Here is a 534,026-nt window from a genome sequence, read left to right as displayed (position 1 = left end):
CCAAGCTCCAGGTCGCGTGATCAAATATCGGCCGCGACGTCCGCATTTAGATGGAGGCGAAATGCAAAAACTCCCGTGTCCCGTACGTCGGGGTCATGTCAAAGATCCCCCAGTGATCAAAATTATTACGGAGTCCCCCATCACGGTCTGCCTCGCAATAAAACAGCGGTTTCGGCGGGCGAAACCCCAGAATACAGTCCATCATGCCTCTGACATGTTGTGTACCAGTTTCAAAGGTATTACCTAATTTTCTTTAGGTCCATTTGAACGGGTTCTGAACCATTCTTCTTGAAGCGTACAAGTGCATTTGACGTTAAAATACACTATTTCAGAAATACTTTGTGGCAAAACACTAAATTATTGGCTTTTACGCGCCAAAAACACGATCTGAGGTGCTATAACGTAAAACTATTCGAAAGTCTTTTATTCCAATTCTGCTATCAGCCCACCGCGTTTGGTCAAAAACTTTTTTACACCACCCCCGCTTCACCTGTCTGTCACGCGACGTCACGAAAACCGCGATACCTCTCCATCTGATATGACGTGTACACACTGATTATGCATGATTTGACCGAACGAAACAAAAATAGTTATTTCAGATTCGACGCTTTGTTGCCATTAATCCTCGGCTATTGGTCAAATGTTTTCGCGCTGCACTCACTTCACGTGCCTCTCACACGACGTCACAAATCCGCAAAATCTTACCGCGTCAAAGTGACGCATACGTGTTAAAGATACATTATTATGCCGAATAAAACTGATTTTTCTTTTGAATAGCCACAGGCTGCCCCGTTCCGAAAGGAATAAAAGATGGCTGCCGTCGATCGCTCCGGCACTGGCTACTCGCCCCTGCCGGAGAGCATCCGTTTATTTGAGCGTAATAAAGCTTTTTGCGTGGCCGTGTAACGTTTTCGAGAACTTTCGGCACGTTTACGACCTCGTTCTGCCAACACTTCTTTGCTGAGGATCAGTTTTGGCGTCATTCTTAAGCTTCCGTCGCATGCCGCCGCGATTGTCGACGAGTCACCGCAAGCTAAGTAAGAGAAAGCGCACCAATCGCAGACGCCGGCACCACCCTATTCGTCCTGTTATCGATATTCAGTGCAGTGGCTCGGCCCCATCGAATCCCTCGCCCCTTGAGCATGCTCGTCGCCTCTTGTGAGCCAATTAGATAAGACAAGCCGCTCAGTGCAGGCAATGTTATTCGTTTCTAAAGCAAACAAAAGTGACCTCCTATGAACGAGGGGGGGCGTTTGATTGGTCTTTTCATACAACCCTGCGGGTTACCGCCCGATGCTTGCGTGGGCGGTTACGCAAATTTGACGTCAGCAGATTGGAATAAAACATATTGGAATAGTTTTACGTTATACGCGGTAGAAGGAGGGCAAGGGCGGCCAACCTCCTTAAGCAAATATACAGTGATCAGCGACAGGTCAGCTTTGTGGATGCCGCTTCTTGTAAGGAACGTCGGGCGTTCACCATCGTCGCTGTTGATGGTCGGCAAGGAATCACCAATGCTGCGTCAGTTCGGACGAAGGACTCCGAAATAGCTGAACAAATGGCTATTGCACTAGCCCTGCTGGATAGCTCACGGGATGTCATCTATAGTGATTCAAGATCTGCAGTCAGAGCATTTGAAAAAGGCACCATTTCCAAACAGGCCCTCAGACTTATTGGGGGCAAGGCAATCACGCACCACTTCATTTATTGGTTTCCCGCACACCAGGGTCAGATAAAGGGTGCTCCTCCCAACCTCAACGAGTCGGCTCACGGGGCTGCGCGTGAACTTGCCCACCGCGCTACCCTCGACCCATCGGAAGCCGACTTCCCAGAGAACAGGGACACGCCCTCCTCCTACAACGAAATTACTAAACACTACTATCTCAGCCGTAGAACCTACTTCGTTCCTCATCCGCGCCTCAATAGAGCTCAAGCATTAACGCTCCGTCTACTACAAACGAATACCTATCCCAATCCGTCGCTTTTACATAAAATCTATCCGGATATTTACACCAATGCTACCTGCCACGATTGTGGAGAAATAGCCACGTTAGACCACATGCTCTGGCGGTGTGCCCGGTCACACTCTATCATCGCTAACAGCTCTGCCAGATGGGAGGCGGTTCTCCGCAGCCCTCTTCTGGCTGACCAACTCTGGGCTGTCCAGCAGGCCCACGATGCGGCCGAGAGGCTCGGCCTTCCGCTTCCCACGTGGGAGCGGCCCGCTTCGTGAAGACTCACGACCTGCAGGACTTGATTAAAGTTTTACCATACCATACCATACCATACGGCCCCTGGTTACGAGGTACGCCGTAGTCGGGAACTCCGGAAATTTGGACCACGTGGAGTTCTTTACCGTGCACCTAAATCTAAGTATACAGGCATTTTCGCATTTCACCCCCATCGAAATGCGACCGCCGTGGCCGGGATTCAATGCCGCGAACGACAAAAAGGTACTTCAATGCGTTCGGCTAAAGCGGAGTTATTGGTAATCTCTCCGGAGAGCTCCTGCTGCTTTTTGAGTGCCTTGTACTGCGAATGCCACGACGGAGCGGGGAAGTGTCCGCAGCGCTACGCGCCAAGCGCAGAGGCTATTCCTGAGCTTATGGTTGAGTTCACCGCGTCTCATTGCTTTGCTGCGCTACAGTTTCATGGATAACTACAAGCGGTTATTCTAGTACCGAATGACGTGAATTGCACATTTTCTTTCGGTCGCATCTCTGCGAGCATCACACAATATCCGAGAGTTGAAGAAACTCGTGAGTTCACTCGTGCGAGTACGTCGGTAGCACCCGCATCGGCTACGGCTCACCAGACTCGTGTGGAAAAGATTCCTAATGTAACGAGCTTACACCATGATGGCGACACACCTCGAGGTTGTGCAACTCGGAAAGCAGACGTCCTGTTTGTCAGATAGTAGAGCTCGGGGTTTGAGTCACGTCACCCAGTGATACCATTCAGAGCACGCGCTTGTCCTCAGCGAGCCGCTACGAGCTACGCGAGCGGGCTCGTTGCGGCACGCTGCGGCGGTGGCCGTATCTACGCTACGCTGCATACGCGGCTATGTGCAACTGTAGTGGTCTACGCTGCCCGGTCGGCTCATGATGGTGCCCAGATTACACCCATACCGCTGTCAAGAACAGATGCAGCCACAAGTCTTCGCTCCCTCGCCCGCGAGCTTACACAGAATCTGTGGAACACCAGTGCATTCACGAATGCACGTCTCCACAAATTGGATCCACGTCTGCAACTCCGCCTACCACCAGGGTTGCCACGAGCGGAAGCAACACTTCTGTGCCGCCTGTGGCTCGGCGTGGCATTCACAAACTCCTATTCATTCCGCATTGGAATGGCCGACAGCCCTACTTGTGACACCTGCGGCTGCGAGGAGACGATTGAACACCTCCTTTGTGACTGTCCCCGTTACGCAGTGCGAAGAAAAGTGCTCGTGACCGCTCTCGCAAAACTGGACAATCGCCCCTTTACAGAGGAAAAAGCTCTAGGACACTGGTCCAGACGGGCTTCGGCACTCAAGGCCTTAAGGGCTTTGTTGAAGTTTTTAAGGACATGCCAATTGTGTGACCGCCTCTGAACGTTGTAGCGCGTAGTTTCGCGTTACTGTGTCAATTTTCTTTTTTTTTTTCCCATTTTTTTTTCCTCTTCTTCTTCTTTCTCCTTTTATTCCCTTTACCCCTTTCCCCAGCACAGGGTAGCCAGCCGGGACTTACACTGGCTAACCTCCCTGTCTTTCCTCTCCTTTGTCTCTCTCTCTCTGTAGTGGTTAACCATGGCTGGAGTGCGCGCTCGCGCTCATGTGCTCCAGTCTAGCCGTGCTGCATGGTGCGGAACCGCTTTGCCTGCAGCTCCTTAACCGACCGATAGCAGCCACATAAAACTTGCGCATTTTGCACAATGACTCAATACTAAGCGATAGTCTGCTATTACGTCTAGCCACGAGCAGCCCGGAGTGAGCGCGCGCTGGCAAGCATACGTGCGGTCTGACTCCCAGTTTTGCCTGATTTGAAGCAAGTTGAGTGTTCAAATGTAATTAAAATTAACGAGACGCGACGGTTACGACACTGATAGGCCATGTGGCGAAAGTGTCGTTCCTATGGTGGGCGAATGCGGCCGAGCGTTAGCAGATTACAGCCGGCAATAGTACGACAGTCGTACTTATGGAACGACGTAACTTGTACCTAAAATCGAAACGCAGATTTTCGCTTACGTCAAGTCCAGTAAGATGCGTCACTAAATATACACAGTAACAGTAGAAAGAATTTGTTCACTGATCCGAACACCCTTTTTGATTGATGTCAGCTATTCGCCAATGGCAGGCGCATAAGGGAACCTGCTGTGTCAAGAAATATGGAAGTCTGGAAAAAGTGACGAAAGAGGTTCAGTTGAAAAGGAGTGTTCAAGAAAAAGGTGACTGCAGGCTCCGCAAACGAGTTCCACGCGTGGCGCACGACTGAAAATTTCGGCTGAAATATTTACAGCGGTGATGCTATCGGGGGATTGCGCTTTTTTCACCGAGCCAGAGCGGTGGTTCATCGTCACCACCATCATCCTATTTTTATTTCAAGGGCAGCACGAAGGCCTCTTTCTGCCGTCTCCAATTGCCCCTATCTAAATTGGGTGGTCGTTAAACAACTCCTGTTTAAAGGGTTATTCAGTTCCCATTAGAGCACCTGTTGTTCTCCAACTACCCCGGTGCTACCCCGGGTAGCACCGGGGTAGTTGGAGAAGAATGGGAGAGGCCTTTGCCCTGCAGTGGGCATAACCAGGCTGATGATGGTGATGATGACATTCTTTTCACGCAAACTATAGTACAAATGAACCATGAGTACTGAATGCTTTCGCTACACCGTCTACAATGTGAACCTATGGATTTGGCAATTATCACATGTACGAAACTAAATTTTCTGAGCGCCACAGTAAGGAACCAGCCACACATCACAGACCCCATGAATGCCCTTCGATACTAATTCGCTGAATTGAACGCATATATTTTCAAACATGAAATTGCTACCAAAAAGTCTGCGGCGGCAGCTCTACATTGTAGTCAATCAGCGACAATGGCGGGAGCACTGCACTGTCGTTCTGACTTCGTTACATTCGTAGCACGGTCAATGAATTCAATAAATGAGAAGGCACGTTTAAAATGTATAATCTTTGTTACTATCGCATGAATCGATGTTACTTTGCCGCTTTGCCGCAATATTCTGTTGAATGCTAAGTTGGGGCTTATTCGAGAGCCCCAGTTTAACATGGAACAGTACGAAATAAAGAGGAACATATTTAAAAAGATGAATGTAAGAGAATGAGCGCACAATGCTTGTTAAGGAAGCGGGAACTGAGAGAGCACTTCCAAGGGTATTGCGCTATAGAGAGAAATGTCCCAAAGGCCGGAACCTAAAGAGTCCGTGTTTCAGTGAAATGTTAACGAAGCAACAAGAGCCACATTGTTAATGAGTTGGCCGTGCTATGTCAAGGCCATGACAGTGTCCTATCGAAATGTTCCGGTTGAAGTTAGCGTAAAGTCATTCGGAAGGAAACGGAGGGAGGTGTGGTCAACCATAATGGACCTAGGCAAGCTATTCAATGTCACGCCAAAACCGATTTTGTTCGGAATTTATGCTAAGCCGCCCATAGATGAAAGCCATTCCTCAGAATGCGCAACCTACAGCGCGGCGTGAAATTTTCTGCTACACTAATGCAGAGTGCTTCAGTACTCTGTCTTCGCCTAAATTTTAGAACTGCGACTGACGCTAAAGATGTCGTGTCGCGCTTCCGCCGCGGATTCCGCGCATGACGGCCAAGCGAACATATTGAATTAGGGAACCGAGCGAAAGACGAGGATGCATAAGATGCGCATAACGACCACACGTAGCCCCAATTCAAGACGTTCAACCAACTAGCCGATACGCTCACCTGATTAGAGTGAATATGTAACAGTACGTGTCTTAATACACATCTTGCGGCTTCGATCCCGCCCAGCACCGGCGAACATTTAAGGGACTTTTTGGTCATTGTAGAGTGGCATACAGCCAATTACCCAAGTTGATGAGAACCAAGGACGAAGTGAAGCCGCTGACGGCCATATTGTCAGAGGCGAAAGAGCGCGACTCCAGCGTAGATGGCGCTGGTTGCGCGCACGCGCTCACTGCGTTTACGGTTCCGCAATGAAAAAGAAAAAAAAGGAAATCCCATTTAGAAAATACATCACGCCTCACTTGCGTCTCGCTTTTGTTGAAAAAAAAGATATCGCTACGTCGATTTATTGCTGCAGGCTCCGAGGGAAGTTATCGGGCGAGATGCTTCGCCGACCGCAGTTCCTCGCTTGGTTAAATTATGAATGGTCTCTTCATACAATCTAAGCTGGTGTGATGTGAGGGCCTAATGAACATTCATCATTGTTTATCCATTAATTGAGGATAGGCGCTGCTGTGCGGCACCTCAAGTGAGTGGTCTTCGAAGTCCCGCGGTACATCATAGCGCAATGCGCGTAATGCTTTGCCGCGTTCATTTGTGTCGCGGACATTTCTGAAATGATGTTTGTCGAATAACATTAATCGGTGGACGTTTCGGACGACGACGCCGTCCGCACCGTCAGGGTAAATACGCCAGCGCTTTCCCTTTGTCTATTTTTATACAGCAGTTCGAAATAAAGATGAATAAAGCCTTGCGGCCATCCGGTTCATTGCAGTGTTCCTATTTTTACAGTAATACAATTTCTATTGCTTTAGCGATTTCCGTAGTAAGCATTTTTTTTTAGAGACCGGAAGTCCCCTTCGTAGTGTAACCGTGGTCGCATAATTTACTCGCGAATGCTCTCTATTTTAGTACACGACATACCAAGCTGGTTCACACAAGGCCCCGCAAGCTATGTGTTTATCATCCTGAACAACTTGAATGTGGTAAGCTGAAGCCAGAGCTTGGGTTATGAAATTCACTGTGGACGTTCTGTTATATGTCATATGTGCTCTGACGAACTGATGTCACTCATCCATACCGTCTAGAATTTCTTATTGTAACACACACGTCAGCTGAAATATGAGTCAGAAATGCAACACAGACGTAGGAACAGGAGAAAAACTTTACAATTGAAACCTAAAGTTTTACAAGGCATAATGGATCACTGCACAAGCTCAGTTTCAAACTCAGCTTCTGCGTTCATTGATTTTTAAATATTACAATCTCGAAAGCAGTGTTCACGCTTTTTCGTGGCAATTTCCTCGTTTAGTATTCTCAGCGACGTGGTGTACCCGGAACCTCATCGAGCTCTCTGCAATCTTCGTGTAAAGGCCTCATGCTCCTGTGTCCAAGCTCAGCTTTTACAAGAGAATTTCGTGCTGGGCGAGTTGACGCAAATTATTGAACAAGAAACCTATGAAACATAGAGACGCGTACGCAAGAGAAGTAGTCATAACGAGCACTGAACTAAGAACTCCTGTCTTGTAAGTCCAGCGCTCGTAATGTCCACGTGTTCCCCTGTACACACGTTTGTCTCGCTGATTTCCCTGATTAAAACACAGTCGATGTACGGAACGTACACACTTATTACACCAACAAACAAATTACGCAAACTGAGTATGAGGCACGCCGTATAGGGGCGACAGAGGATTAAATTTGAACACCAGGGGATCCTTAAGGTGCCCCCAACGCATGAGACATGGACGTTCTTGCATTTAACGCTGGCAAAGAATTGTTAAAGCATGATTACCTTGGGCGATTATGAAGTTTGGACAACGCCACACTTTCTACGCAGCGTAAACTGCTACGAGAAAAGTGCCGAGGAAAGTGGACCGGTCCCGGAGGCAGCGGAGTGTAACACTGCGTCTCAAAGTACGAGCCGCCACAACGAAAGAAGACGAGGAAGTGCCAAGTGGCGCATGCGCAGAGCGCTTTTCAAAAAGCCCTTTGAACGAGGGAAGTACGCGCGCAGAAGAAAAATAGCACATCACTATAGCGCCGGACGCTTGCCGATTTTCTGCTTGATGGGGCATACAATTTTTTCACATTAAAAATCATGGTCGAGCTAATAGAAAAGCCGGCTGTTGGGCTCCACTACAGGTCTTCGAATCGTCATTGGTGAAACATTCCTTCTTTATTTTTACTATAGCAAGGGAAGACATGAACCGACCTACCTACTAACTAACCTGCCTGCCCTAAGATGCCAAGCATTAGACAAAGAATATAGGCAGAATACAGAAAGAATATACGAATAATATAGAAAGAATACAGGCACGACATGTGTCGAGTGAGCTCCTCAAAAACACTTTGCAATCAACATTCACCCGGTATAAATCGTCGATCCGGGACCTCAAAAACGTGCGACGTAGAGCTAACACATTTTTTTTTACATTGAACGCTAAATCGCCACTGAAATTATTTGTCATTGGAAAGTCGCGCATGCGCTGTACCATATACCCAGTGACTAAGTTGGCGTCAAATGTTGGTAAAACAGTTGGTTGCTAACGCTGTTTCCTTAGCACAATAGCCCGATGATGTCCCCTTTAGATCATAAACGCATACCACATTTCGACAAGACCCAGTGACCCAAGCTGGTGGGTGGGAGAACAGTTGGAGAACTCGTCAGACAGATAGGCAGAAAGAAAGTTCCTTAAATATGCGTGAAATTCCCAAATAACGCTGGTCGCATTAACAGACCGTTTAGTTTAGTGTTTGCAACCAAACGTAGACGCAATACGTACGTAAAGAAATAGCGTTGCCACCACTGCACATGCTCTGAACGTTATTTGGTTTCTGCGGTTTACATGCGCTAAGATAACGTACGTTGTTTGGCGAGTTTAACGTTGGAATGCTTGCGTACGCTAAGAAATAGCCTTGTCGAACATCGCTGCACCCATGGCTCCCGCTTCATCGTGAATTCTCGTGATGGCTGCGATCTGACTCGCATTTATCGCCAGTAACTATTGTAATCAGCTTTCGCTTTCTCTAAACTCCCCTGAAACGTTAGTTATGAGCGCATAGCGCGTCGAATTTCTGAGATCGTTCGGCGATTCCGGCATCTGTAGGCCTAACGAGACGCGAACGCGTAGCAACAACAGGATGGTGGCTAATGAACTGTCTTGCCTTGAATACATTTGGCACGAGGCTGCAGACGGCGCTGTGTTCTGTAGCATATTCCTTACGTTTGCGTTCCCGCGCGGTAAACTAAAACTCTTCAAAGGACGCGCGCCGTAACGTCCCGCAAACGTGATTACGTTTAACGTACGTAAGGCGCCAAACGGTATTTTAAAGCTGTCTAATATTATGTATAGCTTCCAGCATGTCTCAGAAATGGTTGTGAAGTGGGGTGCAACTTGGACTACATGTTTCCGTGCCGTCGGCGCCATTCAGTTGTCGCCATGCCATCATCGTTATTGGGACGTCGCTAATCCAGTGTCATCCCACTCTCGTCATGCTGCCGTCTTCAGGCCGCTGCCACTTTCAGTCATCGTCATGGCATCGCGATTATGTGTTTTCGCCTGAGTCATCATCCACGTAATTTTAGCCTGTATATTGTCGTTATTACGGTGCCGCCACCAAGTTGCTGTCACGCTGTCATCGTCTTGCGATCGTCGTCATCCCGTCGTCGTGGTAACATTGTCATTTAGTCGTTGTTGTCCCATCGTTCTCACTCTAGTGTCGTCATTCGTTCGTAGTCATGCGTGGGATTAGCATGTTCGATTGCCTGGAGTAGCGTTTCCCAATAAAAATGTGTCCTAATTGGTAGGTTGGTCTATACAGGTAAGCGGTCGCTAAACAAGAGCAGTATTCTTCGCAAACACTAATGAAAGCTTATAGGTAAACCAATCTGCACAGCGCATTGGATTTGGATATTTTTTTTTCGTTAGGAACTTCCTCCGCACGGAGAACTTCTGCAGAACATGTCTGCTTCAAAGAAATTTACCTTCATTTTTTTTGTTTTCTTGTTAAATATGAATAGCGGAACCAGTTTTTACGAAGTAAGAACTACTGCGGTAGCTTCATGAAATAAATAATTGTCATGACATAAGTGTCCCTGGAATCACACATTTATTTGTATAATGGAAAAAATGCTGCTTGTTCAAAGCAGAACATAAGCTCCTTCTTAGTGCGCAGAAAGTTGATCGCGCCTACTAAGTGTACGCGCAAATCATTAGGAGCTAACCACAAAGTTATCGCGTGTGAAAAGCCATTAGCAGCGCTTGACGTATCAAGAGCAAAAACGGAAGTGTGACGGAAAATTAGGAAGTTTCTGCAAATGAATATTCTGCGTATTGCCTAATATAGCCATATCTTTTCCTGCCGTTCCCGGTAGCAGCCACAATAACAACAACGAAAAAAGCAACAGGAAACAAAACAGCCAGCACTATGTGTATTCAAAAGAGTGGCCCTAAATCTGCTTCAAGAAAAAAAAAAAGAACCAATGTGTGTCACTATTTCTTTATACTCTCAATGAACGAAGCGCAATAAACATTCTGACGCTTGGCTATGCACAGAAACTTTTTAGTGTCACTTATTCTTTGCATGAACACCACCTGAGAGATTCTAGCCTTGGAATCATCCAAGGCGTCAGTTTCATAGCGCCTGACCATAAATCAGCCTTAAAAATCAGCAAAAGGCACTAATGTACTTAACAAAGTCGCTGATACTCCACTTCAGCGCTGCAGGCGGGCTTCTTGTCTTATCTTTTATTTTATTTTTGTACTTTCTTTTCTACTGGGGTTTCAAAGTATCGGGTGTTCTGCACTAGTGCCTTAATGGCTGGGTTCGGCTTTTGTGCATGCTCTCATTTCGGGCATCAACGTACCCCGATAATATTCTATCTCAGCAGCGACTATCCACTTTAGCAATCTGCACCATAGGGCCTAATATGCTCTTTCGCAAGCGCCAAGCATGGAAAACACTATCGAACAGAGGGCTTGCATACGTGATTCAAGTTTTGAATAAGTGAACAGGCTTCAGTGTCCTGTGGTGTAAGTAAGATTACTTTTGCAATGGTTAGGAATCTTGCAAATTCAGAACGTTTTGGAAAACATCAAGTACTCTATTAACAAAGACCTTGCTATAACGTCGTCAAGAATGCCTCCCGAGGCACATGGAAAGCACACAATTTCTCTCGCTGCTGTTGCACTGGCACGTGGGATACAAATAATTATGGTGGAAAACAACTGATCACAGCTTTTTATTTGGTTGCCAAGGACCTATGCAATTAACAGATATAGCGATACTTTTTACTTGCACCTAGGGCAATCCCCGATTTAATGTGTAGTATTTCAAAGCAGTCATACCACTTTCTGTAATAAAAAGGAGCTTGAAGTAAGATAAAGATAGATGTGCCTGCAGGTGCCCTTACATTGAGGCCCATTCGTCATATGTGCAATGTCTGCAGCGGTGAAGACGCTGCCATTTTCTTCTCCTGTTGTAGCCATCTACCCTTGCCCTACCGCAGCTGCCGCATAGGGAGTGTTCAGCGGTAGAAGAGCAGGGTTTAAAAGAGCGGAAATTTGGGCTAGTCGGTGCTGATTCATGGTAAGGGGTAGCGGGAACAGATGAGGACTGCAAACAGAAAACAGGAGAAAGAAGGCTGTCAATTTCCCCGCGCGCTCCACTACCACGTCGAAGCATTCCGCCCACACAGAGGTCCCAAGGCTCACGAGCGATATCAAGTGCGGCACGAGGAATAAAATGATGTGAACGTTAAAATGTTTTCTTAAGGCCTCCTTGATTGGCGTACGGTGATGAATGCGCTTGGCAACTCAGTTGCGCGAGCACACGCATCCTTTGCATTGGTGCCTTTGTATCGAAAGCCCGACCACCGCCTGCCAGCCACAAAACTGGCGATGATGATGTGTAGTGTTTTGTGGCGCAAGGGCCAGGTTTGGCCAAAGAGCGCCATGACAAGTGGTAAAGTTGACGATGTATTATGAAAGATGTGATTTAGCTGTAAAGTGGCCTAAAAATAGTCGCTGTAAGGTGCGTAAAATCTACTTGCTATAAAATGAAAATGACTAATGACGTATACTATGAACAATAAAATCCATCGTAAAAGAATGACACAGAATAGAAAATATATGAGATAATAAAAAATACCTGGAGCACTGTTGCCTTACCGGAGCCCTTGAAACACAAGGGCCTAGAGGCACGTGCTATACAAAAGAACTATCACAGCGCCATCCTCCGAAGAGAGGAGACGCTACGAACATGTGGGGCTAACAACATGCAACACAACATCTTTCAGAAAACTTAGGACTGCATTGGAGTCAAATAGCGGGTCTGGGCCGAGTAACATTGCAGGATGAAGGCGGATCTGCTGCCGGTACGCTAGTGGAAAATGTTTCTTTCTCTCAGCCCACGTGCCATATCTGCAAGACACAGCCAGCCACACTTCCACACATGCTTTGGAACTGTACACACCAATACCCCGACACTAACCCCACGACCCTCTCGTCGAGATGGCACGCTGCCCTGCGTAGCCCCAAACTTGACGACCAACTCTGGGCGACCCAGCAGGCCTGCGAGGCGGCGAAGAGGCAACACCTCGACGTCCCCACGTGGGAGGCCTAGGCCCATCCACCATCTCTTGCTGGTTTCAATAAAGTTTATTCAGTCAGTCAGTCAGATTCGGCTGCCCGACACTCCAGGAGGACGTGGAGGACGGTCAGCCTCTCCCCGCATCTACCGCAGGTTGGAGGATCATTTTCAGTGAGTAAAAAGTTATGTGTGCCGAATGTGTGTCCTATTCTGAGGCGGCAGAATAGGACATCTGTTCGCCGTGATTTTGTTACGGAGGGCCAAGACCCTAATTGTGGCTTTATCACGTGCAGTTTGTTATTTACTTCTGCGTCCCACTTACGTTGCCAGTGATTTCGCAGTTTCCTTCTTAAAAAAGGCTTCAGGTCTGTGACAGGGACCGAAGCAGCAGGATTAACTGTATGCAATGAAATTGATGTGGCCATCTGGTCTGCTAGAACGTTACCCTCGATGCCCCTATGTCCAGGCACCCAGCATATAATGACGTGCTGGTTAGACATATACGCTCTACAGAGAATAGAATAGAGCTCAGTAATTACGGGGTTTCTGTGTTTACAGTGTGACTTCAAGGCTTTCACGACGCTTAGGGAGTCTGTAAATAAAATTGTTTTTTGAATATTTGATTTTCTGATATGTTTCACAGCCGATAATAGTGCATGGGCCTCGGCCGTAAATATACTTGTTTCAGGGTGCAGTACACCGGATTCCGAGAAGGATGGACCAATGGCTGCGTAGGAGACCCCGGCATGCGACTTAGAAGCGTCTGTGTAAAAATCTGTGCACGAGTACTTGTACTGGAGCTCCAAGAAATGCATTTGGATATGTGTCTCTGGGGCATGTTTAGCGACCTCTACAAAGGATGTGTCACACTCTATCAGCTGCCACTCCCAGGGCGGTACTAGCTTTGCTGGAGGCATTAGGCATTGTTCCAGAACTGGGACATCCATTTCCGTGCTAAGTTGTCTTGCACGCAGTGAGAATGGAAGTCTCATAGAGGGTCTGTTATGAAAAAGTGTTTCACACGTCAAGTCGTTAGCGGTTGTGAAACACGGATGTTCCTTATTAGAGCGAACCTTGAGAAAATATGTTAAGCTGATGTTTGTTCTCTGAAGATGGAGTGGCCACTCATCTGACTCTACATATAGGCTTTCAACAGGGCTTGTCCTAAATGCACCAGTGGCCAGACGGATACCCAGATGGTGAACGGGGTCTAACATCTTAAGCGCACTCGGTGCGGCAGAGTGATATACTACGGCACCATAATCTAACCGTGATCCAACTAGGCTCTTGTAAAGATTCAACAGGCACCTCCTGTCGCTACCCCATGTAGTGTGGGATAGAACTTTAAGTAAGTTCATGGTTTTTAGACATTTTTCTTTAAGATGTTTTATGTGAGGAATGAAAGTGAGCCTGGAGTCAAGAATAACACTAAGGAATTTGTGTTCTTTGTTGACAGGAATTTGTTGTCCGCCCAGTTCTACAAAAGGATCTGGGACCAGGCCTCTCTTTCTTGTATAGAGAACACAAGAACTTTTGTGGGGGTTGACCTTAAATCCGTTTTGGTCTGCCCATTTGGACACTTTGTTTAAGCCCTGCTGTACCTGTCTTTCGCATACTGTGAGGTTGCAGGATTTGAAGCCTATTTGTATATCGTCTACGTATACGGAGTAGAAAATGGCAGGTAGTAGCGAAGCACGTAGTGTGTTCATCTTAACGATAAAGAGAGTGCAGCTGAGCACGCCTCCCTGGGGTACACCAGTTTCCTGGGTGCATTGCCGACTTTTACACGGAAGGTACGATTGGACAAATAGCTTTCAATTATTTTCAACATATTTCCACAGATGCCCATTCCCGACAAATCTCGCAAGATCCCGTAGCGCCATGTTGTATCATATGCCTTCTCCATATCGAGGAATATGGAGAGGAAATACTGTTTGTGTACAAAGGCATGGCGAATATATCCTTCAATGCGCACAAGATGATCTGTTGTTGACCGCCCTTGTCTGAAGCCGCACTGATAGGGATCGAGTATATTGTTGAATTCAAGGGAATGTATGAGTCTGTGATTAATCATTTTTTCAAAGAGCTTACACAGACAATTCGTAAGAGCTATCGGACGATAACTTGCTGCCAAGGAGGGATCTTTTCCCTGCTTCAGGACAGGAACCACAATCGCCTCTTTCCATGCAGATGGGAGGTATCCCGCAGCCCACAGAGTGTTGAAAAGTGTAACTAGTGTAACTTGCGTGTCAGTATGTAAGTTTCTGATCATGTCATACATGACTCTGTCAGGTCCCGGTGCAGTGCTTTTGCATGTGTTCAAGGCAGCTCTCAACTCGGCAATACTGAAAGGCTGGTCATGCGGTTCATTTTGCCTGGATATTTGTAAGATTGGCTTACGTTCTTCTATTTCTGTAAGTTTTAAAAAGGATTGGGAATAGTTGATTGAGCTCGACACGCGCTCAAAGTGCTCCCCAAGTGAGTTCGCCTGATCTTGTAGGGTATCGCCTTGTGTGTTTACCAAGGGGAGTGAATATGCTTGTCGCCCTCTTATCCTATTGACCCTGTTCCAGGCTTTGGCCTCATCAGTAAACGATTGATGCGGGATAGAACCTTCTGCCAACTTTCTCGTCTGGCCTGTCGGCGGGTACGCCTACCTTCGGATTTCACTTTTTTAAAGTTGGCTAGATTCTCTGCAGTGGGAGAAGCGCGTAGCAACCCCCACGCCCTGTTCTGTTTTTTACGAGCCATCCTACAATCGTCGTTCCACCATGGGACACGCCGTTTGCAGGCCAAGCCTTTTACTTCTGATATGCATTTAGATGCGACATCTATTATGAATGCTGTAAAAAACTCGACTGCAGCGTCAATTCCTAACGAAGACAGGTCAGCCCATGAGATACTAGTTAGAGATCGAAATTTCTCCCAATCAGCTGTCTCAATCTTCCACCTAGGAGCGTGTGGTGGATATTCGTTTTCTTTATGTGATCTTAGCAGTATAGGGAAGTGGTCGCTACCGTAAGGGTTGTCGGTAACTTCCCATTCAAGTTCAGGCAGTACAGACGGGGAGACTATGCTAAGATCTATGGAAGAATAGGTTCTGTTTGCAAGAGAGTAATATGTGTGTTCCTTCTTATTCAACAGACACGCACCAGAAGAAAAGAGGAACTGTTCGACAAGACGTCCTCGCGCATCTATACGAGGGTCGCCCCACAGGTAGTTATGTGCATTGAAATCGCCAAGAACAACATTGGGTTCTGGCAATTCATCTATAAAGGACTGAAATTCATGTTTCCTTAGTTTATAATGTGGGGGTATATAGAGTGAGCAAACAGTGATAAGTTTGTTTAGCAGAATAACTCGAACCGCCACTGCTTCAAGAGGCGTTTGTAGCTGTAAATGTTGACACGCAATGCTTTTATGGATAACAATGGCAACACCGCCCGATGATGCGACACCATCATCGCGATCTTTACGAAAGGTTATATACTGTCGGAGAAAGTTGGTGTGTTTTGATTTTAGGTGTGTTTCCTGTAAACACAGCACTTTTGGATTGTGTTGGTGGATGAGTTCTTGTATATCATCAAGGTTTCTCAGAAGACCTCTGACATTGCATTGTATGATTTGTGTATCCATATTTAATGTAAATTAGTGCTGTGTCTACGGAAACGGAAGTGATGCCTTAGATTACAGAGCCCTTTCGAGGCCCTGTAATAGGGGTTTTGTTTTTTCTGAAGCGTTCGAGCGAGTGTCGACGCTCCTTAGGCGTTTGGTGCGCCTTGGGGACAGGTGTAGTGTCCATTGCCTCGTGTGAGACGCCGGACAAGCGGTCTTGCGAGCGAGAAGTTTTTAGAGGGAGTCCCGCCTTGGAGGGCAAGACCCCGGCGCCCACCAGCCCGGAGGTCGATGGGGCTCCCAGAGGGATTTGGCTGCGCTGGCCGTTGCCAGCGCTGGAAGGGGCCTCGGAGGCTGGGGCAGCCTCGGCTGCGCCCACCTTCGGGGTCGATGATCCCTCATTCTGGGTTGACGGAGCAGCACTAGCTGCATCCGCCGGGGGGTCGGATGGCGTCACTGCCGGCTCACTGGGTGTGGGTCGGACAGCCGCCGGAGACCGTTGTGGCGCTGCCCCCTGACGCGCCACTTCGGCAAAGGTGTTCTTTGGCAGGAAAGATACCCGCCTGCGTGCTTCTTTGAAACTTATGTTTTCTTTTACTTTAATCGTAACTATTTCCTTCTCTTTCTTCCAAGATGGGCACGACCGCGAGTATGCAGCGTGCTCGCCTTCACAGTTTACGCAGCGGAGAGAGTTTTCACAAGATTTCACTGCATTTAGCGCAGGTTTGGCGGCCTCGGCAGCTCTGTGAGCTGTGACCGAAACGCTGACATTTGAAGCAACGCAGGGGATTAGGGATATATGGCCGTACACGGAGCTTGATATACCCGGCCTCGATGGACTCGGGCAGGACACTTGTGCCAAAAGTATCAAATGTTTGGTCTGTATTTCCTTGTTGTCACGCCTCATCTTAATTCGCTTAACGTTGATGACGTTCTGCTCACTGAAGCCCTCCAAGAGCTCAGCCTCAGTCAGCTCCAAGAGATCATCATCGGAGACTACGCCACGGGTGGTATTCATAGTACGATGCGGGGTTACTGTCACTTTGGCGTCGCCAAATGATACTAGGTTGGGTAGGTTTTCATATTGTTTCAGGTTGCGGAGCTCCAAGAGGAGATCACCGCTTGCCATTCTGGATACTTTGTAACCTGTACCAAGAACTTGGGTCAGGGACTTGGACACGAGAAATGGTGAGATTGTTCGTACGGGTTTGTTTGGTGTTTCGGAGTGAACTACGTGGAAGCGAGGAAAAGTTTCATTTTGACGGGAGAAAAATTCTAAAACATCATCGGTGCGCCCCCTCTTCAGGGAGCGATCAGGTAGTGGAGGGAAGGAGCTAGCCATAAAGATATTGAGATTTCGGCAGTAACGCCAGCCACCCACCATGGAGTCCTACAAGGGGACGCTGCAGGACCTGTGAAACACGGCCTACAAACGCCAGCTGTACATTACCACTATAACCAAATATGAGATAACCTAGGTTGGCTATTCACACATGGTTAACCCTTGCTGCCTGGAAAATTGGAAGTAAGCGGAAGCTAGGAGAAGACAGGAAAGATGAAAAGTAAGAGAAAGACGAAGATTGGAGAGAGAGAGACAGGAAAAGGCAACTACCGATTTCCCCCGGGTGGGTCAGTCCGGGGGTGCCGTCTATGTGAAGCAGAGGCCAAAGGGGTGTGTTGCCTCCGCCGGGGGGCCTTAAAGGTCCAAACACCCAGCATCAGCTCTACCCCCAGGATCCCCCTTTCCCCAGACACGGCTAAGCCGCGCACGGCTACACGCGGGAGGGTCCAACCCTCGTGTGCTCGGGTCCGTGGTGTCGCAACACACCAAACGCCTGCTGACGCAGATGCCCCTGCGGGGAAAACTGGCGATAGAGGCAAAGGAAACTATTAACTTTAATATATCGTCGAGGGTCGTACGCGGCTGTTTCATTGCCAAATTCTCTCATGTTTGCGTCCTTCTCTTTCCTCACACTGCTGACCGATTTTCGGGTGTCAGCCGCGCGCTAGACAATTAGGGTGAGGTTAAGCAGGCTTTCTTCTTCCCTGTCACTCAATTTCTCTTTCTGCTTTCCACTCATTTTCCTATTTTGTTGTTTTGTTCGTGTTTGTTATTCTATGAGTTATTCATTGTGACACGGTCGAATGCCAGTGGCTTTTATTTAACACATTCACGATCATCCCCAACGAGACAAACTGTTACATACCACAAAGCCCTCGGCCATGTTAGTTCTTTCATTACCACTAGAAATGTGTTCATGTTCGTTTTTTAATGTTTTATTGTTTTATATCGAGACCTAGTTGTCACGATGTACACCGCGATGCATCAAATTGTGGCCTTATCACTGGGGCTTTGGATGGATGTAAAGCAGTAATAATTGCTCAGTCCCTTTTTATCAATTCTGTGAAACTAGAAAGAAGCACTTCAATGAACACGAATGAAAGTAATATTTTTTCTTATTTTTAGTATAAACACTTAGAATAAAAGAAAATCTGAAATGTGCAAACTATGTTAGTCGGTCTAGTTCCCAACTTTCACCAGTCATATCGCGTAAAAATATTATTATGAAGATTTTCTGGCCTCAATACTAGCGACAGTGTTGGCCATTCTATGCGGGAAAGAAGCACCTTCGCAAATGTTAAAACGGGCAAGTTTCTATCGTACAGGGAGGATTTGTTTTTACTCATTATAGAACACACCTGGTTCGTTTTTTCACTGCGTCATTTAGCCTCCCGAAGGAACGGTTGTCAGGCCAGCTTGCATGCAGCAACCTACTCGTACTTGTTTATTGCGTTCGATTATCGTTTCTGAGCAGGGAAGGTGGTCTAGTGTGCGTCGAACTGGCACTGGAAGCACGACATGCTTTGTCTGGTTTCTGTAGAGTGCGGTAGAGCAGTGTGCAGTGTCGTACACTATTGTTGAGCAATGAATACGGGCACTTGTACAGGGAGTGATTAAAATACAAGGGATTAGACTGGCAGTGAATCTTCGGTCGTATGCCGGCCTGTAATCTACAGTGGGCTCCTGTGTGAGTGAAAACCCTGTATGACGGGATGGATCCCTCGATGTAATTTGCGCAGAGGCTCTTGAAGCGCAGATGAATAAAAGCAACCCATGGGAAGGAAAGTAAAGCTGTACTTGAGATTAGTCGATCGTAGCAATCAAAATGATGTGCCCTCAGAAGCGTCTGCCGTTGTTTGAGACATTGTTAAAATAGCCTAGATATCGGATCAGAGGATTACGCAGCCCGACAGAAGCTGCTGTGTGTTCTGTGCTGCCGCCATTCAAAAATTGTCTTTCCGAGTTGACCAAAGAGCTAATTTTGCGTAGCACTATTGAAGGCTTGATACAAACACTAGAAGCTATAGTTTCGTCAATACTTCCAGTCGAAGTTTTATGTTTGCAGATTTCTCAGTCTGCGAAAGCTGCAGTCAAATTCGAAAACTAATTAAAATTCGGTCGTGCTTTCAGACGGTGCGATGGCTTTGTAGGTAGATCAATTCCAGTGGAAATGTTTATTAACTCGTGAAAAAACTGTCCATCAAGTTATTGATTTCTATAGGGGCGGTAACGAACGACTTAAAACAAGGCACCTGATGCTCTCTATGTATAGAAAATTATTGAAATCATCTTTTTATCTCCGAATTCAGTTTTTGGCTGTCTGGAGCATCGTATTAAGGGGGGGGGGGACTACTGCGAAGTTGTTTGACGTTCGCAGATACATCATTACAGCGTGAGACGAAATAAATGCGATCATTTCACTGGAAATAAAACTCAAGCGAAAGAAAGGGAAGCCTGGTTAGCGTTTATGTTCACAAAGTGAACTTGAAACCCTTGCACTAGAAGGATGACCAAACGCTAAGGGTTCGATTTCTTCGGGGCTCAAAAAGACAACAGTGACCCCCACAAGACCTGGACTGAATCGACTACGGGAATTTTATTTTCTACTTTTATATAGAAGGACATCCACTGCAAGTAGATTTCAGCGGCTAGTCATGGTTTTTTGCTATCCGGAGGAAACGTCGGCACGAATTCTTGTAACCAGGCAAATGGTGGGGAGCGCCATAAAATCCCTTCCACCTTCACACCGTTTTTGCCTTTCCATTAGCTAAACACTGAGCGTTGGAGAGAAGGAAGAAATTAGACACAGAAAGAAACGCGAAAGAAACTTTACTGTAATAGGTAAATGAATAAATGTTGATCCACTTAACGTATTTATTGGGTTATGCTTTTAATAGTCATCCAACACTTTATTTAGAAGAACACCGCGTATTTGGGTCGTGTGTGGTTCGTAATTAGCAGCGGCGCCGAACACGGGAACTGCAACTCTTTAAGGATACTCATGTTCTAGTTTCACCGCACTCCTGAGAATAGCTTTGTAGACAATCTGAAGCACATTACGTGAAGGAAGGGTTATACGAAGGGTTTATTATGCGCACAACGATATCACTAGACAATACACTTTTGTCCCACTTTTTAACTTTAAACATGTATGACACTGGGCGAGCCATCTTTGACGTATCGGTCAATTTCAACACTCCTCTCACCCTTTCCGGCTCATTTGATTCAAGTTCGCGAAGGACAACCATACAACTCGCACATTGTCGTTCACACGAGATCAAAGGGAAAGCCTTCAAAGCAATTGAAAAGACAAAATATCGTGCCTTACCTTCTACCTTCTGTTTTGAGTCTTGCTACACGACGGTTCGCGAAAAAGCCCCCGGTCACCTGCGATGAAAGCGCAGCTTCCGCTTGAGTAGTGCTGAAAAGTTGCACGGTCCACTTTGCGCTTTATTAAAGGTTGCTTTCACCTTACTTCCCATCACATTATAGGTTCTGGCTTCTGGGCAACAAAGTAATGGGCCTGGCGAAGCCATCAGGCTCCACTGCGTCTCTTGCATACATTGTGAACGAAAACGAAAAAAATTAATAAAGTACGAAGCTCATGATAGGGTTCACGTGAATTTCGCCACTTCGGTTGGAAGCACTTGCCTGCAGCTTTCAAGAAGGGCCCCGCTACTTTCATATCGTCGGAAGCATCTAGGAGCTAATGCAAGCGAAATAAAATTGCCTTTGACAGCTTTCCGCTAGGAACAAAATCACTGCTCCGTGTGTGAAGGTGTTTTGGTTGTATATTTCCCCATGCGTTGGCACGTGTAAGTGTCATTTTGATGTTCTTAAGATGAAGGTTTCACTCGAGGCCCACTCTAATGTCCCCACTCATATACATGTAAAACACAAAAATACTTTCATCTGACAACCACACAGCCTGTTGAAATAAAATAAGTTCTGTTTGAGAGAGAATGTTAATGTTTACCTAGTGCAAAAAGCACAATCTTCATTTCCTACATCATAATTAACAATATTGTAAGGAAGAAGAACGACACTAGATTTTTCGATCACCATCGCGTGTCTCCGAGCCACAAGAAGATCAAGATCGGCGGGCTAGAAAGCGCCATCGCCATTGCCTGCAGCGCGGTCAGTTCGGCTGTCCAGCTGAGCTATCGTTGCTGCCGCTATGTTTCTGGCTATCGCTCGACGTCTCCAATAAACCTTGTCACAATGTTACCAAAAATTGATGTGGTTCTGAAAGTTGAACCACGACATTTACAAATCCGCAACTTTGCGCTCAGAAAGAAAGATATTGCAGTTTTATAAGCTGCATCATTTGAGCGTCTGAAGTGGATAAATTTGACACATGAGTTCGCGACTTACGTGAAGTTGCGCCAGTGTTTATTGAAGTCTCGCAAAAGTCCTACTCGCAATTTAGTTATATATTTGAGAGCGACATATTTCCGGGTTATATGTATTTCAGAGCAGTTTTACACGTACTTATTTTGCTTTAGGCGCTTCAATAGGCACAAATTACGGAATCGCGGTATCGCTTTCTATTGCTGAGTCTGCAGTTGTAAATTTCGCAATTAAATATTTCTTTTCAATGTGGCACTTTTAAACTATTACTCTTAAAAACACTCCCGGCCTGAATAAACATGTTCTTCCAACAGTTGGTCAATATTATTGTTTGTTTTTTGATCCAACGAACCTCAATTACATTGGTGCAGTGAGGGCTGGGCGAAACAATTCCTTCAATCTCATGCAGTTAGAAGCGCCCAAGGTTGAGTTTTATCCGAAGACTCGGCCCATAGCGCTGCCGAAGGGAATGTCTTGTCCAGAACGGTACTTTGAACGTTGAAGGAGTGCCATCGAAATGAACAGTTTCCGCAAGGGTCTTTGACTCCGCAGCTCTCCGTGCCGTTTTAAGCTATATTTCAGCCCTTTTGCATAAAAAATATAGCTCCTTAAAGAGATGAGGGGTTCCGTATCGTGTGCGCTCAGCATATTTAATTCTCTAGTTTCTATTCCAACATTTCTGTAACATTTTGCTAGTATGGATGCATCATTCCGTTGCTGAGAAATACATAGTCAGGAGATAATGGGGAAATAGTTAATTAGGAGTATTTACAGTATTATACGCATATTTCTTAGTACTGATGTACATAGACCTTCTTCGTTATATTACCAACAAGATGAATCTCATCTTTAAATGAGATAGAGCGTGTGGTTGATCAAATTATATATACAATAAGGCTAAAATAAAATCTTGAAAATTTATGCTCAGAAACAAAAAGTAAGACGTATGCCCCACTGTAATTTTGGACAATTTTTAGAAAGACACTCACATGTGGGCTCGGTGCCTCTGGAAACTTCGCCTTGCTTTCCTACAAAAACAATAGAACGAACCTGAATCCAGTACTACAATACAAGGGGCTGCTCCATTATTAGTCACAAGTTTCAATCAATAATTGTGCCTCTGATTTTCAGGATTTTTACACATCACTCTCACGCATTTCATCAATCTTTCATCTTTATTTAAGCCATGTTTCATGCCGTTTTTTAATTTTGGGGGGTAAAGGGCACATCCAACATGACATCTACCCGCAGTTTTGTACCTCAGTGATGCAGGCCACTTTGTTATGCAGGTGTCCAAATTTCTAATCCTGACGGTGGTACAACAATGAATGCATCACGTCTTTATGGCGACGATGGCATGACGACTGTATGACAACCATGGCATGACGAAGACGACGTGCACTCGATGGCATGACAATAATTGGATGATAGTTGGATTGACGACGAGGCAACAACCCGATGGCATCACGATCGCGAGCACGCACTTCGTGGCCCAAACTATTAGACAACTTCGGCCACTGTGTCGGCATAGAAAGCGCGACGAAGAAGCCATGATCAGAGTCTTATCACGAAGCTGTAATAACGAGGATGGAACAGCCACGGCGGCACCACGAACATGAGCATAATCCTGGGGGCCTGATCCAATAGGCCGTTTGGGTCACTGTGCCGGCGTAAGATAGCGAATGAACGAACGGACGGACGGATGGACGAACTGACGGACGGGCGGACAGAGGGAGGGACGGACGGAGGGAAGGATACAGTGATGGATGGAGTGACAAATGGAGTGACGGATGGACGGACGGACGCAGGGACGGGTGGAGGGTCGGACGGAGGGAAGGTTGGATGGACGGAGGCAGGGACGGATGGAGTGACAGATGGAGTGACGGACGAACGGAGGAACGGACGGAGTGACGGATGGAGTGAAGGACGGAGTGCCGGACGGAGGGACGGACGGAGGGACGGACGCAGGGACGGACGCAGGGACGGACGCAGGGACGGACGGAGGGACGGACGGAGGGACGGACGGAGGGACGGACGAAGAGACGGACGGAGGGACGGACGAAGAGACGGACGAAGAGACGGACGAAGAGACGGACGAAGAGACGGACGAAGAGACCGACGAAGAGACGGATGGAGGGACGGATGGAGGGACGGATGGAGGGACGGATGGAGGGACGGATGGAGGGATGGATGGAGGGACGGATGGAGGGACGGACGGAGAGACGGATGGAGGGACAGACGGAGAGACGGATGGAGGGACGGACGTTGGGATGGACGGAGGGACGGATCTTGGCATAGCGCAACACTTCACCTTTGCATTTACACAATCTTTCTTGAAAGAGAGACCCTGCAATTTTAAATGGGCTTTGATATGTTCACGGCTACAATGATGCCAATGTGTACTATCGCTCATTAAAATAGTTTCAATATATGCAATTGAAGCCATTGGATAGATGTACCGTGACTGTTTGGTTTCGTTGCAGCAGTTCTGTGCTGTTTTTCTTTCTTGTTAGTTTGTCGTTGAGATGTTCAGTTGACCAACACATAGCAATGTGTATGTTAGTTAATTCAGGTTTAGTTGCGCAAAAGCGACTAAGGCCATGCTGCGTCAGCCACAAGATATTAAGAAATCAAATTTTAAAGCAGGGAAACCTGCGTTACCATACCGTATCTAAAAAAAACGGTTTCTTCTGAAAAGCTCAACAAATCAGTGAATGGCACTAGCGGTTCATCTCCGAGTATTGAGGCGGGGTGTAAAGATATGTGTAAGTTATAGAGATTCTGTAAAAGCTTCCGTCTCTGTGTTTCATTATGTGGACATGTCATAATGATGTGCATTACTGCAAGTGGTTCATGGCACTTCTCGCAAGTTGGCGTGTTTTCGTTTTGAAGTAGAAAATTGTGTGTAGGGTGTGTATGCCTAATTCGGAGTCTACATAGGGTCACCTCATGGAAGCGTTGCTGGTGACTGCACCACTTCTACTCCCTAAGCAGGAATTTTATTTTGTGTAACTTGTTATTTATGCAAGAGTCCCATTCTAGTTGCCACTTTGATGCCAGGACCTTATGAATCCCTCGGATACTGTCTCTGTATGGAAGTGTTTGCGTTATACCTTCGTGCGCTGCCAGGAACGCGCATCGATCTGCTGCTTCTTAGCCGGGTATCCTAACATGACTTGGTACCCAGCAGGATGGTATGGTTCTTATGTATTTATTAGAAGCCACCATGTTTAGGATATTGCCAAGCAGGGGTTCAGACGCGAATTTAAGGTTTATAGCTCTGAGTGCGCTCAACGAATTGGTATATATGATATCATTCAACTCCTTGTCGGTGGTAATATTTTTTTTACAGCCGTCCATATCGCATAAAGTTCGGCGGTAAAGACTGAAGAAAAATTATTTATCCGTATGCTATATTCCCAATTTTTCGTTATGATCCCGACATGCACGTGTTCATGTGTTTTAGAGCCATCAGTGCAAAATTCCGTGAAGTTTTTATATATTTCTTGAATAGCTCGGTATTCTTGTATTATGTGTTCTTGTGGAATGTCTTTTTTCTTTAGATGTGTTAGTGTCCAGTCATATAGCTGCTAAAAGTTGTACCATGAGGGAAACCTTGGTGGCCTTTCAGCAACCTGCAGGGCCTCATGAGGAACATCATAAGCCTGACAGTATTCTTCATGTCGTAAGTGGCCGAATCATGTTCCGTTTGTTTGCGTAGTGTACCCGTGATTTGCACTGTGGTACGATGCTGTAGCATATATGTTGTGGTGATTACCGAATTCTCAGTACATAGAAAAGTGTAAGTAGTGACCTGCGGTGCAGTAAGGAAGGCTCATTGCAGTGAACATATAAACTTTGGACAGGCGATCATCTGTAGGCACCGCTCGCCAGTCATAGGCCGCGATTATGAACTAGATCAAGTCGCTTCATATATGACTGCCTAGCTGCAGCATAAAGTACACTACCATAGTCGAGGATGCTGCGTACAAGGGACCGGTATATACGTAGTGGACAAGTTCGGTCAGATCCCCAGTGCTTGTGCGATAACACTTTGAGGATATTTAATGCTTTATTTGCTTTAATTTTAGTTGTGTTAATGTGGGCCAGGAAGTTCAGCTTTGTGTCATTAGTTACGCCTATCAATTTGTGGTCGTCTTTGACTGGCAACGTTGTAGCATCCAATGTGAGAACTGAATTGCAGTGTAACCCTCGTTTCTGCGAGAAGAAAACTGTAAAAGTTTTGTCTGTTGAAAAACGAAATCCATTTTTGTCAGCCCTTGTGCGAGATTATTTATCGTTATTTGTAGTTGTCTTTCACAAGTGAGTAGATTTGAGGAGCGGCAAGCCGCTTGTAAATCGTCGACATATATTGAGTGCATAACAGAGGATGGGATGATCTTATTAACAGAGTTCATTTTGACTATGAAGAGTGTCGTGCTCAGAATGTAACCCTGTGGAACGGCATTCTTCCTTTGTATATGTGCGTGAAAGTATTGTGCCGAGACGCACCTGAAGTGTTCTATTTGCCATAAAATCACATAGACAGTTTACCATTCTACCACGCACTCCCAAGTCAGGTCTCTTAAAATTCTATACCGCCATGTGGTGTCATACGCTTTTTCTAAATCGAAGAAAACTGTGAGAGAGTGTTTGTGTAGAAACACGTTACATATTTCATGTTCTTGTCATACGAGGTGGTCAGTTGTGGAGCAGCGCTTTCTGTATCCGCACTGGCATATGTCTATTAGGCTCATTGATTCAAGGATGAATGTGAGCGTTATGTTTATGATACTCTCGTAGGATTCGGCTAGACAACATGTTAATGCAATGGGTCTGTAGATGCTTGGGGATGTTGCGGGTTTACCTGATCCCAAAAAATGCACTACTACTGCATTTTTTTCAGCCTGTAGGCATTACTTCAGATTCCCATATGTTTTTGAAAAATTTAAGGAGTGTTTTTAATGATGCATAATGAGCATTGTGTAGTGGACGCGGTCAAGATCTTTTGCCGTTTTTTTACCAGCAGAGAGAACTCTATTCACTTCTTCGAGTGTGAGGACGTTGTTATAAGGTTCATTTGAAGCCCCAGTAGCAGGCAGTCTCTGTTTCTCCGCCGACTCTTTATATTTTAAGAATGCATTTGAGTAGTTTGCTGAGCTGGAGACCTCGTAAAAGTGTTCGCCTAATTAGTTGGTCTGGTCCTGTAGTGTTGTTTGTGTGCCTAGACTTGTGAGTAGCGGTACTGCGTGTGATCTGTACTCTCCTTTAAATTTCCTCACCTCCTCCCACATTTGTTTTGACATTACCGTATTATTAATTGAAAATATGCATTTGTGCCATGACGATTTCTCTGCCTGTCTTCGAATAAATCGTGCTTTGACTTCGGCCTCCTTGAAATTTAAAAGATTGCTATAAGTGGGGTACCTCCGTAGGATCCCCCAGGCCTCATTTTGTTCTTTTTTGGCTTCGGTACACTCGTTCGTCCACCAAGGATTTAGCCTTTTTCGCACAATACCGTATGACTGGGGTATTGCCTTTTCTGCTGCCGAGATTATGACCTCAGTGTTTTTTTTTGTTAAGTTCGTCAATGCTTAGCTCTTGTGAAAAGACAACTTCCAGTTTCGCGTTTTCCATAAAAACCGGCTTGTCAGCGAGCTGTAATTTCCACTGGCGTCGCTTAGTGACTAAGATTGGTGGTGATGATAACAGTTTGATGATGGCGGCCAAGTAATGACTACCATATGACGTGTCGAGGGCTTCCCATTAAGATTATTAAAAAGAGATGGTGAGCAAAAGCTAAATCTAAACAAATTAAAGTGCAGGAAGTCGGTGAAAAGTAGGTCAATGCACCTCAATTTAAAAGGCAGATATCATTTCACAGAATAAAATTTTTAACCAGTTGCCCTCTTTGGTCAGTTTTGATACTGCCCCAAAGAGTTCAGTGAGTATTAAAATCCTCTACTAAAATAAATGGCTACGGTAATTTACCTGGTATGTTTTCTAAGTGTTTCGTAGAAAAATGGGTGTGGGGTGGGATATACAGTGAGCTAATGGTGATGGCTTTGTGAGCTATAACGATGACAGCAACGACTTCTATGTGACTGTTAATGGGAATTTCTCTAGCTGCAATACCGCCCTACACAACAATGGCTACACGATCTGAAGGCCAGTTAATCTAAGTACGGTCGCGCCGTGCAACAGTGAAACCTTTTAAAATATTTTTGTGTTTTTCGCCTAAGTTTGTTTCCTGTAAGCATAAGGCCACAGGAGAAAAGTTAAATAACAGATCTTTGATGTCACCTAAGTTATGTAAGAGACTTCTACAATTCCAATGGATAATAAAAAAATATGGGGTTTTACATGCCAACACCACTTTCTGATTATGAGGCACGCCGTAGTAGAGGACTACGGAAATTTCGACTACCTGGGGTTCTTTACTGCGCACCTAAATCTAAGTACCACGGCTGCTTCCGAATTTCGCCCCCATCGAAATGCGGCCGCCTTGGCCGGGATTCGATTCCGCGACCTCGTGCTCAACAGCCTAACACCATAGCCACTCAGCAACCACGGCGGGTGCCAATGGATAATAAAAGCCATTATGAAATTGAAAGGTAAAAATAACATTACGAGTGAATAGGAGATACGAAAGATATTAGCTGACATACATATAAAGGAGGCTGATACAAGGGAGCAATAAGCTTTAGGTCATCGCTTTCTTATTTAGAGTGGTTATTGGGATTTTGTCCCTCTTTCCACGCTCGAGAGAGAGCTTGTCCTGTGGCGTCGATGACACCGCGGTTCTTGGGTCGACCTCCATCGCTCTCTCTGAAGCGCTGGAGGCCCGAGAGTTGGGCGCCGAAACACGTGTATCGGGCCTTCCGGTTGGTTTGATTTCAGCGCCCTGTGGAACTAGTGTCTGCAGGCCCTTCGAAGAAAATAGAGCAGCTCTGGCTGCTTCCACCACGGGGGCGGGAGGCGTCACTACGGGGCCACTGTGAGTGGGCTCGCAGGACTCCTGAGGCCTCTGTGACGGTGCCCCCCCCCCACTTCGTCACATCGGCACAACTACATCGCGAAAGGTATGATAGTCGCTTTCTGGCTTCAAAGAACGAGATTTTTCTTTTCACGGTTAGTGCAATTACTTCTTTTTCCTTTTTCCAGCAAGGACAAGACCGCGAGTAACCTGGATGGTCTCCTTTGCTGTTAATGAAATGTGCGCAAGAAGTGCAGTTGTCGGATTGGTGATCATTAGAGCTGCATTTTGCACAGTTTGTTTGGCCTCCGCATGCATGTTAAGCATGTCCGAACCTTTGGCACTTGAAACATCGTCTGGGGTTTAGGATATATAGTCTGATATTGACTTTAACATAACCTGCATCGAGCGAGGTAGGTATTACGCTTGTTCCAAAGGTGAATATAAGATGTCATGTCGGGATTTCTTGCTCGTTTCTGCGGATGACAATTCTCTGTATTTTGTTGAGATTTTGTTCCTGGAAACCTTCCAGCAGTTCCTCGTCGCTCAAGCCAAGAAAGTCTTCTTCAGCTATTAGTCCCCAGCTTGTATTAAGGGTTCTGTGGACAGAAACTGTCACTGTCGCGTTGCCGATACTGGACATTTCCGAGAGCTTCTCTGCTTGATCTTTATCACTTAATTCTAGGAGGAGGTCCCCGTTAGACATTTTTGAGGCTTTGTATGCAGGCCCGATTTGTCTTTTTGGCACTTCGCCACTGGGGATGGGGAGAGCTTTCTTACTGGTATGTTGTTTTCACAGTGCAGCACATAGTACTTCGGAAATGATGGAGCCTAGCTCCGAAAAGAGAACTGGAACGATGCTTCGCTGCGGCATCTTATCAGACGCCGATCATAGACAACAGAGGTTTGTGGTGCCATGAGAAAAATGTATTTGTTCGGCAACAGCGCCGACCGCCTACCACGGAGACCAACAAAGGGGACGCGGCAGAGCTTGTGTACAGGCCTGCACGACGCCAGTCGTGCGCCATCACTATAACCACATGCGGCGTACCGAAGGTAGGATAGCCACACCAGGTTAACCCATGCTGCCAAGGAGAAAGGAAGTAAATGGAAGAAAGAAGACAAGACAGGCCAAAAAATGAGGGAGAAAGAAGATTTGAGAAGAGAGAGACAGGAAAAGGCGACTGCAGGTTTCCTCCAGGTGGGTCAGTCTGCAGGTGCCGTCTACGTGAAGTAGAGACCAAAGGGGTGTGTGGCCTCCGCCGGGGGGCTTTAAAGGTCCAAACACCCAGCATCGGTTCAACCCCCAGGTTCTCCCTTTCCACAGACACGGCTAAGCCCCGCGCGGCTACACACGGGAGGGTCCAACCCTTGTGTGCTCGGGTACGTGGTGTCGCCACACACCACACGCCTGCTGACGTAGACGCCGCTGCGAGGATAGCAATGTGTATGCGCCAGTTATTCAAGCGGCAGCAAGCCAGCCAAACAAACTATTATTCCTGCATGCTTCATATATGACACGCGAAGGCATACAAGTCAACGATGTAAAGCCCCAATGTTCCTTCTTTTCATAAGCGTGTCGTGCACACTGACTTATACTTATCTGAATATAAGTACTAAGCATACTGCAATAGATACACGCTTGAGAAAAGTACAGTCTAGCCCGGTTATAACGAAGCCACTTATAGCGAAATAGCGGTTATAACGAAGGGATTTCAATTTCCCATTCCCATCTTTGCATTTTCAACACATTTTGGGTCCGGTTTTCACGAAGTAAAAAAGAGCGCGTCAGCGGATATAACGAAGAGATTTAACACGAACCGAACAATAATCTGCGAATCAACACATTTTGCGTCGTTCAGGTGATTTTTTCCGCGAAAATAAGAGCAAAATTCGGCTGACGGCGTCCTTTCATGGCGTCGTCTGCTCTCCCGCGGAGCGAGAGGTTGCTTCACTGCATCGCATGGCAGCATCAATGCAGCATGCAGCTTTGGAATTCCGCTAGCGACTTCAACCTTGTGCCTGCGGGTCTAAGCCACATGAACTTCGTTTTCGCCGACGAAGATCTTGTTGCCACCGAGGACTTCACGACTGAAGAAGTTGTCGGGAGTGTCATGGAAGAGAGCTTGGCCTACAGCGCCTCCGACAGCGAATGCGACGATGCTAGTTGTGCCCCTACGCCGGTCACCTCCGCAGCCGCCATCGCAGCTGTTGACACGCTACGGATGTACCTCGGGAGTCCGTAGTTCGACCAGATCTTTGGTTCGAAGTTGGATGGTATGGAAGCCGCAATCCTGAAGTCCGCACTCGCGAAACGTGTTCAGGGGACGCTGGACAACTTCTTTCAGCGGCAATAAATCGGTATGCCCATGTTAGCATTTTTTTTCATAGTCCACATATAACGAAATAGCGGATATAGCGAAGTGATTTCCGATTCCCGCCGACTTCGTTATAATCGGGATAGACTGTATTTAGCAGCATTATATATGCGTGCAGTCGGCATGACTTCAACAAGCTCGAAAGTGTCGATCTTGTGAACAGTGTAGAACAGCGGCCACCAATCAGATGCAAAATAGCTTGCTGCGCCATGACTACAGTCTAAACCTTATTCATTATTCAATGTGGCTAAATTGCTAGACTGGATAACTGACTACTTAAAATTGACATCTCAGTTCGTCACTTTTATTTGCGCACGGTATATATAAGTGACAGTCCCATAAGGAATACTCAAAGTTCGGTGCTTGGACCTCTGCTATCGTAATTCGCATTAATTAAGAATATTATCAGAAACACCGCCATCAAGCTGGGTCTATGCGCTGATGACTGCGTCCTCTACGGCACTGTTAGAAGCGCTAAAGAACAAGAGGAATTAAGCAATGCTTTTTCCCTGTTGTCCGAATGAAGTAACACGTGGCAAGTGAAAATTCGTTTACTAAAACATTCGCAATGAGCTTTGGTAACAGAAAGAAGCCGCTACATTTCTCTTACAATGCTAATTTTGGTTAATTCTCCCACGCTAAGTACTACAAATATCTGGGTGCTATTTTTTCACATAACTTAAAATGACACGCTCAAGAATTCACATCTCTGGAAAACTACTCAGGAAATTTCGTTACGTTAAACGAACGTTAAACATGCAACAATGAAATGTAAACTAACTACTTACAAATCACTAGTTCGACCGATACTGCAATATGCGTCAGCTTTTTGGTCTCCTCACTGCGCATGTGACATTGACCTTTTGGAATCGGTTAAGAAAAAAACAGACTCATCGACGGTCTCTATGATCACAGCTTTTCATCTTCATCACATTCCCACATCTTATCATTGCAGATTTTGAAACATAGGCGCACACTGGAACGAATCACCATGCTTAACAAGCTTACTGACATGTCATCCGGCATTCAGGCACCTTTCTCTTTTATATCTCCTACCACATGTGCAACCCGACAAAACATGCATTAAACATCGTTTCTGTGAGGACACATATAGACTGCTTAAAATTTTCTTTTTTTTCCACTCACAGTTGCAATTTGGAACAGCTAGGAGGATTCGCTGTGGGCACTGTTTTTTAAAGTGTTCATTGAGCAAATAACTAAAAATATCACCTGTTAACCTGTCTGTGTATTGTTAGTGCTTGTTCTGTTGTTTGTGCTAATATATGTACCCACTCCTGCTTTGTCTCGCTCGAAGTAGAGACAGCAGTATTTGTAAATAAAGAAATACCTGGCCTAGACCCAGGCCGTATTGCGACTTCCATAAGACTTACTGATCTAGGCTTCTCAGTGGCGTGTCTGTAATAATGAGAGAACAGCGACCTACGTCTGCTACCCGTCATTCATCGGCCGATGGAGGGCTGATACCCTGCGTCGCTTGGAATGAATATCCGTTACTTAGTCAGTCCGATCCCGTAGTGACTACATGAGTGCCATGCCGGAATTGGTGCGAGAGTGAAATGAATGTCCACTTTTCTAGAGAACTTCAGGGCAGGTGTCAGGATATCCATTTGTGTAGTTTTGTTAGACGAGCTCGATGAGAGTTCTTAGTCGTTTATTGGACACTCCGCTAACGAGCGTTCGGGAAGCGGGAAAACAGCGCGAACTCCTTCAGCCTTCCTTATTAATCTGTGTGATTAGAGATCATAGCAAACAAATTTTCATGAAACCATTTTCGCTGTACTTACATATAACTGCGTGAAAGGAACATTTCTCCAATGAACTTGAAGCGGAGATATGAATTCAGTAGGGACTCGCGAGAAGAAAAGCGTTTCAGAAAATTACGGTTATAGCAGATGGATATTTAACAATAAGAATTTGTAATTTGATTTCATAAGAAAAGTAATAATGTTAATCTGCAAGATCACTTCAATGTGTTGCAAAGTTTATTCAAGAAAAGCATCGAGCCGAAAGCAAACAATTTAAGGACCAGTAAGAGTATGCACATGCAATTCAAGATTCCTTGCAAATTCGATAACTCTGTAGGCTTCGGGATTTTCACATTAAGAAATTGTTTTGAAGGCCCCACTTGCATACGAACTGTTTGCTTTACCTAGCAACAACGATTCGCACAAGTAACGGTAACTTCGGCGTGTTACAAGCCCGTGTGACACTGTCTAGTCCTAAACATATAAAAAGCAGACTCCAAAAGCGTGATATCTCCTCTGCGTGATAGTTACATCTGCTTACGTATTCAGAATCATGTTTCGGTGAGCCTTTGAGCACTTTTCATTTTTTTACCCTATAGGTGTTTTGCATACGTGAGAGGTGATTCGAATCTCATCGCATCCTCACTCTCCATTGTCACTTTGAATTCTGCATGCGATCGCACGCATCCTTACGCTTGAATCAAAGCACGAGCTTTCTTTTTGCATTTTCGAGGAACAAAACAAGCTTCACACTTATGCGTGTAGCAGGGATATTCTTTTCCTATTGTCGATTTATACGGACTCGGTATTTGGATGAGCGAGAACATGAGAGCCTTGTAAAAGAACCAAACGGTAAAATTGTAACCATCGGGTTTCACTTCGATGGTCCTGTAATAATAGGCTGAGATGAAGAAAGGAAGCAAGAAAAAATAAACTCGGCATTTTCGGGTGTGCACTCAGAGAAAGCCGTCTTGCCTCGAACGAAAGCTTTCACTGGCAAGCGCTCTTTTTATATTCAGGTATGCCTTTAGGGGATTGAAATAACTCGTGCACAAATATGACAGTCTGTATATGCATGTGGGCTCGATTCAACGTTCGCACGTTTTTTTTTTTTGCTTTAGGAATCGCGGAGAATCGTGCCCCGTTCGAATTTGCTCACATTCTCGTTTGCCGCCTGCGTTCTGGCGTGTCTCATTGTGTGGAACGTTGATACCTTTTTTTAGAGAGTAGCACTTGACTTTGCTTGCTTGTGTTGACTGGGATGCGTTTTTATGTTTACCAATTCAACCGTATTCCACATACTTATATAAAACTCATGAATTTGTCACTATAACGAAGCCAAACTCTCTTAAAGATAAAACAGCATAAACACGAACACTTGTGAAGCTAAGGGCTCCTAAGACGATAGTCAGACCATTCATTACAGTGCCAATTTAATTTAATAAAACACTGAATTATTTAAAAAGTGCATGCAAACATTTTCCGCGAGATTCACATACTGACGGTCTTCAAGCTAGTTTAGGGTATAAAATCTTATAACGAAAGCAAACCTGCTTTTGTTGTGGAAACTTGCTCACAGAAAAAAAGACAATCATTTCCACGTACTGCTGTTTTTAGAGCGCAGCGCTTAGGCGCCCGTTACTGCATTGAGCGTTGGCGTGCCTCGGTGTCGCTCGTAACAAAACGAACGAGCGCAGCAAAGGATGAAAGAGTGGACGCGAAGCGGGGTGCATGATGAAAGACGCCGATAATGAAGAGAGGGCGAGGAGGAAAGCGGAGGAGGAGGGTGCAGCGGATCCGTGAGGGGCAAAGCGGAGAAGGTGGGTATGGCGAAAGCGTGAGAAGAAAAACGTACTGCCGTGAAAGAGGGACACTGCGGGGACGATGGTTACGAGATGGCGCGAGTAGCGCGCGACAGACATATGGAGGCAAAGCGCTGCATGAGCGGTGGTCTGTCTGTGGCGGCTGCTGTGAATTGATCCCACGCGTAAACCACGCGCTGCCTCTCGTGATCCGCGAATTAGTCAGGTAGTCACGTCTCACGCCACACCGCGTCAGCCAAATTTCAGATTAGGGAATATTGTAATCATGGGTGAATATTTAAATGCGAAGCATTTGTTTGCCACATAGACCATATCTTTACGTTTCTATCTAGCCGCCTACGTCTTGGTGCTGTCATGGTAGTTTCGTCAACTTGGTATGTACTAAATTTGGCATAATACGCGAAGAGTGTATGGCGGACACAAATGATAGGTCATGACATTAATATCTTGACATGTGTGTCATGTAGGTCATGATACGACCTCTTTTGTCTTGGTGCTATCATGGTCGTTTCCTCGTCTTGGTAGATATCAAAATTGGCATAATATTGTTACGTGTAGCTGACGTACGAGTCTATTTACAATATATTTACACGTAGACAAACGGTGGCAATGATGGTGACGTTATATCAAGCGGTGGCCACGTCGTCTACCTTCTCCTCAGTGCAGCCACACTGTGGCGGCTGTTCCGTAGCATCACCCCCGGCAGTAGAAGCGCCGTCCCGGTGCTTAATCTACACATCCGCGGCGAAAGGTGTGTGATATGGTTATTCTCGCCACGTGAACGATGTCACTTGCAGCCGACGATGACGCTGAGAGGCTGGCGGGGATGACTTCATACGTGACATCGGTCACTTGTCGCACCACAATATGACAAGAGTGTATGACGAACATAAATGATAGGTCATGACATGAATGTCATGACATGCCTGTCATGTAGGTCATGAAACAGCCGTCAACGTTTGGTATGTACCAAAATTGGCATTGTATGACAAGAGTGTATTAAGAACATGGATGATAGGTCATGAGATGAATGTCATAAGATACGTGGCATTTGGGCCATAAAACAGCCGCCTACGTCTCTACTGAGTGCTTGCTCTCATGGTCATTTGGCTAACTTGGTGGTCTCCCCGCAAACTGCTACGTATAACATCGATTCCGACAAGGTGTGGTATTTGTCAGCTATTATTTTTATCCTAGCCACTGTTTTATTCTCGGCATGACCCCTTCATGCACTCATTTAGAACAAATGACAGTAGAGAAAGCCTTCAAGTGGTGTTAAAGGAAGCGATTTTCAAGCATTGATCTTTTCATTGCCCAATGAAAAGCCTACCATATGAAGTATCTTGTGCCTGCAGCACTTTATTGAGAAAACATGTTTAAATGCTTAAAATACATATGTTTGTTCATCTGCAACGTTTATTCTACTTATTGTGCTGGGACGCTGCCAACAGTAATAACTGATATCGATGATTACATCACGTGACAGGAACTGAGCAACACGACACACGTGCAAATGAAGCAACATATTACTTGTTTGTATATATAACACTGGCACTATACGGGCATAGAAACCGCAAGAACTTCTTATTAATGTAGAGATCCCATGGACAGTTAGTTCTCTGCTTTGCAAAACGACGCCCCACAGACAATTGCCTCTCCGTCATAAGCCGGCAAAATGAACGGCTCAATCACAAAATGTATTGTTTGCTTAGGGCCTTCTCTCGTACTCAAACTCGCCACAGTTCTCCTCAGCCAGGCTCACTCGAACTCGGCAGAACCGGACTGAGGCAGACCCACGGTCTGGCACCCGCTAGCTCAGGATTTCTCATGAATTCAACAAATAAAATGATAAGAGACCTTTATACGGGTCTAAATTTCGCACATTCAGAGGGATTACAAATGTGAAAATATTTATGAAAACCTACGCACAAGAGTCTTAAACGCACAAGAAAGATACTTATTTCCTGCAGAGCAAAATACATCGCAAGAAATAAATAAATATGACGCGCGATGTAGGCAGCTTCGGTAGTATTTCGCTTAAGGTTAAAATGAATGAGATGGATGTTTTAACTATCTGAATTCCTATTTGTCCGTTGGTGCAAAAGTGTATGTGAAACGTGCACGTGCTTTTGATACTTCATGATAGAACTCGCTCCTTTCTTTCTCGCAATGTGCGGTATGAAAGCCTCCCTCATAAACAAAAGCGGACGCTGCGAGAATTGTGCACAAAGAAACCTTCGCCTTACGTATTGCCACTTACAAATTACTGTTAAAGACATCAACGCTGATTGTCTGGCTCACTGTTTTGGTTTTTGAGTTGTGAAGCATCGCGTTAGGCGTTGAAAATTTTCTCTCGTTGGTCCGCAGAATCAACAGTAGTTTCGTATATGGCATGACGGGCCATAAGTGCATATGCACAGTTCCAACAGTCACACTGCTGACATCAATGTTTGCTTTTAGTCTCAGGGGACGCGAGTACCAAACGTGGGAGCAAGGAAAATGACAAGGAGGGGAGAATTACGTCACCATCCGAAGCCCATTGATAAATTTATAAAGGATAAGGCTTACGGGAAATAGGGCTCCACCAAGTGACGCGCAAGAGGTAGTTTAAAGCCACTGAGCATGCGGATTGTGCGCGAGAGAACACACCGGAGAGCACGTGGGGAGTATCGAGTGTGACGAGGGCGCCTACTAACAGTTACCGCGACTCAAACAGTGTCTTGAAAACGGCAGGCAACCAAGGAACACCTGCAGGTCCTACTACCAAACTTTCATCGCCCAGATAGGCTCCAAATAGAAGCTAAGAGAAGGCTGGCCTGCCGAGTCTAACTGCCTGGTATCATGATAACTCCTAGTTTTTATAGAAAAAGCAATTATATGGACACTCCAGGGGCATTTCTGCCGTCACCGTCGGCGTCGTCATGAGGTTCCGTATGATGTCTAAGGGCGATAAAATCATCGCCTCTTGCCATATGCTGTATGTGCGAGTGAAAGCATGCGAGGGTGAGCCAGCGATCGCAGCTGAATCACGGGCACGCAGGAGAGGAAACCGGGGAGGCAGCGCGCCGTCTTCCGTCGCGCGCAAGGCTTCAGGAGGAGGGGTAGGAAGGTGGGGCGTGTTCTACTCCCGGCGGCCCGGGCGGGCGCCGGGAGTAGTTCGTGTTCCCGCGAAACGCAGCACGAATGTGAGGAACGCGGTGCGCTCGGCGTGGAGGTCGAAGGAATGCTACGTCGGCTCCATCGGAAATCGTTAAGTGCCACGGAAATTCATCTGACATCCACGCGAAACTTGTCTGAGCGTCTTCGTGAAGTCGTCACTTTGGATACGCTATTTGCCAAGGTGGGCCTTTTTTTCGGCACGTTACGATTGATTGAACTCACGCGATGCCCGAGCCCAACTAAGCCCAGCGCTGGCGACGCGCTGGCTAGCAAAACGCCGCGGCTCCCCAGCCATGGCGGTGGCCGCGAAGGCAGGCTACGACCCCAGCACAATGCAGTGGATTGAACTTCAGGCCACGGAAGCACGGCAGGACCCTATACCCGGATCAGATCATGGTTCGCCAAATGCAAGAGAAGCTCGCTAGGACGAAGCCACCAGGCTCGGCGGCCGCGTCCCAGCAACAAACTCGCAAACCAGGATTGGCTCCCGCAGCTGGTGCCGCCTCTGACTCCCCGAGGCAAGGAGGGCAGCTGGTGCCGTGGAAGCCGACACAAACACCTCGGGTCCGGCCCGACGAGTTGTTGATTGTGCTCCAGCCAAGAATTACAATGGATTCCGCGCTGCGTTCGGCCCAGGCGGGATCGGTACCGCAGTGCAAGGCCTCACGGGCAATACCGTAAGCGCCGGTGTCTCCGTGTGGCCGGTATGGGATAAGAATATCGTTGTCGTGGGTGTGAAGACAGGAACCTTGGACTCGAAGCTCATCGGGGACGTCACGCTTGCGACTGGGGACCGGCAAACACTGTTTCACGGACATTCAAAACCTGCTGGAGAAACCTGCAAAGGCGTACCCAACATTGTAGCCGATAAAACTTCGGAATCCCTTCTGCACAAGGTCGAATGGATTGACGGCGAAATCATGTACGTGCGGAAATTAGGAAATTCTAACGCCGCCGTGGTGACTTTCAAGGCACGTCGCGTTCCAAGATTCATTCGCTACTTTTCAGAAAACGTGCCAGTGCGTTACCATAAGAAGGCGGTTCCGGCATGGTACCAGCGTGGTACGCTGGGCCACGGACCAGATGCATGCCCCAACCCGGACAATCAGAGGTGCATTCACTGGAGTGCAACGGTGGATTTCACCCCGGGTGGGGTGACCCATCCCAAATGCCTCATTTGCGGTGAAAACCACTTGACCGGCTCTGCGGAATGTGCGGGAAAATTCAGAAAGGCGTGGATACCCGCTCCAACCCAGCTGAAGCACGGACAACCGGGACATCGCAAGCAAGGAGGACCCTTAATACCTCCCAAGACTGGTGCAAAGAAATTAAAGGGTCCCAAGCAAAGCAAAACTGGAGAGCCTAAACCGAGCAATGTACAGGCCTGGCCGATGTCGAAGACGTCTGCCTTCGAGGCCGGGGATTTCCCCTCACTGGTAAGGCTGCAGCAAAATGTGAGCAGTTGGTCAGGAATTGCCTCTCTGTCTCCCTTCACCACCTCCCCCTCGCCTTCCAAAATCAAAATTAGTAAAGAGGTAGAAATCTTGCAAGACCAGGCGCTGAAAAAGACGCAGGCTCCACCACGAACGGAGCCGGAGCCTATGCAGGCCTCGACTATCTCGGAAAAGGAGCAGGAGTCTGAATCTCACCTATCAGGTTATACTAGCGTCTAGGAAACTGTAGTGGCCACCTCGAAGGAGACAGAGGCACGTCTTAGCAGGCTGGAAACAAAATTTGAGGAACAGAACGGAACGATATTGGAATAAAGAAAACTCATGGTGGAACACATTATTCCACAACAGGTGAACCTTGCAGTTCAGGCGGCGATACAAGACCTGAAGCAGAGTCTCGTGCCGATTTTCACGGCCAGCGTACTTCAGACCGTCCAAAATTGGCTTGCTCCCCAATTGGAGGAAATCAAAGCTAGCATTAAGATGTCAGAGCAACGCTGACGCAAAATTGTTCATCGTAACCCGGAAAGCTCCGAATCCGAGTGTGCTATGGCCCAAGCCATTGCATGTCAAATCGAAGCTTCTGTGCCTACTCAGGCCCCCACGCCGGCCCCAGTAGTGATGATGCCACCCTCTCAACAATAAATTCATGATGGCAGGCATTTCTAAAGAGAGTCATAATAAGTCCAAGCAAGAGAAATGAGAGATTATACAATGGAATTGCAGAGGCTTTAGAGATGGGAAAAAGAGAGCCACTCTCCACTTCTACCTTCAGGCCCTAAATTCAACGCCGGCGTTCATAACGTTACAGGAAACCGGACTGCAGGCGAAACTGCCTGAATACAATTCATTTCAGGGGGGTACGTCCACCTGTATTCTCGTACATAAAGAGTGTACGGCTCGTCAGATAGACCTCGATCTCTCGGAAGGGCATAAATACACGGTGGTCAACATCCTACCTTATAGAAGACGAGACCCTAGCTTATACATTCTTAGTGTTTACAGTTCCCCCAAATCCAAGCGAAGAGTCTTCAGCGAAGTCTTTTACAAAGCAATTAAGGAAGCGGATAAGCACCCACTATTGATCGTCGGTGATTTTAACGCCCCCAGCTACCACTGGGGTTACGTCCGCGAAATCTCCAAAAGTCGCAAATTGGCAGAACTCATCTTCACTCTCCATCTATCACTCCTTACAGGCCCGATGCAACCTACTGGAATCGGTAATTCAGTAAGCCGAGATACATGCCCGGATCTATCATTGGTTAAAAATATATCTCATGCAACGTGGGAAAACTTAGATAAGACACTCGGTAGCGATCACTGTCTCCTCAATATCATCATTTCCGCTAAAGCATCCCGCAGAACTTGGAGTCAAGCCAAGCTCACAAATTGGACAGTTTTTCCCTCTGAGACAATCCCCTCTGTTTTGGAAGCGGGAGGATACACAGCATTGGCGAAACAGCTTAGTGTAACCAACTGAAGGTGTATCAGAATACTACAGACCACGGAAGACACGGAAGACATTTCTGCAGTAGACAACCACCTGCTGCACCTTTGGGAGGCCCGCAGGATTTTAACCAAACGCTGGCGGCAAAACAAACTCAACCGCAGGCTCGAAGTTCGAATAGCTAAGCTGAGGATGGAAACAGCGGAATACGCGGCGCAACTCAACGACTCAAACTGGGCGGAACGATACAATGCGGTAGCTAGGCAGATGAGCTAGAACGCAGCATGGCGCCTCTTTCGGAGTCTCATCGACCCCGCGCAAACCAGAGGTGAAACACAAGAACAGCTCCGCCGGGCCTTGCATGGCTTTCATGTAACCACCTCCCAGCTAGCTGATGGTCTTTGTGATAAATAGCTATGTCACACGCTCGGCCCTGACAGAACTGCATACGAATACGCGGGCACGGAAAACGATCAACTCGATGCTGCATTTGCCATGCATAATCTGATAGCGGCGCTAGCCAAAATGCACAGGGGCACCCCGCCGGGCCTGGATCACATCACGGTAACACTTCTATTAAAACTGTAGCATGATACCTATCGGCATCTATTGGAATACGTTAACGCGATCTGGGACGGCCAACCTATCCCAATCGATTGGAAGACAGCATCAGTCACCTTCATTCCCAAACGCGGCAAGCAAATTAGCATGGACAACCTCAGACCCATATCACTCACTTCGTGTGTAAGCAAACTCATGGAAACCACGGTTCGAGACCGCCTCTCTCCGTACCTCGTAATTAAGGGATACTTCGCGGATACCATGTTCGGTTTTAGGTCGCACATGTCTGCACAAGTCATCCTCCTTCAACTAAATCGAGACATCATCCAACCCATCTATTCGACGCACATGACAGGGCAATTCTTGCTATCGACCTTAAAGGTGCGTTCGATAATGATAAACATGACATCATTCTGACCAACTTAAGCGACACTCATTGCGGTACGAAAACCTTTGCATGCATCAGAGACTTGCTCTCAGATAGGCTGGCGATCCTCCGCATAGATGATGAGTAACACGGTCCATTTAAAATGGTTACGCGGGGGACCCCGCAAGGCGTGGTACTCTCCCCGCTACTGTATAACATAGCCATGATGAAGCTCCCACGGGCCTTGGTACAGGTGCAGGGGGTACATCATGCATTATACGCCAATTACATCACAATTTGGGTAAATTAGGGCAGTATATGCAAATGGAAGCCCGTCTCCAGCAGGCCGCCTCCATTGTGGACGACTATGCAACTGAATGCGGATTGCAGTGCGCTCCAGCTAAACCCGAACTCCCACACATCCGGGCAAACTTAAAAGACAGGAAAACCCTGGACTTGACTCTTTCAGGGGGCTCCATCCGGGTGGTCTCTGAGACAGGAATCTAGGGCCTTCTCATACATAACAGAACCAAAAACGGAACTGCGTTGTACAAGTTACGAAAAGTTGGGGAACAGGTAGGACGTATGATCCGCCGAGCCTTAAACAAACGCGAGGGCTTACGTGGTAGGGACGCGCTTCGGCTCGCCCACGCCTTTGTAACCAGCAGGATTCTTTACTCAATTCCATATTTAAGAATGACTAAACACGAAGAAAAGAGGGCTGATGCAATTCTCAGGAAAGTAACCAAACGTGCCTTAGACCTGCCCATCAGCACTTCCAATCAGAAACTATCTGTCTGGGGGGTCCTTAACTTTATTCAGGAGCTCAGGGAGGCCCACCTTACAAACCAATACACACGGTTTATGCAGACTGCCCCGTGGCGTTGCCTGCTGGACCGCCTGTGCATTCAACACGATTGTGAACCTGAATGCACATCGGCGCTTTGGCGCAGCAAACTCCGGGTGCTACCCCTCCCTCGTAATATGACGAAATACAAGGAAGAAGGGACGCGCGCCAAAGCGCAAGAAACACGACTTGGCTCCCGTTCTGGGGTTCTGGGCCGGCGGTTGTACATAGGGGAACTCAGGTGGATGGACTCTCATTTAGGGCCGCGAATCCAAACCAAGCAGAGGAGGTAGCTATCACTTTGCGGCTGCAGACCCGAAATCTGAATGTATACTTACAGACTCTCGAAGGGCCTGTGAAAGCTACTTGGCAGAGGAAATCACTCCCCTAGCCAACAAAAGTCTAAAACTCTGCATCAGGGACCGAAAACCCGCTTTAAAACGAGCAATTTGGACTCCAGGCCATCAGAGCCTCCGACGTAATGAAGCCAACTCACCCAACAAGTCGCCCAACAACAAGTTCTTCTAAACTACAGAGGTAATGAAGTTGCACATGCAGCGGCCCGTGCACTCATTCCCCGGGAACCTCCTTGTTGCCCTGAACAGCCTGAATGTCCTACCCCTATACTATGGTTCAGTGCAATCCGAGATTACTTCTGCGAGCAGCGCCGGGTGTATCCCCTCCGGCGATAGGCCTATCCAAAACAGACAAACGTGTCCTACGGTGCTTCCAAACTAATATGTTGCTCTGCCCAGCTATAGTAGAACATTTCCATCCTAATATCAGTGGGCAATGCCAGCACTGGAGTGATTTGGCAGACATATATCACATGGTCTAGGCCTGCCAACAGAATCCCAAGCTATCTCCTATTTCCCACCCAACTCGAGAGGACTGGGAGGCGTCCCTGCTCACTAGCTCCGGACTAGTAGAACAACGAGCTCTCGTCTAACTGGCTCGAGCGGCGGCTTCGACCAGTGAGGTCCCGGACTAAGGACGACACCTAGTTTAGCGGAGCCTACGAGCTTCACACTCTCTGCTGAATAAAAGTTTTCACCACCACCACCACCAGCACGAATGTCAATTCGCTCGCTGGTGCTGCCGCGTATCCTCACTCTAACGTTTAGACCGCGAGTTTCCGCGGTCACCGAGTGAGATGTGGTGATAGTTTGCGCACGTGTGACATCACGCTTGCTAATTTAGTTACTATGCCTATGTTTATAAGTTTACACGGCCGATAAAACTACTATCCTTAGTTTGCATAGCCGTGCACTAATTTGCTATTGCAATCCATGCTTTGCCTGTCGGACGAAATTGCGACTTCTTTTTGTCCTTTTGCCCTTGCAAGTAAGCGTCCTCGTGTAAGCTACATCACTGACGTTCAGTCCAACTGCGATTCACGAAAGCACTTCCGAAAGTGCAGGTCACCTCGTTGTTCTCTAAGGTTGCACTGTACACTGTATTTTAAAACTCCGGTCACTCTGCAGAAACAACCGGAGTACCACTCATAATAGAAATTTCCACAAGCGTAGATTCGCAGCACCAGCCAATCACCAGAGACATTACGGAAGTCGCCAGTCGCGCTTAACGTCAGCCAACACAGCTTCCGCAAGAAAGCAAGATAGGCAACGCTCAGTCCACACAAAACGGGGGATGTCATGCAAGCGCGTAGCGGGAGCGAAAACTGAGCCGACCAAATATGCCAAACTCGATAAACTCGGCCGGCTGTGATGGGCCACTCGCTTCAGTGCCGCGGCGTCTAGCTTTATGCGCCATTGGCGACAAGGGTGAAAGGGCAAAACTTACACAGGATACACTATGGCGATATGCCCGGATGTTGCGAGTTTCGCAGTGAGCCTTTCCTCACTTCCCTTCCAATCCTGTCTCCAGCGTCGAATAGTGAGATAGAGAGAAGCTGAATAAATATTAGGTGGAAACGAGGATGGGAGGGTTGAAATGTGGTGACAGTCCCCTTTCTAGATTATCGGAACTGGCGTTGCCGGTGTTCCGATAAGGCAGCACGTAAAACTTGCGGGCGTGCGTTCCGCGAAGGGATAGGTAGGCGCGGGGAGAGACAATTTGGCAGCACGGAGTCGGAGGACAAAACGGCAAAAACGCCTGTGTACCGTGCACTAGGTGCACGTTAAAGAACCACCGATGGTCAAAATTAATTCAGAATCCCGCACTATACTGCGTGCCTCACAATGAAATCGTGGCTTTGGTACGTAAAACTCCAGAATTTAATTTTTATTATCAGAAGACTATGCTTTTGCGGGCTGAGTGCACCGGAAGTAGTTGCTGAGCCGGAAGCATGCCATGGCCACCACGTTTCATAACGCATCAACGGGTCCGCTCAAAGCAACGATAGACGAACGTGAAACTCTGTGAAGCCAGCGCAGAGGCGCGACCAGCTCATCGAACTCGGGGCAGGGTCATGCCCAATCGCCACCGGCGACGGGACAAACGTGAGATATAACTTGTTTTTCCCAACATTTAATTGAAGATGAAATAAACGGAGGTGTAAACTGGATCCTTCTTGATGAACGACGTTCACTAATCTCTTTTAGCACAAACACGAGCTGCCGAGACAAGTATTGCTGGGAACATGCGTAAGGTCGCAGCGGGGCTCTGCATACAAGATGACTCACCGCTTATAACGCCACACCATTGCGGTACAGTTGGTACAGTGGCTAGCGTTGTAGTGAATTGCTTCACTTCCTAGCGTGCAGGCAGTGCCACTTTTCAATTTGCGGACTACAATAACACGATAAAACAGGCAAATTTGCAGTTCTAGTAAAGAAACATTTGTGAATTTATAGCCATAGCGCCGGCAGACCTCCCCGAAGAGGCCGGCAGACCTCCCCGAGGCATCCCTCCCCGAGGCACATATGGCGGAGGTTGCAACATGCCGCCAGTTTCTGCGCATATGAGTTTCCAAGAAGGCACTGCTACAGGTCTACATATACATTGCGGGTTCTCAGTTAATACAGTCGCAGTTCTACACGTCCGAATTGTAGAGGGAGCGATGCTGAGAAAAAACTACGCTTAGCATGCTTTGGTAAGTACTTTTGCGTAATGTGGCTGCCATTGTTTTCTAGGCAATATGTGCACCCACTCACGTCCTTTCTTTCATTTTTATTAGCATGATGTCGTTTCTTTCATGCCTTTCCCTGAAATATAATAAATGTTTTCTCATGTGTTCGGGCTCCACGCCTATTATTCCCATAGTGTATGGCATTAATTTATCAAAGTGCACAGCGAACATTAAAGAATTGCGATAAATGCAGTGACCACAGGTGAAGGCTAATACAGGTCAGGTAATTACCCCTTACCATGCTCAGAACAAACAGGCTTTGATTTCGAGGATCCCCTACAGTAAATAAATGCAAGGTTGTCCGGGCACAGCAATAAAGTGTGGTCGGGCGAATAAGCTTAATTTGTCCCCTAGTGGCCACTAATTCTCTGAAAGATCAAAAGATGAGCGGTGCATAGCCACCATCTCGGCCCACACTGACCCTTATAGATTAAAATTCGCAGGCGGTGCAAACAGCGGCGCGCAATATCACCTCTTGCTGGCATATTGTAGATTAATCTCTTTGTGCAGGGATTTCCCCAGCGCGGCATCACCAATATTATACTTCCGCAAGCAGCTTTTTTACGTCTATTTGCCTTTTATCCAATATATCTAATTACACTGGAAGGGTCTCTAATCCCATTTGAACAGAAAAATGGCAGAAAATGAGTTTCCAGCTATCCACTGGCTGAAATGAATATTCCCGCACATCTTGTATAATGAAGTCCAGCAGTGCTTGGCGCGTACTCTACAGCGAAGTGAGAGCCTGTTTTGTTCCGACTTGGAATTGGCAAAGTTTATAAATAAAGCATGCGTCATGTAATGACTTTGTTCAGCTTAACATTTATTTTCGTACAGATATGCAGTGCACGTAATGCTCCTTACAGCAGTATAATGCCCACTTCTTTTAAAGCTAACACCGAAACTGATGCTATCTTGGGTCTAAAATTAACCCATTGAATAGTACTTAACCGCTTGTACGTGCTAGTGTTTCGCTCCGAAATCAAATTGTACACTTGTACATTATTAAAGAACATTGTGAATCTTGTGGTAATGTGCAAAATATTATCTGAGTAACTGCAATTAGGTACAGTTGGCTGGCTTTATTATAACACATTCCAACATGTACACTTTGTGAGTGAAATTTTAAGTACCTGCATTTCCGCGTTAAAAACGTAGTTGAAAAGCCATCTTTTTTCGTCGTCGGTAGAGATACAACGCTCTCGCGCAGAAATATGTTAATTTTCCTAACGCTACGGGTCATAATGATGATATAGAACCACTTATAGTGCCGTACGCGTCTGGCTTTTAAGCTGTCGTCTGGTGGCGACAGTCACACTGTGGACTTTGAACGCACCGAATTCACGGGAAAATTCTGTAATGAGTGTTTTTTGCAGGCTGTACCAAGACGTAAGTAATAAACAGGGTTTTCGGTTTTTGTGTTTAAGGTAGGCAGAATGCAAAATTCACTAATACGATCACTGTAGAAGAAATCAAAACTTCTGTAATTTCCAAACAATGAATGCCATTAAGCTTCAACTTGCATATGTGTTTTTTATAATGCATCCCTATTCACTTCCCGATAGTAGGATTGAAAGAACATAATCTCTCTGATGTGCGTGTCTTGTGGAGTCATCGACGATAGCCTGTCTGGAATAATAGACGGTCATGGGATCCACTGAAAGAATATTGCATGTCGCGCTTGGTTTCCCTTCGTGAGATTTTTGATAGTGTCGTAAGCCATAATATTATTCATTGTTTCTATACTGGTGCGGTTAAACTATGCGAGTGCCACCTGGGAATCACTAAAAGTTATCCTGTTTTGGCGCCTCTCGTAAAGAAGTAATAAATTCAATCGTGCACATGATATGGAAAGTGTTTCGGGCTGGTTGACAACATTTGTTTAGATAACTCAAATGCTTCTTCTTTATTGAACTGAAGTATAACAAATCCTTTAGTAGACGAATTAGTGTACTAGAGCCAGCCGCACAGGTATGTTTCGTGGATACCGGGTGTATAATGAAGATAGCTGTTGATGCTGAGCTACTTTCATAAACAGGTCTGGTTTTCTAATTAGACATTTTACTGACAGCTTTAATCATATGAGGGACGAGAGTACCCATGAAGTGTATTAGGCGCCGGTTCTCACAACTCATGAGCTTGCAGAAAGCCGAGGTGTTCCTGACTTTATTTAGCAAAGCGGTCCTGCTGTCTCGCACTAGAACCTTAATGATGCGCGATCTTTTATTCAGTCTCAAGACGCAAGTATCTAGGTCAGAATTTGGATAGGCTGACGACTGAGTCATCATTTGTTCATAAATTAGCTGAAATCGATGGATCCAAAGCTAGCATTTCTCATTCGTACGTTCGCAAGCAAAGTCAGAGTATTATCCGTGAATGGCCCTGCATGAACGTATGCGGCACCCTGAGAGGTTCACCTGTGACACCGTTTTCATCTGCTACAGCGCTTTCCCTGTCAAACAGAAAAGCACTCACAAGTGTGCTAGCAAAAGCCGTGAAGTTAAACCTCAGCAGGCCGAAAAGCAACTCAACAGTAGAAGATCATCCAGAAAGAAGCCAGACGCCTTTTGGTGCATATGATTGTGCGCGTTTGTGTACGCTTTATGGTACAGCGAAAGTGCCAACTCACCGCCTCGCTTTAAGCTGCGTTCCTGAATACCCAGCTTGTTCCCGTTGAACCATGTGTCCGTCTGCGCAGAGGCAAACACCAGTGAAGCTGCGTTCCTGGCCGGTGACCACGTCAATCCTGGATTGAATAATAAGATAAGTACTCCTGCAAGCACGTGGATATATATTTTACTCGTTAGCACATTTATATCTGTTGTTGTACTTGCTCACACATTTACGAGTTCAAGAGGCACATCGGCGTAGATCACTTGCGTAGTTTTCCTTCCATCAAAGATACGTTGACCTCGCATTGGTACAGATGACTTGTGCCTTATGAAGCTGAACTTTATTACACGCATGTTAACTGCAGTATCACAGCGTCAGACAGACTTCGCAGTAAGTGTGCTAACATCGCGAGAGGACCACAACAGAGAGTTTGTTTAGCAGTGGACTGTGATGCACACTATCTGCCAGGTATATGCGGCAATCTTTGCCACAATGAGCCACATGAATTCAGCTGCTGCAGCAGATGCTACTAAATGAACTGCAGCTGTTGTTTATGTTCTTCGCAAAGGCATTTAACATTATGTTATTTTCACCGACTCGCAAGCGTCTCTGCAGTCGCTGAAGTCACAGTGCACCTATGAGCAGACCGTCAATGGCATATAAGACAACTGCGCATTAAAGCTTACGAATTGAATCACAGCGTGATTCTCTCGTAATGATTCCCCCACATTTTGGCAACAAAGAAATATTCTTTCTCATAGCGTTGCCCGGAACTGCACACAGCAGTTCGACGGATTCAACACGATTTTCGAGGAAAAGCGAAGTCATTTTATCTGCTCTCGTATGGGGTTCGCAATAACCTGACCGGTGTGATTAAAACCATCGGTATGCCGGCTTACATAAAACTGACGCATCTTGCGACTTCCAAAAAACACGGGTCCCCAACAGACGAGGTCAAGCATGCTTCGACAGCATCATGCCCAACGTGGCTTACACAAGCTATATGAAAAGTGAACTTACGCTGACGGACTCAATTAATTTGTTTCTAATTTGCTTGTGCCCAATGTTTCAGATGGCATGCAGTTTGTTTTATGTGATTGCAATTCGTACTCTTTAGAAAAATTTCTGTCGTTGCGCGCAGTGAAAGCGCTTTTACTATTCTTGAGAATCACAATTTTTTTTAGAGGTTATGGCGATATTTTTAGTTCTTGTGGGGCGTCCTTTCGTGTGCATGCGGTCTTTGCAATTGTGTTGTATTATTAAATACATCATAGATCTTACCAAACAGCTTGAGCGGTACTCTGGGCAATCGAGCGAAAAAATAGTTTTTCTATTAATTCAGCATGTCGATCTATTGGCTGTCGATATACGTCGTACCTACATTCATTGACCTAAGATTTACCTGTTGACGCTTCAACTTTCCAAACTTACGAACACTCCGCGCTTCGAGTGAATGTCGAGTGAATAATCAAACTGCTGACCCAAAGGTTATCTGAAGATTTTGTTTTTGTCCGAAAGAACCTGTTCATTGTAAATAAAATTATTTCTGCTAGGTGTAGGTGATACTTTGAGTCCTTTTCTCTCTGTGTTTCCCTTTTATGCGAATACCCTTTCCTCCCATGCTGGATAGTCAACCAGCACAACACCTTGTTAACCTCCCTGCATTTCTTTACATCATTTCCTTCTGCACTTGATTTTTAAATCGTAAACGGAGCCGACAGTCCGAGTGCCTTGACCCCGAGCGCCAGGTCCAGGCCAAGGACAAGAGAGAAGGACAAGTGCCGGTGATGCCCCCTACATCAAAATCTACGTTTAGAATTGACTTTGACACCTTTGAAAAGTATTATCCATACGTCACGAAAGCGACTTGGCGGCACAAAAAGTACGTGTTGTGTACTGTTGTCGACACCATCAATTATATGATTAGCAGCTCGGTCACACGTTCGAAACGCGACGTCCCACAATCAAGGCGAAGCGGCCACTCTTGCATTGCTTTATTGCCCGTTTGAAGTCGGTGGTGCACGACAAATGTGGTTCAGTATATCTGGGAGAAATACTTTCCCTCCTGAAAATTGCCCATATGCCGATGACCACCATCGCAATGAAAGGAACTTCCTTTTTCTTATGTCTGCCAAAAAAACCTAACGCCAAAGAACCTTTCTGACTCAAAACTATCGAATAGAACTGTTAGGCGAACAACACTGCATGCCACACATTTGCTTGCGCCATAGTAGCACTATTAACTAGTGCCACTCAACTGGGTAATCCACTAAGCAGGGGCTTTGCAAAGCCCTGGTACACTTCAACGACACCAAGGAATATAAAACGTAAACAAGACACTCGGTATCTCCTTGCGCAAAAGGATGAGTACCCTCTCAACTGTGCTGTGCGGCGCCACTCGTTCGAACATTGCAAGCCTTGTGCAGGATAGGGACAGTATAAGTTGCGGCTGAAGCTACATCCAAAAGCTGTTACTGCGTATGCCAACCAGAGCCATTTACTAGGAAAAGAGTGGCGCATTAAGCCGTTCAATGTTCTAGGCGATTTCGAAGAAAAATAACAGAGCTATCATCATTTCATATGAAGAGCTTATTTTATAATGAGGCAGACACGTTTGTTGGAAAATGTTTTTGCTTCTTAAGGAGAAAAAGAAAATTTCTTGGCATAACGGGAGCAGAATGATGAGGAAGCAAATAAGCCCTGAACAGAGAAATTGCCGTAAAATATATTGCCATGTTTAGTAACATGCTAATTACAATATTCTATGCACTACTGTACGTATTTGGGGGTACTTCCTACCTTCAAAGTGACCACTATTGAGCTTCACCTCAGTAGTTTTTGCCACAAATGAATTCGCCCCAACTGCAGTATTCGCATCCAAAGTGAATGTTTAGAAATCATAATTAAATCTCACTAATTGCCCTCGCTAACCTCATAATTCGTGCTGTTTAAACATGTGTGCCACAAATTACTGGTTTATACCAGATACGCACATTTGTAATTGGTGCTATTCCAATTAAATAAACAAGAAAACTCATTAGTGTGGTGTTAAACTAACGTGTTTCTGAGAGAGCTTCGCATCAGAGATGATGCCGCCTACTCTCTCTCGCTTAGCTCAACAAGACACATCAATGATCAAAATGCCACATACATTGGTCAACACAATAAAACGGGGAAATAAAAAAAATGGTGAAGAAGGAATCATATCTATGGAATAACGCAAGAACGAAATGAAGTTTATGTAGCGGTGGTGGAGGTCGCAACGGGCCACTCACACCTGTCGATATGCAGCTGACATCGCTGAGCACTTCGATTTACCCTGCTCACAAAAACAGCAATAAGAAGCCTACAGCTCACGTGAGCTGAATAGCACAGCCACAATTCTCAGTGCGCAAGCCTTCGAATTCAACCTCGGTCGTCCCCAATTTCAACACCCAGTCACGTTTCGGCAAACTTGGAAATGGTTGATGTGAATTCACAGCCAAGGGATGCTATATAGTTCAAGTGAACACGGTGTGCCTCGCTTCGCCATAAACGAGCCTCCGCAGTCATGTGCGCTAGAGGAACTTCGGGATGCAGGGCGAATACTGAGGGAAGAATCTAGCGGCAGCAAACATTCCTGTAGTGACCCCAAACTCAAAGGAATCTTGAGTAAATTTTTTTTCACGCGCGTCATGTTATCTTCCAAGTGACTATGTCCTCGTCGAAAAATCAGTGTGCATGTCAGTGTCTTCTTCTTTCACCGATGGTTGCGTAGAAAACGGAAGTTTTTGGAGTGTTACAATAAGTTACTAATCCCTACGCTGGGTTGTATGACTGGGTCAGATTGGGTTATATTGTAATTACTCAAGAGCACATATTTGAAGGCATAGAAAAACCGATCAGGGAGCTGATACGAAATGAACACGACCCCACGAAGAATTAGGATACTTTATAGGACAATGGGACATATGGGTAGCACTTGACCATGTTCGCGAAAATGCCTCTCAGCAGCAAAGGGGCGCATTTATATTATTTGTTTGGTCCTTCCTTTTAAGTGAAGGTTTGAACACTTCATTTAAGAATAGTTTCGGGAATGAATACCAGGTAGTTACCAGCGTGCAAAATCGACTAAGAAATTCTTCCTTGTCGGAACGCTTCCTGATTTTGTCTCGCATTTGCTTTACATTAGCAAGTTCCAAAGACGCCCCATAAGTTATTCCTGTTCCCTGTATATTGATTCGCACCTGTAGCTCACAATAAGCACCCGTTTTTGTATCTTGAGATAATAGCTAGTCAGTAAAACTAAGCCTTGTTAATGCACGTGCAAAAGCATCCACGTGCAAAAAGGCACCAAGGAAGTTGGTATTGGATGCGCTGGCCAAAAAGGCACACAAAAATTTGGTTAAGGTCTTTGCTGTGCCACTTCGTCCTGCTAGGTTCGTTCAAAGAGAGAAGTGGTTACACATTATTGGTTATTGAGACCCTTGAACATTAATCAGAGGAATGAGTGCCACTTTTGGAGAAATATCGTGTACTGTCAGTAGGACAAATACGCCCCCCCCCCCCCAATAAATAAAATTCAGCGACTTGTTGCATAGAATTGATTAGGAAACCAAGTACTAATAAAAAGAGAAAGACATTTGAAACAGACGAGGACAACGTGTCTGTGTAATTATTCGCGTTTGGTTTTCCAGCAGCACACGTCAGACCAGACAGACCAACGCTTAGGCCTTCTGTTGTACAGAAACGTAATTAGTTGCAAACTACTTCTTAGCACCTTCATCTACTAATGCCACAAGAAATGGAATATTTGTTCATGAAGACAGTGGTCAGACATAATTTTCTATTAAGAGCACATACGGTCGATATTTCATCTGCGTTACACTCTTTGAATGAACATTTAGTGGCAGTGCTTCAAATACGTCTCATTTTTTTATAAACAAACGGCGTGGTGTAGAGAAATAAAATTTACTATAAGCTATTCGGAGCCCCCACGCGATGTGTATGGTTTATTGGAGCAAGAGAATTTAGGAACCTATTTTTTTCATAGAACACTAAAAAATTCAGGGGCATTGTAAAATATACATGCCGTCCTACAAAGGGTTACTTCACCCGTTTCGACTCAGCAGCGACAGAATACCTGGGCATTTAACAGGACTTCGATTTCATTGTTAGGCGCCGACAAGTAAGTTCGTGTATCTGACACTTGTTCTGTATAGCTTTTTTGTATTGTTGATAACTGCGTTTTGTTTTCCGTTTGCAGGAGAATTACATTGAAAAATGGCCTTGTGTAACTTGCTGTGGGGTAGCCGACGTTCTTTTTTATTATCAGTTGTTAAACAGCAAATAAATGTAACTTAGAAAGAAGGTAAGGCGTGCAGAAACGTATAATAGAAAAGAGAACGAGACACTACAAACGCCGGTTCTCTTCTCTGGTTCTGTTGTCTTGTGTCCATGTCTGCTGCACGCTTTACCGTCTTTTACGATGACTTCCTGTCAACTAGCTCAACTTTGTCTGGTTCTACAAATGTAATATAGAATCCAGCCTTAGCAACGGAAGAAAGAAAAAACGAAAGGAGGCGGAAGTGAGAAAATATCTTTCCAAATTGTCATTTTTTTTTCACTTGCTGATGGCGAATGGACATGAGTTGCTGTGCTGGAAAAGGCACATATGACAGAAAGATAAGGCAGAAGGAGCGTGCGCCTGCCCTCTACCTCGTCTTTCGGTTTCGCCTGTTTTCTTTCGCACTACGACGTGTGTGAGGAAGGTGTCATATCTTTGCTGATGTTAGACCTGCTACCCGATAATTTGTTTTTATATTTTATGCATCAATTGTGAATAGTAGAAGTAAAAAAAGTAACGCATAATCATGGAGCTGCTAGTTTGTAAAAAAAATTTTAACTATATCTACAAGAAATGCAATGGTAGTGAAAGTCGCATCAGATTTTCGAGCAGTATGGTGCTATGTCTCAACAACACAAAGGCATTCATAGGACGTATGCCTAAGGCCCGCCCATCCATCAGCGCCTATGCAGACGTCAAGGCAGCGTGGACACCGACTCGTGACGGGTCCGAAGAAAGGCCACCACACCATCATTACCTGGTAGTATGAGCTGAGGATGAAAGCGGGACCCCTATCTAACGCTGCCAAACAACAAGAGCGACCTGGGATTCACAGTTAATTAGACTTTGCCACGAGGCAAGCCTACACCCCTCCATCATTCCCTAGTCAGAAGTCAATGCAGCGTGGCCACCGACTCATAACGGGTCCACAACAGGCCACCAACCCCACCAATACCTGACCACCTGAACTAAGGATGAAGGAGGGGGGGGGTGGTGCTAGGCTTCCAATGGTACGAAACAATGACGGCGACTTTGGATTCGCCGGTTGCAATCCTGCCGCACATTCCAAACCATCGGGCTTCGGAGACAGGGTCACTGCGGAGTATTGGGAGCATGGGCGTGGTATCGCAACGAATCCGACGATTGTGATTGGCTGCTGAAGTCTTCAGATTCCCTAGTCGACTCGCTTAGGGAAGACGACGGTGTTAAAAGCAGATGCTTCTAGAGTAGGGTGGGGGGGGGGGGGCAGAGGGCCCTTATGTGAACTGCGATGTTCAACTTGCTCCTGCATGGAGTGGACTTCCGTAATTGGACCCGTGTAACTAAGCTAATAAACCCTTTTTCCTTCATTCCTACAACCTGACGTAGCCGTCTATGGACTTGGTGGATCCCTTGCCCTAACACTACCATAAGCCACAACAATGGACACGATTGCGCCTACGCCGCTACTTTCCGGAGATGGTTAGCAAAGCTTATCAAGCTGGAAGCTTCTTCAATATGATCGTATGTGATGGGTGGCGAATAAATGTAGCACGCTAACAAAAAACGTTAGGACGAAGTGAATACACAGAGGAAGTCAGTTACTATGCATGTGTGTTTGTGAGTATGTGTGTGGGCGGGGGAGGTGCATCTGCGTCTTCTCTCTCAGCATCAACCATAAACAAGCAGTATTTCGCTTTCGCTTTTTCTCCATAACCTTGTGTGTATATCCAGTTTATTTCTTTTGAGAAAGCGTTTTTTCTGCGTGATAAATAGTTATAGATCAATAGTTAGTCCGCCTTGCGATTGTGGCGGTCTCCTTGCTTGTTCCTTATGTTCTCTGGCGCCTTATATGACAATACCTGACCAAGAAGCCCAAAGAGCAAGTTTCCACTAATTGCTACATGAAGTCCCTAAAGCAATATTTTTTGCAGTGACACCTCTATGCTTAACCAAAGCGAACATTTACGAACTGAAATGAATGTTTAATGCCGTTCATGGTTTTATTTGACTGTCAGCTTCTGTTTTATTCAGCTTAGATAAACTATCATTTTAAAACTTCAGAAATGTCAGTGTCGAATACGTTGTCTTCCTTGTCACTTGCATATGCTAACTAAAAAAATTAGACGACGTTTAATATTCGCCTTTAAGAGTGGAAAGCGACTGCATTCAAAGATCCCTGACTGCTTCTCACACTTCCCGGTAACTGCAGCTTCATCATCAGCCTATTTTATATCCACTGCAGGACGAAGTCTTCTCCATGCGATCTCCGATTACCCCTGTCCTGTGCCAACCGATTCCAGCTAGCGCCTGAGAATTTCTTAATTTGATCACCCCATCTAGTCTTCTGCCGCCCTCCACTTCGCTTCCCTTTTCTTGGAACCCATTATGTAAGCCTAATGGTCCACCGGTTATCCTACGGCTTACATGACCTGCCCTGCTCCATTTCTTTCTCTCAATGCCAATAAGAATACCGGCTATCACTATTTGCTCTCTGATGGGAACCGCTCTCTTCCTGTCTCTTAACGTTACGCCTAACATTCTTCGTTGCATTGATCTTTGCGCTGTCCTTAACTATAGTTTTCGAGCTTCTTTGTGAGTCTCCAAGTTTCTGCCCCGTATGTAAGCACGGATAGAATAGATTGATTTTACACCTTTCTTTTTACAGATAATAGTAGGCTTCCAGTCAGGATCTGACAATGTCTGCCGAATGCGTTCCAACCCATTTTTATTCTTCTGTAAATTTTCTTCTCATGAGCAGGGTTCCCTGTGAGTAATTGACCTAGGTAAATGTACTCCTTCACAGACTCTAGAGGCTCCCTGGCCTTCCTGAACTGTTGTTCCCTTGCCCGGCTATTGATCTTTGTCTGTCTTATGCATATTAATCTTCAACCCCACTCTTATACTCTCTCTGTTAAGGTCCTCAATCATTTGTCGTAACTCGTCCCTATTGTTGCCGAACAGGACAAAGTCATCTGAAAATCGGAAATTGCTGAGATATTCACCGTTGATTCATAGTTATAAGCCTTCCCAATTTAATAGATTCAATAGTTCTTCCAAGCACGCAGTGAATAGTATTATAGAGATTGTGCCCCCTTGTCTGACCCAGCTCTTTATAGGTATCTTCCTACTTTTCTTGTGGAGAATTAAGCAAGCTGTGGAATCTTTGTAGATACTTTCCAACATATTTATGTAAGCTTCCTGTAGTTCTTGATTATGCAATGCCTCTATGACTGCTGTTATCTCTACTGAATCGAAAACCCTTTCGTAATCTATGAAAGCTATAAAGAGACACTGATTCCGCTCGGCGTATTTCTCGATTACTTGATTGATGACATAGATGCGATCCATGGTAGAGTATCCCTTCCTGAAACCTGCCTGTTCCCTTGTTTCACTGAAGTCCACTGTTTCCCTTATTCTATTGGAGAATATCTTGGAGAATATTACTTTTACTAATGTAAGTAAGCTAAGGAGCCTATGATTTTTCCATTCTTTAATGTCTACCTTTTTGTGGATTAGTATAATATTGGCATTCTTCCAGTTCACTGGGACTCTTGAAGTCGATACACAGTTTGTATAAAGCGTCTCTAGTTTTTCAAGCTTTATCTCTCCTCCATGTTTCATTAAATCGACTGGTAGTCGATTTCCTCCTGCCGCGTTTCTTTGTTTCATGTCTTGCACGGCCTTCTGACTTCATCGCTATGTATAGAAGGAGCCTCTGTAACCTCTCCATTACTATCTTGAATGGAGGTATCATTGCTGCTTTTCGTAAAGTACATGTCATTATAGAATGCTTCCGCTGCTTTTACTATATTTTGGAAAGTGCTGATGATGTTACGCTGCTTCTCATTCACTACATACATCTTGGTTTCTCTGATGTCACGTTACTTTCTCACTGATTTCAGTCTCGATCGATTATTTATGGCATCCTCAGTCTTTGTCACGTTATAATTTCCAATATCCCTTATTTTCTCCTTGTTGATTAGTTCTGACAGTTCCGCGGATTCTATCTGATCTCTTCAGTTGGACATTTCCATTCTTTGTCGCTACTTTATTACGTCCTTTGTTAACTGGGAGAGCTTACCTACTGGTTGCCTTGGTAGCCTACCTCCCACTCAATGGCTGCTTCAGAAGCCAGCCTAGTTACGGTTTCATTCATTGCCTCTATGGCATCTTCATCTTTCTGTTCTAAGGCTGCATATTTGTTTGCAAGTGCCAACCAGAATTGGTCTGCTTTTACCCTTACTACGTCTAGGTTGGCCTGTTTCTTCTTGATCAATTTTACTTTTGACCTTACTAATGTATGATGTGAGGTCATGTAGGCCGCACTGACCTGGAGAAGCAAAGTAGAAGGGTGTGTCTAAAAACTAATGTGCAGAAAACTAAAGTAATGATTACCAGTCTCGGAAGAGAACAGCAGTTCACGATAGGTAGTGAGGCACTGGAAGTGGTAAGGGAATACATCTACTTAGGACAGGTAGTGACCGCGGATTCGGATCATGAGACTGAAATAATGAGAAGAATAAGAATGGGCTTGGGTGCGTTTGACAGCCAGTCTCAGATCATGAACAGCAGGTTGCCAATATCCCTGAAAAGAAAAGTGTACAACAGCTTTGTCTTACCAGTACTCACCTACGGGGCAGAAACCTGGATGCTTACGAAAAGGGCTCTATTTAAATTCAGGACGACGCAACAAGCTATAGAAAAAGGTATAATGTGTGTAATGTTAAGGGATAAGAAAATAGCAGATTGGGTGAGGGAACAAACGCGAGTTAATGGCATCTTTCTTTAAATCAAGAAAACGGAATGGGCATGGGTCGGACATGTATGAGTAGGAAAGGTAACCGATGGTCATTCAGGGTTACGGACTGGATTCCAAGAAAAAGGAAGCGTAGCAGGGGGCGGTAGAAAATTAGGTGGGTGGATCAGATTAGGAAGTTTGCAGGGACAGCCTGGCCACAATTAGCACATGACCGGGGTAGTTGGAGCAGTATGGGAGAGGCCTTTGCCCTGCAGTGGGCGTAGCCATGCTGCTGAAGATGATGAATGTATGGTCACTGCATTTTACCCTACCTAATACTTCTACATCCTACACTATCCTGGGATCGGCAAAAAGTGAAAAGTCTATTTCATTTCTTGTTTCACCATTAAGGGCTTTTCGGGTCCACTTCCTGTTGCTATTTCCACTTTCTGCGGTTCCTGAACAAGTATTCATTATTCGTAGGTAATTTCTTTCCGCGAATTCTACCAGCACCTCTCCTGGACTGTTCCTAGAACGCACGCCGTAGTTGTCAATTGCTTGTTCACCAGCCTGCTTTCCCCCCACTTTTTCATTGAAGTCGCCCATGACTACAGCATACAGAGTTTGCACTTTACGCATCGCTAATTCAACATCTTCATAAAGCTGTTCTTTTTCTTCATCATCGTGACTGGAGGTTGGCGTGTAAATTTGTACTACCTTTATTCTACACCTTCTATTCAGTTTTATTAGGGCTACTCTACCCTCTCATTCTAGCTGTAGATTTTTTCAATGTTGCCCGCTATGTACTTATGGATTAGGAATCCTACTCCGAACTGCTCCTTATCTGGTAGTCCTCTACATCAGAGGAAGTGGCCATTTGTCAGCACTGTGTAAGCCTCACCATTTCTTCTAACCTCACTCAGGCCAATGGAATCCCAAACTATGACTGATAGTTCCTCAAAGTTCCTATGCTAGCGTCACTCGTGAGGGTTAGGGTGTTAAGCATTGCAAAGGTGAGTTTCCATTGGCGGCCTGCCCGGGTCCAGAGATTCTTAGCACCCTCTGCGGCGTTACAGGTCTGACCGCCACCTTGGTCAGGTGCTCCGCTGGTGCTGGGGACTTAGGGCCATTGGTTAATCGAATGAGTCATTTGGGAGGTAGTGATCGAATACTGCACCAGGGAGGCCGATTCCTGTCCAGATGAGGGAGTGTCTTGTTGAAGCTTGGTGGGTCTTCCTAATTTGGTTGTACCTGGATTAGAATAGCCGCACTGGCTCTCGGGGTTTTTGCCGGTATCAGGCGGCAATCCAAGATTGACACTGGCTACGTATTCGGAGGGTACGCATGCTCCTGGGTACGTATTAACGAAGTTTTACTGTTTCATATTATTGCCCACAAACCTTTAAGTGAAATACACAATGAACAACTCACAATAACCAGTACAACAAATTGATTACACTTAAGATTTTGATTGCTGGGCTAGTTCTAGAGCCAATTGCCGCTCCGACCTTTCTGAGGAAGTCTTTGCCAGAGACCTGCTCATGGCACTGTCCATTGTGAGGCTGAGCACACCTCGCCACTAGGAACTACTAGTTGTGTGCCTTTTTAACCCTGCTAAACTCTTTTACACTTTGCATTGCTATGTCGGAGTGTAAATAAAGACACCCAACATAACTTTCGAAAACTTGGCTTACTTATAACTACCATCTACAGGTCGTGCACCAGCTCCCGAGAAATTACTTCATCGAGTAGACGTTCCAACACAAGACAGCTGAACTCTGCTTGAATGTCATCCACAGTATAATCCATATTTTGCCCATCTTCAAGTGGCAGTGCTGCTGCAATTGATCACGATCATGCCACTGACCAAATAATCGTTGGCTTTGAATACAACACAATACATTTAGTGTTGCCAAAAGGGCACCGCGAATAGGCGAGGTGCAGCTGTTATAGCTACTCCATAAAACAACAGTCATTGCGCTCGTGGGTTTTGACCACAGAACATGAAAAATCGTGAAAACATACGGTGTCAATCCGGAACTTGATCGTAAATACATCGAAACCCGCGATAACGGAATCCCACGACAACACAATATTTTCGTATGCCCTGGGAACGCCCATACAACTCATTGCTTTTCATACCTCCCAATAAAAAAAATGGCGCTGTGCTACAGTCGCACGTCTACGTAATTTGCCGGAACGTAACCCCACAAGGCGAGCAGACTCCAAAATGTGCTCAAATGCGATTTAATTGCACTACAATTGTGTACAACACCACCACGTTACACTTTCGCCGGCGCCGCCATTTTTCTTTACTAAAACAACCAAGCACCGGAAGCGATCGCGCCAGAAACACGTCATGGCCGCCATATTGTTTGCTGATCGCCCGTTTGGAGCAGCAGCATGTTGCTACCGGCATGCGACGACGGTTTTTGCACACCTAGTGCAGTGCGCAATGTGCGTCTTGGTGAGAAAAATGGAGCAAGAGCAAGGAAATCCACGTGCCACCAACGCCGAATTCTTTATGGCGCTTGAGATGGCGGTCGCAGCATGGAGTGCCGCACAGTGGGCTGCGATTTAGCGATCGTCCGGGAATACGCATTCCTTGCTTCAAGAACGCTAGTTTTGGTGCTGTATCCGACCGGCATCGCAGGCGGATTCTGCGCCGAACATATATTTGCGCGAAGGCTGTAATCTCGATCGATAGCCTTCGGGTACACGAGATGAAATCGCTTTTGCGCTCGGCACCGATCGGGTTGGCACTTATGGGCAACTGCGTGCGCTGGAGAAATGCTGATGCATGTGCGCGGCACTGTTTCTCTGCGTCCGATGCTGACTTACGCAGAATCTCGCTAGAGTGATCTCATCTCCGAAATCAATTGACCGAGAATGCTACTGCGTGGCAGTGCTGCCCCTGCTGATTGAGGCATGCAGTACACGTTGTACTGCCGGCAATGTGTTTCTATGTCCTCGCAAGCTTGCCAAAGTAGGCTAACGAAATGTTGAGAGTAAACTTGCGTTCTGCGACGCATTCCCTATCTGTCCTGTCTCATTTCGCAACAACGAAATTCTCGCGTAAGTGATTTTTTTCGCATTCCCCCCCGATTTCGTTATTACGACTTTCAACTGTATCTGCGGAAAATCGGGCAGTCTATGACCAAATTCTGATACTTTGTAGGGGTGCCCAAAGAAAGTCTATGTAACCGCAATGTTTAACGGGAAACGCTGGCGGTGAACGCTATGCACGAAGGTGAGGTTTCTGGCAGAAACGCGGCGTCTTGCGTTGGCCGTGGACGTGCGGGGCCGAGCGCCATCTGGATGGTGTTGCAAGGAGCCGGAGGCGCCGCTTCATGGTTGGTAGAAACGCTGGAAAAGGGGTTTGTGTTTAACTTGCTGCGTAACAGGATTATATATTCTCCTATATTCAAATTACTATCAGTCGATATATCATGTCAGTAGGTTGTGCGCAAGTCGTACTCGGCGATTTTTCTGACGTATTCTGCTTTGAGAAATTTCATTAGTTCAGTAACGTATCTGCGCTATACTGAGGGCTTGCGTTGTTGGCCATGCACCGTCGGAATGGTTTTAAGCGCACAGGGCAGTCGACATTGGACGTTGGACGCCGATGCCAGATTTTCTGCCACGCGGCGCCCTTAACATTGTCGTGTTAAAATGGTAGCGGAAGCAATTCATTTCAGAGCGCATTTTGAGTCCGTAATCGCGGAATGTGGTACTAAATGCAGCATTTCAATAAGCAGGTTAGGTTATTGCACCGACTGATTTATTTCTTTACATGTTCGTAAAGTCGTTACTGTCAATAAGTAAAATTTTGAATAAGGTATTGGAAGCATATTTAATTCTATGCCACTGCCATAAAGTATGTCCAGCAAAACATCTTACCCCATGTTTTCAGTAATATTAAATAGACATCGCAAGAGCAAGCGGCGCCTGTCAATGTGTTTTACGCCACCGTTTTGTGCAAGTTACTAAACTCGAAGCATTTGCCATGAATAGAACGGAAAGGAACGTGAACGTAAAAATAATACATTCTTTGCTTAATTTGTACCAGCATTCCCTCTGTGAAGCTTCGACACCCTTCCATCATGTCTAATCAATTGGTCCACCAGTATGTCTTAAGCATAATCTGCAGAAACTATCTAATTCATTGCACCACAATTTCAATACAAAAAAAAATGTTTCCCTATATGCTATGTACACTTTCATTCAAGCGCACCTATTTTATTGTGGCAAACAATGAATATTTTTGTTGTATTCTTGAATGCAACAGCCACAAGTGTTTATATTCCGTTTGGTGGCAGCACATTTCCATTTCTTGCTTCAATTGCTTTACATGCATCTGCTGGTGGGCACCTTCCTCTTAGACATGAGCATCAGTGAAAACGTTCGCATTGTGTTGCATGCAACTAAAATGGCCAAGTAACCACGACGCATGTGCGATCGACTGCTTGTATGCGAAAAAGGCGCACCAAAAGCTTGCGAAAGTACCAAAACCATAACAGCTTCAAGTTTGTCAGTGTGCACAAATGTGGAATCTGTTCCCGCGACAGCACGATGCGAGCTTTACTGCAATCAGCAAGATTGCTGGCGTGGAGAGCCAGAAGACAGGCAAAGGTTTAGTTGGGTTGAGCTGACCCATTTGTTCTTATCAGCATCAAGCCTTGTATTTCTTGTTACGCCGGCCTGTCCATACACACACACACACACAAAAAAAAAAAAAAGAACAGTCATACCAGCAGCGCTATAAGTACACGTGCTGGGTCGACGGCATCGCAGCAAAAGCAGGAACGCCCGGCTACGCTTGCTGCAGTGTTCCAAGTGCTCTCTGTGGCACGTTGATACCGCCAGGCGCAAGGCAATGAATCGGAAAGAACAACAAAGCCTGATTGGCCTGCTTTCGTGCTCGCACCGTCGATCTCCTCTTTCATTTCTGCTTCTCGCGTTTTTTTTTCCTGTATGAGCCTCTTGCAACCCGCAGCTGCTATAGTGCCGCGGCGGAGTACCGTTCTTTTTTACCTCACCACCTCTGTTAACAGAGTGGTCAGAGCCGCATTCGATAAATACACAAACGTTGCATCGATCAGCGTTCCCTTAGTGTTTCCTGACACATGAACTCAGTGCCCAAAGGAGGCGAAGGCCCAGAGCGGGAGCAACGTGGAGATAAGCTGGTAGATTGATGTTTCCGCTTGCGTAAACCTTTCTTGCGACGACTCTTCCGTCAAGCAAGACACATTAGTCTTCATTTAGGCTGTCGCCTAGGGGACATTGGGAAGCCTTGTGTACTTGCACAACCTCACGAAATCATTTCGCTCAATAAAAAGAAACTGAGATGTCTGTTAACCAAAGGTACGAAGGAAACACTTAGGCAATTCCCTTAGCCAAGAGTGCAAGAGCCCACATTTTGTAGAGCATCCATAAATGTCCGTGAACTGGAACACCTTCAAAGTTGTATGGTGGATTTTGTGAGCAATTGGTACGTTGATAATGGAAACCTCCCCAGTACCTGCCATAACATAAGGTAAACACAAAAGTATAATCTGGAAAAATAGCTTTGTCACATCGCCTGATTGATAAAATTCGTCGAACATGTACAGAAACGTGCAGCGGCTACGCGTTTTCTGGGGCTATTCTACTTCTCATGCAAACTAGTTCAGTGCTGAAGCTCTGGACGATGAGATATGCTGGAACTGTGAATATAGTCTCGTACAGAATAGGAGGACTCATCCGAAAGTGATTGTCAAAGCCAAGCGGCGACTTCCCGTTAGATCAGAGGAAATATGCCGCAGGCGCACATATTGGTCGTATCTAGGGACAGGAGCTTCCGGTTTCTACCGATAAATACCGAGGACTGCGTCCCGATAGCAATTCTGAGAATTCGGTTTAACTAAGAAGTGCAGAATTTCGGAATTCATCATGGCTCATTACACAGGGTCCGCACAAAGTGACCTGACCCTCCAAAGTGCAATAGGCACTTCACTGCTGTCGAAGCACTAAGTTATATTAGTTTCGATGCAATCATAACGACGATCAATAGTAATGAGCCATCAAAACAGGTTCACCCTGACATGAACATGCAGATTCCGAGGCTTTAAATAATCTTGAGCGTTTGATTGCACAAAAAGAATTTTCTTTTGGTTGATGAACTTTTGGAAACGTTGACCAGACTAAAAATATGTGGCCGGCATCTTCACAGCTTTAAGATATGCGAATGCAAAATAACGATAGCTAAAGTTTCTTTACAGTCATTCAAAAGTTGGCTAGAATGCATGGCGCAGTAAGTCGCAGTAAATGTTGACTGAAAAAATAAAAAAAACAAATGAAATATGGCGTTGCCATCCAGCCAGAGATAGAGAGTGAAGAGAACATTCTTTCAGCGTTGACATACACTTTCACCAAGTGTTAGCGTGCCTATTGCCACTTTAACAAAATACATTAAGGAGAAATAGACTGGTTTTGCATGACTTGACTGTGACATACACAATACATGAGACGCCATAAAACAGACAAGTATACAAGTACGAAAGAAAAAATACATAATTTTTTTTTGCGAAACCTTCATCACCGAGTTGGTATTGTGCCAACCAGCCCTAGGGACACCAATTTTACCGTTATGACTGGGCCCGAGCTTTGGCGCGAGCCCAAGGTGAAAAGTTTCCCCGAAGGGTTCCTTTTATTGAGACTAGCTATAGCGGACCTACGTAGCCTCCGGGCCGGGAAAGTTTACCGGCGGAACGTCCTCCACCACTAGTCTCTTATCGGAATTCAATAACTTTTCGTTCCAAGAGTAACGAAACCGCAGTCGTAAAATGTTACCCGAAAAGCTCAGGGCGTTGTTTCTGACCAAGCTCTCATGAGGTCAATGGCTTTCGCTAGCATCGAAACCAGAAATCAGGCGGTTTTACTTTGAACAGTGTGTCTTAAACGAATGTAAGAAATAATGAACGCTGCTCCTAGCCAACACCTTCACTTTTGTGCAAAGTATTGTCGAGGGGACAAGAGAGGCTGTAATATATTAACAGGTATTTACAACGCATTCACTGACAGACGAGATGTAGCACAGTCCGCGAGAAATCAGCGAACGTCGTTGTCGTCTTGTGTACTGTCCTCAGCTTGTCTCTGGCTGCGCTTGGTAACATGACCCCAAGCGGCTCAGGCGCCGTCCGGGTGCTCGCTAGATCGTCCGAGTGGTATCACTTGAGGCGGGTGACGTGGACGACGTCGGTGGAAGGCCGAGACATGTTGGAATAGAGAGGTGTGATTTCGTATGTGACCTCGATCACTTGGCGCAAGACATGGTATGGGCAGAGTAAGATGAAATATACTTTTCCTAAAGGTCCACTTGCCGTGGCGGTGGGGCGATGCCGCCAGGGTTGAAGTTGGCATCGTGGTGACGGGCACTATAGCAGCATCGACGCTTTTCGTGCGAAGCGGTAAGGCGCAGGTGGGTAATCTGGCGTGCCTCTACAGCTCTGAAGACGGCGTCACGGGCGTATTCTCACGACATGTCAAGAACGGCGGGAAGGAGCGTGTCAAACGGCAACGTGGGGTTTCTTCCGTACAAAAGATAACACGGAGAAAAACCTGCACAGTCATGTCGGCAAGAATTATAAGCAAATGTTACGAAGGGAAGAGCGACTTACCAGCCACAATGGTGGGCAGAAACAAAGATAGCAAGCATGTCTTTCATAGTTCTATTAAGACGCTCTGTGAGGCCATTGGATTGAGGGTGGAACGCCGTTGTCAACTTGTACTTTGTAGCGGTGGACTGAAAGAAGTCGTGGACAACGTTTTATATGAAATAGCGGCCCCGGTCTGTGAGGAGATGTAGAGGAGCACTGTGGGGAAGTACAACGTCTTCGAGGAGAAAGTCGGGGGTGCTGATTGCACAGATGGGTGGGAGAGCCCCAGCGATCGCGTACAGGGTCTTGCAGTCGGTAGCAACTGATATCCATTTATTTCCGCAGGCAGCTAACGGGAAAAGGCCAATAAGACTAAGACCAACCCTAAAGACTGACACCAATAGCACGTCAAGGGGTTGAAGGCAGCCAGCTGGCAGTACTGCTGGTTTCAATTGCTTGTTGGGTGCCTTGAGAAGCGTCTAAATGAGATGTGGAATTGCCTATCAGAGTGAAGAGCGATACAAATGACCCTTAGTTATCTATGTTCATTTCGAAGATTATTGCGCTTGTTTTACACCACGAGCGTTGCATATAAATCCCAGTATGAATTGAAAGCGTAAGGAGCTATATTTTACGGCGCTTTCAAACGTTTAGTTTTCAGCCGAAATCTAGTTTTATGCGTGCAATTTTAAGCAATTCGTAGATAGCGGTTCCGAATGAAGCACTGCAAGCAAACAAAAAAAAATGTGTCCAACCATATCACATAAAGATAGATTGCTTCCTGTGAACACTCCCATGGCAGCTATTTATAACCGCGTATTCATGGAAAGAATAAACAGTGGACTTGACGCAGTTGAGGCAGTCGGTGTAGCTAGCGCTGACGCAGAAACAGGCGTTATTTTTATTAGTGTTGAATCTCTGGTAACAACCTGAGAGCGTATTATGAAGGGACTATCGTGAAGGTCTCTAGATTGATTTGACAACCTGAAGTTCCCAAGTGTGCAGTCAAATTATTTTCCCTTTAGTTGTTGTACATCAATCGTGGGTATACCAAGAGGGAACTGGCGTATTAGGTGGAGATATCGATGTTTGCCCGATGCGACACAGATAGGGTTTAAAAATTTGTTAATGACAATAAATATTTCCATTAAAATAAATATTAGGAACTCAAAGATCTGAAAATGTAATAAAGGCATACTTGAGGATGTGACTTTAAAGTTAGGATTAGGTAAAAACGAAATTATTGCCATGAGGACGCGAATTTACAAAGAGGATTAGGTAAAAAGGAAATCATTAGTCCAAATCATGCACACTGTTAGTACTTTGAAAGTACATAAGGAGAACATTCCACAGAGCATCCTATGCCAGTGTACAAAACGTCGGCGCCCGAGGATATTTCAAGAAGAAAACATGCGATTCAACATCACTCTAAACTTGACAACCATTTCTTGCCTAAGAGGGGCTTAAAGCGGACAAGTGAATAGTCCGCGAGATGTTCTCATAATTTAAGGTTCACCACAATGATATGCAGACGACTGAGGGCTCCCAATTCCATGTAGGAAATGGATGGTGAAGGAAACACCTATCAGGTAGTCATTTGAAGAAAGTTACCATGTTTCTCCTAATACATAAAAGCGTGAATTTTAACTCAGGCTCAACGTTATTGAGAATTGATCGCTCCAATGCATGACTGAGCCATGATTTCACGGAAACATTTTTCAGGCTATGCTTTGTGCCTGTGCTGAGCAGAAGATTGATGAACATGTGGTGGTGTTTCTAGACAGGTTCTGTTATTTTCTGCGCCTGTTTCCCTCACATTCACGGCTTTGCAAATGGAAACGAACGCGCGCAGGTGCTGGTGCCTTCCTTAAGAAGTCAATTATCGACAAAAGATGCAACCATTGAAGCAGAGCCACTAAATGACGAACGTGGTGCCCGCAGAAGGTGTGGAAGATGGTGCCACAAGGTGTGGTAAAACGACGGCAATGACAGATCCTTCTTTGTCAATGTTCCCGCCCGGCCCGTGAGCCCCAACCTCTATCTCTTGATAGCTTTGGAAGGCGACAGACAGAGTTTATATGCTTTTTCTGATCACTTCTGACAAGTTTGCCTGTTACCTAATTGCAACGGAGGCTCGAATCATGCTCCCATTGCTGTCACATTTTGTCAGGTAGTGCTCACAATTATGAAATGTTAATCTAGCTTCGAACGCCACTTTCGAAGACACGACCATACCTTCAAATTTATTTGCTGCAACAAATTTAAATCACGCACAATAAGCCTGATACAGGTACATAAAGAACATATACAAGCGCCAACCGGTGTTACCTTACAGTTATAGCGCTACTATTACGAATTGAACACGTGCCTCGTTTTCTTCGTTGCTGAACTTGAATTTGTTTTCCAGAAAAGAGAGATGACTCTAGAATATCCAACAGTGCTTCCTTTCATGCAGAGTCTTAGAATGATGACGTCTCAGTTGAAAACATCAATAATGGTCATGAAAGACGCATAAAGAAAGGATTTCTTGTTCCCCAGTTCTAATTTGGAGTCGAACATTTTTCATCCCTTTTTATGGTAAACCGTAGCCATTCAAATAGGGAACATATGCGATGACTGCTCCCTGAACTACCACAATGTAGAACTAGCGGCTGGCGAGCATAAACCATATCTTCTTTATTTGTCCGATATCCGTTCTTCCGTAAGACATTATGTTTCTTCGTAGAGCTTCGTACACTAGGGATCCTGTTGCCTTGAGTTAGGATAGGCCGACGCTAAAAAAATTCGCAGGACAGTGTGGCACACGCAACACAGTCAGCGTCAGCTGGAGGAACGGCTCCATCAGAGCTCCATTTTCAGCAGCACGCACTAGAGGGTCTTTGCGGCGAAGTCTCTTCTCGTCGTTTTCACGAAAACAATCTGAACGGTCCCTCCGGCTTCGACGGAGTGTTTCAGCTTGTTCTGCGGCTTGTGCTAGCCTCTGCACAGCGGTTTGCTGAGCCCGTCGTTGCCTGGTTGGAGCCACGTGCGTTGCTCAACGATTCGCATCTTCAGAGGTGGTTCGTACCTTGAGAGGAGGCGCCATAACGTGTACCATCGAGTAAACACAGGTATCCAGGCTACGTGGCGCACAAGTCACTCCCCTTGACACGTGGAACGATACGATGCTGTTGAGTGGGTGATGATAGTGGTTTATTGCCATCCCTTTTGAAACGGGGTGGCGAGAAATAGTAACCTAGCCTACTTCAGCTAAACTGGTCCATCTACATGCAGCATGGAACTGCTACATGCGATCGCTACATTTCGGGATGCCTTGTGTACTACAACGCAACTGCATTGCAAAGTTCGCATGTGTCGACGCTACGTGGCACCATTCTCACATGTCGTGACTCCTCGCGCGCTAGGACGCATGCATAGGGCATGTTTCCACAGCAGCTAGGAAGCGCTGATCGCCTCCGCGTAGCCGCGAAAACGAGTGGTGGCCTACGGGCGCTCAGGAGGCCAGGATAAGTAGTAATGAAGAAGACCCCCTAGGGGAACCAGAAAGTAGTGTCACAGTCAATAATAGAAAAAAAAACAAGGAGAAGAAGAAAGAAGAGAGCTTGCCGCAGAATAGGCCACACAAGGACGCAGGGGTGCGGAAGATAGTAAAAGTGGTTAGAGAATGAGGAGCAGGTAAATAGAGAACGAATATGTGTATATGCGGCTACAAAAACGCTCCTTGGAGATTTAGAAGTGACTGAGAAACATACTTGGGAACGGTGCAAGAGAAATAAATCGGAAAGAAAGGTATGAGGAGTCGCAATGCTCATGCATCAGGGAGCAAATGGGAAAGAGAAAATTCAGAGTGTCAGGAGAACTTTTTTTATCAGGCACAGTGAGCGGAAAGAAAACTTGGCTGGGCGTAACTTATTGCAAATCGCAAGAGAAAAATCAAGAATTAATGGAATGCCTGAGTGGTGATATGAAGAATTCCTGGGATGATGCCGAAATCATCCTCTTAGTTGACATGAATGGCCGCATACAGCATCTAGACGGTTATACCGATAACAACGGGAAGTTAATGTTAGATCCCTGTGAGCAGCGTAACCTCGGCCAACAACAATCGACCATTGATTACATCCTGATGAAAGAAGGAACTTATGATAAATTGAGAGAAGTGTTCATTGATGAGGAAAGGTATTGCAACATTGGGAGTAACCATAAATGCATCACCTCGAAAATGTGGTATGTATTTGGGAAAGAGAGCAATGAGCGAAGAACGGCCAGTCTAAATTTGAACGCTGAAGAAATAAGAAATGAAGTTATAAGAGTCGAGAAAGAACTTGGCAAATGGCCAGGCAATGAGTGGGTATACAGTGAGTGTAATAGTGACAGAAAGACGGAAAGAGAAGCAACATGCCCGTTGTAAAGGAAAAAAGAAACCGAAAAGCTGGCGGAACAACGAGATACGAGAACCGATGGATGAAGAACAGAAAAACAGAACGCACCACGAGAGGATAGGCAAGCAAGAAAAACGCAGTTGCCGCATTATCAAGCAGAGAGAAAACTGGAGGTATACTGGGAGAAAAATACTATGATTCAAACGCTTGTTCAAGCAAAGATTAAAGGTGAATGTGAACGTTGGTTGTTAGAAATACGTGAGAAGAAAAGGGCGCGTCTAGAATATTTTGATACAACATTAACTAACTCGGCAGGAAGTCGGGAACAATACAACATATTCTAGGCGAAGATGGAAAGAAACTGTAAGGGGCTGCGGCATTAAATTACATTTCAAGGCAGTAGCGAGGTGTTTTTCTAAGTAAAAAATAGAGCATGAATGAGAACCAGGTAGAAAAGGAGCTGGTGCTGAGAAATTTCAACTCGAAGAAAGATGAAGAGAAAGCTCCAAAACCCACTGCCACAGGGTTCTTACTCTTTGTCTGCCACAGTGTTAGACGAGGTTCCCGTTAGGCAGAATAATGAACTAGGAGCAAGAAGTTTGAAAACTCTGCTGAAAGCAGTAGAAAAAGGCTTACAAGATAGGCGAATACCAGGCAGTTGGCAACAAAGTAGAATTAATTATACTTATAATGTTCAGGGGGGGGGGGGGGGGAGATTTGACTCGTATAGACCGTTGGCCATTACATCGGTAGCATAAAAGTTGGCAATGCAGACAAATAAATTAAGACTACAAGCATGGGCAGAAAATAATGGACTATTGGGAGACATTCAGAATAGCTTAAGATTCGGCAGACGTCTTGATGATAAGCTGTTTGTTCTCACTCAGTGTATTCAAATACCTAGAGCCGAAAGGACACCGTTACATCCGGCTTTTTAGGCATTATCGGAGCGTATGACAACGTACACCGTAACTTTTTGTGAGATATTCCGGAAAGGGAAGTCTTAGGCGACGACTGTATACAGCTTTTGAGGGAGATTTTACCTAAAGAATACCGCTTGCGTTCAATGGAACGAGATGAGTATTGAGGAGAAAGTTGATATGACTACGGGACTGAGACTGGGGTGTCGTTTAACCCTGCTGCTGTGTATGATGTAGATGGTAAGGGTGGAAAGGGTGCTAGAAGGAATCACTATTACATTTAGTCTCTCATTCAAACAGACGGGTACAGTAGTAGACTGGCAGCTTCCAGATTAATTTTATGCGGACTACATTGTGCTGCTTGGTAACAAGCAAAGTGACATGCAACGTCTGGCTAATATCGTAGAAAGGCATGTGAAAATTTATGGTGAAAATTTAGCGTTAAAAAATAAGGTTATATGGTATTCAGTGAAAACTGTGAATAGACTGCCACTACAGGGTCAGGAAATACCTCGGGTAAAAGAATACAAATGCCTTGATGTATGAATAAACAAAGGCGGTGGATATGCGGAAACGTAAGTAAAAACAATAATAGCAAAGGGGAAGAGAAATGCGACCATAATGAAACACAGAGCGCTATAGGGATATAATAAATACGAAGTGCTCCGGGGTATGTGGAGAGGTTTAATGGTTCAAGGACTTACATTCAGAAATCCGGTTGTTGGTTCGAAGTCGGGAGTGCAATCAGGATTCGATAGCAGCCAAAGCACAGTGGGACGCCTCGCATCGGGCGCTCACGGGAAGACTACATGTGTAGCTGGGCAGGGTGATAAGGGCTGGACAAATTTGAAGTCAGAGATATTCAGAGAAAAACTGATTTTGATGAACGACTAAGGAATATGAAAGAAAGTGAACGGGTTGCGAGAGTGTTCAGTTATTTGTACAAGAATAAACATTGACTCACAATGGAGAAAAAGAACTGGGAAGCTTGCTAGCAAGTATCTGACCGGTATGGTAAGCAACGTGCCGACAAAGAACATGAAAGGCAAATTGAGAGAGGCTGAGAGAATTTCATGGGTGGCAGCAATAGAAAAGAAACTCGCTCTGAGTAACTTCTTAAGAGGGAAAAACGAAATCAGGAAAGAAACAACTTATGATAACTCAGAGGAAAACTCCTTACTTTTTAGGCGAGATCAGGATGTCGTAAAGCATGTAGCTATATTTTGGAAAGATTGGATGCGCTTTTTATACGATCACAAGGAAGAAGACAGGACAGGCGCAAACTAACAGTTAGTTTGCGCCTGTCCTGTCTTCGTCCTTGTGATCGTCTACAAAGTGCATCCAATCTTTCCAAATACAATGAACCAATTTGCCCAAAAACGCATTCTGCTAAACTACATGTAGTTATAAGGCGATGCACACCAAGGAAGAAGAAGCGTTAGAACGCGTAGGTATAAAGCCAGGTACACCAAGGAAGAAGAAGCATGTGCTTGCTGCAGTAAAGCTAGGGAAACGTTAGAACATGTTTTATTAGAATTTGAAGACAGCTTCCAAAGATAGCTTCCAAAAGACAGAAGACAGCTTCCAAAAGATAAGTAGGTCACTAGACAACATAAAAACAAGAGCTAGGTGGCGCAACTCAACACCCCGTTTCAAAGGGCACACTCGTAGCATCTATCCGTCCAGCCATAGCTCCATTCATGAGTGGCGGCGCTGGGCCGTGCAAGAAAGAAGTAAAGAACCAGAAAGGTAGCGTCCACGCATAGCGTTCGTCGCAAGTTTTCCGGGGTAAAGATTACGGTTGCAAAAGCTGCAGTTACCGGGAAGCGGCTCAGGCTAGGCAGTACCCAGTTCAAGCCTACGCCACATTGATCTATCGGATCAAATGAAATGATCGGAGTGCATTGGAGCCTTTACAGTGAAGCTGCTCTTGCACGGCGTAAAATGGACCGCGTATCACAAAACTCCACCGACGTTCACCGATGGAGGAGCCACTGCGCGCTGCTGGTTTCGCCACCGCGCCGAGATCTGCGCATGCGCCGTGATAAAAGTTAGGAATGCACTTACGCTTGACCTTGAAAAGGATATGAAAGCGCGTGCTCGGCGCCACTTGGTCAGTTAACGCCATGGGGCGGCCTAGAAAAGTTCGTCCTGCTGAAGAAGAGGCTGCGCATCGCGAAGCTAGACTTGTCGCAAAGCGGGAGAAACAACGACAACGACGGGCCGATCCGACCTGCTTGGCCAGAGAGGCCGAAGCCAAGAGGTGGCGACTACGTGAAGACCTAGAATACGCCAGTGGAGAGAGAGAGCCAGGATCGCTGCGAAGCATCGACGATTACGCCGGGACCCTGCAGTGCGGGAGGCCGAGTACGCAGAGCTCGCGCTTCAACCAGGGGTGCCAGCGCCCGGTTTTAACGTGAGTTCCTCTCGTTAGAGTTCGGACATTCCTACCGAGTGTGCGATCGACTGTGATTTGACTCGAACCTATGGACGGTCAACACGGTTCGGTCTGTCGAGAAACGCGCACAAGGAATGTGTGTGCTGCGAGACTTCCTCCCGGAGGCCAGCGACCACGACAAGATGCGGCTGTGTAGGACCTGTAGACAAACGGTCTTACGCGGGAAGGTGCCGCAGTTTAGCGTGACAAACAGCTTCAAGTATCCACCCAAGCCTGCCGGACTACCGCGTTTGAACAAGGTGGCCCAAATCGATCAGCTTCGCTGTTTCAAACTTCGCGCGACCGATTGCGAGCTTGCCCGTTCTTTTCTCTCTTTTTTTCTTTCGTTTAAGTTAGCACAGCGCGGAAATTCCTGCTATTAGCGAGCCTCGACTAAAAGTGCATGACCGTTTCTTACAGCAGCAAGCAACTTGCCAAAGACAAATTATCCAAAATCGCAGTGCATTCTGGTATGAGCATAAACGATCGACATGACCATAAATAAAGCAGGCACCTTGTAGGTAGGTGAGATGTCACCTTTATGACCGAATCAGTTCACTAAGCAAGCGGAAATCGTTGACTGCGTATTCTGAGAGCACTAGTATTGAGGCACAAAAGCAGGCGGCCATGTCGATGATTTTTACTTTTCTGTGGGTTCGTTTGCTCGCGGAAAAACAGAACCACACAAACAGTTCAAATTAATGTTTTACGGTGGCGCTGTTAGAAGCTGACTGGGTTTCTCATTGCGTCCACAGCTTCACTGAGCTGGGGGAAGCTGAGCGAGAGTGACAGCAGAGTATAAAGATAGCATCGCGGAGCATAGCGAGGCGTCGATGGTGCGGCGTGCACGCGAGCGAGGAACGCGTCCCGGATGTGTGAGAGAGAGAGAGAGATAGAAAAACATTTATTGAATCATAAAATGGAATTCTCGCGGATCGAGGTCTTCTCTTCTTCACGCTGTCTTCTTGTCGAAGGGAAGCCTCTTCAGCACGGGTGGTCCCTATGTCCAGGGCTCCACTGAGTTTGGCCGCGTCCCTAGCGTGCTCCTCAGCACGGGTGGTCCCTATGTCCAGGGCCCCACTGAGTTTGGCCGCGTCCCTAGCGTGCTCCACCATCCTTCTTTGGACGGCGAGCTCGCAGCTGACGAGCCGGCTCTCCCAATGCTCCGCACTCGGCGGTTTGGGTGTAGCCCCGCACCAGGGGCAGGTGTCCCTATACCGCGTTGGGAACATCTTGTTGAATATGAAAAGGTTGGGAAAGGTGTTTGTCTGGAGCCTACGCCAGCCCGTTGCTTCCTCCTTCGTCAGCGCTTTATGGGGCGGTGGGTACTTGAATCTAGTCCCCCTGTAGTGTTGCAGTAATTCCGAATAACTGTCACTGAGGATCCCGGCGTAACTGTGCGTCCTCTACTGTGGCGCGCGAGGCAGGCCGGTCATTCGAGGGAGGAGGGGAGCTCTTCTCCGGCGGCTGCTAGGGTGCCTCGATGTCCTCCTCGCCAGCCACTCCGTACAGAGTGGAGACAACCACGGCGTCTACTACGGCGTTGGCCACACGAATAGCTGACGCCGTAGTAGACGCCTTTGGCGGACTCCGTAGGGGAGTGTTGCCGGTCCTCATGGGTCTTGTGTGCTGATTGGCACTACTTTACTGGCGCTTTTCCCTACCTCCACTGGTCTCTGATGCTTGCAACAGCAGAGCCACGCATAACTTTTTTGTATGTGTTTTCAAACTTGGTGTTGGCATATCTGCAATGAATATAGCAAAAAGTTGATAATTAAAAACAAGTTATTTATGAACACAAAAATACTACCGACTCCTTCAGGCTGCTAAATACGTACAGTTGATTTATTCCGCAAATAAGGTTTCGTTTTCTTTCTTTCTTATCTTGGATAATGATAGCTGGACACCCTGTATGTATCACCATTGCCGACATTAGGTTTGTGGTGATCAGAAGTGGCCCCTTATGATGAACAGGGGATTAGAATTGCTTGCAATGTCATCTACATAATACATGCACCATATTTCATTTCATTTCATGTATTGTACCTTCGAGGTCCGAAGGCGTTATAGAAGGGAGTGGAACTAAATACAGAGCATGTGCAGATAACAGAGTATAATAATAACAAGAAAAAAATTAGAAAGTGCGGATTAACAAAAGCATTCTTCAATAGTAGTTCTAAAAGCAGATGTATCGGTTATGTTAACAATTGAGGCTGGCAGATGATTCCATTCATTGGTAGTTTTAGGAATAAATGAATTAAAAGATAGGTTCGTGCGATAGTGTGGAACGCTCAATTTATGCCGATGGTCAGTACGAGATGATATATATGCAGGTTCGGACAAAAGTTCACTTTTTAATTCCGGATTGCAATAATAAATTTTGTGCAGCAGTGATAAGCGTGCTAGCTTCCTACGGGATGAGAGGAGAGGGAGGTTTAAAGTAGCCTTCATAGATGTTACGCTTGATGTCCGAGAACAGTTAGTAAGAATGAAACGCGCGCTACGCTTTTGTATAGATTCTATTGCATTTGTTAAGTAATCCAAGCCAGGGTCCCATACAGAAGAGGCATATCTAAGAGGCATTCGTCTAACTACAGTTCAACACTTAAAACGTGCAACACGCAATGGTCGTTTTGGTAACCAGCACATTCGCCAAACTGTGACCATCTCGCATAGAGTGAAAGCTAACTTTTTAACAGGGTATATCGTTTATTTTAACAAATAACATACAGAGGACTTCAGGATGAATGATATACATGGGCCTTCCTGCCTTAGAGACTCCTAAGGTAATCGAAGGCGTTGGACATTTGAGCTCTTCCTTATTACCGATGAAATATAGATAATTTCAATGCAGCGGCATCAAAGTTGGACATTGCTGTTGATGGAACACATGACAACACAACCGCAGCTCACAAGAACAGGGTCTAGGTTTGTCGTCTCCTTGTGCACACAGCCATCGGTACTATTTTTGGGTATCCTAAGCCTCTATAATTATATAGCGACAAGAGAAGGAAGAAAAAAAAAGAGTCGTTTGCGTGTGCCTTGAACTTTCTATTGTTTAGCCTGGTCTCGTCTTTCAATGTTCGTCGACAGTTCTCTCAAAAGGTGGCCTCACAAACCTAGACTGACTAAAATACACACAATAGCATGTACTAAAGGCAGGCGAAAAGAAAGGCAGCAAAGCCTTTACCTTCATCTGATTCTTCGGGGCACGGCTAGTCGTTCCTCATGGAGCTTCAAGTCACTAATTGGGAGCTCCGAGAGTCAAGAAACGTAGGACGCAGTAAACCTGTGCATCTGTCTGTGCGAGTTTAGTGCGCGCATGCACAGCGTTCGTTTGCGTGTGCGTGAAGAGACGAAGTAGGTGAGTGATCGACGTAAAGAAAGAACAGAAAGCGCCGCTTGGCGCTCAGGGCGAGGAGAGTAACATTCCCAGCAGAACGGAGCCAATTAGGGAATGATCTTGGAGAGCGTGATTTCAGATTCTTCTCTAGCCACTCCTCTTTACGACTAGCCTTATTATTATTAGAGAAAAGCCAGAGGCATTACGTTGCTCGCTGTGCTTCCCGTAGCCTTCTCCGATGGTTTCCTTCGCTTCGCTGTCTGTTCGCACCGTGCGGTCGTGACCAAGAAATAAAAAATAAAATCAAGCCCTTCTTTTCCTTCATCGCATAGCGAGTGTCACCCCTATCGCTGCCTTGATGGCCTCGGGCCGTATATAAGCATTTACGGGCCATTTTGCCTGCTCATCGGTTCTCGTATACAGTACGTGGCCCCTGCGATTAAAAAAAATTTTGCATCCGCCGCCACGGCTACGAGTAACGCTGGCTCCCAGATTCAGATATTGTAGTCATACGAAATATCAAAGAAAAGGGACGAGAAAACCGTCGTCACCCTAGCTCAATTGGTAGTGGATCATGCGAGTAATGCCGTAGATCTGAGTTGGGCTCTCACTCGCGACAAATTGTGTTCGTCCAGCTTTATTTCTCATCAAACTATTACTTCTACACCCATTTATTTAAACCAAGACTATAGCTTCCGCTATGCCTTCCTTGATTGGGCTGGCTGTTGCTTAGGTGCAACAAAAACTCAAACCTCTTGATACCCCCTTTTCTGGGTCATCGTTGTTTTGCTGAACTTGTTAGGCTTCGTTCGCTTGCTTGAATGATTTCGTATGTTTTGCCCGTGCACCCTGTTGCTGGCTACCTGGCTTAATTAGAGCCGTGCATCGCTGTTTCTTTTTTATTCTTTTCCTGGCGCCACGGATCCAATTCGATCATCCCAAGGTTCGTATTTAACCTCGTTAACCAGTGCGGTGACGCGGGCTAGTTTGTTATTGGAGGTCGAATTCATGTTGGCAGCGCGCACCTAATAAACACCCACACAAAAAGAAACAAGTAGACTGGACGACTACTGGTACAGTACTCGCTTAGCCTACTTGTCTTCACTGCGCCTACGCGACGAATCCACGAGAGACATTGCTGTCCTTTCAGTGTGAGTTGTTCAGGTAATTCCTGGAAAAGGAAGTGTGGTTAAGGCTGACAGATGGTGGATCATTCTGCGCCATGGCTGGATATTAGGTAAATAAAAGCTATCAACTTGTAGTGCTGGAATTTCAGTGTTCCTAACTTGGAATAAGCAGAACTCGTCTAAAGGGACATGTCACATACAAGTAATATGGGTGACAATTTTGGTTGGCCACCCTTAGGCGTAGTGTTAATAAACTTCGTGGAAACTCACAGCATCTTTTTGTGAACTCTGATTATATGAAAAACAAATGAAGCTGCTAACTACCTTCGAGTGCGTTACGCCACATGTGGAACACGAAAATTTAAACGCGCATGTTAAATCGGGATGTGTAGTAGTTAAATAAACCCAGTCCACCACGCAGTTATGGGGATGTTCACGTCAGTTATGGTGCCGAAGTTGAAGCGATGATTACACGATGGAGGATCCACCATGCAAGAAGTGGTACCAGAGGAGGGAGAAAAAGCTATACGTTGAGGTTGCCGCTACAGCTCGTTCAGATCGTAGAAAAGTGCTACTTTAGATGACATCCTTTTTACCTTATTTGACGAGGCCGTTGGATTATTAGCGCTATAGTCAACGGGGGAATAATTCTAGCGACTACGATATAATAAATATTGCTGATACCGAGCGCGTTACTATTTCGGATCCAACAGTAAAAGATGCAAGTTCTGTCTGTAGGGCTCTTCAAACGCTAGAGCGGCGCGGAATACTTGAAATATATTTCTTTTTCACATGAAGACGCAACTTGTAAACAGCGCAAAAGAAGTTCCTCTTTCGAACCAGAACCTAGTACTGGCTTTTTGTTCCGCCACATGTAAAAGTAGAACTCCCCAAATTTGTTTTGTTTGCCTATAGGCAAACAAACGAAACAAACGAAGCTCTGGAGAAAGTGAACACTTTTTCTGCCCCTTTGCGTTCCCTTCAAGCAAAGTCCTCTGAAGTATAGCGGCCGAAGTGTGCTTACTCTGCCGGTGTCGCTCTACTGTTAACAATGTGAAGCACAAAAATACACCAAGCACCCTGTATTAGCATGCGATGCTTGAGCGTAGAAACGAGAAAAAGTACGAATAGAAGATTTGATTGATTGATTGATTGAGATTGATTGATTGATTGATTGATTGATTGATTGATTGATTGATTGATTGATTGATTGATTGATTGATTGATTGATTGATTGATTGATTGATTGATTGATTGATTGATTGATTGATTGATTGGAATGTCTAAAGTTAACAAAGCTAGAGGCTGTGGGGGAAGCCGTAACGTATGTCACCAGATCAATATTGAAACAAATATTTTTATTCTGGGGCTGGTGCTCTCAAGAGGACTTTTCTTTCTCCCGCTCCAAGCAGAGTACAGTGGCTGAAAAATCGAAGCCGCGCCTGGGTACTCAGCTCATGAACTCCATAGCACTGCGCAGTCATGGTAGTTGGTTTGGACAGCAAAGAAAACAAAGAGGATTTGTAATCTTTTGCATATGTAGCTATCTGTCAAGGTGTTACAATGCCTACTACTGGCTTTAGTTTGCATATTAACCCACCTGTGCAGTCTATTCCACTTTTATTTGTGCTATTTAAATTATTTTCATTTGAAACACGCTCGGAATATAAAATAAATTTACACAGCTTGAAAACTTTTAAATTGAGGGGTGTATAAAAAGAGGTTAAGTGGCTAAAATACGGATGTTCATTCATATCACACGGGTAACAAATTTGTCCTGCTAGCTACGCCTTCAGCTCAGTATATGTAGTATCCGTGCTCTTCGCTAACCAATTACCCAACGTGTTCTCGACCAAGCGGGTCACATTCTATGAAAGAGATAAAGAAAGGAAATGTAGAAATGACTATGGTATTAACCAGGGCAAAGCACGGTTGGCTACTCTGCGAGCGTGGAAGAAAATGGAAAGAAAGTAATGTGTTTATGTGCACGGATATTGCTGATCAAATTACTTGCAAGACCTTTCCTTTAAGGTGCAGAAGCTTCTGTGGCCAATAGATCCACCCCCCGAACATAGATGTGCCATCGGACATAGACTTCTTGAACATGGATTGTTCTTCTGAATGAAGATGTAGGAGATGTAGAAAGCATCAGTGCATATTGCAGTTCAGTTACGGTCAGGTGTGCTGGTGATAGTCAATTCAGAACTGTGAACCAATATTGGCATGCTATCACCATCACACTAGCTCAATGAACTAACGCTTGGTATGTTTTTTTGTGCTCAAGCTACTGTACCTAGTCACTGGTAATGGCGCACAAGCAATATACCAAAATGAACTATGGTATAATTTCTTGGGCATAAAGACAATGGTCCAGGTTCTCATTCGACAAAACTATGCTGTCGCCGTAATGAATATACAGCTGATTTCATGTCTCACAATTAATACAATAAATTAGACAAAATGAAATCATCACTTAAGAGGAAGGTATAGATCGTGCCTAACTCCGACGCGGCTTGTTCAAGTTCACGTAAAACGCATAAATACTTTTCTGATACAACCCCCTGACCGTTTTTGATCAAATTTCTTTCATTTGAGAAATAAAGTTAAGTTCTAGTGAGTGTCGGAAGCGGAATTTCCATTTACAGGCCGAATTATTTTAAACGAATATAAAAATATAAAAGTTCGAATAACATAGCAGCACGAAGTTTACAAATTAATACATCGGCATCAAAAACATATATCGCGGTTCTCTAAACTGCGCTCATTAGATCATTCAAAGCGGACAAATTTTGTATGTCAATTTATGTCTTAGGTCAATTCATTACGTTGTGCACAAGGGTTCTGCAAAAGCTGTATTTCTATATTACTAAATTTTCTGACATTCTTTTCTAACATACGAATTTTGTCCGCTTTAGATGTACTATTAGGCGCACTTAACAGAATTGTGATATCATTTTTCATTGCTGAGGTACACCCCCCCCCCCCCCCCCCCCCCCAAGAGTTGTAAACTTGATAGTTTCATTTTCTAAATATTTGCAATTTCTGGCAATTTTTAACCAATTTTTTTATGCACTATATATGTATTCCTTAATCTGCGCTGTAATGTGAATGCAGAAACAAAAATTGAAGCATAAATGTCTTTTTCACATAGTCATTGCATAATGTACACATTATCTTGTTTATTTGTAATTTTGACATCGTACTTGCTTGTTTCTTGTTATATTTGCTTTTTTCGTACATTGGATCATCATGTAAGCCGAAGGCGCTTAGGAGCAAGAGCCCCTTGTCAGGCTAAATGGCCTTTAGCTCTTGTTTCCTCTTTCTGTAACGAAGAAAGAAAACAAACTTCAAACTTCAAACAACCTAAGTCAAGAATTATAAACAAGCAGTCACTAGATTTCAGGTTTTTCTTTTTACTACAACAAAGCTTATCTATTTTTGTGCCAGGGCTGCTGAGAAAAACGAATTCTCGTACTATATGCATTTAGATAGGAGCACCCGAGCTAAAGATTACTCCTAAGTCACGAGTATGCTTGGGATGCAGATAAACAGACGCTAGAGTTACCGCCTATCAAGAACCCACCACGTTTCTTTAGGTGTAGAAAACTTCAGGCAGTGAAGCTGTGAAAAGCCTGGTAGTTGTTGCGAAAACAGAGCAAACAGAACGACACACATTACTGACACAAATGAAGGTTAGAAGTAACACTCCGGAAATGTATTAGAAAATGCAAATGCATGCTAGGTAGAAACAACAGTTAACAGAAGAAAAAAACAACCGATCCGCCGTGTCAGTTTGGCAACTTCAGCAATTCAGAAAGCATTAGCTCGTAGACATTCTTTATCTTTTTAAAAGCCATCCAGTAACGAACAGTGAGTTTATTGAAACACCTTGATAGTGTTTAAGTTAACGCCAATAGTATGCACAAGTGCTGATTTGAATTGCAGCGTCCGAGTAGTGTTATACAGCAGGCACGTACGCAGGATATTTTTTAGGGGGGGGGGGGGGGGCAACCCAAGGTAACATTTTTATGCAAATGAGGGGGAGGGTACTTTTACTAATACAAATGTCAATAATACCCACCATTCGCCATACAGACGCGTAAACCCGCAAAAGAGAATTGAAATAACGTGTATCTCACAGGTACACCTGTGGGAAACACCTCTTCTTTACTTCGCAAACAGAGAACCACATAAAATGGACTCCGCGCATGAAAGATGCCAGGAAGAACCTTGCCAAGAACAAGTTCACAAGCGAAAGTGCCAACTAATGATTTCTAGTGGCGTTTTTTGAATTAGCTCTGGAAGAATTATAGAGAAATGTATATTTGCGGAACAATCACGGTTCTTTTTCATCCCTCGTTTATTGCTCTACCAACTGCCAAAACCAAAACCAAAACCGTAACGATTCGTGGTCCCCAGTCCCGTACAACCGCGTAGAGCGCAGGACGCGGTTCTATGGGGTTCTAGACGTACTGAGGCCACCGTGGAAGATTAGAAAAATCCCCATTAGCACAGCAGGGAAGTGGATTCGTCAAGCGGCTCGATTCATAACTGCAGAAGTGTAATTGATCTGCCATACGCGGTTTGGACCACGACTATGGCATCTGATATACCAGAGATGTGCACACGGAATTATTCTCAACTTCCGGTGGCGTTTTCTCTACTTCCTGTTTAAATAAAAAGATATTGATCTATAAATATTTTCACGAACAATTTTTGCTTTTCCTCCTTGTTTGGCTGCTGCCGTGGCTTTCTCCCTAAGTAGATCGCTTAATTTCTCATCTGCTTGCGACTCTTGTTTCCATTTGCCAATTTTGTACGAAAAGTGCTGTACAAGTAGGGAAACACCAGACGAGGTAACGGGTCACAGTCACATTGCTTATGAGTTTAACGGTTATTGCAGGGTCTGATGATGGACGCTGTTTCGCAATATCTAATTTTGCACCTTATCTAAACCATATCGCGGATATATGGTTCTGAAGATCTGCCAGCGTCGCGGCGAGCCGTCACTAGAGCAAATAATGAAGCAAAAGGAAAAGTTAAACGCAACTGACAGTTTCTCCGGCAACAACTCGTTCCACGAGCATACAGACCAGCTGACTATGAACCGATTCCATTTCCTAGCCCGTGGATCAGTCTAAATAAGGAAGGTTGAACTAACGAAGCAACAGCGATGCGCGTGATCATTGAATAGATGGTCAGATAAAAATTTTGTTGGGCATTATAAATAAAATATTGTAATTAAAACAGTAAACTACGCCCTGCCTGCTACAACAGATGGTGACAACTGAATTCACCTTGAGTCAGTTGCGCGGGCCGATGAGAAAACTGGTCTCCACACTCCAGGAGATGCTGATAACTACCGCCATCCGAAAGGAGTGCAAAAATTGACAACCATTTCACTCTGTGAAGATGGCATGGCTGCGAAAGTTGACGACAGTTAAAGCTCTCAAACGAGAAGCAAAGTGTTTCACCTCCGCTGCGCGTCGGCCTGAAGATAATGCAATATTGTGCCGACCCGCGGCGGAAGTGAAGCGGACGTTAAGCACCCCGCATACGTGGACCGATCCCGAAGATAGTGCAACACCGGGCCGACCCCGGCGGAGGTGAAGCATACACTAAAAACTCCCCGTACGTAGGTCATTCCAAAGATATTACAATACTAGGCCCACCCGCGGCGGAGGCGAAGCAGGTGTTAAGAGCTCCCCATACGTGGGCCCGTCCCGAAGACTCCGAAGGGCGCGTTGTAAGTTCCTGAGTCCGAAGGGGTATGTGCCATTGATCTTCGACCCTTTCTTCCCTATCACTGTCCACATGATGGTTTTTTCTGTTAACGAACGCCCCAAAAAACTACAGAAGTTATTCATACATTGCTGTTGACCGCCAAGTAGATTGATTTGTTGGCGCTTTAGGAATGTGTATGAGGAGTGGTGGCGTGGGTAGATAGGGGGGGGGGGGGCTTAATTTCGGGGGGGGGCGGCCCCCACAGCCCCCCCCCCCCCCTTGGGTACGTGCCTGTTATACAGCAATATAGATGGAGCATCATATGTGAAGTACGCTGAGAAATAACTAGCACCCTAACAACCGTGCAGTGTCCAGCACTTTACCTGGCGATTAACCGACATACATAATTATTGGCATGATTACTTAACAGTAGATAGCAGGAACTACATTTCAAAAATTGACTTCGTGTTTTTTAGCTATCCCAGTACAATAATCGAGCAGCGTTTCACGAGCCAATCGTACAACGATGAGTTATTGTTTCCCTATGATTAGAATTTTCCCCAATATGCGATAAATTTGGCTGTTCTGTGCGCGTTTTCCTTATTTTCCGGAGGTCCTTTATCTCTTACACGGTGTGAGGATGAAAGCATTGTAATATAAGTTTCTGTTTCTGGAGACCTATTTCTTCAGTGCTTTAGTCCTTTTTAATTTGACCTAGCGTTCTCACTTGCAAGTTACGGGCAAACTCTAGCTTACAGCAGAGCCAGGCTTACAAACCTCCATTATTATTCGTTCACAATCGCACGTGCACAGACGAATACAGCCTGGTGAAAGCACCAATATGAAAGCTTCGGTTTTGGTCCTAATATGAAAATATAAACATGCGCGCAAAATTTAAAAGAAGAAACTGCTTCGGTGCAGAAATTTGTTTTATAAGGTCGGCGGCGGTTAAATGAGATGGCATCGCACAGACGTATATGAGCACTTCCAAATAAAAAAATCAACGTGTCGGACGAAGTGACAATATTGAACTTGCTTTTCCGCTTCCGTAAACGCTATTTGAAAATGTACAATGCTGTCGGACCACATGGCTTCATGATTGAAATAAACCATCTGCATTTTATACATCCCTTTGGGCGCATTCGTCAATAACTTTTTCACCGCTGCTTTTTGGTTCTATTGCAAAACACCAATGGTATAAAAATTGCATCGACATCAAAGGAGACGTTTCGACTACATTAGGCAACAGCAAGCATAAGTCGACGACAGGAATAAACATTCTTGTTCTTAAAGCCCAGGAAGCAAGCATCCAAATCGAGAGGTTGTCCTTGGAGATACCAGGTTAAAAAAAGCAGATCTATGACAAAAGGAGCAGAAAGCAACGTAGAGAAATAAAGTCATGCGAGAAAAAAAAACGAAATTCATGTACTCTACAATAAAGGTGAAATGAACGTATGGCGCTGTACGTGTGCAATTGATATAAGAAGGGAACGGAGTCTGTTCAAGATTGTGCTTGGCGCCTAGAAAGCGATCATCAAAAAAGAAAGAAAAAAACCCTGGAGGATCAGCACCAGAAACTGCAAGTGAAAAACTTATCTCCGTCTGCAGGGGCGCGTTTATCGGAGAAATACTTCGAGCGAAAGAAATGGAGAACATTTAACAAGCATAGCAACATATGGGGGAAGGTGAAGACAGGAAGGATCCCTAGCTGGATGGCAAAATAAACAAATCAGGATGCGACCAGCGCCGTGCAGGACATCTACTTCATATCGATTTTGAAAGTCATAACATCCCGGTTTACTCCGGCCAGACCCTCAGGCCAAGTAAACTGGCTGCGAGAGAGTCTGGAAACTTCGATTGAAAAAGTTTTAATCCTCGGGATCGTAAAGCTGTCCCGAACTTTCCCCCGGAAACGTTGGTCTCTTTATTTTTCCACCGCATTGAATGACGGAACCCGGAAGGATCGTTTCGAATGAAGGCTGCTAAAATGGGTGTGCAGCCTTTCGTTACTGCGAAAACATTTTGGTGGATCGTTGTGATAACAAACGTGGCGGTATTTACTGAGAGGCAGCTCTATAGATAGGTTAAAGTTTCTTTCGCTTAGAATAACATAGTTCCGTCAACAACTCCGCGACTAGGCTATAAAATTTTCTTGCAGTAATGGAGGAGTAAACATTCGAAAAACCCAATTTTCAGGCTTCGTGTCCCAAAGCTGCTCGAGGGTTGTGAAAAAAGTACACCGTGGTTGGGGGCTTCGTATAAATTTCGAGCACCTCAGGTTTTCTAGTCTACACGATCGGAACACGTGACCTCCTCGTACTAAGCGGGAGAACGCTAGAGCCACAGATCCTTTGCAGTGGGTAGCACACTTTAAATATTTCGCGACATTTCTGCATATATTGCAGTACTTCTGTTATAATGTGGAATGAGGAATATTATTACAGCGCCTGCGCATCGTATCCTTCATTAGTAGTTTTGCCTGATGTTTCAGAGTGTATAAAAGCGAGCATAAAGACAAAATGTAACCAGATGCTTTAAGCGCTCAATCAGACAACTGCACAGGTGTTTCGCGAGGATGACAATGAAATCCCACAGGCGATGCCTGTTTAATTGTTAATGCCTGTCGCTTCGACACTCATTTGGCCTTCTTTGTTTGTTTTTTTTGAGAGTTGTTCTGAACATTATGTTTTCGCCTGTTTTGTGCCAATCACAGAGTGAGAGAGCGAGAGTGAAGGGAGGATGAAACGCAGGGATGTCAACAAGATTAGTCCAGTTTGCTACCCTACACGTGGGGAAGGGAAGGGGGGCGAAAGAAAGAGAGAGAGGGGGACATAAGCACTATACCAGCAAGGATGGTGAGCGCAACAATAAAAACGAAGGTACGACATTTTAAGGCGAAGACATTATATGCCCCATCAAGCGGAAAATCCGACGAGCATCCGGCGTTGACATCGAACGGCTAGAAAAGCCACGTGATCAAGTGATGACCTCACGTTCCCGGCGTTAGACCTGCTGCGGCTCACGCAGCAAAATCTCACGGTGAAGAGCCATGGCGTTGGAGAGACTCCATGACCCCCACTCAAAATTGTATTAGGATGGAATAAAGTGGATTAGGGTGGAATAAAATGAAATATAAGGTTTGCACAAATTACAGCAAGGCGGATTAAGGTGGACTAAGTTGTAGCTTTAATTTAAGGTGATAACTTAGACAAATTCTAATGCTATAATTGAGGCCATATCGCTTGATTCACAGGGAAAAGAAACCCGACGGGACGTGTGCACGTCCTGTCGTCTTTTTTGCCCGTGGGGTTCCGGTGCTATGACCTCAATTATTGCAGCGAACCAACTAAACCAAAAACCTGGACCCCTAAATCCTAATGCATTCGCACTGAAATCACGCAAGGATACATAAGTAACTAAATTTTTGTTTGCAGAATCACAATTTCTTAACTTCATGTATTGTTAGCCTAGATGGCGTGCAGAATCAGTCGCCATTCACTGCTCATGCAGCTGCGTAGCATTCAAGAAGCCTACAGTCGCTTATCCCTAATTTTGTTGCTTGATGTCACGAATTACCCGTATTCATGCATTTGTAATGTCTTGTCAGATTTCATTTGACGATATGTCGTGTTCCTTCCGTTTCGATTTTTTATCTAAGGGTGAAATGGACCAACACACCTAGATAGCACAAGGCGTGTTCGCTCCTATCCATGACGTCACGCTACTGGTCCGAAATTTCCATTGCCAAAGCTGGCGGTGACGTCAAAATCACAGCGGCTTACTCGGGAGCATACCCGTTAGATTCTATGGCAGTCGGGCCAGTAGCATGACATCATGGATCGGAGTGAACAGGCCTTGTGCTATCTAAAAGGTGCTGAATGGACCACCTCTCTCATATTTTCGGTGGTATACCTGCAACAAGCTTGGCACATAGCATCACGTGCGTTGGCGTGATCGTATCCGCACTGCGTCACTGCAGCGAGTATGATACCTGAAGCACCATATTTAATTGGAAACAAGGTCGGCACAACGCGCTGCAACTGTAACGCGCATTATTCATTGCGCATTCCATGACCCCAGCATTCCGCTAAATATTCTGTGTGCTAAAGGGCACCGAAAAATGCGCCACCACCTCCATTGTAAAGCATTCGCTATGAATGGTTATACCCGGCAATTTACACACTTAGGGCGGTTGTATTTACGTTTTATTTTCAGTTCCTGCACTACCGAAAATCGTGAGCCACAATACTGTACTTATGAGGGCTCACTGCGACATAGTAAAGCGAATGTCTGGTGCTGAGATTTTGGTATCGAATTGTCGTTGAAAGGTCAAACACAAATACAACGCTTTGCTGGGCTAGTGCGTTCATGTTTGCAGGTTTAACGGTAGCCCACTTTATACCGAAGAAAATATTGCCTGTATTGATTTTCTTTTCTTCCATCTACGATGCATGCTTACTTAACCTACCTGAACATAAAGCGGTATGCTCAATTTTTAAATTCTTCGTGACAACCGTACTCACGCTGACGCCTTCACATGAGAATAAGTAAGTGTAACACCTATCATCTATAACAAGCGATATAGCACTGCCCGCTTAAAGATCGCTGTTTTCCCTCTGAGCTTTTTGGAGTTTATATTCGTGTGAACCACTTTTCTTTAGTAAGTCACTTCCTTCCACTTTATACTATTGTGCCACTGTCACCGCCAATACGCATTTATCATAAGCGTTTTCCAACATCCATATAATATTTTCTGCGTAGCGAAAAAATATGGGAAAAAATTTGCTGAAGTTTAACTCTTCTAAACCTAGTTATCACGAGCGAAAAGCCTTTTTGACTTGGTTTTGTAGAGACTATGCACGCAGTGTGAACACTATGCACGCAGTGTTTGTATAAAGTTAGGACGCAGTCATTCTCTTACGTTACACACACTGCCGAGCGAATGGTCCTTGAAGTCTCAGTGAAACCTGGTCGTAGCAGTCGAGCTTGCCGCCAGCCGCCAGCCGCGGTTCGTCCAACGCTCGTTGTGGGTGCCGTTGATCGTATCCACGGCTTCGTCTACTTCTCCTTCTTGTTGTTCGTGTTGCTGAACGACGGTGGCGCTTGCAGTAGCTTCGATCTTGGCAAACTTCTGCACTCGGTAAGCTTCTCCATAACGGGCAAATCTGGCCTCCCTTTGCTCCGGTGTTTCCGCAGGCAACTTTACCTTTGCTGGAGATTTCGCAACCTGCCGACTAGCTATTCTACTGGATGATTGGATTGAGCGTGAAGTTTGCTCGTGAAGCGGACGCACGGACGGCCCAGCCGGCGTGCCATCGATGGCGAGATTTTAGCGACCAAGCGCCGGCAAAGCTGCCGTTAGAGGCGCGTTTAAAGTACGACGTTGTCGACGCGCGGGCGAGCGTCGCTAGACGACGGGCGCGTCGGAGCGCATTGGCCGCGTCCAGTTACGTTGGCTGCGCCAGTGCGTCGAAGCATCGATCGAACCATAGACGCTGTTGTTCTCGCTAACTTGACGTAACGTGTGCGGGCGCTCACGTAACGTGTGCCAGGATCGGAGCCAGCGCAGCAGCGACGCCTCTCCGCAGCGGATCACGTGGCGTGACGTCACACCTGCCACACTTGCGCTCCGGTGGCTCAAGCTCATTGCTACGCGATAAATGACCTTGAGAGACATGATGTAGTAGAGCTTTCGCTCTAATCATTATTGCTTTGGGTGAAGCAAATTTGGCAAATATAGTAAATACTGCAAAATATGGGCTGTGCAGAACAACCTGATACTATAGACGGAATTTATAACTATTATTCTCAATAGGTATATACTTCCTTGCTTCTTTACAATAACATTTTGAGTCAATTCACAGGGGCTTCACAGTTTCAGCAATTCACAGGGGTGAGGGCCATCATTGGGAGAACAGAAAAATTGGGGGAGAGCCCATAGCAAGGTGTTTATCGACGGCAATGCGTTTAGCATTGAATCCATATAGCGACACAACGTATTGTCACCAGTGATATGAATTACGTATGGCGCGTGTGTTGCAGCAGGATTCCTTCTTGCGCATCCCTAAGAACACTCAGCGCCATTAAGCGCCACTATCTCATAGCCTGCGCGTGACGTCCGAAAGGCGCGGTGCGTCTGCGCGTGCGAACGCCGAGGAACGCGACATGCGGCGACCTGGCTCCGATCTCGTGCATCTTTCTTTATCTTTGTGGACGAGAGAGAGAGAGCGAGAAACAACTTTATTTGCCACTGCAGGGTTGGAAGTTAGGGCAGGTATGCCTAGTGTGGCTCCCATGTGGACGCGCTGCGCCATTCAGCGGCACTGCCGAGTAGTCCAGGTGAGGTCTCCTAGACAAAAAGCTTGGCGCGCCAGTAGTTGCTAACGCTGAGAATTGTTCCCTCGCTTTGCCTCACCCTCCGTGGCCCATACGCAGTGACCCAAGTTGGCGAGAGGCTCGTTGAAGAGCGGCACACACCCAGTGCATTTCTGGCGCGGCCTATTAGTGCTTCGGGCTGCCTTATTGGAAGAACCTTGTGACGTGGGTTTGACCCAGCTCAACATGGGATAAATTTAAGTATCTTTTTCCTCACTGTCCCCAGTGACACATGCCTAGTTACCCAAGTTCATGTCAAAGATGTTCACGGAAGAGCGGCATACACCTACTAGCACATACCCAGTGGCACAAGTATAGACAAAAGAAGTCCAGTGATGGCCAGCACAGACCGAGCGACATATACTCAGTTCTCCAAATCATTGTCAGAAAGTTTCTTTGAACAGCCCTATCTACCCAATCCCACATCTACAGTGACCCGTGTCGGCATGAAAGGGGTTCGCTGACTCATGCATTGCCTCAATATGTACTCAGTGACACAAACTGGCCCGATGGTTGGCGTTGAACCCTGTTCCCTCAGCACTGCGAACAGATGTGTTAGCCATTTGACCCCAGACTACCAGTAACACAGGTTGGCAGGAAAACGGTTAGATACATAGTTAGTTAGTTAGTTAGTTAGTTAGTTAGTTAGTTAGTTAGTTAGTTAGTTAGTTAGTTAGTTAGTTAGTTAGTTAGTTAGTTAGTTAGTTAGTTAGTTAGTTAGTTAGTTAGTTAGTTAGTTAGTTAGTTAGTTAGTTAGTTAGTTAGTTAGTTAGTTAGTTAGTTAGTTAGTTAGTTAGTTAGTGAGACAGACAGACAGACACAGACAGACAGATAGCCTCAGAATTCCAATGCAATAAAACAGCAAGAAACATGCCACAATTGTGTATAGTCTTGTCGGCGAGCCTTATAGTCAACAATTCACTTCTGTGAACTCGCAGAAGACCTACATAGACCACAGCAGATGCGGGTGATGCAAGAGCAGCTCCGCCAACAAAATCCCTAATTCAATGCTTCTCTATGTCCCACACAGCGTTCAGAGAAGTCCTCAGTGGCTGTTCTTAGTCTCAGCTTTTAAAGAACGGTGTTGAGGTAAGGACATGTCTGGCAAATTAAGCATGGGCACCGTTGAAGCAAGAGCAGGCGTGGGCCACAGTGCTGAAAAGTGCAGTGCCGAAGGGACAGGTTTAACATCAGCGAGACGTCCGGCTAGTAGCAACGAACGTCACAAGTATCACAGTGAGCAAATATTTTCATATATTACACTTCGACCATGAACTCCAGGAAGATAGTTTTGGTTGGCGGGCAGCTACATCAAGGAACCAAGAAATATACTTGGTTAAGTGAACTGATACAGTAGCCACTCATAATAAAGCTCCGCCGCAATACTTACTTTCGAACTGCACGCTAACCTGCCACATTAAACTGCGCTCCACCACCGGCTGCATATGAAACGTGTCGCTCCCTTCCGCAACATTCCTAAACTCAATATCCCCGCCCGTTACGGTTTAGGTATGCAATTTCATAACTTGCAGCCCGACCACCTTCTTCCTTTTCCTTCATTTTTTTCTTCTCGCTCGTTGGCATTTCGGGGGCCTCGGCGATAAGCTGATCCGCATTATCCAAGATTACAACATGAACATAAGAAAAAAACACAACGATGGAAGTAGCAGCGAGAACGACTGCAGCAATCATTGCACTCACCTGTCGCACAACTGCTACCAAACATGAGCCCGATCTGCCAGCGTTTCCTCGACGCATTCTTCTTTTTTTTTTTTTCTTTCATGGAGACTACATCCATAGTCAGTCTTTTCTAGCCCCAAACTCAGAGTTTAATATCGAGGGCGCCTTCTTTCTACGGCACTATAGTTGCAGAAGTCGATGCAATTTTTCTCCGGGAACAAGTGAGAGAGCGTTTTTAAAATGTCGCTTGATCGCCTGAGTTTGCAAAGGCTATGGAGAAACTGCACGAGCAATTTTGTATGGGCGCCGTTTGCAACCCACGGCCATAGGACCCGAGCTATATGAAACTCTCGAAGAAGTAGGGTTCACTCCGGAATAGGGACTCCAGGGACAAAAAAGAAAAAAAAAGAAGACAGGAAGTGCACTGGCGAGCTGTTCGTTCCACTTTGTGCCAGTCCAGAAAAGCAATCATCGTATATGTTCGCTTTTCTGAGTGTCTATAGGTTTTCATAAGCGGAGATGAGAAATGTCTTGCCGAATACTGGGCTCCATTTAGCAGAAAAGAATACAGATTTCAGACACGCCACTGCACGAAAGGAAATCAGCGCAGGTTTACGTATTTCTTTTAAGACAAGGAATTCACTTTCAGTAACACTCGAACTGAAACGCGAGCTGGAATCATACTGTTCGCGCTCTACCAAGCAAGACAACGTGAATCCGTGCCTTTATGCTCTTTTGGGCGTTGTGTAGCGCTGACACTATTTCATTCAACACTGTTGCACCGCATCCCTAGAAGAATAGACCATAAAAGTAAATCCAATGAATTCGTATTGCTATATCAGAGCACATACGAAACGTATATGTTATCATGTAGGCATACCAGAGTAATAATTATGTGGCATATATGTCACATGAGATGCTTTGAATAGAATACGTATAAGATGGTAATCGCTGAACACGACGGTGTTCCAGGAAGCAATAATGTTTCAGGATAGCGAGAGCTACCTCAGGAACAATTGTCACGTCAGTGATATATTAACCTTTTTCACAATTTCCATATGCACACATCTTCTCTTCTAATTTGCACATGTGTGAGATATGATTGGGAAAGCAAATGAAGTACATCTGCCATGTTACAATGGCATCGACCAACAGCGTGGTGGGATAAGGATGCTGGAGAAAACATCAACAGAACAGACTTTGTTATTAACATTTCCTCATCACGCTTTGTAGCACCGTCTTCCAAACCGTCCGCAGGCTCCCCGCTCACCATTGAAAGGTGGCTCTGTTGCAATGACTCCCTCCTTTGTCAATTATTAACTGTTGTTAGCATACACTGTTGTCAGTGTATGCTAACTGCACAGGCCCTTGCCTATGCAGTTAGCAGTAGTTATTCGTCTCTTTTTCTTCTTGAAAAGAAAACGAGTCTGATGGAACTAGGTACACGAAATGACAAAACCGACCAATAAGCACAACCCCATATGTATGAATCTTCTGTTGAAGGAAAGGCATGAAGAATTTCCTGGAAGAACGTTTCCTCCATATCACCTCTATGACAACATGGTCTGACGAAGAGCCGAAAATATCGGTTCACAAGCGAGTGTACACGGAACGAAAATTCAAGCTATTGCGCATTAACTGACATGTAGGACCTTTATTTCAGCGAGCTTTTTCTTACGTAAGATCGAGCGCGCTCAATCGGCCTATTCTAAGAAAGAATCAGCCGAGAGGGGAAGGGAAAGAGTTATCATCTTTGCCTATGCCTCCGCACTGTTGTCAGACTAAACGCCACGTGCAACATCAGGGAGGAGCTTTGCGCCAATCCTCACTCTCATTCATCTGTAATCACGCGAACGAGAAATAAAGTTTTTTAAATTTTTTTTGATTATGGGGTTTTACGTGCCAAAACCACTTTCTGATTATGAGGCACGCCGTAGTGGAGGACTCCGGAAATTTCGACCACCTGGGGTTCTTTAACGTGACCTAAATCTAAGTACACGGGTGTTTTCGCATTTCGCCCCCAACGAAATGCGGCCGCTGTGGCCGGGATTCGATCCCGCGACCTCGTACAAATAAAGTTTGGAGTGGGGTACATCGGAGCACAGACACGCTAGTAGAGTTATTGGAACTGATACTGTATAAAAACACGACTGCCTCTTACTTTGCAATACAAGCATACCCCTTTACTGCAATCAACAAAAGGTTAATTATTCAATTGTAGTTAACTGGGCTGCTGACAGCGACAATTATCATCTCACTTTGTGTCCCCCTGGCCACATAACTTATTTGCACAGGTGGCCTTTGCGTGCCTCCCAATTATTTATTTTAACAAAGCCATAAACTTAATATTGAACAACTGGTGTATGTAGTGAATTATGCCTTCATGTTCGAAGCCTCGCATCTTATTATAATACACTAAGGCCAGACTGGCAGTTTTTACAAGCGCGGCAGGATGCTCAAAAGCGCAGGCAGGCTTCAAGCAGCGGAATCACGTTATGAAGACGAACTTATCTAAAGTCTCATAATGTTGTAATCATGCATTTCTTATCGCCCTGGAAACAGTGCCCCTATTAAACTGAATACTCGGCAGCATGAGCGTGAAACCACGCATGAGGACCGAAGACGGCGCCTAATGCACGAGCCACTTTCCAGTGTATGTAGCGAAAACTTATAAAAGGGTGCATATTCACTGTCGTACGAATTCAAGTGCCGATAGCTACTCGTAGTGCCACTTGGGAAGGCCTTTATTATCACACATCTGCAGTACTGGAGAAGGCTGTGTGTATTTGCTAAATAAAAGTCTCCCCGGAAACGGGGCAACATAGTCTACATATACAACGAAGCTGTCAGTGAGGCTGGAAACATTGAAAACAAGAACTTTAAATATATGAGAGTTTACACGTTTTCCTCAAACAAAAAAAAAACTTTATCAGTGAGGAAGCTTATATTCCGAATAATCGTTAGCAATGTTACCATCAATACACAGGCAAATTCTTAAGCGCGTGGACCAATAAAGGGCCGAGTGAATTTTGATAAACCATCCCTTCCGGCTAGTTTTATTGCGTTACTTAATATGCTTACAAATTTTACTCGCTGGAGCGAAATGAAGAAAAGAAACAGCCATTTCACATGTATATACAGATAGAGGCCTTGATGTGAATGTTCTGTACCGAAAGTTTCAACTGCGTAGGTATATTATATGCTTAGCAAAAAAAAAAAAAATGTTGCTGAATACTCAGTTACTCGCAATGTTGCTGTGTCATGAAGGCGCGTAGTTGGTTTTCCCGGACTCCTTGGTGAACTATGGGAGGCACGCTGTTTCTATTTTCAGATTATTTTAATATACTGTAGAAGATTTGACCTACTTACTGAAGCATCCCTGAGTGTCCCATACTGAAGCTATGCGCAACGTATTCCCGATTTACGAAAGAACCAATCATGAAAGCGACTTCAGATTCAGCGGAAGTTGAAGGTGCTCTACGTTTTACATGTAGCAACTCGTTAATACTTATGGAATAATGAAGAACGTCGCAAATATTTGCCGTACCCTCGTTTGCTTATCTTATTATCGTGCATTTTACGATGTTTGTATTACATTTTCCCAGTGTTTTCAATCAGCTAAACGATGTACCTTGCTTACATGTGGTGTGCGTGAGGGGAACGCTGTGGGTAGTGCGTAAGCAAAATGATAGTCTCGCTTCTGACACTGGATGAGTGGCACATTGCGGGCGTTGTATTATGCTTTAGGTTATGCGGTCACGGCAGTCACCGCTGCGGTAGCTTTTCGCTGCTTGTTCCCGAACGCTCTGGAGGTTCTTGGCTGAACCTTCGGAAGCGTTGCAGCGGATTCTCTCCGGTAACCGTGTCATATTTCTGAACGCACTCAGCATTCGCTGCTGGCGAAGATGAGAACGAGCTCTTTTACGACACTTGATCGCACCGCGATGTTCACACCTGATTGGCGTAATACTAACGGAATAGATACGTACTCAATAATAGGTTAAACGCGGTATTTTACGTAATCGTGCTTTTTGTCACTATTTCCTCTTCAATAATGTTTTGTTTACAGGTGCAATTTCGGCATAGGGGGCACCTCCGTAGCCATTTTGTTACAGCTAATAAACCGGAAGGACAAGAAGATACTCCAATTTACTCGTACTCTCGTTTGAGAGAGTGATATGCAGATGAGTTTTTTAAACGAAGGAACTTCGTTGCGCGCGACAACAGCTGTCCCACCGGTTAACTGCAATTGTACGCGCATTACGTTCTTGCATTTCGAGGAGGAGCGTACTGATTGTGGAAGCGACAGCGCGAACGCACTGACTGTTACGACGTTCAAGTCGTGTGAAATTTGTATCGCATGGAAGTTGACGGCACAGTAATTTTTTGAACAACATAAAAAAATGCGCTGTTGCTAATGGCGTATTGGAACACGAACCTGATACATTCAAGCTGTACTAGCAGTTTTCTTTTCACTCCTTATATCCCTCTTCATCTCCTCTTCCCCTTTCCGTGGTGCTCAGCAGCAGGCTATAACCATGCCAAAGGCGGTAGGCAGCTGAAACGTTAGACCGAACTTCGGGATTAACTGAAGAAGCGACGCCATGGGAAAGCCGTGTTGTTGCATTGAGTTCTTGAGAAGCCTCGGAGCAAGACTAAACGGTAAGAAATTATACACAAGAAGCAAACTAGAGAATGTAAACCGTGCGACAAGGTACTCATCAGCTTGTTCTGCCGTACCCGCAAATAAATACATCTCTTTGTTTAATTATGGGGTTTTACGTGCCAAAACAACTTTCTGATTATGAGGCACGCCGTAGTGGAGGACTCCGGAAATTTTGACCACCTGGGGTTCTTTAACGTGCACCTAAATCTAAGTACATGGGTGTTTTCGCGTTTCGCCCCCATCGAAATGCGGCCGCCGTGGCGGGAATTCGATCCCGCGACCTCGTGCTCAGCAGCCCAACACCATAGCCACTGAGCAACCACGGCGGGTTAAATACATCTTTGAAGAGAGTAAGGTATGAAGGATGTAATCGGAAATCGTGGTCTAAATGTATGCTAATGTTCAATTAGGTCTTGGAGACTGGCACAGCTGGGAAAAAACTTCAGACCAGAAAACCAAGCCAGGCTCCAGACAAAATTAATGTAAATGCTTGCCTACTAAAGAAGAAGGCCACTGCGGTGTATTCCTATGCTTTTTCTTGTTTTTTTTTTTCTACTTAAGTATGTACTTGATGGTCCTCTCCTATCTTTTTCCCGTTGCGTTTTATGTACATGCGTACACCAGAACCTGCCACAATTCGGACACGGAGCCTCATTAAGGAGAGCAAGGAACCTGGAGAAAATAAAGCCTCGACGGACTATTTGACACCCGCGTTAGACATGACGCTCGGCTTCATCTAAGCCTTCGCAAATGCCCGCACATTTGAGCAACGGCTGCCTTTGAGGCACTCGTATATCTCTGTATATTTGCGTATGTACAAGAAAAGAGCAGAGCTCGCTTCCTGTGGTTGGCCGCAGGGCTGCAAGAGATGACGGTCCGCATTAGCGACCGGGTAAAAAGGGGCTACACTATTTGCTCCTGTGCACACAAAGGGGAGCTAATATTTTGCTCCCTATTCCCTCTCCTTCCAGTTTTTTGTATGTGTCATTCCATTTTACGCTTGCTCCTGACATGTTCGTAGCCCGAAGCACCGCAGAAAAACATAGCACTAATTAAAGTAATGAAATCTAGGCGTAATGAACCAACACTGTCTCTTGTGTTCTTTTTTTCTTTCTTCGCACTTTGCTCCCGCGGAGACGGCGAGTTGTACTAAAGAACGTCGTCCGCGAAAGTACGCCGCGTAATTAACGTTCCGTCGCCGCTTCACTTTGTCGTTGCAGTGTCTGCCCCATTGTGCTACACTATTATGAACGCATGTTTTATTTATTATTCTGCCTTTATTTCTATGTCTGCTCTTAGGTAGGAAGAAGAAGGCGTTTTTCTGCCTTCATTCAACGCCTGCATTGAAACAACGTCAACACTTTATCTGATTAAATACTGTGCATAAGAATGATCTGCAATAGAGAATAAAAGAAATGCAAGGCGGGAAAGTTACCCTGCATACACCTGCAAAAAGAAAGGGGGGTGGGTGGATAAAATGTGATGTACAGAAAAGCTGTTGACCCATGAGTGCAGGCGCGTCTAATGCAGTATTTAGTAGTGTTCTCGCTTAGCTTTACTTAAATGTTGTGGAACAAGTATTCTGCATCTTTCGATATTGCCTTCCGCATAAGATGTCTTATTGTACATTTATTGGGAAGCTTTTTCTTTAATAATTGCGCGCTCTTGCTCTAGTGTTTGAGCGAGTTTTTCGGGTAACTTTCTATCCCATTTCTTGATGTCGAAAGCGCTCTAGCGACGACGTCTCTGCGACAGTTCCCAATTTATGAGTGACGTGAAATCAATAAGGTTTCAAATTGACCATATGCCATACCATCGTGCGAATTCCCGTTTGAGCCTTGCCCAATAATAAGGCCCTGCCATATTATAACTCTGGTGTCTTGTTACGCTCAAGCCATTGACGCGATAAGACTTTCCCACTTATCCTCTCAAAAAGAAGAGATAGGTTGGTTGCCATAACACCTTCGTCATTATTCCAGATAGGTAGCAGCAGGTGCTATCAAATGTTACCGAGGAGCTACCACATGTTGCTACGGTTAATATTTAACACCGATATCATGGCCGCCGAAATGATATCAACAACCTAATGGTCTTCACGCGTTGGCTGTTTAGTGTCGTTATGACACGCCAGATACACGAATCAAGCAAAAATAATTTCGTAGTTACATTCGTAATGCATTTAGCGAGAAGACGTGGGTTGCAGAAGCCGGAAAAGGAGAGGGAGAGATAACATGAAGGCAGGATTGTCAACCAGGCTAGCTTCTTCAGTCCCAAGAATGCGCAAATTAAATTTTTTTATTAAATTCGCTTGATTGGCTTCTTGCCTATAGAAACGAACTCATAATTACAAATGTGAAAAATTAAACGATTGTATCGAAATTTGATGGTACCCAATTGGGTACCCTGGGTCTCAACGCGTGTGAAACGCGAGGAAGCAGTTCCGGTTCTGGAAACGTAGAAAAACATCACACTTCAGGCATTTGAATCTTTATTTACCACCACATTCTGTATAGTCGCACTTCCTTTGAGATGGAAGTTTTTCATGGTGAGGGAAGTTCCCAACCTGGTCGTACCGCAGCTCATCAGGCAGAAGTGGGATAACCTTGCTACGCTTCGCTGCACTCTATGATGGCTGCTTCTCAATATCTGTACTGTGGCTTGATGCTTAGCTGTCTACCAGTGTCAGCTTTGAGCAGTATGTTGGCTATGTTAACTGTGAAAGCTAGAAGATCAAGTCTGTCTTTCTTTGGAATCAGCGTCCTTTCGCAGTATCTCTGATATTCGATCCAACTGTTGCAGCCTGCGAGATCCAAAAAATGTGCGAAAACTCGCACTGTCCACTTGTGCGTTCGGAGAAAAATTCGATAATATGAGATGTAGCGATCGATTAGGTCGACTCCACGCATGTTCGCGTTGTATTTGCTGACCACGTCTGGCTGTGTGACGTCCACTTCCTTCTTTTCATTTGTTGCCCATCTCTTGCATTTGCCTTCAGGCTAAGTCACCAATGCAGTAGAAAGGAGAAGGACCGACTTGCTGCCTTTCCACTTTACGACGCACATGTTTTCATTACTCCGGACTTTACAGTGCGATTGTCCTCCTTGCATCAACTTGTCTTGAGACATTGTTGCTGCTACACCGCCTGTTCTGTTTGCCATCACAGTACCTGTGAGGTATAGCTTCTTCTTAAGGAGGTAGTCAGCGAGCTGGAAGCCAGTGAATTATCTTTCTGTGAAAACAAACGTTGGGTCACACCTTTTGACTGTTTGTAGAAGCTTTTTCACAACACTGGCTCCAAGGCCCAGCTGCTTCATATCATCCTCTCTGGCAGTTCCTTTCCCACCGTAAATGTGAAAGTCAAGTACAAGGCCATCAGGTGATGCCATAACAACTTTTTTAGGCCAAGAGGGTTCGGCTTACTTGGAACGTACTGTCGAAAGGGACACCTTCCCGAAAAAGGTATGATCTGTGCATCAACACAAACAATTTTGTGAGCGCGGCAACTACAAGCAAGCTTCCCTGAAAGAATTAACAAATGGTTTCACTAGAAGCAGCCTGTATTTTCGCTTTTTCTCTTCAGTGAAGACACTTTTGTCTGGAAAGTGTAGGTTGTTCCGCAACTTAAAAAGATCTGTTACGTGGCATCGCCTTTGCAATAACATCCACGCTAACCGTGCGTGACCAATAAATCCGTACGTGAGGTAGCTTTAGAACTCTACTTAGGATGTGCATGCCAGCAAACACTTTCATTTCTTGAGCATCAGTTTTCACAGACCGGCCAGACCTTTCTTGTATAGAGTGTAAATTTGTTGCGTATGAGCATTCTTTACAAAATTCATCTCCATAGTACTGTGAAAAGTACTGGTACGGAGTCTTCGGTTCGTTGAGAACTGCAGTGTCCTCGTCATCTTCAACTTCAAGACCGACAAATCTGTTCCCACAGAAAGTGAAAACAAGAAAAATATCTTAGTGTAGCGCTGGCACCTTGCGTCCTTTTCACACGTCGTTTTTCAAAACATAAAAGAGGGAATTACAGCAAAAGAGGAAGTACAGTTTTGTCTTCCAAGGTACCTTTTTTTGTACACGTAGTTCCTCATCAGCGACAATGTCGTCGTCACTTTTGCCGCCTGGCGTCTGTATTACTTCGTCGTCTAGATCATCTTCGCTGACGCGATCTGTGTCTTCACTGACGGGATCTGAGTCTGATAACTCCGCATCGCTTTGCTCCAAAAGTGCTTCAATTTCATCGTCAGTTAGGTACCGAACTGAAAAACATTACCAACACAATTAAGACCCACCGTACCCAATTGGGTATCCAAAGTTTTCGAAGCTGGTACCGGTGCATGCAACAAATTATAACATTGAAATGAATAATAGTATTTTCTTTCGGGTCTCTCTAATTAAAAGAATAGACAATGGATGGAGTCAGTCATGCTACAACTCAGAAAACAAATTTTGCTTACCACGAGGACGCAGCCGAGCGCTAATTCCGCTAATGCCATTTTTGTTTTCTTGTTTTTCAAAGATGGCTCGACACATGGCGCCATCTGTTGTCTTTTAGTGAAAGCAAGGTATGTCCATTGTGGTTAGATGGCTTTCAACGCGCGAATTTTGATTCCTGGTGAGCTGCAGTCTTTGCAACTTTCGTACCCAATTGGGTACCCGGGGACCGAGGAGGCTAGAGTACGGTTGGCCACCCCATGCTGGCGGAAGGGTGAAGGGTAAAAGAAAGAAGTGAGAGAGAAGGGTAGGGGGCAGAGAGACGTGCACAAAGAGCACTGCAGTCAAAGGCGCTCGCACAAGACAGACAAATTCAGAAACCACAGAACTGCTTTCAGAAGTGCCTTCGTTGCCTTCTGAACCGATTGTCAGTGGAGACGGCGTCATAGTATTGTCTGTTCACTCAGAATACATCATCTAGTGTCCTGGGGAGAGGGGGGTTATTCTACAAGTGTCCACCTCGTAAACATGTCTATTTCGTCTGCTGCTAGAGTTCTGATTGGATCAGCAGGGCTCCGCGGTAGGAGACAGGCGCCCCAAGCCAATCAGCAGTTGAGCGGCAAATGAAATGGACGTGTCCACCAGTTGGACACTTACAGAATACCTCCCCTGAATTCGTTGGACATAGATTGTCGTTATGCTTTAAATTGAGGACCGTGGTATAATAGGTGGTTATTGTTCTCCCCTCAGACGCAGACGTCACATAGAGAGCTCTCAGCCTGCTGGATTACCTTTCGTGAAGGCAGCTTCCAACCACAACCGACACAGCAGAGAAACTTCGGGTTGGTGCAGTCCAGCCAGAGCTCCGAGTTTCATTGAGGCGTTTAGTTTGTGTAGTTTGGTGCCCATTGTACGTGTAGTATTCCACTCAGGTAACGAGAATGTGCGTGCTAGAATGCGAAGCTACGTCGCAGCCTCTGTCCTTGAGAGTGGAATGATGACGCAGAGGTTTGCTTGGTTTGACGCCCGAGTTGCCTTATCTGCGCCATTTTCAATGATACAGCAATAGCTCGGTATCTATTCAAAAGAGATATGACCTTTTCCTCTCAAGTGATGGGTACGTTTCGCGATTTCGCAGGCCTTCAATCGCAAAGCACTGCTTATTGTCCAGGTCTCTCTGTAATAATCACATGAAGCGAACCGTGGTGAGTCACAGACTCCGCAACTGTAGACGCAGTGCAATGGGAAGTCTTGAACCGTTGAGTCATTCCGCTTGTTGGTAGAACTACAGTGCCACAGGAAATGAAAAATGGTTGACGTGGTGGATCCATCAGCATTGACGTATGTGCAGTCGCTGTGTTTCTCGTGGAAGAGGAGTACACTAGTGTCGCATTGCAATTTGGCTGCCTAACAATAATAAAGATATTAAGAGGCGTTGTAAAATATATAACAAAAATAGCACTATTAGGTCTAGTATACTAGTGTAGTCCATGCACAGCCACTATAAGCGACAATCTGAAAGTAAAATGACTTAAACTATTCTCAAATATACAGCAAAGCCCCTTATGTTCTGTTCATCACAATCTTCACAAATCAACTATAGAAAATCAAAATATAGTTAGTATGCAGCACAATCGTCAATGCAAATTTCAAAGTATCTCGCAGAAGAATAAAATTTGTAAGGATGGAAGGATACGGAAGAACTGGTAGCAGACTTTGTGTCAAGAAACTTGGTATACGAGTCCGGGAAACTGAATGCGCTTACAGATAGGGCAGTGAACAAGGGATCACGCGTGCCTAATCATTGTGAAACTTCTGAATTTCAAGGATAAGAATACATATTAAAGAATGCATTCAAACCTAAAGAAGTACAATCGTTTCGTGCTTGGAAAGATTTCTCGCAACGTGTACAGTTGATAAGGAAAAAGCTCATAGACTTTGCTCGAACAGGGAAGGAACCTCAAGAAAAGTTCAAGCTGGTATTTGATAAACTAATACTTAACGATAAGGTCTTCACATTTGATTCGTCGACAAACTAAATTACAGCACTTCCCAAAGCTGAGAAGCCTGAGAAGGTACAGTGTCATAAAAAAGCATGCTCTGATACTGCCTTATCTATTATTACCTCAAACTTTCGGAGCCTGCCTAACAAGCAAGACGAACTTTGTGGTTTTATTTCATTGTGTTCCACTTACATAATACTCGGCAGAGAAACTTGGTTATCTCCGGATATTGATAATCACGAGCGAGCTATATAGCAAACAACTATGCTGTATTCAGAAAAGGTATGATTGTCTGTCGAGGTGGAGGCGTCTTAATCGCTGTCAAGAAGCATCTGCAAGCAGACATTATTGAAACTGAGTCATGCCTCCAGATTTTATGGGTGTCAGTGAAATTGTCGCCGTCTGCGGTTTGCGCCCGCCGACTTCATCAAGCGAATTAACAGAGAACCTAAACAGCTCGTTGGACTTTCTGAAACACTGAATCCCGACCGCATCAATAATCTTTGCGGGAGACTTCAATTACCCCGACATTGATTGGCAGTTGTGCGGACACAAAAATCGAGCAAGAAAGCAGCAATGCCAAAATTTTCTTGATGTGCTTGCCTTGTTTAATTTAAAAGTTGTTACTGTGTCCGCACGTGGCCTGGAAATCCTGGACCTCGTACTAACCACACACACGAAACATATGATGATGATGATTTGGGATTTTTATGGCGCAGCAGCCGTGCAGACTATAATGCGCCAAGAACATGTTTTTCGTATTAGCTTATTTGTTTAAATGCTGTAAAATGGTATAAATGGCCAAGTAAAAATATAAAACATGAAATGTGCTACAGTTCTTGTAGGATGCTTGTGGCTTTTAAAAAGTTAAAGGTATCTTCATATGGGACCAGTGGTTCATCGCTCAATAAGAACATAGGATGGATAGGGATTCTTTTTTCGTAAAAAATCTTAAAATATCTTTCCCTCCATTTTTCTAAGCCAGGACATGTTATTAAAATATGTAGCACGGTTAAAATTTCACCGCAGTGTTCGCATGTTGGTTGTGGTTTGTTATTAATTAAGTAACTATGTGTCAGCCTTGTGTGACCAATTCTTAAGCGACATAAAATAACCTCGTAAAATCTTTGTCTGTGGCGAAACTCTGCCATTCTCGTAGAATAGGTTTTATGCAATGAAGCTTGTTAAGTTTTTCTTGATCCCACACTTTCTGCCAGTGTTTCTTAACGGCTATATTTAAAGTGGCTTTATAATCTTGCCAAGGTAGGCCAACATCATGTAGCTCCAAATCTTTGGTACGGACTGCCATAAAATCTCCTCTTTCATTACCGGGAATTCCTACATGACTAGGAATCCAGCAGAAAGTGACATTTAACGCTCTCTTGTGACATGTTGTGTATTGTTTTTTTATTTTCTTCAGTAGATTATTTCTAGATGGTAACCTAGATGCGAGAGCTTGAAGAGAGCTCAAGGAGTCGCTAAATATAACAGATTGGTTATTTCCTCTTTTCAGGATGTCTTCAAGAGCTAATGAAATGGCATGAAGTTCTCCAGTAAAGACAGTAGCCTGACTTGGAAGTCTCATTTGTTTTTCAAATTGATTTGATGTCACTGCAGCGCCTACATTGCCATTGCTTTTTGATCCATCTGTAAAGTATTTCACGCAAAAATTATATTCTGATTCTATTTCTAAATATTCGCGTAGTAACGCCTCTCTTTGTGAAAACTGTTTTCTGTTTTTTGTTAGCCTAAAGTCGCATTGCGCTTGTTTCATCTCCCAAGGAGCAAAAGAAGGTTCATCATGCAAGAATTTATTTCTTGCGTCGAAACATAGCTCCGCATTCAGCTTTTGGTACCTGATGAAAAAGGAAGGAATGATAACCGGCTTGTTGCTAAAATGTATTTCAAAGCGCGGCCTTGTAAATAGTAGTCTACAAGGATGCGTTGAACAGGACAGCACTCTCATTATGTACGTGTTTCCAAGAAATAGTCTTCTGTGTTCCAAAGACAGCTGGTTGGTTTCTACATACAAGCTTTGTACGGGAGACGTACGAAACGCGCCGGAACACAGACGTAGTCCGAGGTGATGCACCGGATCAAGAACCTCTAATGCTGACTTTCGAGCTGAGTCGTACACAAAACATCTGTAGTCTAATTGTGACCGGACAACTGCATTGTATATGCGAAGCAGACATATTCTATCTGAACCCCATGATCGGTGGGATAGGAGCTTTATTAAATTTGTGGATTTCAGAGACTTCTGTTTTGCATAAGCGATGTGCGCTTTGAAGTTGAGTTTCTTGTCAAAGATCATACCAAGAAATTTGTGTTCGTTCTTTACTGTGATTTGCTGTCCTTTACTATGTAATGTTGGATCCGGTGTGAGCCTTTGGTATTGACTGAAAGGTACGCATATTGTTTTTTCTGCGGCAATATTTAAAACCATTTTCGTTTGCCCATCGCACTATAGAGTTTACACCCAACTGGAGTTGGCGTTCGCAAGTAGCCATATTACAAGAGGAGAAACAAAGTTGAATGTCATCGACATATATAGAATACATTAAGTATGAAGGAATAACGATAGTTATCGAATTGAGCTTCACTAAACATAGTGTAACGCTCAATACTCCACCTTGCGGCACTCCATTCTTCTGTATAAAACAGTTGGAGAAAGTTGGTCCAAACATCACCTGAAAAGTTCGGTCCTCCAGATAGCTTTTGATTATACGAAGCATGTGCCCTTTTATTCCATATCTGTGCAAGTCCATTAAAATGCCATGTCTCCACGTCGTATCATACGCTTTTGATAAGTCAAAGAAAACGGAGACGCAATGCTGCCTTTGGACGAAAGATTCAAGGATTTTTGTTTCTAACCGGACTAATTGGTCGATTGTGCTGCGATTGGCTCTAAAGCCACACTGGTACTGATCAAGTAACCCGTTACTTTCCAACAGGTGTACACGCCGTTTGTTAACCATTCTTTCGAATGTTTTTCCTAAACAACTGGTTAAGGCAATGGGGCGATAACCGTTAGGATCAGAGCATGCCTTTCCAGGTTTTAGAAGTGGTAGAACTATCGCCTTCTTCCATGCTTTTGGAAAATCGCCTTCTTCCATGCTTTTGGAAAATAGCCTTCCGCGCACAACCTGTTGAAGAGGTGAAGGATTGTGTCGTACGTGTTCATGTGTAGGTGTCGCAGCATTTCGTAGTGTATGTTGTCCGGGCCTGCTGAATGGCTCTTCCCTGAATATATCGCATCGAAGAGTTCAGTTTTTGTAAAAGGACAGTTATATGGCTCAGTACTATTCAGTGATATCCGAAGATCTTTCTTTTCTGCCGTGGTCTTTATACTAAGAAACTCGGGAGTGTAATGAGCGTTACGCGAAATTCCAGCAAAATGCTCGCCAAGTATATTTGCTTGCCCTTTAAGATCCGTTTCCTCGTCAAATATAGGGAGTGTGTATTCTGTATGAACACCATCTATTTTTCTCACTTTCTCCCAGACTAATTTACTTGTTGTTTGACTGTTTATCGAGCTCACATGATTCACCCATGATGTTCTTTTTGCTATCCGTCTTTCTCTTCTAGCCTCACTGCGCTTTTGTTCAAAAAACAATTAATTTTCGAAAGTTGGGTACCTGTTTAGTCGAGACCATGCACAGTTTTGTTTCCTACGAGCTTTATCACATGCATCCTTCCACCACGGTTTTGGTCTACGTGGAATTTTCCCTTGTGAAAGTGGTATGGAGTTTTCAGCTGCATCTAAAATTTTTTTCGTTATCGCATCACATAAGTCGTCAATATTGAGTGCGATGACATCATCAATCCTTATTTCGGAGCTTTCCAAAAAAACTGACCTGTCTGCTTTACCCAGCTTCCATCTCTGTCTTCGTGCTGACATTGTTGGAGGCGCGTCGATCGGCTTGAGTATTATAGGGTAGTGGTCGCTGCACGTGGGTTTTCCCTCACGTCCCAAGTAAAAGACCCAGCAAGTGACGGCGTGCCACAGGAGAGGTCAATGCTTGAAGTAGATTGTGATTTAGCAATGAAATATGTTGGCTTTCCATCATTAAAAAGGTACAGATTGCAGTTGTCTACAAATTCTTCTACCATTTTCCCCCTTGCGTCAGTGTGGTTACTGCCTCAGATGTTATTATGAGCACTAAAATCACCCAATTAAAGGAAAGGTTCTGGAAGTTCTTTCACGAGATTTTCTAATTCTTTTATTGTGATATTCTTACCTGGTGGTAAGTACAGGGAGCATACTGTTATTGTTTTCCCTATCTGAACCTTTGGTGCAACAGCTTCTAAGTTGGTGTTAAGCTTCACTTCGCGTACTGGGACGCCTTGAGCGACCACTATAGCGACTCCTCCAGATGCGACTGACGCCTGTTCCCTATCTTTGCGAAAGATGCTATATCGACGCAGAGGTTGTTTATGGCAACCTTTCAAATGAGTTTCTTGCAAACACATAACAGAAGCCTCAATATCCTCGAAAAGATCGTAAATGTCATCAATATTGGTTCTTAAACCACGGCAGTTCCACTGCACAATAGTAGCCATATTTGATGATGGGGATTATCAAGTACTTCACGAAGAGATTCTATGTAAGAGGTCAAAAAGATGACATATGTGAATGAGTAAGAAACTTGCTAAAATGCTTTGTAGGTCACTTCTCCTTGGCAGGGGGAATGACCGGAAGTCTACCCCCTTTGTGTTTTCCAGGGGGAATACCCGACTTTTTGGTTTGCCTACCAGATATAGGCTCTTTTGTTTGATTCGTGTCCGGCCGACACACTTCCATCATATCATCGCCATTTGGGCGTTCATCGTTGATGGTGCTTGGTGAAGGTGCCGTCTTGGAAAGAAAGCGGTCCTTCAGCACCGGCGTTGAGACCTTCGTGGCCTCTACCGCGTGCTGACTGCCGTCAGCCTCAGCAGAAGCCTCTGGGCCTCTTGGGAGAGGGTTGCGACGAGCGTCTGTTTATTTCACTTGGTGAGGAGGGCCGGAGAGCTGAAACCTTGTCCAGCAGCTCCACCTGGGTTCCAATTGACACCATCGGCGACGCACGCCCTCTGTGCACAGCCTGTGCGTAAGTACCTCTATCGGCAAACGTGACTCCCTTTTTGGCTTCAATGTATGATATGTTCTCCCGTACCTTCAATGCAATCACTTCTTTTTTTTTTTCACTGAGGACAAGATCTGAAAAATGCCGCGTGCTCACCCGCGCAATTTGCGCAGCACAGCTCGTTTGTGCACGTTTCATCACCATGGTCTGGTTGACCGCATTTAGCACAGGTTGCTCTTCCGCGACATGACTGGGATCCGTGCCCATATTTCTGACACCGAAAGCACCGGCGGGGATTGGGCAAATATGGTCTTACTCTAAGGTACAGGTAAGCGGCCTTAACGGCACTTGGAAGCGTTAAGGAGTTGAAGGTCAGCACAATGTGTCTGGTCGGAGTTTCAATGTTATTTTTTCTAAATTTAATTCGTCTTGCACATAGAACACCCTGATCTCCCAAGGCTTCTTCGATTTCCTCGTCTGTGCACTTAAGGAGTTCTGTATCTGAAATCACACCCTTCGCGTAGTTCAGTGTCCGATGTGGTGAGACAGAGACACTGTTCTCACCGATCTTCTCAAGTTTCTTAATCTGCCTGCTATGCTCAGCCGTCATAACTTCGAGCAAGAGGTCTCCAGAATTCATTTTGTTGGCTTTGTAGGTCTCACCAATACACTCGTTAAGTGCTTTGGTGATGAGAAGGGGGACATGTCTTGAATTTTTCGTTCAGTTTCAGACGTGATGACAAAAATTTTGTGAAGCTACCACTAGGTTTATTGAAGTTCATTACCTCGGTCCGGCGCCTTTTCGGCTTCCGATCAGGTTTTGTTGAAGACGGGGTTCTGTCCATGAAATTACATACAAGTTCGGCAGCTAAGCTGGCCACCCACCATGGAGCCCAATACGGGAGTGTTTTAAAAACCACTAGCCATACATAACTGCTATAACCATATAACCATGACCAAGGAAGGCCACACCCACATGGTTAGCCCTAGCCGCCTGGAAACTTGGAAATGAAATGAAGTAAATAGGAGACAGGAAAGGTCAAAAGTGAGAGAGAAAGACGAAGATTTGAGGAGAGAGAGATAGGAAAGGACGACTGCCGATTTCCCCCGGGTGGGTCAGTCCGGGGGTGCCGTCTACGTGAAGCAAAGGCCAAAGAGGTGTGTTGCCTCCGCCAGGGGGCCTTAAAGGTCCGAACACCCGGCATCGGCTCAACCCCCAGGATCCCCTATTCCCCGGACACGGCTAAGCCACACACGGCTACACGCGGGAAGGTCCAACCCTCGTGTGCTCGGGTACGTGGTGTCGCAACACACCAAACGCCCGCTGACGCAGACGCCCCTGCAGGAAAACACGAAACGTATGAAAACTTATGCGCTTGAAGGTATAGGTGGCCCTAAAGTCCGGCATTGTGAATTTTATGCAACAAATCTAGCTCCCGAAGCAAGAAAAGAAAATTATATATGATAATTCGCGCCCTAACTTTGAAATGATAAACAACGAAATGTCATCCTTTGTGGCAAACTTATGTTCAATCCATCTGAGTGGAATAGATGAAAACTGGAGAACCATTCTAGACAAACTTACCTCATTAATACACTCCGAAGGTTGCAAATATATCATCTACACATAACACGTGGTTTACCACGAACGTCAAATTCTGCCTAAACAAAAACAAGCCTTTATACTCAAAAGCGAAACTCACGGGATCTGATCAACCTATAAGATCTACAATCAGGGGGGGGGGGGGACCTTTCCACTCTTCTCCGAAGCAACCCAAAAAGTTTTGGAAATTGATTAACCTCCACTACTCTTCACAGACTCCTATATCAACTTATAAGGACGGACAGTTTCTTCCTCCGGCAAAGACAGCTGATTAGTTTATTACTTTTTTCAGCTCCGTACTTACCCACGAACTACCTCTTCCTTCTGACCTGCACTTTACATGTTCAAGTGCTAACATGATTGACGTAACCATCCCCCCTCAGGGGATATCAGCAGCCATAAATCGATTTACCATTATCTCTTTACCAGGTTCCGATGGTATACGCCCATAACTTCTAAAACTAACTCAGCTTTCCATATGCCAAATTTTAGCCGCCTCTTTCCAGCAGTCTATCGGCTCCAGGCAGGAGCCAGATGACTGTAAAAGCACTCGTGTTATCCTCGTACTAAAATCCCGTGACCTTTCAATAGCTTCGAATACAGACCTATTTCGCTAACACCGCTTGCAAATTTCTAGAGCACATCATATGATCACCAGTTATGAAACACCTAACGAAACAAGATTTTTTCTTCCATAATGAGCATGGCTTTCTAAAAGTACGTTCCTGCTAAACGCAGTTGTTCAAGTTAATTACTGATCTTCATAACGCCATGCATTCTTTTTCGGAAGTACATGCCGTGTTTATTGATTTAATGAAAGCTTTTGATAAGGTTCCACATATACGCTTATTAAGGAAACTTTCAGCCCTAAACATAAACACGAAAATTTTCAAGTGGATAGAAAGCTTTTAATTGGGCCGCTCACAGACAGCTTCGGTAAATCAGCACCTGTTTCAGTTAGCACAAGTCAAATCTGGGGTGCCCCAGGGAACCGTACTTGGACAGATTTTATTTCTAATATACGTGAACAACCTAAACGCTAACATATGATCAACAGTACGAATGCTTGAAGACGACTGCGCAATATACAGACCGGTGACTAATACCTCGGATGTTGACATGTTCCAAGATGATCTAAACAAAATTAATCAATGGTGCTAAATGTGGCAGATGGAAATAAATGTTTTAAAAACAAAAACCATTGTATTTACTACATCAAACAACGCACTCGAATGCCATTGCATATTAATTAACATGCTTATGGAAACGGTGCCTAATGTCAAATATTTAGGAATTAATTTGTCATCGGATATTTTGTGGTATCGCCATATTGATGGGATGGTTAGCAAAGGATCTCGCGCACTTGGGTTCATCAGGCGCAACCTACACTCTGATAAAACCGATACAAAACTACTAGCTTACACTACACTAGTACGCTCGAAAATAAAATATACATCTGTAGTAGGGAACTCCCGTCGATTATGCTTAATAAACAAACTAGAGTCGCTTTAGGACAAAGCCATTCGTTTCATCGCAAGGAAGTACTCTGGAACATTTAGCGTATCGGGAATACAAACATCGCTCAAATTACCTTCACTTGCAGATCGCAGGCGTCAGGCACTGCTGTCTTTTTTCCTAAAAACATCACGCCGGCTTCTCGCATTTTTCCTCCACTAGACCATTCCTTTAAAGTGCAGGCTATTAATGCGCGAACTAACCACTTTTTTTACTCGCCACTTTTTGTCGCTATCAGACACTGCGACGAGCTCTCGTAAGATGTTGCAAGTCTTAACAATTACGAGGCATTCGTTAGCCCCGTAAAGAGCACATTCTTATGAAACTTATTGATTTTGTTTGCTACTTCTACCACTTTCAGATTAAGTTCACTTGTGTCCTGTTACTGTTTAATTTTCTTTCCTATAGTTTTGTATCGCAGATCCCTTCTTCGGTTCAGTGTACTAAGTGCCGAGTACCCGGAAACTGCAGGCCCTCCTATAGGTTATTTGGTCATTGTAACTCTCGCTCCGTTGTTTTACATTCACTAATGTGTATAGGAATCTATATTGCGATGTTTGCACCATCGTGTATTTACTAATAATAAGTAATAATACTATTTACTTGTTTCGCGTTTTCTGTTCCTCTCCTTTTCCTTCTCTTTCTTATTGTTTGTTCTTGCCGTCACGTAATTATTTTCAATGAGTTACCATATATCTTCGTTTTGTCATCATTTCGCTCCTATGTAATGCCTCCGCCGGGCATTTAGGGTAACTGAAAAAAAAATAATGTTAGCCATAGCTCTTCCTTCTGCAAAGGAATATTCCATGGCATAAACACAAAGCTCTAAGGGAGCATTTCCTGATGTGAATATTTCAAGGATATTTAGATGGAAAAGAAACATTAGTGTAAACGAAGTAGAAGATGGACAGATTGACGTTGTAATTTTCGAGTGACCAGCTTTGAGCATTTGTAGCAAAGAACGAAATACCCGATGCGGGGGAGCCGCGCCCTCTCACACCGCATAAGAGTGACCTATTTGTCAATCAATAGCTATCTTAAATTTGTCATTGCCTTAGCGAGTTTGGCAGTTAGTACGCTGTTTCATGTTTCATGTTTTATGCTTTTAGAAAAACTAGTCTGACTGGGTTTTTTTGTGAACATCAAAAGAAAGAAAAATGGAACGGGGGTTCACACGGGCAACAAATTTTCCGTCAGACTGACTACTTTCTTGCATTTTGCTGCATTGGTGTTAGTTATAATGCTTCTATGCTACGACGCATAGCTTACGTGGGGGCAACGGCTATCTGCTTGAAAGGCAAAGAGGCATAGAAAGCATAATAAGCCTAAGACAGCGCTTAAAATTGAAGAATAAGGACCTGCTGACATCGCATTCATCTCGTCACCGCTGCCTCTGTTGTTCTTCACAAGACTTAAATAAAGGACGTTTATTTATGAAACAAACGTATCAACGAACCAGTGAGATTGGGAAAAACTTTCATATTGAAAGTCGCCCGAAACCATGCATAACGCAGTCATCTACCTACCTTAAAGGTACGTTCACCTCACCAGATTTCTTGTAGCTAAACTTGCCCGTACGGACTTGAGCATTTTTCAGGTTCATCATCAATTGGCTATGATTTGAGGCTAGCATGTCTGGCCTTCTTGCACTTGTATTTACTGCGAAAGCGAATCCAGCCAAGACCTTCTGGGTGCGAGACGAGCACGCTGCACCGACGACACGGTGGCTCCACGGTTCTGGTTGGCTAAAGGTGCGCCTATCGCGTGCGTCGTTGGACACGTGATCGCGCAGCCAATGGGGAGGAGGTGATGTCATCCACGTCTTGCATGACCATACAGCAGATAGTAAATGGTATAACAGTGAATAGTTGTAATTATGGATGTTTAACGTGAATTGAACTGAATTGGGTGAATTGCACTGAAGTAAAGTGAACTAAAGTTAAAACAAGTTAGGCTAAGGGTAATTAAGATGGAGTGAAGTGAATTAAGGTGAAGTAAATTGAATGAAGGTAGATTAAAGCGCAAAAATGTAGATTAAAGTTGCTACAAGTTAGAGTAAAGTGGATTGATGTGGAGTATAGTGACTGTCAATTATTTTTCATTACTGTCTTTATATGATTATAACAAAGGTGAAAGTAAACAACATGATGGGTCATTGACGCTCTGATTTTTCTTGTACGGGTCTCTTTTGTACCTTAACAACGTGAGCCTATATTCTAAATGACCCCTTAATCGATTCAAAGCTTATTCAATTTCTCAAACGGAGCGCAGCCACACTGAAGCAACAATTACTGCGGGGGTTTTTCATGATGCGTAACAAAGAAATGCTTAATGACATTCCAATTCTTTCATTGCTGCGTTAAATCTGTTGCTTAATCTACCTCTTATTTGCCTTACGCTACACTTTTATTTCTTTTTCTGCATTGCGAAAACGCATACACCATACGCTATGATATTGTAACGAATGCAGCGCGAAGTTGGGAAACTTTTACCGAACTAACCGACTCAGGCACGTTTACTTATCTGCGCTTTCATAACGGTCAATGAGCTGCTCCTGTTCGCCGAAGTGCGCTGCTTAATTAACGACTGTTTCTGTTTTCATTATCCTGCCGTAAGACAGCCTGGCAATGTGTTTTTTTTTTATTTGCGCTGAGAAGCTTTGTCTGCTCATTTAAGAGTTGCTGTCGCAACGCTGAACATGTGCGAGCATTGGTTGCGTTGCATATAAAGGAATACTGTTGACTTCGAGCTGCACAGCTGGATTTCTTTTATGCGCGTAGCACTTATTTTCAATCAAATAAAACTCAGTTTGAAGAGTGTAAAGAATCGCGCATGATTTACCTTGGCGTTTATAAAGAAGTTCTGTCGACAGATATTTAGCAAGCTCTCTGTTACCTTGAACTTCGCTTAAGCTCCTGACATAAACACGCACTTGTACTAGGAACGTGATTTAGCTAGGCTGTATTCTCGCATGTGTTAACCCTCATTTGCTGACACACTGGGCTTCTGCCGTTGAAGGGAGAAGCCGTAATGATTGGTAGAATTCAGGCTGAACGACCATGATTTGACTGCGAACGCTTTTATGGCTACACAGAAAACTGCTGCCTTAATTGTTCAGTCCATGGTTCTTCGCAGAAATTGCCACTTAAGCACAGCCTCTACGAATTATTTCTCACATAGTATAGATATGCAAGACAAAGGCAATTATTGTCCCGGGAAGAATGAACGCATTAGCTGTCCGCTTTATTGCCTGCGCAGAATGAACACCGTTCAGGAGAAAAAACACGTATTCACTGTAATGATTCATGAAGATGTTCCCTCGTTATACTTTACTGGCTTTGTTCTGCGCCATCGCTGCGATTGCGAGCGCTATTCTGACTGCCCAGACACCATTATAAACCTATTGAACTACCAGTTTGCCAATATGGGACTTTTTGGTTGGATTGCAAAACATTCCTCCCCGAGATCCTTCCTTTCCGTGTTGTTCAAATTGTATTTCGGTTCCCAAAACAGAGAGAGCGAGAGCACTCTCAAATAACGCATACCTTGCATTCTTCTCATGAAACGGCCTGTAATCTGTATCTTGCGGTAAAGATGGCCCAGTAAATTGGCAGGGAAGACACAGAAAGTAAACCATGTATTTCGTGTGCTCAAGTTTCATATACGCGGCGGTCAATTTCTCATCTACTCATACGAAGACGTACCGGCATTCAAAGAACGAAACGTGAGCGATGATTGCATTGCTGAAATGGCACAAAGTAAAACACGATTGCCCAGCGAGTACACAGCAGCTATTTCTTCTTTGTGAGGGAGCCGCAATTGATAAGCGTGCCATACATCCGGAGCTTCATGTAGCTTGGGCACTAAGGCATTCGGTTACAAATGGCGTGCGTACAATATTACGTATGCAGTTTCTGCACAGCTGCCTAAAACTGAGCTAATCGAGCTACCCTTTAGAAGCCCTATTTCAATTGCTCTAGAAACAGAAACAAGGAACTCTACCGACTCTTATTACTGTACTGCTATGAAGCAGACGCTCCCGATATTAAACTTTGATCTTCGAGGCTTCGAGACCACAAGTCTAATCAAAGAACCGGTCAGGCGAATGCCTCGCAATATGGCTCCTACATTCTTTTTTTAATATTTGGTTGCGACACATCTGAACAAAGATTAATAATAATGTCAGCCCTCTCGCTGTTATTACTGTCGCTGTCTGTGTAATATTTTATACAAGAATGATGTAAGATCTGGATACCAGAGATCAACTGATCGCTAAGTGCCTCAATATGCCAGAAGCTGACAAAATTATTATCAGAAAAGAAAACCCATCAAATTAACTAGGTCAGTCGCACCACTGGATATTAAACTGCATGTAGGCAACCACGCAGAAACCGACCCGGGCTGGGTTAGGAACTGAGGGATGTTACGCAAGAGAGCCACGTGTTTATATGCAGTCGATAGCAGAGCGCAGAGGAGTTGACACTTAAGGATTGCTGCAGTTCAATAATATGAACACTTGCTTCATAAGCTCACAGAATAACGTGTATTTCTTGATTTCCATGTTAAGGGACACACCCGCCAAAAGGGTCGTTCCCTAAAGTAACGCCGAACTGCCAGTTCTGTGACGCCCTGCTCACCGAGCTACTCTCGCCGCTGTGGCTCCTACAGCCACTTGTCCTGCTGACGTTAACATTGCTCCTCCGCCGACACACAGCAGAAAACATTCAAGCATACTGCTGATAATGCTTTAACATTGCAGATGCCTATTTTCCTGCCATGCCTTTGCCCCAACGCCCTTATTTGTAAGCTCAACTTCAGAGGTGATACATTCGCTGGCTTCTCTAGACACTGTCTGGGACATGCAGATGTTCTACACCGTGTTTCTTTTTCTTCGCGGAGCTGATCTCACGCGAACGGCTTCTTTTGAAGCATGTCTTTCAGGCATGAAATTGCTGGTGCTCTGCGAATAAAAAAAAATAAAAAATGGATTGCAAGGAATGCCTGCTGGCAAGAATACATGCTACAGTGCAGCGACTTCTTGTTCCCAAAGAAATCACATTTACCACGTTGCATGGGGAGACTGGATATTTTTGCAAACAAATAAGCAGCTAAGAAAATCACCTTCACACATTTACTACACAGCCGTCTCGTCGTGCTTGAAGCCATCGCCAAATATCCTCAAACATGCAAGTAAGTAAAAAATTCTGAGGACACCAAAGCACTTCTTATCAGTTCTGAATGCGAAAGTAATAATGTACAACTTAACGCCGCTGAGCGCTCTTTCGAGTTTTGCGCGGTGAATAATGTACCATAGCGGTACGTTCTTTCCGAGCCACCAATCAGCAGCAGCCTGTGGTGCCAATGCCGCATGCCACCGATGCCCTGCGCGACAAGAGACCGAGGAAGAACTAACATCCCCCAAGGCCGGCAGGCGCGCGCAGCACCTAAGCCCACTGGTGGCGAGAGAGAGAGAGAGACAGAGAGAGAGAGAGAGATACGGACTGCGCGCCGGCTTTCGAGAGCGAGACGGCGGCACCGTCATGTGCTCGTCACGCGACTGCCACACCTACGACAACAGCTCCGCGTGGCCCTATCTGCTCCGCCGAGGCGCACTCGTCACGTGGCATCGCGGCCAATGGGAATTCAGGTGCCGCGTCGCTGTTACAGACGTCGGAATTTTCGATCAATGGGCCATTTGATGCTTTCGCATCAATATATGATTTTGCCTTCAATCTATGTAGGTCACCACGCCACTGCGCTTGGTGACGAGGGTGGGAAACCCGTTATCGGACTAGCAATTTGCGTCTTCTACTGAGGGACAAGTATACTGCGATTTTCTGGTGCGCGTTTACGTGCTGCTTCTGCATACATGACCAGCGACGCTGTTGAGACGCCAGCTCCAAGCGCTCTCTTCATACTATGGATAATTGTAATGCTTACGCTGTAACAACCCAGCACACGACCTCCACATCCCAGCGGCTACATTTTTTTCACGTAGGAAAAAGCAAGCACAGCACGAGCCATACGCACAAATTACGCATCCCGGGATGCGTACGCCCGGGATTGATGGAAGGACACATCTGATGAGCGTCCCCTTTAGAACGGGGCAGTGGGTTGCGCCAACTATATCTTGCTATTATACTGCTTAATGTCCTACCTAGGTTAAACAACAAAAGAGAAAAAAAAAACATAATATGAACACCCACAACCAAATTTCCTGATCCCCTATTGCGAACTGTGCTTCTGTACGTCTCCGTTTTTTGTGGTTTCCCTACTTTTCTTCCGCCAATGATTCAACCGCCTCTTACTAATCCCTATTGCGGACATGTATACTTTTCCACTGCTCTCGCTCAACCCAAGGGCTTCAAGGAGGCCAGAGGTGCCTAAATCGACCGTTGGGCAGGCGTCTTCACATTCTAATAAAACATGCCCCATAGTTTCCCTAGCTTTACCGAAGCCAAGCACATGCTTCTTCTTCCTTCTTATATCTCGCTTTATAGATGCGTGTTCAAGGCATCCCGATCTCACTTCGAGAAGTAATGAGCTTCCCTTTGAGTTATCGTAAATTGTTTCTCTCCTGATTTCGTCCTGAGACGAGGGTAGGAAACCCGTTATCGGACTAGCAATTAGCTTCTTCTACTGAGTTACAACTGTTCCGGGGTGCGCGGAGGCGAGCGCCATCTGGTAGTCTCGTTAGAAACACAGCGGGACGCGCGGCAAGGCCATCACAGCACCCGGAAAGCCGGTGGAAGAGGAAGAGAAATCTTCGCTTTAAAATTGCAAGGCACTTTATTGTGGGAGCGTGACCCTCACAATCAATTGAACTATTTATACAGCCGATTCTCAACACCAACTCACTCAGAGAGGCTTTCTTTTGTTGACGTGAAGTAGAGGTTGACGCTCCTTCCAAGTTTTTCATTGACGTTTGCTTTTCTGTTTTTTTTTTCTCTTGGATTGCCACAAGGAATAACGGCAGCAGGAAACTAAACTAAATATGAGCATACAGGTCCGTTTCATGGAGGTACTGCAATAGTCTCTTATAAAATGTATTTTCCATAATGCAGTTTCACGCGTTTAAGTACAATTGTATTTGTCCCCGGACACGTCCTTATGTTTGCCCTTATGCGTGTTGCTAGGTGCATTTGCCCTGATTATAGAGTGTAGATCCCTGAGGTCTGTTTCCAGAAGACAATTACACCCTAACACTGAAAAGCAATGGCCACGTTACACAGTAGCCAAGTTGAGAGCGTTTAGAAACCACTACTTTTCTTTCAATTCCCCCCTTTTCAAACCATCGTGTGCTTATAAGCAAGTATCCGACGCAAGTTGCTTAAGGTACCCAAAAATAGTTATAGCGGCCCGGGGCACGAAGAGAACAGGAACAATGCTCCGCTTCTGCGTTTCTGTGTATAGGCTATGTCGTCTGCCGGATCGACAGCACTGGCGCAGTATGAGGCGGCTGTTCTTGAAATTTTCTTGTACATTCCATCCTTGTGACGAAAGGACGCGGATGCCCACTGAGGCGTAAACCTTGCCAACCTCTAAGGCATAACGGCCTAACAGCTTTGACGTTCTTCTTTCGTCGTTTAATTTTTGTTTAAATAAAGCAAACAGACATTTTTCAGTAACCAGTGACGTTAACCTTGCTTTCCAACATATCAGAGTGCCCAAAATTTGCTGGCAAAGGTGATCACCCAAACAACCTCTACATATTAAGCACGGTCCGCTTAACACCTGCCATTTGGTTTTGGTGCCCTCCTTGAATAAAATTTTACGAAGAAAGTCGAACAGGCAGCAACTGTATCCGCCAGTTACACGTTAAGTAGGAGGCCACGTTAAGAGCACGAAACAACGCGAAGAAGCTTGCATACCGTTAATCAACAGGGGTTGTACATCATCAGGTTAGTACTACTAAGTGTGCGAAGATCCAGACACATATGTTGTATGACGTCTGCTTCTGAAAGTGTGTACCAAACTCCACTCGCTACCAGCTCTTCCTTCTCTGGACGCTTAAGCTCAGTTGACTCAACGTGGGAAATAAGGCAAAGCGTATGGGTCCGCTCATAAGGGCGCTATTTACTCGATTTCTATGGCGCGCTTTTTTCCCCAAAAACATTTACTAAAATATTCCATGTACATTGGAACAGCGTGAGAAAGCTATTCGGCAATGGGTGGTGCTCAACCCCAACAGCCCATCCTTCATCATACCTTCCTTGGAGGCCTCGATAACCACGGCGAAAGACTGTCGGTACACTGCGGCTTGGATTCAGTATATCTTAAGCTACAACAAATCGCTGTTTCTCATTGTAACTATGAATGTCTGTTCTGGTTTCCATTTTTGAATATTAAGGTCAGCATGCGCGTTAATATAGAGAGCTGGTTTGAATGGAGTATATACGGTATGCGTTGCTATTTCAGAAGCCGAGAGCAGAGTTGCCGGTGTGAGACATGCCGTTATAGCTGCCAACGTTAGTGCATATTCATTACACAGGTGGTGCTTTGTTCTATACCATCATAGCGTGCAAAATATTCCCTCTTTTCGCAATGCGCTTATTTTCTTTTTAATTGCTGCTGTTGTATTGTTTTTGATTCCTTCTTTGAACAAGGGAAGAAAGTGTCTTGAACTGGGGTCTAGTGCACCAAAGCACAGCAAAACTACTTCGCAGTTTTGAAACAAACGAATCATTTGCCTCTGTGCTTTGCTCGGGCCAAGTATGGCAGTGATGCTGAAAAGCTCAACAGAGCGCGGTGCTTAATTAATGACCCGTTCTCGTTTTCCTTTGTATTATGATTTGCGATAGAACGTAGCAGAGCTTCTTTCTTTCTGCTTAAATGTTTTTCTTCTGTTATTGCTCCTCCTCAAAACGTTGCTTTGATATAAACGTGGACAGCCGTGGAGGGCATTGCATTTATACCTTTAATATTTGACACGCTCTCGCACGCCGTGCACATGCTCTACCTGTTACTTATTATGGGGTGGAATAATCTCTCCAGATACCCCCGTCCTATTTTCCTTCGTCGCTTTATTTATCATGAAAAAAAAAGAGAATGGCTTCTGAAACTACCGGAAGGCTTCATTCTTATTTCTCCTAGTTACACTAGAATGGAAGCACAGTACAAATAAAATGCCCACGAATAAGGACTCACTCAGTTTATAAAATTTTATTTTTATTATGACTATTTTTATGACACCCGCTGTGGCTATGGTGTTGGGCTATTAAGCACGAGGTCACGGGATAGAATGTCGGCTGCAGCGGCCACATTTTGATGGGGGCGAAACGCGAAAACACCCGTGTACTTATATTTTGGTGCAGGTTGAAGAAGCCCAGGTGGTCCAAATTTCCGGAGTCACCCACTACGAAAAGCCTCGTAATCAGATCGTGGTTCTGGCACATAAAACCTCATAATTTAGATATATTTTGTAATTTTTATTATGACATCACCTTATACAGGGTGTCCCAGCTTACAGTAGTCATGCTCCCAATAAAATATGGAATACACGAGGGTGATCCAATGGAACCAATGGTATTGTACCAACCAACGTACGGCACCAGGATAACTTTATTCATAATTCAAATATTCGTAATCAGATCATATTAGTTATCAAACTTTTTAAATACTGAATTGATGATGCCATCCAAGAAAATTAATATTTGTGTTATAAACACCTGATTTAATTGTTTCGAGTGTGTCATTCCTCGCGTAATTATTTTATCTGCGTTAAAAAAAAGAAAGCACGAAATATGACAATAACAGCATGATTACGGGCCTGCGCGCCGCCAAACCAGCGTTCCCAGGCGTTACTCGTAAGAATTAACTCTGCTCAATGCCTGGCTCAGCGGCCACGTCAAGGTAGCGACACATGGGTATTGGCGTTGGTCACCGCCAACAGCGGTGACTTTATCGCGTGAAGCGTGAGGTCAGTCCAGTGCGCAGCAACATGGAGAATAGTTAATTCTTTCGAGTGACGCCTAGGACCACATGGGCCGGGGTGCGCGGACGCGTAATGATGGCGCTATGTTCATTTGGCACGGTATGTTTACAACGCGGAAAAAACAATTATGCAAGACATAGGACACTCAAAACAATTCAGTAGGGCGTTTTAAAACGCAATTACATATTTTCTAGAAACATTCGCACTTTCAATTCAGTAATTAAGAAGTTCCTTAATTAATCTTACCATATTATCGATAGGTAATTTATGAAAAAACAAAATCTGCCACCACTCCACCCTGCAAAAGTGGATGTACAGCATAACTGGTACAGATTTTAGACAAGTACTCCCCTCCCCCTTTCCCTAAATGAGGTTGGACGATGTTACGCAGGCACCACCACCACAAGCGACGTACGTCGACCACACACGCATGTGTGCGGGAGTGTAGCAAACATTGTCATTCTTCTAGGTCATCCGCCAAACGCAAGTGCGTTATTGAACTAATGTTTAAAAGTAAATTGCGTCCGAAAATGTGTGAAGTACCATTATACTCAAGCTGCAGACATGATAGCCTCGCATTGTTGTTTGAATATGCGAGAAAGCAAATGTGTTACTCTGAAACTGATTTTTAAAACAAAAAAAAGTGGTTTTGGAAGAATGCATTCGGATTGTTAACTGGTTTCAATAAGACGCACGGCCATGACAGGTTTTCGGAACGGCTTAAATATGACAAAGTATTCTTCCAGAAAGCACTTTTTTTTTTGGACAAGTGAAAATAGAGTTGGTGAATGCAAAATGAAGAAATGAAGACCGGTGTTACTTTTCTGGATTTCTTTCTCTCTTTTTTTTGTCGATACATCAGGGCTCCAAGTATTGTAATGTGACGAATTTCAATTATTTTTGTTGCATTTGGCCGTTTCGGCAAAACCTCCATAAGAGATGTAGAATAAAGGTGGTACAAGCCTTCGCTCCATAGTCCAGTCATGATGAAGAAGAAATAGGGCAGTTTTATGAAGATGTTGAATTAGCGAGGAGAAAAGTGCAAACTCAGCATACTGCAGTCATGGGCGACTTCAACGCAAAAGTGGGGGAAAAGCTTGCGGGTTAACAAGCAATTGGTAACTACGGCATCGATTCTAGGAACACTAGAGGAGAGATGTTAGTAGAATTCGCTGAAATGAATAAACTCCGAATAATGAATACCTTCTATATAGGAAGCATAGCAACCGGAAATGGACCTGGAAAATCCCTAATGCAGAAACAAGAAATTAAATAGATTTCATACCCTCCCCCGATTGAAGCATAGCGCAGAATGTAGAAGTGTTAGTTAGGGCAAAGTGCAGTGATCATAGGCTAATGAGGTCTAGGATTTCCCTCACTATGAAGGGAGAAATAAAATTAGCCAAAAAGAAACAGGCCGGCCTAGACGCAGTAAGGGTGAGAGCAGACCGATTAAGGCTGGTGCTTGCAAACAAATACGCAGCTTTAGAATAGAGATATGAAATTCACATACATGTAATGAAAGAGAGCCTAAATATAGGCTGATTTCAGGAGCAGCAAATGAAGTGGGAGTTAAGGCACCAAGTCAACCAGTAGGTAAGCTCTCCCAAGTAACAAAGGCCCTAATAAAGAAACGATAAAGCTGGAAGGGAGACTCAAGAAATCAGATAGAATTCGCAGAACTGTCACAGCTTATCGACAAGGATAAATTAAGGGATATTCGAAATTATACCGTGAGAAAGACTGAGGAACAAAAAGAATGGACGCAGCATGAAATCAGTGAGAAGAAAGCCTGGCATAGGACGAGCCACGTCGTATGCACTGAAAGATATCCAGGGTAATATTAGCAATTTCGAAAATACAGTAAAGACAGCGGAATAATTCTATACTGACCTATACAGTACCCAGAGCAGCCACGCTACCTGCATGCATTCGAAGTATTAATGAAAAGGATACAGATGGTCCTTCGATAACTAGTGATAAAGCTAGAAGGGCCTTGCAAGACATCACCCGGGGAAAAGTGCCAGGAGAAGATAAAATAAAAGTTGATATGTTCAAACATAGAGGATATATCATGCTTGAAACGTTTGCGGTTGTTTACAGGCAATGCCTCACGACTTCAAGAAAACTGGAAGAATGCCAACATTACGCTTATACGTAAGGAACGAGACGTTAAATAATTGACATATTAAAGGGCCTATATTTTCTTTGAGTATATTCTATAAAATATTCAGCAAAAAAATTTTCAATACAAAAAATGACAGCACTTGACTTCAGTCAACCAGGAGAACAGGTTTGCTTCAGGAAGGGATATTACACTATGGATCACCTCCATGTCATCAATTAGGTAATTGAGAAATCTGCAAAGTACACTCAACGTCTCTATGCGGCTTTCATAGATTATGAAAAGCCTTTTCAATCAGTGGAGATAACAGCAATCATAGAGGCATTACCTAATCAAGGAGCACGGGAAGCATACGCGCATATCTTGGAAAATATCTACAAAGATTCCATAGCAACCTTGATTCTCCACAAGAAAAGAAGAAAGTTACCCAGAAAGGGGTCAGGCAAAGAGACACGATATCTCGAATGCTATTCACTGCGTGCTAAAAGAATTACACGAAACCAGGAAAGGCTTAGGAGTGACGATCAACGGCAAATATCTCAGCAACCTTCTGGTTTTAGATGAGATTGTCCTGTCCAGCAACACTGCGGACGAATCGCAACATATGATTGAGGGCTTTAAGAGGGAAAATGTAAGAGTTGGGTTGAAGATTACCATGCAGAAGACAAAGATAAATTTCTATAGCCTGGCAAAGGAACAAGAATTCAGGATCGCCAGTGAGCCTCTAGAGTATATAAATTAGTACGTTTATCTAGGTCAATTACTCGCAGGAGACCCTGATCATTAAAAGGGAACTGAAAATGAAAATAATGAAAATGGTTTGGAGTGCATACGGCAGGCATCACCAAACAGTAACTGGAAGATTACCACTATCATCAAAAATAAATGTGTACAATCCATGCATTCTGCCGGTGCCACCATATAGGGCGGGAACTTGGAGCTTGACAAAGAATCTGAAGAACAAGTTAAGGACCGAGCAAAGAGCGATGGTAGGTAAAATTTTAGGCGTAACGTTAAAAGACAGGAAGATAGCGGTATGGATGAGACAGGAAACGGGGATGACCGATATCCTAATTGATATTAGAAGAAAGAAATGAAGCTGTGCAGGCCATATAAGGCGTAGGATGGATAACCGGTGGGCACTCAGAGTTACAGAATTGGTGCCAAGAGGAGGGAAGACGATGAGCAGAATGAGAACAAGGTGAAAATGGTAGCCAAGGTTTTGACAAGTTGACCTGTCTTTTTCAAGGCGACATGGGCTTTCCTGGGCACAGCATATATAGGTAGGGTTCTTGTAAAGGGGAGACGGAGTAAGGCAGGTGGGCGAGTCAACAACCGAAGGCGTGTGAACGGCCAGGGTGTATAATTGAAGAGAATGGTGTGCTATTCCCGCGGCCCTGTGTCAGCCTGCCATAGGCTTTTTTTTTATGGAAGGGTCCGGGACGACGTGGGGCGTGGGGAATTATCTGCCGCGCTTTAGGTCACTGAGCTACCGTATCTCTGAAAGAGAGAGGAAAAGATCCGGCAGAAGATGGTTCTCGTAGAAAAGGGAAAGGAAATGATAAAAGCGAAGGGCAGTGCAGTCGAGGATGGAAGAAAACTAGGTCGGGTGATGAAATTAGGAAATTTACAGGCGCGAGCTGAAATCAGTTGGCGCCATACAGGGATAATTGGAGATCGCAGGGAGAGGCCATCGTCCTGCAGTGGAAGTAAATATGAACTGATGATGAATGAGAATAATAATAATAATAATATTAATAATAATAATAATAATAATAATAATAATAATAATGCTGATGATGGGGATGCTGATGATGAACTTGCTTCAAGGTGGTCTAGTAGAATATACTTACAGCTGCTCCTGTTACAGCGTTCCGAACTGCTAAAGGCACCCACACCCTTGACTTCGAATTTCTGCCATGACCAAACCGCAACATATAAGTGAGCACGTGACCTTCGCAGTCACGAAAACTAAATTTACGGACTTGCGCAGAAGGTAGACAAGCCTTTGGTTTCTGACTGAGTAAAGAATCCGTAGCTTTCAAGGTCAGTAGACGAGAACTCCGAAAGCTATCAGGCAGGAATGTCTGAACGAATCAAAAAGTGGTCATTTGTTATTGAATTTCACTATATTCCCACAACATTTAAACACTAGCGTTTGCTTACAGCCCTGGTTTACTGTTATCTTAACCTCTGTATGCTAACAAATACGAGAAAACATTTTGTATTTCTGCATCTTTCAGGAAAAGAAACTTGTTTTTGTAGTGTTATTTGCTACGCGTTTAGAATTTCCGTAAATTTTGGAACTAAAGGCGTAGGGAGCATTCGGCTTACAAAGAATAATGGAAACGAAAGATCACTGCGTTAGTTACTCGACCAGTCGATATGCATAAGCCGACGATATAAATAATGATGAGCGGCGTATTTCCTGTATTTTCTTTCGCTGTACTGCGACTAGCTCTAGCTTGACAACATGAAAGATTCCTTCGTTAAATGGTATTAGATGTGGAATTGTCTCTGAACCTGGACGTAATTTAAAACATCCACCTAGAGGTACCATGGCGCAGTATTTTGGAGCACTGCATGGTAAATCGCACGCGTCCCACATCAAGCCGGCAAAATTTGACCGCTTGCAGTGTGGTAGAGAATTTGTATTTGCATATTTTATATAACATTTGAACCCTAACAGGGCGTCGCAACTATAACTGGTGACGCAGTCAATCGCAGCCCCAACTACCGCTCCGGAACAGAAGCCGGTCGCGAAGGCCATGCCTTTGTGTCCTGCAAGCACAACAAGTGATGTTGGGAACCAGAAACACATCAAGGTCACTGTGCGTTTATTTGTTTTTGGAGATGCGTCTCGGCGCGCAGTCCGAAATCAATTCTGCAGGCGTTGAATGGTATGTGCTACTTTCATCGTACTAGTAAAAAAAAGAGACGGCAGAATTTCACCGTGACGTTTTTGCTTCGTCCCTCACTGCGAGATCATGTGGATCAAAGACGTCCAATCGGACTATTTCGAAGCAGTAGAGGAAGCGGTGAAGCCACACCATTTCACACACAGTTCTTCCAAAAAATGCGGTCGCTGCAACTGGGTGGGGCTTAGAGCCAACCATTTTCAATTGAAATTTCGAGTTAGTATAAGCGCTGAGAGCTCAGTCTTATGAGCGTATAACTACGTTGGCTTCCTTGCTCTCAGATGAATGACAAACGGAGAAAAGTTAGATAACCATGTCATGGTCCCTACAGTTCCTCTTGCCATAGAGAAGAGAAGCTGCGACACATTATCTATAATACTTTACACGCACATTCGGCTTCCTGCCAAGTATTATTATAGGATTATGACACTATATCTTAGAGCTGCATTGCAGAGCTGTATATCACGTGACCACTTTATATTTCAGTATTGTTAATTTTCGCAAGATTTTTTTCTGAATGAGCACGGCGGGCATGATTAACGGTAACAGTAACAACGTACTTTTATAGAAATAATATTTCAAGCATTACTTGAGAAACATCGTGTGTTACTACAACTGCCGTGCTGACTACATGCTTCTTAAACAATTTCCTGTCGTATGCCAAAAATTATAAGACCAACGGAAATGGAAAAATAAAAACGCTCGTACTCGCAATCAAGAGGCCTGGAGCTTGAGCAGTGACAATGGACGCGCACCACACGACGAACGTCATCTATGGTGAAAGCATGAAGTACGACACGTGTATGGCTAACACCGTGCGTAAGCGCAGAGTTTTTTTTTTTTTTTTTCATCATTGACTTCGTCGCGACAATGCTTCCTGGTACTGTCAGCAGGCCCATGTACAACCTTAACACACAGGAACGCTCTAGTGCAAGAACTCCAGGTAATGACCAAGGCCGTAACAGCTGAAGACGTATGTTTCTAGGTGCCGGTCAATACTCCCAGGAATGCAAAAAAAAAAAAGTTATTTGATCGGAACTTTTGTTTGCCTCTTTAGGCGCAGTACAGCAGCCAATACGCTCGCACAAATTTCAGGTAGTTTTACTGCCTGTACCGCCTGTTTTCTTCCACCACATCGCTGCTCCCCAGTCACCTCGTTATCTGGAGCGAGTAACGAGAACGGCCGCACTTAGTGCCGCCGTGAATCTTTTGTCGAGGCTTCAACACGACAGTCCCAGTGCCCCTTTCCTAACAAGCGCCCACAAAGACAATGCGGAGCTTAGCTTGATCGTTAAACTGAAAGTGCTTGCTTCGCTTTGCTCACTGCGCGCCACTATACTCGTATGTTCCGGACTGGCTTTGGTTAACACACATGAATCTATTGTTCTTTTTCCTACGTGTGCATGGGGGTGAACCGCTTTTATTGCATTGTGAGGAAAACAGCGCGGCAGACGAAATAAAAGGCGCAGAAAGAGGGAGATAGGTACAAGAAGGAAGGAAAGGACAGAGGGACAGATAGAGACCAGTGAAAAAAAGAAATGCCGTGAGGATAAAAAGACTGAACCTATTTTGTTCCCCAACAAAGGGGGTAAAGGAAAAACGGAGCAACAAGAAGACGTGGAGGAGAATAAAAAGAACTCATAGCAAGCAGGCTTATAAACGATAAAAAATTCTTCGGTATACGCGCAAAGCGGAGAACTGCACAGACCATGATCTCGTGACTTAGATAATATTTCGCACAAGGCATACACAGCCACAAGAAAAGAGAAGAAAAACGAGAACACACAAGAAGCTTTACCTCGTGAACACGGATAAAGCGGCCCTCATTCCACGAAGTGAACCTTTATTTTGTGTTAGTGCACTTTACCTTATTTCTGCTCTCACTGTTGATCTAAGTATTCTGTAATCGTTTATCTAATTGTTCGTGCAATTATTTTTATGTTTTAGCTCACTTCAAGACAGCATAATTACGTAAATATAACTGATTACGTGCCTCTCCGAGGACTGAGTTACGTCGGGGGCTGAAGCCATCCGCTCCGCGCAGCTCTCCCTGTGCGCGCTGGCAGCGCGCCAGCTGTGCCGACGGCGTCATCCGCAGCGCCGCTCGTCCTATTCTTATCTTGGTCATCCATCATCCGCCATCACAGCTGCGCTGCTCAGCTCATTCTTGGCGCTGTGCCAACATTTATCGCCGGGCTTCATACACCTGGACGGTGAATCTTCAATGTGGGGGCATATAGGCTCACGCGTAAAAGAAATAGAGACAATTATAGCTCGGCGACATCGTCTATTAGAATTAATGGTTTATAAAGCCTCCTAAGCAGACAGCGCGATGCAGGGCTGGCTAACGGAAATGTCCCTACAGTGCGCAATAGACAGTGCTGTCACATATTTTGTCTGTTCATTGTGGCTTTTGCGCAAACAACACTTTGGGTATTGTTTTTTGAAACATTGCTGTGCTCTCAGAGCCGTGATTCTGTACAGGTGACTGCGAATTACGAAGATTGGTAACAATAATGTAGCCCTCGGTAATCTCACGTCAGCGGTAATCTCACGTTTCGCTACGTCCACTTATAGCGTTTCGTATTTTGTGCCGCTGCCTTCAGGATGCAAGATAACCGATCCGTATAATTGTCTAACCAACCACGCTTATGTTGCCTGAGCTGATATGAACGTTCATATAGTAGCACATACGCTAATGGCTACCGCTTTTTTGCCCACCTATAGAATGTTTACAGGCTTCTATATATCTTTCTATAGGGATATTTTTCTTTTTGAGACAACGCAGCATTTTTTAAATTACTTGTGGAACACAGCATAATCGTAATTCTCAAGTTCGACTGCTCGGAACAGCAGACATTACTTGCCCGAGATAGTGAAATGCAGTCGGATAAAAAACAAAAGAAAACGAATTCACCTATCAATCAATACGAATTGCAGCTGGCGAGTTTGCGAGGCATATCTCCTTGTAACAAATTCTAGGTGTCACACAGGTTTCGAGAGAGCTGCCATGACACTTGCGGTAGACATTGTTCCACTCATTAACGAGCAAGTCGACGATATGCTGCACCTCTGACCTATGCCGAAGTCGCCGCGCGACCTGCGCCGACACAGTCCTTGGGCGTCTCCTGTAGTACTAGTACGCAAGAAGGACGGGTCAATATGCTTCTGTGTGGATTACCGTCGACTCAGTAAGATCACTCGTAAAGATGTCTATCCGCTACCTCGGAATGATGACGCCCTCGACTCTTTACAAGGTGCGGAGTACTTCTCGTCTTTGGATCTTCTCTCCGGCTATTGGCAAGAACCGATGGCAGAAGACTGTGAGAAGACAGCTTCCGTCACGCCCGATGGCTTGTACGAATTTACCGTAATTCCATTCGGGCTCTGCAACGCGCCCGCTACTTTCGAGCGTATGGTGGACACCATCCTTCGTAACTACAAGGGGAAAACATGTCTGTGTTACTTTGATGATATCGTGGTGTTTTCGCCAGATTTCCCGACGCACCTCGTTCGCTTGCGTGAGATACTGACCTGCCTCACCTCTGCTGGCCTTCAACTCAACACCAAAAAAGTGCCGTTTGGCTGCCCGCAAGTTAACAATAGTGGGACACGTTGTATCGAAGGACGGTGCGCCTCCTGACCGGCCAAGCTTCGAGCGGTCGCAGAGTTTCCGATGTCCACTACTCTTAAGGCGCTCCGCAGCTTTATAAGGCTCCGCTCTTACTTTCGGCGTATTGTGCGCAATTTCGCAACTATCATTGTACCACTGACCAATTTAATTACCGCTACCAACGGCATCTCCACGTGGTCAACTTCCTGTGACGAAGCCTTCCAGCAACTACGTGGCCTACTTACTTCGCCACCGATTCTTCAACACTACGATCCCACAGCGTCTACAGAGGTACACACGGACGCCAGCCGCATCGGACTTGGTGCAGTCCTCGCACAACGGAAAGACGGCTATGACGAGTACGTCGTCGCGTTTGCGAGCCGCACTTTAAAGAAGGCAGAAGCCACTACTCTGTAATAGAAAAGCAGTGCTGGGCCATTATTTGGACCCTCGTCAAATCTCCCCCATACCTATATGGTCGCCCTTTAGACATTGTCACCGACCACCATTCCCTTTGCTGGCTGTCCTCGTGGAAGCTTTCGTCATGTCGCCTAGGCCGATGAGCACTTCGATTACAAGAACATCACATCCACTTTGTGTACCGATCGGGCACAAAATACTCTGACGCCGATGCGCTTTCCCGATCACCGCTACCTTCTGACGTGGCTTCAGTGTCTCCGCTCTTCGCATCAATGTCAGCCTTCAACGTCGCTGATACGCCGGACGAGCAGCGTAAGGATCCCCTGCTTTCAACTATGCTGGATTTCCTCCATTACCCATTCGTCACACCATCTTCTCGAACACTTCGTCGCCAAGCCGCTCACTTTGCTGTACGCGACAACGTCCTTTACCGCAGAAATTATTTGCCTGATGGTCCCAAATGGCTCCTTTTGATACCACGGCACATGCGTTCTGATATATGCGCTCATTTTCATGCTGCTCCTCATAATGGTCACTCCGGCGTTCTGAAAACGTATACTCGGCTAAGGCAGAGTCTAGTTGCACCGGCAGTACACGAACGCTGATCACGCGCACAGGCGACACAAGAGTGTTTTCTTCGTCCTCCTTCACTACACACTCAATTTAACAAACTGCCGTTGGTTGCACTGTAGCACTAGACTAATGGACCACCCTGTATTTCGCCACTCAATATGAGTATGAATGCCGTGAAACGGGCGCCATCCTGGAAATTAGATCCAGGTGGGTACGTCTCGTGAACTTACCGGCTGCAATTCGTAAATTACAATATGTTTCCCTAAAGCATACTTGCCAACGTGCGAGCATTAGGATTCGTAAAATCCTACAGACACATGACTAAACAGAAAGTGGGGCAAGGGGGCTAACAAGTATGCCTTGAGCACACTCCTCATATGGGATACGCACGGAAGTTATTAATAGCGCTTCAACAATCACACAGCGCCCACAGGCAGCAGCGAAGTTGGAACAGGCGAGACTGACAAACGACGCATGATTTTTTTACAGCAGTCCTTCCGCGTCTTTAAAATGAAATAAATAAATTGAGAGGTTATACTTGCCAAAGCCACGATATGACTGTGTGGCACGCTGTGTCGTGAGCGGCTCCGAACTAATTTTGACCACCTGGCTTTCATTAACCTGTACCCAATGCACGGTAAACGAACGTTTCTGCATTCCGCCACCTTTGGAATGTAGCCGCCGTGGCCCGGATGAAACCCATGGCGCCGAGCTCAGCAGTGCCACCAACGTTGTCATAACTTTTTAAAGCGTGCCACTAAAGTGAGACCAAATATTAGCTGAAATTCCGCTTAATATTGCTTCGAATTCTCTAACATTGTCGCCAATGCTTTCGGGTAAATCTTAGTTAAGCTACGCGTATTTCCAACTCCCTAAATTACGCAAGCATGACGTAACTCATTTGTCGAAACGCCTCACCTTTGTCTAAGGTCCACGCGAGTGAGAAATAAAAAAGTGAATTGGCTAGTATATAACGTAGTGGTCCGTTAGGTTACTAACTTATTTCGAGATAAAACGATAATGACAGCTGAAATTTGCCTTCTTATTGTGAAGTTCGAAATGTAGCAAGATTCAAAATAAGACAAGCAGTCTGATTTTCCTAGAACGCGAAGCCACTTGGTCTACATTATTTCTAAAAATTTTCTAGTTCACAGCGCGGCTCAAGGTATACCATAATTCTGCAAGACGCAGCAGAAGGTGACAACAATTATGTCTAAATTACGACATGACACTACCGCTACCTTTATGCAGTTCTAATACTACGCTTCCGCCCTTGGTCTACTTGAAGGCTCTTCGCAGTACTGATTTGCCCAAAACAAATGCGATAAGATGATGATGTGATCATATATAGATCTGATTGGCGCAAGGGCCAGGAATGGCCTAAGAGCGCAAAGAAAAATGGTATGACACAGTATATAAAGTGGTAAATGGCAGATGGCAACTGTTCTACTCCTGTACAGAGGCCTAAACATTCGCTGTATATCTTCCGATTCGTAGCACCCTCCAGGGAGAGGGCGTGCTACGAATCTCTTGGGCTAATAACGTGCAGCACAACATCATTTAGAAAATTAAGCACTGCTTTTGTCTCGCAGAACGGTCCTGCACCAAGAAACAGCGCGAGATGGAGGTGCATATGTTGTTTGTATGCTTGAGGAAAGCGCTTTTATCCGTTCAGGTTCTACTTCCCACAATCCAGCAAGCCGTGAAGGACGGTCAGCCTCTCGCCACATCCACCACAGCTGGGAGGTTCAGTACTAGTTTAAAGATAGGAAAGGATACTAGATGTGTGCCCTATCTTCAGTCGGGAAAACAGCACATCACATTGTTGTGACTTAGACAGTGGCGGCCAATTCCATAAAAATGGTTTAATGAGGCGATGCTTATTCAAGGTTTTGCAACCCAGAAAGGTTGCCAGTAGTTGCGGAGGTTTTTCTGTAGGAAAGGCTTCAGGGTTGCTAGCTTTCGTTGCTATGGGCTTAGCCAATTCTTCCACTAACACATTTTCCTCGATGCCTATGCTCCTCGATATAGGCTATGCATGCTAGCGCGTAAATATCGGTGATTATGGGATTTTTATGTCCGCGTAGTAATTGTGAAGCTTTCACTACACTTATGGAGTCTGTGAATATAATTGGCCTTTGGCAGATTTGTTATCCTAATTTGTTTCACAGCCGCCATCACTACATTGGCTTCTGCAGTGAATATGCTAGTTTCCCGGTGCAAGGCATCATCTGAAAATGACGGAGCAGCAGCTGCATAGGAGACGCCGCCGGAATGTGACTTCGGTGCGTCTCTGTAAAAATTGTGGGCAAGAGTACTTCGTTTGGAGTTTAAAGAGGTGCATACGAATGTGTATCTCTGGAGCGCGTATAGTTATTCCGACAAATGGCATGTCGCACACTATCTCCTGCCACAGCCGTGGCGAAAGCAGCTGTGCTGGAGCCAATATTTAACGTCTAACGAGCGGAGCACACACACACTCATTCAATTTCCTTACACGCCGTCAGAAGGGCTCTCTCATTGAAAGTCGATTGTGAAAAAGTGTACTAGATGTTGTATCCTTTACTCTAGTTTGCATGGATGTTCACACTTTGAATTTTCTCTCAGAAAGTGTCAAAAACTAAAGTATGTCCTCTGTAGATCAAGAGATACCACACATTTGATTCTGCGTAGAGGCTCTGTATGGGAATAGTTCTGAAGGTACCGATCTCGAGGTGGGTGCCTAGACGGTGCACAGGATCTAGCATCTTGAGGGTGCTGAGCGTAGCATAATGAACTACAGTACCGTAGGCCAAACGCGAACCTATAAGGTTGTTGTACTGGGTCTTCATAAATGATTTGCCTCGTCACATAACCTCAAATATACGTTTGTGTGCTGATGACTGTGTATTATATCATAATATTTCCTGCTTTCATCACCATTTACAGCTTCAAAAATCATTTTCAAATTTTAGCTCTTGGTGCGCTACTTGGCAAATGACAAGTAACATCTGCAAAACCATTGTTATGACTTTCACTAATAAAACCACGCCTTCCGCTTTCACTTACAATGTTAATTATACTACAATACAGAGCGTTAGTGAATATAAATAATTTGGTATTGTTTTCACACCCAGTATGTCTTGGTCGAAGCACATAGATTTATTAACCTCAAATTCATTGAAACAGTTAGGCTATCTGCGCCGTACATTGACCCCAAGGGATACTAAACTACTGATGTATAAATCACTAATCCGGCCTACACTAGAATATGATTCTCCGGTCTGGAATCCGCACAAACAGTGTGACATTAATTATTGAGGCCATACAAAAGAAAGCGATCCGCTTCATATCTAATACTTCAAGTCACCATAAACTAAACATCGCACCTTATTTTGCCCGTACGGACACTTTTAAATGCAGTTTAAATCCCTGTGTAATCGAATACTGGAATTCTTTGCCGTGTCCTACCCGTTGTCTTCCTCTAAACTTATTCTTAGTAGCCGTTGAATAGTTTTGGTTTGTATTGGTTTGTAAGGTACGTTTTCAGTATAGTATGACGCCTAAGAATTTGTGTTCTGAGTTCACAGGAACGTGTTCCCGGTGTGGTTCAATATTGGGCTCTTGGACCAAGCGTCTTTTTTTTCTAAACAACAGGCACACGCTCTTTTGGGGATTGAGCTTAAATAAATTCTCATTAGCCCCCTTAGACAGTTTGTTCAGACGTAGCTGAACTGGTCGCTCAGCGATGGACAGGTTAGATGACTTGAATCCTCTCTGCGTCTCATCAACATATGCACAATAAAATGAACTTTGTGAAATATAGGAATGCGAGGAATTAATTTTAACAATAAAACGGGTGGAGCTAAGTCTGCCGCTCTACGGCATTCCAGTTTCCTGTAGAAATCGCCTAGAAAAAAATTTTCAATGCGAACACGGAATGTTACAAATGTAGCCTTCAGGTAAGCTGAACATGTTTCCGCGGAGTCCCATTTGGGAAAGCTCTCCTAATATTGCCTAACGCCCGGTAGTATCATACATGCCTTATCTATATCGAGGAATACTGAGAGAAAGAAATTGTTTATGAATGAAGGCATCGTGAATGATGCCCTCAATGCGTACGAGATAGTCGTCGACCGGCTTTCCCTAAAGCCATACAGGCACGGATCAAGCCGTTTGTTGGATTACAGAAAATGTAGAGCACAGCGATTAACAATTTTTTTGAAGTTTACAAAGGCAACTCATAAGCGGTAGTGGGCTTGGTACGGGGAAGGCATCTTCACCCTGCTTCGGAAGTGGAACGACAACAGCTTCTCTCCTTGCAGATGGAAGGTCTCTGGCTGTCTAAATTTTGTTAAGATGTACCAGGAGCGTCCTTGGTGTGTCTGTGAGGAGGTCTTTAATTATGCCATACATGATTTTGTCGGCTCCCGGGACCGAGCTTTTACAGACGTTCAAGGAAGCGAGGAAGCTTTAGCGCTGGCCGAACTCCGACGCGGCCTATTCAAACGCCTGTAAAGCGCAAAAACGTTTTTCTGAGATAACCCCTGAACCAACTTTAATGAAATTTGTTGTATTTCAAAGAGAAAGTTAAGTTTCAGTGACGTTTCTAAGCGAAATTTCTATGTAGAGCCTGAATTGCGTTGAAAAATTTTTCAAATATTCGAAAGCCTGGAAAATATATAAGTACGAAGTTTACAAATTAATAGCTCTGCATAAAAAAGGGATATCGCTGCTCTGCAAACGGCATCCATTAGATAATTGAAAGCAGACAAAATTCGTATGTCTTGTTGTACCTTACGTGAATTTGTTACGTTGTGTACAAGGCTTCTGCAAAAGCTATATTTTCATATTAGTAAATTTTTTCTTCATGCCTAACCTATCAATTTCGTCCAACTCAGATGTACTATTAGATCCAGATCACATTAATGGGATACACTTTTCGTTGCTTATTTACAGAGTTGTAAAGTTGAGAGTTTCGTTTTCTAAAAATTTGCAATTTTGCCAATTTTTAATAAAAATGGATGACCTAAATAAACATTCCAAACGAACGGTCACAAGATTTTAAGTTTTTCTTTTAAATGCAACGAATCTCGCCACAATGGGTGCAGTGGTTGCCGAGAAAAATGAAATCTCCTTTTACATGTATTTAGATAGGAGCACCCGAGCCAAAGCTTCCTCATAACTCAGTGATACTAAAGGAAGGTTATAAGAGCAATTATGTGTGCGTTTAGGGGCGCGTGCCTTGCGCTCAGCAATTTTTTTTGCTTTTAAGACATGATTTGGAGTACTGGCTCGAGCTATACACACGCTCGAAGTGCTCACCGAAAGCGTTAGCCTGATCTTCCAAGCCGTTTCCTTGTTCCTTCACCAGAGGTAATGGACAGGTTTCCTGTCCCTTTAGCCTTCTAAGGCCATTCAACACTTTGGACTCCTGTCTGCAAGATGTTATGCCAGGGAGAAACCTCTGCCAGTTTGCCCTGCTTGCCTGTCGTCGCGTCCGCCTTCCCTGTGATTCTATAAGTTTAAATTGCACAAGATTTGCTGCAGTCGCGAAGCAACGAAGTGCGCCCCGCGCTTTGTCTTCCTTCTTTCGCGTCAGCTGGTACTCTTGATTACACCAAAAGACCTGTCTTTTACATGAGAGACGTTTTATTTTTGGAATGAAGTTTTCAGCTGAGTAGACTATCAAACCTGTGAAATACGCTACTGCGTCATCAATACCAAAATCGTTGATAAAATTTTTTTGTTAAGTAGGTTGTATCTTTACAACGTTTCCAGTCAGCCGATATTATTTTCCAACGGGGGGCGTAGGGTGGACTACCATTTTGTTCAATTAGGTTCATTGTTGCAGGGAGTGGTCGTTCCCGAATGGATTCCTTGCGTCATTTCATTCTATGTAATGAAGAAAGGCCACAGCGCCAATAGTTAACTGTATGGAAGAATATGAATTGTGTTGAACATTGTAGTTGGTGGTTTCTTCTTTATTGAAGATGCAAGCAGCAGAGGTTACCAGAAAGTTTCCTAAAAGTCGGCCTCTGGAATCACACCAGGAGTGTGCCCAGAAAGCGCTGCATTAAAATCCCCTGCGATAATGTATCGTTCCGCAAGATCGTCACTTAGCATGTAAAATTCGGTTTGGCTGAGTTTGTAATGTGGCGGTATGTAAATGCAACAGACGGTTACCAACTTGTTGAAACGTGTCGTTCGCGCGGACACCGCCTCAAGTGGTGTCTGAAGAGGGAGGCTGTCGCAAGCAACAGATTTATATACAATTGGTGCTACACCTCCAGACGAGGCCACAGCATCGTCAGGGTCTTTACGGAAGATAGCATATTGTCTGAGGAAGTTTGTATGGGTTCCAGAACTGTTTCCTGAACACACAGTACCTTTCGATTATATTCATTAAGAAGTTCTCTGACATCGTCGAGGTTACGGAGAAGCCATCTCACATTCAATTATCAAATTTGTGCGACCATATTGAACGTGTTTTGTGCTGTGTGCTCAAGGATCCAAAATTAGCTCACGGAGCCTTTTCCGGACGCCATGATGCAGGGTTTGTCTTCTCTTACAACGGTCAATGGAATCGCGTCGCTCCTTAGGCGCTGGTTCCACCCTCACGCTCGGGGCTGCGTCCATGACCTCTTGCGAAGCGCTGTACGCGCGCTCTAGCGAGCGATGCGTTTGCCTTGAAAGCCTCACCTCGAAAGACTACACCTTGGAGCCCACCAGCCCGGAGGTTGATGGGTCCTTCTTGGATTGTCAACTTCACCGTAACATAAACACGATCAACGACATCAGCATTCACAGCTAGAGTTGGTAGGAACGTGGGCTCACACGGTGAATAGAGTGTGCGCCGTACGCCAGTCTCCGTAGTGACTCACCGTGTTGCTTGCTTATCTCTGGTAACCTTCAGGACGCGAACATTCGTCGAGAAGTTTGCGCGCCTCAGTTTTGCAGCTAGTTTGCGGACACTCTGTATATCCTAAGTATCATGCACCAACACCTAAAAATGTGCGAATGCCACGTAGCTAGGCAGAACCAAGGAAATGTTGTTGGCCATCGTTTGACAATACTCACACTATCTTTTTGCATTCCGCATAATTACATACCTAGGCTTAACGAATTAATCAACGTCTCAAATAATGTAAGAACTGAAAAGTGTCGATGAGAGAACAGAAGATCATCATGAAACACTCCCGATAGAGCTTTCTATTGCACGATACATGCTACGTAAAATTGTTTTTCATGCTCGGCAAAATGCTTTTATTCAAAAACCATTCATTTACCTCCAAAAGTTAATTTAATTGCAGTTCTGAGTTGCGGACAATTGTAGAAGTATGATTTTTGTGAACTGGAGAGTGGTGGCTGAACAATAATTTGTTAGCGCTGCTTTTATTCTGAATAATATTGTGCATGGCAATTCCTGCTGTGCAGCTATAACCATCAGCTTCACCGAAAATGTTGCGTCTAAAAAAGCAAGATTTCAAGAGATTCTGCCACGCAGTACAGTTGAGAAAGCAACAAAGCAAGTTTAAGCAACCAAGTAACCACGTTGTTAGAACGTGCGTTTCTCTTACTGTTCTCAGATAACAGTGAAACACGCATTCTTCACATCTGCTTTGCTTAAATGAGACTTTTGAATGAAACCAAGTTGAAGACACCAATATCTCCTCTCTGTGAAATATTACAGCTCCTAAATAATTGAAGACATATCCAAGATACATTATGCAATCATTATCAAGGGCTCAGATATGCCGAAATCTCCAAAGATTGTTGCATATAATGGTGGATATTCATTCCCCTAAAAGAAGAATCACGAGATATCCTCCCTCTGCTTGTGCCACTGCCTGAACTATAACAAGCGAAACTATAACAGACGCCCGAGATGATTACGAGCTTCATTAATCTAGATCAACGGCACATATTTGTAAGAAATACAGGCAAATAATGCAAGTGTCATTTTTTTTACTTCAGAAGCCATTGGGGGCGATTTCCGATTAGGAAAAGCTTCCAAATTTTCTTCACTCTTACTATATCGGGTTACCATGACAACATTCTACACAATACTAGGTGCCGCTTACGCTCCTAAGTAGTGTAGGTGTGCGCTTAAGAACGCCAATTACCAGCACCGTACGATGTGCCGGCCGAGGGTGCCAATTAGCCGAAGACGGAGATTACTTGTGCGAAATCCAATAGAAAGCTATTCACTCTGGAATCACCACGAAGTTATTCACGATCTTCCTAAAACAAGCTATCCCAAAATATTCGTCAGCCTACTGGAAGTCTCACTCCTTGTCAATAATTTTGCGCCAGAATGATCTTCCGGCTGTTTCAGGCTGACGTATTCGTCTCATGTCATGCAGTGCGCGTCATGCGCAAGGAACTTACCGGGGGTCGTGCATCCTTCGGGAGCTTTCACATGCTTTTCAAGAGGGATTTATCCTGTAAGCATATGAAAAATTCAAGAACTGTACTTAATTGGTCAATAAAGATTTAGTAATAATATTTCGGTGCTTTAGTATGTTTGTGTCCCATTACTTTTTCGTATCTCTCCAGCATAGTTGTGCCATGTATACTTCCGTACAATTTCACAATGACTTAGGGTCCGCTCGTGGACTAGGTCCTGATTATGTGCTTATCTTGCAGTTAAGCCTTTTGTATCTCGTATATCAAAGGAACATTCGCTGGATAAAACCTGACTTTTTACGAAAAGTGATGCTTGGGAATCATCTAGAACTACACACAATGACGGGGTTTCATCATAAGCGCATTAATCGGATGCTGCGGTAGAATTTACATACGTATATACTACATTTCTTTAGCACTTGCTCACAACTCGATTAAGTTATCCTATTGGTAGCAACAGATTGCCGATATTCGCTGCGCTGTTCATTACAGACTTCTCGCAACGGCTCATTCATCGCGATAGTCGCACCTAGAAGATATACGATGAAGGGAGGCAAAGGGGACAAAGCTGTCAAAAGAAATATGGTTACATTGCTACTCTTCACTGAGTATAAGAATGAGAGCATGAAGGCAATAAGAAAATAAACTAGAAAAATACCATGTGCATAATCTTACACATAATGGTTTACATGCTTACAACAGTGGGCAAGAATATGTCTGATACAACGCACGCACGACGAGTGTTGTGGTTAAGCGGCCAAACATAATTTATACAATTTTAGCTTTGTTCCTCTTACGGATCAACCTGCCGCGGCCACAGTTAAACTCAGTAGCTGCAATTGAGCGTGTTTCAGCTTCGTTGCCATTTGAGAAGCTCTAGCGCCTACGCCGCGGTGGTCTCCTTGTGTTGACTGGATTTGCTAAACGACCAACGTAAAAAAAGCTATATTATTACTTCAGAATTTCCAAACCCGGGCACATAATTTGGACAAGAACAGAAGGTCCTGCAGACTGCAACATTTTATCAAAGGCTGGGTTTGTGCTCGTGTCTCTTGACAGGTCGAACGCCGCTTCGTACGTGGTGGTGACGTTCTGCTTTGCCCCGGCTATACTGTCATGGCAAGACGTGTAGCTACGGTATCAAATGACATTGACTAGGCTGCTTAGGTATATGAGTGCCATTGGGAAGAACGAGTGGAAGGAGCCACGTGAGCTGCAGCTTAGGACCCCACATTTCGCGTATCTGCAGTCGTCTTCACGTTTCTGTATGGTATTCACAGCGCAGCTACGGCGTCAGCCACCGCACCCGATGACAAGGTGTTCGAAACTGCAGACAACAAACACGGCCATGAGTGCGTAGCAATTTGGCACACAATATGGTTACGGTACATTTAGACAGGGCCGTGCGCGCAACAGTATCCTCTTCGTAACAATATCAGCATGACAACACCGTAATGTGCGCAGGGGCTTGACGTATGCCACGAAAGCCCCGACTGGCCCGTCCGTCCAAAACTCACGATGACATCACATCAGGGTTCTGGCTGCGAACTAGCACGGCCGACACGTTATCGAGGCGCAAGTGGTTGTCCTGAAGATAGTGCTGCCCATGGCGCAGCAATTGGGCTTCCGAAACTCAGCTCGCTCGACTGGTATCTCATGGCTAGAACCGTTCATCACCAGCCTGACCACATCGAAGAGCGCCCACACTTCAAAAAAGGATGCCAAGTGATGCTTACACTGGATGGCACTGCTAAATGGCTTCTCTTTGACTCGTCGTCTCTGACATGAAGGGAAAATCCCCTGTGCACTTAGGGTGAGATGGCACCCCCTGCATCCTCGGAAGTAGTTTCAAAGTGAAAGCAAAACACGTTCAGTCACCCAAAGGGCTGCACCCAAAGCGTCCCCACAGATTTCGTCAGTGTTCACACCCAGTGTATGTACTCCTCCACGAACTGCCACCTGGATTTTGAACACTTGTTCTGGAAGTGTTGACGACTCGCTAGACTCCTCGATTAGCACAAGCCAAAGATAGTGCGAGTTCATAATGAGTTTGAAACGTAGAATGTCTATCACTGTTCTAGTTGCGTAGACTCGGCCCATCGCAGGCCACGTTCCAGTGGAGAGATATGTTTATATACTTTCATGTTTTCAATATAGGACTCACTAGCTGCAGATTCAGCAGCCACGAAGTTTTCATCAAAATTGGATTAGCTCTTACATTCTTCCGCGGTTTTTTTTATTTGCGCTAATTTGATACATGCGGGCACTTAGTAACAGGCTCAACTCTCCAACTTCTACACTCGTGTTACCTGTACTCACGGAACATACCGAATATAGTCGCACGAACAACACGCCAACTAATAAGTCAATTCATCCTAAAGTCGAAGGTGCTTTATTCTGCGCATCTTTAATGAAAGCTCTGCAAAATGCAGAACCTTGTGTTCGTGGCTAGGGTAACGCTCTCTCCTCGTAGCTTTTGTTGACATTCTTTTGCGTTTATTTTTACCGAGCCAAATCATCGCAGGAAGTTCCGCAAGTAAAAGACCCCATGCAATGTTCCCTAGACGATAGCCGAAACAAAGACAAATGCAGATTGCTTCACAAAATGGTCCAAGCAAAAAAGTCTCCGTCAGGCGGACACATAAATCTACCAGCCTATCTTCGCGTTCTTCCCATTCTCCAAGTCTTCGGCGCCTTGGCGCACTCAGCTCATGCGTCGGACAATACCCCAGGAGTGCTGATCGATGCAACGTTGCTTTTCGCTGTGGAAACAAGGGTAAGAAGGTAAAAACAACACCGCCCAGTGATAATATTGCAACTGAAGACTGCTAGGGGCACAGGTAGAAAGAACAAGCGAGAAGCCGAAATGAAACAGGAGATAGTCGGTGCGAAGGTGAAAGCACGGAATTCTAGCGTTGCTGTTCTTTATGGTTCCTTGTCTTACAGCTGGCGGTATCAGCGTGCCACTGAATGGACTAGCGAGTGTACAGTCTGCACAGTCAGCCCTTCTAGCGTCGCTGCGGAGCCGTTTCAGCAGCCGACAGACTCACAAGCGCCAGCTGCTTCAAATAATACCTTCGTTCTTTTTCTTTTCTTTTGTGGAAGGGTACACGTAAGGGGAAGAACAAGGCATGACGGTAACAAGAACAAATTGATCTTCTCAGCTCGACTAAATCTGCCTATTAGCAAGCTTTTCTTGGCTGCAATTTCGCTGATTCCCGTACCGTGAGAATTTTACCTCTTGTGCAAACATTCTACAGGGTGTGCCAACTAAGTTTAGCCAGAGTTAAAGAATATGGGAATGTCCCGTAGCTAAAGGGAACAAAGGTAATGTTGTTTGCCGTCGCTTGAAGATACTGAATTTATTTCTTCATTCCGACTAGTTAGGTAACTAATCTTCATTAATTAATCAACTTCTGAAATATTATATTTAGATGAAAAGTGTCAATAATAAAATTGTAGAGTGACCTATACGTGCTACACAAATGTGTTTTTCCGAGCGTGAAGGAAGCCCGAAAATATACGCAATATAGCCGCGCGACTGGCCGCTACTGGCCAAACGACGGCAAAAAAACATCGCCTTTGTTCTGTCCAGCTACGTGGCATCTTCGTAGTTTTAAACTTTGGCTAAATTTAGCTGGGGAACCCTGTATATATGTGACAACTGACAAGCTGTATGTTTCAGAATCCTAATACTGATGTACGAAAAGGCGAAAAGAACACAGAAAGGAGCATAGGATTACGAGCAGAAAACAGCGCTAAACAACGGGATGAAGAGAGAGAAAGACTACATTGCTGACCGACAACCAAGTGTCTTTATTCCTTCAGTCTGCATATATATACTCTACCGCTATCTCAAAGCACAAAGGCAACAGAAATTCAGCATGCACAGGGAAAATAAATTGCAACCAATGAGGTAGGAAGGCTATCTACTTCGGAAGGAGAGAAATTGAGGTGAGGCTTGCACATGCTTCGTCGCTATTATGAATGTGAAAGGCTTCAGAAATAAGGTGTGCGCGGTCATCGCGGTATTTTGACAAATAGGTCACCTTTAAAAGACGGCTTGCAGCCCCATTCATTGCAATGCAGTGACAACTGACTATCCCTAACTTGTTTCTAAACATTGTTTGAATGTTAGCGCATGCGGTCATTGATTCATCGCCCCGTTTGACTGATATAGAAACGCTTGCGTGGAAGTTCTTTTGAATTTACCACGGAGCATCCGTCAGACAATAAGCGGCATTTCTTAGACTTGCAGCTCTCGTTCTCAAACAACCATGAGTGTTGAGGTTATGCTCCTCGATGTCATAACAACCTTCTTCCTTTTTTCCTCCACGCACTCAAGGATAGTTAAGGTTGGTATTGAAATATCTTGTATGAAGGCGGTCCTCATCAGTTCTGGTGACCACCAAGTAGATGCAAGCTTCTAATTTCATCTACTTCCCGTTACCGCTCTCAACTAGTACCGCTAGAAGCCTCGCAACAAGCCTTAAACGAAAGAAATCGGCCGCCACTGAATCTGAAAATCACTAAGGGAAAACAGTTGCGGTTATCCCATCTTTGCACCAGGCTGCGCGTAATCTCAAAAAGGTTGTCAGCACGGCAGGCGTTAGGTTGTTGTTCACTGCCAGAAATAAGATAGGTTGCCTCTGCCACTTAGCCAATCGGGTGACTGAGAACAATAAAACTCGTAAAAACATCACAGGCAAAAATTTCTTGTTTACTGTTGTGACTGTGTGGTTTACAAGATTACTTTTTCATGCAAGCGTTTCTATGTCGGTCAAACCAGGGCGGTGCATCAATGACCACATTAGCGAACACTCAAACAAGGTTCAAAAACAAGCTACGCATAGTCGATTGTCACTGCATTGCCATGAATTTGGCTGCAAGCCATCTTTCAAAGATGTGACCTATTTTCAAAATACCGCGGTGCCCGCACCCGCCTTATTTCCGAAGCCTTTCACATTCATAATAGCGGCGGAGCGTCTCTAAGCCTCCCCTCTATTTCTCGCCTTCCAAAGGAGATAGCCTTCCTATCTCATTGATTGCAATTTATTGCCCCTGCGCATACTGAATTTCCGTTGTTTTCGTCCTTTGAGATAGCGGTAGAGTATATATATGCAGACTGAAAGAATAAAGGCACTCGGTTGTTAGTCAGCGCTGTGGTCTGTGTCCCTCTCTTTGTCCTGTTGTATAACGCAGTTTTCTACTCGTCATCATGAGCCAATCAGCACAAATACGTGCTCTTCTGCAAAACACAGAATAGTTAATTTTTGAAGCGTTTCAGAATTCGCGGTGACCGAGCATGACCCGAAATAGTAATTGATAGCGCGCGTCGAAAACAAGGAGTCGGTCGCACATAACACCTGTCACGGTTACTTCGTTTTTGGAGTGGCACGCAAGCTGAATGTTTCCGAAGCTACCCGTATTCATCGGAGATAACGCAGCTGAGGGATAAGAAGTGATCGAAATATTGGAAACAGTACACTCCAAGTCTAATACATAAATGCGCCGAAGGGGGGGGGGGGGGGGGGATAGGGTCGCATTAGTAGTGGCCGTTCGCGGATTCCCTGAGCTGCGTGGAAACCAGTTTTTAAACTCCTGCTGTGCAGTATGATAATGCAAGTCGTTGCGTTCCAAACGCATGGGCCTACGCGAATTAAGAGGAAGCTTTAGCTCGGGCCCAACTCCGACGCGGCCTATTCAAATACATGTAAAACGCAAAAACGTTTTTCTGAAATAACCCCTGGACCAATTTTAATGAAATTTGTTGCTTTTGAGAGAGAAAGTTAAATTCTAGTGACTGTTAGAAGCGGAATTTTGATTTAGGGCTTGAATTTTGTTAAAGCGATTTACAAAATTTCAGAAGTGTGAAAAAAATAGAAGCACGAAGTTTACAAACTAATAGCTCTGCATCAAGAACAGATATCGCGGTTTTGTAAACGGCATCCATTAGATCATTCAAAGCGGACAAATTTCATATGTCATTTTACATCTTACGTGAGTTTGTTACGTTGTTTACGAGGGTTCTGCAAAAGTTGTAATTACATAATAATAAATTTTTTGAGATTCATGTATAAGATGTCAAAGTTGTCCGCTTTAGATGTGCTATTAGGTACAATTCACAGAATTGCGGTATCACCTATTCTTGCTGAGTTAAAGAGTTGTAAACTTGATAGTTTCGTTTTCTGGAAATGTGCGATTTTTGCCAATTTTTAATAAAAAATTGACAACCTAAATCGAAAATTCGAAACCAACAGTCACTAGATTTTAAGTTTTTCTTTTAAATGCAACAAATCCCGTCAAATTTGGTGCTGTGGTTGCCGAGAAAAACAAATTCTCCTTTTACATGTATTTAGATAGGAGCACCCGAGCTAAAGCTTCCTCTTAAGCAAGAGTCAGGCACACCTGCCGGCAACCGCCATGCACCAGGAAGCGACAGCGCTTATTGAGAAACCTAAAGTTGTATCGGGAGTTTTTCATGTTGCTCTAGAATTTTCGCCTTGACACTTTTCATCTAAGTATAACATTTGATAAGTTGATTAATTATTAAGACTGATTAGGTAATTAGGTGGAATGTAAAAATAATCTGAGTATCTCCAAGCGACGGAAAACAACATTACCTCGGTTCTGTTTACCAGGTGGCAAGTAAGCTGTACACGTCTTCTGCTCAAGAATACTTGATTGCGTCTTATTCGAATTGCCGGTCTTTCCCCAACTAGCACAGTCCCCCAGAACACTCCGTTAAGTTTTAGCTGAAGTACTGAAACGGGCACTGTCTCTTCCTAGGTTGAGACCAGGCGAAGTCATTAGCGGCGTGTTCCTTCCTGAGTCATTAGCTATTCATTGAAACTAGACTCATTAGGCTCGTGTCCTTTGGGGCCATGTCTCCGAACGAGGACCTGTGGCTCTGGTCTCTCCCTTCTGCTCCATTTGCTTCATTCTTTTTGCATTGCATTTCGTCTTTTCTTGCTGTCAGTGAAGATTCTTTTGTTTCTTTAGAAGCCATTGTCCACCACCCTTTCTCGCTTCCTTGCACAACTTTGCTTTTAATCATCTTATCCGGGGTATAGCGAATCAATCGCGTTTTTCCTTTGAAAGAATGTACGCTGCGAGTCATGCCGCAGCGAATGGTCCGAGAGTCAGTTCTTGTCGTCCAGTGTTTGCTATAACTTGCCCTGAATTATCATTACATGTGCGATCTAGACCAACCTGTTATTTGACCGGCTCTGATTACTGTTTCGGAGTAAAGGTAAATAGATGTATCCCTACTGCGGAGGTACAACATCGCTGTACATTGTACTAGGGCAAATTCCGCTTTGCGAGCACATACGATATTTTGCACCGCTCTCTCTACGACTACATTTGGTAAATGTTGAATCAGATGGCGTCTAGGGACCGCTGATCTTTTGAGCGCTGAGATTACTTGTAGTCACCCGAACTAGCATTGCACTCGTTCTCCTGGCTACACTTTATTGTTGCAGTGCACTCCGACTATTGCAATGCAAGCCTATACGAGACCCCAAATCGAAGCATCCTTATTGAGAGTATGGTAATGTATAATAAAGGGACCGGTATAGTTACCATGAGCTTATTGATGTCGCGAATATCGCATTTAGTTAATACTGACTATGAGTTATGTTACAACAGCACTCTAATGCGGTGACAATACGTTTGCCGCTAAAACACGTAAGGAAGCCTTCGTTAAACTTCTCAGCTACGCAGAAAAAATAACGTACTGAAAGAAATTCACGGACGGCATTGAATGCTACGTCAGAATCCGAGGCAGCAAGCTGAATTTTTTACCCACACTTCCCAGTAGAGTGGCACTTTAAACCTTTATATACTTCTCAAATTATGTTCTATAACGGGGTCGGGGGATTGACTCAACATCCTCCCAGAGCATACGCCTGCATACGGTAACCTTTGGGAGGCAATAGGTACACATACGCGTGGGCAAGACACAATGAAAAGGAACCTATTGCTAGGCTTCACTGTACACGAACTGTCACTAACATGGATGGGAAATCAGACAAACGCTGTCAGCATTGTCATCATTTTCGCCAGGGTCACTCAAGCAGAAGCAAGGTGGGTCGTGTTTGTAAGCTTTAATTGAGTCAGGGCACAGAGCCACATTTACTGCGACGGATAGATGACAGACCGGCAGGCTAGTAGACTGAAGGATGCAGGCAAATAGGCTGAGCGATGATGCCGATTTTGGCATGGGTTGAAGCGGCAGCAGTGTAACCAGCAGTCACCCGCCAAGAAAGTCGAGCTGGATGAGGAACTGAACAAACTTTGCCAGAATCGTGGTCGCACTAGTTTTGCCATGCCCACCTGATTATCCCTTAAGAGCAGCCGCATTCGGCAAACAGAAAGTTGCTTGGCTATCGATAAACTACCAGAAAGGCTTCGCTTGCCTAAAAGAAAACTATGTCGATCTAGAAACCTCTACTAGATGGCCAACACCACAGTGCTTACGAGCTCGAAAAAAGTTCGCTGGAGGCGGTAAATTGTCGCAGGTTATTGCGGGCGTGCAGTTTCTTTTTTTACTTACCTTATTTAGTTATTGCATGACATTAAACCGAAGCATTCTTTGCCTCTTCTTTCTACTTCCCCGCTGGTGCCGCTGCTGGTGGCTGTTTTTCCCAATAGCTCTGCCCGAACGCGTGTCTCACATTGGAAGTAATGTCGTCCTCATGCCATCATTGTCGTGCCATTGACATCCTGCGGGATTTTAGCTACAGCCTTGCACAACAAACACCGGATGCAATAGGCATCGAGGCGGCCCGCAGCCCGAACCGAAGCACATAAGCATGGACGTGAACTAGAACGCGTACACGCCTTCATTGTCAGGCGTCATTGCGTTGTAGTCATTTCATCGCCTTCATCTCATTGTGATCATTTCTTCGCTGTCACGTCGCCGTCATCCTTCTCCCGTCTTCATTCACTGTCACTGCATCGTCATATCGTCCTCACACCGCTAACTTCTAGCCACCGCCGTGATACCGCCATCATGATTCTGTCATCAGTCCATCCTCACCATTTGATGGTCGTCATGCAATATTCGTTGTTTCGTCGTTGTCACATAGTAGCCGTTATGTGGTAGTGGTCGTAATATCAGCGCCATTTTGTGGTAGTTATTTCACTGTCATCGTTCAATTGTCGTCACGCTTTTGTCGTCACGCTGTCGTTGTCGTTCCGATGTCATCAATGCGTCGTTGTCACTCAACTTGGGTCATCCCGTTAAGGTGATGTCACCTTCGAAACGCCATCGTCGCCATACACGCATCAACATTGCAGCATCGTCCTATCATTGTAGTCTATTTAGCATGGTCACACCACGAGATGCCGTCTTCATTATAGCCCCCTCATTTCCTTCGTCGCAGGCTGTGACGCTACGCGCCACGGCCCACGACGCGTAGCTGCTATTACACGAGCTCGCGGGATCGCGAGACGCTGATTTACACGAGCTCGCGGGATCAAATCTCGACCGCGGTGGTCGAATTTCGATGCGAGCGAAATGTAAAAGCACTCGTGTGCCATGCACTAGTGCACGTTAAAGATACCCAGGAGGTCACGATAGAGCTCTTCACTACGGCGCACCTCATGATGAGATCGTCGTTTTGACACGGTAAAGCAAAGTTATCTATTTTTATTGTCAGTCCTCTCGTCATACGATTGTAGTCATGTGGTCACTCTTTTTCTTCACGTTTTACATTAAAAGGTACTGAGTGTTAAATTTTACTCCAATGTTGTCTCCAGGTCGTTACTTAACCACAGCGGCGCCCCCTGCCACGTCAACCCTCTCCGTGCGCGAACGTTTGTCCAAAAAATTTGTTTGAACGCTGTCACAACGTCCTTGCTGTCACATGTCCCATATGATTTCTTTTCCGCTCGCAGACCTCTAATCCCACTCAAAGGGAATTAACCATGACGATTTTAAAAAACTTTTGCAATTCTTTGACGAGTACTCTAAACAACATATTGGAAAGCGACTTCCCGCACAGCCACGAAGAGTGGAAGAGCCACTAGATCCGCTGGCATAAATTTTCAACGCTGTATCTTGAGGAACGTAATGTTACCTTGCAAAATTTTAGTGTAGAAGTACTTGTCACTAAATCAGTTTTATTACTTTTAGGGCAAACCTCTATCTAATGATGGGAAATGGTCCAGTGAACAAATCTGATGACACCTTGAGACGTCGTTTTTATCGTCTATCAGATCGGCCTGTCCGATTACCAATACGAATTTTCGTGCGTCTGAAGTCATCCGGTGTTGGTAGAAGATTGAGGTAAAGCTTCGTGACTATCAGCTACAGCTGTGCTTCAAACATTATTAAATTTATTGTCTTCTTTATTGCGCCGCTGGAAGTTGCTTCTTCCTGAATGCATCAAGTAGCACTCATCACAAAGCCCGTTGCTGCCATTCCTTGGCACTGTACACGAAACGCAACGTTTGGTGCATTTTGACGGCCTTTACAGTGCCCACCAACCCTTTTTGAAACTGTAAAGCCTCATTTTATGGGCATCGTGCCAGGGCATGCAAAACGCAAATATATAATAAACAATTTAGCAAGAAGAGTGTATTAATTTATTTGTTATTTCTTTTATATTCAACATTTTCATTACCTAAAATCAACAGTGGGGCTACGAGAAACGCCGAACTAGAAAGCTGTGAATTTGGGGTGTTTTTGCTTTCGTTTCTATTAGAATACGACCCCGTACCACAGCTGGGAGCTGAACCCCCAACATCGCGTTCAGCAGGAGAACATTACATTAAAATGTAAGGCATCATTACAGCTAGCGATACCTTTGTTTTTTCTTTTAATGAGCACCGGTGTTAACTTTGCAGCACTTGAGTTTGCTTATTAGCTCGTGGTATAAACTGAAACTATGTTTAAACCTAACGTTTGCGCGGCGCGACATTTCAGAAGACAGACCAAGTGGTGTTCAGTATCGCAGCACACCACATCACTATCCATTTCTTTTCCTTTTGTACTCGGAAGAAAATAATGCAGTATGTTCCTGCCCACGCCAGGTAATTGATAGCAGTAGCGAATACCGGAGAAATGCGATCGAAATCGGAGATTATGGTTCGTTTAATTCGCACGCGAAACTTCTTAAATTTTAGAGCCTTACCGATTTTTCAAATTTTTCCGCCAAATGTGCAAATGTCGATATATATAGAGCCTAAGTACACTTTTCTATGTGTTTAGCTTGTAGCGAAGTATTCAAACGTAAATCTCAACATAACAAACAATAACAAACGTTTATTCAGCAAGGCCCTTGCACTAAAGAAAGAGAACAGGTGGTAGTTTTTATGGACTGAAAATTGCCAAATTAAAGCCCGTAAGTCAACCGATAGCAGGGTCTTCCCAATAAACTCGGAGGCTGACTTTCGCAGCTTTCCGCAGGCATTGCTTAGTGCTACATTTTCTGCCCTGAGGACTGATTGCACACACGTCCCCGAATACTTTCCATCATGTCTTTGCTATCACCTGTCGAAGTCAAACCATTTCTTACATCTTCTATTATCTCTGTTTTTCATATCAATGCGCGAAGTTTGCGCAAAACCCATGATACCATTTCTGCATTTACTGACTCACTTAATCATTCGTTTTGATTCATTTGCGTTTCGGAAACTTGGCTTGATAATGCGGATAGCAATTTATACGGTTTTTGTCCATACCAAGCAGGATACTGCCATCGTATTTCGGATCGATACGGTGATTCCGCTATATTTGTTTCATCTCATATTAAATATAAACGTAGGCTTGATCTTGTTCTTAATGTAATTCACTGTGAATCGGTATGGATTGAAGCTGACTTACAGATGAATTCTCATAATCGTAACAGTCTTATTCTTGGTTGTGAATACCGTTCCCCTTCTTCATCTATCCCTTATTGTCCGAGTTAAGTCTCCATAGTTTTGAAAAAAAATTCTCTTGAATATAAGCAAGTCGTAATTGTTGGTGATATTAACATCAACTTACTTGACGTCGACAACGGAAGTGTTACAGCTTACACAGACTGTGTTGCTGGTTACGGACTGGAATAATTAATGATCTCTTCTATTAGGTGTTCTGCTCATGGTACCAACACACTTCTTGACATTGCATCAACTTCAAACTCTGGTGTAATATGTACTCAGAGCACAGACCATTTCTCAATTTTCGTCTCCTTTCAGGGCGAAATACCTCAGTCCGAGCCTTGCTACTTTTTGTCCAAGTTTGACCGAGATAGTTTTGTTAACACGACAACAAATACTGATTTGTCTGTAATTAACTCCCTGCACGATCCCGATGAAGCTCTTGAAATTATTTTTTCCATGTTTTTACAAGCTGTTCGCGCTAACACCCCTACCGTCAGATGCGAGAAAGATATTAAGTTTCCCGGTAACCTTGGGTAACGAGAGGTTTACTGACTAGTATGAGAAAAAAGAAAACCTATACAAAAAGACTAAAAAGAAACCATTTAATGTACGCTTAGCGGCACGCTATAAAATTATTGTAACATTCTTAATAACTTGCCAAAGAAGTTTAAACTACAGTATTACGAAAATGAATTTACAAAACACAAGAACAATCCCAAAAAACAATGGCAACTTCTTAATGCATTTATGAACATACCTAAGTCCGGTAATACTACTGATAAAATAAACTACAACAATAAAATCCATACTGATTCTTCTAGCATAGCAAATAGATTCAGTGAATACTTCTATAATACATACAGCAGTCGTCATATGACTACTACTTATCCCATTTATCGCTGCAATCATTCTTTTTTCTTTTTCCCGTAACTGCAGATGATGTATGTTCCATAATGTTAGCTCTAAAGAATACTAGCCCTGGCTTAGATAACATTGCTGTATTTCATCTAAAACTTGTTGCACCGCTTATTTCTGATACACTTTGTATTATAATTAATAATATTTTTAAATGTGCTATATTTCGCACTTCGCTTAAAAGGGCTAAGATTATTCCTGTACATAAGAAAGGTGATAAAACGAAGGTGTTTAACTATCTGCCTATTTCTATTCTATCACCGATTAGTAAAGTTGTTGAGAAGTTATTATGTAAGCGCCTAAATAATTACTTAAACAAATTTAATTTGCTGCAATCTTCTCAATTTTGTTTTCGCGCTGGGAGTTCGACTCATCATCATCATCAGCCTAGTTACGCCCACTGCAGGGCAAAGGCCTTTCCCATACTTCTCCAACTACCCCGGTCATGTACTAATTGTGGCCATGTTGTCCTTGCAAACGTCTTAATGTCATCCGCCCACCTAACTTACTTGGGTTTAATATCCCTAACCGACTACATTCGTCACTCGATTCATACGGGCAACTTCGTTGGTTCGGTATTCTTGGACTTCACTAAAGCTTTTGATGCAATTAATCATAACATTATTTTTACTAAGCTAGAAGCTCTGGGAATTGCCGATTTAGTACTAAACCTCCGACAAAGTTGCCTACATGATAGAGAACAAACAGTTTTTTTTGGCGGTGCTTATTATGATACTAAAGTTATTAACCAAGGGGTACCGCAAGGCTCCATATTAGATCCCTTACTATTCTCTATTCATATTAATGATTTACCCACGTGTCTTAAGTCGGCACATTGTGTACTATACGCAGACGATACCACTATATCGATGCATGACAATTCTTTAGCTACTTTAATTCTTAAACTAAACAATGAGCTTGACCATATTGTTGCTTGGTGTTCGACCAATCATTTAATTATCAATCCTTCAAAAACTCAATTTATGATTTTCCGTTCTAGCCAAATAATAGTACCTGGCTTGCCTGAGATAACTCTAGATGGTCATCACATTCCCGTCTCTGACTGTATCATTTTTGGCCATCAAATTAGATTCTAACCTTAAGTTTTCTCAACACATTGCCTTCTTTAAGAAAAAGTGTGCCTTCGGTATTAGAGCATTAATCAAGCCAAGAACGTATTTCTCTAAAGACGCATTATTAGCATTACACTTTGCCTTCATTCACAGTCATATTACCTATGGTATTGTTTCCTGGGGAAACACGTATAACTGTCATATCTCTTCTATTCAGCACTTACAAAACCAAGCAATACATTTATCAATAACAGTGGGTTTTTCACGAGTGCTACTCCACTACCTCGTGAAAAGAACATCCTTGTTGTAACGAACTTGTTCAACTATCATCTAATAATTATGTTTTATAAATTACTTACTAAACAGCTCTCCTACCAATTCGTCGATTCCAGGCACCTCATCAATAACAATAATACCAGGTTTGCGCGTAACTCCAATTTTCTACTACCTATGGTTCATTCTAACGATGGAAAAATGACATCTTCGTTTGCTCCTATAAAACTATAGAATGATTTACCCGTCAGCATTAAATGTTCACCCTTTCATACATTTAGTCATGCCGTTAAGCTGTTTTATATGTGTAACTAAGTTTACGTCATTCATTACACTACATTTGTCAACTGTGTGTATTGACATTTCTTTTTAGGCTTGTATACATTCATTTTATTTTCATTTATCCTTTTTCTATGGTTTATTTTTGAGATTGTTTGTGTTTCTTTTAGTTAGCTTGCTCTTCTTTAATACATCACTGCATTGTTATTATTAACCGAGGGTCCCGTTGCAGTCTTTGACTTTGGGACCCTCGCCTGTATATTGTCTCTTATCAATTCATTGCATTTAAAGAATAATAAACTGAACTGAACTGAAAGTTTTATCGGCCGTATAAACTTATAAATATTCGCCTACTAACTGAATCAACAAGCATGACACATCGCACTCGACGGTCGCGGAAACGCTGGCGTTAGCAAGCGCGGCAGCAGCAGCGAGCGAAGTGGCCTTCATGCCGTCTATCGCTTCAACGCAAACAGCGCCGACAAAACGGTATGCACGAAGGTAGGAAGCGTCCGCAGAACGCTTTCACGATACGGCGCGTGCCACCACGCGCCGTCGCGCAAAGTACACAGTTTCTGGCCGAGTAGAAGCCGCCCCCCCCCCCCTTCCCACGTCACCCCGCCTCTCTCGCGCTGCCTCCCCAGTTTTCTCCGTTTCGCGCGCCAGATTGAGCCGCGATCGTCGGCTACACTCGCGTGCTTTCAGTTGCACATACATCATACGGCCCGCAATGACGGTGTTACCGCCCTTGGATTTTAAGAGGAAGCTTTAGCTCGGGCCCAACTCCGACGCGGCCTATTCAAATACATGTAAAAACGCAAAACCGTTTTTCTGAGTTAACCCCTGGACCGATTTTAATGAAATCTGTTGCATTTCAGAGAGAAAGTTAAATTCTAGATACAATTGGTCACGTAATTTCTATTTAGGTCTGGAATTTTGTTAAAAAGATTTGCAAAAATTCGGAAGCTTGAAAGAAATAGAAGCACGAAGTTTACAGATTGGTAGCTCTGCATAAAAAACAGATATCTCGGTTCTGTAAACAGGGTTTATTAGATCCCTGAAAGCGGACAAATTCGATACGTCTTTTTATATCTTACGTAAATTTGTTACGTTGTTTACAAGGATTTTGCAAAAGCTATATTTCCCTATTACCAAATTTCGTGAGATTCATGTGTAACATATCAATTTTGTGCGCTTTAGATGTACTATTAGATGCAAATCACGAAATTGTATTATCCATTATCGTTGTAGAGTTACAGACTTGTAAACTTCATAGCTTCGTTCTTTGAAAATTTGCGATTTTTGCCAATTTTTAATAAAAAAATTTACAACCTAAATCAAAAATCCGAAACCAGCAGTCACAAGAGTAAGTTTTTCTTTTAAATGCAACACACTTCGTCAAATTTGATGCAGTGGTTGCCGAGAAAAACGAATTCTCCTTTTACATTTATTTAGATCGGAGCACCCGAGTTAAAGCTTAACGGAACATCACGGCGACGGCAAGGAAAAAATACGCCTGCAGTGTCCATACGCAATAAAAAAACGCCCCCATTACCACTCACTGGAGGTGGCTCATGATGTAGAAGAAGCGACCCTTCGGCATTACGTCTGAGAATGGGAGGCGCCCGCCAGCAGCCCACAACGTGCTGAAAACAAGTTGGAGGCGACGTATTGGGACTTACGAAGCCTCTAACCACCAGGCACACGTGCAGTCTATTGAGCTGCTGCTTAGAAGCTGCTAATAAAGAAAACTTCACAATTAGCAACCATGGAGCGTTGCCAAAAGTTCTTGTATAGTACATATACGCATTTATAACCCATTTAGGGAAAGCAAAGTTAGTGTTGCCGGTGGCCCTTAAATAAAATAAAAAAACAGAGGAGCGTCAGAATCAATACACGGCTTGTCAAATCAGACGTCACTCTCTGAAGGACGTATCACAGCGCTGCTGTAAATGTGACGCGTGCGAGAGATGAAAGCAAACGAGAATGGGAACAAATTCAATGTGAGTAGGCGTTTCCGGGCTCGTCGATGCAAGAAAGCTGCGATCTTTGAATTGAGCTGGCGTGCGCATATAGGCCGCCGCCTTTGTGCGCGAGTTATTCCAATTCCCTAAGGCATGCCTGAATCACAAAGAGCAGCTGCCGGTGAGAGCATTTGTTCAAGGGGAGGCGGCTTTCTTCGACTATGTACCACCCCCCTGAAAATCCTTCGTTTCTCTTCCTTTTTTTTTATTTCGCTTCCGCCTATTATTCTGGGAGCGTCCAAGTGAAGCCCGAAGGTTACAATACTTCTATTTGGTTCTTTGAGACGAATCCCACGTTCTCGCTCCTCTATATACAGAATATATAGGGACAGGAAAAAAAGATGTTAGGAGAGAATATTCCAGCATTGAAATTGAGTTCAGCCAGTTTTGCTCCTTAAAACAGAGACATACTTTCTTTGGAAAAATATTGTGCAGAACGAGGAAAAGGATGCCATGAATGCATATGTGCATATGTGCAAGCTTGCGTAGGAGAGACAGCAGGATGAGATGCGAAATGAGTCTTGCACATGCGAAAAGTAAAAAAAGCAAAGCGTGCTTAGAGGCCTGCTCGAACGTGAATTTCATTTCGCACAACAGACCCAGTTTTCATACATCAACGATATTAAGTGCTCGATAATAAATGAATGTTCTATTTCTTTGTTTGTCAAAAGGAGTAGAATACTACGTGTCTCAAGCAGGATTGTGATAGGCTGAAGTATCGAGATATCGAAGGCAAACTTTGTTAGTAGTTAAAACAAACATTTGTGTTGCGCCATCCTCAAATATGTATATGTACATGAAATCCCCGAACCTACATTTAACTAAGCGTCGAGAAATATTTAATTGGATTTACAAATTCATGCGAAGTACCTAAAGGTTGGCTCAAAGTCCATTTTCTTCCTGATTAATCGATAGTAAATTAGAATACATCTCTCAGGTTATATTTATGTTACGGCCTTATTGTGAGAATTCACGAGTTTTCCGTATAAAATGCCATTCCCACACACTCCAAGGTTATTCCCACAGTGCTTTTCCTTAGCCCGTCGCCCTAGTGAACTCAAATATTGGCTTCGATTCCTTTCTAAGAAAGTTTGTTTCCTTCTCTTACATCTAGTTATCTCGTAAGTCCCTTCACTGCAATTGGGTAGCACGCAATTTAATTGCGCCAAAATCAATAGGGAAGGCTTAAAGGGCGGGGCCGTTTCACCACCTCCAAAACTCTCGTTAGGGGGCCGGTCAATAAACGACTCGTGTTTAGAACTCTCATCAAGCTCGCCTAACCCGTCAGTCGAAATGGATATCCTCACGCCTGCCCCGAAGTGCGCTGGAAGTGTGGGCATTCATTTCACTCTGGCTCTCCTTTCGGTAAATTAGCGCCGGCCGCGCACACAAGGGAACCGAGCGATTCGGTAAGGAATATTCATTACCGATCACACAGGGTGCTGCAAGCTGCCCAGACAATTGCCCTCCATCGGCTGGATAGCAAGAGTTAGTCACTGATCTCTAATTATTACAGACACGCCAAAGGGAAGCTCGGATTAGTTAGTGGAGTGGAGGTGTTTTTCCAATACTGCCTGGGACACAGCATTGATATCAGGTTAAAGAGTTTGGTTAGCGCCAAAGTTGAGCGGGCTGTTGTGAACTAGTCTTTCAAACACTAATTTACACCATTCACAAAACTAAGACAGCCCTCTATAAAATTGCTTTTCGGCTGAAGTTCAGATGCTTTTGTTTCTTGTTCCTTTACATAACGCGGGTAAGGTAGATGGCTACAGCATTATGTTATTGCTTCGTGATTATTACTTCACCACCCTATGTTATGAAGCTACCGCCTACACAAAGTGTATTTAGAATGCATTACCTTCTTGCACCAAAGTAGGGGCACAAGAAAAGAATGGGAAAAAGCCAACATTTTAAGTGAGTTCCGGGAAAGCACTGCAAGCCTAGTGTACATGTCAAACGAGTGTGTGCTTTTCATTATGAGGTTTTTAGAATTCGAAATCAATATAATAATACACCTAAAACAATATGAATTAGAGAAACTATACCAACTTTACCATTTATTCGTTCGCTCACTACACATTATGGAGTAGACTAAACATACAGCAGGTTGTACAGCAGCAGCCTTTTGAGCAGACAGAGCAACGCAATAGACAGGTTAACAAGAGACAGGTAAGCCGCTCAATAAAATTAAGCAGCATTATGTATTATGTCTGTCCCATATAAGCAGTTGGAGCAGGAGCAAGATGCACCTATGAGTAAATGTAGCCACAATGAGTGCCCACGACTGATATCAGAAGCCTTACACGTCCAAAAAATCACGATGCCTGCGCAAACTACCCATTTGTTTGCCTCATTCTAAAACAAATATCATTCCTATCAAAGTAATTTCATGTCATTACTAGAATTTACGGATCTCGCCTTTTTCTTGTTTTTGTCGTTCATGGAATACTGCATATTGCTGCTTTGAACAGTCAACACTCCGTTGCCACTCAGCGCTGTTGCCGGTCCCTTGCCCACGTTTTACCCGCCCTGATGGCTTTCAGGCTATGGCGGTGCGCTGCTAAGCACGAAGTCGCATGATGAAATGTCGGCTGCGGTGGCCGCAGTAAAAATTAAAAATTTTATTAATTATGCTAAGCTACCTTTTACACGCTCTTTCCTTCACAAAACCTGAACACGTTAGACCAAGTGAGTACGTTTCTTCTTATGAAGGTTGTGGGATCATTCTCCACCTGCGGCAAGTTGCTTTTCATACACTTTCATTTCCATAATTTATCGTTTATTTATTTCATTTATTAGGCACATGTAATTTTCCCTATGTTCTCGTTGGTGTCAGTGTTGGCTTCTTATGATATGACTAATAAAAATAGGTCCCCTCGGTCAACTCCCTTTTCTCTCGTTTATTACGTTTTTTCCAGAAGGTCGTGGTTTTTTACAACCTTACCGATACTTAACATCGCTAAAAGAGCATGCTGGTACTAAGGGCATTCAACAAGCACAACGGGAAACGCGCTAAATGGGCTCATGCTGCCTCTATAACGCACTCGTGCACGCAGGTTGCTGCTTGTTTTATAAGCAAATGCGGAGAAGCTCACATGGACAGCCAGCACACGTGCATGCCTCTTTCTGCGTATGGCTAAAGACAACAAAGCATGAAATTCTGTACATGCTGTACAGCATCTTTTCAGCTTGCTAATTGGTGTCTTTAGCAAAGGTAATTGCAAACAAAACAAAGCGTAATCGTCCTAATATTGTGAGATTATGGTTGTTCGTTTAATGAATAGGTTTTAATCATCGCTATGATTATTGAGCAAATAAACATACAAAATTGTAGTAACAATTACACAAAGCCAACAGCGAATGAAACGAGGTAAATTACATGTTTTAACTGGAATGTAGCAATAATAAATAAAAGCGACACTAAAGTGGACAAAGACGCAACATGTCATAAATGGAATCTAACACGCACACTTGCCTTGAGCGTGCAATGCTCTATAAAGCATGTTCTGCATCCGCCGCCATGGTGATGAGTTCTGGCGCTGCCTAATAATGCTTGAGCTAGATATATTATAAAACCCAAGAAAGCTGGATGGGAAAATGGCGCCACCATTGGCAAACTGTTTCACTTCCAGTTTGATTTTCTTTTCATTTATTTCTACATTTCCATCTAAATATGTACTTTTCTCTATGCTTGCCTTGGTTTCCTTATGTGTTGACTTGATATTATTGTGACTAACGAAAGTCGGGGCCCCGGTTCCCACATGTCGTTCAAAGATATTAAGCATTTATTACCTCTGTACTGAGACATGTGCGCAGAATAATGAAATCACTGCCAAAGGGCTAATCCCCAGTCCCCTGGGTACCACGTATTTGTTAGTAATGACAATATAAAGGTTAGCAAAAAAATTTTATGATAGAGAAATGTAGGCGCTACATCATCATCATCACCAGAGTATGGCCAGTATATCAGAAGGCAGCTGATATACCGTCCATACTCGGCGCCGCACGTCATCTGCTCAAGCAGCAATGTTTCTTTTTTGTGACGGCGCAAGTCTGGCAAAACAATAATGGTGATGGTTATGCAGCCAAAGACGCTCACGGCAGCTGTTGCTCTCTACAGCATTGCTTAAGAGCAGTGCTCAGGACAAAACAACCGTTGTGTCGATGTTGTGGGCCTTGTCTAAGAACATGAAAACGGTGCTCACGTGCGCTCAAGCAGAGCGACTATGAAAGAAAAAAGTTGCAGTTCCGCCAGAGCGGCGAAGCACCGACTGCGATAGCAAATTAGTAGACAGCTGTACGAAGTAAGGATAGCAGTTTTATCGGCAGCATAAAATTCTAAACATTCGCTTGCTAACTAAATTAACTATGACAGAATGTGTAAGCGCAATTCAACGAGGACGCAAAAAGAAACAGACACATGGAGACAGCGCTGTGCTTGCGTGTCGCTTCTTTCTACGTCCTTGTTCAGTGGCGCTCACACATTCCATCATGGATTCAAACCAACTAGCCCGTCAAAGTTTGTTAACTAAATTAACTAACGCGGTGTCACTCGCGCACAGGTAAACATAAACACACATCGCTCGACGACAGCTTGACAGCGGAAACTCTGTGAAAACTCTGTGAATGAATCGCGGATGGAGCCGCGAGTCAGTTGACCTCCGTGCATCTGTCGCTGCAACGTGTAAGAAACGTCGAAAACACAGCGCATACGAAGCTACCGACACTACACGCACTCTGAAAACGTCACAAATCTGAAGCTGAGGCCCGCGTGGGCACGCACTTTAGCCACCTCGCAGACCGCTTTCAAGACACGCGAGCGCCGGCAACGCGTCCCTACGGCGTCCGCGAAAGGCGTCTACTACGGCGTTCGCGATTCGCGTGGCCAACGCTGTAGGAGTCGCCGCGGTTTTCTCCACTCTGTACGGAGCGGCGGCCAAGGAGGACATCGAGGCACCGTAGCAGCCGCCGGAGTAGAACGGCCCTCCTCCCTAGCCTCACCCCTCCTGCCTCGCGCGCCGCAGGAGAGGCCATGCATCCAGGCCGCGTTTCTCGCTCGCGCACGCGATATTGAACAGCGTTCGTTAGCCCACTCTCACACGCTTTGACTCGTACGGAACCTTAAGGCGATGGTAGAAATGCGCCTGGAGTCTCCATTTAATTGCGATTGCAATAAAAAACATTACGGAGAAAAGGGTGATTTGGTTTGCTGCAGAACGCACTCAAAGATCGACCTTCTTTCGCATCCTTAGGTCTATTTGCCTTGAGACATCCCCTACCCATGAAGGCTGCCACGTCTTTATTAAGCGGCAGGTGAGCGCCCCCAAGTAAGATGAGAAGGTTCCTTCGATCGTTTCAGCAGCTTCTTTATTATTATTATTATTATTTCTTTCTTCCTACGTGTTTTCGTCCAAGATGCTACAAGAACTCTGTGGAACCCTATTGCTTCAATGACCGTTTGTTTATGCTGCTCTCAAGGCGGAATCTATAATATGATTCACAGAAATGTTAAAGCAACCCTGCAGGTTGCGCACGCCGAGCATACAACGTTTCAGCACTAATGACGCAGAAGCTCACCTCTCGTCACATATAGGGGGACACTTTTTCGCGAAACCGGAGGCAGGAAGAAATAAACCAGGGGCCGAAGGCAAAGTGTTTCGTTCGCCAAGCTGCTTTGAACTTGGTCCCTTTGATCTCCGGTAAGCAATCATGCGCGAAGTACGTCGAACTTTTCGAACTTGAATGAAATGAACAGACTAGAAATGACTAGATAGGGACAACAGTGAAGTAAATATCAAATACGGTTCAAACAGGGTACATTTATATCATGCGGAATACTACCAGAAATGCGCCATGCCTTTTGTTCTGAGCTTAACAAACCTCTTCCTACGCCTTCGTTCTAGTAATCTTCTTCAGCTTTGTTACAAAACAATCTTGGCCAATTCGGTAGAACTCGTCCAGCACGAGTTGCCTTTCAAACTGCGGAGAACTTGTGCTTTGTGTTGATATTGTTTGCAAATCAAAGGCCCTGACAAAGCAATGCTTTTTTTGTGTGTGGCTTGTTTCATGACTATTCAATTCATTATACCTTCAAAAAATTGAGTTAGTTCTCTCATACTTCCCTCTTTACGAGCACGTTTAATACCCTCAACATTTCAACCAGTTTGTAAACTACCCTTCCCTCCATCACGCTGTTTAGGGAATATAAACGCAGTCTCCGTCAGGCTGTAACGCATATCCCAGCTGTCCCCGCCTCCTCTCCGGAGGCAAGAATTCGTGACGACGTTCCTTCTGTATTGAAAGAAACGTACACAACCATTTAAATCAAGGTGGACTGCACGCATCAGGGCGAAAAAAATATATGTGAGCCTTGGGGCGGCTGATTCAGTCCACGTGCCGTCCAGAGCACTGTTCGCTTTTTGCACAACGGAGAAATCGATCCCTTGGTTCCCGGTTATCCGGCCAGCGCAGACGTGTCCGGTTCGCATTGCGAACAGGTACACTAACCAGGCCTCGTATTATGTCCATCGGTTTTAGCTATCAGTGAATTGTGTCAATTTATTTATGTGTGTGGAAAACTGAGATATCCGGGAACATCAAAGGACTTCCGGGTCGTTTTCCCTGGTACCACGTGCCTTATATCCAAACTATAGATTCCGTAAAAGAATAGGCTATTTCCTTTATCTTCCTCTATGTACAGTACTATGCGTTTTTGCCTCACTATGCATGAACTAGCGGGCTTAGATAGACTTCATCTGGTCTGAAACTATCATGGAATAGTTGAATAACTGCCACTGAATCAAACCTATGAAAAGAAAACCTGCGAAAGGAAGCACGAACAAGCAAACCGACATAAGTAAAGGGCGTGAGACCCCAGTGACATTTTTGTTCTTTGAAAGATGAATTCACACAACTGTACGAAGTTCCGCATTCTCGATGAGCCAAGGCATGCAACAGAATGAGCCGCATGTTCACGTCGTAAGAATGTTGCTGCGAATTCCACTTGCATGCTGCAGTGAACGTTCAATGGCAGACGCATTTTGTTTTTCGTATTTGTATATTCACTGCTTGCTGGACGCATAAAGCTTCGTGAAATCTCCATTTAAGAAAGAAGGTAAAAAATGTAGAAATTCAGCCTGCAGCCAATTGAAGGGAACTTCTGAAACATTTGGCAGGTGGACGGAAATAATTAGTTGCAAATTTGCGTCACTAAAACTAAAGCAGTACGCTGCTCACCAAAACAAGCACCCGTCCCATCACGCCATAACCTATATATTGGTGAATCACTGATTATTCAAGTTGAATCTGTCAAATACTGGGCGTTCAATTTAGCAAGAAAATTGCCTTGGATACACATATTTAGTACCTGCTCGCCTGTCTCATACTGTAGGTATACTAGCTCGACTGCTTTTTTTTCTACAAACTAACATTAAACTTGAGACATACAGCGCGTTGTTTTTAACTCACTTAAATGACTGTTTCCTTGTTTGAAAAAAAAAACTACGTTAACTATCCTAAGTAGGGTTCACATTTTACAGAAAAAATCCTTCGACACGTAGCAGGATTAGACTATGAAGTTTATAAAGGGTCTAGGTTTCATCACTTCAACTCAAGTTATATATATTGAATTTGCAATACAAACAACACCACAACACTCCAGAATCAACTTTTACGATTCTGGCGAGACTGACAAAAAAAAAACAACCTCGCGCGTAGACGTTAGGCGCAGGTGGGCATTGGGAAACGGCATTTTCCAGAACTGAATAAGGAAAGCAGATATTTCGGGACACGCTTGATATTGTCTTAAATAGCATGCATAAGTAAAATGTGTAACTTTAAAGTATTAGTAACAAAGGGATCAACCATTTTTTTTCTTGTGTATGCAGTGGACTTGTGAATGTGGATGATTGCTTGTGTGCAAGGGTTCACTATTTTTGGGATATCATGATCATTTTGAATTTTTTTATATGATTTCTGTGTAACATATATTTATGGTCGATGAAAGATACATGCTTCATGTTATCTTGAGTGCCATTAATAAGCAAAAATTTAACTTCCATTTGCAAGTAACAAACTGACCCGCATATTTTATTTTGTTTGGGTCGTCGTATGTATATAATTGATTGATTGTGTGTACAGCTCTAACTTATTGGTATACCGTGCGGACAATGCAGACATCTGCTTCCTGTATAGTAGTGTTGCATATGTATGCTATGAAAATCCCCGTCATTAAGTATGTTTGCCGTCATCTGTTCACTTGAGTTTGTTACCTGCTGCTGTGGTTATTATACAGTGCGGAAGATTAGATAGCTTTGTGCCGTGTCAATCCTTTTCCTGCTATACCGCTTTGTTAAATGTGCTTGAACCTTCGTCAAGTGAAGTATATTTCACTTTATTTTTCATTGTTCTTTTCCTTTTCTTTTGGTTCGAGGCCCTTGCATATTGCACGCTTTACAATATGGAAATATACTAATTTCTTATTTGCATTATGAATACTCAGGGATGCAACACTTCGCGCGTTGACGCTGTGAAGGGCTGCCTCTCGGCGCCGCTTGTCCATACACCCCCAATGTGGTACTTTAAGCTACCTCTCAAATCTGCATTTATTGGTGTTAGCATTGTGTATTCCAAAGAGCTGGAGCTTCTCACCTAGTTTCATGAAAAGCCTGGTTGTATCGTCGTTTGGCTCGTTCAGTTAGGACTCACGTGTCTTATTCTCGACTTCAAGTACAGCACCGTCTCAATGAAATCACGCGCGTTCAAGCAGTACAAAGGAAGCCCCGAAAAGCGAAAGTGTATTTTGGCTGACTCCTGTAATCTTTTGGACCAAATCGGCTACAAAAGTGCAATAATAAAGCACTACATAGCAGACGGCATATCTTGAAAACGAACGTTACATTCGGAAGCCACCCTTGGTTACTCAAAAGCTGACTGAAAAAATAGGGCAAGCTGCCCGCCTGAAACGCAACGCGATAGTAAGAGCGAGTCTGCTAAGAGCTTTAGCCTATTCTCTTGCTGATTTTGAGGCATGATTGATGTGTAGGCGTACTGATGCCGACGCGTCCGATAGTTCCAAGGCTGGATCTCACGTGAACCGTTCATCAGGAGAGCGAAGGGTCCTAAAGGCTTTGTGTGCATAGCTAAGCGCCACAACGTACTTTGTGCACCATCCATTATCAAAGTGACTTAAATTTATAAAAGAAGCTTTTTGAGATTTTGGAGAATCGCTCAGAATGCACACTCCGTTGACTGCACGTGTCCTGCTAACTTCTGTTTCTTACGCTTTCTAAGGCGGAAATTACATAGATAAAGTGAAAACGATCACATGCAGGGCATTTGGTTGCAGACATTTGATATTCCTCGTTTTTTCCCCCGCTACTTCGAGTTCCACTAATGGCTTTTTCTGACGTGGGGACATGGTGGTTCACCACTAATGATATCAACGAACATTGTTGCTGGTTTGGCTGGCGAGTTATATATTTGCTTATTGAGGACGTGGTTACCATTTTCCTGGGAACAAGTAGGTTTCCTTTCCCGAGGGAAATAAATTGATGACTCCACAGATGCTTTAGATATTATGTGCTTTGCGATTCCCACAGCACGTAAGTTCGGTAACCTTTTATATATCTATCTTACGCTAGCTCTAAGCAGTCGCTATCGCCAACTCGATAGACCAGTGAATATGTATTTTTGTCTAGCTCACTCTGTAAGAAGAACTTATTAGCCTGGGCACTACTGATCTACCCTAAAATAGCCGGTAAAATGGGAATAATACTAGAGCAACACATAAACAGTCAGTGCTCGTACTGTATTTCCCTCATGTGTCGCGCTTGCTCTCAATATGTTCAGCTGCATGCCCACCACCGCAACCGCTAGGACTGTCCAACATATTCACAACAACAAATGTTACCACTGTCACATATAGCCCAAGGCACTGTCACTTATGTTAACTAGGTGGTCTTGATTTCACAAAAGACAACCAAAGTACTTATGTCGACAAATCTGGTAGACTTTGTTTTATGACGGTCTCTGCGGACGCCTCTAGTGTAGTCAGCGCAGACTTAAACAGCCTACCTTTAGACTACCGTGAAACAAAGTCACGCCAGTACAGACACGGATAGAAAGAATGCAAGGAGGTCGAATAAAAACATTTCGTAACACTGGTCCGCAGCTACTCATACGAAAAACTGCTACGCGTAATCTCGGTTTATCCCACCGACCATAAACTTTGTGAGAACGTTTGAGCACGAAATCATCTGCCTTACAGTTTTAAAACTTTAATGCGATTAGCACTCTTTTCCTAGCACAGGCGTCTTGTGTCTCTTTCTCGCTCTCTGTCTGTGTTACTTCCCTTCAGCGATGGAACAGCGCATCGAGTCATGTCAGATTAAACGTTTGGGACGCGTTGTAGGTGTGGTGTTGATCTATCCGTCCATCCATCCATCCATAAATGTAACCCACCCAGTCCATCCATCCACCCATAAATGTAATCCACCCAATCCAACCCTCCATCCATCAATCAATCCATCCATAAATGTAATCCACCGAATCCATCAATCCATCCATCCATCCATAAATGTAATCCACCCAATCCAACCCTCCATCCATCCATCAATTCATCCATACATGTAATCCACCGAATCCATCAATCCATCCATCCATCCATAAATGTAATCCACCCAATCCATCACTCCAATCCCTCTAATCTATGCAATCCCTCCATGCAATACATCCAATCCATGCATCCTATGCATCTTTCCAGAAGAGGGTTGTAGCGCCGAAAAAGACAACACACAGCAAGCGAGACGGACAGGCGCTTACTGTGTGTTGTCTTTTTCGGCGCTACAACCGTCTTCTGGAAACTTGCACCAACTAGCCCCCCAACAAGTATTATCCTATGCATCCCATGCACAAGATCCATCCCAACCATACTATCCAATCCATTCCATACAATCCGTGTATCTCATGCATCCAATCGATCCCATTCATTCAATCCATCCAATCCATACATCAGTTCCATCCATCCATCCATCCAATCCATACATCCGTTCCATCCATCCATCCATCCATCCATCCATCCATCCATCCATCCATCCAATCCATTCATTCATGTGTGTCTATCCGTGTTTTTTTTATCTGTGTCTGTCATCTTACGAAGACCCAGTGCCCAAGTTTTCTACTAGTTCGTGGCCGTGATGCATGCCGTCGGGTTCTTTGCATCCTCGTCATTTGACACATCCTGCAGTCGCTGTCACACCTTGTAGACGGAATCAGTGGCCAAAGTCGTCTGACAGCTTGGGCCGCTTGTTATGTGCTCGTGCTGACGTCGCGGCAGCTACGCTGTCGTCATTTCAGGTTTATCTTCGGACTCTCTTCATGCCGCCTTCGTCACGCCATTGTCATAGAGTCTTCCTACATTCGTTATCATACCTTTGTCGTGCAAGATTCGTTGCATTTCATGGTTGTCATTAACGTTTTCTCATGTGACCCATAATACAGTCGTCGTCACGCTTTCCATGCCGACCCAATGGTCCATGTTGCCAAATATCTTGGGCCAGTAGGTACGTGGTGGCGGCCGTAATACAGCCCTCTTAGATGAATTGCCCTCTTTTTAGGTTTGGCATCAGACTCTTGCAGAGGCGTAGCCAGAAATTTCGTTCGGGCGGGCTTCACGTTGCAGCTCTGCCTCCTCCTTATAGAATTTGAATGAATGTATGGTTTTTATCGGCGCAAGGGCTAGGTATGGCCAAAAAGCGCCAAGCAAGTGTTAGTGATTTCGCAGTGGAGTGATAGGTTCTATGAAGTTGATGTGACGTGGCTGTAAAGGGTCCTAAATAGAATTTGTCGAGGGATCAAACACATTAATAATAACGGCGTTGACATTCCAAAGATGCTGCTAACGAATCCTTGAATGCTACCCACTGTCAAAACACGTAAAATATGTATTTTTTTCATAAGAGAATATACTAGTAAGTCTCAAAAATTGTGCCCGAAATAACTTACATCAATGCTTCCATGTTTTCTGTCTATTTAATAGGTAAATATCACACGAACTTTAGAACTATATCAGTTTGAAACCAGCAAAGCTGTGCAAGCTGCTGATATGAAGAATGTAAAGGCCATTAAATGAACAAATTGAGGACAATTATTTTAACTAAACTTTCCTAACTTCCCTGCCTTTCTATCATTTTCGCCTCCCTCTCTATCATTCAACAACCTTGTTTACATTTCTGTACGGATGGAGCGACCAGGGAAAGATCTCAATAACGCTGTCCTTTGTTAGAATGTATTGCGCAGAAGCAGCTGTCACTGGTCGTGTATTCTGAGTAATAGCACCAAAACTATAGTCCCAACAGAGAACACATATAAAAAGCAGGAGTTCTGCCAAATATACGAGGGCGATTCAAATGAAAGTGAGCCAGTGTGGAGTACTTTATTTAAAAATAGTCTCCATGAGCATTTAGACATGTCCCACTGACTAACGAGTCGCGTTATTCCCGTGTATAAAACTCCCTGGGTTGCTGCTTCAAAAAGTGTGACTCTTTTACGTCATCGTCCGACACAAATCGAGTTCCCTTAAGCTGTTTTTTCAGATGCTCCGAAATTAGAAAGTCACAAGGCGACAGGTCTGGGCTGTATTACGGATGTTGCAGCATTTCCCACTTTAACTTTTCCAGTTTAGTAATAACCACATGAGCGACGTGGGGACGAGCATTGTGGTGGAGCAAGATGACCCCATTCCTCAATTTTTCATGCCGTTTGTTCTTGATTGAGACACGCAGCCGATCCGACGTTTCACAATATCGGAAACGATTGATAGTATCTGCAGGTTCAGCAAATTCGATCGGTAATGGCCCCTGACGATCGAAAAAAAAGTCAACAACACCTTTCAGGCAGAAATGACAGCCTTTGCATTCCTTGGGGTGGTGAATTTAAATGTTTCTACTGTAAGCTTTGCCTTCAGGTTTCAGGCTCGTAGTAGCGGCACCATGATTCCTCCCCGGTCACAATTGCAGACAAAAAAGTCGTCACCCTCCTTGTGATACCGGATTAGATGAGTCAAGGCAGCACCAAACCTCTCCGTCTTCTGGCGATGGTTCAAAATCTTGGGCGTCCATTGCGCACACAAGAGCCGATAACCGAGATGTTCATGAATTATAGTGTGACCGGAACTGGGACGGATGTTCGCACACCCTACCAATTAATCGATGCTTATCCGCCATTCTTGTCTAATCAATCTTTGCACTTGTGTTGGCAGTGATTGCACGGTGGAATTGGCCGGGTCTTGGATTGTAGTTAGCATCTTTCATGTCCTTCATTGAATCGTTACCTCCAACGCTTGACAGTGGTCAATGAAACGCAATGCTCAACGTCTAACGACTAATTTATTTTCGGGAGACATCTTCAGCTGTCCAAAACATCACGGCACCACGCTGTTCAACTTTTGCAGCGTCCATTATGTCACGCAACCGTGTTCAATCCACTGTATGAACGCATTAAAGAACATTTATCTTCACACCGGCATGTCTGTTTTGTAAAGGAGAGGTGCTTCTGCGCTACGCGCATGCTTCGCACATAATGAACCGAACCATTATTGCGCGGGGTGGGTTGACTCACTTTCATTTCACTCGCCCTCGTACATTAGAAATGCGAAGATAAAATGGAATATACAAATGCGAAGATACAGCTTAATAAAGGGCAAAAAGGTGTCACTGGAAGCAAAGTTCTCTGCACGTATATACAAAACCTCGCAACAAGATATTTAAATATTCGTATTAGTCTCCAGTAAATATACTTATATAAGAGAAAGTCACTGTATATAATGCGTCAAACAAGGCAAATAAATATGTTGCACGACCCCAAATTCACAGACCCCCTCTACCTCCACTGCGCCTGATGTATCGCGCGCGAAAGGAGGCGGCGCGCTTTCTCCTCGCTTTTCTGCCTTGCGCACACAAGACTGAGTCGCCATCGTCGGCTCACCCATGCTACTCCCCCCCCCCCCCCCCCGCCTCCTTACGCTTTCACTGCACACACAGCATGCGGCGCGCGGTCACGATGTTATCGCGCTTGTACTTTATTCGGGACATGAGGGCGACGGCAACGGCAGGAATGCGCCTGGAGTGTCCGTATAATAGCTATCACTATAACAAAATAAGAGTATCCGGCATCTGAAGCGTCCCGTGGCTCATTAGTTTCCGCAAACGAAAAGGTAACAAACTTGAACTTTCACCATACGACAATTTGCTGAGCCGCAACAATGTCATTTTTTTTCTTTTGTGGGGCGGGGGCACGGTAGTGAAAAAAAAACACAAGGAATGCATGTTGGCCACAATGGAATGTCTACTTTGGACACCTATAATGCGGCTACCGAAGGAATATCGAAGAAAACGTGAGACGCTTGGTCCACAGTGAACCATACGCATGCTGCTCGGTATCCTACACAGGCGAGACCAAATTTTCCGGAGAAGTTACGCTCAAGCGAACGCGTCGCAATCCGTCGAGTCCCCGCAGAGATGGAAGCAAGCGACAATGAATTGTTTTTTTTTCTCGTCTGCTAGCCAGAAAGTGTCCAAAACTCTGCCAGGCAAAAATCCACTCGGCCAGAGAAAATTGAACCCGCACCAAAGTGCGCCGCAGGGTGGTTGGGGCAACACCAGAAAAACGCATGTGCTCTGGGTGGTTCCGGCAGCCCGCGGGTAGCGAGAACAACGAAAATTGAAGAGACTCAATGTGTCCTCGCGAATAAAAGTCAAAGTAGAAAAATAAATAAGAACATAGTTACTTAATGTCTTCACATGATGCTTTGGAGCAGATGAAAAAATATGCTCATATTCTTTTCTCAGATAGCAAGGTACAAATGAACCACTACAATGATTCGTATCATGGTACCTCGCTCCGTGCTTTGTCAACTTGTCTGATAATCTGTTGATTTGGCTTGTCTCATTGTATGGTCCGATGTACGATTTCGCAAAAGTCAATGCACCTTTGGCGTGGAATGTTTATAACAACATTAAACGCACGGAGTTTCGGAATTGAAAATTTGAAGCACGACTTTGGAAATGTCAATGCAATTTCGCATCAAAAATTTATGAGAACTTTATACCCATAAAATTTGATAATTGAAATCCATGTGCTACGTAGATTTTGGGACCTCCACGAGATGTCGCGATGAGCCCGCTCGCCATAGCTCGGCATCAAAACCCCCTTGAAACTGTGCTCGGACTGTGCTCCTTGCGTTACGATACGTAACTCCCGGTGCACGGACGTCGCCACGAAATCCAGCCTGATTTCACAATGTTTGCGCTAAAATGTCCTTTTGAGTATAAAAAGGACCTTCTAGACAAAATCCTGCATATGTCCCGCGCGGGAGGTTGTTTTGGTCGACGGCGCATGACGGCTCGAAAACATTTCGGGGGGAGGGGGCTGAAACCCCTAAGCCCCCCCCCCCCCCCCTCCCGACTATGGCCCTTGACTTTTGTGATGCCGTCATCGTCACGCCATTGTCTTCATACAGTCGTCATAAATTCGTTCTCATACCGTAGCCGTCAGGCCGTCGAGCTCTTTTCTTATTCGTTATTAAAGCTGAGTTTTCTGACTCTTGCCATGCCATCGTCTTTTTACAGTCTTCATATAACAGTGGTCCTCATAACATCATTGTCGCAGGCACGTCGTCATCTTATTGTTATCATATCATTGTCATGCGATTAGCGTCGCTGCAGCGTGATAAAGCCATCGATATGCAGCCGCTATCATATTTTTGTTGTGATGCCATATTGGTTGGGACCATCCTCTTCACGCTGTTGGTTTAGAAAGCTATTGTCAGGCTATTGTCACGGCAGCGTCATCACGCTGAAGTTTCACCATCGTAATCACTTCAGAATCATAAGCTGATTGCCGTCATGCCGTCGTCGTCATAACACCTTTGTCGTTCCATCGAGGTCGTTCCTTCTGTGTCATAATATCATGCTGAATGAATGAATGAATGAATGTTTGGTTTTTATTGGCGCAAGGGCCAGATATGCCCAAAGAGCTCCAAGCCAGTGATGATTAATTTGCAATGTAGTTATGAGTTCAAAGAGGTTGATGTGACGTGGCTGTAAAGGGGCCTTAAAGATAGTCGCTCTAGAGTGCTTAAAATCTATCTGTTATAAAATTATGTGGATGATAATGACATGTTCTATGAGCAATAAAATCCATCGTGAGAGAATGGTGCATTATAAAAGATATGCGAGATGGTAAAATTACCTGGAGCACTACTGCCTCGCCAGAGCCCTTGAAACACAAGGGCCTGGAGGCATGTGCTATACAGTATGACTATCACAGCGGCATCCTCTCAAGAGAGGAAACGCTACGAATGTATGGGACTAATAACATGTAGGACAACATCTCTGAGGAAACCTAGGACAGTGTTTGTATTAAACAGCGGTTCTGGACCGAGAAACATTACAGGATGAAGAGGAATGTGTTGACGGTATGCTAAGGAAAAATGTCTCCTTCTCTCAGATTCGGCTTTCCGACACTCCAGGAGGACGTGGAGCACGGTCAGCCTCTCCCCGCATCTGCCACAGGTTGGAGGGTCATTTCTGGTGAGTAAAAAGTTATGGGTGCCAAATGTGTGTCCTATTCTAAGACGACAGAATAGGACGTCTGTCCGGCGTGATTTGATTGCAGAAGGCCAAAACCCTAATTGTGGCTTTATTACGTGCAGCTTATTATTTGTTTCCCTGTCCCACAAGCGTTGCCAGTAGTTTCGCAGTTTCCTGCGCAAAAAGGGCCTTAGATCTGTGACAGGGACTGCAGCAGTAGGATGAACAGAATACGATGCAATTGATGTCGCCATCCGGTCCGCCAGAACGTTACCTTCGATGCCCCTATGACCCGGCACCCAGCATATGATGACATGCTGGTTACATATATATGCTTTACATAGGACGGAATATAGTTCATTGATTACTGGATTTTCGTGCTTACAAAAAGACATCAAAGCCTTCACAGCGCTTAGGGAGTCCGTATTGTTACGTTTCGCCTACAACGCGCGGTAATGCCGGCGCGGATGCAACGGACGCCGGGGCTTCGTTCAAAGCGGCGGACATTTTGGGCCGTTCGACGCCGCCGCAACGCCTCCCCGCCAAGCGTGTCCAGGCGTGTTTTAGTGCCACGTGTCTTCGTGCGTGCGTGTGTGTGTGTGTGCCCACGCTTGTCAAAGCGCGGCAGCCGGGGAGCGGAGCTCCCCCAAGTGAGGTGCCAGGAGGTCTGTCCGTCGGCGGGTTGGCGATGCGTCACTACACTCGGTTCAGCAGGTCTCTCGGCTCGACCGTGCGCGCCGTCGTGGGCTCATGCTCCGCCGTCGCGTGGGCTCATCCCGTGACCTTCCTTCTGGCCCGCGACGCCGAGAGTATAAGAGCAGCTGCCCCCGGACGCCAGGAGAGAGGCTCCGATTTGTACTGTTGAGTTACGTGCTCTCCCGTCTCTCCACTTCGGTCGACCTGACCGGCCGCTCTTTTGCTATGTTAGAATAAACAAGTTGTTCTGTTACCAGTCTACTCTTGCTTTGCCGGGACCTTCGGATGCTTCCAGTGCCCCAGGCCGCCAGGCCAACGCTACCCTTGGGGCTTGCGACCCATTGGCAATAACGGGCGTCAGCACCGAGACCCCAACAGCTGGTTGCCAGCGGTGAGATCGCGACAACGGAGGCCAGCAGCGAAGAGATGCGGTTGACTGTATGCTGAGCAGCACAACGACCATCCGGGAGCAGTGCAACGAGCCCTGTGTGATGACTGGTTGCCTGCAGCGGAACGACTGCGCTGAATTCTTGGCTGCGAGGTTTGGTGAGTGCGGGACTTTCTTCTTCTGAGTTTTGCCAGGCTTTTGTTAGTGTCAGAAACAGAGCTGGTAATTGTGGTTGTCGTTGCTGCCGGGTTAGTTTGCGGCAAGACAATAGTAGGCAGTAGAGAAAGCAGCATTCAGAGCAGCCATGGATTTGAAGTCGTTGCGCAAACCGAAATTGCTGGAGCTTGCAAGAGAGTTGGGTCTGGATGTCTCAGACAAACTCAGAAAACCAGAACTGCTAAGGGCTATTCTTGAGTTAGAAGCTGAGGATGACGAGCTGTCGGAATGCCTTGAGACCATTGAGGAGAGGGAGCGTGAACTTAAAGAACAGAAAGAGAAAGATGAGCGTGAACTTAAAGAACAGAAAGAGAGAGATGAGCGTGAACGAAAAGAACAGAAAGAAAAAGAAGAGCGCGAACACGCTTTGGAAATGAAGCGTCTCGAGTTAGAGATGGAACGCGCTCGTAATGGAAGTCAGGCACACGGTGCAGGAGAACGAGTATTGTTCAAAATGACTGACCTGATGCGGCCGTTTAAGCTTGGAGAGGACATTGGTTTGTTCCTGGTTAACTTTGAGCGAACGTGCGAGAAGCAGGGGTTCTCTCGGGAAACGTGGCCACAGCGCTTGCTCACTTTGCTACCCGGCGAGGCGGCCGACGTAGTCGCTCGCTTGGAGAGAGAGGAGGCAGAGGATTTCGACAAAGTGAAATCGAGTCTGCTAAAAAAGTACCGGTTGTCAGCGGAGGCGTTCCGTCGGAAGTTTCGGGAAAATGAGAAAGGCAAAAGTGAGTCATATACAGAGTTTGCCTACAGGCTTATGTCAAACATGCAGGAGTGGCTCAAAGAAGAGAAAGCGTTTGGTGACCACGAGAAAGTTCTGCAGTGTTTCGGGCTAGAACAGTTTTATAGTCGGTTACCTGAGAACGTGCGGTACTGGGTCTTGGATAGGCCAGACGTTAGTACGGTGGCTAGAGCCGCTGAGTTAGCCGAGGAGTTTGTGACGCGTCGGGCTCGCGGAGCTAAGGACGGTCAAAAGGGTGAATTTGGCTCCAAGTTTGAGAGGCCGAAGTTCACACCCATGAGAGCAAAGGGGGATACACGTAGTGCGGATGCGAGTGAAAGCAGTCCGACCGAACGTAAGGAGACGGCGGCAACCGAAGCCGAACGCAGAAAGCGGTTCGAGACGAGGCAAGCGCGCGTTTGTTATACGTGCCAGAAGCCGGGTCACTTTTCGGCGCAGTGTCCAGAAACAAAAACAAAAGTCGTGTTTTTGTCTTTATGCAGCACTGACGAGAACATGAAGCTTCTCGAGCCTTACATGCGAGACCTCCTCGTGAACGGGAAAGAGTGCCGAGTGCTTCGCGATTCCGCAGCTACAATGGATGTAGTTCACCCCTCTTACGTAGAACCCGATATGTTCACGGGCGAGTGCGCATGGATCAAGCAAGCAGTGGAAGCTCATAGCGTGTGTCTGCCGGTAGCAAAAGTGCTTATTGAAGGACCTTTCGGAGCACTTGAGACGGAGGCCGCAGTGTCATCTATGCTGCCCCCCCAGTACCCGTACTTATTTTCGAACAGGTCCGATCACCTCCTGCGCGAGAAGGGGCTTTTGCTTGGTGAGGCTAGCGTTCAGGCCTTAACCAGATCGAAGGTTCGGGAGCTCGCTGCAAAGGCGGTAGTTGCGGGGCCGACGTTGTTGAACGATGAAAAAGGGTCAGAGGCGCAGCAAGCTGATATTCAGAGCACGCCCGAACTGAATAAAATTGCGCCTGTAGCGTTAAAGGCAGCAGATACTGGAGAGGAAAATCCCGACACGGGAAAGTTAGAAGAGCTGTCTCCAGATTTGCTCATCGCGCCTACGTCAGACGGACTTAACAGGTTGCTAAAAGTCAGCCGGTCGGCTTTGATAGCCGAGCAAAAGAAGGATGGCAGCCTAGAAAACATACGCTGCATTATCAAGGAAGGTATCGCCAAGAAAAATGCTCGCTTTGTGGAAAGAGGTGGGGTCCTGTACCGGAAGTATCTAGACCGCAGGGGAGTGGAGTTCGATCAGCTGATCGTGCCTCAATGCTATCGTCAGGATCTGTTGCGCTTGTCGCATGGGGGTTCGTGGTCCGGACACCTAGGAGTTAAGAAAACTAAGGACCGTCTCTTGCAAGAGTACTATTGGCCAGGGTGTTTTCGGGACGCAGACCACTTTGTGAAGACATGCGACACCTGTCAGCGGGTGGGCAAGCCAGGGGACAAAACGAGGGCGCCGTTGAAGTTGGTACCTATCATTACGGAGCCTTTTAGACGGCTCGTTATTGATACAGTGGGACCTCTGCCGGTAACAGCCACGGGGTACCGACACATTTTGACTGTGATCTGCCCAGCGACAAAGTTCCCTGAAGCAGTGCCGCTTAAAGAACTCAGCTCAGTTGAGATAGTCAATGCACTACTGTCCATATTTGCGCGAGTTGGTTTTCCTGCAGAAATCCAGTCAGATCAGGGTACAGTGTTTACTAGCGCTTTGACGACAGCCTTTCTCGAAAGGTGCGGGGTAAAGCTGTTACACAGCTCAGTGCACCACCCCCAGTCGAATTCCGTTGAGAAGCTCCACTCCGTCATGAAGCGCGTGTTGAGAGCATTGTGTTTTGAACATCAAACTGACTGGGAGCTGTGTCTGCCTGGAGTGATGTTTGCATTAAGGACCGCGCCGCATGCGGCTACGGGGTTTTCGCCAGCTGAGCTGGTGTACGGTCACTCGCTGCGATCTCCGCTTCGCATGCTTCGAGAATCATGGGAAGGCAGGGGCGACGACCCAGTCGTGGTAGAGTACGTGCTTAAGCTCCTCGAACGCTTAAGAAGGGCACAGGAGTTGTCAGGTGAAGCAATGGCAGAGGCCCAGCAGAGGGCCAAGGTTTATTATGATCGGACAGCCAGGGCCCGTCGTTTTGAGGTGGGCGATGAGGTCATGATATTGCGCACATCGCTAAAGAACAAACTCGACGTGCAGTGGGAGGGCCCAGCACGGATTGTTCAAAAACTGTCGGACGTTAACTACGTGGTGAGTCTGCCAGGAAAGCGGAAAGCACAGCAAGTTTACCACTGTAATCTGCTCAAACCCTATAAGCAACGGGAAGCAGTGGTGTGCATGATGGTAAACGTTCCCGAAGAGCTTCCGGTCGAGCTTCCGGGACTAGGCTCAGTGACGAACAGGAAAGACACCGATCAAGTCGTTAGTGACTTAATAAGTAAAGCATCGCTGTCGCCTGAGCAGAAAACCGAACTACACCAGCTCTTACAAGAGTTTCAAGGTCTGTTCTCTGAGAGGCCTGGTAGGACTTCTGTCCTTACTCATGACATAGAGCTTACCTCCCCAGAGCCAGTACGATCCAAGGCGTACCGGGTGTCACCCCGCCAGAGCGATATTATGGAGGCTGAGGTAAAGAAAATGCTACAGCTCGGTGTTATTGAAGCGGGTGAGAGTGATTATACCTCCCCTTTGATTTTAGTTGAGGTACCGGGCAAGGAACCTCGTCCTTGCGTCGACTACCGCAGGCTTAATTCCATCACTAAGGATCAAATTTATCCGCTCCCTAACATCGAGGAGCGCCTTGAGAGAGTGAGTAGCGCTCAGTTTATCTCCACCCTAGATCTTGTCAGGGGTTATTGGCAGGTTCCACTTACAGAAGAGGCTAGTAGGTATGCGGCGTTCATTTCACCAATGGGGACATTCCGTCCTAAAGTTTTGAGTTTTGGTTTGAAGAACGCGCCATACTGCTTTTCAAGCCTCATGGATAAAGTGTTGCGGGGACAGCAAGAATTCGCTTTACCGTATCTAGACGACGTAGCGATATTCTCCGCATCCTGGCCTGAGCATATGGCGCACTTGCGGGCAGTGCTAACCCGCCTGCGCGATGCGGGCTTGACAGTCAAGGCTCCCAAGTGCCAGTTAGCACAGGCCGAGGTTGTCTACCTCGGACACGTGATTGGTCGGGGTCGTCGCCGCCCCTCTGAAATAAAGGTGGCCGCTGTGCGAGACTTCCCGCAACCGCGCACGAAGACCGATATTCGGTCGTTCTTAGGTGTCGCCGGCTACTATCAGAGGTACATCCCCAGGTACTCTGATATCGCGGCTCCCCTAACGGATGCTCTAAGAAAGACAGAGCCGCAAACAGTCGTCTGGGATGAGACAAAGGAAAGAGCTTTTAGCGCCCTAAAGAGCGCCCTAACAAGCCAGCCTGTGCTACGATCGCCCGACTACACAAAAGGGTTCGTTGTTCAGTGTGATGCTAGTGAGCGAGGCATGGGCGTTGTACTGTGCCAACGGGAAAATGGAGAAGTAGAACACCCCGTCCTGTATGCTAGTCGTAAGCTGACGAGTCGTGAGCAGGCGTATAGCGCCACCGAGAAAGAGTGTGCGTGTATCGTGTGGGCCGTTCAGAAATTGTCATGTTACCTAGCCGGCTCGAGGTTTATCATTGAGACGGATCACTGCCCTCTCCAATGGCTGCAGACCATCTCTCCCAAAAATGGCCGCCTCCTGCGCTGGAGCCTCGCTTTGCAACAATATTCCTTTGAGGTGCATTACAAAAAGGGGAGTCTCAACGGTAACGCCGATGGCTTAAGTCGAAGCCCCTAACGTGGGAATCAGCCTCAAAATTGCTTGTTACGGATGTTTTTCTTCCTGAGGCAGGATTTTTTTTAACTTATTGCTTTTGAGTAGTGTTTCAAAGTGATGATGTGCTTTCTAGTGCAATTTTCCGATTTGTGGACGCGTTCTGAGTGCTGCTAAACTACTGTAAGGAACTAGGCAGCAGTATAAAAGGGGAAAGAGCCTGGCAGGGCTTAGTGAGGGTTGTGCCGTGCTTGCTGACTGAGCGGTTGACTTTCAGGCGTGGTTCTAACGCTTGCCGGAAACGAGAACAAAAATGTCAACTCTCCCGAAGTCACTTTGCAGTGTCCTGTGTGAACCTGAACGTGAGAACGAGGCCTTCTCTGTGCGCTGCGCTCAAGAAACGCCAAAGGACGCCCGACTTCGGTTATGAGCATCATCGAGCGACATCCCTCCGGACAGCGGATGCAGTCCCCTGACCATCGGGATCTCCTTCCCCCGGCGGGGCGGTCTGTTACGTTTCGCCTACAACGCGCGGTAATGCCGGCGCGGATGCAACGGACGCCGGGGCTTCGTTCAAAGCGGCGGACATTTTGGGCCGTTCGACGCCGCCGCAACGCCTCCCCGCCAAGCGTGTCCAGGCGTGTTTCAGTGCCACGTGTCTTCGTGCGTGCGTGTGTGTGTGTGTGCCCACGCTTGTCAAAGCGCGGCAGCCGGGGAGCGGAGCTCCCCCAAGTGAGGTGCCAGGAGGTCTGTCCGTCGGCGGGTTGGCGATGCGTCACTACACTCGGTTCAGCAGGTCTCTCGGCTCGACCGTGCGCGCCGTCGTGGGCTCATGCTCCGCCGTCGCGTGGGCTCATCCCGTGACCTTCCTTCTGGCCCGCGACGCCGAGAGTATAAGAGCAGCTGCCCCCGGACGCCAGGAGAGAGGCTCCGATTTGTACTGTTGAGTTACGTGCTCTCCCGTCTCTCCACTTCGGTCGACCTGACCGGCCGCTCTTTTGCTATGTTAGAATAAACAAGTTGTTCTGTTACCAGTCTACTCTTGCTTTGCCGGGATCTTCGGATGCTTCCAGTGCCCCAGGCCGCCAGGCCAACGCTACCCTTGGGGCTTGCGACCCATTGGCAATAACGGGCGTCAGCACCGAGACCCCAACAGTATATACAACAGATTTTTTGAGTTTTGTTTTCCTTATATGCTTTACAGCCGACAGTAGTGCGTAGGCCTCAGCCGTAAAGATGCTTGTTTCCGGATGCAGTGCGTCGGATTCCGAGAAGGATGGGCTGACGGCTGCATAGGACACGCGCTCGCGTGACTTCGATGCGTCTGTGTAGAACTCCGTGCAGGAGTGTTTGTATTGGAGTTCCCGGAAATGCATTTGGATTTCAATCTCTGCAGCGTGTTTTGTAACTTGCATGAAAGATATATCGCATTGTGTCATCTGCCACTCCCAAGGAGGCAGCAGCTTAGCTGGAGGCATTAGGCTATGTTTGAGGATTGGGACATCCATTTCAACACTAAGCTCCCTCACAAGAAGTGAGAAGGGCTGTCTTACAGAGGAACGATTACGAAAGAGTGTATCATATGTCATATCGTTAAGGGTATTAAAACACGCATGTTCAGGATTAGAGTGGACTTTCAGGAAATATGTTTGACTGATGTATGTTCTCTGGAGATGGAGTGACCACTCATTTGATTCAACATACAAACTTTCAATGGGACGTGTTCTGAAAGCGCCAGTGGCCAGTCGGATTCCTAAATGGTGAACCGGATCTGGCATCTTTAGCGCGCTCGGGGCTGCGGAATGATAAACCACGGCACCGTAGTCCAATCGTGATCGAACGAGGCTTTTGTGAAGATTCATCAAACATTTCCTGTCGCTGCCGCATGTTGTATGGGATAAAATTTTCAGTAAGTTCATTGTTTTTAAGCATTTCACCTTGAGATATTTTATGCGTGGAATAAATGTTAGTTTAGAGTCAAGTATGATACCTAAGAACCTGTGCTCTTTGTTCACAGGGATTTGCTGGCCATACATTTCGATATTGGGATCTGCAACGAGGCCTCTCTTTCTTGTGAAAAGCACACAAGAACTTTTGTTCCGGTTCACTTTAAATCCGTTTTCGTCTGCCCATTTAGATGCTTTGTTCAAGCCCTGTTGTACTTGCCTCTCACACACTGCAAGGTTGCAGGATTTAAAACCTATTTGTATATCATCTACGTAAACCGAATAAAAAATGGCTGGCGGTAATGAAGCACGAAGGGTGTTCATTTTCACGATAAAGAGTGTGCAGCTAAGCACACCTCCTTGAGGTACACCATTTTCTTGTATAAAAGGTCGCGACAATACATTGCCGATTTTCACGCGGAAGGTACGTTTGGACAGATAGCTTTCTATTATGTTTAGCATATTTCCACGGATGCCCATCCCCAACAAGTCTCGCAAGATCCCGTATCGCCACGTGTGTCGTACGCCTTCTCCATATCGAGGAATATCGATAAGAAGAACTGTTTATGTACAAATGCGTCGCGGATATTTGCTTCAATGCGTACAAGATGATCAGTCGTGGACCGCTCTTCTCTGAAGCCACACTGATAGGGATCAAGCATATTGTTCAGTTCAAGGAAATGTATTAGTCTACGATTAATCATTTTTTCGAATAGCTTACAGAGACAACTTGTAAGAGCTATCGGGCGATAACTTGCCGCCAAGGAAGGGTCTTTGCCGAGCTTCAAGACAGGAATAACAATAGCTTCCTTCCATGAAGATGGAAGGTACCCGGCAGCCCAGATGGAGTTGAAAAGTGCCAGAAGTGTCATTTTTGTATCTTCGTGTAAGTTCTTAATTATGTCATAGATGATGCTATCAGCTCCCGGTGCAGAGCTTCTACATGTGCTCAATGCAGCTTTAAGCTCGGCAATATTAAAAGGACGATTATATGGTTCATCCGGACGGCATTTACGATCAAGTATCTTAAGTTCAGCTAATTGTTTATATTTGAGGAGTGATTTTGTGTAATGTGTGGAGCTTGATACATGTTTGAAGTATTCGCCCAGAGCGTTCGCCTGGTCCTCCAAGGTAGTCCCTTGGTCGTCCGCTAAGGGCAGGCGGTGGATTTGTTGCCCCTTTATCTTTTGTACGCCATTCCATACTTTGGACTCTTGGGTGTAGGAAGTGATGCCCGAGAGAAACCTCTCCCTGCTAGCCCTCCTTGCCTGCCTCCGTGTGCGCCTTCCTGTGACTTTGCGAGTTTAAATTCTATGAGGTTTTCTGCAGTCGGGGAGCGACGCAGCAAACCCCACGCTTTGTTTTGTTTCTTTCGTGCCAGTCTGCACTGCTCATTCCACCAGGGTACCCGTCTTTTACATGAGAGACCTTGTGTTTGGGGAATGAACTTTTCAGCTGCGTCCATTATAAAACAAGTAAAATATGCTACTTCATTTTCTATGTTAAAATCAGTGATAAGATCTCGTGATAAGTAAGTTGCTTCCTTAAAATCATTCCATTCGGCAGAGGCTAGTTTCCACCGGGGTGTATGAAGGGGAAATTCATGTTGAGGCATAGAATTTAACAGTACAGGGAAGTGGTAACTTCCATAGGGATTTTTGATTACATCCCCTTGCAAGTCCGGGAAAATTGAAGCCGAGCCAATAGACAGGTCTATGGATGAATATGAATTATTATAAATATTATAATAAGTTGGCTCCTTCTTGTTGAAGCGGCATGCACCGGAGTTCACAAGGAAATTTTCAATAAAACGACCTCTCGCGTCACATCGCGGGTCTCCCCACATGGTGTGGTGGGCATTAAAATCGCCTGCGAGTATGTAAGGGTCCGAAAGCTGGTCAATTAGGTTATAAAAATCACTTTTTTTCCAGATGAAAATTAGGGGGTATGCATAAGCAACATACAGTGATTAATTTATTAAAAAGAATTGCCCGAATCGACACTGCCTCAAGGGGCGTCTGAAGGGCGACCTGGTGACAAGCTACGGACTTGTCTACAACTATTGCTACACCGCCAGACGAGGTATTCGCCTCGTTGCGGTCTTTACGGTAGATGGCGTACTGACAAAGAAAGTTTGTTTGTGTGGATTTAAGATGTGTCTCCTGAACACACAGCACCTTTGGGTTACGTTTGTGTAAGAGTTCTTTAATGTCATCCGAGCTTGTGGAGAAGACCTCTAATGTTCCAGTGTACTATTTGTGTAGCCATATTGTTCGTGTTTTTATGCTGTGTGTAAAGAGGAGTCAAGCTAGAGAATCAAGCTAGAATTATGGAGCCTTTTTAGGCCCCGTGATTATGGTACGGGTTTTGTCTTTCTTCGAGTGGTCACGAGACTCGCGCCGCTCCCGAGGCGCTAGATGCGCCTTCTGGCTCGGGGTTGTGTCCATCGACTCTTGGGAGCCGCTGGACTTCCGCTCACACGAGCGGGGAGTTTTAAGCGTAGGCCTTGCCTCGAAAAGCAGGGCTTTGGAGGCCACCGACCCAGAGGTCGATGGGCCCTCCTTCAGGGATGGCGCAGCAGCGCTGGCTGCTGACGCCAGGGGGGCTGGTGGCAAGGCCACAACCACACTCGTTGTGGGCTGGGCCGGAGCCGGAGTCTGCTGTGACGTTGCCCCCTTGCGCGCCGCACCAGCATACCCTGAGGTATGGAAAAAGGAACCACGTTTCCGCGCTTCTTGAAATGAGATGTTTTCTTTGATTTTCATTGTGATTATGTCTTTCTTTTTCCATGTAGGGCAAGTTCTAGAGTATGCTGGGTGTCCATCACAGTTGGGACAGCGGAGTGTGCCATTACAGTTGTTTGATTCGTGTTCGTGTTCGCGACACTTTGCAGAGGTTAGTCGGCCACGGCAGCTTTGCGAACCATGGCCATATCTCTGACACTTGAAGCATCTTCGTGGGTTTGGGATGTAAGGCATGACTCTAATTTTGGTATATCCCGTTTCTAGGGTTTCTGGTAGCACGCTCGATGCAAAGGTAAGGATGAGATGCTTAGTAGGAATATCTTGGTTGTCTCGCTTGATCTTTATTCTTTGAACTTGGATAACATTGTGTTCTTTCCAGCCCTCCAGGAGCTCTTCCTCGCTTAGGCTCAGTAGATCTTCATCAGAGATGACTCCTTTGCACGTGTTCAATGATCGGTGGGGAGTAACGGTGATTGCCACATTACGGAATGCTAGGAGATTAGAGAGTTTGCCATGCTGTTGAGTGTCGCTGACCTCAAGAAGAAGGTCGCCGCTACTCATTTTCGTCACTTTGTAGCCAGCACCTAGTGTGTCGGTAAGGCATTTAGCTACGATGAAAGGTTGAATAGTTCTGTCTTTTCGGGATCTTGACTGTGCATCACATGAAAGCGGGGGAAAGTTTCATTGCGCTGGCTGAATAGCTGAAAAGTTTCTTCGGTGCGTCCTCCTTTTGAAAGAGGACGATCGGAAAGGGGGGGGGGGGGAATGACGTCTTAGCCATGCAGAATAATTTAATTTCGGCAGCTACGCCAGCCGCCCGCCACCGAGCCCAACAAGGGGACGCCACGAGTCCGGGAGGAAACGCAGACGCCAGCTGTACGTTGCCACTATAACCCAATATAACATACCCAAGGTTGGATACATACACCAGGTTAACCCTTGCCGCCAAGAAGAAGGAAGTAAATAGAAGAAAGGAGACAGGAAAGGTGGAAAGTAAGGGAAAGACGAAGGTTGTAGGAAGAGAGAGACAGGAAAAGGCGACTGCCGATTTCCTCCAGGTGGGTCAGTCTGGAGGTGCCGTCTATGCGAAGCAGAGGCCAAAGAGGTGTGTTGCCTCCGCCGGGGGGCCTTAAAAGTCCAAGCACCCAGCATCGGCTCAACCTCCAGGATCCCCCTTTCCCCAGACACGGCTAAGCCGCGCACGGCTACACGCGGGAGGGTCCAACCCTCGTGTGCTCGGATACGTGGTGTGGCAACACACCAAACGCCTGCTAACGCAGACGCCCCTACGGGGCATAGTATCATGCTCGGGTAGTTATTAAATCCTGATCATGCTGCCAATGCACTTTCATAAGTCTAATCGCGTCGTCGTCAGACAGTCGAGATTATGCTCCCGTTCTCATACCGTCGTCGCCATAACGTCGTGCTCGTGCCCTCGTTCTAATTCCAGCTCCATCATACGGTTGGCGTCATGCTGACGTCGGCATCTCAATGTTTTCAAGCCTCATTGTCGCGTGGCCATCATTATCTCACCAGCATCACTCCGAATCGTCATTTCGTTGTTGTCATGCCGTTGTCATAACATCGCCTCTTGTCGTTCCGTCGACGTGATTCCATCGTGGTCAATGCGTCGTCCTCATCCCCATGGACGACCTTGGTATGCGAGTGCCACAGGAAAGTGAAACGATACCGGACACAGTGTAGGCCGCATGCAGCCGCAGCAATGTAATTCTCAGAATGACCACGGCAGAATGTAAATAAAGGTGACTTCAACAACACGGTGTGACGCTGCATTGCTTGACCGCTAATCGCAATATTGTCAACAGTCATCGCGAGATGTGTACTGCCCTAATATTTCTTCCTTTTCGATGGTAGCTTTATGCAAATATGACCAAGGGATGGCGGTGATGCGTGTTCCGGACTTCTCGCGAGAAACAACCGAAAAGGGCGCGCGGCCCACCAGGCCACAGATGTTCAGGGGTGCACACCTATCGGAGCATTAGGATGCGGTCTTAGAAAACAGCGTGATGGCTTTGATTTGGTGATTTCGATCCTGCAAAATTAAATTGTAATGATTTTACCATTTAATGCGACATAGAAGCCGGGAAACAGCTCGCGGCATAGATTATGTCAGCCGTTACAAGCAGGAACGCGGCGACAGTGCGAGGGTATCACTAGAAGTGATCTGAGCAGCTGCAAGCGTAAGTGCTTGCGATATCTATGACACTTCTGGTGCAAGGCAGGAGAACATGATACCCCTGACACACGAGCACTCTAAAGTCCTTTAGGTAAGGGGACATCTACCGGAAAGGCTTTGAAGCACAGTGACACACGATAAAGAAGTATCTCCCTTAAGGCAAAGTTTCTTTGCGGGAAAGGAAATCGCGCATCTACTTTTCGAGCGGTAAAGGAGTTACTCTCGCACACAGCGTGCACAACTCGTCAAGAGAAGGAAACCTGCCACAAAACTACGGTACCCCATAAGTATTTTCTTACTTGGCAAAAATGTTTTAACTTTTAGCGGTAATGCCATTTGGCGAACAGTAAAGATTCACTCTAGCTATACTCTCAAACATTCGCATCACATTGCTAGTGCTGCCATGTTGAATTCCGGCAGTGTCATTTCCTGCGTCGTCTTTGGTGTGTTAGCATCGTGAAACCATCGCTTGCTTCATCGCTAGCGTTTCGCCGAGCCATGACGCAAATGCGCAGTTCTGTCACGCGATGACAATTGCGCGAATAGCACATTGAATAAAACGCGTTACGCCTGCACGTACGAAGGAAGGGACAACAAAGACGTGGAAAAGGACGACAGAAATGGGGCAGCGCCAGAATAAACAGCATGCACAGCTATTTCAGTACACTGTAGCATAGGAAAACACCGACTCTACATAATTGCTGGAACAACTTAAATTACTGCTAGGAGCGCAAAAACGCGAACAAAATAAACTAATATGCGCATTGTAAGGCATCAACAACGAAAAAAAATGCTTTAGGGCTCTACAGTAGCTAAATGTCATCCCAATACGCAGCTTTTAAAAAATGTTTTCTCTCTTGCTGCTTTACCAACCAGCGCTATTTTTCTTGCAGCGTTCATCTGAGGAACCATCTAAGGAAGTTAGTGCGGTGCCGTGTGTCATCGGCGCAACTCCTTTCTGGAAAGGGTCCTTAAGAGTAACAAAAGGGGTTTACTCCAAAGGACTTTAATTTTGCCCGTGTGTCAGGGGCATGAGGTACGATATCACCATGAAATGGCACTCGAAGATGTGCATAGCGTCGGCAATACAGACAAATGGACAAGATGGCGTGGATACTGTCAAGCCTGCGTCCTCAGCCCCTTCTTCCTCTTTTTCAGCGCCCGCACCTTGCAGAGCTCGCTTAACTTCTTGTTTGGCGCTGGCTCGCGACACCTTGTGGCAATATCATCATCCCCATACGCGCAATGCTCGCATGTTGCATTGTCGGCTCTCGCAGATTGGGCAGTGAGCGGTCTACCTTTTAGTCACAATGTCTTCGTAGCTGGTGCTTCGGCGGTTTTATTTTGGTATTAGTATTGTAACATTATCATTATTAGTTACCATGTGTTCTGAGCAACCGTGCACCGTTACGAAGATTAAGGCTATGCCTGGAAATGCGGTTGGTAGCGTTTTAAACGCGTCAGCATTGAAAACAACCATTGTAACACATGTGTTTTTACACAAAAAGACCTTTCAAAAAAAGCTCCCTCACAAAGATACAAATAGCAAGGAACTGTCGTTAACCTTTCTTTGTCTATGGACAATAGCCGCTTCGAGGCACTTTTCTGGGTGGCACACAGTGTCAAAAGAAACGGCTGCTAAACACTTTCAGAGATGATTGCTTTTTGCTATAATGTATTCTCCTTTGTCACAGAGATGAGGTTGGCTGAGCCATGCAGACGCGAATTAGTTCGAAGGGAGCGCGCTCCTCTGCTCATTAAGCTCATTACAGAGATAGTAACTTTTGACTCCACATTGTCACCCTCAACAAATGTCCGGCGCCTTGAACTGATAGCACAAAAAATAGTGACCGAGTTTCTTTGTGACACTACGTGAACCCTTTGTGGACTTAATGTTTCCGTTTATAGCATGACCCATATTACAGCGAATCGCCGTCTATTCAAAGACACCCATTTGGCGAACCTGAGAGCGCGTTGCGCACGTATATGCAAGCATGAGACCAGCCGTGTGCTAGCAAAACAGAACATCACAGCACTAACTTGCACAGAACTGCGGAATTCTTAAGCTGAAGCATTCATGCAGGTAATAGCTTGTATGCAGTGAACATTTTTAAACGTCGTGGCACATTTTATCCAAATGAAATGCTCAGGTTATACGTGCGAACATTTGTTGTGAATTTCCTTCTTTAAGCCATTTCCTCGTAAAAAAATGAAAGCCACAAAATTCGATATCATTTTGGCACCAAGGTTCAGTTAAATCATTAGAAAAAAACTGTACTCAATAATGTGTACTCAAACACTTAATTTTCATCATACAGTTCCTTGTCCATGAATATTCCTTCTTGCTGATACACTTAGGTTGTCAGTAATGCTTATGGTCACTCCAATTCCCCGCGAGACTGCACCCTTACGAAACAAACACAACCTTAATACAAGTAGACCTTTCTGTGACCTCGACTTCATGATAAGCCACGCACTGTACATTTACGGACCATGTTTCGACAGACCTGCGCATGGTGAATAATTTCGCTGCTTTTAGAACTACGTGTCGTCGCAGCGAATGGCGGTCGCTTACAGAGGTTTATATTCTTGGCATTTTTCAGCTGGCGTTTTCCAATGTGCCTGAAGTAACAACGTCGACCTGACTTACCATATGAAAGGCCAGTGTCGTATTTTCTTCCTACATGTTGTCATTTTCTCAAGGTAGTCAATTCCAATAGAAAGACCAACTTGCTCACTGAGACAATCTGTAAAATAGGGAGTGCAATGTTTTGATTATGAAAAGAGCATAATTACCATTGCCATGAACACTATGTGCGATAGGAGCAGAGGGCCAGTGGACCTCTGCTGTACCCACTGTTACAGTTTTTATGCCTATTAAGCGTTTATTGATAGCGTTGTGCTATTATTCCAGATTTCGAGTACATGGATTATATTATCCCTGCTATTCTAGTAGTACTTGATTCGAGAATTCGCTATTGGAAGTAGCCGGCGATTCGTTTGCTCGGAGTATGAACAGAAAAGAAAAATACTTGTTGGAGTATTGAGGACACAGAACGAAGGAAAAGGCGACAGGTCAGGCACGTACCCAAGGGGGGGCCCGGGGGGGCCCGGGCCCCCCCCGAAATCAAGTGGCATAACCCCCCCCCCCCCCCCCCACGCCACCACTCCTCAAACATTCCTAAAGCGCCGCCAGATCAATGTTGAGACTTGGCAGCTGTTCATCGGTCAGCATTATGCTGCCTTTTTCACTCCTTTTATATGGCGGTAGTTATCGGCATCTCTTGTAATGTAAAGGACGGTTTTCTCATAGACTTTCTCATTAACTCGAGATGTGTTCAGTTGTCACCATCTATTCAACCGTCACGCGCATAGCTGTTGCTTTTGTTAGTTCAACCTTCTTTGTTTAGGCTGATCCTGGGACCAGGAGAGGGATACGGCTGTTACTCAGCTGGTCTGTACTCTTATTGAACGAGTTGCGGCCGGAGAAAACGCCAGTTGCGTTTAACTTATCCCTTTGCTTCATTATTTCCTTGAGTTACGGCTGGCCGCGACGCTGGCAGATGCGCCGGAAACGCTGCCCGGAACCATATACACGTGATATGGGTTAGATAAGGTGGGAAATAAAATATTGTGAAAGAGCGTCCATCATGAAACCCTGCAATAACCCTTAAACCCATAAGCAAGATGACTGTCGCCCGTTACCTCGTCTGTTTTTCCCTAATTGTATAGCACTTTTCGTGCAAAATTCGCAACTGGAAACAAAAATCGCAAGGAGTTGAGAAATTAAGCGGTCTACTATGGCAGAGAGCCAAGGCAACAACCAAACTGCGAGCAAAAGCGAATAATAAAAAGGTTAACCGTTGTTTATGAGAATATTTATGGATCAACATCTTTTTATTTAAAAAGGAAATAGAGAAAACGCCGCCGGAAGTGGAGAACAATTACTTGTTTTGAATGACGCTTCTACAGTTATCGGTCGAACCGCCTCACGTAGCCGCTTCTCTGCTGTGCTTATGCGGGTGTTTTTCTAACCTTTCGCGGTGAGCGCAGTACGTCTAGAATCGCAGAGTCCTGCGCTCTACGCGGTTGTATGGGACTGGCGGCCGCACGGCGTTACGCAATTCGCGGAACTGTCAAAACTGATCAACAAGGCGAAAATAACTGATATTCGAAACTATAACATGAGAAAGACTGAAGAAGCCGTAAAAAATGAACGCAGCCTGAAATCAGTAAAAAAAGAAACCTGGCATAGGACAAACCACGATATATGCACTAAAAGATAAGAAGGATAATATCATCAGCAATCTCGAAAATATAGTAAATGCAGCGGAAAAATTCTAAGCTGACCTGTATACAGTACCCAGAGGAGTCACGATACCTCACTTAGACACAGTAATGAACAGGATACAGAAACTCTCCTATAACTAGCGATGAGGTCAGAAGGGCCCTGCAAGACATGAAACGATGAAGAGCGGGAGGAGAAGGTTGAATAACAGTCGATTTAGTCAAAGATGGAGGAGACATAATGCTTGGAAAACTGGCGGCTCTTTATACGAAGTGTCTATCGACTGCAAGGGTCCCAGAAAACTGGAAGAATGCAGACATTCTATTAATCTACAAAAAAGGAGACGTTAAAGAATTGAAAAATTATGGGACCATTAGCTTGCTCTCAGTATTATATAAAATATTTACCAAAATAATCTCCAATACAATAAGGGCAACACTGGATTTTGTCAACCAAGGGAACAGGCTGGCTTCAGGAAGAGATACTTTACAATGGATCACATCCATGTCATCAATCAGGTTATCGCGAAATCTGCAGAGTACAATAAGCCTCTCTATGTGGCTTATATAGATTACGAAAAGGCATTTGATTCAGTAGAGATACCAGCAATCGTAGAGGCACTACGTAATCAAGGAGTACAGAACGCTTACGTAAAAAGCTTGGAAAATATTGCTACATGCGTGTGGTATTTGTTTGTTTGAACGAGGCACGTAGGCGCCATCACTCCAGAAAAGAGGAGGAAGAACGAACTCGGCTCGCGCTGTGAATCTAACCGGTCAGCGCTGCACCCGTTGTTGTAAATGTAATCTGTAAATAGTTTCTCGTCTTACTGACTCGTCCTTCGCGTAAGAATATCTACAGAGGTTCTACAGCTACCTTAATTCTACACAAGAAAAGCAGGGAGATACCTATAGAGAAAGGGGTCAGACAGGGAGACAATTTCTCCAAAGCTATTCACTGCGTGCTTAGAATTCAAGCTATTAAACTGGGAAGGCTTAGGAGTAAAGATCGACGGCAAATATCTCAGCAGCCTTCGGTTTGCCGATGACATTGTTCTATTCAACAACAATGCAGACGAGTTACAAAAAATGATTGGCGACCTTAACAAAGAGAGTGTAAGAGTGGGGTTGAATATTAATATGCAGAAGATTAAGATAATGATAAATAGCCGGGCAAAGGAACAAGACATCAGGATCGCCAGTCGGCCACTAGAGACTAAGAAGGAGTACGTTTACCTAGGTCAATTAATCACAGGGAACCCTGATCATGAGAAGTAAATTCACAGAAGAATAGAAATAGGTTGGATCGCAATACGGCAGACATTGCCAGCTCCTGACTGGAAGCTTACCATTATTATTGAAAAGTAAGGTGTGCAATCAGTGCATTTTGCCAGTGCTGACATATGGGGCAGAGACTTCAGAGCAAGTTAAGGACCGCGCAAAGAGCGATCGAACGAAGATTGCTAGGCATAACGTTGAGAGAGAAAGAGAGCGGTTTGGATCAGAGAGCGAACGGGTATAGACGATATTTTAATTGACATCAAGAGGAAAAAATGTAGCTGGGCAGGTCATGTAATGCGCCGGTTAGATAACCGTTGGACCATTAGGGTTACAGAATGGGTACCAAGAGAAGGGAAACGCAATCGAGGACGACAACACACTAGGTGGAGCGATGAAATTAGGAAATTCGCGGGCGCTAGTTGGAATCGGTTGGCGCAGGACAGGGGTAATTGGAGATCGCAGGGAGAGGCCTTCGTCCTGCAGTGGACATAAAACAGGCTGCTGCTGCTGCTGCTGCTGCTGCTGCTGCTGCTGATGATGATGATGATGATGATGATGATGATGATGATGGAGGTGGTGGGCCCCCCCCGAAAAAAATCCTGGGTACGTGCCTGCGACAGGTCCAAGTGATTGCGCTGCAGGATACCTGTAGTTGTTGTACAAGGGCACACATTCACGAGTTTGCGCACGAGGTAGATAACTTCTGCTAAATAATTTTCTGTCATGCAATAAAAATCGCGTGCTTTTACGCATGCTATATGGAAATTTCCTTCCGATTTGTAATTCGGCCAGTCTCTCCATATGTGTATCCCTTCAAAATAAAGTGCAGCGTTCTAGTAGCCCCCCTCTCCTTCAGCACACAAGACACTGTGGGTTCACCTGGCAATATGACATTTCCTTGTTTCATTACTGTCATTGCCGTGTTGCTGCAGCTATTTAAAAGCACTTTTTTATAATTTACGACTTCCTTAGCTTTCCGGACGTGTAATTTTATGCGTCGATGTGTAAAGGCCCCCGACGACCTCGAGAAGAATTCATATTCCATGTTGCTATAAAAATGAGAAAATGGTTATTACTCATTTTGATACATTGTGTTTATTTTACTCAAACAATAGTCTTAGATTCCACAAGGAAGTTTTACTATTCTAACACTGCTACATTTTCGGCACTATGCGGCCAGAACATTTGTATATGCAACGTCTCTTGTATGACCATGTCCTACGTGATTCAGCACACTCTTAGTTTGCGGTTAGCTCGCTGTGATAATAAATATGTATCGAAAACACAAGTCATGAGCTTCAACTCCTTGTTAGGGCCATGTATCTGGCTAAAATAATTCCCATGAATCCAACTCAATCAACTGAAGCTTTTTGTTTGCATAACGCTTTTGGTTTACTGTGGAACTCAGATGGTCTCATCCATCCCGTTGTAACTTTATAATAGTGGGTTTGCCGATGTCAGCAGTAAAAAAAGAAACAAAGAAGAAGCTAAATTGAATGGGCTCCTGCCATTGTGACAAAGCGTCTATTCCACGCCAGCGTGACGTGCTTGATAAAATTAACTGCTTCTTTTGACGCGCTGCAATGGGAGGTATGTTTGTGAAAGCGAGTGCTCCAGTTCAAGAGCTATATCTTCTTTGTATCGAACTTTCTTTCAGGCAAAACAGCATGGCGGGAATGGTGAATTGAAGCTTACCTTTAACGTCCCCTGTCTATCACCTCAAGGCAATGGATTAGCCTCTACCCTTTTTATGCTCCCAAGATACGTGACTAGGCGTTGAAATTAAACAAGGGAGGCGTTCTGAGAAGAGCCACGAATTCGATAAGGCGACTTTCGTATTCAGCTCACGTGCGGTGGCCCGTGTTGTTGCTGCTTTAAACTCCAGTGCGCCAATCGAAGAACTAAGCCAAGGTTTTATGGCGTCCACACAGGTAGAAGGTGCCGCTGTAAACACCGTTGCTGAAGAAACAGCGCTCCTAGATTTTTTCCATGGTTTAATACTGAATAATGCATGTGATCCCGTATCTTGTCTCGTGAGTTTGCAAAGTTGACTTAACTGGAAAAGTTGAGAGGTGATGAAGGAAGCAACTAAAGAAAAGATGGCATATATTTCACTTATAATATGATGAAGCTGTACTAAGTTTTATGGTGCAAGAGCCCATAAGTATCTTTCAGTGTCGTTACGAAGCTTCTGTCGACAAAGATTTTACTCACACATGTTCACATTTCCTCTTTGGAACCAAGGAGAAGGTAGCAAAGAACACACTACATATTTAAAAACGCATGGTTATATGAAAGTTTCGCAGTTTGACAGAACGTTGCAGGAACGAGTCTATTCGTAACACAGCAAGCACAATTCAATGATGGGGCGATGAGGTTGTGCCCGTGTAAGCAAACCATCAACATAATATATTCAGTCATTTTTTAAACTTGCATCTCAGAAGCGCATCCTTATATTTCCCTGTAATGCTCTAATGTAATTTCATAATCGGAAGATCCATTTGCATGATGTTGTAAATATATTCCTCACAGGTGTTTATGAGCAAATGATGTCAGCTACAAGGAACAGAAGCTGTGGCAACACCTCCAGCTTCGCGATAACGCTCTGCCCAGTGCTCGGTCGATTGTTTACCTGCTGGTGATAGCGGGTTTCCGTTGTCTTCGCGTATTTTCGTTCTCTTCGCGCATATCTCCGCGAAGCTGTTGAGCAAATATGCTTCGCAGTTTAAGCACTCTATCCATCACCATTCAAACTAAAAGAACCCCGCCCCCTCCCTCTGCGCTGATTCCTCTGCATACTTTTCAAATGGATCACTCAAGCCACACATACGTAGATATAGCAAGCACATAACGCTCTAGCTGGAAAGGCACGCGGTTTTTCATAGCAACAGGTACGCCATTAACGTCACGTGCTTGCGGATTGTAGAAAACGCTTTCTGCTCAAAAATGCTCCATTTGAATATTAACCTACCTGGCGAACTCCTATTCTGCCACAAATATTGTGCTGGACATAATAATCCCATGAAACGTGGCATTATGCTCTTTTAAAGCATGGTCTTTCTTACTTATTGACTGACTGCTCAGGTGGCAATGGTACTACAGATTTACATTTTTGATTGCAGGCCATGTGTTCAATATGACTGGACTCAGCGCGAATAGATTAAACAAAGACACATGGGACAGACGAGAATGTGTTGAAGTTTCGTGTCTATCCAGCGTTTTCACGAACCATTTTTCTCGCAAAATGTTGCTCTCGTGTAATAAAGGAATAGCATAACATACGATAGCCACCTACACAAAAAGCCCTAGTCTTGGCGGGAACGCTACGTACATCTTGAGAGCCCTCCAGGTGAGTTCTTGTGTGTACGTTGCCTTACCAAATAAGAAAAAAAACGTATTTTTGAATACAAGTTCAACGAAAGAATATCAGATCTTGGCGAAAAACCGCGACTGCATAATGTCGACTATTAGCACAAGAAATGTTACCGTAGGAACACAAAAAAGCTGACTATATGTGGAAAACTCATAGCAGGTGAAATGCCAGCAGTGTGCCCGTTCTCAATATAATAATGAGCAAATGAAAACAGAAAAATCTTAAAATCGTGCCATAGGAATCCGTAATGCTCCGCGTCGGATGTTTTTCTCTGTAAACTGGCGTCAGGTTGCTGTTCGGAGAAATGAACATTCCGAAAGGATAATATAGGCTGCAAAAGGCTCAGTAAATCCGAAATTTTTGTTCATGTTACACTTTCATATGCTAGAGAGTTCTCAACGAAAAAAAAAGCCACATTAAAACTTGCATGCACCATCATGGTTTAGCAGTGGAAAGAGAGAAGTGACAAAGCAGTGTTTTGTTGCTCGGTGCTTCGCGGGACCAAGTTGATATAACCCGTTTCTTTATTTGGTATGAAAGCCAAAATTTAAGGCACTCGACATATTTTCGCTTCTTATTTACCTTTATAAACAGCGTTAAATTCCGCGCGCTTTAGCAATTAATCTTACAGAACTGTTGATAAGAATAAGCTGCGGTATTCTTCCCCCCTCCCCCCCATTAGGAGAAATTACTTTCAAACTTTCAATTTTTTTAGGGGTACAGTAAACTTTGATCAAAGCTTGCTGAGGTTACGTTTGAGTACATTGCTACGTTGCACAACTCCACTTTCTTCCGATTATCTTTTTCAGCATCTTTCACCGGAACATTTGCTCAGGACAGAGTCTTAGGCTTGCCTCGGCCCGGTCTCGAGGCCGCTGCTGTATGTCACCATTGCTGCTTTATTACCTTTCCTCAGGAGCACGAAATAATTAAGATCGGACACTCCGCGTGGCGCGGCTACCTATCGTAATACCTTTGTCTTCACCCTACGAGTTGTCTCGATCTGAGTGTTGCATTCGGTGTTCATTCTCCTAATTCCTCCTGTATTGTTCTTACCATTATGTGGCTCGCCTTCGTGTAAGAAAAGGAATTTTGCCGGTGCTTTCAACTTACCTTAATGTTTCATGTCGGGGTGAGCTCCATTGTTCTACTGAATAAAATGGCAAGGTGAATTTGGACACAACTACGTAGCCTGTACTCACGCGCAAGTAAAATAACATTTTTGAAATCTTTCTTCATATTTTTAGGGTATGTGTTCGATTTCATTTATTAGACTCAGAACCAGAGCCATCCCTGTAATGGAGTGAGCACGACTGCGAAACGCTCGTATGAAAATGTTCGCCTTATTGTGGCGAAACCAGTCATTGGCAACTCCAGAACCCATTGCTTGTGCTAGAAACACTGTCCAAATGAACAAATATGGCTACGACATCCAGTTTCGCAGCGGCCTTTCGCGTTCCTCGTTTGTGGCCGTCGAATCGAGGCATTTCGTAGAAGCAGTAAAGGTCCTTGTTGCCGATCAAATTATTTAGATCTGTCTGAAGGATTTTCGCAACAAAACCACGGAAATAGTTGCGCTGTGCATGCAAACGTCTGGCCTGTTCAGCGAGCGGCCTTAGATTTTAAATTTTTAAAGAAAAAGAGCCTTTCAAGCGAGTGGGAGCTTAAAAAAATGAAATATTTCTGCGTAGCGGGCCACCGAAAGGTGTAAGCACTTTGTTCTCGGGGTTGCCCCATTGCTACATGTACGATATTTGTTTTAGACCTTCATAGGCCACTCCGCATGGTGACTCGTATTGCAGTATGTCACGTATAGTTTCACACAATATATAGGAAGTAATGTATATCGTGCTTTCATGAGCTACATACGGTCATTTTGCGCAGATAGGACGCGTAAAAAATTTTAAGGTTAGGTTAGTGTCAGCATGTGTCAGCGCCCATTCACTCCTACAGCCCTACAACCTCCTCGTTGATTTATTAAATAGAGACGGTGCAATGGCGCGTACACACTGAGGCATTCGCCGTCCAGAGCGGCGCGGAACCCAGTTCGGCGGCGGCGAGATCCGCCTGAATAGCCCCTTCCGCGCCGATCGCTCCCGGACGGACTTGTGCGGCAGCTGCCGCCGGATTCCCTCACCGCGAATAAATCGGAGCGCGGCTTAGCAATACGAAAGATCGCGGCCAAGCCCGACGTGCTCGTCATACCGCAGTCTTCGAACGCGTCGCAACATCGGAAATGCTCATCGAATTGGTGCGTAACCGCCCCGTCATTTTCGTGACAAGTACCAAGCGAAGCACACGGGCTAAGCGATCTGACAAGGTGGCTGGACCAAGCTTCGCGCGCTCTTGCAAAGCAGAACGGACCCATGAATGCCGGAGGCGTCGTCTCCTCAGTGAATGCTTCTGCGCGTCACGCATCGCCAGAAAGGTGCTTGCCAGCAGGCCTAGCAAGACTGCCTCTTCTTGCTATGGGTTTATTATTGTAGTGGCAAGCAGTGATGAAGCGACCAAAATAAAAACACGGGAACTCTACGCAAGCGGGGATAACTGCGCAATTTCCATAGGGTGTACTAGAAACGGGGAGTGGGTCCACAGCGGGCTCTCCGCTGAGGCTTCCTTTATGAAAAAATTTGTCGCGCCACCGTCGCCTTCACCTGAATGAGCGGCTCCGTACGCCGGTCGGACGCTTATCGCGTCCCAGACATACCACAGCTCCATGGAGTCTTGACAGGCGTTTTACTCTGCTGCATCCGGTTCTGATACTCTGTTGCGGGAACGGTGATTTTCTTCCCCACCGACCTGCAGTCAATAATATGGAGAAAGACCGACGGAAACAAAGCTAACGTCACGACAACGACAGTGCTTAAAGCAGACGACAGCCAGTCAGGCCGAGCTCGCCTCAGCCAATGGGCGCTGCCGAAACGGGCGGACCTTCAGGAGACGGCGACGACAGTGCTGGCGCAATTTCAGCGTTTTTTACAACACCCTCAGCCCTTGCCAAACCATCCGCTGGACCCACTCCCTCATTCCAGTACCCTCTAGTTTCGTGTCACGGGAACATCCGGGCTATCCCGCGCTTGCTTGGAGTTGAGCATCCTACACGGCAGATGGCTGTGTATCGCGTTCCCGCGGCATGATGGGCAAGCAGTGTGTATGACGCGAATTTCGGTGGCAGCAGAATTCCATTCACTGTTGACGCCGGATTAGCTAGTGTGATCTCGAACAGAAATTATGAACTACTTTTTCAAAATCAACGTGTATAAGTTATTGTCTAGTTGATTCAAATAATAATTATAGTTTATTATTAAATGTTACCTTTTAAGGCGAATTCGGGGCTTTGACATACGCTACAGGTTACATGTCATAGCCACCACGATAAATAGCCATTTTTTAAGGAACTGGCTTCGCAAATCCCCACACCAGCTTATTATGGCACATTTCCTTTAACTCCTGCTAGGGTTACATTTAAAGACATGAAGGAAAATTAAAGATACTTAACAGAACATCTTTGTGTTTTAGTTGCTTCCGTTGCTAATTAGATAACACAATAAATATTGGCAGCCAGCCAGAGCAAGTATGGTGGCCCTTGAATATAGCGTATATTACCGGTGCGAGCGAAACCCTGACTCCATTGACGGTACCTAAAGGGTGCTGGATGTCTTCACAAGTAAGCGAATTTGGTTGACTCTATGAACAGCTACATGTGCGCCACAGAGCAAAAACCTCGTGCGCGTCCTGCTCATTCACTCGCTGGCTTCGAAGCGCATCGCTTCTTTATATGGAGTGTCACGAGCGGTGAAAACGCGCCTTGATGTATATATCAGTTAGACATTTATTTATCAAGACATTTAGTCCGCACAGAACAGATTTGATCATTACAGCATGAGTATGCAATGACTGCACTGCTCAGGTTTTGTCTTCATTCTACATTGCATATCATGCCTGGTATTTCATCACCCATTGTACGGTAGTAGGTACGAGTTGGGGCTGCAGCAGCACCAACGAGGCAACACACCTCAAGACGGGATAGAGCTACCATCGACACCGTCCACGTTCCTTCCGCGTTTCCCTGCGGTCACGCCGAACGCTCGCAGTGTCCGTGACTACAGCTCCCAGCTGACTCTCAGACGGCGTCTCGCCGAATCTCGACCTTGGAAGAAGCGTGGGACTCAATTGTCGTGTAGCGTCGGAAGCTGCTGCCTCTTCTCGCCGCGCAACATTTCTGATGCAACAAGTTCGTGTTGTGGATCTATGCTTATTTGTATTTTCTTGTGTTTGCGCGTTTGCGACCTGGAAATTGAGAAGGTGCACAGTAGACTCGCTCACATGCTAGAAGCGAAGCAATCGTTACTGCAAAGATGAAAAGGGCAACGTCTTAGCCGTCGGCTCAGACGTTGCCCTTTCTTAATCTTTCTTTCTTTCTTAATCAGTCACTTCGTGTACATGGCGGCCATGCACAATTGGTCCAAAGCGGAGAGAGACAAGCTTGAAACGCTCCTGCGTAAGGTCGACAAGAGAGCCATGGGTCCACCCATGCTCACAAGCACGGAGGCACTGGACGCATTAGGCATGTAAAACATGCTGAGCGAGATTGCGGAGGCACAGGAACTAGCACAGATTACCAGGCTGTCCGGCACACCTGCGGGCAGGTGGATCCTACGAGAAATCAGCATCGCACCTCGGGAGATTGAGTGTAACAGCCACGGGCTAACACCCGACCAGAGGAAAAAGATCAGGGCAGCCCCTCTGCCCAGGCATATGAACCCAGAGCACAACATCGACAGAAGAATTGCCTGAGCCAAAGCATTCCTCCGACAGGCAGCCGCCTCCGGTAAAGCATGCTGCTTTACAGACGCCGCCAAATATCCTGGCAGACGACCCTATGTACCAGGTGGTCAACAAAGGTGGCATGGTCATCAACGTGTGCGCGGTCCGCACTGATAGTCCTGAGGTGGCCGAGCAGGCGGCCATCAGCCTTGCACACCTAGAAGACGATAAAAGCTTGGTATTGGGGGTGAGGACTTACGGAGTCGCCATCTGTCAGAAGCGCCTCCCTAGTGTAGTATGAGGGATCACGCGGCACGCTCTCCACAGGTTTGGCTTACGCCGCTTAATAAAAAGCCCTCCTGTAGATTTCTGTAAGTATTCTCAATATGAGGGAACTTAATTACTGCCGAAATAATAATCTTGGGCAAACTGAAAGCACATAATCGTTTACAGATGCCATCTCTTTACCGAATACGTACAGTGAAAGCCACTGGGCGCGGTCGCCACGATGGAGTCTCCCGAAGCTGCTTGCGTGAAAGGTCGGCAATGGCTGAGCGCAAACTATCCGAAATGTATTCTTACAGTGGGCGATCTGTATAACTAAATGGCGCATAGCAGAATGAAACATCAATACATGCAGCGATCACACGGGTTCGCGGTGACCGACTGCGCGTCTGCATGCATGTTTACGCACAATGTCTCGCTTTCACTGGGAGCGTTTTCGCACCGAACTGTGTGCTTTATGCCGTAGAATATGGGCATTTGACAGCCTACAAGCAACCATTCTTGCGTGGACGTTATCAGAGCTGTTCAAAAACAAATTCGTTTTAACAAGGGACCTCGACGTCTACGCGGCGACTGTGCCATGCCGCCGCGACAATTCAATAATTTTTTTTCTTCTAAATTCTTGGACGTTACAATATTATTTCTAAAGTTGCGTCGCACTGTATGCACCCTGTGGGCGATATCGCGCAGCTTCTTTTTCGTAATCCAGTGCGTTAATTCATAGCACAAACATGACTATATGCCATGCCTTTGTCTAGTGTGCTTCTTACCACTCCCTTTCCCTTCCAGTAGACTTCCCAGTGTCTAGCATCAACAAGTTAATAGACCAAACTGTCGTGACATTAGCCGGGCAGTGAGCGCGGGAGAACGTCTCAGTGCTCATTCTCTGCTACTCGCTGAACCCCGCAGGCCCGGCGCCGTAGCAGAAATGTTCCTAGCCTCTGTGCTTGCTGCACATCCGAGTTGCAGCCGATGCCTGTTTGCTGGTTCTAAGTTTCGCGAGCCAAGCTTTACGCAGCTTCTTGTCCTGGGACTACGTGTGAATAAAGCTGACACCGGGCTCCGTTGCGTACGTCCAGCACTGCGGCACCGAGCAGTAGCCTACAATGCTGCACGCCTCCAAAGGCAGCCACTACCTATTATAGTGATTTCAAATGTTGTCAAGGTGGAAAAGCCTCACCACTTAATCAGAACCGCAGCGCACGTGGCACTTCAAACTTTCGTTTTCAGCTCGCTTTAGCGCTTCCGAAGCACCTGACGGGGCCGCTGTGTCCACGTGATCCCTCATGTCACGTCACGCCGACGGTGGTGCCAACTTTTCCAGTGGTGGAGCTCGCCCCCAATGCTGCGACTCCAAGAGGGCGATTTTGTCCTTCTGAACAGGGAGCATATCCCCGACCGTCGACAGAATACTTGGTACTCATCACCTCACCCCACACTACATCAATTGGTTCGCAGCACACATGGGACAATTGGAGGCGCCGCTCCCTAACCTCAACGAGACGGCACAGGAGGCCGCACGAGACCTAACTCACCGTGCGAGTCTGTACTCTCTCTCGGCAGGATGGGAACCGAGCGCGACCCCCTCGTCACCTACAGCGATCTCACCCTGCATTACAAGTTTGTCAAGAGAACCACGCCGCTACCACACAAAGCACTCAATAAAGCACAAAAAATCATGTACAGGCCCGGCCTTCCTGCGCAACATATTTCCAGACGCTCACCTTCACAATGCGTGTCGCCACTGTAAGTACGTAGCTAGCCTTGCTCACATGCTCTGGGGTTGCCCCTGGCGCCGGGGGCCAGGACCACCAAGGAAGAGTGTGACCAAGTTTTACGAAGCTCGGACCTTGAAGCACAGCGAGATCGTTTCCTCCAAAGGAATGGCCGCCACTTACGTGTAGATAACCGGCAGAAGAGCCACAGCAGAAGCCACCCCAAGTACAGCAACGTGCTGTATCCGAGTTGTCGCGGAAAGCAGAAGAGCATGTGATAGCTCTTCTTAAGCCTTTGATGAATATCATTCGCATGCTGCAGAACAACATGCCCATACCGTCTTCCAATAGTGCGCTTCAAGTAATGGACGCTCTGAGTCCGGTGCTCGGAACCCTTGAGTAGATAATGGCTCCCCAGCCAATTTCTTTCATGAATGAGGTCCGACAACCAGCTATTTTTCAGTTGAATGCCCGCGGACTCAGAGCATGCATTTCGTATTTCCTTTGATTCGTGCATACCAATATGTTTCCCATTATCGTCATTTGTGAGGCGAACTTATCAAAAACCATCAGGCTTTCTAGATATGAATCCTTTCTGTCAACTGTTGGTGAAAAGAGTAAGGTTTAGGTGTTTATTTGCCGTGACCTCACTTACATTCATTAGCCTGGGCCACCTAATCACGATAATCAATATATATTCCTAAAATTAAAGAAAAATATTTTACCTTTACTGTTGCGGACGCCTACTTGTCTCCGTCAAGTCGACTGGTTCACAAAAGACTGCGAGGCATCCTTTCCTCAACTCCCGATCCGTGGGTCATTATTGGAGACATCAACACCCTTCATACACTCTGGAGAAGTTCGAATCTCAACGCCTGCACCAGAGCCCTGGTATCTTCCGCATCCAGTAATGATGATGATGATATGTAGTGTTTATTGGCGCAAGGGCCAAGTGTGGCCAAAGAGCGCCAAGGCAGTGGTGATGAGTTCGCAATGTAGTTACGAATTGTATGAGGTTAATGTAAAGTGGATATATAGGGGCCTTAATAATAGTCGCTCTAGTGTGCGTAAAATCTATCTGTAATAAGATTATGTCGATGACAAATGACGTGTTCTATGTGCAATAAAATCCATCGTGAATGAGTGATGCAATACAGAAAATATATTAGATGGTGAAATTACCTGGAGCACCACTGCCTCGCCAGAGCCCTTGAAACACAAGGGCCTATAGAGGCATGTGCTATGTGATACAGCTATCACAGCGGCATCCCCTAAAGAGAGGAAACGCTAGGAGTGTGTGGGGCTAATAACATGTAATACAACATCTTTCAGGAAGCCCAGGACTGCGCTGGTGTCAAACAGCGGTTCTGGGCCGAGTAACATTACTGGATGAAGGGGGATGTGCTGCCGGTATGCTAAGGGAAAATGTTTCTTTCTTTCAGATTCGGCTTTCCGACACTTCAGAAGGACGTGGAGGACGGTCAGCCTCTCCCCGCATCTACCACAGGTTGGAGGCTCGTTTCCGGTGAGTAAAAAGTTATGTGTGCCAAATGTGTGTCCTATTCTTAGACGACAAAATAGGACATCTGTCCGGCGTGATTTTGTTACGGAAGGCCAGAATCCTAACTGTGGCTTTATCACGCGGAGCTTATTATTTTTTTCCGCGTCCCATAGGCGTTGCCAGTGGTTCCGTAGTTTCCTCCGTAAGAAGGGCTTCAAATCTATGACAGGGACTGCGGCGGTGGGATTAACAGAATGCGATGCAACTGACGTGGCCATCTGGTCCGCCAGAACATTGCCTTCGATGCCCCTATGACCTGGCACCCAGCATATGATGACATGCAGGTTTCCTATATACGTTTTACACAGAATGGAATAGAGTTGATTAATTACGGGATTTTTGTGTTTACAGAATGACATCAAGGCCTTCACAACTCTAAGGGAGTCCGTATATATAACTGATTTCTGGAGTTTTGATTTCCTGATATGCTTCACAGCCGACAATAGTGCGTAGCCCTCAGCCGTAAAGATACTTGTTTCCGGATGCAGTGCATCGGATTCCGAGAAGGATGGACCGACGGCTGCATAGGACACCCCCTCGCGTGATTTCGATGCGTCTGTGTAGAACTCGGTGCAGGCGTACTTGTACTGGAGTTCCCGGAAATGCATTTGGATTTCAATCTCTGCAGCATGCTTTGTGACTTGCACAAAAGATATATCGCATTGTATGAGCTGCCACTCCCAAGGAGGTAGCAGCTTGGCTGGTTGCATTATGTGGAGCTCAAGGAGTGGGACATGCATTTCATCACTCAGCTCCCTCACACGCAGCGAGAAAGGCTGTCTTACGGAGGGACGATTATGAAAGAGTGTAGCATATGTCATATCATTATTGGTATTAAAACACGGATGTTGAGGATTAGAGTAGACTTTCAGAAAATATGTTTGGCTGATGTATGTTCTCTGCAGATGAAGTGACCACTCATTTGATTCTGCATATAAAGTTTCAATGGGACTTGTTCTGAAAGCTCCAGTGGCCAGTCGGATTCCTAGATGGTGGACCGGATCTAGCATCTTTAGCGCGCTCGGGGCTGCAGAATGATTGATCACGGCACCGTAGTCCAACCGTGATCGAATAAGGCTCTTGTAAAGATTCATTAAACGTTTCCTGTCGCTGCCCCATGTTTTGTGGGATAACACTTTATGTAAGTTCATTGTTTTTAAGCATTTGACCTTGAGCGACTTTATGAGTGAAATAAAAGTTAATTTAGAATCAAGTATGACGCCTAAGAACCTGTGCTCTTTGTTCACAGGAAATCGCTGACCATACATTTCGATACTGGGTTCTCCAATGAGCCCTCTCTTTCTTGTGAAAAGCACACAAGAACTTTTATTGGGGTTCACTTTAAATCCGTTTTCTTCTACCCATTTGGACACTTTGTTCAAGCCCTGTTGTACTTGCCTCTCACATACCGTAAGGTTGCAGGATTTGAAACCCATCTGTATGTCGTCTACGTAAACAGAATAAAAAATGGCTGGCGGTAATGAAGCACGAAGGGTGTTCATTTTCACAATGAAGAGCGTGCAGCTAAGTACACCTCCTTGAGGTACACTAGTTTCCTGTATAAAAGGTCGCGACAATACATTGCCGACTTTCACGCGGAATGTACGGTTGGACAAATAGCTTTCTATTAGGACGAGCATATTGCCACGGATGCCAATTCCCGACAAGTCTCTCAAGATTTCATAGCGCCACGTAGTGTCGTACGCCTTCTCCATATCGAGGAATACGGATAGGAAATATTGTTTATGTAGAAAGGCGTCGCGAATGTTTCCCTCAGTACGCACAAGGTGATCGGTTGTGGACCGCCCTCTCTGAAGCCACACTGAAACGGATCGAGCATATTGTTGAGTTGACGGAAATGTACAAGTATGCGGTTAACCATTTTTCCAAAAAGCTTACAAAGACAATTTGTAAGAGCTGTTGAACGGTAACTTGCCGCCAAGGAAGGGTCTTTACCATGCTTAAGAACAGGGACCACAATCGCTTCTTTCTATGTAGATGGGAGGTATCCCGTAGCAAAAATAGCGTTGAAAAGTGTGAGCAGTGTAAGTTTGGTGTCAGTATGTAAGTTTCTGATCATGCCATACATGACTCAATCAGGCCCCGGTGCAGTGCTTTTGCATGTGTTGAAGGCAGTTCTCAACTCAGCAATACTGAAAGGCCGGTTATAAGGTTCATTCTGTCTGGATTTTCGTATTATTGGCTTACATTCTTCTATTTGTTTGTATTTCAAAAATGATTACGAATAATGGTTTGAACTCGACACGCTCTCAAAGTGCTCCCCAAGTGAGTCTGCCTGATCTTTCAGTGTTTCATCTTGTGTGTTCACCAAAGGAAGGGAATATGTTTGTCGCCCTTTTATCCAATTAACCCTGTTCCAGACTTTGGCCTCATCTGTATGCGAGTTGATACCGGATAGAAACTTCTGCCAACTCTCTCTTCTAGCCTGTCGGCGTGTTCGCCTACCTTGTGATTTCACTTTCTTAAAGTTAAACAGATTCTCCGCAGGGGGAGAGGCGCGTAGCAACCCCCACGCTTTGTTCCGTTTCCTACGAGCGATCCTACAGTCCTCGTTCCACCATGGCACGCACCGTTTCCATGCCAAGCCATTTACTTGTGATATACATTTATTTGCGGCATCTACTATGAAGGCTGCAAGATATTCCACAGCAGCATCAATTCCTAATGAGGACATGTCATCCCATGAAATACTACTGAGAATTCGGAATTTCTCCCAGTCAGCTGTATCAATCTTCCACTTGGGAGCCTGTGGTGCATAATCGTTTTCTTTAGGTGTTCGTAGCAGTATGGGGAAGTGGTCGCTTCCGTAAAGATTGTTTGTAACTTCCCATTCGAGTTCAGGCAGAATAGAAGGAGAAACTATCCTGAGATCAATTGAAGAAAAGGTTTTGTTGGCAAGACAGTAATACGTGGGTTCTTTCTTATTCAGAATGCACGCACCAGATGAGAAAAGGAATTGTTCAACAAGTCGTCGTCGCGCATCCATAAGAGGGTCGCCACACAGGTAGTTGTGTGCATTGAAATCACCAAGTGCAATATAAGGTTCTGGCAATTCATCTATGAAGGACTGAAGTTCATGTTTAGGTAACTTGTAATGTGGGGGTATGTATAGCGAGCACACAGTGATAAGTTTGTTTAGGAGAACAGCACGAACCGCCACTGCTTCAAGGGTCGTTTGTAGCTGCAAACGTTGACACGCTATGCCTTTCTGAATAACAGTGGCAACACCGCCCAATGATGCTCTCGCATCATCGCGATCTCTGCGAAACGTTACATAATGTAGGAGGAAATTTGTGTGTTTCGATTTTAAGTGTGTTTCCTGTAGACACAGCACATTTGGATTGTGTTTGTGGATGAGTTCCTGCACATCATCAAGGTTTCTAAGAAGACCTCTGAGGTTCCATTGTATTATCTGTGTATCCATATTTGAAGTAAATAGGTGCTGTGTGTACGGAAACAGAAGTATTAATTACAGAGATTTCAGAGATTAGATTGCAGAGCTCTTTCGAGGCCCTGTAATCGGGGTCTTGCCCTTTCTGGAGCGTTCGAGGGAACCTCGCCGCTCCTTAGGCGCTTGGCGCCCCTTGAGGATAAGTGTAGTGTCCATTGCCTCTTGTGAGGCGCCGGACACGTGCTCTTGCGAGCGAGAAGTTACCAGGGAGAGTCCCGCCTTGGAGGGCAAGACCCCTGCGCCCACCAGCCCGGAGGTCGATGGGGCTCCCTGGGGGATTTGTCTGCGCCGGCTGTTGCCAGCGCTGGAAGGGACCTGGGAGGTTGAGGCAGCCTCGGCTGCGCCCATGTTCGGGGTCGATGGTCCCTTCTCTCTCGGTTGACGGAGCAGCGCTAGCTGCAACCGCCGCGGGGGCAGATGGCGTAACTGCCGACTCACGGCTTGTCGGTCGGACAGCCGCCGGAGGCCGTTGTGACGCTGCCCCCTGACGCGCCACTTCGGCAAAGCTGGCCTTAGGAAGGTATGCAACCCGCCTGCGTGCCTCCTTGAATGAGATATTTTCTTTCACTTTGATCATTACGATTTCTTTTTCTTTCTTCCAGGATGGGCACGACCGCGAGTACGCGGCGTGCTCCCCATCACAGTTTACGCAGTGGAGAGCGTTCTCACAAGTTTCAGTGGTGTGTTCTTTGGCGCTGCATTTAGCACAAGTTTGGCGGCCTCGGCAGCTCAGCGAGCTGTGGCCGAAGCGCTGGCATTTGAAACAACGGAGTGGGTACGGCACGTATGGCCTAACACGGAGCTTGATGTACCCAGCCTCGATTGACTCGGGCAGGACACTTGAACCAAAGGTAATTATTAAGTGCTTCGTCTGAATCTCTTTACCATCTCGCCTCATCTTAATTCTTCTGACATTGATCACATTTTGTTCGCTGAAGCCCTCCAAGAGTCCCGCTTCAGTCAGCTCAAGCAAATCATCATCCAACACAACCCCGCGGGTGGTGTTCATTGTACGATGCCGGGTTACTGTTATGTGGGTCTTCCCAAATGACACTAGTTTCGGTAGTTTTGGATATTGTTTCAAATCGCGGAGCTCCAAGAGTAGGTCACCGCTTGCCATCCTGGACACCTTGTAACCTGGACCAAAAACATCAGTCAAGGACTTTGACTCAAGGAATGGTGAAATGTTTCGCACTGCTTTGTTTGGCTTTTCAGAGTGAATAACATGGAACCGAGGAAAATTCTGGATTTGGTGTCCAAAGAACTGAAATACATCTTCGGTGCGCCCTCGTTTCTGAGGGCGATCAGGAAGTTTGGGGAAGGAAGTTTCCATTAAAATATGTAAAAATTCGGCAACAGCGCCGACCGCCCACCACGGAGCCCAACGAGGGGACGCGGCAGAACTTGCATGCAAGTCTGCACGACGCCAGTCGTACGCCGCCACTATAACCATATATGGTGTACCCAAGGTTGGATAGCCACACAGGGTTAACCCTTGCCGCCAAGAAGAAGGAAGTAAATAGAAAAGAGAAGGAGACAGGAAAGGTGGAAAGTAAGAGAAAGACGAAGGTTGTAGGAAGAGAGAGACAGGAAAAGGCGACTGCCGATTTCCTCCAGGTGGGTCAGTCTGGAGGTGCCGTCTATGTGAAGCCGAGGGCGAAGAGGTGTGTTGCCTCCGCCGGGGGCCTTAAAGGTCCAAACACCCAGCATCGGCTCAATCCCCAGGATCCCCTTTTCCCCAGACACGGCTAAGCTGCGCACGGCTACACGCGGGAAGGTCCAAGCCTCGTGTGCTCGGGTACCTCCTGTCGCCACACGCCAAACGCCTGCTGACACAGACGCCCCTACGGGGCATCCAGTAATGATCTTCGTCTGTTGAATGATGAAAGTCCTACGTTTCTACGTGGCTCCACATACAGCAGCTTTCCTGACTTGTCATTTGTCTCGGGAAGCCTTCTCAGACATGCTGGGTGGTTTGTGGACACAGAGACGCTCGAAAGCGACCATATCCCCTCGTACGTCAAGATCAGAGAATTGTCTACCTCCAAAATACGGCATACGATCTGAAGAGTGGACTGGACTAAATTTCCGTCTCTCATGAAAGAACACTGCGAAACCCAACCATCTTTCAACTTGGCAGAGGCCATCCAGAGCACGGTGCAAGACACTGTGCGTACTCTGACATGCCCTTCGATACTGACGGAGTTAGATGTGGAACTATAGTGACTGCGAGCAATCCGACCACGTGGTGAATGATGGTACCGGTGCACGAAGGCAATGGATGATTTACGGACCGCCAGGCGCACGCAAAAGAAGATGCAGCGCCGGTTAGACAAGGTTGAATCGCAAGGTTGGACTACCTTCTGTGAGTCGCTAGGTCCACGAAAGCCGTTATCGCAACTATGGAGAACGGTGTGCGGTCTCCGGACACCGCCCATTTCGCGGTTCCCATTCAAGGCTCTACGCCTTTCTCAAAAGAGACCGGAGATTGACGTGGCAGAGGAGTCCTGTGCCAGATTATCCGGCCAACTAACAGTTCCCAACATCCCACCGCCTTTGAGTAGTTATCCACCATCACGTGACCACCGCATGAATATACCATTCTAAATCCACGAACTAAAGGCAGCATAAGCTTTGTGTGGCCGTACATCAGCACCAGGACCGAATGAAATTTTCTGTTGAGCTCTGTGTCACCTGGATGTGCGAGCGAGAGTTGTTCTTGTTGAGCTATACAGTTAATCTTGGAGAGATGGCATGCTACCAATAAGCTGGAAGACAAGTCACTTTGTTCCACTGCTGAAGCATATCAAGTCGCCGTTAGAACACTCATCATATCGCCCGATCGCTTTGGCAAGCTCTGTGGGCAAAGTAATGGAAAGGATGGTCCTACGACGCCTGTAATAATACTTGGAGTACCACGACGTATTACGACGTACAGAAATTTCCCGTTTCTGAAAGACGCTGGGATATCAGCCACGAGTGAAATTAAACCATGGCGGCCCTCATTTTGTGCCCACGAGCATTTGTCCCTGGTGTGCCCTTCTCGGTCATATTGCATGGTCTCCCTGAGGGACGGGACGCGCCACCATAGAGCACTAATGTTACTTCCTACCACTTGCTACATATTGGTATAAGGTGGCCGTGAAAGACACAAAAGTGTCGTTTCATTTTCAAAACCTTTACATGACCTGCCTCCTCGCCTGACTTGGATATTACCACAACACTTTAACAGCGTATTACAAAAGCACGCACATATCACCCAAAAAATGATCGAAAAATTCACGACGTACAAACCTGACGAACATATATTTGCAAAGAATATTTTATGGCTGAAGCCGCACATTCCGGCTAGTCTCTTGTCATTGTACAATCGCTATCGCGTTTACTAATCACGGTTTCCTCTTTGGGTCTTCATAAATACGATCGTCTCTACAGGTCGAGAAATTCTTATAAAAATGTCCCACAAATTTTCTGGCTACTGCTTGTAGGAATTTCCGTAAAGTAAAGCCATTTGTCCTAGTGCGTATTCAAATGTTACCAGACGACACTTAACTGTAAGCAATAGCAAAAACACACATTGAGCATTTGAGAGCAAGGTGGTTGCGGAACAAACGAACTTCCGGGAACCAGCTGCTGCTTTTTGCCGATGCAGGGCTTGGCGGTTAAAACGTAAGCACCATGGCAATGCGGTGCTTGAGACCAGTTTGTTTGAATACAATAGGGAGAGAGAGGCTCTCTATTAAAGAAACAAATGTTTTAACGCAATAGTTTACCTTGTTCAAATACAAACATAGAGAAAGAAAGAACTATGGTCTAGAAACCAGAAATATAGCTTCTATTTAAACAAAACTTGACTGGCCCTATTTCTCAGCAAATCAAGGCAGTAAAGTATCAATAATCAAAACGTGTTAGAAGCTACACCTTTCTGTGAGCTATTTGCACAGGTATATGTTAACTGGATTCCCAATGGTATATCTTTCTTCAAATCAGTATTGTTCTTCTCATTTATCTTGCCTCCGGAACCAGCCCTCCCGTTAAACAGAGTGAAGAATCAGAGCGTCACGCAAGGGAACACCGCACGACGACACAGGATGCTGGTTTAGTTCACGCTTCTATTCTCTGAAGTAAACAAATACCAAGGACCCCAATGTGCTAACGCTTTTATGTAAAGAAAACCTGCTGCAGGCTGCAGGACCGCGCACCCTTGGCCATAAGCTTTCATTTGCATTACATGAAATGGGTAGCATATAATTTATTTGTATCATTAGGCACATGTAGTGTACAGACGCATTTCTTTGAACGGCGTTTGAACGGCTGGGCCACGCGATGTCTCAGGAACAACCATGCTTTGTGAAACACAGCACGCACTTTAGCGACTAAGCAGCGCGTAAGAACGAACGAATGCGCCAGCGTTTTGTGTTACCAGTGGTCACGGAACAAAACACTTTCTGGTACGCCCCTGTGATACAGAAGGGAGAGGTTTTAGCCACGGGTTACGCACACAAGAAATGCCCCAGGATGTTGTAGTGCTAGACGCTGGTAGACAAATAAATCAATATCTTTGCCAATTCATCAATAGAAAAGTTTGTTATTTCAATGCACGAAATGTCGCCGTGATATATTTGGCTGCGCCGAAAACAAGATAAGCAGGCAATCAAGCACTACATACTCGTATGAGCCTTTGAGCTCGCAGGAGAATTTAAGCTTGTTCCGACGCATAACACCAAGCAGGTAGCGCGAATAAAAAAAAAAACTATCGAAACAATGTATCTTGCATACAAGAAGAAATTACTGGAGGGCGTTCGTAGAATATGGAATGCATCAAGCAAAAGCACTTGCAAACTCACTTGATCTCCGCAGTATTGAGCTAAATAACGTTTTTTTTCTTTTTACCGGATGGCGTTCCACGTCAAGGAAAAACAGCATAAGCGGCATGAGAGACGCCACAGTGGCACCTTTGGCTTGTTTTTCCCAAAAAGAGCGCTCTAGATTGGCAATCATACAGGCGTGCACGGGGACGTTGCATTTCTTTTGCACTGGAATGAACCAGTGGCGTGCAGGAATGAAACCATCAACCGGCCGTCGAATAGCAGAAGGCTCCTCGGTTGAGGCCACATGTGGAGGCCTACCATTACGGCCCCGCTTTTGAAATGGCACGGTTTGAACTGTTTTCTCGTAATGCTTCTCTATGAAATTGACTCGAGTAAAGGAAGTTGTAATGCCACAGTAAACTCAGAAAACACCTTCCTGTAGGACGAAAGAGTGCTTGAGAGCCGAAATTTCCACACCGATATCCCCGCAGTTAAGCGCGACTTCAGTGTATACTGCTTCCTACGGACTGACACGAATCGGCTAATAGATACTAGTATTGCATGACATATTATCGTGCGATGTAAAATATCGTCGTTGGTTGGTACCATTATTCATATTTAGAATATCGGAGTTCCGCCTATCTATTTTCTAAATATCTTTCGTACGCGACGATTTTAACCTGATCGTTTGGACATCTTCTAGAATGGCATTACAAGAAGCTGCGATAGAATCCTCCTTATCCTAGTAATGTTTAACGGAGCCTCCTGGCACAATCTGTGCATAGGTATTGTGCGCTTTATGTTAATTTTTCGAACTAAGCCCTTCTTATTTTGCAATACTTGATCCATAGATCGAACTTATGGATGATTTGGCGTTTCCGAAGTTTCGCTTCTTTTGGACTATATAACCTGATGCCTTAGCGTTCGCAATATTAAACCCTTTCGAGATAACTATTTATCGGCGTTTAAAGGTTCTTTCCCAAAGACCTCTTCGTAAAGGTAATAATAACCCGGCAATATTTAAAGAAAAATAACCGTCTGCAACACATGGGGAAACAAATGGAAGAATATTTATTAAGCGAAAAACACATTTTAAGCGCTATAAGCAATCTGACCCTTCAGAAATACAACTCTGCATACTAGATGCCTCGAAGGTTGCACTGCGGGCAAGCTATGCGACGTCGAATGCGTTGCATGTACTTTGTGCGCGCATGTGTGTGCGTGCGTGCATGTGTGCGTGTGCGTGAAATCGTACCTACGCACAGTGTTCCTTCAGAGAACAAGAGTTTCTATCCCGTTGACACCATGGGCAACTGTTTTCTTTTTCTTCAATAACACTGAACCATTCATGCTCATCAAGCATATGTCCGTGGCCCAAACTTAGCAATAAATAAGGGATCATAAAACCCCTTTGAGTGCACTGAAACAAAACTTCCAAGAGCGCAGCAATATCCTAACCAAGTATAAACGCTGCTGAAATTCTGGGAAGTGTAAACATTCTTTGGCACGGCTGCTGCTTCATTTTGGCTAACTTATTTAGCTAGATTCTGTATGTCTATGCATTTATACGAATCACCTACTATTACACTATTATATCGATTACATGTGTTAACTTGACCAATTATGCATTTATTTTGCAGATATGTCATATCAAGTGATAGGGAATGCTGTCACAAGCGTTATTTTTGCCACGCCACAGCATATCTTTATTAAGTTTTTTTTCCATTATCTTTGTTTCGTATTTTAAGAAAAAAAATTAAATTAAGTTATGGGGTTTTACGTGCCAAAACCACTTTCTGATTATGAGGCACGCCGTAGTGGGGGACTCCGGAAATTTTGACCACCTGGGGTTCTTTAACGTGCACCTAAATCTAAGTATACGGGCGTTTTCGCATTTCGCCTCCATCAAAATGCGGCCGCCATGGCCGGGATTCGATCCCGTGACCTCGTGCTCAGCAGCCTAACACCCTAGCCACTGAGCAACCACGGCGGGTTTGTTTCGTATTTTTGTTACGACCGCAATGCGATGAGGTAGACGACACCAGTTCTTTTTTCTAACATTACCAATGATCTATTACACTATTATAGCGGTTACATGTGCGAACTTGGCAAATTATGAATTTATCTTGCAGATATAAAGCGTCACCGGACAAACAGACTTTGCGGGGGTGCTCGCCTAAGAATGCTTCTGGAAAAGAAGACGAACACATCGAGAGAAGGTTCATTAAGACGCTCACACGCTTCTGATCATTCCGTTCGTTATAACGGAAAAGAGCAGAACGCCGGGTTGTTATAAATGGAGGGATCCCTCCAAGACCTTGATTGTTGAGAAATTGCTTGCAGCAACCGAAATTTCCATCTATGTGGGTTTTTTGCATATGCGGTCGGCTTCAGATGTCGCCCCACTTCTACGAGAAAACATCTATGTTGAATACCAAAAAAAACGAAGAACCTAGAAGTAATTTAGAAGGAAAAGAGTTACATGTCTTATAATCAACGTGCGAGAATGTCTTTGGACGGCATTACTGCTGGACATATGACTCAAGTATACAAGTCATCTCCTGCGATCGTTTGATGCAAAGCGCAACAGTCATACTATTTTGTGAATATTTACTTCTGAGACGCCTTTCTTATATGCTTATTAGAATGTTGTACGAGTACCGTGACCCGAGGGGACGATTGCAGGCAGCTGGAGACTAGACAACTCATTTTTTTTTACATGGGCAGGTTCCTCCTATTGGTAAGGTAATGAAAATTGAATTTATTAGAGGTGCTCTTAGCTAACACATGTTAGAGTTCGTTTGAACAGCGACTCCATATAAGATGCAGAGAGCCATTGAACGTGTTGCTCGGGATAATTTATGGAGCAGAAGAACAGCGCAAGAGGGCGCTCTGAAACAATCTTGACCATCTGGGTAACTGACTTGGATATAAAGCATGGTACACTGCAATTTCTACATCAACTGCCAAGATAACGTGGCTTTCACGGTCCGCAGTCGAACTCCCGACCTCGAGCTTTTGAAACAGAAGGTGATGCGAACGAGGACACCACGAAGTTTGTGCCATTGACGAGACAAGTCTCCGGGTAGAAAGCAGAAGGCCATCACATATCACCTATTGCGACATACATACGAAGTCAAACTACTTTTATTTGGTAAACTCAGTGAATGGAGCACTTTCAGTACAGGGCCGTAAAACACCTGTTGTCAACATCGCGGAGCTGTTTGTTCGCATCTCACCTGTAGGAGAGGTGACAGGCCTAATGGTTGGGTGTTCTAAATGCCTGCGAAGACCATCACCGCAAGGGACACTTTAAAGAGCATCGCACGTTGAACACAACTCGCTTTTCTGTGTTCTTAGCAACCCGGATTCCTTCAACTGGTATATAATGAACCTAAGCGCTTCTAAGCATTCACCTTTCAAGTGTTCCTCGTTTGTCAACTAGAAAAACACCGAGCAGCTTAATACAGGTCAGTACTTCAGTATATTCAAAATTTTGGATAAGGTTGATCGGCTTTAGTAATGTCTTCGCATCCGTTATATTTTCCTACCCAGAGGGTCGATGCCGTCGCCTCCACATGTTTCCCTCTAGGCACCAAAATAGTATTTTATTGACTGTTATGCGAAGGTGAATTAGAAAGTCTTTACCCAGTCCTTTTTTAGCCAAATTACAGCTGTAAATGCGATGTCAACATACAACATACCCAGTTGCAGTGGCGGACGTTTCTTGGACAAGCCGGCCCTTATGTGCCGGTAGCTCCGCCACACGGCACTGCTGTCACTTCAAGATTCACACGCTCACGGCGTACGAGCAACGAAGTGTGATTCGTTTTCTATGGTGCAACGGAGGGGCGTCCATCGAAATCCACAGGGAAATGCAGCCCACGTATGGTGAAATGTACCTCGCTTTTAGAAGTGTGACTTGCTGGTGTTGTCAATTCGCAAAACGCCGTCAAGTCTTGCATGACAATGAGCGTTCGGGGAGGCCGCGTGCTTCGCTGACTGACGAAATTTCCCGCGTGGATACAATGGTGAACGGAGATCGGCGTGTGCACCTCGAGGACATTTTTCAGGAGCTTGCCATTTTGTAAGGGGCTGTTTACGATATCGTTCACGGGTCCATATGGTACTGGAAGGTTTCCTGTCGGTGGGTGCCTAACCAGTTCGATGACATGATGAAAGGCAAGCGAATGATTGCGTCACTGAATCATCTGCTATGGTATGCCGAGGAGGGTGAAAGTTTGCTGGACCGCATTGCTACTGGCTATGAAACCTGGCCGCTCCATTTCACGGTGTGGAAACGACCAGATTCGCCTGTGACAAGAATGTTCTGTTCAGTACCATCTATAGGGAAAGTGATCTTAACTGTCTTGTGCGATCACCGAGGAGCGCTCCTGTAGGGTTTCATGCCACAAGGTACAACCATCAATGCCGACAGCTATTGTTCTACATAGTGTCACGTCTGCTGGCTGCGATTTGTCGAAAACGCAGAGGGATTCTCAACGCATAATCGGGGTTCTCCTCCACTACGATGCGAGGTCACATGTGGCCATCAGAACCGCCGACATGCTCCGCTCATTTCACTCGTAGAATCTAGGCCACCTGCCATACAGTCCGGGCCTTGGCCCTAGTGATTTCCACCTTTACGGTCCGCTGAAGAAGTTCCTGACAGGACACCGATTCACGTACAATCATAAGTCAATAGAGCAGTCCCACAATTGTTCAACAGTCAACCTTAGGAATACCGCCACAGGGGCATCACAAGTTTAGTTCTGCGAAAGAACAAATGCCTGAACCGGTGGGGGACTTTGTGGAAAAATAGTGTACCGTACGTACCGTAGCGCGCGTATTTGTAATTACGATTTTGTACCTTATTTTTGATAATAAAAATAGGGGCGAAGACATTCTGAAATGCCCTCGTACAAGAACCCCGATGCCTGGTAAGGAAAGAATATTGCAAAGAACGTTTCAAGTTCAGGGCCCAGTACATGCGAACGGCCACATATATGGGACGAGTACAGAAGTGAAGACACGAAAATCATTCATTCCGACTAAGAAAGTAGTTCTGTAATCCGCATAGGTTATATGCCATAAGAACAAAAAAGGGTTTGCGAAATTGATTCCGACCCTCGGCTATTCACCGTCCGCCAGCCCCACCATTTCAACATGTGTCATCTATGAGGTACCGCTAGTAAGTACCAACGCTCATTTCTTTTTCAGCATACTAGGCACTCCAGGCTAAGGGACCATAAAGGTACCTACTGCTGATGACTCATTTCGCAGGGACAGCCCTATGCATTTTGTATTGATGAGCTAAAGTGGAAGACATCAAAATGTGCTAAAAAAAACTGCAGAAATAGGTGATGAAAATGTTGTCATTTACATATATATTGTAAGCCACGACAAAGGCAACTCCTCTTACTTCAATATTGCAAAGCGAAGAAGAAAATATGCTACAACATTATTAGAAGCATCGTTGAGCAACAGCTACTCCTCTGGTGAAAACTGCTGTTCACACAGCTCTGTGCAGCAAACTTGTTCGATAAAATTAACTCACGTATTGTTTTAGCCACTTGCCTAATGAAATGTAGAAGTAAAATGTAAAGTAAAAAAGGGCAAGCATCTGTAAGTGCCAAATTCAGCATCACAAGAAGAAATTGACTAACGCATAGGCGTCGCACTTTACAAAAATTGTGGCATGGTAGTACGCAGAGCGTTTTAAAGTACCGTGCAATGTGGGTCAAGTAAACGACCGGTTCGTATGATATTACGCCTTTTCTGTGATATGCCTTGGTTGAATTATTTAGGCGAACCTCTGCAAAACGTTATATATTTCACACCATATGTACACGTCATCAGCCCTTATAAATGACGGATATTAGGGAAACACACGCACACATAAGGCACTCCCATCACTCTCGAGCAAGTGCACGAGCGTAGGCAAATACGGGCATGCTAATCGTACATATTAGCGTGCCGATATTCACGTACGTGCAGCCATAGCTGCTGTGCAATGTCTAATCCTGAAACAGTGGTGCCGGGAAACCGTACGGGATGATAACATGCGTCACTGTTCTTAGAAATGTGCTCATTTTGTATTGTGGAAATTAGCTACATCGGCCGCCTGCTACGGTCTCAATTCTCAAGTTATATTTTTTCATTGCCAAAAGTTTTCAAACACATCAGCAAAAACAAGGTTTTGCCCTCATTACAAAGTAGTGAAGCAATACCTGACGCTTCTTACGCGCAGTAGCACCTGTAGTAGCACGCGCAGTAGCACATGGCCGCAGATTGCCAGTCAGCGCTTTTACCTCGGAGCGAGCCCTCGGATGCTACATCAGTGAATGCTAATTGAAAGCGACGTTGCGCTGGATTTTGCAATGGCTGGCTGACGTGGTATGTCTGGCTAATGCCACGCTCACACTGCAGCATAACAGCAAAAGTGGCGTTTCGACTAAGACACAAGGCAGGCAAGGTACGTACCTATGCACGAAAACAACCTTTAGCAACCAGGACACGGACGCGAACTAAGACGCGAGAGGACAACATACATACGCCAATAATATAAAGTTAAATGAAATTGTTCCTCCTTACGACACTCCAGCATTTACTGCTCTATAGCATGTTCGTACGACGCGATAAGCGCGCTATTACACGCGTGAGTTCTGGCAGGCACCGAAAGCCCACTGATGGTGTTTCGTCGTGTCTTGCGCTGTCGCAAACGCAGTTTCGTGGGAAGTAGTTGGCTGTAACAAAACGGCCCGTCCCCACAACCGTGTGCGGTGAGCAACACAGCCTCCGCAGGACTGCCGGCACAGGCGCTACACCACCCAAAATACTGCAGGCAGCGGAATAGCCGGCCGTGAGAAGTCACAGATATTTCGGCCCCTTCCGCAGCAAGACGGCAGTTGACAGACACGAACACGGCATCAATTGCCAAGGTGCGCCAACTACCGAGAGCCTGGGATGACAGTAGCCCTTCGGTAATCGGAGTCTCCCGTTGACGTCCCAACATTCATAGTTACTGAATACCGAGTACCAGCAGGGAAACTAGCACCAGCTGAAGACCACCCTCACACCCAAGGATCTTTCGCCACGCGACGTGCGGCAGTCAGTGCTTTGAAGTCCTCTATCTTCGACTGTTCAAAGCACCGGAGAAATCCAAAAGACTTGTTCAGTGAGAGACACCCATCCCTCTCGTCACGCTAAACCAGCGTCCACATGAAAAAAAAAATGGATCTAACCCATCGATAAGTTAAAAGCCCGATAAACAAATGAAGAAAGAAAGACTCATGTCTCTGCACTTCACCGCTACTGCTGAGCCCTACTTCAACAAGCCAATAAAACTAGTACTTGTACTCTAAAGGCAATTGCTAATGCACAAGGGCGAATGCTTAATTCAGCTGATACCATGTTAAACTGGGAAAGACCAACAATGCATATCACTGCACTATCTCTCGCGTGACTACTTCGCATTATGGGCCAAAGTGCAATTATTATTGTGATAGAAATCATATTGACACTCGAGGCACACTTATGCCGTAGGTGGCGCCGCCGCCGTCGCCGTGAGGTTCTGTACAACGTTCAAGGACAATAAAATGAAAGCATATTTAGCGCCAGCAAACATGGACGGTAGGGAGACGACACCACAATGCGCTAACTTCAACAAGTTGTTGAAGTTAGCGCATTGTGGTGTCGTCTCCCTACCGTCCTTGTTTGCTGGCGCTAAATATGCTTTCAGTTTACCAACACGCCCAACAAATGGCAGTGCTAAAAGACAATAAAATCATCGCCGCACGCCCTATGCACTTTGTGTGAGTGAAATCGTGCGAAGGTGAGCTGGTTATCGAGGCTCAATCCCGCGCACACAAGCGAGGAAATTGGGCAAGACGCTCGCAGTCTCCCTGATGCGCAAGTCTCCAGGGGAACGTACGTAGGGGGTGGGGGGGGGGGGGGGGAGGGGCGTTCTACTGCGGGCTGCCAAGCGGCCACGCCCGCCCGCCCTGGCGGGGGCACAGTTCGCCATGCGCTGTGTTTTCGCGGCTTAGTTCGCGCTGATGGGAGAGGCAGCACGAAGGTCAATTCGCTCACTGTTTCTGCCACGCTTGATAACTCCAGCGTTTTTACACCGAGCTTCCGCGGTCATCAAGTTAGGTGTGTTCATGTTTACTTTTGCGTGCATGACACCATGCTTATTAGTTTAGTTAGTATGCCTATGCTGAGAAGTTGATGCGGCCGATAAACAAGTCCTTACTTCATATAATTCTCCCCTAATTAGCTTTCGTAATCGATGTCTCGCCTTTCGGACAAAACTGCAACTTTGCTTTAAAGGTAGAACGAAACAAAGAACTGAATTAGCTTCTGCTAATGCATACTGAAATTGAGTGCGCGATCTATATTCCAGGCTGTATTATCAAATACCAAACTAAAACATGTAATCTGGTCAAAACGTTATTTGCAGATGTATGTCAATCACAGCGACACACTCATGAAAGACAGCGAAGCTATATATGAGAGTTCTCAAGCCCATTTGAACTACTATAAATCTCGCTGGCCACAGCGAGAAATCCATCCAAGGCTTTGCAAACGCTTCAACATATCCAGTGTAATCCGTTGGCTAAACCTCAGGCTTTCCAAACGCCTCACAATACCTGAGCCTGGTGTTTCTATACTGTCCGCTAATCCAGCGTGTATTCCTGTAGTGTGTGCAGCCTTAATGACAACGAAGTTTCGCGGCGTCTTCCCCCGTCTTAGTCGTACTTACTGAGCCACTGCGTGTAAAGCAATACTTGATACATTTCTGAAAATGAATATAAATATATTTCACTCTGATACTTCTGGTATATATTCGAAGCAAGAGAGGTGCACAGGCAGATTGTTTTGAAGTTGTTAGAGCGGCACAACAGGCCATACCGCTAAAGCCCACATTGTGACAAAGTCGCTTTGTCGGTACAGTTGCTTCAACAACCATTTATGTCCTGCCATTGTGGTTATAGAATCCATCAATGTAGTTAGTCATTTTTCATACTGAGTGCACACACGTATCCTCACCACTTTACCTGTGTTCTGTTGTCCCTTGTGCTTTTTTCTCTGTCCATGTGAAGTGTATTGCAGCATGGTTTGACAACGGGTGGTGCATACGCGTAAGAAAAGAAAGCAATGTTAAGTGGTAATATTATAGTTTTCACGTTTGCGATCCATAGACGTGAATATCGCATGATGTTACATATTGAACAGGATGAATATAAACGCCATTCTTTGTACCGTATGAAGTTCGACAAGCGTAAAATATCTGTTTCACTAAAAGATCACTTCCCACATGTTCAAAACTAGTGTCTCGGATGCTCGATTTTTAAGTGTTAGCGTCTCTGCAGCTATCCAGTCGATGAATCAACGGGTCCTTTCTCGGTCTCTGATCGCGAGCGATAGGCGACGGGATGTGGTACTCATATGATGAATAGGCTTATATATTCTCTACTGTTCTCTACTAAATGCCACCGATAGCAAATGCTACAGAAATATCCGGAGACGATCGTTCGCAATCGCGCTCGTTCACTTTGAGCGGAGCATTATCAAAGCAAACCATTTTGGAAAGTCAACCTCATGAGTCATTGGAGCTGATGGCGACTAGGGCACTGCTGCGGTTTAACTGACAACAGACTTGCGAACGCGGCTGTAGCGTTATTTCCTGTTCAGCTTATTACGAATGATACTATGCTGTAAAGCACGCGGTGACAGGGAGCGGCTGTGATTGTGTGTCTCTTTTCCCCCCCTGTCTCCCTCTACTTTCTGATCTCTTTACCTCCTCCCTTCCCCAGTGCTGGCTAACAAACCAGATTTTCTCTTCTAGTCACATTCCTTGCCTTTCCTTTTCTCTGTCTAATTCTCACCAACACAGGCGTGCCATCATACGCATTGCTCTTGCAATAGAACGAGTTTATTTCAAACTTCACTGGAACGCCAGTGTTCGGCACATCTCTTCGGTCGATTTCTCGATTAGTAAAGTACAGTTTACGGAGAAAATGTAATACGCGTTAGCGAGTGTTACATGGTAGGGTCATGTTGGGGTCATGTGATCATTGGGAGTCATTGCATGCAACTGCATATCGCACCACTCACTACTGAGGTTAGTGGCGCGCTTTTTCTTGCTTCATCCTTCAGGTGGTTAGTAGCTCTAAACAAAATAAAGCGCCGCTCAACATATTTGCGTAGGATTTCTACGAATCCTACCTGGCGATCATTATTGACAGTCCCTACAATAACGTTCTTTACAAATAATAATCCCCACTTCAATAGAACGGAGTCGTTCCGTATTTATTGCTTGTTCATTTCATTGGTCATTTGGTTATAACTTATTAGCTGAAGCAAAAGAATGCGAAACATGTTTCGCAGATGTAGGTTGATCTCTTGAACTTATACGACAAGGAGTCAGGGCGACTTCTCATACTCTTTAGAAGTACTAAGCGCCTGTTCACGCTTCTGGTGATGATTCGTCACCAAGCCACCCATCGAAATGCGGCCGCCGTGGCCGGGGTTCGATCCCGCGACCTTGTGCTCAGCCGCCTAACACCATAGTCACTGAGCAACTACGGCGGGTGAACTGGGGTTTGTATTCCTTCATGGCTTGCCAACGGAAAACTAGCTAAAATACGACGCAAAGCTAAATATTTATTTGAGGGATATGAAGGGCAACTTGGTATACTAAACACTAATTTCAAGCAGATTGTTTTCACGGCCGCCACGCAGATGGCCTTTAGCATAATAGCGTCAGCCTGTGTGAGCTTTTATCCACGGCGACAGTCGTACGACCTCCTCGTTACTTCCGAAAGGGATGCGATGTAACTCGAAAAAACAAAAACGAAATTCCTGATTGACAAACAGCGTGTATAAGTTGTTCTCTAGTTGATTCAGATAACAAATTTTTTTTTAATTTATTCATTTATTGTAAAGTTTACAGGGTAATTCTGGGGCTCTGACTTACGCTGTGTTGAATTTCTATTCATAACGACCATGCTGAAGAACGGTGGCCTTGCAAGCCGCCGCACGAAACTGGCTGCAGAACTCCCCTCGTCGGCTTCGCTGTGGGTATATTCATGAGGAACCAACATTCCAACTGCACAGCGAGGCATATTTTCTCTAGCATCCACTAACGTTAGCTTTAAGAAAATGAAGGAAGCTTAAAGACATACACTGCGACATAGTTTTGTTTTAGTTGCCAAAATTGCTAACTAGATAAAAAAACAAAACTTGAGTGCCACCTAGAGCAAGCATGGAGGCTTGTAATTATAGGGTATGTTAAAGGCGTGTTTAAGGCTTAGCTCCATCGACTGTTCACCGTGAATGCTTCTTGTGTCACGACCACTTCACTACCAAAATGTACCGTAAGCTTCGTAGCCTACAATACTTTCCAGAGGTCACATTGAAGGGAAGTCAACAATAATACACACTCCCATGTACAGCTTTGGCAGGATATTACTTGCATCACGACCACTTCAATACCAAAATGTACATTAAGTTTCGTAGTCTACAATATTTTCCAAAGGTCACACTGAAAGACATTCAACAATAATAGACACTCCCATAGCGCCCAGCGGCCGAACTGACTGTAGAACATCGAGCGGCCGCTATTGAAAGCTGAACCGTACTTCGGATATCGGTTTTGGCATGCAGGTTACGCCGGCTGCGCTGATCGGTGCGGCACTTCTTTTTACTTCTAGTGCTGAACTGTGCGCGGTCATGGTGCGGAATAGTTTTTTATTAAGTAAAAATGACTGTGAACGATCTTTACAAACCTTACGAATCGGTACAATGTGAAATTTCACACAGAATATGGAAGACGCCTTGTGAAATAGCGAAATGTTTATTTTGCTCTATATAAATCTCGTTGCGGGCTGTTTATACACTCATCAAATGTTGCGCACCAAGCAAGCCGCAGTAATTCCCGTACGAGGCTCTGCCGGAAGACTTGAGTGAAAAAAAAAACTCAATTACAAGTGCGTATCGTTTTCGTATTTAGACCTTCTATAGGAATACAGCGTGTAGACGCGAAAGTGTTGAATGGGCGGCAGTACAAACCCGACTCCTCCTAAATAATACCATAAGGTATGACGAAAACATCTTGTTTCCATGCATTCCCCCATTCCCAAACATTATTTCCTGCATTTTAACAGCCCAAATACACGAGCGACCGGGCGCATTCTACCCACCTTGAGCTCAACCGACAATGGTACGCCATACGTCCACAGATGCGGCCAGAGAACGCGGGGTCCCAGCCAGACCATGCTAGGCGCCAGCAGAATCCTTTTTATTCGCACTCAAATGCGTGGGTGCAAAGCCTGTTTTCAGTCCTTCAGAAAACGAAATTTTTCACTTACATGTTCCTGGTGTTTGGTCTCCTCAGCTTTATTTTATGCGAGTTCGGCCGGCTCAAGCAACACATTCCCGTGTTATCACTCTTGCAATTGCTCGTTGCGCTTTCGACAATCGTGATTTCCCTAAAGAAGGTGTATATTGTTAGGGGGGAGGACAAGGCATAAGAAGCGTCTCATACTTGTACCCGTAAGATTCAGTACACGCGAAACCAACCGGTGCAACCGTGGTTCAATGTCTCCCAAAAAGTAATGAAATTAATTGCAATAATATTGGGGGTCAGAGAAAGCGTCGAGAACTTTTTCCTATAAGATTCAGTTCACGCGAAACTAAGCGTCACCACGGCCGAACTGCTTCTTCGCTAACTACGTCACAACGCCGGTTGGGCAGGCGTGCCTAAAAAGTACCGATGTGACAATAATGTTGGGGCCCATAGAAAGTGTTGCAAGCATATCCCAGTGCAGCTCAGTAGACCCCCAAACTAACTGGCGACAACGGCCAAGCTGTTTTTTTTTTTTTTTGCTAACTGCGTCGGATCGCAAGGTGCCATACAGTAAGCCTAAATGGCTTGAAATGTAGCACAGGCTGTAAAACTAAATTTCTCACCTTGTCCTTGTCGAATGGTCCAGCGGTGCCGCGTAGAAGTGCAGAAAGAACGCAAGAATACGCCTAGAACGCAGGAAACCAGTCTGCGTCCGTAAAAAAAAAATGGCACAGGGGTTGCCGCACAGGCGAGCGCTCACAAGTGCAGCAGGCCTCACCCGGTCCCGTGGCGTGTCTGGCACATGACGTATGCATGGTCCGCGTCTGGCGTGTCAACAGCTGTGCTGAGGTAACGCACGAAAAAAAATTTTCTCGCGAGAGGGCCGTCAGGTTTCATCTGATGGTCCCCGAGTGGGCCTAGCCAGGTGACGTGGAGCTTGCTTACGTCGATAGTGGACCGAATAAAGTTGTTTCTCTCTCTCTCTCTCTCTCTCTAAGCATGAGTTCATTTATGCGCAACACTATAGTTTCAGCGGGAGTAAATAAAAAGAAATAAAGCAAGGTCTAGTAACTTCATTTCACATTCTTTGTTACAATGTTCGCGGCACCTAACGGACACGGTTGTAAATATTCGTTGACGTTTTTTCTGTTGCAAGTTTCGGCCGAGTGTCCGCCATTGAATTTCTTTGTGGCTCACATTTTCGGAAAGGCTCAAAATATCAGGCGGATCCCTCGTACTCTGGCAATTGGTGTCCGTGAAGTTCTCATTAGCCAGAAATGTAAAAAGATGCTTTACGATGAGAGACGCGCAGTTGATTTCAATGGCAGACGCCTCCCTCGCCATCATGATGAAACTTGCTGAGATAGTGGAAGCATGCTGGAAAAGTTACGCGGTCACTTGTCTAGAGTAAACTGCTCCTACGCTGACGCGGTTCGCAACGCAGCTAGCAGATTCGTTTCTCACGTGTGTGTTTGTGTGTGTGTGTGGGTAAACCTTTAATAAATGAAAAGAAAATAACGGAAGGGAAAACGTTGCCTTAGGGTGGCGCCTTTGATCCAGAACTAGAAGAGCTATTTGCCCCTTAAGATCGTAGTCCGCGCCTTTCGTCTCCAATGGCTGTGAGAAGTTTGAGGTTAGTGTCAGTGGTGAGTCTACTGTGTGAGAGGGCCACCGGTATTGCCCATGTTATATGTCTCAGTGTAGTTCGATCCGCGCACCAGAGACAGGCGAGCTCTGGTGCCGCCGAAGTGATTTTCTCTGTCCGAGGAGGTTTGGATAAGCAACTGGTTTGAATTCTGGGCCAGTTCCTTCCCTGACTGCGCGTGAGTTGATTGTCGGGGTGGAAGGATACTGTGCCGCTCGTTCCTTTGCAGGGAAAGGAGCCGCGCACCCTCAATAGCTTTTCTTTCTTCACAAAGAACTACTTCTCTCTATCGCCCGCGGGATGACCGGTTTTGCGTTGGAGGGATCCCAAGGTTGAGCACACCCTTGGGTTATTTGCTTCTCGAGTGGAGGAGTGAGTCGCCTCGTTTCCCTCCCCATTTTAGTGCGCTGGGTAGCTGGTGGTTTCGTGGTCCTATTGTAAGGGTTTTCTTAGCAGTCTTACTACCGTTGCGAGCAGGACCCCCTTGAGATAGGCCTTGTATACCTCTTGGGACTCGGTTAGTACGTGGACCGATTTGTCTTTTCGGTATGCATCGTTTATGGGTGTTGCAACAGCCACCATCTCTGCGGTGGTTGCCGATCGCGTCTTGTCTCGAGCCCCTTGCATCTGCCGGTCGTGTCTCATGACTGCAATCGTGCAGTAGTTTCTTCCCTGGAGGCAGATCGCGTCTTTGTATGTGCTCGGATCGTGTTGGTATGTTGCATGTTCTCGGCGATGGGCGTGATGTTGTTCTTGTCCCTTTTGGGTTTGTTTAGTAACATTTTGGACCGCTAAGGTACTTTTGGTTAAGTGGGTGGGCTAAACGTTCCAGGTAGAACCTGCCTAGAGCCGTGGTTGTGAGTCGCTCCTGGTGCTCCACTCACACAACTGCAACGTATTCCTAAATGGTATTGCATTTTCCCATGTTAGTGAGGAGGCCGAGCGCAGTTTTGTAACTTCCTCGCAGGAGAAGGTTTGCTTGGTCCATGTCGCACTTACATGTAAGTTGGTATGGGAGGGCGTACGTTAGGCGACTGATCACGAAGGCTTGCAAGAGGTGTCTGCCACGTCCGTCCCTCCTACATGCAATGAGGAGGAACTAGACAATCTTCACCATGCTAAGCAACTTTGTGAGCGCCGTTTGTGGGCTACAGTTGTCCTAAACATGCATGCCCACATCCCGTAGCTGTGCAGTGTCCTCTGTCGGCATGCCGCAGAGCGCAAGCTCGATTCGTGTGTCGGTCTTGCAGCGTCCGCATTTCGATCTGACTCTGATGAGCGATGACATCTATGGAGATATCGCACAGACGCTCAAAACTCTCAAATCCACAACACAGGGGAGGACAAATAGACGGAAAGAGAGGGAGGCTAACCAGTTCTCAGACCAGCTGGCTACCCTGTGCTGGGAAAAATGGGTAAGGGGAATGAAAGATAATATAAAAGAGATATTACGAAAAAGAAAAAGAAAGGTAATAAGGAAGGAAGAGCAAATATAAAAGAGCAAGGAAAGGAGAATGTGGCACTGCCCTAAATCTGTCTCTAAAACTATTCCTCTGCAAGAAGCGCCCCAACGCTCTTGAAGCCTTCTGTGCGTCAGGACGGTCTTAGTCAGTGTGTCAGGACCTTTTCATTCGACAAAGGGCGTTTGTCAAGACTATCTAACAAACTTCAAAGTTATTTCCTTGACGCACTGAAGCGTAGACATTCGTTCCCCGTTGGCGTCTGCGTCCATCGGTTGAGTATCAAGTGCTTTGCCGAAAGCTTTAAGCACATCAGGAAATATTCTTTCACCCCTATTGCAAAGAAGTGAAATGATATCCGACGCGATCTTATGAGCAGCAGTTTGGGTCCATTAACCACAGGTTGTCAATGAAAGTCTTTATCCTTTATTAGCTCCTCGGATGCTACAGCACTGAATGCTCCTTATTTATGGGGCGGTTGTGCTGCATTGTTGAATGGCTGGCTGGATGACGCGTTCTGACTGGCTCACACCCCGCTGACTCTGCACCATATGAGTAAATGTGTTGGTTCGATTCAGAGAGTAGGCAAGGCAGCAAGGCGCGAAAGTAAAATTTACCAGTGCAGGACATGGGCGCGAACTAAGGGACGGGACGACCACAATATAGCGACGAATAATAGAAAGATTAAATAAATAATTTTTTGCATACAGCCCTCCAACATTAACAGCTTTATAGCACGTTCATAGGATGGGTTCAGCGCGTTAATACATGCCTCAGTCCTGCTAGCCACCGAAACCCCACTGACGATGTTTCTGGCAGTCCTGACGATGATAGCGAGGTTTCTACGCTGTCGCTCACGCAGTTTCGGGCCATGTACTTCGCAGTCACAAAACAGCCCACCACCATGCCCGTGTGCGATCAGCAACACAGCTTCCGCAGAACTGCCAGCACAGGCTCTTGATCAGCCAAACTACGGCATGCAGCAGACTATCCAGCCGTAGGAAGTCACTGAGGATTCGGCCCCTTTGTCAGCTAGTCGACAGACCGTAGACACGAACACGGCGTCAATTGCCTAGGTGCGCCAACTACCGAGAGCCTCGGGTGAGGGGAGACCAGCGGTAATCGGAGTCTTCTGTTGACGTCCCAACAGTCGAGGCTGCTGAATACCCAATCCCACCAGGAAAACTAGCAAAAGCTGAGGAGTACCCTCATACCCACGGATCTTGAACCACGCGACGTGCGGGACGAGTTTGTTAAGTCCTCTTTTGTCGGCAGTTCAAAGCCCGAGAGAAATTAGACTGTTATGCAGTGAGAGCCACTCGTCAGATTAAACCAGCAATGAGATTTAGGAATTTAATGTAAGGTTGGAAAGTATATGAAAAAGAATGAATCGTGTCTTAGCGTTTCACCGCTGTCACTGAGCCTGAATTTCACAAACCAATGATATTCGTACTTGTTCTCTAAAGCCAACTGCTCATGGGCAAGTGCGAATCCTTATCGCAACCGATACCGCGCAGAACGAAAGTGCAGGTCAAAAGAGTCTCCCAGTAAAACTTCGCCACGGCAGGTGATGGGGGATGAGGGAACGTGGGGCATGGGAGGGGGATGCGTAGGAAGTCTGCTGGTTTGCCGCGAAGTTTGCATGTTGAGGGGAATTGGGATGGGTATCGGGCATGCAGTTGCATTGGATATGGCGCAGTCCGAGTTTGTAGTCGTCGCAAGTGTGCGGCCTGCTCTATGGTGAGGGATGGCTATGGGATGTGTATTCCCTTCGTTAGACCCGGTAGTACGAGAGAATATCAGGGAAGGAGAGCAAACACTCCCCGGCTTGTAGAGGGGGCAGGGCTCCAACTGCCCGGAATGTGAGACCTTGGGACAAGGAGTGAGCCTCCTCGCTGCCAGGGAGGCCGGCATGTGCTGGCGTCCAGGTTAGGGTTATGGAGGGCCGGGGCTGCCAGAAGCGTAGTAAGCGCGCAGCGGTGCGGGATATGTAGCCATTGGCATAGTTGAGAGTGGCGGATTTGGAGTCAGTGATAATTGTGGTGGCAGATGTAGAGATAAGAGCAAGCGCGATGGCTGCCTCTTCTGCAGCTGTGGTGGAGTTGGTGATGATTGAGCTGGAGGTTAGAAGCTTTGCTTGATTGTCTGGTACCGCCAGGGTCATACGGGAGCCTGACGTATATTCCGCGGCGTCTACGTAGACCACCCTATGGTCCTCGCCATACTGTTTGTGGAGGGCCCGAGACCTTGATATTCTGCGGTTCCTGTCTCGCTGAGGGTTCACGTTCTTGGGGATAGGGAGAATGTTGAGGTTACAGCGGAGGATAGGAGAAAGGGGCCCCCTCGATAGGTTGTGCAGTTGGGGTAAGGCCTAATTGGGATAACAGAGTGCGACCGGCCTCCGAGTTAGACAGACGGGATATTTATGTCGTAAAGGTGGCTTCTCTGAGCTCCTCAAAAGTGTTGTGGACACCGAGTTTGAGGAGTCGGTCATAGGATGTGTTGGGAGGAAGCCGTAGAGCTGCTTCCGTGCGACTCTAAAGGAGCCCGTTTACCCGGTCTTGCTCCTTCTGTCGAAGGGGTAGGTATGGAAGATCATATGCGGTGCGGCTTATTATGTAAGCCTCGGTGAGGCGAAGCGTGTTTCCCTCGCCTAAGCCGCCCGGCGCTTCGCTATGCGGCGAATCAGTCAATTGGTCTGTTGAGCGTGTGTTTTCAGAGCGTTTATGACGTCTCCCTGCGTGCCATCGGAATGGAGAACTAGCCCTAGCACGCGGAATTTCGATACTAGTGAGATAGGATTGGTACTTAGCATCAGGATTATGGGAGGAACGACTAAATTGTGTTGTTTGTGGCGGTAGAGAAAGAGCTCCGATTTTGAGGGGGAGCATATCAGGCCACGCTCCCGTACATATCTGTCGATGGTGGTTAGTGCCAATTGTAGGTGTTGTTCTATTTCGGCGTCACTGCGTAGGTTTGTCGAGACAGTGATGTCGTCGGCGTGGAGGCTGAAATAGATGTCGGGGATTTGAGCTGGTTGTTGGGGTAGATGAAGAAGTGCTATATTGAATAATATAAGGGAAAGGACGGCTCCCTGGGGCGTACCTCGTACCCACAGTGTGATACCTGGGAGGCGGTGGTCGACGAAAATAAGTGTGGCTGTGCGGTGGCTGAGGAAGTCTCGGATGTAGTTGTACATCCTGGCGCCAACTTCCAAGGTTTTGAGGTGTTGTAGGATAGCTGAGTGTGCAACGTTATCAAATGCCTTCGTAAGATCCACACCTAGAATAGTCTCGGTGTGTTGGTTTGGGAGTCTAGAATGTGATGTTTTAGCTGTAGGAAGACGTCCTGTGCGGAAAGCCCAGGACGAAATCCAAACATGCAGGTGGGCATCAGATCATTGCTTTCTAGGTACCGGCAGAGCCTGGCCTGGAGTACGTGTTCCATCAGTTTGCCGACAGGTCAGAGAGATGGGTCAAATTTTAGAGGTGAGCAGACGTTTCCAAGGTTTAGGTATGAAAAACAACTTTGGCCTCTTTCCATTCCGGGGGGAGGGTGTCGTTTTCAGAGCACCCGTTAAAGTGTTCGGTAAGGGCCGCAGTGAATTCGGCGTCGAGATTCCTGAGTGCCTTGTTATGTACCCCGTCAGGGCTGGGGGCTGAGGACGTGTAAAGTCTCTGGAGTTGAGCCTGAACTTCTGCTTCTGTAATGGCTTGGTCGAGAAAATGGTTATGGGGGTCTGAATAGTCGGGGTGTGTTAAAGGAGGGTGTGGGGGGAAGTACAGATTTCAAAGTTCTTTGACGAGTTCCAGTGAAGGTGTATCCGAATTATGTATGAGTTTGGTGAGGTTGTGTCTTTGTGTAGTATTGGACTGTGTGGAGTCTATTAAATGTCTAAAGAGGTTCCAGGTCTGAGGTACACTCATATTCCCATGTAGCTCTTTGTTGAGATGGGCGAGGCAGCTTCTAAGTGTTCGGTTTCAAGACTGCCTTTGGCCGTCGTTCTAGGCCTGCTTTAGCTTCCTATAATTGTTGGAGGCAGGAGTCAACTGTGTCACTGGGGTAGTCCTCCCATAGGGGACGAGTGACGAATCGGACATCATTTTGTTGTTGTTTGGACCATTCGGTGATGTCCTTGATGGGGGCGGAGGTGCGGGCAGCTCTACATGGTCGGAAAGAATCCCACTTCGTGAAAGTGGAGCCTCTTGGAGGTCTGCGGGGTAGCTGTATGTTTAAGAGAATTTCTATGATGCAATGGTCACTACCGAACTACCGAAATTCTGTAGCGTGTAGGAGAGGCAGGGTCGGTGAGTAGGGAGAGACCGGCTTTTTGCGCTGCTGACCACACCAGGTGGCCTTTTGGTGTGTCATGTGGGTAACCCCAGGCCATATGCGGGGCATTGGAGTCTCCTACAACGAGGCTCACTTGTTTGCTATGCGCTTCGCAAGTGTAAAGAGGCGTTCGAAGTTCCTTTGCAGGCACTTTGGTGTGGGTATATACATTTAGGATGAAGAGATTGTTCGCTCGAGCATGTTGCGACACAAGCTCAATTAGAAGGTGTTCAATGTCTTGAATCGCTAAGGGATGCGAGATGGTGGTGATTGAGCGACTAACTAGATATGCTACCCGGGTGGGTGGGGAGATGTGGGCAGAATAGGAGTATAGCCAGGAAGCGTAACTGAATCGGAGGGTTTTTGCAGGGCAAGTATGACGGGCACTGTTGCACAGGACAGCACTTGGTGGACCACATGACGTTTTGGCCAAAGCCCCGGCAGTTCCACTGCCACAGTGTAAGATTACGGTTTGGAGCTACCATCATAAGGGTTGATAGGAGAGGGAGCAATAACGAGGGGTGTAAGTCGTGAGCTATGGCAGGGATAGGGTTGTCCATTTTTTCCGTTGCTATAGCCTTCTTACGTCTATTTGGGGTGGAGTACCACTTCGGTATAGCGGTTGAGTAAGAAGTGAGCCGGGACTCAAGATCGCTACAACGGTGAGAGAATCCTTGGGTTAGCACGTCTAATCGTTGGTTAAAAGCAGCATTGCCTTGTGGCATGTGTATTGCCGCGTTATTGAAGGTTGCATATTTCTGGCTGATGTGAGCAATAGCATCGTGCAATTTTGCCTCAATGCAAGCAGTGAAGGGCTCAAGCAGCGTTGGAATGTCGTCTAGTGAGGTGGCGGTGGAGGGAGGGGTCTTGTGCATGGAGTTTAATTTGTAGAGGGTTCCTTGTCAGCCTCCAGTGCCAGCAAATCAGGAGATGAAGTAGCGTTGCAGTGACTGGGCAAGGTATGGGCAATGTGTGGGTCGGTGATGGGAGGCTGGGATGCGGCAAGAGCGGGGGCAGGTGGAATGGCAGATCCAGAGGCAAGAGCACTTATCTGGGCTTCCAGTTTGGCGATATGTTCACAAAGGGCGGCGGCTTCTTTCGGGCTGTGTAGCTTCTGCTTTGGCCGCTGCCGCCTCCTCCTGGGGTTTTGCGGAGGCCTGTTTGCAGATTGGGAGTCGCTGTCATGGATGCCGTGAGCTTGTGAGAAGAGAGGGAAGTGTCCCGGGCTTGCTTCAACGGCGCTGTCCAGGCTTGCTTGTGTTGGTTGGGCGACAACTGGGGAAAATTGCCCCCGGATGTGACCAATTCTTTATGCTGAGTTTGTGGGTGGCACGGCTGTTTCCGTGTCTGATGAAGGTTTCATTCCTTGCACGATCCCGTGCCGGTAAGGTGAGGGCCCTCGCAGAGAATGCACTTAGGCGTCCAAGGAGGTTGTAGTTGCGGATCTTGTGTTCCACAGCGGGGGCAAAGATTGGTCTTGGGCCTTGGGCAAAGGTCATGATGGTGACCCGGCTGTCTACAATTGGTACAGGTATCCAGACTGCCGCGGTATCGGGTGCAGCGGTGGATGGCTTTGATGTATTTGATGGAGCGCGGGACTGCGCTTGCGTCGAAGGTGACTAGAATAGAGTGCGTCTTTCCCATGCGTCGGGCTGCTAGTATGGTGTACGCTGGATTTCTTCTGACCAGGTCTTGGTAGAGTTGCGTTGGGGTATCGTCGCCCTAGGTGTTTGTGATGACTCCTCTGCTAGCCCCCAGTGGGGGTGCCACGTAACCTGAGCACCTGTAGGTTCGGTCTCCAATGGTAAGGGAGGTCAGCATCTTAAGATTCTCGGCTGTTGGGAAATGTGTTGTTGTCATGGTGAAAGTATTTTTGGTCGGCTAGATGCGCAGGCAGAAGTCGTCCGGTAGAGTGATATGGAGCTGGGTTTGCACTGCCTTCCTGAGCCGAGGGGTTGGGGCATCTCGGTGCAGCAGTTCACCTGGAAGGCGAACAACCACTCTAATATGCATTGGGCGGGAGCGGCGGCAGTTGCTTACTGTGTTGCACTGCGAGGCGAGCCTCCTCAGCCGCAAGTGGTAGGCGGGCCGGCGCCTCGCCGCTGCTGGTTTCATACAGCAGTAAGTATGCATACAGCAGGTGTACTAACCCGATAAAGTACAGGCGCACTGTAGCGGAAGTAGCCAACAAAAAGTGCCTGGTACAGGAGCGGCAGTTGCTGTGTTGCAGTGCGAGGCGAGCCTCCTCAGCCGCAGGTAGTAGGCGGGCCAGCGCCTTGCCGCTGCTGGTTGCGACCACTGCATCGCGCGCCGCGTTCCTGGCGTTCGGGTGAAGGCATTGTTTGTCGGGTAGATGCGCAGGTAGAATTCGTCCGGTAGAGTGATATGGAGCTGGGTCTGCACTGCCTTCCTGAGTCGAGGTGTTGGGACGTCTCGGAGTCGCACTTCACCTGGCAGGCGAGCGACCACTCTATTAGCATTGGGCGGGACCAGCGGTATTAGAGGAGGAATAGATTTTAATGGAGAGAAAGGAGAAGAGGTCGGCCTGGAGAGCGTGTCCCTAGCCTGCTACTCATCACTGGGGAAAGGGGAAGTGGGAAATACAGGGAAAGGCGGTGGGTGATTAGGTTATGGTACAATGAGATACTATATACACATTGTCCAATATGCGGTTGGGCACTGTAGACGCAATACACGTAAGAGTAATCTTGTCCACGCAAATAGTAATCTTTTCACAAAACGTTTTTGAGCAAACACATTTCGCACTGACTGCACGTCTCACAGGTTCTACAGGCGGTCGTCTAAACCAGCCTCACTTAAATATTCAAAAGTGGTTTTACGGCACGTTGGGCACAGTCAACACTCCGCCACGCGCCCAAAAGCTTTTCCTCTGAAAAGGTGCGGGAGTCCAAGCAGTGAACAGTAGATTTGAGTGTTCTTCATTCAGCCGCGTATTGATGGCACACGCAGAGTACGTGACCTATCGTCTCGGGTGTGTGATAGACGCTACAGTAAGGGTCCCGTGCTTATCCAATCTTATGAAGGTATCGGTGGGTCTATGCCACACCTCGCCGTAATCGATGAATGAGTATTTCCTGGCTTCTCCGCAACGGAAGTGGAAGCCGGAATTGTAAAGCAGCGCCAAGTCTATGGAGGCGCTCTTGTCGATGTTCGGGGTTGTCCCAATGTCACGCCATAGAAGTTTTGATGGAGTCATGGAGCAAGGCGTTAATGTAATACCGGGAAAAATTAATTTTTATAATGGCTCCGTCAGTGGGCGCCTTTTTTGCTTCCGCGTCAGCCTGTTCATTTCCAGCGATTCCACAATGGCCAGGAATCCACTGCAGCACGATGGTATGCCCTGAATGAGACGCCTCAGCAAGCAGACACATGATGTCATAAACCAGAGGGCTATATGCGGTTCTGTCATTCATATAATTGCTGATGAGTTGCAGTGCTGGTTTTGAGTCACAGAACACTCAGCAGTTGTAGACGACGTCCTGTGTCCTATGTTGAACCATTGTGCGATCCCCATTCCTGGTACCGTGTAGGCAGCCGCGGAAGAGGTCTGTGTCACAGAAGCATCTGTAAAAACATGTTCGGAATATCCATACATGTAAGCAATGGATGATAGCGCGAAATGCTTGAGGCCAGCAAGCGGAATTTTCGACTTCTTCGTTATTCCAGGAATTGAGAGTCTCACCGTTGGCTTTGCCATCGTCCAGAGTGGAACTTCGGGTATGGCACAAGGTTCGAAGTCCGACGGCAATAAGTCTTGCTGCGACAACACGACTTCTGAGTAGGCGTCCACAGGCCGTATGCTAGTCACGTTCGTGAGTGGATGATTCCTGTGTCTAGTCAGTAGCCTTAGATACGCTCGCAATGGCCCATCTTGCAGATAAACTCGAGCTGGGGACGCACGTGCCTCTGTAATAGTGCCCCAAGTAGATGCACATCGTGGGAGTCCTAGGCAAATTCTCAGTGCGCGAGCCTGAGCACCTTCAAGTGAGCGTAGAGCAGTTGTACTAACCCGAGAAAGTACAGGCGCACTGTAGCGGAAGTAGCCAACAAAAAAGTGCCTGGTAGAGCAGTGGCAGTTGCTGTGTTGCACTGCGAGGCGAGCCTCCCGAGCCGCAGGTGGTGAGCGGGCCGGCGCCTTGCCGCTGCTGGTTGCGACCACTGCGTCGCGCGCTGCGTTCCTGGCGTTCCGGTTTGCTGACTCGGAGGTAGCATTGTCGGAGCGTTGAGGTGCTTTCGCCGAACTGGCTGCTCGGGAGGCGTAGGCTTTATAAAGAACTGGGGTCCAATCGTCTGACTGGAGCTCTTGTGCGGTTACGGTGTGGCATTCGACGCGTCGACGGCGGTGCCGGCAGAGTGGCGGAGTCCGACTGAGGCTTAGCTCGGCGACTGAGCGTCTCTGTCCGATAATCACTACTAGCACAAAAGAGGTCGGATTGCGCCCATGAATGGGCGGCTTCCCTGTCTTCATTAGGCGCTGATGTCGCTTTTCTAGCAGATTAGTGGATCTAGCAGAGATTGGGTAGGAGTAGCACGTACCGTTTTACGGAACCGATGTTGCAGGCATCCGCTCGCGGTGGCCCCCTAACGGCAAGTCCTGTATGCTGCGCTCGCTCTCACGACACCAGCATTTCGCCGCGTCTTCTCATGTTTTAGTCACAGTTCCATAGTTTCTTAAGTCACTTTGTATGTACCCACACTATGTAACTTGCCTAAAATAAATATATGGCACAGCCATATATATTCAAAACATGTTCAGAACAGATATTCAATGTAAGACAGGTGCACAGGGAGATTTATGCTTGGAAGTTTTAACAGTGGGATAATAAACGATGTCATTGAAGCCAACATTTCGACGAAGAGAAGTGCCTTTGTCGACACGGCGGCTTCAGCGAAAATCTATTTCCTAGCACTGGGGTTATAGACTCCTTCAATCTATTTACAAATATTTCCTACTTTGTGAATACCACGTCTATCAACACTTTTCCCGTGTCCACATTTCCCTTGCGCTTTTTTCCTTTGTCCTCGTGAAATTGGTCACTCGCGTCGAGCAGTGCTCGTCCACCTGAATTGGTGTTTGCATTCCATCATGGCCTGCCAACGGAACACTGGCTAAAATACGACGGAAAGCTAAATATTCAAGTGAGGTGTATGAAGGGCACCTTTGTATATTGAATACTATTTTCAAGCATATTCTTTTCACTACCGCCATGTGGATGGTATTAGCATAATAGCGTCAGGATGTGTCAGCTTCCATCCACCGCGACAGTCGTATAACCTCCTCATTACTTTCGCAATGGATGCGATGTAACTCGAAAAAAAATGGCTGTGGCTTAGCTAAGGTTAAGCCCAGGATGCGAAGCATACTAGCCTTTGTTTTAGTTGTTGAACCACTGTTTAGCCTGGTGAACTGCTGTTGCTTGGCTATATTTGGTTCGGCTAGACGAAGAAACAACTCATGCGTTACTCTGCTTCGCCTTCAAGAGTGGAACGCGACAGCGTTCCCGTCGACCCGCCAAGGGGTGTAAGACAATGGGCTACGGCGCAGCGACTACGCGCCCCGCATTGGACGCGGTGAGCGTCGAGCAACGCAGCGTTCGGCGCGGCAACGAAATGTGCGCCTGAGCAAGCGACGCACGCCTGAGCCTTAGAAACAGCTCGTTTCTAAGGCAACACCGCATTCACTAGAGGCGCTTTTGTACCGCTTTGAAGCATCGTACTCGTGGCTCAGTGGTAGCGTCTCCGTCTCACACTCCGGAGACCCTTGTTCGATTCCCACCCAGCCCATCTTGCAAGAGTTGAGCCAAAGCCACCTAGAAACAAGCGCAGCTGCTTATATACCTCCGCGACGCCGCGAGCGACGGCGCGAGTTGGAGCCCCGTTTCTCCTCTGTCGTGACGTCACGGTGTCACGTGGTATGGCATGGGGTCACTAAAGGTCATTGAAGGCGACAACGCCGCGCCTGAGGAGCTGGGTTGAGCTCTAGTAATATGCTTCGCATAAAAGCAAAAATGAAATACCTGATTGAGAATCAGCGTGTATAAGCTGTTCTCTAATTGATTCAGAGAATTTTCCTTTTAAATCTAATCATATATTGTTACGTTTTCAGGCTGATTCCGGCCTCTCACTTACGCTGTGTTGAACTTATATTTCATAGCGACCATGCCGAAGAACGCTGGCCTTACAAGCCGCCGCACAACACAGGCTACAGAGCTCTCCTCGCCAGCATCGCTGTAGATGTATTCATGAGGAGCCAACATTCCAACTGCAAAGTGAGGGACATTTTCTGCAGCATCTACTAACGTTAGCTTTAAAGGGAAGCTGAAACACTTTTCGAAAAAAATGAGTTCTCTGCGGCATTCTACAGTTTTGAGTCCCCTGAACACGAATATCTGGTTCAAAAAGGGCGGAAACAAACGCAAGCGGCTGTTTTTCCAAGAAAACGCGCACCAGCGCCTCAGGGCATCGCGCGAACGCCGCTGTTGCCCGTGATTGGTCGGGGCCGCTGTGACGTCGTTGGCGGTAGTCGCCGGTCGGCGCCGCTGCATGTCTCCGTTTCAGAGTGTAGCACCATTCCTTTCTCTCTGGTAGCACGCGGTTCTGCTGTTCTGGCTTCATAGCTGAGTTGCAAGATGGAACGTTCTCGCTGTCTCCGATAGCTTGTATTGTCCCCGTACATGTTTGAACCCACAGCCGATACGGAAAACGATGGCGGCAACAGTCAACGACGATAATGAGTGTGCCAACAGCGAGAGCGATGTGTGCACCTTCTCGCGCGCTGGAAATCTTAGCTGGCACGTATGTTTTTTTTTTTTTTTCATGTAGCTGCACGTTGCAATGACGGGAGAAAAAATGCGCTAATGTGTCACTGGGAACATGCTGCTGGAAGAATGCCGAAGCACTAACTTCTCATTAGATTTACACGGGTGCAATTCCGCGATGTCAAGCACCTCGCCGCTGCTTGTCTAAAGTCCCGTGGTTTTTTCAGCGTTGATACACGATCGCGAACATAAGTGCCGCGTTTCAAAGCGCGCACATGCAGTGCTGTGAGGTACAGTCATGGAAGTTGCTTATCATACACATCCAGAGATGACCAGAGGTATTATATGTGCAATATTCATACTATGGTTCGACGACTTTGCGAGTGTGGCTCGATCAAGAATCGGTATGCGTGCTCCATGCTAGTGTTGACATAAAGATATTAGGCAATTTTAGCACCGCCGTGTGGTAAACACGATAACTGAACCAAACGTCGAATGTCACTAGGCAAGCCTACACTCCATTTGATACCTCAGGTGCATCGCTGTGGAAGCTACGCTCGAAGTCCGGTCACCAAAATTTATTACTGCGCGCGTTTCCGTCTATGCTTCGCAGCGTGCCAGCGGCGTTTGCTCGCGCGAGCATGCACGTGAAGCTGCCGCGACGGGCTGCAATTAAAAAATACCGAAAAGAAATTTTTTTTAAAAAGAACGTGTTAGCAGTCGTATAAGTACACGGATGGTTTCTATGGGTAAATTCTTTTTTTTTTTTCATTCCGAACTGAGCTTATATATGGAAAGCTTTCTGAAAAATCGGGTCAAGAAACACCGAACGTTTTCTAAGTGCGAACGCAGCCACTGCAAGAAGTATCTCAAGCCTCCACAGCGTTGCACCTGATGTATGAAACGGAGTATAGCAACGCTAGCAACAACGCGTTTTCGCATTTGTCGTAAGGCTATCCGGCTAGGCTAAAACTGTGTTACCAGACGTTAATGGCTGCAAATGTTCGTATTTCTCCAGTGCATCAATGTGGGCCTAATCACGCTTTCATTAAACTAGGTGCACCTGCATGTGCTGCGTATTGATGGAAGATGAAGAGAACTGCTTGTGCTGCCAGGAGGTGCAAGAGATTAGGAAAAAACAGAAGCGCACGCAGTGCGTAACAAGTTCAAGACAATTCAGGACTGTGTGCCTCAGCAGGGCAGTACTGGAAGTGGCACTTGCCCAGAAAGGAGTCGAACCGGCTGGACAAGGCAAGAAGTTTACACACAGGTGTGAAAATGATATGGCCAATGGAAAAAGAGTGATGCAAAAGCAATTTTTTTACAGGCAGTTGAGGTATGCAGCATACCGCCAGTTTGTCTGGCTAGTATGGAAAAAGTTGGGAAAGAAGAACCGTCAAATTCTGCCAAGCTGTGTACTTGAAGTTGTTCGGGCTTCAGTCGCGCCGATTTAATTGGAATACCGATTGCCCGCATCGTTGTCAAGCTCCGATGATAGTCACTGTCGCGGAAATGGTCCGAGCACAGCGCAGTTGATTTCGTCGGCACGAACTTATCTCTCCTCACCGCACGTACCCACTGCGCTGCAAGCTTCTTTTCCTTCGGGAATTTGTGAAACACCACATCGTCTCGCCCGCCTGTGTTCGCGCAGCCGAATGCTGCACAGAACGAGGGCATGTTGGGCGCCCTTGGCTGTAGGCACTCACGCAGCACAGAAGGAAAGAACAGTTTACGAAAATCGCAAAACTAACGTGAGCGGCGGCGGCGGCGGCAGATCTCTCGTAGCGTCGTTCAGTAAAGCGCAGGACGGAAAGAGGCATGCCAGCACATGTCAGCACGCCGGTCCGCAGCTCGGTTGGCTCGGTCTCCGCCCATGACGTCACTCTCACCGGTTCTCTCCTCTGCCAACGTCCTCACCCGGCGCTCCGGGAAGCGATGGGGGCGTGTCCGCGCGGGTGATTTAGAAAGCGATTTCCGCCCGTTATATTAACAAAACGAAAAAAAAAATTTCGGAACCGTAAATTATTAGGTCTGTTCTTCCCAATCCCAGCAATTCATAGAAATTGAAAACCGTTTCAGCTTCCCTTTAAGGACATGAAGGAAGGTTGAAGACATTTATCTCTGCATTGTTGTATTTTAGTTTCCCAAAGTGACTAATTAGATCAGAAAATAAAAGTTGCGTGCCAACCAGACCAAGCATGGAGGCTTGTAGATGTAGCGTATGTCAAAGGCGAGCTTTGAAGGTTTGGCTCCATGAACGGTCTCGCAGACGAAATAGTCGTCTTTATCACGGCCACAGAGTTTCACATTAGTATAACTGGAGGGAAATCTGGCGCTGCGATCGTTCAACCATCATGGGAATGATGAGAAGTACTAGCTACGGATTGGTATTCTGTTGACTGTCAATCTAGTCTACGAGTAGTTTTTGGCAGTTTTGGTTTCGCTCCAAGCGTAATTGCAACCTGCAGTGGGGCAGTGCAATGCAAAGCTCTGTGCGTTTGTTCTGTTGCTCGCAGTGGTGATAGCGCAGTGGGCCAGCGGCTGGGACGATGTTTGTGTCGCGGTGTGGTGTCGAAGCCCTGACGAGAAAGCGATGGCATCGTAAACGTTGAAAGAACATATTTTGACCGTTTGGACTTTGGTTTGTCAAGTGTGTTAGGTTGGCGCTGTAGCGTTACGTGCTTTATGACACTTCACAATAGGAAAAAGAAGGCACTACTGATACAACACATAGACAGTTGTACATCTCGTGGCTTGACAATCAAATTTTATTGAGGGCTTCATTATGCATTGCTCGTTTATGTGCTCATTGATATGCGTGTTTTAGGACTTTGAAACACAAAATTATTTGTTGTAGGAAAGGTTGCTACTTCTTGGCTGTACTATAGTCTGGTGTCGCAAAATGGGTAAGTGCAAAGCCACGCCACAACGCTTCGGAAGCGGCACGTCGATATAAAATATAACGAAGCATACTTGCAGGATGCCACAATCGGCTTAGCTAGCACTGCAGCAGATGTGCTTAAAAGTACTTGAAGACGTTCAGCAATCGTGACAGCCGACGCAGCCTTTCGAAAGAGCGAGAGAGTTCTCAAGTGCCTGTCGTCTGCGAGAAAAGTCTCGCGTTAGCAGCGAGAAGGCGTCGTAGCAGACGACACTGGTAGCATTCCTCTCAAGGGCGCTACACTTTTTCACAATACAAAATTTTGTTACCATAAATACTTGATGAGTATCTTTATATACGTACATGCATGGTTGTTATTGCTGTTGTAAAAATAAATAAATTATTGTCTGGTGTTAAATCAGAAACAGAATGGCACAAGAATACATACGCTGGTGTGCTCTGGTGTTAAAACATAGAAAACAGTGCTGCAATCTCAAAATGATACAAAGTTTACGTAACGTGTTGTACATTATATAATATACTTCAGAAATCAAATTAGATTTTACCCGATAATACTTGAGTATAGCTTCGTTTACTCCGCCGTAAGCAAACGCCACTAATCTAAAGATCGAAGTCAATCCGAAGCCTGTACTTCCCATCATTCCCATGTAAAGGTTGAGGGAACGCCCAGGAGAGCCCCCGTAGACACTAGCACCACATTTCCCTCTAGGGTATTTATTTAGAAACTCTATGGTCACGACCATTTCACTACAAAAATGTGCCCATAAGGTTTCGTAGTCTACAATATTTTCCATAGGTCACACTGAAAGGTATTGAACATAGACACTCCCATAGAGCCCAGCGGCCGATTTGACTGTAGCGCTTCGAGCGGCCGCTATTAAAAGCTGAACCACACTCCCGATATCGGTCTTGGGCGCACAGGTTACGCCAGCTGCGCTGATCGGTACAGCAATTATTTTTACTTCTATTGCTTAATCGCGCGCGGTCTTGGTGCGGAATAGCTTTTATTTAGTAAAACTGAGTGGGAACGATCTTTACAAACCTCCAAAGAATCTGTACAATGTGCAATTTCACACAGTAGATGGAAGACGCCTTGTGAAATAGGAAAATGTTTATTTTGCTCTACATAAATCTCGTTCCGGGCTGTTTATACACTCATCAAATGTTGCGACACCATGCAAGCCGCAGTAATTCCCGTACGAGGCTCCACCGGAACGCTCGAGGGAAAAAGAAAATAAATAACGAGTATGTATCGCTTCCGTATTTAGACCTTCTATAGGAATAGAGCGTGTAGAGGCGAAAGTGTTGAATGGGCGGCTACGAACAAAAGCAATTCGCTTTTACATTCATGGGGTAGCATACACCCGACTAATCCTAAACAATACCGTAAGATATGAAGAAAACATCTGGTTTCCAAGCATTCCCCCCATTCCCGGACATTATTTCCTCCATTTTAAGAGCCCAAATACACGGCGACCGGGCGAATTCGACACAACTTGAGCTCAGCCGACGCAATGGTAAGCCATACTTACACAGAGGTGCACAAAAAACACAGGCTCCCAGCGAGACCGTGCTAGACGCCCGCAGAATGCTTTTTATTCGCACTGAAATGCGTGGGTGCAAAGCCTGTTTTCAGTCGTTCAGAAAACTAAATTTTTCACTTACAAGTTCCTGGTGTTTGGTCTCCTCGGCTTTATTTTATGCTAGTTCTGCCGGCTCAAGAAACACATACCCGTGTTATCACTCTTGCACTTGCTCGTCGCGCTTTCGACAAGCGTGAGTACCTAAAGAAAGTATATATTGTTAGGGCGGAGGAGAAGGCATAAAAGGTGTTTCATACGTGATCCCGTAAGATTCAGTACATGCGAAACCAACCGGCTCAACCGTGGTTCAAAGTATGCCAGAAAGTACTGGAATTAGTTACAATAATCTTGGGGGTCAGAGAAAGCGTCAAGAACTTTTCCCATTAAGATTAAGTACAAGTGAAACTAAGCGTCAACACGGCCGAGCTGCTTTTTCACTAACTACGTCAGAACGCCGGTTCGGCAGGGGTGCCTAAAAAGTACCGATGTGACAATAAAGTTGGGGGGCATAGAAAGCGTCGCAAGCATGTCCCAGTGCAATTCAGTACACGGCAAACTAACTGGCCACAACAATTTGTCACCTTCTCCTAGTAGAATGGTGCAGTTGTGGCGTGTCGAAGTGCAGGAGGAACGCAAGAATACGCGTAGGAGCCCAAAAAACCAGTATGCGTCCAAAATATCGTACACAGGTCTCCAAACATGTGAGCGCTCCCTTGCTCAGCAGGCCTTACGCGGTCCCGTGGCGTGTCTGGCACATGACGCATGCATCGGGCTCGTCTGTCACGTCATTGGCTGTGGTGAGGTAACGCACGAAAAATATTTTTCTAAGCATGAGTTTATTTATACGCAAAACGTTTCAGCGGGAATGAATAAGAAAGAAATAAAGCAAGGTGTCGTAAATTCATTTCACATTCTTTTCTTGCGATGTTCGCGGCACCTGAAGGACATAGTTTTAAATTTAGCGTGACGTTTTTCCTGTTGCCAGTATTGGCCGAGTGTCTGCTCTTGAATTTTTGTCTTGGTGGCTCACATTTTAGGAAGGGCTTTCGAAATATCAGGCGGATCCTTCGCACTCTGGCAAATGGTGTGAGCGAAGCTCTCGCTACGCTGCAATACAAAAAGATGCATTACGACGAGAGACGCGCTGTTGATTACAATGAAAAACGCCTCCCTCGCCATGATGATGAAACTTGCTGAGCGAGTGGAAGTAAGCTAGAGAACTGACGCAGTCACTTGTCTTGAGTAAACTGTTCCTACGCTGACACGGCTCCGAACGCGGCTAGTACATTCGTTTGTCACGTGGGTGTACGTGTAAGCCTTTATTAAAGAAAAAGAAATATTAGCGGAAAAGAAAGAAAGAAGGGTGGGACACTTGGTCCAGAACTGCACTCGCGTGGGCTTCTCGCTGGGTTTGATCTAGAAGAGCTACTTGCTCCTCAAGATCCTATTCCGCGGGTTTTGTCTCCAATGGCAGCGAGAAGTTTGAGTCTAGCGTAAGTGACGAGTCCACTGTGTGAGAGCGCCTCCGGTATTTCCACGTGATATATCTCAGTGTCGGTCAATCCCCGCGCCAAGGACAGGCGCGTTCTGGCGCCGCCGAAGCGACTTTGCTCTGTCCGAGGAGGTTTGGATAAGCATAGATTTGAATTTTGCGCCAGTACCTTCACTGACTGTGCGTGAGTTGAGGGTTGAGGTGGAGCGAGTGTTTGTCACTAGCTCCTTTAGAGGGCAAGGAGCCCTGCTCCCTGAGAGGCTGAGAATGCAGTGCCAACCTTTTCGTTCTTCATAAAGAACCACTTCTCTCTCTCTCGTTCACGGGGTGACCGGTTATGTGTTGGCTGGAGGGCATCCGAGGGTCGACTCCGCCCCTGCCTTGTTTGCTTCTCCAGCAGGCGCCGTGAATCACCTCGTTTCCCTCTCGACCCTCGTGCGCTGGACACCACGTTCTTCCGTTGTCTAGTTGTAGGGGTTTTCTTAGCAGTCTTTTTGCCGCTGCGAGCATCACCACCTTGAGGTGGGCCTTGCACACTGCTTGGGACTAGATTAGCACGTGGGCGGGTGTGTCTCTTCGGTCGGCATCGTTTATGGCCTTTGCAATGGACACCGTCACGGCGGTGGTCTTGTCTGTGGCCGCTAGGATCTGCCGGCCGTGTCTCGTGACTGCAATCATTCAGTAATTTCATTCCGACACCCAACTCGCGTCTTGTAGGTGTCGGGATCGTGTTGGTATTGTCGCCGGAGTGCTGGAGGCGCGCTCGTATTGAGCGCGTATGGGTCCTTCGTTGCATGTTCTTGGGGGAGTTGCGTGTTGTTGATCTTGTCCCTGTTGGCTTTGTTTAGCGTTTCTGTTGGACGGCCGAGGCACTCGTGGTTCAGTTGGTGGGCTAAACGTTGCAGGAAGAATCTTCCCTGTGACATGGTGGCGAGTCAGTCCCGCTACGCTATTCGTACAGTTGCTGCCTGTTCCTCCTTGCTATTGCGTTTTCCCTTCTTAGTCAGACAAGTTGTGCTCGCTTGAACTGGGTCCCGAGCGTAATTCTGTACGCTCCTCGCAGGAGAAGCTATAGTCTTGGTCCGTGTCGCACTTACACGTAATTTTGTTTGGGTGGGCGTACGTTAGGCGGCTGGACCGCGATGGCTTGTACAAGCCGAAGCGTGTCCGTCTCCCACATCCCATCCCTGCTACGTACAATGCGCTCTCTGAGGAGCGAAGCAATCTTGGCCATGCTACGCAAGTTTGTGAGCGCCGTTTCCGGGCTACCGTTGTCCCAAACGGGCATGCCCAGATCTCGTAACTGTAAACTTTCCTCTATCGTCATGGCGCTGAGGGTAGGCTTGATTCATGGTGTCAGTTTTGGGGCGTCCATATTTCAATCCGATTCTTATGTGCGATAACTTCTCAGGGGAACACTTCATGCTGACTGCTTCCGTGCACGTTTCTACAATGTTCTTAGCTGTTTGGGGATTGCCTTGCTTCATTCTGACCGTCCAATCCTTTGCACGCCCACAGCGTAACGTCGTCGGCGTATATGCACAGCGCAGGTCCGGCACGCATTGAAAGATTACTACCAGCCCTCGCATTCCAATATTGAAAAGGAGAGGGGACAGCTTTGAGCCCTACGTTGTGCATTCGAGAGGTTCAATGGATCTGGCCTCGTTGATCCCATTCCTGGGTTGGCAGTTCAGTTCGTGAGAAAGTCCTTAACGTAAGTGAATGTCCTGGGCCCGCCCCCACAGGTTGCAAACCTTTCTAGAATTGTGTGCTGCTGCATGTTCTCAAATGCTTTCTTGATGTCTAGTTTGAGCAGGATACGATCTTTTCTTACTCCTAATGGGTCGAGAATTTTGTCTTTGAGTGTCAGGAAGATGTTAAGTCGAGGTTTGGGGCCAAAATGCGCACCTAGAGTTCAAGAATAGCTCACTTCGCTTGATGTACGAGCTGCGTTTGTTCATGAGCTTCTAAACTTTTTCCCTGGAACGGGTGTTAGCGATATTTGCCGAAGGTTGTCGATGGTTCCGTTCTTGCCCGGTTTTGTGGTAAGTATTGATATGGGCACCGACAATGATCGTAAATAATTTTTGTAGAATGTTTACATAGATTCTATTGGGGAGGGAAGTTGTTTGCAAATTCTAGCCGGTGATGTAACTAAGAGTGAGACTAGTGGAGTGGAATGGAAGGTAGGGTATTTGCTGCAGCGGATATGTTAACGAATAGGTATTGTAACTTAATATTGCCTACAGTGCCTACGTTTGTTTTGGAATACCTTAGGTGCAATCAAATGTATGAACGCGTTGTGTATTGTTTGCTTGTCATTCGTACTTTAGTAAGTATATTCCAACACTTTTCATATGCATTAAGAACATAGTAGCAAACAAAAATGAATACCGTCAAACGCTTTTATAACGATGTGTTCGGGGCCTCCAAAATAATTCGTTACATAGGTCGCTTCACTGTAAATAAAAGCTATGGAGTTTTATATCCCAAAACCACGATCTGGTTATGACGCACGCCTTAGTGGGGGACTCCGAAAATTAGGGCCTCCTGCGGTTTCTTTAACCTGCACCTAAATCTAGGTACATGGGTTGTGAAAAGGTTTATTGGTGGCGCCTAATGCGAAGGCACAGCGACCAGGAACGGCGAGGCAGCCCGAAGCACTGTCCAAATGGACGCCAGCAATCAACAGCGCGAGCGGAGACGAGCCGCGTGTTGGCGACGCGGCTGTGCCACGAGGCCCGTCTTCTTCTTCACAATCTCCCCCCGGACAAAAAGAGCCATCCTGGCGCCTTAAGAATCGGGAGGTAGAGGGTCGCGGTAGGGCTTGAGACGCGAGACGTGGACAATGTCACGTCCACGCCGGCGCAAGTCTTCAGGTGGTGACAGGGGCTCAATGAGAAAATTCACCGGGGACGTTTGTTCCAAGACTCGGTAAGGCCCTTCGAATTTTGGGACGAGTTTCGAGGAAAGCCCCGGCGTTTGGAAAGGGACCGACAACCACACAAGAACGCCTGGAGCGTAGGTGGTGTTTGGACGCGTGTCGATGCGGTTTTCTTTCTGGCGCTGCTGTTGCTCTGCCGTAAAGGAGCGCGCTAGCTGGCGGCATTCTGCGGCTTGTCGGGCGACGTCGGACACAGGTAGACACTCGGAGGCGTCAGGACGGTATGGAAGGAGCGTGTCGATGGTATGCGTGGGCTCGCGGCCATACAGGAGGAAGAAAGGTGAAAATCCCGTAGTGGCCTGGATCGCGGTGTTGTACGCGAACGTGATGAATGGAAGGATGCGGTCCCAGTTACCATGATCAGATGCCACGTACATAGAGAGCATATCACCAAGTGTGCGGTTAAATCGCTCTGTGAGCCCGTTAGTCCGTGGATGGTATGCCGTGCTTGTCCGATGAATAATGTGGCATTCCGAAAGCAAACTTTCGACGACTTCGGAGAGGAAGGCGCGACCTCGATCGCTGAGGAGTTCTCGAGGTGCGCCGTGTCGAAGCACGAAGCGATGTAGGACGAAAGAGGCTACTTCCCGCGCTGTAGCACTTGGTAAAACAGCAGTTTCGGCGTAGCGTGTCAAATGGTCAACAGCAACTACGATCCCCCGATTACCGTCTGGCGTCATAGGAAGCGGGCCGTATAGGTCGATGCCGACGCGATCGAAGGGTGCGGCAGGGCACGGGAGCGGCTGCAAGGCACCAGACGGGCGTAAAGGCGGCGATTTGCGGCGTTGACAGTCAAGACAGCACCGAACAAACTTGTGTACAAAATTGTACATGCCGCGCCAGTAGTAGCGGTGGCGAATTCGTTCGTACGTCTTGAAGACTCCGGCGTGGCCACATTGCGGATCCTTGTGGAAAGCGGCACATATTTGAGACCTTAAGCTGCGGGGAACCACCAGAAGCCACCGACGACCTTCAGGAGTGTAATTGCGTCGGTGCAGCAGCTGGTCACGAATGGCGAAATGAACTGCTTGGCGTCGGAGGGTTCGGGATACAGGGATGGTCGATGATCCAGAAAGATAGTCGAAAAGAGAAGCGATCCACGGGTCACGACGTTGTGCGGTGACAAAGGAGTCCATGTCGAGAGATGACACGGAATGTGTGGAAGTTGTTCCGCAGGCCGAGTCTGGAGGTAAAGGTGAACGAGACAAGGCGTCTGCGTCGGAGTGTGTGCGTCCGCTGCGGTATACGACGCGAATATCGTACTCCTGGATGCGTAGTGCCCAACGGGCTAGGCGGCCAGTGGGATCTTTCAAGTTGGCGAGCCAACAAAGCGCATGGTGATCTGTGACCAAGTCGAATGGGCGCCCGTACAGATATGGTCGGAACTTGCCAAGTGCCCATACTAAAGCCAAGCACTCTTTTTCGGTCACGCTGTAATTGGCCTCAGGCTTCGTCAGCGTGCGACTCGCATAGGCGACTACGTATTCGGGGTAGCCCGGCTTTCGTTGGGCGAGGACGGCGCCGAGACCGACCCCGCTGGCATCTGTATGTACTTCAGTTGCAGCTGACGGGTCGAAATGGCGAAGAATAGGTGGGGAGATGAGAAGACGACGCAGCGTCGCAAAGGCGGAGTCACATGCAGGGGACCAGCAGGAGAGGGCGGCGTCACCGCGTAGAAGCTGAGTCAATGGCGCCATGATCGATGCGAAATTTCGAACAAAGCGCCGGAAATATGAGCATAGGCCCACGAAGCTTCGAAGTTCTTTGATGGTCTGAGGCTTCGGAAATTCAGCGACTGCTCGAAGTTTTGCAGGATCGGGTAGAACGCCATGCTTGGACACAACGTGGCCTAAAATGGTAAGCTCTCGGGCGGCGAAGCGGCACTTCTTGAGGTTGAGTTGAAGGCCAGCGTTCGTTAGACAGGTCAAAACTTGTCTGAGGCGGAGCAGGTGAGTAGGAAAATCAGGCGAGAAAACCACGACATCGTCGAGGTAACACAGACATATAGACCACTTGAGGCCACGCAGCGTGTTGTCCATGAGTCGTTCAAAGGTGGCAGGGGCGTTACAAAGCCCGAAAGGCATCACCTTAAATTCATATAAGCCGTCAGGTGTAATGAATGCGGTTTTCTGGCGATCGGCAGCAGCCATCGGGACCTGCCAGTACCCTGAACGCAAGTCAAGGGACGAGAAGAATTCTGCTCCCTGAAGACTGTCGAGGGCGTCGTCGATGCGCGGCAAAGGATAGACGTCTTTGCGCATTACCTTATTTAACCGATGGTAGTCGACGCAAAAGCGAATAGACCCGTCCTTCTTGCGAACGAAAACGACAGGAGATGCCCAGGGACTGTGCGAAGGTTGAATAACATCACGGCGCAGCATATCTTCGACGTGGGTGGTAATGACACGACGCTCTTCGGCAGAAACGCGGTACGGTCGTTGACGGAACGGCTGATGTGAACCGGTGTCAATGTAGTGCTGCACTTCCGACGTGCGGCCCAGGCGAGGTTGTGAAACGTCGAATGAATTTCTAAATTTGTGCAGGAGATCAAGAAGGTCGGCGCGTTCGGCAGGTGTGAGGGTATCGGCGATGGCATTCGAGAACGCATCCCTGGACGTTTCCTCAAGCGCGGACATCGAAGACGGTTGGCCGGAGTCGACATCAAAAGAGTCTCCGGGGACGTCAACCAAAGACGAAGAGTCGAGGAGTTCCACGAAGCCAAGGCAATCGCCAACGAGCAACGTAATAGGCGCACAGAGGGGATTGTAAAAGTATATATTGCTGCAGCCGCCAGCCATGTCAAGCGTCGCGAAGGGTAGTGGGAGAGATTTACGGCTCATGAAGACGTCGGACGGTGTGAAGAGGACCGTTGCATCAGTGATGGCATCGCAAGAGACAGGTACGAGGGCGAAGGAGCCAGGTGGAATATCTCTGTCCTCGCGCACGGTAAGTTTAGAAGGGCGGTCGCAATCTTCGTCCAAGGGTGCGTCACAAGGGGAAAATTCAACTTCGGCATTCAATTAGTAATAATCTTTGTGATCCTCATGTAGTGTCAATTTACAGATATGTTGATGATTTCTTGGTCATTTTGAAGGACGTCCCTGAGCACGAATTAGTTTCTACCGTTGAGAGAACCATGACTATCTTCTCGAACCACAGTCAGGGTCTCAGGTTTACCAAGGAAGTTCCGAGATGCGGTCAACTCCAGTTCTTGGATATCAGGCTAGTGTTTCCAAAGGAAGGCCTTTGTTGGATGTACAATCCGCGTTCTTTGAAAGGCCTGCTTCCGTTTGAGAGCGCCCATTCCAAGATTGTAAAGCGTGCAATTGCTACAAATTCTCTGCAAGCGGCTTTAACTAAGTCTTGCATCCATTTGGTGTCAAGTAGCTTTAACACTCAAGTGCAACGACTACAACAGGCAGGCTTCCCGCCATGTCTGATTTCAGCTGTCAGTGAAACGATGCTCCAAAAACTAAAGCACCCGCCTCTTATCAGGGAGCCAGTTTCACGCAGTTCTGTTGCGGTAATTCCGTACATTCATAAGGTATCGCACAACATTAAGAAAGTGGCAAGTAGGCATAACGTTCAGGTTGTTTTCTCGGCGCCTTGCAAGCTGTCTAAGCTTTGTGCCATGAACGGAGAGAAACGCCCGGCTTGTTCAATCCAGCATCAGAAGAAGTTCACTGAATGCAGGACACGTGTAGTCTACCGAATACCCCTAAGCTGTGGGCGCAGCTATATCGGACAAACAGGTCGATGTTTCAATGAGCGGGCAATGGAACATTGTCGTAATCTGCGCAACAAGGAAGGGAGTTTCCTTGCAGAGCATTGCAGAGACTGCTCTAATTGTCGGCCTCAGTTTGACAAAACCAAATTTTTGAAGTATGGAAAAGACAGGTATGAGCGGGAAATTGTGGAAGCCTTTTTCATCAAAAAAGAGGGGAACGCATGCGTCAGCAGGCCGTCCATTATGCTTAGTGACAAGGAGACGACTTTTTTAGAAGGTTTCATTTAGGCCTCTTGTTAGAGTGATTTCATTTGTTTTACTGTCTGTCATCCTTTTAATTAACTAGTTTTATTTTGCTGACGATTTTCTAGTGGCTTTTAGGCTTTTGTTGTTTTTTGACGCAGACGCTGTTCTTAGACCTTTATCGTTCATCATCACTTCTGTCCATTTCATTGTTTGTCGCGTGGTTCTTTTTTCGCGCGGTTACATGTTCTATCAATTTTTATGTGAGTGACTATTAGAGATTTTAGTTTTGACGCAGACACTGTTCTTAGACGCATTTTTCATGTTATTTCCGTGTTATTCATTGGTCATTATTCCCATCGTCGTGCGGGTTTTATCACTGACTGGGTCTTAGGCGTTTGAAGTGTGGTTAGATTGGTTGGTAGTGAAGTGTAGACGGTACTTTTTATGTCTGGTTTTTTGTCCCCGTTGGCGTTGAAAAAAAGGCTGTACTAGATCAGTTGGCTCCTGTGCTGATCCACGTGTGGTTCTTGTTTGCTCTGTCGATAGCTGCGCAGATAACATTCCTGAATGGTCGATAGATTGCTGTGTTTTTTTCCTTCTAAAGTTTTGTGCGTGACTCGGCGTGAATGACCTACATAAGGCAGGCTTGTTGCGAAAATAAACTTAGTTGTGAGTGGCGCCCGTCTTGTCGTTTGTGTTTCTTCCTAACTCCTGGTCTTCTGCGCCTTGCCTTTACCTACTTCAAGCATGAACCAACTAGCCCAAGCAAGAGTTTTACTCAAGCGACGGGGTTTGAGTCCGAGCACCTCCACCAATTGTGAAAAGGTTTATTGGTGGCGCCTAATGCGAAGGCACAGCGACCGGGAACGGCGAGGCAGCCCGAAGCACTGTCCAAACGGACGCCAGCAATCAACAGCGCGAGAGGAGACGAGCCGCGTGTTGGCGATGCGGCTGTGCCACGAGGCGCGTCTTCTTCTTCACAGGGTGTTTTCACATTTCACCTCATCTAAATGCGGTCACCGTGGCTGGGATTCGATCCCGCGACCTCGTGTTCAGTAGCTCAACACCACAGCCACTAAGCAACCACAGCGGCTGCTCGTTGTAAATAAAGATGGTGCATTGTACCGGTCACAAGAAAGCAGGTAAAGCATGTTCAGCAAAAGAATCATTATTCAGCATGAATTAATTCCGCAGAGATTAATGAACGAGGTCGCTAATTTTCTTGCGCGCACTTTGTACGATTACAGCCGCAGATTAAAACGTCCATAGATTCCACCAACCTGTCTGCAGAGATGATTCGGTAAAATTCATCAGCTCTGCTGGTGCAGTTATCACCCGGCACAATATGCACAAATCAAGTTAAAGACTTATGTGCTTCCACCTCGACTGGTGCTGAACTTTCTTTGCGCCACGCTGTACTTGATTTCGTTAATCAGGAACCGCCGCAACAATGAAAACTTCTTAGGGATTCGAGGCAGCTGTTCAGTCCATACAAATCCCAATGCGCCACAAACCTAATGAGCAACTGGCGTCAGAAATTCGACAGATATAGCATCACAGCTACGACTAGGGAGATGTCATATTTCAATGGCATCCAGGAAAATGGAAAATCAGATGGAATAAGCACGCCGACGAAGCCGCCCGACCTGCGCATGAAAGTAATCAATCTGTCTTGATTGCGCTTTCGCGAACAGAGCTGCGGCTGGGCTGCAATTGATGTCTGGTGAATGTGTTTTGCTCTGTGGGACTCGAACGTTGTCACTACACGCCGTTTGCGTTCGTTGTCTCCGGACATACAGATGCATCTACCGCTGGGTTGTCACGACGTGAAGAGATCGTGCTGTACAGTCTGCAGCTAGGCATTGCATTTACCAACACTCATGCCTTTCTTACTGAAATGGGCAACAGCCCCACGTGCGGCACATGCAGCTGTGAAGAGACAGACGCTCGCCCACATTATCTGTGTCTGCCTGCGCTATATTTCAGAGAGGCCAGTGATGTGCAGAGTGTTGGACCAATTGGACAATCGTCCACTATCAAAACTAATAGTTCTAGGCCAGTGCTCACAAATAACATCCGCGCAGAAGGCCTTATTCGCGTTACTAAGATTGCTGTGGTATATTAGCCAGCGCCGTCCTATACCGCTCCATAGTGTACGCCGTTTGTTTGTGCACGTCGATCTTTTGTTTGTTTGTGCTCGTCTGTCGTTTGCTCCTCTGTCTGTCTCTATCTCTCCTACCTCTCTCTTTTTATCCTTCCCCCGTGCAGAGTCGACAACTGGAAGTACCTCTGGTTAACCTTCCTGCCTTCTTATAAAACATTTTTCTCTCTACACCCCACCTTATTGCTACAAGGTTCACAACACATTCGGCGGCGAAACGTAGGATATACGCAAAATAAAGCTACGGATCGTCAAATTCACCTTTGGGCTCTCTTACAGTCACTATTCTTGGTCCATTTTCAAGATCACCACTTTTCTTTTCATTTACATACATCTCATTTCCACCTTACACGGCTTTGAAAACGCCGTTGGTCAACAGTTACAATCATATATTGACGTCGTCATACAATGTGATGTATTCGTCATACATGTTACGTTACAACAAGCAGCATACGCCTTGAACAATTCCTGAAGTAGTGCAGCCAGACTACTACCAATATTGACATGCTCGTCGACTGCGTCGCTAGCGCGTCGTTAGCGTTTGCGCAGAGCGCAACTTGGGGGCGTCTGCGGAGGGCAGTGGTGGCATGGCTATACGTGGAGTTCGTTGTAACGCAAGAAATAAGCCGTCTGGGACGCCTAAATTTATTCGTTGTACAGGTAAATTTGCGGTAGTCATCTTCGTAGCAGAGATTTTCAACATACATATAAAAGAACGGAATCCTAAGGGCATATTTTTAATCCTTCGTTGTAAGGTCATTCCGATGTAGAAGCGTTCGACTGTAGTTTTTAATTCTGTTTGAGATGCAGATTGCGTATTTTGCAAGGAATTTACTAGTGCAGTCACAAAATAACAATTCGTATGAATATAACAAAAGATCTTGATCTTGGATTGTAGCGCGAAGTGAACTCGGACACAGAAAGGAGCAGACAGGACATTGTCCATGTTCACTTCGCGCTACAATCCAAGATCATGTTACCGTACCAACTCGCCCAACTTTCTATCCTTTTGCATAACAAAAGATCATCAGATAGAAAAATGCCAAGGCTAAATCAGCGCAGGTGTTCGGTTCTTGCCTACTCGGCCTACTCGACATTCTTCCACCGACGTTGAATGGCACATCTTTCTTTTCATTTTTACACCCTCGCCGCCAACACGCTCTCCGTCACTGCCTCGCCCACCCGCCTTACACCCTCTCTCCTTTAAAAAAACCCCACCTATATATACTGTGCCGAGGAAAGCCTGTGTCCCCTTGAAAAAAACCAAGTCCTCTTGTCGAAACGTTGACTCCCGTTTTTGCCTTATTCTCGTTCTGCTCATCGTCTTGAACTTCGATCTCCTGCCTTCCCCCTGTTTTTCCTGGACTCTCACGTAGGAACATGCAAGCAATCTGCTTTATGTCCCCACTTTTCGATGTCGGCTTTTCTTGGTGAACAGCCGCCGATGCGATGGAGGAGAACTACAGATTTGGCAGAAAGTAATTTTCAGGAAAGAACCAGGTCAACTTAAGAAGCAGAGAACGACCAACGTTTTGTGCCCGCGTCTCATTTTATGCCCGTGTCTCTTCGAATCCAAGGTGAATCCAGTCGCTCGCTGCTTGTGGTTCAGACCTGAGCAGATGAAGGCGCAAGCACAAACCTAAGGAATTTGGTTCGCTAGCTTCAGAGAACCGACAAGCGATGGGGAAATTGCAGGCACGGAGGCGCCGTAGGTTTTCCTAGTATTTTATACGCCCTGTAATCGGCAGAGAGAAATGATAAATATACAAGAGTAGTTCTTCGAAACAGCTCCATTGATCAGAAAATATAAGTTCGGCGAAGTATTCTTGGGCTCGTACTTCTGTCGCACCGTGTGGCGTCGCATCTGGTGAATTGTCGCACACCGTCGACTGTTAGCACTAACATTTGCGTTAGACTTGCCTTGATTGGCGAGCACGTAATGTGGCGAAAGTTATTAATTATTCTGAAGGAATAATCGCTACTTTAGAATAAATGTACACAGGTCACGAATAGAGAGAGAAAATCATGCACAGAAAGGCAGTGAGGTTCCAGAGCTAGTTCCAGTTGGCTACCCTGCACGGAGGGACAGAGTAGGTAGATAAAAAGAGAGACAGAGAGAGAGAGGCAGGGCGAGATAGAGAGAGAGAAAGATAGACGAGCACAAACAAACGGCGTACACTAGGGAGCGGTATATGGGGTCGTTCCTAAAGTCTATCGTGAAGGCCCGTAGACCGTGTCAGCCTATCCAAGCCAACAAATGTTAGTATAAATGCGCATAACGCGAGCATAAATCGCGAGGCTTCGATAGTGTGAGTGAACGTGCTCACATAATCAAATATTTCTAATTGTTTAGTGCAAGAGTCCAGTGAAGTGAGGAGGGGGGGGGGTGTCATATACGTCTGAAGACACCCCTCTTTCCGCAGGCTACACCCGGGGAGGGGGGTGACAGAAGACCTATGGGCCCCGGGTGCCAGACGACCTAGCTACGCCACTGGCAGCAGCCTTGACCGGCAAACTCAAACAGCGATGATGTTAACACACGTGACAGTCAGACTTTCACGTGTGTCGTTTCACGGGCGCCCGTGTGTGTAGTTTGTGTGCAACTTCGTCCTTATCTGCTTAGCACCCTAACCTTGTTTTTGAGAAGAGAGAATTTCTCAAGACATGTACGCACTTCAAAACGTGACATGGCATATTGTTCAGCGCTGAGCGTTAACGCTGCTCTCTGTGTATTCTCTTGAATATTTCTATCATCGGAAGCTCTGATCAGTTCTCGAAGACTATCCTAATAACTTCGCGTTAAAAGGCAAAAGACCTCTTGCACGAAAAGTATCTCAGAGCGTTAGTTCATATTTATTGCGTTATGTACACAGATCACCAAGTGAAGCCTGAAAGTGCCGCATTTGGTTAGTTTTCCCAAGAATTCTTACATTGCAGCATCAGCTTTCTTTTTGTTGTTGTGGTACAAGAACATGCCGCGATGCGTGGAATTGTACAGCTATATATTACTCAGCGTCTGGGCCAGAAAACAGAACCATTGTTTTCTTACGCTATACATAACAAGATCGATGAAAACATGCAGAACGAATCAGATGAACAGGACCTTCCTGATTATTCTTTCATGAGCCTTCCCCTATGTGAATTCATTGCGATCATTGAGAGTGGTACGGCTTAGGAGTGAAACTCAATTCTGATTGCATGGAACGGGATTCCTGTTGGTCTACACTGAAATATCTTCAGGCTATGTACGTATTACGTCGTATTTAAGTAATGTACTGTTATATGTATTACTCTTGAAAAAGAATCCGGTGACACCTAAGCACTTATGAATTGTCAATGCGAAACCACTAATGTCCAAATGAACGCTGCGGGCGGCCCAAGGTCGATCCGCATAGGTTGCGAACCTTCAGGCGTAAGGTGATTTAGTATAAATTGTCACCGACATCAGCAAGGGTGCTTATGGGAGCAGCGATTGAAGCGTGACAATTTTTGGAGGGAACAAACATTGAGAAAGAAAAAAGCATTTTTTTAATTGAAGCGAGACACAGATTCATTCATCGAAAATGAAATTTCTGGTCAACTTTATATATTTGTGACGAGTAAAGAAAACACAAGTTTATTAATTTTATTATTATTAAGAAATACTTTTTCAACGCCCAGCGTTACATGGGGCGTTGACGCTGCTATCGCTTGCAATGCAAGGGAGCTCTTGAAATGTGCAGAAAGGCGCGCTCATAAAGTTCACCTGTTAAAATACGCCCCCTCACACGTTGTGCTGCTTTGCTTGTTGACGTTTGTCTGAATTTGGTGACGTGGGTAGCTTCATCGCTTCTTAACATGTTCAGTGAAAAATTGTGAGTTACGACCGCCAGATAATTTGTTTAGTTGTTTTCGTCGGACCGCGCTGGCCGACGGGCTTGGCGTCCGACGATAGCACCAGCACTCTACACCTAAATATTTCGTCGGCCTCCAAAGAAAGAATGTTTTGTGCAGGTGTGCGATTTCTACAACCATACGGCTGGCCTTTTTCTGCATCGCTTTCCGCGCTGAAAGCTCGCAACGTCCATCAAGTCTAATGGAGGGGCATTTCACTATATAGCTCTAAAGGCAGGCCACCAAAACAAATTTCCAGCCTTCGCAAACAAAATGACGTCACTTATGTTGTTAACGGATATGGCGTCACATATTTTCTTCCGTCGGAAGTGTTCCCTCTTCATACAGATGGCGCTAAGCCCCATGAACCGCCGATGAACCACCATGTTCTGAAAGTACGGGCTCCTGTGGAAGCTTCGCGACCAGGTATATTTACCTTGTGCGGTCACTCTAGTTATGAAATCCTAGTGGGCAAGCCAGTGCGTTGAGAGGCTTGGTGCGTTTTGATTTGGTGTTACCGAGGCGCCATTATAATGCAGGCGAGAGCTTGCACGGACAAGAAACACGCGGATAAAGGATTCCGAGAGCGAGGAGACCTGGCGTCGCTAAAACCCCTTAAACTTCATAAAGTAGCGACACGCTTTGAAGAATGCCGCCTCCTCCTCGCGCGCTCTGGCCGAGGCCAACACCACGTCACTATTGGCCTAATAACATCACGTGGGCCCTCGCGCCGTGCATCAGAGCCACTTTTGCTCGAGAAGCCTCTACCGAGTGGCGAGGAGCGCATGTTGGTGCCGCTCGAGCAGTGTAGGAGGCGCCACGGTCGAGGAGGGAGCGCGAAAGAGGAGAAACAAGGAGGAGTGAAGGCGGAGGAGGAGAGTGTCGCTGCTTTACGAAGTTTAAGGGGTTTTAGGCGTCGTGGCGACGCCCCCTCCCGGCACGCAACACTTGCCGTGCTACTCAATCAGCAGGTGCCCTCTCTTTTCTGATCTGCCCCGTCGAGGTGCGCTTACTGCGCTGCACTTAGCCCCACCTTTCACCTCCAATCAAGAATCTCTCCCTCTCTCTCTTTCTCTCGTGCCGTGACGTCGCAGCAAATCGAAATTCCGTGGAGGCGCGCTCTTGAAGCCGCGTGAGACGACGTGGTGCCGCTTCCTCCCCATTGGCTGCGCCGTCACGTGTCCAATGACGCAAGCACTAGGCACAGCTTTATAGCCCTGTTAAGAGGACAAATTAAGTGCACTTACGGGGAATGCACTTCGGGACCTTGACCGACACTTTAGGCTACGCGGTGCTAAACGGGAACACAGAGTGCACTCGCACTAAAAGAAAATGGCGACCGATTAAAACCATGTTTTTTGGAGATGTAGTTTCAAATAAAAAATTAACTTAGTGAAAGCGATTGCATTACTTGTATTATAAATAAAAAAATGATCATAATCTATAATTAGTCAACAAAAAACGAAAGTATTTTTATCATAAGAGCGTTGCAAGTCAAGGCCGGCTAAGACGAATGCCTAGCCAATCCAGAACAAGATGGTGGCGTGCGATGAGGCGACATTTGATCCTGCTAGAACAGAATATCAGCGAGTTATGCTCTGATTATTTTGTTAAAAGCTGTGCAACAGCTAGGACTGACTTCCTTGTCCTTTTTCTACACATTACATTTTGTGCCGTTGAAACCGCTGGCGGCGAGGCTACGTACTCGACCAGTAAAGTGCGTTCCATGGATGCACTCCGACCAGAGTGCACTCTTCTACGAGTACACTCAGCTTGCGACGTTTAGATTTGGGGAAGTACACTTAAAACCTAGTGCACGCTCCGTAAGTGCACTGAACTTGCCCGCTTGACTGGAGTATTAGTGCGCCAGAACTGTCGTCATCTCGTACCTCGGAGGCCCGAATATTCTTTTCAAAGCCATTAATTTCCTTTACTTACGGAAAAATTCCTAAGAAATCTGATGAGAATTTCTTGACGTGCTTTTACTCTACTCTTTACGCCATCGGCCATATTTGCAACCATCTCCTGGTCACACCGACTAGGCCGTATTTGCGCTTAATGGGACATATAATGCTTCCTCATTAAAAGCACAAAGGCGCACTAGTGTTTGCGAATGTGTTGTCTACTGGTATGATAAGCGCTAGCGCTCGACCAAAAATGCTGGAACGCAAACTTTCGGGAAGAAAAACGTACAATTCATAACAAAGATTCAAACAAGTTCAACAAAGCACTCCGTAGGAAGACAATTTGAAATGTGAAGTAATATATGAATTGGGCACTTCCGTGTTTGGAGATTTTTCGGACTGTAATGAACATCTCTTCGTCATTAGCTATCAATCTCACTCTCAAGTTGGGAAAATAAAGAATCAAATTTTATGTTCCGCCACATACATTTATCAATTTTGTTTTGTATAGCAGCCCGATAATAACTAAAGTATGTTATTGCTATAAAAGCCAGAATCTACATGAGAACTATTTCCTAGTTGTCGTGTGTGCCCACCCTCTTTCTTTGCTCCATTGGTTGTACAAGACTCTACTGAGCATGCCTAAGTGATATAGAAACCTAAAGCAAATCAATCACAATCACAACGCCTACGAATGTATTCGAGAGTAAATTTGCACAAGAAACTACCACCCAACTGTTGCTTCGGCTGTTCTAGCAATAGCCTAGGCTCTTTGCGCTATGCAAAGCAAGCAATTTATCACTCCAACAAAACATACTAATTCGATCCCTAAATCAAGCACAGGCTCCAAAACCCAAATGAAGAAATGATGAGTGAATAAATGTGCATTTTTAATAACCTTTACGTCTTGGATGTGCATAAGCTGTGGGAAATATATCACCGACGTCTCCTTTTGTCCGATAGCTTAATCATTGGTTGCGGCATAGGGGAAGAACATGTGAAATATTATACTCGTATTCAAATGCCAAGAACACAAAAGACAGGATTTCGCATCTGGCGCAAAATATTCTTTCACGGAGCGTGACGCTGTCGCAAAAGCCCATTCCTCTTTGACAGTGAAGCAAAAAAGTTTGCTTCAGGGAACCTGTTCTTTTTTTAACCCCTGCATTGCGCAAACTTGCAGTTTCTTTGGCGCACTGCCTCGTTTGTAATAAACCTACAAGGCTACGTCAAGACAAAAACTATCATTGCGAAGGCATTCAATATCATGCGAACCGTCATGCTGCGAAAATTTTATGGAACGAATGAATCGCGCCGCACAAAAATTCTTGTTTTCTTTGACTCTTACATTGAATGACGTGCATTAGGAGGTACCCTACGTGACTACATGCAAAGAAGTGAAAGATACAGCTAACAGGGAAAAAGCGAAGCTCGTATATTTTCATCTAGCGAAAATATGTTTTGTGTTTTCTGGTAGTTTTTCTAGTGTGAGTGCATGGTTGCTTTGCCAGACAAACAAGCATATATAACATGTCGAACTGGCTGACGCTGCGCTGAGCGCGTATTCGCTTGTTTACCTGCTTCATTCCTTCAATACCTCAAAGCACCAATGCGGAAACATGTGCTTACCTATCGAAAACTACATTCGAACAGCGGTACAGTGACCAGAAGCAGTTATTGTACACCGAAAATCCTACTTTTTAGTTCAATGATTCTTTAGCACAACAAAGAATTGGTACCTTTCTCCTGTTCGGCTAACCAGAATTGCAAGCTTCAGTTCACGAATTAGTTCAGCCTTAACGTCTAGGTTATATTGTTGAGATTTTCGAGCCACAATATTTTGTTAAATTCAAAAGCGTCTTAACTTCGTGTGTTTCATTTGCAGAGCCTTTGCTTCCTTTGAGCGTTATGCAGCTGTGGATATTCACGGAACTGAAGCTGGGTAGTATGTCAACCAATTATGACTTTTTATTGGCGATCAGGTGAAGTAAACTTGCTGAAGTCTTACTTCCTAGCAAAATAAGTGGCGTTTGTAATGTTTTAAATAGACTGTGCATTGGACACATTGCACGGCTGCTAACACGTTGTTTCGTATCAATTCGCCTTCCGTTGTTTTTCTCTTTTGTGTTTTTCATTGGCAGCCAGTCGCGGCAGCCTCACGTGCATGCACGTGCAGAGCAAACGCTGCCGGCCAGCAGCAAAGCTCGTAGGCGGAACGCGCGGAGGGATAAATTCTGGTCGCCGAACTGCTTGCGTTACCTTCGCAGCGGTGAACCTGATGTACGAAACGAAGTACAGCAGCGTGCGCACAACGCTCATATCAGCAGCAGAAGGCAGAACACGCTGCCCTGACTCCGCCACCGAGGCGCCGACTTCGCGTTCTCGTTTTTTCGCAGCCAAGCGGTCTCCACGTCTCGGGAGGCCCTCTAAAACACTGGGAGAGTGGCCAAAGGCGGCGCGTGAATGCGTGGGGAAGCTGGGGGTTCTTTCGGTGAGTAGCCCCCAGGAGGCGCTGCTGTAGGAAACCTGATAAGGGCCCTAGACACAAAAAACTTTGAAACGTTTTATCTATGGACCTTAAATCGCCAGTACGTTCGATCGATGCTGGAATTTGGGTACGTGCTATTTTTAGGTGGGCCAGCACACAAAATTAACCGCCTGGTTCTCCTGGAGCGGGAGGCACTCCGGAATTGCCTTGGTTTACCAAAATGCGTAGCTAACAATGTTTTATATCTAGAAGCACGACTGCATACTCTTCCCAGTCGATTCGGAATTACAACAGCAAAGACATATTTAAACATTTATGAGTCTTCTTTGAGACGATCACAATTTGTATTTATTAGTGAAATGAAGGCATTTTTCGATGAGCATTAGTCTAGCTTATGCAGACCTCAGGTTTTGTTTGTACAAGCTGAGCTAGATACACTAAACAATAATATACGCTAGAATATTTGCCCCAACAAGCACGTGCGTAATATAAAGATTGAATTTGATTATATATTTCCACCCAATGCCAATTCCTGCTCATTACATACTTAAAGGGCATGCTACAAGATCATCTGACGCAATTGGGAATAGATCATGTGATCACGACTGATGCGTCAATGAGCGAGGCGAAAGCTTGGGCATTTGCTCCGAGTCACTAGCCTGGTCATATGCACTATGTCTTCCGGATTTCACAGCCATATTTCTGGCTGAACTATCAGCCGGTTTTTGATTCTCTTCGAAAACTTCCTTCAATTAATCAACAGCAGTTATAGTGACTGATTCATTGTGAGTATGCACACAAACTCACTTCATCTTCAGACACCCCCCTACTGTGGCGAATACATTTAAATCATTAATCCGCTCAATCGTAAGCCTCGTGCGGTTGGTATGGGTACCAGGCCACCATGGTATATTGTTAAAAGAAACAGCAGACACACTTGCGCGGATGTCTCTTGATGGACCAGCTATGTGCGTTATGTGTATTTCGGCTTATGCCTCTGCTGCTAGGTTTAGAAAATTTTCCCTTTTCCAAGATTCTACGAAATTGAAAATCAGAATGTTATAATTTAACCATTTGCCCTTTTCATGTGACAATAAATGGTGTCCGTCACATAAATTACAAATCTGCATACCATAATTACGATGATGCATCCCACGAATAAATTTTGCCTACACAGGTCTGGTTTGGCACCGTCCCGTCTGTGTCCCAACTGCATCGTAATTTTGTTATGCACATCTCTAATTTATATGTGGGACACCATTTATTGTCTCATGAAAAGGACGAATGGTTAAATTCTGACATTCTGATTTTCAATTTTGTAGAAGCTTGGAAAAGATAAAATTTTCTAAACTTAGCCGCAGGGGCATAAGCCCTGAACGAAGGGCTCCACGCTACGAGGAAGTCACCCCATCTCATTACAAATAAATGTGTTCCCTCTCTCTCTCTCTCTCCAAAATGCCAGGAACCCGAAAACATGCCTCTCTTTCTAGTAGCATGCCATCGATTTAGAAATCCGGAAGAAATTATAATTTGCGTTCCGAAAAGTGCGTATTTCTTTAACTACTCAAAATATCCTCTCCTTCGTGTCTTCATTGTGCTTTAGCCACAAAAACATCTAGGTTGCCATTTGAGACTATATCTGTGACACAAGAAGGCTACGATGGTAATTCTGGCAATCAATAATTGGATAGATAATTAACTCCCTGAGTGTGTCTTCGAAATTATTCCAATACCACCCAAGAAATACAAAATTTGCTGTTTATATTTAATTACAAGAAAAATATTTCTATATCTGCCAAGTAAATCTATTTCTTAATTAACATGAACGTTACACTACATCCCGCTTTAATTTTAAGTTTATATTTTTTGCTCTCCCCTTCCCTTTAACCTTTAACCACTGGCTTCTTAGCCAATCGCCCATGGTGGGTAAGCGCCACAATTGAGGAACAAGCAAGCAAGCACGCAAGCCAGCCCCTCGTAGAGGGTATGAGCCAGTACTTGGGATACTAGATAAAAGCGAAGAAGATTGCGAATTTTTAATAAGCCGCGATGGAGTCTGCGAGTCCCGATGCGACAGCAATGCAGGACTACGACGAACACGGAAATCCACAGCACGGGCAGGATTATGGCCAGCAGAAGAAAGATCTGCCGGTGAGTTCACCACTCCTGTTTTATTATGTAGCATCGATAGAACTCAACATGGAGAAAGGGGCTTAGGGAGAGCCCGTCGGAAAAAAACTCAGTCGAGAGTTTGCACTGAGGACATGAATGAGACTGCGGTGGATTGCGTTTTAAAAGCACATATCATGCATGCGAACTTTCATTAATACACTAGGAAGGCAAATGGCACTAATGTGCCGCGAGAGTTAAGATTCAGATGTGTAAGTAGCCTCACGCGGAGCATGCAAGTGCTACCGCATCACATCGAGGGAATGATGCAATAGAAGCCGGCTGCCGGCGTGGGCACTCCTCGACTCACCGGACAAACGCACTCGACGGAAAGGGGCCGTGGCTCGTTTCGGGCAAAGCGGAAGGGGTGACATGCAAACGCTGTCGCATAGCTGCTTGTGTGTTGCGTTAAGAAAAAAGGATACGGTACACTGTCGTATTCTTCTTTACCTTTACCGTTCCGTGACGGGGGAAAGACATCATAGCAAAATATAAAGGATCTGTAAATAAATTTCACAAGATGGCTGTCGCAGGCATGCACTAAAACAAGTTAGTAATTGTTTATCTTTGTTAGCTCCTTAACCGCATGAAGCAATAAAACGACACACACCGACCAAAAGAAGCGCTAAAAATTAGTAAATCTTAAGACGATTCAGCTTCGCGAAGGAATATTAAATTAATTAATTAATTAAAATCTGCTACAGCAAGTGCAGCGAGGCCTGAAAGACAATCCTTGCTGCCGAAGGGAATGTGCAGTAAATAAAAGTATAATTACGTGGGTGCTATTCCTAAAGCCAACTTCCCTTAGCTGTTATTTCGGTTTTGTTGAGTGCAGCCGACAGTCCCCACATACGAAATCGGGGGGCAGCCTAGTTCCCCCCCCCCCCCCCCCCCGTCCCCGCTAGATTAGATACTTATAGCAACGCCCCATACCTACATGCAGAGAAACACGGTTATCGGCAACAATTCCAGAAAACTTATTTTGCGCATTCTACAGCTTTAGTCCTGTCAATAGTTTGCCAAAGGCAAACTTTATGGTCCATATTGTGCATTGTAACAGTTAACACAGTTAGCTGCCTGTTCTCTTAAGAAACAAATACGAACTTGCGGCGTCCTTGCGGACACAAAGTGCAAATAAAGAGGCTCTAGCCATCGGCGCCTCTATTTTTTCAATGCATGTGCAGTCGCTGGCAGCCCTATGGGAGCCGTTCGTGCGCCTTAGTTCAGTGAGTTGCCGCGATGCGACGCTACCCAGATGGTACGACTGCTTGCGTCACGCGTGCGTCTGAGCACGCGCCACTGCCGTTCCGATGCAGAAGCGGTAGACGCTTTGTCCCTGTGTCTGTCACGTTATCAAGCGTCTGTCAGTGTTCCTCCGACTTCCGTCGTGAGGCGCCACCGAGATGGTACTCTACCCCACTACCGTAAAGCTGGCGCGAATGCTAGCCTATGGGAGACTGCAGGAAAGGACGACAAGAGAGGGTGGTGAACCGTCAGATCGGCCGCATCTGGCTGGCATTCAAAAATAAAAATAGAGGAGACGCTGCTCCAACATAGACTTGTGTCGCCTATCGGCAGCTGCGCAGAGCAGCCATTCCAAGAGGGTTGAACTCACTCTCCATTTTCTATTCAAGCGAAGGGAGAGAGTTCTAGGCAGTGAAGCGAGTCAACTGGCAGCACGGCTTCCCGTTAATTTCATTAGACAGAGCATTGCTAATTCTGGTGTGAAAAACAAAACCTTCTAGGAGTCTAGTGAATGGTCTTTCCGTATGAAATTCTTGGTGGTGGCGCAGACTTTTCGGGGCTTACATATTGGTTTCTCTTTTATCGGGAATGCAGGCGCCGCAGCCCTACACGAGCCTCCCCGTTATCTTCGGCGTGGCCGTGGCCGTAACCGCACTGACTGCCGTGCTCGCCTTCTACGCGATGCAGACAGCTCGACGTGAAGAGACGACAACGACGACGACAACCGTGGCTCAGCCACCGCGGTACTTTGGTGTCACGCCCCCCTCTACAATCACTGTCAGCACGCCTATCAGCGACACCAACGCCAACAGCACAGACATCCCCAGCAAAAACGCCAGCACCGTGGTCAGAATGGACTACGAAGGCTCAAACGCGGACGATGATGAAGAGCAGGGCGGTATCGCTGATGCAACGACCACTGCTCACGAAACAATGTCGACGGAATGAAGGCTCTAGTGGTTGTTTTTTATTACTTATGGATAGATTTCAAATGTGGACGTTGTTGTTTTACTCACTCTGTATGAGTCAGGTGATGGCATTGCCATATTTGTTTAATCTTGCCAAAAGTACTAGATGCTTGCTATGCAAATAACTGTTAGTGCTTCTCATACCTCTCGATACGTCCCATGTAATTAACCGGGTGTAGCCAAACTTTACCTAATGTCAAACCTAATGGTCAAACCTAGGTGCTAGACATGGACATAGATTGTAGGCCATGCATCATGGTGTACCTGCGTCGCTTGAGCTATCATGTCATAAATTTCCGTCGCAAATGCTCATATACCAAGAGCATGGCATTTATAAACACGATGTGACAAATTTAAGCTATATACAGTTAAGTGCTCAAACATTACTAGGCGTCGACTGCGTTTAAGCGGAATTATGTGATACCTGACAGCTCGGGGAAAGGAGACGAGACGAAGGCGCAACAACGCCGTTTTCTGTTGCCTCGCGTTTCTCGTCCCGTCTCCTACCATAAAAAATCCCATTACAAAAATGACACATAACGTGTATCGCATAATGAAAAACCAACTATACCAACGCATTAAGTATCGTAATGAAACCGGCCGAGGTAAACATACATTATGTTCGCCGTCCGTACATGGTGTTCAGTGACTAGGCCTAAAGTAGCCGCGCCGAGCTACGTCAGCTGGAAACTAACGACTGTCGCAGCATGAAAAGAAAACGGTAACTTTCATAATATTCCGAAGTACGCCGCCTGGGTTGGCACTTTTCAGCGGCTTTCGAGTCAGCACCTCGCCAACTGGCACCCATTGAATCCCCTGCCCCCTCTTTAACCGGCCGACCGCGAGGGGTTTGGGCGCTCTCAGTGAGCAAGGACACCGAATATTAAGACTTCACTTCAGCTGGTGCTTGAATCAGGATTTTCTATTGAATACACACACCGGAAACTACTGCAGGGATAACACAAATCAAGAAGGGCCGTTCCCAAGGACCTTCATTATTTCTTGTGGATAAAGCCATGACAGGTCTTTGCACGCACACCCCGTTGTGAATCGTTACATTAAACTGCACCACATTCCTCACAACAGCTAATAACATGTAGTAAAGCAACACCTGTGCACTCAGATGTACGAAACTTTCATGACACACGAACCCACAAACGCAAAAACGGTCAATTGAGCAGGTTCATCTATGTACATGGTGCAAAGAAGTGTCCCTGTTACCAGTAAACATGTTTTGGCCCACAAGCTAGTCTTTTATATTATTTGCTTTGACTCCACGCTTCGTTCCGCTCTGACCAGAGCATACAAACAGCAGCAGCTCAACAGGAACGGCATAATGTGCTTATAGTACGCGTGAGCACAACGTCCGTGCCAGAAGCGGAAGCCAGAAATCTGTCGTAGCCCCGCCATCGACCAATGACGGGTGCGGCCAGTTTGCTTTGTCGAGCTCGCAGCCGAAGCCACTACGAGTCTCTGGAGACCCTTCATTGGGTCTCTCCAGAGACGCGGGCAGCGCATGCGCTATCAGTAGCGCGCGAGCATGACGACGGGGGCATCAGCAGCGCAACGATGACAGTGCAACACACCTCAAGCGTACGTATCACTGCTATAGCAATAACAAGCACAGAATATCTGCAGGTGCTTGTTATCGAAGAATCGCTGTCTTTATTATTTCCTGACTATACTAATATGATGCAGCCTTAGAAAGAACGAAAACGCATATTTGTTTTCTTGGAATTCTCGAATTTATTATTCTTGCCTTCTATAGTGATATGACGTGAAAGAATCGGTCTGTTTTTTTTTTCTACGATTGGTTTACACGTCATTTCATTTGAATAGTGTAGCTTATTGCCTATTGAAGTTTCACTGAGGCAAATAGCATCCTGCTTGCTTATTTCCTGACAGTTGTACTGCAAAGCGTTCGACTAAAGCATGAAGGGTGTCCGGATGAATATCGGATCGGTAGAAAAAAAAAATGGCAAGCGCGCAATCTTACGCGGATAATATCACTTGAGTACAAGCTAAATCACTGCTGATTCCTTTATTCCATTTGTAAATTCTAAAGGGTATTCATACTCTCTTTGTTTGCCACACAATTGTGCATGCGTTAAGTTCATATGGCACTTCCTTGTTTTTGGTCGCAACGAGCAGTGCAAGCTGATATAAATTGAGAACGGCCAGTGACCTTTTAAGTGGCCTAATAAATAATGTTTAGCACTGAGTGGCGATTTTACTTAAGCCAGTAACACATTCATGCCAGCAACATTTTTCACCCAGCTACATGTGATGCACAGCAGGAGAATCATTATAGGTACTATGAGAGAATAGAAAGCTATGTCAATTTCTATGCATCTGTCACAGAAGCAATGAAAACGTTAAGTGTTGATGAGCAATGTTTAATGATATACCATTTAAAGATGACCAAAATTTTAAAGCATAACAACATGCCATGGAAACAGATTTTTACATTTTTGCATATTCGGTGGAGTTTGCATGCGAATGGCGTTTGCTCCTTATTTTGGTAAGGAAAACGCGCCTGCATTATACGTACTTAGAGGTACAACTATTGGTAGTGTTCACCACGGGAAGGGCCCACATCATGCTGCTTCTGCAATGCACTCCTTGCTGCCGGGCTAAAAAGCTGATGTCTAAAGTGCTATAGTGTCGGTTAAGAAACAAAAAATTTCCCAGCTTCCCCCAAAAGGCGAAGCATTGAAATCGATAGCAAGGCCTTGATTGATTAGTAGAGTTTATTGGCACAAGGGCCAGATGTGGCCAAAGAGCGCCAAGTCGGTGATCCGTGCTAGTCAATGCTATGTGATTGTTGATTGTGGGGAGTATATGATACACGGCTGCATAGCGGCCTAAAATATTCGCTAAAAGATGGAAAATATACATATGGTGCAATGTGGCTGTAAAAGGGCCTAAAATTTTATTCGCTCTGAAGTGCGTAAAATACAAGTATAAAAAATGACAGTGACTGATGGTGTCTGCAATGAAAATAGATGTTTCGCGAGATATGGGTGATCAGTAAAATATGTGATGGCTGTAGCACTAGTGCCTCAGCAAGGCCTTGAAAGCAAGGGCTGGGAGGCACGTGCTCTAGAAAATGGTTTCATTGCAGCTACGACCTCCAGGTGGAGGCTGTGCTACAAGTAGCCTGGCCAAATTACACTTAAGGTGTCAGTTTCAGTTAAAAAGTTTAATACTGATTGAAAAGTAAAAAGGGGTTCATTGCTGAGAAAGAATGCTGGGTGTAATGGTATGTGTTGCAGATAAGCGGAGGGGAAGTACTTTTTCCTTTCTGCCTCTATTTCAGGCGCATTGGATAAGAACATGAATAACTGTAAGCCTGTTGCCACATTTGGTACATGTCGGAGGTTCGCTTCCCGTCAAAAGGTAGGAGTGAGTGGCGTACGTATGTCCTATTCTTAATCTACACAGAAGTACTTCCTTATGTCTTGGTATTCTTTCAGTTATCCAGTTCCCTAATTTTGGTTTGTTAAGGTGGAGCTTATTCAATATTGCATTATCCCATTGATCTTGCCAGTACTTCCTCAGTTTATGGCGTAAGAAGGGCTTAAGTTCTGTTGCTGCTATGGGTCTATCCACATCCGTTTCATTAAAGACGACTGACGTTGCACTTTCGTCAGCAGCTACATTGCCTTTTATGCCCCTATGGCCAGGTACCCAACATAGGACGATGTTTTGGTTGTACATTAATGCTAGGCATAGTTGTGTGTACAGTTCATTAAAAACAGGGTTCTTATGTTTTCGAAAACTCATTAAGGCCCTTATTACGCTTAACGAATCTGTGAAAATGATGGCCTTATTCAGATTTGTTTGTCTGATGTGCTTTACAGCTGAGAGTATCGCGTACGCTTCAGCCGTGAAAATACTTGTGTTAGGATTTAGAGTACCGGAGATGGAAAAAACTGGCCCAAGAGCTGCATATGCGACACCAGCAGATGACTTGGAAGCATCTGTGTAAAACTCGGCGCAGCAGTACTTCGCTTGGAGTTCGAGGAAGTGTGATAGTATGTGTGCCTCAGGTGCATGTTTCGTTATTGCAACAAAAGAGATATCGCACTCCATGGTCTGCCATTCCCAAGGCGGTGGAAGGCGAGTGGGAGGCATTAGAATATTTTCTGGGAAGTGTATGTCTGTTTTTTCTGCCATTGCTTCCAAGCGCAGACTCAAAGGAGTTCTAATAAGTGGGCGGTTACGGTAAAGTCTGGCAGCGGAGAGGTCGCTAACGATGGAATGGCATGGATGTTCGGTGTCTGATTTTACCTCAGTGTAGTATGATAAACTTAGGAATGTTCTACGTAGATGTAAGGACCATTCGTTGGACTCAACATAAAGACTTTCAACAGGGCTCGTTCTAAAGGCCCCTGTTGCCAGTCGTATACCGAGGTTGTGGACTGGGTCAAGAATCTTTAGCGCAGTCTCTGTTGCGGAGTGGTACACCACGGCTCCGTAGTCGAGGCGTGATTGTACGAGACTCTTATACAGGCTAAGCAGACACTTCCTGTCACTGCCCCAAGTTGTTCTAGAGAGCAGCTTGAGGAGGTTCATGGTCTTCAGGCACTTTTCTTTAAGATATTTTAGGTGTGAAATGAAGTTGAGTTTTCTGTCGAGGATAACACCTAAGAATTTGTATTCAAGGCTGACAGTTAGTCTTTCTCCCTTAAGGTTAATATCTGGTTCTGGAAGTACACCTCTCTTGTTTGAGAACAGGACACATGTGCTTTTTTGAGGGTTCAATCTAAAACCATTCTCATCCGCCCACTTTGAGAATCTATTCAAGCCAAGCTGTAGCTGTCTCTCGCAAATGCTAAGGTTACACGACCTGAACCCTATCTGAACATCGTCCACATAGACTGAGTAGAAGAGCGTGCGAGGTAATATGGTGTGTAGGGAGTTCATTTTAACGATAAATAGCGTACAGCTCAGTACTCCACCCTGCGGTACACCTGTCTCCTGTACGAATGGTCGAGATTGCACGTTGCCAACTCTAACACGAAATGTCCTGTCAGAGAGATAGCTTTCAGTTATTCTCAGCAAGTTGCCGCGAATACCCATTGCAGAAAGATCACGAAGGATCCCGAATCGCCACGTAGTATCATACGCCTTCTCAAAGTCAAGAAATACTGATAATACAAGCTGTTTGTGGACAAATGCATCCCTGATGTACATTTCCATGCGCACAAGCTGGTCTGTCGTCGATCTGCCTTCTCTGAAACCACATTGATATGGGTCTAATTTCTTGTTTATTTCTAGGTAGTGGACCAGGCGACTGTTTACCATCTTTTCAAAAAGTTTGCATAAGCAGCTCGTCAATGCTATAGGCCTATAACTATTTGCCACAGAAGGGTCCTTACCCTGTTTCAATATAGGAATTATGATGGCCTCTTTCCAAGCAGAGGGAATGTGGCCGGAAGACCATATAGAATTGTAGAGACAAAGAAGGGTTTTTTGTGATTCAGACGGCAGGTGTTTTAGCATTTCATATAGGATGCGGTCAGAACCTGGGGCAGATTTGTTGCAGCTATTTAGTGCTGCCTGAAGTTCCGCCATGGAAAAAGGTCTATTGTATGCCTCACATTTTGTGCTTTTCCGTTCTAATGGTTGTCTTTCTATTTGCCTTTTGTATCTTTGGAATGTTTCAGAGTAGTGCGACGAGCTGGAAATCTGTTCGAAATGTGCGCCAAGAAAGTTCGCCTGATCTTCCATGCTGTCGCCTTGAGTATTTACCAGAGGCAGCGAGTAAGGCTGTCGACCGTTTATTCTCTTCACTCTATTCCAAACCTTTGTTTCATCAGTGTATGAGTTAATGCCCGATATATACTTTCTCCAACTTTCTCTTCTAGCTTGTCGCCGCGTTCTCCGACCCTGGGATTTGACCTGTTTGAAATTGACAAGATTTTCTGCCGTCGGAGAATCCCGAAGTAAAGCCCATGCCTTGTTCTGTTTCTTACGCGCTATTCGACAGTCATCGTTCCACCACGGAAGACGGCGTTTTGTGGACACTCCACTTGTTACAGGGATACATTTGGAGGAGGCGTCAAGGAGAAAAACCGTAAAATATTTAACCGCAGCTTCTATGCTTAGAGCACACATGTCGTCCCAGGATAAAGAAGCAAGCTTTTTGAATTTTTCCCAGTCAGCTGAGTCAGTTCTCCAGCGAGGTAATTGTGGAAGGCATTCATTAGCCATTGGTGTGCTTAGAACTACAGGGAAATGATCACTCCCGTATGGGTTTTTAATAACTTTCCATTTAAAGTAAGGTAGAAGGGTAGGAGATGCAATGCTAAGATCTATTGAGGAGTATGTTTTGTTTGCTATGTTATAATACGTGGGCTCCTTCTCATTCAAAAGACATGCACCTGAAGAAAAAAGGAACTGTTCAATCAAGCGACCTCTCGCGTCACAGCGCGAGTCGCCCCATAGGTTGCTGTGCGCATTTAAATCTCCAAGCACAAGATATGGCTCAGGCAGCTGATCTATTAATGTTTGGAATTCTTGTTTGTGAAGCTGAAAATGCGGCGGTATATACAGTGAACAGATGGTTATCAGTTTACTTAAAAGTACAGCTCGAATGGCCACTGCCTCAAGGGGCATTTGTAGCTGTAAGTGTTGTCAGGCTATAGATTTGTCTGCTATGATGGCTACACCGCCTGATGATGCGAGAGCATCATCGCGATCCTTCCGAAAAATAACATAGTGACGAAGGAAGTGTTTATGTTTAGATTTCAAGTGAGTCTCTTGGACACACAGCACTTTTGGAGTTAGTTCATTAAGGATTTCTTGGATATCATCGACGTTGCAAAGCAGGCCTCTGATATTCCACTGAATAATTAGTGTCTCCATATTAAAATAAACGTTGTGCTATGTGTCGAAGAGAATGTACATCGTTTAGGTTACAGAGCCCTTTTGGGGTCCTGTAATTGGAATTTTGTCTTTCCTGGAGCGGTCGAGAAAATCGCGCCGCTCCTTAGGCGTCAGCTGCGCCTTCTGACTGGGTGTTGTGTCCATGGCCTCTTGAGAGGCACTGGACACGTGCTCTTGCGAGCGGTGTGTTTTCCGTGGAGGCCTTGTCTCGGAAGACAAGGCCTTGGAGCCCACCGTGCTGGTGGTTGATGGGCCTGTGTTGACCTCTGAGCTGTGCTGACTGGTGCCAGCACTAGCAGGGGCCTCCGCTGGGGTCAAACTCGGGAGAGGTAGGGCAGCCTTCGCTGCTCCCACCGTGGGGGCGGGTGGCGTTGCCACACGCTCGCTATGCGTCGCGCTGGCGTCCGCCAAGTGCCGTTGTGGTACTGCCCCCCGACGTACCACTTCGGCGAAAGATGTGCTCTGTGCAAATGTTGGTGCAATGCGTTGTCGTGCTTCTCTGAATGTTACGTTTTCTTTTACCTTTATCGTAATTATTTCTTTTTCTTTTTTCCAGACCGCGCATGATCGAGAATATGCAGGGTGGCCACCGTTACAATTGCTACAATGGGGCTCTGCCTTACAGTCATCTGCGGAGTGATCATTGATGCCGCACTTTGCACATGTTAGCCGCCCTCGGCAGCTCTGGGAAGCGTGGCCAAACCTCTGGCATTTAAAACAGCGTCGCGGGTTGGGGATATACGGTCGTACTCTGATTTTGATGTATCCAGTTTCTATTGTCTCTGGTAACGTGCTAGAGCCAAAGGTAACTATGAGGTGTTTAGTTGGCAGCTCCTTATTGTCCCGTCTGATCTTTATTCTTTGTACGTTTATTACATTTTCATCCTTCCATCCTTCCAGGAGTTCTTCTTCGGTCAAATCCATCAAGTCAATGTCAGAAATTACGCCTTTGGCCGTATTCATGGTTCGGTGTGCTGTTACACTGACGGGGATGTCTCCAAGTTGTACAAGGTTCGTTAGCTTGTCGTGTTGTGCTTTGTCTTTCAATTCGAGTAACAAGTCGCCACTGGCCAGCTTGGTGATTTTATAGCCGCCTCCAATGGTCTCTGTGAGATACTTCGCCACAATGAATGGTGAAATCGTTCTTGCCTTCTTGTCAGGTTTTTCACTGTGTACAACGTGAAATTTCGGAAAAGTCTGAGTGGGTTTGAGAGAAAACTGAAATGTAGCATCGGTGCGCCCCCTTTTAGAGGGACGATCGGTTGAAAAAGGGTTGGAAGTTCCCATGAAATATGTTTAGTATTCAGCGACGATGTCAGTCACCCACCACCGAGCCCAACAAGGGGACAAGGCTGGGTATGTGGTGAAACAAGCCCTGCCATGCCAACTGTACGTCGTCGCTATAACCACATATGTTATAACCAAGGTAGGTCATACCACACCAGGTTAACCCTCGCCGCCAGGAATGTTGGAAGTTATCAGAAGAAAAAGAAGACAGGAAAGACTAAAAGGGAGAGGGAAAGACGAAGATGTGCGAAGAGAGAGACAGGAAAAGGCGACTGCCGATTTCCCCCAGGTGGGTCAGCCTGGAGGTGCCGTCTATGTGAAGCCGAGGCCGAAGAGGTGTGTTGCCTCCGCCGGGGTGCCTTAATGGTCCAAACACCCAGCATCGGCTCAACCGCCAGGATCCCCTTTTCCCCAGACACGGCTAAGCCGCGCACGGCTACACGCGGGAGGGTCCAGCCCTCGTGTGCTCGGGTCCATGGTGTCGCAACACACCAAATGCCTGCTGACGCAGACGCCCCTGCGGGGCGATAGCAAGGCCTGTAGTTGCGCTCGGACTCCTCAGCCGTTGTACAAACGATAGGCGATTACATGTTGGCGCAACTTATCACGCGAGACAAATGCTGCTGCGCAGCAGAAACACTGCCCCGACTGTTACCAGGCGTCTCGCAACGCTTTCGTGATGAGGAGCACTGACAGTGTTGCTGCAGGGTTGCTACCTCAACGGTGCACGATCTGAGAGAGGAGAAAATGTGTCGTCATTCGTATAGTTTGAAGATTACCGTTAGTTATGGCCAGGTCACTGTACGCTCCACAGTGTGGTATGCCCACGGCTGCTCAGCAGTAAGGTTTATATATATGCGCAAAAGGCTCGTACAACCAGCAGAAGGCAGAACGTTGCTCCAGCTCTGCTGCAGAACCGAATGAACAGAGCGCGATGGTGCGTCAACTTGGCTTCGTCGTTTTTGCAACCAAATTGCACTGCACGTTTCTTGCGCAGAACGCGCATTCGGCGTCGATACTGTGACAGCAGGACTTCATACTTACGTGTACACAAAAGCGAGTGCGTGTATGAAGAACTAAGCACGACGGCGCGAAATCATGTCGCTATGGCAATACAATGAAATGCAAAGCATTTTTTAAAGCTTTATGGCTAATTAAAAAATACGTCAATGGAGGGCAGCGTACCGTCTCTGTATGAAGCCAAATGTATGCAGGCACTGCAAAACATATACTATCTTGAAATGTGTTTCTGATAGGTCTGGTTAAGCTTCCCCTAAAATTTCGCGCCGTTAAGCTATAGCATCCTCGAAAAGATGTAAATATATGATGTAAATGCTTGCTACTAATATTACAAAATAATTCAGAGCCCTTCCAGTATGTTAAGATGGAAGACATGGGAAGCTGTTGACCGCACGATACGCAGGTGAGACGGAATATTGAACAAAGGTACGAACATATTTATTGTCCTAATCTGTGGCTATCGTGGCGATGTAGGTACGCACACACATTCGCCTATCACCTCTGTTATTAAATGTGCCCGACACGTTAAGACAATTAATGGCTCATACCCCCTTAAGAAATGGCTCATACCCCCGTAAACACGGCACACCCATTACGACGACAGAACTGAAAATCTACGCTTGAATGACGAGCGGCAACCGACCCACCTGTGGAAGACGACGAAGTATGCGTCATTGCTGATGACAAATTTTTGCACAACGGAGCCAGCTGTGGAAGAAAACGACGAACGCACGAGCAGTGGCACTGGCGCGTTTGAACGGTTCGAGCCGCGAATTTCATTGCGATAGCAATTATACGGACCCTCCAGGCGGATTTCTGCCATCGGCGTCGGCGTCGCCGTGAGGTTTCCTATGAATGAAAGCGTGCGAGGGCTGCTGCCGCGATTCCTAACTCCAGTGTTTTTACAGACAGTCATTGAGCGATGTGTGTTCCTGTTTGCCTGTGCGCACGTGACACCGTGCTGGTTAATTTTCTTAAATCACCTTGACGGGCTAGTTGGTTCGAATCTATGATAGAACGCGTAAGCGCGATTGAACAAGGACGTACAAAGAAGCAGACACACAAAGACAGCGCTGTCTTTTGGTGGGTCTGTCTCTTCCTACGTCTTCGCTGAGTCAAGCTTACACATTCTATCATTGTTCATTTAGTTACTAAGCAAATGTTTACAAGTTTATACGGCCGATAAAACTACTATCCTTATTTCGTGCAGCTATCTGCTAATTTGCTATCGCAATTCGTGCTTCATCTTTCGGGCGGAACTGCGATTTTTTTTTTGTCAGAAACTCGGACACAATTTTTTCGAGATCTAACCATAGACAGCTTCGATGTAAAAATTATGGGAGAAACTTATCACAATAAATGTTGACGTGCATTGCGATAATCATTGAAGCAAGTTAGCGTCACACTGTCTTGCCACCGCTAAGAGGGATCTTAATACATATTCAGAGAAGATTGCCTTGACATATATGACGTGGCTTCGATTCAGCCCAGCAGCTGAAAAGCTTTAAAGGAATATTTTTTAGTTATTGAAGGGCGTCACATACCCAGTGACTAGGTTCATTGAACAGCGGCACCCACTGCGTGTCACATACCCAGGGACCCTGTTCAGACGGTTTGCTTTGCGCCCGGATTCCTCATGACAGCTTCCTGATGCTCCACCCAGCAGGCCATGGGTGAGCCAGTCACATAAGTCGCCGTGAAAGAGGCTGGATACAGACAGACAAACATACCGCTAAGTTGGTGAAGTTCGGAAATAATGCTAATCACATTAAAAGTGGTAGTCTAATGTTGAAGCTCTGTGCCAGTATTGTAGGAAAAAAATTGCGGAACCTTATATTGGGTTCCGGATGGCTTCTGCCGCTGTTTTGTACACTTGTTACTGCAAAAGTAACGTTTTGGGGTGTATATGGAATAAAGAAAAACGTATTATATATATATATATATATATATATATATATCTATATATATATATATATATATATATATATATATATATATATTGTAAGCGCGACCCATTACTGACTCTTCTTCATCTCTATACATCATCATCACTTGTACAAATTCCGCATCTGTAATTATCATCATCATCCACACAGCTTGTTCTTCGTCGAAGCTCGAGCTCGGCTGGATCAAACGGTTGCTTATAAGTGGTGGAGGTGCTGGGCGGGAATACGTCATCACATTGTTTTTGCTGTGTTTCCCCATTGTAACCAGGAAGTTATTTTGGGATGGCATTTCTTGCCTTCCGCGTCCGCTGCGATCTCTTGTCCTGAGCGACTCGTACGCCTGAATGCCACCGGTTACTCTCTTCCTGATTATGAAGAACGCATGCGCCTCGTCGCCTCTTCCGATTATGTTCTTTGGCCAACAAGAGAAGGACTCAAAACTGTCAATTCCAGTGACATTCTGCCTTCCACCTCCATTTTAGTGTAAGTTTCATGATTATGTTTTAGGGTTAATGGATTCGGTAAGTCTGACGCATGGGCTGTTTCGCACCGACGCGCATAACGTCTGCGCGGACAACGAGCCGTTATCACGCCACACACGCCGGCAGTTTTCGAATGCGCACACAATTGGCCGAAACTGTGCATTCTCCCTCTGAAATGGGAAATGGGTCATATCGGGCCGCGGTCGTCGCGGTATTGCACTATTTCCGGTATCGGCCCGCATTCTTTTTTTGGCCACAGACGGACGGAGAGAATTTTCGGACCTACTCCTCCTCTAACGCTACGCATTAAAAATTCGAAATTTTCATCTGGAAGTCGAAGCACTTAATGCGATATCAAAGTTTAGCGTTTTCCTGAAGGTTTCTGAGAAATGTGGCGAGATGACATACCCTGCCAACGTCGTTGCAGGCGTCGTATTTCGGGGGTTCACGAGATAAGACTTAAGGGATACTGCCGGCGTTCCTCAGCACCGAAATAAAGAATCGCAAAGGTTTAATTTCGCGTGTAGTGTCCGTTGGGTTTCAATCAGTGCATGTGCGTTTTGCATACAGTCCGTCAACAGTCCGTCAACAGTCCCTCAACAGTCCCTCAACAGTCCGTCAACAGTCCGTCAACAGTCCGTCAACAGTCCGTCAACAGTCCGTCAACAGTCCGTCAACAGTCCGTCAACAGTCCGTCAACAGTCCGTCAACAGTCCGTCAACAGTCCGTCAACAGTCCGTCAACAGTCCGTCAACAGTCCGCCATTGTCCAACGCGCACAGTATGTGCGCACATCGCTCATGGAAGTGTCGGAAGTCAGAACGCGGCCCTGACTCCGGCAGAACCCATTGAGCGCAGCGTGACCGTGCATCCACCCGTCTGCGTCGCTTTTGCAGCCAAACGCACTCCACGTCTCTGGAGACCTAACGCGTCAAACACGTACGACGCTTGCCCATGGATACCGTAACCGCACGACCATGCCAATTTCAACAGGACAAATGGACCTTGAGCATTTGGATAATTGCTGTAGCAGTTACAAAGAAAAGCTTCTAGAATTGTACACGCCAAAACCACGCTATAATTATCAGACACTTCGTTTAGTTAACGTCATCTGAATAATTTTGTCCACCTGCATGTATTTAACGCGCACCCAATGTACGTTACACGAGCGCTCTGGCATTCTACCCCCATCGGAATGCGCGACCACTGCAGCTATCAAATATGTGACCTCGTGCTTAGCTGCCGCGAGAGGTCACATAGAATAATAACGAAGTTTAAAACAAAAATGCAGTAGTCTGCACATGATGGCGTTACTACGGACAAAACAGTCAGCTTTGAAGTGTAAAGTTTTGCGCAAGAATGATAAATTTGCTTTGAGCTGTGTCGTTATTGCTTGATCTAACTTCTGCATCAGGAGCACCATAGGCTGTGCTCGTCGTAGTTCACAAGGAAATAAGGACGTGTTAGAACAGACATGAAGGCAATGCAGTGTTCATAAATCTGTTCGTGGGCGACTGTTCTGCAGCCCAGACATGAAGCACGCAAACGTTACGCTCGTTAGTGTTATTCCGGGTCGTGCGCAGCTACGCCTGTCTGCGAAGTTGGCCAAAACTTGTATAATAGAATTGGCGACACTTTCCAGTTGGTCGTACGCGTGTAACGACCGAGCCACTCAGCTTTGTTGCTATGGGCTAGGAAATGGGCTTCGTAATTGGCTATTACGCGAATGACGCCGCCGCACAATCTGCTAGATTGGGCGCAAAGCAGTCCTCAGCGTCCCCAAATTAGCGGGGATGACTGACAGCCTTATTGCTGGAGGAGTGTTTAGGCACTTCGACAATCATATAGCATTGTAGGAACCCCTCTTACACGTCACTGTGCATGTCACTTTTCTCTGCCAAATTAGTTCTGCAGAAGTGGGGAAGTTGGAAGTTCCATGAAAGGGAACATTCTCATCCACCTAAGAGTTTCACGATGTTCGAAAGCAACAAAATGTCCGTTTCTCAGAAAGCAGGTTTCGAAGTTCAAAGTTGAAAAAAAATTTAGCCGTGGTCCCGGGACCGATACCTGCCCCAAGTTCTTTCCGCGGCCGTCTGTCTAACAATTGAGCTATCCAGGAGACTAGCAAATCACCGAGTGAGGCCGAACGAAACGGGGGCGTCGGTCTTCTGTTTAATCCCCTGAGAAGGGCAACATTCTTTAGTTTGGAAGGCTTGTTTCTGAGAACCACGTATAGGCGTATGTTTGCTGTGTAGCTTCGTGAAACTGCCCAGTGGATGAAAATATTTCGTCTTAAATTACTGTCTTTTTCAACAGTTTTCCCTGTGGCATAAAACGTTTGGTACGTGCAAGGTATATATGCATGTATAGTTGGTTATGTCCGATGTAATCTAACAAGGATCTATGGTGTTCTACATCACCTCCCCCCTCACCACCGCCGCAAATTTGCTAGCATATTATTTTTGGTGTCTGGCGTTTCTGTGCCTGTAGTTGATATTTAATTCGACCAAAACTTGCACATGATGTTCTTAAATTTAAGCTATAGCCGGTATGTCCTGCATCCCAGGTTTTATAAGGAGCGGTGAAAAGTAATACTGAAAGAAAAATTTAAAAAAATACACTTTATGGTGCTAAACCTTGTGACCAGTAAAGATCTAACTCAGAAGCGGCCTTCATTGCTATCTGATACACACTGACAACTGCTACTCGAAGGAACACGGTGTTTAAATATGATAGACGAAAAAGTGGATAAACCAAAGAAGGTGAATAATAAGTTTATAAAATATAGCAAATGTTGAAACATGATGTGCAAATCTTCTGCGCACTAATATGAAAAGAAAGTCACCACGAACACATTGAGAGCAAACACGACCAGGAAAAAAACGTAATTGCTACGCACTGCCTGAGCTCGAATATGAAGCGGCTTGGTATTTAGAAGAAAGGAATAAATTAGCGACACTGCTGGCGTACGTGAAGGCGCCAATCCATAATACGTTTATGACATCAGCAGGTCTCGTGTATTCAGTTCACATCCGCTCGAAAGCAAAAGGCGGCAAAATGTTGCAGAACACAGAATCCGAGCTTCAACAAAACAGGTGCAACGCACTCTAGATGTAGACAGGTTTAAGAGATAAGGCAGATTGACAGCTTGATTTGTGACATTTTCATCATAAGTACGCCCTAAAAGGAAGAAGCACGTTCGTACCTTATTATCGCCAGAATGAAAAACTGAATGAATAATGTTCCCATACTGCGGCTGCAAAGCATGTTTGTGTGCATTAGCGAAAGTGCATTAGCCGAGCTCAATAAAGCGTGGGGCCTATGTGACGACGTTGTCTGTTTATTCACTTTTGACGCATAGCTCTGCTTTGACCACTACAATTTCTTCTTTGCATTCGGGTACATGATATATCGGCGATTCATGGTGGTAATTTAGGCTCCTACGAAGAGCTTAATACGCTCTTGGGGCCCTCGTAATTCTAATGAGGCACACGACTTTCGCCGATTGCCTGTTGCTTTTAGCAGTTATACTTGAATTAGGAGGTTCGCCACGTGGCAAAGAAAAAGGGACAGGGACAGCACGTTTTATTGCTTTCTAATTTTTAGGACATTTTATTTTTTTTGGGTGCGATAGTAAGCCAAAAACACAAGTTCTTTAAGTTTATTTTTTACCTAATTAGCACGTAATTCATTCCAGGACAATTATGCTCCAGCGCTGCCTCATTGGAAAGACATGACGAAACTCCTAACCTCAGACAGTGTTTGTGATACAAAAACTGAAGGTTGTGGTTTCATGTGTAACAAAGAATTGCGTTGATCGATCGCGCATCTTTGAATCTTTTAAGCGAAGCTGCCGTGAAGCCGTCAATAGAATGCTACAAATTTGCTCATTTCATTCACGCGTGTTTTTTGGTGTGCGGACATGCTGGCGTGCGCACATGCTTTCACTTGCCCGTACACTACGCACTGTGACAAATCTTGTATATGCGCCCATATCATCACTTCGTTTCATTTGTTATAAATGCGCAGAAGCTTCTTGGCCAGTCGCCCTTTGTAGGTATGTGCCTTTGTATTAAAATGGTCATCATCATAATCAGCATGCGGACACGCTTTTTGGCTAATCTTTCGTTCTAGGCCATGGTATGGAATGTGTAATTGTCAAAAACACGCGGGTATCATCTTAAAGAACTAGTTGGTGTTGGAGCGATATGCGTTGTACACTTCCTGGCCAATCGCGCGATGAGGCTATGTACCATAGCATGGAATCAACCATAACCAACGCACGCTGAGTATCTGAAAGTGCTGGCTGGTGTCCGTACGAGGGAAGTGCAGGCGCCATTATAGCCTAAGACTCCTTCTTAGAGGCAACTATGGTGGTTCCCGGAGGCTTACGAAAAGGGTTCTACTTAAATTGAGGACGACGCAACGAGCTATGGAAAGAAGAATGATTGGTATAACGTTAACGGACAAGAAAAGAGCAGATTGGGTGAGGGGACAAACGCGAGTTAATGATATCTTAGTTGAAATCAAGAAAAAGAAATGGGCATGGGCAGGACACGTAATGAGGAGGGAAGATAACCGATGGTCATTAAGAGTTACGGAATGGATTCCAAGGGAAGGAAAGCGTAGCAGAGGGCGCCAGAAAGTTAGGTGGGTGGATGAGATTAAGAAGTTTGCAGGGACAACATGGCCACAATTAGTACATGACCGGGATAGTTGGAGAAGTATGGGAGAGGCCTTTGCCCTGCAGTGGGCATAACCAGGCTAATGATGATGATGATGATGATGATGGTGGTGGTGGTGGTGGTTCGCTCTATCGGCTAGTACTGGTACAAATCGTCTTCCTAATGAGGCAATACAATGTTAACTCACTGTAGTAAATGCCATGTATAGAAGAACAAGAAGTGTGGTTGTAGCCTAATCGTTTGAGCACAGGGCTGCAGCTTCAGGGGGCTGAGGTCTGAATGGCGCCACCGGATGTGCTTGATTCTTCTTGTTTAAGTGAATGGGAATCCGCTCGGCAAGAAACTGACCAGCGACTTACTGACTCACCCAGGCGAAACCGTGGAACGGGTAGGCAATGAATGTTTGGTTTTAAAATCTTCGAATTGTGCAGTATTGTTTTCTTTGTTTTTAAAGGTTTGAGCAAGTAATAAAGGTTCAAAGGCATTGGCAGCTTGTTTACATCTGTGATAAACATAAGCTCTTACACGGGAGACGGAATCCGTCTGAAACGTGTTCACACTTTTTAGGCTTTTTTCAGCATTAAATGAACAGCGAATTGCCTTTCATCTTTGTGTTGATGCACTTGTTTTCTCATTTATACTAGCAGCTATAGTATGGTGAATACTGAAGTGCAAAGGTGGGGAATGGAAAGCTTGCTGGGAACCAATATAGGAATGTGCCATTGCGAGGAAGACTCGGTGACAGGACTGCTATAGGAAGTGGATTGAAACTTGGTAACTAATACGGAGAGTGGCGGCAGTGATCTGGAGCCAAGGCCTGCGCTGAAAGAGAGCAATTATATACGTTAGCATTGCGGCATTGCCCTGAGTGAGTCCTACAGTAATACGAATTCGTATAGGGCAAATATATACACCTATTTGAGCCTTCCGACTTTCAAGTTTGCTATATTTGAAGCCTTCTCTAAGTTGAGCAATGTTAGGAGAGGCATACTTGATACGTTGAGACCAGTTAGACTAAGACCTTGACTTTACAGAATAAGAACTCGCGATTCGCCGGCCGCTCAAAGACTGGGCCTCCCATTAATATTTTCACCACTCCTCAAGTTTCTTCGGAGAAGTGCCACTGTTTCAGATCTTTTTATTTTATTGTCTTGAAATCCATTTTTTCTGCGTTTTATTTTCAAACTCCAATACAGAGAACTTCAACAAAAAAGGTTTTACTAAAGCTTTGCACACTCATTTTTGTCATAGTTGGTCACACAATTTAAAACTAAGAAAACCGTACAGAAACCTTTGAGATGGCTAGATTTTTTCGAAAGGCCCACCTGTCAGAAGAGGACTTCACAAGTTTCTGTTGGACATAAGAGTCTATCTACTTTTGTCTCCTAAGTTGGACAATTAGAGGCCTATAAATGCACGAAAGTGAAGAAGAAATGCGCCGCAGCGCAGCTTGGAACAAAAATGAAACGCACTTTATTAGTATAGGGGTATGTATGGGCCAGTAAGCAATCGTATTGAGGTAAAAAAGGCTAAAATGAATGCCAGTTGAAAACCGGGACTGGAAGTGCGGCTTTACTCAAAGAAATATGTTGACTGGTCGCAGAGATAGTTTAGTTTAAATATGTCGCCTAATCCCAAAGGTAGTAAAGTCTAAAAAGAAGTAAATGTAAAGGGTAAGGGGCGTAGGTGACACGAAGAAGCAAAATACCTTTTGGGAGAACCTCCGCTCCTTCCTTCCGAAATAAAAACATGGAAAAAGAAGGAGAACGCCACGGATTAGTCCGCCAACGGTACACTAATGCACATGGTACCCTAATGCGCCCATGATAACCTTACCTTTCTTCAATGTTAACTGCTGTTTAATAACACTTGCTTTTTGTTTTTTTGTGGGAGGGGGGAGTTATATCATTATGCTCCCAGGATTTCTCAGACGTAGCTAAGCACCTTGACAGTTTGAATGTTGGTCATCTCTGTAGGTACGTCGATCACTCTTTAGCTTTCTTACAGTATGACGAAGCAAGTTTTGAAAATGATGTTTTTTAGTGCTCTCGCAGTGTTCTCTAATAGCCTTGATCCTCTGGATGCGACAAATGAGGTCTCCAGGGACAAGTTTATTAAATTTTGAGGCTTGGTCTGCATTGCTCCGCCAATCATGTCTGCTGGAGTTACGAGCCAAGGGGAAACAAGCGCGGCTTTCCTTTTCCTTCGGCCCATTCGAAGCTATTGAAGATCGCGATAGCACTCTCATGCTTTCATAACGCACTTGTGAACGAACTCTTGTGAACACCGATGAGCCGGTAGCTCCTTCAACCAGGCACGCCATCTTGAGAATTCAGGGTATCCTTCGGCTCTTCCTGCCTCAATAGCGGAAACTACTGAAGTGTCCCAGGAGCGCTCACATAGCCTCTGGCGATGACGCACGCGCCCGCATTAAAAGACCAGTGGTCCCTCCATACGTGCACACCGTTTCCGACAACTACTTAAAATAGGTCGAGAGGCTGGTGTCGACGTAGTATCCTTAGCGCCTGTGCGCCTGCACCCTCTTCAAAAAAAGTAAACGCACAGGAGAAACCAGCGGACGTCTGGGTGATCAAACATAAGCAACCCTACATCACCCCTGGACGGAGCACTTTGTTTATTCAATTCTGCTGACGCGTGATAAAGTACGTTGGCCAGACAGATTTCCGAACGCAAGGCTCACGGAGCATAACTACACTGATCTAGAAAATATACGGGTCACCTCGTGTTCCGTTTAGGGATTGCGGCGTGTGCCGCAACTGAGAGATACAAAAGTGGTGTACAGAGAAGGACACAAGCTGACACGGGAATTTATAGAAGCAGCTGAGATTTTAAAGCAGAAGGAAAAAGTGCATAATTTTCACCTCGGCCGCCTTATCTAACAAAGTAGGGCTTTTATGTATCTGAACGCGGCAATGTCAGATGGCGTGTTTCACTCGCTTTCTTTCTGCTTTTCAGCGCGAACCTGTATATGCCTAGGGTACCGTAGTAGTTTCGTGTCCGCACACGAAAACATGAATGACTCACACCCCCGTAATCAAACAAAAAAATGCAATGACTCACAGCCCCGTAAGGCGAAGGCTAGAAGCAAGTTAACATTTTAGAAAGTGTGGCTGAAGGGCTCGGCCGGACAGTCCCAACGAGGGAGCGGTGCGCGTCAACGTAGGGTTGACCTTCAGGACCCAATAATGTTCTCTATACCATACCATGGGGTTTTACGTGTGATAACCACGGTCTGTTTATGAGTCACGCTGTAGTGGGGGACACCGGATTTTCTCCACTGTGGTGTCTTTGCATTTCGCCACCATGAAAATGCAGCCGCCATGCTGGGATTTCATCCCGCGATCTCGTGCACTCATCAAAGTGAAGCGAACAGTGCTCCCATTCTTTCTTATCACACGTACAACATACAGAATAGCATGTCGAAAGCTATCATCAAGGACTCATATCCCTGTAAGAAATGGCTCATACCCCCATAAAGGCTCACTCACACTACGTCCAGCCGACACCGATTTCAGTCTGCCGACTGTCGGCGACAGCGTTTTATCGTTGGTGTCGGCGCCTCCGTCAAACTGTACCGACGCCGACAATCTGCCTACGGTCGGCGGAGAGCTAGGCGTCGGTATAGTGTGAAAGAGGCGCCGACACGAAAAGAAAGAACGCTGTTGCCGACAGTCGGCAGACGGGAATCGGTGTCGGCTCGGCGTAGTGTGAGTGAGCCTTAAGCATGCGAAAAACGCAATGGCTCATAGCCCCGTAATCTTCAGGGCAAGACACTTTGTGTGGGTTAATTGCGATGACACTACCCATGTGGCCGTTGTCAGTGATTTCAATGGGGATGTGCCGGGAACGAAAGGTAGTGGTTTACGCGTTTCGTGTTGCAGATATATTACTTGCGATGACGACAATCCGGCCCAACCGACAATCGCTCGGTGTACGTGCATTGATTTGACATTATGAAGTAATGTATTTGCGTAGCGAGTGCGCCGAGTGTATATCATAGTGACCACAAAGCCGTCGTTACTATGCGACAGTGAGTGATGCAATGAAGTCTTTACCACAAGTTTCCTCACCACGATGTTTACAGCTCCGCTGGTCGGCCACCTTCGCAGTGCGGAATGGCTTTGAATGTTTTGTTACTTCTTATTTTTATTTCTTGCGCAGTATGAAAGCTTGTGAAGAATGAAGTTTCGTGCGTCATGATAGCAGGTTGCTCGTAGAGTGGTCAAAAGTCTGTTTAGTAATCTACGCTGAAGTGCTGCATGCATGTTTATTACACGTATTTTTGTATGCTTAACCAGCACTAAACGGACAGTTGTAGTACAGTGCTCGCGTTTATTTACTTTGCGTTACGTCCATGTTTTGAACTGCGCAGCCATATTCATTCATGATTAACCAACTGGCTCACCAGTACGCCCTAAGCCAATTATGAATACAAGTTTCTCGTCCAATAAGAGTTGTTGGGCGAGTTCGTTCGTACTGCGAAGAAATAAATGTACTGCGTGAAATTCAACACGAGGTGTTTGTGATAATGTGATTGCTTGCTTCACGCATGTGCGATTAGGCACATGTATTGACGATCAACAAATAATAAAGGTAGTGTTACGGTTGGCATGTAACACCCCAGGCAAGAAGGATGCTCAACAACTATGCCTCAACGAAACGGAGGGTGGATTCCTAATTTGCTCTGGTTGTCTCGAGTGGTTACCGGTCTGGCAGGTGCACCACAGTAATTACAGGCCCCTTCGTTTGTGTACATGCCTAAGCGAAACGAAGAATGGATTCCTAATTTGCTATGGTTGTCTCGAGTAGATGCCGGTCTGGCGGACGCCCCGCAGTGTTCACAGGCCCCTTTGTGTGTGTGCGTGAGAACCCTGTCTACGATTACCAGGACACGCGGGCTGCCACCAGTGGAGGCACGCTCCTGAAGACGTCAACTGGGAGAATGGATCAATCGCTCATCCACAACCAGACACCCTTTCCGCGAACCAAGGACGCGCGAAAGAGAAGGGATCAGCTGCCTACGATCCCCAGGACCCGCGGGTTGCCACCAGCGGAGGCAAGCTCGGGAAAACATCGTCCTTGGAAAGTGGGTGCCGCCGCCAAGCACCGTGGGACTCAGGGCATGTCACGTGACGTTGACGTGAGCAAGATCCCGCCTATTATTTTAGTGGGCCTATTTAAAAGGCCCCTCGATGCCCTTTTTCCAATTCATTCTCATCTTTCACCAGCCATTGAATAAACCGTGCAAGTTTCGCACTAGCAGTCGTCTCGTCCTTGCCTGATCGCCATTGTCTACCAGACGCCTGCAGCCCGCCGACAACGCCACGCTACCCAATAGTAACGCCGGTCGAGCTTCAAGTAACCGGCGTCGCAACTAGTCGGCAACGGTGGGGTACGCCACCCTGGAGTACGTAACAGTAGTTGAAAGCTAGCGCTTGTCCGTGTCCCTTACTACGTTCCTTGTGTCGAACTTCATGCAATACATTTATTTCCTCGCAAGTTTCACGTCGGAGACTAGAAGTCTTCTCTCTAGCCGCTTTAAATGTAATAGAAACACACTTTGTACAAGTACGCCTCGCACACGAAGTCCGTGGGCAAGCGCCTTGAGTCACGCATCACGCTTTATTGACATCCGCTGAAATGGCGAGTCGGAACGGCTGTGACTGACTTTAGATACCTTCAGAGCACTTTTTTTGCACGGTGAGTGTAGACAAAGGCTGAAGTGTCGCTAAGCTGTTTTCCCCAAAATTCACTTTTCTTTTGCCAAAATCCCAAGCTGCATCAATTCACTGACGCAAATGGCACCTATGCAGGGCCGCTATTTTGTAGTGGTGCCTTATGCCTTATTCTATGCTATTCTTATCATCCACCACACACGGCCGCCTGATCCCGTTGATAATGTGGGCAGACCGTCGCTCTGACCACTGGCCAAGTGCGAAATGCCTGAAAAAGCATAGAATCGGAAAAGGCATCGCTACAAAATACCGGCCCAGTTTCGTTTAGAGACAGTCGAACCAGGTATTTTGCTTGTGGTGGTTTTGTCGCAAGCACTTGTCAACTGCCTGTTCCTTCTTTTGCTTATTCATACAGGCTGCTGCGCCGCCTACCTACTGCTAAAGTATCTAAAATGTACATAGCTCACAATTCGCAGACTCCGATTTTCGCTGCAGTTTTGCCCTGTCAAAGTTAGGGCGTCTCGCTAACAATCGCAGAGCCAGGTCTGCAGTACACGTACAGAAATACCCAACAAAGTAGACAAAATAAACGCTGCCTGCGTAACTCAATTGGTAGAGCATCGCACGCTTAGCGCCGTATTACATTTTTTTTTCCTATTTGCACATTTCAAATAAAGCCATGTCTATTCGCCAATTCTTTACATGGCTTCATTTACCTCTCGATGGTATAAGACGTTTAATAACAATTAAAAATTGGGCACTTCAATTCGACCCTTCTCATTCTTTACAACGACAGATTCATTGAACACAGCATCTTTTGATGCTTTTCCACGCTTCCCACATACGCATCAATGAGCGTCGCTAATCGTTTATCATATATATAATATGTGAAATTCGTAGAGCTTTTTTTTTTTTTTTTTTTTACAAGAACGGGCTATTTTCTTAACGTTTCTAGTTCCTCGGATTCAGGCCCAAGCTCTTCATCTGCAATAGTTCTTGCGATAGCTTTTAGACGGATGCTCGCGGCGCATTTCCTACCGTCGCCACCGTTCTGCTGTAGTACGCGCGACCGGCTAACAGAATATTACAGTGCGTATGGCTGCAAAAAAAAAAAAAAAAGAAAGAAAGAAAAGCGAAGCCTAATCGGCTCCACCGTGCATCGAAGAAACATTTTGCCATGAGTGCTGTGCTTGCACGCACAGCGCACACTAAGTGTTCCTGCTGAGCTGCTGAAAACACTAAACGGAAAACTGGCGTTGTTGTATATTTCATTGGCCACTCGCTTACACGGAAGCTTTCCCGTCGCTCCCATCTTGTGTACTAGCAAAGTGAAACGCTTGCAACGACCCTGACGAGGCCCGCAATTACGCTAGCCTTGTCAGACGCCTGGTAGTTGTCGGCACTTCCAGCTCTATTATTGTCGTGGTGTTCGATTCCGAAATTAAAGGAATGTTCAATGCATGCGCCTTTTATATAGCAGAAATACGAGCGATAGCTTGAGATTGTGTGCACATTCCAACAGCAAAAAAAAAACGAATTTGTCGAAGGCGTGCTCCTTCGTCAGCCCGTGCGAAATACTGCGTCGCACTGCATATGCATTAGAACAAGTCTACAAAATCAAAATATCCAACTCTCAACTTACAGGTCTCGTCAGAGCAAGTAGACATGCACCGCCATCTCCGTTTGGAGGCGTTCAACCACCGCTCTTTCGGTAGGGCCTCCAAGATTGTAGCTGCTACACTTTCGTTTTCTTCGCGGCAGATGGCGAGGCTAGCTGCAATTGGCGCCACGCCAGGTGACTGAAGGAGGTAGCGGGCCACTGTTCTCCATAGCAGAACGTTTTGCTACATACGCGTAAACGCCAACCTTTCCAACAGTTACAGCCACACTTGAATGTAGCGAATGCAGTAGGCCGTCCTCGCTAAAATATTGACATAATTCAGCAATACTGAGACGTTCGAGGGCGTCACGCGTTCGGCAAAACAGTCTCATGTTTAATGCTGTGACCGCAAAGCGAAGTACAACGCTGTATATGTACACGTATTTGCACGCTCTCTCATTCATTGCGAATGCCACAGCGCATTGTTACGTAAACTAGTACTGCAAGCATGAAATTTATACCAGTTGAACGTACTGCGACTTAGCTGCCTATAATGCGAAGTGAATCATCAGAAACTGATGAAAGCAAGTCAAAACGACACCTCACTTCAAGTAAAACGGGTCCGTTTGGACTAAATGGGTGTTGTGATTCATCAGTGTCGGCAATACCCAATGTAGCATCTTAAGCTACGCATGCAGCTGCATCCAAAAAGCATCGTCGATAAAGCAAGGCTAATAAGGACAGCTGGTTTTCCCGAGGTGAACTAATTACGTTGACGTTTTTCCAACTTGGAAGTGGTGCCTCGCGCGTACCAAACCAGCCTGCCCCCCAAACACTAAATGGCCATTTCTTCCTGCATCTAATCTGGTGTCGCAAATTCGAATAAATGTAGGTGTGAGGTTGACATCATGCACGTTTCGCCAATTCAGTGCGTTGCCGAATTAACACTCGATTTCACAAGCATCCCTAATCTAGTATTATCAGGTCACGAAGTCTTAAAGAGACGCAGATCCTGAACGTACGTAGAGCTTCGGTATTGAAAGGTGCTGAGGTAAATGTATTTGGAAAATGCGGCAACAAGCAACACTATAACGGACACAGGCGGCTCTGAGCGCATCACAATGTACTAGTAAGCTTTGACAACATAGTTCTATTTGGAGAAGCCAGCAATATTTCAGTGCCCGATCTTACCGCCTGCTTCCCTAACAATAACTGAACGTGTCAGAAAAATGGCAGTCTGCAAATTTTAAGGGGCTTTTGCAAACTGTACCACAGTCGAAATTTCCGTAGGTGTCATACAGTAACATTTCTCCTAACACGCTAGATATTTGCTGACTTTCATCGTGGACATTAGAAGTTGGACAACCACAGCTTAAAGCTAAGAATTTGTGGTGGCCTTTCGCAAGCTTTATTTTTCAGTTAGGCTCGAATTATCATATCATGTGGTATGCGGATCGCTTGCCACATCTTATAGGCTAAGCAAATTATTGCTACTGTACATGAAATCAATTTCGCTAATATCAATTTTCTTAACTCGCACTCTACAGATATTCCTTCTGTAACAAGTAATATAAGCAGCATATGTTACCGCCGACTCCTGCAATCGTATGTTATAAAAATGAAGATAATTATTTTGAACATAACATTTCGTCCAAGAAAAGATATACACACGAAGGATACTCATGCGTCCTTACCTGTCGCCCCCTCCCAAAAAAAAGGAAACATTTGGTACGCTACACCAATTGACCAACTGACCAATTCTTGAATATTATTCAACAAGCCTTGTTGAATAATAGCATTTGTTTTGCCCAGTTCAGAGCAAAGAAGAAACAACATATAGTATCTACAATACACCTTGTCCAAAACATCGTTTCTACCTTTCTTATATGAAATATCTAATTGGCGCACTGCTGTTATTCTTATATAGATTTTCAGAAAAACATGCTGCACTCCCCGAAGAATTACACGTTGTGCTTTTCTGCTGGTGCTACTACTTATCCCAGTGATGGTTCTCAGAACTGTTTCATACGTTTCCCCTTTTCTTAACTGTTCCAACAGTGAATTGATCATTTCATTTCTGTTGAGTGTGCACACGAAATATCTTATGTTCTTTCGGAAAAAGCTGACCAACATATTGTAAGTACTTTGATCTCTTATTTCTCTTCTGCTGCTGATGCACCAAATATAATCTTCGACCCGCCCTGCAAACTATGTTACCTGCTGCCATTTTAGAATAACACTGATGTGTCTGTGTTTTATGCCGGCCAATCTGCAATTTTCCTAAAATGCTTGCCTGAATGCATTTATTAAAATATTGACACGTGGACTTGTTTATCTTTTTTCGGGTGAGCGCTTTTCACCGTCTAACAAATGTTATTGCTCAGCGGGGGACGCGCCTGTACGTATTAGAAGTTTCTGGAATCTTATCAATTGTTCTATCCACTGTCTGTTGTCTCCGAACTCTGTGTAATCTGATTGCATATATGCGCGATACAAATGGTGTAGAACTTTTTGCAAGAAACGCGGGCACCAGCGATTACTCTGGAACCTTTGATGGCTTGTCTATAAAAGCCGACGCGCTTGACCGGTATACCAGGTTTCGACGATCGCCGACTGTGTTCCCCGCTATCGTTGTGCTTTAAGTGTAGCCTGTTTTTGTGGGCACAGGTTCGCCCAGTAAAAGTTAGTTTCTTCATCCGCAGTATTGCTACTGTGTTCTTTGCCGTCACTATTACGTGACAGTATAGTATTCATTTACTCATTCATTCATCCATTTACTCATTCATTTATTCATTTACGCATTCATTGATTGATTCATTCGTTTATCCATCCATTCATTCATTCATTCATTCATTCATTCATTTGTAATTATATGTGAGGGCCGAACAGGTGTTAAACAGAGTGTGAAATTGCAATGTGGCAATCCATGCGTTAAACTGAAACCTTTTGATGTAATTTCACCTCACGGTGTTTTATTTCGTGAAGTGTGCTATGAGTTTATGCGGCGGTACATATATGTAACATCATACGTAAAGCACCAAGAGGAAGCACTGGATGCCATTCTCCAGGGCATATAGTGTGGTGCATAGTTAAAGCGCTGGTTTAGGTGCTTCACAGGAACTATGGTTTCAAGTCAGTTCGTGGCCATATAACATCATAACTCTAAGTTGAAAGGCATCAATAAAAGATATTCAAATGCAAAATAATGAATTGTTGCTAAAGATGTGGGGGCCCACATTTTTACCTTTTCAGGCAGCTGGCGCAAAATAAACGGAAACAAAGTGAACTTACAAACCACGCCCAATTTGGTGTCAGAAGCAGCAGTGCCTGCTTTGACGCTCACAGTGAAGGTCGTTCCCTATTATTTAAGTGCCTCTGTGATTGTAGTGAGGTGTCCTTGATGAATCTTAATTAGCGCCAAAGGAGAAAAGTCGAACGTTGCGTGTAATCATAACTTTGCATGGATTGCGTTGCCTAATTTCGCGTATCTGCACGTCAACAAACAAATTGCCTTTCTGTGGGTAAGATTTGTCAATGAAAAAAAAATGAAAAAATAGAATGCATAGCTAGTGCTGTCTGCAGCAAGTTTGTACATGCAAATGTTGTTTAAGCTTCGTTTTATTTCGTAATGCAAATTGTCATAGAGCCCAATACAGTTGATTGTGCTCTTACATACTTTACCCACATTTTAGTTTGCTCGTGTTTTGTTTATATGCAGATGATAACGTTATAGCCTAATGAATGTATTTTAATATCGAGAACACAACTACAACCACCCATCGACAAAGCTCAGTGTTGCTACAGAAGGTGTTCAACTTATCTCCGGCATATAACCCATAATACGTTCCCCTTCTCAAGCAAGTTTCCCGTGTTGCGGCACCATCCTTTAAAGGGACACTAAAGTGAAAAATGATTTCTTCTACATCAGTAAATTACCGTTCTACAACACCAAAAACACCACTCTTACAACAATAAGACATTTGGTAAGCCAGAAAAAGCGCGAGAACGAAATACGGGTGGCGACGCCTACTTGAGTTCCCGCACCTGGATTTTGGATTTTGATGGCATCTTCTAGGGCCTACTAATTATATATAACGGTACAGATTGACTACATTGTGTTTTAAAGGAACCAAATATTAAACATGGCAAGTTTCGGGACCCTTTATTCAGCCAACGCGGCCCAAATGCGAAAACATCCTTAGGAATCTCTGACGTGACGCTGACGTACTGGCGCTGGGGTTTCGGCGCAAAATTCAAATACTGATACTTGGACCTTCATTTTCTCATGTAATAGTCGAACTATGTTTTTTTTAAATGACTGCCTGCAGGGCTCTCAAACAATGCTCCATTAGTCTAAACTGATTTATTGTTTCGCTTTAGTGTCCCTTTAAAGTCACTGTTTAAAGCCGGTCCCTGACATATTATGCCAAGCAAAACTGGCAGAGGCACATCGATCAGAGGGATTTGACCATGGTATATGTGAAGTGCGCACTGCCGTATGCATAGTCTGATGGCTATGGGAATACGAATACGGCGAGGAAGTGTTTGAGCGAAGACCCCGCAAATACAAAATAAGAGTAGTGCACTCCGGCAATAAGTGCACTACTTGCAGGCGTGGCAAAAAGAACAACAGTTCTTGAGGGCAGACATCGCCATTGCTTCGAGGTCACGCATGTAGCCGTCGATAGCCAGGCCCAGGCTTCAGGGTTCCTACTTTGCCAAGCCGACCTTGCGGGGGTGATGCCACCGTGTTATACAGATCACGTGAAGGAACGCTTGGTGCAGCACCGTGGAAATAAATCCAGCATACCGGGGGCAGAGCTAAAACAATCGCACATGGCAGACGCCTATCGAGGCCGAGGCTGCGTACCGTTGCTCGCGATATCATAGCTAGACTTCCTGGATATTTGGAATCCTAGTGTTCGCCTCGGGCCGATCAGCCATCTTCCTAGGCTGCTAGAAACCTCGCCAGCACTCCAAGCACCACATCTCTCCCTACACCGTAGACTACCTAAACTCTCGAATGCTCCAGTACAGACCATCAAACTGTAGGCCACATCTGAATTTCCTATTTATGTTTGAGAGATTGTTTGGTTCGGTCATTTTTATAGTTCTAGATTTCCTGTTACTTTTCCTCGTTGTACCACTTGTTATCGAATGAAAGGCTTGTTGATTTCTCAGGAACGACTCCTTTACATCATTTACTGAGGCTTCGCCCCCGCAGAAATTATTCGATCTAAAGAATGCCATCACTTTATGTGCAGTACTTTTTGTGGTGTATGATAGTGCCGCATGAATTTCTCAGCTTTTATAGTGACTGAACCCATGCATAACAGCATCAAATGTACGAAACCTACTTCCATCGAATAGATGCTGCTTTTCCGCGCTTGTGGCCAGCCCTGTCTTGAGTTGTAACGCTGCACGGCCCGTGACCCTGAATTACACTGTTTCGGTCATTCAGCTTCGGCTGTTTTACCTGGTGTCTGCATGTAACACCTTCATAATTACGGTTTCCGTTGCTGAATAACTGCCGTTATTTGTTTATAAGCAAATATCGGCAGTTATTGAGATTATTAAGATTTTCTTTCAGCCATAAGCCCAGCAAGATATAACCGAGTTGAGGAGACCCCAAAGCGATTCGGATTCCATTGAACAAGTTCAGAACGACGCGCACAACTGTGCTTGCTGCATGCCTGCTCCCCGATTGGCTGTGTGGTATATATAAAGGCAGCCAGCACGGCGCAGCGTCCAGAGTACCGTGACCAACCGCAGTTCATTTCGCAAGCCGCAATTAATCTTCCATGGCGGAGCGCAGGCACTCTCTCTACGCACGTTCGCCCCGCTCCACTCAATTCTTCCAAACGCAGCCAGTTTGGTCCGAATAAAGCGCCATCGTTCCGAGTGCCTAACCACCACTGCTCACGCATGTCGTTAGAGGGCCCATCACCAGGCCACATAGCAACCGTTGGGTATACGCAGTAAGTTGTTACGTGCACTCCAGGGCGCATTCAACGGTAAGCATTTTAAAAATTGGTTCATAAATAGCAGAGCTAGAAATATTTCAGAGACGCGAACCCATTATTTCAGGAGGCGAGCGCCAGCGCCAACATATATACACTCCATACACTCTCTCCTCTTGCCCTTTCTAGCCTCCGCTAGCTAATTTCCTTCCCTGCGTTCTCCCATACCGGCGCTGGAGGATTGCGGTACGCATACGTCACGAACCTTGTCTTTTTTTTCTCTTGCATTTTTACTTTGAGGCGCACTTCCGCTTACGGTCTCGCGCTCGAGATGTCGCGTTTGTCTCGTTTCGCACATCGCCCAGTTTTTCGCGCTGTTCACGAGCACACCTGACTAGCGGTATAAGTCAGTGCTACACGAACACTGAGGCAGACTCAAGCGAATCGCACAGCATCATCGCGCGCTGGAACACGGTAGAGAATGATAGTTCCGTTCTCTGCACGCGCGACTGGACGACGTGGGAAGAATTAGACAGAACTGAAGTACATCTCTCTTGATACGGTACGAAGTCAAACAAAGACACAGAGACATACCGTTTCCAGGTTTTAACGCGAAAGCGTTAAAGACCCCGTGTCATGGAAAATCCGGCCTCTGCGTCCAGCGTCAGACGTTTCGGCAAAAAGATTTTCGAGCCACCTATACCGAGGCCCTCCACGTGGCTCAAGGAACTGAACTAATTGAATTTCTGAAGCTAAAATACGTAGAAAAATCATAAAGTACGACATTCACACAACCTACAGACATGATACCGTTGGATTGTGATTTTAATATACGAGAAAACATAATTCTGTTGCGCTAAAACTCAAACAAATCCATTTTCTAGCGCTTCTACCATTCATAGACCGGTCACGGCGTGCGCCATTTGCACGCGCCGGTTCGAATTTATCTTGGAGGCCTCAGAGCTGCGCGCTCGCTTCCTTGCAATACCTCCAGATGGCGCTCGCCTCCACCGCATCGCGGCCCACGCAATAGGCCGTGTTTCTTCCAGAAAGTCCGCCTCCGCGCGCATCGTTCGCCGCCAGCGTTTCCCGGTAAACATTACGATTACATACGCTGCAGTTGCCCGGAAGCATGAGAAGCAGTCCGGGAACATTGAATACTATCGGGTTCCACTCATGAAGTCGAAGCTTATGCGTCCTCCAATTTTATTATTTCTGTAAACTTTAATTAGTCTATTAATGCTACAGGTGAAAGAAATAAATTCTGTTGCCTTGAATAATTCTCAAAGCTACGTGTCATAAGCGACGTCACATCACATACATGTGCGTAGGCGCACTTGCGCTTATACGTCACCTGTCCGGCCGGGAGCGCGGCGTCCGCGATGAGGGCAAACTGTTTGGTGTGCAATGTAAGCTCTTTCCGCGGTGCGTAGGGATGTGATACTTAGCTGACACGATCGTTAGCGGGCATTGTATGCACTGTGCTTGTCAGCTGAAGATGGCCAGACCTGATGAGGAGCTCTTTAACAACCTGTGTTGAACGAAGCAAGAGCAAGAGTATGACTGTTTGTCCGATTGAACATCGATACGGTTCCCTGGTTACTTTTGATAATTGCTGCAGAGTTTTAAAAAACATGTATGCCCACCCCGAGTGTCAGATAAAGTACTCAAAATTTTGTCGGACCTAAAGTACGTCTTCTGCATTTGTATTTATTAAATTGACATCACTGTTATGTTGTTTCTAAGAACGTATAACCGATACCTTATCAGCAGCACCAGCATCCTGCCTTATGCCAACAGCTTGATTATGCCTTTATCAGGAATTGACAAATACTCCTTTCTTGTGTCAGCCAATTGAATGCTGTGTCTGTGTATTTGCTAATCTCACCACACCACCTAATCCTGTGCGCTCCTCCACTGCAATTCCTGTCGTCTGGCTCCCATTCTGTTACGCTATAGTACACGGCCGCATAATCCGTTTTAAGCATTACACAACTAGACCAAATACATTATTCCTCTTGAGGGTGTCAGCTATACCGCCGGTAAAGCGTGTAAACTCCCCCGTGGTTTTCGTGTAAATTAAGTTTACTCGTATTTTTTTTCGGTCCCTAACTCTTTGCGTGCTTCTTGGCTTCTTACGAGCCTTGTCGCTGTCTAACTTTCAGCCCCATAGGTTAGCACTGGTACGACAAACCAAACCTGAAAAATTTTATTTACAAGCATATCCGTATAGACCTGTATAAGCAGCTAAATTCCAATGACACAGCTAAATACCAGAATACACAGTGAAGCGCAAAGAAAAAAAGGTGGCCGACAATAGGCCTGACAAAAAAAAGGCACTTCCGACATCGAAGCTTGCATCAAAAGCAAGGCTGCATATCAGGAGATGCGCTAGCAGTACTTCACCTCGTATGTATCAATACGCACGAGTGAGAACGCGATGTTATTGCAATAAGAATGAAGATATTCTCGCTGCATTCAGATGGCAAAATTATGCAAGCATGAAATCCTCACAATACGTCATACAACGGTGTCCGCTGCGAATGTTGAGAGTGTGTAGTGCAGTGTGTGCACAAAATATGCGAGAAGAATAGGCTCTGATCACAGTCCACTAGTGTGTATTAGATATCTCTTGACTGGAAAAAATGCGGTAAATAGTTTCACAGAGAAACACTGTCACAGGTTGCGTGCTCGCAACTACTGTGCGACAGAAGCTATCCTGACACGTGGTAGCATTGGTGCGGATGAATGAAATCTGGTATTGTGAAAGTAGAGCAACCAAGAAAACAGCATTTTCAGAAGTGATAGGCCGTGACAAATAATGCTGTCCGTCTAGAATTAGGCTAATACGCGACTGTGTTCTCGCTTGGTACAACGCACATCAGCGTCCCATGATGCGGCGCACCAAGTCAGCCGTAGCGAACTTCATCCGAACAGTTAATCAGTTAGACCGACGTACAAGTATACCATGATTATGGCGTTCTCTGTGCTCCTCTCGCTTGAGCGCACATTGCTTGCTTCGATTAGCAGAACTGGCCTTCGGAATTTCTACGCGAGACAGCGCACACACCGTTAATAAGCGGTCGTGGTATAGAGAACATGGTGTGGGAAACAGAGAGACCGTGCTGTCATTTCGCTCTTCCTTGTGCAAGTTTGTCTCTGTATGCAGAGTGTTACCAATAACCACTGAAGCTCAATATTTGATGCACGTTCACGAATGTACAATCTGTTAACGTCCCTTCGACGTCGAGGCATAACGTTTACTAATGCATTAGGTATATTTAAGAACTTACCAATTTTAACAGTGACACTATTCATAGAGATATCGAGTATCATCCGCAGTGCGGTGTTGGAGAGGAGCTTCCTCTGAAAAGTTATACCCAACAATTCATTGCAAGTTTGTTCCCCATAAGTGACTACGTATACGCCTCACTTTTCCTTAATGCATATGCCCGTAACATCGTGGCCATAGATGCCTGAGCGTTCGCCACCTGTCACCTACTTATTGCCATAATTGGTCATGGGGTGCTGTCGATACTTAGTACGTGCCCATGACAACTATACCGGTTTAACGGAAATGAAGGCGCTATAGCTTTGTTTACATCAACACTTGGAAATGTTCCGTCGTGCGTCTAATATTTTATGCGCTCCATCTTTTTTTTCTCGCCCCGTCTGTTAGTAGACGAACTCCAGAGCACCTGAAAAACTTTGACATGGCGAATCCGGACTTCACTTGTTTAGGACTGCATACGTAAACACTCAACTGCAGCTGACCTTCTGAAGTATTGCTTTGGAGTGCGTTTTCATGGTTGCTTTATGTGGAATTGCTCGTGGTTAACTGACTTCGAATGGGATCAAATCAAAGAGTTTAGTGGTTGAAAGAAGTGCAATAAAATGAAATTAAATGAAACAAAGCAGTAAACCCACTGCTGTGATCACAGAGCACCAGGTAGCAGTAGTGAAACTGCTCCATATATACTATACAAGCGCTAGCAAGTGAAGATTCGTTAATAGTACAATAACATTAGCAGTAATACTGTAAGCGGGTGACACTACTATAAATAATCACGCCTTTGTCGCTGTGCCCTCTCTACCGACATCTAGTTTTACAGCTGGGGAAGGAAATAAATGACATTCCATTCTTGGACGCTATCGCTCAATGGTCTGCTAGTGGCTTAGCCGCCCGTGTTCATCGAAAACTAACGCATTCTGGCAGATATCGGATATTCAAATTTATGCACGCCATGTCACACAAAAGTGCAGTCGGTATGCCAATCCTTTATACAGCAAGACGGGTATGTTCTGGCGAAGCAGACATGGAAGACGGATGAAGAGGATGGAGTGATTTCCACACCATAATTGAGCACTTCGAAAAGCTCCTTGCGAGAAAGCGCGAATAAGTCAGGGAACCATTGTCAAACAAGGTCAGGAACGTCACGGTGGCAGAAAGGCTGAAGTGGCCTGTTCTGTAGTTCCGAGGTACGAATGTGATTCACGTTCGTAAGTTCGTCAGTCATGGCATCAAGACTTGCGTGTGTGCGGACTAGGAAGCATCGAGGTACTTTATTAAAGTGAGACAACCTCTGCCTCCTTCGGGATTCAGTGGTTTCGTAGAAACAGGACATGAAAGTGAATCAAGAAGGAGTGACTAAATACCTTGTTGCAATATAAATTAATTCGCAATATCTTTCTGAGGCTCCAGAGGGAATGTGATATGTTACTTAGGTACAAAAAAATTGCTGTCGCAGGGCTTAGTGGACGTCTCTGGTGACTCGGCTGCACCATGCACAATGTCGGCGTCGTAGGCGAAGCTCCGGCACTCTCTTTCCAAGTCCAGAGGCCCGTGGGTTCATTTGGCTACAGCACTGCTTAGATATCGCTTCACTGCTATAGATGAAGCCATAAAAATACGTCACGCCAGATACGGTGCCTAAATGAAATATCATTACGAATGTTAAATTGTATCGGAATCCGAGATAACATGCATAATTGGCTGTGTCATTGGTAGTCATCTTGGCTTTCTTTGTCCGTGCAAGTTCACTGCAACTGCAGTAGGCACTCTGCCGTTTCAAGGAGGAAAGCTGTCGCTTCTTATCTTGTGGAAATTGATCCGTGTCATTTCCACTCGGCTTACATTGAGTGCTAGGCGGACCTGGTCATCCTGATAACGCCAACTGCTATCCCTGCGGCGATTATGTTTGCGTGCCCGCTGGCACTACCAATACGCCGGGATTCCGGCAAGGATCTACCACCGGCTTCAGCAAGAGCGAAGAATCGATTTCGTAGCTTCTGCCTACGGGCTTCGCCTTGATGGGACTGTGCTACCACAGCAAATGCGCTGCAGTCCTCTTGAGCTAGGCAAGGCAAATGCTACAGCCTTGGGCGCACACAGCGTTTAATGTAGCAGAGTTGCGGGCAGACATCCGCATTTCCGTTAGTCCTGCGATACACAAACGATGTGCCCGTTGTAAACAAAAAAACAGAAAAAAAACCTTCTTCAGCTGTGTCCACCATTTGGAATATAAGCTTAATATACCTCCAAGTACAGTAGTCGATAAGCTAGCGCCATATACACGTCGGAAGTATTTGCTAGGACACTTGTCCTGTTTATTTAGTTTTCTCGGCTTAACTATAAATTTCTTATGTCTAGGCAAGTTGTGCTTGCAATAACTGCTCGTTTTCAATAGGTAGTGAGTGTAGGGAGGGTGTGTGCACAATCTTTCGTTCATCGTTCTTTTTTTTTTTTTTCGCATAACACTTCACAATGGTCAGAACTTCTCGCAGACATATTGACACGTGTACTTGTCTTTATCGGGCGACACGCTTCACCGCCTAACAAATGTTATCGTACAGCGCGGGACGCGCATGCATGTGTCGGAAGTTTCTGGAAAGTTATCGATGCTTCTACCCGGCTGTCTGTTGTCGCCGAACGTTGTGTTATCTGATTTCAACGCGTGACGCGAATGGTGTAGAACATTGTGGAAGGCACGCGGGTCCGAACGATTAGTCTGGAACATTCGACGACTGCTGTATAAAAGCCGACGCGCTTGCCTCGGTGATCAGATTTCCGACGATCGCCGACTGTGTTCGCCGCTTTCGTTGTGCTATAAGTGTAGCCTGTTTTGTGGGCACAGGTTCGCCCAATAAAATCTAGTTTTGCCTTTCGCAGTATTGTCACTGTGTTCTTAACGTCACCACCACGTGACATCTGGTGGAGGTGCTTGTGCGTTCATGTACCGAACGCCCCCGCAAAGCCGCGATCCAAGCCCGAAGCCCGAGGACAGAACCAACATCGCCCAAAGCCAGCCTGCTAGCCACAGACTGCAAGGACTGCCCCAGAGCACGGACTTCTACCTGAGACGACAAAGAAGATCGTGGTCAAGACAACCCCAATGGCTGCCCCAGCGTCCCCCGTTATCCTACAACAACCTCGGGACCCACCAACCTTCCATGGAGCAGCGACTCAAGACCCGGAATCATGGCTGGAGACCTACGAACGAATCGCAACATTCAACAACTGGGACTCCGACGAGAAGCTGCGGCATGTCTACTTCGCCTTAGAAGACACCGCCAGAACTTGGTTTAAGAACAGGGAATCGACCTTGACAACGTGGGACCTGTTCCGTGCCGGCTTCCTACGCACCTTTACAAGCGTCGTGCGCAAGGAAAGGGCAGCTGCCAAACGAGAACGTCGCCATCTTTACGGAAGAAATGAGCCGTTTGTTCCGCCACGCCGGCCCGGATATGGCCGAGGAGAAGAAAGTCCGCTTACTGATGCGTGGTGTAAAGGAGGAACTTTTCGCCGGGATGGTAAGAAGCCCACCGAAGACCGTCGAAGAGTTTTTTCGTGAGGCGACGAACATTGAGAAGACACTCGAGATCCGGAACCGGCAATTCGATCGCCGCACGAACTATACAAACTACGCCGGGGTTCAATCACTGGCCACCGACGACCTACGCGAGACTATCCGAGCTGTCGTGCGGGAGGAGCTACAAAAGCTGTTCCCATCATCACAGCCTCAAGTGGCTTCGATTGCCGACGCCGTGCGTGAGGAGCTCCAACAACAACTTGGAGTAGCCCCTGAATCGCTGCAGCCTGAGCCGCAAGCGATGACCTACGCCGCCGTCGCGCGCCGTCAAGGTCCCCCTCCGCGACCGCGCCAGGGCCCTGTCACGCCGCAGTTCCGTCGTCCGCCGCCACCGCAGCCAGACAAGCCACAGGAGGACAACTGCCTACCATCCGCAGACGAATGGTCTCACGGAGCGCCTGAACAAGACCCTCGCCGACATGCTAGCAATGTACGTCGATGTCGAGCACAAGACGTGGGACGCGGTCCTGCCGTATGTAACCTTCGCTTACAACACGGCAGTGCAAGAAACAACACAGATCACGCCGTTTAAGCTGGTTTACGGCAGGAACCCGACAACGACGCTCGACGCCATGCTGCCCCACGTCACTGACGAAGAGAATGTTGACGTCGCTAGCTATCTGCAGCGCGCCGAAGAAGCCCGACAGCTCGCACGCCTACGGATCAAGAACCAACAGAGGACCGACAGCCGACACTACAACCTCCGACGACGCTTCGTCGAGTACCAGCCCGGCCACCGTGTTTGGGTTTGGACACCGATACGACGACGAGGTCTGAGTGAGAAACTATTGCGCCGCTATTTCGGACCCTACAAGGTCATTCGACGTATTGGCGCACTGGACTATGAGGTCGTGCCAGACGGAATTCCGCATTCACAGCGGCGCTGCGCACGATCTGAAGTGGTCCACGTAGTGCGTCTGAAACCCTTTTACGGACGCTGACGAACTTCCTTATTTTATTGTTTTCTTTGCTACGGGTGTTTTTCTTTATTACTTTCGTTTGTATGCAGCTCTTTAAGAGGGGGGTATTGACACGTGTACTTGTCTTTATCGGGCGACACGCTTCACCGCCTAACAAATGTTATCGTACAGCGCGGGACGCGCATGCATGTATCGGAAGTTTCTGGAAAGTTATCGATGCTTCTACCCGGCTGTCTGTTGTCGCGGAACGTTGTGTTATCTGATTTCATCGCGTGACGCGAATGGTGTAGAACATTGTGGAAGGCACGCGGGTCCGACCGATTAGTCTGGAACGTTCGACGACTGCTGTATAAAAGCCGACGCGCTTGCCTCGGTGATCAGATTTCCGACGATCGCCGACTGTGTTCGCCGCTTTCGTTGTGCTATAAGTGTAGCCTGTTTTGTGGGCACAGGTTCGCCCAATAAAATCTAGTTTTGCCTTTCGCAGTATTGTCACTGTGTTCTTAACGTCACCACCACGTGACAATATGCTCCTCGGAAAGACCGCCTACGTTCTTTCTCGCTGGGTTTTGGCTTGAGATGTAGCAGCCCTAAACATGCAAAAAGATACATGCTTTATGCTCCAGCTGAATCGATCGTTAGGTAATCTTTTTCAGGTATAGTTACACATTTTATTAGATACATTTAATAAAGTAATGGGTATTACGTGCCAAAGCCCTGATCTGAATGCGATGCACACCGTAGTAAGGGACTACGGATGAATTTTGCTTACCTAGTGTTCTTTAACGTGTCCGTAAGTCTAAGTGCGCGAGTGTTTCTGCATTTTGCTCCCATCTAAATATGGCCGCCGTGGCCGGGATTTGTTACCGCGACCTCGTGCTTAGAAACGCCACACCAAAGCCACTATGCAACGACGGCGAGTCCTGATCGCATACTTTACGAACCGAAAATCACTCACAGCAGCTTGTAAGTAATGCCTAATTGGTGGTTTATGCCGTATTCTTACGACATCTTTATAAAGCGATACCCTGCTTTCGATTTCATACCGTCGAAGTCATTTGTTAACAAGATCTCTAGTAGCATCCAGCATTCGGAAGGTTAAGACATTGGTGTAGTTTCCCGGGCCGCTACTTGTGCGGGCAGGCGTTTGATGAAATTTGATCTTGAGGATCATCGTGGCTAAGGACGCGCGAAAATTCACGAAGCAATCTTAATAATTATATAAGCGCATTGGTCAGGAAAGTGGCGTAGGTGACATAATACATATTCGTTGTGGAAATAATAACTCTTGTAAAATTCGCAATTATTTATTTTAAACATTTAATGTCCATGCTTCGTACAGGACAAATATTTTCAGACAAGCATTTTCCCCTTTTTATCCCACTCTCTGTAGAAAAAGAAAGTGATTTTTCCACTTCCCAACGTTTTAGACTGCCGCAACGTTCTGTGGCGAGATTTATTTGATGTGCTAGACGTAGTTCTTTCCACAGCTTCAATTTAGCGTATTTCGGCGGCTTATATATAGACTCTGCTTGCGGAGTTCCTCCTTTTTAGTCAGTGGCGCTGTCATTGACCAGGAAGGCATTGAGTCAGGTCTTGTTACACTTAAGGAAGATGCATAGGTTGGAGTGAACTGAGAGTGAATTCTCGGAATAAATAAAAAAAATATGTGCTACTTTAGGACACTCCACAGACAGAAACACAAGACAGAGGAAACAGCGCACGCGTCTTCTAAGTATATTGTGTTTCAACAGCAAGCTATATTTATTTGCTATACCGTGTTTCGTGTTTTTCCGTGTTCTCTTACTGAGTGGGACACACACACAAACACACACACACACACACACACACACACACACACACACACACACACACACACACACAAAAGAAAGCTCGCGTCCTTCATGTCCATGTTATATATATTTTGCTCTATTCTTAAGCTGAAAGAATGTGCCAACTAGCCCACCAGTGAGTTCTAATTAAATTACAGCTGGTAAAATGAAACAGAGCTAAAAGAAACAGTTGTAGTATTTGTTCTCTCTAATTAGATGAGTCTATCGACAAATATTTATGCGGCACTAAACGAAATGGCCCGCAGTACTGTAAGGAGTTGTAACCAGTGCATTGTCGTCCCTAAAGCGATAACTCTCAGTATACTTAAATGCCTCTGAAATAAGCATACCGAACAGGTTTCGCCGCTGGTGCAGAAACACAATCGTTCTAGAAAAAAAAGTGAAGTGTAACTTGGGCTTCCAGAACAAACGTGAAATGTCGGACAGCACAACGCAGCATTTTAGTTATGCATCTATACAAGTTCGGACATTCAGCACTTCTCCATGAAATTTTTCTATAATGCAGGGTGATGACTCGGAGAGACGACGAAAAATTAAACGGGTAAAAACTGCAGCGCTTCCATTCGCGTCGCCTCGTCTGGAACATTTCCTATGCTCCACATCCCTGCGTTCCTCGTCGTCGCTCAGCGAAAGCGAAATGGAAGATTGAACCGACAGAGAAATGAGCTTCTCGTGCGAAATTAGAGGATATTGACGGACGAACAAGCTCAGGCGAACCGCTAGCAATAGTGCCGGGGGCCTCTGAAAAGACAGCAACATAATCGGGCGCCGCAGGGTGCAGTGAAATGAGTCTAACCGAAATTCTTCGCTTACGGGCCCACTGTTGCATGTCTTAATAGAATAGGTCATATAGGTCACAAGTGTGTCAAGCATGCTTGTGTTTTTATTTGCAGCTTTGCGCACTCATGTGATGTGGTCCATTCGCCTCTCTAAATTGCCTGTCTGGCTTTGTCTTAGGCCGAAGTTGAAGCGCTTTCACATTTGCTTTTTTTTTTCTTGCTCTACGACGTAGCCGACTCCATCTAACAAAGCTACCTACCTGTCTTCAAATTTTATGCTTGATAAAACTGACCGAGGTTGCAATCTATGTTGAAAAAACCTGTATGTCCCGTCTGTATCAGTAATCTTAAGCCACACGGAATTCAGTTTCAGAACTGAAATGCTCCCATTAAACTCATACCGCTATAACGTTAGTTTATTTATAAGGTGCCAATTTAGAAATATCGATTTAATTTATTTATTCATGTATTTATTTATGATTCACTCATTGATTGATTGATTGATTGATTGATTGATTGATTGATTGATTGATTGATTGATTGATTGATTGATTGATTGATTGATTGATTGATTGATTGATTGATTGATTCATTCATTCATTCATTCTCTTCAACATACCGAAGACACGAAAGGCTACCGGTGCAGTTAGGAGTCCGAGATTCTGTGTAAATTAAGTGGATCGCAATATAAGAAAAGAATACAACAGACAATAAAAGTCGTACATGACACAGTGTAATATTCGAATGTTTCAGAGTATGCGAACGATAACTGTATTTTAAACGTATCAGTTAGACAATGAAAGGAATGCATACACAAGGAGATCTTGTTCAGTGGATGTAGGTGTCGCGGATTTGACGTAGTTGCAGTGTAGAGTAACTGCACGAGAGCTAATCAGATAATTAAAAGAAACTTAAAAAGATCAACATTAACTAATAACAATAAGTAATAAATAATCAACTGAGAACATCGAACGTGCAGACGAAGCTACTCGACCTGTTCATAAAGAGGACGTGCAGGAACAAATGCCATTGTCAAGAAGAGAGGTAGTAGCGACCTTTTGAATGCTTGCGAATGATGCTATGCAATCGTTGTGAAACACACCGAATTTCCAGCGCACACGTCTGCACCAACTGAGAACCCGTCTTCGACTTCATCCTCCACCAGGACTATCCCGACCGGAGGCAACAGTGTTTTGCCTACACTGGTTCGGCGTCGCTTTCACAAAATACTTTGCTTTCCGCGTCGGAAGGGAATATAATGCTGCTTACCACCAGTGTGGCTGCGAGGAAATTACTGGACAAGTTTTTTTGCCGTTGTCCTCGATACAGCGCACACAGGCCGTCACTCGCGACCGTACCGATTCGCCGTGACGACCGGGCGCTTTCGGAGATGAAAATCCTGGACTACCAGGAAATGCCGTCGGCACACCGCAAGCCGGTCAATGCACTACTGAAAATTTCAGTTTTAGTGGCGTATTGGAGATATAGTTCTCCCAGACATTCCGCCCCACCTGTATATTTTTTCTCGCCTTAGCTTTATTCCACCGCTTTTTTTCTCTTTCCTTCCCCCCTTACCCTTGCCCCAGTGCAGGGTACGAAACCAGAAGCTCCTTCCAGTTAACCGTCCTGCATTGCACATGTCATTTCTCTCTCTCTCTCTAACTGCGACGTATGATTCGAAGGAGTTAACTCTTTCTGAAGACAACGACACTAAGTTAATTCGATTCGGCTTTTATATCACACAAGTGTCGTGATTTTATAGAGACGCGAATTCATGGCGAAGTGATCCCAACACGATATACAAATGCGACTCAAAGGAACCTGAAGAGGGAATTTCATTCGTTTCCTGCGTTTGTACTGTTGTTTGGTGGGTCCCTCTGGCACGGCGAAGAAGGATAGTGAAATCCTTAAATGATGTTCTTATGCAGTCACTGTGCGGAGCGTCACTGAAAGGGTGATGGCCTGGCTTCCTTTTCATGGAGTATAGCTGTCACGATAATGTAGTTATCCGCAATACCACCCTCAACTTGAACAAGCACCTGTTGCTAGCGACGCATGAATTTGACCACCTATTTTCGTGCGTTAGCGAAAGGCGTATTAATGTAGAAGCGATTTCCGAGTTCAGCCATGCAAATGGTTGCTCGTTATAATGCAGGAGCACGTAAAACATACTTCTTCACTAATTCTGGCAAGCCGCACAAAGAGCACGCAAGGTATCGAAATATAAAACACCTGAGGAACGTTCCAACTGTCCTCAGATGTAAAAGCTCCCATACAACGACAGTAAAGGTTTGTTTTGCGCTTCATAGCGGCGATGATAGTCCAGTAAGTTGCCCGTTGTCCTGCGTCTGTTGACAACTACGCCCAACGTGAATAATCACTGCCGAAACTGAACGTATGCGTCTAACAACTTCCTACAGCGGCAACAAACATTTGCCACTTCCACTACGTGCGGATAAGGGGAAAGAAACGCTTTGTTTGAGTTCTCTCCAGCAATGAGATTTGCATGCGCGAGAACAATATGTGCATGCGTCTAATTTTGCTTTCAGCGCTTCACTCGATGTGTGTGACTGTGAGTAGCATTATAAAGAACCGTGAAGCAAGTATAGAGTTTTCTCGACAGGGATTTGTGAAAATGTTCCCTCGAGAGAATAAACACCTTTATTGTGTGAATGCATCCGAAGAATGTTTCACCATGGCTATAATGTGCCCAAGTTCACTTGCTTTCAACAGTGAGCATAGTCCGCGTGAGAAAACTACGCACCTGCTCCTGTGTACTGGCTTACTTTTGTGAAAGAAGATAAACACCAGCGTTTTCCTAATTACACGCACGTTTTGCAAGTGCTTGGTATTCGGCTTCCTGTCCTTTGTTGCACTGTGCATGACTGTTAAACAACTGTCTTTTTTGTTTTATGTTACAAAAAATTACATTAGACTATGCTCTGGAGGAAACATTTGTCTCGACATATTATTTCACACATTTCTCACTGCCACCTGCTGCTTTCGGCGTATGATAGCGGATGATAATATCCTAGCGATAATTGGCGTCCTAGAGGAACTTTTGCAATCGCCGTATGAATTAGCAAGCTCTAATAGGCTACAGCCAATAATAAATATACTTCACTCCTTTATGGCACTGTTGCGGATTTAGCAATTTCATTGATATTGAGTGGACGTGCAGCCGAACATTGGCGCTTAAATCCAATGCAACATTAGGTGTATCGGACATTACACTTTCATTCTCGCTTAGACTTTTCAATTTTCGGTCACATTGGGAAGCGTTGAAAAATAAATTTCCAACAGCAAGTAGCATCGAAATCAGTTCACTACACTTGAACAAAGGCCGATGACCAGTTTCGGTTGCCCAGTTGCGCAACTTTTTCTGTGACTGGTGGTGGTGACAGCGACAGTTGCCTCGGCGAAAACAATCCCCATGTCGAAATGATGATTTGCGACGGAGACACTCGTTGCTCGACGGCTATTGAGCAGCGGTGAAGAGCCAGAGGATTGTGTCACGTTGCCTATCAGGCTGCTCTATTTTAGGCATAGTCTCAAGAGTGCACTTGGATGCTTCAGCTGCAGTGGGTAACTTTTAATAATCAGTCTGCAAATAAAATACGCACTCTTTACGAAGAGAATTGTTTTTCGTCATGCGCAGCTTCCTTATGAATTGAATTTCTGCCTGACCTTCTGCAGAAGCCTCGTGCGTGGTTTGATCTCTTTCTGCTGCACCAGCGCCGACGCAAAGAGAATTCTTTACGCGGAGTACCATAGACTGCAACAGCTTGTCTATGAAGGCTTGATATTGGGAGAGGATCGACAGAGCATGTTCAGACTATTACACAAGGATTAGCGGATAATATTGGTCGTGACAGCTAACCTTTCAATGGAGTAATAGAATGCAGAAAGGGGTAAACCTGAAATGTGTTACAAGTGCGAACATAGGCTTCCTGCGTAGTAAATAATGCCAACATAAACATCATATTAGTTAAGATCATTTTCGACTAATTCGGCTGTGCATTTTTAAACGCGGCCTTACTTACAGAAGATTAGAACCACAAGCAAAAGGAGTACTTTGTATATTTTAAATTATTTTTCAACCTCTCTGATAATCAACACCATTGCAGTCTTGCTATGTACGCTCATTCCATTCTGAGCTTTTTTAATCTTCATAAATAATTTCCACAATATTTCATCGATTACGTGAGCTTCGCTTCCATTGCCAGAAACAGCAACGAAGCTGCACCTTGTTGTATGGCAGAATATGTATTTTATAATTTTTTCATTAGAACAGTAATATACAACTTACAGCCTACGCGATCACTTCTGGTGGTATGGAAAAAGAATAGTTATGTGTGGGATATTATATGAACCATAGTTCTAAATGTTTCCCCCCAAAAGATAAAACCAGTACATATTTAAGTAGTCGCAGCGCGGACTAGCCACATAAATTACAGTACACCGGCAATATTATGCGCGTCCTGCAAAATGATGAGTGGCGAGTGCTCTTTTAGGAAAAAGCTAGAAGCATCGATTGCCGGAGTTCTGGTCCCTGTCGTAAACTCCAAAGCCTAAAAATCTTATTTCTCATTTTGCTGCGATGAGCGTTTCTGTATTAAGTGCCCGCTTCTGCTTCGTGGCCAGAAAATTATGCCGAGGCATCGGCTAAGCCCAGAAACCAAGAAAACCTCTACAAAAAGCAAGACACCAATCGAAAGCCAGCTTTCGTCCAAAGAGCCAAGCTGGTCGTTTGCGTTGCTATTCCGAGCCGCCGGCACGAAATCAGGGACGGCCAGAGTGATTTGGCATCTGGCCATCCTCTTGGGTCAATCCTTACATTTTTGAATCCGTATCGTCGGCGATAGTGCCGGCTGGTAGCCTCCCTCCGTTCGTATGATTCTTCGGTCACTTTAGTGCGTTTTGTGGCTTCTGAAATACTTCTGGAGGATCCAAAGCTTTAAACCGAACAAGGGAATTGAGAGAGGGAGAGAATGCTTTAAAGGTTACGCAATACACAGCGAGTGCGTCACACGATGTTGAAAAAGCGAGTTCCATTTTAGGAAACGCACTGTCTTTCGGCTGTCGTATTTTACTGCTCCAAATGATTTTCTCAAGCTTGTCCACATGAAACAATGATCTTGTCCTGATAAAATATAATATAAACTTGTGCTTTTTGTCTAATATACTAGGAATCCAACCAGATGACACATTTAAAAGTAGCTTTGTTTTAGTTAAAAGCAGCTGTATACATTGATAAACTCTGTTCAGTTTGCAATGCAAATACAGTGGCACGAACAGTGTTCTACTTAACATTTGCGAAAAAATATTAATGCGACATCGTTACTAACATTACTTCTATAATGCGATGACGCTACTAACAGAAGTTAGTCGAACAAAAGCTTAGAGGAACCAATGACTACGTATTTTAAAAGCCATTTCAGTTCATATGGGCGCAACAAGAAAGGGCGAAAAAGAAGCATTGGATATGCTCACACAATTTATAACAAGGCCTTAATGAGACAAGGCTCGGCACTTAATAACAAATGAAAAACAGAATAAGGAAACAAAATAAATTACAGAGTTTCAGGACAATTAACCGTGAACGAGCTTCGAGGTCCCATCAAAGACGCTATCTTTTCTTGGGAGGGTATTGAAATAAAGGCGAACTTCTTTTTTCGTGGCCAAAAAAAAAAAAAAAAACGCAACAGACTAATGTACGAGGAAATTCTCACGCTCGCAAGCAGGCCGAACGTGAGCAGCATGAAGTCGCATGGAAGCCCCTCATGCAGAGACCCGACAAATGCAGGAAAAGTAAGGCGTCTTTTGTGGACTCCCACAAAAGGTTCACCGACGTGAACAATGCACTCCGTGGAAAGGAGAAAAGAAAGGAGGACGTGAGAGAAATATTATGAAAAGGGGTTTGCGTTTCCTACAGTCCTATTTGCCATTTTCTGGCACCACATTGAACAGCAAAGCGCTATTCTCGACTCAATATGGATCTACCGCCGCGCCTTGCATTTATTACTGAGTTGTTTTGAAGCTTTAAATATGGCGCACACAACTCATCGATAGTCCTCATCGAGCAATTTCAGCTGCTCTCGATCAAGTATTGGAATCATCAAATGCTGTCCTGCGATGACGGAATCTACGGATTTCTCATGCTACAGAACAGCATGGGAAATGTTCTGCACGTGAAATACACCACTGCCGTAACGCAGGCTCTCCCGATTCGGCGAGAGTGACCAGAGTGATAGTACATGGAAGGCTGAATGTTGCCAACTGAGATGTCAAAGCGCAGCAATATCACTTAACAAATCGACCAGCTCAGGAAATTCGTAGCAAGGACAAAGGTCGGTGTTCACGCGAAACTCGGTATCCATATGAAACACCCGCATCCATCTGAAACTAATGGGAGCTGTAGAACTACACCTACGTAGAGAGGGAGAAAAAGATGAAGACAAAACAAAGAGGTTAAAAACGACTGGGCATGCTTCGTATACCTGCACTAGGTGAAGGAAAAAGCGGCGAAAAAAGACTAACAGGAAGAGAGCAAGCCAGAAACGAATGTGCACTGGAGTCACTGACGTAATGCGCCACAGGCGGACGCCCAATGCCAGTGGCTTCAAGAGTCACAGCAGTACTTTAATGGCCCTTCAGCAGCTGGCACATGTGCGACCGTGGGGTGTAGACCTTGCTCAATGAAAACAATATTCCGTCTGGCTCGTTTATTTAAAGACATTTTTAAATACGAAAGCATTTCTATGTCGACTAACTGAGGAAATCGGTCGCTTGCGCGTGATGATTTCACTGCATAAAAGATGCTAGTAATAAAATATAATAAAACAAAATAAGTAAAATTAGTAACATTAATAAAATAAGCATAAGTAAAAAACGAAAAAAAGAATACAATGACAAGTTTCGAGCCTGCCGCTTCTTGATTTAAAGTCAGGTATATTGATCCCTGTGTTACCCATCTTTTTTTCCCTTTTATTTCATAGGGACAGAATTTTCATTGAAACAAGGGAAGCAAAGCGTCACAACCATTTAAGCTGCATGAAAACACATTCAAAAGTCAGGCAAGCACGTGCAAGCGTTCGATAAAGGCATCCAGTGAGGCACTGTTTCTTGTCCAGCGTACACATTATGAACTTAGGTAGCAGATTACCGAAAAAAACGACCCTGTCCTTCACGGTGGCTCAGCGTGCCTGTCGCACATTTTACTGCGCCAAAGGCTACCTATACGTTCATGCCAAGCGGCACAAAACTACATGTATACCGTGTTTCGCAACCGCATCAACGTGGTGGTGCAGGTGGCCGGGTTTCGCAAGCGTAGCAGGCATGCAGATCGTCAGCCGCAAGGTAGCTTAAGGCAGAAACTACTCATGGTGGCACCTGGGACAATCGGGGAACAACAACAACAGGAGTTACTGCATGATGATGGCGACCAAAAGCTACAGCAACAACAGAAGGAAGATGCTCATGCTCCCCGTAGCGTGGCTGTCGGGCAGCGTGACGTCTCTGTCTTATGCTGGTATAATTAACATCACCGCGTTGCGACCGCATTTCTTCGTTTCTCTATATGACTTCAACAGTGTTTCTCGCCATTATACAGCAGCATATGATGATTAAAAGCAGTCCCTTAGTGACCCATGCTTACGCATGTTTTGGATAACTCCCAGAGCAGTTCCTGCGCGAGTTTTTGTTAGAAAGCTTCTTCCAGACGCATCGCCTTTCGTCCTTCCTCGCAGTGTTTGGCTACGGCTGTGCAGAGTTAAGTTCCTGTATGTGCTAAATTGATTTTACACTTAAAGGCGCGATAACCGATCTGGTGAACTAGTCTGCTTTCTGCCACTCCGTTTTAGTTTCACGTGGTTGGGAGCTGTACTGTCGACATAGCAACATTAAACTTATACTCTTCGAGACTCCTCATGAGAACAAGCACATGAAAGGAAGCGGGAAACAAAATGTCAAGGTTCAAGGAATGCTGACGTAAATGAAGAAGAAAGACGTCAGCATCGGGCAAACGCATCCGCGGTTATGTAAGAGCATTCCTCTGAGACAGACCAGATGCAGTATGCATAAACGATGCCCGCAGAAATATATTCCGAGTCTCAAATAAGGACACATTCCAGGGATCAGTAATCTCAGCATTGTTATTTAATATGGCCATGATCGGACTTGCCAGAAAATTGGAGAATATCCCGGACATCAGACATGCAGTGTACGCAGATGACATTACCATTTGGATCACCAAGGGCTCCCTGTGGGAAAAGGAAACAAAACGACATGAGGCCACCAACTGCGTCTAAAAGTATACTAAAGGAAGAGGCCTCCAATGCTCAACTGAGAAATCCAAGCTACTCAGAGTCTGGAGACACAAACTAAATAGGATTATACCTAGGAACAGAAGACTTCGCCTCAGCGTGCACCTCGAGGGGCCAGAAGATACCCGAGAAGACCATGACAAGAGTATTGCGGACGTGGTTCTAACCTATCCAACGGATCCTCCACACCCAGACGCTGCTCAAAAATACGACACTACAAGTCATCAAAAGCATTAAGAAAATCGCCGCTCGTTCGACAGAACTGCGGGAACAGGACATTTTGAAACTAGTAAGAAGCCTATAGTCATCAGCAGAGTCATGTATAGTCTCCCGTATCGACGGTCGAGTATACAAGAAGAGAAATAAGCGGAAGTAATCATTCACAAAGCGTACAAGACGGCACTGAAACTCCCAATCAGCAACCTACAAAGAAACTCCTTGCCTAGGGGCTGCACAATACCTTCCACGAACATCGACAGGCTCAGTTCCAGGTACAAAAAGAGACTCCTGCATCCTGCACACACCAACGGGCCGAGCAATCCTCAAACATCTTGGCTATACCTAACAAACAGAATGGCAACAGCTAACATACGAGATGAAATCCGCAGACAGCTCAGAGTGAACCCGATACAGAAAAACATGGACCCGAACTTGCAGCATGGCAGGGGTGCAGACGTGAGACGCGCAGCCTACGTCAAGCCAAAAATTAAGTTGGAGCGGAGATAACGGAAAGAAATTATTTCTTTTTTCTGCAGCCAACGTATACGCGCAAATAATTAAAAGGTGCGGTGCATACACTACCCGCGGTAAAACCACTTTGCACACACGTAGAATATGACGGGGCACGTTCTATGGATAAGTCACTTTCTTTATTACCTTCTTGTTCCGAAATATTTGATAGTCGGTCTCATTTCATTTTACGAATGGAGAAAACGACATGCGTCGTCGGGGCTGGACAGAGAAGGGCCACGTGGGGAATGTCGCCTGAATAATGCATAATGCCGATCCTTTCACTGCATAATCGAAACTTTATGGGACGGAAAATACGCCTGCTTAAACATGCTTACACGTATCTAAGAATTATTGCATATTTTCGAAAATATTTATTCATTACGCCAATCACGCTTTTTATCTAGTTAAAGTTCAACAACATACGTAATTTACGAAATACCATGTTCCAGTGAAGTGAAGCAAAATACGATTGGACGAGGGAGAAGCGCTTGCACGAATTTCGCAGAGACGCGCAAATATCAGTTCACTTCGCTGGAAGAAAGGAGTGAACATAAGCACCAAATCCTCACTATGAGCACACAGCTTGGCATCTTTCATAGAGACAGGGAGAAGGAAAGAGAGATTGCATGAAGGAAAGAAGCACTTTGAGAACATGAAACATGATAAATGCACATCGCTTTATTCGCCGGCCATCACGTAGTCCCTGTACTGCACTTTCTCTTCAGGCGGACAATATGCTTTGCATAGCGCTGTGTATAACTGCATGAGCAGCGACGGAAGCCCGGGCGATGCGAGCAGGATAAAAGACTCATAAATATGCTAACGACGAACCCGCCGCTGAGATTGGCTGCGCGTCCTGTTTTCAGCAGCAGTCGAGTGCGGGGACAGAGACTTCGCAATTAACGCTTAACGCTTGCAGTTTTCCACTGCGGGAATTGCAGCCTGCCGGGACAACGAGTACTGCGGTATAATACGTGATTTAGGGTAAACGTCGTACAAGCTATGAAGTCCCGTTGTCGTGCGGGTGCCTAGAGCGGAAGGAAGCTTGGACAACCAGCTGCTGGAACAACGTGGCGTGCAAGGCTATGGTTTTATTTTTTCTGTCCAACAATACAAGCAGCATTTTGGTGCGACATGTCGCAAATGACAAAAAATCACCGCCCCTCCCAGCCCGTGAAGATGGTCATACAGCGAAGCTGTGTTAGTTATACCGTGTGTTACACTATGCAAGTCAAACTTCGCAAGCAGTCTATATTGGAAGCCTTTTGTTTCACCATTCTTGCACTTCATTTTCGCTTTAGCGTGCTTCGCGTGGTGAGCATGCTTTAGGAGTGCTTTATTTTTTGCAGTTCTCACAGCTTTTTTTTTTTTTTTTGCGCGTGAGGTTTCCTTCTGTGTTTGGACGAGGTGATGGAAGGGGTGACACAAGAAACATGGGTTCTCGTATTCTTCCCATAGTTTAGCTGGGAAGTAATCTGCGGAACCACTAATCCAACGCTCTGTATATTCAGCGCGACGCCCACCAGTGGAGATGCGGGCGCTACAGTCGTTCTGGCGATTGGTTGGATTGGTTTGACGATTGACGTGGCTGCCGGCACTTGTTGCTGGCGCAAGAAGCGCCGGCAGCCACGCGCTCCTAGTATCGCGTTTCAATCGCTGGGCCCTGCACGTTGGCCGCAAACCCCCAGCATAACATTGGCTTCCTTCGCGGCAGAGTGGAATCAATCGTCGATAAATTCCATGCTGATCTGGCTCGCTCGCCGAAAATGCGCCGTGTGACTACCGTATAAGATTCGCATACACGATAGAATTCTCAAAAGGGGAAAGAGAGTGATCCAACCCCCTTCCCTCTGTTGAGCTCTCTTCCTCTTCCACTAAGACACGTGGCCCCTCTTAAGCAATGTCCGGCAACGACGGCACAGAGCCCGCATACACAGCTTCGCTGCAACAACAACAAATTAAGAAGCGCCGTTTGCAGAATTTCGAAGATGTTCATAAGCAAAATCTAAGTAGTGAAGCATCACTACAAATCCTGACATGCAAGTGTTACCAAAAAATTGTTGCACATTATAATTATCCATACGCGACTAGAATGTCTTCTCATGCGGGCGGTATTAAATAAGTGCCAGAGGCGTGGCTCAAAAATTAGGATTTTCCTAAATAGTGCTGCAACATTCCTACCCTGGATACACCTATGGCGGAACATGCAGGCTAATAGCAGCTTCAGGCACACAAAAAGCACCATCGGATGTTTCGCCTCCATGCCGAGGCTCGAATCTCTAGAGGAGTGTAACGTACGTTATACCTACATATTGCGAAACACGTGCTTTACGGGGGAAAAATGCCCGCCTGGTAGCGGCACTCGAGTGAGGTGTGTCGAAACGGGTGCAAACTGTTGCATACTTTCCTCACTCGCCGCCAGGAATGTTGCTGATAGAACAAATAATTACGGCGAACAGAAACAGGAACGTATCTCAGGATGGTGCCATAAATGAAGAGAAATTGTTGCGGCAACACAGACCAGTGCTTTCAAGAAAAAATTTCAAGGCTGTCAGATGGTTTCAATAAGTCACCTCAACAGTAGGATACTATCTTTCGACTACCACAATGCAAGTGAGCGAACAGTCCTGTTGAAGGTATTTCGTAAAAACCTAGAATTTTTGAGCAGTTTGTGCCAGTAGCGAGAAACACTGTAGAACATTACATTACATGATGTTATTTACAAGTGCTATAGAGGCTGCAGGTCAGAATATCGGCTAATCATTCTGAGGCGGCGGAAATATTCAACATAATTTCACATTTTTTTTTCGTCGACTTTTCGTAAATAAGGCATAACTTGTAACCCAAAAGTATACTAAGCGAAATGGCAAAAGTGCAGACAGTACGAACATTACATTTGTCGAAAAAAGAAACAGCGATACACTTGGTAAATAAGCAAAGCGTTTCATGCTTTACTGCTTCTCGCAATACTCACAAGAGACCTGTGAAATAAACACAGATTTCTAGTGGAGTGATAATACAAATTATTTGTCAACTGGATCCACTTTTGTTTCCCCGTCACACCTAGCCCACATGACGACACGGACGCTACAAAATTACGTGTCTAAGCAGTGAGCTTGTGTCGTCTGCCACTTTTATTTAGATGTGGCATGCGTGTATATATATATATATATATATATATATATATATCCTAACATTTGCCTTTGTTTCATACATTTTATCCTCATTCCTCGTTATCGCTCTCCTCCGCACATCCCCTTCACCCAGCTAAGGGTAGCAAGCCATGCGAAATTTCAATATGAATTAATTTAAAGTGGATACGTCGTGTAAGCTCACTGACTACCATACGTAAATACCAATATATGCCATAAAGTAATTATGAATATAATGGAACTGCGTTCATTAGTTCAATACATGTTTCAATTTATCGTGCTAGGAAGGTCCTTCTATTGGAATAATCTAGCATAATGGCAAGAATTATGCTACCTGCCACAGGCAATTTTTAAAACGCCCGTAAAACTTAAAGGTTACCTTGTATATTGACGGCGAAGCTTCGTGGGAATTGCGACAAGAATTTTCGTAAAGCGGTGGTGTCGGCCTTTTCTAACGATGGGTTGTGGCGGCGTCATTGTCATCGAATGTCACATACAAAAAAGCTACTCTCTCTCTCTCTCAATCATTTCCAGAGCAGCAAAAATCACGCATCTTGTGAGCCAATCAGAGGAGCTAACGGACAGATCCTGTTCGTCGGTGACATATCAATCCACATTTGTGCCGCTATCTCTTAGAAGACTGGAACAAACAACGTGGCAAGCTTGTGGTGCTCTTACTGTCAGCCATAATGCTTGTCATATTGGAGATTTACAAGTAATTGCCATGTGCAGTATCGTTCCCCGACGTTTTAAGGTTGATATTGCTGGCTTTGACGCTTTCTGCGGGGAAGAATGTAGACCCCTGCACTTAGGGAGTTGGTTTGTCCAAAGCATTCACGTTCATTTAGAGAGACTACAGTAAAATCTGCCGCCGTGGCGCACGCACACGCACGCAAACCTCCTCCCCCAACCCAGACGTACGTTTGTGCATCTACATAAACTCACCTGTTCAAGCCTAAATAGCGAAACTGGTTTCTTGGGACACAATAGAGAAGGACGGATGGAACCGAGCAGAAGACCTCGGGCACCTAGCCGAATGACGCTACGTATTAACACGGTTTTCCTTTTCCAGTGTTTATTCCCTCCTCACATAGTCACGCATAAATCGCTGCTCCCATACCGGCCCTTGCTGATGTAGGCGAGAAGTAGCCATGTACGCTTTTGGCCCGATGATTTGCGACCCATTTGGATGTGTCGCAAATGCCGAAATACGAAGCTTGTGTACATATTACATCGGTTTACCAATCGAGTTCTGGAACCACGCCATCGGTCTCACACAGGAGGCTACAGTACATAGCACAAATTCAATGCGTGATACCGGTGGCCGACACAAACAATCTAACGATTGGCCCTTAGGTGTTTCGTGGTTGCATTGGGCTGGCTGTGCACTTGCATACATATTTCCGTTCCCACGCCAAGGGATCTCCAGAAGGTTTTCCAACTCACTCTAGGAATGAAATCAAGAGTTCGACGAAAACTCGTCTGCTCGCGATTGCTCACAGTCAAGGGTAAAACGGACGTCGACCAAGAACATTTGTGAACAAGGCCTCCATATGGGAGCCGAAACGTCTTAACTTCTTTTCTTTTCATGCTCTCGGTCGGCGTCCGTTTTACCCTTGACTATCACTCTAGGGATTCATATACGCCGCTGTTATAGTGCGATTTGAAACCAATGCAACCAAACAAGTTCACAGCATATGCGCTGCGGCTGCTGACGCAAGCCGCACGTTTGCGCAGCCGAGAGAAATTTCCGCAGACAGTAGTTACTCCGGCGCCCAAAAGCTACAAAGTGGTTTCCCCGACGTACTTGTATGAACTCACATGGCTCAATTTTTTTTTACAAAGGGCTAAAACACTTCTCAATAGTTCCGAAGATCGTACGTGATGGGAACATGTTCAAGCAGAACTGCGTCTCACCGCACATTCTAGGTAGGAGGAAATGCTACCCGGGCACAAGGTAGCAACGCTTCCCTTCTCGATAAAAATGTCAATATAGGCTAGGAATATATGAGCCATAAAAAAAATATTCGATGTCGACTGAACACATTTACGATTCATCACGCGGGAAAAATTGAAGGAAAGAAATCGTGGAAGACTGTGCCCCTGCTTAGACGTAGCATTTGATTTTGCGGCAGCACATTTCGAGGCTGGTTTTGGCTTCTGACGTACTCCAGGCTCCACAGAAACCAGAAAGCTATTACCTCTGCTTTTACTTACCTATACATGCGAGCAATAGTATGCAAATCACAGCGTCGTCCTTGCCACTAGACTTATTCGCAATTCAGACGCCCAACCTGAACTTACCGAGCGCACTGGACAGTTCGCAATGCCAAGTTTGGACTGCAGTCGTTCACTTTGAGTTACATTCATAAACCGTGGCGTCTTCCACTAATAAAAATCATCCGTATTCCAGAATCCCGAGTGTATATTATTTTTGCTCTAGGGAGCGCGTCTGGCTGCTGTGGTTTGCGTTTTATCCGCATCCAATCACCTAGAGAAAACTCAGAGTAAAATAGATAACCCCAGAAATTACGACGTCTCGGGAGCATCAAATGAGCATTGTCGGAGCGTTTTTGATATTTAGTTACGTCATATTTATTTTTACTTCACCAAAAGAAAGGCACACTGTCATAAATGTTGCCACAAACGGCAGCTTGCGATATCGGTTCTGTGTAAGATGCCACCGCACTAGCATGCCATCCCAAACTTTTTGAAACATACCGACTGCATAACACATAACGGCGAAAAAAAAATATTCAAGACAACAACGAATGCTAAGTACTCCTGCGCGTGTGACTTTTGCTCTGCTCTCTCGAAAGTATAAAGGATAATTGAGATACGGTTATGAGATCTGCCGAAGAAACACAATGGCACACAATGAACAAAGAAAGTAATGGTTCGTTGAATGTCTCAAGAGATGAAAGATATCTCGCTGTCTAGCACACTTTCAACATTTTGCAACATCTTCACAATGCTGTCTTTCGAAAGGAGAAGCGAGGGCCGATAAGTGAGTGTAATAGAAACGGCCAAGAAAAAAAGAAAGGGAAGCTTTTCTGTGAACGGCCCAATGAGATGTACACTGGGCCTCTAGACCCGCTGTCCATGGAGGCCATCGTAAATTGAGTTTCGCAATGTGAACAAGTTTTCATCAGTTCATGCTGGTTTTTGAAACAAAATTTTGCAATCCAGCTGCCCGGCGCATAAGTAAAATTTGAATCAGTTTTACTCCTCTGTGAGGACCCCTTTGATACACAGCACAGCGGTGCAGACCGTTTCGCACACGTGAAGTGCAGTGCGTGACGGTGGAATTGGGAAGGAGTCCCAAATCGATTTCTTCCATCAAGCAGCCCATCCCGTTGCTTTTCTTTTGTTTTTCAGAACAATTCGATTCCTTCTTAGAGCTTGGGAAATGAAGACTCGTACAGAAGGAATTAAGCAAGACACGCATTTTATAGTGATTGATAACAATCACTTTCTATTGTATTGCCGCAAGGTGAAATCCAGATGCACTGGTTCTTTTCAAGACAAGCTACGCAAGAAAATTTGGCCAGGTGATGCGTCTTGCTTACGCACGATTAGCCTGAAATTTCGCTTCTGTCAATGCAAATCAGGACTTGCTTTCAATTTGTGAAATGTAGCAAAAGTAGTACTTTTTCCGCGCCCCGTAATAGCCGCTTCACAGCTGCATAAAGTGATCGCGATGTTATGAGCTATGGAGAGCTTTAGTTGGAAGTCAGCCACATAGTATGACGCCGCCTCGTTGCACTGCTTCTTTTGCGGACAGTAACAGCGTTAAGTTGCGGTGCTGATGTTATTTCCAACAAAATGAATTACGGTGAGGAAAACAGGACAGGCGTTCAGATTCTCTCTTTTACTCTAAAATGTCCTAGCAAGTGCTAACCTTATGGTCAACTCTGTGTGAGTAATGATGATTGCTTCATGTAGTGTCTAGAAATGCTACTTGATGATGATTGAAGTTTATTGGCGCAAGGGCATCTAAGGCGAAATAGCGCCAGGACATGTGTTTTGAATTAGCAAAATTGTGACCTTAGACTATGACCTAAAATAAAGGCTGTATAGAGGCCTACGCGTAAGATAGATCTATAGATATTAGTGGATCAATTCTAAAATAATTACTAAAATAAATATAAGGTCTTAAATGCATTGGCTACAGGCACATGTTAAATTACTGTGGATTGTCCAAGTCCCTTGCTGTAGAATTCTTGCTTACGCAAGAAGTGCGAGAGCTCAGTCATACTTTTGTGCATCAGAATGTACCTCACCTGTGAGGCACAATTTGATGGTTAGGATGGAATGAGATGACCACTAGAGAGTTAACTTGTGCAATTAAGCACTCTTTTAAAGTAAAAAAGTGCATTTAAGGAATCCTCGAACGCCAAACAAAGCACTCTTCGAATAAAGAAAGCTAGCATATAAGTCAGAAAGTATGCACACAGAGGGCAATGTTCCCGATATCTCAGGAAGATTGGGAAGACTGGTAACGATAATAGTGCCTTAATAGTGTCCTTGCCGCCTTATTTGGTTGTTTTGTGCCTATCTAATGTTCAGTAAAGTTGAGTTACAATGTTTTAATAAATGAATTGTTCCTCGGTGACGTCTCTGTTTCGATGAGGATGCATTACTTACTTTATCCCTGAGTAATTTCACGGACAATATGGCCTTACCATGGACACCTATAATTGTGGTAGACAAGGTAGTGCTTAGAACTCTAATAATAATAAATAACTTCTGGGCTATTACGTGCCAAAACCACGATTTGATTATGATACACGCCGTAGTGAGGGACTCCGGAATAATTTGGCCACCTAGGGTTCTTCAACGTCCACGTAATGCAGGGTACAGGGATGCTTTTTCATTTCACCCCCATCGAAATGCAGCCGCTGCTACCGGGATTTGATCCCGCGCCCGCGGGCTTAGCAACGCCACACCTAAGCCACTACAGGTAAGCTTCGAAATGTGTTGCTGTCAAAGTCACTCGGTGTCCCGGTAAGTAGTAACCGTCACAGATCGATAGTACCGCACGCAGGCTCAAATTTCAGTAATTGTATGGGCGAGCCCATGATGCTGCCGGAGCAATAACCCCTCTAACAATGACCTCAAGCCACATACGAACTATGCGTGTGTGGAGGTATCTGCCTCGCCTTTTCTTCATTAAGTGATAGTGCCTATAATGCCCCTCAAGTCTGGGACTATCCAGGGTCTTTTTTTTTTAGTTTGTTGATCAAGGACTTGTTCGAAAGTCAGTAGGGCGATCACTCAGTACCAAATAGCAGAAATGAAAGCTCCTTCAACGTATGGTCAGGAAGCTTTGTATCTTGTGCGTGTGTTTGTCATACACTGTAAAAAGGCAAACATCCCTTTATTACCGTTTGGTGCTGCCACTCACCTCAACTTTGAATAGGTGTATGGAAGAGCATGAGATGCTGCCGAAGCTATTACGACGCACTCTGGCCACATACAATTTTGCACCGTGTCGGACATCATATATATATATATGACGCAACTGCAGGCTAAATGACTGCGTGTTTATAGACTTGTACTTGTGAATGTGCAGCAAAGCTGCTTTCGTTTCTTAGAATACATATTTTACTTTCTTGAAATGATCGATTTCTCTGAAAGAAAATTTTATAGATTCACGAAACTAATGCAGCTGAAACAGAGCTAATAATTCTTTTTTTTTTCGCGCCGCACTTCTTTTCGATTCAATATATTTTGACTAGTTAGTCACGGATCGAATTATGCATTTCTCAAATATGCAAAAAATATTTTACTTACTTTTTAGTTATTTTCACGAAGGGTTCATTCACGCACCGTCAGAACGATCTAATGGATGCGTGCGCTAACATATTCTTTTTGCTAAAAGCTCAACGTGGTTTATGCTATCCTGCCAACCTAATTGATCCATTTGTCATGATTCAATGGGCAATTCTCCTTCGACATGGGATAAGGATATAATGCGTATTTTACAAAACTCGAACCAATGTCTTACAAAAGGTTATCTAAAAAGATCAGTCAGCTAATTTTATCTTAGTTTGATTTAGCCCAATTTCAAATATTTGTTGTAGGCATAAGTTTGATTGAAGAAGTACCAAAGGATGCTGAGACATAACAAATGAAATTATTTTCTGAGTTCCTTTGGGGGTTTCATTTGTCTGGGCTGTGAGAAAAGGCCTCCATATAGTAATAATAATAATAATAATAATAATAATAATAATAATAATAATAATAATAATAATAATAATGTCAGCGCACCCTTACGTGACTATAGTTTGCAGCACTCTCAACTGTTTTTCTGTTAACGTAACTCGCATGCCTGTTGTAACTGAAGCCAGCGACTGTGTCTGGATGCATCATTAGCGCTGGTATGTTGCCTGTCATTTTAAGCCGCTGCTGACTTCATCTTCAGAACGTGCTAGTTTGAATACCTGGACGCCACCTCTGGTTGCTTCTCACAGCGGACATGCGGCTTCTGTTCTTTATAAAGGCTAGTCTGCAACCAGTACGAGCAAGAGAGAAGTGACGTCAACTATTTATTGCGAAGCATTCTTTGCCTCATTCCAGGCACTTAGCGGTAGGTAGCTAGTTAGGTAGGTTCCCGTGTCGCCTCGTTTCGACCTCAGTATTAAAAAATTCGACGATTATTATGATACTACCTAATGCGAATTTTGAGCGCAGCTGCTTAGGTGTTTGGATACGCAATATATTATAGCAAATAATTTGATTCGGAACGAGAGCGTCCTCTCGGCGGTGGTGCTGAGCCTCTGCGGCAGACGAAGCACTTCCACTGGTTGCGTCGCTCGTTGTTCAGAAAGAGTTGGCTTTGTATTAGGATATATATAGTCATGTGGCAGTGACAGTGAAGAATGACACATTGTCAAAACTGCGAGTTACAAATTTAACTCTCTATTGGGTGAACTTCGGCCCAGCAAAAGAAGGAACATTCAAGTACAACGATCTAGCGGCGAGCAGAGTATCTTCGAAAATCTGATATGAGGATCGAGCACGTCGGCTTTTACACATGACTCATCAAAGGTTCCAGTGTAATAGCTGGTTAACGCGTGGCTTCCAGCAAGTACTACATAAAATTCGCGCCGCCCATACAATCAGAACAAGTTTTGGTGAATGGAGCCATTAGATAGAACTACTGGTAGCATTCGAGAAACTTCTGACGGATACAGGCGCGTCGTGCGTCGACAGATAACGTTTAGCATTTGTTAGCCACTGAAAAGCAGTGACCGCAGACAGAAGTGAACAGACGATGCACGATACTCTGGCGCCATCTCGTAGCGATTGTCGTAGAACACGTATTGCGCGCCACTACAGTTTTCTTCTCATGCTTTTTTCCTCGCGCTCTCCTCGCTATCGCCGGATCTCATTCCTCGCTGCGTTCCGCGAAGCTTTCATCCTCCGCGGTTGTGCCCGCTCGCTCAGTTACGCCGACGCTCGCAGCAGGAACGAGCGCCTCAGCGCTCCGCTCTAAAATAGATGCATGACTGGCTGTGGAATCGAACATCTGCCTTCGAGCCGACGTTCGATTCCACTGTCAGTCATGCATATATGCTGTGCAATGCTGGACTGCACTTAAACATTACAATGACGTTTCACTTCATCGACGGGAGCAACGCGCAAGCGTATGGGGGCTATGGCGCGCACGACACTATCGGCCCTCGGTGCGCGTAGACGCCTACACAGCCCGCATCAAAAATCGTATTCAAGTCAGGGCTCGCGTCGCTCCCACCTTACGCAGTAGCCCCGTTGTAAACATTATCTTACCATATAAATTACCTAGCATGGTGTCAGCACGCAAAGGCCAACACCTCAACATGACCGCAGACACTCGCCGTGAATAATCTGGCGTGAGCAATTGCGGCAGCAGCAGCGGGCGAAGTGACCTTCGTGCTGTCTATCGATTCGATGCCAACTGAGTGGTGAGAACACAGCGCACCCTGAGCCGACTATGAGCTATGGCTATGAACCGTCGGCCCACCTAGACAGTGCCCCAAAGCGGATCGCTTTCAAGACTAAAGCCCGTGCGCGCCCAAAGTACAACGTCCCTCCGATCCCCCGGTGACATGCGAGCGAAGAAATACGACGCGCTTTCTCCCTTTGTGCACGCGAGATCAAGCCGCCATCGTCCGCTCACCGTCGCACGCTTTCACTCGTGCACACAGCGCGCGGCGCGCAAGAACGATGTTATCACGATACGAGCTCGGTACGTATTTATGGCAAAGAAAACCTGTAGCAACTGTCAGTGGAGGTCAACCCAGCGCGCCTCCGCCTACTTTTCTCTTCCACGACGCTTCGCCTCTTTCCTCTATCGCCACTTCGCTCAATGTTACCTACACATTCATCTAGGTGGCGTTACGTTGCCGTGCTCTCAGCGCGCTCCTTCGTACTTTTCCCGGGGCGCGATTCTCTATACCTCCAGGCGCCTTCCTTGTTCGATTTTAGTGGCATCAGACAGACACCGCCGATTTCACGAGCTGGCCAGTTACGTTTGCGCTTAAAAGCACCGCAGCATGTCCCGGAGGCAAGGAAAGGCCGGAGGCGGGATGTAGGCGGGATGCAGGCCGACGCGCCTTTACCGCTCAAATGATTCCGTAGCACTTCTAACCAACATTCCTTCACTCTTTTCTTTGCTGCATCACACGCCAGACCCGAATCCCACCTCAGCGTTAACACGCCACTCTGGCCGGTCCCTGCGTCAGTGACATGGATTAGCTCCAGCATTACTACAGGCATGACGCCACACGCTGTATGACCACACTTGCTTGCGCGCAGCCCGACTACGCAGGCACATGTCACCTGCCACGGTGCGTGCGCCAACGTGTTCTTGCTAAGTTAAGAATCAGAGGCTGTGTTTCAATAATCGTCGTAGACGGCAAAGTTCGCGACTAAGCGGACAGCAGCCGTCTTAAGCCTCGTTCCAATTCTCACGAAGGTGTCAGAGTAGACAGCTTCGCGAAGACAGCATCGAAATAAAGAAAGCGCGCCGTGGGACCGTATCGTGGTACCACTGGCAAGGTAGTACTCTTCAGTACCGCACGGTGACCAGCTGGTAAGGGGATCGTACTAGCTTTCTTCCCTCGTGAAAACTAGCTCGACACGCTGTCGTTGAGACAACGTATGGTCGCAGCGTCTGCGATCAGAGTTGGTGGCAGGCTCTGCACGGGGTTCAGAATGCGTTGCTTGAGGTGGTGCTCGAAGTACCGCATAGCAGCCGCGCACTGGTAAGGTAAGGTGGTAAAAGTGCACCGGTAGCGGAGTGCAATATAGTGCCACAAGTAACCACCACCCAACGCATGCTTCACGTATTCTTTGATAAAAATTGGAGTTCTTAATAATTTTTTGGTATCCATTAATAGCGAACATTTCAGCAGCGCAATGTCAGGGATGTGTGTGTCAGTCTCTGTGTTGAAAGTGTTAGTTTAAAGCGGATTAATGACACGAACAATTTTTATCCACAGATTTTTGCGTTGTGGTTGCTTATAGTGCTAATGTGCAGACGAAATTTGCAGTCAAACCGGAATGCGCACGAGGCTCAGGCGCCTTGCTCGTTCACTTGCGTCGCGGCTTCAGACAGACACCGTCGATTCGGTGAGCGGGCCATCTATGCTTATGCGTAAAGACAGCAACTTTTACACAGCCTGAAGCCTGGTCCTCCTATGTACAGTTCCACGCACAATGTCTAGTTTCAAGAAGGCGAGATAAGAGGTGCATTGGACAATATGTTGCCCCTCATTATGTAAGTAAATGGGAATAAAAATATCATCATGCAAAATTTAATGCGTTTTCCTTTTATGTAAGTCATCAAATTGACAGAATATGCTAGCCGGATGAATGAATGAATGAATGAATGAATGTTTGATGTTTTATGGCGCAAGGGCCAAGTATGGCCATAGAGCGCCATGTCCGTGGTAATGACTTCACAGTGTGATCATGAGTTCGATGAGGTTGGTGTGACGTGGCTGTAGAGGGGCCTTAAAAATGGTTGCGCTAAAGTGCGCAAAATCTGTATAATAAGATTAAGGCGATGACTTATGACGTGTACTATGAACATTAGGATGCATTTAAAAAGAATGATACGATGTGTAAAAATATATAGGGTTATAAGATATGCTAGAGCATTACTGCCTCCTTAGAGCCCTTGAAAAACAAGGGCCTAGAGGCATGTGCTATGAAAAACTGTTATCGCAGTGGAATCCTCTGGAGCGAGGATGCTCTACGAATTTAATGGGCATATAACGTGTAGTACGATATCATTTAAAAAGTTGAGGACTGCCTTGGTGTCAAAAAGCGGTTCCTTACCAAGAAACATAGCCGGGTGTAGAGGGATGTAATAATGGTAAGCAAGCGGAAAATGTTTCTCTCCGTTTCGGCTTCCCGACACTCCAGGAGCACGTGGAGGACGGTAAGCCTTTCTGCGCATCTACCACAGGTTGGAGGTTCCCTTCCAGTAAGTAGGTAATTATGGGGGCCAAATGTGTGTCCTATTTTGAGGCGACAGAATAGGACATCTGTTCACCGAGATCTTGTTGGAGAGGGCCAAAAACCTAACTGTGGCTTTATAACGTGCAGTTTACTATTTAGTTATGCGTCCCACATACGTTGCCAGTGGTTTCGCAGTTTTTTTCGTATGTAAGATTTCAGATCTGTGAGAGGCACAAAAGCAGTATTATTAACACCAAGGGGTGCAATTGACGCAGCCATCTGGTCTGCCAGAACGTTACCATCGATTCCCCTGTGGCCACGTACCCAGCATATGATGATATGCTGGCTAGATAGATAAGCTTTGCACAGGTCGGAATAGACCTCAGTAAGTACAGGATTTTTCTGTTTGTAGGGTGACATTAAGGCCTGCACCACACTTAGGGAGCCTGTATATATCACGGCTTTTTGGAGTTTTGATTTCCTTATATGCTTTACAGCCGACCATAATGCGTAGGCCTCTGCCGTAAAGATACTTGTTTCTGGATGTAGTATATCAGATTCCGAGAAGGATGGACCGACAGCAGCATAGGACACCACGACATTTGACTTCGAAGCGTCTGTGTAGAACTCTGCACAGGAGTGCTTGTGCTGGAGTTCTAGGGAATGCATTCGGATGTCGATCTCTGGTGCGTGTTTTCTTACTTCTAAAAACGATATGTCACATTCTACTACCTGCCACTCCCAAGGCGGTAACAACTTGGTTGGATGCATTATGCAAAGCTCGAGGAGTGGGATATGCATTTCATGACTAAGCTCCCTGACACGAAGCGAGAAAGGCTGTCTTACAGAGGGTCGATTCTGGAAAAGTGTAGAATACATCATATCGTTAAGAGTGTTAAAACATGGATGTTGATGATTGGATTGTATTTTCAGAAAATATGTAAGACTGATGTAAGTACTCTGTAGATGGAGAGACCATTCATTTGATTCCGCATATAAGCTTTCAATCGGGCTTGTTCAGAAAGCGCCAGTGGCTAAGCGGATACCTAGATGGTGAACAGGATCTAGCATCTTTAGCGCGCTCTGGGCGGCAGAGTTATATACTAAGGCACCATAATCCAATCGAGACCGAATTAGGCTCTTGTATAGAGTCATTAAGCACTTCCTGTCACTACCCCATGTAGTCTGGGATAGGAGTTTCATTAGGTTCATTGTTTTTAGACATTTTTCTTTCAGATATTTAATGTGTGGAATGAAAGTGAGCCTATAGTCAAGTATGATACCTAGGAATTTGTGCTCCTTGTTGATAGGTATTTGTTGTCCACACTGTTTTAAGCAAGGATCCGGGACCAGGCCTCTTTTTCTTGTAAAGAGAACACAAGAGCTTTTTTGGGGGTTGATTTTAAATCCATTTTGGTCTGCCCACTTGGCCACCTTGTTCAAGCCATGCTGTACTTGTCTCTCGCACACTGCGAGGTTACGGGATTTGGAAGCTATTTGGATGTCGTCCACATAGACAGAGTAAAAAATGGCAGGTGGTAATGAAGCACGAAGCGTGTTCCTCTTCACGATAAAGAGCGGGCAGCTGAGCACGCCTCCTTGAGGTACACCAGTTTCTTGTGTATAAGGACGTGAGAGAACATTGCCGACTTTTACCCGGAAGGTACGAGTGGACGACTAGTTTTCTATTAGGATTAGCATATTACCATGGATTCCCATTTCTGACAGGTCTCTCAAGATTCCGTAGTGCCACGTTGTGTCGTATGCCTTCTCCATATCGAGGAATATGGATAGGAAAAACTGTTTGTGTACAAATGCGTCACGGATGTTTGCTTCAATACGTACAAGGTGATCACTTGTGGAGCGCCCTTCCCTTAAGCCAGACTGATAGGGATCAAGCATTTTTCTCTGTACAAGGAAATGAATGAGTCACCGATTAATCATTTTTTCAAATACCTTACAAAGGCAACTTGTGAGGGCTATCGGGCGGTAACTTGCCGCTGAAGAAGGGTCTTTGCCTTGTTTCAAAACAGGGACGACAATGGCTCCTTTCCATGCGGTTGGAAGGTATCCTACAGCCCAAATGTTGTTGAAAAGTGCGAGTAGTGTAACGTGGGTGTCAGTGTGCAAGTTTTTGATCATTTCATACATGATTCTGTCAGATCCCGGTGCAGAGCTCTTGCATACACTCAAGGCAGCTCTCAACTCGGCAATGCTAAAAGGACGGTTGTATGGTTCATTCTCTCGAGATGTTCTGATGAATGGCGTACATTCTTCTATTTGTTTGAATTTGAGAAAGGATTTTGAATAAGTTGTTGAGCTTGACACACTCTCAAAATTCTCCCCAGGTGAGTCTGCCTGGTCTTGCAGGGTATCGCCTTGTGTGCTTACCAAATTATATTTTTTAGTGTGTTTCAATCGAATCGGAATAGTGTAGGAAGAAGTAAATAATTTTGTAGATTGCGGACATTATCGAAGGCAAACGGGGCTTCTATCGCTGCGTGCGCCGTTGTCGTGAACAGTATTACACGTTAGCAGCTGAAGCGAAGCTAACTTCAACGTCCCGAGCGAGCAGCTGTAGGCCAGTATTCGTAAAATTGCTGCACCATGGTTTCCGAAAATTGGGTCACGTTTTGATGTGAAAAATCAAGCTTCTTCATGAATTAAACGAAAATAGCGTAAACACGACGAAGCGGAATCCTTTCTTATGAAGTCCTTAATCATTAAAAAGCACTGTTTCCCAATATTCTTTCAATGAAGCCTAGAGTGTGACTGAACCTTCGCCAGTGTGCGGAAACTCCCTATATCTCCTAACAGACACTCGGTCCCATACTTATACGCAGCGACAGCGCCGCTTCCACCACTGACGGTTGCCGATATCCAACTGGAAATAATTCACAAACAAAACAATGGCTCCATGACGCCACTGATGAAGTCAGAAGATAGTGGGAGAGGGCGCACCGCCAGGAGGAGGAGGCTTGCCGCGAAGCCCTCCTTAACCACTTCGCATGCAAGCGGGATGTGTTTGAGCCCTCTTGCAGGGCTGCTGGCCGCGCGGCGACATTGGCAAGATTATCGTGCACGGAGCAGAACCCGCTGAAGTGTGCCGTGTTTACAAGGCCCTTTTTTTTCTGCCGCATTTACCTCGGAAGCTTCTATTCATATTTCAAAGCAATGGGACAGCGCTCATACACACCAGTGCCAAGTAATTGTATGGAAAAATATTTATAAAGTAAACCATCGTCAACTACCTATATTCACAGGTATTACATTTCCTCATCTTTAGCATTTGTTTTTATTCACACATTTCGTACTGGAAGAAGACTGACCTCCACGCAGCGCGAAAGCCTCAATCTGCAGAAGCAATTTTCATTCACAACAAATTTGTACATAATGAGCAAACAGATTACAGAAGATCCAAACCAATGCGAAAATTAACCATAACGGGATGGTCACACAGAACTTGACTATCACGTATTTTATGACGGCGGCACATTTTGTGCCTTACAGAAGGAAGGTTGACTGCAATACATGTATTTGATTGACGGTATGAGAGGTAAGGACCCACAGAATTTTGAACTGGCTACATGCATCTGCATGAACAGGAAGCAGCCTATAATTTCTCTCAATATTAGAACTACATTATTAGTACTATTGTATAGCACTTAGAAGCGCGTGTAATCCGCCTGTCTTCATATTTTACATCATATTCATATATGCAGAAAATCACGGCGAGTATTAGAACACTATTTTGACGCAACAGCAACGCAAGGAACCGAGCATTCATAAAAAAATAGCACTATTCATCGCAAGGGGGATGACCAGTTCGCACTTATTTATCTATAAATAGTCTATACGTATATTACTGGTATTATTAAATACATTTACCTGGCAAAACAAACAACATTGCGCCTCGTCTATTATATAGGTGCTCAAGAACTTTCCCACCGCGAAGCCGGGCCTAAATCAAGGTAACTCAGCAATAAAAACGAGCACACACTCAAGCATTTCAGTACAAGTATTTCACCGACAGCAGATGGGCTGCTTTCACGACGAATGGGTCGAGCGACACTGCTCTCATGTCCGCCCACTCAGTCTTGCACAGAACTGGTTTACTCATGCAAAATTAATGCTTGCTCAGAAAATAAGTAAAATGCTTGTGCTTACCAGCTGACATTAGGAAGCCTGAAAAACTTCGCAGAACTGGAATTCCGAGTATTAGAACCCCACTGAGCCACGCAACACATGTGATGCCCCGGTTTAGCAATCTTCGTCTAATGTTTGGTTCACATGGTTGCCTGCGTCTTCCGTTCATTGCACGCCTCATCAAGCTTCTCATTCGTATCTTCCCCACACTCATACTTGGGACGACAACCGCAGCAGATGACCAAGCGCGATCCTAGTTTTGATATCGCTGAGCGAGTGGCAAGGGTGAGCGGAGGTAAGTTCCCGCTCTTCGTCCGATTTAATATTCACACAAAAAAAGAGAGAAATAAATCAAGTTAGGATGTCCGGCAACCGCTAGGAGCACGCATGTTCCTTGAAATCGAAACTAGCAATCGCCTTCCGAGGGTTGCCTTTGTTGTGTCTTCAGGAGAGGGGACCCCATGACAGGCTGTAAGTGTCGTTGGGTATTGAATATATTTTGCGTACACGCCATTGATACGCGACTCGAATCCACGCAGCTAAAATATGTCTGTTACATTAAAGGCGACAGATCTATTGCGACAGATCCGTCATTCCCAAGCAATTCATTCTTATGAAGCGCCCATGTCATAGTTATTTAAACATACAATCGTACAATTAGAAATAACAAGAAAGCTGTTAGGTTCACGAGTAGAAAGTTATGCGCACATAAACGTTCCTTTGTGTTTATTGCGCAAGGGTAACTTGGTCAAAAGTATTATATAGATACGCGTACAGTAATTATCTATTCGCGTTACCTGATTTGAATGCACGAAAAGGGCAGACCTAACAAGATAACCTCTTTAGAATGCAGCTACGCGGGATGAGCTGAAAGAAATGAGATTACACGTAGGAAAAGAAACGTGCTCGTCCTATTGCCGCACTGCGCAGGCAGCTGCGCCACGCCAGTATGCCCAAGTGGTCGCTTTTTTTTACGCGGGCAAATGGATAGCCGCATCGCATACCAATGCATACTGCACTCCTGGTGCTTAATAAAGCGCCTCATTTCAAGAAGACTAACAAAAGACTGCCTATATAAAATCAGCATCGTAAATGCGGTTCATATTTAGCCGAATATCTTTCGCAGAGCGAGAAATTATAGCGGCAGCACCACTACTTACCTTTGGATTGCTGGCCACTTCGCAATGATGGCGCAGGTTGGCACTTATCCGTTTCCTTTGGCAGCTTTCTTGTCTCGGGACGGATAACGCTGTCGCTATCGGTCCCACAGCGTAATTACTACGGCGTCCTGGCTTGGCACATGTATCGGACGTTATGAACACCATACTTCGATGCTACGGATAGCACGAAACACTGCCGCAAGGACGACGAAACCACAAGCAAAATGCCAAACTTGTACAGACATCTTTGGTTCAGAAAAGGCATAGAGCGGAGCGTCGCTCTTCGTGGCCTCGCTAACGGACGTGCGCAGACAAGACTGCGTCAGTGAAGCATGTGTCATGTGTCACGCTCGCACAACACGTCAGGCAAGTCACGCCATGCGGTAGCGTTAGCAACACACGAAGAGAGCGCCGGCGTAACAGGCGGAAAGCAAGGCGAAGTTCGATGCCGTTGGGCTGGAGCGCACTGACGTTCTCTTATCAAGATTATATTGGTGAACGTGACTACGGTCGCACGCAAGAGGCCAAAGACCGTAACCGCAGCGACGATCCATTGCGCATTCTTTTGTTATCACCATTAGCCCGAAGTTTTCTATCCTGTCGGTAAAGGTGTGGTGGCATTGGAGCCATGACCGAAGACCAAGAAATGAAAAAAATTATCGCCTATAGAATAGGACGATTGTCTCATATTTTTTAGGATTGTTTAATGAGCTTATACAATACATCGCTCGAGGAACTAAAAGTGATATAGTGAAGAAATGTGGCTCTATGACGAATGGTTGGGTTTTCAGGAATAAGGTGGCCTACTCCACATAGAAGAGCGTTTTGTGGAGCACTCATATAACCATACAATTCTATTTGCATAGTTTATACTATGAGATGACGAAGCCTATTAGCTCTTTCCTACGTGGAACTTTGTTGCAGGCATGCCCAATCTTTTTCTGCGAGAAAGCCCACAAAAATGTTTCTCTTTGGAACCATATCTTGTTCTATGAACTGGAAAGTATCGCAGCTGAACTCCATCTAGCATGCCCTCCAGCAGCCGTAAGGCTGCCAGATGGCATCGGGATGGAGCTTCTATGATCACCTAACTACGCGCATGCGCAGTCCTATTTCTAGATTCTCCTTGACGCTGAGAGCATTGGAATGGATTGCGATCACAGCTTTCGTGTTCCAATTACCTTTTTCCGCACCTCTACATATGAGTACATACAACGAAAGGTTACCAAGTGAGAATGAGCAAAGGTTAAACAAGTAACTTCCTGTCGCACTGCTTCAGGCAGCTACTAAGCACTCCAACTCGTTTAGCTATTTGTTCTTTGTGATAGAACGCACATATCACGGGCCATCATTGCTATTGTAGTGGTGCCAAAAGATTTTGTCGTTTACGTGGAAATATTAGAGTTCTGGCTTGCCTGCGAACGTTTTACCTTCAGCGGTTTATTGGGTTACCATATCGACAGCAACATATTGCGACGCTTCGTCTAACCTTGATGACTAGTCACCCTGTCGTGCTCGATGTTCTTCAGGCCGAAAAGAAATTAAGGCCACGTGTTCACGATTACGCTAATGCTGACAATTTACGCCTGCAGCACAGTATAATAAATGGGGTTACTGCAATAGTAAATCTGTGCTAGTCCGTTTGAGCTATGCGCCACCAGCTAGCGGCACAAACTCGGCTTTTCGCGTTTTCGTTTCCGGTAACTCGAAAACTAGCATGGTAATTCGAGTTTTTGGTAAGTTCAGCGTTTCTACTGATGGCACTCATTTCTAGAATTACTTGGACGAAGATGTCTTCTTTGTGATCGGCTCTAATTCTAAACACTGAGTGTAAATACCGCCAAATTAACGAATGGATACTTGTCTTATCTGCTCCTTGGCTCGCGTGTGACATTCAGCCTTGCGTATACCATTTTCCTAATTGCCATCTACCTCTAGGGAATGTAGATGGCGCTCTGATAGAGCACGCCAACTGTCCCAATCAATTTATCTTTCCTGCATGCCTGCCTGTATGAGCCAGAATTAATGGAATAAAAACAGATTACCTCTGAAGGTAGTAGAGATATTCACGGTAGCTGCCTTGAAGAAAAATAAAGGAAGACACCCAGGTTTTCTTATTTTTACTTTTAAATAAACACGAGACAATTCGGAACATAGGCATATCTGTTGATATAATTTATTGTGGTCAACATGAATGGAAACAAAGTGAGGGATGTTGTGTTGCGCTTTTTGATAACAGTGTTCCTTCGGTAGGCCTCTCGTTATGTTTGCAGACTGGTGTATACGCTTTGCAGGGCTATGTAGGGCGAAATCGTATCGAGAAAGAACCATTACTTCTAGAAAAACATTCTTAGGACACGACATAAGAAGACATAGTGGCTGCCTCTTTGGTATGAGTAATGTACCTGGTTTCGTGGAGTGATGTAAAATTACAAATATTATTTGATAACGTCTAGAAGAAAATCAAATAAAGAAAGCTATAACGTCCGCCAGTACCTCGATACCACTAATATTTCATGTCCAAATAAAAGAAAAGTAACACGTGACTAACTGTGTGCTCTACGTGAAATGACAATGAGAGGTGCATAAAATAATACCCCATGTGCCCTCATTCCTGTTGTAACTGCGGAGTGATACTACTTAAGTGTTCCCTTTTTCTTGATAGAAACTTTAGGAGTAGCTTCCCACGTATGGGAACGTCAGAAGACACTTCTTTCTTTAGTCCATGGAAGGTAAAGCAGCTGCTGTCTCAGAACCAGAAACATCACGCTCTGCAAAATCAATAAAAACGAACATGGCAAGGGGCACCACTTGTAAATCGCCCCATGCTATTGTTACCTGTGCATCACTGAGATCGCCGCTTCAATATTTGATCTCCGAATTCTGAAAAAAAATATAAACAACAAATTAGGATAGGCGCTGAACTATGTTTTCAGCACAGAATATCGCCACGTTATAAAAGGATTGCTTGTTTTATTGAGCAGCTCCTAACTTAGAAACAACCTGGTGAAGCGACCTGCAAAAAAAAAACAGAACTAGTAATAAAAATGAATGAACAAACAAAAGGACGTCTAATTTGTTCTGGTTGTCAAGGGAACTTTTCTTGCAATTCACGGCTGCCAAATACGTCTCATAAGAATAAAGAACATACTTTAATAAAATCTGGATGGTAATTTGAATTTTCTGTGATTTGTTAGTCTGAAAACTTTCCATTTTCCTACAGGTCAATGTAATGATTGCATGGCGTATTTGTATGCAGCAAGAAAGATTGAAAATGGAAACGCTTCTTGCTGTAGGGTACCTCATGAAATAGTTGCTATTGCATTTCTTTGATTTATGTTACAGGTCTCAACATTTCGTAGAGTAGCTGTGATGTTTCCTTCCGAAACTTTAAGCCCATCAATATTTCTTGAACAGTTTCTGAAGAGCCACATATATTTATTCTTTTCGCTTTGGAAGTAGTGCCACAGAAGAATTACAGACACGGAAAGGCAAGAGAACGCAAGCACCGACTCTCAACTCATTGTTTATCGGCGACAAACAGAAAAATATGCAACACGTGGTTAACAAAGCGAGAAGCTAATCGATCAAAAATAAAAATTGTTTCTTATGCAACCAAATTTAAGGGAACGGGTAGACGTATGTTTCTCGGGCTATACGTGCCATGCACGACTCGATAATTTCCCGCGTCGTCTTGCTTTAATGCGTGGCCACAACATGAGCCTGGCTGAACTAAGGAGCGGTGTCGCAGTTCTCGCAGTGCAAGGTTTACGCGACTGGCAGTTGCACAGCCATTTTGAATGAAATTTTACACCATCACTGTGGCGCATAGAGGTGCTTCTTGATTAATTCTTTGAGTCTGTGCCGGTTCTCTGTGAGTAAAAAGCAAAAAAGAACTAAACAAATGACTTACTAAGGAGGTCCGATCACCCGTCCATTCGTTACTTTGATTCCCTGTTACCAAAACTTGGGCGTAAATATCTTGAATGCGCTAGTAATCAATCAAGGAACAGATATCACACATAAATTTTACACGAGTACTATTCTAAATCACGAAAGTTAAGGTAAGAGTACACAATCACAAGTAGAAAAAAAAAAAGAATTGAAGCTCACGAGGTGAATCACTTCCAAAAGACGGGAAAAACGCACACGGAGGTGCTTGCTTTAATTACGATAAGAGTCCTGTTTCCGTGTAGATACATTTCATGTTACAAAAACAAAGGCGTGCATACACAGACAGATGTAAAGGGAAATGGACAACGCAACAGGCCGTTGGCGTTTGCTTTGTGCGGTTTTCTTTACATCTGTCTGTGTATGCACGCCTACGTTTTTCTAACATGAGTCCTTATCAACTAGCTCGCGTTTCTGTTGTTTTAGATAGGTTTGTTGGCAAGTGTTGGCAGATATGCTACCACGATGTGCGCATTCACTATTAAAATGGGGTTCTGAGGCGGTTGGTGGGAGTTCGCTGTCTCATGTAAGTACGTAACTAAAATTGCGGCTTAACGGATTTGGCCGCTATTTATCGTGTGCTTCACCATAGCTTCTATGCCAATTTATATTCTTTTTCTTTTGTCATATCATGCGAAAAATTTTTATGCGAATAATGACTTTGACAAAGACCGCCAATTACCTATTTATAGGCTTCTCAGTGCGCTTATCAGTTATATAGAGAGTGTCCTGACTTGACCAAGAAACGTTTCCTGACTTGAACAATGGTTCTTTCCATAAGATTGAAGTTTATATGCGAAATTATGTTGCGCCTTTTTGAAGCAATACCCGCCGTTATGCATGCCGCAACTATGTTTGTCTCCTACAGTGAACCACGCTGGATCACCTGGATTCATCACCATCCTTGTCGGCAAAGTTACTTTGACCGTAGAAACATACGTCACAAGCTCAGAAAGCGAAGCTGGCATTGCTACTGTTCTGGAAGCCCACAGACTTAGTATCTTAGCTTTTCTTATTTTGTTATAGCGCAAGCTAGACAAGGACAACAGAAGGCACATCTGACACATACAGCGCAGAAGGCACAGATGTGCCTTCTGTTGTCCTCGTCTAGCTTGCGCTATAACAAAATAAGATATGCCGTACCAACAAGCCCCTATTGCTATCCTCATCGACTTAGCATCTTAGATCGACTGTAGTATATGCGTGCACCAACATTTCATTCGCCACTCTCAATGCCCTACATTCTTTCTTTTTTCCTGGCATTTTTTTTTTCATTATTTCATTTCATCCCTTAATCTCGTTACTCTGATTAAGACCGCAAAACTGGTCGAGTGTTTTGTTTACCTCTCTCCCTCTACTTCTCCTCTATGTCTCTTTCTCTCTTTGTTCAAAGTTTTAGCAACAGGGTCACCTTTGTACGTAGAAGAAGCCATGCACCAGTAAAATTGAAGGTGTGGAGCAAAAACATCCCTGGAGGATTCAGTAGTTAGATTTGTGGAAGGCTTTCTTAACGGCTTGTGTACTCAACTTGTGAATGAAGCAAGAAAAATCGTATTTTACATTTTATGATTTGATAATGCATAAGCGGAAATATACAGAAAAACAAATGAATAACAGAGTTCCACATTCCACATGTATGTACTGCTTCCTCACGTTAGGCTGCTTATGTCTGGTCAAGTCCCACTCCTACGCCTTGCGAGTCCAGCCTTGTTTATATGTAAACGATTAAGCTACGTATATACTACCGCGTAGTCGACCTCGTCCATGTATAGTCTGAGAATACCGGAAGAATGCATTTGTGTTGGGCTTCTACGCCGAAACGAAAATCAACCCATCTTGTTTCAAGGTGCCCCTTAATCCATAGGATTAGCCAGTACAACTTTATCATATCGCGTTTGCGCAACGAGACAATACGAGGCCATCACTGAAAACGTGACTGCTGATAGACACTTGAGGCATGTTTTTGAGGTACCGGCGGAGAAAAACAGCATGGCTTAAAGGTGTCCTACTTACAGCTAAAGTGCAATCAGCGGAGAAAAATCGCCCACACGAGCGATGAAGTAAACATCTACATAGCGCTGATAGACGGCATACTTTCAGCTGCATTCTTTTCCTTCACATAAAGTACAGTATTTTTGGCGGACAGCAAGCAGGTAGTCTGACAGTTTACCTCTGCTTTGCTTTCCTTCTAGCATATTACGTTTCTTTAGGTTTGTTAGGTCGTCTTTCAAACTGCCGGTGAGCTGTAACTTCTAGCTGGCAGTATTACTGAGGTTCGCAGCCAGCTATTATTGTTGTTGCATCGTCGGCACGATCACATTTGCGCAACACTGTGCTCTGCCACTCGCGACTGCTGTTAAAGTAACATTTAACATGCTATTTTGGTAGTTTAGTTGGTCCACCTCAGCTTTCTCGGCCAGCATGACAGTACACAGGCAGACAGGGATGCACATTGACAAAGTGGTGCTCTCGTTTTCTCTGCGTGTTCTCGTGTAACGTTGCGCCGGGAATCAATCCGGTAATACTTCGCCGCGTGCAGACCAGGAGAAAGGACGATCGTCGATACCCTCGTTTCTGCTGATGCATGAAGACTGTTGCTGGGTCGTCGTGGCCCGGCAATGTCAACAGAGTTCCGGGACATCCGCCGGGATGCAGGACCTTCCGTGGGTCCCGCTGCGGCCCCGTTGCCGGACAAGGACCCATCCACGGAGCTGAGCACGGCGGCGTTCGGAGGTGGCGATCCAGCGTCGGCCATACGATCACCGCTGGAGGGACCGAAACGGGATCTGTGGCGTGGCGAACATACACGAAAGCGAGGTCGCGTCGGCGACCCCATTTGCACACACATATTCAACGAGATTATGTCACCATTTAGTATATTTAGCGGAATCGCAACATCTACAGCCACCAGAACGTAATCGATCAAGATGGAACATTCTCTAGACTCTCGAAGGTTACGCGGAGCCAGGCAACTTTACTATACGCAGGATTCGTCTGGACGTTGGCATTCAGCCGCAGCTACCTACGTATACTCCTCATCGCCGATCACGCGTAAACCACTGAAACGCTGGAACAGATATTATGTGACTGCCCAGCATATTAGCGGCAGAGACGACCGCTGAACAGTTTTCTACCCAGCGATGGCAACGAACCACTGTCGGTACGGACGCCGTTTTCGGCCCGTGGCTTGACACTACACCCGCATGGCAGATTACGTATGCGTCGTTTAAGCATCAGCATGCCACGGGACTTGGCGAGTGGCTATAGCACAGGACCGCTGCAAAGTGTACGCGCGCGTCTGCTTGTCCTAATCTTGTCCTAATCTTTGTCCTTGTCCTAATTCTTGTTCTAATCGACATTTGTCCCTACGCTCTCAAGCCCCTTCATTCTTCCTCAGTGCACAATAGCAGGCTAGAGCGCCCCACTCCAGCCCGACCTCTCTGCCTTTCCTGCAAATAAATTACACAGATGATCTCTATTCGAATCGAATTAAAGTATTCTATAAAAATAACCTTCAAATATTGTAATGTATGCAGAATACGTTTGTTTTCTATCTTTAAATACGTACTGGCGAGGGAATTTGGTAAAAAAAATATGCGTGTTTACATTTTTATAAATGCATATGTGATGATATTCGGGAGAAGACAGGAGCTCAGCGTAGGAGCTTGTAATGAAAATGGCACACTATTAGCTATTTGCGGCACCATGACAATGACAACAACAAAAGTAAAGAACAGCACGTCTGCAGATGCACGTAGTGTGGAATTCACTGAAGAAAGCGAAGTGTGGTACTTTATGGCACCGATATACTTAAAGGGCATGCAAACGTCAGGACAATAGCGATATCAATTGCTTTACCTAAATCTAAACAAATAATTCTTATACTATAGGTTAGAGAAAATGCAGGCACTTATATTGAATGACTGGAAATTATTTAACAATAGGTATATGCGCCGTGCATTCCGCTCAAGTGGTTGTCTGCTATGCATGGCGTCGAGAACGAGTTTCGCGCTCCACAATTGCATCCTGCTCCTGCAGTTAGCAAAAGCAAGGTCTTCGAGACCGGCCCATAGAGAGCCGTCACTTGGGCGCTGATTTGGACACCACGTAGAGACTGATTTGCAACAACCGCGACTCTCCTGCAGCCGCATCATTCAGTATGATCCTGACTTGCATCGGTCTCTCCATTGTCTTAGGTGTTATATCATTAGGTGTTATATCACTAATATCACAAAGAAAAAAAAGAAGAAGCGACTGTTCAGCAATATTGAGTACACTTAATTGTGGAATCGAATACGAATCGAGCGGCAGACTATTCGATTCTTCGGTGTGTGTAATTTTCGCACACCCCCAAACTCTAGTATAACCTTGAAATTTAAGTTGAACACTATAGCCACCTCTCTCGACTTAGTCATGCTATTTGATCTCTATAAATAAAGAGAGAAACAGAAATAGGCTGATATGCAGAAACAACTGGGTATGTCGGGTTCTCTTACAGCCGTGCACGCTACTCACCGTGTTTTGTGAGAAACACAGCCCACAGAGTCATCCCACACACGGGGCAGACACCCATGGACACGACGCGTAAGTAATCCACAATATTTCATTAGGACTCTCCTAAAGGAAACAAAATTAAAGTTTCGAAACAGCGAGAACAATACCAATGACAACGCTCGAATTTCTCGCGTGATGTTCTAACAATACGCTGGTGCTGTTATCTGTCGGTCCCTTCTCCATCTGCACCCGCCTTACCGACGCTCAGGAGTCAGGCGTGCGCCAGACAGTTATACTGTGCGGTGAGCCAGGCTTGCCTTTTCTCTGACAGAAAATCTCTCTCTCTCCTTGTCTTCCACATGTTGGCACGAGGCAACACGCAAGGCAACTGCGGTGGAAGGAGCAGCGCTTCTGCAACTACCAGGTGGCGTAAGGCGGCCGCACCAAGATGATGCATGAGATGAGATTGACGAGAAAGCCGCCGATGTTAGTCAGCGCCTATACGCGACGACAACTCTCTGTGGCAGCGCAGCAAAATCTATGTGCACGTGCGCAACTTCTGCATTTACGTTACTACGCCAAGTAGCGCTGACGTTTTGCCGAAGTTCTCAATTACAGTTTTAGCGGTGCACATGAGCGTTTTCTTCGTAATCGTTTTCATGTGAGCCCACTCGGTGTATCTGGGAAATATTGGCAATGTAAATCGGATAAGCATATCGTTTTTTTCAAAAGCGAAGATATATGTTGATATAATTTATGAATAGCACATTGAAGAAACAAACAGCTGAACTCTTGTCCGAAATGCTTTATTTTGAAGTGACTTCTTAATTTACGCTATGCCGCGCTATACTGAACTACGTGTTCAAGTGCGCTAAATTCACTGGAATAATGTTGTGTGGCAAGCTATACTATGTATTGATATTGAGAAGGAGCGTTAGGAAGTGCTTTTATTGCCGAGACGTTACACCATATAAGTAATGCAGGCCATGAAATAACCTTCCAGTGGCTTCCAAGTCACTGCGGGATTATCGGCAATGAACGGGCGGATCACGCTGCCCGCTCAGCCCATACTGAGGAGCGTCACGTGCCAATTCCTGTTTCTAGAACTGACGCGGCACGGAAGCTCCGCCTACTTGCTCGGCAGTGCACCGCGTCGCAATGGAATGAGCCACATTTAAGAAATACGCGACTGTACTCACTTGATCCAACATTAAGTCTTCGAGCGCCATCACAGCTTCGCCGTAGAGACGCCACACTGTTATATCGACTTTGGTTGGGCGTTGCCTTTACTAAAGCCTATGCCTTCCGCATAGGGATGACCGACACACCAACCTGTGACCACTGCGGCCATGAAGAATCAATTGGCCATATTTTGTGCGCCTGCCCGCAGTACAGTCCACAGAGGGCATGCCTTAGCCACGAACTTGACCAACTGGACGACCAACCGCTATCCGAAAAAAGAATTCTACAACATCGAAAGGACCTACCTTCACAGAAGAAGGCCGTGCAAGCGCTTTTGCGCTTCTTGCGATCTACCGGCCTGTGTGAACGACTTTAACTGGAACGCCTTTTGTGTGTGTGTCTCCATGTGTGCGCGTTCCCTTTTTTTTATTTTTTTTTATTTCCATATTTTTTAATTTTTTTTTGTTTTTCTCTCTATCATCTTTCCAACCCCTATCCCCCATCCCCAGTGTAGGGTAGCAAACCGGAGACTCATATCTGGTTAACCTCCCTGCCTTTCCTCTTCATTCTCTCTCTCTCTCTCTCTTATTGAAGCAAGCATATGTATTCTGAAAATAAAACTACGGACAGTCCAGGAACTGGGAATCAGAAATCCTACGTAAAGGAAAGATGCCCTTTCATGAATTCCATGGCATACAGCGTCGATGTTCTCGGTTCACTTTCAGAGATGCGACAACTTTGACTAGATATCACCCGGAGCGCAGGGAACGCTTTAGAGTTTACGGAGAGCAACATTCCTAGCACAGGCAGAACACTGTTTTTTCACAGTGGAAATAAGTTGGCTTGTGTGTTGCCACAGGCGTAACTTTACGAGGGTGATTGTACTCCCGAAGTTGAATGATGTCATCGCGAAGTACCAGGATCGATGTCCCCCATAGACGCTGACGCGTCCGCTGCTACGCTGCTATAGTTAACCGTAATAATGCTACACACGAAGTCTGAATAAAGTGATTATACACGTTGCAGGAAACCTAGAATACCGACCCCCGTATGCCATGGAATTATTGAAATGTACGTTCTTTTACGTACTGCTCCTAACTGCACACTTGTGCTACAACACCTAGCTGGTGAACACGTCTTACACGGACAGGTTGTCGGTGTCGAGGCGGCTACGACCCGCGCATCAAGCCGGCGGTGCACTTGAGTTTGTGGTGTGCGTTTCACACAACACAGCTACTTTCTTCGAAATTGTACGTGGCCAAGCAAACACCCTCAACACGGGAATGTTTTCGTTTGCTCCTGATCAGTTGAGATCAGCACACGAACAGGCGGTCAGAATTCTGCAACCATAGTATTTTACACAATTACAAGGGGAAAATGTGGCGCTTGTGTCTACCGTACCTGTAAGCAGGGGAATTCATCCGGCATGGGAATAACCTTTAGTGCATTGATTTGCCTAAACTTCGTCATGCTGGACTTAAACGGCTTCGTGAATTTTCACACAGATTACCTTCAATATAATAGTGTGCTATAAATAACTATAAAAATCAATAATAAAAATTTCGGGCGGTAGGATCCGAACACAGGACCAATAGCACAAAATCCGGATACTGAAACCATTATTCTACGGACGCATGAACAAACGCAACCTCCTGCAATTACCAGCCATTCTGCGTGTTTGTATAGTCTTATTGCCATCTGCATTTGATTGTATTGATAGCCTCAAAATGTAGGCCAAAGAAGACAGTTCAAGCGTATTTAACGGAGCAAGAAGCACGAAGAAAAGACAAATCCATGTACTATCTATCATTCTCATGGTGGTTGAACTACAGTAGCGCCGCAAATTGCAATTATTGTGTGAAACTATATGACTGCAACCCATTGACGTCTTTCTTTTTTCCTAGGGCGAGAAACTATAGATATGGGCATCAGAAATCCAGGAAACTAGGAACAGCAAGAAACAGAAATCGTTTCCTCAGCGAGCTTTTGCCGTCACATCCGTAAAAATTCCTAGTTGGCCTCCAACGTGGAGCAGGTGAAATGCGAAGTGAAAAACAAAAGGAAGTGATTACTGGCTAAAAACCGGTTTTATAAGTTGCATCTACTCTAATGTGATACACTCGCAGTGTCACATTTGTATTATCATAATAGATCGCTACGTGAAAAGGCAAATTCCAACCTCCAGCACAGCCTGCGCTACATTTAGATTTAATATCGACCACGCCGTCCCCACCCACCTTGACTGCGACGCGTAAACTGCAGCGGAACTTGCTTTTACCAGCTTTGTTCTGAAATTTGCCAGTTCGCCCGAGGCGGCCATACATTCAACACGATGAGACGCTTTTCTAACTATGCGCGGCTGAGACATGTTAGTGCAAATGACGCACCATGGCAATGCAACCTCTGATGTTGGGCACAATGGCACGATGGCACAACGCTGGCACGATGAACAGCATCGCCGGTGTGTGTTGCAGGCGTCGCAACTCGATCGCGCACGAGATGAGACCGATGGAAGATTGTCGGCATTTAATAAGCGAGCAGTGAAGTATTGGAGTATTCTATCATCACGTTCATTGCACTTTCCGTGCAGCCCAAGTGCAAGGCAGCTCAGCCTCATCACGCGAAAGGTTTAGTGCTTTGTATCTGCGCAAAAATGCGCAACTTGCAAAGACACTTAGGCGATATAATAGCGTAAATGTAGATGATCGGTTACTTGATAAGCGATGAGGAACAATTAAACAAATATGATCACTGAGAATACCCACACAGTCCAATGTACCATAGGGATACATTGGACTCCATAGGAAATACATGGGGAACCTGGTATTAGGGGGGGGCTAACTGAAATTTGGGAGGGGATCAACTGAAGTTTCGGGGTGAGCAACCTTAAGTTGGTGGGCGGGCCAACTGAAGTTTGGGGGTATACTTACGCATACTTAGACAACACCAGTGGAGTTTCTGTATTTTTTTCAAACCTCCTTTGTTTGGCATCCTGTGTGCACAAGGCTCATGCGAACAGTGAAAAGCAGAAAGCTCTCCAATGGACGAACACTGCGACGGTCAACTTCGGCGATACTACCGCCTTGGCCACACCTTGGCGATCGGGCGCGCACTGATTGGCTAGTTGAGCACTACGTCATCCGATTTTATTCGACCAGCCTATCAGCGCGCGCTTGACGGCGATACTATCGCCGAGGCGGCACTGTCGGCGAAAGTGATCGTCGCAGAATACGTCCCGATCCAGTTCGACAGATCTGTGGCCATGCGTCCACTTAGGCTCGTCGTTTTTGCAACCAAATGAACTCCTTGTCTCTGGAGGCCGTCTAACCGTAGATGCGTGAGCAGAGGACGCGCCGTCAGTAGCGGGGCACCAGGACGATGGTAGCGACGGCTCCAACGGTGGGAATGCGCCTCGGGTGTCCGAATAATTACTATCGTAATAAACACGCTGTAAAAAAAAAGCACTCACTTGCTGAAGAGCCTAAGGACGAGGCAAAAGAGTGCCATGAAGAGCAGTAGCGCCACGATCACGCTCACCATCGTTGTGAGTTCGGTACCGTCCAGGACGGCTGGAGCACGCTCTGCAATAAAGAAAATGAAAGAAAGGGATTCCGTATTTATAAAAGTGAAAGTTTTTAACTGAATTGACAAGGGAACGTTTTAAGGCGTTGCATTTATATAAAGAACACTTGTATCCCTCGTGACTGCGGTGTAGTACACTTGAATAACCTCGCAGGATCCTCACCGTGATGAACATGCATTATATAGTAAAGCGCCTGAAAAATGGCGTGCAATTTGCCAGCAAATATGACGGAAGTTTTGGGGGCTCCATCAAAACGGCAATACAGGCACGCTGTGTAGGCAGAGTGGTCACCAAACCAGTTTGTAATGCCTTTTAGCTTCTATTAATAAGCTTCTATTACCTTTTAGTTATAAACAAATTAGTTAAATCATGGCCGAGCAGTAGTGCTTGCGCCAATGAGTTTAACGCAGTTCCATTTCATAAATGGGGCATTCAGCGAGGCTCCTACTATAGAACATGGGAGATAGAAAGAGCTACTCACTGAAAGCCAGAAAGATATATTCGCCTTTTACAGTTCTATTCAACAAAGGTTGAATTGAAGATAAGATGAATAATAACTTAACACTCCGGAAGAATTCATAAACGCATGCGTGTTGAAATAGGCTGGCAATTTATTTATAAGAACTTCTGTATACGACTACTGCGCTTGGAAAGCGTGAGCAATTTTGACGGGCGCTGAATCGTAGCCTTCCACCAGATCCAGTTATTGTACATGCGCTTTATATATGGTATCGCTAAATGTGTAGGTATTGGCAAGTATTAAAAAAACAATAAAAAGGGTGAATACTTCTTAGGTGTTGTACTTCAGTGGTAGGTACCGAACGATAGCCTTGTTGTTGGTATATAGCCTTGCCCTGTTTATTCTCATGGGATCACTCGGACGTCCTTATGAATCACGACAAATGAAAGCGGCACTTGGAAGGGTGTGCTACAAGAAACAGTGAAGTCAATGACACGAATTTTATGAATTTTATGAATTTTATGACACGAACGCGAGGCGCACTTTTGCCGTCGCCGTCGCGTCATCTACCTCAACAAATATCTTATAGAATTCAGGAGAAGGCTCAACAGCAACACAATATACATTCTATGACCCTTTGCTTAAGGGCTAGTAAACGGTGTATAGGTAGCTGCTCTCTGCACAGCCTTTTGTAGCGTGTTTTCGCTAACTAAGCTTCGTCCAGGCCGTTTGAGACGTTCAATTCAATTGAAGTCAGGAAGCTTGGTAGAAATTTGTTAAAATTTCTAGCACGACAAGCTGACCACCAGGGTAAGCGACCGTCATAGCGCATCATGTGCATAAAATATTTAAAGGGCTTGTTTAACATTGTACTTCTGCGAAAGTAGGAGCGTGGTTATATGATACTTATTTAAAAAAGCAATTTCAATGCCTAAGAAATGTACTTATTTATTAAAATGATGCATTCCAAGCTATGGCGCGCGTGTGCTGCAGCCACGACCTACACAGTATACACCAAGTGACTTCCGTTAACATTGGAAATTGGCCTTAGCTTAGGCCAAATTAGTGGGCTGTCCTTGATTGAACCGCCATCGACGGCTCACCATCGCACGCTTTCACTCGCATATACATACAGCACACGGCGCGCTGGGACGGTGTTATCGCCCTTGGTATTTATACAGAACATCACGGCCCTGCCGATGGCAACGGTGACCACGACGGCACGAATGCGCCTGGAGTGTCCATATAATTGCTCTCGCAATAGTAACGTGCATCCACGTATCACTGCTGTTCCCCTTCAACACATTTACTAAGATAGTCTGCGACAGATAGCGCAGTTTCGCTAGTTTAGGCAGATTATAAGGGAGATATCTTAGCGTAACTTTAAGCGCTAATATTTAGTTGAAAATAAGACAACTTTAACTTTTGAGTGGTTCAAAAATGACCCCAAATAAACGTGCACGCAGCCCATTTTTCGACAAAGAATGTGTTCTAACTAAAATATAGAGTCGGATGTCCTCCATGCAGTTGGCTTGCTTCGTGGAAACAGCAGGAAACGTTGATAAAACGCTAATTAAAGACGGCGTCAAACGCGAACAAGGATTGTACATTAGCCTTGCTCATACTTCGCCCTACAGATATAACCTGTCTAGCTCAAAATGTAGGAAGATATAACTGCGACACAGAGACTTGCATACGGCGCTACGCTTTAACTCTACGGAGATAGGCGCCAAAGGGTAAATAATAAAGAGAACAAAATTTGCAACACTTCACTTAGGCACTTTTTCGTATGTGTTAGTCTTCTGCTACTTGAATGGTATCCAGTAAGAACAATGCCCTAAACAGAAGAGCTCCTCAGTGAACACCAGCCAGGCTCAACCTCTCCATCGTACAAATGTAAGGTGACCCAGGGATTCCGACTTTCGACGGCCATAACTTTTCTACGCGTGCCTTAGCATATATTATTTGCTTTCTGAGATCAATCTCGAGACACAAATCGTGGCACGAGAAACAATTTTTTTTGCCGTTCGTTCATTTGTTTTAATAGAGCAGGACGTGCTGACCTCCAAGCGTTTCGAACGGCACAAAGCCAAGCGTCGCACTATGCCTTAGGCAGGTAGAGGCTGTCAAACAAATCAATAATGCCGAGACATGCGACATTTCCCAATGTCCACGGAGCTAACGTTCTGTTGTTCCAAGAAATCGTATCCATTGACAACTGCTGCATGGACATTTCCCAATGTTCATAGAGCTAACGTTCTGATGGTCCGAGAAATCGGTTCCATTGACAACGGTTGTTGCGTGGAGTAAAGAAACAAAAGTTTATTGATTCAAAGTATTTCTTTAGAAAGTGCAAGCAATCCCATGTCTAATTTGAAAGCGTGCTTTCTGTGTTGTTGACCAATACCTATGTTTCGCCACGGCAAATAGTTCGTTTTATATTCTTGAGTTGAGGGTATTTATAGAAGGAGGATTAAATCTGCACAATTGGGAAAGTGTAAAATAGCACCCCCAGTGTCTACCCAAGGTACTGCTGCTATGATGTCCCTCTGCACTTTTTATCGTTTTAACATTTCGCTAGTTGCTATGCGCCATAGTTATGGCTTTGTATTTCTTTTCGCCTTATATCTGCAGCCACAACTTTTGAAATTCTCTTATACTTATATACGTTTTACGTTCCTTTTAAGTTTGCAGATATAGACACATTTTCTTAGAAACATCTAAAGCAGCACAGTAAGAGAAAATAGATTATGTCCTCATTTTGAACATCTATTCGCCTAAACAAGTCAGCGTCGGCCATTCCAACCCCACTTCTATCTTCAAGTGAAGCTCTTATTCGCTCACAAGTTACGGTGGCATTGAGGTCCCGCAAAAAGTCCCAGTTTCTCCCAGAGCAGAGCAGTTGCGGAAAAGGGCGGTTTCATGAGTTGACAGATGCGCCGGCGCTGGAGTGTGAGTCATAAGCAGAGATTCCAGCTGCATATGCGCTCGCTCACGGTTAGCGCTGCACCTATCAGAGCAGTATCGCTTCCTCAGGGGAGATAAAAGGCAGTAAAGGGTTTCGAGCGAGCTGCCGCCGGCTTCGTTTCTGCTCAGTTCATTTACAGAAAACGAATGGGACGGCCTCGCGTTGTGCGTTCCCCCGAGGAATTGGCAGCCTTCGACGAGCGCCTGCGAGAAAATCACCCGTGAAAGGTGTCGCCGTCGGCGCGTCGATCCAGCCGTTAGAGCCGCTCGAGCCCAGACAATCTGACAGCAACGAGAAGATCCCGAGCTGATGGAGCGGGAGGCCGGAGCAATCCGACACCGTTACCTGTGGGTTACTTAAAGGGAAGCTGAAACGGTTTTCAATTTCTATGAATTGCTGGGATTGGGAAGAACAGACCTAATAATTTACGGTTCCGAATTTTTTTTTTTCGTTTTGTTAATATAACGGGCGGAAATCGCTTTCTAAATCACCCGCGCGGACACGCCCCCATCGCTTCCCGGAGCGCCGGGTGAGGACGTTGGCAGAGGAGAGAACCGGCGAGAGTGACGTCATGGGCGGAGACCGAGCCAACCGAGCTGCGGACCGGCGTGCTGACATGTGCTGGCATGCCTCTTTCCGTCCTGCGCTTTACTGAACGACGCTACGAGAGATCTGCCGCCGCCGCCGCCGCTCACGTTTGTTTTGCGATTTTCGTAAACTGTTCTTTCCTTCTGTGCTGCGTGAGTGCCTACAGCCAAGGGCGCCCAACATGCCCTCGTTCTGTGCAGCATTCGGCTGCGCGAACACAGGCGGGCAAGACGATGTGGTGTTTCACAAATTCCCGAAGGAAAAGAAGCTTGCAGCGCAGTGGGTACATGCGGTGAGGAGAGATAAGTTCGTACCGACGAAATCAACTGCGCTGTGCTCGGACCATTTCCGCGACAGTGACTATCATCGGAGCTTGACAACGATGCGGGCAATCGGTATTCCAATTACATCGGCGCGACTGAAGCCCGAACAACTTCAAGTACACAGCTTGGCAGAATTCGACGGTTCTTCTTTCCCAACTTTTTCCATACTAGCCAGACAAACTGGCGGTATGCTGCATACCTCAACTGCCTGTAAAAAAATTGCTTTTGCATCACTCTTTTTCTATTGGCCATATCATTTTCACACCTGTGTGTAAACTTCTTGCCTTGTCCAGCCGGTTCGACTCCTTTCTGGGCAAGTGCCACTTCCAGTACTGCCCTGCTGAGGCACACAGTCCTGAATTGTCTTGAACTTGAACTTGTTACGCACTGCGTGCGCTTCTGTTTTTTCCTAATCTCTTGCACCTCCTGGCAGCACAAGCAGTTCTCTTCATCTTCCATCAATACGCAGCACATGCAGGTGCACCTAGTTTAATGAAAGCGTGATTAGGCCCACATTGATGCACTGGAGAAATACGAACATTTGCAGCCATTAACGTCTGGTAACACAGTTTTAGCGTAGCCGGATAGCCTTACGACAAATGCGAAAACGCGTTGTTGCTAGCGTTGCTATACTCCGTTTCATACATCAGGTGCAACGCTGTGGAGGCTTGAGATACTTCTTGCAGTGGCTGCGTTCGCACTTAGAAAACGTTCGGTGTTTCTTGACCCAATTTTTCAGAAAGCTTTCCATATATAAGCTCAGTTCGGAATGAAAAAAAAAAAGAATTTACCCATAGAAACCATCCGTGTACTAGCTTATACGACTGCTAACACGTTCTTTTAAAAAAAAATTTCTTTTCGGTATTTTTTAATTGCAGCCCGTCGCGGCAGCTTCACGTGCATGCTCGCGCGAGCAAACGCCGCTGGCACGCTGCGAAGCATAGACGGAAACGCGCGCAGTAATAAATTTTGGTGACCGGACTTCGAGCGTAGCTTCCACAGCGATGCACCTGAGGTATCAAATGGAGTGTAGGCTTGCCTAGTGACATTCGACGTTTGGTTCAGTTATCGTGTTTACCACACGGCGGTGCTAAAATTGCCTAATATCTTTATGTCAACACTAGCATGGAGCACGCATACCGATTCTTGATCGAGCCACACTCGCAAAGTCGTCGAATCATAGTATGAATATTGCACATATAATACCTCTGGTCATCTCTGGATGTGTATGATAAGCAACTTCCATGACTGTACCTCACAGCACTGCATGTGCGCGCTTTGAAACGCGGCACTTATGTTCGCGATCGTGTATCAACGCTGAAAAAACCACGGGACTTTAGACAAGCAGCGGCGAGGTGCTTGACATCGCGGAATTGCACCCGTGTAAATCTAATGAGAAGTTAGTGCTTCGGCATTCTTCCAGCAGCATGTTCCCAGTGACACATTAGCGCATTTTTTCTCCCGTCATTGCAACGTGCAGCTACATAAAAAAAAAAAAAAAACATATGTGCCAGCTAAGATTTCCAGCGCGCGAGATGGTGCACACATCGCTCTCGCTGTTGGCACACTCAATATCGTCGTTGACTCTGTTGCCGCCATCGTTTTCCGTATCGGCTGTGGGTTCAAACATGTACGGGGACAATACAAGCTATCGGAGACAGCGAGAACGTTCCATCTTGCAACTCAGCTATGAAGCCAGAACAGCAGAACCGCGTGCTACCAGAGAGAAAGGAATGGTGCTACGCTCTGGAACGGAGACATGCGGCGGCGCCGACCGGCGACTACCGCCAACGACGTCACAGCGGCCCCGACCAATCACGGGCAACAGCGGCGTTCGGGCGATGCCCTGAGGCGCTGGTGCGCGTTTTCTTGGAAAAACAGCCGCTTGCGTTTGTTTCCGCCCTTTTTGAACCAGATATTCGTGTTCAGGGGACTCAAAACTGTAGAATGCCGCAGAAAACTCATTTTTTTCGAAAAGTGTTTCAGCTTCCCTTTAACCGTGACGAAGGTCAGGTGCACGCCAGACAAGCTTCGGTAGCCCCAATTTTCTTGTAGAGGAAGGGTTGGTCATTTTTTAATTTATTCACGCGTCTTATCTCTTGTGCTATAGGTTTCGCATGACGCGTGCACGATGAGTTGGGGGCAAGCTGCACCTGACGTCTGCTTTAACAGTTTGTTGCAAAAACGTGCATGCAACATACGCTTTGCAAGAGAAGAAATTCCACGTGAAGGTATATAGATGATTGCGCTGATTGATTAAGCGGATTCACCATCACATGGCAACCAAAGAGCTATATGAGAGACGACGCAGTCTTGTTCTTGGGGTTCAAATTTGGGCTTCTTGATGTTTTTTATAGATAATTGAATACTCGGTCGACGGCAGTTTATGCAGTCCGCGCCAGTCTGAATCTGGTCGCCGTACCATAAAATGCAACCGACGGCTTGACAATTATTAGCATATTGAACTGAGCCAACGCGGCACATAGACGCATGCGGTGATTATTACTTTAGCAGTGCCACTGCTGATTTAATACCTATGGTAGGTGTTTCTGCTTATGTGAGGCACAATGGAGCGAAGTATCAGCAGCCTGAGTCCTCTTTGCTTTCTCCCTCCACAAAGTGCAAAAACAAGCTAGTTAAGTTGCCTATTGCTAGGAACCATGGTATGTCCCTCGCAAGAAAACGAGTAGTGAAGGCTCGAACTACATGTAATATCTCTAAATTAGCGCTGTTAAGCTAGTAGTAGTCAGAAGCACACAAATGATCTCATTAGGCAATCGGTAAACCTATTTGGATAAAACTGTTTTCATTTAGGAAAGAAAGATCAATTCTGTTGAATGCCCGACGCATATTTTTTGTTTAGAAAAAATTGTTTACGAGAGTTTGTAAACATTGTACAATATTCGGACTAGAAGACAACGTGTATTACTGCGTAATAGTGAACGAAAAAAGAATTGACATTTTACACAGGTTCTCAGTTGAGGTACTGGTTCCTAGTGTGCAGGAAATTAGCGGACATTTATTGTGACAAGGCAGAACGAACACGGCCAATTGCTGAACTACCAAAGAAATGTTTATTTACATTGGAGTGATGACAAGAACACACAGGAAATCTGCTTGACATATCTGAATTCGCAGTCCTACAATCATAGTGCTCGAATATTTCTTTTACTTCTTCGTCAGCGTAACAGCCGGAGTGCTGACGTAATTTTCACCAACTTATTCGACAAGGCAGGAATAATTCTAATATTCCTCGTACCACTGTATCTTGCTTCTTAGAATTGATACCTGAACTATTAAACTGTGGGCTGCATACACAATGTTTGCACTAAAATGGCTGGGAACAAGAACATCTTCGCACAAAAACTGAACCATAGCGAATGTAGATACATGAATGATCTTATTGTTATTTTGCCTCATCAGTCCTGATAGGTAAATAATGGTTCAATTGGAAGTTCAGCAACGTTTCGTCTTCCCTCCTCGCTGTCAAAATAAGTGCTTGCTGGTTTCACGAAAAATATTACAGATCAAATGATTACTTTGTTTCCCCGACTTCTGAAAACGTCCTAATCATAAGTTACAAATTTAAGTACTCTGTATATAGCATTGCGTTGCATATCATTTTTGTCCCCCATATGTATTCTAACACTTGCAGATGACAGAACTTTGCTATCGCCTGTGTCGTGTGCCCGCGCGTGTGTTTTTGCTAACAGAACCGTAAGTTTGACATTTGATTTCTACGTGCGAGAATTTGAGTTGAGGGCCTACATAAAATAACTGCTCCAAAGAAACAGTTCTTAGGTACCTAGAATATTTTATTTACTGTACAATATTAAAATTGGTTTAGTGGTCGTCCACAACCACTTCTTCATTCCAATAAGTTCGGTAGGACCTCAGAGGTAAAACTTCTTTTCTACAGAAATTTGAGATGACTGCTGACAGGCACGCAAGCATAAATCTCTTCCAGTTTAATACACGAACACTTTAGTGAATGCTCACTACTCACTTGGTGTGCACTTTTTGGATTCAGCGTCGGGCTCATGACCATCAACGCAGCGGCACTTGCTGCTCTGACAGGACGAGTGGGCCACGGAATACACGCACACCTCGTGATATGCGCAGTGGCTGCCCAGAGAAGAGGCTTTGTAAGACAGAAGAAAAAGAAAGCACAAAATGACGTGAGTTTGAATTTTGTGCTAATGTAATCGTTATTAATTGCCCCTAAACACAAATACGACAGAGACAGAAGAAGGCGGCGTGCTCGAAACAACTCATCAGATAATTTGCAGAAGCGAATACATTTGGTTCAGTTGAAGTATGACTCGATCAGAAAATAAGTCGCAGTTTCCTTGGAAAGGCGGAGAATCGATTGCGATAGCAAATTAGCACACAGCTATACGAAGTAAGGATAGTGGCTTTATGGGCCTTATAAGCTCAGAATCACTCGGTTACGAACTTAATTAACAAGCGTGGTGTCAGGTCGAACAATAATATATGAACACATAACACTCGGTGAGCGAGGACACTCGCTGCAAAACGGTGGACGCCGGACGCTGGTGTGAGCACGCGCGGCAGCAGCAGCGCGTGCTCTCAAAAAGCAACGAGAACTCAAAAGCAACGAGAACACAGCGCGCAGAAATGTATCAGCCGTCTGCATATCCTTTGCAATATACGGCGCGCAACCGCGCGCGCGGCCGTGCAAATTACGCTCTTGTTGGCGGAGTCGAAGCTGTCCCCCTCCCTCCCGCACAGCCTCCCCGCTTTCCTCCGTATATGGCGCGCGAGATCGAGCCGCGATCGTCAGTTCCCGTTGCGCCCTCTCGCGAAATGCGAAATGCACAATTGCTGCCGCAGCACAACGCCACCCACCCCCTCCCTTCCGTCCCCCCACGGCATTTCGCGCCAAGGAAGACTGCGTGTTTGCTCTCCGCTTTCTCCTTAACGCGCGCTAGATTGAGCCACGATTATCGGCTTCCTTCGCGTGCTTTCACTTCCACATACAGCCTACGACGTGTGGCAACGGTATCATCGCCCTCGGACCCTTCGATGCCGACGGCGAAAAATGCGCCTGGAGTGGCCGTATAGTTTTTGTCGCAATAAAGGTTAGCGCAATGACTCGCGCTTAAGAAGGAAGGAACAGACAAGCGGAGCTAAGAAGCAAATGTTTTTTGCAGCGAAGCTGTTTGTGGCGAGGTTGCCGCGCATTTTGCGGGTCCGTCAACAAATCATTGTGAGCAAAAACTATCATCGGCAGCAATGGCTCGTGCCAGTGCACTCACGTTCGCTGTCGTTTTCTGCCACAGCTACCTCCTTGGCGCCTCTCTGCGTAACCGTGCCAATGCGCTCGTACCGCTGCTCCACGTGGCGTATACATTGTCTTAGATTTTTTACAAAGTTATTCCTCGGAGTTATGACTATGACAGCTCATAAACAAATGTCATGACGCTAAACACCAACAGCGCATGCATTTTATGTCTTTGTGACATGCCCACGTCTCGACCACGTCCCGACATGGCCAATGTAAGCGATTTGCTTCTCCACTACGTATTGACATAGCTGGGTGTTACAGCAGCAACAGCAGAAGCAGCAGGGAAGTCGAAGGAAGGGGCAAAGAAAGCTTCATTAAAAAAAAATGCCAAATAAGGATGCCATCCTAGCATTTGTTTACCTTTCCATCAGTTTGCAAGGCAGCTAGCAACAGCAACAACAAGTTTATGGTACTCAATCGCTGTGAAGTAGTTTAAACCACTCTGTGAAACTTGTCTATAACGCGAATGCTCCAGTCATCCTTTCTGCAATTGTACGACGAACATTGTTCAATATTAACGTATGATGACCTTTTCGTGACGTATTTTCATCTATTACTAAGAAGGAAAGGCGAACAAAACACAAGTATTTTGCTTGCCGGTACACGAAAGGGGATCTTGGCTAACAAGAGCCGCCTTTCAGGGATTCAGAAGTGAAGTGAACGGATTCTAACACCAAGGAACTGCAGAAATGTGTGATAGAAAATACAAGCTTTCCCCAAAGGAAAATTGCGCCGTCAAAAGCACCGAGATAAGGCTCGCCCCGCTATCCTGCAGATGGTATTACGTCAAATAATGGGAGAGGTTCCAAAAGACCTTTCGCGCCAAATCCGATATGTCAGGGTTGTTTACTTCTCAACGACAGGGAAAACACAGAATATTTGTGCAGATACACAGCGGCGATGCTATTTTTAAACAAAAACTGCTAGAACCTACGAAATTGATTATTCAGAGATAGATGGTAGAGAGGAGATGAAAAAGGACGGAAAACGGGAAGTTCCTGAGGCGCAATAAAGCGGGAAATGAAAAAGTAAATAAAGGAAGCGATGCTTTGGCGAACGCAGAAATTGCACCATTGTGATCGTATAGGAGGGATCGCATTGAATTAAAGTAGAGATTCGCAGCCTGACAAGAAATGCGGAGCGAACAGTGGCTTGAATAAGAACACAATCACATTGAGTGTCCTGCCTTTGTTGTTGCCGATCTTCTTTTGGCTAACTTTAAGCATTGTTTTCATTGCTTGCAAAATGTTTGCGGAACATTTGGTTCAATACATTCATACCAAGTGGACACGCCTGACGAAAAGGTCAATTATTTTTATAAATCGTAGCATACTAATAAATTATAATTTTAATAAAGCAAGCAAACTACAGCCAAGCGCCCCCACTGATACGTTTTATACAATCCTGTTCAACTTCCTCATGACGCATGTTCCTTCTGTTGAAGGAATTATGCAAGGAACTCTGTTCATTAACAACCTATGACAGTCTTTTCGTGACACATTCATTTGCATCTATTTCTGAGATAGGAAAGGCAAACGAAAATTAAATACCATGCGTGCCGGTACATGAAGCGGAATCTCGGCTAACGAGGACAGAGCTTCAAATATTCACGATTGAAGTGAATAGATTATAGCATCGAGGACCTGTGGAGATACGTGCCAGATAATTACCAGAAGCATGCAAGAGAAAAATGCCTTACCGGAAAATTTTGTCGGTGAAAGCAATGAAATATGGCTCGACCCACTATCCTGCAGGTGGTATTATGACAAAGAAGGGGAATGTTTCCAAGACATCCTTTGCGCCAAATCCAAACTGACAGGATTGTGTGCTTCTCGACGACAACGACGAGAAAGAATATTTGTGGGGACACTGAGCGACGATGCGCTGCTGAAAGAAGAATTGCCAGGACCCACGAAATCGATTATAGGAAGACACATGACAGGACGGACAGGAAGGAGGGGTGGAGGTCAAAAGGTAGGAAGTTCTAAACTAAGAGCCGGGTGCGAACTAAAAAGCAAATCTTATTTGTTAACCTTTTGGAGCTTTAACAAACTACACCCTAGCGATCGTTGGAGGGATCGTGTTGAAATATACATTTGGAGGCATGGGCTCACATTCACAAAGAACGCCATGCGAACAGTGACACGAATAAGAATGCAATTACATTGACTGTTTCACCTATGTTGCCGCCTTTTTGTTGTTACTTTTTAGCGTTGTTCTCATTGCCTGCATTGCAATTACAAAACATTGGGTCTGGCGACGGCGCATCTTCGATAAATCACACTTCCATATAATTTTGCTTTCTCAACGTGTCCATATTATATGTAAATGTTTCGGCGCGAACAGCCAAAACGGAAGACAAAAAGTTGCGACAAAACGCTTTTGTTTTGTCGATACAGGCTACCTATTGTTACTGGTGTGTCCAGACCGATATGTCCTTCAAAACACAGCTCCAATTCAATAAAGAAGTGTCTTGCTCATTCAAATATTTCACCCGTGAACTCCATGAACAAACTGCATCATAGAAATCGTACAAGGGATTGTGTTGAAGTAGACATTTGGAGGCATGGGCTTAGAAATACAGGGTTGCCTTAAGACATGTGATTATTTATTGCGATAGCGATTGTATGGACCCTCCAGGAAAATTTTCTCTCTCGGCGCACACACATCTCCTAGCCGACGATGATGGTAGAAGCTGAGGCATGTGTTAAGGACAAACTACGCGTATCCAGGCGACAAAATATTGCCGGGCACGAGGTCTGAGATAAAAGAAGCTGATTGTGACGGCAACCTCACAACGCAGTCTGGTATTTGCATTTCGGGCGTCGACTAGAATATGCTAACGACATTGTCGTGTACAGTTTTTCTGCCTACTGCTACAAGCTGTTAGGGAATTGAACGTTTTTGGAGATCCCGTGCTCTATGAACGTTTGTGGGCGGGTGTACGCTTGCGAGTGCGCGAAAGCTCCCACCCGTGCCCATTCCCAAAGCCGCGCCTTGCTAGAAGTGGGACGGTTTGAATTATACAAGACGTACGCCAGGGGGCGCCCCCTTGGCTCGCTATATTTTCGCCTTGGTAGATATTGTCTCGTATTTTTGTGGCAGCCATATTTGTCCGGAGAATAGATGTGTGCTCGCGCCGTGCTTCAAAGGGAACGATCTGTCCCGCACCATGTGCGTATGCGTAAACGCGCGGACGCCGAAAAGCGTACGTGTAGCTATAGGCCTTCAGTCGCCAAAATTTGGTACGAGTATCTCTCAACGTAATGTGTGAGGCCCGATGGCCCGTTTCAAGAATGTCGAGCGCGTGTTGTATGGTAATTCAACACCGCTACATTGCTGAGCAAAATTTCTGCTGGCTTTGAAGGTCCACCATGGTGGCTGAGAGATGCGTTCGTCACTTGAACTGCAGAACGTCTATTGTCGTAATGCGCCGCTTTGCCTTGTTAGATCATGAAATCTTCCGGAACAGCTGAGGAACATGCATGCAAGTGCTGTTCCCATGTACGATTCCTACGTGTACCTATCTATCCCTACGCAGCGTGGGATCTCTATCAATTTTCTTTTATACCAATTATAAGCAAGCGTTTGCATGTAGCCGATTCAGTCATAGTGGCTATATTTACTTGCACTCGGAAGTATTACCTTAAAGGGTATTAAAGAAATGTAAATAATATTGTCTTTAGGTGTTTATGATGTGGTTTCCTATAATGCTTATTACATATGAAGGTGTAACTTTTTCATTCACTTGAACAAGTACGGTGGCTCTTCAAGATAGCGTATTGCAGGATTGGATTGATGCTGCTGGCTCCATTGACGGGAATGGAGGTCCTGATAATCAAACGAGTACCCCACCCCGCACACCGGTGAGTCCGGCTAATTGTGTGCAATTGGTTCAAACGGCTGCTACAAGAATGCGGGACTAACAATTTTCATTAAACTAAGAAAGGAGCAGTTGAAGTTCCCAGTACTTCGGTAGTAAACGTTTCCGGCATAACTATCGCCATGAGGTCCTAATTAAATATTTCAAGCAAAAGCTAGCTGGCATTCCTTGTGTAGAAAATGTTTCGTGTCAACCTCCACGACCGCTAACTGGCATCCCCCGTTTATATGTGACCACCTTCGCCATGCAAACGAACCTGGTCTATTTCTAGGGTCTTTATACACTTTATTCGCTTACAGGTACGCAGTGTTAGACCACTGTATCTTAGCGTCTGTATGTGAAACATACGTCGTGTTTTCTTTTTTCGACTTTCGGCACAACTATCTATGTGAACAATAAACCTTCCATTTCACTGCTTATTTCTCTACTATGCAGCGGACTTCACAAAGTCAGTAAATATTATTGCATTGCTCTATTATTTATACGAGCACTCCAGCAAGAAGTTTCGCAGTTTCGTCCAGGGTGACTCATTGACAGTAATTGCAAGGTCTGAGGTTGCGTTGACACCCCTCGGCGTAACGCAGCACAGAACTCCAGAACTTCGGCTGGCTCGAAGAAACAGCCCCGCGATAACTACCTAGCAGGCGTCTCACAACGCTGTCATGACGAGGCGCATGGCCAGTGACATCGCAGGCGTCGCACTTCGATGGTGCACAAGATGAGACCGAACGGAAGCCGTTGGTGCTGGTCAGTGGTCAGTGAATTATCTGATAACGTTATCTTGACGCTTACGGTAAGTTCCGCTCAGAGCAGAACATTCCAAGAGCAATTAAGGAGGAACGCTGTTGTGTTTATAGCAGCGAGCTCACAGCGATATGGCGAAAACCTTAGATCTCAATGTTTCAAGGTCGCGTTGTGAGGTACATAAATTAACTGAAGCATGTGCGATTGATTAAGAGAGCATCATTCATTCATGGTCTTACGTGACGGACAAATTTTTCTGTTGGGCAGAAGTGATACGCAGGAGGATGAGGGAAATTTTAGCGGCGCCGCCCGCAGAACGGTTTTGAAACGGCGGGAGGACGCTTGTGTGTTTTGTACATGTCGCCGCGTGGGCGACATATACATGTCGCAGCTTCATTGCACATCGCTATGGGTTATGACACACCAGGCCCTATTCGCGGGCGGGGAAGACCGAGTAAGTACGCCATGGCGGAAGAGGCTAGAGCAGCTCGGAATGCCGTTTGCCGTAACCGCCGTCGGGAGGAAGCGGCGATGGATGAAGCTGCGGTAGCGGCCCGGATAGAAAAACACGCGGCCCTAATGCGACGTAGGCGCTCTGGGAATGTAGAAGTTAGAATGTAGGAAGTTCAACGGAAAGTTCAATAGCAGGTCAACCGATGGTCCAAATAAGGCTTTCGCCTTCATATTCATAGAACGTTCTAAGCATCGCCCGTAATTTTGTAGTCTACCGGAAATCGTCAAACGCAGACAATATACGTAAATGTGAAACACATCAAGAAGGACAGCACGTAACAGTACGAGGTAGCCTAACATAAATACCGTTCTCTGAATATTCGTTATCCCGGCTTTAACCAGCATAACAAGCACAATCAGAAACAATGCCTAGATTTCAGCTTTCAATTCTATTAAATAGATGGCTGTTTGTGCTTCTGTATGTCGCAAACTCAGTGACTGACAGTATTAAGGTGTAAGCCTTTAGTGGCCCATGAGTGTCCGCGCGCAGTCCGTGGTGGACGCAGGAAAGCGGTGATACCGGCGAGGGGAGCAAGGAGAAAAGCACGGACATGCGCGTGGGGGTGCGCGCACATCGACGACAAACCTTGCAGCCATATGGCTGTGATTGCATCCCATGCTCGCTGCCACGGCGGCGTCCGGTAGCAGAACAGTTCACACAACAGCAAGAGGCCATCATAGAAAAGCTTTCGTTTATCGCAGTTTAGCTCAGCAAAGTGCTCATAGATTTTTTAAGTCCATCTGACCTGTACAAAAAATTGTGGGCGAGCGCTGTTTCGATTACCGCTGACAATTAACAACGTAAGCTCACTTGTCTGAACTGCTTTTTTGCCAGTTAAGGCTTCTCGGTAACCTGGCGACCTAATAAAGAGATTTATCGTGATGTTAGGATACCGTACACACGGATACTGCCCCGAAAGGGGTAACAAAACACCGAAAACCGACGAGCGAGGAACGCGAGCAGATCCACTAGCCGCAACCGCAGGGGTGATATTGCTCACTACGTAACAATAATATCGGTTTCTAACTGACAGCGCCATGTCTCAATCGTATACTTTAGTTTGCGACGTCACAGCTACTCTTATTTACGTTGCACTGTGGAAGTTACAGCTTCCCTTCTCTAATGGCGAACTCAGCAAATCATCCAATCATCGTCGCCCCAGGGCACTCCCGTGCGCGACAGTACGATTTGCTGAATTGGCGATCAGTATTACGGGTGTTCTGTGGTGAAACTGCGTCGTTTTGGCAGGCCATCAGACAACAAAGGTGAAAGAATGGCGAAATTGCGCCATCTTGCTGCGATGGTAGAAAATTAGCGCGTTATTTTAGTGACACCATTTCAGTGACGTGTATACCCGCGAGAAACTCCTCGTGCAGCCCGCCATAACACACTTTCGTGCTAAAAGCAAAGAAAAAGAAAACCTTCAACTGATCTCGAGGCGACCGCTCAAGATACACCCTTCACACTCGAAGGCTCTATGAGAGAGCACTTAAAAGGTTCGCTAAGCTCGCACTCGATTAACCCGACCATTCTTCATTTGCATGGTCTCCAAAATAAAGGAAGGAACGCGCCCAAAAGGTAAATAATTGCTGAGGTATCTAACAGTGCGCCAGTTTTCGTGCAGTTGCTCCTTTGTAAATAAGCGCTTTTAAATGTTGGCTGAAGGGCAGACAAATATTTTCACTTTCGCAATAGACATTACAATGAATCAAAATACCAATAAAGTCAAGTACGACGTGCGAGTAAAGCACTCTTACAGCGCGCTCGACTAGGCTGTAACCATGCATCCGTCGGCGCTTGGGAGGGGTAACTCGAACTCAGTAGTCACGTCTGGACCGAGAACCGGCGCAGGCGGCTCCGTAAGGTACCGTCAGCTGCGCAGGCGTGTACATGCAGTATGGGTCTAGCAGAAGTTCACAGCTGTGTGAAACGGTCTGTCTGGCAAATTTTCGTGCTCGACAGCACGTATGCGATACGCGCTCAAGGAGACATGCGTGCCTCCCAAGGTGGTTCACATTCGTACACGTACCTTTGACGCATTGCCTGTTGTTTATGTTAACGGGATGCTCACGCCTGCACTCGCAGCGTCGAGAAGTGTGGTTGCAGAACACGTGGTGCAAGACGCTGCTGCAGGTCTGTATGCATGGATCGCCGATGTAGAATCCCACACCTGTTCCAACGACAAGCAAAAGCGTGACCGGACTGCGACTTACCCGAAAGAAAACTCCACGGCACTACTGGGACTCGCCCAACACGTGACGGTAATTGTAAGAGTTTAGAGCTTCTCGCTGCACCACCACCTTTCCCCAAAGAACGTAGTTAATTGCGATGTTGTTTTGTAGCTCGATGAAAGACTTGCTTCTGGCGGCTTGAAATAAGCCACGGCGGACGATCTGCAATTACTCTTCCTCTTTTTGTTCGCTTAGTTCGCCATATCCATTCAAACTTAAGAGCATAATTGCCTTTGGGCATCGTTTTGGTTCCCTTCGCACCAATTGTGTTGCTTTATTATAGCACGAATGATCTGTCATACGCAATACATTTCAAATTGGTTACCAGCTACGCATGTGTACTTCCGGATGCATTTAGCGATGCACAGGGTCTGACTTTGTGCAAATAGAAATCGTGAAACCACGGTTCTAGTTTGCTCTGATGAACTAATCAGGCAGGAGACGGAGCTGTGGAGGAAATGAAAGATACTATGGCAGAGGCAGTAAACATTTCAACGTAACACTGAGCACAAGAAAAACAAAGACATCCTTAGCTATGAAAATTGCCGCTCGGCGTCGCTAAAGTCATGCAGTGTGACTCAAGGCGCTTCTAGCAGTAAACACCTTTGTTCCAAATAGCTGTCCGCTCATTCCAATTGTATCAGTATCATCGGCCATATTTGCCACATCTAGCGTCTAGCCTCTCCGAAAAAAAAAAAAAAAACACTAAGTGAAATTACACCAGGCTTGCCTTTACAAGGTGGAAAGATTTGTTGGAGAACACATTCGTCACGGAGACATTGTCATCCACCTTTCTGTTGCACAAATCGACAAATCAAACCCATGTGCTATTTTCAGAAAGACAGCTTCACACTGAAAGAAAAATTTGTTTGGATCCATGAATCTGAATGCTACGAAAAATTTGTTTGGATCCATGAATCTGAATGCTACGGTCGTGTGGACGACAATTTCACCGTGTGTGTGTGTGCGCGTGCGTGCGTGTGTGCGTGTGTGTGCGTGTGTGCGCTCAAGACGAAGGGTTTCGCGCCAGGCCCGAAGGTATAACATTCAAAAAGAAAAGCATACGAAAGTTATGGCATACGTTTTACTGACATGGTCATGGTTAACGAAAATTGAACCCGTTAGCCTCCCTTCTTTTCTCCCTTTACTGCTAAATGCTCTTTATTATTGCATGCTTGGGTGAGATTACATTTTGAACGGCAGCTTGGGAAAATAACTACACATCAGGATCGTGGGCAACCTTAAATTGATTAAGCTCATTTTCTATGCTTGAGGTAAATTGTGTTTCAGGAACATCGCTAAAGTTCTATATATTGCCACGGTGGCCCAAGAAGTACCCCATTTATTCAGGAGAGGTCTTTCTTTCATAGTTGCTAGAATTCATACCTAGATAACGTAAGCCCCCGCCCGCCACCTCCCCCTGCCCCGCCTCTATATTCTTTTATAACGTGCAGTCTCCGTCTCACTGCTGTTGAATGCCTGCGAGAAAAAATAGCTGAGCTGGAAACGATCTTTTCACGTCAAAAATACTGTACCAGGAATTCGCAGCAGTTGTAAGAAGCGTTAAAAAAAAGAGAGATATTCGTGATCTCACGGGGACACCGCAAGAAATATGCTCGGGAGTATGCACTATATATATTTTAGGCTTGCAAAAACCCAGAAAAGAAGAGCGTTTCAGAAGAGAATCTTCATATTTATCACTTACCAGTTCGCAAGTACATGAACAGCAGGCAGTGGGCCATCGTAACCGCTCAACAGCGAAATGATAAATGCGCGGAAATGAAAGTGTCCTTTAGGAAAATCCACTAGGGTCTTTTATGCCTGGACACGTCGTTCGTTCAAACCTACTAAAGAAAGCAATAAAATATGACATCGCAGTAGTTTCTATTTTATTACATTTTCTTTCCTTTGCTTTAGAATGGTGAAAGTAGCCCGTTCGGAAAACTCTATGACCACGTCTGCTTACAAGCTTCTCGACGAGCCGGGCAAAAAACAACAGAAGTGAAGCAAAAACTCATGTAGATGTTTTTGCACTTGGGAAGCTAGAAAAAGTCCATAAGGAAGGCTGAATATGCAAAGACGATATTTTGCCTGTCTGAACACGTTTTCTGGACACTCTTTGAATAAAAGTATATTACTGCAAAGTAAGAATAGAACAGTTTGAATCAAGGTCTTTTGTCGTAACAAACGAGGGTTGCTGCAAATATGTGCATAGAAAATGTCACGGAGCCCTGTGGTTATAGTGTATTACTGGTAGGCACAGTGTCCACGCTTAAAGCGAAACGAGAAAAGCGGCACCTTTTAACATTTTTCAGCTCTGCAATTTTGTCTTTCATTGTCCGGTTTCATATCACACACCACATATCATTCGAGCGTGGGTAGGCGGAAGAGAAGAACGATTTGATAGTAAAAGTTGTTGCGATGAGGTGGACCATCATAGGAATTTTTCGCGCAAGCTGTAGAAAGAGCTACTCTCTATGCGGATAGAACGTGCGGGACTTCAATTTAGTGGTAAAAATTGCGGAACCATTTTACTAGTTTATAGGGGAGTTTTGAGCTGTAAGGACTATAACGCTATGGCGGGATAGTGAATATTAGTGAACAGTAAACGTGAAGCCCTTGATTGAGGAAACATGACTGCATTAGCATTTTGTACGCGACATATTATGGCGCTAGGAGATTGGAAATGGCCTAGACGCGTTGCGAAATTTAAAGTTTTTTGTGTAATGTCCTTGCTGAGACAAAACATAAGTGGAGAACGTACAAATACCTATGGCGTATTCAACTACGTTTTGGCAACGTCTGTGAGGTTTGTTTCGTTCCCTATTTCGGATGTATTTTTCTCTCTGGCGGCTTGACCAAGATACTTCGTTCTTGATGTTCAGTTCTACAGCTGAAAAAGAAAAAAAAGAAATAAAGATTACTCACTCGTTGTGCGATGTCTTATTCCGACTCCTTCATTCTCTGCAAGGAAAGCAATGGCTTCTTAGAAAAACAAAACGTCACGATGCAGCAGGAGACGCTGAGTATACTGATTCAAGAATAGGGATGCAAATTTATAGTGAACGAGCGTTTCACACCCGTAGTAACTATGATATACAAACTATTTTTGTAACGCCGCTTTCTTAGCTGCAATGACGTGGTCTAGAAATTTTTGTCTAATTTTAGGATAACAGCGAACCTCATAAGATTACTTTTACAAAAACAAGATGACTCAGACATTTTCTGGAAACGTGGTTGCGCGTTTTGCTTCGTGCATACTTCTTTACCAGTTAACAATTCTTTTTTTTTTCATACGTGAGGAAGCCTTCCCAAAACACACGATGACATGTAAGGTCACCTTATATAGCCAGCAAATATTTTAAAACGTTTAGACTGTGAATGCACTTTAATTCCTGGAGATTCTGAACATTTCGCAAGAAAGATATTGCGCAAAACAACCAAGAACAACTCTTTTGCTTGATTTAAATTACGCCATTCGTAAATGCATCGAAGGAAACGCAATGACCGCCTTGGGCACGTTCATGCCCGGCGTCATTTAGATCAACAAAGGAGGGGCTTCGGAGGCAAGTGTCGAACGAAGTGAGCTGCAACCTGCCCGGAAATATACCAAAATACATAGCTGGTTCGCAGGAGCAAACCTAAGTGGGGACATTTTTAGACGATTTCTTTCCTATTTTCCCAAGTTTGTCGTGGCTGCTGCGTGCTGTTAAGGTTAGGATCTTGGTTGATATGTATCTGGATATATGCGTACAAAGGTCATATGCCCACCAAATGCTAGTACCAGCGAACGTACTCAATTACGCTTGCACGTTGATCGACAAAGAAGCGCAAGTATACAAGCATACTTCTGTTCTTCAAAACAAACACGAGGAAAAAAAATCTACATGAAGCCTGAACAAAGAATTTCGGGTAATAGTTTCGGGTAAATGCACGCCGACCTGTAAATGGAATGGCGCACATTATTCAATTGATTGGTGGACTTACTTGATTTCCGTTGATTTATCACTCCGCTAAATGTGCAACTAACTACTTGCCCGTTCTTGGCTAATCTTCCATAATCGGTGTGTGCCAACGTGATACCAGCACCAAATCGTTCAGTTTACCTGGATATGTGCCGTACTTGTGTGTGTCTACATCTTTCATCACCTTTCTTGTTTCACCAAGCGTTATACATCACCTTCATCGTCGTGACATACAATAAAAAAAATGCTACACTAAATGACGGGAAATATCTTCGTAGCTCTATCTGCAAGCATTTAACCATTAAAATGACGGTAGGCCGTCATTTTTTAGGTGTACATCCTGACGTACTACACAAAGCAACCAATGAAATCTCGTTATTATCACGAGTAATATTTTTTATCATGTGGTATTCGTGGTCTTCTATTTCTCTCAGTGTTCATTGCGATTAAAAATTCTTGTCGGAATGACGCTGATGGCTGGTCAAAAATTATAAAATCTCTATGACCTTGAAGGTAAGTGCTATAATTTACAGCGTAGCTGCGTAGACGTCTTGCACTGTCCATCGGCCTGAGTGAGTGTTTTCATTTCGACATGCTTGTTAGCGTTGTAATAGATAAGCATGAACTTTTTATGATATTTTAGTTGTTACCTTTGCAGTGGGAAACCATAAACATTGAATGAGGTTACACGCTGCATGCGATTTCAGAAAAACGCATAGCCGTTTGTTGTACGGGATTGAATTAACTACTTCACTAAAGCTTCCCTTCATATACATTCCAACTGTGTGCCAGATCTGAATAACTTCTACCGCAATGAACGAGTAAACGACCATTATCAGACTTACTTTGTACTCCCGTAAACAGTCGTGGCCGATTTGATGCACTGTACTCGATCTCAACGATGGCGATATTATTTCTCGCTAAACGTAAAAAAACATCGACTATGAGGTTTAATGTTCAGCCGCTGCACAGGCGGTTATGAGTGACGTCGTATATGGGAGAGCTCCGCAAGGAGTTTGAGTACCTGGAGTTGTTTAACTTGCACCTACAGTACCATACACGAGTTATTTGAAGTCAGCGCTTATTGAAATGCGGCCACCGTAGCCGATAGCGGGAAGCGAACCCGCGTCCTCGTGCTCTGCAGCGCTAGGCCGCAGCAACTGAGCCACCGAGGCGGGTAAAATATGAGGATGTTTCTGGACTCTCTGGATGGGATTTCGCCAATACCCTTGCTTTGTTTGGACGCAATATACTGGACATTAATTTTAGTGGCACAACAGACCAGCGATGTGGAAACATTCGCTCTCAAAACTTGGCGAATCTTCATATGTGTGCCAAGAAAAGGTCTCGATACTTAATGTTGCATATCCGAAGCAAAACTCAAGCGTAGCCGTTAGTTCGCAAGGAAATGGCAATATTGAGGAAAATGGTTAGAGACCGCTCGTCTCACCGAGATGCAGCAACATCTATTAGGCGGCGACGATCGCGTCGCCGACGTCGATCACGAACCTTCAAAGCCTCTGCAGAGCGCCAACCACGTACACTGCCACCCACTCCTCCGCCCAGGCCAAACGCAGTCAGCTCAAAGGACAAAGATGCAACGAACAGCCCTGCTGCTGACGCGTGGCCTGCACTCCCGAGGCTACATGCTCCTACTGAGCGAAATCAGACTTCTACAGCAAGGGACACTTCGACTGTTCCTGAAAAACTGACGGACCAAGATCAAAAAATTGTTGTCATGATCAGCTCTCTGGTGAGTGCTATTCGTGTTCTTCTGGACAAGATACAGACACCAACAGCTCGAAGTGCGTTGCAAGTGCTGGATGCCATCAATCCGGTTCTAGCGAGCCTTCAGAAGTCCAGTGCTTGAGAACTTCTACAGCAGAACCATGGCTCATCGACAGCAACAGCGATCGTTCCGGGATGATGTGAGAAGTGCCTCCATATTCCAATGGAATGCGAGAGGCCTAAGGTCACGTATTTCGGATTTTCGACAGTTCGTGTTTGACTACCACTTTCCTATACTGGTGATCTGTGAACCGAACTTATCAGCCTCCATAAGACTATCAGGATATGAACCTTTTGTTTCAACAACGTGTGCCCGTAGTAGTAAGGTTCTGGTTTATATTCGCAAGGACCTAACGTATTTTTCGCAACCCGTAGCGCCACACGACGGTAACCAATACGTCTGTGTTACTGTGAAAAAGAAGAGGCTGTCTTTTACTATTATTGGCGTCTACCTATCCCCAACAAGTCAGTTTGACAGCAAAAGACTACAAGATATTATGGCTACTACTCCCGGTCCTTGGATAATAACAGGGGACTTCAACGCTCACCACCATATATGGGGAAGCTCCAGGATAAATTCGAGGGGCAGGTCACTAATATCATTTGCATCAGGCCACAACCTGTGTCTTCTAAATGACGGAAGTCCGACATTTCTGCGAGGAACAACGTACAGTAGCTGCCTTGACTTGACTTTGGTGTCACGTTGCCTGACTTCGAGCGTGCAGTGGTTCACTGATATTGAAACCCATGGAAGTGATCATATTCCGACCTATGTGAGAATCAATGGTCTAGACGCCGCATTACCGGATGTATCTCGTCAAATCGATTGGTCAGTCTTTCAAGATCGAGTAGAAGACACCTGCAAGAAACATATCGCACGCAGATTAGAAGACATAATTGCAGACGCAATGCAAGATTGCACGCGTTGCTTCACACATTCGAAAAAGCGTACAGAGAATGACATTGAATTGGAAAGGCTTCGTACAATACGCCGCCGTGCTGAAAGGAGGTACAGGCGCACAAAGTCAATTCTTGACCTTAGAGAAGCTCGGCGCATGCAAAAGAAGATAAGACGCCGAATGGATAAGCTAGCGGATCAAAGATGGAAATGCTTTTGCGAGTCACTAGACCCCCGCAAGCCATTGTCCCGTGTGTGGCGTACCCTACGGGGTCTTTTCTCAAGACCCCAGCAACGACACCCTTTTAACGCCCTCGCTCTCTATCAAAACCGCCGCGAGATAGACGTTGCAGAGGAATTTTGCGCGCAAATCGCCGGCGGCACAGTTTTAGTCCCTGACATGGCTTTAAGCGACATCCCCGGTCCACGAGATACCAGCATGGAGGCTCCATTCTCTATGGAAGAATTAGAAGCTGCTATGGCGCTCTGTAGGTGTTCGTCTTCACCAGGGCCCGATGGCATAACATATACTGCTTTGCGCCACCTAGGCTGAGAAGCACGAAGAGAACTCCTCAGCCTTTTTAATAGTTCATGGCAAGATGGTGTCGTCCCACAGGAGTGGAAACGCAGCCGCCTGGTACCGCTACTAAAAGCAGGAAAGTCGCCGCTCGAACTGGCATCATATCGGCCTATAGCACTTGAAAGCTGCGTCGGGAAACTCATGGAACGCATGATCCTCATGCGCCTCGAATGGTACCTAGAACACCATAAGATTTACCCTGATTCTATGGCGGGATTTCGACGAGGCCGTTCATCAATTGACAGCGTCATCGATTTAGTGTCATCTGTAGAACAGCAAAAATCTTGGAAACGATTATCAGTAGCGCTCTTTCTGGACGTGAAAGGCGCTTACGACAACGTTTCCCATCAACCCATTCTAGACGCACTTTTGACAATTGAACTAGGAGGGCGAGTATATCGATGGATCAGAAACTACTTGACACAAAGGTCCATGTTCGTACGTACGGAAGATGGTCCCACTACCGACCACTCCACATGCCGAGGAGTTCCCCAAGGGGGGGTTCTAAGCCCTATTCTTTTCAACCTCGCGCTTCTTGGGCTGGCCGAATCCCTACCGGAAACAGTGAGTGTCTCAATCTACGCCGACGACATCTGCATCTGGTCATCAGCGGTCACTCGTCTGCAGGTTCGCGCAAGGCTCCAGAAAGCAGCAACACAGGCATCTCACTATCTTCACACACAAGGCCTTACCATCTCTACAGAAAAATGTGCGTTAGTCGCTTTCACACGAAAACCAATGTCTCATTATCCAGTGTGCATTAATGGCCAGCCTATCTCCTACAAGAGAAATCATCGGTTTTTGGGTGTCATTGTGGACCGGGACCTCTCTTGGAGCCCTCATGTTGCCCACTTGAAGAAGAAGCTCACATCTATTGTTCATGTCTTCAAGTTTATCGCCGGGAAAACATGGGGATCCTCAGTGGGCTCCATGCTACAGTTATATCGAGCACTTTTCATCGGATTGCTACGTTACAGTTCTCCCGTGCTTGCTAAAACATGCAAGTCAAATCTTCGAGAACTACAGAGCGTGCAAGCACAGGCACTACGTGTTTGCCTAGGACTTCCGAGGAGCGCCTCAACAGCAGGAACCATTATAATGGCTCGAGACCATCCGATCGCGACTTACATTAGCATCGACACGCTTAGGGCCCATGTTCGTCATGTTTCACGCATGCAATCAAGCTCTCTTGCCTGCCTGCCAGAACGACGACCACAGGCGTCCTTCTCCAACGAGGTCAGCATCCATCGTGCCTGTCTGCCATCGGGCTTCACACCCTCAGCACGTTCAACCTCAGCTTTGTGGTGTTTAGAGCAACCTCAAGTGCGTCTCACGGTTCCAGGGATAAGGAAGAAGACCGACCTGCCTACCTTGGCCCTGAAGCAAGCAGCTCTGGATTGTTTGAACACTTTCTACTTTGACCGAGTCCACATATATACGGATGGCTCTTCCACTCAGACCAGCTCCACCGGCGCAGTGGTTATACCATCACGATCAATTAGCGTCCGATACAAGATTCCTCATATGACAACATCGACCACATCGGAGCTTGTTGCCCTCCGAGGTGCCGTTGATTACATTAACAACCAACCCGCTAATCGGTGGGCAATATTCTGCGATTCGAAGGCGGCCTTACAATGTCTTCTGTCATCTCTTCGTCGCGGGTCGTGTGAACAACTAGTGTCGGAGATACGAGAAATGCACCATCGTATGATAGCGAAAGGACACGATGTCGTGTTTTAGTGGCTGCCTGGCCACTGCGGTATCTCCGGCAACGACCTCGCTGACGAAGCTGCTAGGAAAGCACACGAAGGAGCAACCCTTGTTTCTGTACCTTTATCGCGGACCGACGCAGCCCAACACCTAAGCAAGGTAGCAGCACACCGTATGACATTAGAGAAGTGGCACACACCTGAATTCACCCAAGAACGATTGCATTCCCTCGACCCCTCTATGCAACTGCGGCTGTTACCAGGGCTTCTGCGAAATGAAGAAACAATGCTGTGCCGCTTACGCTTGGGCGTCGCATTCACCAATGCATATACGGTTTTGATTGGAATGACTGACAGCGCCGACTGTAATGCCTGCGGTGCCGAGGAAACTATAGAACATCTACTGTGCTACTGCCCATCTTTTCAAAACGAAAGACATGACCTCTGCACAGCTCTCAATCAGCTAGATAGAACACCGTTCACCTTGAAGAAGATCTTGGGACCATGGCCTCGCATATCGCAGCTACAAAAGGCCACAAAAGCTCTGCTGCGATATTTGAAGGCTACTGGTTTGAGTCAGCGTTTGTGATCCGAACTGAGTGACCGAACGATATACCCAGTAGACTTTCTCTTCTTCTTTTAATCTTTCCGTCCCCTTTTCCCTTTCCCCAGTGTAGGGTAGCCAACCGGGCTCAGTCCTTGTTAACCTCCCTACCTTTCCTTTATCATTTGCTCTCTCCCCCAAGCGTAGCCGAAACTAAAGTCAACCCAACCGAAGCAAATATGAGTCACCGCGATCGCCAGGATTTCGTCTTCACTCGACGCTACGCCCAATTTATCGGCCGTGGGGACCGGCCGAGCTGTCAACAATGCCAGGTGTCCGAGACTTTGTAAAATTGATGTGTGAATGTTCTCAGTACTTGACACAGCGGAAGACGCAGGTTTGGTTTGTACTATAGCAGGCACCGGAAGGCAACCATTGCCAGGGGTTTGGCTCCAAGGTATGGCCACACCGCAGAAAAACGTTTACACTTACAAAAGCGCGCCGGACTCGAATTCAGATTTTAGAGAGACCAATGTGTTAAGTGGTTACTGTACATATAGGCAGTTCTTTCCATCACTCTTTTTAGATGCCCTTTCCTCCTTCCTCTATTCAGAGTACCAGGCCACAGCATAACAGCTGAGGTATACCTCTCTTGTTCTGTAATAAATTATCCTCTCCTTTTACATTAATGAAGTCAAAAGGACAACGCTCTAGGTCTTCCTAATTAAATATAAAAATGGTATGAGACGACGTCCACAAAGTAAACTCGTAATGTTACGAATAATTTGTGAAGGAGGCATGAGCTTGACACCAAAGTTCTCACGGGGCGGATGAGACCGAATATCTACAGACTGAGTATCTACAGACAGAAACTTCGCAGCGTGGGCGTGCTTTCTTTCTTTCTTTTTTTTTAGTATGCCACTTTACGGAACAAATAGGTTCGGTGGCAAAACAGGCGTATGTTTGAGACCCAAGAATATCTGCTGCAGTGATTAAACCACAGAAAAAGTCCTCACCGAAAAAATTCTACGGCGTGCGTGCCGTGAGGTCGAAAGATAAGGGTTTAACAAAAATGAGTTTGTCGCCTCTAAGGAGAAAAAAAAAGGGAACAAGCTTGCGTGTTGAAGTTAATGGCGCAACGAATTAACGGCGGAAGTATCCGCAGACTTAAAAAAAAATTCTTTTTATTCGCGCTTATCGCTTTTATCCTCTCATATCCACTTCTCCACCAAAGCTTCATGGAGTTTCTCCAAATCTCGTTCACACATTAAGGTACTTGCGATGTCGGTGGCATATATTCTTTGACGAGTTTCGCTTCTAGCCTGACCGCGCATACTTATAAGAAACTTTAGAACGCCGCTTGAGGAGATTGCTTTATTGAGAAACCGTTGCGTTTCATTACACACCCGCCTTACGTACAGCCCACTGAAATCGTACTAAAGTGATGACGCCGAAAGCAACTGGTCGAGTAACAGGAAGTACTGCCCAAATCAGTTGGTAATGGTCAGACGCATAATCATTGCACGTACAGTAGGTACACCACAGGTGATTATAACAACGAATGTAATGTTGTTTCTGTTCTTGTTCATTCGTTTAGTAAGACGTGTAAACGAATTTTGTAGCTATTATCTCCTGTTATAGGAAACAAACGCATCGCTCTTAAAGATGCATTCAAGTAGATGTGGGGTAAGCGGTTTGAATGTTGCTAATATCGGCCGCAAGCAGGCGTCTTTATCAAAGCTGAGCATTGATTCTGCCCCTACGCACTAGATGCAATTCGTTTAGTAAGCCAAACCTCTAGCGCGCTACCTATAGCCATAATAAGTAACGTACTGCCGCATGACTGACATTTAAGGAAGTCTACAGAGCAAACAATTTTAAGGGCTCAGTAAGAGTGTAGTGCTTCTCCATTAGACGCATGTGCAGCAGTGCAAAAATGTTAAAAACTCAAAGTCATCTTTCACCAGGCATTCCCGCAGTCAGTGTAGAGTGTAACCAGTCGATTGCGAAGCTAATAATATCAGGCTTTCTGTCTATATAGCTTTCTGTCTATGAGCGTCTGCAACTATTCACTGTAAAAAATCAGCACGAGCAATAATGCAGCGCACCCTTCTATTGCGACTAGAGCCCTTAATTAACTAGGCTGACGCTAAACAAGGTCTAGCCGTTTTCTGTCAGCTGTACTGCCACTTGAACAATGCTACCAAGAGGAGGAGGAGGATAAATAGACGGAAAGACAGGGAGGTTAGCCACTTCTCATACCGGCTGGCTACCCTGTGCTTGCGAAAATGAGTGGAGGTTAAAAGTTACCTACCTACCTACCTCAAGCTACCGGCAAGCCCACGATGCCATTCGCCCTCCCGCTAAGTCATTACTCCTGTAATATTGCTGTGTGGTGTAGGCGCATGGAAAAACAAAAACAAAAATCTCCAACTGTTGTGGTATTTATGGGCCAAAATTAATTAAACTTTGCTTGATGGGATAGAATGTTCTGTCGTGGCGTTATCTTAAAATTAGTTTTCAGGAAGTTATTAGGATGGATTTTACCCATTTAATGTCATTTTCTCCCTCGCCATATCTCCTCCCTCCCGGTTTCCCGATACAGTAGGCAGTCGGACAGCTTTCGTTTTAATTTGTACGCCTAACACCTTTCTGTCTTATTCCATCTTCCGCTTTTCGTCTGAAGAAATGCAATGATGGCGTTCGAAGTAAGGGTCGCATAGACGTTTATAGTGACTTCAAAATTAATAAACACCAACAAAGAGGAGCGACAAAGGTGAACTAGGAAATATTTACATTTTTTCTTTCGTGTCCAGGTAAACAATTATTGCATATTAAGAAATGATTCTTATTCCTATTTGCATACAGTCAAGGAAGGTAACCGCACAAAAAAGAAATAGTTGTCCCCTTTTTCAGTGTTAAAGCGATTTGAAAACGGAAGAGAAAATTTTACTGCCTTAACTAAACGAGAACAAACCAGTGAACGCTATTAGAGAAGCATGTGTCCAGAGTACCCTGCATAAGGCCCTATGGCCACCAGCGACGAAAAAGCTGGACGGCCAAAAAGCTGCTTCCTAGATGTCACGAAGCAGGAAGCGAGCGCTGCAATTTAGCGGTTTTTCAAACCTGAGGCGTAACATCTCGTCCTGAAGAACTTTGGAGTATTCTCAGGTTCGCAAAACTTCCGAATCCCCCCCCCCCCAAAGTATGAAACTCTGAAAATAATAAAGTTTAGCACGCCTTCGCCTTAATCTGTGCCTAAAAAATGGCCGCTTTCAACGAAAGTGAACAATGCGGCCTGCCTGTACACAGATAAAAAGAAGAAGCAAATTTACCCAAAGTGAACAAGAACACCACCCTTCCTGGAACAGGGAGATAGCGGAACTGCTCCAAGCTCTTACCCGCCGCCTGCTCACCGGAATCGTAAATTGTACAGAGCCGGAATTACCGGCCTTCGCAAACAGGGAATGGGTGGAACTTCATACGGGTGCTCTGGCGTCGGTATACGCACTGCCCGTGCTTCTGCCACAAACAAAAGAGCCCAAATGACGCCGGGAACCAGGAAAAAAACATACTACAAATGGCGAAAAATATGAAGTTTTCTAAAATTTAATTTCGCGCAGGCTGGAGGCGTTTTGCTTTTTCGACCACACTGCTGTTAAAGCGTTTGACAATGCGACCCGCATAGATAAGATTGGGAAAAGGAAGAATGATACGACACAAATTATATTTGCACTCGACGAACATAGCGCGATGATCGGGGAAGGTGCATCACACTCTGTGCTGTCCACGTCGACATCCATTACTGACTAGCCCAGCAAACCACCCTCCGAAAGCATTATAAGCTAGCTCAATTTTTCCATATTACAACATGAAGCAAAAAAGAAAGCTGCCTATTAAGCATGTTGTGATTCATAAATAAAGAAATAAATGTCACTGATTAGAAAAAGAAAGCTCATGAAGATCTAACCTGCTTTCGGAATCGATGGATACCAAATTCTGTTGCAGGCAGCTGGCTATCCAGCATCATTTGGCGTTTTTTTAAAAGGCTTACTGGATGGAAGAACGTTCTTTTTTCTTGTGTGTGTGTGTATGGAAAACAAGCAAAAAAATTAAATTCTGAGGTTTTACGTGCCAAAACCACGATTTGGTTATGAACCATGCCATACTGGTCTAACTCCGGAAATTTGGACCACCTGGGGGTTCTGTAACTTGCACCTAAATCTGGAAAACAAGTAATCACTTGTTATTTGAGCCCGTGTGTAACTAAAGAAATAGGATTTAACAAAACCCATTTTTTTTGTCACTAAAGAAGCAAGACGCCAGTTCAACCGTGGTAGGTGGCTAGCGTGGGTATCCCTTGCGCTTTCGGGATCCGCTTATTAGGGGTGGTATGCAGGAAGGCTCGAGTTTGGCATAGTTCAGAAATTTCCGCGATGTCTGGCGACGCCCTCAGCTGATTGAGGCAAAGGTATATGTACATGAAATTGAACCTTAGGCAAGCCTCCAGTTTCATTCGCTTATGTAGATTCCATTTTGGGTTATCATAACTTAGGAGTGAAATCATAGGTGGCCTATAAAGAAGCAGGCACGCGGTAAAATTGTCAGTATCTTCTTTAATTCGTTTATTGTTCTGCCCAGTGAATGAATTGCACGAGGTCTCGGGATTGAATCCCGGCCACGACGGCCGCATTTCTATGATAGCCAAATGCAAAAGCACCCATGTACTTAGATTTAGGTGCATGTTAAAGAACCCCAGGTGGTCTAACTTTAAGGAGTCCTCCGCTATGGCGTGCTTCATAATCAGAAAGTGGTTTTGGCACATGAAACCCCCTATTTCTTTTTTAAGCCCGTGAATCACCTGTTCAAACAAATGATATAAAAGAAATCATCTTTTAACGTTTCTAAAAGAAAGGGAAGGGTTGGCGCGAGAATGAGCCACGTCTGCCCTATTCGCGGTCGACGATGGATTAAAATGTAACGTCCGAAACAGGAGGCAGTGTCGTGACGCGCCCCAGAAAGCCGGAGGCTAGCTGTTTGCGCCGAGTGGATAGAGAACTGGGCAGGCAGTGAAGATATTGCAATATTGCGTTGATAACGATAGGCGGCGCAGGCGCGTCACGTTGCTCAATAGTCTGCGTTTGAACCGAGGAAGCGCCGTGCGCAGAGCGCGCTCGCATTGATACAGGTGGCTTTGTTTCAACAGTCTGTCGTCTGCTGCTTTCGTGCGTTCTGCGCCATCTTTATTGACTGACAGCCGTCAAGCAAACTCAGGCAAGCGAGCAACTCAACACATAATGCATAGTACTCGAGGTTGGCGTTTAGCTGATACCAGTCGGCCGTCACTGAAAAAAAAATAATAAAGAAAGGAAGCAAAGACGACGATGACCGTATGACCGCAGTTTTTTTTTTATTCTGGCGAAGAAACGTTAGAACATGTTCAGTTACGACCGGGGCTGATCCCGAAGTCAGTAGAATGCTGCCCAGCGTCTTCGTAGCGTTATCTTCTACGAGAAAAGGGGTGAGGAAGGTGAGGCGATCTCGAAGGCCGGGGTGCAGTGTGCCGCTCCTCCTCTTGACGAACGAAAAACAGGGACACGGGCGCACGTGCTCTCGCTCGTGCAATGTGACGTCACGCACACGTCAGTAATCTCAAAATGCTTGCTGCCATTGGCACGACTGAAATGTGCGTGTGATTCTGGCCCAACACTTGTGCTGAGAGTCATAAGGTCAATCCTATTCTTGAATACCTCATTTTATTTTTCATTGAAGAGGCCAAAAAGGACACCGGAAGAGGTTTGAAAAGATATAGGAATCCCCACCTATGCTAACCGCAACGTAGCTGGGATGAGTAAAAGAATGCTTCGCCTCAAAAAATGCTGCACGAAGTTATGGCGTACAAGCTGTTTTTGGCATTGTGCAATCATCTGGCCGGATTTGCCCCATGGCTCATTAGAAGGTTATAATTCTGCTATCTATTAGGTGCAGTGAGTTCAGGGTTGCCCACAGGAGCATATATGTGAAATACTCCGTTGCTGTGGTTTATGCAATTTCAGTTTTATGTGACTAAGCCCTACAAAGGCATCATGGCCACCGTGTTCACTTCCATTGCTGCATGTGCCAGTGTGCGGCATTGTTCGTTCAGACAGAATAAATACTAGCTTAGGTCTCAGATTGCGATAGAAACTGTAGAAATATATTTTGCACCAGTAGAGCCTATTAATAATGTGACGCAGGCGTCAATCACATTGACACGGCTAGGGGAAATGACCTGTCTGCGTAAGTGCTTAGCTTTTTAGGGTGGCTAATCATATTTTACGTTGTGATTTGTTTGCACCTGACGCCACTATTTCTTGGCTGGACTGTTGAAATTGTTCTCTCTGCGTGCTTGTGTGCGTGTGTGTTTTGCTGTCATTTTTAATGATGCCTATTTTTTCCGCAATTACGTTTCATTTCCCAGTCAGAGCATTTGTTTAATTTAACATTTGAGCATAATAATTTCCACGGGTTCCTTCTGCTGTTGTCTCACGTGGTTGAGACACACCAGTCGACCCAGCACTTAGTCCTTATGTTGTGATGACAATGGTGTGCTATTAGACACTTCAATGTACTTCATTCTCCCTCGTGGAACTCTCAGCGATGAGAGAGCACCGAAGGACACGTGAATGGCGAGGTTGTCCCGGCTGAGCTGTCTGTGCAATAAATGTGCGCCTTTAAAAATGCTGTGCGCTACATGTTCTTTTAGAGTCAGATGGTACTGTTTCTCTACGACAACATTTATAATGGGCGTTCTATACTTCACTCATTTACACATTCGATTAGAAGAGAATAGAATACAACAGAACAGAATAGAGTAGTTGTTTATTCGTATATTTACGCAAATATTCAGGGGTACCGAGTATACAAGGCGGACAGCTTCGCCTGGGGATGTTGCGGGCACCTCAGATGGATTCATACAATTCATAATACGAGCAAATGTACTTGGACATTTACTCATTTTCTTAAGTACTTAAGAGTTTTGCTAGTAACCTTGCTCCCTCTTTGTTACCTTTTAATCAAGGTAGGAGTCGAATCGCTAGTCCAGCCAAATAGGTATTCTTCCTTAAAAGGTATGTGCTGTTTCAACTACGATGACCTTTTATCGTATCTCTGTGAGAGCAAGGCGAGAACCTAACAATATAAAGCATCAGCATCTAGAGACTTCGGGCAAATATATAGAGCACGATTCAGTGAAGAGCCTTCTGCAACAACAAAAGTTCAACACAATCAAACTTCAAGAGAGACAGAAAGGTAAAGGAAAGACATGGAGGTTAATCGGAGATTACTTCCGGTTGGCTACCCTGTACCAGGGTAGCGGCAAAGGGATGCGATAGGTCAAAGAGTGAAAAAGAATTTTAAAAAAAGCCCCCCATGCACATACGCACGATACACAACTGTTTCTGTGGGCGCTGCCACGCAGTCTGCGAAGGCGTTCCTAGTGTTACGCAGTGTCACCGTCCAATCCTAGGTCGCACAGCGTACAGTCACAATTTTTCACAAGGTCCCGTGTATTTTAAATAAGGCAATGGCGCCTACATAGCGGATCGTGCTGATGTTCCCGTAGACCAGTCTCCAAGGGTGTTGTTTTTCTTTATTGAGCGCTTGTCCAGTTGGTCTAGAATGGCTGAGAGGGCTGGTTGAAACGAGGGCACTCAAAAAGGAGTTGCGCAATTGCCTCGTTGCACCCGCAGAAGTCACAAAGTGGGCTGTTGGTTATTCAAATAAAGAAAGACTACGCATCTTAAAATGCTACACCAAGCCATAGACCGACTAGAGAGGTGCAGTTACGTCGTGGAATGTTGGACGGAATATGGAGCTGTAAGTTAGGGTCCAGGGTATGAAGGCGTGCACTTGTGAATTTTGATAAATTCCACTGAGCTAATGTTAGGCCACGTGCAAGCGCGGAAAGGTTTTTCGCTGCGTCGGCTCTCGAAAGCGGAATGACATCCCAGTTGACGCCGTCATGGGTAGATCGAGCAGCTGCGGTTGCTCGATCAATGCCATGTGTGCCACAGTGACTAGGTAACCACTGATATAGTATGTCGTGTCCTTCGTCAACTACTTGATGGTGGACTTGTCTCATATCTGTGACGAGCTGCTCATGTTACCCAGGGCGCAGTGCTGAGAGTACACTCTGTAGGTCTGCCTTGGAATCACAGAAGATTGACCATGCATGGGTTCGTTCCTCCTGAATGAAATGAAGAGCCGCACGCAGGGCTACCAGTTCATGATGATGATGTGTGGTGTTTTATGGCGCAAGGGCCAGGTTTGGCAAAAGAGCGCCATGACAGGTGGTAATGTTGACGATGTATTGTGGATGACATGCACAATGAACTCATCATGGTAGATGTGGTATGGCTGTAAAAGGGCCTAAAATCTGTAGCTGTAAGTGGCATAGTTGCTAAAATAATGACGGTGACTAGGCAGTGATGTGGGCTATGGCAATGGGCTGTCGTTAACATACCGTGCAATAAAACAACACTGACTCCAGATTTTTAAGAGAGCCCTTGAATGCAGGGCTTTTAGTCACGTGCTAAAAATTGCCTGGCCAAATGATTTTCAGGATGTCGGTTTCGTCTAAAAAATCTAAGACTGTTTGCAGTTTGAAAAACGGTTCGTCACTAAGAAAAAATGCAGGATGGAGTGGTATATTTTCGCGATATGCAGAAGGGAAATACTTTTTCCTCTCCGTTTCTATTGCAGGGCACTGGATAAGAGCATGGATGACTGTCAGGCCATCGCCGCACCTACTTCAAGTAGGAGGATCCCCGCCAGTCAAGAGGTAGGAGTGAGTACTGTAAGTGTGTCCTATTCTTAATCGGCAAAGAAGTACTTCCTTGTACCGTGCTGTTTTGTCACTTATCCAATTCAGCAATCTTGGTTTTATAATATGTAACTTATTCAATGTTTGCGTATCCCACTCTGATTGCCAATGTTTCCTCAATTTACGGCGCAGAAAGGGCTTTAGGTCTGTGGCAGGAATGGGGATATTTCCATCTGTGTCGCTAAAACTCACTGACGTAGCGTTTTCGTCAGCAGCTACGTTGCCTTTTATACCTTTATGGCCAGGTACCCAGCATAGAATAATCGCTTGGTTACCGATATATGCGGAGCACAACAAACTATACAGCTCATTCAAAACGGGATTCTTATGCTTTCGTAAGCTAATCAGGACTCTCACGACACTTAACGAGTCTGTAAAGACAACAGTCTTAGCGACATTTCTGCGCCTTATGTGTTTAACAGCCGAAAGTATACCGTACGCTTCTGCCGTAAAGATACTGGTGTGTGGGTTTAGTGGCCCTGATGTTGAAAATGAGGGTCCGAGAGCTGCGTAAGCAACACCAGCTGGAGACTTCGAAGCATCTGTGTAATATTCGTCACAGGAATACTTCTCTTTAAGTTCAAGAAAATGAGATTGTATGTGAGCCTCAGGTGCTTGTTTGGATATTTCTAAGAAAGAGATGTCACATCTTATAGTCTGCCACTCCCAAGGCGGTGGAAGCCGTGTAGGAGCCATTAGGACATTGTGTAAAAGAGGGATCCCTGTATTTTCTGAGAGTGCTTCCAACCGGAGGGACAGAGGAGGCCTAGTGGCCGGGCGGTTACGAAACAGGCTAGCAGTGGACAAGTCGCATATAGTGGAATGACAAGGATGTTTAACATCTGATCTAGCTTTCAAGGCGTAGGAGAAAGTTAAATATGTCCTTTGGTAGTGTAATGACCATTCGTTTGACTCGGCGTAGAGGCTTTGCACAGGGCTAGTCCTAAAGGCGCCTGTAGCAAGGCGGATACCTAGGTGGTGAATAGGATCTAGCCTTTCCAAAGCGCTTGGTGCAGCAGAATTATAGACTATTGATCCGTAGTCAAGCCGTGTTAATATTAGACTTTTGTAAAGTTTTAGAAGGCACCGTCTGTCGCTTCCCCAAGATGTACGTGATAAGAGTTTCAGAAGATTCATAGTCTTGAGGCACTTTGATTTCAGATACTTCAAGTGGGGTACAAAATTAAGCTTACTGTCTAAAATGATTCCTAGAAATTTATGTTCATGGCTCACAGATAGCCGCTCTCCATTTAGATGTATTGCGGGGTCCGCAGGTATACCTCTCTTGTTAGAAAACAGGAGGCATGTACTTTTTTGTGGGTTTAGCTTGAAACCGTTTTTGTCCGCCCACATACATAATTTATTTATGCAAAGCTGTACTTGCCGCTCGCAGATACTTAGGTTACATGATTTGAAACCTATCTGGATGTCATCCACATATACAGAATAAAACATGCTACTTGGTATGGCAGTCTGGATCGAGTTCATTTTGACAATGAAAAGAGTGCAGCTCAGCACACCACCCTGTGGAACACCAGCCTCTTGCGTAAATGGACGAGACAGAGCGTTACCAACTCTAACACGGAACGTGCGATTGGAGAGGTAACTCTGAATCACGTTCAGCAAGTTGCCTCGAACTGCCATTTCAGACAGGTCACGGAGGATTCCATAGCGCCAGGTTGTGTCGTATGCCTTTTCCATATCTAAAAATACTGATAGAAAAAATTGTTTGTGGACAAAGGCATCTCGGATATTTGTCTCTATGCGGACAAGGTGAGCTGTTGTGGATCTACCCTCCCTAAAACCGCATTGAAAGGGATCGAGTATCTTGTTGCTTTCAAGAAAATGGATGAGGCGGCGGTTAATCATTTTCTCAAATAATTACATAGACAACTTGTCAGAGCTATAGGCCTATAACTGTTGGGTGAGGAAGGGTCGTTGCCCTCTTTGAGAATAGGGATTACAATTCCTTCTTTCCAGGCAGAAGGAATGTAGCCGGCAGAGAACATGGAATTGAAAAGTGACAGTAGTGTTTTCTGGGTTTCAGGGTGTAAGTGTCTGATCATCTCATACAATATTCTGTCACTTCCTGGAGCGGACTTGTTGCAACAGTTCAGTGAAGCCTGGAACTCAGCCATTCCAAATGGACGATTGTATGCTTCATTGGATGTGCCCTTCCGACTCAAATGCAGCTGTTCTGCTAGTCGCTGGTATTTTAGGAATGTATCTGTATAATCAGATGTCCTGGAAATGTGCTCGAAATATGCTCCTAGGCAATCAGCTTGTTCCTCAAGAGTGTCTGCTTGTGTGTTTACTAATGGTAGTGGATGAGTTTCACGGCCTTTTAGTTTGTTTACCCTGTTCCAGGCTTTTCTTTCGTCTGTATACGAATTAATGCCGGAAATATATTTTTGCCAGCTATCCCTTTTGGCACGGCGGCGCGTTCTTCTTCCTTCTGATTTTATTTTCTTAAAGCTGATAAGGTTTTCGATAGTCGGAGAGTCACGGAGCTGATTCCAAGCCTTATTCTGTTTCTTTCGTGCTTCCTTACATTCATCGTTCCACCAGGGAACACGTCGTTTATTAGGCAATGCATTTGTTTGCGGGATACATATTGACGCTACGTCGAGAATAAATGCGGTTAAATATGAGACTGCATCGTCAATACTGAGTGCACGAATATCATCCCAGGTCATATATGTTAGTTCTCCGTATCGCTGCCAGTTGGCTGAGTCAACTTTCCACTGGGGTACATGTGGAGAACATTCGTCCCATTTCCTTAATTTTAAAACAATCGGGAAATGATCAATCCCGTATGGGTCCTTATGTACATTCCACTCCAAGTACGGCACGACTGTACTTGAAACAATGGATAAATCTATAGATGAAAATGTCTTGTGTGCAACGCTGTAAAAAGTTGGCTCCTTCTTATTTATCAAGCATGCACCCGTTCTGAATAGGAAATTTTCAATCAGACGCCCTCTGGCATCACACCTAGAGTCGCCCCACAAGGTATGATGGGCATTTAAGTCTCCAACGACAATGTAGGGTTCCGGGAGTTGCGCAATAAAGCTATCAAATTCAGTTTTGGAGAGTTGACAGTTGGGAGGAATGTATAAAGATGCAATTGTCAGCAGCTTACTAAAAAGCACTGCTCTGACTGCCACTGCCTCTAGGGGCGTTTTAAGGGGTAACTTCAGGCAAGCAGCACACTTATCTACTATTATTGCGACACCGCCCGACGAGGCAAGGGCCTCGTTGCGGTCTTTCCGGAAAATGGCATACTGTCGGAGAAAGTTTGTTTGTGAAGGTTTAAGATGTGTTTCTTGGACACACAGCACCTTCGGGGTGTACCTATGTAAATGTTCCTTAATGTCGTCTAGGTTGTGGAGTAAACCCCTGACGTTCCATTGTATTAACTGTGTATCCATAATGTATGTGTTTTGTGCTGTGTCTAAGAAATATGGATTAGATTAGCTCACGAGACCTTTCCAGGCCCCGTGAAACGCGATCTCTCTAACTTCCGGGCGCGCTCAAGGGAGCTGCGCCGTTCCTTCGGCGGCTGAGACGCCGGATTTGTATTTGTGTCCATCACCTCGTTTGAGGCGGTGGATAGTGCCTGCGCAGCGGGCACGTTCGCGGGGGTGGTGGGCCTGTCTGCACGCGCAGTGGCCTTGGGTCCAACAGGCCCGAGGGTCTGCTGGTCCTCCTTTGTGGGGGCCGGTACAGCGCTGGCTGTTCCAGCCGGGGGGGCTGATGGCGTGAGCGCCGTCACACTCCGTGTGACTTGGGCGGCCGCCGAAGGATGTAGCGCTGCCCCCCGGCGCGCCACATCGCTGTAGGATGGACTAGATTGATTGATGGAGAAGCGTTTGCGCGCCTCTTGGAAAGAAAGGTTCATTTTTATTTTGATTTCGATTATTTGTTTTTCTTTTTTCCAGGATGGACAAGAACGAGAGTATGCGGGGTGATCCCCTTCACAGTTAGCGCAACGGATGGTGGAATTGCAAGTGTCGGACGAGTGCTCATTCGATGCACATTTTGCACAAGTAGTGCGCCCTCGGCAGCTTTGCGAACCGTGCCCGAACCGCTGACACTTGAAACATCGGCGTGGGTTAGGAATGTATGGCCTTACACGGAGTTTGCAGTATCCTGTTTCTATTGAGTCTGGTAAGTTGCTAGTTCCAAAAGTGATGATTATATGCCTGGCTGTTATTTCTTGGTTATCGCGCCTTATTTTTATCCTTTGTACCTTGACGACGTTCTGTTCTTGCCATCCTTCTAGCAATTCATCTTCGGTAAGCTCGATAAGGTCATCTTCCGAGATGACACCGCGCACTGTGTTCATCGACCTGTGTGGGCCCACAGAAACGGGAATGTCTCCAAATGCAACAAGTTTCGAGAGTTTGTCGTATTGTGGCTTGTCGCGAACTTCGAGTAGAAGATCGCCACTTCCCATCTTCGTTACTTTATAACCTGGGCCTATTGCATCAGTGATAGATTTGGCTACAAGAAATGGTGATATCATTCTGACTGTCTTTGTTTCGTGCTGACTGTGGACAACGTGGAATTTAGGAAAGGACACTTTCGGTTGCATGAAAAAGTTGAACTGTTCGTCGGTGCGCCCCCTCTTCAGGGAGCGATCAGGTAATGGGGGAAAAGCTTCTGCGATAAAAAATTCCAAAAATTCGGCGGCGATGGTGGCCACCCACCACGGAGCCCAACAAGGGGACGCTACAGGATTGGAAGCCTGAAGACGCCAGCCATGCATCGCCACTATAACCTACTACAAAGTACCCAAGGTTGGATAATTACACCAGATTAACCCTTGCCGCCAGGAAATACGGAAGTAAAAGAAGTGAAGAGAAGACAGGAAAGATGTAAATGTGGGAGAGAAAGACGAAGATTCAAGATGAGCACAGGAAGAGGCGACTGCCGATTTCCCCCGGGTGGGTCAGTCCGGGGGTGCCGTCTATGTGAAGCAGAGGCCAAAGAGGTGTGTTGCCTCCGCCGGGGGGCCTTAAAGGTCCAGACACCCAGCATCGGCTCAACCTCCAGGATCCCCCTTTCCCCAGACACGGCTAAGCCACGCACGGCTACACGCGGGAGGGTCCAACCCTCGTGTGCTCGGGTACGTGGTGTCGCAACACACCAAACGCCTGCTGACGCAGGCGCCCCTGCGGGGAACAAAATTATGAGTAGTACGACACGTGAAAACACACAAAAGAATAAAAATTAAATATAACACTTTCGACACTTTTTCCACAAGCAAATAAACGTGTTCACCTATGAAGTGTGTCGTACTGCACATGCTCTAAAGATACAAGTCTACTACAATACAGGCGAGTTGGTTCAATCTGCAGAGAAACCACGCACACTGCACATATTAAAAGAAATACCCAGCGTTAGGAAAGAAAGAAGAAAAACAAGCGCGTTGAACTCATTTGCTGAAAGCCATAGAACAGGCAACTTGCAGTTGCTCATATAAGACTACTGCCATATTTAGAGCAATATTCTTCTATCTGTAGCAAATGAAGAAAATAATTGAAGCAACTTCGATAGCAGATTAATGCGTGCACACTTTAAAGGTAAACGAAGCCCTTGGGATTTCGTTCGACGTTGGAGAAAGACCTCTTCTCTCTTTTAAGCGTTGCTAGCCGGTATCTTTTTAACTTCCCTCATTGATTTCTGCAATTGTGGCTAAAGTCGTGACACTGTTTGACTTTTTTACTTGTACATCCGATGACGGCCGCGTAACATCACCTTTTATTTTAGCTTCTCATCCCCCAAAAAAGTGAAGCTCCAATCAGTGCTCATGCTTAGCCGTGTGCGCATTTGTCTGCGGCCTAGTCATGCCCGCAGTTCGACACTGAAACAAAAGTGACGGCCGACAGCGGGCAAGAGAATGGTCTTTCGCACATGACCTTTGAAGACGTCGTTTTCCCCGTAGGGCCCGCGGCAATCAGGAAGAGAGTGCGACGACTGCCGAAGCCCTTCATGCGAGACGTGGGGCTCTTCTATACACACGCCCCTGATCTCAACTCAGGGGCAACTCAAGGCTCAGGGGCAACAATTGCCGTTTATGTATGTCACATTAACCCCGCCGGCTGTAACAGTACTACTACCACTGCCTATGGCGAAGAAAGTGACAAGACACATAGCGCGCACTAACATAATTTGCGCGGTAAACTTTAGCTACTGTGTCGTGAAAGTCGGGTGAGGCAATCACTCATGGCACGACACTGCCAGTAAGAGAAGAGCAGCATAACTTTAGTCGTCTGCCATTATGGTAATGAAGCGAGCTCTGCTCCCAGGATTTATTTATAGGCAATCTTTGGGAAAGCTAGGCCAGTAGTAAACACTCTCTGCTGTAGCTAGTTGCCCGTGCATTAAGACGCCATTAGTGTCTCGTTCCCTAGCAAGACACGCCAGTTCTTTCTAAACGCATTGCTTCGTTGTCGTCTGCGCGGCGGGTAGCTGGCGGATATGCAAATGCGTAGGTGTGCGCCTAATCAATATAGACGCCCGTGGCACGTCATGTATTACACAAGGCCCACATGCCCGCGCAATGGCCCCATGCAAAATGCCGCCGTATGCAACGGCGCACAGGCGCATTTTGTCTCCTCATTCATGTATACGTCAAACTGCATTACTTGCGAGAGAACCAAAAATAAATCAGGTGCTTACCCACTTCGGAGGTTTGAAACATGGGTCAATGGAATCGCTGCCGTCACCCACAGGCTAAACTTGTGGTGCTTGGTGCCCAAAAAATTTTCAACATGCATTGACGACGTCGCTACTCCTCTGGAGTCGTCAACTGGCTCTTAGTGAAAAAGGAGGTACAGGGCGACATCGCAATAAAACTACGTGAAGTTATGCCTTATTCTCGGTCCATGTGGTGCAGAATAAACAGGAGCCGAATGCGCAAACCATTTTGTTCGTAAATGCCGTTTGCTATTTGTTAGTCCTCGTCGCTAAGGAAGGAAGGAAGGAAGACAGCAGGAATAGGCGAAAAGACAAGGACGTTAAGTTCTCAGTAAAACGTTGGTTGGGGCTCGTTGGTACATGGTATTTTGAAGGTGAAAAATTCTCGTCTGTTCTCTGTGGGTTGTCCTGGGTCTTGCGCTGAATTTTTCGCCTTAAAAATCCATTTCTCACACCGGCTGGCTACCCTGTGCTGGGGAAAGAGGGTAAGGGGAATAAAAGATAATAGAAAAGAGATTAAAAAAAAGAGGGAAAAAGGAAAGGAGAGTACAGCGCTGCTTGCAGTCTGTCTCTAAGACCAGTTCTCCGCAAAAAAGCGCAACAACGCTTTCAAAGCGTTCTGTGCTGAGCACGGTCTAGGCCAGTGTCCCGGGACCCTCTTCTCTGACAGAGGGCGTTTGTCAAGACTAACACTCTTAAAAGTTATTTCCTGAGAGCCCTGAAGAGAGGACACTCGCAGAGAAGATGGGCGATTGTTTCCTCGCACCCACTGTTGTGGCATGTAGGGCTGTCGGCCATTCCGATCCGAAATGAGTAAGCATTCGTGAAGGCCATGCCAAGGAACAGAAGCGTCTCCTGAGCCCTAGATAGCCCTGACGGAACACGTAGCCGTAGATTCGTAGCCATCGCCAATACGTCCAGCATATGGATTGGCCAGAATTTTCTCCTACGAACAATTATAGTGTAAGAGCTTTTCTTTTGCGGATACGGGTCCAGTTCTGTAATCCACAACTGCCGATATGAGCAGCCGCAGTGGACGCCAGCGCAGTCAGTAGCCGACCACTCTAGGCAAATATGGTTCTCAGTGCATATCTTATTATTTCTTTCGTGGCTAAGCGCATAGCACGTGTCATCAGGTTGACTTTAAGGGTAAAGCACGTGCACTTTGTATTCGCTTAGCGTAAATCACACTTTCCTGTGTCACATTCGTTCATTATGCACCATTCGTGATTCTTCATGCTCCAAAATGAAGAATGATACGTAATTCGTGCACAATTACGCACGTTTCTTGGTCAAGTTTTTTTATATGTTGCCCTTGGCCGCAGATGCATGACGCCGAAGTTGTAATATGACTGTCAGGTGCTTAGCGCTTAGACGTGCGGTGTCAGAACTGCGTTCCGTGTAAAGTGATGCTGACTAGGCCCCTAGACGCAGTGCAAAACACAGATGCAAATTATACCGCTGACGTCTCGTCGTAGTGGAGTGTGGTCTGTTGCTAAGTGCATGCATGCAGTTTACATGCATTCGAAATCAGCCACACTCCAAGGAGCCATTTGGAAAGCGCTGGCTTCTTGCGACTGGTTGCGAATTTACTGAAAGTGCATTTTTCGCTCGGTCGCAGACAGCGCGGTCTCGTATTATGTTTTCAATAAGTGCCGCAGAAAAACAACAGGCGCTGTTTGCTTAGTCTGAAACTGACAAAGCGCTAGAAGATTACTCGTCTGGTCAACGCAAACCAAAATAAGGAATCTGACAAAGCGCTAGAAAATTACACGTCTGGTCTACGCAAACCAAGATAAGGAATCTGACAAAATGCTAGAAAATTGTACATGTGGTCAATGCAAAAAAAAAAAAAAAAATCTGCCTTTTTCGGTTTGCATAAAGCGTAGAGCATCCATCACGAAAGAATTGTCGCAGCATTATAATTCGCATATTTGTCCTTGTCCGTGCTGTTAAGAGCGTGTCAAAGTAATCTCATAACCTGGTAAGCGTCCGTGTTGCTTATAACCCATCATGCGGGTGACTGCGAATAATACGCCGTGCCGACGAAACTGGACGGTGGGGAAAATATGCGGGCGGAGCTTCCCGCAAGCCTCGTACGGTGATACGAAGGTAGAGACGTCTGCGACGTGGACAGGTGCCTGCGTTTCGGAGTAGGGCTCAAATATAAGTTTCACTGCGAGATACACTGAGTGTCTGCTAACCGGAGCCCCCCGGCTCCCGTCACGCCGGTTTAACAGGAGTTGTCTGAAACGACTGCGAGTTGAGCTCCAAAGGCGATTCGTAACGCGAACGGCGTATGCCCTGACACGAATGCTTGGCCACGCTCAACGCCGCGGGCTCCCGAATATCAACAATAACAGGGCCAGCGCTTCGAGAGAAATCCGTCGGGCTCGCTCATCACGGCTATGCTGCAGTAAACAACTGAAGGCCTGTGACAGTTTGCCAAGTACACCTTTGGCGAGAACAAATGCGGCAGTCATGCACGCCATAGACGGTACCCATAGGCTCCAGTAGCCTCGTCCGCGTTCTGCCAAATTGAGCATGCCGTGCAGCCACCACCTGCATGTTGCACATAAACAGTAGAACTGTGCTGCAGCCCTCATCATCACTATCCTCATACCGGCTTCGTATTCCTACCATCTCCCTGTCGTACGCACAAACTGTACGTTTAGCTAAACGTAGAGTTGCAGGATAGAGCCACGTCACTCAGGCCAACTTCACCACATTTATCTCATTAAGGTTTCTTTCTCCTTCTGTCTGCTAACTGTAAGAAAACATTTTTCGGAAGCATTAGAAATATAATATTACCACCAAGGCTACATAACGTTTCGATAACTTTTATGCTGTTTTGTTTATGGACTGCGCTCAGGGATCTGCTGTTGCGCCCACAGTTGAGAGATCTTCGTTTCTGCAAGGAATCCTTACCGCGATTGAGATACTACTCGGTCGTTGGTCATCTCGTGTGAACGTCGTTCACGTATATGCCCCGTAGTTGAAGTAGCTGTGGCGTGCTGGTGTGTCACGGGTATTAGACACGCGGCATTTTGTCATATCGTTGTCAGGCCTTATACTGAAGGCGAATATGTTCGCCATACCAAGTTAAAGGCGCCAGTGCAAGAGAGGGACACAAGACAAGAACACGCTTATGTCTCACTGACGCATGTCGGGCAGAAACGCTGTTTTGTCTTGTGTGGTGGCCAATTAAGACAATCATCAATCAACTAACTCCTGAACATGTTCTGCTCGAGTGTGCCGACACAGTGAGCTTTTGATCGTCTCCAGAACGCGGCAAAGTACGCACTACACAATCGGCATTTTTTTTTCATTCTCTCCTCCTGCTGGGTCTGTATAAACCGTTTTCATCATATTTTTTGTCACACTCGGCTCTGCTGAGTAGCTGATTGAAGTCGATGCAGTGTGTGTTTGCACTACGCTAGTTAATTTATTTTGTACAGGAATGTACGCATTCATAATGTTAGGAGATCCTTGATTATACTAAATCTGCTATTATCTGCTCAGCAAAACTTAATATGCGTAAAAATTTTCATGTTTTGCGTAAAAGCGGTGAGTCTGTATCAATGTGGAAACTCACAAAGCCTGTCATACTTAATAGCGGTTATTATTTGCGAGCATTTCAACCAACCAGGCCAATATTGATGAACTTATACTCTACATATTGCAGTCAAATTGTCGTTCTGAATAAAAAAGAAAACAAAGAGAATTATGCCCTATCCATAAGTTCAAGACGCTGCAACCAATAGGCATTAACGTTTCAAAGGGAGATTTACAATGTATTTGATATGCTAGATTTCAAGCTTTAGGCTACAACACTTAGTTTCCTTGCTTAGTGTTTATTTTCCCCTCCCTTTCTTTCCGTTCTTCTTTCTTTAATTTATATATTTATTCCATTTAAGTAACTCTTTTAATTGTTTTTTCTTTCACGAGCACCGTTTTCTGCCGCTCCTCCTACTCTCATTTAGAGAGACACAGTAGCCGACGACCACCAGCGAAGCAGGTATTAGGGGGTTGCTGTGCACACGGTCGTTGACATGCTGGCTGACACACGACCATGTCATCGGCCTTGGGCACAGCACCCCTTTATTCTGAATTTTGCACCCTCGCCGCTAACACACCTTCGGTCATTGCCGCACCAACCCGCCTTACGCCCTCACCCCTTTAGAAGAACCCTACCTATATGTACTGTGCCGAGGAAAGCGTACGTCGCCTTGAAAAAGACTAGTCCGCTTGTCGAAACGTTGGCTCCCGCTTTTACATTGTCCTTGTTTTTGTAACGAATACATCTATAACGTAAGCATTTTGTGAACACCGTCCTATAGACGAGATAAAGACGAAGCAAGCTTTTCTTATTTCTCTCTCTCTCTCTCTCTCTCTCTCTCTCTCTATATATATATATATATATATATATATATATATATATATATATATATATATATATATATATATATATATATATATGTTTATATATATATATGTTGGAAATGAAGGGAACCCGCACTGGGCTCGAGCGCTCGCACTGCGGGCCTGGACAGAGCGAAGATGGCTTGACGGAGAATAGAACAGCCGGCCCACATACCGCGTGATAGGCCCACATTGTCGCTCAAAATCGCATTTGTAGATATTTTTCCCAATAACGCAAGATTGCTGCCCACAACATATTTTGAATGCCATTCTTTACAAGACTATTTGGCCCGTTTCCCAAAAAATGTAATAGCGACTAATGCTCATTCGTGTGAAGAGAAGGCAGGCGGAGGAATCAACTCACCAACCCTCAATTGGTCTTTTTCACTTCGCCTGTCAGATTACACAACAATTTTTCAGGCCGAACTTCTGGCAATAGTTCTCGCTTTGCGAAGATTACCCCTTCATACTACAGAAGTTATTATCGTCATAGATTCTCTTTCTGTATGCAGCGCACTTCACGCGCCTACAAATTTGACAGCTTTAAACACGTTTTGAACATTAGCTCCGCCCTACTTAGGTTTAGTTCATTTAGTATGGGTCCCAGGCCACTGAGACATTCACATTAATAAAATTGCCGATTCCTTAGCAAGAGTTTCTTGAACAGGTCCGGCGATATGCATTTTGCCGGCAACTGCGTACATCACTGCAGCCAGATATACGCCGTTTTCTTTGACCGAAGACAAAAAAAAGCCTCTCATTATTAAAATCTAAAGATTTTATGGTCTACATTATTCTTGGAACCGATAATGGTATCCTAACCGGCAGTTCGAAGGATTATTTACAAGGGTGCGTTGCCGTATTCAAACACTTGGTATTTATTTGCACAGATCTGGTCTGGCGGTATCCCGTTTGTGCTACCTCTGCAATGAGCCGGAATCCATCGATCATCTTTAAGAGTGATCTATTTAAGCTAATGGTTATGCCGGCGAACGTGCGCAGCAAAACCTCGCCGAGCGATGATGTCTTCGCGGGCGCCGGCAGCCCTTCACCATAACTTGGCCTTACCGCGCCGTACGGAGGCCGCGCATGCGCACATACCGCGACGTCACCACGGGGGTATAAAAGCAGCTCCGCTCCGCCGCCCCGCCGGCAGAACAGCCGGATCTCCACGAAGTGAGCGATGGGCGACAGAAGAAGAGCGTCACTCCCGAAGAAGAGGGAGTGTGGCGCAAAAGACGCCACGCCACTACTCGAGAACGAATGCGACGACTTCGGTCCAATCGCGAATATCGCGCTAGTCAAGCGGCGGCGAAAAGTCGGATAGTAGCAGAAGATCCGGGGTTACGAGCTCACGTTACAGAGCAAAAGCTTGCGCGCATCTTAACGACTACATTATTTCATTCATTAACAGTTTATTTCTGATCTTCGCTTATTCATTTATTTTCGTGTTTTGTACTAGTTATTTATAAACTAATTTCATTTTTCTATCATAATGCTATGCGCTTCGTGGTCTATGCCCCATAGTAGGTTTGTGCCATTAATTGAGGCTTCATTATCATCATCAGGAGCAGCGAACGGGTGTTGTCTGTGTTCTCTGTTTCACAATGACGCAATCGCGAAACACGGAGCCATCGGATAATAATTCGCCTCCATCCGCGACCCTTCGAAGCGGACGAGTCCTTTCGGACTCGCAGTCACTACCGCCCGGGGACGGGCCTATACGGCGATTCCACGGCGACTACACGGCAGGACTGAAGCGCCGACCTTGTCTAGGCATTTTCCATGCAGACACAACAGCTGTAAAATATGGCAAGCAGCTCTAGTTCCGGCACCGGGTGCGCCGTCCACGCTTACCACGCCATAGACCTCTTCCCTATATTATCGACCTCTCAGCCACCAAACGATGCCGTTCACGCTCCCCTGGTCATGCTTCCGGCGGCAGTGAGTACCACGGCCTCCACTGCCCTTGGCTCCTCAGATGCCGTTTACACTCCCTTGGCCAAGGATCCCAGTGGCGTGAGTACTGCGGCCGCTGCCGCCGCTTCAGTGGGCGCGGACTCCGCCTCTGGCTCAACGGGCGGCTCTGTCGGCAGCTTGAAGGACGTCACGCAATCTTTCTCGCTGACATTGCAGCAGCTGGACTCCATCGTTTCGACAACCTCCGGTTTACCGTCTGCAATCTTAGCATCACTGGCTGGCTTGGAACTACTGGAGCTCCACGCATTTTAGAATGAATCCGTTTTGTGCATGCAAGTAGCTAAAGCGCTTGGCGCTCGCGATGCCTGGCCCGACAATACGATATGGCTGGTTGCAGCCGCGCGGCTTCGAGGTGGCGCCAAAGTGTGGGACAACTATGAAGGTCACATGCACCAGTACTGGGCAGAATGGAGTGCAGCTTTGACGGCTGTTTTCCACCCGCTCGCGTACGCCTGCAACAAACCCGACCAGCACTGCTCTTCGGGCGGATACTCTGCGGTACACCACCTTGGCACGGTAGTCGTGCCCAGCAGCACCTCGTCAGAGAAGACTGCGGGCAGCCCCGCCGCAAACGCCGGCTCAGCGGGTGTCAGCGTCGGCATCACCGAAGGCGGTGGGAAGCCCATGGCGAACACCGCTCCCGCGTCGCACCACCACCGGGCGGCGCGCATCAACAACCTACACCATCGGCCTCACCACAATCTTTAAACACGCAGGAAGTCACGGCTCGTCGTTCCACACGGTAGTCTACGCCAGCTCAGTCGCTGCGACGAAAACCCTGCGGAGCTCAGAATCCGAAGCATCTCGCACGCACAGCTGCGCCCGGGAAGGCTTTGGCAGATTGGCTCACCACCTGCCCCGCTGTAGACCCGCGAGCCATTTTAACACCACGTGTCTTGGACTGTGCGTCGGCTTCTGACACCGTACCAACACTTCCTAGAGACCGAGACCATTTTCTGTCCACAGCATTTAGTGAAATGGCTCAAAAACACATTATCGCGGGGGCGCATGGAGGTGCCGACACTACCACTGCAGGAACCCGACCTGCCGACGGAGATGCTTCCTGACTCCTCGGAGCCACATCGTTGGATCTCCACGCAGTCGCTCATCTAATTCGTGGCCCTTTACATCGCGCTGAGGGAGGCTTAGTATAAGGTTATCATCATCAAAGACCTGCCCGCACTCGAAAAACGTGCAAGATACGGCAAGAGACGCGCACAAGACCAGACGCGCAAGGCACGAGGTTTCTCTTCATGCTCGGTTGATTCCAGTGCAACAGCGAGCCTTGATCAGTCAGCGGCAACGTTGCGAAGAAGCGCGTGGCATTTGCGCCGAGGATTTCACTGTTGGCACGACGCGTCAGTGCGGCCTGCCGCGTTCAGTGTAAAAGATATCCTACCGTCCTTTGCCGAGTACTACGAGTTAATCGTCGGCGAGACATGTGACCCCAGCGCAACACTCACTGCCGACCCCCAGACAAGCTGGTTGCGCACAGGAAATCGTTAACGACTTTCGGTTAACGGTTTGAAACTAACCTTTTTCCATCACCAATGCGCCCTCCCAACCACATGAGCTGTCCTCAGCAGTCGTGGCCGAGTGCAATGAAGAGAATCCGCACCTGAACTTGCGCGCTCGGTTGCAGGCGCCGTCAGAGAGAAGACGTCGAGACGGAGGACAGCCGGTCCAGTGAATGGGTTTTGTATCTGTTCTCTCCCTCACAGTATATATAGTCATATCATAAGAAGCCAACAAACACTCACACGAAGGACAACATAGGGGAAATTACTTCTGCTTAATAAATGAAATAAAGAAACGATAAATTAATATATATCGAATGTTGTGGGTTCGGTTCCCACCTGCGGCAAGTTTTTTCATCCACTTCAATTACCATTAATTTATCGTTTCTTTATTTCATTTATTAAGCAGAAGTAATTTCCCCTATGTTGTCCTTGATGTCAGTAGTGTTTGTTGGCTTCTTGTCATATGACTAAGAAAAGTCGGGCCCCTCGGTTATCCCCCTTTCTTCTCGTTTATATATATATATATATATATATATATATATATATATATATATATATATATATATATACACACTAACAGGGAAACACCTCTGAAGCTTGGCAACAACAGTGTTCGGGTCAGCTACCAAACAAGGAACCAAAATTTGGAGAGCTCTCTCTAAGCGGGCGTGCAATGATCACACATGTAGAATACACCTGTGTTTGGCTGGCTATGTTCCGCAGCACTGTTCCACGTTTTGGCGGAGGAGCAAGCACGCAATCCATATAACGGCGAACAGAGCGTCTACTTCTTTTCTTTTTGCTATATTGTTTTTCTTTGCTGGCTAAGTTTAGACCATTTTCTCGCCTAGGTTATCGACCATGCCTGGCCCATCCCTAGGGATGCTGCGCCGATATATTCCAGGCCGCCGAACGCAAGAGAAACAACGCAACGAGAAAAAGTGCATAAATAAATGTATATTCTCGAGGCACATTCTAACTGAGAAAAATGACACAGAGATCGAAACAGGTCTTTCGCTTCGTGTGGAGCATGTTCGTAGCGTTGAACACACGAAGTATAGAAGGTGCTTCGACATTGCGGAATTCAGGAACCTCGTCTTCTCACGGGAGATGACTGAGCGCACTTCTGCTACAAACTGCGATTTTAGTTCAAGAAACCAAAACGTAATTCGCAGCTGCGTGTTTCCCAACTTCAGGGCATGCCTTTATCAACTGGCATGTTCGTATCATGCGACAGGCAATATATCACAAAGCAGACAAAAAACAGTAAAAAAATGCATTAATGTGAAAACTACGTCGATCCCATAAAGAAACGAAAAGAAGAGGCTAACATTGTGAAGCTAATTCAAGCTAATATTATACCAAAGGAATAGTCCTAGATGCTGCCACGAAATCTGATACCTGCAGTAACGACAAGAATATTTTGTAATGAAAGAACGCACCAATAGCTCTCCTGAGATGTCATCACTTATTTCAGGGCAACCTGCCCTACATTTAATAGCACCATTAGGCACACGAAATTAAGAGAGAGCGAGAGAGAGAGAGAGAGAGAGAGAGAGAGGGAGAGCAAGGACAGGAAAGGAAGGGAGGTCAACCAGACGAGCACCCGGTTTGCTGCCCTACACTTGGCCGTAAGGGGAATAGAAGCATGAAAAGAGGGAGAGAGTGAGCACTGAGTGAATGTGGGAAGATACACAGGAACACTATAAACGGTCTTTTAAGCCGGTGCACTTCCCGATGCTAACCACCCCAATTGCACGTTATTGAATTTTCACAAAATTTCCCATATTAATACAGCGCATCCTGTACACGTCCGCGGTCCAGTGATAACTGTCATCTGGCAGTGACAATCTCTTAAAAGTATGCGCGGCTGTCAATCTCACCTTGACAGCAACACTTTTTGTTACCCCTCCAGAGAGAGGGGCAAGTCCTGAATTGAAATGCGTTGGTGGTATTAAACAAGGAACATGCAGTATCCTGATGCATGTTGACTGCAGTAATGAATAACTCCCCTCATAAATTTTTCTGCAGAAATGATACGGGAAATGAGTCAGCGCTTGTACATCTGATGTGGTTCACCCAGTTTGGTGAAGGTGATTAAAGTGGCTACCATCCACTCTCTTGGCAGTGCGCCTAATCGCCAGAACGCATTATCCAGTTCAAGTAGGTGCTCGTAAAATTGATTTGCGCGGTAGCGGAGCTTGCGACCTATATGTACCTACTGACGTCAAGTGAATCACATACCTCACACAGGACTTCCGATCAGTGAAAGAGGAAATTTACTCGCCCGAGTAATGGCACCCGACATCAGAGGATTTACACAAATGAACCTCACGGATTTAAAATTCAGTCGAGTAAAATAGACGAGTACCCCATGAGCATCCCACGAGTTTTCGACAGGCGTGAGCAGATCACACGTTACCAAATAATCAGCATGCCTAGTTAGGACTTAAGGCAGTGTTATTCAGTCTTAAGGCAGTCCAATTGATGAGCTTGAGCAGTTCGATGAAACGAGCCCCGTTGTCACGTACCAACAGCTGTCAGCACGTATATTTACGGTCTATTGCATAGGTTGTTTGCCATGTTTCCGGCTGAGAAGCAACAAATCGCTGATGCCTCACCCCATTACATGTGAGGAGAGGTGCAGGTGCCTTTGAAGTGACTTAGCGGCATCCTACTAAGTGTGATATCATCTCATTCATGATCTGCAACTGTTTCTATTGGTTTGAATATGTTACAATCTCTTCTGGAGAGCTTGCTGTGGCACTAAACAAAATTGAAAGCGGAATATAACGAAATGGCTTGGAAAGATTATAGCCCAACCTAAGAAAGCACACACAAAAAGTCAGTTCCTGAAAGGAAACAAGTCAAGAAAGCAAACCGTTAATATCAACCATGTGAAATGTCGCTTCGCCGATCCACGACGTTCTCGCAATCCAACTAACTGAGTGCATATGCAGAGTTTTCGCCCCCGTATTTCACTGCACGGTATCGTTGCTAGAATAGGTGTAATAAGCGAGCGGGACGTCAAGAAATTGTGTGCACGTCTACCTCAACATCAACAATTAATAATTTACCATTATTAGTTAAAACTATTAGCTTGCCACGATAGAGGAAAAAAATCGGGGGTTTGACAGCCCAGCAGCGTTTATTGAAATTGCGCGCGTTATTCCTTTGCTTAGTAAAGGACCCAAGGCTTTGCGTTTACACCATATTAGCTCTACTTTCCCTGTACGGCAGTCGCAGCGTGTACGTAAGAGAAGCCCTTCGTAGTAAGAAGAGATGGCAGTGTTCTCTTTGCACGGATCCGAACCGTAATTCAGACGGTCACACGTAAATGTTAATTCTATAGGAAATTGCTGGCCGTTCCATCCTCAAGCAAATGAAACTATTTGCCATTACGAAGTGAACTCCAGTAATCATTATTGTGGCTTTTTAATGCGAAAGCATTACACGCCCCATTACGCGAAAATCCCGCGTTGTCGTCAGCGGCATGACCGAAAGATGCTACCGAGAATTACCGATGGTACGACGAGTAAAAACACGTCAAAAATGCTCGGATGGACGTCAGATTTGTCAGGCTGATTTCTGTAAACAAATTCAAATAATAGAATTGCATAACATGTTGGTGCATTTCGGTCTGGGTGGGAATCGAACCGAGACCTCCGGGGAGCGAGACGAGCACGCTTCTCCGAGGCCACGGTGGATAAGCAGTTACGATTGACCAAAGTTGTGCATAGTGCGTGTGTCATTGCCTCTAAAGTGTCACTTGCTCTTCAGATTTCATCGGTGCTGTGTCTACTGCAATCACTCTCGACGGCAAATCATCAGCTTATAACATGAGCTGTGCCTACAGCGTGCGTCATTGCACACGTCACGTCGCTGCCTCCCACGCTTGCTCTTCGGATTTAATCGGTGCTGTCGGTACTGCGATGCACTCCGAGGCGTCTACCTGAGCGGCAATATATTATACGTGGTCGTCCACGGAAACACGCCGCAGAAGACGAAGCAAGGGAACACAAGAAAGAATGCCGTGCAAGTTCACAACATGCACGACGACATACGGATAAATACCCAAGTGAAAACATTTCCCCAAATTGGCTACAATGCTACCCCATTCCCATACGTAAGCAGTCTGAACAGTCGTTGCCGAACTTTTTGAAGGCCACTTCGCATGACTGAGTGTCACTTTAGCGGCGAGGTGGCACGTGAAGAAACAAATATGCTGTCCCGTGCAAAGGAGAAAGCAGGCTTTGTAACATGGATGCACGGCCCGAAGCACGACATATCAGTATGATGTATTAAGGATCCTAAGAAAAAAGAATGAAGGAGCAGGCTGTTTTCTAATTCGGCTCTTTTAGGACCGAGAACTAGTTTGAGGTTATTGGCTCACTGATGTAGTAAGTTATGCATTTACGTTTTGACAAACTCATTACTTTAATGGAAAAGCACAGCCTCTAAGCTTTCTTACATCACGTGGTTCATGGACCTTGTGTGCGAAAGCGTAGCGTCGACCGAGACTACCACTATGCGAGAAAAGCATACAGTAATAGCATAACCGGCAGCCACTGCTCAAGCTAAGCGAATTATTAGGACCATCATCTCCGTGCCAGAGGCAGCCCTTTGTAAACCACAATTTACGCGTTTACTGCAAGTCGTATGCCAGCAAGTGTGAGTGAGGCTAGGCAAAGCAAGTTATCTCGTACGTAAAAGCGTGTTAACCCAAATGGTTTACCCGTCCCGACCAGGATATTAAACTTGCTCATTATCATAAGTGATAGCAGTCGAGCAGGGCGTTTTTTCTTATGGCTTACATGAACATACCGCCGAACTAATCGTACATTATATTGTTTTCGGAAACAGTCACACAAAAAGGAAATGAACCTTTCTGGGCAGAAGACATACAAAGTTTGCCATGGGAGCACTTGAAAAATACAATAAAAATAAAAAAGAACACGCTGAACCCGTTGACGCTACTTTACGTCTGAGGCGGCCCTCAGTACAATTTCAGCTGGTCCTCTGCTTTTCGATTACTGTAAACAACAAGAAATCGCTTGAGGTGCCTTTTGAAGATTGAAATTATGAACCAATATGTTTATGTTTTGTTATTTATCGCCAGCTTCCTACTTCAAAAGGGCATTCTACTTGGGACATATGAATGCGTCGACTAGGGTTGAAAAGAAACGAAAGCGTGGTGAATCGGTGAGCTGACCTTCTTAGGGGATCTTTGCGGTACTGCGTGTTGTTTTGAAACATGTAAATTAGAAAAGCTGCCGTTGCAGTGAAACCAACTTGTGTGCAATGAAGCCAATCTTCGCTAAAGTTAAAAAAGAAATGTGCCCTAACAATAGGTATTTGTAAAAGAAGCTTACGTTGGTCATGCTTTACGTTATAAACAAGCTCCTTTTTGATTTTTACCGTCCTCACAGGATTAAGGCGGCTCTGACGAGTTAAGTAAATCTGTGGCGAATCTTCAAACCTTGATCGAAATACTTCAGCTGAGTTTATGCAACGACATACTTGTTATGTAGAGACATACATATTATTTCCATGTAAGCACAAGGACCTGTTGACATCACCCCCCCTTCTCCACCCCCCATCGCGGGAGAGTTGCGTTTTTCGCGTTGTGGCATGTGTTCTGAACTGCGTTTTGCAGTGTAGCGGATACGTGCCCGCTCAGAAGGACGGCAAGACGTGCATGGCTCCACGCACGTGACGCATGCGACAGCGGATTACACTGTATCCGGGACGCGCCCCAATTTGATTACACCATTCCTGGTATAGGTCCTCTCTACTTACTCAGAAGCCGGTTGAGCAGACGTGCCAAACAACAGGATGGAGGCGAAAGGAAGCATCTCTTTAGTGAAGGAATTATGCCCTTCAACACCTATATTTGTTGCTGTCAGCATATTTAGGCACAGTTTGTAGTTTCCATTCCGTAATTAATATACAGACGAGGCCGGTCAGAGGCATAATTGTAGGGCTAAAACTTTTAGGCCATACAGGCCCATTTGTTAAATATGTGCACGCCTCTGTCGATCTATTCGGCAGGACTAGGTCATCAAATATTGAAGGACTCGCGAAGAAAACTTCGCTTTAAAAAAAGCAAATTGGTTTTACTTCGCGTTTACACCTTACACATTGCGCAAGAAATATACCGCATGCTTTGAATTCCGGACAAAATGCTTTTTTTTATTTTTATGTCAAGCAGTACTGCAAAGAATCAAAGCATATTTTATGTTTGGATTGGAAGTTTTAGTTAAGTATAGCAAATATGACATAAAAATCAACATTGCACTAAAATGTGTGACGTAATCTTTGTGTATATTCTCGAGCACACAAATTAGAGGCATATTCACGCCTATAATTTAAAATTTTGCCATACCATAGTTCCAACCGACGCGGTGCGCATTGCCCAACTGCATAAGTTCCATACACACGTGCAATAATCGGGCTGCTTCCATGCCCAAACTAGACACTTTATTTAAGTATTCGATGTACTACGGGTGTATTTTGCTTATGTACAGCTGCAGCCAACAGATGTTTTGTTTTATGAAAAGCAGGAAGAACTATTCCTTCTCGGTATTGCTGTTTCTTTCTGACTATTGCTGTTTAATTGTGCTACTCACTTAGGAGTCAGATTACGAAGGCTGTTGCTACATTCACTGCCCCATTCTGATGCTGCAATGCCTTAACCATCGGTTGGTGAATAACACCGTTACCCACATGCCAAAACAAAAATGTCAACGCAAAATCGTCACATACGCCTTTTCTCATGCAAGAGATAATAGGCACTGAAGGGTGAAGGTTATTCCTTTGTGAGCCATAAGACCACCAGAGAAAAACAATATAACTGCGCCAAATTGCCTGATTACAGAACGTTTGAACATTCATGTGTAAATGCAAGCTTGAATATTTGTGAATGTTGTTAAAATTCACTAAAACGTATAATTATACTATAACACACTCCTTGATAAATCTGATAAATTTCCACATTTGCTGCGATGAAGGGTTGTGTCAAACTTCAAAGAAACATTTTAAGACCTTTCCACAACGCAAAATTAATCTGCTTCAAAATATCAAGTGGCAAATAGTGCAACGACTGCGAAAAGCCCAATACCGAATACGTTGACCGAATACTTGGCAGAACAGATCTGTCTTTTGAAGACTAACGGCATATATTGCATGTAATTGATCAGCTAGTGTGTCAGAATGTGCTGCCTCTCCCTTATTCAGAATACTTTGCGCAGCTGTTGAAAAAAAAGAAATACATCACCCTTCGCGGCATTCGGCTATGCATCAACCCTATGCACCAACTTCTCGTTCAACTATATAATGAAATAATTGAAAAACAATCAGATTCTTATTATTAGATCATAGGCTGTACAAAAATAAAAAACGCAGCCGTTAATATCTTCAAATGTACCGTTTTCTAATGAATGAAGTTTCCCACAACTTATGTTTCCTATGTTTATACAAGTTTCCTATGTATATTTACTAGGCTGTGTTTTATGGCTAAAGTTCGCGAATTAAGGAACCTGCGTGGGGTAACCCTTTCACCAACAAGGGAAACGAAATTTAGAAAACTGGAATTTGTTCACAGATAATATTTGAAGAACTGAAGAGGCAGAAACGTGCAAGATCCCTATTTTAATACCGCAAGAAATGAAAAGATGTAACAAACTACTATTACCTCGTTAAAAAAACATGTCTTGCATGACGGTAACGAACATACTACGAAAGTAGAGTTACCTGCTACTTCCTATAACTGTAGCAAACAGTTTTCACTCCGTACATTTCTTTTTAATACAGTATATTGTGCTCATATTTTTTATTCAGTCAACGTTCACGTTGGCTTCTTCAGCCAGTCACAGCGAAAGCTGATTTAAAATGACGGCGTTCAAGATTTCAGCTCAAGTTTCCCCTAATTCACTCATGCTGGATATAGTTCTGCCTGTCGGAGCAACAGAAGTGAGGTAAGTATAATAGTTGGGAACGCAAGGAGATATCTTTGGACCTTTATGCTGTACTGTTACGTTTTCACCTGTTATATTTACCCGAACTGATGCGGTTGACTCTGGCCTTCTGATCACTAGCAAAATTAAGAAGACATGGTTCTCCATTACAATTCATAAAGAGATCATGTTGTCTTTTGCGCAAATATATTTGCCCAAAGTGCAAAATAAGATATTCCTTCACGATGCGTGCCAATATGACCACTGATATTACAAATACAGTGATGCTGTGCAAAGTCTCGCATATTTTCAAAGCGCCAGGGGTGTATGTTTGCCATCTCACGATCCGACTCTAACACAGATGCTGCGTTGCAGCACTAAGGCATCAGCTTTCACTACTGCACCTGTGTAAACAACTACCTGACATTCAACGTGGAGCCGATGTAACGCGACATGAAACAAATAAATTACAAATCACTGGCTACAAAAACTGCGCGTGAGTTGTCTCTACAAATGAGATATACGCGAAATAACGTTTATTTCAAAATGATTGACCGTCACGTTTCAATTCAAATTCTGGAGTTGGACACAAATTGCTTTGCATTCGCATTTGATGTCAACCATGTCCAGGCACGACGGTCTTTCGCACGAAGAAACGATTGTCAGACATCTCGAAAAGCTTCGCTGTAAAACTAACAAAGCGTCAAGTTTACAGCTCAAACTCGGTTACACTATTAATTAAACTAGACATTATGAGACATTCAAAAGGGGCAGAATTTATGTGCGTTGTGAGGTATATCCCCACTTCCTAAGCGACACATTTCATAACTCTTTGTGAACATTCTGATACTCTCACGTAAGCTGAAAATTTATAGATAGCGTTTTTTCGCCTTGGATGCTGCAGCAGATGCCTTTTACAGGACTACGATACCTCTTCTTGGCTCCCAGTTATAGATTTATAACTCTATGCTTGAAATACTTATGTTATTTATTTTCAGCAAGTTTTCGAGAAAAGCTAAATATAAAGCCTTAAATCAAGATTTTGCTTCCTGCAGTTGGTAGAATTTAGCTTTCTCTCTTATATGCACCTTAGTTCAGCTGAATCTGTCTGACGGCTGTCTAGTGGGACAATTTCTGCATTTTGTATGTACTTGAATAGATAAATTTAGGTCAGCCCCTAGATGAAGTTTGCAGTCCTTGCACAAAGGTAAACATCTTTCAATAACCGCATAACTTCTCTGTCAATAGGAATCATCACTCAAAGATGGAAAAAATATACACGAGAATTATGTTCCACTGTTACCATGCGAATTCCTGAGCAGGTCAACCATGAAAACTATTGTACGTATATAATGCATGAACCTTGTATTTTAATTTTCAGCTGTACGGTCATAGAGGGGTTGTGTGTTTTCTGCATATTCTTGGATTTGTCTAATGATAGTTGCAGATGTCAGGACAAAATAAAATACCGCGCATCTCGTCGAGAAACGGTCAGACAGCCTCACAGCATACGAAACAGCACAAATTCCGGAAAAGACCGTTACTGCATGGTGGGAATTCGTAATAACAGCCCGATACTGAAACAGGCTTCCAGCAAATGTCGTGAATATAGAAAAGCACAAGGAGTTCTTTTTCCTTTATGGTAATAGAGCCTTACATTCTCGATTAGTGCATTATCAACATGTACTTGATTTCCGTTACATGAAGTGTGAGTTTATTGTCATTTTTTGAGTCCTATAATCTCCGCTTCTACCTTAGTCCTAAAGAGAACGGGTTGTAGTGGTAAATAAATAAATAAATAAATAAATAAATAAATAAATAAATAATTTGCACTACGCTTAGAAACACTAGTGTGAATGCAGAATGTACTTAATATTAATATTATTGCCATTGTCAGTGTCATTAATGCAAGGCTTCGCGATGAACCCTGTGTACCTTACTCAGATACTAAATGCCCCTTAGAGGTCAAAGTATTTAAAAACAGTAATCGATGCGTGTGTAGCATGATGGGATATAAAAAACTGGCTGCGTGCAACGAATGAAACGCTCATTAAGCTCGGTACGTTATTTTCATCGCGCCCTTGGCAGGTGCTCACCTACAGTGCTCACAGTACAGTAGTCACGTAAAGATCTTAGTGGAGAGGCTGGTAAAAACGAAGGGTATATGACAACAATAATAAAAACCATGCGTCACAAGCTTTCGTTCATTGCTCAGCACACAGTTATTTTCAGTTGCAGATTACCTATAGATGATATACAGGCACAGACTTACCGTCCCTACGGGTCCTGGAGAGCAACCTTGCCGTCCGAGTCTGAGGAAGCAGCGGCGATCCCGAAGCAGACGCTGGTTGTTGCGGAGGAACTATTGCCAAAAGCAACAACAGTGGTGATGTCACGAGCACGAAGGAATGTGCGGTCCTATGGAGCATGAATGTGCTCATGTATGATCCCCTTTTGTCACTGGCCATCGTTGATAACATCCGCACCGCCGCCACTCCAACGTTCAATCGACCATGGCCGGCTTCATTCGATGTTGCATCTAGCGGGAACCCGACTGCTTCAGAGCTTCTGCCTACATGCATGCCATTACAGTGTCCTCGAAGCTATGCTAAAGCAGCGCCGTCGATATCGATGAAACTGTTCTGGCTACTGTTCTAATCATCGGCAGAGGACCGTCCCCCCGTACCTTGTCACACACGAAAGTTTTCAGCGTAATAAATGTGGTGTACAAACAAGCATCTCAAACTTCTCTTCTTACGATTCATAAATGCCGTGATCGCGAAAGGTTTTAGGAGAATTTCTAGAATAGTCATTGGGTTTCTTTAAAAGTAGATTACAAGTGATCTTTTGAGGGCACCATAAAATATCAGTATAAGAAATCAGTTTCTTGTCAATGGCTCTTTTCCATGAACAAACCATCAGCATTAGATAACTGAAGCACAAAGCTAAATATACAGCAGACTTAGAAAGCAAATGGCGTCAGTGGACCTAACGCGGAATTTACCTACAAGTGAATCGGAACTCCCGCCCAAAAAAAGGGCACTGATTGAGCCTGGCCGACCACGTGGTTCTGACTGAAGTTCGATGTTTATGACTATGGCTCTAATTTTTGCATCATTTTCACTATTTTCCTGTATAATACTGCATAGAAGACAACTATTCCATGTAACGTTAGCGTAAATTGGCCTCGAAGGATTTAATACAAACATACAAAAGCACTTGGGCCAAAGTTTAACTAATTTCTAGTAGCTGCACACGTGCACGATGTTCGCGGTGCAAAACGCGTAAGCACTCATAACAAGAAAAAATAGCGAAAGTCAACGTAAGATTCCAACATGTATCTTCAATATTGCTCAGCGCAATACACAGAGCGCAACATACGCATATAAAACATGTACAGGGTCACATAAACCACAATTATTTTGCTTTTACATGACATGTGCATTTGAACCTACGGGACTTTCTAAAAAATATAAACGCTTAACCAGCGCCCCATTTCTCAGCAGGAGAAATACGCACCCAAAATGTCTGCCGTCATGTGCTTCTGCATTTTTTACATGAGTTATGAGACCCTTTCGAACCTATGTACTGCTAAAAAGATTTCTACAGAGCTCGTGTTCGTTCGTACACTGCTTGCAGTTGGTCTTCGGGCAACTTGCTACCCCAACGTCCTGCAAGACAGATCGGGAAATTCCTTCTGAAGTCGGCGTCACCGTCTGACGCACATCACGCCGCCACCACCACCACCAAAAGTGATCCACGGACACGCATTCGCAACAATCGCCACATCGCTCGTGCAGAACGATGACGGCGCTCGTCGGGCGAGACTACAAACGAAGCGCAGCAGCAATTCCCCCGTCGTCCTTCGAGCAGCAGCGAAAGGTCTCAGAGCGCGGTCGCACTTGATGACAGCGTGTCGAATACCGAGCGACGTGCCACACTCTTGCTCTCACCCACTGACGTGCGGAGGCTTTTCATCGCCCTCCGGGCCTGAGCGCAAAACGGCAGCACCAGTGTCGGGAGCGGACGGGGAAAACGTCTCGCTCGAAGGTAGGGTGAGGAAGGGAAAGCAGATAACTTACTCTCTCCCTCTCTCAACGACGCCCTTGCCTTAGCTGCTGGCGATGGTGGTTCGCTCTAGCCCGCGCTGGAGGTCTTTCCTCTCGTCTTCGGAAGAGGGAGGCAGTGGCAGAGAGGATGGGATCGAGCGGGCAGTCAGAGGGACACGAAGGGTGCGGAGCATGCGCATTGAGGCGAGGAGCAAGCGGCCCCTAGTCCCGCCGTTACCGCGAGTTCCGCGCCCGCTGCCTGATCCCCCTCCAACAGACACACTGCACCTTTCTACCAGTGAGATAGCCGGTGCGTTCGCTTTACCTGCTGCTTGCCGTTGGTTTTGATGTTCGCCTCGTGCGTGACTTGTTCGCGTTACATATAAATTTCACGAGGTAGGAACTCAGTCAGTTGAAAGCGTAAGGAGATAGAAAAGACGAAACTGGCATGAAGTGGTCGGTGATCTTGTTTCATTTACTTTGCGTATTTGGTGAGTGGCACTCAAAAATGGATGCAGGAACGCGTGTTTGGGTGTTCTCATTTCTTTTGTACAACCATACTTTCTAACGTAAGTTTTACGTAGTGTACAAACTGGGGTAGCGCGAAGGTATTTTAAAAGCGAATAAAGCTTTCTATTTACTAGGGCCATTTGTGCGCTGCTAACTTTACGGAATGGTCAGGGCTATTGAATAGAAAACATAATTGCTTGCTTACTTCCAGTATCGGGCTAGGCTACTAAGGTTTTTCTATATTCTCTGCGCCATCACCTGAATTAACGCCTGTCAGCTAGGGGTATGTGTAAGCTAAGGTGAAAGCTATGACAACTCTGCGAAACGATATGAAGTCTGTAGAAGTCCTACATGCAATAGAGCTCGTCTGCTGTAACACCTGTTCAACAGGTTGCCTTTAGTGTTCGAGAAAATTCGACTTTATTAATGCCTGCTCCACGTGGTTAGGGTGTCCACATCAGTACAGCATCGCGCTCAACACAGATAAATTGATCATTTCCCCGTTTATTGAAAATAAGCGAGTCATGTTTGACAGCATAAGTTCGTTCGTCGTTCTGTCATAGAAATTCGACTTTATCATCTGGATTTTGAAAGACTCCAGGTTGTAGTGAGCATGATGAAAAGGAAGGAGGGAAAGGTAGGGTGGTCAACCAGACACAAGTCCGGTTTGCTACCCTACACAGGAGAAGGAGGTTAAGGTAAGAAAAGAAAGCAGAGGGAGGGAAGAAGGCACTATCGGTGTGAGTAAATGGGGATGTCCATAACTTCCCGCCTATAATCGGACACTGAGGCCAGTCACTTTTATGAAATGTAGCAGTGCCCACGTCGCTTTGTAAGCCTGTGACGCATGGGGTCACGGTCCGAGAATCTAATCGGTCTGTTATCTAATCGGTTTAACACCCTCTGAAGAACGTCGCATTTATTTTCATATAGATCACAAAAACACAACACGTGCTCAATCGTCTCTTCACAGTTGCACGAGTCACAGATCCATGTGTCGGACATTCCAATAAGGAATGAGTAGGATTTCCTAAAAGCCGCTCCTAAACAGAGGCGGCACAGTAAAGTTGCATCACGGCGGGAGAAGTTCGATGAAATCTGCAGCTTCAATGTAGGATCCAACCGGTGAAGACGGCAGTTGGACAAAATTGGGGTTTTCCACAAAGCTTCAGTCTTGGCTTGAGCAAGTAAACGAAGACCCCTCGCAGCATCTGTCCTTGATAAGGGTAGGGATAAGCGTCAGGGTTTCTTTATGGGCCGACCGGGCGCCATTGCCAGCAAGGTCATTTCCGACCACGCCACAGCGCCGCGGAATTCATTGGAAGATTATAACATGTCCGTTTATGAGGGCTTGATGGAGAACCTCTCTGGTCTCAAAAACCAGTTGGTCATGGGTCTTGCGTCGTAAGGCTGACTGCAGACTCTGAAGGGCTGCCTTGGAGTATCAAAAAACGACCCACTTTCGAGGTTTGGCTTGTGCGATGTAATTAATAGCGGCACGTATAGCGGCAAGTTCAGTTGCCGTAGAGGTCGTTATATGGGACACTTTGAAAGTAATTGTAATTTGTAAGGCCGGGATGATAACAGCACCTGTGGCGCTGGTGGCTGAGACAGATCCATCGGTGTAAATGTGCGTTCTTTGTTCATATGCCTCGCTCAGTAATGACAGTGTTAACTGGCGTAAAGCCACTGTTGAATGACGGGTCTTCTTCGTTATTCCCGGAATCGTGAGGCGTACTTGTGGTTGTCACATGAACCACAGGGGTAACAGTAGTCTTGCTGCTGGTGCAAAGCCCGACGGAAGGTAGCCTTTATGTGTCGCAACAAGTTTAGAAAATGTGGTTTAAGGTCTTTTTGTGCTTACAAAGTAGCAATATAATGACTGGGTACGTGACACAGATGTCGAATGTGTGCTCTAAGGCTGTCAATCATTATATATGTTAGAACCAAGTAGTCTCTAGCAATCATGATTGTTCCGTGAGTTGAAGCGCAATGTGGTAGTCCAAGACATGTCCGTAGAGCCTGGCCTTGCAGACTTTCGAGGGTACGAATGTTTGTTTTACATGTGTTCGCCAAAACCGGCAAGCTGTAACGTAAAAAGCCCAGATCAGTGCTCTGTACAGCTGCTACATGGACCGTACCGACGTGCCCCAGGTTTTTCCGCACAGGAACCTCAGTATATGTACAATCGAAATTAGTCTCCGCTTAAGGTAGATGCAGTGGGGGCTCCATGAAAGATCCCTGTCAATAATCACACCTTGCCATTAAAATAATGCTGTCATAATTAATGCATTACACGAGCATCATTTACACATTCCGCAGTTTTCTGTTTTATACCAGATATTGCCCTGGAATAAATTATATTGAGGACTTCCTATATTTCCTAGTTAGACTGGCTTTCTTTTCTCTGATACCACAGTTCTAACGTCCCTACTTGAACTAAAGGTAGCAATATGTTTCTGTCGTATTTTCATATACGTACATGTTTAGAGCATGCAGCGATCTTTTTCACGCCGAAGGAGTGATCTGATACGTCGTAACTCTGCCACTTACAAAGACCAGGCACTCGCGGACAAATTAAAGTAGTCAAAAAGATCTTCTTGGAAGAATGCTGATAAAAACTGTCCGTTTGACGTACAACTCAAAATACACAAGATGCAGTAGGTGGCTATGTACTTCTTCATTACAAATATTTCAACAATGTTTCCGTGACGCAGCAAGAAAAAAATAAAATAATTTTGATTTTTTAATATGAGTTTCAACCTATTGTGCCTGGTAGGATGATCCAATGAATTTAGGAGATATTTCAGGAGAAACTGCTCGTCAACGTCTACGTTGAAAACCTTGACAGGCACCCTTCGACCTATACTTTCTACCATATCGATCGCCTTATGGTGCTTTAAAGAAAGGTAGCCATACTGTTCAAAGAGAAGCAATGCGAAAAACCGGAAGCAACTTTCTGACCCGTTTGAGTTTGCCTAAGGGCGTGACACTAGCGCACGGTGTGCGATTGGTTTTCTAAGCCTTTTTTTAAGCGAAAGGCCACGTCACTCCTGAGTAGGCAGTCCTGTGCGCTCGACGAGGAAGAATGTTGAGTCTTACGCATGAAAGCCCGTTTTCGATATTAGAATTCCTGGAAATATTACTGCTCTAGCTCGGCGTATCGTATTTTCATCCAATGTGCAAGTTGTAATCTGCTCTTGACGTGGACGCACGATCGTACTCCAAGGCGTCCTGGATAACAAAACGCCTCGCAATCATGGCGACTTTCTGGGTGGCGGAGAAGAGAGATAACAGTAAACGCGAAACAATGTGGTTAACAAAAAAGGTATCTCCAGTCAGCTGCCATTTTCAGGGAAAAGAAAAAGAGGGGTACGAAATATGAGAGAAAAAGAAAGGAAGAGTGATCGTTAAAGAGCTGTCTGTGTGAGCGCTGTCACACAGTCTGTAGAGAAGCCACATGGTCATACACATTGTCAATGCCCGCATGATACATACAATGTCACACATTGCACATGCGTCGCATAGTCACAACTTCTTGCACACTCTGACATCTTGTCGGCAACGCAGGAGCGCATTTAACGCGTCTCGAGCTCATGTCTGTTTGGGCCTGTGTCAAAAAAAATTGCTTTGTATCAGTGAGCGGTTGTCTAGCTGGTGTGTTGTGCATTGAGAGAGAAAGGACCAGAAAGAGGAAAGCTAGAAAAACGATCATACTAGCATACAGTTCACTAGAGTACACTGATGGTTAGGAATAATTGAGTGGAAAAAGACAAAAAGGGGAGGAGCGAGCACTGCATGCAGGAAAGGAAATGTGCAGAACTATAAGCGGTCGCTCAGGCAGGGACGCAATAAATATCAGAGAAATGCATGAACAGCTTTTATTTTTGCGCCAGCGGTGGATCCTGCTGTGTTCCACGATGTGCTCCTTACATACTGTTCTGGAATCCAGTCGGTTTGGCACGGTACGTAGAGTAATGCGTTGGGCGTGAGTGGAAGCTGGATGTTTTTTTTTTTTTTTTTTTTTTTTTGCTATTTGCAAGAAACCTGCTTTGGTCTATCGGCCTTTAACGTAAGGAAAGAATTAACGTTCGACAATATCCGTGCCAGCTATAGTTGAAAGAGCATTGTCACCTCTGTAAAACATCACAAAAGAAATAAAAAAAAAGCAAACAGAGAGAGGCTTTACAAAATTAAAAGGAGGTTAAAGAAAGGCCAGTGTGGCTGGCTATTCTGCACAGGGGTATGGGTAGGGTGCTATAAACAAAAAGAGAGAGGAGAAGAGATTGCATAGACCACGTACATAGGGGAACGGTAGCAAGAGTAGAAGGCAGTGTTCTCAAAGTCTACTATGTAGGTCCGTGGAGATTCAACAACGCATATACAGGTGTATATCCCTCCTCGGAGTTCCTTTGAGAGTAATAGACTAGCATTTTTTTGTTCTGATAGCGGATGATTGTTCAGTTCACCAAGAATTCCATGCCTCACTTCTCGGCGCTCTCGTGCTGGAAGAAATAAAGGAGGTTAATGAATGTCTTCGTCACAGCTGCATGTGTCGCATGCAGGCCTGTGGGTAATTCTAATGAGGAAGGCATAGGAGTTTGAGGCGACGCAAAACCACAAACGTCACAGCATGCTGTGTTCATATCGTGATAACCCAGGCGGTGTAGTCTTACTGGTACGTCAGGAAGCTGCACCTTGCACTCAATACTGCACTTTGGTACTTAATGGTTTAAACTCGTGCTTTGTTGTCTGTTGCTTTATGTACGGCCGTGCTTAAATAATAAAGCATACGAACAGACTGGGCAGTTCAGGTTAATCTAATTTTATCAGTTCTTTCATTTTGAGGACATGTTTATTTTCAGTCACAGTAGAATGAGGATATCAATGTGAATGATGATAAACTTATTTACTTCCCAACTGAAGCATGAATTACATTCCTCTAAAAAAGAACTATGGCTACGGCCACATCTACTGTTGTCTCGCAGTAGCTTAATGCTATTGCAAAACTAAATTTATTGTTAAGCATACCGCGCTGTCGGGCAGTGTTTCCGCCCAAATCTTAACAGCCTTGCAAGTTCTCTATACTTGTGATTATGTGCGATATTTCTTGGTACAGACGTTGAAAGGAGAGTGGTTCAGAAGCTCTTGTTAACATAATAGTACACTTGCTTCCAGAAAAAGAAATACAGAGCTGTAGCCGCATGATGCAGTGAGCCAAATTTCATTCATAGGGGTACTGAACATATATTTTGTTTATGTTCCATTTTGTGAGAAGAAGTTGGAGTCTAAGAGAGGCGGCATCTACTTGCCGAAACGTATGATCAAGTGAAAAAAAGAAGAAAGAAAGAACAGCAGTCAGCGAAGAGTAACGCGAGATCGATTGTATTTGTTATCTCAGCAACACTCGATAAAGTGCCGCACACAAAAATGTCATGGAAAACAACCGCAGCTTTTCAAAGATCAAGCGGAAATTACAGAAGCTGACGTTACCCGAGGTGGAATGGCGCTGTGTGTACAACGTTGCAACACTTTCCAGCTGACGAGAATATTAACCATTCCTCAGCTTCAGTGAGTCAGCCGACGACTTGTCTGAGCGCTAATGCTAAGCGCAATGCTAATGCTAGCATAACGCTACGTCTAATATATGAGTCAGCACAAGTGCGCAAATTCAATTCGAGGTGAAATTAGCGGCTTGCTTAATAGTGCGTCGGTGGCAGCTAAGTCAAGACGCCTTGGAATACAGTTATTCTTATAAATCTGTTGATTACTGAGAGAATTAATCTCGCGCTTAAAACACTGGCTGACTTCATAACTTGTGACAAACGTTTGGTGAAATTATTATGCTGTAGCAAGGTGTGCGCCGTTGTGTTAACTAACTCTACGACATATCCAATTTCTTGATACATCTCTCGATGTATATCAGCTGTATACAGAGGTGATTTTGTCAGGCATAAGGGTAATGAAGTAACTAGTGTGATAGAATACGGAGTGATGGTCAGTGGCAGCTTTCTACCTCTGTATGCTGCGGTTAACACCTTATCCCTATGCATGTTTACCTCCACCTTCTAAATGCCGACTATCGGGCGCAGACATTGCCATCACGTCTCTGCAAGGCAAGGTCCACCCATAGGTCCAAAGTAGACAAAATACAACACCCTCTTCCTCCAATGAAACCGTTGCGAGCTCTGACAGAAGGTTCACATAGCCAACAGAGCACTAGCGCTGCTGCTCAGCAACAACGCGAAGGCAGATCTTCGCTGGCGGCCAGCTCAAGAAAACGTGACTAGCTGCCACTTGCAGATCATATTTGCAGACGACGCCAGCTATCGTACTTGGCACGTAAGTGTAAAGCTTGGTTGAGGCCTGGTTATCACTACAGCCTGCTACACAAAGCGTTTCATATTATCTTTTCTCTACGCAAGTAGAGAAAAGATAACATGTGCCTGTGTGCGTGCGTGCGTGCGTGCACACACACACACACACACACGCACACGCGCACACGCACGCACACAAACACACACACACACACACACACACACACACACACACACACACACACACACACACACACACACACACACACACGCACGCACACGCACACGCACGCACGCACGCACGCACGCACACGCACGCACACGCACGCACGCACACGCGCATGCACGCACGCACGCACACACAAACACCATCTCCACTTACAAAAAAACTTCCCAAACACGCCACTTGCGTTGCTTGCGGAGCTTTGCACCGGTAGTAGCTTTCATTACTGGACGTAAAACCGAACGCGTCATTCTTTCAGAGAGCACCCCCGGGTCATTGCGGCAATGCCTTATTTGCAAGGCGCTAAAGCATATTCTAGGAGGATATGGCCGGGAGATCTTCCAAAACGAACGGCAAGAGCGTATGAGAGAGTAATCGTCTGTATCAAACCACTGCAGTAGATTGTCTGCACAAATACATCTGCATTTCAAAGCATTCAGCTACGCATCTGTTAAAAAAAATTAAATTATGGGGTTTTACGTGCCAAAACCACTTTCTGATTATGAGGCACGCCGTAGTGGAGGACTCCGGAAATTTCGACCACCTGGGGTTCTTTAACGTGCACGTAAATCTAAGTACACGGGTGTTTTCGCATTTCGCCCCCATCGAAATGCGGCCGCCGTGGCCGGGATTCGATCCCGCGACCTCCTGCTGAGCAGCCCAACACAGCTATGCATCTGTGTTCAGCGCAATCTACTGCGCAGAGCACGTAATTCGGTAGCTTCGCATAGGCGAGCGCTCGCACTTGCTAAGCATCGTTCTCTGAGCCACGGACAGCGGTACTGCCCGACAACATGATATATCTTGATGAAGCGCAGTGCAAATAGATGTAGGTACAAAGAAGGCTAAGTGTAGTACTAGTCAGTGTCAGAAGTATCGTAGGTATATACAATTCCAGGAAAAGCTCTGACAGAACCACTCATTTTTTATACAAGACCATTTACAACCCTAAAATAAATAACCCTAACTCGAACCTTCAACGACACGTCAATTATGCAAGAATGATTAACTATGCACGTCACAATATGTTCATTTTAAAGCAGCACAAAAGATGGGCACAGAAGAGCAAAGAGCGCCTAACACAGGCATTGCCTTTCAACTGGATATTTGCTGAAGAGACATACCCAAATACATAAGAAGCTGAACGCGCCCCCTAAAAAAAAGACCGCAGGAAAATAACTAAGGACGTTAAAGAAAAGCACTGCATGCACTCAAACAGGTGAAATTAAGGATGCTCCAGATACCAGCACTCAATTCCTGTTAGAAAAATGGAAGATTAATTCAGGTACAACTGTGCGTGCTTTACGAGTGTCACTGGTTCCCGCTATCTGGCGTATGTACTTATTTTTCGTTTCACGCATGAAGCTGGCTGCATTGATAAAAAATGTGGTGTGCAACAGCATAAATTATACAATTTTAGGAGCCACAAACGAATCATATTGTCAGTTGATATGGGTGGAAAGAAAGTACCGGATAAGTATCGTTATTAGTTATTTACTTATAAAAGCGTAGGGCTGATGCTCCTGAGGCGAGATCTAGGAAGCGGTCCTATAACAATTATATTCTAATTCCATTGCTTTTCGCGCTTCGTCACTGGCGCGATCGGGCTATCACACCGACCCGCCGGCCATGAATGGCGGACGGTAAGAAACAAATAGCATTCAGCGAAAACAATTTTATATTACACCAGTCCTAATACAATGCCCGACTGACGTCGGAGGTGTCCGTGACATTCTGGCTTCTTGCGTAAATTTTGCCGAATGGTAACGACGGCATTGGTATCAGCAATGTCGTTAACAAAAACCGTCTTCGTGATGTTTTGGTGATGTGTTCACTTGAAGTTCAAACGTAATATTCTGCACGGAGACCGCTGTTTACATGTACGACATCTCAAACTGTTTTATACATGATTCACAATTTGTTTCACTTGGTGGATGTCTCAATAAGTGACCCAGCATCTTTCACAACCAGTGGATCCAGTGACGCGGCTCGCATATTTAAAATTGTCACAAGGGTTCCAGCGACGGTTAGTAGAGATGAGGCACTAATGACCTGTAGAGAGCCTCTAGTACAACTATCGCGCGCTTTCACACAACGAGCATCCATCCATAAAGCCAGTAGCACTCAAAACGCCATTAGAAAAACGAACACATAAAAATGCAGGCCACTTTGTACAATATTAGTTTACAAAGTCGTCGGGTGTGTGTGCGAAGAGAGAGAGAAACTTTTATTGGAGAATGGCGGAGAGCTCGGCTTGACTGATGTGTCTCTCGCCTACTACACTACGTTGAAGAAGAGGTTTGTGGGTACGTCAGGGACAGGGAGGAAGATGAAGGTGGTATGAATAAGGTGATGATGGGGGCTGCAGCACAGTTTCTACAATTTTTGTACGACACCCACGTGAATGCTGCATGACGTATCCACTTTGGCGAAGAAGGGCTAAGGCTAATGGAGCGCAGCCACGAGACAATCTATGGCAAGGCATATTTCCACAGCTGTTCCTGCCACAGGCGTACTTGAGTGACACCAGCTGCTTCAGGGCTTCAATAATTTGCCACAGAATACATCTTGATGACCAAGATGCATTCTGTGGCAAATTATTGATGATGACTATGATGATGAATTATGGCATGATGACCAAGTCCAGTTCAGTCGTCTTGAAGCACTTTTGTCTTTGATATTCGGGGGGACGGCTGTGGTAAGCGCGACGATGTATTCGTTTCCAGGGCTTAACTGTTGAATTTACGCATTGCCTCTGGACGTTCACCGGATGTCGTATTGGACAATTACTATTATTGTTTTTTGCTGGAGCCCAGAATCTCTGGTTCTGATCTTGAGTTCGCTGATGACGTAATCCTTTCTTCTGCTTACGAGTTGACACTGCCGCCTCATCGAGCTAGGAACTGCTCGTGTTCATGTGTTACACTGTCGTGATCTCCTCTTAGGTGGCTGCTCCAGCGGCGAGCGTCGGCGCCGGTATTGTCCCTCGGCGTCCTCGCAACCAAGCGAACGCGGAGCGCCGATGAAAGACGGCGACAGCGAAGAAAGCGCAAGGAGGAAAACGGAGGAGGAGGGTATGGCGAAGGCATTAGGAAGGCGTAGTGCTCCGCAAGACGGGCTTTGGGGTGACGATGGTCACGAGATGGCGCCAGAGTAGCGCGCGTTGTCTGTTCACCGATGACGCCATCGATATCTTATCCGGAAACAAGGGGCTGCATGCGCGTAGGTCTGTGTGCGGCGGCTACTGTGAATCGCACCCACTCGCCACCTATATACGCTGCCTTTCGCGATTAGCGAGGCGGTCGCACCACTTTTCGCTTCGTTTGCAACGTACCGCACCAGACAGATTATCCGCGCCAGCCAATATATCGGCGAATGAAAAACCTATATAACTACGATGAAATATTGAATTATGGTATATCATAATCATTGGTGAATTTTTTTGATCTTGGAATATTCTTTATGGTTGCCTCATAGAAACCATCACACTTCGAGTGTTTTGTTGCCTTTTCGGTACATAAAGATTGCTCATGGCTGCTTTCGCAGCGGAGGCGTGTCGTCTGGCCAGTGCAGACAACCTGACCAAACTTTTGATACTTTCGGTACTGCAGTGGTGGGGACACTAATAGCGCGCCGGTTGTCTCAGATAGCACACCTTCAAGTAAGCAGGCATCTCCCTCGAAAAGCAGCTTAACCCTTGTAGAGCGGTCGAAGCGGTATAAATCAACAATCTTGTCTGTTGAAGACGTCTTTTTGTCGCTGATGTCTATGACGGTGTCAGAGACTACTCTGGCCCTAGTCCAATTAGCTTGCACAATAGACGAGCGGACTTCCGCATGCCTGAGTTTGCACGGTTTTGAGGTTTGCTAGGGTAGTTGTGTCGCTACTACAACTGTTAGTACATTCTTTGTGGTATTTACCGGCCTTCGTACATCCGCTCACAGGCCAATGTTCCAAGGAATGTGCACGTATGTAGAATTCAAATTATTTTAGGTGCCGAGATGTACGTAAGCAATCGTGTAAGTTAAAGGGAAAAAAGCAGGAAGATACCTATAAACAAAGGGATTAGACAGGGAGGCACAATCTCTCCAATGCTATTCACTGCGTGCTTGGAAGAAGTGTTAAACTTATTAGACTAGGAAGGCTTAGGAATGAGAATCGACGGCGAATACATCAGCGATCTTCGGTGTGCCGATGACATTGTTCTATCCAGCAACAATGCAGACGAGTTACAACAAATGATTGCGACCTTAACAGAGAGAGTGTAAGAGTGGGGTTGAAGATTAATATGCAGAAGATAATGATGAATAGCCGTGCAAAGGAACAAGAGTTCAGGATCGCCAGTCAGCCTCTAGAGTCTGTGAAGAAGTACGTTTACCTAGGTCAATTAGTCACAGGGAACCCTAATCATAAGAAAGAAATTCACAGGAGAATAAAAATGGGTTTTATCGCATAACACAGCAATTGGCAGCTTCTGACTGGAAGCTCGCCATTATCATTGAAAAGGAAGGTGTACAATCAGTGCATTTTACCAGTGCTGACATATGGGGAGACTGACAAAGAAGCTTGAGAACAAGTTAAGGACCACGCAAAGAGCGATTGAACGAAGATTGCTAGGCGTAACGTTTAGAGACAGAAAGAGAGCGGTTTGGATCAGAGAGCAAACGGGTATAGACGATATTCTAACTGACATCAAGAGAAACAAAATGGAGCGGGGCAGGTCATGTAATGCGCCGGATAGATAACCGTTGGACCATTAGGGTTACAGAATGGATACTAGAAGAAGGGAAACGCAGTCAAGGACGGCAGCTAGTTGGAATCGGTTGGCGTAAGACAGGGGTAACTTGGAGATCGCAGGGAGAAGCCTTCGTCCTGAGTGGACATAAAACAGCCTGGTGACTATTATTATTATTATTATTATTATTATTATTATTACTATTATCCTTTGAAGACCTGTTCGAACAGGTCTTAGTAGCCTGCGGTGTCTTCTTTTCAGTGATTTGCCTTTCACAATGGTGAAATCACTGTAAGAGTCCATGGCCTCATTGCTGGAGAAGCAGGAGGTTCGAAATGTATATATAAGGACGTGCCGATCGTGAAAGTTTAATAGGAAGCCGGTATGCGACTAGATGGGCTTGACGCCAGAGATGGCGTGCCCTCTGTCATCACCTCAGACGGGTTACTGTCCTAAAAGCGCAATTAGGCCACGTCTACGATGCAGACTATCGCAGCAAGGCTAGAAACAACGTACGCTCACTTCACTTCGCCTTTGCTTCGGAGTGTTTTGAAGAACAGTTCAGAACTCGATGGGGAAGGCGATTGCGTGACTGAGACGGTGAAGAAAAAGAAAAGAAATATTGGTGGCATGCACCTGTAAGGTAAGCCCAGTGCCAGAAAGTAACTTGTTCATCAGGGCAGCTGAATGTAGCGGGAATTCTGGATAAAGAACGTTTTAAAATATTTAGTAAAATCTTGAGTCCTTCTCCGAATGAACCTGAATGCTTGACTCAAGATGAATAAGATCCAGGGGTACTACGGGCTCCTCGTGAAATTAGCTGTCAAGAGCAGGAGGTTGTGAGAGATGAATGAGCAGCGCAGCATATCAGTCGCGAACAGCCTCCTGCTCCCATAGCTCTGGCTGGAAGCCGCACCCAGCGGAAAATATAGCTGCCCTTAGACATTAAGCCTTAAATCCGCGAGATGTTTGCGCATACCGTTTTTTACTCATACCTTGTCCGCACCACAATTTTAGGCCAACCTATAAAATGCGGATGGTCAGAAAAGCAAAGGAACTCATTTAAAATGCAAGCCGAACGACAAAAGGCATCTTCATTTGGGAAAAGTATACGTATTCTATTACAGTTTCAGCGCTCCTCAGAAGCCTGTGTGCGTTCACTCGTCGTATACATCTTCGTCGACATCACTGGATTTATAGCAAATTTTTTTCGCCTAGCGTGTTCGACATGCTGCACTTTCGGAACGCTAGCGTTACTAGCTCGACTACGATACACGGCGATACTACGACGATACAGGCCACTACCAGACAAAGTGAAGTGACATGTCAAAAGTATGATGAACTATTCAGGCATCTCAATTTGTTTCGAGCAACGCCTCGAATCTTTGGGACCTCTTTCACGTTTTCCTGTAAATATCCGTCGTTACGGATATTTCCACTTTTATTTGTCTCCTGGCAAATGTGCAAACACATTTTTTCCCCTCACAGTATCAGGTTTTCTTTGTCAGACAGTATCTTGCTGTTGTGGCTAGTAAACAGCTTTCTCTTATACCGAGATGAAGTATTTTTAATAGAGCGAGTACGTGGAAAGAAAATAGACAACAAAACACAGAGTTCTATGTGTCTGACGGAGCGCACTGTCTTTCGTTGTGTTTCTTTCTTGCTACATACTTGTGCTATTATTAATATTTTACCATTTTTTTACCGACAGGCCCAAATGGATGCGGATACCGAATTTCCCCGACCCGGGCTTTCCTATATTATTTTATTGGAAAGAAAATTGCGGGCTACATCTGATAAAAATACGCTAGTTATTTTACCTATATGCCTTAGACTTTGCTATTTCGCCTTGACACTGTGAGAATTATGCGCAGTGTAAGAATTGCAAATTGCTTGCGCACAAAGAAACATCCATCTCGGGACTTTTCTTTTACATTAAGTATAGAGTTTCAAGGGCTATACTAGAGAGAGCTGCTTTAATTATAGCGGTGAATCCTGAAGCAGAAATAGAAAGAATTCGGATCATCATATTTTCGAAGTAGCGTAGTGCCAAGGTGCAAATATTTAGTTTTTCGGATATGATTCACGTACATTAAGCTTATTGCTTCTAAGAAAGGCTGCCACAAAATATTCTTTTTCTTACATCATCCCACTCTATTCCTTCCATTCGGTGCTTGGGATATAGCGAAATAAATGACACCGCCCATCTTTCACCGTTTTACTCAATGAATAATTCGAACGTGCCATTATCAGAGCAGTAAGCATGCGCGATATCTACTGAACAAACAATGCGGTAGATTATCCAAGAAAACTTGGTTCATAAATGATGCGCATAACTCTCAATTGTATAGTATAGATCCTGGAGTAGAATTCAATATTCCGTTTAAAATTAGTCGATCTGTTGAAACAACAGTTCATACGCTTCGACTAGGCACTGCCTGTACTAAAAGCTTCCTGTATTGGATAAGAAAAACTAACAGTGCTGCATGCTCATGTGAAGAGGCTGAAGAAAACATACAACACCTTCTTCTACATGGTAAAATTCACAATGCTCCCCGCACGACCCTTTCGAAAAAAACTACATGGCTCGGATAGACAGCCACTATCCGTAGGAAAAATTTTAGGTCCATGGCCAACAGAAAAACTTCAAACTATCGCTGCGCGCCTTAGTGCAACTTTTGGAGGAATCCAAAATATCACAAAAATACTAAGTCATACAGTAGTTATTGCTCGCATTGTTATTATTAACAGGCACCCTTAAATACATGTTCATTGTGTCTTCGTCGCCATGTAGCATTTGCATTTGTTGCATTCAGAGTGTGACTTTCATGTTTTTCATAATTTTGGGAACATTTATGCTGCGTGAACTCATATGTAGCGTGTGAACACCTCGTTTTTGTGAGTATTTATGCCATGGGAGCTCTTCTGTTGCGCCAACGTTTATTTATATTGTAGTACTGAGACTTCGTACATGAATGTTCGTTCACGTGTTTATTTGTCAACTTCGGTGATAGTTGGCAACTTTCCGGCGATAGCTATAACGTAAGCGAAGAGGAGTAGCCAGCGCCACACATAGGCACCGACCACTCCTTAAATACATGTCATAATATAAATAAAAATAATTCCTGCGTTAATAATTATTTTTTTCCACCGGCCTAATGAGAAATCCGTCTGCTCCGCTGCATCTGTAAAGTAGGTTTGTCTAAAGTTTCTTTGGCTTTATTTTTCAGTTAAAATGTTTGCCGACAATCTACCTAATTCGATTCCACTGGTGTACCTACGTAGCAGCGCCTTTTCATGCTTGCAATAAGAATGAGGATCAAACTTTGTGGACAGACACGTCACAAGGCGAGATAGAAATACTCTGCTCCTTAAGGAAGCCTTCCATAAAAAGTTTTCAATTTCCGCATATACTTGCCACGTTCTCAAACTTTTGCAGATGCGTCAGCCTAAACTATGTTTTTTTCCGGCTGTGGAATGTGGGGATTAATTTATTGTCGGAAATATTGAACTGTACTCTCACTCCATGAGCTACAACGCGCGAGGACTGTGCCACGCACTCGCGCGTCGTGGCTCGTGCTGAGCATGATATTATGTGTAGAGAACGCATGATGTTACGAATAGCTAGTTAATGTCACAATAGCTGTCTCATCCTCACGGCAGCTTTAACAACGGCTTGTGTACTGGCCACCTTAAATGACTGTAGCCATGCCTGGCGAGGGCACGTGTTACTATGCATAGTAATGGCCATAAACTGGCACTTTAGTACCCTTGCTTCAGCGTCTTCACTGGAGAAAACATATCGGTACCGTGTACGCAGTAATTACCCGCAGAGAAAAGCATTAGAACACTGCTTCGCTGAACACTGAACACTGACCTGTGTGAACTGCTTTAACTGAACGGTGATCGCTGTGGTTAGTGCGCGCGTACCACGTCATAACAAAGTCGTTTTCTTGCCACTTCCCCCACCTTCAGTGTAGGACAGCAAACGAGGAGCAACCTGGTTAATCTTTCTCGTTATCTTGCGCTCTTGGCGCAGAACTCTGTTAGCGATCTACTGAAGAAATTTAGGCATTTTAGTTTTCTATGAGAGCCATGGCGATTGCTTGGTGGAAAATCGTAAGTTAAAGATCCTTCGTTTTATTCAGGCAATTGTCGTTCCGTATTAGAGGCTAACTTGCAATATAAACGCCATAAAGCACCAACCTCAGACCAATCCTGCGCGCAAGTTTTAGTATTCGAAGGAAACATTGTTGTTTTAGCAGATTTCTTTCGCAGTGAGCAGCAAATTCTAGTAGTTCTGCAATATTGTAATATGCGCATGGTGTGGCATATAGAATTCAAATGCGAAGCTGAAAAAAAAGAGAGCGAGAGGAAACGGGAAAGGCAGGGAGGTTAACCAGAGAAAAAGATCCCGTTTGCTACCCTACGCTGGGGAGAGAGGGGAGGGGGAGGTAAAGTGGTAACAAAGTAGAGATAAGGAAAGAAAGAAGCATAGACACACAATCACAATCTGTCACTGTCACCGAATACTGTCATGGCACAGCACAGTGACACTTGCAGCACTATCAACGTCTGTTCAGGCGAAATGCGATGCTGAAGTTTCCAATTATACAAGTTCACATAGCTCCAGGTCTTGACCACTAACTATTATATTTACTTTTAAAAAAATACTATATCTGTTCAAAAATATGAGATCTCAGAACACTCGCTGGCAGGTATTACAGGCCTTTCTACGGTATCAAATACCCAGAATGTTTTTGCCGTAGACGTAACATGTCGACGAGTACAGAATGCGTTTTGTCATAAAGAACAGGTGATAGTCCAAAAACTCTATACAGCTCCGAGCAAATATGTATACCAATGTTCATTAGTATATGAATAAGATCTATTATTTGATTAGATTATGATACGGATGCGCGCATTGGCGTACATATTTCTGGTACTATTAGTTGAGAATTGTTGAGCGATCAAAGCTCCACAATTTCCGCTTCAGCTAGTAATTCTATAACTTCGCGAGCTTATACCGACATATTCGTTCTTTCCTAACAGCCCACTTTTCTTGTCTAGCCATATTTCTAAAGTATCAGCACAAGGAAATCACTTGCACTGTATTTTATGTTTCATGCTTCAAACATATGAAATAATAGAGTATTTAAGTATTGCAGTAAAGAAGTAAAGAAGTAAAGTATTTCAGCGCTCAGGAGTTCATTCAAGCGCAAGTATCATAGCGTGCGACTTCCCGGACAATACTAGCATTTCAATTGGTGATTTTCCACGCAGAGACAGAGTTGAAATGCAAGAGCTCCAATAAATTAACTAATAAACTAGAGATTAGTGCGATGACGCTTACTCTTCCTTTCATAAGTGTAAAGCTAGATTTATCTTAAGGCGCTTGGGCGACGTAGTGTAGGCGCAGTCAGGAGAGTTTACTTTTCTTTTGACGAGGAGTGTAGACATTTGGATGTCGTGATGAAACTACACAAGATAGTCAAGCCCCAGCATGTTGTTATTGTTACGCCTTTAAAGTATGGCACGTACCTACAATGGTAGAAGGGCCTAGAATCGGAGGATTGTACAAGCAGTTGAAAAGGTAAAACTGTTAATAGGAGGGTATCCTGCAATCTAGGAGTGAGACTAGATGAATTGAATGTTAAATTTAAAAGAAAGGAGAAAGTAGATTCATTAAACAACTTGGTATAAAATGAATTCAGAAAAAAATATAAAAGCAAGATTATAAAAATGTTGGAATCAGCATGATATACGTTTCGTTGGTTAAATGAAATAGCTCATCTAGTCAAACAAGTTTCTCTGACTAAAACATAGTACTAAGGCTCCATAGAGAGTTATAATCTAATAGTTAAATGCAAACAAACTTTAGAGAGCGGCACTGCAAGAAATACGTTTTTTGTATTATAAATCGGCAAAAGATTATAAAATGATGACCGATAAATTCCATTTCCTGGGCTATTCTGAACACAGTGATCTCACCAACCAGACCTCTGGAAATAAAGACAGTGGGAGAATATGGCCTCGGAACGTTATAATCATAACCTTAATTTCTCTTGATGAGCACTAGTGATTCTTCCAGCTAAATATCAGATGCCCAAATTCTGTAAAAAAAATTATTGATGGTTCAATAAATTATCTACATATTTAAACTTTGATGTACCCTATCGCTCCATTGCACGCCGATATTGGCAGAATAGAAATTATTGGTTCATTAGGTAATGCTCGCTAACGAGTCGCCCATTTCGTTGAAACGTAATCCGCCGTGGCTGGGCACCCGTACTGGCCTACTTACATAATAGGCTCCAATATGTGCTGCCTTCATTTGAATCATACACTTTGTCTTCACTTCAACCATGACCGGTGCCGTCATTAGTAGGCAAATATGCCATGCAGAGAATGCATATTTGCGAAATAGAAACAGTGGTCAGTTGTGAATGGTCTGTGAAAAAAAGACGTGCCAAAAACTAGAAGCAGGCGTTTTCCCACACCGTTAGGTTTCCCTGCACAAAATGACTGGCCTCTAGCTCATGGCTCCATCACACCCACAATATACGTTTCCGAACAGCGATGATACAAGGAGGACAACGGCATCAGCGTGTGCGCCACTGTTTTATTTACACTCCTAAGGCAATGTGCGCCATCATGTGTGGTCCACGTAGAAGTGTGGAGAAGCGAACTTGCAGAATTTCGCAGATTCCTTATGTCCTGTAGGGACTCCCGCAGCATATCAATTCCTATGCGTGGGAAGCAGGAATGGACAAAAAGACAGGCAGGCTAGCCATATCGTGAAGAGGGGCCGTATCTGTCCCTTATGCGCTATATGGAGCATAGCCTGCTCCTTTGGTTTAAGTATTTAAGACGTTTAAACCTAAAAATGAAAATAGTTTGTAACGAAACAACCCGCATCCAATTTTGAACTAGCTGGGTCAGTTGGTTAATATTTACTGTCGCCAGCTTCCGACAAAAGTGAGACAGACGGTGGTTCCTCGCAGGTGCTTGTGACATCGTGGGCGGCGAACAGCGTCCTTGACATTTGTTCTCATTACCAATAAACGACGGTGACACGCTGAGGCACAATTTGAACGTGCCAAGCCGCCAGACCACGTTTCACCTTTGTCTCGGCGTTCCGGTTAACAAGGAAGTTTACTAGGTGGTACGGATACGTTTTTCTACATACGTGCATGCTGTTTTCTGCGCATATCATCCACGGTACTTATGAAAACAGATTCTTCAGGCTCGTAACAAATGAGTCCTTTATAAGAACACACGAAAAACTCAAAGTACCACTGGGATTTTGGGAGGTCTAAAGAGGACCTGAAAAATTGGGTCAGAAACAGTTACCTGGGCGGTGAGTAAATGAGCAGACCGACGAGCGTTCTGCACACTCTGCATCCATTAATTTGTGATGGCTGCGTAGATTAGGAGCCCAATTCTTTGATACTTTTGTTGCCTCGCTTCGGTAGCAAAAAGAGGAGACATGGCCGCAGACAGGGCCTTAAAATTTAGCCTTAGCTCAGAGGTTCGCACGGAACTCTACGAGCAAATTTCACATATGCGCAGGCGCTTGAAGTCTAATAGTTTGCACTGTGTGATTACAAGATGAACGTACGAAAACCGGCGGCTAAAAGCGCAGGTCCTACTCTCATTCTATATTTAACTATACGCAGTTTGCATAAATGAAACTGTACCAAATTGATAAGCAGTCTATTCTGTTCAGTGATTGTTACGGCGAGGGTATAACGCTTGCATTGCAGCCCCTTCGTGTCGACAACTACTAAAAAAAATTCATCAACTGCACTTGCAAATCGCCAAGCTTCACAGACACGCAAGAAACCCCGTAAGAGACATTTATCACTAACAAGGCACATATAAAAGCGGTAATGCCTAAAGCAAGAAGTTCCCAGTTTGGAAAATTCGTTCCCACCGCCAATGTGCGCTGGGGATTCGATAAAGAAATGCTGGTTTATCACGGGACGTTGAAGCCGAAAAAGAACTTTCAAACTATCTCACAATTAGAACACACGTGAATAAGTTAAATAAAAAAAAATTCGACAACGAATAATATACTCCATAATGCGAAATTTGAGCACAGCTCTATACGTGTTTTCATTTCGCAATATATTCGCTGCCGCGGACAATCTGTCTCGTGCGGCATGTTGCAAACGGAGCCATGTGTTGCTCCACTGCCTCGCTAATCGGGAGATCGTGAGAGGCGGCGCCTGGGGGACGCGTGGGCGCGATTCACAGCCATAGCCGCAGACAGACCTCCGCTCATGCAGTGCTTTGTTTCCATATAGACGACGCGCGCTAGTCTGGCGCCATTTCGTAGCCATCGTAACCGCAAAGTACGTCTTGCGTGGCATCATGGTTCCGTTGGACCCTCCTCTGCTTTAATCCTCGCGCTCTCTTCGCCAATGTCGTCGTTCATCTCCCGCTGTGCTCCGCGTTCACTTTCATCTTTCGCTGTGTTTGTCCAGTCGGTTACGAGGTACAATGCCGACTCTCGCCGAAAGAACGGTCGCCTAAGAGCTACGCTCTGAAACATATTTTTAACCCGTTCGATAGACTCTAGAGGATGTGCCATGTTCGCATCTGTGCTCTTACTTGCACCCACTAACGTAACTGAAGAAAGTGCTTAAAAAGGGTATTTGCAAGCTGTTGTTTTTCAGTGAAATGGACGCAACCCATTCTGCGCCATCGGCCATGGTTCGGCCGGTGCTAGAGTTTAAAAATTTCTTCTCTCTTCCATAGCTTTTATTCTGTTGCTGTAGCACCAAATGATGTCAGTTGCTGTGTCTTCATTTTTATGCCCTAAAGAAGTTCTTACTAAGCCTTGCAGATGACGAAAGACAGCATACATTTTAAGAAAGAGCTGCTGTGATGCTCTTTTGCGCAAGCCACAATAACATTCCCCTTGGGAAGAGTTCCCGGCGATTACTATAGGTCCTGCGGAACGCCGTACTCACCCTGGAAGCTTTGAGGGGTAATGAACAAATACCAACTCCGACATTCCGCGACAGCTCGCTGGATTCCTCGGTCCGATGCTTTCCACCGACATCATTTTCTTTTGAACACTGATGATCTCCCGCAAATATTAGACGCCGTTCCCGCAGCACAGCAAGCGTAAATGAAGAAGAGAAATTTGCAGAAAATAGTCATGTCAGCCGGTCTGCGGGCATGTGTGCATTTTCGCACGTCCTTAGCGTAGTGTTTCTAGCACAAAAATTTGCTACAAAATTGTATTACACCTAATAGTCACTGAACTTCTACCTCCGCAATTTTCAACTTAGAAATCAGAATATAACAATTGAGAAGTACTATAATGTTCGCGTCAAAATTTCAGCTGCCACATCCCTCACTCGAAACGGCGAAATAGTGTAGAAAGTGCTCAGTGATATTCACAAGTGTGCAAATTTCATTAGTACGTCGACTCAACATAAGAGCCGTACAACATTTGGAGCAAACGTTGAGGTACTGCGTTTCTAACTCCTCCGAACTGTAGAAGCAACAATGCGTGCAGCATACATAAATTACAATGTTTCGATATCATTGTCGTTGTCGTTGTTGGTGGTGACGGCAATGGAAGCTACACTACAAGGTCGAACGCCGAGAAAGAAGATCGCAACACAGGCATTCTCCAGAATGCATTCCCCACTTGCCTGTTTCTCGGCCACAGGACGTCTCTGCATTTCCACTACTTTGTGCATGCACGTAAATTCCCAAAATGTTCTCTACAGCAGAGAAATACACACGCGTTATATAACATCGCAATGAATGGTCTTGGATGCATAGGTTTTTTTTTTTTAAGTGGCCATGTTTACCGTGTTGTCTAAAGATTGTAGTCTACACCCAAATAGATTTACCTTAAGTTTAGGAACGCGAAAGCTATGACATAGACGCTTTCCAGAAAGGCGATATATTAGATTTGCCAAGGCCACTTTATTACAGCAGCACGAGACAAATGACAGCACATTTAAAGGCACAATCGCTAAGCTAGCGAGCCGGCTACCATGCTCCGAAACGAAAACAAAAAACAAGTAAAAATAATTGAAGTGTTCGAAAACGAACATTTCCGAATCGCATATAATACGAATATTCGAGAAAAAATATCCATATATAAAGGAACAAACATCGAATATTTTATCTGACCTGAAAAATTGGGAAGAAATGCTTATGTTGCATCGATTTGCTCAAAAAAGTATTATTTATATAATTTGATACATGCATGTAATCATATTCCCAAGTGAACGTCAGGCTGAATAGTTTGTACGGGTAACCACCTTCCGTTATCTAGTACACCATATCGTCGTAGGCAACCTAATGAAAGAAGGCAAGGACACCTCACCAGATCTACGTAGATTGTTGCCGCTCGTGGAAGCTCGCTGTTGTATTACTACAAGACCAGGGCTTAAAAGCGATGCGAATGAGGTGCGACTATAAGTTAATAACTTGTGTTTCCTAGATTGTGACAATACATTTGTAGGCTTCACAAAAGCGAGTCGTTGTGATTGGGAGACTGGAAATCATTCAGCCAGAATTACCTACCTCGTTGCTTTTGTTCCCCACCTTTTGCATCAAAGTCGTAAAAAAATACCTACTTGACTCGGTTTTTTCCCCCCGAAGCCCTGTAAATGCGCTTATTCTATAAATGCAAACGCAAACGAATGTTTCGCAGCTTCCAAGAGCTCATTTCACGAACGATTATGAATAAAATAGGCAAGTGTAGTGCATGGGTTTTGAATATTTCGAATATTTAAACAATATTAAAAAAATTACCGTCCAAGGACTCGGTACAGATGGTTAACCAGTGAAGCTGAAATGTGCGGCCCCAGTGTTTATCACTGGGTTGATATCAACGGTTCACTAAACGATGGCTTGGTAGGCTGCCAGATCTTTGGTACGCAGTTGCTGCTTGCACTCGGATGCACGAGCCTGTTCGTGTGCATGGGCTGCAGCATCGACAAGGCGCTGAGAAGCTCGTTTCCGGTTCTGCTCGCGGAGTTGCTGATTGAAAGCTGCCTACTCCTCACGAGTACGCATGACGCGGGGTCTACCCATTTTGGAGCCGGAGAGAAACTGCTAAGCGCGCGCTTAGCTGCGACGGAGAGCAACGACGTCACTACTGGCGCAGCTAATCCAACACCACCTAGATAGCACAAGGCCTTTTCACTCCGATCCATGACGTCATGTTAGCTGGCCCGACTGTCCTAGAATCTAATGAGGATGCTCCCAACTAGGCAAGAGTGATTTTGACGGTCATCACGCCAACCTTGTCAATGAAAATTTCGGCCCAGTTAGTGTGACGTCATGGATCGGAGGAAACAGGGTTTGTGCTATCTAGGTGGTGTTGGCTGATCGCGCGCCTCTCTCTCTTTTTTCTTTCGCGCATGTGCATGGGGTTGTGCCGGAGGAGTTTTCGGCGTACATGCGATGGACAGACGGACGTACGGACGAATCGGCTAGCCATATACAGCGTCGCTGTAAAAAGACAGCAGACCTCAGGAGTCTCTTTGGCTCTGTACTCATTTACCCCCACAGACGCGTACTCCCTCTGTGAAAACAACCATGTTGTTTTTAACGCGATAGCGTTTAGGGCCCCGTGTCGCAAAAAAAACCGAAGTCGGTGTCGGACATCACTTGACAAAAAGTCATTCTTAACCACAACCACGCAGGCCCTCCGAGTGGTGCAGAGGCGTTACTCAATTAAATGAATTCCTCGAAGTAACATACCTCAGAAAAATTGTAAAGTACAATTTAAACACAATCAACAGACGGGACAACGTCGGATTGTTATTTTAGTGTACGAGAAAACATAATTCTGTTGCACCGAAACTCAACGACAAACCCCCTTTCCAGCATTTCTACCATTCGTAGGAGTCCTAGATAGGCGCGCGCCAATCTCGGAGGCCATGAAGCGGCGCACCCATTTCCTTGCAACACCTGCAGTTGGCGCTCGCCTCCGCCGCATAGCGTGGCGTTTCTTCCAGCAATCTTGCCTTCGTGCATAGTGTTTGGCGTTAGTGCTTCCCGCCAAACCGTACAGCCGCATAAGCTGCAGTTGCCAGGAAGCGTGAGAAGCAGTCAGGGATCTTTGAATGCTATCGTGTTCCACTGTTAAAGGCGAAGCTTAAGCGTACTCCCAAACGTTGCTTGCCTGCCGCTTCATAAAATAAGTGTTCTCACCGTCCGTGGTTCCAGGGCTTTCGGTTGAGATGACGGTTAAGATCGGCCGTAGAATAATTCATTAACCGCGTTTTCAAATGCGTCATCAAAGCTCTTGCTTAAGGGAAGAATTAAAATTGTGTTTATTACAATATAAATACTATTATTGACTACTAGTTCCATCACATAAATAAGAAAGTGTTGTCCAAAGAAATAAACTGTGACTTCCTTTATCTATGGTATCTTGTCAAATTCTAAATACATGGAGATACTTTAGTTCTCTCAGACTCCCCATATTTATGCAAGCGTGAATAATTACGAGCATACATATTGCTTTAATGAACCTCATCTTCGCAGCGGTTTGCACAAATGTTTAATATTTGATTCAGGAACTTAATATGCGTACCGTTTATTTCTGTTTCTTCTGTAGTTTGTCGTGGTGACGTTAACTTCAGGCCTGTATAATAACTTGCAAAGAATTTTGTAAAACAGTCCTAGATCTTCGGTTTGCATCATTAGCATAGACAACAAACGAGCACTAAACAGCCCGACCTGTCGGAAGCGTAGCATATGAGATGGCCTTTGTGTTTGAGGTGCTTTTTCCATCATTTTCGAAATTGAGCGTTTGTTTAAATCAATGTTTAAGCCGCTCGTGATGAGGCAGTCCTGTGACAGATATGTTGCTTTTCAAGCTCGATTAGTCGTTTTGATGGCACCGGCTCGGGATTAAACAACTCCGAGGTCAAACTCTGCAACTATTCTCATGAGCGAAATAATGAAGTGCCAGATTTGAGCGAGCCCTTTTTTTCTTTTCGGTACACTTTAAGTACCGCTATGTCGGGCACTTCGTGCCTGTAAATCCTGCGACGTTGTTGGAGCAGACGCCATCGATACATTATTTGTTGTTCTCCGCCAGCCGCTTCCTCTATTTCTTCCATTTCGAGTGTCTGTCATGCTTGACACTCATCATTATCATTGTCATATACACCTCCTTTCTATTCCCGACCCTGTTTTCAATAGAGGGACAAAGAAGAATTGCACGCCAACACACTGCCGTCTTCTCAGCAAGAATTTCTACGCGACGAGCATATTGTTATCCTTGTACCATGCCATATTGGTTGCTTTGGACTCCAAAATACAGCCACAGACGCCACCACATCCAAGTCATTGTGAAACACAAAACCTTGAAGTATTTACCCAGCGCTGGTTTTATCCGGTAGTGTCATGGTTAGCACGCTCAACTCTGAAATTTACATCGCTTCCATGAAATGGGTATGGACCGCCTATAATGGCGGCTAAAAACGCAATGCTTTATGTTTGTTTGCGCTATGACGATGGCGAAGCTGGCGATGACAAGTCTGCCTGACGCAGGCAAAAAAAAACAAAAAAACCGCCGATGTCGATAACGGTTGTCATCCGCATAACAGAATGGACGGACAGACGGACGGATGGAGTGACAAAGCAAACCGGCTTTCGATGATTTAACTGCTGTCGCGCTGATATTCGTGCATAATAAATCTTCCTGCTGTTGCTAGATAGGTCGAAGTGAAACCAAGGTTTACACCGAGTACAATAAGATGCACGAATCCAAGACAGCCGCTACAGCTTGACGGGGATAAATTGAATTTGAGACATTCGTAACATATTTTCTATTGCCTATTAAACTTAGGGGTACGACTAATGCATTGAAAAATCTTGAATCACTTCTAGTAATAAATATAACGGTGGCTCACGAGTTTGGATAATGAGTGTGCATACGGAATGTCAACGCCATGCAATAAAAGTCTACCTAGTACATATATCGGCTGGATAGAGTACTCTTCAAGCAAATGTAATAAAAACTGATTATTTATCATTTAATAATTACCAAAACAGGCACGCCGCACAAAACTTCCCGTTCTCATTCGCTGCAATGATACTGGGATATCTGCTCCTGTTCAAGGAGGCTAAACCATAATCGACCCGATGAAGACGGCACAGAACGGACATGCGCGCAAGCTATCAGCTCAACAACGACTGGTCCTCGTTGCAGTGCGTTTCTTAAGTAGACGTTGTAAAAACACGTAAATATAAAATTAGATCGTTATTAGGGACGGAATGCGAGAGCTTAGAAAACCATATATATCGTACACTTCACCGGCAACCTCGTATACCCTGTTACGTTTCGCCTACAACGCGCGGTAATGCCGGCGCGGATGCAACGGACGCCGGGGCTTTGTTCAAAGCGGCGGACATTTTGGCCCGTCCGACGCCGCCGCAACGCCTGCCCGCCAAGCGTGCCCAGGCGTGTTTCAGTGCCACGTGTCTTCGTGTGTGCGTGTGTGTGTGTGTGCCCTCGCTTGTCAAAGCGCGGCAGCCGGGGAGCGGAGTTCCCCGAATGAGGAGCCTGGAGGTCTCTCGGCTCAACTGTTCGCGCCGTCGTGTGGGTGAGGGTTGGCGATGCGTCACTACACTCGGTTCAGCAGGTCTCTCGGCCCGACAGTTCGCGCCGTCGTGGGCTCCTGCTGCGCCGTCCCGTGACCTTCATCCCGTGACCTTCCCTCCTTCCCTTTTGGACCGCGACGCCGGGAGTATAAGAGCAGCTGCCCCCGGACGCCAGGAGAGAGGCTCCGATTTGTACTGTTGAGTTACGTGCTCTCCCGTCTCTCCACTTCGGTCGACCTGACCGGCCGCTCTTTTGCTATGTTAGAATAAACAAGTTGTTCTGTTACCAGTCTTCTCATGCTTTGCCGGGACCTTCGAATGCTTCCAGTGCCCCAGGCCGCCAGGCCAACGCTACCCTTGGGGCTTGCGACCCATTGGCAATAACGGGCGTCAGCACCGAGACCCCAACAAGTCGTGCCAGCGGTACGATTCTAACATCTGGTTGCCAGCGGTGAGATCGCGACAACGGAGGCCAGCAGCGAAGAGATGCGGTTGACTGTATGCTGAGCAGCACAACGACCATCCGGGAGCAGTGCAACGAGCCCTGTGTGATGACTGGTTGCCTGCAGCGGAACGACTGCGCTGAAGTCTTGGCTGCAAGGTTTGGTGAGTGCGGGACTTTCTTCTTCTGAGTTTTGCCAGGCTTTTGTTAGTGTTAGAAACAGAGCTGGTAATTGTGGTTGTCGTTGCTACCGGGTTAGTTTGCGGCAAGACAATAGTAGACAGTAGAGAAAGCAGCATTCAGAGCAGCCATGGATTTGAAGTCGTTGCGCAAACCGAAATTGCTGGAGCTTGCAAGAGAGTTGGGTCTGGATGTCTCAGACAAACTCAGAAAACCAGAACTGCTAAGGGCTATTCTTGAGTTAGAAGCTGAGGATGACGAGCTGTCGGAATGCCTTGAGACCATTGAGGAGAGGGAGCGTGAACTTAAAGAGCAAAAAGAGAAACAGGAGCGCGAACTAAAAGAACAAAAAGAGAAAGAAAAAGAAGAGCGCGACCGTCAACACGCTTTGGAAATGAAGCGTCTCGAGTTAGAGATGGAACGCGCTCGTAATGGAAGTCAGGCACACGGTGCAGGAGAACGAGTATTGTTCAAAATGACTGACCTGATGCGGCCGTTTAAGCTTGGAGAGGACATTGGTTTGTTCCTGGTTAACTTTGAGCGAACGTGCGAGAAGCAGGGGTTCTCTCGGGAAACGTGGCCACAGCGCTTGCTCACTTTGCTACCCTGCGAGGCGGCCGACGTAGTCGCTCGCTTGGAGAGAGAGGAGGCAGAGGATTTCGACAAAGTGAAATCGAGTCTGCTAAAAAAGTACCGGCTGTCAGCGGAGGCGTTCCGTCGGAAGTTTCGGGAAAATGAGAAAGGCAAAAGTGAGTCATATACAGAGTTTGCCTACAGGCTTATGTCAAACATGCAGGAGTGGCTCAAAGAAGAGAAAGCGTTTGGTGACCACGAGAAAGTTCTGCAGTGTTTCGGGCTAGAACAGTTTTATAGTCGGTTACCTGAGAACGTGCGGTACTGGGTCTTGGATAGGCCAGACGTTAGTACGGTGGCTAGAGCCGCGGAGTTAGCCGAGGAGTTTGTGACGCGTCGGGCTCGCGGAGCTAAGGACGGTCAAAAGGGTGAATTTGGCTCTAAGTTTGAGAGGCCGAAGTTCACGCCCATGAGAAAGCGGTTCGAGACGAGGCAAGCGCGCGTGTGTTATACGTGCCAGAAGCCGGGTCACTTTTCGGCGCAGTGTCCGACCGAACGTGAGGAGACGGCGGCAGCCGAAGCCGAACGCAGAAAGCGGTTCGAGATGAGGCAAGTGCGCGGGTGTTATACGTGTCAGAAGCCGGGTCACTTTTCGGCGCAGTGTCCAGAAACAAAAACACAAGTCGTGTTTTTGTCTATATGCAGCACTGACGAGAACATGAAGCTTCTCGAGCCTTACATGCGAGACCTCCTCGTGAACGGGAAAGAGTGCCGAGTGCTTCGCGATTCCGCAGCTACAATGGATGTAGTTCACCCCTCTTACGTAGAACCCGATATGTTCACGGGCGAGTGCGCATGGATCAAGCAAGCAGTGGAAGCTCATAGCGTGTGTCTGCCGGTAGCAAAAGTGCTTATTGAAGGACCTTTCGGAGCACTTGAGACGGAGGCCGCAGTGTCATCTATGCTGCCCCCCCAGTACCCGTACCTATTTTCGAACAGGTCCGATTACCTCCTGCGCGAGAAGGGGCTTTTGTTTGGTGAGGCTAGCGTTCAGGCCTTAACCAGATCGAAGGTTCGGGAGCTCGCTGCAAAGGCGGTAGTTGCGGGGCCGACGTTGTTGAACGATGAAAAAGGGTCAGAGGCGCAGCAAGCTAGTATTCAGAGCACGCCCGAACGGGATAAAATTGAGCCTGTAGCGTTAAAGGCACCAGATACTGGAGAGGAAATTCCCGATGCGGGAAAGTTAGAAGAGCTTCCGGTCGAGCTTCCGGGACTAGGCTCAGTGACGAACAGGAAAGACACCGATCAAGTCATTAGTGACTTAATAAGGAAAGCATCGCTGTCGCCTGAGCAGAAAACAGAACTACACCAGCTCTTACAAGAGTTTCAAGGTCTGTTCTCTGAGAGGCCTGGTAGGACTTCTGTCCTTACTCATGACATAGAACTTACCTCCCCAGAGCCAGTACGATCCAAGGCGTACCGGGTGTCACCCCGCCAGAGCGATATTATGGAGGCTGAGGTAAAGAAAATGCTACAGCTCGGTGTTATTGAAGCGGGTGAGAGTGATTATACCTCCCCTTTGATTTTAGTTGAGGTACCGGGCAAGGAACCTCGTCCTTGCGTCGACTACCGCAGGCTTAATTCCATCACTAAGGATCAAATTTATCCGATCCCTAACATCGAGGAGCGCCTTGAGAGAGTGAGTAGCGCTCAGTTTATTTCCACCCTAGATCTTGTCAGGGGTTATTGGCAGGTTCCACTTACAGAAGAGGCTAGTAGGTATGCGGCGTTCATTTCACCAATGGGGACATTCCGTCCTAAAGTTTTGAGTTTTGGTTTGAAGAACGCGCCATACTGCTTTTCAAGCCTCATGGATAAAGTGTTGCGGGGACAGCAAGAATTCGCTTTACCGTATCTAGACGACGTAGCGATATTCTCCGCATCCTGGCCTGAGCATATGGCGCACTTGCGGGCAGTGCTAACCCGCCTGCGCGATGCGGGCTTGACAGTCAAGGCTCCCAAGTGCCAGTTAGCACAGGCCGAGGTTGTCTACCTCGGACACGTGATTGGTCGGGGTCGTCGCCGCCCCTCTGAAATAAAGGTGGCCGCTGTGCGAGACTTCCCGCAACCGCGCACGAAGACCGATATTCGGTCGTTCTTAGGTGTCGCCGGCTACTATCAGAGGTACATCCCCAGGTACTCTGATATCGCGGCTCCCTTGACGGATGCTCTAAGAAAGACAGAGCCGCAAACAGTCGTCTGGGATGAGACGAAGGAAAGAGCTTTTAGCGCCCTAAAGAGCGCCCTAACAAGCCAGCCTGTGCTACGATCGCCCGACTACACAAAAGGGTTCGTTGTTCAGTGTGATGCTAGTGAGCGAGGCATGGGCGCTGTACTGTGCCAACGGGAAAATGGAGAAGTAGAACACCCCGTCCTGTATGCTAGTCGTAAGCTGACGAGTCGTGAGCAGGCGTATAGCGCCACCGAGAAAGAGTGTGCGTGTATCGTGTGGGCCGTTCAGAAATTGTCATGTTACCTAGCTGGCTCGAGGTTTATCATTGAAACGGATCACTGCCCTCTCCAATGGCTGCAGACCATCTCTCCCAAAAATGGCCGCCTCCTGCGCTGGAGCCTCGCTTTGCAACAATATTCCTTTGAGGTGCGTTACAAAAAGGGGAGTCTCAACGGTAACGCCGATGGCTTAAGTCGAAGCCCCTAACGTGGGAATCAGCCTCAAAATTGCTTGTTACTGATGTTTTTCTTCCTGAGGCAGGATTTTTTTTAACTTATTGCTTTTGTGTAGTGTTTCAAAGTGATGATGTGCTTTTTAGTGCAATTTTTCCGATTTGTGGACGCGTTCTGAGTGCTGCTAAACTACTGTAAGGAACTAGGCAGCAGTATAAAAGGGGAAAGAGCCTGGCAGGGCTTAGTGAGGGTTGTGCCGTGCTTGCTAACTGAGCGGTTGACTTTTGGCGTGGTTCCAACGCTTGCCGGAAACGAGAACAAAAATGTCAACTCTCCCGAAGTCACTTTGCAGTGTCCTGTGTGCACCTGAACGTGAGAACGAGGCCTTCTCTGTGCGCTGCGCTCAAGAAACGCCCAAGGACGCCCAACTTCGGTTATGAGCATCATCGAGCGACATCCCTCCGGACAGCGGATGCAGTCCCCTGACCATCGGGATCTCCTTCCCCCGGCGGGGCGGTCTGTTACGTTTCGCCTACAACGCGCGGTAATGCCGGCGCGGATGCAACGGACGCCGGGGCTTTGTTCAAAGCGGCGGACATTTTGGCCCGTCCGACGCCGCCGCAACGCCTGCCCGCCAAGCGTGCCCAGGCGTGTTTCAGTGCCACGTGTCTTCGTGTGTGCGTGTGTGTGTGTGTGCCCTCGCTTGTCAAAGCGCGGCAGCCGGGGAGCGGAGTTCCCCGAATGGGGAGCCTGGAGGTCTCTCGGCTCAACTGTTCGCGCCGTCGTGTGGGTGAGGGTTGGCGATGCGTCACTACACTCGGTTCAGCAGGTCTCTCGGCCCGACAGTTCGCGCCGTCGTGGGCTCCTGCTGCGCCGTCCCGTGACCTTCATCCCGTGACCTTCCCTCCTTCCCTTTTGGACCGCGACGCCGGGAGTATAAGAGCAGCTGCCCCCGGACGCCAGGAGAGAGGCTCCGATTTGTACTGTTGAGTTACGTGCTCTCCCGTCTCTCCACTTCGGTCGACCTGACCGGCCGCTCTTTTGCTATGTTAGAATAAACAAGTTGTTCTGTTACCAGTCTTCTCATGCTTTGCCGGGACCTTCGAATGCTTCCAGTGCCCCAGGCCGCCAGGCCAACGCTACCCTTGGGGCTTGCGACCCATTGGCAATAACGGGCGTCAGCACCGAGACCCCAACAACTCGGGCAAGCGGTGCGATTACAACAACCCCAAACAGTACCAAGTATGCCGAGAAGTTAAAAGTTAAAACTATCTAAAAGAGTTCGTGCTGCTCGAACCTAAGCTAGTGTAGTTAATTAAAAGCATTTTATTTAACATGTCGAAGAGATCTAGTCTGTATGTGGCTACTAGTGTACGCCATCTTCCATGGCTGTGCGAGATTTTCGTAGGTAACATCGGCTGATTTATGCTTAACAATCACAGGAACCTGTGCAACATTCGTATAATGATTCAGAGCTTACAATAGCACAAACACAAAAAAATGTTAGCTAAAGAATGAACACTCCAACCGAGCCACGCATGTGTGAATTTGAAACACCAGGTTCTTATTGGCCCCTTCACTCCTGCATTATTTTCACACATCCAATGCTTTCATAAAGCCGCAATCATATGAAAACTCGCATTGCAACAGCGCACCAACAGACCTCCTGGACTTGCCGCTACCTAATTATATTTAAACACAAAGCCTATTGTGAGCAGCTTCTTAAGATCCTACTAACTTGTGCAGTCCGCAAAAAAGGGCATGCACCAGCGAAATGTCGTTTAAATACCACAAGAGTTCCAAAAACTACCAGAAATATGTTTTTACTACAGTAACAGTATTTTAAAACACTTTATACTTACTGCAACACAATGAGATCCTCGATTAGCACATGTCTATAAAATGTTCGACATCATTTTGTAGACAAGTGCAATGACAATCAATCAATCAATCAATCAATCAATCAATCAATCAATCAATCAATCAATCAATCAATCAATCAATCAATCAATCAAGTATTTAAGGTATATTCAAATACGTGGACAGGTGAATATATACTTCATTGAAGCAGGTGCCATCGCAGAAAGCTAAAGGCATAACTCCTACTGCTTAATGCAAAAACAGTGCAAAATTATGACGTAACACTACGTTATAGTAATGAGGTCAAGTAACGATAAAATGAATACATAGAAAGTACCACAGAAACAAAACGTTCGACAGCATTTTAGACTCCTGTAACACGTGAAGGCGAAAGCCGGCTTACACATTTGGCAATGCATGAAGTTATAAGCTCAGAGGGATCAGACTTCTCGCTAGACATAAGGAGCCGCAGTGTGAAGTAAACTTGTGGCAAGCTGTTGTCCGCAAGCTTTAGCCTCCTCTCTGCGTTGCCGTCTCGCATCGCGGTGTTGCGGCTTTCGCAGTTCGGCTTCTTCGGCTCGTATTCGACGCTTAGCTGCGGCTTCGTGCGCTCGTACAGCGGGGACGCACAGACTCGCGATAACGACGTTTCTCTTCGACTTCACGTTGCATCCTCTCAGGGGAGGAAAGCAGTACTCGCGGTCGAATGCCTTGCTCCCGCCGCTTCGGACGTCGCTTCTCGCTTGGCGAGCATCCTCTCCGGTAGCGTACTTCCGAGTGAGGTATGCAATTCTTTATTGAAGGTTAGGATGCTTGTTTTGAGCTTGTTCTTTATTGAAACGTATGCTGTTCTTTGGGTAGTATGGGTGATTTGAGTGAACGTGTGCACTGTTCGCGTCACATTGCTGAGCGCTTGCAGCATTTGCCTTATGTGGCTATGAGCCATTGCATATTTTCCTTGCTTACAGGGGTATGAGCAACTGCTGATAATGATATTGTTGGTGACATTCGACTAGACGCTGCATTTTTTAGGCATTAGCTATTGCGACGAGCCACGTAGGGCTTTCGCCTTAATATTATGCAAGCAATGGAGTGAACAGTGTGCAATAGTAATATCGATCGATTCAATACGCCATGATATCACTTTGACTACAAAGCCATTCCGCCGTGAGTTGACAGGAAAATCGTTTCTGTGATAATAATAATGAGTGCCTGATAACTAATGTGACGTTGTTCCAAAACTCAATCGCTGCAAACATTTGGTATGTTTACCATAGTCAATGTTGCCGGCTCAGCCCGAATACGCCATCAGAATTGTCCCATTTCCTTTTTCGTTTTCCTGGCGAATCTGGACCTATAGCTGTTTGTGATCGGCAACTACAGAGGATCCAGCGGTCATGTATTCGTTACTCTCGTTCCCTTGACACGAGAAGGCGCTTCCTAATGTGAAGCATCTGATGTTCATTTCCCCGTAGTTCTGGTATAAGCAGCACCAAGTCACAATTTCCTGCCAGGCTAACATCTCCCGCATATCGTTAAAGCTTGTATCTCTCCCTCTTTATTTATTTCTTGTGTCGGAAGTTCCTTGGCGCCACTCCAGAACTCCAGAAGGACGAAGAAAAATAAGAGAGGAAGATAGATATACTGCATTCCAAATCAACGTATATCGTTGCTTACACGGCCTGCTAGAGGAAAAGAACTTTTATCGGTCTGTCGTCATATCTGCGCTAGTGCACTTTCGCAGTTTCGTGTGGATGCCCGCGCACACCGCAATGCCGACATGGGTGTGGGTGCGTCACCGAAGGAAAATTTTGTAAACAAATATGAATAGATTTCGTCCGGTACACTGAATAATGTTCTAAGCAGGCCTCATTGGGGCACGTTTTTCTTGCCCCGATTACAGTGATCTTACTTGCAGTAACATCCGAATGGATATTTTGTTACATAATTGAGGCCACATTAACATACACGATAAAATTATATGATAAATCAGTAGGGCACTGGTTTCGGCGACTTGGTACCATTCCATTAACGGTAGGCTTCTTCGCCTAAACTAGAAGACGAAGACAGGAGACTCTACAAAGACAAGTGCCAACTTTCAGCTGAATTTTACGGACGAGTAAGGGTAAGTTATACACGCATACGATGTACGACGAGCGTCTGCTCGGTAAAAATACAAAAATAAAGAAACGACGAGAGATATATAACGTTAAATGAAATTTGAAAACGGCGACACATGCAGCCCGGCACCGCCGGACTTACCTATGCACGACGCGGTATAGGAACGCTAGTTTTTTTAGCTGCGCACCTTGGCTTAGATAATTGGGGTTTTACTGCAAGAACCCTATCGAAGCATCACTGACGCATTTCGCCCCTAGGTAGTTAATAAATGCCACCGCAATGATTTCTGCTGCCATCTGCTAAGGCTGCTTCGCGACCACTAGGCAGTCTTTGAAAACAGGCTGACGACCGCAATTCCGGCAAAAAGTTGCAAGTTTTGAATGTTTTTTGTCGAGTCTCCTGTCTTCGTCCTCTCGTTTGCGCCAGAAGAGCCTACAGTGAAATATGCTAAAATTGCCTCAGATAATGGTGCAGGAGGAGGAGGAAGAGGAGGTGGAGGAGTGTTGCCCGCCGCAGGCGGACTTACAAGTGTATTCTAAAATGATCCTCGGCTCGAAGCCCTAGCTAGACTACAACGAGTTGAGCACAGCGCCACCACTTTATTGAAGAAGACACTAAGTTTCTCAAGAATTGTCATGAAGTGTCACTGAAGCACTGTGACAACGTATGTCGACAGATGCCGCCGCTATCCACTGTCCTGAGTCGAGGTGCAGTGCTTAAAGAGGAGTTTATTTGAAATTCACCGGACATTTATACCTTTTTCAGCATAGGCATGCGCACATCAGTCGCAAGAACATCTGCAAATCAACATTATAATCTTTCTTCCAAAAATGTGATTTCTTTTCCCGACAAGGCAAGAGAGGGAGTGCTTGCACACTTATCTCCTTCCTTTCTAACGTGAAAGGCCTCTACTATTTCCCTGTCCCTTTTACCCTTTCCTTTCCCTATGAATTTTGTCTTTTCAGATATGGGGGTAGAGTGACACTTGTTACAGTGTCCGGCTAAATGACTGCCATAGCCATTCTTTAGGTTACTTCTGTGCTGACGAGCTCCTTCATTGAAGCACTGTCCCGTTTGACCTATATAAGATTTTGCACAGCTGAGTGGTATCTGATAGATGACGTTGCACCTGCACTCAGTGAAACGAGTTTTATGATTTGTGGTGCACAGGTGCCTTTCGCGCTTGTTCATGCGATTACATATCGAGGACAACTTACACGGGGCACTGAAAACTAAATTAATATTATGTCTATTGGAAACTTTCTTCAAATATGAATTTCAAATAAACTTCCCGTTGGCAGTCAGCGCTTGTCTGTGGCATTTGCTTCCTTGTGTCCTCGTCTTTTTCGCGCTGTTTAACCTCAGTTCTAAGTATGAACCAACTAGCCCTCACCAAGATCTTACTAAAGAGGAGCTTTCCACAATGCGGGGGTTAGCCTTGCAAAAATTGCTAGAAGTTCCTTAAACACAAGACCGCTCATCATGTGCGGTAGGGGGTGAAGCCCGTCATACTACATCCGGTAGCATAGAGGTCATATGATAGCACAAGGGAATGTTTAATTGCGAGGAGATAATTGAAGCTGGGCGCAACAGGCGGCACGCCACCTTTTCCATGTTGACCAACACGGGTAATCATAATGTTCAGCTCTGTATCACCGGGTGAACTAGAGGAGAAGCCGAAACGCCCCCTTAACAAACATCCATTGTCCTCGCAGGTAACAAAATAATCATATACTTATTATATAATTATCATATAATTATCAGATATCAATTATGGATCATACTGTGCTTCGGCCCATGTAAAACACCTTACGTTCAGTGTTGAACGTCACCAATGAACAAACGTTCATCTATGTCCATCAAGGATTGACTATTAACCTCGAGACTAGGGCGTTCACTATCGCACAAACCAGCATACTGAAGGGCGCAACAAAGTATACAGTTTATCTAAAGACATAAAAGGTCGCGCTCTTTTGAACTACCGGATATAGACGACGGCAAAGGCCAGAAGTGGTGCAACGCAAACGGGAAGCCCTAAAATGTGAAGCAGATCGCGTAGATCTGTCCCATGAGGAACGAAGGCGCCCCCGAACTGGTGGCGAGTTTCGCGTGCGACATCCGCCTCCTGCGATTCTTCCTATAATCGGCCCGCTCCCCTATAGACGCGACGTGGTCTTCTCAACCGAGCCAGCTAGGCGCTCATAAACACGGCGCCCTTGACACGCCACGGTCTTCAGCGCGCAATTCAGTCCTGGGCGACGGTGTACCTTCGCAATCGTGACCACGTACAACTTCCCCCAAGGGTGCACTTTGGGCGTGGTCGCTCGAGCGTTTATTGCGTATTACCACGCCGATGCATTAGCAGCGGGAATAAAACGCACTTATAGTATACCCCAGAGTACTGTTCCCTTTGCGTTCTTCTTTCATTTACTTGTTTTCTTTATCGTTTGACTCAAATTCCTGTGCTGGTACCTGTAAGATTATTGCAGTAACTTACCTTAAGGTCTGAGGAAATGCGACCTATTCGTTTATTTTCAATGTGACACAATGTAATACATAATATGTAAACGAAGCCATGTGCGCCGGTCCTGTTGTGCCTGTGGAAAAGGGCGGGTGATCAATTTAAAATAAAAAAGAAATACCTTCTGCTTGAAATTTACTAAAAAAGATTCATTGCAGTGAGGTCCCAAGTAGACACTTACTCTGAGGTCCCTGTGCACTTACTCTAGTAATTTACTGTACATTTTCACGACCTTACTACAACGCAGACACGTTGTTAGCGTAATTGTAATTATTATCAATATTATCATTATCACCTGACATAAGAGCTCTACGGAGTACACAAGACCAATTTAGTCTAACGCTATTCCAAAGGAACAATTATATCGTCCATTTATTATCTTGCTTTCGTTGACGAGTCGCCAAACCCGTGATACGGGGCTCATCAATACGACACCCGTATGACACGTTGTATGGCCCCAGTGTGCGTCTGCGTCTTCTAAACAAAAGTGACTATAAAACTCAATTTTCAGACAGTTGGCTCTAAAACGCTTCTTCCAAAAATCAATCAAAATGGAAACTAAGTCGCAAGCATGCTCACAATCTTCATTCAATCGGCAGGTGCCAGACAGAGTAGGATTTTAGCTGTTTGGTGGACTTTCTCTTTTCTTTTAATCTTTCCGTCCCCCTTTCCCTTTCCCCAGTGTAGGGTAGCCAACCGGGCTCAGTCCTGGTTAACCTCCCTACCTCTCATTTATCATTTTCTCTCTCTCTCTCTCTCTAGCTGTTTGGTAAAAAGGCGCCCGCTTCGCCAGCTGGTCATGCAAAATCACAAATTTTCTCTCAACCCATTCACAAATTTTTGAAAGAATCATGATTGCACAACTATACCAACGCCTTCTTTGTATTTGCATGAGTTGTTGTCGTCTTTTCTTTCGAAAAACTTACCCGGTTTCCGCACTTATGCTCGAAATTTGAGAACATAACATCAAATCTGGTCGGCTTCTCCCGCTCTTACATAAGTTTTCTTAGGTTCTTTCAAAATTGCTTTCGGAATATAAAAACCGTTATAGTAACTGCGCCGTTCTAGGATTTATAAATGCTATGGTACTGCAATATAACAACAAACAGGGAGATCTGTTTCTATGATGGAGCAGTCTGAGCGATAGGTTCCAGCCGCACCATTTGCATCACACTTCAACGATAGACTCAGTTTTTACGTGAAATCGGCCGACGGTACGCCCCCTTGAAAGAAACAAAATAAATCCGTCCTTTTGGTACATGCAGTTATTGCATTCAGCCATCCAGCAGCAAATATCCAATTCTGAGTCTTCTGTGAAGCGGAAAGCCGGCCACGCCGCGCATAATAAATAGCACGGCGTCGTATTGCATGGTTGCAACAGGCAGAAACCAATATCCTTGATATTGGCAGTTTGTCTGTGCGGAGCTCAAGATACGTTTCGAAGTAAAAGGACGGTCACCCAGCATAGACAAATGTAGAATAGAATAAATGTCTGTTTAGGGCTATTGCATTAAAGAGAAAAGTGCTTACTTTTCCGACGGAAACGCATCATTTAAATTGAAACTCATCATGCCATGAAAAAATAAAAAAGCTCGCGCTCAGTCGATCCTGCCTATAAGCTGCGAAATTCGTAAATTGAAAGAGTGCTATTGTTGTTGGTTAAGTTACTACAAAAACAAAAACAAAAAGAAAATGAAACGAATTTTTGTTGATAAAGATAGTTGCAGTCAGTTGTGGGACCGTGACAAGACCTGGATAGCCTGCACTCTAAAAATTTTCACACCCTTATGGGTGTAATGCGGGTGTATCTATCTTTTCACCCTTGTAAACACCCTTGAAACACCCTTTTTTAACGGAGAAGGGTGTTCAACAAGAAAACACCCGTGAAACACCCCAGTCTTTCTAGTTTACACCCTAATTATAAGGGAGTAAGGGAACAAGCTTACAGTATATGATAAATGAACATTGCCAGTTAACGCGTTGATATTGGCTATACATGAAAGGCGCGCTACCTGCGCTTGAATCAGGTAGCTGGAATGATTAGATCGGGGCATCTAGGCAGCAGCGTACAGACTCCGAACAGCAGTCAAAAATGAAGTTTCCCACGAATGTTGATATCGAATGGATGACACTAACGCGCAGACTTTGCATAGCCAGATATCTGCAAAAGGCTTCATATGATCAATGGCAAAATATTTACAATGATATCACTGAATACTTAAAGGTGTGCAACCAGTTAGACTGGGAATGGTTAGGAGTGAGGGCTAACGGTAAATAGCTCACCAACTTACGGTTTGTACATGACATTGGCATACTCAGCAACGCTGCAGACTATTTGCAACAAACGCTTGAGGACCTTGGCGAAGAAAGTGTAAGAGTCTGATTGAAAGTTAGTATGCAGAAGAGAAAAGTAACATTCCGCAGCCTGGCGAGAGAACGAATGTCATGGTAGGCAGTCAGCCTCTAGAACCTGCGCAGAAATACGTTTATTGAGGTTAATTACTCGCAAGGGCCTCTGATCAAGGAAATTAACAAAAATAAGAAATAGCTGGAGAGCTTACGGCAGGCATTACTAACTCATGACAAGGGAGCTTACTGCTAATCATTGCTTTCTACCGTTACTAACGTATGGGGCCGAAACTTGGAAGTTACCAAAGAAGCTTGGGAATTCGTTGAGGACCGCGCAACGAGCGATGGAATGAAAAATATTAGGCATGACGATAATAGACTGCAAGACAGCGATGTGGATTAGAGAGCGAACGGGGATAGCTGATATTCTGGTTGACATAAAGATGAAGAAGTCGTGCTGGGCAGACATTGCAATGCGTAGGAGAGAGAACTGCTGGTCTATTGGAGTTGCAGAATGGGTGCTAAGGGAAGGGAAGCACAGTCGAGGACGGCAGAGAATAATGTGGACATGATGGAATTAGGAAACTTGAAGACACGTGGAACTAGTTAGCACAAGACAGGGGTATTGGGGATCGCTGGAGAAACTTTCGTCCTGCGATGGACATCAAAATAAGCTGATGATGATGTGACGACATCCATGCCAGCTTCACGGCTTGTCATTCATATTATGTCATGCATGCGTGTCATGCACGTTCTGACAGCTCGATTTGCGTCGATCGCGGGGGGGGGGGGGAGGGGGGGCGAGTAGCGGCGTAGCCAAGTGGGGCACGCCGGGCACTTGTCACGCTCACTAACAGTAAATTTTTTGCTGCAATGGCAATGGCCCCGCTTCTTCCCCCTCCACGGGACCCCCCCCCCCCCCCATCACACGAAAAACTTTCTGGCTACGCCACTGTGGGGAGGGGGTGTGTAAGATTGCTCTAGACCCCTCCCCCTGACTTGTCAACGGAAACGGGGGAGGGGAGGGCAGCTGCCGCCGGGCCGCATACCTTAGGCAGCCATATACCGGCTGCATTTCCTTTTGGACGTGAATGCTGCTCTATGTCATTACACAGTAGGAATCATAGCGGTTCGAGGCCATTCGACAATAAAAAAAAACACATACAGCCATCAGCAAGTCTTAGCTTGAGCAGATATGTGGGAGCTGGGCAAGACTCTCATAAAAAGAAAAGCTTGGCACCCGTCTTACATGCATTGTCAACTCTGGATCACTGCTGACTGCACATTTCCGGTAAAAAAAATCACACAGGAACTCCTCTCGGATTTGTCTGAGTATGCGTAAGCATTGTGACTCTTCCTCATCTACACGCAGTCCATGTCGTTATCAATGTTATGAGACTTGATCCGACGAGTATAAGCGACAGCGCTGCAGCGACACGAACTGCTGTGGTTGGCGGCGCCAAGTGAATGGCGCAAGCAAAGTACTGCAGGTGGCGGGGCCAGGTGCGCTAGTGACGTTCCGTTCGTTTTGAGCCGTTATCGCTTCTCATCCGCGTCGAACCATTATCAACCTTTCTCAGGCGGCGGCTGCTTGTGGCACGGCCGCGCGAACCGTATCTCGAAAGCGAACTGCAATGTGGACAGAGTGTGCCCACTGCTGAAAACTTCACGCGCTGTGTTCTCACCGTTTACTTCGCTTTGAAAACAGACGCGCGTACACCTATCTTGAAAGTGATCTGCGAAAAGAGCATAGTGCGGCATGAGCTGAGAGCTTCGTGAGCGCTGTGTTCTCGCCGCTTCGGTCGCGTTGAAGTGAGAGCTAGCACGAAGGTGAATTCACTCGCTGCTGCGGGTTCTATTTTGAAAGGTATCGTGCGGTACGGACTGACGGACGGATGGTTTTTATTTGTGGGTAAGTATAGAAATGCTCACGTTATAAAAAAATCGCAGGGTTCGCGGATGTCGCGATAACAACCAACTCCGTCTTGATCGCCCCCTCCCCACCCCGGGAAAAGGGACACTACGCCTCTATCTCAGTTGAAGAAACGATGATGAAACGTTAACAACGACAAGAACGGCATTTTCTAACGCGTTGTCTTATGGCCTCCGAGATTTGCGCGCGAAGCTGGCGCGCGCAAACCTGGGGGGGGGGGGGGGGGGGGCATAATTGGCTGCTTAATAGCATAAAAAGACAAAAAGATAATACCAAACGACACAGTAAAAGATGCAAACAAAGAACTGATCTTAGCTATACTGTTTGGGGAAAAGAAATAAAAAATTACACAGCCGCAACACACGCCACTAAAGCCACCACCGCCGGCATAACGCGGAACCAACAGTTGGCAACATTCATTCGCGCTTCATTGCTTCGTGCTTCGTCCGCTTCGTCTCCGCAACGCACGGAGGAAGGAAACTAAGGAGAGGCCCTGACGTCACTCTTTGTGAAGCAAAAGTGAAGCCGGAATTTGGCGTTGCTCATGGCGATGCTCCGCCTTTTGGGCCACCCTCCTCTCTTGTTTACATCTTTCGCGAAACCACGCCGCGCTGCGCTTGGTGTCGCGCGCTCGCGCAACATCTGGCAGAGCACGGTGCAGGTAACACAGCGCAACAAGACACGGTGACTAACGCAAACCCGCCCACTCAGCGCCTTTGCCACGGCCCGAAACCTACCCGAGCAACACGTGTGAGCGCTCAAAACCATAACAACGCCGCCATTGTGGCCCAAAAGGCGTGGCCATACAACAAAAAAAAAATAAAAAGGCAGCAAAAAAATGAGAACCAACTACGTCATTTCCGCCACACTTTTCTTCTAGCGCGCGGAGGGGGTAGGGCCTCTCCTTAGTTTCCTTCCTCCGTGCCGCAACGAAAGCCGCCATCCCTTCGCGCTTGCCGTTTTGTCATAGTTTTGTTTTCTGCAAGTTCGTGCACGCAGCTCATCGGTAGATGCACGGGTGCATGGCGTCGCATTGCGACCTGCGGCATTTTCTCGTGTTCGCGCAATCGGTGTGCGACATGTCGGATGTGAAATATTTGATAGAAGTGCCTCACGTCTAAGTCAAGCCGCCGTACGGCTGTATGGCTGTGTGCCCCGTTCTCGGGAGCGTCGACGGGCTTCCGGCATGCGGATTTCAGGTACGTGCAAATGCGTTTCGCCCTCCTATTGAGCTCCAGAGCAAAGCGTGCAATATTTCATGTGAAAGATGCAGTGCCCCTCATCATGGTGTGAATTTAGAGCGGCAAACGAGAACTGTGGCACTTAGCGCACGCCGCGGCTGCTAAGTCAGCGTGGAAATTGTTTTACGTTACCGTAATATGTTGCTGTCAGTCTAATCTGCGGCTTGTGGACAGCTAGCCCATTGACTTTTGCTTGTGGCAGCGATAGGTATGTAAATGGAAGCGGTAATAATTTTCGAGAGCAGACAGTTGTTTCGCTCGATGTTTGGTCGTGTTCATGGCGTTATGAAGGCTAGAAAACTGGCCTGATCGTGCTTAGTTCTAACTCCAAGAGGCGTAACGTTGGCGCTGTATGTGTTTGTTTTCCGTGCCGCGAGTACCACGTTCATGCTTTTGTTGCATGAGAGTGGTAGCTGCTACATGCCGCCTGGGCAGAATACAATAAAAGCAATTTCCTCACTTTCATACGTATGCAATGTGACGTAACAAAATTTCCAGCGTTTTATTCTGAGTGTAAATATCCAGTATAGTTTAGTAGGAAACTCAAATTCTATCCTAGCTTAGTAGGCGTGAAACAAGTGAATCTCGCATTCCTTTTTGAATTTTTCGCCCAAACCGCACCGCCCGCAGATGCGTCATCGGGTATTTGACAGTAGCTTCGCTACGTGAGTTGTTTTATGCGCAAATATTGCCCGGTTAAGTATCCTGTTAATTTATGCCGACGCTCGTTCATCTTAAGTTTAAGCGATTACTATCCCAAGTATACCGGACGATGCCAAACTTGTCGTGACGTGTAGCAGACGCGGGAAATTCAAAGTGGCGTGGCTGCAAGTTCCTGTTTTTACTTTTCTTGCATTCAAAGCCAACAGACACAGTATCACTGATTTATTTCCATTTCTGCTGTATTTGATCAATCCAATCTGACAACTGTATTTGCTCTTTAATGTTCTCCATTTACTGCCAGAAAATGCTTGAATTATTTTCAGTATCCAAGTGACGAAATATTTCACTGACGGCCGTGTGTGAAACTCGCAAGATGACAAAACTGATAGCAAAATGATGAGATGTTTCTTTTATAGAGTTTGGACTCGACTTTTGGTGAGGATGTCGATCGACATTAGGCCTGGTGACAGCACACCCGACATGGCCAAAGTGCAGCCTATCAGTTGAGTGCCCCCGAATGGACCATCAACATCGGAAAATGAAGCAGAGCCAGGTAGGGGCAATTTTTTACTTTGGAACAGAATACTGACAGCTGCCTCTTTATTTAAGAACTAAATAACGTATTTACAAACCAATCCTTTCTCTTTGTGCAGCCTACACAGAATTGGTTTTTGCTTGTTATACAGATCTTCAGAAAGCAGTTCTTCTGAACCCTTTTTGCATGCACAAATAAATAAAGAGGAGTGCACTTTCTGAAGAAATTGATGCACTGAAATGTGCGTTCGACACACACAGACATGCAAAATAACCAACAACTTTAAAGCGGTAAAAAAAGAAAACAAGTTTGAAAAATGTTCTAACATCCTAACCCGCCTTGGCATACGGAACTAAATATAACAACAGAGGTACATGCAGAGAAGTGTTTGTAATTGTTTGCAAGATATAGACATTGTCTAAGAAATTATTTTTATTTACTCGGAGTTTCTTGGTGTCATGGCAGTGCAGTAAAAGCTCAAGATGATGTCCTGCTTCTAATAAAGCACCTTTAGATTTTAACGTTAAATTAAGGGCTTTTACATTCCAAAGTCACAGCCTGAAGTTTTGGGAACCTGGCCTTCTTTAATGTACACCTGAATCTAAGTGCCCATAAGCGTTATTGCATTTTACCCCCGTTGGAGGGTAGCTGCCATGGCCTAGATTGAAGCTGTGACCAGCATGACTGAGCAGCATGGCATTATAGGAACTGGACTATAACACCAGGTCAGGATGGGAAATACTACTTAGAACTACCAACTTCTTGGCTCACAAGCACTTTGCACTAAGTTAAAGGAGTATGGAGTACTGACAGCGACCGCTTATGTACGAATTTCTTTTTAGATTGTAGACTCCATTATTAGAGTGCGAAGCTTCAAGTAGTCAAAACCAGTCTAAATCACAGAACCAGCTCAAAACACGCATCATGTATAGCTGAATTTGGACATGAAAATGGAGTCAATTCTTGTTGCCAAAAATGGAGGTGGCAGTCACACTATTTCATGCATTTTGCCTAAAACATAGTCAATAATAATTAATCAATTTCTAAAATATTCTTTTCAAAAATTTTTTTCAAGCATGAAAGGAGGAGCCAAATGGTGTTCAGGTGCACGAGTGGTTAGTTGCACGGCACTTCTTGCATGCATTCACAGACTTCTTTCAAGCTTGAAAAAAAAATTGTATTGCACCTATTGAGCAGTAGAAATCTGGATTGGGAATTTTTCAGGATGCTAATTTTCGCACTGACACTTTTGCTTTGAATATAATACTTGAGCAATTAAATAATCGTTAATAACTAATTACCTAATTAGGAAAAACGCGAAAATTGGTTTCATTTGCTCAAAACAATGGCAAACGACATTACCTTGGTTCTGTCCAGCTACGTGGCACTTGTACATATTCAAAGCTTGCACAAGTCACACAGACCACCTGATACTTACAAGGCATATATAGAAGCGGCTAAGTTGTGTGAGCCAGCCATGTGTAGCGAATCATGAGAAAGAGCCATGTTTCTTTGACTTAAGGGCTTGTTAAGATTTACATGCTAGACACCTTGTATCAGTGTGTTCTAGGCCTGTTCGTAGTTTAGCTGCTACATAAACAATATTTCTCCACATGTAAGCTCATATGCATCTTTCAAGTATATTGCCTAGTGTGTCCAAAATAAACCATCCTCGCGCTTCATTATGTCTTGATCTGTTACTGTGCTAAATTTTTAACATGCAACTGCACAAATTTTCATCTAGTTTTCATATTTCCTCGTTGTTTGACGGCTTTATTTCTGAACAAGTTGCTTTCTTTAAACCCTGTTGCACACAGCAGTACACAGCATTTCTGTCTAAAGTGGGATTTTTTTTTTTTTCAGATTGACATTAATACACCTTGCCTGGGCAATGTAAGGCATTCTACATAACACGGCCCTGCAATAATGTTTTATATTGCATTCCAGCATCATGCAAAAGCTGTTTACTTACCAGATTAGAATATGTATAAGTGTTGGAAGTAACAACTGGAAGAAGCCAGCAGATAATGAGGCGAAGGAAAGCATACAGGAACATGTTTTAAGTTTTTTATATGAAGTATAGAAATGATAAATTCAAGGGAAATGAAAGTGGATGAAAAGACATCCACCTGTGGGTAGGGAACGGACCCATAACGTTCACATTACGCATGTGATATACTAACCACTGTGGTACTACGGCCGCGTTCGAGCGTCGACAATCTGAGGGGCCATTGTGGATGGTTGAATGCTGCCTTGGTAGCACAGTGGTTAGTGCATCGCATGCCTAATGCAAAGGCTATAGGTTCGTTCTCCTCCCGTGGCTGGTTGTCTTTTTTTTTTGACAATTTTAATTTCCCTTTATCTTAAGAGCTGAGTAAGCTAGTCATGTCCACACAATATGAAACAATGTTTTTCACAACAAATAGGCTCGAGAAGGCTAGTTATCCTGTGCATTTATTATCACTAACCTGCGAAAAGCTTTTAAAATGGATAAAAAGCCCCCCTAAGAAACAAGAAAAAAAGAAAGAAGGTTTGCTGTGGTGCCCTATGTACATAGATTATCCCATGGTTTAGGGAACGTGGCCAATAGATATGACGTGGATAAAGTTTTCTCGGCCCCGCAAGTTGTCTATCATGTGCCCTATGATAAGTACGAAACTTGAACAGGGTGGCAAAAAAGAAAAGATGATTGCGGCATTAGACATCCGTCCGTTTTCGTGCCTTGTAACACTGGTATAGTTTATCAGATTCCTCTCAAGTGCGGGAAGACTTACATTGGACGGAGCGGCAGGTGCATTAATATTCGACCAGAAGAACACAAACATTTACTTAACAATCCTAATGCTTCACATCTAGCGTTCTAGCGTCACATCGTTTCAATTGCAGTTGTAAACCTTTGTTTGAAGACACGAAAATTCTTTCAAGACACAAATGCCAAACCACACAGGAAATAATCGAGGCATTCCACATTAAATGATTAGGAGAGACTTGCGTTAGCCAGGCATCTTCGTCTCTGTTAGAATGCGAATTTCAGTATTTTCACAACACGTGTGTTAATCTAAAGTAGTGTCTTTTTGTTGTTTCCTTCTTTGACTTCCCTACTTCCTGATATGTTTAACTGATGTCTTCATACCTTGTCATGTTCTTATGCTGCGGTTCTTTTTCAATCACCCATATTTATGTGTTCTTCGTTTCAATAAAAATTTAGTTGAAAGTCGGCGCCCATGCTGTCTTCTAGTCTGTGTCCGTGTCACTTCGCGCTACAATCCAAGATGATGTTACCGTACCAACTCGCCCAACTTCCTATCCTTGTGTTCACATAGACACACTCAGACTTGTTCTTTCTTATGTGGCAGGTTATTTTTGTACTCTGTAATAAGATGCAGTGTTTTTCGAATGAAAATGTGATAGTTCGTAGTGAGGTTATTTAAAAAAACTTTTATGCTTAAAATTTAATTGAACAAGCCTGTGCCATTATTCATTGCTTATGTCTGTGTATTGGTATGGTTTTACTCCTTATGTTCCTTTTTACTTTTAAAATGTGCAAACATTATTATGTAACCATTTCTCTTTTATGAAATAATAAATACTTTTATTCTTACATTTCATCACAAATTTTACAATGATTTTGTTCAATTAAGTAACCTTAGACTAGCTGATTGTTCTGGTAGCTTAACTTACAATGCCTGTGGGATATTCAGTGCAAGCACATGGTGAAAAATAAACTAAATTATTGGGTATAAGCAGGTCACTGGCAGTAAATGAAGCATACATACATTTCTGGACATAGTGCATGCTTGTATATTAAACAGTATGCACAACTACACATGCAGTTTTGTTTGTAAATGCTGAAACATTATTCTAAGTGGAAGTGCTTTGTTCCACTTTGTTTGGCTTTAAGTGCTACCTTTAAGTCATATATGTGAAGGTACTAGTAGAAGCATCCCGTGGAGACAAATGACAACTTTGATGAATAGAGGTATAAAATATGTGCTTAAAACGGCAAAAAACTGATTGACAGGCAAACGTATGCTTCTGTAGTACTGCACTTGTTACCATCACCAATCCATGCATTGCTTGCGCTCTATTGCATTCAATATGAGCTACAAGAAGGAGCTGTGGTGTCTTTCCCTCCTGGTCGAGCTGGTGTTGCTGCGAAAATTTTTGACCATGAAAAGTGGAGGTTTTTAATTATTTCTGAAATGCATGTAACATCATGCTTTTGGCTGTGTGCTGTTTCCATGGAATGATAAGTACTGGTGCACCAAGGTGCGGGATATCCTGTGTCCTTAGTGCAGCGCGCGTTGTTATTGCGTTCTGCATCCTGCCGGCAGTGTACTATCACTGCAGAGAAGGATTACGAAAAGCATAGGGTGTGTGCATTGCTGCGATCGTGAAGCGTAAATTTTTTTGCCTGAAAGGGTCGCACGTTATATATGCTACCACATGACGGACCAGAAGCGCAATATGACGACGTCTCACAGATTCTGGCTCGTACTGAACAAGGTAGTACCATACCTAAGGCTAGGCAGCATTCACAACAGCTAGTCTGTCCATTAACTGCATGGCTGTAGTGAACGCTAAAATACTTGCAGGGACGACACCCTTTTGGAAGGGTGTTGTCCATGCTACACCCATATTGAAAGGGTGGTGTCTGTGTTACGCCCATATAGAAAGGGTGTTGTTTGTTTTACACCCATAGGCAAGTTGACGTCATATTAACACCCTTCCCTTTGTGGGGTGTTAATTTACACCCCTTTGCTTGGGGTGTAGCAATGCACCCAAAAAGGGTGTCACCCATGGGACAAGTCATTTACACCCTTAAGGGTGTTAAAATTTTTAGAGTGTGAGTAATAGCTGCGAACTGCTTATGATCTTGTTTTTTGCTACTAAACCAAGTCCACGAGGAATTGTTAGAAGGGCTGATTTCAGGAATCTTGGAAAAAGTCCTAGTTTTTCTAGTTTCTAGTTTTTTTCTAGTTTCTTCTACTTTTTTTCAAGTTTTGTTCTAATTTTTCTAGTTTCAGTATGTTATATTTTAACATCACGACTTTAACGTTTGACGAGTACACCAGGCACTTTAATGAGTAAGCGCAAGCAGAGATCTTTTACACGTCGAAGTTTTCATAGTTACAATTCTGCAATTTTCTGTCGGAGGCGCATACAACGATAGCCACAGTCCCACCTTCTGTTCTTTTTTTTGTCTTTCTTTTTTTGAACTTTCCTAGGTTACGTTGTGCCAGATTGAACTATCAGATACCTTGAGGATATCTGCCGTGCACTTCTGTAACTCTTCTACCGGACTATAAGTCCTGAAAGACAGAGGCTTGAAGCGAAATGTGCCTGTCCGTGTAAACGACGTTTGCAAACTTGCGGCGTCTAAAACTTTCATTAACCCGGAATCCATAGTTGGCCTGTATTTTACAACATCTTGTCTCGACTACGTTATTAGCAACGCGTTTCAACCCTCCTAGTAAAATCTGCCACTGCTGAAGCACTTGTCCACTAAGTCTGTTCACGCTTAAAATGCGTCCTATTTACAACTCGTAAATAAAGTGCGCCTGTCTGTCACAAAGAAGAAAAGCACAACAAATACAAAACATGTTTACAGGAACGACAACTATTTCAAAGCGGATCTTTCTCTGACAGCTGCACAATCGAACGCCTTTATAATGACGTTCTTCAGGCCTCCAATCTCACTCGTTATACAGACACCTTCATTGTAAGCACCACACAGCTCACAATAGGACCACCACAGAATTATTCCTTCGATATACAGATAATTTCTTTGTAGAGGCGTTCGTTGTAGAGACACACGACGGTACTGGGTTTTGCGGCCTTCTGTGCTGTATTACGGGGGAATGATGTCGGCAAATTTTTAGAAGTTAACCAATATCATTCCCTGTAATAAAAAGATGTTCTCGCCCTAGCTGCAGAACCTGCAGGCAGCTTCGAAGTAACCTTAAAATTAAAACACCACAAATAGCTATACAAACGAAGCGAAAGATAGCCTTACTTGCAATATTACCGTTGTAATTTGTATGCTTGGATTTTCCTTTTGTAATAAACAATATCTAGGTGAAACGGAACAATCAATGGACGTCAGGTGAAACGGACATCGCGCGGACACAGCTAAAAAGCTTCCCAACGCCGTCGCCAAGCATTTAAACCAACCAGGTCATAACAATGATAACCTTGAACTCTACATCCTACAGTCAAATTCGCTTCTGCGCGACAGAGAAAAGGCAGAGAATTGTACGTTATCCACAAGTTCAAGACATTGCAACCAATCGGCATAAACGTTTCCAAGCGTGCTTTAGAATCTATTCGCTATGCTAAATTTCAGACTATAGACGACAGCACCTAGTTATTTTTATTTCCTATAGGGTCGCTTAGTTTTCGTTCTTTTTCTCTCTTTCTTTGTTTCGTTGTTTTATTTATATATTTATTCACTTTTTTTCCACGAGCACGATTTTGTGCCGCTCCTATCATTCTTTTTTTCAGAGAGATGATCGTTCACTGACCTCAGCAGAGCAAGTTGTACCCCCCCCCCCCCTTCCATCGTTCAGGCCCCTTCCACGAAAAAAGAAACCTACAATGACAGGTCAACCGGCTGACACACGACGCCACCTCAGATTGCTCCACCAACGTTGAATAGCACGCCCTTCTTTTCAATTCCGCACTCTCGCCGCTAACACATGCTCTTTCGGTGCCTCGCCCACCCGCATTACCGCCTTTCCCCTTTAGAAGAGCCGTACCTATGCATACTTTGCCGAGGAAAGCATATGTCACCTTGAACAAGACAAGTCCACTTGTCGAAACGTTGGCTCCAGCTTTCACCTAGCTCATCGCCTTGAATTTCCGTCTGCGGCCTTCCCCGTACTTTGTCTGACTGTCGTAACCATAACGTTTAAAAGACAAATGTGAAATATGATTCACTGTTAACGGTGCATACCCAAGAATTAAGAACATTTCGTTCAGCTTTATTTTTTCGTCACCATGTGGCGTATCGACCTTGAAGCAATACCCATCTAGTTTCGTAGACGTGCAGCAAGATGAGGCACGCGTATGCTACAGCAAGAATCCGAAGACCACTCAGCACATCATAATGGCATGCGAAAGGACTCACACAGTGAGACTCGTAGGTAACGTGCACCTTCCAGAAGCGCTTGGATTCAAATTGGACAGAAGCGTGAACCGATCAGCAATCGAGATAAGTAAGGGGCATTTAGAGCATTGTTGGAAAAAAGCAAGGAAGAGATCTGTTACAGGCATAGGTAGCGGTACAAGGCAGATAGAGAAGTTTTGAGGAAAAGAAAAAAAAAGATGAAGGAGATGCGTACAAGAATGCTAGAATGAAAGGCATGTATAGCATACCTGAGCAACTCTAACAGGCTAGGTCACTATGTGTCACCGCCTGGTTTCAAAGGGGAAGGCAATAACTTATCATCATCATCATCATGATCAGAAACTCACGTCATGAAGTATGCCACGAAACACAGCTACAGAAAATGCAATAAAAAGAAGCACACCCTGAGACAGTCGCTTCACGTCGGCAATTGGAAACGAGCGCGCTAATGCATCAGCTTTATCTCGAAGGCGCCCAGCTGTTTGCGGAACTGGCAATGACTCGACTATTTTGCTAGACATCTGGCCAGACAGGTCATCGGCATTCCTGAGAGATGTCTGATCGAGATAACGGCTCTCCCGAAACTTTCACTAATATTTACTTTTTCTTGGACGTTGCTATTTATTGGTGCACCACTTTGGCCACGGGCTTGTGTATACGCTTCATCGTTTTGCTTCAAGAGCTTCTTAAACCGACGTGATCCATTGCTTAAGCGGAAGCTTTAGCTCGAGTGCTTCTATCTAAATACATGTAAAAGAGAATTCGTTTTTCTCGGCAACCACTGCACCAAATTTGACGACGTTTGTTGCATTTAAAAGAAAAAACTTGAAATCTAGTGTCTCTTGGTTTCGAATTTTTGAGTTAGGTCGTTAATGTTTTATTAAAAATTGGCAAAACCGGATATTTTCAAGATACAAGACTATCATGTTTCTAACTCAACTAAACAACCTCAACAACCAAGAATGACAATACAATTCTGTGAATTGTATCTAATAGTACATCTAAAGCGGCCAAAATTGATATGTTACACATGAATATAAATAAATTTAGTAATATGGAAATACAGCTTTTGCAGAACCCTTGTAACCAACGTGACGAATTCACGTAAGATGTAAAATGACATATCGAATTTGTCCGCTCTCAGTGATCTAATGGATGCCGTTTACAAAGCCGCGATATCTGTTTTCGATGCAGAGCTATCAATTTGTAAACATCGTGCTTCTGTTTTTTTCATACGGTCGAATATTTGAATTCTTTAACAAAATTCAAACCCTAAATCGAAATTCCGCTTCCAAAAGTCACTATAATGTAACTTTCTCACTCAAATGGAATAAATTTCATTAAAATGGGTCCAGGGGTTATCTCAGAAAAAACGTTTTTTGCGTTTTACATGTATTTGAATAGGCCGCGTCGGAGCTGGGTCCGAGCTGACGCTTCCTCTTAAGAGGAAGCTTTAGCTCGGGCCTACTTACACTATCGCCTTGCCAAATACACGTAAAATGCAGGAATGCTTTTATGAGGGAACTGATTTGAGTGAAATTTATTGCATTTAAGAGATAAATTGGCTGTAGTAAATAAAATTTTCATTTACACCTCGACATTTTTTTACAAAAATTGCTGAGAAATGGTAAACTTAAAAAAAAATAGAATCATGACGTTTGCAAATATGCAACTAAGCCATGGAAACAAATATCGCATTTCTATAAACTGTATCTGCGGGAGCGTCAAAAGCGAACAATTTTGGCACGCACAGGAGAATATCGCGGTGCATTAAAAAACAAAGAGAACACACTGAAAAACACATCTCTCAAAAAAGAAAAAATTGTTGAGCTGTAGTGTGTCTTTGGAATCGGAGCACTTCAACGCTAACGCTATTCATTTTAACGTAAGTGCACCATCGGTATATTGCACGACAGCGCGAGTAAAAGACCGGAACCGAGGACGCACTTCAAGAGTGAAAACAACTTGCATAAAGGATTTATGATTACACGTTCTTGCATGACTGCTTAGATTTCCGATTTCTTCAATGTACTCCTACTCACATTGCTTAGCCTTCACACATTTTCAACACTGAGCTGCGGTATCAGTAAACTGCGCCTTCGCGCTGCACTAACAGTTCAAGTGACATTGCGGAGAGCTATCCAAAATATTACTTCCCTCCTCGTGACGTTCTAATCACTGCAGGGAAGCTCCTGTCTCGCACACGGCTTCACATCGCTTTGCGCAAAAGTTCATTTACCTTGATGTTCATTAATCATCGTCTCGCGCTCCACCACATGCATTTCAATCATTGTCACGAGAATGCCGCTCTTTGGTAACTCATTGTCGGTATTATGGGAAATGCTTCGTCGCGAGAGGCATAAAGGCAGTGCGCATATGAAGGCGTAGGTGATCAGTCTGGGTCTAACCACAAGAGGTTCCTTTCTCCGCACATCTGTCTAGCGTACATGCGAGACGTGCCGCGTTCTGACTGATCGCTCTCGAGCTCTATAGAGAGGTTTCGCGGTGCGGTTTAAGTTCGGCTCGTTCATTCAGAGCACTGTGCTCATGAGAGCGCTCTGAAGGGCTCTCACCTTCCACAGGGAGTGTGACCGAGATTTGAAAGAAACTCGATGACGTATGGCTACACCGATTGCTCTCGGAGCAGCTGGCACATTCGACTTGGGCAGGTTTTTTCTGGCTCCCATATCGAGAGGCATCTGCAAATATAGTCCGCATAAAAGGAAACACCTGTTGTGTTCCATCAAATGCCTTCTTCGAATGTGAGACGCAGAGCGCCACGCATACGCCCGTGTTAGTTCACCGCATCAATTGCAGTATAACCTCAGAGATTCATGCACATCCCAGTTTGCTTGATTCACGTTTTCATCCAACTGTTACAAGAAGCTCGCACAAGCATGGTTGAATCGGCTACTGGTCATCAATGCAAAATATGCTATCTTAAAATGTGATAATCTATTACTACTATTGCGGAGTTCTCCTCGTATCAAATGTTGAATAATTAGCGCGCTTTGTGTCTTCTTCCAACTAGTTATAGAAGAGACATTTTTCACTCATAAACACCATTTTTGCTAAATAGGAAGCAAATATTGTTCATCATTTACCAGTGACAAATAACGCGCAATGACATAGCACTTAGTTGTGTTTCCGCTAATCGTTAAGCGATACCTTACTTCTTGTTTTACTCGACATTGTTGGAGATATATTTAATACGGAGTGTCTGCTGCAGTCATTCACGCAGGCCTACATAAGACAAGTACTACGGAACAAGATCAGTGGATACCTTGCCATTTCTTCAAATTTACAATCCGATTACGTTGTTGACAAACGAGAGTAATCATGAAAAATTTCTGTCAAATTCCTTGTATTTATCAATGCGGCACAAATGTATGGTATATGAAACCGATTCCGCATATGCCTCATATACAAAGGCGAATAGGGAAACGGGAATCACAGACTGAGTCGAGAGCGACGTACCGTGAGGAGCATTAGTAGCACCTGGCGGCTTAACGTAGAGAGCAAGTTCGGAGGTGCCACGCGCAGAGCTCGTTTATTCAGGAGGGTGCCACTGCCAGGAAAACGACAAACATTCAAGTAGAAAGAGTACGTCCGACGGCGATGAGTGCTGATGGCAAGGCAATGCAGCTTTTCTTCATTAGTAGTGCTCGAGGTGGTTTGACCACGCGTGCGTGGCGTCAGCCACTTCTCTTTCCGGGCACACAGAAATGTGCATAAACTGATGCCTATGTCACAAGCAATGATTACAAATTGATATGGTCACTTATATTTCTAAAGTTCTTAGCCTGTACTCATAAAAATTAGTTACGCTAGCAAAGTTCGTAAGACAAAATTTCAGGCGATGATGCTGCCTTACATAATAATAGCGAATGTAGCCGGCCAATGACAAAAATCCCTTGTGAGTAAGAATCTTTGTGAATTCGGTCTCACGTGTTTATCAATGAAATAGAGTAATAAAAAAAAACTAACGCGAGGCATGTCATAAAGTACACTTCACATCACGGATGAATTGTACTGTCCAGGCACATAATTTTCAGGAAGTGTATTGAGAATTGACAACTCGAAGAAAGTGACCACAAAATGATTCCATAGAACCTGAGCAAGATTGCAATTAACTGCAAAATATGGCAAAGATTTAAGAGAGAAAGTCACAAAAGTGTACTCTACAACTTTCTTTCGACCTAAAGTGCGATCGCGAATCGTTCTCGCAGAGATATGTTTTCCGTTCTTTTTTAAAGGTCCTTGCAGTGCTGGTCATTTATTTTTTTCAGGCTTGCGATGCATGGTTTGAAAAAAAAAAGCTGCCCCACAAAGGCAATTCGGCGGATGATGCAGGGTTCCTCTGCGACTTTGTTGCGTTCGCACTTTTCGTATTTTTGTGCACGTGCTCTTCGAGACTCATTCATTATCAAGTTTTTCGTGGAACATTGTGTCTTGCAGCTTAGAACATTGCCGATTTCACCTGTCCGATAAAAGAAGCAGGATAATTTTCTTAGTCTACTATGGTTGCTTTGAACTGCCATCTCGCTATATTGAAGAAGCTGCTCATCTTTGTCTTACCTTGCACATCTCAGTCACTGAGTATTAATGTGTCCGGGTGCACTTCTAACCGTCGTCTGTCCGTGAAGCTCATGCACTCATAGAATTTTAGTCACTGTCAGTACGATGTAAAAAAAAAAAGACATATACTCCGCAACCCCGAGTCAATCAATCCGGTAGGCAATGCGATTTACCCCTTCACGTGACCCATCAACGCCTGTCGTACACATCCGAGTCAAAATTTGCGTAAGAAGTGCTCAGATTGGTCTTCACCTGGCCACCCTGTGAACTGCTAAATAAGTGCTCTGTAACGAAGGTTTATTGGACAGTTCGTATGGTGCTGCCTTCACGTACTACGTGACAGCTACGGGTATGTTCTACAGGCGCTGCCATGGACAAGAGTTGCACTGGCTGACACTCAAATCACATCATTAGATATTGTGCTCATACACATATATACCCAAGTAGATGGACAGGAAAAGAGCCGTGGTCGTATCTCAATTTCTGTATTACTTTATTTTTGTTTCCGACGCTTAGAGCGTAGCATTCAAGGAGCTATGGTTCAAATTGTCATGATGTTAAAGTAATACAGCGGTAGCCACCCCATAACTACAAACTCGGATGTCCTCCGTAGAAATTTGCAAAGATTTCTTTGTCTAAATTCTCACAGTGTTCAATATATTGTTCCGTGTGATGATGTACCATACGATGTGAACTTACTGATAGGCCTGCATTCGTACGAATGACCAAAATGCCGAAAGAACAATTTCTTCGAGATGGAATTTCGCTCAAATTACTCATGTAGAGGATAGTTACGATCAAGGAGAATGTCAGAAGGATTGCTATTTAATTTTGATTAGGTACTTAACATCTCTTTTCTAGTTTTTGTGATGATGGTAGATGTTGCTTTGTGTGACGTTTGCTTTGTATGTACTTCTCGTATGCCTGTGATCGATTACGACCACCTGTTGATCATATTATACTAAACAGTTCATCCACATACCTGATTCCATTCATTGCAATAGATACCATTAAGGGAAAGCAGGACTGGCGTAGTGGTAATGTAGCGAGTTTGGGATCTGTAGGCCAGGCGATCGATTCCTCGTGGTGACTTCTTCCTCTATATTTTTGCGCTAAAACACTCTCTGATGTTTCTGTATTGAAGAATAGATACGGTAGCCACAGGCACCTGTATTTCTCGCTCTATATCTGCTTTTCGCACCAGTACACGGCGCCTTCAAGTATGCCGCGCCTGCGCAACATCTCAGCATCCAGAGCGCTACACTTGGCTCATAATCCGGCATGGAACTGGATGCTGGGTTTTGCTAGGGGTGTGTGTATGTGTGTGTGTGTGTGTGTGTGCGTGCGTGCGTGCGTGCGTGCGTGCGTGCGTGCGTGCGTGCGTGCGTGCGTGCGTGCGTGCGTGCGTGCGTGCGTGCGTGCGTGCGTGCATGCGTGCGTGCGTGCGTGCGTGCGTGCGTGCGTGCGTGCGCGCGCGCGCGCGCGCGCGCGTGTACATTTCTGCGATGCTGAGCGGAATCGAAATACCGTAGCCTGGGTTACTCAAGGATCGCAGCCGAATGCTTTAGGAAGTGGCGCCGGAAATTCACTCGGCATCTGTTGCTTTTCAATGAACGTCTTACACGCCAACGAACTGCCAAGCTGCGCAATGACTGCACTGGATATCTGCCGCTCTTCGATAAATCGTTCGCCATCTTGTGCCACTCAGTATGGGCTACTGGATGTGCGGCCAGAGTATGGTCATTTTCGACGATTCTCGGCGTTCGGACGCCCCGGCGCTACATGAATTTCTTCTCGGAGGCTGCGCACGCAATTTGTGGCAGTGCCACTAGAGGGCGCATGCATGCCGCGCGCATGATTAGTTTCGGCCGTGGTAGTTTCATGTGTTGTTACATTCCGTCAGTACTAATATCATTAACACGATCATTCATCGTCAGATATACATCTTTTCTGCATACCTGTGTTTATGTTGCATTATCAACAGTACCCACCCCGGATGTAATACCCCTAGCAAATGGGTCTTTAAGGAAATAAAACTGAACTGAATTGAAATGGTTTCTGTCGAATTTTTGTTCGATGTTGACCGTTTGGACTCGCGCCGCTTTTCGAAAGAAAAGATTTGGGTGCGTGGGAACGAGTTGTCCATGCCCAGCGCTCCCTAAACTCACTCCTGAGAGGGAGAGAGACAAAAGGCGAGGAAAGACAGGGAGGCTAGTGAGTGCAAGTAACGACTGGCTACCCTGGGCTGGGGAAAGGGTTAAAGTGAATAAAAGGTGAAAGAACATTTTTTCTCACTCCTGAATGTTTTATGTTAGGCTGTCTTAGACGCTCGTCTCTAGGAGCTTGTGACGAGAAGACTGCGAAATGTGCCCGACATTATTTTGTGTGGACATGATTACTCATGCGTACGGCGCGTCTAAATGCAAGTACGCGTATTGAAGAACGTTTATGTAGTAGTGCGTTGTACTATATATTATAGTCACGTGCCATGTCCGTGTCTCTTTCCCTGTATCTGCCATTTACCCTTACTCCAGTGAGGAGTAGCAGGCTAAAAACGCACTCTCCAGGCCGAACTCTTCTCCTTTCTCTTCATTATTATCTCTCCCTCTATCCATCTTCGATAATACTTACTTGAGTTGCGGTTCCTTACTTGCTGGCGCTCTTAGCAAATATTCACTAAAATACTAAACGTTCTTTGGGAATAACGTTGAACTCACAAAGCGAATAACTGAAGAGCAGCTATGAGGTATTTCGAACAATGACGAACTGAAGTGTAGTCACAACTTCAAATACCAAACGTCATTAGAGGTACATTTGCAGTAGTTTTCTCACCTATAGAATTATCAAGAACTTTTGTGATCGACGGAGTTTATGACCGACGCGACCGCGTCTCGAACCGACGGGGCAGACGTACTCATTTTCATGCTTCGTCAATAAATTCTTTCATGCAGTAAGGGGATTCCTCGACCGCGGATTCTGGTAATGCAATATCTAAGGCACGCACGCAGCCGACATGCAATTAGCATCTCTGCGGATTCGGAAAGAGCGCGGAATAGCCTCTGGTTCTAAGTTATTGGGACCTCGCTTCCTAATAAAGGGATCTGGCCGCATGAGACGCGGAATGTTTGATGCGCGAAATTCTCCAATGTTTTGCCTGACTTGAGTTAGTGCAGGTGCACTCTCGGTAGAAATTAGGTTCTAGGACGAACGTCCACAACTTTGTTGTGAATAAAAGCAGCAAAAGAAAGAGAAGCGTTAGAGTGCGTGCCAAATGCTTCAGCAGAGTCATCAGCGTCATTTTTATCCATACGGCCCAGTGCTAGTAAAAGTAACTGCGAAGAGAGTTCTCTAGCGCAGCTCCTTTACGGATTGATATTAGAACGGTGGCGCCGTTTTGTCAGAGAAAACACAAGCCCCGATTGTTTGTGCAGATTGCGAGTATGAGTGAGAATCACAACAAAGTCTTGCTTTGTGCCAGTAACATTGAAGATGTCTTTCAGTAATTCACACTCTATGGAAATTTACGTTTTTTCAGTTATATTTAGATACATACTGCAAGCTGAAAGTGCTTTCTTTTTCTCAGTTTCTTTGTTTTTTCGCACAACTACCTATTAGAAACGTGGGAGGCCATGTTCGCCCTCGGGGACCTAGAAGACCAATGACAAATCATTGCCAGGGCCAAGAGGGCACTCGAAGCCAGAGGGTTCCTCGACTAAGGAGCCTTCCCACCTTAGGGTGTACTGGGCCTCGCTCGGGGCACTGTATCGAACAATAAACATTTCTTTCTCTCTCTCCACACTACCTTTAAATGCAGTTGAAAATCGCCGAAAATATATCGTGTATCTAGACGCGTTCATGGCCGCATGCGTACGGGAGACTCCGAAACCATGATGTTAGAGCCATTGAGAAATACGATGTCGTGCCGCCTGCCGCGGCTGGAAAAACCCGTAAATCGCGGATAATTCAAGCATGTCTTCAGCGGCTAAGGATCGTCTGGGCTGGAATTCTTCGACCTAAAGTGCCCTCAAAGCCTGCAGGGTTATCTGACTGAGCTAGCTTGGATGCGTGGTTGCCACATTCAGAAGTTAGAATCCTCGCGTGTTTTTCTTTTTTTTTTTGAAGGCGGGAAACACGAACTCACCTCCCCCAGTACACTACAGCTCCAGGCTTGGAGTGGCATCTGACACCGGCAAAAACGCCGAGAGCAAGTAGGGCTATACTGACCCAGGTACAACCAAATTAGGAAGGCCCACTAAGCTTCAACAAGACACTCCCTCACCTGAACAGGCATTGGCCTCCCTGGTGCAGTATTCGGCCGCTCCCTCCCGAATGGCTCACTCAATTACCCAATGGCCCCCAGTCCCCTGCAGCTCTAGAGCACTTGACCAAGGTGGCGGTCAGACCTGTAATGCAGCAGAGGTTCTAAGGATCTCTGAACCCGGACAGCCGCCAATGGAAACTGACCCTTGCAACATTTAACACCCGAACTCTTTCGAGTCTAGCTAGCCTAGCGGCCTGATAGGAACTATCAGGCATTGGTTGGGATATCATTTGCCTTAATGAGGTTAGAAGAACTGGTGAAGCTTATACAGTGCTGACTAATTGTTACATCCTCTGCTAAAGAGGACCAGATAAGAAGCAGTTCGCAGTAGGATTCCTAATCCATAAGGAGATAGCGGGCTTCATTGACGAATTCTACAGCATTAACGATAGGGTAGCACTAGTCGTATTAAAGCTAAATAGGAGGTATAGAATAAAGGTAGTACAAACCTACGCTCTAACCTTCCGTCACGATGATGGATAAATTGAACAGTTTTATGAAGATGTCGAATTAGCGATGCGAACAGACCAAGCTCAGTATACTGTAGTCATGGACGACTTCAATTCAAAAGTGGAGAAAAAGCAGGCTGAAGAACAAGCAATTGGCAACCACGGCATGGATTGTAGGAACACTCGAGGAGAGATTTTCGTAGAATTCGTGGAAAAGAATAAGCTTCGAATAATGAACACCTTCTTCCGGAAGCGTTGGAACAAAAAGTGGACCTGGAAATGCCCTGATGGTGAACCAAGAAATGAAATTGATTTCATACTTTCTGCCGATCCCAGCATAGTGAAAAATGTATAAGTGTTAGGTTGGGTTAGGCTAGGTTAGATTAGGTTAGGTTAGGTTGTAGGATAGTGATTATAGGATAGTGAGGGCTAGGATTCATGTCGATTTGAAGAGAGAAAGGGTAAAATTGGCCAAGAACAACCAGGCTTACCTAGACGCAGTGGGGTAAAAGCAGAGCGATTCAGGTTGACACTTTCAAACAAATTTGCAGCCTTAGAACGGAGAGATGAAGATGATATAGAGGGCAATTAGTGAAACCGTAACTAGGCTTGCTTCAGAAGCAGCAATTGAAGGGGGATGTAAGGCCCCAAGGCCACCGGTAGGTAAGCTCTCCCAAGTAACAAAGTACCTAATAAACAAATGACAAAGAATGAAAGTGTCAAACTCAAGAGATCGGATATAATTCGCGGAACTGTCAAAACTAATCAACAAGCAGAAAAAAGGGGATATTCTAAATTATAACGTGAGAAAGCCTGAGGAAGCAGTAAAAAATTAATGCAGCCTGAAAACAGTGAGAAAGAAACTAGACATCGGAAAAACCAAGATGCATCCACTGAAAGATAGACAGGGTAATATAATCAGCAATATCGAAGATATAATAAAAGCAGTGGAAGACTTCAAAGCAGCCACGATACCTCCATTCAAAGTAGTAATGAACAGGTTAGAGAGGCTCCTTCTATAACTAGCGATGAAGTTAGAAGGGCCTTATAAGACACGAAACGGGGAAAAGTGGCACGAGAAGATGGACTACCAGTATATTTAATTAAAGACGGTGGAGGCATAATGCTTGAAAAACTAGCGGCCCTTTATACCAACTGCATGTCTGCTTAGACTGCCCCAGAATTGAGGAAGAATGCCAACAGCATAATAATCCAGAAAAAATGGGACGTTAAAGAATTGAAAGACTATAGGCCCATTAGCTTACTTCCAATATTATGTAAAATGTTTACCAAGATTATCTCTAATAGAATAAGAGCCACATTGGACTTTATACAACCAAGGGAACAGGCAGGTTTCAGGAAGCGATACTCTAAAATGGATCACATCCATGTCATCAATCAGGTAATCGAGAAATCTGCAGCGTTCAATCAGCCTCTCTATCTGTCTTTCATAGATTACGAAAAGGCATTTGATTCAGTTGGGATGCCAGCTGTCATACAGGCATTACGTAAGCAAGGAGTACAGGAAGCTTACCTAAATATCTTGGAAAATATACACAGAGATGCCACAGCTAGCTTAATTCTCCAGAAGAAAAGTAAGATACCTATAAAGAAAGGGGTCAGACAAGGAGACAAGATCTCCTTTGCCTTCCCAAAATTGGAAGGCACAGGGGTAAGGAACAACGGCGAATATCTCAGCAACCTTAGGTTCGCAGATGACATTGTCCTGTTAAGCAACACTGGAAACGTGTTACAACAAGTGACTGAGGACCTTAAAAGAAAGAGTGTAAGAGCGGGATTGGAAGGTGAATAGGCCGAATACAAAGATAATCATGAATAGCGGGGCCAGCAAACAATAGTTCAGGATCGCCAATCAGCCTCTAGAGTCTGTGAAGGACTACGTTTACCTAGGTCAATTAATGACAGAGAGTCCCTGATCATGAGAAGGAAATTAATAGAAGAATAAAAATGAGTTGGATAGCATACAGCAGACATTGTGAGCTTCTGACTGGAAGGGTACCATTATCATTGAAAGGAAGGTGTACAACCAGTGCATTTTACCAGTGCTGACATATGGGGCAGAGACTTCGAGACTGACAAAGAAGCTTGAGAACAAGTGAAGGACCGCGCAAAGATTGATGGAACGAAGATTGCTAGACATAACGTTAAGAGACAGAAAGAGAGCAGTTTGGATCAGAGAGCAAACGGGTATAGACGATATTCTAATTGACATCGATGGAAAAAAATGGAGCTGGCAGGTCATGTAATGCGTAGGTTAGATAACCGGTGCACCATTAGAGTTACAGAATGGGTAGGGAAGCGTAGTCGAGGACGGCAGAAGACTAGGTGGGGTGATGCAATTAAGAAATTCGCAGGCGCTAGTTGGAATCGGTTGGCGCAGGGCAGGGGTAATTGGAGATCGCAGGGATAGGCCTGCGTCCTGCAGCGGACATAAAATAGACTGATGATCATGATGATGACTGCCACACTATGAACCGCTTCCTTAATGTGCCGTACCGAGTGGCACAGGAGTTCATGCTGGACAAGTGCCGTGGAGCACCTGTCCAAACAGTGGGTTTTGCAAATGTACGACAAACGTGCTCCAACGAACGAGCTCGGTCGTTTGGTTCAAGTGATAAAGCCTTTTCGACAAATGGGTACATAGCAAAGGGCACAGCACTACTTTTTCTTTATTTATTCCAAAAGTTGGTGCAGTGGTAGCATTACGGTGTGACTGGTGGTTGTGAGTGTTCTGTTTTTCTTGTCCCAGGAAACTCGTTAAAATAAAAAGAAAACACTATGATTTAAAGCAAATGTAGTGCGTTACAAGACTTCATCAACGTTTCCGACAACCATTAAGCCACAAGACTTGCACTTCGCCTCACCATGTCTGCTAGTGCAACTGCTGTAATGAAATCGGCAGTCATTACTGCATGCGCATCACGAATTATCAGGGGATGCGGCAGCTTGTCCTGACATCACGGTGTCTGCAATTCCAAAACTTGCCTGCAGGCGTGCCATGATCTCGTACTGAACTAGTCTTGCACGTACTCAAACTGAGGAGACCGGAGCAGGGAACTATGCATTGTCTAATTGCAAACAAGGCATTGCACTCCCTGGAATAGCTAACAAAGTAATGTCAAATCAAGAACATGTTATGCTGAAAGGCTTCCGTCAGTTACGCGAAACGTAATGTAGTTCTGTGGGCATTCCAAACTGCAAACAAATGGCGCCGGAATCTCGTCTGCATCCTACCCAGCCGTGAAGCAGGCAATAATGAAATAGATATCTTTTTCTGAGAGAACAGACACGTGTGAGGCTCGACAAAGCAGGTATGCGGAGTCACAGTGTGCAACGATGCCGACTGGCTCAACTAATTCATCCTTTGGGAGCCTGTATGCACCTCGTACATAGGCTCCACTTGGGAACGCGGTTTCAGTGCATGTGCCTGTGCGCGTATCTTCTTGTGTTTTACACACTTTCACAATTGTTTCATTAACATCTTGCGTATTTTTCTCAAGTTACCTGTGACTTCTTTCCAGGTAACACTGAGATTCACATCAACCTGCGGAAGAATTTAAAAAGAAACTAAACAGCCGCGTTGGCATGCACCTTCTGTAAAGCACGCTACCGCTATTTAAATCGCATAGAAATGCACTACAACGATTCCCCTTTACGTCTTTCGTAATGACTGTAAGCTATTTGGCAGTCCTGGAAACCTGTGCCTCTCGGTACTGCAATCGCTTTTGACTTCCAAATATCTTTTGGATCTCGGTGACAAGCGTTTCTCCTCTAGTCAACGACCATTTGCTTTAAGCTCCGTTCAGACTTAGTAAACAGATGGAGACTAATGTTCTTTGGAGTGTGCCGCAGTGCCTTGAAAGAAGGATTGCAGATTGACTCTTTACTCACTAGGTCATGCAGCTGTAAAGCGTTTTCTCAGGGAGAACGCAGACGGGCGGCTTCAGCTTCATCCTTGAGCAAAACAAAGAGAAATTGCACGCTGTTGTGTTTGTACATTACCGCGCGTTTTTTTTTTTATGCAGTACTCCGTAGCGAGTGTTTTCTCACCCCTTGCACTTCATGTTCCTGGGTTTACCGAACTTGTTTTCCTACAGACTTCTGCGTTTCCGTAAGCATGTGCATGCTGCTTTCCCGCAATTTCCGCGAACCATGCACAGAAATCTAGGCGAGCCTTGCCAGATAATATGAACTGCAGGTTTGGCATATGTCGAACCTGCAGTGCTTTGACGCTAGTTTTCAAAGTTCGTTAGCAGTCGCTCTGCATTAAACTTCGGATCTTTGATTGTACGGTAAGGTAAAATGATTGCTTGTAAACGACAAACAGTTTTGAGAGTGGGAAAGATTCGCCCTTGTTATTAGGTCCAGTTGCAAAGAAACAGCGTAAATAAGACGCGGATTGAGGAACGACACCATCACAGATGTGGTACCTTCAACAAAGGGTTTTATTGCATTTACGCGAACATTTGTTAAATAGGCGCATGCGTCGTCTCCTTCCTCAGTCGCAGGCTTACTTGCGCCATTTACTTGAAATTATAGAAGTTTTCTTTTCGCTTTGCTACATATTTAGAAAATTGTTTGTATAGTGTTAGCGCCTTTTAATCTGCTCCATGGTTCAGGGTTTACATATTTTAGTTATCTATTTATTTAATGATACCTTACAGGCCTCAAATTGAGGCATTTAGTAAGGGGCCAGTAGAGAGAACGTGCATAGAATATATGGCATACATAAAACAGTAGCCGTTTACGTAACACAACCGTGACTACGACCAAGGTGGAAAAGCCTTAATTCACGGAGCACTAGTAAAAAAAGATAGCATCGTTCATTGTGATGACCCTCATTTCTATGTGGACTGTTTGCCTCGAGATGGATGACCATATTCTGAATGAAATTATCCTAATTGGACATTTCTCTCACTAATTGACAGTTATAAAGAAGATAAATAACTGCTCTCTTGCAACCAGAAAACGATTCCAGCCGACACGTTGCTGTTGTAACAGTGCAAGGTAGTACGCAAAATGCACGAAGATAACGAAGCACATACAAACGCACTTTATTGCATCCGGGAAGTAGAAAGAGCAGCGCAGACTGTACAAATATTTTACTCTAGTAAAAAAAAAAAAAAAGAAATAGGGGACAAACACTGGCTTTTTCAAATAACGGGCTACCTTTTAGAGTGGAATTCCTCGTGTACACAGGTATACGCCATTTTACGGTAGGAATACTTGAGGTGAAGCTATTGTAAATCAGATAACTACTATGAAAGGCCGATTAATTCTATGGGTATTACAGGTTGAACAAAAGTGGGATCTAACTTACGTGCTGTAGAGAGATAATATGCATTTTTTGTAAGTACCTGCAGGCGTTATACATGTTAGCTTACAGTGCAAGAAAGCCTACAATGCAGACGACGATAACGACACATAAAGCGCACTTTGTTGTCGTCCTTTATGTTTTCGTCTGTTTTGCGCTGAAGGCTTGCACATACAACTCCCATCAACGCTAGAAAAAGCCCGTAACTATAACGGAGCACAATTGCTTCCCGATGCCTTTTATATGACAACAATCCTTTTCAAAATATTGCAGTGAAGGCCGCAGATGAATTAAGCGAGCTGTAAAGTGAAGTGGGCCGCAAGCAGCATGACCATTATCAGCAAAAAAAATAACTTTGGGGTTTTGCATCTCAAAACCTCATTGTGATTAAGAAGTATGCCGTAGTGACAAGCTCTCGATAAATTGCACGGTACACGAACGTTTTCTTGCATCTATCCTGTCCCTTGTAATTGGGACGCTACGGACAGTATTGAACGCGCAACCCCGTGATCACACCTCTGAACACCTAACCTCGCGCACCTCTGCGAAGTCACAGTGACTTCAATATGAACGGGCTCTCGTGATCGCGTTAGTCTGCTATACCAACAGTTGTACTTGATGCAGGACGTTCGCAGCTGAAAAGACACTTTGTTTTTGCGTATCCACGATCTTGCACAGGCATCACGAAGCGCGCAGGCCTGCGAATGATCGCATAGCAACAGACTTAATAATATACAAACGGTAATGACGTGTTAATCTATAAGGCTTTACTGCTGCCTCATCTGGGGTCAGCATAGCTAATCTAGTGATTTTTTACTCCTTTCCACACTTGAGCATTGACTCAGAAAGAAAATAAATGAGCGCTCAGCTAAAAAGCAATTTGCAAACTAATTGAGAGGAACATTTTAAGTTTGAACACTCACCCGAAGCGAACCCGCACCGGTGCACATGTCTCTGGAAACTGGAAGCTCTAGATAGCGGCGTTTTTAAAATAGTTCTAAATTGGTGAACCATTAAAATCGATGTTAGGTAAATGACCCAGTAAGAGAAACTTAGAAAAAAAAACTGAGCATGTGATCAAAACGTTCGTGCGGAAGTCAAGCGTCATTAAGAACACAAATAACGCAGCCGCACAGATATGAGTTCTCGAGAGAGTTCGCTGTTAGAGTAAGTAGCCTGAAAACCACCGAGGCAATCCGGCTATTCCAAATTTTTCCCCTGGCTTCGTCAAAAACTCAGTGTTAAAATGTTGACGCTTTACTTGCTTTCGTGATCAGTTTAATAAAATGTATACATTGCTCTAGTTTTTACTGCTCCATGCAGCGAAATCTATTACTACATAGAAAAAACAGACACTAACTTCCAACGTCCTTGTGGGCGCGACAGGAGGTCGGTATTATATCCAGTGCCACTCAGCAGAACACCGGTGTAGGGGATAGCGTGCATGAGAGCAAGCAGCGGTGAGAATATAATCGACCACATGCGTCACCCAACAGTAGAAGTTGAAATAAAAGGAACTAATGTTCCACAATTCTTGAGTAGCTGACAGCCTCCATGAGAAGACGTCAGATTTAATTAAATTCAGTTTTTACTTTCTTTCTACATCAAAGAAAAATACACAAAATCTAATAATGAAGAGACAATGAATCCAAGGAAAGCATAGGAAAAATCATGTTGTTTTAACTGAAATGTAGAAATGATAAAGTAAAAGGAAATTTATTTGAACAAAGAAAGAGCACCGACAGCCTCCTCATTATGCGTAAGATGCTTTACCGTTGAGCTACGGTGATGGCTTCGCCCATATTCCCATTGTTGTGCGCCTAGATATGTATGTACATTTAAAAAAAATCAAAGATTACGATACTCCCTAATGCGAAAATTGAGCGCAGCTCTATACGTGTTTTCATCTCGCGATATATTGCGGCAAAGAATCTGAAAGATACATGTGGCAGAGCCAGCAATCTTCGACAATCTCATCTGCGGTTCAAGCGCGTCGGCTTTTAAACACGAATCGTCGAAGGTTCCAGCGTAATCGCAGGTGCCGCTTCGCTTCCAAAAATGACTATACATTTAGCGTCGTGCATACAAACAGATTACGAAACAAACAATTGAAATAAGCGCAAGCTAGACGAAACAAAGCTAATCAAACAAGCGCTAGCGAGAGCTGACGCGAGCACACGATAGTACGAAACGAGTGGTCTGGCTGAGACCACATACGAGTACGAATAGAGAGGTCGGGCGAATCCGCATGACACCAGTTTCCCGAGCGCAGGTCACTAAAGCGGCCGCTCTGACTGGTCTCCGCCGTGCACCGCTCGCGTCTTTCATCTCCCGCTCCGCGTTCGCTCGGTTACGCCGGGAATGCCGACGCTCACTGCAGGAACGAGCGCTTAAGAGCTACGCTCTAAAGACCTCCGCGGAGAGTGTTTGCGAGCTTCACTCATGGTTATGGTGATGGATGTGGCACGTACTTTTGACCGATGGCATAACGCAGCACGTATACTTTAGGCGTAAGCCACTGGCAATGGACCATTGTTTGGTACTTCAAGCCATCGAACGAAGGATATGGGTTTGGCTTCCACCAGCAGCAAGTTACTTTTTTTCGTTGATCTTATATTTACCTTTACCACGACTTTTGTATTTCTACATGTCAATTAAAACGTGAAATAATTTCAACTATGATTTTCTTGGCTTGAATGTTTGTTGCTTTTACATGGTTATGACTAAAAAAAATTGGGACCCTCGGTTCCATTCGCCCCCTTCTCATTGATAGCCTCCATGGAGATGTTTCTTCTGATGAAAAGGAGAAGCACAGATAAAAGAACATTGAGATAAACAGTTCATCGAAAGAAAGCTTTTTCGGTAGTTACCTTTTGCGCCAGTGTGAGAAGCCATGCTCTGCCACGCTGAATTGTGGGCTGAATACCAGATAAGGCATAGAGGCTCTATACCCGCCATCAAAAGTGAGCGCGACGGTAATATCAGTAAAAATTCTTTATGATTACCGCGAGCGAGAGTTAAACATTTCCCTATAAAAATCGGGTGCTCTAGTCTACAGTCAGTGACCGTAGTTAACGAGATCTCAATCATCGGGAAGTGCAGGTGTCATTACGCACCTGCTGTGCAGCGCCTAAAATATTACAATGTGCAACTTGAATGAAACGCAGCAATCCCTACTGTGGCATTTACGTCCTCTGCTGGAAGACGCAGGTGGCCTAACGGAATAAGCAATGTCTAGCGTCATATTGTCGAAAACAATATTCCGCCTTGTATAGAAGGTTGAGTGCAGTTTATTCGCAAGTCACCTGCGACCCTAATTTGCGTTTTATTCTTTTCACTTCATCGGTTGTGCACTATTCCTATTCCTTGCTGATTCTTTTTCTTCTATCCGATCTCTTTTTTTCTTATATATTTATGCAAGAAATCCTATGAAATCTTTTATTATTATTGGACATGCCGTGACCTTCGCAATTTCCAATTGCCGTTATTATTACATTACATCGTATGTTGCCGTCACAGTGCGCAATCACTCGCTCCGTAAATGTATATTGGCGTATAGTTTTGTTCCAGAGTACCAAAACGGCATGCATACCAAAGCAGTCAATATTCTGATTCTGCAAAATATTATGTTTTCTTTCCAGAAAATAAGTTTTGCAAAAAGAGGACCCTATCTTGTAGAATATAAAAAGATATGCAAATTCGAGGACAGCTACCGAGAAACCAAGTGGCTGGCTGTGACGGATGCCTTTAAGAAAAAGAATGCCACAGAGCTAACACAGCTCCTAGAGCCTATAGCTACTGTGGAAGCCGAAAAAGAGCACCAAATCGCGTCACTATACAGTCGTTCCCATTGATACGCGAGACACATATAGGGTGCGTTCCAATTCTGGCTGGCATTGAAGACTGCATACGTTGACAGCTAAGAAGACAGCTCCAAGCCAACGTAATAAAATATATCTGGACTACGTCTCTGCGATGTGACTCCACCTCGTATCGACAGGAAAAAGCTAAGAAAAGCCTCTATTGTGACGATACCTAAAAACTTTGCCTGTGTGAACCTTCGAAAAAATACAACGTAGTTTTCATTGAGCGCTTCAAAAATCGTGACTACGTTTTGTTGTGCGTAGGTGGCTTTCCTGTCGAGTTTCCAAGCATTATGCCAAGCCGCCATCTTTTTTGGAGGGCAAAAAGTGGCCTATATTGTTGTTGAATTCGGCTGTGTCCTCGCGACTTTGTCTTTTTTGTCGGGAATCGTTCGGATTGGAACGACATTTAAAATGTCTGATGTTGGCTTAGCTGTCGATTAAGGCATGTATAGCGAGTATTAAAACAGAGCCATACTTTGAATGAGAACACGAGTATATAAGGGAGCGCACCCGTTTCTGGTAATATTCTGCCGTATTCGTGGACATTTTTTTCATGGGGAAAGTACTCAGCCGTGAAGGACTGGTACAATGAGGCCGAGGGCTTTTTGGGAAAGACAAGATTGCTTTAAGTAGTATGGAAATTTTTTGGTATGCATACCTACTTTATTGGGATCGATGACAAGCGCCTTCGGCTGAACTAGTACTTATTTCTGCATCCGTAATGTGCTCCGTACTATATTATTTACATTAGTGACGTGGAGCTCCAGTGGTACAATACCAAAAATAAGGTGCCTGCACCTCTCTCGCCGTTTGTAGCAACACCCAGCTATTCTTTTTATCATGTATCTCGGTGGTTCTTCTCTCCGGGTCTTCTTTAGCATTATACGCTTGTGCTAAAAAATAATTTAGGGGTATCACATGCGATGCAGTGACAAGAAACAAAAGTTGGGCGAGTGCATTCCCTACGCCGCACCATCGGTAACCCACGGTATAATCAAATTGTCGAAACACGAAGGGACCTAAGCGCTGCACCGGACCCCCCCAAGAGTAACGCTCTACTCCTCTTATCTGCCGGTTCTAGCTTCACATCCTTTCTTTCGCAAACTTTCCGGCCTACGTGGTCGGCTGCGCCTGGAAATTACGCGGAAGAATGAAAAGAAAAAAAAAAGCATGCCGAAAAGCGAGCCGAAGTTTAAAAGGACGAACGCAACAGGAAAGCCATAAACCGCCCCAACAAATTTCGAGTGCGAAAGTTCTCCCAACCGCTATCAGATGGCGCTGCACGCGGCCAGGCGTGCATCGGTCGCGAAGTGAGAGGCGCGCATCAAAGCGCATGCTCCGTTCCCGCTGTTTTCCCTCAGGCCCCCTTGCTCTCATCCCTGCTTGGTCTTCTGTTCTCCCCGAGTTGTGAGGAGGGTCTGAGCCCAATGTGGGATTTTGTGACCCGTCGCAAACACAGAATGTGGTGGAGTGGCCGAGTGCGGCGGTGGGTACCGCTCTCCTGATTTCGACCAGTGGTGGCGCCCTCTCGCCTCCTCTCATCCACCGTACTCCTGCTCACTCAGCCCGGAACTCCGAAAGCGGGAAAGCGCGCGCGACTGTGCCCGAACAAGACACGTGGCGCACCGCTCGACACGGGGCCGCCGGCATCGTAAGGTGGACGCAGTAACCTTCCGCTTCAGTGAAGAGGACGTGTCCTTGCGTTCAACTAATTTGCAAGTCCCTGCTCGGTTTCCATCAATATCGTGCGAAGTTTTATGAGTATACACCCAGGATATGAGTAGTGTGCTGAGGATCTTCTTGCGAAGGATGGAGAAATAACTTTTTTAAGAGTTCCCTCTATATAGCTTTTACTCGGCACTGGTAGTTAAATGTCAAGCTGTGACCACGTGTAAAATGACAGTAAATATCTGTGCCAGTAATTTTCTGTAGGGCGGTAAATTTCTCTTGTTTTTCTTTTCCATGAGAGAATTTTGCTAACGAAATTAATACCACGCTCGAATTTTCCGATTGACTGAACTAGCAGGGCAGATGGTCATAGAGACAAGCTTTGTGGCATGCCAGCTCCAGGTGGCATGCCTGTTTTAGATCAATTAGCCGGTTTTGCGGTGCACAACTTATCTGTCGTGTCATTCGACGATACAATTCTGAATGTGCTTCGGGACCACTGCAAGATTTTTACGGTAGTGTGAAAACGAAAGATAAATTGAGAAACTACTTGCTTTATATGCAGTTCAGAAGAGAATGCATTGCCAGAGGAGTTAATTCAACCTGGTTCTGGAATTTGTAGAGATCCCTGCTTTACTGACTAAATGGCGGAAGCGAGTGTTCAGAGGTGCTTGATGGCATGATGACTGTGATATCATGATCGTAAGGAAGTTGCCTGGCGTTAGTTTATGGGGTCGACCCAGAAGACGTTCTATGATATTAAATTTGCGCCATGAAGAGAGGTAGCATTTTTTTTCTTTTAGCAGTTGTCTATATATCATAATACACCAGTTCCTGCATCACGTCTGCTACGTGAGAGTTGTGACAGCATTTCATGTTAGTGAAAGAACGACAAGGCCGAGAATCTTGTAGTTTTTTAGCTACTTTTTGTGCAGCTTTCATCACTCGTTCCTCAGCCTGTGTACCGAAAGCTTCGCAATGACCGTATACACAATGGCAGCGAGTTGACTTGGCGTCCTCGCAAGTTACAGCAAGGTTAGCAGCTGTAAAATTTTAAAAATTTTCCAGCATCATTCGACAGCATTGTCGATGCTTTAAGGTGCTCGAGTACCGTTGTACGTTTTCTAGTGTACATCATAGGAACTCAGAATGTAAAAAAAAAACACGTGTTACAACACGTATTGTGGAGAATATACTGATCATCTAGATAGAATAATGTCAGGGACCGCTGGGTCATGGAAAAGCGTGATGGCGTGCCCTCCTGCGTCCACCCGAATTCCAAAACTCATGCCGCTGCAAACGACGCGGTGGTCAGGCCATTGTTTGGTGCTGGTGACAACGCTATTGTCGGTGTTGCTGCTGCCAACGCTTCTGTCGCAACATCCTTCAGCTGCCTTAGGAGTGCCTCTTTCTACGGAGTCGACGAGCTGGCTTGCCAGGATCCGTAGGGACGGTGAGTGGTTATCACGTATTTGCTTCATGCGCATCACACAAAGACACATACGATGGATTTCAGGAGTAAGGGAGCACACTACACGTACTACTCGCAACATAAGAATTAGTAACATGATCTTGGTGTAAATACCCAGTCTTCGGAGTTGATGCTCACCTCTATCCACTGGCTTTCTGTTCCATGGAATTTACTCTCCCTGTTTTTTAGACGGCAGCGTCCACGTTAAGAAAATACTCAGAGGGAAACGCCTTAACTCTCTATAAAACACATCGGTCGCAACAAGCTTCTTGCTTGCGGGAACTCGCTGATTTGACATGGCACTGCCCACTGCACGGTAACTTCATCACACATTAGCATCAAGTAATGCGTTGCAGGTAAGTAGCAAGCATTTGAGTTCTACTTTGTCCAAAAATACTTAGACAGAAAACATAGTATGAAATAGCGACCATGGGCGCTATAAAATAAAGCTATTCCAAACTTTTCTATTCCAATTCAGCGCTCAGCCCTCCACGACTGGTAAAAAAAATTTTTCGGACCACTTTCTCTTCGCGTGTTTGTCACGAGACGTCACGAAAACCGCTTAAGCTCCCCATTAATATAATACGTGCGCACTGATTATGCACAATTATACCAAACGAAAGAAACATAATAATATCTGATTCGACGCCTTTATCGCCATTAGGCTTTGCTATTGGTCAAGCGTTTTCGTGCTGCGCTCACACCATCTGTCTGTCACGCGACGTCATAAAACTGCGAAAACTCACCGCGTCAAAGTGGCGTGCACGCGATAAAGGCGCATTAATATGCCGAACAAAGCTGATTTTTTTTCTGAATAGACGGGCAGTGATCCGTTCCAAAAGGAATAGAAGATGGCTGCCCACCGACCACTCTGGCACCGGCAAGTCGGAGCTGCCGAGGAGCATGAATTTATTTGCGTATATTAAAAAATTTGTTTGGCAATATAACGTTATCGAGCCCTTTCGGCACATACACAGCATAGCTGTGCCAACTCTACATTGCTGAGGACCCGTTATAGCGGCATTTTAACATTCCGTTGCACGCCACTGTGATTTTTGACCAGCCACCGCAAGCTAAGTAACGGTAAACGGACCAACCACAGACACCGGCACCACCATTCTCGTACGGTTATCTACATTCACAGTGCTGGCTAGGCCCCACTGAAACCCTCTCCGCTTGAGCATGCTCCTCGCCTTGTGTCAGACAATTAGATAAGAAAAACTGCTCAATGTAGGCAACGCTACTCGCTCTGAAAGCAAAAAAAAAAAAAAAATGTGACCTATAAACGAGGACCGCATTTGATTTGTCTTTTCAAACGACGCTGTGGGTTACTTTCTGCCCGATGTTCGCGTCGGTGGTTACGTAAATATGACGTCAGGAGATTGTAATAAAAACATGTTGGAATAGTTTGACGTTACAGGGCTCCAATTTCTCGAACTTCACAATATTGTCATTTTCATATGTTCTTTGAGAAAGCCAGGAAGTCAAGTTTTGCCGAGATCAGATGTTATAGTGTGTGTTTCATTAAAGAAATTTCGGGCTCTAAGCACCTAGGCATTGAATATTTTGTTAGGACATTCTTATAGGAAAGATTTCACGGTAGAGGGTACGATATCAATAACCTTTTTTCAAAGTAAGGACGAAATGATAAACCGCTAAGGGATAGCGCAGGTGAAGGTGATCCTTCAAACATGACGCCGAATGCATCACACTCTTGCTACGTATAATAACCAGGGCTGCGCGATATTCAAATGTTTTAATCTCAAGCGAATAATCTTTGCTGTTTGACTAAGCACTTATCGACTTTCAAAGAAAGAACGACGAAATCGAGGACTGTTACAAATGATTGCGTAGCAGCAGAGCTGCGGTTACAGTGCCAAGACACCAGTTCCTTTGCGAATGCACAAGACAGGTACCGTCGGTTTATTAATCTTCAGTCGTTCATTCCGAAGGCCACAATTTTAGCCAGCATGTTTACAAATTTGTCTTTTCTGTTTAGGCAGAGCAACTTATTATTCGAACATTCGCCCTGTGTTTCCGTCACTTCAAAACGGTCTACGAAGCTTAAGTATCATACTTCCCTCCTTGAACAAACTCAACTCTCTATGGTATTTTAAAGCACTGCGTTTATTTTTTTTATTTCTATCATTTTATTGAAGGACAGACAACTTCAAGCAATTGGTTTTCAGGTGCAACCACCTCAGTTCAATGGACGCTCATTTGTGAACAGCATTGCATGCACCTAAAGGTCACTGTCAGCACTTAAGCCATGTGAAAAATCTCAATGAACCCTTTTTTGGGGCTTCTACATAACCTTCACGTTTTATTGTGTTTAGGAATACAGTATCGGATATTCCATTCTAAATTCGCGAATTGTTTATGTGAAATTTTCTTATTTGGTTAAATAAGAAAATTTCCCTGTTGCAACACCCGTAATAATAATTGCTATCTTATGATTTCGTTAAATGCCAGTAAACAAAAAACGCTGGCACTTATCCTTCTATAGGCCATCTAATGTGTTTGTACGCTGAAAAAGTATACCTTTTAAGCTTTCATAACTTTCCAGCGTCATGGTATTCGTTAACTGGCGATAGCACACTGGCAGCATTTTAAATAATCAACCGCTATGTACTCTGTTGCTTTCTAAAGCTCGAATAACACGTTCTTTTATGACATTCTCTTAATCGAGAGCACCAACAGGCTATTGACACAAACCTGCGACAGTTCTCGCCACCACAGCGTGGGACACTTGTATTCCCATTTCGAAGCTGGCCACCAATGTGAGGTTCTATCTGTTTATTTCAGGTCAGCAAACTCACCACGCCCCCTCAGTAACAAATTGTGATGCGCTGTCAAGAAGTATGTAAAATTAACATAACTGTATTCGAGGTATGGCAGAGTTCGTTTAAATAAAACCAATACGCCAGGATGATCCTATGTGCATTTTCTTTCAAGGCATCCTGTTATAGAATAATTAAATGTCCTCATGCTGAGTACGCCGTGTTGCCGAATTTTTTATTAAAGAGTTCATGTGCTGGCTTTTAAGATTCGCCATAATCGGTGTTGCTGTGCTTCCAGTTGTGGAATGATTCGCCCACGCACTTCGATGCCCTAGGTTAGCTGAGCTGACACAGCGACCGCTCCAGCAAAATAGTGGCTCCGGTTTCGAATCCTGCACCAGGACAAATTTTGCTGAACTGCGAAGCTTTCTTTCTGAGAAAACCATTTGGGTTTTCTTTGTAGATTTGTGCTACTTTTGGGTGGATGGTAATTTCCCCTTTAATTAGTTTTTGATAACTGAGTAGTCTGTTCGGCGAAACAATTCTAAACGAATGTCTCATTCCATTTTATAGTCCAATTCGGATGGCCTCTATATAATGCCTAAATACTTCTATCTATTCAAATTATTCCATAGTAGAAAACCCAGTATTCCACAAGAAAATCTGGTGCAGCAATGTACACCATGTTGACACGAATGCATGAATTTACGTTTTTCCGGCAACCGCTTTTTCTGAAATTGTTACTGTTATCAGGTCATCACTCTCACGTAAGACGCGCTCATTATCCAAAACTTAGGAACATTGTCGCGAGACCATCGGACCGACCGACCGACCGACCGACCGACCGACCGACCGACCGACCGACCGACCGACCGACCGACCGACCGACCGACCGACCGACGGACGGACGGACGGACGGACGGACGGACGGACGGACGGACGGACGGACGGACGGATTCTAAGTCCTGAAGCAGACAAAGAATGCCAACGCCATTCTTGTAGCTTCAGACCAATCATGCACGTAATTTGAACTGCGTACTAAGGTAATGAAAATAGTCGTATTTCCTTGGGTGCCTATTCTTTTCCTCTGGGAAGCAAATTTGAGCCCGACACGTGGCAAAAAAAGAATTCTTTCTTTTGCGACATTTCTTATCGTATCCAATGCTGACTATCTCAATTTTTTATTCAACTCATGAATTTAAACAAGGCTCCAGTCGTGCTGACGGTCAATTCAGGATTGCGGCTGTTATTAAAAACGTCGTGTACGAAAGAGGCTCACAGAGTCAAAAGCCGTACGTCGCTCTTCTTGCTGTCATGCTTTCTACAGAAGGTAATTGCGGCAATGGGATATGTCGAACGCGTAAAAGGACGAGCAATGTTTCGAGAGAATATGGTGGGGAATGAAAAAAAAAAGAAGACTCTTCTGCGCTCCTGGGATCGTTTGCGAGCGCACGAGCACTGAGCAAATTTGTTAACCGCGAAAAGCGTAGGAGAAAGGTCACGTCGCCTCAGGGCGGAACCAATTTGGCGTTCGGGGTCGGCTAGCACAACGCAGCGCGCCCTGAATAGGGCCTCCTGCAGTGGTCGGCAAAAGCGAGCCGAGCTCGAGGCGGAGCTTCCACGATTCGTTGTTAAACGAAATGTCAGCAGCAGAATTCGGCGCGAGCGCCGCTGGAGACGTGATGCGGATGGCTACAGCTTTTTTCGTGACACGTGCGCTAGAAGGTATGAAACGAGGAAAGTCGGTCACATGGGAATAGATCTAAGCAGAAACGTTTCCTCCAAAATAATTACCAGCGTCAGTCGAATTTTAGCTTCGTTATACATCTCAAGGAATTTTGAGATGTATGTGAAGTGTTTTCTTGATGAGGCGTATATGCCTCCGTCGAGGACGTATAGTTCGTAAGCTAGTGCGGACTGTTTCCCAATTGTACTTGCCTTATTTGTGCCTCCTTCGAAAAGTATCTGCTTAAATTCAGAGTGTTATTATACGCTGTATTTATTATTTCTAAGCACTGAGACCGATCATCAATTTTCACATAAAAACATATTGTGTTGTGACTGCGTACGTGCTTGCCAAGGCGTTTGTGCATGCGTCTATTAAGCGTTTGTGTGCGTGCGTGCGTGGGTGCGTGCGTGGGTGCGTGCGTGGGTGCGTGCGTGTGCAACTAGAACTAGTTCTAATTTTTCCTGCCATATTTTATCCAATGCGTAAGGTAGAGCAAATGATGATGATGTCCGGGCATCGTATGCGCCCTGTTTGCACGCTGCTTATGTAACTTCGGCTTTTCCACTAAACACTCAGTGGTTTTTGGCGAGTGTGGGCTGCCTCCTTTATTCGTATTGCCCCTCGTTCCAAACGGTTTTTAAAGAATAGCCCCTACGAAGTCGTCCGGCTTATACCTTAATCAAGAAAATTCACACGTTTTGTGAAGAGTCCGAATCTCATTAAACGGCATAGCAACACCAGCATTTGTTTGTAGAGGTTCATCCACAGCGGTTGGTAAATCAGTCGCGAAGTGTTTAAAAGAACAGACTCGGACTTTTTGGTTTAGCGTTGGGCAAACAAAAAGAGAGGAATAAATTGGAATTAAATTGGTATTCAGAACAAAGGACTAAATTTATATGTTGGTGTTAACGTTTAATATATTAATTGGCATATCATGCACAAGCCTAGATAGCGCTGACATACAGTCCACGTGAAAGCAGCAAGGGCATGAAAAAAAGTTAGAGGACGCAGGAGCAATGCTGACTCGACCTAAAGCATGTGGAAAATAAGCTCGTTATTAGGAGCTTAGTAGTTTTCTCGAATAAGAAAAAAAAATGAAATTTTAAACGAGATACTCCAAATGACGATGTAGTTCCTTGCGCTTTTAAACAATTACCAATTATTAGTATCCCCCTCTTCCCCATTTTGCATTCTCATCGTACCGTAACTCAATTCGTGATGGAATGGCACTTACCGAAATAAACCTTCTTCGATGTTGTGACCAGTGAACACTGCAGTTCCTTCGTGGCCTTCTTAGTGGAGTGCGTGGGTTGTTACAAATCGCACAACTATTCCAAACCAACTATCCGGAGAAGCTAGCTACACAACTATGCCAAAATCATAGCTCCACTTGTGACCTAGTTCGCAATACGTTATATCCACGGCAATTACTACTTAGCTTTTACATATCTGAAGAGCTTCAAATGGTACATACTTATAGAAAAGACTGATTTATTTTTCCCGTGTATAAGTTTAAAGCAATAAGTTCATCTTCAGAGCTTCGTTTTTAAAGAAACAGACCCGGCAGTCTGACACCACTTCACATTTACCGCTCCACCGACGGCTCTAAACTGTGAACTTTTTTTATTTCCCTGCTGTTGTTAACGTGTATTTTCAGCCATCTAAGTAGAACTTTAGTGCTGAAAAGTAAGTCAAAGTAGCAGGATTAAAAGTTTGAAGAGAAAGCAGTCCTTTTTTTTCCCCGGCTATGCTACAGCGTCAACAAAACAGCTGCGACGGAGAAGGGATAAAAATCGAACAGAAGCGTTCCCTCTAAACTCTGAACTCTTCTTGTTCGAAAGAATCTAAACAATATAAACAAAGCATGTAAAAAAATTACTTGCTGAGAAATCAACAAATAACATGCAAGGCATTTTGTCTGCGATGGGTGTGGTCTCTATTGCCTCGAACTTTCTTTCTTCTGTGATAAACTGCATTTGTTTAGAGACAAAGCCTCTTTGTTCTTTCTGTCTGGGGACTTGCCACCATTTGTCCGCCTTTTTTTCTAAGATGGGGTGAACTAAGATGGGAACGGGACCGTTTGCAGTAACTGTAAGTTAACATCGCGGGGGTTGCATAGATTCTCTTCTATCGTTCTGCGACTTCAAGTGTGTCGCGTTTCACTCCAATTCTCTGAAGCTGAGTAACAGTACACGTTCGTCGAGACTCCATTAATATAAAGAAGTATATACAACAATGTACACCTGCTTTATATACGGACTTAGAAAACCTTCAGCACATAAGCCTTCTTTATTCAGATAATGACACCCTAAATTTATGGTTTAGCCGCCCTCTGCCACCTCCGCAGGGACGTATCAAGCTAAATTATAGTCAGGAATTGTGCCAGTAAAGATTACCACAGAAATCACCATATGAGTGACAGGTCAGGTTACTTCATGGCTAAATATTGATAACACACACCACAAAATTTCATTATTTGCTATGCGTTCAGAGCTGTTGCTCTTCTTTACTTGTACTCCTATGGTTACAAAAACCAGCGCAGACCAGGCGGCGGCACATGCGGATTTTTATTGGTTGCAGGAGCGGCGAAAAATATTAATATTTTTGATCTTGTGTGACTGTTCCGGGCCAACTCTACACACACCATCCCCGTTGAGTCACTTCATCAGGACCCGTATCCATGCTTCACAGAAACTTCAATGTAAGACCTTGTTTGCAGTCATTGGGCGAAAGGTAACGAACGCGGGAAGAACGCCGAGGTGTAACTGACATTTATCTGGCTACACGGGCTAATCACCCAGAACAGTAGCGACGGATGTTTTCATAATGACACCAACTCCATAATACTCGTCCTCGTTTGTGGCCAACGCATTTGTATAGCGTTAAAATAACGTCTACTCAACAAATCCTGTTCGTTCATTGAACCGCATAACGGCGGCCGCATTTCGATGGGGGCGAAATGCGAAAAGACCCGTGCGCTTAGATTTAGGCGCACGTTAAAGAACCCCAGGTGGTCGAAATTTCCGGAGTCCTCCACTACGGCGTGCCTCATAATCGGAAAGTGGTTTTGGCACGTAAAACCCCATAATTTAGCTTGCTAGAGTTACCAACTGTATGTAGGCGCCCTAGCTGATATTTCATGTTGCAACATAACGCTTAGTTTCCAACAAAGCCATACCTTGCTAATATGTACACCATTCCTAATGCAGGCCAAACGCCACGCACTCAATGATTGAAACAAGCTTGATAGTCGCTTTTTTTTTCAATTACGGAAGTCCGCCCGCAGCACCTTAGTAGCTATGGCACTACTCTGCTAAGCACGAGGTTGCAGGCTCGATTCCCAGGTAGCGTTTTGTAGGAGGCGAAATGCAAAAACTCTCGTGTACTTAGATTTAGGTTCACGCTAAGGAAACCCGCGTGATCAAAATTATCTTGGAGTCCCTCACTGCAGCGTGCCTCAGAATCAGATTGTACTTTTGGCGCATAAAACTAAGAACTTAATCTTTCAATTATCAAAGCACAGCAGCGCGTACTAAAGGGTGAGCGCGACTATGTATACTAATGAACCTAAGACAAAATACTCTTTAGGCAGATACTATTTAGGCCCGAGGATAAAGAAAATATACGAAATCCTCCAGAACATGGACTTTCCACTAGAGGTTATCCCTGGCATGAGTAACATTACAAATGTTGCTCAACAGTAAAGTCACTGAACACATTGCACTGATAGTAATTCGTTAGCATCATCATCATCATCATCATCATCATCATCATCACCATGAATCATAAAGTATTTCGTTCAGTGCAGGGAGAACGGCTATCCCAGTGCTCCACCTTACCGCAAGCTGTCTCCATCCTCCGCCCATTTTATTTTTTTTAATTTGATCACGCCACCTGATCCTAGCCCTGCCATCGTTGATTGATTTACAGTTTTTAGTCCCTTATCTATTACAGCAGGCCGTCATTTATTGAGCTAACGTAAGCTACACTCATTTCTTCTGTAGTCAATGCCGCTGACTTCCTGTCTCAACGGTAGGCGCATCATATTAGGCTTCATCGTTTGTTCGCTTCGTGGCATCATCTCAAGATTTTTAGTTATCATTTAAGTTTATTTAAGTTATCATTGGTACAATGCTGCATACAAGTGGAATTCAATTAATTGCATACTTCTAAATAATATCCGTAAATTGTCAGTAATAATTACAAAAACTATATTTGGCGAAAGTGCCCCCTAATATTTCGCTATAGATTGAAGCATCCCTAAGTAACCTCTCAGTTTGTCTTTATTAAGAACAGCACATCTGATTCCGTATCGGTACCTCTGGCGTTCCACAATGATATGTTATGAGGCCTCTCCTCTTCTCAATATATATTAACGATCTACCACTGCATGTATCCTGCAAATATTCGCATGCTTGCGGATGACTGCGTTTTGACTAAAGAATTGCTAACCTGTCTGATCAAATCTGTCTTGAGGAATTTACTGCCTGCTTTGCTACAATGGTACGATTACTGGCGAGTGAAGCCTGATCAAAACAGATGCAATGTAGTGTTACTCTCCCGTTGACGTAACCTACTAGCTTACCCATACACAATAAATAACGTACACGCAGAAACTGCGCAGTCTTACAAACACTTTGGCGTTACCCATACTAATCTCTTATATTGGCGCGCACATATCTCTAGCGTCATCTCACCTTCTAATAAATATCTTAATTTTTTACAACGAAGCCTAAAGCAAGTGAAATTTCAAGCCTATCAAACCACAATCATACCTAAACTTGAATACCTATGTGCCGTATGCAGCCCTCACCAAAGCGTATCTAATCAACGCGCTCGAATCAGTGCAAAACAGCGCCATACGGTTCATATATTCATTGTATTCTTATGATACCAGAGTGCCGCCATTGAAAACAATCACCGCCCAAGCACTTCCTACATATGGTTAACCAGCGTCTGCCTGTCACCTGCACGCCGAAAGCTCCTCCGGCGCAACCCCATGCGCATGCGCGAAATAAAAAGGCTCGCGACTAGCTGCACCAGTAGTGACGTCATTGCTCTCCGTCGCAGCCTAGCGCGGGGAACACCAGTTTCTCTCCGGTTACGAAATGGGTAGGCCCTGCGTCATACGCCCTCCCGAGGAGCAGGTAGCTTTCGATCAGCAACGCCCCAAGCAGAACCGAGAACGAGCTCGTCTACGCCATGCTGATGCTGCATCCCGGCCACAATTGCAGGCTCTTGCAGCCAAGCGCAAGCAGCAACTGCGTACCAAGGATCCGGCAGCCTAACAAGCCGTAGTTTAATGAACCGTCGGTATTAACTTAGTGATAAACACCGGGCCCGCACATTTATGCTTCGCTGGTTCACCATTTCTACGGAGTGCTTTGGCGGTGATTTTTTTTCATATCTTTATCACACTGCGCTTAATCAGCCATTGTACATTATTCATGCTGCCCGCATATCCTAACCCACTCGGCATGCGTACCAAGTTGGCCGCCCTCACACTCATACTACAACTTTTTCAGGCTCATTTTGTTTTTCGGGATGCAAGAGACTGGAACAACCTGCCCCACCAAATTGCCGCCATAACCTGTGCACCTATAGTCATGCAAAAAATAACAGGTCACCTTTCAGAATGAGAATGTACGGGATATGCTTTCGCATTAATTATTAGTGCTATCTATGTATGTACTTGATGGAAGCCCAAGAATATGCGCAAAATCTCCGCGCGACTGGCCGCTCGAGGCAGTTTGCGTGCATTGTCGGGCTTCTTCACCCTCGGAAAAATACTTTTGTGTAGCATGTACTCAGCAACACAAATCTGTATCGGGAGCTTCTCTTGTTAATCTACAAATTTCTCATTGGCACTTTTTATCTGATTAAAATAATTGAGAAGTTCAATAATTACTTAGGAATAAATATCTAATTAGGCGGAATGCATAGAAGAATGTGAGCATCTTCAAGCGACGGCAAACAACATTATCTTGGTTCTGTCCAGCTACCTAGCTTTTGTTTATTTTTAATGTTTTCATAGACGTAAGTGAAACACCCTGCATGTACACCCACCCCTTGTATATTGCCCCTATGGGTTTCTTAAGGTAATAGAAAGTAAATAAACGAAACAATTCCACGATACCTGCATATGCCCGGCAATAGATATTCACTCCGCCGAAAATTTTGTTCTCATGATAACGTGCGGTTCGGGCTTTTTTTTGTGGGGTTTTACGTGCCAAAACCACTTTCTGAATATGAGGCACGCCGTAGTGGGGGACTCCGGAAATTTCGACCTCCAGGGGTTCTTTAACGTGCACCTAAATCTAAGTACACGGGTGTTTTCGCATTTCGCCCCCATCGAAATGCGGCCGCCGTGGCCGGGATTCGATCCCGCGACCTCGTGCTCAGCAGCCTAACACCATAGCGACTGAGCAACCACGGCGGGTACGGTTTGGGCTATTTAACCTGTAGAAGTTTACACTTGCACAGCTTCAGTGGCATCCATTCATTAGTTTCGGTTTCCTTGCTAAGCATTTGTGCATAATATTCCTCAAACCTAACATTAGACCGTGCCAATCAAGTTGTTCGCTCTGCTATTGTAAGTCTCCTACACCGCTGCTGGGAAGAACATGCCATCTGCAAACCTCAGCTTGCACAGATATTCAGCGTTGATGCTCCCATATTCAGCTCTTGGCGACGTGAGATGTTGTCACATACTCGCAACGAATGGCTTAGTTATGCCTCGTGGTACGGGGCCGTTCTTAGTTGATATATTCCACTTTTATTGTCAAGAATTCCGGTACCTGTGGCTCTGTAGATATCGTTTCACATGGTACTGTTTCACTGTAGCATTGTGTTCACATCTTTCGGTATATTTGACGATTCAAATGCGCTTTAGAAATAAAAGAAATTGACATTAAATTAAGCAATGTTTGAGGGATGTGAGCGTGGGTAAAGAAGGCAAACATAAGCGATGCGTGCCTCCCACGAAACCAAAATAGAACAGACTGGGATATTGTAACGGTTCCATTCCAATGCTATTCCTTGTCGGATCTCGCCAGTGGTGTTTAGAAGCAGTTTATTTCAACAAGAGACGATACGAGCACTGAATGAAAACAACGACACTATTCTACCAGGACGATAACATAAGCTCAAAACGAAACATTGTATACATGGCACGGTTTCAAGGTAGTGTCCGAGTCCTCACTCACTAACATATAACCGCATGTACCTACGGAAAGGCATAGTTACGTATAAACTACTTGTCAGATGGTAAAATCAGCGCTCCACTCGCATTATCAACCGGATTAGCTAACCGGGAAAAGTGGTAGAGTGGCATAAAATCGAACATGAGGAATTGATCATATCGGCGCATGGTTTATTTTTTATTCATCCAAACCTCGGTAGTTCGGTAGCACGCCCTTCGCCGATCCCTTATACCGTATTATGCGCGACAACATTTCTGCCATACCGAAATAGGGGAAATCTTAGTCATGTGGCAGTGCAGCCTGGTGCCGCCACAGATGGTTAGTTGTGGTTGATGACATGGGTATGATCCCATATGTGACGTCTTATTATAAAACAAACGAATTTGAAGGCAACTGTTGCCTTCTATTCTTTGAATCCACCTCGGTGAACATTTTTAAATATGTGAAACATAAGCAAAATGGCGCATGAAAGGTCTCCATTTTTATGTGTTATTAGACAAGCGAAACCGTCTTAGCCTCTCTCTTCAATTTCCTTCCTCCTTCTGCTGCTGCTGCTGCTGCTGCTGTGGGTGGCGGCGATGGCAGAGTCGGTGGCGGCCGGTATGGGATTATTGGCTGGTGTCAGACACAATGCAAACAAACACCGAATATACTACGAAATGAGGTGACCCGAGTTGCTGGTACTGGGCATAGTGCAGTTAAACGCGGTATATATATACTGCGAATTACGGCAGCCCGGGTTGTTGCCGTCAAGCATAGTGTAGATAAACACGGGATATAGTGCAAGTTACGGCCGATCTTACCAGTACCGTCGTCTTACCAGCATCGTCCTCCCTTTGTTGGTGCACCATCGTCGTCGCAGCATCCTCGTCATATACCATTGTCGCTATACTCCAGCGTCGTCCTACTGTGATCATCATGCAGTGGTCATCATGTCACTGTGGTCGCTCCATTGTGGTCATTTTGCTGTATTGATTCCAATGTCGTCATGTCGTTGTCGTCATGCTTTCGTGGTCATTGCGTTGCCACCATACCATCATCTTCATGCCGTCGCGGTTGTTCATCATCGTGATTCCTTCGGCGTCGATCATTTCATGTGCGTCGTCGAGCCTAACATGTATATGTGGAAGGAGGTGGTTCCTGTAGAAATGGTCATCTTTGTTGTGTCGTCTCTACTTGCAAATGGTTCCTAAGGAGCAACAGCGTTCTTCACAAACAGCAATGAAAGCTTCGCTTAAGACAGTTTCCACAGCACGTGGGATCTGCAGATTTTTTGTTTGTTTTAGTAAACCAAGTTAGACGGTAGAAAACCAGGTGTTCGCTCCTTCAATCAGTATGTCGTCACGTATAGCGGGTTCAATATTTTCATTGTATTTCAGAATGTTTTAGATCAACCTGATATTGCATGTTGCTGAAAAGGTGCTTTCATAGTAAGCTAGACGCGAAGTAGCTGACGTCATCATATCTGACATTCCTGAAAAGAGCTCTCCCATGGAGTCGATTCACACGCCATAAATTTGACGAAACTCACTAAATAACTAAACTTGTTTAATTCCTAATTCATTGAGGTGCACATTCTCCTTGATTCTGAAGATGCAAGAAATATGGTGAGACTGCAGTTTTAGTTGGCAGAGGTATGCACCCCGAAGGGTATGTTATAACACTGGCGTAAAATACGCAGGAATATATGTGAACAGCTTAGTTTCGTTATTATGGCGATGCTTCGCGCAGTGTATCGGGGGAAGGCAACGAATTAGGATGGTGAAATTAACAACTTCATTTGCGTTTGCGAGCGCCAGGTGCGTTAGGTAAGCACGATAGAAGGCATTTCGCGGTCCCTCTTTGTGCTGTAGAGTAATGGAGCACACAATAAAGAGCACGCAGTGGAAATTTTTGTTTGCCTTAACGCCACAACGGCGTCACAAAATGTGCGCAGACATCTCCTTCCCAGACGAGTTCCATAAGCTAGGGCTTCAGCGCGTATCTTAGGTAACGCTCGATGGATGCGTATACCGGAAGAACTTTGGGTTACCTGCCAGACGCAAGGGAAAGATATTTCAGAATCCCAGTGCAGAATGTGCATTACAGCACTTCCTGCACTTGGCGGATTCCTTGGAAACGCATCGCGCATGACGTTGAATCTTAATTTTGATTCTACCCCTGGATGGTCCATTGACTGCCTGCTTCATTCGCAGCTATCTAAATGACGGCAATGAATTTAAGATCATGCGACTGGTATAATTTTAGAGGTAAGGCGCCTACTGCATGTACATTTGCGCAGTTTTCTCTTTTTTCTTTTTTTGCTTCGTCCAGGAGCTGCCTCTTTGTTATCTATTTCTTCGGCACTGACATTTTCACTCGATGTGGGATGCCTAGTTCCACAACTTTTTCACGCCATATTCGAGAGGGCGACATCATGGGTACAGCATGTGTCTGCCGCTTTATAAGTTTTCAGTTGTGGGCTTAACGTTTCGTATATGCACCATCAGTAATAAGAGGCTCTCCTATATACTCAAGGGCTTCTCATTAATATTGACTGCCTATGCACTTCTCTAACGTGTTCCTAAACTCTTCCATTTAATTGAGTGCGTGAACGTTCTCGGACTTCACCACCATCGAACTGAGTCCGCTTAGGCCAGGAATCAAACCCGGGACGTCCTGCTCTGCGGCGAAATGCCTTAGTCACTGAGCCACCTATGCTGATGCAGCATTACACCCTTTTACCAACTGTGTCCTTTGGTTGCATGAGTTCCTCTCTCAAAGGGATTACGCCCGCCAACCAGGACTACAGCGGCATATGCATAACTATTTCTCAGTTACTTCCTTCACTACAATCCAAAGTGCATCTCTGCATAGTTTATAAAATGTAGCCTTGCCGGCGCTCTTTTAAGTTTGTACCAGTGGGAAACATTATCTGCCAATGACTTTCGCAAACTTTTGATCACACCCTGCTTTCCTTTGTAGATTTTAATCGTCATGCGGCTACAGTGCCGAGTCCAACCAAAGCATGAACTACCATAATACAGTCTCAGAACGTCTGGAAGCCCATGAACGGCTCGTCTTTCCCGACGTAAGCTATCCAGGTGCCGCCAGCGTTCACAGAAAATCAGTAGGCTACCTTTTCTTTCTCTCTCTTCTTTTTTTTTTTTTTTTTTGCAGCGCACAGTGAAGGAAAGCACGCGTGCCGATGAAATACACTTAAAAATTGTGAAAGCGAAAATTGTTACCTACGTGACTGGCAACACGAAAGAACAATCGAAATCCATAGATCACTGGGTTTCGTTTGTAGTTTCGAGCTACTGTGTCGCGTGAGAAAGCAATTGTGCCTTTCGTGCACCGTCCTTCGCCCAGTGGGCTTACGCTCGACGAATTCGCCAAATAGTGATAATGTGAGGTGTTATATGTAAGCGGAATAATAAATACTGGCCATTCCGCCAGCTAAGCAATGAACAACGGTAGAATTGACAGACCACAGAATAGTTCCATCATCGAAAAGCTTCAAACAATTTGTGTTCTTTTCTCACACAAGCAGGAGTACACAAGAGTGCTACGTATAGTGTGAATTGGTTTCGCGTGAAAGAAAATCACATTAGCTTATAAGTATCAGACGCAATTAACCGAAATCCCCCGTCTGATTATATTTAGAGTGCATATTGCACCCATATAAAGTGCAGTTTTATAGTTCGCTGTATTTATTTAGGCGGCCACACCACCGCGATGGTGATGACATATTAAACAACCTATCTTGTAAGCGGTGCATACAGCGCTGTTACGTTATAATTCGCAAAGTGGGCATCATCGACTGAAACCGTTCGAATGGAGAAGGAACACACTGCTTGAATAGAGAAATGTATTGGGGGAGTTTAACTCAAATTGGTTGGTAACTTTCCCTGTGGTAACGAAGCCTGCAAAAATATATTATCATTGAAAGCTCTGGTTAGAGTACCTCGTGCACTAAGCTTTAATTATACTAGGGTAACGTTGCTTTAAATCTGTCCAGTAACAGTGATTTACGAAACCATAACTAGAGACACCTATGTATAAACATGTGCTGAGAAGAAACACCACCAATGTTTTCTAAATGAACTTTAGCATACGGCCGGCAATGAACGAATATTTCATTAGCTTATAAAGATTTTAAGAAGAGTGAAATAAAATTCACTATCAGGCAAAAGAAAACGATCTCTAGTAGAGTTCTTGCTATGGTTACTAATAAACATCTCAGCAAACTGCCCACTACTAGGATAGCTATTCTTTCTACTTTACGCGAAATTTTCAACGCAATACATTTTAGCGAAGCATAATAAGAACAGAAATGGCTGCACAGCTGAAGAGCACTCTGTGCGGATATTACATGGAAAAGCCTTCTGCATATGATCAAGTGAGCCGAGACGAGTACATTAGAATTCGGAAAAAAAAAAAAAAAAGCTAACTTGGGGGGCGTAACTCCCTCGATAAACGCTCGACAAATTGCGAAAGATAATGAACGATGAGCCGCGATGGCTGGCTTCAGCTTTTGTGCACTAGTCCGCAGTGACGTGCGAGTTCTTGTACAGACTTTAAAACCCTCCTTGTGCATACGATCAGGCGCCACATAAATAAAGCAGAAGGCGCAAAGACTGTGCGGGGAGAGTGTGCGCAATCTAAAAGAGGGAAACACGGGAGCCTTTAATTCTCCCGTTTCGCTACGAACGGAACGATGACGAAAAAGAGCAGAACTTTGAAAACTTCGGTGCTCGTTTGTTAACGAGGTATTACTGAGGATTTAGCCCTCACCTGAACATCGCATAAAGCACTTTACTTCTGAGGCGGCTTAATATAAGCGCGATCGGGGTTCGTTGCCTGTAAACCCGTAAGGGAAACATAATATATATATATATATATATATATATATATATATATATATATATATATATATATATATATATATATATATATATATATATATATATTCTGCTGACAGTGGCGTGGACAGCGCGTACAGTTCTCTTCATTATTTTGCGGGAGCCCTGCATTTGCCGATAAAAGGGCAGCATGACAACTACAGCGGTGGCGGCGCTGACGGCGCGAATACGCCTCGAGCGTCCGTATCATTACTATCGCAATAAAAAAAAAACTACGAATAGCGCGCGTAAAAAAAAAATTGACGCTGCTCTTGCAAACATTACCCCTTCACGGGAATTCAAGCTTTAAAGAAATGTAGTACAGTTTCAACCGAAAGGCGAAACGGTGATGGCAAGGTGTGTTGCGCTTGAACTCTTTCTTATTTCTTATTTATTTATTTATTTTTTTTTTTTTGAAGGGCGAGGGGGCTTAACCGCTTTTCTGGTATTCATCCCCAGTAATGTTTGCTCCACAGTCCTTGAATGTCTTTGGGGAATACAACCAATTGCCTACTTAAATTTCCATATTTACTCTTTTTATTTGTGCTTTTCCGATAATGATTGTTCATTCTTCCTACTATTCTTGGTTCCATTGAACGTGTAGTTTCACCTTGCAACAGAACTTAGTCTATAACAGCCCTTAAAGTTTGCATATCTTGCAATATTTCGACATTTTCTCGGCGGATTCCCCCATACTTGTTATTAGCCATGAGTTGGATGGGCAAATACAACAAAAACAACGGCTTCTTGAACGGTGTTTAACAAAATGCGGTTGCCACATCTAGGCGCGATGCAACCCGTATGCCAACTTGGATGGCATATATATATATTAAAACGTTTATTTAAAAGAAAAAAAAATGCGGAAAGCATTGGATGGCATACGTGCTGGGTAGAATGAACAGCGGCCTGGCAGCTACGAAACTTTCACACGAGGGAAATTCTAAGCGGTTTTCTATTCCAGGCCTGCTGAGGCAAGCGCTTGTGCCCCAATGGTTGGAATGTCGGGCTTCTGTGCTTGATATCCCTTGTTCGATTGCGGCCTTCGGAGCAGTCAAACAACGTATATATATATATATATATATATATATATATATATATATATAGTTGGCTGAGACATCAGTGGGCGGATTAGCGCCGATCGCTACTTATCACCGACGAGTTCGTCAACAGAACAGGCGAAGCCTTTTCTGTGTGTCAAAATACATATATAATGAAAGGTGCGCTGCAAATTGCCACTGAATGAATGCGCGAGTGTACCAAATGCCGTTTTTCACAACCGTATAATGACATGTCAAGTAAACGGTCCTACATAGGAATTTCCATGGATATGACTGAATGCGTCTTTTTTTTTTTTCATTTCAAATGCGAAGTCATTTGTATCTGATTAATCTCTGTGCTATTATAACATTTATTTCGACAGTGCGTCATTAAGTAACAGTCAACGTGAAAAGCGCCCGCAATATTAAGATCTTCAATTCAGTAAGGTGGTTCGGATTCTAAAGTTCAGGTCGAAGCCAGCGTGTATCATGCATTATGCGTGACATGACAACCTTGTGCATGCTGTTCGCTTGTAGCCGGTGGCGCAAAATTTACGTGCACTGACTTCGCACATCCTAAGGGGGGAAAAGAGTTTGCATTAAGAGCAGTGAGAGAAAACGACCCGAGCGATACAATGAATATTCACGAGCTCTCTAGAAATTATTAGGATGCGGGCTGCTCTGACATGTGCCGAGTACGGATCATGCTGGGATGGGAACACCGTCACAAACCCCTTTTCCCACCGGCTCCAATGGCAGGGCGAAACTAATTACTTCTCTTTCACGGGATAATTCCTTGACGCTAATGCAGACATATTCGCCGTGTGAAGCGAGTGATGATTAAAGAGGAGCGTTGCCGACATCGACAGATCTCTTGTATCAATGTCGCAGTCATCTCTCCTGCTTATAGTTGTGCTTGCTTTCATTAGCCTTTCCATTATGAGAGCGGCACGGATTACGGATGGGGAGAATGCTACGCGTTCCTAGCTGACGTGTGAGAAATCTCCTGGGAAACTATGTCAGGCAGGGAGACAAAAAGAGGCGAATGGCCGCTTTTGTGACTGCACACTAATGCGCGAAATTCTGGAAGCTCAGCTGTATATATTCTGCTAACGTTCCTCATTTTCTTCGCCATGGGCGAATACGCACACGAGAAAAGGCGGCCACACCTGCTCTCAACGTGATCCGCTTGAGATATGCTTTGCCAAAAAAAGTGCCAAAGTTCTGAGAGCCACACAGCAGGGCGTATTCCCATCGCCTAAACAGCACCGCTTCTTTTGTCTTAGGGTTAGAAGCTGCTCTGCGTTAAAAAAATGAAGAAAAAAAAAGCTAACATTGACTCTGTTCAATCAATATAGGCAGCATTTCAGTACTCGCTGTAGACAGCAAAACAGCGTCTAATCGGACAGCGGTCACCATAAGCCTCGTTGTCATTATGGCTAAGACATCAAAGAAGACGGCATTGAAGTCAAAGCGATGAAGGTTAATTACCTCACAAAACTATACGGCGGTTCAGCAGCAGGCCTGGCAACTCGACGTGAAGGTCTCCCGAGAACACTAGAACGTAGTCGCGCTTTTCTAAGCGTTTAATGTAACATAGTCATGTTTTTCATATGTTCGCCGGCGCAAAGATTTCAAATAGAAATATAATTTACGGTTTTTCTTTCGCGACCATCAGGTGGGATCACGTCGCAGAGGCGTCTTCCAGGTGGTCCAAGCCGCATTCCATTACTTAGGCTCGAAGCTGTCTCGGCTGTAACCTTAGCTGTCTACGTAGACTGTCTCCGATGCTGGCCAGAATTAGGACACACCCGATGAGCGCCTAGAGGGCGTTGTACTGATGATACCAGGAACACGAATTTAAGCTCAAATTTGAAATATGAATTGAGCTAATAAACAGCGGTCTTTTAGAACAATAAAAAAGTAACAAATGGGCAGCAACAAATGCAGGGTGTCATGAAACAAATTTGAAGGCACCGGCAGGAAACAGTTGGATATCGCTCACATTTATTAACAATACCAGTCGAAATGTTTTTTTCTGGCCTCATCCTGTACAAAAGATGAAAACGATACGGGAATGATGATTACGATCATGAAAGAACTTTGGGTAGAGTTAACGACTATCGGCTGCTCTATATTATTGAATAAAAAAGTCCTTTTATGAGTTTAAGAACCTTAAGACGATTGGCGGGTTACGAGGAACGCGGTAGTAGAAGAATCCGGGTTAATTTCAAACACCTATAGTGCTATTCGCCGTGCACCGAAGGTTTGGGCATAACGAGCGTTATTGCTTTACGTTTCATCTGCAATCCTTTCGTAAGTAGAACCATAGGTCAGTATCAAAGCGTGTGGACCGAACGGGGCGTTAGTGCACGTATAGTGCATGTTTGAGCAACTGCGCAGGTGTGATTTGTGTGATATATGACGCCAGTTGCAATGCTCAGAAAGGCCTATAGTGCATGTTATAGACGAACGCACTTGGCGAAGCCTTATCATCGCATGTAGGACGCTTGCTACATAATTGTCCTTACCTTATCGGAAGCGATAAGCAAATAACGGAATTGAACACAGCCCAACAACCTCCACCTCTTCCCACGTGTATCTCGAAGCAGATGTGATAGGAAGAGCACTGAAAGCTAATGCACGTAAAACAGAAATAGCAGGAAACGCTAAAGGGCGCGCGTAAACGACTACTCCAGAATGAAGTTACGTTGAACACACTGCAGAAGTTACCGGAGAAACCGGAAGACACAATACAAAATCACTGTGTGCCAGCAAACGCCCGGACATACCGGAAAACGCCGCTGTGTGGCGGGCTGCGCAAGCACGCACGCACGCACGCACGCACGCACACGCACACACACACACACACACACACGCACACGCACACGCACACGCACGTATCTGCTGCAGACCGTTATGTGCGTTCTCATTTTCTCCCTTCTTTCTCGTAGGTTTCTACCTTCGTCGTAGAAATATGGCTTCCGCTACATGCGCGGCTTCCGTTTTCCTGTCTGTCGTAGACTATCTTTATTGTTTTTCTCAGAGGAAACGACGCTTAACGACGGCAGAACGCTGACGAAGACGTTGGCAGAGCACGCCCGCCTCGCACGTCAGGCTCTTTCTATAGGCGGCACTGAAGAGCAACTACTTAAGCAGCGGAACCACCACTCCGCGGCAGCTTCGCGACCCACGCTCGCTCGTTGGCTCCTTGATCGCATCGGGCGCTAATACAGAAGGTACGCCCGCTATGGCTCCACACTTCCGCCCACTGCTTTAGTTACTGCCTAACCAACTCGCCGGAGTCTGCGAAGTTTGGGCTGTGTTCGGTAAGTCAGCCGCGCCATATACAACTACAGTCGTCTGGCGAAATGTCGACTCTTATGCCGCTAACCGGCATGATTGCAGACTGGAAGAAGCAGTGCAAAAGCTCTAAGTGCTTGCTGCTCTGCTCGGCAGAAACCTTTTGCAAGACTTCAGCGCAAGTTTATGCGAAATGTGCTGGTTATTATGAGACTGGGCGTGCGAGTCGGCAGCTTCATTACCACCAGTCCTCTGCCCATGAAGGTACAGACTGGAGAAGTTTCTCTCAGTGAGCGTAGATGTGTTACCTGCTCATGGCAAGCCTGCAACCAGGGAGGCACACGTTATCGTAACTTCAGTGCTAGTTTACTGGCGGTTACACTGACGTGCGAAGGTATGCACATTGTACTTTCTGGCAAAACTAAACGCCAGAGAAACAGCTGATTGAAGTCAAGGAAATGTATTCAATTCTGCAACATTAATAGGCAGCAAGTATAGGGAAGGTAAATGCAAGCTAGCTGAGAACGACAGCCAGGGTTCCCTGAAATATCTTTGGTAGGTGGCCGGTAGATGCGGGCCGTTTGCTCTTATTAGGCAGTTTATAATAGCGATTGCCGCCTTACGTACGTTAAACGTAAGCACCTTTGCGGGACACTACGGTGCGTGTCCTTTAAAGTCTTTTAGTTTACTTTACGGAAACACAAACGTAAAGAAACCGTTTTAAAACAGGGCGCCGTCTGGTGTGTCGTGCCAAACGTGTATATCCAAGCCAAGAAGGTTCGTTACCAACCATCCTGCTGTTGCTATGTGGACGCGTATCGTTAGGCGTGCGGGCGCCATAACCGCCGAACGATCTCAGAAAATGGACGTGCTGTGCGTTCATAACTAACCTTTCAGGTGAATTTAGAGAAAGCGAAAGCTCATTACAACAGTTACTGGCGAGCAACGCGAGTGAGATCGTAGCCGTCACGAGAATTCACGGTGAAGCGGATGCCATGGCTACCGCCATGTTCGACAACGCTATTTCTTAGCGTCCGTAAGCATTACGGACATTAAACTCGCCAAATAAAGTACGTTATCATAGCGCGCGTAAACTGAAGAAACCCAATAACGTTCCGAGCATGTGCAGTGAGGACGACGCTATTTCTTCACGTACGTAATGCTTTTACGTTCGGTTTCAAAGGCTAAACTAAAACTGTCTATTGTGAACGGCGGCGGTTAATAGAGGCGACCGGGTCCGGTAGCCTGGCACGATCTCTTGTTCTCGCTCCCATGTTCAAATACTGGCTCTTATCGACTACGGGAGATTGGTCAAGAGGCAGGTGGTTTTACATGCGTTTTAACAGGGCTGCAATAAAATAAAGTTTGCATAGTAGAGAATGGTTAAAAAATTCGGAGTTCCGCCAAGAAGGCGAAGCACCGATTGCGATAGCAAATTAGTAGATAGCTCTACCACGTAAAGATAGTAGCTTATCAGTCGTATAAACACGTAAACATTTGCTTACTAACTAAATTAAAAATGATGTAATGGGTAAGCGTGACTCATGGAGGACGTAGAAAGAAACAGACAGACGGAGACCGCGCAGTCTTTGTGTGTCTCCTTCTTTCTGCGTCCTTCAGTCGCGCTTTCACATTCTATCAAGGATTCAAACCAACTAGCCCGTCAACCTGTTTTAACTAAATTAACCAGCACGCTGTCACATGCGCACCGGTAAACATGAACACACATCGCTCTATGACAGCGGAAACTGTGAAAACGCTGCAGTTAGGAATCGCGGCAGCAGCCGCGAGCCAAGCGCGTCTCTCGCTTGAACGCGTACGAAACGTAGAAAGCACAGCAAATACGAAGCTACCGGCACTATACGCACTCAGCAAACATCGCAGATTGCTTTGAAGTGAGGCCCGCGTGGGCGCGCACTTTGGCCACGTCACAGATGATGATGATGATAATGATGATGATAAAACAATTTTATCCAATAAAGGGAGAGTTTGCAGGTCAAAAATGGCCCTTTACTTAGGTGGAGTCCTTAGTATGGAACCCCACTGGACGAAGCTGCTACCATGGCCGCGCCCGTTGGACTAGAGCCGTTTGACACTCCAGCGCCAAGCAATTGAGTAGGGCTGCCTCCTATGCCTCTCTAGTGGGGGAAGGGTCAGGGGGAAGGAAAGGATTTATCTGACATGCCCACGGCATATGAAAGTTATCGGAGACTTCCCCACAGTGAGGGCATCGCCCATCAACTTTCGAGTCAAAATGTTTCACTATTGCAGGACACAACAGGGTGTTGCTTTGCAGGTGCCTCAAGGTTCGTTCATCGGCCTTGCTCAAGCCCTTAGCAGGGACCGGAAAAAGCCGATGACGTTCGCAATAGTCTGCCAGAATTTCTCTGAACCAGTGGTCTAATCTCTGAGCCGGAACAGTCTGGTTGAGGTGGCCGGTGGGTAAGCGCTTCGGCGTCCGCGTCCGCAGCCTCGTTACCTCTAAGGGCCTGGTGGCCCGGAGTCCAAATGATGCGTTTAGGTGAGGGGTCCGATTCCTTCACGGCTATCTTTAAAATGCGGTAGGCTAAAGGTGATAGCTGGCTCATCAGATAGTGCTCACAGGCTCTGCACGAATCTGTGATGATTACCACGTCGCAGACCTCTTTCAAGACACACAAGCGCCGGCACCGTGTCCCAACGGCGCTCGTCCAAGGCGTCTACTACGGCGACCACGATTCGCGTGGCCAACACCGCAGTAGACGCCGCGGTTGCCTTCACTCTTAACGTAGCGGTGAGCGAGGAGTATATCGAGGCACCGTAGCAGCGGCCGGAAAAGAACGCCCCTCCTCCCTAGCCTTACCCGACTTGCCTTGAACGCCAAACGAGAGGGCATGCATCCTGGCCGCGTTCCTCTAGCCCTTTATATGCAACATACTGCTATTCGCCTCAGGTTATCTCATGCATTAAAGGTTTGTCCCGTATGGCATACAACGACGTATGGCATACAACGACTAGCTCACATTGGTGCAATATTTGTTAATTTCCAAATTCGCACTATGCGAAGGTTTTATTGACAATATATCCGCAAAATCAAGTTTTAATCAACGTCCAAAATTTATTGTGCTCATTTTTATCAAATCTGTTTGTAGCTAAGTCAAGGAAGAAGCCCATTTAGTCTCATGGAAAGGAGACACCAATGGGACATTAAGTACGACGGTGTGAATTCACACAAAGCAACATTATATGGATCACACCTCGTGACATATTATAGAGTAGAATCCTACTTAATAGCTATTACAGCATTTTGAAAGGAAGCCACCTAGCCTCTAAAGAGTCCACGGCATACCGACATTAGCAGTAAATTATAATGCTATCCGGCGACTAATGCTGAGATGAAGAGCATTACCAAAATAACGGCCGTTCTTTTCACGTGATGTAGCTAAATGTTTAATCTCGTTACCCCTATAAAATTGCGCTTTTGAACCCCTCTGTTAAATTACTCTATTGTTATTGTAAAGTATTTAAAGTTTGCTGGGGTCCTTATTGGAGTACAATGCTGCCATAAAGGTTAGACGAAAGTGAATTGGTGGCGTCTTGACTGCGTGTGGCCCTTTAAGGAGGTCACACGGCTCTCTATGGCAACTTAGTATCTGAGTCAGGTAGTGACGAAACACTTAAACTAGCAATACATTACAGACAGCGAATACCAAATAGTGAAAGCAAACAGGTAGTATGTGACGAAGGAAAAAAAGAACAAAACTCCGAAAATTAGCAGAAAGTAGAAGGTAAGTGCCGCCATAAAAATTGCCATCGAAAAGAATAACAAAAATTAAACACACACATGCGCATGCACAGACAGACAGACCACACACGCACACAGCATACCATACAAATGTTAGGCAGAACGCCTGACAGTGATGCGGTCAGAAACGCACATGAATGCTTATATATAGATAGTAACTCGTTTTAATTTTATGTATGTATGGACCTGCGTTCAGTTTCATTTCTGGTGGTGCATTCAAATGGCAGTACATAGTTGAAGTAAAGATGCGTGGACAGGTGCCTAAGCAACGGACTTAAAACGCCAAGTACTGCGTCACTAATAATCACAATGGAAACGTTCTTCTTTATTACGTACAAGTGCGTATGTCCTTAAATAACGTAGCCAAAACACTGGCTCGTCACAGAACGTCAATGCGCCGTCCTTTTCTTCGACAAGAGTTCAAAACTATCGCTCTCATCTGGCATACTTTTGCGATGGTATCCTCCTTTTGATCTCCCGCTTACTGACTGCATGAAATAAAATGGAATCCTCTTTGATCCCTGCGCTATGCCACGACGTAACTTCAGCAGGCGTGCACCTTCCACGACGGCAGGAATTTTTTTTCCATCGTATTCGAAGTTGCAGCCGAAGCATCCGTTCTCAATGTTAGCCCCCTTTTACGCACTGCCCGGAGCGCACTCGTATGATGAAATGCCTAGACTTAGAAAAGCCCTTCGGCCCATTCATCGCTGGCGCCGCCGAAGTGTTCGCTTCTCCCCCAACAATGGCTGAAAGAACAAGGAAATCAGTTCGAAATAAAAGTCTCTTAGATCTCGCTTTGGGCGCAATGCAATCACGAACTCGAAAAGAAAATAAGAACGCCAACGCGTGCATGCATTACGGATGGCTCTGCTGCGCAAGACGCAATCGGCTACTACCGCGGCCCATATAAGATTAAGCTCCTTTGCACAAGGGCACTATCTGCATCGCCTTCCCCTCTCTCGTGAGCTGTAAGCCCTGGCCTTCAAATAGTTATGCATGAACGCACTCTAGACAATGGTTCTTTCGTACTTCAGATAGCTAGCTATCCCTCCCCTTCCTCCTCTCCTCGAACCTTTTACTTTGCTGCAACTTTAGCGCTTATATTCTAGGCTCACTGGTGTAGCGCGTTTTGTAATCTTGCGCAGTTTTCGCCCGTGCCTCGCAGTGCGCTCGTATCTTTGTGCAAGAAAATTCGTACCTACATGGGCTCTTGTTGTGACGCGTAGTGCCTAAGTTACAGCTAAGGAGTCCCTTGCTGTAAAACGTCAATTCTGCCCTCACGTGAACATTTTCTGAGTACAATATTTTTTGTGGAGAACATACCATGATTGCCTTCTGTAGTTCTGTCTTGTCGGGTTCTCTGGCGCAGATATTGCGTCTGGCTTCCGCAACCCGGCTGCCAAGATTCTGGCAGTCTGAGGTCACTGATATTAGATTTACCCACCGGGGGCTGTAGTTCCTGTTTGTGCAGTCTCCATATGCCCGCAATTGTGCGCACGAGGGTTCTCGTGGCATATAGTGAACACAGCCGAGCCCTATATCAATGTAGCCGGCGGTATTCGGCCTTTCACCAGCAGAAGGGAGTTCATCCTCTTGCAGCTAGAGAGAGCGGGCAAACGGAGGACTCCCTGGCAGGATATTGGCACGCCTTCTACTTCCCCTGTACGATGGTGTTCGCGAAATTTCTTTTTTAACATGCAAAGCTTGTTTTCATCTATACGTATATGTAACAGTTGATGGGTGTCATTTCGGCGCCGTGCACTTGTTTTGGGGATTTTCTTGCTTTTTTTTTGTCACCTTGAAATAAACTGTCAGTATGTGCAAGCTGCCAGCGGATGCCCTTGTGGGGAACGTTTTAGCAATTATAATTGCTCGAGGAAAGCTTATGCGCACATATGCTGCTTTCTAGCAGGGAAAAATGTTTGATATCATAGAGATTGCGTTATATTCACCTATGAAGAGATGAAGTATCTTTAGGAGTCAACGACGCTTTTCCGAAAATACTACCACTAACCGAAAGCAAAGGGTTTAGTCTATTGTCTTGAATAAATATTAGCCAAAATAATATGTAATACCATCACGGAAGCTATAGGAGCACCGTAGTTGCGAAAAAGCTAAATTTCCACGAAACTTTTCAGTGAAGTCTAAAATTAAATGGAGTTGTTTGTCACTTGAGCGGGAGTTGCGGACGGCACCTTACGATTTGAGTAGGTATGGTTTGAGAGTAATAAAATCTAGTTTTCGCAGGGAAATCATGCTCCCAAAACTTTTGCGGGTAAAGTTAGGTAGCACAAAAAATCAAACGTTTAATTGTCTACCTGCGCACAACATTTTGATCCTGCGCGCAGCAGAAGTCACAGTCTTGCGAGTAGCATAGGTTTAGATTGTCGAGCAGTGAAGAAACAACTACAGATCAGTTAAATATTTGCGGTATAGTACAGATGGATAGTACGATTTCTTCACACAGAACTCAATCAGCAGCACACTTCAACGACTTGCTTTGAAAGAGTAATGTTTAGAACACTTGGGTGCTACGATGACTGGTTCTCCCACCCTGATCACCATTTCGTTCAGTTGAACATGATGTTTTCTTCTTGTTTTTCTATCTTCTCTCCAGTGCGCTTACCATTTCCATTATTTTCGCGTTCCACTTGGCACAAAGTAGATCCTTCGTTCGAGTAGACCCTGGTATAAATAGTTTTCAATCTTTAGTTGCCAAACAGACAAAAAGCCGAAAATAGCGTGCTGCAAAAGCCGACAAACTTGTAGTTGCAAATATCGATGGGCCGGAGCAACCATTTTTACAAATATAACTTGTAGTATAGGATAAATATTGCAGCGTGAAATGAAAACTGTATGTGTAAAATAGTGTGCTGCCAAAAATATAGCGACGCACTGCTGCGGAACCTTCCAGTTATGTGCTATTGCAAAGTATTTTCCCCATTCACACTCTTCCAGTTTTTGTTTACCTGCACAACAGTTTTTTAGCAGACTTCCTTATTGCAACAAAGTTATTTTTTCTGCGTTTGTGACTTCTAGTCACGACCAAATGGTTTCATCAGCGCTAATAATTGATGGAACATCCGCTGAAGCTTTTGGGAATATGTATCTAGCTACTTATTGTGCACTACTTATACATTTCTCGCTCTCTATAGCTCTTGTTACATTTTCCTACGTGTTTTCTGAAGGGGGCAATGATTTTCTGCGCCTCGTTCACAGCTGCACCGTTTTATAGAGCTTTTTAGTCGCCCATCAAGGACTCGTTCACATGAATGCGCAAAAGTTAGTAAAATGTTCTATGCCTCATACTACCTTGCGGCCCATTGCGAAGTTGTTTCTTTAAGGTATTGTTTATATTGAAGTAAACCTTCGATGCTAAATGTGACAGCATTGGTGAATATATAACTCGGATGAGGCTTAGCTAAACTGACGCTTCTTTTTTTTTTGTCTTAATTACGCTGTACTTCTGTATTTACTATGACGTCGATTGTATTCAATAAGTAGAGTAAAGATCAGCAGTATGCCAAGAAATACACGTTTCCTTTATTGTACTTGTATATTCATTTTTCACGCACCAAACACATTACCACGGTGAAACAACCGTGTTGTTTATCTTTACGTGACATCTCAGCCCTAACGAAAGAAGCTAGCATGTATAAACTACACTCAAACTATATTAAGCGCAGAACCATGACACTCACATAAAAGCTCCTCGAATATATAAAAAGCATGCACGAGTCCTAACAAGGAAGAATGCACGACATAAAACAATTTAGTTCCTCGTTAAACTAGGCCGCTGGTGTCAAGGTAAACGCCTTATAGGTTCGAAAAGTACAACTTAAACATTTGCAAAACTATAATAACTGTGACTGTGCCAATGACAAGGACCAGGTCGATTAGGAAAGTTATGTCAACCTGTGACCTGCATCAGAAAGCCGCACCTTGTTCAGTGTCGCAGTCAACCAATCCTTCTGACTTCCTTGAAAGGACCTGAAGTTAACTCCTGTACCCAGCGCACTCGAAAAGGTCAGACGTCGTCGGGAATTCCGGTCATCTAATTATTCCGCTCCAAGTACACTCTCTCGTGGATAGTAACTCCCTTTGAGTTCTGTATAATGTGATCGCCCTCCTGGACAAGTACCGAGTGTTTGGCGGACCTTGGGGCAAGTTCCGGCAGGCAGCTTTAGGAATGCGTTCTCAAATGCCGCCCTTCCCATGTCCGCACTCTCAACTTGGAGCAACGATTTATGCGTTGTTTCAAGTATGACGCTATAAGAAAGCTGCGCATCCTGTACGCTTCCCGAGTTTCTAGTGTTTAGAAAACTGATTATGATTGAACTTCTGAAGTGTTGCCCGAACTGAGAATTTTCAATGGAAGCTATCTTTGTTCTTTGTACTTTGTGAGGAATGTTTTTGCTGCGAAGGCTCCGATGTATTTTTCAAGCACAGTTATTTAACGTTGCACCGTAAAAAAGAAAGTATTGACAAGAAACGCTGTAGCAAAATGTCTGAATTTATACTTTCCCGATAGCTTCGGGAAAGTCGTTCTTGCAATGTGACCGCGAGGAAGTACCAGTGACAACCACTCACTGTACTTGACATAATATTAACGATACATACTCTCGCATACAAGCTCGGGGAACCGGAAGTCTAGAGCCCACTTTATTCAGTCATTCATTGAAGAAGCTTATTTTTATTTCCTACAAAAAATGGCTGGAGAAAGACCTATAGGCACAAAGCCTGGAGTGGGTTCTTGTCCCACGAAACAATTCTTGCAAACAAAGTGCCCACGCCGGCAATTGAATTTCATTACTGAAATTGCAAAATTTTTCATAATGTGTACCGCACATTCAGTTTGGCGCGAACCAAAGTACAGATTTCTTACGAGCACTAAACGAATTCACGATTGCAGTAGTTAAGTGCAATCTCCCTCATGCTGCACTGAAATGAAAGGCAGACAGAAAAATCTCAGTACAATTAGCTCGTAAGTGCTGTCAGCCATAACTGCACATAGACGCTGCGAGAAATGCATGCGTTTTATTATTACAACATAGTGGAGGCACATATTAAATACAATTAACATGCTTTCTAGATTAACAGACCATTTCGAGCTGAAACCACAAGTAACGTCAGACAGCTCCAAAAGCCCCCATAATCAACATAACGCGCTCAACTAACACTCAGACTTACCAGGATACACCATGACAGTACATTTTCATTTAATTGTGATAGTTGAAATAAGCTTGATATTTACCTAAAATGAATATAGCCAATTTCCCTTTCAAAAATGTCAGATGTCAGTCCTTATGCAAGGTAACTTCAACGTACCTTCTGTAAATATTATTTATGGGAAAGCGACAAGCAGAATTTAACAAGAGCAAAAACATGGAATAGTTCACCATTAGAATTGAAACGATCAGGGACACCTACCAGCAATATTCAACACTTCTTGTTCTTCAATGCTATGATTCCTTGCACTGCATCCAAATTTACATCGCTCAGATGTTCAAACTGTTATGTTGTCACCAATTTACATACTGTGCCACATACGTTGCTCGTGTGATCGCCTGTTTATTACCCCCCCCTATTCTATCCGGTAAACCAGAAAAACTGGACGTTTCTACGATACCATAGTTTATCTCTAATGTCGTACGTATATTTGTCTAGAAACAGAAACTTACATAAAACACACCTCAAATTTAGTGCGTCTGCATGTTCTTCTATTGTTATGTACACGTTTAGTTACACATAAACCATGCGCTTAGTGAAAACTTGCATCATATCTGATAAAAGTGCCTGCGCTGTATTGGTGACATATTTTTCTCTAATTGGACTCTTTACTGGCCTTTGGCTATGGGCCCAAACAATTTTTGCATATTTTGCACGACCTCATGTATAAGCAAAGAAATAAGCTTGAAACTTGACATTTCAAGGAGGAAACAGGTGTGCTTTGTAAAAGTTTCGTTCATTTTACTCATAAGAAGAAAACGCAATGTGCTGTGCAGTTGAGGTGCGGACATTCAGTACACACGTTCGCGCATTCCGCTAAAAGCTAAATACGACCATTGCGTAGGACACTGCAACTCTTACAACGTGCGCCGAATTCATATTATACACTGTGAAGCAATGAAGACCTTAAAAGCTATGCAAACAAGTACATATAATACGCTAACCGTAGCAGAACCTGAGCCTTTCCACCTATCCGCACTGTCAGCTCACCTATTGAAATTTCCTGCTTTTATTAGTAAAAGCAAGGAATAAATGAAGTAATATTTTCTGATTTTACGCGCCCACACCACAATATAATTATGAGGCGGGCCATAGTGAGGGCTTAAGGAATAATTCTTACCATCTGGGGTTCCGCGAACGTCCACATGCACGAACACTCTGGCCCCTATCGAAATGCTGCCGCCGCTACCTACTACAAAGCGGCGTCTTGAAGTTAATCAGCTCTTCACTGTAGCCTGTGGGCGACCGCAGTGTGTGCGAACTAAATTCTCTGTAATAGTTGATGTTGCAATGTTTTTTTTCTACTAATGCGCACGCGAAGGTAACAATTAAACATTCTGCTATGAACGTTTGACTTCTTCTTCACAACATTATGCAGAGTGGTGCACTAACAATACTCTTTTGTTCCGTTATCTGCTTCCAGAGAGCGAAGGAATCGAGAACAGACATCGCACCGCAAGTGAGTATTATGTTAATCCGCGCTTAAAGAATGCACGGGTGCGCTCACTGGCGTTGAATTGTTTGTCACCCTCTAGCAAAAAAAAAAAAGAAGGATGTTCACCTCTTTCTAACCTATGTGCTCATCTCAAACTTAAGGAAAGCGTTATAGCTAAATCTAATGAGAACTAGAATTTTACCTTTTAAAGTTATCTTCACTACAGTAAATAAAATCTGTCACATTGGGCGCCTTTCGTGGCGCGGACGGTTGAGATACAAGGTTATGTCCATCCCTGTGAATGCAGTTGCGGAAACAATGTCATCTTGTAGGAAATCATTTGAACGCGCAATATAATAAATTCCAAACATCAAGTAAAGAAGCATAGCTTTATATTGTTCAAAGGTAGCATACAGGTTTTTTTTTTTTTTTTTACTGTATTAGTGATGGCGTACACTCTTTCTAGGATTGGGTGTGTTGTGGAGTGCCTTCCTCTTCATTTTCCTTTTTTTTAGTCGGTTTCTTATACTCTCCCTTTCTTTCTCTCCTCTTCGAGCGGGTAGACATCGTGTGCCTTTCAGGAGAAAACAGCTATCCCGGTCCCTTTATTTCTGGATGGTACTTGTATTGTGTTTATGTCGTTGATGCTACTTAGAAGAACACAACAGAGGCGCAGATATTTCTTTGATTTAATTTCAGCTCTATTCCATTTTCAGCTGTCACTACAACGAAAAGAGAAGTAAAATGGCCGTCGGTAAATGATATGGGCGTCAGTTACGTATATCCTTCTCTAAACCGTCATTCGTCAGCGAAAGTTACGTGGAGTTTTCTGCAGTATTTGCATTTCCTCGCCTCGTCCACGGGATGGTTTCTAAAAGTGTAATCACACGCGAGGTCCGAAAGCCTGAGTGAGAAAACTTTTACTTAGATTCCTTTTCGCAAGCCTAAGTGTGATCTAAAAGCAGCAGTTTTTGTTAATTGTGAGAATAGGTAGATTAAAAATGAAGAAAAGATGTGAAAAAAAAAACACGCAGTTTTCCCTGAAAAGCGAAGCATCGATTGCGATAGCAAATTAGTTGACAGGTATACGAAGTAAGGATAGTAGTTTTAATGGTAGTATAATGTTGTAAACATTCGCTTACTAAATGAATTATCTATTACGGCGTCCAGCACGCACACGTAAGCATGAACACATTGTGTTCGATGACAGTGGAAACTCCCTGTCAAAACGGTGGAGTGACGAAACGCGGCAGCTTCAGCGAGGGAATTGACTTTCGTGTTGTCTCTCGCTTCAGCGCGAACTAAACGTCGAAAGCACAGAGCATACGAAGCTACCGGAACTTGGCGCATGGGCTTTGTCCACATCGCGGATCATTTTGAAGATGAGGCCCGCATAGACGTGCGCTTTATCCACAGCGGAGATCGCTTTCAATATACGCTGGCCGCGCAGCCACGCCATAAGCAGCAGCCGCCGGAGTAGAACGCCTCCCTCCCCCTCGCCTCCCTCTTGTGCCTCGCCCGCGACAGAAAACGGCGCGCTTCCACTCCGCCTTCCTCCCTCGCGCACGAGAGACTAAACCTTTCATTCGCACATAACCCGTATGGCGCACGGCGACGATGTTACCGTGCTTAGACTGAACATCACGGCAATGGCAACAACGACGACGGCAGCGGGAAAAACCCGTTGGGAGTGTCTATGTAATTCCTATCGCACTACAAGGTTGAACAGTCTCATCAAAATCACCATTTATATGAGCGGAGCTTTCAAAGCATTTAACAAGGTTTCATGTAGGTATGATCACATGAAAAGATTGAGCTGTCTTCAGGGTTCACTTCCTAAACTCCATCTGGAACTACCTATAAACATAGTTACAAATTCTTGCACTGCATACACTCACATAAAAACGTGGGAATCTGGAAACGTACTGTGATACCTGCATCGCAAACAAGCGCGAACTGCCATATGAAGTTCTTCACTGAACAAAGGTCCTACCAGCGCACCAATCTTTAATGTATTTGTACCAAACAGCCCTATATAAATCTATTTTACGAAAATTAAATCCCTTTCTAGATAAATAATCAAATGAATTGTATTTAAAGCGTATAGAATGAGACAGACGCTGTGCGAGAGAAGTGCCTCGAGCGACCAGTCGCGCGGCAATTTTGCGTGCATTTGCGGGCTTCTTTCACGCTCGGAGAAACATTTTTATGTAGCACGTGTCGCGAAACAGAAAGCTGTATTGATAGTTTTCAATGTTGCGATACAATATTCTTATTGTTACTTTTCATCTAGTTATAATATTTGAGAAATGGGATAATCAATTAAAACTAATTATGCATTTAGGCGGAATGCAAAAAATAATCTTAGCATCTCCAAGCGATGGCCAACAACATTACTTCGGTTCTGCCTAGCTACGTGGCATTTGCTTATTTCTAATGTTTGGCTCAAGTTACGTGGGACACCGCGTATATGAAATGTCACATAAACATTCAGAACTCTTAAAGCACGTAAACAGACTTGAGACGGCATACAGCTAAATGTATGGAAAGAAAGCACGACTAGATAACCAGATGCCGAGAACGAAGAGGTGGGGCATATTGTATTTCATGTTAGCAAAAGCATGATCGCATAACTTGCACCAACCGGCTTCACGAAACACAAGAACGTAAGAATCACTCGCGCACACGATTGCAACAAGGGCCTTTTGATGTCAATATTCCAGCACCGTTGGCGATTGCCTTCAGGTAAGAGTATGGGATATCTTACAACCTGAATACAAGGATAGCCACCAGGCGCTCACAAATTCAACAGTTGAATACGTTGAATATATCGCGATCAATACAGATTATTCACCTTCTGAGCAGAGGCTTAATCAAGCATAACATGGTTGAGAGGGCGTGCAATTTATTGTTGCAAAGTTGTGTAGAGAGAGAGAGAGAGAGAAAGAACAATGCAGAGAAAGGCAGGGAGGTTAACCAGAGGTAGTTCCGGTTGGCTACCCTGCGCAGGGGGAAGGGTTAAGGGGGATAAAAAGAGTAACAGAGTGGAAGGGGGAGATAGAAAGAAAGGGAGACACGCACGAACAAAGCGCGTACACTACAGAGCGATAGGGGGCGATATTCTTAGAGTCAGTCGTGAAGCCTTGTGGACCGCAAGAACCTTAATAGCGCGAGTAAGGCCTTCAACGCGGATGTTGTACATGATTGTGGAACAAAGGCGGGCGCCAACAACGGATTTCAGTTCACAAATTGAAGGTGAGAAAATTGGTTAGGCTATGGCATGTCAAAAGAAGCGACAGAGGTCCCCATAGATATGCAGGTGAAGAACAAAAAGTACAAAGCGGGCGGAAGAGCAAAGTAAACGTGCGCAAATGCTGGCCGCGTCTGCCGCCAATATTCCATTTATCTAAGGAGCCAATGATATTCATTTATACTAGGCTCATGTTCCTGCATGCATATGTTTTATATACGTATCTTCGGTGGAGCATGATAACATCGTTCACAGAATACTTATTAGCAATGCTTAGAACTTACTTATGCAAATGCTTTTACCAGCGCCATTTCGGTTATTGACCAAAGAAAGTCGGATGATAAATTCTGCAGAATAAAAATTTGTTATGAAGCCTTTATATGTAAAGCAGTGCAACTTGGTTGGTTGCGAAAATTACGACTGTGTTACACGCAGTGTGAACAATTCTTTGCTACAAACCATAAGTGTCAGCGGGCACATTCTTCCATTATTTCCGATGTCTCGTGATTTAATCTCCCTCTCAGCGTCCAGTCGTGAAATGAGAGCGGTCTTAATGTACACGCTGTACTTTCTAATCACGCCAATTCTGCGTATAACCATCGCCTTTGCGTGGCGTTTATTGCATGATGTGTCCAGTCTGGATCTGACAGAAACTGTATGCGATCTTGTTCAACAAAGCCTTAGCTGGCTTGTGTGATGACTCGTGATGCACTGCGAAAGGTATTTCGCTCCACGCTGGGAAAGCAGGCGAGCGCTTTGTAGCTCCGCAACGAGTATGTGTATTCTGCGTAATAGCCGGATTTCTTTTGCGAAATGAATGCTCCAGCGGCCGCAGAGCGACACAATATAATTTATCGTGCTATTTTCACTGCGCGTCTGTGCCAAGAAAGATAATCGCTTGAATACATATTTGACAATTTTAGCAGCAACAGAAACACTTGGACATTATTACCAAACGTCCACATGACTACACTCCGTTTCATACATAGCAGTGAAGGCTGTGGAGACTAGAGAGACTTCTTGTAGTGGCTTCGTTCGCACTTGGATACGGTTGGATATTTTTTTACTGCAATTGTGCGCAACTGCTGTGTATATAGGTTCGGTATTGAATAGAACATGTTTTTATCCTTAGCAACAAACACACTGTGGTACACGGCTGCCAATTCGTTGTTTCAGATCATGATTGTTTTCTTTGTTTGTTTCGGCTCTTTAATTTGCAACCCGTCGCGAGGAGCCTGACGTGCAGGCTCGCGCCAGCGAACGCTGTTGGCGCGTAGCGAAGCATAGACGGAACGCGCGGAGTGATGACTTTACCGAACTTGTCACGTAGCGTTCACAGCGTTTACTGCTATGTATGGTACGGAGTATAGGAGGAGCGTTTAGAACACAATGTGCTACGCATAACCACAGTTAGGCTACACTAGAATGCCAAGGTTATGCAATGGCGTGTCTGAAACTTGCTATAGAATCGCGTCGATGAACTTGTCTTATCTGCATATTTTTGCCTTATCGCCCAGGTGTAGGCTTCTACATCGGTGACCCGTGCAACCAGACATGCAGCAGCGTCCTATACCACGTGTTCTGCAACCTCACCTCCCGACGCTGCGAGTGCAGGCTGGAGTATCCAGTCAATGTTAACAACCGACAGTGCGTCAAAGGTGCAGTCACTATCTCTGGTCTCTTCATGCAGTTTGCCTCAATATTTCATAGCAGCTGGAGAAACAATGCAACCATTTACAACCTATTTTGATAGCTTCCCCTGCTACCATCACGCACTGGCTTCATTGAAAAAGCTGCTTTGTATGTCGCCCCTGCACGGTCATCCTTCCCTTTCACGTTTCTTTTTTAGCTTTCTGGTTTTGTCGCTAAATATAATTACCGACTGAACGAATTATTGAACAGATGCGTTAGTGATGGGTAAAATGTGCAAACAAATCAGCCAAATAGAACAGCAAATTATCAGGAAGATCGTAATCTTTTTTTCACTTATTGAATCACGTGGTTCACATGGCCTGAATTTTCCAATCTGCGACAGAAAGGAAAGACATAAGAAGGTAGCTAGCTTTTTCAATGTCAGAAGCAAGCTTACATTAAGCATGCCTGCTATCTCTTCTCACCTTGATGTGCTTTCTCGCACACCGATGTGTATTACTACTGTGAGAGTGGCCAGTGTTGCTCCGAGATCCGTACTGAACTGCAAACTCAGCATGACAGGCTCTGTGGCCAGCTTAAGCAGAAAAACTCCAACGGTTAGCGAAACCTCCTCAACAAAAAAATACAGCATTTATCCCGAAACTCGTGGTGATAACACCGAGAGATATAGATGCAGTTACCTTAGGATGATGATATTTGGCTCACATGGTATATGCCGTAGAGATGTCTGAAAGCTATGATATCAGAAAACATTTAGCATTTCACCTATTTTGGCCAAACCCACACTTCAGCTACTTCGAATTCTGTGCAACTCTTCGCACTCTCCTTACCCCATAACAGATATATCAAAAGTATAGGATACAGGCGTAGTTAGGCAAGTTCTTACTCAGGTATGTTAGGCACTTTTACTAAGGTGTCTTCTGTTAGGATTTGTTTGCTGAATAAACATTACCCGAGAAAACTGGAGGACGCTTAAGCTTCCCATTTAAGAGTGGAACACGGTAGCATTCAAAGATTCCCGACTGCTTCTCATGCTTCCCGGCGATTGCAGCTTATGTAAACATAATGTTTACCAGGAAACGCTGGCGGCGAACGAAGGCGAGCCTTGTGGTTGAAACGCGGCCTCTTTATTTATTTATTTTCGATGCCCTCAATCGCCGAGGCATTGCAGAGGGGAATGGGTGACAATATATAAGCAAAGAAAAGAAGAGAATGAAAGGTGCAGCGTTATGCAGTATTAGCGAAAAATTGTAAAAGTGAAATGAAATATAACAGAATGGTACTAAAACAAATATAACAGAACTGAACAGAAATAGACACAGCATGTTATACAATACTTGTGGCAAAATATGAGCGTTAGAGAAATTTGGGAAAGGGAGAAAAGAACAGGAGAAAGAAAAGCAACGTGAAAAAGCGAAAGAAAATGCAGGCATCGCGACACATGTAAAAAGAAAAAGAAAGGAGTGAGGAGGAGAGATACACGAGATGATTAAGCAGCGCTATCACAATGCAGGTGCGCAGATTAAGAATGGGAAAAAAGACAATGATCAGAAATGGAAACAATGTCTTCTGGTAGATGGTTCCAATCGCTAGATGTGTGCGGTATGAAGGAAAAATAAAATGTGTTTGTGTTGCAAAAAATACCTTTAAGTTTGTGTTCATGGTCAATCCGTGATGAGCTATTAGAGGGTGGCGTGATAAGCTCGGTACGTAGTGATGAATGATGGAAGACCTTATGAAAGAGACAAAGGCGGAAATACTTTCGACGCAGTGACAGAAATGTCAGTGATAGAGCTTGTTTCATTGCTGTTATACTTGTTGTACGATGGTAATTATAAAGAATGAAACATGCGGCGTTATTCTGATTTAATTCTAGAGACCTCATTCAATTTGCGTGATGAGGGTTCCAGATTGTAGCGGCGTATTCGAACTTCGAGCGCACAAGAGTTTTGTATGGAATCATACTCATGGGAGGTGGACATTCATTGAAGTTACGTCGTAAGTATACTAATGTCTGGTTAGTACGGTTACTGATCATATTAATATGAGTATTCCACGTTATATTGTACGCAATAGTAACCCTCAAGTTCAGGTATGATGATACATGGTCGATTTCGATGTCATTACTTTGTACGTTGAGGAGCTATCATACTGCCAATAAACAGTCATTACTTTGCAGTGGTTAGGATTTAAATTCATGAGCCAGTTATCGCACCAACTTGCAATGTTATTAAAGTCCGTCTGCAAGATATTTTTATCGTCATCGTTACGTATTTCCCTCTGAAGTAGATAGTCGTCCCCATACAAATCCACAGAAGAGTTCCACAAATCCACGAAGTTAGGCAAATCGTTAATATATATTAAAAACAACTGTGAGCCTAAAACTGAACCTTGTGGTACTCCCGATGGCACTTCTATTTCAGGTGAGTAATGACCAATAATTGTGACGTACTGGAGGCGGTTTGTCGGAAAGTATTCGAGCCAAGACAGTATGTTGCAGACTAGATTGAGTGAGAAGAGCTTAGACATTAGTAAGGCGTGAGTAACTTTTTCAAAGGCCTTCGCAAGGTCCACAAAAATGCAGTCTATCTATGAGTGTTTGCCAAGTATAGTATGCAGATGATTAGTGAACAGAAGTAACTGGGAACAGAAGTAACGGCGCAGGCCCATCCCTGAGTGAGTGAGTGAGTGAGTGAGTGAGTGAGTGAGTGAGTGAGTGAGTGAGTGAGTGAGTGAGTGAGTGAGTGAGTGAGTGAGTGAGTGAGTGAGTGAGTGAGTGAGTGAGTGAGTGAGTGAGTGAGTGAGTGAGTGAGTGAGTGAGTGAGTGAGTAAACACTTTACTGAGCTCTTAATGGTTTTTCTGCGGCTGGGGGGATTCTTCAGCGTAGTCTTCTTCCCGGAGGTAGTAAACAGACGCACCAAACCTCAACTGGCAGCTCAAAAGCGGTTCGTGTTTGAGTTTGCGCTAAACAGAATGATGTTTTCTCGTATATTCAAATTACAATCCGACGCTTTCCCATCTGTAGGCTGTGTTGAAATTGTACTTTAGAAATTTTCTGACGCATTTTACTTTGAGAAATTTAATTAGTTCAGTGACGCCTCTGCGCCACGCGGAGAGCCTGCGTTGCTCGGGGTGCGTGGTTCTGGAAGATTTTTCTCTCACGTACAACGCCGGGGATGCCGATGCCGACACCGGATTTTCCGCCACACGGGACCCTTCACGCTTTCGCGTTAAAATCTAGCAGAATTATTCAAGAGCTCTGGATAATTGAGCAAATGATAGCACATGACAGCTGTCACTATAGGTGTGGCATTAAACAAGAAAAAGGATGGGGTGAGGATTGTTCGACTGTCGTCAATGTGCCAGCCTGCAATACTTAGGTGCAGCAGGCAGGGCTTAGCTTCTTGTTTTAATTCTTTCATGTTTATTAATTTTTATTGCCCAAGACAATCTTTATGTCGTCAATTTGCAGATTCGCTTAGTGATCGTGCGAATGCTTTTTTTTTTTTCGTAAACGATTGCTGCACCGAAATGGCTGCACAGCTTACGCTCTGTTATAGTATACCTAGCGCGAATATTTTACTATCTTCTGATATGTATGTTCTAGTACGTATCTGCCAAAAGTTTGTGGCTGGTCCACGAAATATCTAGAGATTACAAAGAAAAGCGCACCCTCAAACGACCAGATAAGGCGCTTTTTTGCAATGACAAAGCGACCAGACGTTCCTTGTAATTCGCGGCAACTTCTTTGAGAAAGAGGATGAAGAATCGTATGCTTTCCCGAGCAATCGAACGCACTTTGTGTGACGACAAGAGTTGGGCGTTTATTCATCAGGAAAGCGGAAAGGACAAAGCCAACCGAGAAAGCACAGAATAAACGAATTTGTGCGGGAAGTCCTCAATACCGAGCGGATGAGCAAGGAAATGTCCACTACGAATGCCACGATTGCTTTATTTTTATTTACTTTAAGCGGGGTGCTCAGAATCGCTGGTCACGTTGTGTGGTTGGAGTCGCTTGGGATGCGCCAATTGTAGAGACGAGGAAAGATGGATAGAGCTGAGGAAAAAGTTGGGAGACCCAGTGGACGCTGTGAACTTAGTGGGAGTATCGTGTGACCCGGAATACACAAAAGCAGGATTCTCAGTACGACGCATCGAACCACCCAAGGCATTAATAGAAACAGATCTGTTTGCGCAAGGAACGACAAAGAGAACAACATGGACCGTTTTTATGAGAGGCACGTCGGTACGCTCTTTCAGTAGTTGCTGCATTCTAGATAAAGTGCCCCCTACCGGCTCACAAGGTCACGCCATCGACACTTTCAATTACGCCTTTATCAGCTTGGTGTGCTGCCTACGTTCTTGCGGCAAATGAGCGGTGGAAGACGTAAAGGGGTTGCGTCACTGGAATATTCAGTTGTTACCGCATGACAGAATCGTGTACAGAAGAATCATGTTTAGGTGAGTTGGCACAGCAATCAATATAAACGTTCAGCCAGCCCAAGAGCACCGACGAGTGCTAGATGGTGCACGTCGGTGCTAAAACAGCACGACAGAAGTGGCCAAAGCAAGCAAGACTACAAAGGCCAAAGCGCTGCGTCGTTTGAGTTTCAATGTGGAAGCATTAATGCCCCATTGCACGAACATTCGACGACGTATCCGGCGTGACCGAAAGATGGTACTAAAATTGACCGACGGCGCAACGAGGAAAAACACGTCAGAAAAATGCTCGGATGGACGTCAAATGTATCAGGGAGGTTCCTGTAAACAAAGTAAATAATTGGATATGAAACGAAAATTTGGTAAATTTCAATCTGGGTGCGAATCAAACCCGGCCCTCGCGGGGACGAGATGACTACGCTTCCCCAACGCTATCGCGGCTCCACGATTGTCATTGACTATAGGTGTGCCTAATGCGTGGATCACTAGGTACGTGAGAGAGAGAGAGAGCAAATGATAAAGGAAAGGTAGGGAGGTTAACCAGGACTGAGCCCGGTTGGCTACCCTACACTGGGGAAAGGGAAAAGGGGAAGGTAAGATTAAAAGAAGAAGAGAAAGTCTACTGGGTGTATCGTTCGGTCACTCAGTTCGGATCACAGACGCTGACTCAATCCAGTTGCCTTCAAATATCGCAGCAGAGCTTTTGTGGCCTTTTGTAGCTGCGATATGCGAGGCCATGGTCCCAAGATCTTCTTCAAGGTGAACGGTGTTCTATCTAGCTGATTGAGAGCTGTGCAGAGGTCATGTCTTTCGTTTTGAAAAGATGGGCAGTAGCACAGTAGATGTTCTATAGTTTCCTCGGCACCGCAGGCATTACAGTCGGCGCTATCAGTCATTCCAATCAAAAACGTATATGTATTGGTGAATGCGACGCCCAAGAGTAAGCGGCACAGCATTGTTTCTTCATTTCGCAGAAGCGCTGGTAACAGCCGCAGTTGCATAGAGGGGTCGAGGGAACGCAATCGTTCTTGGGTTAATTCAGGTGTGTGCCACCTCTCTAATGTCATACGGTGTGCTACCTTACTTAGGTGTTGGGCTGCGTCGGTCCGCGATAAAGGTACAGAAACAAGGGTTGCTCCTTCGTGTGCTCTCCTAGCAGCTTCGTCAGCGAGGTCGTTGCCGGAGATACCGCAATGGCCAGGCAGCCACTGAAACACGACGTCGTGTCCTTTCGCTATCATAGGATGGTGCATTTCTCGTATCTCCGACACTAGTTGTTCACACGACCCGCGACGAAGAGATGACAGAAGACATTGTAAGGCCGCCTTCGAATCGCAGAATATTGCCCACCGATTAGCGGGTTGGTTGTTAATGTAATCAACGGCACCTCGGAGGGCAACAAGCTCCAATCCGGTCGATGTTGTCATATGAGAAATCTTGTATCGAACGCTAATTGATCGTGATGGTATAACCACTGCGCCGGCGGAGCTAGTCTGAGTGGAAGAGCCATCCGTATATATGTGGACTCGGTCAAAGTAGAAAGTGTTCAAACAATCCAGAGCTGCTTGCTTCAGGGCCAAAGTAGGCAGGTCGGTCTTCTTCCTTATCCCTGGAATCGTGAGACGCACTTGAGGTTGTTCTAAACACCACAAAGCTGAGGTTGAACGTGCTGAGGGTGTGAAGCCCTATGGTAGACAGGCACGATGGATGCTGACCTCGTTGGAGAAGGACGCCTGTGGTCGTCGTTCTGGCAGGCAGGCAAGAGAGCTTGATTGCATGCGTGAAATATGACGAACATGGGCCCTAAGCGTGTCGATGCTGATGTAAGTCGCGATCGGATGGTCTGGAGCCATTATGATGGTTCCTGCTGTTGAGGCGCTCCGCGGAAGTCCTAGGCAAACACGTAGTGCCTGTGCTTGCACGCTCTGTATTTCTCGAAGATTTGACTTGCATGTTTTAGCAAGCACGGGAGAACTGTAACGTAGCAATCCGATGAAAAGTGCTCGATATAACTGTAGCATGGAGCCCACTGAGGCTCCCCATGTTTTTCCGGCGATAAACTTGAAGACATGAACAATAGATGTGAGCTTCTTCTTCAAGTGGGCAACATGAGGGCTCCAAGAGAGGTCCCGGTCCACAATGACACCCAAAAACCGATGATTTCTCTTGTAGAAGATAGGCTGGCCATTAATGCACACTGGATAATGAGACATTGGTTTTCGTGTGAAAGCGACTAACGCACATTTTTCTGTTGAGATGGTAAGGCCCTGTGTGTGGATAGTGAGATGCCTGTGTTGCTGCTTTCTGCAGCCTTGCGCGAACCTGCAGACGAGTGACCGCTGATGACCAGATGCAGATGTCGTCGGCGTAGATTGAGACACTCACTGTTTCCGGTAGGGATTCGGCCAGCCCAAGAAGTGCGAGGTTGAAAAGAATAGGGCTTAGAACCCCACCTTGCGGAACTCCTCGGCATGTGTAGTGGTCGGTAGTCGGACCATCTTCCGTACGCACGAACACGGACCTTTGTGTCAAGTGGTTCCTGATCCATCGATATACTCGCCTTCCTAGTTCAATTGTCAAAAGTGCGTCTAGAATGGGTTGATGGGAAACGTTGTCGTAAGCTCCTTTCACGTCCAGAAAGAGCGCTACTGATAATCGTTTCCAAGATTTTTGCGGTTCTACAGATGACACTAAATCGATGACACTGTCAATCGATGAACGGCCTCGTCGAAATCCCGCCATAGAATCAGGGTAAATCTTGTGGTGTTCTAGGTACCATTCCAGACGCATGAGGATCATGCGTTCCATGAGTTTCCCGACGCAGCTTGCAAGTGCTATAGGCCGATACGATGCCAGTTCGAGCGGCGACTTTCCTGCTTTTAGTAGAGGTACCAGGCGGCTGCGTTTCCACTCCTGTGGGACGACACCATCTTGCCATGAACTATTAAAAAGGCTGAGGAGTTCTCTTCGTGCTTCTCGGCCTAGGTGGCGCAAAGCAGTATATGTTATGCCATCGGGCCCTGGTGAAGACGAACACCTACAGAGCGCCATAGCAGCTTCTAATTCTTCCATAGAGAATGGAGCCTCCATGCTGGTATCTCGTGGACCGGGGATGTCGCTTAAAGCCATGTCAGGGACTAAAACTGTGCCGCCGGCGATTTTCGCGCAAAATTCCTCTGCAACGTCTATTTCGCGGCGGTTTTGATAGAGAGCGAGGGCGTTAAAAGGGTGTCGTTGCTGGGGTCTTGAGCAAAGACCCTGTAGGGTACGCCACACACGGGACAATGGCTTGCGGGGGTCTAGTGACTCGCAAAAGCATTTCCATCTTTCACCCGCTAGCTTATCCATTCGGCGTCTTATCTTCTTTTGCATGCGCCGAGCTTCTCTGAGGTCAAGAATTGACTTTGTGTGCGCCTGTACCTCCTTTCAGCACGGCGACGTATTGTACGAAGCCTTTCCAATTCAATGTCACTCTCTGTACGCTTTTTCGAATGTGTGAAGCAACGCGTGCATTCTTGCATTGCGTCTGCAATTATGTCTTCTAATGTGCGTGCGATATGTTTCTTGCAGGTGTCTTCTACTCGATCTTGAAAGACTGACCAATCGATTTGACGAAATACATCCGGTAATGCGGCGTCTAGACCATTGATTCTCACATAGGTCGGAATATGATCACTTCCATGGGTTTCAATATCAGTGAACCACTGCACGCTCGAAGTCAGGCAACGTGACACCAAAGTCAAGTCAAGGCAGCTACAGTACGTTGTTCCTCGCAGAAATGTCGGACTTCCATCATTTAGAAGACACAGGTTGTGGCCTGATGCAAAGGATATTAGTGACCTGCCCCTCGAATTTATCCTGGAGCTTCTCCATATATGGTGGTGAGCGTTGAAGTCCCCTGTTATTATCCAAGGACCGGGAGTAGTAGCCATAATATCTTCTAGTCTTTTGCTGTCAAACTGACTTGTTGGGGATAGGTAGACGCCAATAATAGTGAAAGACAGCCTCTTCTTTTTCACACTGACACAGACGTATTGGTTAGCGTCGTGTGTCGCTACGGGTTGTGAAAAATACGTTAGGTCCTTGCGAATATAAACCAGAACCTTACTACTACGGGCACACGTTGTTGAAACAAAAGGTTCATATCCTGATAGTCTTATGGAGGCTGATAAGTTCGGTTCACAGATCACCAGTATAGGAAAGTGGTAGTCAAACACGAACTGTCGAAAATACGTGACCTTAGGACTCTCGCATTCCATTGGAATATGAAGGCACTTCTGACATCATCCCGGAACGATCGCTGTTGCTGTCGATGAGCCATGGTTCTGCTGTAGAAGTTCTCAAGCACTGGACTTCTGAAGGCTCGCTAGAATCGGATTGATGGCATCCAGCACTTGCAACGCACTTCGAGCTGTTGGTGCCTGCATCTTGTCCAGAAGAACACGCATAGCACTTACCAGAGAGCTGATCATGACAACAATTTGTTGATCTTGGTCCGTCAGTTTATCAGGAACAGTCGAAGTGTCCCTTGCTGTAGATGTCTGATTTCGCTCAGTAGGAGCACGTCGCCTCGGGAGTGCAGGCCACGCGTCAGCAGCAGGGCTGTTCGTTGCATCTTTGTCCTTTGAGCTGACTGCGTTTGGCCTGGGCGGAAGAGTGGGTGGCAGTGTACGTGGTGGACGCTCTGCAGAGGCTTTGGAGGTTCGTGATCGACGTCGGCGACGCGATCGTCGCCGCCTAATAGATGTTGCTGCCTCTCGGTGAGACGAGTGGTCTCTAACCATTTTCCTCAATATTGCCATTTCCTTGCGAACTAACGGGCATTCCTTCGAGGAGGCATCGTGAGGGCCGCTGCAGTTTGTGCACTTCAGCACACTGGCTTCGCACGTGTTAGTGGTGTGGGGCCCAGTGCAGTGAGAACAGACGGTAGTGTTCTTGCACACACTGCTCACATGCCCAAACTTCATGCACTTCCAGCACTGCAGCGGTTTTGGTATGAAAGGGCGAACTGCCCGTCGGAAGTGGCCCACTTTTACATGCGATGGTAGGGATTCGCCTTTAAATATGATTTTGACACACCGTGACGTGCCGAGACGAAACGCGTTTGTGATGATGGTGTTTTCTGTAGCTGGCTTGATTAAGATCGACAGATCGGAGTCGACAATGGTCTCATCAACATCGTAAATTACGCCACTACTGATTTGTTTGCCCAGCGGAATATAAGGGCGGACTTTCATCCCGTCAAGTTCCGTGACATTGCGCAAAGAATCCAACGCAGCCGCGTGTTCTACGTCAATCGCTAGGACGTTCTTACGGGTGTTCACTCTGATGTCTTTGATTTCATTCGGAACCAGTGCCTCTAGATGTGAAGACACGGCTTGCCTGTTGAGGCGTCTCAGGTTGTCAGTAGCGAGAACTGGCGCGAACAGGATGGTGAGCTCCTCGGTATTCCGCGAAGATCTCACGGTGGACTCACTCGAATTCGAGGATGCGCTGAGAAACCTTCGTTTTGCTTTACGACTCCGCACCAGCTCGAAGGCGTCGTCACAAGAATCTTCACCGCTGACATAGTACTGCATGGTGTCGTCGCTGTCAGTGTCGCTCTCGGTGCCGTTGCGCTTCCTGGAGGCAGCCGCCGCGGGCACTGCCGACTCCGGCGGACGCGCGTGAGACTCCATCTCCATCGCAGTTAAGGAGGAAATAGCAGTTCACTGGCAAAGTCTAAAAAAAATCCACAAAATAAGTAGAGCTGGAAGACTCGGTGTTCTGCCTGAAAGGCACTTCGTCTTCTTCTCCTCCCTAGGTACGTGAGGTCCAGCTAATGGGGAGGAGGTGGCGCCACGTTAAGAGCACATAAAATGATTGCACAAAATGAAAAGAAGCATTAATGTCGAATTGAACGCTGCTGTGCGGTTCTGCGAGTTATGAACTCCTCACTGACAAGAGTGCGCGTTGAGAAGCTTGGTGCGTTGTGATTTGGCCTTACCGAGGTGCATTTAGAACGCAGGCAAGAGCTTACGCGGACAAGAAACGCACTGAAAGAAACAGTTCCCCAAAGAGAATCTAAAGCTTTTGAATTCCCAGACCTAACCAGTCTTAAGTATATCTGCCGAATTTCGCGCTGTTACAGTTCCGGTTTAACCTGCCCCGAGGTGGACACTGAATAGCAGGGTACTCTAAGTAACCGTCTTAGGCAGGCTTTTTGCGTGCTGAGTTTCTGAAACATGTTACGGGTATAAAATTGCATGGGTTTACACAGATTTTCCAAACTACGGATCACGACTCCAGGGTTGCTCGGACCTTTATTGTTTCTGTGTCTATTCGCCACAGGAAGGGACGATAAACGAAGCCAAGGGGAGCTGATGTTTTGTTAATCATGACCCTATAAAACCAACAGCCAATGAAGCCAAGGAAAGCATAGGGTAATTATCTGTGGTTGAAATTAAAGATGCAAAACAAATTCAAAGGGCACTTAGTTATCCCTACGTAGATTAATGCGAAAGCATTGCGACCACCACATGGTTCTTAGAGATTACGCGATAACGCAAGAGCCAGGAAGCTTGAAATGTTCCGTGAATGCAAAAAGCAGTTCAGTGACCCTTAAATAGGAAATTGTGCTCTGCGAGTGCATCATCATCCCGCCACTCCTCATTTTATGACGAAAAATTACATTAAGTAACGCGAGCTCTCCCGGATTTCCTTCTTGTTGCTTACGTCTGGCGTTCCTTGTCACCAAAATAAAACTAACTAGGATGTAAGCTTGCACAACGTGTTCTTTATGTGTTTTCTTTCATCCACGTCGTTGGCCCTTCTTTACCATTTCTAATTTCCTCCAAAGTTATTTTCACTAACAAGGTCATGCGCCTCTGTTCCAAGGATTTTATGCTATACAACCGCGCTCTTGTGAAGCAGGCTTTTAGGGCGATAATAGCGCTAAGGATTCCTTGTCGCGGGAAATCCGGTTTCGGCATCGTTGTTATCCGTGAGCGAAAATTTCCGTACATATTGAGGTATCTGTATGTTTGGCATGTATGTGTATAGGCATGTCACATATGCGGGCTATACTGCCATACCATTCCGTCACTCAAGTTGCTCATACTTTAGCGGTTCTTTAACGTGCACCTAAATCTAAATAAACAGGTGATTTCGCATTTCGTCCCCATCAACATTTTATTGTACTTTTTTTTTTTATTTTCGATATTGCCAGTTTCTTTCCGAGACCATAGCAGGTGGGCGTACTACATGCAGGTAGGTACAATAATGCCTATAACAAATGCGGCCGCCGTGGCCGGCATTCAATCCCGCGAGCAAGAAGCACAATGTAATTGAGACACGCCAGAGTGGGAGACCGCAGTTTAATATTGAAGCCGGGGACTTTCTTTAACGCGCACGTAAATATAAAAGGGCATTCTTGCATTTGAGTCCCCATTTAACTTCAGCCGCCGTGGTCTGAATCGAACCCAGGACATTGAGTTCAGCAGCGCAAATACATAGCCACAGGGTTACCGGGGTGGGTGGAATATTTTTTCCAGGCACACGCTGTTAAACAGATGTTGCCGCCTTCCCCACGCAGCCTCCTCGCTGGGCAGCCACTGTGACCATGACGAGGCCTGCGCCTACTCGGTGCCGCACTCGTCATGCCAGGAGAACGAATGTCGCTGCATTGACGGACACGCTGCGGACTCCCAGTCCACAAAGTGTACACCGTGTAAGTGGCGCACGTCTAGTCGAAATCGACGCGCTATGACCGCAATAAGATTAAGTGACCTGTCTTACCAAATGCGAAACTATTTACCTATAAGATGGGCTGCGACAAGCCAGTTGACAGCTACATGACTATTTACTGCTGTAGCGCATGGGATATCGTAGGCTGGCTGGTACGCCAACCGGGTGGAATTGTGAAGAGGCATTGCGAAATGGACTTACCCGAGTTTAAGGTGCATTTGCGGGCAATGACTGACGCCAGAAAGGCGGGGAGAAGCGCCAAGTGTATTCTCATGGGAAAGCATTGTTTTTTCACACAAAGCAGCACTGGCGGTGGACAGTAGTGGTATAGATATTACGTCTTGTTTTGTGCAGCCATGGACGCAACGTGATAAAGAACTGTATCAGTCACTTTTAAGCACAGTTTGCGGATTTCGAGCAAGTAGTTTTAATAGAAACGAGTGTCTGATGAGAAATCCAATTTATCTCCGTTACTGGAACTCCGGTAGGATCCCAACAATATCAGAGGCAGGGCAAGGTAAGCAACGCAAGGCTGTTCTGAATGAATCAGAAATAAGTTGTGTCCCCAAAAGTAGAAACAGTAAAGAAAGACTGCCCAAGACAGCGCAATGTTTCTAACAGGCAGGAATGTAAGTATCAATATTTTGTGGTAGCTTTCAGCATCATTCCGAATTAATGTGCGAGTGCACTTAATTTTATTTAAAGGAGGCCATCTGAGGTCACCTGTATTTTAATATTTAGCCTCAGAGATTTAAGTTGCGATGTGAACTACAGAAATATCTGTGAATTGTGTTGGTTGAAAGGAGTTACTCATATCGGAAGTTTGTGTATAACGGTGTATCTAAGTTATCGAAAAATGCTTGAGCTAAAGCATTGTTGCATTCTATTCTCCACCACAGCCCGTGGTGTGGCCATCTTGGAGAGCACCGAGCTCACAACCATTGTGAGTGTCGTCGTGTCGCTGATGCTCTTCACTGCTCTCTTCTGCCTCGTCTTTAGGTTCTGTCGCAAGTGAGTTCCCCGAACCTTCTTACTGTCGCTGTTTGTTGACTGCAATATCTCGAAACAATTAATTATTGTAATTAATATGTCAATATATGCGCGCTTAAACCATAAGAAGGGCGGTGCTCTGTTTACCGCCATTAAATAGACACTCGCAGCTCCTTGCGAATCAAGAGCGCTTGTATATATCTAATCGATGTTAGTGAATCGGTTGAGCGATCTTACGATGCCCAAGCGCAGGATACTGTTGCCATTATAATTATACTCGTCACTTAGGGCAATGCTCGAAGCCTATTATCGAACTGTGCCGATAGCCACCGAGTCCGATTAAATGTGCTGTAAAGTAGAATTTGTTGTGCAAGTTGGATCTGTATCTGAGGCGGGTTCTGTTGTCCGAAGGAGATTTTTATAGCGATGGTCAGTTCAATTGTCCCTAAGTGCTCAGTCTTTTATTGTTCTTCTTTGCTTGGTACAGCACCATGTACCAATATTTGTTTCTGTTATACATAATGTCTAGAAAATAAGTGGACGAGTTCACTGTTGAGTTCTATGAGAATAAATTGATTCTGGCTTACACGCACACGGCTCAAGCAGTGCCTCCTCACATATCGACATGGTCAAATGTTTCAACAGAGGCTTTAATTGGTGACGGCACAAAACACGCGAATTCCATCCAACATCCACACGAGGAACATAAATCTGAGGTCGAGATTTGAATACCACGAGCAGTAGGTTTGCCAACGTCCTTGGAGGCACCAGCAGTCTAGGAAAAAAAGCTACTCCCTCTTAATTAAAAGTTGAATTGATCACATATCTTCTGAGTACACGCGTAGCTTACCGTCCGAATATTTAGAAAACAATACCTGCTTTTTAAAATCATTGCCCAAAGCATTCGCGGCAACAATCGTCTTGCGTGGAAATTTGGCACTAGGTTACAGCTGATGGTATGTGTAAGCATCGCGTAGAGTAAACCCGCAAGTTAGCATGGATAGAGAAAATGTGTGCGTTTAGGAGACCAGCACAAGTTTGATCAGTTGAATCCCGTAATTCCCAAGTGACAGTAGTGACAGCGTCACGTAGGCACAACGTAGAGTTACTATTGCCTGCGTTGGGCATACTATGGCCCCGATTGCAAGGCTAGGACTTTGTCATACAGATGGCATTCAATATATTTTCACCAATCTACAAGCAAGCAGGCATACTTGCACGTGAGGACCAGTGCTTTGGCATAAATACGCGGAAAAAATATTTGTACTTGGCTCACCTGCACGGGTGCGCCGAATTCTTGATGCAGGGCCCGCTGCCGTCCTCCCGACCGCAACAGAACGGGCGAGGCAACGTCACAAAGTCCAGACGCTGTGGTGGTTGGCTCTGAGGAAGCATCGCTGGGCAAAAGCGGCGAGCCTGCGGCTGCCAAAGAAGTTCCCGGTTCACTAAGATCATCGCGCAGCTCGGTGGAATATACGGCTTCACGTGTTGCCAGCTAACCCAAGCTGGAACCACAATTAGACACGCGGCGTATACAGCGAGACCTCACGTCCTTCTTCTGCGACGCAATGTAATACAGCACCCGCTTGAACGCTGAATAAAATTTCACATCAATAACAGAATGAGATGCGCCCAGTCGAAATAAGCGTGGCAGCAGCACCGGTTACAGGAGGGCAACCGAAGAATTATCTAGTGCTATGCGCAGTGTCCAGACTGTGCACAAAATGAAAAAAGAAATGCAAGTGCTTTGTGTAAGTAGGATTGAACAGAAAGCAAATAAATTTGCTACGCATGATCTGGAGAAATACGGCAGGAGTCTGTGAAATTCCAGTAGATATAATAAAGGATGGGCGAGGTCTTGTACGGGTACACTTCGTTACCTCATAACTTCAAGTGATCATGAAACTTGCGAAAGGCCAAAGTGACAAACATTAGGAAAAGAGACGCTCAATAATTGAACAACCAATTAGCTTGTTTTCTGTACAGTGCAAACCATTCGTTAAGATACTTTTGTATGTGTCACCCACCGTGGTGGCGTAGTGGCTATGGCGTTGCGCTAAATGAACCAACCAGCTCAATTTTCAACCCTTCTGTGATAAGGATTGGAGTCGAGCTTAATGAATCTCTATCGTATAGCTGCCAAAAATACGGTCCAGTGCAGACTAAGATGGTAAAGTTACTGATCATTGTTACCTTAATTGGTGCCATAATGCTAGTAGTATATTTTTGCGGAATATGGATGCGAAGTTGGACGGGGGCGTGAGGGAAGGGGGGTGATAATTACGAGGGGAAATGTTCAGACAGAGCGTTCTAGGTGATAAATAGACAAACAAAAACGAAGCGGACTGTTAGATGGGTTCCTATACCCAGCCACTGTAAGCTCAAATAAGATATTACTTTAGAACATCGCATACCTTTCTGATCAACAGTGCACTGAAAACAGCGCACTGAAAACGAAGACGAAGGGAGACGTCGACACAACACAAGCGCTGACTTTCAAGTGGAAAATTTATAGAATCGACAAGTTAATATACACATGAAATGCGCTAGTGCATGACGACTTCCTTCGTCTTCGTTTTGAGTGCGCTATTGCATGTTTGGCATGAATGAAAACCCACTCGCCCAGTTTTCCATACTCTTTTACATAAGAAAGATCTACATAAGAAGAAAGGCCTTTTATTTGCAGAAACTAGCTGAACCTAAGGTCCCTGAATGAACAAAGCGACTCTGGCTCGACCTAATCAGTGTCGCTGTCATCATAAATATCGATCATCGCTGCTTCATTGCTAGACGCGTCACCATTGTCTGTATAGCCATGATCGTCGTCCTTCAACTTGAAACCAACAACGGGGCTTCGATATTACACCATGGCGAAATGTCCCGAAAAAATTGCCTGTGGTTTAGCTCTGGTTAACCCTAGTTGAATTGCGAAAGCAAGAGCTGCATGACTACGCTTGTGGTGTTAGCTTGTGGTTACGCGTCTGGTTTAGCTCTGTTCTATAGACGCAAGACACTGTTCAGGTAACGACTAGGCTAGGTAACGACTAGGTAACGTCTACACAGCGTCTCATTCCGACGCTCTCGAGAACTCAAAGCGGTCTCTTCCGCAGTTGAAGAGTCACTCCGGGACGTGGCACCACTTCTTCTAGCCGCATGTTCCTTACGACACTTCTCAAGTCGTGCGGGACGTTCATCTGGCGTCTCCTGAGCGCGCTGTCTCTTCCTCGCTTCGTGCTGTCAATGTTGCGTCTCTTTCGCGCTCTCCATAACGACTAAATACACTGAGGTGAAGCGCATATTGGCGGCGAGGAGTTACGCAGTCGCCATCTATCGGAAGCGCCTGGCTGGCGTAGTATGAGGGATCACGTGGCGCGCTCCTCATAGGTTTTGCTGTCAGCGCTCACTGAAAACACCACACACGAGCTCTCCCGGACATTTCTGTAAGTGCTTTTGAAACGAGAGAAGTTTGTTACTGTCTACATAATAATCATGGGCAAACTGAAAGCATAGAATTGTTTACAGACGCTATCTCTTTACCGAATACGTACAGTGAACGCCACTGCGCGCGGTCGCCGCGATGGAGTCTCCCGAAGCGGCTTCTTGCGTGAAAGGCAGGTAAACGCTGAGAACAAACTATGTGAAATATGTTCTTATAGTGTTTGTATAACTGAATGGAGCGTAATAGAATGAAGCCTCAATGCAGCGATCGCACAGATTCGCAGCGACCGACTGCGTGTCTGCATGCTTGTCCGCGCACTGTTTCGCTTTCACCGCGTGCGCGTTTTCGCGCCGTGCCATGAGCTTTAGGCCGCAGAATATGAGCATTTGACAGTATACAAGCGACCATTCTTGCGTGGGCGCTGTCAGAGTTGTTCAAAAATAATTTCATTGTAGAGACTTCGACGGGGACTGTGATGTGCCGTCGCGACGATTCAATCTTTTTTTTTTTTTCTTCTTCTAAATTCTTGGACTTTTCAATATTATTTCTCGAGTTGCGTTGCACTGAATGTTTATCGGTGTTCTCAGCGTGCGATTTCCCGCTCCTTCTTTCTTGAATTCCAGTGCATTAATTCATAACACAAACATGACCATATGCCATGCTTTTTATTTAATGTGCTTCTTACCGCTCCCTTTCCACTCCAGTGAACTTGCCAGTATCTATAGCATCGGCAAGTTCATAGACCAAACCGTCATGGCATTAGTCGGGCAGCGGACTCGGGCTAGCGTCTCAGTGCGCGTTTTCCGAACATCGCAGACTCGGCGCCGTAGCAGAAATCTTCAT

At 45.4% G+C, this 534,026-nt stretch overlaps 3 protein-coding genes and 1 long non-coding RNA gene across 4 annotated transcripts; 2 read left to right on the top strand and 2 right to left on the bottom strand.

Moving 5' to 3' along the window:
* Positions 1–48,326: 48,326 nt before the first annotated feature.
* LOC140218359 (uncharacterized) lies at positions 48,327–333,137 on the bottom strand. The gene is made up of 4 exons (XR_011894638.1): positions 332,788–333,137; positions 187,660–187,756; positions 139,229–139,282; positions 48,327–48,441 (listed from the first exon to the last, which is right to left on the bottom strand). It is a non-coding gene; the product is annotated as an uncharacterized lncRNA (long non-coding RNA).
* LOC126532405 (uncharacterized) lies at positions 262,485–264,911 on the top strand. The gene is made up of 2 exons (XM_050180113.3): positions 262,485–262,600; positions 264,458–264,911. The coding sequence occupies exons 1-2, from the start codon at positions 262,499–262,501 to the stop codon at positions 264,809–264,811; spliced, it is 456 nt and encodes a 151-aa protein (XP_050036070.2). The 5' UTR covers positions 262,485–262,498; the 3' UTR covers positions 264,812–264,911.
* Positions 333,138–334,947: 1,810 nt separating the features above from the next.
* Positions 334,948–407,962, bottom strand: LOC126532002 (uncharacterized). Its single transcript, XM_055070833.2, has 8 exons — positions 406,221–407,962; positions 365,945–365,980; positions 362,815–362,955; positions 354,343–354,477; positions 345,884–345,995; positions 339,305–339,524; positions 335,626–335,670; positions 334,948–335,558 (listed from the first exon to the last, which is right to left on the bottom strand). Exons 1-7 carry the CDS (start codon positions 406,528–406,530, stop codon positions 335,650–335,652), a joined length of 975 nt encoding a protein of 324 aa, XP_054926808.2. The 5' UTR covers positions 406,531–407,962; the 3' UTR covers positions 334,948–335,558; positions 335,626–335,649.
* Positions 407,963–478,061: 70,099 nt separating this feature from the next.
* On the top strand, positions 478,062–531,366 carry LOC126530855 (uncharacterized). Its single transcript, XM_050178159.3, has 6 exons — positions 478,062–480,282; positions 511,674–511,709; positions 516,453–516,593; positions 528,603–528,737; positions 529,654–529,765; positions 531,051–531,366. The coding sequence occupies exons 1-6, from the start codon at positions 480,045–480,047 to the stop codon at positions 531,241–531,243; spliced, it is 855 nt and encodes a 284-aa protein (XP_050034116.2). The 5' UTR covers positions 478,062–480,044; the 3' UTR covers positions 531,244–531,366.
* The last annotated feature ends 2,660 nt before the right edge of the window (positions 531,367–534,026 follow it).

This window comes from Dermacentor andersoni, chromosome 5, assembly GCF_023375885.2.
Source record: "Dermacentor andersoni chromosome 5, qqDerAnde1_hic_scaffold, whole genome shotgun sequence".
NCBI classification, from domain to species: Eukaryota; Metazoa; Arthropoda; class Arachnida; order Ixodida; family Ixodidae; genus Dermacentor; species Dermacentor andersoni.
This window is presented reverse-complemented; position numbering and strand designations above follow the sequence as displayed.

Excerpts from the sequence above, each read along its gene's own strand:
- LOC126530855 (XM_050178159.3), top strand. The coding sequence starts at position 480,045 with ATGTCAGGGACCGCTGGGTCATGGAAAAGCGTGATGGCGTGCCCTCCT. Across the intron at positions 480,283-511,673 it reads TGCCAGGATCCGTAGGGACG|AGAGCGAAGGAATCGAGAAC; the intron begins GTGAGTGGTTAT and ends ATCTGCTTCCAG. Across the intron at positions 529,766-531,050 it reads GTCTTTAGGTTCTGTCGCAA|GGCCCGCTGCCGTCCTCCCG; the intron begins GTGAGTTCCCCG and ends TTCTTGATGCAG.
- LOC126532002 (XM_055070833.2), bottom strand. The coding sequence starts at position 406,530 with ATGCATGTAGGCAGAAGCTCTGAAGCAGTCGGGTTCCCGCTAGATGCA. Across the intron at positions 354,478-362,814 it reads CAACAGGCAATGCGTCAAAG|CCTCTTCTCTGGGCAGCCAC; the intron begins GTACGTGTACGA and ends TGTCTTACAAAG. Across the intron at positions 345,996-354,342 it reads ATCCAAAAAGTGCACACCAA|AGCGTGCTCCAGCCGTCCTG; the intron begins GTGAGTAGTGAG and ends TCTTTATTGCAG.
- LOC126532405 (XM_050180113.3), top strand. The coding sequence starts at position 262,499 with ATGGAGTCTGCGAGTCCCGATGCGACAGCAATGCAGGACTACGACGAA. Across the intron at positions 262,601-264,457 it reads AGCAGAAGAAAGATCTGCCG|GCGCCGCAGCCCTACACGAG; the intron begins GTGAGTTCACCA and ends TCGGGAATGCAG.